We start from the raw sequence: 517,616 nt of genomic DNA, 5'->3' as shown, positions 1-517,616 counted from the left end.
CTTCCTGTGCCTCCTTTTTTTCAATTTGAAGATTACCACCTCATTGGTTCAATATCTAGCATTTCGATGAAGTATATCTGCCTAACACTAAAATTACTTCAAAAAACTGGACTTTTAACCAAAATTCGAACCAAAATATGACCAGTTTTACGCGAAGACAGCAAAAAGCCATTTTTTTAATACATAAACACGCCCTAATTTCTGCATTTCGCATAACAGTGTATAACAGAGTTCAAACAAAAAAAAAAAAGGATCAATTATGCAATAATGGAAGAGTAACGTAAAACCATGAAGTTAACACAGAAAAAAAGCCCAATGTCTGCATTTCATATAATAGTTTGGGGGTAAAAAAAAGATCAATTATGCTATAACACCACAAAATCATGAATTTAATACATAAAAGCAGCTCAATTTCTGCAATTGGTATGTCACTTTGATATTTATTCTTCTTCTTTTGAGATACTCAGATACCTAGGGGAAGAACCAGCACGAATCCAAGCGCGATGAGAGCGAGCAAACGCTTCAAAGCTTCTCATATCTATGAGTCGAGGCTACCAAGAAAGGGAGCTTAACAGTCGCATCGTGATACTCTCTGTATCTTACTATCTGGTATCTGCAGCATCCAGCATGGTAGTTAAATTTGGAATCAGATCTGGATTCGAATTGGTCGAGTCAATTCCGATTGAGCTTTAATATGTACGAACCCTAGAAACTAGAGGTGTAAGTTTGGTCCTGTCGGCCCGAGCCTGCCTTGAGCCCGAACAGGGCCTGGGCTAGATTTTTCAACCTTGGGTTAGGGTTGAAATTTTCATGCCTTAGGTCAGGATTGGGCTGGGGCTGGCCCAGCCCAACCTGGCCCGACCTTGTGTTAGGTTATCTAATCACATGTCTCATTTTTTGAATGCATATAGGATGACGTAAATGGCAAAAAAGCAGGGCAAGTCAGGGCCAACAAGGCTCTAACAAATTTTAGGGTTAATCAGAGCCAACCCAGCCCAACCTAGCACGATCAGGGTCAATCAAGGTCAATCAAGGCTGGGCCTTGACTGAGATATCTCAGCTTAACTTAGGGTCGGGTTGGGCTTGGGTTGGGCTAAAAGGGCTCAGGGTTAGAGTAGGGTTTTAAAAAACCCAGCCCTGTTTCACCCCTACTAGAAACACAGTTGGCATCAGCTATTTCTTACGTGCATGACTTTGCATGCATGGGTTGGCATATGCATGTAGTAGGTAGATTAAGAAGTTGTACGCACTATGTAATCTATTGTGGATAGTTTTATGGGAAAGGGAGTTAGCAGTAATGAAATAGGAGAAATTAGTCAAAGTAGAGATATATATTGTAGGACATGATCAAGTGGGTATTTATGTAGTTAATATTGTACGTTATATATATTGCATTATAAAGAAGAAAATTAGACTTTTGAATCTCTAAATTATCTATAAAATAGATGAGATAAGGTTTTTCCCTTTATTTTATTTTTTTCCCCTAGAATGATGAGAATCAAGGTCGATTTGAATTTCAATTTTTCAAACCGTGTCATATAGAGAAGCTTGCGAAGGTAATTGAAATCTAACGGTTGAAACACTTCATTAACTTTAGGGTAATCTGAAGACCCGACCTAGAAGGAGTTGGGATGGACTCCCCTAATACACCGGGAAAATTATTTGCTTCATTTCCCCAAGTGCTTCTAGGGGAGACCGTGGACCCCACACGAATAGTGTGGTCAGGCAGAGGTAGGGTGGTCATTTCCCCTCCCCCTATTTGAGGAACTTGGGAAAATGGAGCCGATAATGATCTGATTCACTGACTACAATAGGGGGGGTCAAATGGTTGATTCGCGCTAGTTTGGTCAGTCTAATTCAGTTTTTTGCATGCTATGAGTCCAAACTGAAGTCAAAACTCTTAAGGTGAGATTTGGTTTTGGACTGGTCTTATTTGTTTCAAACCTTTATTATTTTCTATATAAGATAGATGGATAGAAAAAAGATGGATTGAATAGATGAAAAAACTAGATCTATAAAGAATGGCAGATTATCCTCAATCGAATGGTTTGGGACTCCACCAACAAAGCAACAAACAAGGTCGAGCTTGCTTATTGTACCTTTATTGATATTGAATTATTAAAAAAATCCGAGATTCTTTCCTATTTCTTCCTTATTTATTCCAATCCACATTTTTTGATTCTATCTATATAGATTATATATGTAGTGCCAATCACAACACAAGTCTTTATATATATAAATAAAATATATATATATTTTTAATTTAATTCAATTGTTTTTTTGTTTTTTCAATTCTATTCTTTTCTCAATATTTGTGTTGGGTTAACAGATTCTTATTGGTTTTGTTTCTCCCTATATGATATATAGGTCATTATACAAATAAAATTCTACCCCAAAAAAAAAATTATACAAATAAAAGTTCTAAAAGAAATTTCCAAAAAAAAAAAATTTAATATTTCAATAATTAAATTTAAATCAAATGCTTATTGGCGGCTTGGTTATTTTAAAAACCATTGGAACCCTAAATCAACAGAATTAATCAGAACTGAACGGAAATGGAAAAAAAGAAGTTAAAAATCTGAAACTTTGATTAAAACATTCTTTCATTATTATTGTTGTATATCTTAATCTTGATTGATATTTATTGTTACTCTCATTTATTAGAGTATATTACACGCACCCCCCCTGTACTAAGCCTTAATTACATTGACATCCCCTATATTTCTTTCAATTACCCAGACTACCCCCTACTTTCCTAACCTTATTACAAACAGCTCCAGTCCGTTAGAGATTTAAGGTTAATTGATAACGTCATGTGAAAATTATTTTTAATTGATGATTTTGCCCTTAGAGAGGGCCAGAGGGGTAAGTTGTTGATTTCCCTTATGTTCGGATTTTTATCGCCCCCAGTACACAATCCTCCATTGCACCTCCAGTGCACTCCTGGTTGCTCGACACGTGGATAATTCGAATATGCACTACCCACACAACTAAATAGAGTTCTTTTTCGCTTGAGTCATAAGGTATTGAAGAAGGCGAATCGAGTCATAAAAAATAGGCATTAATAGAATCCAATTGTCCGCAGTCTTTGAAGTTTTATTGGAAAAATAAAAGGACAACGATGAAATTAGGGGTCTAAGTTTGGCCTAGTGAGATTGAGCCCATCCAAACCTGATAGAGCTTAGGCTAAGCTAGGGTGAAAATTTCTAGGTCCAAGGTGTGGCTAGGTTGGCCCTGGGTTAAGGTCTTTGGCTGAGCCCAACCCAGCTTGGTCCCATATATATAATGGGAGAGGGTTCTATGAGCAAACATGTTACACTACACCTCCTCACATTGGTTTTCTAAATCAATTTTTTCTCTCTATATAAAAATTAGCGTTGTTGTTCTCTGTACCGCAGTGCATGTTGCACCCAGACACATGGGGTTGGGCGCAATGACCACCCTACCCCCTGAGTGATAGGCCCATGTGCCTGGGCGCAGCCTGTGCTGCGGCTAGGGGTGTCAATTCCAGGCCCCGCCCGACAGAACCGACCGAGCCCGCCGGACTAAAGCCCGGCCCGGCCCTGCCCAACCCATTTACTAAACGTGTCAAGCTTGAGCTTGACATGTTTACTAACCGGGCGATCCTGGTGTAGGGTCCTAGCCCGTCAGGTGTCCAACCAGACCGACCAATTCTAGGCCCGACCCTTTAACTTGTAAACTTTGCTATGGGCTTGGGCCCTATTTGATTTGTTGGCCCAACTCTATTTATAACATTAACTTTTGTTGGGCTAGGTTGTATATTTTTTAAATATTTGGAAGCAAACCTCCAAATATTGGAACAATCTTTGTACACTTGTCATAGGTAACAATTTTGCAACGAATTCCGGACAAGTTCTGACCACTTCTTTTTTAAGTTTTGCTGTTGTTTGGACTTCTTCTGTGTTTATTTTATTTTGCTCCTTTCCTTTGCTGTTTGTTGGTTCTTGCTTGACCGTAAGGCTAGACGAAGGTGTTTTATTCCTTGCAGGTTTTTTTCTCTTTCCTACTCTCTTTCTTTCCTTTTTCCATTTGTGGAATCATTTTCTTTGAATATCATGTCTATTCTTGCTTGGAATGTTAGAGGTTTGCATAGCTCGTTTACTAAACATTGTCTCACTCAACACCTGCAAAAACTCAAACCTGATATTGTTTTTCTTTGTGAAACTAAATGTTTGACTGCATCTTCTGTTAAATTTAGCTTCCTGACTCGAAATTATTCTACTATTTGTTTTGTTAATAGTCGTGGCTCTCGGGGTTTAAAAGGGGGATTTTGGCTTCTTGGAACTGCTTCTGTTAGTTTCTCTATTTTACTGATTACTGATCATTTTTGTGCTTTCAATTAGCATATACATATGGACCTGACTGTTACAGTGGTGACTGTTTATGCCCCTCCCCCAACCCTCACCTTGTCTTGATCTTTGGATTACTCTAAATGAATTTATTTCCACTCTCCATTGCCTGTTTATTATTATTGGAGACCTGAATGAGGTGTTATCAGCCTCTGATAAATTGGGAGGAGCACCTTTTGTCCCCCATACTTCTGGTACTCACCTTCTGCAACTCATTGAGAAACACTCGCTGGAAGACCTACCCCATGTGGGCTCTCGTTTTACTTGGACCAATAAACAAAAACCCCCCCATCTGATCAAGGAATGCCTTGACCGCTGCCTGGCTTCTCCAGCCTGGCTAACTGTTTTGCCTCATTCCTCACTTTCCAAATTACCAGCTCTGGCTTCTGATCATAACCCAATATTTTTAAAAACTGACAAACCCAAGGCTTCACACCCCAAACTCTTTCATTATCAGGAGGCTTGGGTTCATCACCCTGAATTTCTCTCTTTTTGCACAAACAAATGGAATAACTTGCCTAAAACAAATCTTCATTGCCAACTCCTATCGTTTGGTAGAATCCTTGCCCATTGGAATAAGACTGTGTTTGGCAGAATTCAAACTCTAACAGAGCATTACCTAGCCCAGGCTGATCATCTTGAGATCTTACCTCCTACACCCGATACTGAAGCTAGTTTTCTTTCTCTGAAATCCAAACTTTTGTGGATTGCTGAGGCTGAAGAAAAATTTTGGTTCCAAAAATCTAGACATGCTTTTATTAATGATGGGGATAGAAATACCAGATTTATCATTCTGTGGCTAGAACTAATATTCATAAGAGGAGAATACTTTTCTTACACAATGAGCTTGGGGAGAGGATTGATGAGCGTGGTGCCGTGGCCCAATTGTTTTCTGATCACCTTGAAGGGTTATTTCAAACCATGGATCCCCTTGATGCTTCCTTTATTGAGTGTCTTTTCCCCCCAGTCCTTACCCCATCTTTTGCCTCTTCTATGACTTCCCCTCCTTCACTCACTGAAATTAAAAAGGCTCTATTTTCTATTGGTGCTTATAAAGCCCCTGGACTAGATGGATTTCAGGCCTGTTTTTACCATAAATTTTGGGAACTTATTCAAAATGATATCTTCCACTTTGTCTACTCTTTCTTCTCTTCTAAATCACTTCCCCCTGGATGTAATCATACACTTTTCTGCATGATACCCAAAAGAGAATGCTTCTCTTCCGGCTGATTTTCGGCCAATCAGCTTGTGTAATGTCTCCTATAAACTAATTGCTAAAATCATTGCTAACCGCTTACGCCCACTATTATCCCATTTCATATCACCTTATCAATCGGATTTCATACCCGGTCGCCAAATTACTGATAACATCATAATGGCCCATGAACTCTTTTTCTATATGAACCATATCAAAAGTAGAACTGGCTATGCTGCTATTAAGATTGACATGTCTAAAGCCTATGACAGGGTGGAGTGGTCTCTGTTGACTAAGCTAGCTCTATTTCTTGGGTTCAGTCCTGAGTGAACCACCATTGTGCATTCCCTAATTTCTTCTACTTCCTTCTCTTTCAAAATTGCTGGAGGAGCTTTTAGATATCTCAAACCTCATCGTGGACTTAGACATGGCTGTCCCCTTAGTCCCTACCTGTTTCTTTTCACCATGGAAGTCCTATCTCGTCTCCTCACTACTTATCGGGAGCTTAACCTATTTCATGGAATCAAAGTGGCACCCAGTGCCCCTGAAATTCACCACCTTCTCTTTGCTGATGATACTCTAATCTTCTGCAGGGCAACCAAAGAAGATTTCTTAACCATTAAGGCTATCCTGGATCTCTTCTCTGACCTTACTGGTCAAGAGATTAACTTCCAAAAAAGGGAGGTACATTTTAGCAGAAATATTGATGCACATACTTCCAAAAAAGTGAGGTGCATTTTAACAGAAATATTGATGCACATACTAAGACTGATCTGTGTAATCTTTTAAACCTGAGGATCATGCCCCAAACCTCTTCCTACTTGGGAACTAAGCTCTTCCCTTCAAGAGCAAAGTCAAAAGACTTAGCTGATGTAGTCAATAGAGTTAAAACCAAGTTAAGCCTTTGGAAAGCCAGCCACTTGTCTTTTGCAGGCAGAAAGATCTTAATTTAATCGGTCCTGGCTGCTGTACCATCATACCTCATGTCATGTTTCCTTTTCCCCATTAAAACCTGTAGATCCTTGGATTCAATCTCCTTGAACTTCTGGTCTAATTCCACCATAACAAAAAGGCTTGTCATCTTATTAGTTGGGATAGAATCTATCACCCCACTACTGAAGGGGGTCTTGGGCTACGCAAAGCTGAACATCATAATCAGGCCCTCATCATCAAGCTGGGATGGAGACTCATCAACAAGACATCATCTCCCTGGTTTAGGATCCTCCGAGCCAAGTACTTCCCAAAATATCTATTTTTCATCCAAAAACTTTGGCCCGAAAGGGATCCTGGACCTGGAACAGCATTGCAAACACACTTCCAATTCTCAAAAGGATGGTATCTAGACAGATTGGAAATGGGAAGACCACTTCCTGCAGGTATGATTCGTGGATCCCCTCCACGAATGGTAAGTTCATACCCCCCAATGTTATGTTCTATAATGAGTTCCAATTGGTTCATGATCTGCATAATAATGGCATTTGGGATAGAAGTAAGCTAATTTCTTGCTGTGATATTGACTCTATCTCACTCATTGAACAAATTCCTCTTTCTAACCATGAAGATGTGTGGAGGTGTACCCTCAACAAAAAAGGGACTTTCTCCACACAGCTAGTGGCCAAGCATCTTCTAGAATCAACTATCTAGGCCTTTGCAAATTCAGTGGTGGAAATTCTTTTAGAAGCTTACTATTCATCCCAGATTTAAAATCTTTTTTTGGCGTGTTTTATATACAGGAATTCCTACACGGGCCTTTCTCTCGAAATGGATTTCAGTCGACCCTACATGTGTATTCTGTGGTTCATACGATGAATCAATCGGGCACCTCTTCCTTTCATGTGATTTGGTTAAGCATATTTGGGCTGCTGGCCCTCTTGGATTAAGGACTGAGCACCTCTCTACATCCTCTTTATTGAACCTTTGTGTCTCTCTCCGTGGCACTTTTGCCTAGGATAAACAATCTGGCATTTGGTTTTTCTCAGTTTTTATTATTACTGTTTATTTTATCTGGGATGTAAGAAACAAGATTTGTTGGGGTAAATTCCACACATTACCCATTATATTTATGATGATAACAAATAAGTTAGTTGTACTAATTCTTGCCTAAAAGATGCATAGATAAGAGCAGAGCATCAAGTGAGGGGGAGCACTCAATTCAAGAGATTGATGCTCAAAGCAAATTGAACTTGTCCAATCTTTCAAGACATCAAAGAATCATGAAGAATGGAGAACAACGTTTGAAGTCAAAGATCAAGACAACTTAGAGGAACTCACTTTGAAGATACTCATGTAAAGAAGTGAAGTTCAAGACTTGAAGAATTGTGAAGACTTAGAATTGTACTAAGTTGTAAATTTATTTGTTAAAGTCCATATGTAATGCACACACTCACATATGCATACATGTAGTGTGACCCTAGGAGGTTATTTTAGACACTTCTCACTTAGATTAAGATCAAAGAAATTGGCTCGGACTTGTCCAATGGAATCGACCCAAGTAAGTTCAATAAAGGACTTAATAATGTCAGCAGAAATTGTATGATCCAGCATACCGGATCATGAAACGGTATACCGGATCAATAGTGAATCTCAGGAAATGAGAAACAGCAGCTCAGTTAAGCATGCTGGATGAGGATCCAGCATACCGGATCACTTTATGACTGTTGAAATATGACCGTTATTCCCTTGTTTCTTAAGGAAAGTAGGTAATCCGGCATACCGGATTACTTATAGAATGTGGGATTCTTTTCTTAATTGGATTCCTAATTGGTTCTAAGCCTCTAGCCTATAAATACCCTCTTTATTAGTGTTCTAAACATTACAACAATCATCAATCAAGAGATCTAAATAATCAAGCACTCCCTTGTGAGATTATTCTTTCAAGATCAAGAAGATCGAAGAAAATTCAATCTCATCTTTGCTCCTTCATACACACTTGCATCCAAGTTGCATACATTGAAAGGTAGCATCTTTTCTACTAAAGTTTAAGGTAACTCTAAACCATTTAGTAGTTCTTTTACTTTGTTTAAAGTTGTTGTTGAGTCCTCTTGCTCGGAATCAAGATTGGTTGAGTCCTTTTGCTCGGAATCAAGAGTAGTTGAGTTCTCTTGCTCTTAATCAAGATTTATACGAGTTATGTTGCTCTTACTCAAGATTCGTTTTAGTGATTTCTCTATAAGGTGAGAGGAGTGGACGTAGGCACATATTGGCCGAACCACTATAAATCTCTTGTGTCACTCTTTGAATTATTGCTTTGTTTATTGCTTGTCTTTATATTGGTAATTTATTTTATTAAAACCGCATAATTTTTTATTTTTCTATCTTCACCTATTCACCCTCCCTCTAGGTGAATTCACAAGATTCTGTTCTGTGCTGCCAAGCAGATCCCATATCGGTCATCAACAATGTTAATAGATGGCTAAATAACTTAAGCATTCATCCCCCTAGTTGCCACCCAACTCCTGACCATACCACTAAGAGCACACACATTCCCATCTACAATTTGTCATCTACTAACTGTAACTCCCACTTACCTGGTTTAATGATCGCAGGAATTTTTGAACCCACACTTAAACTAGCTCAATGGGCTTTTAACCTTTTGATAGATGGACATCATTTGCTAACAGATGCAGGTTGCTTACGAATTTCTGATAGTATGGAAGCGGATCTCCTTAGACTCTTCTATGGATGGCAGACGGCAAAGAAAGAATCAATCCAGTTGAGAAGCATATGGACTACCAACAAGCGACTATATGATCTGCTTACTTTTCCTTTTTCTCTCCCCATCTCGTGGACTTCGATAAGTGTTTATTGTGACTTAATAGACCAATTCTTGAACTCTTCTAGGGTAGGTATATATAATTTAACTCTAACACCCCACAAACAATGCTCGAGTAGGATTACTTAAATTTGTACTCTTTCTTGCTTTTTAATATATTTTTCTTTTTATCAAAAAAATATTCTGCAATTCCATAGACATCTCCAATAACAAAACTACATAGAGAGAAGAAAGGTTTCCAGCTATAAATTTTCAAAAACAATGTCAAATCAATGACCATTATTGATGCCAAACACCCAAGAGATGACACTAGAGTCCTTTTTTCTCATATGAAAACCCTTGAAGTAAGAGGAAAATCTGAGGGTTGCACCGAAACTCAATGCCTTTGTGAGTCATTTTTTTTTTTTTACAAGCATACAACGCAAAGAAATAACTTAAAAACATTACAAATTCAATTCTAACACAAAATGTTCTAAGCTCTAGGAGGCCAAATGTAAAAACAAATGACAGTTCAATGGTAAAAACCTTAGACATCCATTCACAATAAAATTAAACTATTTAGTTTTAATGGGCTACACCATTTAAAGCCCATTTATATTTAAATAGGCCTATAGCCTAGTTTTGCACCATTAAAGACCCGGTTAAGGATCGATTATATTACTTAATTATAGTCTGAAGACCGACCTAGCCCGATCAAATCTGATCAGACCCAGCCTGAATACTTAAAACGGACGATCACAGTGCAAGCTTTAAGCACCGTGAAACCGGGTAGGCCTGACCGGTTAACACCCCTACCTGCGGCACAAATAAATTTTTTTTTTTGGGGGGTAAGAAGCTGCGGCAAAGAAAACATTCGGTCTAAAAATGAATATAATAATACATGTTGTACGCCTTAGTCTCAGAGAGCTTTTTTCCATGTATAGTATAAAATTATAGATTATAACATCGAACATACAGTCAAAAGACAAGGCTAGCTAGACTTGCTTAGCCTTGAAATGACAAACAATAGGGCTGTTAAAAATATCTGGCCCAGCTCTGCCGGTTCCACCCCCTACTTGAGATTAAACGGAAAATGAGTCGAATCCACAGTGTCATTCTGGGAGAGTCCGGAAATTATTAGCGAGCGTTTTCTGATTATCTCTGCACAGGCCACAGAGTGGGGACCATCACTTGCCCGTTTCCGCTTTTTACCTTCAATTTGCTTCTTCTTTCTTCATTATCTATCTCCAAGCTGCATTTGAGAGCTCCATCTGTTCTCTCCGACGATCTCGCTCTCTCTCTCTCTCTCTCTCGCGGCACCATTTGTTCTCTCCGACGTTCTCGCTCTCGCGGCATTTCTCCGTTTCTTTCTGTCTTCTTATGTTCATTGTTTCAGTGAGAAATTTCATCGGAGGGCTTCTCCGACGTGTGTTTTAGAGTGCTGATTCAGTTTTGGGGTTTCCTTTTCATCGAGTGTAAGTAATTGTAGGATCGTTTTTTCCCTCTTCCATGATACGCATCTTTTTTGTGTTTTTCAATCTTAAGTTTACTTCACTTTTCCACTGATTTTACTTGTGCATGTGTTGGTGAGACTGAACGTTTGCTTTTATTATTTCAATCGATCATTATTTTTGTTCGTTTTCTTGTACTTCTGTTGTTGATGATTGTGGAAACAGTGGTGTTCGAAGACTTAAATCCTCCAGGAAGTCTTTCCTTCTGAAAGTAATAATATATTCTTCTTATTATTGTTTTTCATTTTTTCTCTGTTCTTCTGCTTCGCTAACTTTTAGCTTCCTGGTGCTATATATGGTTTTATCTTGTTCCAATACTTTGATTTTGGTTAGAGTTTCATTTAATATGGTTTATGTTGGATACGAGTGATACATTGCGGTTTGAAGGTGTTAAAGGACTAGTCCCAAAAATAGCTTGTGTTGAACACTTGAAGTAGTGAGGAATACATGAGCGCTTGCGACTTATCAAGATCTCCCGTAGATAAAGTGAATAACCAGCCTTACGTAGATGCCAAAATGTTGAATGTAGTTTTCTTATATGGTTCGAGATAAAGCCTTTTGGAAGGTTTATAGTTTATACTAGAACATTTTGTGTTTGGTGGAACTTATGGTTTTAAACATAGGCAGAAGTTTTCCTTCATCAGTGGGTTGGGAAGAATGCTTTGCCACTGGTGATGTGACCATAAGATGGGACTCTTGCCCCATCAACAAAACTCTCACCTTCTATTGACGAATTCTAAAATATCCATCCCCTTGGTCATCTGACGGAACTGATTGCCTTGTGCATGAAATTCTTCCTTAACCATGGGTGTGGGGAAACTCGGTTCTTATATATAAATTATTTTCACACTCCCAGGCCTCAGTGTCTTAAAATTTTCCCAGTCTTGATCTTATATTGAGCAGCTGTTTTATCACTCCTTTTCGGAAATATTTATTTCTTTTCCTCTGCACAGTCTTTCTTTCAGTCTCTGTTTGACACACATAATGTTGATTCTTTCCGCTTGATCATTATTGGGCTTTTGTATTGGCCATGAATCTTTGGTAAACCATAAACAGTACTTGTTACCCTTAATTTTCTCTGTTATTTCCTTTTACCTTTTGGTTTGACAAACATGATTTTTTTTATCTGATGCACTAAAGACAAATATACTAGCGAAGGGTCATCTCTTCAAATTTAGAGAACTACAGGAAAATTACAGGGGCCCTTGCTACTTAAGTTTGGATTCCTACGAGCACCTACCACATAGGCCTTCTTTTTTGCCACTCCTTTTTTAACCGAACATATTCCGCTGCTCTTTCAATTCCCTTCCCATTGGATTCCAATGAAAAATTGGGTTCAGATTGACGTCTTCATTACCCTTAAATCAGTTAGTTTTTTCATTGTTTCAAAAGGAGAATTTTCTTTTGTTCTGTTCTGTTTTTGCTTTAGGAAGGGTAAGGAAAATTTCTATAAATTGCAAAAACCAGTGGTATAGATATGTGCATTGTGTGCATCTTTAGTGTCTTTAATGAGAATGAGAAGATCAAAGAGAAAGAAGAGCACAGGATGATCTCATTTGAAGCTGTACTATAGCTAGGTGTAACAAATCAGATCACTGATTTACTGCAGTCCAGAAAAGGAAATCTTGCTTTTCTCAAAAATCAGCAACAAATGAAGCAGCTATTGTTGCCTGTTCATTCCAGTCATGCTCCACTCAATATTTTGCTGACGATTAATAAGTTCTTTTATGATACTTATTTGAGATGATAGAGGTATTAGGGAAATTTGGCTTTTGCATTTGGTGGTTGATTTGGGTAATGTCACCTTTGATGTTATCCTGTGCTAGTTTAAATTGTCAATTTTGAGTACTAACTTTTAGTTGTCCTTTTTTTTTAAGATTCTAGGTTTTGTTAGGGTGGTATGAACATCACTTTGCTTTAGGCCTTACTTTCAGGGCTCAGAATTGCTTTGTTGGTTTGATTTTTCTGTCAGGAGAAAGGTTCCATTATCTGAGGAATTGAAGATCTCATGGATCATATATTTCTAGATAGAGGCATGGTCAGATTACTTACAAGATAAACCTAATCCCTTCCATAACTCACCCAAAAACCCAGTACAGCTCCCTAATGGTTGCCTATATTCTTCGAACTCTGACATTCTTGAATCTCAGGTCATACTTAATTTCTCAATTTCTCATACTCAAACTATAACCCTAAGGCCCTGCTTGTTTAGCAGGGAGTGTGGGGTGGGAAAGTTGGAGGATTGGGTCTCACATGTTGGTGGGGTGAATGGCAATGATAGTGAGGCAATGGAAAAGTTACTTTTTTCCACCATGAGCCCTTTTTGGTTGCCATTTTCCAATGGGGTGGGATAATATTTCATAAGACAAAAGTGTCAATTTTTTATTGAATTTTCAAAAGGATCTCTGTTTTTCTTTAAATTTGCAACTCAATGCCATCAGCCATCCAATCAACAACAGAGAATTCTGAGGCTTCCTTTTTGAATTCCATCATTGTAAGGCAGGTCCCGTTGGCGAAAATGCTTCCCAAAGCTTGACGCCTTCAAGAACCATTGATGTAGCCTAGGTGGAATAAGTCTCACTTAGGACCAGGTTGTGTGTTAGGGTTGGCCGAATGGGGCAGATTAGGGTAATAAGGGTAAAATTAGGGTTAGGAATTGGAGTTTGAGTTAGGGTTTTATTGGGTAATGGTATGCAGGTTTTTAGGAGTCTATTAGGATAGGTTTTAATTAGGTTTGAATAGGAAATAAGATTTCAGAATTAGTAGGGTTAGGGTTTTGGGTTTTGGGTTTTGGGAATGAAGGGAACAAAGGGATCTAGGGTTTCTAGGGGGAGACAGGCCAAGGGATTCTGGCCGAGTGTCACAGTGGTGGGGGAAAGGGTTCGGTTGAAGTTTGGAGAGGTTTGGATGGTTGGTTAGGGCTGGGCAGAGTTTAGGAGTTTTAGGGCTTAAGGAAGAACTAGGGTTTGCAGGGAAAATAGTAGCAGGTTAGGGTTCAGCAATGGAAATAATAAATCAGATGTCACTTACTGGTTGCAGGTCTGAATGTGCAGAAGCAGCAGCAGCTTGAATACTTGAAGAAGCCTCCTGACCTTCACAGTGCAAGGAGTCGCAGGAGAACCCACCCTTAACCACTTTGAGTCCATAAGGATATAAACTCGCAGAAGGAGCAGATGCAGCAGTTTCAGATCTGAAATCAGAGAATTTTTTAAGTAGAAGTTGTGGGGGAGCCTCCCACGATTTATCTATTTATAATAAAAAGAGATGGCCAAAAGCCTTACACAAATATGACTTGGAATCCTAGTTCCAAGTCCTAAAACCAGTCCTAATCAGACTAGGACTAGTGACACTAATCTGAAATCTAATTACAACTGAATCACTTGTATTCTAACTAGGAATACAAGTTTCAACAAATAAAATAAATAATAAAAAGAACAACCTATCCCTCTAAAATCGTGGAGGGGATACTAAGCACACTAAAAGACTGTTTTACCCCTACTTAAAGAAAAACAAATTACAGAAAATAAAAGGCTCCAATGAAAATAGTAAAACAGCCACTTCATGGTTTCGGCTTCTTCTTCCTAGTGCTTGGATCTGCATCAACTTTTTGGCACTCAAACCACTGTTATCGACCCCAGCATTTCTTTCTTATGATTCTCGGCCCAAACCTTGTTCCCTAGATTGGCAATCCAATCTCCCTTTTGGCCTTTCCCTTCTTCGCGAGCTTCCTTAACATGATTATCCCTGGAATCACCGTTCTTCTCCAGAATCGCAATCACAGCAGCTTTGGTTTGATTCTTTGTAGCCATCCTTGTTCTGGGCTTCCCAACACAAGTCTTAACCCCAATTGAACGGCTTGAGCTATCACAGTCTCCTTTGCGACTGGCGGCTCTGGTTCTGATGCAATGGCCTACTCACTTCTTGATATTGATAAGAGGGGAGAGAAGAGAGATGAGAGGGCGGACCCGAAAGAGGGAGTGAGGAGGGCGGATCAGAGAGAGAGAGAGTCTGCTCCAACTTCCCTCTACCTCCCCAGCAAAATCTCATCATTTTTGGTGGGATTATTGAGGAGGTGGGGTGGGAAAGACAAAGAACCGATGAGGGAACGACAAGAATAACAATGGAAATCCAACTCTCCCACCCCCATCTCAATTTAAACAGCCCTATTTTTGTGGTATCAGGAAAAGTTGTGAAACTTCCCCACTGTATTGCTTCCCACCCCATCCCTGCTATCCAAATGGGGCCTAATTTTTTTGTGGATTTAGTACTTACCTTGAGTTGTCTTAGATTACTAGAGATTGGCTTCTATATTGAAGTTCTTGTTTTATTTATGCCATCCTTGGCCCGTTGGCCGATGATACAATGATATGGTGGATTCTCTATCAAGGAGCAGGGTATCCTGATGTATCATGAGTGCTGACCGATGGGTATTGACCCAAATGATAGCCAACTATAGAAAAACTTTTGGTAAGCGCATTTGCTTGCAAAATAGTGGCTGAAAGTAATGCAAAATCAATCTGCATCAGAAAGATTTGAACAAAAAACATTGGTGCAAGCCCGAGGTAGAAAAGGCTTTTGATCTGTTGTAACTCCAGAACAATAATGTTGAAACACTGGCTAAATTTTTATACATAGTTACAACAATAGCAGTAATGCTTAAAACGTGGATTGGAATGACCTAGAACATGTAACAATACAAAAATATTGCCAACTAGTGGAGTTTCTTGAAATCTGAACCAAATTTACTGAAATTGGGTTGAAGTAATAACACATTCTGGATTCTGAGAATAATTCCAGAGCTTTAATCTGATAGCAGAATTGAAATCATAAAATAAATCTGAGATGGAATTTGATAGCAAGATTTAAATCAAAATTTGCACAGGCTTCCAGATTAGATATTGAATGAAGAAGTTGCAGAAAATCAAACAGCAAAGAGAAGAATCAATTTGGTGATTCCTAGTGATAAAACAATTATAAGGGACTCATCGCTAATTGGTAGAACTCAGAGATTGCATGATAGGAATCAAGATTAGCTTCAAACAGTCACCAAAATAAAGGACTGAGGTTGCTCATCAAATGGCAGCAGAAGGGACCATTTCTCCCAAAACATGTCAGTACTCTATTCGTTTAATAGTGTATAGCAGTTGATTATGAAAGGTATTCATGACCACCTCTTAAAGAAACCTAAACTGAACTGATACTACTACTGCATGTCTGGACAAAATTACCCTTATTTATTAGCTGAAACTACATCTTGGATTATAGTTGTCATGGTGTCTAGGCAACCCTAGACATTGGAGGAGGGAAAAAAAATCAAGGTGATACCAACAAGGCACCTAGGACAACTATGACTCGGGTCCTGCTAAGTAAAAACAACTAAAGACAATCATCAAGTGACTACTACTGTTCTTATCACATGTTTAATGGCCATGGACATAATTAAAACCCATCAACTATTTACACATTACAATGACCAACTGACATATAGAAGAAAAAAATTGAATCATAGTTACTTTCCAATGGCCAGTCTCTTGACTGATCCTACATTGTATCCAGGGCACAACCTTTTTTATTTTCCATTGGGAGGGGGGGATGGTTCAATCCGTCATTCACTTCCTTCCCTGGCCTAGAAAGGGAAACTTTGTTTTTGTACTGCTTTATTTGTTCTAGCTAATATATATTTGTTTTCAGTAGAGAGATAGGGTAACTACAGCTAAGCTGAAGAGAAGCTTACCTTTTGGTAGAGGTCCAGCATGATCTAGCTGAGCCACAACTCAAGAGCTATGTGTCAATGAGGGGTAAACCCATCTGCACAATTTGAAAGGTGAAACTGTTATTTCTAAATTTCTTAGTTTTATCTGATCTGTTCATTAGTATTCGAAGGAAGCTTTATCCCCTGTTAATATGATGTTACTTGCTTATTCTCAAGTTGGATGGTTTTCAAGGTCTCTTCTCTTATTGGGCATGCATGTCATGGATTCATGTTAGATGAATGTTCACCGTTCTATCATGTAGAAAAATTATGATTTTCTTGTTAATTCTAATTTCAGAATACAAGATATATCCTTATGCTTGGCCAAAATTGCAGGCATTTCAGGTTTTCTGGTGTTTGGTTGCTTGTGTTCTACTCTGTTCCGCTTATCAAGACTATTCTGGTAAGTTCGCATCATTTTACTATCTTCTCCATTTCATTTGTGGAAAATATGCAAGCTACAAGGACTCCAGCAAAGTTGCCCTTTGTCCTACCATCGTGCATGCGCTGTGCAAGCAGGGCCATCGAGATTCATAATTTCATTAGTGTCACCTATAGCATCTCACAAGCAAGATTTGAGATTTCAACAGGATAGGCCTGTTGAAATCGAATTATTCCACCGAAATGGGCATGGTTGTAATTTGGTAAAATTTTGGGAAATAATAAGAATTTTGAAATGAAACTTTAGAGGATGCTTATCTAAGCATAAATACATATGTATGGTAAGTACCTCAAACTTATCATCTTGGTTTAAATTTATTTTTTGCTAGATTTGAGCAATGTTTTAATGCTTCCTCACTAGCCAAATAGGGTGCAAAATCCACCCAATTTGCAGATTACCCACACCATGGGTCCATGACTATCACTCAAACCAGGTGCTTTGAAGTAGCTTTCTGGTGGGGACTGAGTGGATGGGTTGTGAACCTGTATATAGATGCCAATTATGCAGAGTAACTCTTTTTACGTTTGTTACCTTGGGTATCCATCTTGACTGATATGTTGCTTTTGACTTGTGTTGATTTTATTTTATTTGTAGGTTACCTGGCTGATAGTTCATGGATCAGAGCTCAGAGGAAAACTCAGACATAAGTGAGTCTGAGATTGCTGATTATGGAGATAAATCTTATGAAAAGCTTAAGAGTGGAAATCCCAAGGTGAAAATCTCAAATGACACTTACAGGTGCCCTTTTTGCTTGGGCAAGAGAAAGAGAGACTATCATTACAAGGAACTCCTCCAACATGCTTCTGGGGTGAGCAAAGGTTCAAGTACGAGGAGTGTCAAGCAGAAGGCAAACCATCTGGCATTGGCAAAATTTATGGAAAGAGATATAGCCCCTGAAGGGTCTCTGTCGCAGCATGTGGCTGTATCTGAACCTCCGAGTGGTCGCGACAATGATGTATTTGTTTGGCCTTGGACGGGAATTGTTGTTAATCTTCCAACTGAGTACAAGGAGGGACGATATGTGGGGGAAAGTGGTTCCAAGCTGAGGGAGCAGTTCACACGGAGAGGATTTAACCCTGTGAGGGTCCGTCCTTTATGGAATTATCGGGGTCATTCAGGGACTGCCGTAGTGGAGTTCAACAAAGATTGGCCTGGATTTAACAATGCAATGTCATTTGAGAAGGCTTATGAGGCAGATCATCATGGCAAAAGAGATTGGTATGGAAGGAAACACAAAGGGTCTAGCATATTTGCATGGGTTGCCCGTGAAGATGACTATAAATCTGGAGGTATTCTAGGGGAGGAACTCCAAAAAATTGGAGATTTGAAAACTATTTCTGATATTGTGGCGGAAGAAGATCGGAAGAAGAAAAAACTTGTTTCAAATCTTACCAATGTGATTGAAATCAAGAATAAGCACTTGAAAGAAATGGAGTGCAAATTCACTGAGACTTCTCTGTCTCTCAGCCGTTTGATGGACGAGAAAGATGACCTACATCAGGCATATAATGAAAGTACGTATCTTCACAAGGCTGAGGAAACATAGCATACCTGTTGGATATATTTTTTTGTTGTCTATTCATGCAATTCATTGCATTCATTTTATCACCTTTTTGATATCATGTGAGCCTCTCAGCTACAGAATCTTACGTAATGCTTATTTTATGTTTAATAGAGATACAAAAAATGCACCAGGATGCACAGAACCATATCCAGAGAATTTTTCTCGACCACCAAAAACTTAAGGGAAATTTGGAATCTCAGATGCAAGAACTAGAGCGGCGTGGCAAAGAATTGGAGAAGCGGGAGGCACAAAATGAAACTGAAAGAAGAAAACTACAGGAAGATAGGGAAAAGGTACCATGCGTCTTTGAAATTTTCCCTGTTCTTTTTAATATTTAGGGCAAGGGATATACATGCTGCCGGCTTATATTGGTATCTTACATGCCAAGCCAATAGCCAGCAGCAAAAAAGTGCATCCAGTGGACTAGGGTGCGTCATATGGTGGGGCTACATATTTAATGAGAGAGAAGAGAGAGACTGTGAAAGGAAGTACACCCTGGCAGCATGTACTTCATTTTCCCTAATTTTTATTACATACATATAGCAGCTACAAAAAATAGACGGATCCCACGTGTTTGTGCACGAGTCTACTAGATTTTGCACTGAAAATCACTGGTCCCCTTTTCTGATAATATTACCGTGTTGAAATTTGCATGGCTACTATATTGGCAGTTGCAGCAGTTTTTGATGATGCTTTATTGAAGTGTTTGACATTCATATTGATAGTTGATAATATTACTGATGGGTTTGATAATATTATTTATGGGTTTCCTTCAGAACGCAATGAGAAACAGTTCCCTTCAAAAGGCAACACTCGAACAGAAGAAGGCCGATGAAAATGTACTGAAGCTGGCAGATGATCATCAGGTATCTCTGGTTTTAGTGGGCATTGAATTTTATTATCAAGATTACAACAAGCCTGTAATTTTGTGGAACTTAGAGAAATCAAATCTCATTATTTGGCTGTGAAATTTGATATCAGAGGCAAAAAGAAGAACTCCACAAGAGGATAATTCAATTAGAAAAGCAACTGGATGCCAAACAAGCACTAGAGTTGGAAATAGAGCGGTTACAGGGGACGTTGGAAGTGATGAAACACATGGGGGGTGATGATGACGCAGAAGTCCAGAAAAAGATGGATTCAATGAAGCAAGAGCTGGAGGATAAGATAGGAGATTTGGATGACCTTGAATCACTCAACCAAGCTCTTATAGTGAAGGAACGCAACAGTAATGATGAGCTGCAAGATGCTCGTAAGGAATTAGTTAATGTAAGTACTAATTTTCTACCATTTTTCTTTCTTTCTGTTAAGAGAGAGGATATTGCAGCCCTCTCTCATTCATTGAGTGAGCTGCTCTTGGCTCTCGAACTCTCATCTCTTCTCCTCCTTTTCTCCTCTTCTTCCTTCTCTATTTTCTGCTACTTGATTTACACTTTCTAAGTTTAATGCGTACAATTTTTATTTTTGTTTCTGTGGAATCTTAGGCAAGTTTTAACCGATGCAAGCCTGTTGATATCTTAACAGTTTATGTCCTTTAACAGCCTACTGAACTAGTTCATGAGCTTCTATTTTAAATTAGCTAGTGTGAGATCCCATACCTTGTAGTTTTCAATCCGTGATGACATAAGTATATACGCTTATCAGTGCTTATGCCAACACAGTCCAGTACTTGTGGTAATGTTCATGTTATTGGAACATAAGAGAGTTTCTGTGAAGTATCTCAAATTTTTGATATTTCAGCATTTCTTTCCCAAATCTTACCTGATTTTACATGATCTTCTTCCATGTTTCGGGGAAGAGACTAACTTCCTGTGTCTTATAGGGGTTGAGAGACTTGTCCGTGTCAGGCCGTGCTCAAATTGGAGTCAAGAGAATGGGTGATCTTGACAACAAGCCATTTCTTGATGCCTGCAAGCAGAAATATTCTGCCGAAGAAGCAGAGGAAAAAGCTGTAGGTCTGTGTTCAACGTGGGATGAGCACCTCAGAAATCCAGCATGGCACCCCTTCAAGATCATCATGGTTGATGGGAAGGAACAGGTGTGCTTTTTAAATATGAATCAGCTAGCTGGTCCTTCCATTATGCTTGTTTATTTATTTTTTATTTTGAATATCTTTACTATAAGGTAGGCCATCTATATTTTGTAAGCCCCAAAGAGGCCATACAACCTGACTGGAAAGTGGAAACCAGCAACAACTTCCATTCTCTTTCAATGTTAGTAATAGACATCCAATAACCTTTTACTTCTAGAAACCCAAAGGACCATTTGCTCTTTAGCCTTCAGAGCTCGTATAAGCAGGGTCTGCATGATATTCAAAATCCCATTTTTTCCTATCTGCAAGCTCCAAACCACTACAGGTGGCACGAGGCCAAATTTTGGAGCATCTGGACTTAAATAGGATCTTCAGGCTTTTGAGAACCATCGGGATCTGCTACAGCTAAGAGAAACAGAAATGGTTTTCTTTTATGCTTGGGTATATAACAGAACCTCTGTCTTCGTGGTTCTGATGGCTGATCATGGGACTAATTTGGAAGATTTAACAAGAAAGGGTACTGGGTTCTTGTCTAGGCATTTTTAATGAAGAGGGGAGTGATGGAGTTTTCTAAGCCTTTGTAACATGTTGGAGCCAATCCATTCTGTAGAATCTCAGTTTCTTTTTTGGTGGTATCTCACCCTTATTATTAACTAGTTCTTTATATTATCTGAACATGAAAACAAGAATCGAGTACCTTTTGATATTTCTATAAAAACCATTTTGCATGGCCCCATTTAGGAAGTTCATCCCAAAAGGTCCATCATTTTGAGTCATGTGGACAAATGATCTGGCTATTCTGGTTCAAGAGAGGACATGTCTGGATTAGACATGTGCAAAAGTTTAGACTCAAATTCAATCAAATACCCCACCATTTATGTTCCATGCATCCCTAAATATTACCACACATGCCTATGGTACTCTGACCACTACTGTACACTTTCCCATGGTCTTGGATTTTTCAACCTGCTATTTTGCCACTTGGCAATTTCCATTTGGGCTGAAATTTTGACATGTGAGTAGGGGACCTCAGGGCTACCCGTCCACAAATTTTGGACCCCATCTGATATTGCCACGTGGTGGATTTTTAGGGCCATTTAGCAGGGGGTCCATTTTAGGAGCTTCCCAAACAGACCATGTAGGAAAAGTGTCCCTGTGACTGCAGTTCTTAAATGTTGCTTTTTGTGTACCATGCTGGTACAGGAAATAATAGATGAAGAGGATGAAAAGCTGAAAAGCCTGAAGAATGATTTGGGCGACGAGGTTTGCAGGGCTGTTATGACAGCCCTGAAGGAGATGAATGAGTACAATCCAAGCGGAAGGTACATCGTACCAGAGGTATGGAACTTCAAAGAAGGAAGGAAAGCTACACTGAAAGAAGGAGTTGCATATATACTGAAACGGTGGAAAACACACAAGCGCAAGAGGTGACCTAAGACTAAATGAAAGGTACTGGAATTCTATGCTACTGCTGCTTTAGCCTTTAATTGTTCTCGATTTCCTTAAAAGGTAATTTCGTTTTGGTATGAAAGAAAACTTGGTTCCATTTAAATAACTCGGCCCTCAAATAGAGTATCTATGTTAGACCAATCCTACTCATAGTTCCCTGCTAGGCTGCTTTTTGGGCTGGGCCTGCTTGAGCCTGATCTGGCCCAGCCTAGTTTCATCCGCTAGCATGAGGTTTTAGTATGCTTGGCTTGCTTAAGCTTCTTTTTGAGGCCTGAAGTGATGTTGGGATTAGTACAGCCTGCTGAAATGTATTTGGGCCTTGTGTGAATAATATATCTGGGCTACTCTGAAGTTACCCTAATATATGTAGATTGTATGTAGCATATAAACTTGTCTTACCTGTGGGTTAACATTATGTAAGTTAACAATATATTATGATATGTAAATGACAAATGATGATGTTATTATGTAGTTCATAGTAAAACCCCGGGATTTGACCAAATAAAGTTGGGACTCTAGGGTTAGGGCTAGCTTTAAGTCTTCTGCAGCCCTGTCAGATTTGCACCCTTACCAGTTATAGATGCTCCACTTAGGACAGCACATTGATTCAAGGACCTTGTTGACAGTTGCTACTGTATGCAGGAAATTTAGTGGTGTAGCACTGCTGTTGCATGACTTGGCCTGGTACCGGCGTGCCACAGAAGAATTTGGTGGCAAGAACTGTTGGAGCGGAGGATAAGCACTAGATGAGACAGAAAATCACTTCTAATTCTTAAAAACTTGTTCTTTTACCTTATGTTAGCCCTTCACTTATCTCAACTATTCTGTTGCTTCTGCATTTAGAAGTAAAAGGTTAAGTGTGGATAAAGACTTGAATATTCTTAATGCAAGCAAGAATGGGGAATCTATATTCATTTACTTCTTTAACTTCCCTGGTTCTTGTGTATAATACAATCGGGCATCATGTCTGAATTGCTGTTTTGGTTGATGCAACACCCAAGCAGTTTTGAAGGCAACCAAACGGAGCCTATATCTACAGAAAAAATGGTTGCATTTTTCCAGTATGGTATGGCTGCTTCAACCATTGTATAGACATGTGCCCTCTGTAGTAGCCCACCTGTGACTTGTCAAATTTGGTAGCATTTCCCAACTGTTTGCAAATCCTGTGGAGATTCTTATCTCACAGAATGACTGAAATTACATTGTGCTAAGATCGGGGATAGGTTATCGGAAATAAATTGCAGCCAATTCCAGTGCTGTACATTGTTACGATGTGGAGAATTCTGAGCCTAGTCAAATCCCGTGGTACACCTTGTAGAGGAACTACTGGATTTCTATTTTCAATCAAATTTTGGGGAATTTTCTCGTATCTTCCCGAGTTATCACGTAATTACCAAAACACCCGAAATTTTATGTACTCCTTACTTTTTTAAAAGGTTAACACATGCCCCCATTCCGTATATGCATATTGAATCCAACCGAGTTATGCCGAGTCTAACATATTTCTATCTGATAAAGGTTCAAGAATTTGGATCGGGGAAACCTAGACATGGAACATGAAAAGGAAAACAAAAGGCAATGATTTCACAAAATCTATTGAGTTTTTAGAGGCCGCCTTTTTTGTTTTGGTAAAAAGTTTCTGGAGGCTTTGATTCAATAAACTTGGGGGGTCTTGCTAAAAAAGAGGTTAAATTTCATTAATTGTTATCTATTGATAAAAAGAGGGGTTCATGCAGCTGGCTCTCCTCCAGTCGTGGCGGGAGCTGGAGGGTCCAGTGCTCGAAAACAATCCAAAAAATAAGGCTGGGGGGTGTTAGGTGGGACCCACCTATGAAATGATCAGTCCACCCTTGTTTTTGCTGTCATTTTACGGGGCTGGACCCTCCACCTAATGGCACAGCTGGAGGAAATCCATTTCTGGGATTCAATGGCCGAAATTAAAGATCAAATATGATTCATCGTCAATTCAAAAAAAAAAAAAAAAGTTTTACAAATATTATCTAAAATCAGGATTGGGTGATGTGATCCCAATTCATTTTGAACGATTCAATTCCGATTCCAATCCTTCAGCATTAGACTTGATGCACCGAAATGAATGGAATGGTCTTACACGTGTTGGGCTCCTCTGTAGCACAATATGGTGTGTAGCACACATCTAACGGCCCACAGTGTTTGGACACGTAGTCCAACACCCCCGCCTGTGTTGGGCTGCGTGCCCGAACACGTTACATACCATGTCGTTACAGAGGACCCAAATCCGGTCATACACACCCCCTTTCCCCGTTTCTATACGTTTTGTTTTTGGGAAATTTATGAAACACCCCTTGAAAATGGACCGATACTCGGATCATCCCCTCTTATTTGAAAATTCTCAAATCACCCCCTACATTAGAGCCCTATACTCACATTAGTCCCTACCGTTAGTTTTACACTGTTAAATATATTTAAATCCGTAAACTACCCTTGACTAGTGTAGAGTTACTATTTTACCCTTAAATCTAAAAACCCCAATATCCATCTTCTTCCTCAATGACCTGCCTACTATTAGATCTGTTTAATCTTTTTCTTCAGGAAGCTGTCGCAGATGAAGAGGAACATGAACGGACCTTCTGAAGCCATGGCCGTGAGTTTAGGCGTCGAAAGCTGTAGCAATTAATGGTTGCCATTCCCTGCTGCTCCTGTGGCTGTGCGGTGCAAGGATTGCCGGAAATTGACAGTGTCTGACCCCCAATATCCATCTTCTTCCTCACATGACCTGCAACTTAATCTCTTCAAAAATCAAAACCCTCTATTTCTCATATTCATCTCCTCAAAAAGCCCCATAGATCAAAACCCTCTATTTCTCATATTCATCTCCTCAAAACCTTCTTAATCAATCAACAAAGCCACTGGAACAGCCGGATGAACACATTCGATACAGCAAACAGACCCTGATATTGGCTACTCAATTCATCCGGCGAACCTTCTAGCAGACGAGCAGGGCCTATAGGAAAAGCGTGTTCTCGATTGTGAAGACCATGGATAGAGTAGCCTAAGCTGACATTGATTTTAGGGTAAATTACGAATGGATCAAAATGGTAAAACTTACAACTCCAACATTGACGATAATCAGGCTAAATTTTGATGCTCAATCTTGTATGTTGACAACCCCTCCATTGAACCCTATTTGCTTTAATCAATAAAATGCCCCATTTTCGTTGCACACTGTAAGAAGGGAAATAATGATATCGTGACGATAATGTTGGAGTTTGAACAGAGATATTTTGGGGGATGAACAGAACGAGCACCTATATACTTGAGAAACAGAGACCTGCAAGCGATTGAGCTATACTCTTGTGAGTGTCTGTGTTGGGTGTGTGGGTTGTATTTAATGGTCCATAGCCATAGATCAATGCCTCAGATCAGTTGCACTCACTGCCATACTACATCATCTCCACCATCAAGGGAGGCGGCGGTGGTGTCTCCATGTACAGGAGAGAGAGCTCCACCTCTCACAGCCAGACGACCCACACCCCAACCGTGAGACAGAGTGCCTACGACATGAACATGGGTACCCTAGTTTGTTCTCTCCGACATCCTTGCAAAACCCAGAATTGGCCGCGGCGGGAGTAAGGTTCCTTGGAGAGACAGAAGAGGAGGAAATGATGATTCAAGAATCGATGGACATGAACATTAGATTCTCCAAGATGAATAATAGGGTGTGGCAAGTGCAATAGGGGAAAGAGGAATCATCAAGTTCCAGGGATTCGGATCAATCCATTGGCCTAAATCAGCTGCTCCACCGATTCGGTAAGACCAAATTGGGTGAGAAGTCGGTGGGTTGATTAGTGGATTGGGTGAGATATCTATTTCAATGTGTTGTTTATTGAGTGAATGGTCGTAATTTGTCTAGGGTTTAAATACAAGTCCCAAATTTTATTCTTGAAAGGGGTTGCGTTGGCAGCAGGATGGGGGCGGAGTTGCAGGAAGGGGGTTGCAAGAGGAGGAAGAAGAAGAAGAAGGGGGAGATAGAAAGGGATGGAGGAGCTGGGTTAGAAGATGGAAATGGGGTTCGACGATGGTGGTGGTGCTGGCGGTGGTGGTGGTGGTGGTGGAAGAGGATCTGTGGTCGCAGTTGCAGAGCAGAGGAGGGGTGGGGGGCTACTAGTCGACGAGGGAGAAGAGAGGTTGCCGCCTCTGCAGAGAGGAAAGGGTGGGGTATTTTAGGTTGAAGATGAAGGAAAGGGTAGTCTTGTAAATTTAATTCTAAAGTTTTAGTACAAGGCTAAAATAGTCTTTTTACAATAATAATTAACAGTAGACTAACACTGTTAGTGTAGAGGGGGTGATCTGAGTATTTTCAAATATGAGGGGGTGATCTAAGTATCGCCCCATTTTCAGGGGATGTTTCGTAAATTTCCCTTTTTGGTTTTCCATTTTCGGTAAAATTCAAAGCTATACGCCTATACGTTACGTTTGAAGCCTTAGCTCCACAAGTTGTCTTATCCGAGTTCACTCGTTAATCGCTTCCCTTCCCACACGTTTGTTCCTTTAAAATCTCACTCACTTTTCTTCTCCCCCTAACTAACTCTCTGGCTGGTGCCTGCCATGAAAACCATCGTATGATTCGTCTCCATCACTTTACTCTGCTCAGTTTTCAATCAGCTCGACAAGTTTTTCTTCCAAAAACATCTTCTCGGTGTTTCATATTAAAAGGAACTTGAAGTATTTTATCTGGGAAGTGGGAATCCGTGATTTTAGCATCTGGATTTTTTCTACTTCTCATTTCTTTCGTCTTTCCTGAATTAGAGCTCTAGCTTCCTCTTTCTCTTTTGAGCTGTTGATGTTGGATGCTTATCGATTTGTTGCATAGCTTCCTATAGAGAGGTACGAATGACATAGTTTCCGTGCATTTTATTTATTTGATGAATGGGTTTGATTAAACAGTGTTTCTCATAAATTCCTAGTTGTCGCGTATGAGAAGATTAAGGGTATGTTACATTAAAAAAAAAAAAACAAAGAAGGGCCTTATACTGAGTAACTAGTTTTTCAATGGGGGACTACATATATTTTCTTCTTAGGCATAATGTGGATGATATACTTTGAGCACTTGTTTGGGAGCTTGACTTTGGTTTTTTGAAGATCTGGCCCCGGGTATACTGGAATGGCATAACTGGATTTGCAGACATTACGTCTGGTAATTGGGATTAGACTTAGAAGACAATGGAATGAATTGGTGATCATGATTCTTGTAAATTCGACATCCTTTCCATTTGGCTTCTCTCCCTGCCCCGTTCTCTCTTCTTTTCTTTATTTTTTTTAATGGATCCTATTTGAACTGCGAAATGAAAACAACTAAATTCTTGAAAAAGACACTTCTAGAAAAGTATAACCTTGGTGACCTCTCTTTTCAATGAATTGACTACCTAATTAGCCTTTCTAAATGATCAGGAAGTCATCTTGGACTCGGAATGTTACATGATTCTTGTAACCATGAAAAATATATGAAGCATTTTTACTTTTTTTTTCGGGTGCATTGAAGGAAGAAACAATTATTTCTTTAAGGATATGCATGACGACATGGTTTATATCTTGTGTATCCCCAAAAAATATCATCGTACTGAGTCCTATAAACGTAAAGGACCATTACAAGTCATGGAATCCCTTTGAGCCAACTGATTTACCTAAGAATTGACCCAGAAGGTCTAAGCATAGCTCAACTAGCTGGATCATGAGCAGCTTCATGGCCTCAATCAAATAGTTCAATTATGCTCCACATGCTATTCTGTGACATGGAATACCAATTGTATGTTTCAAAAGCAATTTGATAGTTTGCCTGTGTATTTTCTTGCAAAAAAAAAAAAAAATTTTGAATGCTGGGGATTTCTGTCAGAAAAAAACTACTGTTATTACTTTAGTCTTCATATTGTAATGGGCAATCTGTCAACAATATATATATGGCCTGGTATCGTATCATCTTGTTGGATGGGCGAACCCACTCTTTCTATAGAAGGAGAGTTGAACTCATGACCACTTATTGTGAGATGTTGGTCTTTGCCAACTGAGCTACCCGTTGGGTGGACAAAGTTAATATTGATTTTAATGCAGGAACAGGGCAAGGATTACCCTTAGAAAGTCATAAGAATAGCATGTGTAGGAATTTCTGTTTCGATGTTTTATTCATAAGTTTTCTGTAGATCTATTCTCCTTTAATAAGATCCTGAAAAAAATTAAAATAATTCTGTTTGCTAAGTTTGGAAATTGAAATTCAAACTTAAAACAATAATTGTAATAATTTTTTTATGCAAAGTAATATCTACAATCAGGAAATAACATAAAAGAGAAAACCATATAACTGCCAGAATTAAAGAAGGGATGTCACAAAGGAAGAGAAACAGTAATTCGTGTGGTATTGGATTTTCCATCTCTGTTACCTGTGTATAGAAGCAAAGTAACCATGAATTCACTTGCATTCACCAAAACTTTTCTTGGTCTATTAGCTCTTCAAGCTTTTTTTTCCTGATTAGTAGCTCTTGAGGCCTTTTTTTTCCCTGATTAGTAGCTTTTGATGCATAGATCATCTCCATGTACCTTTAATTTTAAATAACTCTCAGGTTGCATTTGGAAGTCAACCCACTGAAAATGGCAGCCACTACAGCTCCAATCTGTTTCTACCGTGATGAAACTATTATTGCATGCAGCGAATCAGCAGCTTCATGCACTGAAAGGTTCTCCAGAAGAGGGTCCTGGAATCAGCGTGGTGTGCTTGAGCTGAAACTATGGTCTGGTAATAGACACTCAAGAACTTTCCAGTTGGCAACTTCTCACAGAAGTTTCTTCCAGATAGTGTCAAGAACTTCTCCTTCAACCTCAGGTGGAAGATCCAAGACTTCTTCGGTAATTGGCATTGATACGGCTACATGCTTTTCTGAGGTAGTTGCATATCATTTTTCCTATTTTGACAGGGTGGCTTCATTTGTAATAACATTAGTCAGGCTTTTGTCAGATAGAAGAGGATATCAGATCTCCATCTATGATGTTGAACATTGTGAAGAAGTTGAGGACAGCACATGTCATTGCAGTAGCCAGTGTTATGACATGCATTTTCTTGGTTGTTCCATCAGCAGAAGCTGTTGATTCACTCAAGACATGTGCTTGTTTATTGAAAGAGTGCAGGTAGTTAATCCATCCAGCAGAATGTTGCAAGAGTATCAATGAGTTTTGTACCGAGGACTACTGGATTCCTTTTACACCACCTTTCATCAGTTGTAGCATGCTGACCTGAACATGCCTTATTGAAGTATAATATACTTGTCAAAAAATTGTTGGCAAGAAATTTTACTCTGTTTTGTAAATACTCTTACATTCTAAGACAAGGGTGTGAAGCGTTGCTCCTGTGGGTGCAAGGCTTAAATTTCTAAGACCTTGCTGAAGCTCTTCACTCCAAATTCTTACATCTTCCTGTGTTGATTTTCATGCACCTTTTGTTGTTTCTTTAGTCATTTAGCACAACAAAAGAATGAGAGAGAATCCAATTTTAGAACCAATTCATGTTTATAATTAGAAGATAAATAAACAGCATGGCTACTTGTGTGGTGCATGTATAGGTTTCTACCCTGGATTCAACATTTGTCGGGTCCCCATTGAAAATCCGTTACTGCAAGAGTCTGGGGGTTAGTAGATTGGATTTTACAATTTTCTCCCCTTTTATTTCCATTTGAAACAAGAAAAAGATTGTCCTGGAGAAGAAAAATCAAATGGTGGTCTGCACCGCACATGTTAACAATTCTTGTTTAGGTTGATTGTGACCTTGTCTCCCAGACCATTACAAAAATTAATTTTATCCTTTTTCATTATATATGGTATTCTTTGCAGTTAAAAGTTTCTTATGTCTTCTTCTCATAATAAATTTATTACTCATGATAAGAGAAAGAGACCAAATTTTGGTTGGTTGTTAAGAATTTGAGTATTTAAGTGGCTTACACAATCAGAGTTAATAATAATTTCCCTTAAGAGTACAACATCTACTTGAAATGTTGCTTTCCAATACTGTTAGATCTCAAGACAAAACCCATAACAGGGAAATTTAGCATTGAAGTTTATATTAACTAGTCTTAAAGTGTCTCTGCTACACAAATGAATCCTTGGTACTTCATTCTAAAGTTTATGGAGCTTTTTCTCTTGTTCAGGGTGGAGTTAGCCAAGTGCATTGCAAATCCATCTTGTGCAGCCAATGTTGCATGTCTACAGACATGTAATAATCGACCTGATGAGACTGAATGCCAGGTTATTTGGGCCTTCTTTGTCTGTATTCATTTGACCATCATTTTATAATGGAGACACTGATTTAGTTTGATCCATTTCTTAGTCGTTCTACACTTGCAGATTAAATGTGGAGACCTGTTTGAGAACAAAGTTGTGGATGAGTTCAATGAATGTGCAGTCTCCCGCAAGAAATGTGTACCTCAGAAATCTGATGTTGGTGATTTTCCCATTCCGGATCCTGCTTCTCTTGCTAAAAGCTTCAACATTGGAGATTTCAGCGGGAAGTGGTACATAACGAGTGGTTTAAATCCAACATTTGATGCCTTTGATTGCCAATTGCATGAGTTTCATATGGAGTCAAACAAACTTGTGGGAAATTTATCATGGCGGATACGGACTCCGGATGGTGGGTTTTTCACTAGATCAGCTGTGCAGAGATTTGTTCAGGACCCATCACAACCTGGGATACTTTATAATCATGACAATGAGTATCTTCACTATCAAGATGATTGGTATCCCTCTTTTTTATCAACCATCTTTGCATCCCATCCCTATGCATTCCTACACTGTAGATCTGCATCTGCTCATTTTTTTTTATTTTTTTTGGTTCAGCACTATCTTTTGATTTTAACTATCCCTTCCTAATATGTTTTCTTGTACCTGAAAGAGAATCTGATAGGTTGGATAGAGTTGAAATATGAGCGGATCACTTGGCTTGTCAATAATGACAGAGGCCATCACTTTATTTATAGATGGAGAAGGGATTACAAATATAGAATGTTAATTAAGGATGACTCACAATCCTTATCCTAACATACGGAACATGTGCACAATGTATCTAGACATATATGATGAACCTAAACACTTTAACACTCCCCCTCAAGTTGGTGTTGTTGGAATTGGACCTGATTGCGCAGCGGATATGGATGGAGTACTACACCTTTGCATTCAAATTGGAGAAAACCTTAACGAATAGATTTGGGAAACGTTAGGTTACCCAAGAACCGCAATTGAAGTTCCTCCTCCAGATAATAGTTCTTCCTCGCTTGAGCAACGAAAAGGATTGAACTATTCAACACTTTGAATCTTCAATCCAGCGCACTATTACAAGCAAAGCTTTCACCAAAGTTGGGGTTCCAAATCCCTAAGCACCAAATACACCTCACCACTCAAGAGGAGAGAAAGAGTTCAGCCAGGGGGAGGAAGCTGGAAATTTCGGTCCAACCTCTCTCCCTCTCTGTCTTTTATAGTGAAACCCTATTAGGGGAGGGCTTCGGTGATGCGCAACGGTCAGTTTCCAAAACTGTAGTTGCCTCTTTACGCTTCACAAATTTCAGTTTCCTAAACTGAACCTGCTACTTTGGTGATAGATAGGATTCCAAAATATTGCAGACACAATCTTGCTTCTATAGTGGGAAGAGGTAAAATCTAAAAGGGATAATTTATCTCTTCTTATTATGGCCGACAATTTTATCTAATTAAAGTATATCTTATTGCCATAATTAAAGAGATAATTAACCTATTATTATTTCTCAATAAATGTCGTGCATAATTAAACTCCTTTAATTTGCACATAGTACCCTCCACTGAACATTATCTCATAATGAACTATAAGGCATGGAATTTTATATTTCCAAACCCCAATTCATTGTACATGTCCTTATGAGAGATTTTGTGATCATGATCGGTCGCCAAAAACGCAATCAAACATCATTTAAATTAATAATAGTATATTTGATAATATAAAAATAATTTTGTAAACAATTTACAAAAACACCACTGGATCGGGATCCAGATTCCAGTCTGATCGATTACAGACATTCTCTCTACTTGATATTCCCCAATTAAGGGTAGTGGATTCCATGATGAGCATCTCTTTCGTTCACAATGCATCACCACGAATCCAGCGCAGCGATATGTAGTCCGAAGGACATAACTTTTGGTGTACCAAAAGTCGTGATGTTATGCAGAGACGAAGGATTAATATCGCTTGTATCCAAGAGACTAGATGGAAGGGTAATAAAACGAAGGTGTTGGACGACTTCAAACTTTGGTATTCGGGAGATCAAAGTAATAGGAACGAAGTGGGCATAATAGTGTATAAAGATCTAAAGAAGGATGTAGTGGAGGTCAAAAGAATGGGAGATAAGATTATATCCATCAAACTAGTGTTGGAGAAAGAGATTGTTAATATCGTTTGCATTTATACTCCCCAAATTGGAATGGATGAAAGTAATAAACGTCAGTTTTGGGAGCTCATGGATGATTTAATGCAGAGTTTTGCCCAAGATGAATCGATTATTCTTGGAGCTGACCTGAATGGACATGTTGGGAGCGATCATAGAGGTTATTAAGGTGTCCATGGTGGTTTCGGGGTTGGGGAGAGGAATGACGAGGGGACCTCAATCCTAGACTTTGCGGTAGCTTATGATCTTGCCATTGTGAACACTTTCTTTGAAAAAAGAGAGGAGCACTTAGTTACCTATTAAAGTGGGAATCATCGCAAACAAATAGATTTCTTCCTAACTAGAAAGACAGATAGATTGATGTGTGAGGACTGTAAGGTTATCCTTGGGGAGTGCCTCACCACCCAATATAGATTGTTAGTCTTGGATTTGTGCCTTAGTGCACAGAAGTGCAGGAGGGAACCTTTGCACCTTAAGATAAGGTGGTGGAGATTAAAAGGGGAGTCCCGTAGGACATTTACTGATAATGTAGTAAAACAAGGAAAGTGAGACTTAGAGGGAGACACCAATGTGATGTGGAATGAGCTGATGACTTGTATTAAGAGGGTGGCCAAAGATGTGCTAAGGGAAGCAAAGGGTAATCGTCAAGCCCTTAGGGAGATGTGGTGGTGGAACGATGAGGTCCAAGTAGCCATTAAAACCAAGAAAGATTGTTTTAAGACATGGCAAAGGACTAAAGAAATGAAGGATTAAAAAAGGTATTGTGATGCCAGAAACGAAGCTCAGAAGATTGTGGGAATGGCTAGGGAGAAGAAATTTGAGGACCACTATATCAGCCTAAACACAAAAGCTATTTATAAGATAGCTAAGATGAGAGAAAGGAAGAGAAGAGATTTTGATCAGGTGAGGTGTATTAAGGGCGAGGATGGAAGAGTGTTGGTAAGGGATGAGGACATTGTGAAGAGATGGGATGAATATATCTGTAACCTACTTAATGGAGAGGGGCCGAGTCGGAATGACCTGAATGAGTACTCTACTCTCTTCAACATGATACCGCTCATCATAGTTATGTAAGAAAGGTTAGTGTGGCTGAAGTTAAGGAAGCATTAAGAAAGAGGAAAGTTGGCAAGACTTTAGGCCCATATGAGATTCCCATAGAAGTGTGGAAAACCCTAGGAGGTTGTGGAGTTTATTGGCTAACCAAGTTGTTTAACAGGATTATGAACACAAGGAGGATGCCAGATGAATGGAGAAGAAGCATTGTAGTATTTTAGTCCCAATTTACAAAAATAAAGGTGATATCCAAAGTTGTAATAACTATAGAAGCATAAAGCTAATGAGTTACACTATGAAACTTTGGGAGAAGGTTATTGAAGCCCGTTTTAGAAGAGAGACTCATATCTTGGTGAACCAGATTAGCTTCATGCCAGGTAGATCCACAACAGAAGCTATCTACTTATTGAGGAGGCTCATGGAAAGGTATAGAGATAGTAAGAAGGATCTCCATATGGTCTTCATTGACCTGGAAAGAGCCTATGGCCGAGTCCCTAGAGATCTAATCCAGCATACTCTGGTGAAGAGAGGAGTATCGAGTAAATATGTGATGGTAATTAAAGATATGTTTGAGGGCGTGGTGACTAGTGTAAGATCTGTGGGAGGTCAGGGCAAGGAATTCCCAATTACGTGGGTTACATCAGGGATCCGCCTTAAACCCTGATCTATTTGCGCTTATCATGGACAAACTAACCAAGAGCATTCAAGATGGGGTCCTGTGGTGTATGCTCTTCGTCGATAATATCGTTCTGGTGGATGAGACAAAATAAGGGATTAACGCTAAGTTAGAGCTATGGAGAGAAACCTTAGAAACAAGAGGCCTTCAGATTAGTAGAACGAAGATGGAGTATATGATGTGTAATTTTAGTCACAATATGATGGATACTGATATGGTGCGAATTGAGGAAAGAGAGAAACCGCAAAGTGACTATTTTAGATATCTGGGGTCTATCATAAATAAAGAAGGTGACATAGAGGACGATGTTTCACAAAGAATTAAAGTAGGATGGATGAAATGGAGAGGTGCGTCCGGAGTGCTATGTGACCGACGTATTCCATTAAAGCTTAAAGGAAAGTTCTATAGAACTGTTGTTCGACCGGCCATGATGTATGGGGCAGAATGTTGGGCTGTTAAGAAGTGTCATATTGATAAGCTTTGTGTAGCAAAGATGAGGATGTTAAGATGGATGTGTGGGAAAACAAGGAAGGACAGAGTACGGAATGAACATATTAAATTGGACTTGAGGGTAGCCCCGATCATTGACAAACTACAAGAGAGTCGTTTAGGTGGTATGGTCATATTCAATGGAGGCCGAAGGACGCCCTAGTAAGGAGATGTGATATGATTCCGGTTGAAGGTCGTGCTTGGTGCGTTGGTCAAATGCTCACTTGCTGAACACTTGGTCACGGGTTCAAGTCCTGGAAACAGGGGTAAGGCTGCGTACATATGACCTTCCCCAGACCCTGCTAAACGCAGGAGCCTTGTGCACTGGGTATGCCCTTTTTTTTTGTTGAAGGAGCTAAAAGAGCTAGGGGCAGACCTAAAATGACCATAGGAGAAGTGGTGAGGAAAGACATGCAAAGGCTAGGGCTTGTCCCAAGTATGACCTCGGACAGAGCCTATTGGAGGGCAAGGATCCATGTTGCAGACCCCATTTAGCTGAGTTTCTCTTGACGGGCTGAGCTATGCCTATTTCCCCTTACTATCTTTCATTTTTCTATTTATTATCCATCTTTCATTTGTTTGTCCTTATCCTTTCTCATCTCTCCCCCTTTCTTATTTTTAAATATATATATATAGTTAAAACTCTGTTTTTTGTACTTTGTTTTGCTTGGATCCATGTAGCCGACCCCATTAAGTTGGGATAAGGCTGAGTTTGTTGTTGTTGTTGTTGTTGGTGTAGATACTTCCTAGGCATAGAAGTTGCCCGCTGTGATACCAAGTTGAAATATGAGATGATCACCTGGCTTGTCAATAATGATGGAGGCCACCATTTTATTTCTAGATGGAGAAGGGATTACAAATATAAATTGTTAGCTAAGGATTACTCGCAATCCTTATCCTAACATATGGAACATGTGCACAATGTATCTAGACATATACGATGAACCTAGACACTTTAACAGATAGTTACAAACTTACAATTTGGCTTGCGGCCTTGAGTAGACTTATGATGCAGATCTTTTTTCCATAGGTAAATGTAGACGAATGTTCCTGCTACTATCTGTTAGTAAGATTTAAGATTTGACTTACTTCTATGAGTGTAATCTTCTTTTTTACTTGTGGTGTATTCTTGAACCATACTCTGTTAAACTCAAAGAATTACAAATCGTATCTGCACTACAACATAAAAATTTGAAGAATTATGAGCTTTATCTACACTACAACATAAAAATTCAAAGAATGAACCATATCTACGCTACAACATAAAATTTTGAGCTCGACAGTTGTTTCATGGATTTTTTGAATTGGTGATGCACCATGATCCACATGACTCAAAAAAAAAATTTCTAAGTGTGGAAAATAAATTTAGAATTAAATCAATTCTTAGTGGTTCATCACAAGCAGAATCACAGAAGATATGCACTTATGCAGAGCTTGTGTTGGCCTAGGACATGCATTTGCCAAGCATCCTAAGATTCTGATTCTGCACATTTTGTGGTTACCTATTTAATTATTTCTACAACAAATTAGTAATTCTTATCACCAGTAATAAAATAAGGGAAGCTTATTGATACAGATTTCCAGGAAGAAGAGAAGATGAGCTTGTTGTGTTGGGTTTGGTTTAATTTACTGGGTCCAACTGCAACTACGATTTTGAGTGATTGAGAAACTTGGCTTTTGCCTCTTTGGGTCAGTGGTGATGTTTTTCTTTGGAATGTGGTGATGCAGCTCCAGCCCTATTAGGTGAAGCAGTAGGTTAGGATTAGTGGTTATGCCCTTCCCATAGGCCTAGTGGTGATTGTAGGTCATATACCTTTTATTTCGTCTTTCATATGTAAAAAAAAATGTTAGAAAATCCTGTAATGGTTTGTCCCTATATGCGATCCTGTTGCAATGATCTCTCGCTGGCTTCACTGGTTCGAGATCGATTCTGCATTACTTATGATTGAATACATTATACCAAAAGAATGCTCATTATGTGGCAAAAGATGCATCTGTAGATAGAGTGGAAAGGTGCAACAAGATTCATGTAGTTGAACCCTAGTCGTTGGTTTGTGGAGATAATCAGTTGAGTGTCAGCTGGCAGATTTTATTCATCTTCAATCAGCCTTCAGCCCCTTATGAACTCTGCCCAGTTAATAGTCCTCTTTTGGATCATTTGTATTGAACCAAAAGGGCTTACCTGATTCAAACTGGCTGTTCAAATTATAGCTATAACTCCAAACGGTTTTTTTCTGTCCTTTTTTGATACTAAGTGATAGCTATAGCTAGCTTAGATCAAAGGATAAAATTTGGGATCCTTATTGCTGAGTAGGAAATTGTTGGCCTTCTGGTATTTTATGGCTGTTTTGAAAATTGAGAATTTTTTATTCATTAAGTGGTTCCGAACAATTAAATATAAGATCTATCTGAATTAATGAATATTTGCTACTTGAAATTTGGCCTGGGGCCAGCCATTCCCTAAGACATGTCAGATTGATGGTCAGTGGAACACATTTGTTTCTGTGAAGCATGCTCAGAAAATGTTAATTTATATGATAATAAACCCTGTACCATTAGCCTAGATATTACTAGTTTAAGAAACCAATTAGATATGATACAGAAGCTATTGAATCTGTTGTGATGCTGGGTACCAAAACTTGCACCGACACCTCTATATACTGTATGTATTTTCACTTCTATAAGCACTACTCATCTATGTACATATGCTACAGAGAACTTTACAGATCATCTTCTATGACCTTTTCAGGTACATTCTGTCAGCCAAGATTGAGAATAAACCAGGCGACTACGTATTTGTATACTACCGAGGTAGAAATGATGCTTGGGACGGATATGGCGGTGCTGTTGTGTACACCAGAAGTGCAGTTTTACCTGACAGCATAATCCCTGAACTAGAAAGAGCAGCTAAAAGTGTAGGACGGGACTTCAACAAGTTCATTAGGACAGATAACACTTGTGGGCCTGAACCCCCTCTTGAAGCAAGATTGGAGAAGACAGTGGAAGAAGGAGAGAAGATACTTGTAAGGGAGGTAGAAGAGATTGAAGAAGAGGTGGAGAAGGTAGAGAAGACTGAGATGACATTGCTTCAGAAGTTGGCAGAAGGGTTTAAGGAGCTCAAGCAGGATGAGGAGAACTTTTTGAGAGGGCTGAATGAGGAAGAGATGGAGATTTTGAGTGGACTGAAAATGGAAGCAAGCGAGGCAGAGAAACTATTTCGACGAGCCTTACCATTGAGGAAGCTGAGGTAGGCTGACTAATTGGATCAGCTTACAAGCATTGGATGGTCATGTGACAACACCAAGCATGTTGAGTGTCAAAATGCTTCAAGTACAATTGCATATTCTCTCTATTTTTGTTTCCCTGTGTAAAAGTAGTGACAGGCTCAAGATTAATGAGTTGGGATAGGAATTGGATTCATCACTTTTTGTCAATTCTTGTTAATACCCTGAAAAAGGCATGAAACAGCATCTTAGGAGGGACATTGAATCATCACGTCTTTACAAACTTCTCTTGTAGATGCTTTGTTATGTTGTTCCATGGGCATTACAGGCGTTAACATGAAATAGATAAACACTTCTTTATTTGGTAACCAGGGTGTCCACACCTTCAGCCCGAATTGTTTCCTGGCACATGCATATGCCCCTACACACACGCACCACGTCAGCACTGGAACCTATGAGAACCATAGAAGCCGTTAGGCTGGCCCCTAAGGGGTAAGGGGAGTCGAACAGTCGAACTCTGTGATGCATATCAATTTAGGTACGCACCCTTGCTAACTGAGCTACATCTTTCGGGAAACACTTCTTTCTTTCATATTTAAAAGGCCCCAAAATATGAAGAAATAACTGGGGGGTTTTTTTTTTTTTTTCCGACAAGAACTAGAAGCACCTTGGTTTTATTTTTTTTTTATTTTTTAAATAACTAGTATGATTCAAAATGAATCCGTTTTTGGAAAACAAATATCATGTTTTCAAACATGTTTTCAAATGCATGGGAAGTCAAAATAGTGGCAGCCAAATAGAGTCCCAGCATATTAAGAAACAACTGAATTTTTATTTCTAATGTTTGTGCTCTAGTTCACCAATCTGAAATCTGAATGTGAGCCGTGTCTACTGTAAACTTCTGCGTATTTTACGTCGAAATGGAGCCATAGGTGAACGCTAAAATACCCAGCAAAGGTATATTTACCCAAATCGTTATCATCTCATGTTCGCTGCCCGAACAGGACCGTCTTGTCCCCTCACATGAGAGCGTGAAATGACGACCTAACCCCTTACCCGAACACACTGTCCGAGGGAGATTAAGTCATCATTTCGCACCCCATATGAGGGGACAGGACCTGAACAGGATTGGATAAAAATTACTATTTACCCCCTCCCTTATGTAGCTCTATATCCAGTGATAGTCAACGATATAGTCAAAGATACTCATACCATACACATGCATCCATTTCTGATAAAATATGCCGGATAGATGGTTGGGATCAACTGTTGGTATCTCTAGAGCCCTAATTATGAAGATAAAATGCGTAACTCACACACAAACCCCACCCCCCACCCCCAACCAAAAAAAAAAAAAAAGCGCGAGAATATCATGAAAAAGGAGAACTGTGAAAGTAAAGAATAATAAACAAAGAATTAACCACAGGAGCCCAGTGTAACATAAACAAATTGGAAGAGAATAAACGAATTTGTGGCTGTGGTCTCTTACCAAATTTAATTGGCAAATTAGAACGTGATGAAGGCATTGATGAGGTACACAGGAAGAAGTGAAAGAAAAATAAGAGTTGGAAAAACAGGAAGGGAACAAAAAAAAAAAAAGTACAGATATGGAAATGCTTTCCCCAGAAAAAATCTCAAGTTCATCATCATCACAGTAAGCTCACAAGTATGGTGAAAGAATGCACCCTCTAAACTCTATAGATGGCCTTCAGATATTCACAGGTCCAAACATGCTATATTCAACCATTGACAAACAAAATATCATTTTCTGCACCACCCAAAGCAGCAAGTAGCCTGAAAACAGGTAGGTAAAGTCAAGAATCAAATTCAGATGATTTGCAAATCAGCAGATTCAACTAAAATTAGACACATAGACATAAAGAGAATAACGTACAGTAGAATCATCATTTTTGTTCCCCCGATGACCATTGTAAGTAGATGACTCTGTTGGCATGACTGGTACCTTTCCTGACCCACCCTGCCTCTCCTCCCTCACTATATTGAAGATGTGAGTATACCCATCAGCCGATGCTGGGTTGTTCTCATCCCATTCACCAAATTTTGGTACGGCAGCTCCTTTATCAAGCTGCCACAAAAGAGAGCATATTAATACTGTACAAGAAGCTTAAAAAACTACTGGTGTTATCAGAAACCGAGAATGGTACACAGTTGCTTCCCCCTTGAGCAATTCTACAAGTGATGGCTCTCTGATCACACCATGCACCTCCTCCCCCCCCCCCCCAACCAAAAAAAAAAAAAAGAAGAGAAAAAGATAAATATATTAACACTCTTGTTTATGCATCTGTACTTGCGATAACGAATCCATGCATCAAAAATTATTTAAGCATATGAACTCAATGGGAAATATGGTAGAAGTTACAGTTTCATCTGCTCGAGTAGTCGATCTCAGTCGTGATCTTCCAGGGGTGGCGGGAGCTAAGCCATGGTTATGTTCAGATGAACCCTTTCTTTCCCAGGATGGTGAAGAAACCCCACTGCCTTTGCCTGCAACTCTCGCCTGCTGTGGATGGATGGGTGACTGTTCAATGCTTGAGCCACCACTTTGCCTGCCAGTCCTGGAGTCGCTAGTTCTTCGTACTACATTATCATAGCGGGCTGGAGAATCACTTGATCGTCTAAGGTCACCATCTTCCCTGCTTGACCGGCGCTCATGCTTTGGCTTTACTGCTCCTGGTATCACTGCTGCCTCAGGTTCAGCTCCAGTCTTTAATACAGGAGCTCGAACTGGAGACTTATCATCAGAAACTACATTTGCATATTCTTGAGGGTCATTTGGATTTATCATCTGTGTGCCGCTCTTGCCCTTCCTTGCCTTGTCAAAATAGGCTGTATAAGGGACATTTTCTTCACTCTCCCAATTTCCAAACTTAGGTACATGCGAACGTTGCTGCCAAAAGAACTTGAGCCTTGTTATTTCTAATAATCATACTAATAATCTTAGATTTTTATGTCTACTTGAGATAAGTCAATAATAATACTAATAAATGTGACCAAAAATACATTAAGAAAGGCTATTGCAGTAAGGAAAATCTTACCAATGCAACGGAAAAAAAAAAAAAAAAAAGATTTCATATTTTATGTGAATTTAGAGGCAAGTGTGTATGAGCAAAAAAGAACAACAAACAAACGCTGTCAACTCTTTATTTTCATTTGCATTCTTAGGTCCTAATTAATATTTATACTGCAGACCATGAGTATTCCCACACCACCCCGGGTCCTTGACTAGAGGATTCTTCTAATATACTTTTGCCATTCGCAACTCTATAATCAAGTAGGCACAAATATAAATGGCCCTTCTCCACTTATCATTTTGTTTCATATCTTTCAACCCTTCCTAGTGGAGACAAAACAGAATTATAAGGCCTACAAGTTATATCCAAAAGAAAGGAGGGCAGAAACAGGAAAAGAGGAAACCAGTGTCCATCTGGCAGAGGCTGCACAAATATAGATGCTATGTAATACATGGTAACAGATTGTTTTACTATAACTATATGATTGAATCAAATGTCCACCATTAGATTAGGTCATTTTAGGTTAAAAAAACAAAGAACCATTCGGTGGCAGCCATCATTAGAAGTGCTGTGAAGCCACAAAGGATCGTAAATTTTGACATCTTAAAAGGATATTTAGTCCACTATGTATGGAAACTCACTGTAATTAATAGCTGATCAACATAAACTGAGTTCAATACAAATAAAGAAAATGAGTTTAGACTTTAGATAAGTTGCTGAGGGTAAATAATAGGAAAGATCATTAACAATACGGACATCCCACTTGATTAACAGCTTTCATAAAGCATAGAACAGAATCACCTACAACTTTACCAAGAAGTAGTTCAACTATTGTGTCCATAGAAGTTCAATGTGACTTGAATATGGCTGATGGTTTTGGGAATTGTGACTTGTATCAATGAGACACCAGTCCACCTTTATTTATAATAATGAGATATGAGGTACAAAGACAATAGAGCCCCTAGGGCAACACCAAATAAACCCGAAGGACAATTCTACCCTAATGCCCCATATTAAAACACTCCCCCTAAAGTTGGTGCATGGATATCACACATGCTCAACTTGCACACAAGAAGAATAAACACTTTACTACTTAAACCCGTAGTAAAAATATCAGCTAACTAGTCTCAAACTTGACAAATGGAGTACAAATCAGTCTTTGTTCCAGCTTCTCTTTGATGAAATGGCAGTCAATCTCCACATGTTTTGTGCGATCATGCTGAACCGGATTGGAAGCAAAAGTGATAGCAGATTTGTTGTCGCAGTAAAGCATCATAGGTAAAGATGTAGGAATAGCCAAATCTTTCAACAATCCCTAGAGCCATATTAATTCGCAAATGCCATGGGACATGGCACGAAACTCAGATTCAGCACTTGATCGGGCAACGATAGTATGTTTCTTGCTCCGCCAAGTGACCAGGTTACTTCCAACAAAAGTGCAGTAACCGATAGTAGACCGTCGATCATCAGGAGAGCTGGCCCAGTCAGAGTCGTTAAGGGCTTCAACCCGCAGGTGATCATGAGGGGAGAAAAGAATTCCCTTTCCTGAGGCAGACTTAAAGTATCGTAATATATGGGTCACAGCTTCCCAATGTGAAGTGTAAAGGTCATGCATGTATTGGCTATCCATGCTGACAGCAAAGGCGATGTCTGGTTACGTATGGAGAGAGATATCAACTTTCCAACCAACCATTGATACTGTCCTTTATCCACAGGATCACCAGTCTTGCTAGAGAGACAAACATTTGCTTCAAGAGGAGTGTCTAAAGGTTTACATCCTAGGATGTCAGTTTCAGATAACAAATCCAACGTGTAATTCCATTGAGAGAGAAACACCCCTTTGGTAGAACGGGCAAGCTCAACACCAAGAAAGTACCTCAATTGGCCAAGGTCCTTGATCTCAAACTCTTTCCCAAGATATGATTTAAGACGAGAAATTTCCTAATTGTCGCTGCCAATGACAACAATATCGTCCACATAGACAATAAAAAGTGCAATCTTGGATCCAAATCTCTTGATGAAGAGGGTGTGATCAGCATTGCTCTGTGTGTAACCAAAAGAGACCATCGCACCATAAAATCTTCCAAACCAAGCTCGCGGGGAGACAACGCACGTTTCAGCTTGCATACTTTCTTATGAGTCTTCTGAGTAGCAAAACCAAGAGGGATATCCAGATATATCTCTTCTTCGAATTCACCATGGACGAATGCATTTTTCAAGTCTAGTTGCTGCAACTCCCATCCAAGGTTATTCATCTTCGCAACAGGAGCAAATGTCTCCTGTTAGTCGAGGCCATAGGTCTGCGTGATTCCCCAAGCAACCAACCTAGCCTTGTATCTATCTACAGTGTCATCCATATTTTGTTTGACACTAAACACCCACTTGCAACTGACTGTCTTCTTCTTCTGAGGAAGAAAAAAGACTAAATCTCAAGTGCCATTTTTTTCCAGAGCCTGCATCTCTTCGAACATGGCTGCCTTCCACCATGGATCTTGGAGAGCTTCCTGCCAGTTTTTAGGGAGAGAGACAAAGACAAAGGGGAAACAAAAGCATGATATGAGGAGGAAAGAGACTCATACGAAACAACCTGAGAAATAGGGTGTTGCGTACAAGCTTGAACCCCTTTACGGACAGCAATGGGAAGATCTAAAGAAGAATCTGAAATAATGGGAGACTATGGAGGGAGATTACCAAGAGGTGGCGGATCCAATGCAACAGGATCTGGTTGGCTTGGAGCAGCTCTGGTGGTGTCTATTTGCTTCCCATGAACTCAACGAGTATATGTATAAACAATAGGAGGAACAACAACAATGGGTTGAGTCTCCCCCTGGACAGGAGGATTATTTTCACCAATAAGAGGAGGCATATTAGGCATATCTTCTCCAAACCATGGAGAGTCTATGGGGGACCGAAAAGGAGAAAGGAAAAGATAGAAAGAGGGAAGCTAAAACAAGTGGAAACCAAATAAAGAAAAAATAAAATACTCATAAAAAAAAATAAAAATCACCCTCTTAACTCGAACTTATCCAAAGAGGGAAACTAAAACAAATGGAAACCAAATATGCTAACTTCTAAAATAAAGAGAGAATAAAATAAACTAAAACACATTATTTCCCCAAATAAGATAAATTCCTAAAATCCTACTAGATCCAAAAAAATTGGACCCGGTTCAATTGAGTTTGGGTCGATCCAAGGTAGTGCACCAGTTGGGCCGGCCCGGTCCAAGATTCTCCTGCATCAGAGTCACCCCCTTGATGAGATGCCAGAGAAAAATAGGGCGTAGCTTCATTAAAAATAACGTCCATAATCACATACATGCGTCGGGTCGAAGGATGGTAACACCAATAGCCCTTCTGAGTAGGAGAATAACTAACAAACACACACTTCAATCCACGCGGTTCCAACTTGCTAAGATGTTGGTGGTTTCGGGCATAACAGACACATCCAAATACCTTTGGTGGAATAAAGAAAGTATTGGATCCCTGGAGAACCTGAATAGGTGAGCAAAAATCAAGAACACGTGTAGGCATCCGGTTGATTAGGTAGGCAGCAGTCAGAACAGCCCCACTCCAATAATGTGGTGGTACATGCATCTCAAACATAAGGGCTCGTGCCACCTCTAGTAAATGACGATTCTAGCGTTCAGCCACCCCATTCTGAGCCAATGTGTCAGCACAACTGGTCTGATGGAGAATACCCTAAGATGCAAGATATGCTTGGAATGCCCCATCTTTATACTCCATCCTATTATCACTATGAAGAATTTGAATGGTGGCATTGAATTGGGTGTAGACAAAATTGTGAAATAATTGAAAGCAGGTGAAAACCTCACTTTTGTGGTTCATCAAATAAATCCAAGTACAACAGGTATAACAATCAATAAAAGAAACGAACCACTTATACCCAGAAATAGAAGTACAACAGGCAGGGGCCCACACCTCCGAATTGATTAACATAAATGGAGAAGCACTTCTACTATTTAAACTGCAATAATAAGAACGAGTTTGCTTGGCTAAAACACAAGCATCACAAAAAAACATCCTTGGGATCACATTTGGAAAATAAACTAGAAAAAGTTTTAACTACAGTACCCACAAAAGGGGGACCTAAACATCTATGCCAAAGAAGTAATTCAGGAAAAACTATGGGAGTGGAAGCTAAAACGGTTTGATGAGCATGACGAGGAGATGAAACAGCTTCGTCGAGCATATAGAGACCACCATGAGCCCTACCAGAGCCAATCGTTTCCCCCGTTACCAGTACCTAAAAGAGACAGTGAGACAAGAAAAAAGTCACTTTACAATTAAGGTCAGAAGTGAGACGACTAATAGAAATAAGATCTGTAGCAAAGTTAGGAACATATAAAACTGAATTTAAAGTCAAAGTGGGAGAGCATGTGATGGACCCCTGCCCAGAGACAGAGGAAAGAGAGCCATTAGCAATGTGAACCTTGTCTTTACCAGAACAAGGAGAATATTTGAAGAAAATACTAGTAGTACCGGTCATGTGGTCAGAGGCACCAAAGTAGATAATCCATAGACGAGAAACAATTGATGCACAATGACCAGCAAAATAAATACCTGGGGATGCAGAGTCCGAAGGTACCAAAGTGGAAGAGGAAGCGGAAGCAGGGCTGGCAGAGCCGGATGAATCCAACTTGGTTACCAAATGACGAAGGAGCTTAGTAAGCTCATCCTGAGAAGTGGAAGGGACAGAACCAGGTAAAGTATCAACTGTAGTAGCCTCTGTATGATTTGTTGGAAGCATAGTTGTCAAGGCGTCCAGGAGCCGTGGTCGCCTTGGTCACCTAGTTGGTGACACCTTGATTTTGGACCCTCTCCAATGCCTTGGGTCACCTAGACGCCATGACAACTACGGTTGGAAGAGGCAGTGGGACGACCATAAAGCTTCCAACAAAAATCCTTGGTGTGTCTTTCTTTCCCACAATAATCACACTAGATAGGTTCTTTGTCAAAACGATCATTGGGACAAGATGACCCACCTTTGGGTTGTAAGGGAGAACCAGAAAGAAGGGCTGATCAGTCCTAGGAAGGAGACAGCAACATGGCAGCCCGACGGCTATCCTTGAGTTGAATGAGAGAGTAGGTCTACTCCAAAGTAGGAAAAGGATCCCGGCTAAGCACCTGAGCACGGATCTGGTCATATTCCACATTGAGTCCAGCAAGAAAATCATACACCCTGAATTTATCTTTACATTTCTAGAATTTCATAACATCTGCAGGGGTAGAGGCCTGGAATGTATCATAGAAATCCAATTTCTGTCGAAAACTACACAGCTCAGAATAATACTGGGACAGACTGAGTTCCTTCTGCTTAGGCTCATGAAGTTTCTTGCACAGTTCATAGACCCGGGCATTGTTCCCAACCTGTGAATAAGTTTCCTGAGCAGCCTTCCAAATTCTTGCAGTAGTGTCCAAAAGGAGAAAACCCCGAGCAAGTTGGGGTTGCATACTACTAAGAAGGTAAGACATAACCAGGGAGTTGGCAGAACTCCAGTTCTCTTGTTCAGCACCTTCAGTAGTGGGTTTCCCCTTTGTACCAATGACGTAACTCAAATACCCGCGGGAGTCGATGGCAAAATAACAGAATCGAGACCACATCAAATAATTGCTCTCGTCTAAACGAACGGAGTATACAGGGAACGTGGGAAAGCCGTCATGAGAACCATGAACTTGCCCTTCAGTTCCAAATGTAGCAGAAGAAAGATCCTAATTGGTTGCCATTATTACACAAAAATATCCCACGGGAAAACAAAGCCACAAAGATGAAGAAGAGATGCTAAAACATCAACCAATCACCTAGAAAAATCCATAAAAGGTGGAAACAGCCTTTTAAATCATGAAAGAAGGCTGGAAAAAACAAACAAGGAGTAGGGAAAAAAAGACCCTTGGTGGTGGAGAAAAGAACCACCGAGGGTGACGGAAGTGTGGGAGACAATGACCTTGCCTATCGGTGGCGCTAGAAGGGAGAGAGAAAGACGCCGAGAGAGACCGAGAGGGAGGGAGGGAGGCGGTGGTGGTTAGGTGGTAGCAGTGGCGGCGCTGGGAAGAAATCGAGTAGGAGAAAGAAGAGAGGAGAGATTTGATTAGAGTTTGGAATCCCTAGGTCGATTCTGCTCTGATACCTTGATGGTTTTGGGAATTGTGACTTTCAGTCCACCTTTATTTATAATAATGAGATATGAGGTACAAAGACAATAGAGCCCCTAGGGCAACACCAAATAAACCCTAAGGAGAATTCTACCCTTATGCCCCATATCACAACAATGGCGCCCCTTGTTTACTACCCAAATGGAATATCAGATGTCTAAATAATGAAACAGTCTTATTAGGTGACCTCTGTACAGCTGGCCTGACATGTAAATTGGACTCTCTCCATCATAACCTAGAGGTTTTTGGTCTCCTCCCTCCATACCTACTAAACAAAAAGAGGCCAGCCTGTAGCTCATGTTTTGTGCATACAATTATACCTTTATGCCTATTGTCTTGCCTCAATTAGCATTTTTGCTTCACCATTTGTCTCATGAAACATTCTATAAGAGATACATAGCCATGAAATAAAGACAATAGAAGCAAGGAGCTTCAGTAAGGAAAATCTCATAAAGCATTCATCTACTGTTGCACCTAACTGCAGAAAATTCAATCAGTTATACGTTCACTATACAGTTCTGAGCTCTGGTACTCTCTCAATAGACTTTTTTTTCCCCTTTTTGGGGTACTAATAGACTCTTCTTATTCATCAATCCAAATAAGACTTCTATACAACTTCACACACACGAACAGCCCAATGTTATCCCCTCAAAACCAGTGCTTCCAAATGTTATTTGTACCACATCACATTTTTGGTAATGAACAGACAAAAAAACCCTCATAAAAACCTGAACGGAATACATAGAGGGCTTGGGCCCCACCTCTAATGGATTGTCCTCGTGCATTATAATCAATTTATCAATTCCCTTATCTATTGAGTACGTGAAGAAATTATAGCCACGTGGAACTGTGCATGATAACCACAGCACACTATCAACCAACATCGCATAGATTGTTGCCAGTTCCATTATCATTCAGCACCATCCTATATAAAGAAGGAAACCTTTGCTTGTCCCGCACTGTATGTCATTCCAAATTTCATCCGGTTCTCCTTCCCCGCTATAAAAGCAACTGAATTCTTCTATTGTCTTGAAAATTTCCCACGAAACAATCTCACATAATGTTACCTAACCGATACTTTTTATCATCATTTGGTTTGTACCATATCATGTCTCATTCAATCTTTCTATCCATTCCACTGCATTTGTTATCAATTCTCTGTAGTGATTCAAAGGGATTTTCTAGTTCTCCAGAAGAATTTCGACAAGAAAGATGTTTTGCAAGAATTTTAAGACCAGATTGCTGACCTCTTCTGTTACAAAAGCCTCTCAAGAAATTCTCTCTCACTTGAGAGGGATACTAGGGAAAGTAGTCACCAGGAATAGAATATATTCATTTTATTTGCATTCATAAAAACCTATTGAATGAAGGCAATGGTCCACACAAGAGTGATAAAATAGGAGGTTTTATCTCTGGACTGAAAACTCAACTGCTGATAGGGGGCATTGAATTAATTGTTTAAGAAAAAGTCCAAAAAATTTTGAACACATTAGTTCATGCATGTATATAAGAGTCTCTCCAAAAGACTGGGGTTCAAACAGGACCAGCATGTCACTAGGACACTATTGCAACCAAGAGCCTGGAAATCATGCCTACTAATTCCTAAAAAAGTTCAAAGAACTCAAATCTAAACAGACAACCCCACTTACCAATTATCTGCAGATCTAGCCACTCTATGTCAAAGAGACAACAGGAATAGTCGTTCAACCAGGTGCATAGAGAACCATATGGACATTCTTACACCAAGATCCATCCAAGGGGAGAAAAGTAAGAACATAAAATTTTTTACTAATTAGAATTCCTCATCTATTTTCTTGATAGATAAGATTTCCTCACCTTTCAGCAACAAACACTCAGAAATGTACATGTTACTTCTAAAAAAAAGGCCATCCCTACTCATAGATGACAACTAAGTTAGGAGAATAAGGTATAAGCTTATGGAACTTTGAACTTCTGATCATCAACAAAATAAAACTCCAGAGTAAATCATAATTAGGTGAATTTACTAGCAGAAACCCATATAGAGAAGATCACATTAACGCAAATTTATTCAGTTCCATAAAAATGAAGACTCAATCAACCAATGAAAATCCTATCTACATGCTCCAACCAAGAAACTAATCCACAAATCATCTACCATACAGATAAAGATTTGAACTTCCTATTATCAAACAGCCCAAAAACCCAAAAGGCAAGTCAACAAATATCTCTACCGGAAAGCACCAAATGAAAAGTCTTAACCCAATAAAATACCAACTGATCTTAACATAGCAAACCCAAACTATAATGAAAAATACAACACCATTAATATCTTGAACGTTTCCCAGCTGAGCTTCCTCCCCACCTCCACCACCACCAACACCCCCCCCCCCAAAAAAAAAACCCCTAATCAACAACCTAAATCCTCCTTCTTTTTTTTTTTTAATCAAACCCAAGAAAAGGAATCAGTAAAGTCCACCTAAAAATGGAAAACCATAAAACGAAAAAAGTAACCAAAATCAAACTCAGATGCCCATATATTACCCCCCCCCCCCAACCCAGCCACTCCAAAATTCCAACTTTTTCTTCTCCAACCACAAGGAACACCTAAGAATCCAATATCCCCCTTTCTCTCCAGATGAAAAGGCATATGGTTTATGAAATGAGCAAGTATCCGTCTAGATTCCCTTCTAACTCTCAAATCCAATAAATATGTAAAACCAAGATGACCAAACCTCAAAATCCTTTGATTTTCATTTTTTTTCTTACAATCCAAAACACCCCTTCAAAACAAACCATGGAAAACGCTTCTTTAGCGTTAACAGAACCCAAGAGAAAGACTACAGAATCCAATCAAACCATTTTAGTTCCATCTCCATAGTATTCGGACAGAAAAAAGCCAAGAAAACAACATAAGAGAGACTCAATTTCAACCAAACAAGATCAAATAAAGTGAACTCACCGCCATTTTTCTTGAACCAAAATCAGGACAAAAGCTAGAAATGGCAGCAAACAAATCCTTCAAAAGATTACACTTCTCTTCTGGATAACTTCAAAAATCCAGCAAAAGATTCAGAAAATCTAAGATCTTTCCTTCTGCACCAGTTTGGAATTGGAAGACCCAACAAAAGAAAGATACCCCATCGACCGGCGCCACCGGTAATGTTTTTGTTTGACCTCTGGACCCCTCACACCTCTTTCTCCTCTGTTTCACAAGTCCCTCTCACCATTCGCCTTATACGTTATGCTTATCTGTATCTACAGTCTCTCTCTTTCTCTCTCTCTCTCTCTCGCGGTCAGTTTTTAAGCTTTGCACTGTTGAGTCTGTTGACTGGACTGCAAATACATACGGTTGGTGATGTTTTAATGGCGGCTGTCTTAAAACTATTTTTCTTTTCTCATTTAATTTAATTTTCTTTTACTTTGCTCCACGTTTTCTTTGAGCCCTCTTGCCCTAGCGGGAAGCTCTAATTAGGATATTACTTTTTTCTTTATTTTTTGATAAACTAATTAGGATATTACCCTTTTAAATGAGAAAAATATCTCTTTTCGGGATTATTGTATAATCCATACTCCATAGATCAATTCATCAATAATTTTTGGATTTTTTTTTCTTTCAGTTATTTACTTCAGTCAAGAGAAAGTCACAAATTGTTATGCCTCAAATTTTAGTCAAGAGAAAAGTTGTTATTTTTAAATTGAAATTGTTCCAATGAGATGCTTGTCGAATCCTATATCATATAGACTAACCCATGATTTGTGGCATCGGGATCATCACCGGGGATTGGAGTGCCCAAGGAAGCATCCCACGTTGGTGGGTTGCTGGGTGCATGGGGATGTGTGCTCCTAGGCACTTCAAATGTGCCCAGCACCCCTGCACTATAGGATGCCTCCCTGGGTGCTGGGGTCCCTAGAAAGGAATTGGATCCTAGTTTGTGGTAAATAGTGAAGCATTATACTTCACTAGGCATAGTAACGAGGAAGAAAATCTATATATATATTTAAATGATTTCTTTTATTTTTTGGTGGGGGTTTTTATTTTTTGGGAGAGTATCCTAGACTAGACGAGGATCTACTGCTTTGTTGAATCCTGTTGAAGTAGAATTTTTTTTATAGAACCTATTGAAGTAGAACAGATGGGGTTTGGGGTTTATTATAGACCAATCCAATGTGGGAAAAATTTAGCTTTTTTTATTTATTTTTGGTGTATGACCCACTATGAACCAATCAACTTTAAACAGTTAATTAGGATAAAAATGAATTCTTTTTTTTCATAAAAAACACCTCTCAGAATATGAAGCAAACAACCTGTTCCACCTCCACATGAAGGAAATGTCTCTAACTTCCATATATCTAGGGGGTCCTTTATGTTGGAAAAATCAAAAAGAAAGAATCTTTCGCATGTTGTTGATAGAGCCTAAGGCAAATTAACCTCAAGCTTCTTTGTCATCATAGGTTGGGAGATCATTATTTAAAAAATATGTTCAAAGTTCCATTCCGACTTATCTTATATCATGTGTTTCTGTTCTTTAAACAAATTTGTAGTAAACTAGAGAGCATTAATGCTCAATTTTGGAGAGGCAATACTAATGACCATAGGATTTTGTCTCTTATCCCTTGGGCAAAGAGGGTGTAAACTGATTTTTTTTTTTTTTTTTTTTTTTGGGAGGGGGGCGGGGGGGTTCTTGGTTTTCGACTTAGTCATATTCATACTGAAGCTCTTCTGCTATGTCTAGGTTGGAGAATGGCCACTAAACCACTTTCATTCTGGAGTAAGGTCATTGAAACAATATGCTTCCCTAGACATTGTATTTTGTCAAAAGACTTTAAGGCCAAAAATGACATTTTGATCTAGAATAGCATTGTGCAGATTATTCCTTCTCTACAACAAATAGTCACCAACCCGATATTTTCGTTGGTTGTGGTGCTCCTAACCAGGCTATTTGTTTCAATAGAGTTTCAGACTTGCTTGTTGGTAGGGAGTGGAATGTGCCCTTGATTAACTCTCTCTTCAGTCAAGTTATTGCTTAAAGGAATGTATGCATTCCTCTTGCCTTCCACAGCCATGAGGATATCACTAAGAAAGCTATTCTTTCTACTAAGGTTGCAACAAATTTTTTTATCTTCTAGAATTTCTTGTTGCTCGCCTATAGGCGATATTCCTTTGAACTTTGGGTCTCAGTTCTCTCTTTGGACTTCTTTATGGAAAAGCCAAGGCTCACCCTAAGTTTAAGGGTTTTGTTAGGAAACTTTTGAACAATGGCATTACTACCAAAGAGAAGCTCTGTAAGTTTTTAACTACTGATGTGTTTTTCCCCCTCTTTGTGGTCTGGAGAGAAAAACAGATTGACATCTATTTCTATCTTGTCTCTTTTTTAACTGGATATGGACAGCAAATCTTCTAGGCCTTCGAACCTAATTTCTACAGAGAACCTCCTTACAAGATATACTCTCGAATCTGTTAACCTATGGGGGAAGTTCTAAAGCAAATAGATCTTTTATCATATCAATCTTTATTGTTTTTCGTTACTTTATATGAAAATATATGAATAACTACATTTTTTTCTAAAGGATACTCCAGATCCTTCTCATGTATTGATGAATGCAAACAATTGAATCTCATCAGTCACACCCACTCACCCTTTCCCCAAATATTTCTGAGGATTCTATTTTGTTATGGACAGATTATTAAAATCTTCTCTCCATGAACACCAATATCATCATTTATAATGGTAGCTTTTTTGCATACCTTAGGAAAAGCTGGATGAGCCTCAGTTTCCGATAGTTGATGGTAAGATTGTAAGTGTTTATTTAGAGTATGGTTTTGTAGGGAGCACACAGGAGTCTCAGTGAATATTCGGGTTAAAAATAAATAAATAAAATAAAAAGAGCACACAGGAGTCAGTGGCGCAAGTAATGCTCGAAGGAATTAAAAAATACCAGGTTGTTAGGTCTCACAGTTGTCGACATTTGGACTGACTGTGAACCAGTAAAATTGTTGAAACAAGGATGAGAATCTTGGCCTTGGGACCTATTCACTTTTTTGTGGGAAATTCAGTTCTTCCTGGAACTATTTCAATCTCAGTGTATTATCAAACAATGTAGATGGATGATCTCCATAGCTCACCACCTTGTGGTCTACGCTCATTTAAATAGCTATAGGAAGGATATGAATAGTCCTGATCTGTTTTCCTGAGAGTCTAATAAGTTCTCTCTTTAATCCAACAAAAAAAAAAAAGAAACCCACTGTGGGTCAGACGGGGGACGCAAGAGGGCCATTTATTGTTACACTACTTATTACCTATTACTATTAGTTCGAGAGAGTGGGGGATAGGGTAGTCGAATAGTCGACATCTCCTTGGACTTACGCTAGACCTCCACTGGCTAGCTACCGCCACTAAGCTAGAAGATCATCCCCGATTTAGACTGAGTTCTAAGAGAATATCATGGTTTGAGGAATCAGAATCAAATGTAGTGAATCATCCGATTCAAAAATAGGTTGAGCCTAATCTTGATCGTAGTCGATTTTTGTAACCCTCTTTGGAACCACCTAGTTTCATGTTTGATCTTTATTTTGCGATTGTTTCCTTCTTTTAGTTAATAAAACAGTACAATATTAATGAAGCTTACTTTTGGCACCAAGATTCTCAAAATTATTGAATAAAAAACTTTAAAAATCTCAGAGTTTGAAAGAAAAAAAATTCCTTGCTTTTGCTCTCCAATTCTATTTTCTAGGATTTCAATCCAATCTGGTTTCAATCAAACCGGAATAGAAACCGATGGAGGCTGATCCAATAAATACTTGAACCACGAAAGGGACTACCCACCCCCCCCCCTTTGAAAGAACATCTTCAAGACCCAACTTTGTTTTGTAATCAAATTTGCCTTACAATTTAATTAGGGTGTCAAATTGGAACCGGAATTGAAAATCAAAATCGAAATCAAGCCTAATAATCCAAATCAATCCAAACTAAATAAATTCGGTTATGGCATGTAGAAACGGAATACACTTGGTCCAATTTCAGTTATGGAATGTAGGAACCGAATACGGAGCAATCGAACCAAGCAGATAAGATTTAAGTATCGAAGTTTAGAACCGAGTCAAAATTCAGTTCGATTTCGATTCACACTAACACTCCCTTGGATCGAACCGAAACCAAACCAAATATCTGAAACCAAACCGATTGACAAAGCTTAGTTTCAGCAACCCACCCTACCTTAAGGCACTTTTTGGTTGCTCTTGGTTCAAAAAGGACAATGGTTCTTTTAGGACCACCAAGGTGGTCCCCTAAGTATTTCCACAGAAATATAAAAGGTGACTAGAAAAGTTAGAACCAGTATCAGCCAACCACGACATGGATCAGCTAATGAAGTGGTCCATTTATTTCACAAAACCATTCTTAAAATATGTATTACCCTTTTAAGTTTTAACCAGTTATAATTTAGGTAGGCCAGTACTCAATTGATTGGTCAATTCCAGAATGTCCAATCCATTCCGAAATGAAGTCCCTTTCTATACTGGACCAGTCCTTGTTCATTGGTTCAACTGGTCGAACCAATTAGTTCATTATTGTAACATAAAACAAAAAGTGCCTATACGTAAGTGGAATGACGTAATAAAATGAACGGCTAAGATTATATCCTGATGTAAGTGACCAGACATCCCTAGCTTCCCCGCACGTACTGCTAAGACCTTAATTTTTCAATTAAATCTCTAATCCTTCCTTAAACTCGATTACCAAAAGAGAAATATCTGGATTAGTTTATTCCAGTGGCTGTTGTTAAATCTTAAACCAACCAAAATGACGGGGCACTTTACTTGATAGATTATTATAATAATTGTGATCGTGAGATATAATATAATAATAATAATAATAATTTAATCTTAAATTGTTTTCTTATTGGGAAGATTCTCCACCAACTCCTAATTAAAATGTTAAATTGAGCAAATTGCACAATTACAGCTAATCCTACACAAAGATTATGAGTATTTGACTTGGGAGGAAGAGTACACCCACCAACGTAAAACGTGTAATCATGATACTTCTCCTCTGTATATTCCTAAGTTGTTAAAGCAGAAGCCCATGTTTTAGCGAGAGGGGCTTCCCTGCTGTCTTTTTCTTTTGTTTGGTGGGTTAATCCACCTAGCTTTGTTGTAAATCCTTCTCTTCTGAAGAGGAGGGACTTTGCTGTGTGTTTTGAATAAAGTTGTTTGGACTGTAAGGCTTTTTTGATGGACCAAAAAAAAATAACAAAAAAAACCAACGTAGAACGTGTAATCTTGATATTTCAAATCTGTCCATTTGCATTAACAAACCAAACCCTAAGGTTCCATTTGGTTGAAAGGGTAGTGAAAGGAAATATTCACATTTTCTATAAAATATATTTTACTTTTTAATGAAATATTTTTATTTCTTTTGCAATTAAATATAAAAATTGATCTTTTATTTTTGTGAAAAAGAGAAAATGAAATCTACTTTGTCTCACGTGGGTCTTGCGTTTAGACACAAAAGTGTGCAATAGTACCATCTTGTCTCCCATGCTCTCATTGGATCCCATGCTAATGCAGGTTCTATACGACTAGACATCCATCTCAATCTCTTATCCTTTTGTAAAATATATTTTTCTAAGAAAATATTTACATTTCCCTTGTAACTAAAAAAGCCTAAAATAGATAAAGATGTAGAGGAAAAAATTTCAATATTGATCGTGCGTGGATCTTTTCTCAAGCTCCTCTACTGATTAATCATGTGGGACTCGTAATACCGCTCTCCCCAAAAAAAAATATAATAAAAAAGAAACAAAATTTTTTGCCGCCCTACACACACCCAAACATAGAGAGAGCGAAATAAGTACCCTCCCCTCATGAAAGGCAGTAATAACTGTCCTGTTAATGCCTCCCCATACGCAAATAAGGATTCAGATCCTCTACTGCCGAGCTACCCGGCAGGACGGTGTTGTCGAGACACAGCGAGGCGGGGGAATGACCACCTTACCCCTGGCTGAGCGCCTTGCCTGAACAGGGGTAAGGTGATCATTCATTGCCTCGCTGTGTCTCGGCAGTAGGGTCCTGTCAAGGCACACTCTCCACAAGGGGGCCTTTCTCTATGTGGCCCACTTGTGCATCTCTATTTACTGAACCATTTCTCGTATCATGATTGATGTGATGTTCTAACTATATATGCATATACTTTTCTTCGGTGATGTGCCATTTTTTTTGATAAATTGGTGATGTGTTATTTCAATCCAAGAAAAGAAGAGATTCCATATAAATACCCCTCTAGTCTATATCAAAAATAAATGTTGATGGTGCATTACCTAATTCTGTTACATCAGCTGCCTCCAATAACAAGGGATCATAAAAGAAAGAGTTATGACATATGGTTGGCTATACTTGGTTCAATCTATATTAGTATTGGCCGACACCAATACTGATACTTGATCAATATTTGATTTATATCGTATCCAAATCAGTATTTGCCGATATCGATATTGTACTAATACTTAGATCATTATTGAATCAATGATACGATATAGACAAAGGGTAAAATGGTTAAAATAATATTAATATCAATATTCTTAAGAATAAAAATGTTCGATATGAACTGATATATATTGATATTGATATCTACTTTAAAATTGATCGAGATACTCGATCAAATATCATGAACTAAATCCATTAAGGTAAAGGAACTAAGACCTGAGTGAATTGTCTCATAATCTCTAAACCACCATCACCACTACCATCATTGTCGCCATTAGCACCTCTCTCAAAGAAATATAGCAAATCTATTCTCAAAAATTGAACTATCAAATAGATTTCTTGTACTTGAAATATTTCAAATTAATGCAACCAAAATAATATCAATTTTTTTGACTAAAAATCTATTTGTTGACTGTTTCATGAAATCAATCCAAAATCAAAATAGAAATCATATAAAATCTGACCTCCCATCTAGTTTTTATCTTTTATTTTTTATTTTTTTGAAATTAAAACAATTGAAATAACTTTGAGAATGGACAAGACTTAACTATTAAGGACAACGTACAGTTGTTGGATCTAGATCACCCACCTACCCAATCATGTAGAAGAAAAACATATATATAAGAGAGATATTCAAGATTTGGCAAACATTATTACATAAACACCCTTAAATACCTGAAATGCTCATTAAATTGATTGGGTGATGTCTAAACTGTGAAACGGACGATAAAAATGTCATTTCAGCAAAAAGTAGAAAAAAGACTACCAAAAGAAAAGAAAAGAAAAAGGAAAGGGACGTAAAGATGGAATTTTTTATAGGTGATGAGATTGTGATAAATTAATAGTACCTAAAGTCCAAACACGTGGGGCTTTGAAAGTGAAGAAAATTTTGGGCTTTTCTCTTTTTCTCTTGTCCAAAAGTCTATACTGTTAATTAAAAGTTGGGCAATAGATACTTCTTCGGTAGTAGGGCATTAACATGAATGGGATTTTTTATTTCATGGGTGTGGGATATTGAGACGGTAATTTTACGCAGTCCCCTATGTCTTGGCGTAAGATTGTGTGATCAAATACATTTCTTTCTTCCTTAAAATATAAAATGGTACAAGTTTTCCTTCACCCACGTCTAAAGGAACCGACCATGTGATTGGACTTTTGAGGAGTCATTATAGTCCCACCTGTTATTAACAAAGTTGAAACTACTCCTCTGTGATGAATCCCATGGCATTGATTAGGGGTATCAATTCCAAGCCCGCGCCGGTAGGCCCGACTGGGAAAATATGAATAGGCTCGGCCTATTTGTTAAAATTTGTCGGGTTCAAGGCTTCAAGCTCAAACCGAATATTATTTGGTCATTCTCAGTGTGGACGTCCAACTTGATGGTCGTTCGATTGGGACTGACATGTTTAGAGGCCCTTTAGAGCCCATTTATTCAGTCAAACACATTTAAAGCCATTTAAAGATAAATGGCTTAGTAGCCCATTTTAGACCCGTCTAAGACCCGTTTAACCTGATTATTGGTAGCCCAATTAAAGACCGGTACCGACCAACCATTTATAAATGGGACCATGCTTGCCATATGCAGGTCTGAATCGTCAGACTACCAATTTGAGCAATCACAGTGCAAAGGGGAAAATGGTGAGGCCCGACCAAGCCCAACTTGTTGACATCCCTACCATTGATGACAATGGTGAAGTTGTGAAGAGAAGGGAAACTCAGTCCAAGGATAAAAAAAAAGAGTCATTTTCAATTCAGCGAAACAACAACGTGGACGGACAAAGGAAAACCTCAGAAATGGGATCAGATTATAAGCCATGATCACTTGAAAGTATTTGTCTAATAAAGATGGGGGTGTGGGACCCATTAGATATAGGTTTAATTGGAATCAGAATCAATCATGGCCAACTTGGCCGATCCAATTTTGATTCCTCAAACCAGGGATTGAAAGAGAAGCATAACTTGGAGGCCTAGATTGTAATATCCCAAGTTCCCAACACATGGGGGTTGAAAATTGGAATTGAGGAAATTTTTCAATGACATATATGAAACCTACACCTGTAGCAAGAATGTTTGTAGCAGACAAGAAAATGAAATAATTCACTTCTTTAGGTTCATAAATACGTTCCTAGGTTTTGGTATTTTCTAAAATACCGTTTGAGATCCCATTTCTTGTCAGCCTTGTAACAGGAACATTCCTAGCACAAGTGTAGCAGCAAAATTTCATCCCATAGGGGAGGTGGTGGGCACAACCCCATGAAAAACGGCAACGGTAGTAGTTGCAACTTGCAACTGTTCAACCGAACAATATGCTTCGATAAATTTTTAATTTTTTTTTTTTTAAATTGTAAGATAAGTAGCATTGCTTAACGATGCTCTTACGTACCTCAGCTGGTTGGCACTGGTATGGCAATTTCCATAGTTGTTGACTGTTAAATCACGCCATGGGTAACATGACATGGTTCTTCTCTATGCCAATTTCATTTCTAAGGTTTGAACTTTGATCTATTATGCACTCTAAAGTGAAAATAGGCGTTTTGGATTGTGTCTTACTAGGGGGAATGGATACAAAGTTACAACCTCAACATGGTTGATACCTACCTAAAACTCATATTATATTTGGGAAGAGTTTTTTTAATCCGGGGGAGTGGCCCTATGCCAACACGGGGGCCAATAGAAGCGCACAAAAAAAGAATCAACATGAGCGGGATTTCACCTTTCATGGGGGCGGGATGGTCATTTTGCCCCATACTGTACCTGAGCACAGGAGTCATGCTCTAGGATTGAGTCTTTTTAGGGAGAAAGAATGTTGTCTAGTTGCGCAGCATATGCTACTGCCTCCTGTGTCAATCTCTTTCCTCCCACAGTAGGGTCAAATATGTCATTTCATATGAGAGAGATAGACACAAGGAGATACGTTGTGCAGCATGAAAACATTGTTTCTTTTCTTTTCAAGTGCATATGACAATATTATTTCTACCTATATTTTATAAGGAAGGGGGTCGTTGCCAGGCTATGTGGCCCATGCACTAGCACGGGGTCGAATGAGCGCGCATGTGGGGACATCCACAATGGTGGAATTTTTCATTTCATGGGGAGTCATCTTGCCTATGTCTTGGCATGGCACAAACACCAAGTAGCTTGGTAGCCTTCTTTATCACGTTTTATAATTATATTTTGGGAAGGCGTTTCTAGCCCAATAGTGGAAGTTCCATAGGCAGCAAGAGCCAATAAGGTCCCTTCATCGCTTCAATCAATAAGGGGTAGAGAGGTTATTTCATTTAGGGGGAGGCGAGGGAAAGAGAGAGGGTGCTAGCAGAGGCTATGCCCCTGGGCTGGAAACATTCACCCTTTTAATTTTTTTAGGGAGAGGGTTCTCTAAGCAAGAGGCATAGAGAAGCCCACCTATTATGTTAGGTAAAATGGCATTGTGCATTGGAGGCATAGAGAAGCCCACCTATTGTGTTAGGTAAAATAGCATTGTACATTGGAGGGTAGCAAGAACCGTTCATGTGGGGAGGAGAGAGAAAGACACAGAGATGCTGATGTACCCTATGCCAACGGATCAAAGAACATTTTTTTCCCCTTTTTTTTATATAAACAATGGAAATGTATTCTTTGTCCGAGAGCCTGGCCTACACCAAAGATCTCTATGTCTATCTCGCTCTCCTCCCTAATAGAGGATAGATATGTCATGTCATATGGGGAGGAGAGATATATATAGACACATCCGAACAGAAAACATTTCTCCATAAACAATTTATATTTCTTTCCAAATTCAAAAGAATTTGAGTGCAAAGTAAATTTAAGGGGATAATCTATTTGTAACTTTTTTTTTTTTTAATCCTTGGTTCTTTTTAAGTAGGGGAGTGTTGTGTAACTTACCCCTCTCCTCCCTCCATCTTTGGTTTGGCCGACTGGCTCCCTCTCCCATCCTCACCATGTGCATCTTCCTCCCCTCCTTCGCATCGCCCTCACCCCTCCCCTGCACTCAACCATTGTGGTTATGCATTTTAAAGGACCAAAGTTGTCTTATGCATAAGCTAAAGCAATAATAAGTAAATTGTTATTCTTAAATGTTTTATCGAGTTTTGCAGGACCCAATCATATACGCAGACACTCTTATATTGACATGTACTATGGAATGGGGTTTGGCAGTACTAGTGTACATGCCCTAGATTCCATAACGATGGTGTTGATTAGTAGAGGGTTGGTACATGATGATTTATTATTATGTAGGGGTTTATTTAGAATTTGCTAAAATAATTGGTTATTTATTTAATTAATGGATACGGTGCAAATTGTAATTATCCATAAATTAAAATAAATAATTAATTATACTATTCTCTATTAGATTCTGCTTCTTCACCAATTAGAAGCATTTTATGATTAAATAGGATCAAGCCAATGAGGAGAGAGAGTGTCTGACTCTCACTAGGAATCATCCAAGTACGGTTTTGGAAACCCTATTATTTAAACACACCAAGGGGAGGGGGCAGCCCAAGGATTCTCCGGCCTTGGACGAATTTTGGCTCCTCCCTTCCCCCCTTGGATGAATTTTGGCTCTCTCTCTCTCTCGTTAGGGTTTTTGAAAACCCAGATCTGTACTTGAAGAACTGAAGAGGATCTAGGATTGGCTTGGAGAACCTCGGCTGCACCATTGGAGTTTCATAGCTGTTTACCTGGTGTGCTCGTTGGAGGAAGAACCACTGTCTATTGGAGGAGCAACACTTGAGGCTTATCATGTTAGCAATTTTTGATTAATTCTTCTTGTTTTTTTAATTATTGATTATTTATGGGATGCGAAAGAAACCCAAATCGATCTTTTTTATTGCGCATTTAGGTATGTGATGGATCCCTCTTTCCATGAGATGGAAAAGATATGAATTTTCTCTTTGTTATAGATCCCATAATTTTATGGGACATGAAAGAGATGGATTGAGTATTGGTTTTTCATACCATACCCTGATTGGGTTACACCAGGGTTCCCATGGGCGATCATGGGCAACTCAGAGATTCCAAGAGTTGTGAATCCTCGCATGGATGATTCTGATTTATCAGGATCAACAAGGAGATGATCCCATTGACTGCTATTTGTGATTAACAGTGTGGTATCAGAGCCACCTTTCTCACCCATAGATATCATATAATTAATTGAATATAGTTATTTTGTATGAGATGCAATTTCTTTAATTAATTTATTCTTGGTTGAATATGGTAATGGATTGGTTTTGCACATGTGCTGTAATTTTGGTTGTAACAACCTTGCCATGTGCACATGGTTGGTTATGGTTGTTGTAACAACTTTGCCTATGTAAGATGGTAAATTTTTTTATTAAATTTTTTGGTTTTATCATAGGATTTTAAAAAACCCATTATTCTAGATTTAATAAAAAAAAATTGTACCCAACCATCCTTGCACATACCTTGTTGCCCCTGCACGCCAACTGCCTGAATAAGGAATAAGGCTGTGATGGGCCCTACCAGATAGAGCCCATCTAACCTAAAACCCTAGTATTTCCTATAAATACTAGCTGGAGGCAGCAACCTGTTTATTCCAAACTTGATATGCAAAATGTATTGCTTTATGCAATCTTGTGCTTAAACCCTAAACCCTAACAATCTTAAAGTAATATAGAGTTTTTTTTTTTTTTTTTCTTTCTTCCTTGTGCGATCGTCTTTGGTGTTTGAAATCACGGTTCTGGCCGATTGTGAGATCGACTTTGGTGTTTGGATTCACGCGCTTGGCTCGTTTGTGCGATCAATTGTCTAAGCTTTTGCTTGACAAAATGATCAAGGCACTACAAGTTTTCTTTGGTATTCTAAAGAAAACCAAAGAAAAGACTAGGGACCAAATGGTTTTCTTTGCCGTTAGACACTTCGATTAAATTTGACAGATGTGAAGTGTGTGCTCAAACCAAAATGGACTAAAGAAAACCTGCAGTACCTTGATCCTTTTGTCAAGCAAAAGCTCAGAAGACAAAGGATCACAATCGATCACACAAACGAGCCAAGCCGTAAATCCGAACACCAAAGTCGATATCACAATCAGCCAGAACCATGATTCCGAACACCAAAGGCGATCGCACAATCGGAAAAAAAAAAAAAAGAAGACTCTGTATTGCTTTAAGATTGTTAGGGTTTAAGGTTTAAGCACAAGGTTGCTTAAAGCAATACACCTTGCATATCAAGTTTGGAATAAACAGGTCGCTACCTCCAGCTAGTATTTATAAGAAAGACTAAGGTTTTAGGTTAGATGGGCTCTATCCGGTGGGACCCACCACAACCTTATTCATTATTCAAGTAGACTTATATTAGAATATATAAAAGGGTTATAGAATATGTTGGGACAAATATCATTTCGTAACAAACTTCAACCCCTTGTTACTAGTTAGAATACCAAAGAAACACTTTAATGGCCCAAATAAGGCCCATATATTAGATATTTACATAATAGCCCATTAATGGCCCAAGTAAGGCCCATTTATATATCAGATGGTTACATAATACCCCATTAATTTTTTGATATTATATCTGCAAGGTAGATAGATTCAATGAATGATAAGCCCAATCCTCCCTCTTGTGCAGTAGTACAGTCAATAACCGCTTTAGTTTATTAAATCTTTCGTTATGAACTAACCATTATAGTTTTATACTACATAAAGTAAGATTTTCCATTAATTTAGTAATTCTCAATATATTTTGCACTTTCTTAGCCTTATTTTCCAATTTTTTAATACTGTATTATCATATCAACTTTAATCCCACTTTTCTCTTGAGAACTCAATACTGCATAATATTTGGTGTAATGAACACCTAGTTTACTATATCCTATTGGGCATTGTCATATTAGGTGAGGGTTTTGCTTGTTTGTAAAGGCAAAGCTTAGCTAAAAGCAAAAGCCAGCAAATAAAGCTAATCTTCCTGATCTCCAACACAGCCTCATGCATTAATAAACACTAAACACATCATAATCTTAATTAGTGTATACTATAATGTCATTACACAACCTTCACACTTATTTGATGTTTGATGCTTCTTTGACTTTTGAGTTTTGACACTCAAGAGTCTCAGAGTGCCTGGGTAGAAAACCCATTTACCAATCCATTTCTCTCGCACAAAAATTCGATCGCGCGAAGAGACTGCATATGGAAGGGAGAGATGAGCTTCTGCACAAGAAAACCTGTGCTTCCTTGAGACTTCATTCTTAGAAGGTGAAAAAAGCAGTTCTTGGGAAGAGGGCTTGTTTGTTCCGTTCTCATTTTGCTCCTAATTGGAAATTTGGAACTTATGGGGGGTTAACCTCTGTTGTTAGGAAGTTTTAAGGATCCTAATCGGTAGTAGTGAAGTGGGTTTTGTAGTAGAGATGATTCAGCTATTGTTCTTGGTACTTTTTGCTGAAGGGGCTGTGGCGTTACTTCTAATGGTGAAGATTGGGCCCTTGAGGGAGCTGGTGATGAGGAACTTGGACCAGCTGAAAATGGGGAAAGGGCCTGCCACTGTGAAGACCATTGCTGGTACCATGTCCGTGATTCTCGCTTCGAGTGTAACTAGCATTCTCAAGATCCAGAACAAGGGATCTAAGCTTGGGACTGTGACACCCATGGATCAGGTCCTCTGGAGGACGCACCTGCTAGAGGCTTCGCTCATTGGTATGACACGGGTTATCTCTTCGCTTTACCTCGTTTTCCCCTTTATATAAACTCTTACTTTCTCCTCCTCTGTTTCCTATGCTGTATTGGTAAGTGATTCAAAATTTGGCTTCCCCTCATAGATTGTTGCATTTTGTTTTTGTTGATTGTAAGTCTTATCTGAATCTGTGTCGTTCAAATTGCAGTTTCTTTCTTGGGTTATTTAAAAAAATTTATGCTTTGATCGACTCTCATTCGGGAATTTTTACTAGGAACCCTGAATAGAGTGCAAGAGATTTGGTTATCATTGTTTTGTAGCTTTATTAATAGTAATATTTGGGAAGAGCAGAGTTTATCACTTTAGTTGGTGTAAGTAGAAAATTCATTTGTTGCTAGATGTGATAAATTGACAAAACTGCTCCACTAGGCATCATAAAAGTTGTTCTTCAGCATTAATCTGCATGATATATACGAATTGATTCAGCAAGGTTTCCATCAATCTTGGTAAGTGCTGGATGATGCCAATACATGATTTGCACCTAGCATAAGTAGAAGTAACTGTCGTGGTAGAGGTTGATGCATTGTTGACATTGACTGGAGTAGTGTAGGAAGTCTGGACTCTGGATACTGAGAACCATTGTGTTATTAGATCGGTTGATACACACGAGAATGCTAGGTAGTGATGGATTTTAAGTAGCATCGATATGGTGGCTAATATTTCAAGTCTAACTTATCTCAGTTGTTTGATACTAAGCAAAACTTAATTGACACTCTTCACAATTAATTTACTTATCTTCCATTGGAAGAAGGTGGCTGTTAAGGTGGGAGGTAAGGCAATGGAGCCTTTCTTTATTTTGACCTCACCATGGATCTTAGAAAGATATGTGATGGTACTCATACTGTAACCTGATCAAAGGGATTTCATTATTGACATTCATGTCTGGTGCTTCGTTACTGTTTTTGTCAGCTCTTAATTATACAATTTTCTTTTTTAATCTCTACAATTATTTTGGTCTTCCTGAAAATTTTTATCAATAATTTACCCCTAGAACACAGTCACTTGCAAGCCATCTGTGCCTTCTGTAGATGGTTGTGGTACTAGAATCTTTCAGGAATTGTGAAAATGTTGTTTGGAAAGTTATCCTTTTGCAGTAGGGAATTGTGGGGGAGTTGATGTAAAGTATCAAATATTTAATAGGGAGTATAAAATATATGGCAATAACTTGGTTCTAAGGCCTCAGATTCTGCATATCTGCAGCACTAGTAAACTGACATGTGTGTTATTTAAGAGTATTGGGACCCATTGTTAAATGTTCCCTTCTTAAGAGATTATTAAAAATCCCTAGCATTTTCTTGAAAATCCAATCCAAACAAACCATGCAATTTTGCTTTATTTATTTAAGCAATTCAATTTGATAAAGGCTTCTTTTTTTTTTACCGGGAACACTTGACAGAAAATGTTGGCAACTCTGGCCGTTGAATAGACAAGTCAAGGTCCAGATTGGCCATTTCTTAAATTTAACCATCAAATTCAATCATTTACTCTCCCATGTAATGGCATAAGCCCCAGCCCCCATGTATCTACATGCAAGTATGCAACCCCCTCGTAGTCCCATGCACCATCTTCGTAGTCCTAGATTTTTTTAATGGTTTGTTTTACCACCTGCCCAACTCAGATTGGGACGAAATTTGACAGTTGGGCAGGGGAACTTGGGTCAATCTGTCCACAAGACTTGGGCCCCATCAGAGCTTTCACGTGGCAGATATTTGATGTCATGTGTCTTTGTAAGATCACCTAAGTTGGTGTCCCATAACAAGACCCTTCTTTAAGAAAAAAAAATATTAGCAACAACAAGAGATTGTAATTTGATTGATCAAATTAAAATCAAATTACCTCTGAGTGCAACTGAAGTGAAATCAGAACACCCGAAAGCTAATTAATGTCTACAAAAAGTAAAAAAATGTGCATGGAAAAGCAACCCACAGACTGGATGCATCAACAATAAAGCATGGGATCCCAGCTGGAAGGGAAACAGGCCCTGTGTGCCTCCAGTGAACTTTTTACTTGCTATAGCCCAATCAAATACCCGGCAGTATCAGCACAAATCCTGGGGAAACTACTAGGATTGTCTTCAAAGATTTTTCTATTACATTCCTTCCACAAACCTCGACATTGTAGCTTAAGGAATCAAACCACACAATACCCTTCCCTTTTCACCAAAAGGTTTCTATTTTTTGGGTTGTTATGTGTGTCTTGAATTCTTGTACCCGTTTCGAAGATTGACCCGCTCCGACATTTTTTGGTGGCGACCAGAAGGAGAATTTTTTTGTCTTGAGGTCTGTGATGGTAGCGGAGGGCTTGGAGGAGTATTACCCTGTTTTCGTGTCTTGTTGTGTAAGCAAGAGAGAAGTCAGATTTTTGGGTTTTCATGTTAGGGTTTTGAGAAGAGAGAGCTTGTTGCGCCGTTTGGGTATTCTTGAGAGATCTCCATTGTATTTTCTTCCATTACATATTGAATCATCTTCAGCTTCGCCCGTGGACGTAGCACATCACATTGGTGTGTGAACCGTGTTAAATATGTGTCATCTTGCTCTGTTTTTTTTTTTTTCTTCGTGTTTCTTTGGTGTTTGTTTTAACATTGGTTGTTTTTTATAAGTTCCAATTTACTAATAATAGAGCAATCAATATTGTGGTACAATGACAGAGTGTAGTAGTCTTCTGATTTTTTAAGCCCAAGCTGAAAGATTTTAGTGGTTGGGTAGTAAAATCCTCCTGTGGATTATCTTGGCTAACCAAGTTGTTTAATAAGATTATGAGTACAAGGAAATGCCAGATGAATGGAGGAGAAACATTGTGGTTCCGATTTACAAAAAATCAAGGTGATATCCAGAGCTGCAATAACAATGGAGGCATACAACTAATGAGTCGTACTATGAAATTATGGGAGAGGGTTATTGAAACCCACCTGAGACAATAAACTATTATTATGGAGAACCAATTTGGTTTATTGCTAAGAAGATCCTCGATAGAAGCTATTTACTTACTTAGGAGACTCATGGAAAGATTAGATATTGCAAGAAGGATCTCCATATGGTTTTTATTGACCTAGAAAAAGTTTATGACAAAGTCCCTAGAGAGTTAATCTAGTAAGTACTAGAGAAGAGAAGTGTTTCAAGTAAATATATGTGTTAAAATATTGTATTAATTGCCGTGGGGGGTATTTTAGTCTTTCTGGTTATTTTCCCCTATAACCGACTCTAATTAAATAGAGTCGGCTATGTAGGGGCAGTTCTGTAATTTTTCTTTACCTCTTCTATTATAAATAAAGGGGCTTGGATGTTCATTAACACATCCAAGCATTGAGCTCTAAATTCTTTCCTGTTAACATGGCATCAAAGCAGGTTTGAGTGTGTGAGTTCAAATCCCCCTTCTTTTTCTCCCATCTTTCTCTTTCTCCTTCTCCTTTTTCTTTCTGGTTTCTTCCATTACCACAGGGCAGCACTAATGTGGTGATCCATGGATCTAGTTGTTGCCCCTGAATACGTCATTCATTGATGACCTAATTCAAGATCGATAGCAGCTGTGTCACTTCCAACCTACGAGTTTTGAAGCTTCAACTTGGGGACTGCTTCCTCTATATGAGTGAGGATCAATTCTCCCTTTTTCATAGACGATCAAGACCAGCATGGATTTCTTGGACAAGCTACTATCTTACAGTCTCTTCCCTTCATCGATATCATCTCAATTTTTGGGTTTTTTCAAAAACCTGACAATATCAATCTAGGGTTTTTGGGCTTCTGTAGCTGCTGATTTTTGGAGGAGTGTTTTACCATCACTTAAGGAGGACTCGATCTGGTTATTGGCCACATCTGCTGTTTTTTTGGTTATCTTTTACCTGGACAGCTTCTTGCGATTTGGATTTTCTCCCAAAATCCTGACAGGATCAATCTCCCTTTCCTCTCATCATCTACAGCCACTTTTTGGAGGAGTGTCTCGCCTTACCAGCAAGAGCACTGGATCCCTGTTTATGTTGGTTCCCACGGCTGATTGTGAAGATCCCCTGGATTGGTTCTCTTATTGTGCCCTAATGTCTGACGACACTTCTAATGTTACTTCTAGCCTTGATGGACAGCCACGACAAGAGTATCTTCCCATTGCTTCCTCCATTAAACTTGATGAATTAATTACCTGATGTGGTCTAGGTCTACATATCTCGCTATCTGGCCGTGGTCTCACTGGACAAACATATCACTGGTACTGCCGAGAAACCATTTGCTGCTGGTCCTCTTCAGGATCGATGGATCTCTAATGACTCTCAAGTCATGTCTTTTTTACTTAACTCCATGTAATCTAATCTGGCCAATGGTTATTTGCTACTAGAAACTGCTGCTCAGATTTGGATGGTTGCGAAGGAAACTTATGGACAGGTTGGAAACAATGCCCAGGTTTATGAACTCCGCAAGAAGATTCATGAAACCACCCAGAAAGACCTTTCATTCTCCTAGTATTATGTTGTCCTTCGTAGTCTATGGCAACATCTGGACCACTACTCTAATTATCAGCCCACTAATGCAACCGATATTACTGCCTATCGTAAGCATGTTGACAAGATTCGGGTTTATGACTTCCTGGCTGGTTTAAATGTTGAATATGACCAGATTCGAGTTCAAGTTTTGGGCAGAGTTTCATTCCCTACCTTGGAACAGTCCTATGTGGTGCAGTCAAAGAATTGGCTGCTGCCAGGGTCGAGATCTGGTTTAATGGAAAGTAAAGAAAGGGCCACTGTTGAAGGGTTTATAAAGAGGAAGGCTGCAAATGAAAGGGGAATGAAAAAGAAGATTGTGATGAAGTTGTGATTGGTGGTGGGTATGATAAGGATGATGGTTGAAATTGAAGAGAAAGAAGATAAACAGAAATGGCTGCTAGAGATCCACTAGAGCCCACCTTAAGAGTCCACCTAGGTCCACCAAAAGAGATCCACAGCCCACCCGAGTTCCATAGGATGTAATCTTCAAGAGAAGTTCCTTTTTTTTTTTTTTTCCAATTCTGGGTGCCAAAGAAGGCTCCCACGATTTCTTTATATAGGTAGGAAAAGGTTCAGTTGAACCTTTGGTTACATGAATCTTAATAAATAGACTTTTGGAATTCCCAATCTAGTGGAATTCTAATACCTAGGAACAATCCCCCATACATAGAAACAATCCCCCAAAAATCTAGAAACTAATTCCCATATATAGGAACTACAAACAATAACAATAAATCTACCTAGAGAAATGAAAAGTCACTTAACTACCTAGATATATGAAAAGACACTGAAATAAGGGACTAAATAAAACTGGGCCACACATTGGCCATTACAAAAGCTGCACGCAGGCTAAGCCTGGCCAGACCACGCAAAGCCTGGGCTTGGTCTGATTCTCTTGGATTGCAGGCTCAATCAGGGGGCCAAGGAGACCTGGGCCTAAGCTGGTACCTCGTGAGGTGCTTGACTGGGCCTGGGCTGGGCTTGCCAGGGCTTGTTGATAGCCCTGCATCACTATGCCTTAGTTCTTTCTGAAGAAAATCGTAGGGCAGCCATGCTACATGCTCCCATCACTGACCGATCAGGTCTACAGATTGCTACTATTGCTGCTCCTATTGCTCCTACTGATTCTTCTAAGGGAACCGTGAGATGTGAACACTGTAACAAACCCTATCACACTAAAGCCACTTGTTGGAAGCTTCATAGTAAACCAGCTGATTTTGAGGCCAAGCGTGCTGCTTGTAGGAAATCGAAAAACAAAGCCAATCTTATTGAGACTGTTCCCAGGGTTCCTACTACTGACACTGGTCTCTCCCCAGATGAACTTCAGGCATTCCATTGTATGTTACAGGCTTCTGCTGCATCTACTACATCGACTCCTACCAATCAATCTGCCACTTCAGGTTCCTATTTTACTCACTCAGGTATTCTGTTTGTTGGTCATTGTGCATCAGTAGTCTCCACTCCTTGGATCATCGACTTTGGTGCCACTGACCATATGACTAGATCCTCTAGCCTTTTTATCCCTATTCACCCACTTGTGGGAAAGACAAAGTTCGAGTGGTTGATGGTTCTCTCTCCTCTGCCTCTGGGAAAGGCTCTATTAGTTGCTCTCATTCTATCACTTTATCCTCTGTTTTACATATGCCTAATTTTATTACTAACCTTCTGTCCATTAGTAGTCTTACTCGTGACTTGATTGTAAAGTAACTTTTTACCTTCCCACTGTGTTTTTCAGGATTTGGCAACTGGGGTGACGATTGGATGGGGTAAAGTGCACAGTGGATTGTATCTGCTTGATGATGGTTGTCCACCTTCACCACCACCACCAACTCCCATTCATGAAACTTCATTGGTCTCTTCTGAACTTCAACAATGGCACAATCGATTAGGCTACCCCCCCTAGAAATTTTATCTCATTTATTTCCAGCATTAGTTATGCAATGTAATAAGGAAGAAATTTTTTGTGAGGCTTGTGTTTTGGCCAAACAAACTCGTTCAACTTATTCTATTACTAATAAAAGAAGTCTTACCCTTTTTAATATGGTTCATATTGATGTGTGGGGTCCTAGTCGGAATCCTTCTCTTTCTGGCCATCATTGGTTTGTTTCCTTTGTTGATTGCCATTCTAGGAGTACCTGGGTGTATTTGATGCATAATAAAATTGATGTTTTCTCATGTTTTCAGCATTTTCATAAGTTAGTTCAGACCCAATTCAATGCCACTCTCAAAATTTTGAGGAGTGACAATGGCAAAGAGTATATGGAAGGTCAGTTCCAATACTACCTTGCTGCTGCCCGTGGGATCCTCCACCAGACCAGTTGTGTTGATACACCTACCCAAAATGGAGTGGCTGAAAGAAAAAACTGCCACCTCTTAGAGGTGGCTCGGGCACTTATGTTTGCTCATAATGTTCCTCCCCAGTATTGGGCATAGTCCGAGAACTCGCGAGATCTCGCCGAGATTCTCGGTTTTTTGAATTTCCGAGTCGAGATGGCCATCGAGTAAGAAAATTACAATATCTTGCCGAGATCTCGGCTTGATCTCGGGTCAGGTCATGGTTTTGGGTCTCGGGTCATGTTTTGTACCCATGTAACTAAAGATATAAGGGGCATCTCGACAGAACTCACTAATCTCGACGAGTTCTGTCAAGAGCCCTCTGTTATCTCTCTTCTACACTTCTTCTCTCAAATCCTCTCTTCCACTCTTCATTTTTTTCATGGATTGAAAGCTTTGGAAGGTGATTTTGCCGTCAAATTGAAGATTGAAGCTCACTTTTGCAAGATTCATCAAGTTTTTGAAGGATTTTTGAAAGGTAAGTCATTTTCCCTAAATCTATTTTTTTCAAAAAAAATTGATGAAACCTTGGTAGATTCATGTGATTTTAAGTTATGTTACACAACTTTGGCCGATCTATCACTTGATGGAGTCCGAATTTTTTTTCAATTATTAAAATTTTTATTATAATTTCTGGAAAAAAAATGAATTTTTTCAAAAAAGAAATTGAAAAAAATAGGATAAATACTTATTATTTGGATGTGATTTTCATATATGTTAGACAAGTTTGGATGCTCTACAGCCTCATGGAGTTATTTTTTTTTTCCACCCATTAAAAAAAATGAAAATTTCAGATTTAAAGGACAAGTTTGGATTCTGCATGCTGGATCATGTCTGAAAGGACAATTTTGATCCGGTATGCCGGATTCAATCCGGAGCATTCCGTTTGCTCTCTGTGACCTTATATCTGTAAGTTATTATGATCCGGTATGCCGGATTCATATTCGGTAAACCGAATCAGCAGATTTGTATGATTTCTGCAAGTCCTTTAAAGGACTGATATGGGGTGATGTCCAATTGGCATGGGCATATGGAATTGGGGTATTTTTCACCTCCTAAGGTCTTCCTCAACATAAGTGTTTAATACTTTACTTTAAGTCTATAATAGTTACTATTTACTAATACATCATGTTTTATGTAACAGTGTAAAAAATTAGATATTTCTTACACAGTGGGGGATATAGCACGGCTACATGGAGTCCCGATGTCCGAGGACAAAAAGAAGTCAAAGTGTAACTGCTGTGGAAAGATTCTAAATTCTGGAGGAGCAACTAGGTTAAAACAACATTTGTTTGGTACAGGTAAGGATGTTGCCTCATGCCGAAATGTTTCGAGCCAAGTGAAACTGGCTATGGCACAAAACTTGAGCGGAGTACGAACAAAGAAAGCTGAGAGGGAAAGACAACAAAAAGCTTTTGATGAGGCAGTTCTAGAGAGGCCTGGTGTAGAGATCCGTGGAGGAGTAGGAGATGATACTAAATATAGGCCTACACTTGGTGAGTTCGAATCAGAGGCTGAATGGAGGATTTACCAGCAGACTTTGGCAGAGAGTAGACAAAATTTTCATTTTGAGAATATGAGAGCATATGAGCAAGCAAGAGGAGCTGGTGGATCTGGCTCAGCTGCACCAGTGCAAGAAGATAAGAGGAGGAGAAGCACTGGCACAAGAGATATCCCACGGCCCCAAGCCCAACCATGAGCACGTTCCCCAGATCCCATTTTTTAGCAGGATCCATCTACCTTTAGGCAACAAGATGCCTACTAGCCAACCATCCCGCAAGTATTTGGTGGTAAACAAGAGGAAGCAAGGAAAGCCTTTAGCAAGTTCATGCTATACAATGACATTCCAGCTAATGTAGCACAAGGAACATACTATAATGCATTCCTTGACGCTGCAGGGAGGGCTGGCCCAGGATGGAAGGGGCCTTCACCATATGAGTTATATAATGTATATTTGCCTTAAGAGGTAGAGGAGCTGAAAGAGTACATAGAGGGTCTGAAGCTAAGGTGGGACACATATGGGGTTACTCTTATGGCTGATGGTTGGACTGGACCTACTAGACAGTCCATTATAAATTTCATGGTGAGTTGTAATGGGAAGACTGTATTTTTGAAGTCCGTCAATGCATCAAAGCATGTAAAGGATTCATCATACTTGTATAAGCTACTGAAGTAAGTGGTGGAGGAAGATATAGGAGCAAAGAACGTTATCCAAATTGTGACGGATAACGGTTTTAATTTTAAGAAGGCTGGAGAGAAGTTGATGAACAAGAAGAGTAAGAGGATCCGCCTCTTTTGGACTCCATGTGCAGCAAATTCCATTGATTTAATGTTGAAGGACATAGGGAAAAAAGCTTTGGTGGCTAGTGTGGTCAATATGGCAAGGCAAGTGACCAACTTTGTGTATAACCATGGTTATGCTTTAGCCATGATGAGGGAAAAATGCAAGAGGGATTTAGTGAGGCCTGGTGTCACTTGATTTGCCACCAATTACATTGCATTGAAGAGCTTTCAGACGAAGGTGATAAGTCTGAGGTCTATGTTTGCAAGTGAACAGTGGTTTGGTTGGCAAGGTTCTAGGACAGAAGAAGGGAAGGCAGCACAACAGACCATTGCAAGTGATTAATTTTGGAAGGACTTGCATAAAATTGTTGCCATATTAGAGCCAGTGGTGGCAGTACTAAGGATGGTTGACACGGAGAAGAAGCCTACCTTGCCCCATATATATGCTGTCCTGGAGAAGATGAAGGAAATGGTCCTAGCTGCAATACCCTGAAGTGCTCGGTCATACATTAATATCATTGATGAGCGGTGGGAGAAGCACTTGAGTCACCCATTGCGTAAAGCTGGTGAGTTCAACACTTCAACATACTTTACACTTTATATGAGTTTTTACATTTACATATTCAAAACTCAAAAATATTAAATCACTAACAAGTTATATTTGTGGTTTCCCCTTTACTAGCATATTGTTTGAATCCAAAGTACCAATACTCGCATGATCTTGGGCTAGACACAGAATTGTTAGTGGCAGTTCAAACTGTTATTGAGAAGTTGGAGCCCAATGCCAAGACACAAGCTGACTGCAATGACGAGGTGAGAGTATGCGACTTTGGTACTTTGGTAGTAAGTAAAGGAATGTAATTACTAAACAGCAAACTAATGCCTCTAACAATGTTTGAAATTTAAAATGAAAATAGATCAAATTCTTCAGAGAGGCCTCAACAAGTTTCAGTCGAAAAGCTGCAGTAGAGGGTAGACAAAAGTCAAGACTCAGGTAGGTGACATGCAATTACATTTATGAATTATAATTTTATCTCTTTAGAATGCACATATTCTTAATATTCTATGTTTATAATGCAGCTGACTGGTGAGTGTTTTATGGTACAAGTTCACCCAACCTGAGGAAGTTAGCAGCCAAAGTGTTCTCACAAATTTGTTCATCCTCTGGGTGCGAGCGCAACTGGAGTACATTCGCATTGATGCACTCAAAGAGGCGGAACAGATTGGGTAGTCAATGATTGGAGCAGCTGGTGTATGTGCAAAATAATATGAGACTAAGGATGAGGCATATACGAGAAGAATTTGAGACTAATGACAAAGATCCCATCGAATTAGCTAACATATTCCAGGAGGACTCTGATGATGATTAGGATCCCCTATTCCAGTGGGTGAGGGATCATGGTGCACCAGAGATGGATGAGCCTGGAGGTAGGCCCGACTCCACCATTGCGTCCGTAACCGGTACAGATGTTGACGACTATATGTCGCAAGAGGCGTGCACATTCAGAGTCACCGAGACCTTTTGAGGCTGCAACAGGAACTGCTCCTGATGATGATGATGGTGATGATGGTGATGGTGATAGTGATGGTGATGACCCTACTGGTGGTGATGCTGGTGGTAGTGGTATGCAGAGTGGTGGTTATTATGATGATCGTCATGAGGGGATGCGTGAGCAATACCAGCATGAAGTGGGAACGCAGGAGGACCTTGTGCGTTTCACAGGTGAGTCTTAGTTTACACATGCCACATAAGATCAAAACCATGGTGGCCACAGAAAAACGTACAAGAGAAGGACGGGTCGCAAACACAACCAACCTCAGCATGATGACACGAGTATGAACACCATGCTAGCAAGTTTTGGAAGCATGAGTATGGACACTGGTAGTGAGCATCAGTCATGTCATTCATCTCAGCCTCATCATCACTATGATTATGGCCAGGAGAGCACCGGTTCTGAATATAGTGCCTATGGTCAGCTTGGCCAGTCAACACATGAGTATGACTATCAAAGCACTAGGTCTGGCATTGGGCCCACATTCCCAGTCCCATACATGCCTCAATATGAACACTTCATGGCAACCGTCTCACGCCACATGGCAACAGCTATACCCTAGGATAGGGGCCTTGCTATATGTGGATGACAACTCTTATATGAATGCTGTGGAGAACTATATGCAACAGTGGAGCAACAATATGTCATGGGAAGACTATGTGGGACAAGTGGGGAATGAATATGTGATTCAATCTCATTTTATGTGATGATAGTTGTAACTTGTAACATTGTTAAACTTAAGCAATTTGATGTATTACTTTAACATTTGTAATGCTTATTAAGTTGTTTTCCTATTAATTGAATGTTTTGCTAGCTTTCTATTACTAAATTATGTCATTAATGTATAGAGTATGGTATTTTAGTACGTCGTCGCCTACCAACTTAGGGTCCGATGTAAAAGTCCTATTTGGACTTTGTTTTTGCAAAATCTAATAATGCCATTATGTTTAAATAGCCTAAAATAGGTTGAATACCAACTTTTAGACCCAAAAGAGGTTTAAAACCCACCGAGATGGGGTTTCGAGTCGAAAAAAAAAAAAATACAAAAACTCGCCGAGATCTCGCCCGACTTGACTCGGTTTTGGGCTGGGCCGAGATGGCTCCGAGACCCGAGTTTTCGAACCTTGTTATTGGGGGGATGCTATTCTAACTACAGCATACCTTAGTAACAGGTTGCCTACCCGAATTCTTGACTCTGGTACCCCTGCTGCTCTTTGAAATGGCTCCTCCTCCTTTATAGTTCCTCCTAAAATTTTTGGCTATGTTTGTTATGCTAGGGATACTCGGTCCCCCAGTAAACTTGAGCCCCGTGACCTTCAGTGCATTTTCTTGGGATATTCTCCCTCCCAGAAGGGTTATAAATGTTACCATCTATCCACCCGTCGTACCATGGTGAGTATGGATGTTATTTTCCGTGAACCCTTTCCTATTATCTCCCTACACCTCTTCAGGGGGAGAATTCTAGTGAAGAGGTGTTGACTCTTGGGCCCCCTCTCCCTCTTGAGGCTCCCGTATATGACCAGCGTAAACCCACTTCCGTCCCTCACATAGAAGAGGATCCCACATAGGGGGAGACCTTGGATACTGGTAATGACACGATTCCTATTCAGGGGGAGCTTACTCAAGTCCAGAAAACCATTGGAGAATTTTAGAGGAGAATTAATGACTCAAATCTCAAAACATATCAGAGAGGATGTTCCAAATACAAGCAGCTTCCATCCACTGTAGCACAAGTAACCATTCAGTTGCCAACTCTGGATCCGGATCATCCTCCCACTCCAGGTAAAACCTCTTCTCCTGAGTTACCTATTGCTCTTCGCAAAGGTACTGGGACTTGTACTCAACATCCTATATGTTGTCTCCTATAATTCCCTTTCTCCATCCTTTCGTGCTTTTGTTTATTCTCTTTCTTCTGTTCGTATTCCTCAGAATTGGCAGGAAGCTCTTACAGATGGAAAGTGGAAGGCAGCAATGATGGAAGAAATGAGACCTTTTACAGAAAAATGATACATGGGATCTTGTGGTTCTTCCTCTAGGGAAAAGACCAGTTAGATGTAAATGGGTGTTTGTCGTGAAACAGAAGGTTGATGGCACTGTGGATCGATATAAGGCACAATTGGTGGCAAAGGGGTTCACTCAGATATATGGGATTGACTACCAAGAGACCTTTGCACCTATTGCTAAACTAAACACTGTTAGAGTGCTATTATCTTGTGTTGTAAATATGGGATGGGATTTACAACAATTGGATGTGAAGAATGCCTTCCTCCATGGAGAGCTTGAAGAGTAGGTATATATGGACATTCCGTTGGGTTCTCATGTGACAAAACCAACGGCAAGGTATGTAAGTTGAAATGTGCTTTAAATGGGCTAAAGCAATCACCTCATACCTGGTTTGGAAGATTTCACAAGGCTATGATTCCTATGGAATATAAGCAGAGTAATGCTAACCATACTCTGTTTATCAAAAGGAATGGTGATAAGGTAACCATTCTCATAGTCTATGTGGATGATATTGTGGTAACTGGGAATGATGGTGATGAGATCAATAAGTTGAAGACTTTCCTTAGCCATGAATTTGAAATAAAGGATTTGAGACAACTTAAATACTTTCTAGGGATAGAGGTTGCACAATCTTCAAAGGGCATCTTTCTTTCTCAAAGGAAGTACATCCTAGATCTATTATCTGAGACCTGGTTGTTAGGGTGTCACCTTGCTGATACACCTATGGAAGCTACTACAAGACTCAAGGAAAAAGAGGGTGAACCAGTTGACAAAGGTCGCTACCAGAGACTAGTAGGAAAACTTATTTACCTCTCTCATACATGGCCAAACATAGCCATTGCCGTGAGTTTGGTAAGTTAGTTCATGTATGATCCTTATGCCCCTCATATGGATGATGTTCTTTGTATTCTTCGTTATTTGAAGTCAGCCCCGGGAAAAGGAATTCTTTTATCTTCTCATGGCCATCTATGAGTTGAAGCGTATACCGCTGATTGGGCTAGATCTTCTGATAGAAAGTCCATATTCTGTTATTGCTCCTTTGTAGGTGGAAATCTTGTCACTTGGCATAGCAAGTAGCAAGAAACAGAACGTGGTAGCAAGGTCCAGTGTTGAAGCAGAGTTTCATGCAATGGTACAAGGCATTTGTGAGTTGTTGTGGCTTAGAGGTTTACTACAAGATCTTGGTGTTCCTGTCAGTTTCCCTATGATATTGTATTGTGACAACAAGGCTGCCATTAGCATTGCTCACAATCCAACTCAGTATGATCGTACCAAATATGTGGAGGTTGATAGGCACTTCATCAAAGAGAAGCTAGAAGGACTGATCTATGTACCTTGTGTGAAGTCTACTGATCAATTGGCTGATGTGTTCACTAAAGGGTTAAGTGGGAAAGTCTTTCATCCTATTAGTCAAGTTGGGATTGTTTGATATTTATACCCCAACTTGAGGGGGAGTGTTGAAATGTTGTATTAATTGTCGTGGGGGTATTTTAGTCTTTCTGGTTATTTTCCCCTATAACTAACTCTAATTAAATAGAGTCTGCTATGTAGTGGCCGTTCTGTAATTTTTCTCATCCTCTTCTATTATAAATAAAGGGGCTTGGATGTTCATTAACACATCCAAGCATTGATCTCTAAATTCTTTCCTATTAACAATATGTACATAATTAAAGATAGGGTAAATTACACATCACCCCCTGGTTTTTGAAAAAACTCAAATCACCCCCTGGTTTAGACCCCAATATGACAAATTAGTCCCTACCGTTAGTTTTATGCTGTTAAGTGATGATGTTAGGCAGTTAAATAAATTTAAATCCCTAAACTACCCTTGACATCTAAACATAGATTTTGAAGGGTAGTATTGTAAATTTAATTCTAATGTTTTAGTACAAGAGTAAAATAGTCCTTTCACACAAATAACTACCAGCAGACTAACACCGTTACTGTAGAGGGGGTGATTTGAGTTTTTTCAAAAACCAGGGGGTGATCTGAGTTTTGCTTGACAACCAGGGGGTGATGTGTAATTTACCCTTAAAGATATGTATGATGGTGTGGTGACTAGTGTAAGAATTGTGGGGGGTCAAGGTAGTGAATTCCCAATTACAATTGGGTTATATCAAGGATCAGATATAAACCCTTATTTGTTTGCGTTTATCATGAATGTTTTAACCAGAGACATTCAAGATGAGGTTCCTTGTTGTATGTTTTTTGCTGATGATATTGTTTTGGTAGATGAGACAAAAGCATGGATTAACACCAAATTGGAGTTATAGAGATCAACCTTGAGATCAAAAGGTTTTAAGATAAGTAGAATGAAGACTAAGTATATGGTGTAGGACAGATAATGAGGTGGTGAAAATTGATGAGACGGAGATTATGCAAAGTTATTATTTTAGGTATCTGGGCTCAATCATAAATAAAGAAGGTGATATAGAGGATAATGTTTCATAGAGAATTAAAATAGGATGGATAAAGTGGAGAGGTGCGCTCAAAGTGTTGGGTGATCGACGTTCCTTTAAAACTTCAAGGAAAATTTTATAGGACAGTCATACAATTGACTATGATGTATGATGCAAAATGTTGGGCAGTTAAGAAGCATCATGTATATAAACTCAATGTAGCAGAGATGAGGATGTTGAGATGGATGTATGGCAAAAGTAGGGAGGATAAAGTAAGTAATGAGTATATTAGAGTTGATTTGTTAGTAGCTCCGATATATGATAAGCTATGAGAAAGTCATTTGAGGTGGCATGGCCATGTTCAACTGAGGCCTTTGGATGCTCCAGTAGGGAGGAGTGATTTGATTCAGATTGAAGGAACTAAAAGAGCCAGGGGCAGACCTAAAATGACCCTAGGGAAGTGGTGAGGAAAGACATGCATAGCCTAGGCCTTGTATCAAGTATGACCTCGAATAGTGCTGATTGGAGGGCAAGGATCCATGTAGCAGACCCCATTTAGTTGGGATAAGGCTGAGTTGTTGTCATAGTTCGAGATCTTGCCGAGTTTCTCGGTTTTTGGAAAAGCCGAGACGAGACTGCCTGTGAGTCTCAAAAGTGCAATATCTCAGCGAGATCTCGGTTTCGACCCATTATTTTAACCCACTTGCCACTTAAATACCTTACCTAACTGGACAAAACTCGACATATCTCGGTGAGATCTCGGATCTCGGGTTGACCTTCGAGTTGGAAAAAAATAAAATGCACCAACTTGGCGAGATCTCGACTCGTCTCAGTTTTTCCAAGAGCCGAGTTGGTACCGAGACCCGAGTTTTAGTACCTTGGTTGTTGTTGTTGGTAGTAAAATCCTCCAATTCCAATATCTATGGGAAAGTGTACGAGCCAATTGACAAAGAACCTAAAAATAGCTTTGTCAGTTACAAAGTATATACTATCTTATGTAAAGAAGTCCAAAAATTTAGCATCCTTGGCCTTAACAGCTACCCTTGTTAGGGTTCCATGTAGTGATTTCGAATATCCTACTGTTCCTTTACTGCCAACTGAACCCTGAGATTGTTGAGGGAAGAAGGGTTAAAATAATAATTTTTCAATGACTGTTTAAAAAGCAAGCTGATTCAATTTATGACTATATCCTTCTAGATGGGATCCTTCATCTGTTGGGCCAGGTCCTACTTCTTAGAGCATCCCAGTGCATGACGCTCCTGCTACTGCAGGGTCTGGGTGGGGCAAATGAATGCAGCCTTACTCCCGCTTCATGGAGAGGCTGTTTCCATGTTTTGAGCCCGCAACCTGATGGGCCAGGTCCTATTTCTCCAGACCCTATATGTTCCTCAACATATATTATACTTATTTTAAGGGTAAAATCATCTGATCAAGCTGATTCAATTTTGTGCTTTCCAAAATTAAATTTCCCCCTTTTCTGGGAGAGGGGGGGGGGGGGACAAGAAAGCTGCTTAGAAAGGGAGATGAGAGAATTTTTTTTAGTGATGATGAGGAAATTACTGCTTTGTTTGCAATTGAAATTGACATATCATTAATTCCCTTGTTATCTACAGAGGGCATTTTTTAGGCTACGCCAAAACATAAACATAGTTGCATTGTGCCACCATATCTCACCTTTTAAAACTACAATCATAATAAAGTGTTAATGAGGTGGTTGTCCACCTTAATCTTAGACACTTAGATCGTTTATTTAATTGAAAATAGTCTATATGGTTTGGTTTTTTTAGTAGTATCATATAATGGGGTGATGTTAAGATGTTTGCTTAAGGTCTTATATTCACCTTTATTACCATCTTGAATACTTTTGTTTACTATTTTTCTTTGCGAACTCCCTATTAAAAATTTTCAAATTGCTGGCAATGAGGGGCTAATTTTCAATTGATGATGCAATTCATGTTGCTACTGATTGGGAGGGTTACTTTGGTGGGTAGGAAACCCTCATGAACCTTTAGCTAAAGAGAACTCAGTGCCATAACCTATTAAAGGCTTTCAAATTGGCCTACAGCTTAGTTGCAATATCACTGTACGCTTTGAATGAGTCTCCCTGAAATGATGATGCAGCTTCTGTAGTTGACCTCAATCTCAGGGTTTTCAAGGGTTCCGGTCCTGAAAGCATTTTACCATGGGTTATTGGTGTCATCATTTCTTTAGTTGATAGTCTTCATTATCTCATTTTATCAGGTTTCAAGGTTAAAGATACAGTGGGAATCAACCTGTTAGTTTTTTGGTTAACTAACAAATACAGTCCATTTGATCTCTGTTATGAACCTATTAGTGAGGATATGGTTTAGTAGAGTTGAGTTAGTATGTGTTGGTGGCAGCAGATATGGTATGGTACCAAATACATAATAAAAATTGTTGAGAAGGATCTCATTGAACACATGTGATAATGAATCTAACCACTGCAAAGAGTAGGTTACCTAGAACACACTAATGGCACGTTCCTCCAAAGGAATGCAGCACAAGAACACGATCTCCAAAGAATTGCTTCAACTCCAATGGCAAAAACCCTAGCTTGAGGAAGAAGAAGACTCTTTTTCTCTCTCAAGATTTCTCTCCTAGTTGTAAGAAAACTGTGTTGAGAATAATTGAAGTGCAACAACTAGGGTTTGAGCCAAGCTTCTCTTTAAATAGAAAAACTTTAATTAGGAGATTACTAATCAACGATCAAGATCATGCCAGCCCTTTAAGTATTCCTTAAAGTCTAAAAACCCCCTATGGTAGAAACTTTCATTAAACTTTCTCTCCCACACTGCCAACATCCACAATGCACCCTCAAAAATATGGAATCAAACGATCTGCCAAAATTGCAAGTGCACTATACAATAAACGGGAAGTGTCAAGACCAATAAAAGGGCATACCCAGTGCAAGACTCTCACCACTGCGGGGTTTGGGGAGGGCATACCCAATGTACGAAGCTCCTACCACTGAGTGTCAGGCCAATGATCAATCAAAATTATTTGAAACTCCTTTCAAATAATAATATTAAACTAATATTACCGAGGCCCTGTATTCCGATCAATCAGTATCCAATCACTCACATATTTGGATGTTCACCCTACCGGGTGTGAAACCATATTGAGGAACACCCCTATTCACGCATATTCACCATACAACTAGCGTCCGGTGTGTAGTCAGTCCTATCGGTAGACATCAACCATTAGATCACCATGATTGGATGAAATATAAACACAACAGTAAGTGCCTCTCAGGTACGGGAAAAAGTAATTACTGAAATTCCCCTTGTGAGTATAATGGCGGTAAACCAAATCGGGAATTCCAATGGATCAATGCTCAACACAATTAAGTGCCCACATTTATATTTACCGCTGCACTCCATTTGGACAAGTGGTCATGGGTTCAAGTCTGCATATATTATGACCCTCCCCAGACCCCGCAGTGGCGGGAGCCTCGTGCACTAGGTACGCCTTACTAATCTCCATTAGGGAAATATACAATGTGGCAACCCTAGAACAGAACGCCTAAATCTGTCCATAGTTGTGAACAAGTGACGGTAAAAAGTGGGCAATTGCACATTATCGAAATAATCACAAGCAGCACATGAATATGAAAATGTATTGATTAATTTAATCAAATTAAATTGGGTTTGATGAACATACATCAAATGCAAATAATCCAATTGTATATACATCCATTGTAAAGCCTCCTCAATTTGCATGTTGTACATCATTTTGTTACACAAAGATTCTGGAACTGTTGTTTGTTGACTGCCTCCTACAAAAAAGATTGAGAAAAAAACCTGACTAAACTCTAGTTTAGTGTTATCTGCTTCTTTGCACCAGTATGAGCTGTCACACCCTGGCCCGGTTATTAAGGGCCAAGTGTGGCGGGATGTCTCTGACATTCAACAAATCCCCAAGATCACAAGTGCAGACCTATTCACAATCATTGCTCACTGACATCGAATCGGAGGCGGAAACAATTTAATTAATAGAGATAACATCATTAGTAAGAGAAGTCTAAATGATATTTCATTTATATAAATGATAAGGCTTGTGATACAACTATACAGTTCTCAAAGGTAGCACAGAGTAAAAGTATACAAGAAACTATTCTATAAATATATAAAGCATTTATAAATCATAAAAGAGCCGGGAGGTAACCTGGAATATCGTGCCAAGATCGAGGTCGCCTAATCATCACGCGCGCACGGCAAGTATCATGCACTTCAAACTCCAACCGCCGCAAATCCAACATTAGAAGTAACTAAATCACTTGAAAAATAAGGATATCCACAGGGGTGAGCTCTCAACTGAGCCCAGTAAGGGGGAGGGGAAGCACACAAACATAGTAAATCATGATGCATGTCCTAACTAGTATGCTCCTAGCACAGTTCTGAGTCTCATGAAGTTTAAGTACTACGAGTAGTAGATGCCAGCCTCGAAGAGAACCCGCCAGGAAAGTATGACACAAGGAAGCTCCAGACGTCGGTCACCCGAGCGAAACCATTCTACTACAGTGAGGACCCGCCGGATCGGCATGACACCGTGCAATGGACCCGACAAACCCTCAATGACCAACCCTGCCTGCTTATTCCCACGTGAGCGACACGCTAATACGGGGATGAAGATGGCACCGGGCATGTCCCTTCCTGCACTACGGTCGTCCAACACCTTTCCCCCTGGTGTAGGGCGTAGATCGGTTATAAATAACAACCTAACCCAGTGCAATCTAATTATGATGTTACAATCATGGATTGAGTTATAGTGCATACTAGCACAGTTCTAAGTCTCATGAGGTTTAATTACTACGAGTAGTAGATGCTAGCCTCGAAGAGAACCCGCCAGGAAAGCATGACACAAGGTAGCTAACCCGACAAACCCCCAATGACCAACCGGAAAGCATGACACAAGGCAGCTCCAGACGTCGGTCACCCGAGCGAAACCATTCTACTACGGTGAGGACCCGCCAGATCGGCATGACACCAGGCAGCGGACCCGACAAACCCTCAATGACCAACCCTGTCTGTTTATTCCCACAGCGGAGCGGACACGCTAATATGGGATAGAAGATGGCACCCCGGCATGTCCCTTCGGCTGTACCACGGGTTGTCCAACACCTTTCCCCCTGTTGGTAAGGGGCGTAGTACTGGGTTATAAATGACAACCTAATCCAGTGCAATCTAATTATGATGTTACAATCATGGATTGAGTTATAGAGTATCAATTCCATCATCAATAATTTCACATAAATAATATATCGCTCGCAATGCAAGACGCTCATATGCACCTAGTTCACACAGTGCATTCTAATGCATTAAAAACAAGCTAGGAAACTATATGTCTCGATACAGTTATAATGATGCATGGCATGACAATCAGCACAACATAGAAATTAAGATGATAAACACACAGAAATTAAGGTCAAGATCCCTTTACCTGTAGTTGTAGCTAGCCTAGGTGAATAAACTCCAATAGGCAGGCAAGAACAGACCAAGACAGTCCTAAATATGAGACAAGAATATTATAGATTAGTTATAGAAGGAATTCTAGACCAGTTACCCACCCATAATCCAACAAACCGACTAGAAAACAGTAGAAACAGCCCTAAACAACATACTAAACACCATGCAATAGGTTCTGGGATGGTCCAAGGTCAAGTCCCAAGGGGTCTAGGTCACAAGGGCACAAAAATGGGGGAGCCGGATGCAGACTTCCAGGGAGCCGGTCAACCGCCCCTGGACCTGCAACTCCATCCGGGAGTGTGTCCGAATTTGGGGTTTTTCCTTCAATTGGCCAGATCTTTACATGTATGGCCCAAATTAGGAGTTTTAACATTAATTCAAGGTGGGTCAATCTATTTTGGGTTCCAATTTCATAATTAGTTTGTTAATTTAGGAATTTCTTCAATTAAACCTAAATTTCTTAGCTAAGGTTCATGGACTAGTTACTGGGAGCAGAAATTGGGCTTATTAGAGGTATTGCCATGGAGATTCAGGCATAACTGAACCTAGATGGCAGCAGGACAGTATTATAAATAGTAAAATCTATAAAAGTCAAGCTCAAATTAGAGCTTTAATGGCAGGTATTTACTTGGACAGCACCTAGGCTATACTAGGATGAACTTAGGGTAGATTTAGAGCAGTTTTAGAAGAAATTTAGAGGAAAAGAAGGTAATTACAGCAAGGGATTCATCAAGGCTTACCTGAAACTGTAATTGCAGCCTTCTAATGGAAGCTTTAAGCCCAAAATTAGGTGCAAGAGATAAGCCTCCAAGAACAGCCTCTAATCCCTCTTCTCCTCTTCCCTTTTTCCTTTTTTTTTCTTCTTTCTCCAAGCTGGAACGAATTTTTCAGCTTCCTTAGACTTGTGAATAGTGATCAATTGGAAAGGCTTTTGATACTTTTGGACAGAAATTAGATTTAAACTAATTTCTAAAATAGTTTATAAACCTGAATTCGTATTTATTGGTCTATTCTATCAATAACTTGATGTCGGGCGACATTAAAGGTCATCCGAACACGGGTAATTGTCTGGAACAGCATTCCCCATTGGGGAACTGGGTCCCACAGGGGCAATTTCACTAAAAAACCCTTCTAACCCTATTTGGTCGTACAAAACGTTATATAAATATATTTTAAATTATACTTACATTGAGTTTAATTAAGGGGGAGGTCCTGCAGCCTGTCCAGCCAGCAGACCCGACACAAGTAGCTCTGGTGCGGGGTCCCACAAGGTAAAAATTACTATTCTGCCCCTAATACACTAATTAATTAAAAATACAACATACATACATATAAAATGGGATTCTTACCTGGGATTCGGCCTAAGACAGAGAGAGGCTTCGCAGGCCATCAATCCAGCATGCCAAGCTTATGTGTTGTCTTCCGCTAGACACCTCAAACTCATTTAAGGCCACGGTAGTTGGCTAATCGGAATGCCTTTACAGACGAGTCATGAGATAGGTCTGAATTTCTTAATCAAGACGGCCCACAACTTAGAGGCTAGTATGGGCAAAGTTGAACCAGAACTTGAAATCACACAGATTTCAAAAGTTCAAATTTATTCGAAAATTTGACCGGGTTTCACATGAGCTCTCCATTCATTCGACCTGATACAGAAGAAAAGAAATAAAAACCTCGAGACTGGAGTAGCAGTAAGGAAGAGTGGCCAACTTCAGTTTGAAGGAGCTAAAAGAGATAGGGGCAGGCCTAAAATGACTATTGGAGAAGTGGTAAGAAAGGATATGCATGTGGTAGGGCTTGATCCTAGTATGACCCTGGATAGAGTTGTAGAGGGATGTTCCTAGGATGTTGCTTTGACTATTGCTTACACTTTTTCCTTTAGTAATTTTATTTTATTTTATCTTTTTTACTTCCTTTTACACTTTTTTTTTAAAACTTTAGTACTTTTTATTTTATCTTGTTACTCTTTTTTACTTCTCTTATTTCTATTACTGTCATGACCTCTTCGGATCCATGTAGCCAACCCCATTTAGTTGGGATAAGGTTATGGTTGTTGTTATTTTTGTTGTTGACTGGAGTAGCAGTCTATCACCAAGATATTTGCAACCCTAAGCTGCACCGATGATCCTTAGAACTGGGCCTGTATGGACTGGACTGACCTGAGACCTTATTGAATCTTATAACTGTTCTGAAGCTGAACCAGCATATAAATTTACAAAATTGGACTTATTAATGTTCTTGTTTTTGTTTGTATTCCGAGGAGGCTGGGACAGCTCTTTAATTACCAATTCGACCCAGGTTGGGGTGGTTCATCATTAATGTTTGGGCATTGAAGAAGCCATAACCAACCACCTAAAGGTTCATGAAAGAGATCCCAAATCTGTACATGTGGAGGTCTTGAACGTTTGGACAAAATACTTTTTGATGTTAAGTTTAAGCCTGCAGTGGACGCCTCAACCTGTAGTAGTCCTACTAGATTACACCACTTGAGACTACCCATTTATTATTTAAGAATTGTCTGATCACATTTGGCACCCTATACATGCCCTTTTCATTCCTTTTGCCGTAATCTTGTTTTATAGTTGTGTCGGTGAGAGTGAATTTTCTAGGAGAATCTTGTGGAAGCATTTACATTTACCTGCCTAAGCAGCACTTAGTATTGAACAGTGGCTAGTGAATTATTGACATAACAGTCAAGGATAGTGCAACTATCACTGTGACAAATTTCAATGGCTGTTATACTCCTGACATTTTTCGATGTTCTTATATATTTGTTACAAGGGGGGAACCTAACAACCAGTCAACCAGAGATTGAAGAAGAGAAAAAACAAAGAGAGAAATAGGGAGAGAAACGATGGAGAGAGAAGGGATGAGAAGAGAACTGGTTCAACGATAGAATCAGTGTGTATTCTATCGCTGGAACTTCGTTCTTTATTGAGAATGCAACAACAGTACTCTTAATAGTAATTGCAATCAAGTAAGGAAACTACCAAACCATAAATAACTAAAACTCTCTCCCGATAGGGACACTCCCCTATCATGATTACTACCTAGCTCCAATACCTCCAACAAAAAGAATGGGTCCTATTGGGGTTCAGGACACCTATAAGACTACAACTTAACACTCTCCCTCAAGCTGGAGCATATAAATCTCCTATACACAGCTTGGACCAACACTTCCGGAAGGTAGGACCAAAAATAGACTTGGTAAACATATCAGCCAACTGATCTGCAAACGAAATGAATGGTGTAACAATAAGTTTATTCATAATAGCACTTCACACAAAGTGGCAGTCAACTTCAATGTGCTTGGTTCTCTCATGAAAGATTGGGTTGCTGGCAACGTAGGTAGCGGCTTGATTATCACAAAACATCTTCATAGGTTGAGTAATTGGAAAACCTCTCTTGAAGTAGAGACTTCAGCTGCATTAACTCAATTGCAATATGAGCCATAGCTCTATACTCAGCCTCTGCATTGGATCTAGCCACCATTGTTTGCTTCGTACTTCGCCAAGTGGCAAGATTGCCACCAATAAACGTGCAATAACCAGTGGTAGACCTCTGATCACTATCAGAACCAGCCCAATTAGCGTTAGAGAACCCCACTAGATCAATATTCTGATGAGGATGATAAATAAGCCCTTTCCTGGAGCCCTCTTAGATACCTTAAGATACGACAATCTGCCTCCCAGTGAACTTTCTTCAGTGATTGCATAAATTGGCCAATAACACCACGACAAAACACATGTCAGGTCAAGTAATAGTGAGATAAATAAGCTTCACAACTAATCTCAGGTGTCAATGCATATCATCAAAATCATTACCATCTCCTGTTCCACACTTCTGATGTGGATCCATAAGAGTATCAACTGCTTTACGTGCAAGCATCCCAGTCTCAGTCAAGAGGTCTAACACATATATGTGTTGTGATAGGCTAATCCCTTTTGTGCTTCGTATTGCCTCAATACTGACAATAGCTGAGGGAACCTAAGTCTTTCATTTGAAAATGCTGATGTAGATAAGATTTTACGTTTGCTATCCCTGATGCATCATCACCATATATGCTAATGTCATCAACATAAACAATCAACACGACCACTTTAGAACCCCGGTGCGAACAAAGACAGAGTGGTCAGAATAACATTGTAAAAAGCCACACCGCGTAACAATCAAGCTAAAATTTTCAAAGCAGGCTCGAGGTGTCTGTTTCAAACCGTTGATGGCCTTGTTTAACTTGCACACTTGGTGAGAATTCTCCCCCTGAACAACATACCTTGGAGGTTGCTCCATATACACCTCCAGTAAATCATTGTTGAAATAGGGTGCTTACCCGATTGGGGTAAGCAGTCCTAGTTTGATTAGGATTAGTCCTACTAGTCCTAGTCATGTTAGGAGTAGTACTAGTCAGATTAAGTTCTTTTCTTTTATTTTATTTTTATTGTTTTACCCTCAGCCGAGTCCTATTCTGGCATTCCTAGTTGTATTAGGAATTCCTAGTAGGACTAGGACTGAGGTGTTATTATTCCTATTTGTACTTTGATCAGATTTATTTCAAGTTAATATAAATAAAGGGGCTTGGGTGATCGATTCAATCACTCAAGCATTCAGTTCTAAGGGCTGTTAACATGGTATCAGAGCCAATTCTGATTTAAAGAGCAGCTTTCTCAGTTTTTTGTTTTTTATTTTTCACTTTCCCCTCCCCACCGTTTCTGGTTTTCTCTTCTCCACCACTCTCGGCTCCTTTCTCTCATTCAGGGCAGCAACTATGAGGTGATCCGATGAAGATTTAGATGCTGCCCTCAATCCTACCTCATTGAAGATCAAGATTATTGGTATGACCTAGTGCGGGTAGATCTCCTCCATTCTTGAAGATCAAGTTCTTCCTACACTTGAAGATTGATCTTTTCTGTTTTTTGAGATTATTTTCTGCTATTATTGGTGCATACCTTCCCTATTTGAAGACTGCAGAATTGGATCAAGTATAATTCAGATCTAGACCTGCGGATTCTCCAAACACAGGTTTTTTACCTAATTTCTGATCAAATTAAGGTTTCTTATTGGCTCATCAGAAAGAGCTATTTTTTGGAGGACTTCTTCCCCACTACTAGAGAATCACTCGATCTATCTTTCAGCCTATTCAGACGGCTGAAATTGCTGCCACTTCAAAACCCATACTTGGATCCGATTCGTTTTGAAGATTCGTTTTTTTTCAATTTTGTGGATCGGTTTCTACCTCAACTATGGGTGATTCGAGACAACTACTCGCTACTCGGAGGGATGGTCGGACTAGGAATGACTTCCTTCCTATCTTCTGCTATCAAGCTTGATGGTACGAATTATTTAATCTGGGCCAGATCACTATCCTTGACTGTGGCTGGTAGGGGATTCACTGGCCATCTCATTGGCACCACCAAACAACCAGTTGAAGAAGGTGTTGCCCGTACTAAATGGGCTGCCAATGATGCAATGGTAATGTCCTTTGTTCTGAACTCTATGACCACTGACCTCTCTAGTCAGTATCTTCTCCTTGACACTGCTACACAAATATGGACAGCTGTCAAGGGCACTTATGGTCGTTCAGGTAGTGGTGCTCAGGTTTATGAAATCAGGAAGACACTCCAAAACACTACTCAGAAGGAGATGTCTGTCACCAAATACTATGCTGCCCTCAAGTGCTTATGGCAGCAATTGGATCACTATGCTCGATTCCAGCCTACTACTACTACTGATATTACTGCCTACCACACCTATGTAGACCAATTCCGTGTCTATGATTTTCTGGCTGGCCTCAATGATGACTATGACCCTATTCGGGTGCAAGTCCTTGGGCGGGTTCCTTTCCCCACTTTAGAGGAGACTTTTTCTTATGTTCACAGTGAAGAGACACGAAGGGCTGCCATGATGATTACTCCTAAAGTTGAGAGATCAGCCTTACAGACTACTGGTCCCACTCTTGTTGCTTCTTCTGATAGTGTTGCTGCTTCCACTACTACTACCAAAGAGCCCGTTAAGTGTGAGCATTGTCACAAACCATATCATACTAAGGCTCAGTGTTGGAAATTACATAGGAAGCCAGCTGATTTTGAGGCCAAATGTGGTCGTCCTAAGTCTAAAAACAAAGCCAATCATACTGAAAGTATAGCTCTAACTCCCACTGCTGACATTGGTTCCTCCCAGGAAGAACTCCAGGCTTTGCGTCGTATGTTGAACACATCAACTGCCTCTACTACGTCTGCTGCCAATTCAGGTTCCTTTTTTGCCCGTACAGGTATTTCTTTTGCTGGTCATTGTGCATCAGTAGTATCCACTCCATGGATCATAGACTCTGGTGCTACTGATCACATGACAGGTTCTTCTAGCCTTTTTAATACATATTCTCCTGCCTTGGGTAAGGATAAAGTCAAAATTATTGATGGGTCCCTCTCCATCTCAGGGAAAGGATCCATTGGTTGTTCTCCTTCCCTTACACTGTCATCTGTGTTGCATATTCCCAAATTTACAGCTAACCTTCTTTCCATTAGCAGTATCACTAAATCCCTGAATTGTAAAGTGACCTTTTTTCCCACTCACTGTGTTTCTCAGGAACTGGACTCAGGGAAGACGATTGGATCGGGTAAAGTGCATGGCGGATTGTACCTGCTTGATGGCGATCCTACTCAGGCTTTACCTTCGGCATCCTTCTCTTCTGATTTACATAAATGGCACTCTAGACTAGGCCATCCCCCCTTAGGTACTTTATCAAATTTATTTCCAGCATTAGTTGAAGACTGTAATAAGGAAGAATTTTTTTGTGAGCCTTGTGTCTTGGCTAAACAGATGCGTTCAACTTATCCTATTTCTAATAAAAGATCCTCTTCCTTATTTCATATTGTTCATACTGATGTGTGGGGGCCTAGTAGGAAAACTTCCCTGACTGGCCATCGGTGGTATGCCACTTTCATTGACTGCTATTCTAGGTTCACTTGGGTATACCTTATGCACACAAAAAGTGAAGTTTTTTTAATGTTTTCAACACTTTCATCAAATGATTAAGACCCAGTTTAATGCTACTCTTCAAATTTTGAGGAGTGACAATGGGAAAGAGTATATGGAAGGTCAGTTCCAAAAATACCTTGCTGCACATGGAATCCTCCATCAGACCAGTTGTGTCGACACTCCAGCCCAAAATCGTATGGCTGAGAGAAAAAACCGCCTCCTCTTGGAGGTGGCTAGGGCCCTTATGTTTACTCGCAATGTCCCTTCCCTTTATTGGGGGGATGCTGTCCTTACTGCAGCCTATTTAATTAATCGGCTGCCCAGTTGGGTTCTTCTTTCAAAAGCCCTATTGAGCTATTACTTGGCTTTTTTTCCTTTATAGTCCCACCTAAGGTATTTGGTTGCGTTTGTTATGCTAGGGATACAAGGTCCCCTGGTAAACTTGACCCACGTAGCCTCCGCTGCATTTTCTTGGGTTGCTCTGCTACCCAGAAGGGGTACAAATGTTACTACCCTCCATCCCGCAGGACTTTTGTCAGCATGGATGTTGTCTTTCATGAAAATGTTCCATATTATGTGTCCCCACCTCTTCAGGGGGAGAGTGTTAATGAAGATGTGCTGACTATTGACTCTCCACCTCCACTTCAGTCTGTTTACCATGAGTCTGAACCAGTTCGGCCTGCCCCTAGTACTCCCCCTAAGTCAGGGGGAGAGGTTCTTATACAGGGGGAACCCATTTCTATTCAGGGGGAGCAATCTACCCCGGTCCAAACTCCTATCCAGAGGACTATTAGTGAATTTCAGAGGAGGATTGATGTCTGTAATGTGAAGACCTATACAAGGAAACATAAGCAGGTTCAATCAACTGTTACTCCAGTACCTATCCAATTGCCGAACCCGGATCCAGAACCTGCCTCTCCACCTGGTAATGATCCTGACTTACCTATTGCTCTTCGCAAAGGTGTCAGAACTTGCACTCAGCATCCCATATCTCATGTTGTTTCTTATGATTCCCTTTCCCCATCCTTTCGTGCTTTTGTTTCCTCTCTTTCTTCTGTTCGTATTCCTAACAATTGGCAGGAAGCTTTATCAGACGAAAAGTGGAAGGCAGCTATGATGGAAGAAATGGACGCCTTGAAGAAAAATAACACATGGGAGCTTGTGGTTCTTCCATTTGGGAAGAAAATCGTTGGATGTAAATGGGTATTTGTGGTGAAACAGAAGGTGGATGGCACTGTGGATAGGTATAAGGCACGACTCGTGGCCAAGGGGTTCACTCAGACATACGGCATTGATTACCAGGAAACTTTTGCACCTGTTGCAAAGTTAAATACTGTTCGTGTGTTATTATCTTGTGTAGCCAACCTTGGATGGGATTTGCACCAGCTAGATGTAAAAAATGCCTTCCTAAATGGAACACTGGATGAGGAGGTGTATATGGACATTCCACCAGGGTTCTCTTGTGACAGAAACCAAGGAAAAGTATGTAGACTGAAGCGTGCACTTTATGGGCTGAAGCAGTCACCTCGAGCATGGTTTGGCCGGTTCCACAAAGCCATGATTTCTGTGGGCCATAAGCAGAGTAATGCTGATCACACACTCTTTATAAAGAGGGTTGGTGAAAAACTCACTGTTCTTATAGTCTACGTTGATGATATAGTGGTTACTGGCAATGATGGTGATGAGATCAGAAGGTTGAAGACCTTCCTTGGACAAGAATTTGAGATTAAAGATCTAGGGAAACTACGATACTTTCTTGGGATTGAAGTAGCCAGATCTTCTAAAGGCATTTTTCTCTCCCAAAGGAAGTATGTCCTAGATTTATTGGCTGAGACCGGGTTGCTAGGCTGTCATTCTTCAGATACTCCTATGGACCCTACTGTTCGACTCAAGGAGAAAGAGGGTGAGCCTGTTGATAAAGGCCGGTACCAAAGACTTGTAGGAAAGCTGATTTATCTTTCACACACGCGTCCTGACATTGCTGTCGCCGTGAGTACTGTGAGCCAGTTTATGCATGATCCCTACTCTTCTCATATGAAGGTTGTTCTTTGTATCTTGCACTATTTGAAGTCAGCTCCTAGAAAAGGAATTCTTTTGTCTATGCATGGTCATCTACGGATAGAAGCATACACTGATGCTGATTGGGCTGGTTCTGCAGATCGGAAGTCTATTTCTGGGTGTTGCTCCTTTGTAGGTGGAAATCTTGTCACATGGCGTAGCAAGAAGCAAAATGTGGTTGCTCGTTCTAGTGCTGAAGCTGAGTTTCGAGCTATGGTACAAGGTATTTGTGAGTTACTATGGCTTAAAGGTTTGCTACAAGATCTTGGTGTTCCTATTCGTCTTCCTATGATGCTGTACTGCGACAACAAGGCTGCCATCAGCATAGCACACAACCCAGTACAGCATGATCGTACCAAGCATGTTGAGGTGGATAGGCATTTCATCAAAGAGAAGTTAGAAGCTGGGCTGATTTGTATTCCCTTTGTGACATTTGCTGATTAACTTGTTGATATCTTCACCAAGGGATTGTCTGGAAAATTGTTTCATTCCAATCTAGTCAAGTTGGGCATGATCGACATCTTTGCTCCAACTTGAGGGGGAGTGTTGAAATAGGGTGCTTACCCGATTGGGGTAAGCAGTCCTAGTTGGATTAGGATTAGTCCTACTAGTCCTAGCTGATTAGGATTAGTCCTAATCATGTCAGGAGTAGTACTAGTCAGATTAAGTTCTTTTATTTTATTTTATTGTTTTACCCTCAGCCGAGTCCTATTCTGGCATTCCTAGTTGTATTAGGAATTCCTAGTAGGACTAGGACTGAGGTGTTATTATTCCTATTTGTACTTTGATCAGATTTATTTCAAGTTAATATAAATAAAGGGGCTTGGGTGATCGATTCAATCACTCAAGCATTCAGTTCTAAGGGCTGTTAACAATCACCATATAAGAATGCATTCTTGATATCCAGCTAATAGAGAGAGCAGTCCAAATTTACTGGCAAGGAGATAAGAACCTGGACCGAATTTAGATGAGCAATCGGTGAGGTCACAAAATAGTCCACACCTTATGTTTAACCTTCGCAACAAAACGGGCCTTAAGCTGTTCAATTGAACCATATGGATTGTACTTAATTATGTACACCTAGCGACATCTTACAAGATCTTTACCGGGAAGTAAATCCACCAAGGTTCATTTCTGTCGAGAGATTAAAGCATCCATTTTTGTTTCCATAGCCACTTCCACCCAGGATGAAATAAAGCTTCTTGACAAGTCTTAGGAATGGAGTTAGTAGATATGGACAAGGTAAGATTATGTAAGAGATTGTCCTAGAAGAAATGAAACAAAAGATACAGTAGAACTAGGACAGTTATTGTATGAGGTCTACCCAATGCTAGATGCAAAGGCACATAATAGGTCGATATGAACATCAGGAGCTGTCCCATAATAAAACCAGCAGTCATGGATTTCTGTGTGCAAGAATGAGTACCTTTGCAAAGAGCCACTGGTAAGTCAATTGGAGCTTCAGTTGGAGGAGCAGACTGAGTGGTGGGCTGTGAAGCAGTAGATTGCACTATTTTCTTATGATGTTGAGACACTTGCAACGGTGGAGGAGAGGATACAATTGGAACATCTTCAAACGGCACAAAGACCAGCAGAGGTGGTGCACAATTACTATCAATCTCAAGAATAGAAATAGGCACATGAGGAACAAATTATGGAGTACTTTCAAAGAAGGTAACATCGGTGCTGAAAAATTGCCGATGAGTAAGCGGGTCATAACATTTATACCCATTCTGGGTTCTAGAGTAACCAAGGAAAATACACTTAATAGTACTAGGAGACCAACTTATCTACTTGAGGTTGTAAATATGAGCAAAGCAAATACAGTGATGTAGGACAAAACATGAAGAAAAAGAGGCCAAAACATTGTTCACGTTATTGTGCACATGAACAGTGTCACAACCCATATTTTCCTTGTGTGGGGATATTTTTTTAGAAGATTTTGTGGGCCCATCAAGTGGAGAAAGATTCTATCCTAATGCTGTCATAGTTTAGTTTCTATTTTCAGTTTTAGAAAGTATATTAGGTAGTTTACATTTTCAGTTTGTTACTATTTTTGTTTTGTTCTCTAAAATAGGAGTTTCTATTTTGAAATAAGGCAGGCTAGATTTTCTCAGGAAGTTTCTATTTTGATTGTAAGCTACTTGGCAGCAAATTACTTTGTATTTTCTATTTACTTGAGGGGCAAGGTATTGCTGCCTATGTATGTAATGGCTCTTAATAGCCTCCAGACAATTTAATGAAGTTGATTTGATTGCTTTGGGCAAAGTTTATCATCCTATTGTGAGAATGAAGGGTGAGAGGGCCTGGCTGAGAGAGCCGAAACCTTAGGGCTGGTGAGAGCTGATTCTCCTTATCCCCTTCTCTCTTCTTCTCCTATCTTCTTTTCATTGTCTTCTCACCTCTATTGAGCTATACCCCTGCTGTTACTTTGTGACATCAACTGTGTGCTGCTGCTGCATCTGAGAAAGACCAGAAGACAATCCAATTAAGTGCTGGAGTTGCTGCTGCTGAACAGAGGCTAGAAACCCCATCTCCACATCTGCCGGCTGCAACCCTTTCTTTTCCCTGCTGCTGGGCTGAAGGACCTGAACCCAGCAGCCTTTACTCCATCAAGGGTGATACTTAGAGGACTGTTCCAGAACTCGAAGGAGGCCATTCAATCCCTGCCTTGGACCCTGTTGCTGGCTGGATCAATCTGCATCACTTACCTTCTAATTTGAGGCTAACCTTCTATTTTCAACTCCAGTTCAGAACTCCACCATTAACCATCAGAATTGACCCAAACTTGCAGCAAGCATTCACCCCAACAAGGCCCCCACTCGACCTAAGTTTAACACTGTTCTACAGGCTGGTTTGATCTCTACCTCCTCAGTTATTAATTCTGGTTTTATTGCTATTATGATGTTCTGCTGCAGCCTGTCATCGATCCTACTGTAGAGTGGTTCTTCGTTGAACACCATCTACATTACACAGCCAAAAACCCGAGGCAGCAAAGAAAACAAGGGTGTTTTGGGAAACACAATAGATAAAGATGAACAGTTATCTAGAACAGAAGACGGTATCCAATTGATCGAATAACAAGCAGTGAGAACAGCATCATACACAAAATGTTTGGAACATTCCTATGAATCATTAGAGACTGAGCAATCTCCACCAAGTGTCTTGTTTTCCATTTAGCAACCCCATTTTATAGAAGGGTATAAGAACAACTTGTTTGGTGGGTCATACCATGATCAAAACAAAAGGCTGAAATTTTACGCTGGAGTGTACTCAATTGCATTATCATAACGAAATACCTTAATAGAAGCATCAAATTGGATATTTATTTCATTATAAAAATTTTAAAAAACAGACAAAAACTCGGAACAATCTTTTAACAAATACACCCAAGTTAACCGGGAATGATCGTCCACAAAGGTAACAAATTAAGAACAGTCTAATTCATTTTCGACACGACAAGGACCCCAGATGTCTAAATGAACTAAGGAAAATAAAGACTGGCTTTTAGAAAAACTACGAGCAAGAAAGGATGACCGATGATGCTTCCCGAGTTCACAGGCTTCATACTCAGGCGAGACATAGATTTGCAGCTTGGGAGTCCATTACTCTTTTAGCCATTACTACAGTATCCTTTAGGACTCTGGATCTTAGTTTTCATGGCATCTAGGCGACCCAAGGTGTTGGAAGGGGACTGGGCATAAGGCAACATCAACAAGGCGCCTGCCTACATGACCAAGGCACCTGGACACCTACACAACCAGTTGACAACTATGCTTTGAATTGCTTGGGGGTCTATTTCCAAGTTTTCCTGTTTTCTAAAGTATTACAAATCTAGTTCTTAACAATTTTCTTGACATAATAGAACACATGGTTTTTGCTGGAAGTAACTTTGTCTTGGTGCCTGAACTTTTATTGTTCAAGTAGAATAAAGAAAACATCTAAGGTACAGTTATGGTTCATTCAAAAAGTTCAATAGATGTTATCGGCTAATAATACACCAATAAAAAGCTGCACCATGGCTAGAAACCCACAAGGGAATCGAATATGGGATAGGGATCCAAGTACATGGAATATATACCACCCTCCCTTGGCTAACTCGTCTGCTACTGAGTTAGATGAGTGCCTTCTCCATGAAAACAAAACTCCCATAAGAACATAGAGACCTGACTTTCCCTCGAGGGACCATCAGAACAAATCTGAAGTCATCTAATCATCAAAATGGAGCCCTTTTCGATAACTGCACTAAGCCAACAATTTCCCACCGCAGTGCTTTAATAACTGCCTTAAGCTCATCTATAATGGAATTGCAACAGTCAATGGGGACAGAAAAGACCAGTATTTCCCCTTGTAACTGCAGGGTGAAGTTTTCCTATAGAGCTGCCATCAACATTTAGCTAAATACTATTTTTTTTAACCTCCATAGTATTGGCCAGTATTGTGACAAAAAATACTGGCATTTTGACCCTCCCCAGACCCCGCAGTGGTGGGAGCCTTGTGCACTGGCTATGGCTCTTTAAACTGTGATCCATAGATTGGACAATTTTCTATTAGCATGAGCACTGATTGTTGTGTTGCAGCATTAGATTCAGTATCACATTATTGAATGTTGATCATGTAGTTTTATAAGAAAATGAAACAATTAATAATACTACTCATGTTATGATTAAAGTGATTTGATCTCTGCCAAACAATTAGATATTGCAATTTAAGTGAAAGAAATTGTTGACTTCTGAAAGCTCAAGTATTTAGTCATGTCAATTAGTCCACTGCATTAAGAATACTGATTACATGTGCAGTTTAATATCCTCTGGTTCATTTTATGTTTCTATGCTGTTGGCTATCGACGAAGTTTGATTGCCTAGTTGTTGGTTCTGGATATTCTCTTCTGTTTCATGCTATCTTGTTCATGAACAGATAACAACTGTAGAAGGGGATCACGTTCTCGTACGAGAACGCATGTGACGCGCACAGATGGAATCCACCAGAGGTGGGTCTGTGCACCTCACGTGCGTTCTCGTAAGGGAACATGACACAACTGTATACCACCCGATGGAAGAATTATGACTCCAGGGAAAATTGTTCCTTGCCTGTATGGTTTGATTCAAAATCTTGAAATGTGGCTCAAGCTTGGGAAGTTAGCAAGTAGCGAGGGACTCGTATAACTCATCTTATAAAGATATGGGTAGTCGAAACAATTGATTGCTGGCTGACCAAGTTTCTTTTAAGCTAATCCATTTTTTCCTAAACAGTTAATTTATTATTGCAGGATATTCTTTATTTCTTGGATTTGTAATTGATCGTTTACACCACTATCTACGCAAATTAACCGGGTTGAGGACAGCAGTTGGAGCCTCCAAACAGGAAATTGAGAAGATTCAGAAAGAGCACCAGCATATCAAAGAGAAAGAAGAGAAAGCTTCCAAGGAAATTAAGTTGCTCCAGGAAGAGATCTCAAATTTGACAGAAAATTTGAAGAAGCTGAAATTGGAATGTGAGGATAAGGATAAGAAGGTGCTTTCTGCTGAAGCTCATGTTGCTGCCCTTCAGAAACAATCTGAAGATCTACTTCTTGAGTATGACCGTCTGTTGGAGGATAATCAACATCTTCAGAGCGAGGCTCTTGGATACAGGAGCTGAGAGGCTGGTGGAATGCCAACCACTTAGGTCATCTCAGTTTGTATTTGTAGGCTAGTATTCTTCGGTCAAATGTCTCCTTGGTCATGCCAGAATTGATACAGATCAACAGCTTCCTTGGGGGGACTATTTGGAAACGAAATTGGGAGTTCCTTAGGGTAGATGCTGTTGAAAATTTTGTAATATTTGTTTGTATAAGAAGATCCTCCATCTAGATTTTCCAGATTGTGTTGATTTCGACTTAGAATAGGTGAAATCAACGGGCTCGAAGAATTCTGATCCGTTCCCCTTAGGTCAAACACTGTTGGATCATCAATGTGAAAATTTTGAAGAATACTTGGCTCCTCATGAATTTTTATAGGGTGTTTTTTTGGGTAGAAATGAGTTCTATTGAGTTAAAACGATTTGAGAATTGTATTGATTAGTTTCTGCTCCATTTTTTATTTGGCTACTCAGAAGCCAAATTATCAGGTTTATTCCTCTCATACTCTTGAGGACTTGGGGAGCATGTCCATGAGCAGTTTCATGCTTCACTGGCTTTGGAAGGCATTGGAATTGTGCAATGCTAATGCACAACATACTAAATTGAGTTCTGTCACCTTGTCAACTTGGATCTTCCAGTGAGAAAGTATGGAAACTAGCCAAGGTTCCGTCTAGTTAGTTAGTGAAGCACAGTGAAATACAATATTCCCAGATAAAAGGAAAATTTGTTCATATCCTAAACTTGAATTAACTGCTCATTCAGCTTCTGGTGTTCACGGCAGAAGTTATGCTATTTTATGAACATAACGAAGATTGCTATCATCAGTTCATGTTCAAAATATAGAATCTACCTTCTGGTCCTACTTTTCACTGAGATTGCTCTTTTTGGCATCCAAACTTGAAATGCTTCAACTCTATGAGTAATTCTCAGTAAGTCGAATGATCCCAATTCTGAGCATCCAGTCTTATATAGCGAAGTTCTTCACATTGAATTTATCCAACCCTAAAAGCTTAAGCTATTAAGCACAGGGTATATGAACGCATCAAGGTGACGATACATATTTGTGACATGTGAGTATTATCAATATAGTTGACTCTGATACCATGTTAAATTTTATCCAACCCAAAGCTTTAAGCTATTAGGTGGAGAGGCTCAACTGATAAATGACGCCAGACAAGATCCTAGAGTTTTCTAATGTGGGATTATTTCCAACACTTCATGCACGTGCATCCTGAAATAGGAATACTCAGTTGGCCCCTCTTCATTTTTTTTTTTGGTTACCATGAGCTATAGGCAGGGTTCATGAATGCCCAGCTCCCTAAGTTAGTTCTCAGCCACTTTGAGACATCACCCAATACTCTCTGAGAAGGTTAATGGTGGAATTCCATAAGAGCAGGGGAGAAAAAGTTTCTGCAACTTTAGGCCATCAGGTACAGTACCAAACAAATATACTTTCTAAACTTCTAAAGGACAGAATTAATAATCCAAAGCTTTTTCAGGATCGATGGTGATGACAAAGCAACACTTCAGCTATTAAAATTATGTGGTATCCCTCCCCCTAGTAGTCCATCTTCACCGACCTTTACATATATGTATATATGTATGTGGTTCCACAACAACTCTAGCTGGCCTATAAGAAGAAGTATTCCTGACCCACTTACTCCTTGGTTGAGGAAGAATATTCTCTTGCATGATTTGCATCTAAATAGATTGTTTTACATTTGTTTAAGAATAATTAGTAATATTGACCATAACTCAGACTAATCGAATGATGTCAGCAATATAGTCAATGTGCATTAGTGGTTTATCACGAGTAATTCTATCAATATAAATAATTTCTTATTTTCATTGCGCGGTCGTTTTTCTCTTTGATCCACTGGGGCAGAAGTTTCGTCAAATATTTACGTTTCATGATCTACTGTTGTACGATCAGCTATGATGTATGGGACAGAATGTTGGACATGCAGTTAAAAATTGTCATATTGAGAAGTTATGTGTAGTTGAGATGGATGTGTGGAAAAACTAGGAAGGATAAAGTAAGGAATGACTGTAGTAGAGCTGACTTGGGAGTTGCCCAGATCAATGACAAGCTTTGAGAGAGTCGTTGGAGGTGGTATGGTCATGTCTAACGGGGCCTAGGGACGCCCCAGTAAAGAGGAGTGATATGATCCTGATTGAAAGAGCTAAAAGAGCTAGGGACATGCCTAAAATGACCATAGAGTTGAAAAGAAGGAAATGCATAGTCTAGGTCTTGTACAAAGTATGACCTCAGATAGATCCTATTGAAGGGCAAGGATCCACATAGCAGACCCCATTTAGCTGAGATTCTCCTGACTTGCTAGGTTGTGCTTCTTTGCTCTTACTTTCTTCCTTCATCTTTCATTTGTCTTTTTTCATTTTTCATTTCACACACCTCTTTTTCCCATCTCTTCATTCTTTTTTTTTTTTTTTTCGATTTCTTTTTTTCCTACTTTGTTTTTGTTTGGACCCATATAGCAGATCCCATTAAGTTGAGATAAAGCTGAGTTTGTTGTTGTTGTTGTTGAATTGATTACAATGTGTACTCTAGGGGGTGTGTAACTGGGCCCAGCCTGGTTGTTCAGGGCTCAGCCCAGGCCCGGTGTTGCCGGGCTCAAGGTAGGTCAGGCTTTGTCCTATTTTGCCCTTTTGATTTATTTTTATACAAAAGAAATGGAAAGGAGTATGATTTGTCTACAGGGGATCCAAATGGTCACTAAGGAGAAAGAGTGTTAGAGAGGAGAGGTTGTGAAAGGGCATGCATGCACTGTGTAGTGCACATCATTTTCCCATGTTTGATATAGTTAAAAATAGAACATAATGTGGGACAGTGGAAATCTCTTTTTCTTGGCAATTCTATATGCTACTAAAACTTTTCAATTAAATGTACTAGATTTCTCTTTTTCTTCTCCCTTCAGGTTTTAGTCATTTTCAAGAGGGTTTTATTTCATGCATGGTCCCTTTAGCTATGTTCGTTAGAGAATCCAAACTAATTTTTAAAGTTGCTTTCTAGGCATCCAGTGGAAGCAATATGTGGCATGCATGCATTGTCACATGTGGTCCACAATAGATGGTGATAGAATGCTTTTGGATTTGTGTTCTCATGTTAGAGCATCTTTGTTCTAAGGAAAAGAAAATTGGACTTTAGATGATAGTTTTGGAAATGGTGGTGGTAGGCTTATATGTGCCTTGGTTACATCTTCATTGATAATAAAGCCAAAAGAAATAGGTTTGTTGTATACATTTGGTTGATTTTGAGTACAAAATGTCAGTACATAAATGATCAAGGTTATTAATTACAAATATTTTCTTACAATTTCAATAAGTAGACAATCCTAAATAAATGATCAATGTTTTTCTATGCAATGGTACAGTTTTTCACAAAGCGAAGATAAAGTTGCGTAGATTATGACCTCCCTCAGACCCTGTAGTGGTAAGGACCTCGTACACTGGATACATCTTTTTTTTATTTTTTTTATTGCACACTTAGTACATGGAAATGATTTATTTCTTTCTAACCCACAAGGCCATTGATATAAAATGTGCCAGCAAAGACCACATATTTTACTAAACAAATTAATAATCATGAAAGTTTGATCAATGATGTGTGGATGATTGACCATAATTTCTTTTCTAGTAATGCCCCAACGGATATGGCTGTTACAATTCATTTGACACCTAGTTTGGAATTGTGTATTTTCGCTTTTATTTTAAGGGAGGAAAACAACGTTGCTGACTCCCTTATTAGGAGGACCTGATTCTTGACGTGTGAACCTGTTTAGCCCATTTCCATTCCATGGTTTCATAAACCCTGTCATTCATAATCCATGTGTGCTACACGTTCGTATCAGTAAAATTTTGTTTACCCAAAAAGTTAAATTGCTAAAAGAAGGAATTGTGACCAAGATATCTATAGCTAACAGGAGCTCTGCTAGATTTCAACAAGATCAAAGAAATTAGAACAAAAAGGGACTATAAAGGGTGAAAGCAAAGCTCTGAATGAAAAAGAGGAACGTTTCCTTCAAAAAAAAAAATTAATTCAAATTGAGAGGCAACTTGAAGCCTCAAACCCATTGATTCATAGGCATATATTAAATTACTAGAAACCAAAAACACTAAAACATGCCAAAATATAAAATAAAATAAAAAAACACAAAAGTGGAGCTTTAATTTAATTTGGCCAAATGTGTATCCTATATTTGTCTGACACCAGAGAAGCCATGTGTCCCTGGCATGTCATTCAGCATTTGCAACTTCTTAACCAATTCAATGTAAGAAAGCTCCATTTGAGAAAGAAATGGGTTTCACTTTAGTTTTTAAGGTATATAGAGCTTGACAAGAGATAAAATTGGATTGATGGTGGTAACCACACAAAGTGGGATGATGATTTGCTGCCACATATAAAATCATCAATAGATTGAACCCATATGTGTTTGTGTTTATGTGTGTGAGAGAGAGAGTTTGAAATTAGAAAATATGGTGCCATCTGTCCATTATCATGGATGTAAGGCTAGACAAGAAAGATTTTTATGGGAGGAGGAAGTACAATCTAATTGGCAGTAGAGCTTTGTGGCACATATAAGTAACTTGTGTCCAAACCTATGATCAAATGGTGATGGAACAAACCTAGCCCTAGTTGGGATGAGCTTCTAGCTTTGTGGTAGGGTTTGGTGTAAGTCCAGAGAAGGTCGAGAGTTGGATTCTCTTACTCTATACTTCTTGAAGTAATAGTAATAGTATAATAGTGTAGTAATAAGTGTGGTCCAATAGATCCCCTTGCTGGCCCTTGTAAGTCCATCTCTACCCTGATGTGGAGCTCAGCACACAATGAAAAAAAAAAAAAAATAGCCCATCTCATTTGAATTCAAGGTTATTAAATTTGGAATGAGATTCGAATTCAGGTTTAATGGATCATAAATTTTGAGTTTGATTCAACCCTAGAAATCCAATATGGGTCAATTAGTGGATCTACTGGAATTAGGATCAAGTTCGGTCAATTCCAATCGAAATCAACCAGTTAAAACTTATCCGATTTCGATTCCAATTTTTAAAACCTTGCTTAAGTGTAGGGGAGTGATAGTAATTATAGTAATACCTTACCTAGATCTCAAAAAATAAAATAAAAAACTTATAATTGAAAATTGCATAGAAGTATTTGTGTCCCACATTTAAACCCACAGATAGATCCCCTGATTTTATGGAAATGAACGAATTTGGCAGATATTGGAGAGATTCTAGGTATTCCATGGTTCTAAGTAGCGGTATCGTATCATTCGATACGATTTTTCTAGTTACTAAAATCGATGTTGATACCATGTCAATGTATCGATAGCACGGTTCAAACAAAAGGTAAAATGATCAAAAAACTCATTTTTTAAGAAGATTGATAGATAATTTTGTATCATAATTATTGTCTACCAATGGTCGTTGACGCAATTCTTTATAGGTCTTAAATAGGAGATCTGCACCGTTCAGGTTATGGACTTATGTTGACCACGTAATCTCATAGGAGGATTATACTAATTGAAGAGTTTAATATAATTTTCTCCCGAAGATTTGAGAGAAAAATCAGGAAAACTAGGCGGAAAATTAGAGAGAGAAACACGCGTTGAGATCGCATCGGGAACCGGGCAGCCTCGAATTTTGTGATCATTTGGGCCGCACACGTGAGGAAAGAATCGTCATTCTGTATATTCCTGACACGCGTGAAAGGTCCCACTACTTCGTTGCCACGTGGCTCTACCCTAGCTCAAATTCTTGCCGCTCTCACTCTCTCTATCATTCCACGTACAACCCTCTCCCCTTCCTACCTTCTTCAATCAATCATATCTTCAAAAACAGAGCCAAACAGATCAAAGCAGAGTTTTCTCCCCAGCTCTGCAACTCTCTCATGAAATTAGCATTTCGGGATTCAATTTCGTTGACAAATAAAACAACACAGATTTGGGTTAGGTTTCTCTTGTAGGAAGAGATATACTTGTAATTCTAAGTTTATGTAGGCTTTCATGTTGTTTTCTGCAACCAGCATTTCCTGCACATAACACTTTAATTGAATTCGGTTTGGAACAGAATTTGAAACTCTTGGACTCTGAGAAATGGCTGGGAATGAATGGATTGATGGGTACTTGGAAGCAATTATTGATAGTGGGGCTTCGGCGATTGATGAGCAGAAGCCTTCGCCAGTGAGTCTACGAGAGAGGGGACACTTCAACCCAACCAAGTACTTTGTGGAAGAAGTGGTCACAGGTGTTGATGAAAGTGACCTCCACCGTACCTGGATCAAGGTCGTTGCTACTCGCAACACTCGTGAACGCAGCTCCAGGCTCGAGAACACGTGTTGGCGCATTTGGCATCTCGCCCGCAAGAAGAAGCAGGTTCTCAACTCTACCATTTCTGTCTATTCTCTACCTTGAACCGTTTTGGAGAAATTGACTGTAATTCAAATACGTCTTTTTGATTGTTTAGAGAATTGGGTGTTCGTCTATTTGTTTCTTGATTTTGTAGTGTTTCTCTGAGTTGACAATTCTTCTGTTTTGACAGAGTTTGAAAAACAAAAAAAAAAAAGGAAAAGGTAGGGTTGGGTGGGTAATGGACAAATGGTTACTGGTTAGTGAGGGGAACTAACATCATAGCTTACAGAAAGACAAAAACAGAACTGTTTTCTGTAGATATGATAAAGGAACTGAGCCAAGAGTCTGACAGGGGAAAAAATAGAATTAACTAGAGGACAATTAGTTGAAGAAGAAATCAATTCAATGACTTATGTTTACCAAACCTAGAAGGTGAGTACATGGTTACAGTGAAAAAAATGGTTTTTAATACAGTTTTGTCATTTCTGCTGTTATCATGATCACTATCATTGTTAATTATTATTAGGTCACTTGTGGGGAAAAATTTTTTAGCCAAGTCTGAAAATGCTTGTTTGTTGGTGAATAAATAGTTAGAATGGGAAGATTTCCAACGAATGGCAAACAGGAGGTGGGAGCGGGAACAAGGACGCAGAGATGCTACTGAAGACATGTCTGAAGATTTGTCTGAGGGTGAGAAGGGAGACACCATGGGGGAGCTAATGCAGAGTGAGACCCCAAGGAAAAGGTTCCAGAGAAATATTTCCAATCTTGAAGTGTGGTCTGATGACAACAAGGAAAAGAAGCTGTATATTGTCCTCATCAGGTACATCTCTTTCCATGAACTGTGATACCAGACATCTTGAATTCTTCCATTTATTTATCGAGATTGAACTATAATGCTGCTCAATGATTAAGGTGCATGCATTCATCACAAGTTGGAAACTTGGGATCTTCTTATGATGATTCTAAATTGGTTTGAACATGCAATTCATAAGATGTCACACGAAGGAAATCCTGTAATTCAGTATTCTGACTCTAGAATTTTCTGTTACAACTCATTCTCTCAACTAGTTTGCATGGTTTGGTCCGTGGAGAAAACATGGAGCTTGGTCGCGATTCTGACACTGGTGGACAGGTAACTAGGATATACATTTGCGATTCAATTTTGAGATTGTCACAAATTAAAGTCGTTAATTTGGTTGAGAAATTTTCAGGTTAAATATGTTGTGGAGCTTGCTCGGGCACTTGTTATGATGCCAGGGGTATACAGGGTGGATCTCTTCACTCGCCAGATATCCTCACCGGAGGTGGATTGGAGTTATGGAGAACCTGCAGAGATGTTAACCCCTGGCTCTGAAGATACAGATGGAAATGATGTTGGTGAGAGCAGTGGTGCTTATATTATAAGGATTCCGTTTGGGCCAAGGGACAAGTATCTTCACAAAGAGTTACTTTGGCCATATATTCCAGAGTTTGTAGATGGAGCTCTTGCTCACATTCTTAATATGTCCAAGGTCTTGGGTGAACAGATTGGTGGAGGCCAACCTGTTTGGCCTTACGTTATTCATGGCCATTATGCAGATGCTGGGGATAGTGCTGCACTTCTTTCTGGTGCTTTCAATGTCCCAATGGTTCTTACCGGACATTCTCTTGGAAGGAACAAATTGGAACAACTTCTAAAGCAAGGACGCCAATCAAAGGAGGATATCAATTCAACATACAAGATAATGCGGAGGATAGAAGCAGAAGAGTTATCTCTTGATGCAGCTGAACTTGTCATCACAAGTACAAGGCAAGAGATTGAAGAGCAGTGGGGCTTATATGATGGCTTTGATGTGAAGCTGGAGAAGGTCTTGCGTGCCCGTGCCAGACGTGGGGTCAATTGCCATGGGCGGTACATGCCAAGGATGGTGGTAAGTTTGAACTGATAGTTCATTGGTTCTCTTGAGTAGTGCTGCCTAAAAGAGGTGTTATTCCAAAAGTAGAGATACCTCAAGTGATAAGTAATCATGCTTTGCAAATTTTACAATGCAAGCAACATGAGAAGGATGATAAATTGATAATACAGTAACATGAGATTTGCAGGTTATTCCTCCTGGCATGGACTTCAGCAGCGTGGTGGTTCAAGAGGACACACCTGAAGTTGATGGAGATCTCACAGCACTTATAGGTGGCACTGATGGGTCTTCTCCTAGAGCAGTCCCACCTATATGGTCTGAAGTAGGTCATTTCTGTAACCAATTTATCTGCCTTCAATACCATCATACTTATTTTTTGCTTGACCGAAGAAGAGTGTCTCTGCAGGTGATGCGCTTCTTCACAAATCCTCATAAACCAATGATCTTGGCCTTGTCAAGACCAGATCCAAAAAAGAACATCACCACCCTATTGAAAGCTTTTGGGGAATGTCGTCCATTGAGAGAGCTTGCTAATCTTGTAAGAAGCCAACCCAAGTTTCTCAGGTTCCCCCAAAGACAATATATTTAGATGCTTATTTGGAAATAATATGATTGTACAGACACTCATAATGGGGAACAGGGAGGATATAGACGTGTTGTCTAGTGGTAATGCAAGCGTGCTCACTACAGTATTGAAGATGATCGACAAGTATGACCTCTATGGCCTTGTGGCATACCCGAAACATCATAAGCAATCCGATGTTCCAGATATCTACCGTCTTGCAGCGAAAACAAAGGTTTGTTTAACTGATCACTGTCTTTACTAGATTTCTCTGAGTTTCAAGAAGGCTGATCAGCTGCTGGTTGGGAATCATGGCAGGGAGTCTTCATTAATCCAGCATTGGTTGAGCCTTTTGGTCTTACTTTAATTGAGGTTTGTTTCAATCATATCCCATGCATGTTCATATCATCCTCCATACCCGATAAACTAAATTCTGACTCCTATCTGACATTATGTAGGCAGCAGCACACGGGCTTCCGATGGTTGCTACTAAAAATGGTGGTCCAGTTGATATTCAGCGGGTACGGATATATCTACTCTTGTTGACTGATGACTACATCTTAGATTATAAGATGTACATAGAATGGGAAAGAATTTTTACATGCATAAAGAGCATAAGAATGTTTGCCTTGCATACTTGATATGTCCTTTTATCTGCAACTAAATATTGATCAGTATTAAATGCTCCAACTTGATGGATTGACCCTATGGCCTGTCTAGATCATATTCTGAGAAAATCGGAAACCTTTTATACTCTAGTAAAAAGTCACCTAGTCCATAATTGACATGGATGAGTTTTTCATCAACTGGCTTTGAGTTGAAAGATCAGTGAATGTTATTATTTTTTTATTTTTTTTGGGTGCATAACTGCATACAACACTTCCCCTCCCCTTAGCATGGTTAAAGATTTACTTCCTTAATGAGTGTACTATTAAACCCCAAACCCACCAGAGAGTGTACTATTAACTTGGTGATCCTTGAAAAAATTCAAAAAGTTTCTAGGGATAATTTCTTAGATCCACTAGAGAAGAATGGGATCCCATTCATCATGGATGGAGTTTCTCCATCCAAGAAATTTCTTATTAAGAAAAGGGGACCGATCCAATACACCTTAGAAAAGATTTTCATTAGTTATAAACGAGAAATGAGGTTGTGGTGTTTTCATTAGTTATAACCGATCAATACAGCTTAGAATATTCTAGGTGATTTGGATTATTTAGATTTGTGAAACACAATATTAATGTGAGACTTGGACTCCAACTCAGCAGTTATAAACCAGAAGTGAGGTTTTGAAAAAAAAAAAAAAAAACATAGAAGTGAGGTTGGGGTGTTTTCGGAAGTTCACTTTTATTTCTTCTTAGATGGCATGCCCAATAACTATGGGGATTAAGTAAATCTTTTTAAAATTAATACTGATGAACGTAAAACAAATTTAAAACCTACTTGTCTTGTAATTTCCGTTCTTATCTAGTGGATCTAAGAAATTATCTCAAGTTTCTAACGAAAGGGGTTCTAACCTCCCACCCCTTCTTTGCTTCCTTAGTATGGTTAAAGATTTACTTGACTTAATGAATCAACACAGTTAAACCTTCAGAGGTGATCTGATTAGAAGCAATTCTCTAACAGGGTTGTTTTCTTGCAGAGTAGTTCTAAAATGTAAAAACAGGACAGGATATTTCATATTGTATTTTAAAAATGTTCCAGGATAACATTTTATTTTTATCTCTTTGGATGATTTTTAGGCACTGAACAATGGGTTGCTTGTGGACCCGCATGATCAACAAGCCATAGCTGATGCACTGCTTAAACTAGTTTCAGAAAAGAATCTATGGCATGAATGCCGAAAGAATGGATGGAAAAATATACACCTATTCTCCTGGCCTGAACACTGCCGCACATACTTGACGAGGGTGGCAGCATGCCGGATGAGGCATCCGCAATGGCAAACAGATACACCTGTGGATGACATGGCCGCAGAAGAGTCCCTCGGTGATTCACTCATGGATGTGCAGGACATGTCCCTCAGGCTATCAGTAGATGGGGAGAAGTCTTCACTCAATGGTTCCTCGGATACTGCTGAACTAGTGAAAGTGGCAGCAGCCAATAGTGATCCAGAGGTACAAGACCAAGTAAAACGGATCCTAAGCAGGATAAAGAAACCAGCATCAGATCCCCAAGAAGACATGGATGGAAAGAAACAGCCTGAGAATGTGGTGAACAAGTATCCCGCCCTGAGACGACGAAAGAAACTGATTGTTATAGCAATTGACTCTTATAACAGCAATGGAGATCCAAACAGTAAGATGCTTCAGGTAGTGCAAGAAGTATTCAAGGCTGTCAGATCAGATCCCCAAGCCTCTAGATTCTCCGGATTTGCTTTGTCAACAGCTATGTCGGTGTTTGAAACTCTAGAATTCTTGAAATCTGGAAAGATTCAAGCAACTGAGTTCGATGCTTTGATATGTGGCAGTGGGAGCGAAATGTATTACCCGGGTATTTTCACAGAAGAGAATGGGAAGCTCTATCCAGATCCAGACTACACTTCCCATATTGACTACCGTTGGGGTAATGAAGGCCTAAAGAAGACCATTTGGAAATTGATTAACTCACTGGATGGTAGAGGAGATATATCTAATGATTCTTCAAGTCCCATTCAGGAAGATGAAAAGTCAGGCAATTCTCATTGCGTGTCATATCTGATCAAGGATCCCACTAAGGTACATATAAATTCCTAAAAAGAATTGACAGTATGTAACTAATTATTTGATGTTTTTAGGTTGTCTTAATATTGTGGTGGTCAACCTCTCAGGTGAAAAGAGTGGATGATCTGAGGCAGAAGCTAAGGATGCGTGGGCTGCGTTGCCATCCAATGTACTGCAGGAATTCAACAAGAATGCAAGTTGTCCCTCTGCTCGCCTCTCGAGCTCAGGCTCTCAGGTACTGATTAATTATTTGTGTATACGTGGACTATTTCTAATGAAAAATTAAACCTTGTTGGTTGATCAGGCTTTTTAAGAATACTGTTTACAAAAGTAAAATGCTTATCCATGTCTTTCACTAGAACAAGCCTTTTAACAATGAAAGATGTCGAATCCAATGATATAAAACTTGGGGATAATACCACATCAACTAACACTAAGACCTTGGATGACTTTAGATAACAGTTGGGCCTCTCCACCTGAGAGTTAAGCTTTTGGGTTGAACATTTCAACATAAAATGGACAAAAAATTACAGTGAGTACCTCTGCAGTATTCTGAAGGACTATGTAACTCGGCTACTTGTGAGTTGTGAGACATGCACATGAGTATGGTATCGTGGCCTGAATAACCAATACATGACATTAAAAATTGTGGACCTCAAGGCCTGGATAATCCAATACATGACGTTCAAAATTGAGATAAGCCATCAGTCACCTCTTGGATGAGCAATCTTACAGGAAGATATGCCAATGCTCATTTTGAGCACAATCCAAACTTGGTAAATTGCATGGTATTCGGCTTTGCAACTTGGAATTTGTAATCTACCATAATAGGACCTCATCTGTTATCAAGTATTTCTGCTAATTTCAGTTCAATAAACATAAGATTGTGAAAACTATTAGCTATGGATATCTTTAGTCCATCTATAATTCTACATACTATTATCATGTTCTTATTCAAACAGAAGAGCATTTTTTTCCCCTTTTTTGTTTTTGTGAGGGAGGGGTCCCTTTGCTTTCTTCTTCTCTCTTTCATTTGATTTTTAAGTCCATTTGTCATCTGTATCAAACCTGGTATTGGGGTTAATCACCCTCTAATCTACCAGATGGTTCAAAATTTCCTACCTTCTTGTAAGCTCTGAATGGTGTTTCTGTCTTCCTATGAAATGGATGCTAGGTACCTTTATGTTCGTTGGGGACTGAATGTTGCAAATATGTGCTTGATACTGGGCGAAATGGGTGATACAGATTATGAGGAAATGATTTCAGGAACCCACAGGACAGTGATCCTGAAAGGGTTGGTGGAGAAAGGTTCTGAAGAGTTGCTCAGAACAACAGGAAGCTATCTGAGAGATGACATTGTTCCTGGGGAAAGTCCATTTGTGATCTACACAGCTGCTGCAACTGCTGAGGAGATCTCAAATGCTTTAAAGGCAGTATCCAAGTCTATTGCTTGAATATGAGAGGACAAAACCTATCTGTGCTATCGAGATGGAGGTTTATGTGATCTTATTTTTCACTTACTTGAAGTGCAAATCTCCCAGTTATTCGCGATATGGTAGTAAACCAAAATGTAGCCAGATGATGGCCACCATTTTCTCATATTTTTATGTCGTTAATTCACAGATAACAGCACGCAAGTTACTGTGACTATAATTGCTTCATCAGCTCTTTTTCTCTTAATTGTGTTGGATGAATTCCACCCAGAAATTATAGCAACTAAGATATACCACGAGCTTGAGAAATATCCTAGCGCTTGGAGCATAAAAAATTGCATACCACTGCCTCAATCACTTGCATGTAATACCATACACATCCAAGAAATGTCATTAACAACTAGTGCTCACAGATCTTTTGCCCTTTACAAAATTGATGGAAGAGAAACTGAAAAAATCCTACAGGCTTGGTTTGCTCACTTACTAGGGTTTCCACTATGATCAGATGTTCTGAATGTATAACTTACAGAAGAAAATTCATTGTCTATGTTGTATGTTCTTTTCAATCTGGGCAGACAATCCATTGTCTATGTCGTATTATAAAGGAATGAACTGTTCTGAATGTACAGAGCTGGAAGCAAGTACTTTCCCATTCACACCATTAGAATTGTAGCTAGCACCGGCTGTTGAATCCACCAAAAGCTCCCCCTGCATAGCCCAGGTAAGCACCCTTGCCATAGGCTCCAGGACAAGCGGAGGCCGCTACAAGAGGTGCCTCAGCTGAGCCTTGATGGTAACCATTCCCAAATGGGTTCACAGCAGTTCCAGCCAAGAGACTAGCAAGATTGATAACCATGCCATTAAGGCCAACATCGTTGTTTGGAGCAATCAAAGGAGGGTTTTGAGGTCTATAGATGGGTTGGTGGAAGGGCCAAGCACATTGACCTGGGCACTGAGTCTCCAAGTTGCCGACCCAGTGGTAAGCAAACCTGTATTTCTTGCTGTAAAGAATCCCAGAACCTGTAACCAGTGCCTGGCAAAGAGAAGAGAGAACAATGGGAGAAATAGACTGTACTCTATCGTACCAGCCAACGTATATTTATATTAAAGCCAAAATAGAATTACAAAAGGAATATAACTCTTACCTAGTTAAGCCTAAAGCCTAAACAGGAAACTTACTTAGTCTAGGAAACTAACAATTAAAGCAATAAAGGAAACATATCTCTTAACACTTGCTGTTCTTCACAGAACCTACAGGGTAACCATGAGTTCCGCAACGGCTGAGGCAGAACCCATCGACAGTTACATCAGCAGTCAAGATGACATTAATGGCGTTTCTCTGGTTGCCTCTTGCTGCCAATCACACAATTTGCTGACCTTTCAGTGATTTACCCAGGGAGTAGGTCTCATCGAGAATCTGCTTGCCTAGGTGGAAAGACAGGTAAGAGGGATTCTTGTTCTTGCTGAGGTGGTAATATTTCTTGGTGGTTTTCCACCAAGTGAGAACATAGGGTTAGGCCAGGTGGGTCCTCAAGGGAGGGGAAGAAGAGAGGGAAGAGATGAAGTCAGAGATGATGGCTCGTTGAGAAGGCTTGAAGTCTCTGTACCAGATGAGATTGACAGAGATTTTGACGGAGAGAACAGGACCATGGTGGTATTGCAAGAGAATGGGACTGTTCCTGCACTAACTCAGCCAGCATTGGAGAAGTGGAAGACTGAGAGAATCAAGAGAAGCTGCAAGAGCAAAGAAGCAGAAGAAAAAGAGGCCATTTTCGGAATAAGTTAAGAAGTATTGAACCGAACTGAAAACTGAAAACTGAAAAGGATTCAGTGCTGCGAGTGGAAAGGGGTGGTGGGGGTCTTTATAGCTTGAGTCTTCCCTTTTAATTATCATTTTTTTTCAAGGAAAGAGCAGAGCAGCTCAGTCCTCAAGTCACTCCTCAGTCTCTCTCCAACCTGCAATTTAATTAAAGAGAACGAAACTCGTAACATTGCTGGAGCCACCTCTAACCGCCATGAAAAAGAGGGTGGGTTCACTGATACGACCAGCCCAGATTCTGATATTAATGAAAATTGTGATAAAGCAAGGAAGACTGTGACCAGAAAGCTCTAGACCAACAGATTAAAGGCATTACAGAGTATGGGACTTGTGAACACCACAAGCTTTTAATTCCTGCAACTAGCAAGAGTTGGATAAGTTGAGTGGGAGGTTGACACATCTAACCACTCACTTTGCAAATTCGTCCAAAATTTTGATTTTCATGCTCCAATACAGTATCCAAACACACCTCAGGTTGTCATCCATACATGATCATAGATGTGAAGAGCACATTATTGGCACCACCAACCTAACAGTTCAACTCCCAACAGCATGAATCTAGAAAACTACTAAACCAAAATTCTCAAGCAATGCCAATTCATTTATCAATGTTATGCTGACACATAATCAAACTAGCCTCTCTTTTGTAATTAACAATGGCAAAGGTTACCAGTACCTTTTACCAACACGGGCGGAACTGCAGGAGAAATGCAAGCACATTAAGCAAACTCCATTTGGATATGTTTACCTCAAAGATGTGTATTTAACACCCTCAAGCCCAAGCGCCCATGTTCATGCAGCTGGGCATCCTGACTTTTGGAAGAAGGTGGATCAGGGCCATGATCCTAACAGTTGCAATGCGCTAGTAATATTGCCTTGACCTCAACTCAAACAACATCCAGCTTTATGATGAATTGACCACTGATATACAGATCAAGATGATTCCAAACATTCTTTTACCATAGAAATAGACCCTGCATTTGAGATCTTGGCCACCTAAGTGAGAGTAAGAATGATTCTGCAGTTAACAGGCTCACCAGTAGTCACGACATGAGCAAACCCCATCCTTGAAGTGATGGAAGCGTTTGACATCTCTTACAATAATCTCTCTGTTTACAATCTTGGACATGAACTTTGTGGCCTCATGGCAATCCCCACACACCCTAAGGTTCTTTGTTATTAGCAGTCTGGTTCCCGGTCTTGTGTTTAGAAGTCCAAAAGCAATAGCCAGTCTCTCACTGTGATTACACAACATCCTCTCCTTCACTTCCTCATCAAGGTCATGCAACACAAACTCAGTCTTTGGAACATATCCCATGGCTCTCATCTCATTGTCCAACTTCTCCAACATGGCCGCAATCTCCTCATATTGAGGGTGGCTCCGATCCTCCATCAGAAATGCATGGAGCTTGCCATTTACTTCTACAGTGCTGTAACCAGGTACTTTCTTCATTCCAGTCTGCTTCATCACTTTCCTTACCACAGCCACGTCAGCCCACTTCTTTGCTGCGGCAAAGACATTTGAGACCAAGGAATAAATTCCTGGATCATCTGGCTTCAGCTCAAGAACCTTTTTTGCCACCTTCTCTCTGAGCTCCAATTTCCCATGGTTACGGCAACCTGCAAGGAGGGCAACCCAAACAGAAACACTAGGTTCAATCACCATGGACTCTATCAGCCCATGTGCCTCTTCAACTCGACCTGCACGAGCCAAAAGATCAACCATACAGGCGTAATGCTTTTCACTAGGTTGGACTTCAAATTCTCTAACCATGAGATCAAACCAGTACCGACCTTCTTCAACCAAACCCGAATGACTGAAGGCTGATAGAAGAGAAGCAAAGGTCGCATGGTCTGGTCTTAGCTTTGTTTCCTTCATCTGTAGGAAAAGAAAGAGAGCTTCCTCTCCACATCCATGGATTCCATAGCTAGCGATCATCGCATTCCAAGAGATCAGATCCCTTGAACTTATCTGATCAAAGAGGAGACGTGCACTAGAGAGGGATCCACACTTTGAATACATGTCAATCACTGCAGTCCCTGAGACCCGATCGAACTTGAGCCTCCTCAAAATATACCCATGTATTGATTTACCAAATTTCAAATATCCAACTTGTGAACATGCCAACAGTGCACTTACAAGTGACACTAAATCTGGTTTCAGTCCAAAAGTCTGCATCTCCACCAACAACTTCAGGGCATCCCCTGCAAACCCATTTTGTGCAAATCCAGATATCAATGCACTCCAGGAAATCACATTTCTGTAAGGCATCTTTTCAAATACACAAGAGGCTAGATTCAAGAACCCATTCTTTGCATACATGTCCACAAGGCTGGTTTCGACTACAACATCCATTGGAATATCTTGGCGGATCATATACCCATGAACAGAAAGACCCATATTCAAATCCCCAATATTTGCACATGCCTGAATCAGACCAACCATCACAATGCAATCCCCTTGTATTTCTTCCATTCGCATCCTACGGTAAATATCAACCGCTTCAACTGGGCGGCCACTCTGCGAGAATCCTGTAATCATCGTTGTCCAAGACACAAGATCCTTTTTTGGCATCCCATTGAAGACTCTCAGAGCTTCATCCATCTTCCCACACTTCGCATACAGATTGAGAGCCGAAGACCCAACAAAAACATCATCCTTATACCCAAAATCAGTCGCTTGGGATAGGATCTCTTCGCCCTTTTTCAAGTCCAGCAGGTTGGCACAGGCTTTAAGACTGACCGTGAAAGTTGAGCTGTCTGGTCTAATACCTTCAACAATCATCTGCTGATAAAGGTTCAGAACTTCAGCTGCAGAGTCATTCCGAGAGTAAGCGATGATCACGGCATTCCAAGTGGTCACTCCTCGTTGAGGCGATTCTTCGAACACTCTGCGAGCAGTAGCAATATCACCAATGCGTCCATAGGAAACTATTAGTTGACCATTGGAATATCCATTGCTGAAGATTCCGGTCAAGATCATAAGGGCATGGATTTGGGCGATGGACTTCAAGTCTTTGCAAGTTGCCAAGAGAGCTTTTGGCCACGGAGATGACACCGTACGGGAGATGAAATTTCCCGCGTTTTTGTACATAGCCGTTGCATCTGCAACTCAAAAAGTAGACCAACACGCCTTAACCTTAGATTTCATTTACACCATTAAGTCGTTTGGTAACAAAGTTAAACTGGATTGTCGTTGGTTTATGTTATGGTTCACCTCGTGGCAACCCATGCCCTTTCCTGGTCACAAACCCAGATTCTGTTCATCATCTAGGAGCTTCAGAGAAACCAATTAGCCGAATTATGAGTTGTTCGACGTGGTCTGAATTTGATTGGGATCTTGGGATTGTTGAGCTCGTCCTTGAATGTGATCCCCAGTTGGACATCGTGCTCTCGTTCTTGATGCTTCCCACTAGAGATTGGGAAGTTCGTTCTGTACTACTTCTGCTTTTCTGTCTGATTGATAGCCCTTGGTTCTTCAGCTAGGATATGGAATATGGAGATTTTGTCACGGCTGTGTCGAGTATTGCTCGTTTTATGTGATGCAGATGAAGGGATGTAAATGGAAAATCGAAAATCCGAATCCGATCAGCATTCTTACCCATTCAGGGACATCCGTATTTGTTTAGAGATATTCAGAAAAAATTTGAATACTCCAATAAAAATTCATCCGAAAAAAAACCTGAATATTTAATAATAAAAAAATTAAATAATGATCTTCAGGGATTTTGAAGATTAAGCAGGTTCTAGAATATGAGGAAAAAAGAATCATAATCTAAGAGATATGGATTGAGAGTAAATTGTATCTGCTATGAGGAGGAAGGTCCGGGTTGCACAAGGTAGAGATGTAAATGGACAGTAAAAAATTCGAATTTGATCTGCATTCGAATCCATTTAGAGGTATCCATATTCGGCCAGGGAATATCCAAATCCGATCACATCTGATCCATATCCGAGCGGAATCCGATTTGTTTAAATCCCTAACTTCATATCAAAGCATTAAAGGAAAAAAAAAAAAAAACAAGGGAAAATATCAACGCTACCCCTAAGCTTAGTCAATATTTCAAGGCACACCCATAAAATATCGAAATATCAACCGTTATCCATTTTTTAATGGTGATAGCCACATTGAATGCAATTTATTGAATTGCCTTCTACACTAAAACATATAATTAAAAAAAGAGGGTAAATTACATGACATCCCTTGAAAATCTAACGATACTCAACTCACCCCCTCTTTTTTGAAAATATTCACCCATCTCCCTGGATTAGGGCCTTATATTATAATTTAGTCCCTACCATTAGTTTTATGCGGTTAACTTATGAAGTCAGTAAGTTAAATATATTTAAATCTCTAAACTACCCTTGACTAGTGTAGATTTATTATTTTACCTTTGAATCTAAAAACCCCAAAATTATCCTTTTCCTCACACCACTCTCTTTATCACATGACCCGCAACTCAATGTCCAAAGAAGAAGAAGAAGTATTGGGTTAGAACGAGCTAAGTTAAATTCTTTAATGCTTTGTTGAATCCTGAAAGTAAATTTGCTTCAATCATGTGGGGGTTAATATCTCCTTTAAGACAGCAAGTACGCGTTCAGAACAGTTTATAATTACCTTCTTCAAAGGGAATCTTATCTAATAATGCAATTGTTTATGTATTGAAGGTGCTTGCACGTAAATACTAGGGTTTATGTATCATTTCTTGTTTATTCTGACTACTTCAAGTCAAAAAATTCCTTGCATCCTTCGCAATGAAGGGCAATTGACCAACATAAATTTCTTGCTGTGTCTCAATTATCCTCACCATCTTTGTGAAATTAGAAAGCAAGTTCTTATGTTCCAACAATATCTTCTCATAATGGGATGATATTTTTCCATATCTAGGCAGCAAGTGAACTTCGCTTGGTATTATTAACATTTCATGATAGTGAACATTAAGTGAACTTACCATTTACTATATTCACCCTCATCACCAAGCACATACTCGTATGGAATTGTTTGATTCTTTTATCCAGTTACCACGTTGATGCCCCTCGAAATATGTTGGCATTATCACACAGGATTTTTACCAAACTCTAACACATGGTGATTTTGTAGAGACTTCTACATTATGTTTTGGCTTAATCACATTCTTTAGAGATAAGAGGGCGGATCTCGACTCATTGGTGAGGTTGCTCCATTGTGACCTAATAGTTGCAGATTCGAGTCAAGAAACAGTCTCTTCAAACCTAAACCACACTTGTCATCTAATCTGTACATTCATCTAAACAATTTTTTTTATGAAATCCATTCCGACATATTGCCTATGAACCCAGATCCTCTCCAGTGTACCAGCCCCTCCAACTTGTATCTGACGGTTGGGAGCATTCGGGTATGCACCCTGAGTGGCTCCAGCCATCGGGGGGCGCACTGGCACTGGAGAGGATTTTTTTTTTTTTTTTTGGAATAGAAGTTATATGGCCTTTTGGCTGACTAATTCCCCCAGGGCTCGTGCACAACCCCACAACACACATGAATCGAGAAATACTGGCGCTGGAGAGGATTTCTTTCCTATTGCCAACACGGCAACACCATCTAATTTAACAGTCCCTTAAGATCTACGTGGCAGCTTACCATTTGTTTGTAAGAGTATCCCTCACTGCGGCATTGAGGTTAGCAATACAATTCCTCAAAATGCCCTAAGCATTTCTCTCCGTCCATCTCTGAACGTGTGCTCTTCACTCCGTTGATTCTGAAGTTTTCTCTGAGGGAGCCACCCTGCGTCTCCCCATCTTCAGTGTCCGAAGAAGGAAAGCACAAGCCTTTTATCTGAAAATATTTCTGTCTCATCGAATAAAAAACTCAGAAATTGTAAATGGAGAACGTTGCGGACGCCGGCGTCGATCGGAAAACCCCGAAAGTTCCTATCGAAGGGAGCAGGAACATATTGATTACAAGTGCATTGCCTTACGTCAATAACGTCCCTCATCTCGGCAACATCATCGGCTGTATTCCCCTCTCTCTCAGACACACTCTCTCTCTGTAAATTTAATTGTTGTATTGATTTGCTCCATTGGGTTTCTTCATTCAGGTGTATTAAGTGCCGATGTTTTCGCTCGCTACTGTCGTCTCCGAGGATATAACGCTATATACATCTGCGGGACTGATGAGTATGGCACTGCCACTGAGACCAAAGCCATGGAAGAGAATTGCACTCCTCAGCAGATTTGTGATAAGTAAGAAGTGTTTAATTATTAGTTGAAATATGGTCTCCCACGTTCATATTCTTCAAACAAAATCTTGTCTTTAGACCAATGTGGTACAAAACAAAGTTGCACTTAAACCCAAAATTTGCCTTCACTTTGTAGACTTCCTAACATTGGACGATAAAAGGATCCAGTGAGAAAAGACTTAAGATAGATCTAGGGGATTGGATTGGAGTGGAGAAATTATTAATTAGATTATAAAACAACAATATATACAAACTTGTGTTTATGGCCTCTGTAGGTACCATGCCATTCACAGGGAGGTTTACAAATGGTTTGACATAAGTTTCGATGAGTTTGGGCGCACATCTACTCCGCAGCAGACTGAAACTTGCCAAGCGATCTTCAAGAAGTTGTTAGAGAACAATTGGCTTTCTGAGAACACCATGCAACAGGTTTGAATTTCTGCATGGATGCGTAGTCAATGTCGTGGCCTTCGATTAGATGTTCCTGTGGTGGAGAGAGGTGTTCATTTGATCAGAACTGGTTGAGAAGCGTTATTGACTCTTCTTTCAACTGCATTGCAGCTTTACTGTGATATTTGTAAACGTTTCTTAGCTGATCGTTTTGTGGAGGGTACCTGTCCCACACTAGATTGTAATTATGATTCTGCACGAGGGGATCAGTGTGAAAAGTGTGGGAAGATGTTGAATCCAACAGAACTAAAGGACCCTAGATGCAAGGTACATCATTTTAGCTTATTTATTGAGCTTCAATTTTTCTTGCTCCCATTCAATTTTTGATCTAAGTGAGAATTTCTATTCTTTGGAATTAAAGGGTATCTCGCATCATTCCTTTTCATATTGAAGCTTTTCTGTTGTGCAGGTATGTCAGACAACACCACTTATACGGGACACAGAGCATTTGTTTCTAGAGCTTCCATTGCTGAAAGATAAGCTGGAGCAGTATATCAGCAACATGTCAGTGGCAGGATCATGGAGTCAGAATGCTATTCAAGCCACACATGCATGGCTAAAAGAAGGATTGAAACAACGATGTATTACAAGGGACCTTAAGTGGGGAGTGCCTGTTCCACATGAGAAATTTAAGGATAAGGTAAATAATATCGATGTAGTTTGTGTATTCCCCCCTCCCCCTCCCCCCCTCAATTTTCTTTTTTTATCTCGTCTGCTTTAGTGCTAAATCATGTATAGTTTGTTTGAAAACATGGTCTTTTTTTTTCTTTCAAATTTTATTTGTTTATGCTTATAGTTCGCAAATTGATTTGCTTCACACTAAATGATGTTTAGGTTTTCTATGTGTGGTATGATGCTCCAATCGGATATGTTTCAATCACTGCATGCTATACGAGTGATTGGACGAAATGGTGGAAGAATCCTGAAAATGTGGAACTATACCAGTTTATGGGCAAGGATAATGTGCCTTTCCATACTGTAAGTTTGATACATTTCTTGTACTTTAAATTTTCTATGTTGGCTTCTAGTCTAAGATGAGGATGTTACATTGGTCAACCTTTTGTGATAAGTGCATACTAGGGCCTACTATTTTTGGTGGTATCTTTTTCTTTCTGTTGAGCTGTGCCAGTAATGATTTCAAAGGGATCAGATACTGTATTGTTCGTAGCAAATCCTGATCTGGATTGTGATGGAGAGCTTGATAACCTGATGTTTTTGGAAAATCTGATGTTCATCCACATTGAAACGTAAGGTTCAGCTGGTTTTTCCTCATGGGATTTGTGTTGGTCCTGTTGGACAGGATGATTGATGCATTTCAAGGAAGTACTGTTCATGTGGACTTTGTGTGGGGACTGTGGGCCCCACTGAGGACAGCTTGTGTGGACCCAAGATCTTATAGCTGGAATTATCTTTTAGTAGTTGCCATTACCTTAGTTTCTATTTTGGATGATTATGTGGGCCCATGTTGCTGGCACTTTCCTAGTTACTGTTTTGTTCTAGTTTCTATTCTTGTAATAGGCTCTTAGTCATTAAAAGTACTAGCAACTAAGAGTCTCTTTTTATTTTAGTAAGTTTCTAATTTTTATAATAGCAAGGGATCTTGTTTCTAGAAGTTCCTAAATATCTTGGCAGCCAAGTAACCCCACACAGTAGCTGGGTTACTAATTTTGTATCGTGGCAATTGGTTATTATAAATAAAGCAGACGGGACAGCTAGCCCACAGACTCGATGTTTTGAAAAAAAGTACTCTATGTGAGTGTACACTGTAGTGATTCAGTAGCAGCCAAAGTGGTGAAGCCCCCAACCACAGGCTTGGTGGTGAACCCAAGCCATATCTTTCATTTTTGTTTTCTTTTTCTTTCTTTTCTGTTCTGCAGACATTCCAGCAGCTATTCCTTCTCTACCATGGTTTTTTCATGGGTGATTTCTGACCTTTGTTTTTGTGTTTACTTCTTGTTTACATTGCTAGTATTCCTCACCTAATTTTCTGCATGTTTCTTTTAAGTTTTCTGTCCTGCGATTCCTGCTTCACTCTATTCTGATTGCAGGAACTTTATGTCTTCAGTTCTACCAATCCAACCGTTGGATGGACTCCATATGCAAAGTCGACCTCGAACCAGGGAAACCAGCGGGAGATAGATTGCAGCAGGATCAATACAATAAAAAGAACGAAATTTAAATAACTAAAACTCTTTTATTGCTATTTCATGTTCACATATGAAGGAGAACATAAAAGGATAAGAAAAAAGAAGACGAAAGGGATATAGAAGGGGGGATGATGCAGATTCATCATAAAATAGGGCTTGTTTCATTGGGAATAAGTGTAGGGTTGGGATATATATATGTTAGGCCTTTGTTCCCAAGGGTTTTCTATGTATTAGGCCATTTTAGTGGGCCTGAAATAGGGGTATATAGGTTGCATACGGGATTAGCCCAATACTTAGTTTTTATTGTGTGTTTTTAATTGAACCGGTTTAAATTGGTTGCATCTAATTGGTTTAATTTAAGTGAAGTGATCCTATTGGCTAAGAGGTTCTTATATCCTATTGGCTACTAGGGAATCTTCTTTATTTTAAGTAGTTTAAGTTGTTTTTAAGTCATTAGGACTCTATTTTGAGTCTATTTGAGTTTCCTAGTCAGTTTAAGTTGCCTAATAGGTTAGGGATAAGGTTAGGCCATTCCTTTTTAGTGTCTAAGTCTATTTTTGAGTCTTCTATATAAGTTTGTAAGGGAGGCCAGCATTAGACACGAATTTGATTAATGAAAAGCTTTTGTTTGCTGCCATAGCTGCTGCTCTGCTCTGTTGAGTGAACCTTGTGAGTAATATCAAGGCTACCTTGTGGGTAATATCAAGGTGAAGGGATTGGTGGACTCCGATCGACTCCTTGCATCTTGTAGATCGGGAGGTCCTTCTTCTAGTTCTTCAAAGTTGCTACCATTGAAGATTTAATCTTTCAAGTAAGTAGTTTATTAATTCAGCATTTAACCTTCTTCTTCTAATCCTCTAACCTAAGCTCCATCTACTCCTATTATCACCCCTTCCATTAATCCATAGATCCATTAGAACCCTAAAACCCTAAATCCAATTCTGCCCTAAATTGCAGAATTTTGTAACTCATCCAAACCCTAACTTCTTTATACCAAAATAACCCCCTAGACCTGCCCATTAATACCCTATAAACCTCTTTCCTAAAATCTGCCCCTAAACCCTAGATCTCACAAACAGTCCATTTTCATAAGGCCTCTAACCCGAAACCTTAGATTTTCAACTTCATCCAAATTGATCCAAACCTACACCAATAGACTCATAAAATTCTGCACATCATTACCAAATAAAACCCTAAGTCGAAACCCTAACCATAACCCTAATTTTGCCCTAATTAGCCTAAGCTGTCCCAATCGGCCAGCCTTGTTAAGTGATCCTATTACCCTGGTTCCTAGTGGGATTACTCCTACCTAGGACTACATTAGGGGATAGGATCAGCTATCTCAGCCCATCATCCTCTCACCCACAGTAGCTCACCGTTGCCGCATCTCACAGCTTCATCAATAGCTCTTTTCTGTTTAGCCACATACATGTATGTATAATAAAACAACCCAATCCTAATCTAAGTAAGAAACTAATTAATAAACCTATAAAATAGAAACTAGACTCTAACTAGGATTACAACTCAAATAAGAAACTAAAGAAGTGCCTAATAATAAAAATAACACCAAAAATCAACTCCTCTAAGCCAGCAGACTCTATTAGCCCCCAAATCACTGTTTATGTGAACAGTGTCGTGTGAACAGTAATTCCCCCCCCCTTCTTTTCTTGGTCTTCTTCATGTTTCGATCTACATCACCTCTCTTCTAACCCTACTACTTCGATTAGAAGTTGAGAGGCATCTGGCTGGTAGTTTGTGAGTTATGGCTATTATAATAAAAAAAGAACAACTCAGCCTTATCCCAACTAAATGGGGTTGGCTACATGGATCCTTGCCCTCCAATCAACTCTATTCGAGGTCATACTTGATACAAGGCCTAAACTCTGCCCTTGGCTCTTTTAGTTCCTTCAATCTGAATCAAATCACTCCTCCCTGTTGAAGCATCCAAAGGCCTCCATTGAATATGGTCATGCCACATTAAACAAATATCTCTTAGCTTATCATGTATCAGAGCTACTCCCAAATCAGCTCTAATATGATCATTCCTAATTTTGCCACATCCATCTCAACATCCTCATATCCGCTACACTGAGTTTATCTATGTGATGCTTCTTAAGTGCCCAACATTCCGCACCATACATCATAGCCGGTCGTATGATTGTCCTATAAAATTTTCCTTTAAGTTTTAAAGGAATACGTTGATCACACAACACTTCGAACACACCTCTCCACTTCATCCATCCTATTTTACTTCTCTATGAAACATTATCCTTTATATAACCTGCTTTATTTATGATTGAGCCTAGATACCTAAAATAATCACTTTTCGGAATCTTTGTTATCAATTTTCACTATCTCATTATCCGTCCTAATGTAACTAAAGTTACACCATATTCTGATGACTTTGGGAATTGTGATTTGTGTCTATGAGACACAACAACCTTTATTTATAATAATAAGAATGGAATACAAAGACAGTAATGCCCCTAGGGCAACACAACATAAAATCCCTAAGATAATTCTACCCTTATATCCCATATTACAACACTCCCCCTCAAGTTGGAGCATGGATATCACACATGCCCAACTTGCATACAAGAGGACAAAACACCTTGCTATTTGACCGTTGTGTGAAGATATCAGCCAATTGATCACTAGACTTGACAAAGAGAATGCAAATTAGCCCCTGTTCGAGCTTCTCTGATGAAATGGCGATCAATCTCCACATATTTGGTACGATCATGTTGAACTGGGTTATGGGCAATGCTAATGGCAGACTTGTTGTCACAGTACGACAACATGGGTAATGAAGTAGGAAGAGCTAAGTCTTTTAACAATCCCTGGAGCCACATCAAATGCTATGGGGCATTGCACGAAACTCAGCTTCAGCACTAGATCGAGCAACAACAATTTGTTTCTTGCTTCACCAAGTGACCAAATTACCTCCAACAAGAGTGCAATAGCCAGAAGTGGACCAGTGATCATCAGGAGAACTAGCCCAATCAGAGTCGGTAAAAGCCTCCACTCGCAGATGGTCATGGGAGAGAATAAAATTCCTTTTCCTGGAGCAGCCTTTAAATATCGAAGGATACGTACCACAACATCCCAATGAGAAGAATAGGGGTCATGCCTATACTGACTCACCATGCTGATTGCAAATGCAATATCTGGCCGAGTATGGGAAAGGGAAATCAGCTTCCCAACCAACCTTTGATATTTTCCTTTATCCACAGGGTTGCCTGTTTTATTAGAGAGACGCGCATTAGCTTCAAGTGGATTCTAGGCTGGCTTACATCCTAACATGCCAATCTTTGATAATAAATCCAAGTTGTATTTCTGTTGAGAAAGAAATATCGTAATGGGCCAAGATCCTTTATTTCAAACTCGTTCCCAAGATGTAGTTTCAATCTTGTAATTTCTTCAGTGTCACTGCCTCTAACCATAGTTGTCACGGCGTCACGACGATCCAAGTCGGTGGAGGGGTGTCTGATCTATATATCGACATGTCGCCCGCCATGGCGATCATGTTGACCATGGCAGAATTGTAATTAAATCCAAAGTTGAATGGCTAACTAGTAGATAAATCAAGATTTATAAGAGCAATGGCAGAATTGTAATTAATCTGAAGTTGTAAAGGAGTGGAAGAACTGTAATTTAATGGAGTTAAAGAGAAAACTGAATGGGCTAAACAGAATAGCAATAGAGAATATAAGGGGTATTATGTAAATAATATAAGTTGTTGACGCAGATTCATCACCGAAATGGGCTTCTTTTATTAGGAATAAGTCTAGGGTTGGGTTATATACATGTTGGGCCTTTGATTGCATGGGTTTTCTATGTAGTAGGCTACTTTAATGGGCCTAAAATATGGGTACATAGGTTGCATACAGGATTAGTCCTATACTTAATTTATTTTCATATTTTTAATGTTTTAAATTGAACCGGTCCAAAGCTGGTTTGAACCAGTGGTTCAATAAGTGATTTTATTTGTTTTTCTTTTAGTTGTTTAGTTGGGCTGGATTAGAACTCTATTTTGAGTCTATTTCAGTCTCCTAGTCAGTTTAAGTTACCTAATAGGTTAAGGATAGGGTTAGGCCTTTCCTTTTTAGTGTCTAAGTCTATTTTTGAGTCTTCTATATAAGTTTGTAAGGGAGGTCAGCATTGAAAACGAATTTGATTAATAAAAATTAGCTTTATGCTTGCTGCCATTGTTGCTGCTCCTTGTGAGATTGCATCATTGTGGGTTTATCAAGGTGGAAAGGGTAGGTGGACTCCTGCGACTCCTTGCATCGTGAAGATCGGGAGGTTTTCTCACAATTGCTCAAGCTACTGTTGTTGGGGATCTCTTCAAACCAGTAAGCTATTTTAATTTCAGTTATTCCCTTCTACTTCTCATCCTCTAACCTAAATCTACATTCCGCATTGATCCAATTCAGATCATCAAACCAACATCCATATTCCCTCTATCAATCATCATTAAACTTCATCCACAACCTTCATACTTTACTTGACAACGACCCTAATTTCAATTCTCCATTGCAGCCTTATAATCCCTTAAACCCTAATTAAGCCCTACAGCCCTAACTTCAACCTAGACCTAACCACTCATCAAAATCTGATCTTTTTATTTTCATCTCACTCCCCATACTGCCATCAACACTCGAGCAACTCACTTTCCCCAGATTCCATCTCTAAACCCTAGATTCTAAAAACGCCCAATTTTTACAAGGCCTCTAACCTGAAACCCTAGCTTTCCAACTTCATCCAAATCAAACCAAACTTACATTAATAGACTCCTAAAAACCTGTACATCATTACCAAATAAAACCCTAGTTCAAAACCCTAACCCTAACCCTAATTCTGCCCTAGTTTATCTATTCTGTCCCCTTCGGCCAGCATAGTTAAAAACTCTGATTTACCTGGCTCCTAGTAGGTCTCTTACTTATCTAGGACTACATTAAGTGGTATCAGAGCCGTGGATGTACATGGCAATCCAGTTCTGCCTCCTCCACCTGATCCTATAGCTGCTATAATGGAGATGCTACAGAAGTTGAATGAAAAGGTGACACGATTGGAAGAGAAGAGGACTACCTCTCATAGGGATAGCAACATTCCCCTAGAAGAGGACAAATATCAAGTCAATTTGGTAGTACAAAGAGCCCCAGGTAGAGATCAATACAGAGAAGACAGAGAAAGGTACAGAGATCACAGTGAAGACAGGAACAAAGGATACAGAGACTACATGAAACGCCATAGACCTCCAGAGGTGTATGAGTTGAGAGACTTTGATAGCAGATCAGGTCCCCAGGTATTTTGTGATTGGTTAATTGCTTTAGATGACTATTTTGATTGGTATGATCTATCTGAGCTTAGGAAGATGAGGTTAGCCCGTACTAATCTAGTGGGGCCAGCCCTTGAGTGGTGGAGAACTACTAAGAGGAATCTTCAGTATGAAGGCAAAGCTCCTATTAATTGGGTAGAGATGAAGGAAGACCTAAGTAGAAAATATTTACCACGTGTATAATAGCTCGACAACAAGGTCAAATAAATTCCCATCGACAACGTCACCACCAAAAGCCATTCAAATCTTATGACAACTTTAAGCCTCCATCAATGAGATTCAGTTTGCAAGTTGAAGACTGTTGGAAATCTGACATCACTAGTGTTAAATTAGCGGTTAAACACAAATTTACTTTGCCGAAGGAAATTGACAGAGCACAAGTTGAAGACAAAGCTGAAGTGCTCAAAGTGAGTTGTGATGATAAGGAAGAGATAGTGCTTGAAGCTTCAAAAATGGTAGGTCAACATGTGGAAGATTCCACTGAAGAGGTGTAAGTTGAAGAAGTCAAAGTAGACAAAGCTGAAACAGCAGAAGATGACGAGGTGGTTGAGAATACTCCACACGAAATTGTTTGCATTCAAGATGCTGTTCTTGAAGCGGTACAACTTGTGCCTCAAGTCCTAGGTGAGAAGGTTATCAACATTGAAGACTCTATGAATACAACATTCACGGTTGATATTGATTAAGAGGTCGAGCACATAGAGTTCGTTATGCCACCATGGTTTTTTGAAGAGGAAGCTCCACGCTTTGAAGACTACATCCCTAAAGTCTACGAGCAACCAGAATTTTGTTTCGGAATGGTCAAAGCTGCTACTCACAAGTTGTTTCCCCCTCATCACTGCATAATTCGAGGACGAATTTTTTCAAGCTTGGGAGAGTTGATGCAGATTCATCACCGAAATGGGCTTCTTTTATTAGGAATAAGTCTAGGGTTGGGTTATATACATGTTGGGCCTTTGATCCCATGGGTTTTCTATGTAATAGGCCACTTTAATGGGCCTAAAATATGGGTACATAGGTTGCATACGGGATTAGCCCTATCCTTAGTTTATTTATATGTTTTTAATGTTTTAAATTGAACCGGTCCAAATACTTAGTTTATTTATATGTTTTTAATGTTTTAAATTGAACCAGTCCATAGCTGGTTTGAACCAGTGGTTCAATTTAAGTGATTTTATTAGTTTTTCTTTTAGTTGTTTAGTTGGGCTGGATTAGGACTCTATTTCAGTCTCCTAGTTAGTTTAAGTTACCTAATAGGTTAAGGATAGGGTTAGGCCTTTCCTTTTTAGTGTCTAAGTCTATTTTTGAGTCTTCTATATAAGTTTGTAAGGGAGGTCAGCATTGAAAACGAATTTGATTAATAAAAATTAGCTTTATGCTTGCTGCCATTGCTGCTGCCCCTTGTGAGATTGCATCCTTGTGGGTTTATCAAGGTGGAATGGGTATGTAGACTCCTGTGGCTCCATGCATCGTGAAGATTGGGAGGTTTTCTCACCATTGCTCAAACTGCTGTTGTTGGGGATCTCTTCAAACCAGTAAGCTATTTTAATTTCAGTTATTCCCTTCTACTTCTCATCCTCTAACCTAAACCTACCTTCCCCATCGATCCAATTCAGATCATCAAACCAGCATCCTTATTCCCTCCATCAATCATCATTAAACTTCATCCCCAGCCTTCATACTTTACTCGACAACAACCCTAATTTCAATTCTCCATTGCAGCCTTATAATCCCTTAAACTCTAATTAAGCCCTCCAGCCCTAACTTCAACCTAGACCTAACCACCCATCAAAATCTGATCTTTTTATTTTCATCTCACTCCCCATACTGCCATTAACACTTGACCAGCTCACTTTCCCCAGATTCCATCTCTAAACCCTAGATTCTAAAAACACCCAATTTTACAAGGCCTCTAACCCGAAACCCTAAATTTCCAACTTCATCCAAATCAAACCAAACTTACATTAATAGACTCCTAAAAATCTGCACATCATTACCAAATAAAACCCTAGTTCAAAACCCAAACCCTAACCCTAATTCTGCCCTAGTTTATCTATTCTGTCCCATTCGGCCAGCATAGTTAAAACTCTGATTTACCTGGCTCCTAGTAGGTCTCCTACCTATCTAGGACTACATTAGTTGTCCTTACTTGCAATTTTAAAGACTTAATATGTCTTCTTCAACCTTACAATAACACGATAGAATGAGAGGCGGTGAACTAGAGTAGTTCCAGCAAAGGAAACTCCTTCTTATGAAGACGATTCTCCCTGCAATTTCTGGAACAAAATCGCAGCCCTAAGATCTGCCGATCCCAACGAGAAATAGCCCCACAATTCTGCTGGCAACCGAATGGTGAGATCTGAAATCAGATCTGGCGGATGTCTTAGTTGCAGGTTACTTCGAAAATTTGAATCTCACAGAAAGAGAGACTTCTGGATATGAAACTTCCAGGTATGGATCGCCCAAGAGAAAAGAACTTATGGATCAAATTTTAGAACCAGTCGATGTGTGTGTAAAGATCCTATGATGGCTTTCCAGAATTTGGTAGTACCGCCTAGAAAGAAAAAAACTCAGAAACCAAGGCTAAAATAGGAGATTTAGGGAAACAGGGACACCATGGCGTTGGTCGATATGCACATTTCTCCAGCGCCAGGACGCCATGACAACTATGCCTCTAACAACTATATTGTCCATATAAACAATGATAATAGCAGTCTTGGTTCCAGATTTCTTGATGAAGAGAGTGTGATTAGCATTACTTTGGGTGTAACCAAATTTAACCATAGCACTGTGAAATTACACATTCAAGACGAGGTCCCGTGGTGTATGCTCTTCGCCAATGATATCGTTTTGGTGGATGATACAAAAGAAGGGATTTAACGCTAAGTTAGAGCTATGGAGATCAACCTTGGAAACAAGAGCCTTTAAGATTAGTTGAACGATGACGGAGTATATGATGTGTAATTTTAGTCACACTATGATGGATACTGGCATGGTGCGAATTGAGGAAAGAGAGATACTACAAAGTGACTATTTTAGATATCTGGGGTCAATCATAAATAAAGAAGGTGACATAGAGGATGATGTTACACAAAGAATTAGGTGCATTCGGAGTGTTGTGTGATCGACGTATGCCTTTAAAGCTTAAAGGAAAGTTCTATAGGACTATTGTACGACCGGCTATGATGTATGAGGCTAAATGTTGGGCAGTAAAGAAGTGTCATATTGAGAAGGCTGTCGAGGTTCGAGAACTCGCGAGATCTCGCCGAGATCTCGCCGAGTTTCTCGGATTTTTGAAATCTCGAGACGAGATTGCTTGCGAGTCTCAAAAGTGCAATATCTCGGCGAGATCTCGGCGAGATCTCGGCGAGATCTCGGATCTCGGTTGGATCTCGGTTGGATCTCGGTTTCAACCCATTATTTTAACCCACCTACCACTTAAATACCTTACCTAATTGGACAAAACTCGACATATCTCGGCGAGATCTCGGTAAGATCTCGGCGAGATCTCGGATCTCGGGTCCAGATCTTGGGTTGACCCAAAGTTGAGGCTTCGAGTTGAAAAAAAAAAAATGCACCAACTCGGCGAGATCTCGGCGAGATCTCGACTCGTCTCGGTTTTTCCAAGAGTCGAGTTGGCACCGAGACCCGAGTTTTAGTACCTTGGAAGCTGTGTGTAGCAGAGATGAGGATAATAAGATGGATGTGTGGAAAAACTAGGAAGGATATAAGTACGGAATGAACGTATTAAAGCGGACTTGGGAGTTGCCCCGATCAATGACAAGCTCCAAGACAGTCGTTTAAGGTGGTATGGTCATATTGAACGGAGGCCTAGGGATGCCCCAGTAAGGAGGAGTGATATAATTCTAATTAAAGGAGCTAAAAGAGGTAGGGGCAGAACTAAAATGACCATAGGAGAAGTTGCGAGAAAGGACATGCATAGTCTAGGTCTTGTACCAAGTATGACCTCGGATAGAGCCTATTGGAGTGCAAGGATCCATGTAGCAGACCCCATCTAGTTGAGATTCTTCCGACCTATTGGGCTGTGCCTCTTTCCTCTTACTTTCATCTTTCATCTCTCTATTTATTTTTCAGCTTTCATTTGGCATTCTCTGTTTTTCGTTTCTCATCTCTTTCCTCACCCCTCTTTTCCCATCTCTTCGTTCCCCTTTTTTAGTTAAACCTTTGTTTTGTTTGGATCCATGTAGCCGACCCCATTAAGTTGGGATAAGGCTGAGTTTATTGGTATTGTCGTTGTTGGAGAGAAGGAGTGTCATTATTTTGTGTCAGGCTCCTTCCCAAGTATTCAATTCTTATCATGTAGATCAGGGTCATTAATCCCCCCCCCCCCCAAACACACACACGCACAAAAAAAAAAGGAGGGGAGATGCAGTTGACCGGAATGTTGGTGATATCTTTGTGCATCAGTGTACGTTTAGTTGGGTGGTTATGTTGGTAGGGAATTAGTGTTTGTGAGACCATTGGACCCTGGATCTTAGAATTTGAGGATTTGGCTAAATTTGGTTTCGCAATCCATGTTTGTGATTTCGAATGGGCTCAACCTACATTGTAGGGTCAGTGCTTTTTAGTGTGTTCTAGGTATGTCACGCATAATGAACACTGAGAAATAACAGATTTCTGCTGAATGCTGATGTTTGGATTGAAATGTAATATGCTAAATGGCCACCCTGTGGACCATATTAATGTTAAGGAAAGGCACGGCATGAATGATTATAATTCATCAATAAGGTTTGGTTTTTGGGATGTTGCTTCTCTAAGGGCTGAGTTGGCATACTTTGAATGTATAAGCCTCAATCGTGACATGTTTCCTCAAACTACATTGGACAGGGTAAGAGACTATGTGCTAAAGGCTTATATTAACTGTAAGATTGTTGGTTTATACTTTTGGAGACCTAGGTGCTTATTACATGCATGTAATTGTCTGATTGTTAATTCCTGTTAATTCCTAGTTGGTATACTATAGAGATTTACTATCTCCTCGGTAGTTTCAGTATTACCCATTTCTGACTTGTTGAGACTCATTTGTGCTCATAGTTGTCAAGGCGTCGCCTAGGCATCCAGAGGATTTCTACGTGCCTAGGCGGCTGCCGCCTTATTGTAAAGCGCTTTGCATTGGTTTAATTGGGTATCGAACCAGGATTTGGCACTTATTTATGCCAAATATCATTTAAGTAAGTGTTTATTTACTTAAGATATTATTCATAAATAAGCAAATACCTCCCTATTTGAATCCAATAAAAATAGTTAAAAAATAAAATTCCAAAAGGATAAAAAGTCAACCCTCGAGTTCAAGAACAAAACTAGATTTTTGGCGGTAGGTGAACTTTTCAACTTTCTAATGCTGGGGTTTTTCTCAGATTTAAAAATTCCATAAATCTTAATAGGGTAAAACATTGCTAAAAACCAAAGTGCGGTAAAATATTCATTTGTTTTGATTTCTAAAAAAATATTTTCATTCAGAGTGATTTTAACAGCATTCACGCACACCCAATAAGGTTTGAGCGGAACATAACTCCTTCAATATAAATCAAGTTAAAGCAATCTAATACAAAAAGTCTCATGTAAAAATAAAATCATTTGATCGATCAAATTTCTTAGAGAACAAGAACATTTCTCTAACTGGAGAACAGGTTAATTACTTATTGATAACCACATTTTCTAAGAACAATATAAACAAAATGTGAGACTAGGTATACCTGAAAATGACCAATTCCAAGAACATATAAACCAAATGTGTGGTTTGATTGTTTCACACATATAACTGATGTATTAAAAAAATAATACTGGAACGCGGTTTAGGCCGCCTAAGCGCTTAGGGAGGACCTCGAACGCCTTGGATCACCTAGTGCCTTGACAGTTATTGTGCTCAATCATTTCAAATAAAATTTTGCCTTTTCTAGCCATTTCGTGCAATTATTACTTCTATTGCTATAAAATACATGTATTATAACAATGTTTTTCCTTTTTTCATGTAATCTATTTTTAGGTAATGTTTCCGTCTACTCTTCTGGGGACTGGTGAAAATTGGACATTAATGAAGACTATTAGTGTGACTGAGTACCTAAACTATGAAGCAGGTATATACGTAGCCTTGTGCTTGTGGCTTTGTCAATGTGCAATAATATCAAATTTTATAGGAGTGTGGCTGTACCATACAGGAGGGTGGACCTTGGTGCAACGGTTAGGTTGTTCCATTGTGACCAAGTGGTCACGGGTTTGAGTGTTTGGAAACAGCCTCTCTGCAAAGCAGGGGTAAGGCTGCGTACATTATGACCCTCCCCAGACCCCGCAGTTTCGGGAGCCTTGTGCACTGGGTATGCCCCGTGGCTGTACCATACAGATACTCAATTATCATGTCTGTAATTGTTTTCCACAAGGTGACTTAAAGTGAGAAATAAAGGGAGAGTCACATAACTTTGAAGTATTTTAATATTATATCTGCATTTTGAGTTTCATTTTTGGTGCACGTACAGGTAAATTCTCCAAAAGTAAGGGAATTGGAGTTTTTGGCAATGATGCAAAAGATACAAACATCCCTGTTGAAGTATGGCGTTATTACTTGCTAACAAATCGGCCAGAGGTGAATTTACCATTGCATTTTTATTTGGTTGAATCATCTTCAGTCAAATATATTTATTCTTCTCTATATTTCTTGCTTGACAAATTCTTATTGGTTTATATGAGTGTAGGTGTCAGATACCTTATTCACATGGACTGATCTGCAAGCAAAGCTGAATTCCGAATTGCTCAATAACTTGGGAAATTTTATTAATCGAGTGTTGACCTTCATAGTGAAACCTGAAGGTTAGTAAATATTTCCTCGTGGAACAAAAGTAGTCACCCCCCCCCCCCCCCTCTTTTTCTTCCAATAGAAAATGAAAGTTTTAAGCTTCTAGGGATTATATGGATAAGTTAGATTATCTTGTGCTTTATTAAGACTTCTCTAGTTAGTGTTCCTTGTCTATGTTTGGTTGAATGGAAAAGAGGGAGCCCCATGCTCGTCCAAGGAGGGAGTTTGCTTTACCCAACTCCCCTTTTTTATAACAAGGCAGAAACCCTTGACCCGACATTTATTAGTTGCTCTCCTACCATGAGCTTGACTTGTGCTCTAGGACAGTTTTGTCCGATCTGGCAAAGTTGGCTCAATGACATGTTTGTGCTTCATTTGAAAAGTGAATTGCAATTTTTTTTCTTCAATTTTGCATTTTTCATCTATTTAGTGAATTCCCTCTTTTTTTTGGGTGTGTTTTCGTATTTCATTACATCCCAAACCAAGAGGAAAATAATCAGTATAGGACAATTATATGGCCCGCAATGATGTATGGACCTGAGTGTTGGGCAGTGAAGAAACTACATATAAACAATTTAATCAGCTTTTCTTGCTGGCTTGAAAGCCGGCCTTGCTCGTTTAGGGTGGTCATAGATCAGCTCGACCGCTTAACTGTTGTAAATCAGGGGTGTTCTTAGGCACCTTTTAAACGAAGGAGATAGGAGTCCATTAGCTGCCTTTGATCTGATAGATGGAAGAGTGCTTTCTGTCCTTTTTGCCCAGACGTTTTTTCATACCTTTCCAAGAATGTAATGAGTACAGAGATAGACTTTTGACTTCCATTGGTGAAGAGAATAGTTTCATCTTTATAAAGTAGGTGGCTGATTGGTTAACAAGCAACGCTCGAGCCTGAGTTTGGACTGTGATTCTAAAGGAGTGTACAGGGTATCATTCCTGTTGAGAAGCCCTGATCTACGACTGCGCTTCTTCATTCTGGCCTGTTGATGAGGAACCAGCTGGGAAGGTGGAATCACTGCTCGGCAGAGAGGAGTTGAAGAGGACTGTCTGACGCTTCTCCTTAGGGGTTGTTGACTTCCAACCCCTATGTCAGATCTACCGATTGATTTGATATTATATGAGTGGCCATACTATGATTGTTTGGGAGGCATGGCCCCACACAATACACACAAGAATGAATTTATTTGAATAGGAAAAGAAAAAAAGTTCATAGAGGCTTCTTTATTGAGCTTTCGCGGGAGGACCCTTAAGATTGCACCCTTCTGTTTCAATTCCTTTTTGGGAGATCTTCGGTTTGGCGATCTCATCTGTACTCTTTCTCTCAGATGTATTGGCACAACCTATACCCCTCTTACTCCGTACAGGCCTGAACTTGACTCCTGTGAAACAAACAAGTTGCCAGGAAGTTCAGACCAACACAACATATCAGGCATAAGTTGAACTATTATTGGCTGCCAACTTTATCTGAACTGAGAAGCATCCATGGCCCGGGTTTCTATCGACGGTATCTTAAGAAAGAATTGTTCGTTCAAGGGAAGGTCCACTAAAACTGCAGTCGTTAACTTGTAAGCCGTAGTCTCCGATTCTTGCCTTGACAGAGTAGATGACTTCCCTTGCTGAATAGAAGAGGAACCTTCTGCCCCTCTCCCTTCTTTCGAGTCGACACGTTTCTGCTTAGTTTTTTGTTTATATGCCTCCTTAAGCCAGAAGTCTTTCTTAAGTTTATGGAGTTCAGAAGCTTAGGAAGTAGAATACTTAGAGCGCCAATGCTTTCACAGACGGAGATGGATGAGAGAACTTTTGTCACCAAAGAAGAGACGAGCAGGAAAATCCTCACTTCTAATCGTACGACAGCAAGGCTGCTGCTTCAGAGCTTTCACTTTCATGTTGAAGTAGCCACGAATGGTCGTAGTCACTTCAAACACATAAACCCGCAACAATGTTGATCAAAATGACTAAGTTTCATGACTGGACCTGTCACTCATCCTCGTGTTCTAAGATCATCTCACCCTGTGGTCGACATTCCATTCCCCTTAGTCGTAGGTGCTCGTTCTATTTTGATATGAATGGGCCGAGTCTCCCATAAATTGACTGGAACTAGATCCTTTCTGATGCAGTTAAGGTCAGAACTAGAGTAGTGGGCTGTAGCACGGGGAAACTTTATACCACCCCCCTTCGCCGCTTCTGGCTAAGCATCTTTCAGCGGAGGAAAGGAGGCGACTAGTCGCTTTGGCGAACCAGCAAGTTCGTGAGCAAGTGACTGAATGAGCCAGCGAGCAGCGAGTGAAGTGACTGAACAAGCAATGTTCCTAAAAGAAGTGACCATATTTGTTTTCTTCCCTTCTACTGACACTGAGTGCGTATTCTTCTGCTGAGCGAAGCAGCGAGCCTGCCCTGGCAAAGTCAACGGTTTAACCCGGAAGACATTCCACACCTAGATGTACACTCTCAGGCCCATGCCCAAAATTCTTACAACATTCATCACAGTTCACCATTTCCTTACTTCATTCTTTCTAATTCATTCACTTCAAGGTTGGTTCTGAACGCCGCGTAATATCATCTTCAACCAACCAGAACCTACTTGACTAAAAGGAGAGGGATTTCTTTTCCGGATCCACCCTGAAGGTTTCATTCCCTCTCTCGCCCATCAGTACCCAGCCCTATCTTTTCATCTGTTTTTTCAAATGGGTACCTTTCGTCTTTGCGAGAGCCCTAGCAGATTTGGGGGGACACGGGATGGCCGAGGGAAGAGGAAGACTTGGATTGTTGGAGGAAGGTGCTGAAAAGTTGAGTTTTCACCATTCCAAATTTCTTAAAGCAATCAGGCTTTACATCTGTTTATCGAATTGATCCCACGAAACTAGAAGTAGAGGGAGCAGCTGATGCCCGACAGCACGTGAACTGATGAACCGTCTGTCTCTCTCACTTTTAGAGCGACAGAAGTTTTGGGAATCCAAGAAAAGGGGGCGAGTTGCTCAGCCTACGATTCGTTCTGTGCTGAGCCCTTGAAGCTGTGGTGTGATGCAGGGCATGCATGGCTTGCTGGTTCCGTTCCTAATGGGAGCTAATTAGCTGACGGAAACTCATATCTATCCCTCTCGCCCCTATCTCTAAAGGGTCCTGGCGCCTTGATTTCTGCATTCTCACCTATTCCTTCCTTTGTTGTTCCCATCAATGGGTCAATCCCATGCCCCTAGGAGTCCAATAATTTATTTCTCATCTTTCTCTGTATCAAGAAAATTTGGGAGGAAATCCAGACAGCTCTGGAAGGGTCTTCAAGGAGACTGCTCAACTGGGATATTCCCACCCATATTGCATTCCAGATTATCTAGATGCTTACGCTGGATGGAATGGTCTTAGCAGTTTTGGTTCTTATATATCCGTAGTCGGGGTTCAGAGATTGTTTTTGATTATCAGAATCTGTTTGAACCTCATTTTGTTTTCGATCTTTTGCTTTAGATAAACTCCTTGCTTGCCCAGCCCACTAGAGAAACCAGCTAATCGAGGCGTAAGAATAGTTTGGTGGATTTCAGGGTCAGGGGAGCCAGCGGTAGACCGATCCGTTACCAGCTCTTTAATACCATGGATAGGATGTAGGTACCTTTCTTCGAGTGGATTAGAAGCAGTATTCTCACGTTTTAACAAGCTTCTAGCAGCTCATTACTACACGATCTGAAAATATGTTTTTAAGTGTTCGGGCTACTAGCTAAGAAGTCAATCTTTCCACTCCGACTTTCCTTCCAAGCCTACTCACCGCCCTTTTTACCAGAACTGAACATGGTTTGGAACCCTATGCTCCCTCCTGGTAGTGTGCCTTCTGGTTTTGGTGAGGAGTGAGGCAGAAGGAACATATGATGTTGAAACAAGCAAAGTTCTTGTTCTCTGTGTCTGTGGCGCTCCCAAGTAGGCAGAGATGTATTATTTTGGAGACGCCAGAAGAAGCTTGTTTCAAGATCATCTGTTCCTTCTGCCTCACTTCTCAGTCCTCACCGAAACCAGAAGGCACACTTCCTCGCTTGGGTTGGTGTTTAAGTAAGAAGCCTTATTCTTTGGGTTATGGCCTGTCAGGCCTCGTTTTACCCTTTCTTGAATGCTTCTCGATTCCACCCCATCCACGAAACAACATATAAACAAACCAAGTATAGCTGGAATGGGGATGTTGAGAGGGATGAATGGTAAAACTAGAAAAGATTAAATAAGGAAAGTTGCAAGAGTAAATTTGGAGTTGCTTCGATACATGATAAATTGAGAGAAAGTCGTTTCAGGTGGTATGGACATGGGCAACAAAGGCCTTTGAGTGCTCTAGTTAAGAAATGATGGTGAGGAAACGTATGCATAGCTTATCAGAGCAACAAGTATGACTTTGAATAGAGTTGGTTATAGACAGAAGATCCATTTAGCCGACCCCATTTAGTTTGGATAAGGTTGGTCGACTCCATTTAGTTGGGATAAGGTTAACCTTCGCGCAACGGTTAAGTTGCATGATTACAACCATCAGGCTGCGGGTTCAGAACATGTATACAGCCTCTCCCCGAAGAGGGGTTAAGGCTGCGTACATTTGCCCCTCCCAAACCCTGCAGTAGTGGGAGCCTCGTGCGCCGGGACGCTCTAAGGTTAGTGGATTTTAGTTTTTTGTGTTTGAAGCTGATGTAGCATTGACAATGTAACTGATCTAAAGGCAATTGAGTTTTTCATTTTGTGTTGTCTCTTTCTTTACATGGTTCTTTAGAATTTGATCCTACTCCAATTATTCCAAGTGTTTTCTCTGTTTGTGTTGGGAGGGGGGGGGGGGCTTAGGATATGTGACTGGATTGTTGGTAATGTAGTTCTAAATAGGAGAAGGATTCTATTAGAGGCCAAGCAACAGGATCTCAATGGGGCTGCTGGTTCGAATGGGCAGAATAGGTAAACTATGGCAGAATTAGGGTTAGGATTATGGATTTGAGCTAGGGTTCTATTTAGTAATGGTGTGCAGGTCAAAAGGAGGCTAATGGGATAGGTTTTGAATAGATTCAAACAAAAACTAAAATTCTGAAATCTTAGGGTTAGGGTTTGGGTTTTAGGGAAACAATCAAGTAGTCAAAACTAGGGTTTATAATGGGAATCTGAATCAGGGGTTAGGGTCGAATGTTCAGGTGTGTAGGAGGGAGGTTCGACTGTAATATGGATAGATTCTGATGGGTGGTTAGCTCTAGACAGAAATTAGGCTATTTAGGGTTTTTTTGGGGTTTTAATGGAGAAGAGGGATTTAGGGTTTTGAGTGTTGATTATGGGCAGCAGCTAGATCGATTGTAGACAATGGTGTGGGACGGCTGTGGCCTAAGTTTGATTGATTTCTGATGGAGGAACAGATCTGGACAGGATTTAGCAGTCTAGGGTTGATGAAAGTAAAACAGAAAAATAAAGGGGGATCGAATGGGGAAGGAGAAGGAATGAAAAAAAAAAGAATTAAAACTCAAACTTACCACAGGAATCCACCGGCAGCAGCTTGATAATTGAAGGAACCTCCCGATCTTCTCGATGCAAGGAGTCGCAGGAATCCACCCACCCTATCCACCTTGAAATCCACAAGGATATACAGTCTCAAAGGAGTAGGAACAGCAGCAGCAACAGCCGACAGCAGCAAAACAGACTTTTTAATTCAAAATTCAGTGTGGGGGAGCCCTCCTCGATTTACTTATTTATAATATGGCTTTATGCCAAATCCTAATACAAATTAAAGTCTTCTACTTCACAAAATCGTGGAAGGGAGAGATTTAAATCTAACTTAACTAATTAAAACAGTAAATTGACTAAGATACCCCTATTAACTCAAATTAAAAGAATCTAACTTAAAACAACTAATTTAAAAAAAGATTCTGTACTAGCCAATAGGATTTAAGGACCTATTAACCAATAGGAACACTTCACTTAAATTAGACCAATTGAACCAATTGGGTGCAACCAATTCTAAACCGGTTCAATCTAAAAACAGGAAAATAAACTAAGTTCAGGGCTTCTTCTTCTTCTTCTTCTTCCTACTTGGAGCTGCATCAACTCTCTCCGTCTTGAAAGCATTCATCTCCGATGAATGGCTGGAGATCACAGAATGGTCTTCCAAATCAGGATCAAGTTTCTTGAGTTCATCTTCAGCGGATGGTTCAAGCTTGTATGCAGACAGCAGCTCTTTGACGGATGAAGAAGGTTGGAATTTTTGCTGGGCAGCCGCCTCTTGAAGGATCACATGAACACCTTTAGGATCATTACATTCGTCTTCAAGATAAGCAGCCACATCGTCATCATCATCAGGAGGAAGTGCATGGAAATGAATTTTGCCCTGGTCTTCACCTTCACCTTGAACTCCTTCCTTTTTAGCCACGTTGACAGACTTCTTCTTGTGGGGGCAGTCCCTAGCAATATGCCCCTTGTCTTGACAATAATAACAAGTGAAAGGGTCATTTTGGCCCATAGGAGCTTTGCCCTTGTCATCCACACGTGGGGGAACAGCAGGGCGAGAGGTGCTGCCTATAGAGGAACCTTGTTTTGAAGTGCTAGTGTTGATGTAGGCCGGCTTGGAAGTAGAACCCGGCTGTTTACTTGAAGCTAATAGCTCCTCTGCTTTCAAGGCCTTCTCAAAACAATGTCGAACGTCTGCAACGTCAACCACCCCAATTGCCCTGTTGATCTCACTTGACAGACCCAACTTGAACCGGGAAAGCATTTGGATGCCCTCCTCCCTAATGCCAGTGCGAGAAGAAAGAGCATCGAATTTCCTCATGTACTCAGTCACAGTCATGGTTCCTTGGCGGAGGGAGTTGAATTGATCCTGTAGCTGAGACCTGAAGTGCCTTGGCAAGTATTGCTTACTCAGGTCGTATTTCATGTCTTCCCAAGTGCAGGGTGCAGTACCATTAAAGTCCATCTCTCTTTCAGTAGTTCTCCACCACTCACGTGCTGGTCCGACAAGTTTAGCACGGACTAACTTCATTTTCCTCTCTTCAGACAGGTCATACCAGTCGAAATAATTTTCTATTGCAGCAAGCCAGTCATAAAATACCTGGGGGTCAGGGTGACCATCGAATTCTTTCGACTCAAGCTTCACCTTTTGGTTGTCTGTATAGCGCCGATTAGTACCCTGGTCTCCAGTGAAGTAGGACCTCATATACTCCTCAAAAGTAGGCTGGTGACCTTTGTCTCTGTCTCGGTCTTCTCTATCTCTGTCTCTGTAGCCTCGGTGGTGATCTCTATGTTCCCTAGAAGGCTACGGGCATCTCCAGGTCTGTCCTGACGATCTCTGTAATGATCTCTACCATCCCTGTCATCTCGGTTAGCTCTGAATCTGTCCCTGTGACCTATGTGTCCATCTCTATAACCCCTGTAGTCATCTCTGGGGCTCCCATCTCTGTCAGGCAGCCTCTGTACCACTGAATGGAGTTGGTACCTGTCTTCTTCTATAGGTACATTGTTGTCCCCATTAAGTGCAAGTTGTCTATGCTCAATTACTTGCAGCCTTTCAGCAATAGCTCTCTGTAGTCTGTTCAGCTCTAAAATCTTCAACCAAAGTCTTCTGGTCAGCAGTAAATTTCTGAAACATCTCTAACATTGCTGCCAAAGGATCGAGTGGGTGTGGCAGCACTAGATTGCCATGTTCAGCCATGGCTCTGATACCAAGTTCATGTAGCTCTAAATAGGAGAAGGATCCTATTAGAGGCCAAGCAACAGGATCTCAATGGGGTTGCTAGTTCAAATGGGCAGAATAGGTAAACTAGGGCAGAATTAGGGTTAGGATTATGGATTTGAGCTAGGGTTCTATTCAGTAATGGTGTGCAGGTCAAAAGGAAGCCAATGGGATAGGTTTTGAATAGATTCAAACAAAAAATAAAATTCTGAAATCTTAGGGTTAGGGTTTGGGTTTTAGGGAAACAACCAAGAAGTCAAAACTAGGGTTTATATTCGGGTTAAAAAAAAAAGGGTTTAAAATTTTAGTGAATTTGTTTGACTGTCATGTTACTATAACTAACTGTATAATTACTCTCAGTTGTATCACTTTCTTTTTGTGCAAGTATTGCATTCAATTCTTACAAATGACTTTATGTACTATAGGCCAAGGATATGCCTCTGTCATTCCTGATGCTCAAGATGCGGAATCAAATCCCTTGACCAAGAAATTATCAGAAAAAGTTGGTGATTTTGTTGATCAATACGTTGAAGCCATGGAGAAGGTGACCGGATGAATATACAACCTCTCTCTCTCTCTCTTATCTTTTTTTTTTCTGGTAATAACTCTCTCTTTTCCTAACATAGTTAGACAACAAATGACATTGTCATTTGCTTGTTTTCGTCATCTGATATAGGTTAAACTCAAGCAAGGATTGAAAACTGCAATGGCCATTTCTAGTGAGGGGAATGCATATTTGCAAGTAAGCTTGCATTGTTTTCTGTTATTTTCAATTTCGAAGGGTTTTTTATTTGCCTGTTGTGTTTTTCTATCTGTAAGGCTTGATTGTTTGCACTCCTAATGAATTTTCTAATGGTATGCAGGACAGTCAATTCTGGAAGCTCTTTAAAGAAGATCTATCTTCCTGCAACATCATTATGAGAACTTCAGCTGGACTTGTATATCTGCTTGCAGCTTTGTTAGAACCTTTCATGCCATCTTTTTCTGTTGAGGTATTAACATCTACCTTATGTGCATTATAAATTAGGAAAATATTTATTTTGTTATTTTATTGGGAAGACTCATATGCTTTTACAGTGTTGCATGGATTTATTAGATTTTGCTGTTCTGAGTCTTTTCTTTTGTGACATTAAGGTATTAAAGCAGTTAAATTTGCCTCGGCCGCATCTATCACTGTGTGATAAAAAAGGAGATATAGATAGGGCACGGAGACCTTGGGAGATTCTACCTACTGGTCATAAAATAGGCAAGCCTGAGCCTTTATTTAAAGAACTGGTGTGCATGCTTTCTGTTCAAATTTACTGTTGTATTTCTGTTTCTTTTTGCATAATGATGCTGTTTTCCCCTTTTGTAAATATATGGTGGTGGTTCGTTTATCCCTCCCTCCTGATAAGTATTGTTTGACGTTCATTGTGTTGTACAGAAAGATGAAGATGTAGAGTTCTTCAGGGAAAAATTTGCTGGAAGTCAAGCTGATAGGGAAGGGAAGGCGGATGCTGCAAAAAAGGTTGCTGAGCAGCTGAAGAAAACAAAGCTTTCTGGTAATGCTATTGTATGCTCAAAAAATGGTAATTTAGATGCCAACAGTCGAGTCGAGGAGTTCATCTGAAATACTAGATCTTGCATGGGTTTATTAATGCATAAATCTTCTATATGGATGGTTTTGGTGTGGGAAACTTTACTTTGTTTTTTTTTTTTAACATATTAACCTTTGGAAACTTTAATTGTTGTTCCAAAAATTTATTGTGTGGTATATTCTATTGCAGGAGGGCTAAGCTATTATGTAGGTTCTCCTCCTTCCATATTAAGGGGGAAATTAAAGGGAGGGAGTATGTGGGTATTCAAAGATAAATTTTGAGGCAACAAATTCCTTGATCAATCAGATTAAACTAATATAACATTTATATATCTGTAGCGGATAGATTTGGAGGCATCAAAGTTGGTATGTTGTTATGTTTAGGGGCGATGATCTCTGCATGGGAGCGCAAAGGGGCGCAAGCTGAACCCAGACACATGGGGCGGGACGCGGCGGTCATTTCGGCCATCCAGGGGGGTGGGGCGGTTATTTCGCCCAACCCCGATGTGTCTGGGCGCATCCTGCGCCCCCAGTGTAGAGAATATTTCCCCATTATGTGTATTAGGGATCACATTTTGGTGTTTTTAAGTATCATCTTTGTTCAATTGGGGGTTCTGAGGCTTTGACCTTATCTGCGAAAATTTAATTACAATGGATATTCATTTTGAATTTGGATTCCTCTAGTATTTTTTTTCTTTCTTTATTTTTTCGGGCGGAGGAAGTGAAGGAAATGTTATAGTTCAGGCCCAAAAGGGTGAGGCTGACTCTTATAGGACCTTGCCTTGTTGCAAGGATTTGCATTGAATTATTCTTCCCTTAATATGTTGGTGACTGAATTCAATTTCAAGCGGTGTTATTGGATGAGTCACCTTGGCATTGTCAGTCCTTTAGTGTATATATAATGCAGTAAGAACGGCTTATATGGTCGGCCCAAACTATCTGTGATGCAGAGTTAAGGATGTAGTCAAGAAGAAATAAAGGCCATTCCAAACAGGCCCATACATAGGCCCCTACAACTTATGTCATAACAAGCCTATGATAGGCCATGACTTAAGTCCAGTCAGGCCCATATCTGGCCCATGTGTGGTTACACTTGAGCCCATAAGAGAGCCTTTATATAGCCATCGGCCATATTGTTTGGAAGATCTTTTGGTGGATTTCATGGGCCCATATGGCTGCCACATGGGTGTTGCTACAATTTACTTTAGTTAGTTTCTATTATGTTTTAGTTTTCATCTATGTGTTGACTCTTAGTATAGTAACAGCAACTGAGTTTCCTTTTTATTTTAAGAAGTTTCTATTTTTTTGTCGTAGCATTGGATCTTCTTGAAGATCCTTAGGCTTTGTTTGTTTGACAGAGAAAAGTGGAAAAGGTAAAAAGGGGTGGGAAACTTGTACTTGTTTCCCACAAACTACCACAAATGTGACTATTTGGTTAGATGGGGTAGGAAACTTCTAGGCAAGTTCATTAAATGCATATATTCTTGTCTAGTGAGGTGGCACCCCTCTTTTTTCCCACCCCATTCACTTTCAAATTTGGTAGGACTTCGGCACTATTCATGGAAAAGTAACTTTTGAGTCTCTCTCTCTCCTCTTCCTATTTCCTTTCTGATGGAATATTTTTGGGGAATTGAACTTGTGTCAATGAGACACAGGTCCCCTCTATTTATAATAATCATAATGCAGTACAAGTTACAATAATACCCTTAGGGCAGCACAGACCAAACCCTACTGGACAATTATACCCTTGTACCCCATTTTACAACACTCCCCCTCAAGTTGGTGCATAAATATCAACCATGCCCAACTTGCTAACAACTGAAACAAAGTTTTTACTAGGTAAGCCCTTAGTAAATACATCAGCCAACTAGTCACCTGACGGGAAAAATGAAATACAAACAAGACCTTGGTCGAGTTTCTCCTTGATAAAGTTACGATCAATCTCCACATGTTTGGTTTGGTCATGCTAAACCGGATTATGGGCAATACTGATCGCAGATTTACTATTGGAGTAGAGACGCATGGGTAGCTCAGATGGAACACCAAGATCCTGAAGTAAAATCTATAATCAGAGCAACTCACAAATGCCATGGGCCATGGCTCGAAATTCTGCTTCTGCATTGGAGTGAGCTACACCAGATTGCTTCTTGCTCCTCCAGGTGACTAGGTTGCCACCAACATAGGTACAGTAGCCAGAAGTATACCTCCTATCATCAGGGCAGCCTGACTGATGCAGGTTCATCATAGAAATTGGCTTATTTCTTTAGAAATAGGCCTAGGGTTGGGTTATATACATGTTGGGCCTTTGTTCCCAAGGGTTTTCTATGTAATAGGCCACTTTAATGAGCCTAAACTAGGGGTATATAGGTTGCATACGGGATTAGCCCAATACTTAGTATATTTTTATGTTTTTTTAATTGAACCGGTTCAAATTGGTTGCATCCAATTGGTTTAATTTAAGTGATCATGTGACTTGGTTAAGTGGTCATGTGATGTAAGTTGGGCTGGATTAGGACTCTATAAGTCCAGCCATGTTTTGAGTCTATTTCCTTTAGTATTCTAGTTTCCTAGTCAGTTTAAGTTACCTAATAGGTTAAGGATTGGGTTAGGCCTTTCCTTTTTAGTGTAGGAGTCTAATTTTGAGTCTTTTATATAAGGTTGTAAGGGGGACAAGTATTGAACACGAATTTGATTAATAAAAATTAGCTTTATGCTTGCTGCCATTGCTGCTGCTCTTTGTGGGTGTATATCCTTGTGGATCTCAAGGTGGATAGGGTGGGTGGACTCCTGCAACTCCTTGCGTCTGTCTAGTACCGGGAGGTTCTTCTTTTTCTTCAATCGAGCTTCTTCAAGTTGCTGCTGCTGCCTTTGAAGGAGATCAAACCAGTAAGTAATTTTAGTTTCCTGCATATATCCTTCCCCTCCATCCATCAACCCTAACCTCCATTAAACCTGCAACTCCTACTTTAACTAGGACTCCCTCATAACTTCAGATCTGTCCATCAGTTTTAAACCAAACTTCCAGCATACAACCCCCATACTTCTCCCTGCACTCGATCCTAAACCCAGCTCATAACTCCCACTCTATCCCCTCCATTCCTCCATTCCATTAAAACCCAAAACCTGCAACTCAATTCTGTCCAGAATTGCAGAATTTTAAAACCTTCCCAAATCCTATTATTTATATGCCATAAAAGCACCCTAGACCTGCATATTAAAGCCATCTAAGACCCATTCCCAAATTCCCATCCTAATCCTAGAATTAACCTAAATCCTATTGCTGTCCATTAGAACCAGCAACCCCTTTTGCTATTGATCCTGTTGTCTGGCTCCTAGTAGGTCCCCTACCTATCTAGGACTACATTACTGACCAATTAGCATCTGTGTATGACTCAATGCGAAGATGATTATGGGACGAGATGAGAACACATTTTCCAGGAGTAGCCTTTAAGTAACTCAAGATCCGGTACAACATCCAAATGGGATGAATAAGGATCATGCATATACTGACTCACCATGCTCACAACAAATGCAATATCTGGATGAGTGTGAGATAAATAAATGAGTCTCCCAACTAGCCGCTGATGACTATTCTTGTCAACAGGTTCTCCTTCCTTACTTCAAAGATGAGAATTAGGTTCTACAGGGGTGTCAGCAGCCTTGCAAACCAACATTCCTGTATTTGTTAATAAATCAATGGTGTATTTCCTTTGAGAGAGCGAAATACCCTTAGCCGAATATGCCACTTCAATACCCAGGAAATATCTCAATTTCCCTAGGTCTTTGATTTCAAACTCCTGTCCCAAGAATTTCTTTAGTGAGGAGATCTCTTCTACAGTACTTCTAGTGATAACAATATCATCTACATAAACTATCAAAATAGTGATATGTGCGGGACTTCTCTTAATGGAGAGAGTGTGATCCATATTGCTTTGCTTAAAACCTATAGACACTATTGCCTTATGGAATCTCCCAAACCAGGCCCTAAGAGATTGCTTTAAACCATACAGAGCACGATTGAGTTTACACACCTTCCTCTGAGTCTTCTGAGAAGCAAATCCTGGAGGAATGTTAATGTATACCTCTTCTTCAAGTTCACCATGTAGGATTGCATTTTTTACATCTAGTTGTCGAAGATCCCATCCTTGATTCACAACATATGATACAATCACTCTTACAGTGTTCATCTTGGCTACCGGTGCAAAAGTCTCCTGGTAGTCAATCCCATAAGTCTGGGTAAATCCTCTAGCAACCAGCTGGGCTTTGTGCTTTACAACAAGCACCCATTTGCATCCTGCAACTCTCTTCTCTGGAGGAAGAGGTACTAATGTCCATGTGTTATTTTTTCCAAGAGCTTGCATTTCTTCATTCATAGCCTCTTTCCATTTAGCATGGGCCTCTGCTTCCTGCCAAGTGTTAGGAATAGAAATAGATGACAGAGAAGAGACAAAGGCATGAAAGGAAGGAGAAAGGAGTCATATGACACAACATTAGAGAGAGGATGTTGAGTACATAACCTTTTTGGTTTTTTAACAACAATGGGTAAGTCAAGAGATGAATCACTAGAAGAGATAGACTCACCAGACACATTTGGAGCAAATGGTGGACCTGAGTCTGGGAAGTCCAATCGGCGAGGAGAGATGGTGGTGGTCTTAGTAGTCTGCGCTTTATTTTTCTTCGTTCGAGAATGAACAAACACCTTCAAAGGAGAAAGAAGGGTGGGCTGAGGAGGCTCCCCCTGAACCGTGCTGTGGTTCCCCCGGAACCGTGGGCTGGAGGGGAGCTGATTCTGCTTCTACCCTTGGCTGCTGCTCTTGACTAGTAACACCATCACACATTTCAATATTATCTTCCATCATGTGAAGCTCCATACGGGCAATCACAAACGACACCTCTTCACCTGAAGTCCCAAACGCCCCCTAAAGAGGTGCAGGGTAATAAGAAACTGTTTCTTGAAAAATCACATCCATGGTAACAAACAACCGGCGTGATGGAGGGTGATAGCACTTGTAACCCTTCTGTGTAGCAAAATATCCCAAGAATACGCATTTAATTTCCCTAGGATCAAGCTTGCCATGTATGTGGTGATTGCGAGCAAAAGCAACACACCCAAACATCTTTGGAGGAACAACAAATGATGAAGAAACCATAAGGAGATTAAGAGGGCAGTGATCAGCCAACATACAAGAAGGCAACCGGTTCATCAAATAAGCAGCCATCAAAACAGCATCATCCCAAAATCGTGGAGGAACATGCATAGCAAACATCAAAGAAAAGGCAATTTGCAATAGATGACAATTTTTTCATTCTGCAAGGCCATTCTGGGCTGGTGTATCGACCCAATTGGTCTGGTGTATAATCCCTTGATCAGAGAGATAGGATTGAAGATCACCAACCATGTATTCCCGCCCATTATCAGTCCTAAGGATTTTAACCTTGACATCAAACTGGGTTTTCACGATCTTATAGAATATCTTGAAACAATGAGAAACATCACTCTTTTGATGAAGCACATAAACCCAAGTAGTGCGACTAAAGCAATCAATAAAGGTCACAAACCATCGAAGTCTTGAGATAGAGACACAACGGGCTGGGCCCCACATATCAGAATGAATAACACCAAAAGGGATTAAACTTCTATTATCAGAAATAGGAAATGTATGTTTAGTTTGCTTCGCCAAAGTGCAAGCATCACAAATAAAGCTATTTGGATTACACTGTTTCAATAAAATGGGAAAAAACTTAGATAAAACTCCGAAGGGTGGATGACCCAAATGGCGATGCCACATGTGAAGCTCAGACAACGCATAGGAAGATGCCCCAAGGAGAGAAGTCACAGTAGATAATGCTGAAGGACCTTCAAGCAAATAAAGACCACCAGCCATCCTACCATTGCCAATCGTACTACCTGTTTTCAAGTCCTAAAAAGCACAGTGAGAAGGATAGAAAGTCACCTTATAGTTTAAATCCCTAGTGAGGTTACTAATAGACAAGAGATTAGTAGAAAATTTAAGGACATGGAGGACAGAAGAAAGAGAAATACTAGGAGAGCATTTAATGGTCCCCTTTCCGGAAACAGAGGATAGGGACCCATCAGCTACACGAACCCGATTAGTACCGGACAATGGAGAATATTGGAAAAAATGGGAGGGTGATCCGGTCATATGATCAGTGGCCCCGGAGTTGGTTATCCAACATGTAGGAAAACCAACCGAGGAACACTGGCAACCTTAATAAATACCCCAGGATGCATGTGAGGAGTCATGGGACTGTGGCAGAACAATAGCAGAGGTTGGCATTGGGAGAACCTCCAAAAGTAGTCGTCTCCAACCTGGTCATCAAGCGACGGAGGTGAAGAAGCTCATCAGAAGAAAGAGGGGCATCACTGGATGTCTCATTAGTAGCTGTATGATGGGCAGCAACTGAATTTTGACCATGATCGCGACCACGAGTGGGAGGAGGTTTACCATGTAGCTTCCAGCAATGATCTCTAGTGTGCGCTCCTTCCCACAGTAGTCACACTTCAAGGGCCTTCTTAGAAGATGACCCATCAGTCCCACGAGCAGGAGGTCCCTGGGTAGAATTCCCACAGGAAGGAGTACCTGATGTGTAAAGAGCAGATTTCTCCATGGGAATGGTGTGGACCATAGCATTACGGCAGCTATCTTCAAAAGCAACTATAGCATATGCCTGCTCAAGAGAAGGGAAGGGGTCACGGTTGAGAACGTGTGCCTGATTCTGGTCAAACTCCATATTCAGCCCAGCCAAAAAATCATAGACCTGCAGCTTATCTTCCCATTGACGAAAGGCAATAGTGTCAGTCTCACATGTTGCAGTAAATCGCCCATAAAAATCCAAGGTTTGCCAATATCCACACATGATGTTGTAATACTTGGAGAGAGAGAGAGATCCATCTGTTGCAGGTTATGGATTTTTCGCCTCATTTCATTACACTGGGAATCATTGCCAACCTGAGAATAGGTAGCCTTGGCAACTTTCCATATAGCAGCAACAGAATCAAGAAGAAGATAAGCCTGGGCAATATTGGGATCAATAGACTGAAGAAGGTAAGACATTACCAAGCATTTATCGGTTTCCTATTTAGTGAGAGTAGGACCATCAGCAGTGGGCTTTACAGTGGTTCCAGTAAGATGACCCTTAAGACTACGAGAACCTACAACCAAAGAGCAGGACCTTGACCACACAAAATAATTACTGCCATCAAGTTTGACAGAATTGGAATGGAACGAAGGATAGTCGTGTTCACACTGCTGGACTTCTCCTCCCTGTCCAGTAGATGAGGTAGACTCTTCCGACATAATTGCTGTTTGCTCAAGAAAAATAGGGAAAGGAAAAATCACCGCATAAAGTCTTCAAAAAGAGAAGAAGATCTAGGTCGTAGGTGTAGACAAAAAAAAACAACTCTTGGTTGGAAAAACACTTCACCAAGGGAGAAGAAGAGGAGGGACCATGGTGATGGTAAAGGAAATAGAGAAGAGGAGGCGGAAGTGAGGTGGCGGTGGTGTATGGTACCGCGAGAGAGAGAGGGCGGAAGAGTGGTGGCGGTGGTGGCGCTAGGAGAGAAAAAAAGAGAGAGAGAAAGAGAGTGCTGGCAGTGGCGGTATATTTAGGGTTTCATGGGAGAGACACAATTCCCAAGGACGATTCTTCTCCTAGCTTTGATACCATGATGGAATATTTTTGGGGAATTGAACGTGTGTCAATGAGACACAGGTCCTCTCTATTTATATAATCATAATGAAGTACAAGTTACAATAATACCCTTAGGGCAACACAGACTAAACCCTACTGGACAATTATGTCCTTGTACCCCATATTACAACACTTTCTTTCCCATGGAATCCCATCCCATGTCCATTTCCTCTCTCTCCCACTAAATCCCACCCCACTACAAAATGCATATTCCATTATTTCCTTTCCTTTCCTTTCCTTGTCAACCCAACCCACAACATGTGGGATCCATCCTCACAAGTTTCCCACCTCTTTTTATCCGTCAAACAAACGGGGCCTTAGTGGCTTAGCAACAATGTAACCCCACGCATGGTTGGGTTACTATTCCCTGTATTTGGAGATTGGGCTTAAAAATAAAAGGAGAAGGGCAAGCTACCCATGATTTTGGTTGTTCAACAATTGCTCTGTGAGTTATGGCTGCTTTGGTGAATCAGTTGCAAGCTTCTAGTTGGTGAATCCTAGGCTGGTTGTAGTGAAACAACCAAGTCATATCCCTCACTACCTTCTCCCATCTTCTCTCTTTTTCTTTCTTCTACTTACTGTTCTGTCAAATTCCATCAACCATATTCTCTTCTATCATGGCCATCATTAGGTAATACCTATTCCTTTTTATATCCTCTTATTGTATCCCTAATTTTTTATTTGTTAGTCATTGTTTTCTGCAGATTCTACTCTGTTTTCCCCTTCTAGGGTTTCTGGTTTTCATCCTACTATAACTATTGCTTGTCTTGGTGTTTCTCTCAATCCAGCCGTCGGATATGGCCCAAACTTTGACTTATTCTCCTCTATAGGCTCTACCTTCGACCAGAACTGGATGTTCATCTGACCGCTGGTTTGTAAGGTATTTCTGTTTACAGTTTCTAATTTCTGTCTTCTTATAGTTTCTATTTCTGTTACCTACATTTCCAGCGGATCTGACCAGTGGATCAGCTTGATAGTTGGAGGATTTAAATAACTTATTTGGAGGTCTACTTGATTCTAGTTTCAGCCCCGTCCGACCTTTAGATTCTGAGTTATCTGCAATCTTTATATTCTGTCGCACTGTGATTCTGTCCTGTGTAGCTGTTGTCCAATAATCTGTCCTACAGGTTATTGTTCCTCATCAATCTGCCATGTCAGAATGGGCTTAAGGAATTCGCCAAGCGGCTAAACAAAGTTTTGAAAATTTAGGACTACCAAGAGCATGCCAATACCTGGTGGTGGCAGGGTGTATATGATTGAATTTATTCCTGAAATTTGACATGTGACCAATCCAGACCTTGCCTATCTATCCACCGGTCAGAATTATCACATCATCCTGCCTTGTGGTAAAACTAGGTGGTCACCAAGAGAATGTTCTCTAGTTGAAGCCATCAAGGCAACATTTTTTAGTAAAATTTCTTGCAATAGAGTGGAATTGTGGAACAGGACTTTTCTAGATGGCCGCAAGTAGGATAGAGATGGCCTCCCGGGGGTGGGGATGCTAGATTTTTTCTTTCTTTTAATGAAAAGGCCTAGTTGAGGGTTTTATTTTTTAAGAATATTTTGGTTATGGTAAACACGGTCTAGGCCTAGTTGAGTTAAGTTTTCTGGAGGAAGAGCTAAAAAGGGTTTACCTGAAAATCAAAGCATACTTGGCTACTTTTTTTGTGTTACAGGCCAGAAAGATTTGCAGGAACCAACCTCTCCCCATAGGAGCTAGTTTTGCTCGGGTGGTGGCTTTAGGTAAAGCACTTACACTGGATAACTTACAGTCAAGGGGCTGCCACTTGGCTAATTGATGCCCGTTTATGTGGTGCTGAGGAAACAGCAGGTCACATTTTCTTGAACTGTATTGTTGCTGCAAGGGTGTAGGGTATTATTTGGATGTTTTTGGGGTTTGTTGATCACGGCCAAAGAATGTTAAGCATATGTTTAGGCAGTGAAGTGTGGTTGGTGAGAAAGGTTGAGTATTGTGGACTTTGTGCCCTCATGCAATTTTGCGGGGCCTATGGAACGAGAAAGTAGATTTTTTTTTTGAAGGCTACTCAAGATCATTCTTCACAATTTTGTACTGCTATTGGCTCTTACCCATATGATTGGGCCTAAGCAACCATGGAGTGTATTGGTGTGCTATGGAGTCTTTAGAGACTAGGAGAATTGAGTAGATCTAAGCTTAATTCAAAAACTTTGAACCCTTGCAATTGGATGTTTGGGGATTCTGTTCTTTGACCTTCATTCCAGATATCACCAACCAACAATAGTTATCAAGGCGACGCCATGGTGTCCAGGCTCCTTGGTCGCCATGGACGCCTTGGGTGCCATGGCGGGCACCTTGCCGCCATGGCGGTGTTGCCTTGAACTTTGACCCTCTAAAACGCCATGGTGGCCTTCCCGCCTTGATAACTATGATCACCATGTACAGGTATTGCTATTGTCAGCAGCAAAATTTGCCCTCTCATGGAACAGACCAGACATTCTTGCATGGACGAACTCCCAAAATAACCTAAACACTGCCCAAATATTCGTGATCTTCTTTCTGAAATATTGAAATCATCTATGCCATTGCAATCCTATTGAAATTATCTTAAGCCTTCCATTCTATTTCTGGGTTTGGCCAAAGAAAGAAAATCGGTATCCGTTTTCTGCCAAGATTATACTAGTTGGTGGGCGCTTGTAAACATTCCAAGTCCCTCTTATACCTTGCAAACTGCTTGCCTCATTGATTTTAATAACCTGACTGAAAGTGAGAATTTTATCCCAGAGATCGCTTTGAGATCATCATAAAAATTGAAATGCATCGCAAATACTTGCATGTTAGATTAAAAGGACAGTAACAGTATACCCATCAATCCAGCTAAGCCATGTCTGTTTAATAGTTTGACTGAAGGTCTTGTGCTTCTTTTAACTGATGCTGATTAGGTCTCCATTTTATCTAGTGGTGGATAGGATTAGACTTAGGGGGCTATGTACTTGGTTACTCTTATATGTATAGACGAAACTGAATCCAAGACACGGGTGAAATAGTCAGTTCAATTCTATGAGTTTATCAATAGACATGAATTCTACTCTCTGTATTTGAATGGATAGATGTTGAAGCTCTCTCTCTCTCTCTCACCCAGAAATCCACACACACACACATATTCTGAGATGCTTGATTTTAAGCAGCCTCAGCTGGATTCTTCTGAGACACTTGATTCTAAGCAGATGTAAATGGAAAAAACCAAAAGCCAAGTAAAACTGGAGCTGATGGAAAATCAAAGATAGCTGTTGAAGCAGAAGTTTCAATTTCCAGACTCGATATACGTGTTGGCCTTATTACAAAAGTTCAGAAGCATCCAGATGCTGATTCCCTGTATGTTGAAGAGATAGATGTAGGTGAAGGAACGCCTAGGACGGTGGTTAGTGGCCTTGTCAAGTATATCCCTCTTGAAGAAATGCAGGTTAGAAATTTCATTGTGCCTTTTTTGTTTTTTGGTTTGGTATGTTTTTGTTTTTAATCAATGTCATTAATCTACACTGTTGATTGTTGGGCAGAGCCGGAAAGTTTGTGTTCTCTGCAATCTGAAACCAGCAACCATGCGAGGTGTTAAATCACAAGCCATGGTTCTTGCTGCTTCCAATGGAGACCATACAAAAGTAAGTAATGAAAACCTTTCTTTTAATTTATGGGCTTTCATGTATTTGTAAATTTAATAAAGATATTTGTGAGTACCTAATTTCCTTCCTATCCTTCTGAAGAGTAGTATGTGTGTCTCTGTTTTTTTTTTTTTTGTTGGTGAAAAGTATGTGTGTCTCTGTGATGTTAGCCTGGGTAGATATTGAAGATTTTAGTCTGTACCACAAAGAAGCGATGGGTTGGGGGTGGGGGGTGGGCAAGGGTTAAGGGTTTTATTTTGGATGTTAAATGCTTATAATTGTTGGTTCTGGAGAATAGGTTTTGGAAATAGAAACAAGAGAGATAATTTATGGTGGCAAAAGGAGAAAAAGAGACTTGCAATAAAAAGGTGAATATAGTAAAATTTGGAAATAATTAGAGGTTAAGAATAGGGTCACAGTAGAACAAGAAGAATAGTAACGATTAAGATGAGGGATGTAGGGATGGTGGTTCTCAGCTTGGCTTGGCCAGTCCACTTCAGCCTGCTAAATCTATAAACAGGCTATTATCATGTTGGCCCATTATAGGCTCCAGCAGGTACCCTACCAAACAACCTGATCGGCTGTTCAGACTTGCCCAAACCTAGCAAATCCATCCAGTGTCCATTGAGACATTTTAAAATAATTTATTATCTAGAAATTTAGATTATTATTTATTTATAAATGAATAGTAAGCATATTTTTTGGGTCCTTCTATTCGTCACTATGAAGAGTGAAGTGGATTGCTTCACTGTTAAAGCTACTAGAAGCTATGTAATAAGGGTAGTTTGGGAACTAGCCTAATGCCTAGTTTCCTTATTATGTATTTTCTGTTTTTTCCCTTTTTTACCTTTTACCTCCCTAGGGAGTTAAATGTAATTTCCTCAGTAATGGAGTAATATAGGTGTGTTGAGATGTCTCTCAACACACAGGAAATTCCACCAAAATATTCTACTCTGTTCTCTCTTTTCTCCTTTTTTCTCCTTTCTCTTCTTCTTCCTCCAACTTCTTCACTCTCTCTTACTTGCTTTCTTAACCTAAAATCCAACTTGGTATGAGAGCTTTAGGTTTGAGAGTCGCATTCAGCTTCTTATCCCTATGTTTTGCTTCTCTTTGAAATCCTAGGGCACAAAGGATTTCAAGGAGAAGCTCCCTATGTAAAAAATTTGTTGAAAGGAGCATGAAATAGGTTCGATATAACCTATTCTTGTGTTTGCAACTGCTGTTTGAGCTTTGATGAAGCTCTCTTGATGATTTGAAGTCCTTCTAGCCACTGCTAGAGTTACCGCCACCTCCAAATTGCAGTCCCTGTATCTCCCTCTCTCGGCAGGGGTTTGAGGTTTGGAATGGCTCACTAGAATCGCACAAGGGTGTTGGTTAAGGCCCATGTGCTTCTTCTTGCTGAAGGCTCTATATGAGCACAACTCTTTTTCGTGGAATCCTATTTTCTGCCCTGGTAAAGCTGAGAATGCTTGATTTCTGTTTTTCTTGCATTTGGACTGCAATATGCTGCCTCCTTTGTTGAGTTATGCTTATGCACAGCTTTTGTGAAGCCTTTGAACTTGTTTAAAGTTGATGTTACTCTTTGGAGAGTATTAGAGTGAAGTGTTATCAAGGTTGTTCCTGTTTTTTCTTGTGTTGGGTTCTTTTTTGGGTTGAGTGTGTACTCCCCACTTGGATTGGTATCCTAATTTATGGTCAAGTGCCTTTTTCCCTACAAGATGGTTGATTCAGAGGCTTCTGGGCTTGGTTGGGCTGATTCACAGCCCAGTCCAACAGCCCCTCAATTTGTTTATGAGAACCCACATCCACAGATCTCCATTGTGAAGCTTGATAACACCAATTATTTGGACTGGTCACATTCTGTGAAGCTTTCCCTTAGGAGTAAAGGGAAACTTGGATATATTACTGGTGCTATTAAAGCCCCAGAGCCTAGTTCTCATGCCTATGAGAAATGGGAGACAGAAAATTCCATAGTCATGACATGGCTAATCTTCTCCATCAAGCCCGAGATTGGGAGAAGGTTTATGAGAAAAGAAATTGCCAAGGCAATTTGGGACAGTGTCTTCCAAACATTTGACAAGGTAGGTAACTCCGCCAAGGTCTATCAGCTCCACCAATAAATTAATTCAATGAGGCAGGGTGACAAGAGCATTTCTGAGTACTACAATGCTTATATTAGTCTCTTGGAGGAGTATTACCGCTACTGAGACCTTCAATTGAGCAATCCAGAGGATGAAGCAAAGGTGTATCGTACTCTTGAAAAGGAGCGTGTTTTCACTTTACTTGGTGGCCTGAACCCTGATTATGAACCAATCAGGTTCCAGATTTTAGGTCGGTCCCCTCTTCCATCCCTTGATGAGGTTTATACCTACTTACAAAGTGAGGAGACTCGGCGTGTTGCTATGGAATCAGCTCCAACATCATCTCTTGAGAAGTCAGCTCTCAATTCTAGTTCTTTTCGGAACACCCCTGGAGGTGGTAGAGGCCAGGGGTCTAACCATGCGGAAGACAGAGCAGTTGAGATAAGCGGTACTAGTGGAGGTGGCAGAGACAAGTTTAAATGTGATAATTGTGGGAGATCTGAACATACCAAGGATAGGTGTTAGACTCTTCATGGCCGTCCTCCTGGTACACGGGGTGGTGCTCGTGGTGGCCGTAGAGGGAGAGCTCGAGGAGCACATTCTGTTATGATTGAGGCAGATGCCACTCTGTTATGACTGAGGCAGATGCTACGCAGGATGACTCCACTCTGGCAGATGCAATCTTTCGTAGGGTCATGTCATAGCTGATCACATCTCCTACACCCACACTGGCTAGCTCCTCTTCATCCTCAGCTTTGTAGGTCTCCACCTCAGCTTCTACTGCAGCCCAGTCTTGGGTCATTGACTCTGGTACGACTGACCACATAACTGGTACGCCCCTTTATTATGCTTCTTATACCATTTGTTCTGGTAAGGATAAGGTTCGGGTGGCTGATGGCTCCCTTTCCTCTTTCTCTGGTAAGGATAGTATCCCTGTTACATCATCCATCTCTCTTACTTCTGTTCTTCATGTCCCTAACCTTACCCTTAATCTTCTATCTGTGAGTCATTTGACTAAATCTCTGAACTGTTGTGACACTTTTTTTTCTTCTCATTGTCTGTTTCAGGATTTGGTGACGAAGAGGATTATTGGTAGTGGTTATGAGGAGCAAGGCCTTTATCTTTTTGAACTTTTTTTGCCCACAACTTAGTCCTATGTGTGTGGACGTAATGATAGTAGTTCTGTGGATTCTGTTATGTTATGCCATCATTGTCTTGGCCGTCCATCTTTTGTTGTAATGAGTAAACAAGTACCTCTTCTCATGTTTTTCAATGTGAACCATGTATGTTTGCCAAACACTGTCGTTTACCTTATCCATATTATGGTAATAGATCCGCTTCTCCTTTACATTTTATGCATACAGATGTTTGGGGACTTTCCCCTACTACCTCTTCATTTGGCTATTGTTTCTTTGTTTCATTTGTTGATGAATTTTCTTGTGTTACTTGGACTGTTCTTATGAAGCATAAAACTGATATCTGTGATGCATTTAAAAATTTTTATCAGATGATTCTTACTCAGTTTGATACTCGAATCAAAATTGTTCGGTCTGATAAAGGGGGGTAATAAATGTTTGGTGGCCTCCAAACGTTCTTTGCTAATAATGGTATTATCCATCAGCTAGCGTGTGTTGACGCAACCCAACAAAATGGGGTTGCTGAGAGAAAAAATCGCCCCATTTATTGGAGGTCAACCCGCAGTCTCTTATTTGACATGCATGGTCCTAAGACCTTCTGGTCTAAAGCTCTTCTCACTGCTTCCTTTCTCATAAATCGAATGCCTACCACACTTCTTGGTTTCAAATCTCCCTTAGAAACCGTATCTCCACAGGTTTCTGCTTTCTCTCTTCCTCCCAAAATCTTTGGATGTGTTTGTTATGTGCATGTTAACAAACCCAATCACACTAAAGTTGATCCCAAAGCTCTCAAGTGTGTCTTTCTTGGGTATTCTTCTACTTCCAAAGGCTGCAAGTGCTATCACCCTTCTTCTCATCGGTGTCTTCTCTCAAAAAATGTCACCTTCCTTGAATTTGTTCCATTCTTTGCCCCTTCTCGGCATCCTCTCCAAGGGGAGAATTGTGGAAGTGAACAGGTTGCTGAAATTCCATTCCATTCTTCTTCACCTATCTCTCCTTTTATGCTTGACATTGGAAAACACAGAACTGTGGATATGGTTGATATTGATGATCAATCAGGTGTGGATGATACCAATGAAAAAGAATTGGTTGAAAAAGAAAAAGAAGTGATTATATACAACAGGGGTGAATGCTTGAAAGGAAAGAAGATCTGCCAAGAGTCCTCTTTAGAGCCACATCCTAAGATCCACCCTCCTCAGTCAGGTGACATCCCTTCTCTTACCTCTGATTTAGACCTTCCTATTGCTGTTAGGAAAGGCAAAAGAACTTGTACTAATCCTATAGCCCAGTTTGTTTCCTATTATGCTCTCTCAACTACAGGTCTTGCCTTCACTATTGTTCTCTCTTCTGTTTCTATTCCCAAGACTGTTACTGAGGCTATGGCTGATCCAAAGTGGAAACAATCTATGGTTGAGGACATGATGGCACTTGAAAAAAATGATACTTGGCAATTGGCGGATCTTCCCAGGGGACGAGTCCCAGTTGGATGCAGATAGGTCTACACATTCAAGTATCAATCTGATGGTACAGTTGAAAGGTACAAGGCAAGATTGGTGGCCAAGGGATATAGCCAAGTTTATGGAATTAACTATCATGAAACATTTGCTCCTGTAGCCAAACATAACTCTATCCGAGTTCTATTATCATTGGCAGCCAACAAAATTTGGCCATTAAATCAGTTAGATGTCAAGAATGCCTTCCTTCATGGTGACTTGGAAGAGGAAGTGTACATGCAAACTCCACCATGTTTCAAATTACCTTCAGCTAAAGGGAAAATATGTCTTCTCAAGAAGGCATTATATGGTCTCAAACAGTCACCAAAGGCATGGTTTGAGCGCTTCCGGCAGGCCATTCTGAAGAATGGATATTCCTAGAGCTAAGCTGACCACACTCTCTTTACCAAGCGGGGCAATAGTACCATCACAACCCATATTGTCTATGTTGATGATATTATGGTCACATGAGATGATACTACTGAGATAGAAAAATTGAAGATCTACTTGGCTCAACAGTTTGAAATCAAAGATCTGGGTCCCTTGAAGTACTTCTTGGGAATTGAAGTATCAAGGTCCAAGAGAGGAATCAACATGTCAACGGAAGTTTGCGCTTGATTTGTTGACAGAGACAGGGATGTTATGCTGCAAACCAGCAAATTCTCCTATTGAGCAGAACCACAAACTAGGAGAAGATTGTGGTCCTTCCCTTGTTGATGCGGGAAAGTACCAGACGCTAGTGGGGAAACTTATTTAGCTTTCTATGACACGCCCAAATATTTCTTATGTAGTTGGAGTGGTAAGCCAATTTATGCATGCTCCCAAGAGTGACCACTTGAGAGTGGAAGGTTTCACTGATGCCGATTGGGCTGGATCCATCACAGACAGGAGATCTACCTCCGGCTATTATACCTTTGTGGGAGGTAACTTGGTTACATGGAGAAGCAAAAAACAGCCTGTTGTAGCCAGATCCAGTGTAGAGCCAGAATTCAGAGCTATGGCGAGTATGTGAACCCATATGGCTGAAAAGACTTGTTCAGGAACTGGGGTTTGACACTAAAGGTCAGTCCTATGAGACTCTACTGTGATAACAAGGCGTCTATCAATATTGCTCACAATCCAGTGCAGCATGATAGAACCAAGCATATTGAAGTTGATAGGTACTACATCAAGGAGAAGATAGACTCTGGCAGCATGCATTTGTACTTCTTTTGTGAAGACTGGTAACCAACTGGCAGACATCTTTCCCAAGGCACTTGCCTCTCTTGAGTTTGGTACCTACCATGCGAGCTGGGAATGCACGACATTTATTCTCCAACTTGAGGGGGAGTGTTAAGAGTTACTAGAAGCTATGTAATAAAGGTAGTTTGGGAACTAGCCTATGCCTAGTTTCCTTATTATGTATTTTTTGTTTTTTCCCTTTTTTACCTTTTACCTCCCTAGGGAGTTGAATGTAATTTCCTCATCATTAGTAATGGAGTAATATAGGTGCGTTGAGATGTCTCTCAACACTCAAGAAATTCCACCGAAATATTTTCCTCTCTTCTCTCCTTCTTTCTCCTTTCGCTTCTTCCTCCTCCAACTTCTTCTCTCTTACTTGCTTTCTTAACCTAAAATCCAACTTTCACTGTACCTTTTTTGCCCATCTTTTTCATTAATGTTAATCAATATTTTGAGGGTAATTATAGAAATTTAACAAATCAAGAGCACCTTACTAGACCCCTACATTGGCTCTCCTCTCCTCAGCTCCCCCCTCCCCATCCGCCGAAGAGGCTTTCCCTCTCCCCTCTCTCTTCAACTTTGGTTTCTTCCCCCTCTTGTTGAGCTCACATTTATGTGCTGGTCTCAGACGACCGGAAGAACAGAAGAACAGAAGGGTTGGTAAGGCCAATAAACTTACAAACCTGATTTGCTTCTTGGGGTCAGTGGAATAAGGCCTATTAGGCTATTGATCGGCAGAGAAAATAAACCTGATTATCATTATATTTCACTCAAATTCCTCTGCTTGGACTCCCACAACGACCCCTCTCTCTCTCTCTGCAATACGCCGCTGCAACCCACACCCGTCTCGGGTGCTGCAACCCAGGACCAAATTCCCTCTCCGGTAGATCTGGTTCTGGCTGCCCAAACACGTAAGAGATTGACTTTTTTAAAGGAGAGTCAGTATTACAATCGGGAACAAATAGCCAGGGGGCGATTGCTATGTTGGCCGGTCAACCAAGACCCTGTCTGCTTTTGCTCTTCAATGCACTCTCATCATTGCTGCAGCCACTGCTCTCATCCTCCTCTTCCTCAATTTGGATTCCCAGTTTGATTCCGGAAAAAATATCATTGAGATGGGCAAAGATGATAGAGGATTGATAGAGTTACCATGGCAGCCACTGCTCTTCCCCGCCGTGATGCTTGCACGGAATCGAACCCCTGTAATAATCAATTCTTCCATGCTTTGATTGTTCAAGGGTATATGGCTTTTGTCTTCCATGGAAGAGCAACATTGGGCTTTGTGTTGCTCTCGTAGTCACCGTTGAAGAAGGGGAGTTAAGTAAAACCATAAGGAAAGCTGGTTCAGAGGATCCTAAGTTCTGATATCATGTTCTTAGTTATCAAGTCCTGGAACAATGGGGATTTAAAACTGTGGCAAGTTGAAGTGGGCAGCATCTTGTCGAGCGTGCGAAGTGGATTTAGGATATGAATTGATGATGTGTTGCGCATATAAATAAATTTCATTCTTTGACCTTTTCAAAATTTCATTTTGGAGGCTTTGAAAGTGAACAATTTTCTTGTCTCGCTCCCATCCGAGTGAATAGATTTGTTATTCACCAGGAGGAGAGAGAGATTTTGCAGTGAATTTACAATAATTACCTTTTCACTTCAATTCAATAAAAAAGAGTTACGAGGGTAAAAATGTAATAGTGAAATGAACTGGTTCACTGGGTATAGTGACGTCAAAGATGAGCCTATTTATTTATATAAAATGAAAATTGAGCTTGTTTGTTATTTTATTTCATTTTGTGACTTAAGATAAATAGATAAAACTTCTTCAAAAGGATTTAAAACGTTTTTTTTTACTCCCATCAAGTACAACAACTAATATAGCTCAAAATAGAAAAGGTGAAACAAAACTTGCTAGTTGCTACTATAGAATCTTCTGAACGTACAGTTGATATTACAGTCGGGTTTCACAAAAATTAGTGATTTATTTATTTATTTACTGAATCTGGTAGAAGATATATTAAAATGAAAATATAGAATCCTAATAACCCAAATATGGAAAAATAACCCTTAAAACAACCAATTTGACATTATATTTATGTGGATACCATACAAGAACCTCTTTTTTTTTGGGGGGGGGGGGGGGAGGGGGGAGACCCACCACCCCATAAAGCATACCCCATCCTAGATCACGGCTGCAGTTAGCAAGCACCCTATCAACTGAACTAGCTGGCACCTTCAAGCATGCCATGTGAACATAGCCCAGGGAAGAAAACCCTTTGCCAGTCTGGTTTCATATCACTGTAAGTTGCACCCCCTTAACATGATAAAAATTGATGATGTCCTTAAGAATGAAGGATGCAGTTCACTTCTGACACCAATCAATCCAGTTTGGCACTCCCTCTTGCCTCCCCCTTCCAACCCAAAAAAAAAAAGGATTGATGAATATTCAAGGTTTTATGAGATACCCGTTTGTATTGGATTGCACAGCCTTTCATTAGGAATCAGGGAGATAGATAGATACCTTATGATCTAAAATTATCAATTCAATGTGCAAATGCTGATCACATGTTTACAAAATAATCACTGTTTCAGGTTGAATTGGTTGATCCACCTCAGTCGGCTCCTGTCGGGGAGAGAGTTAAATTTCCTGGATTCGATGGTGAACCAGATAGTGTTCTGAATCCTAAGAAGAAGGTTTGGGAAACAGTGCAAGTGGATCTCCACACAGATGCAGAGCTGGTGGCACGCTACAAAGGTATCCCCTTTACAACATCAGCAGGTGTTTGTAGGGTTGCATCCATCTTTGAAGGCACCATTAGGTAGTTCCCTTGTGTGGGAAGGCTCCCACAAATTTTCCAAACATTCTTATTTTGTTGTTATTTGTCAGCAACTTGAGTACCAAAAGGGGAAAAATGATTTTCAATCACTTGTTTGGTATTTATGGTCACTCGAAGCAAATTCCCAATCCCCCTGGGTGATTCATCTGTCTGACTCCTCACATCTTTCTAGTCTTATAATAGAACACGGCCGGATGACCCTCACATGCTTTATGAAGAGAATGCTATAAACAAGGATACTTGTGCCTTTCGAAAATTAGAAGATATTACATCTAGAATTCAATACTTTTTAGTAGCTGAATATACGCTTTCACTTCTCTTTGGTACCAAGTCATCATAATGACTTTGTCAACACTAAATGGCTTTTTATGCTGTAGGATTACGACCAGACTAGTTCCTTGATTTCTTATGTACAAAAATCCATCTTTTTGTTACAATCTATTCTCATATTTGGCATAAAAATATACCATATATATATATAAAATGGGATTTTCTCCATGGTGGTGATGATGGATCGTTAGATGAAGGTAGCCTCCTTAAGATGTGCTCCAAGGTTCTTTGAAGGTAGGCATTTGTCTACCTTAATTTATTTACTTCGTTATGGAGAGAAGCATCTTCAAGAGATGTCTTGCGGAGTTCTTTCGCTGTATCTCTACGTATAGTGCTCAAGTTTTGGAACTTGCTATGTTATCATGTTAGACGTAGCTCAAAATAAAATGATATAATAAGATAAAAAATTGAGAAGAATTCTATTTTAAATGAAAAACCAAACACAATATATTAAGGGTCAAAGAAGAACACTTAACTCAAGAATTAAAGAGGATTACTTAAGTTTAAGGTATATTGGGGCCTCACTCATTCCAGTGTGAGAGTCTCTCATCACAAGAGGACCTTAAATTCACAATAAGGTTTACAAAAGCAGAACCAAAGATAAGAAGTAAATAAAGAGTTGTTGAGAGAGGGAGGGACGAGAAAGAAGTCGGTGATGGAGAATCTTGGAAGAAGGTATGTTACTCATCACGCCATCACATTATCCTTTAATGGGTGTCTCGCATACCATCTTTAACCACATCCATATACCATCTTTAACCACATCCATAGATCTTGAGCCTTGCACCCGTTTCTCTAACACACAATGTTTGAATCGGAATGCGCTTCATGTTGCTTTAACTCTCTGGCTTGAGTTTCCTCTTCGTGTCACAATCATGCTCCACCAAACTACATAGTTGGTTAATTTGCTTATGTAAATGGGGCCAGGAAGAAAGAAAAAAGAATCTACATCTAAAAAAAGCAGTCTTAGTCAATGTCATCATTCCCAGTGAACAAGTGCTTAGTGCACTTGGTAGAGTGTGGAGCAATAAAGCCCATCCTACCAGGAGGTCTTGGTTTCAAGTCTCCTCGTTCACACCTTCCCTCGCACTTTTAGAATAGTATAGTGTAGGACTTATCAATCAAAAAAATATATTTGAATATACAATATGAATTTGGTATGTATGGATGATGAGATTCCATTTATACAGAGTCAATTCCAATATAGACTTCTTGAACGTGTTCCGTTTTAACCATTCAACCATGGATGCTTAACAAGGATCACCGTGACTAACCAAATTTCAATTGAAATGAAATCTTTAAGAGGAATCAATGAACCATATGGAGGGACAATATGGTCCAACAAAACATTTGATATAGACAATTTGTCCATCTTTAAAGGTATCAGCTAGCACACTTGCTAGGGACTCTTGTAGGTTATGTATGACCTTTACTCTGTAGGAGTGAACAAAATTATATTATTTTTCTGTTCAGACATAGAACCATACATAGGGACGAGGGTTTGAGCTCTTATCTTGTTTGCCATTAATGAGTTTCCTTTGGGTAACTTTATTTCACTTTTGGAGTTTGAATCAAAATGAACTTGAAGGCAACCATTGACACGACCAGAGAAAAGTATACAAGCATTGTGAAGGAATCATTTTCGTCCTTTTATAAATTCACTCTTAAGGCTAAGCCTATCCAATTTTCTACTTCATCCATATCTCCCATGGCTCCATGCAATTCAAGGAATTTCCCTTTCATTTTCTTTGAGTCCTCCTTATACGTATATTTCTCACTCTTAATCCCTTGGGCAAGTCCTCTGAGTTTCAGTTTTTCCTCTTTCGAAATGTCACAAGGGAATTCTACCATCTTGCTCCTTGGAGATGCATCAATATCTTCCCGCAGATTCATCGATCTCACAATGAACCAAGTTGATCTAACACTTGATTACAGCCTTGGTCGAGCATCATATATTAAGCCAGTTCATATCTGGGACAAGGAGACACGGAAGCTAACAGACTTCACTACCCATTTCTCCTTTGCCATCAAATCAGCCAAAGGCGTCGCTGTGTATCAACACGGGGATGGGCTTGCATTCTTCCTCGCTAACAACAATTCATCAGCCATCCCCGAATCTACAGCAGGTGGTGGTCTTGGTCTTTTTAACTCAACTACTAATGTTTCCAATTCCATTGTTGCAGTGGAGTTTGATACCTGGAAGAATGATTGGGACCCCAATGGCACTCACATCGGTATCGACATCAACTCCATTGTATCTGTGAAAACTGTGAGATGGAATATTAGTACTAATGATGGAGAAATCGCTCGTGCTTGGGTCACTTATAATTCAAGTTTGAAATTGTTGAGTGTGTTCTTGACATATGATAACCATACTGTATTTAATGGGGTCTCACCTAGTCTTTCTCATATCATTGATCTGAGAGATTATCTTACTGAATGGGTCACTGTTGGGTTCTCTGCAGCCACAGGAAATGCCACCGAGCTACATGAGCTTTTCTCCTGGGATTTTAATTCCAGTTTGGAGACAGGGAAGGAAGGTGACTTGAGCTCAAGGCCGGTTAAGATAAATAAGACAGGTATGGTGGTGGGAATTTCGGTTTCATGTGGAGCTGCCATAGTTGGTGGTTTGGGTTTGGTTTGGTTTCTCAATAGGAGAAAGAAGCAAGAAAGTGAAGTAGATGATGATGAAGTGGTACTTGATGCGTCCATGGATGATGAATTCGAAAAGGAAACCGGACCTAGGCGATTCTCGTATGCTGAATTGGCTCGTGCAACTAATAACTTTGATGAGGAAAGAAAACTTGGAGAGGGAGGATTTGGAGGTGTTTATAGAGGCTTCTTGAGAGATCTCAACGTGAATGTTGCTGTGAAAAGGATCTCTCAAGGGTCTAAACAAGGGATAAAAGAGTATATGTCCGAGGTGAAGATCATTAGTTGATTGCGGCACAAGAACCTGGTCCAACTTGTTGGTTGGTGCCACCAACGGAGAGAGCTACTTCTTGTCTATGAGTTGATGTCCAATGGAAGTCTTGATTCACATCTATTTGGAAATAGATCATCAGGGTCCATGACATGGAAGTTGAGGTACAAGATAGCTCTTGACTTGACCTATGCATTGCTCTATTTGCACGAAGAGTGGGAGCAATGCGTCATCCACAGGGATGTTAAAGCCAGCAATGTAATTCTAGATTCCAACTTCAATGCTAAACTTGCGGATTTCGGTCTGGCTAGGCTTGTGGAACATGGGAAAGGGTCACAAACTACTGTCTTAGCTGGTACCTTGGGATACATGGCACCTGAATGTGTCTTCACTGGGAGGTCTAGCAAAGAATCTGATGTCTATAGCTTTGGAATGGTTGCTTTAGAAATTGCTTGTGGGAGAAGGTCTACTGTGGAGATGAACAGTATTACTGATCCTGATTCAGGTAAGGTAAGACTGGTAGAATGGGTTTGGGAGCTCTATGGAAGAGGAAAGCTTCTTGAAGCAGCTGACCCAATTCATCAGCAAGGTGTAGATTTGAAGGAGCAACAGATGATAGAGCGGTTATTAATTGTTGGGTTATGGTGTGTTCACCCAGACTACAATCTCCGACCTTCAATTAGGCAAGCCATGCAAGTTCTCAATTTCGATGCTCCATTGCCTGTTCTTCCATCAAAGATGCCTGTGCCTACATATTTTTCCTCTCCATCCAATATGTCTGCAGTCGAGATTACATCATCTCATGCTACGACTACACATACTCAGTCTTCTATCAACTGCGGCCTAACTGATTCCTCCAAGTTAGCCAGGTCTCCTGCTTTGTCATCTGCCTCTCATCACTCTTCCATACATTAATGGTAATGAAATATGTTAAATAAACTAAAGATTACAGTTCTTTTTTTCTCATTTCCTTTTGTTTCTAGACGTCCTTGTATTCCACTCAAATTGTATTAAAAAGATATTCTAGATCTCTCAGTTTATTTCTGAGGTGTGAATCTCTCTCTCTCTCTCTCTCGATAAACCCAATGTTGGATAGATGGGATACCCTCAATAAGATTAAGAGAGACCAGCACCATGTCTTAACTGTATTACTCAGTGACTAACTGATGGGAAAATTAAGGATCCAATTAAAATTTCTTTTCTGAAAGGAATCTGATAGATACGGATCACAGATTCCCCATGTGATTCACCAAAGTTATGAAAGAGTGATGACCAGACTCTTATTTATAATTTTTCATGCCATTTTGGATGCTGATGGATGCATGATAAAGAATGGCACTAACCATTGTCTGCCACCAAAAAGATCTTTTTCTATGAAAGGAAAAGGAAAAGGTATAGTCCAAAGGTTATCCCAAAGTGAACATGACAGTAACTAATTAAAGAAGATAGAATCCCCGACAATAATGCTTGGGAGACGGCCACGATAATCTCCCTGAGTATGTTATATCTAAGTTGGAATCTCTGTTCCAACTTTCTTTGGTCAAGTCTTAGTTTTAAAACAAACTATCATGAAACACGAACAAAAACAAAAAGAGAGTAAGATGACACCGAGAGTTTAACATGATTCATACACCAATACAATGTGCTACATCAACGGGCGAAGCTGAAGATGATTCACTATGTAAATAAAAGAAGATACAAATAGAGATCTCACAAGAACACTCAAAACGGCACTGCTAGCTCTAACCTAGAAACCCCAACTATCACTCACTTAACACTAAGACGGGTAAATACATATAAATACTACTCCAAACAGGTCGATCCATCGGGTCAGGTTGTCTCACCGTCACAGCTCTCAGAAAAAATCTCATTCGGGTCACCACCAAAAAATATCAGAGTGGGTCAATCTTCGAAACGGATACAAGAATTCGAGACACACATAACACCTAGTTTAGAGAGAGAGATTCATTATATTGCTTGGGGTTCCAATTGTAAACCCAAGATAGAAAGCGGTGTAGGTCTCAAGAGGATTAAAGGCATGAATGTGGTGGGTGGCTTTACACGGAGTTCTTATGAGTGAAGTGGGTTAACCATAGGTGCCTGAAAGGTGAATCCATTTGGATAGTCATTATCATTCAAAATTGTTCTTGAGTGTAGAGGAAGATATTTAGGTACCAAGGTCGAGCTCTTCCTTTCATTTGTTATATCATTGGAGAAGACCGAGACCCAAAGTTGTGGTTTGACCCTTGGAATCCTACATTGATCCTAATTCTTAAATTTGGGGACAAAATTAGATATGATGAAGGGTCAGACAGATTTGCTCTACCCATAAAGTTCAAATGCATATTGTGAGACAGTCCACACACCCCAATTGATTGGGCATCTAGTGTATGGTTCCTGTCTGCCATTCCTAGACAATCGATCACAACTTGGAGATGTATTGTGGATGCGCTACCCATAAAGTTCAAATGCACAAGAGATCTATGCTATTTCTGTTGGGTGGGAATGGAGAGTAGGGACCACCTCTTATTTGATTGTCCATTCACAATTCAGATTTGGGAGGATATTTTGAGATTATGTTCCCTCATAGGATCCTTAGAATGAATATTTTGTTGAAGCTGGCATTTTGTGGTAGACCCGTATATTCATGGAACCAAATTTCCGGCTGTTTCGAAATAGATTCTGCACAAGGCAAGATATAATCAAAGATATTTGGAGTGATGCGGAGGATAGGTGTCCTACCAACCCCAAAGAGGCCCTAAATCTAATATGAATGTTTAGAATATGAATCATTTGGGGGGCGGGGGGGCAGCCAATTTAGATGTGATTTCCCTCCTTGTTTAGGGGCCGTCCCCCCCCCCCCCCCTCCTCCCTCTTGGCTCTCCTTCTCTTTGTATTTTAGTTTTATCTTGTTTCTTGGGGTTTGGCCTTAAGTGGACAATGGCTGGAAGGCTATAGTGTTTTCACTTCAGTTAAGGAAGGAAGGATGGGTGTGTCTAAGGTTTTGGGTGTGAGTGATCCCACACCCAAAAAAGTTTTAAGACAAGTAGAATGAAGATGGAGTGTATATATGATGTATAACTTCAATGACACTAGGACAAGTAATGAAGTGGTGAAAATTGATGAGAAAGAGAGATTCTACAAAGTGATTATTTTAGGTATCTGGACTCAATCATAAATAAAGAAGGTAATATAGAGGATGATGTTTCATAGAGAATTAAAATAGGATGAATGAAGTGGAGAGGTATGTCTGAAGTGTTGTGTGCCTGATATATTCTTTTAAAACTTAATAGGAAAATTTTATAGGACAGTTGTACGACCATTTATGATGTATGGTATGGAAGTTGGAAAGTTAAAAGGCGTCATATAAATAAACTCAATGTAGCGGAGATGAGGATGTTAAGATGGATGAGTGGCAAAACCACGAAGAATAAAGTCAGGAATGATCATATTAAAGCTGATTTGTGAATAACTCCAATACATGATAAGCTATGAGAAAGTTGTTTGAGGTGGCATGACCATATTCAATGGAGGACTTTGGATTCTCCAATATGGAGTAGTGATTTGATTCAGATTGAAGGAACTAAAAGAGCCAGAGACAAACTAAAATGACTCTGAAGTAGTGAGGAAAAACATGCTAGCTTAGGCTATGTATCAAGTATGACCTCGAATAGAGCTGATTGGAGGGCAAAGATGCATGTTACCGACCCCAATTTAGGTGGAATAAAGCTGAGTTGCTGTTTTTGTTGTATTGTTTTCCTTCCATTAAGGAAAGCAAAGTAATCTCAGAATCCTAATTTCTGAGATAAAAAAAAAGGTCTCGGATTTGGTAGGTATGAATGAGAGATGGACTGTGGGGAATGAGAGATGGACTGTTTTTGGAAAGACCTATGGTTAGGTAATGAATCCATTGCAGACCGCTTGTGCAACGTGAGCTATCACCTGCTGTGTCTATCGTTTCCCACCCCACCCCCCCCCCCCCCAACTCCCACCCACCTTTGAAATGACCCATGCCATTCGTATATGATGCCTTGTTCCGTGCCCGATTTATGTCGTCTGCTAACTTACCGCAAACGGGCGAAAACCTTTTTCAACCGCATCTGGGTTCCACTGGACAAGATCATACTATGGATATGTTTCCTTCAGCCCCATTCAAGAGAGAAGTACAACCATTGATGGTTGCTCGGTTCCTTCACCAGTGTGACTGGTGAAAAAAAGCTTCCTCTATTATTTTATCCTTCGATTTGTTCCGAATGTGATATGAAGTGGCAAGCAAAAGAAACAAAAGCATTTGAAAACTCCAGGGATGTCATTTATACGAAGATTGGCAACCAGAATACCAACTCTACATCAAATCACTTCACTGTTTCATTCTTATGAAATTGTGTCAAAGAGGGAAACCTAGTTCTCACACACCAGTGATAGTACCTTTCACGCATACCTCCTTTAAATGCCAACTTCTGCCACATGACTGGTCAGATGGGGCCAACTCTTGTGGATCAATAGATTTCTTCTTCCATTCATAAATCAAGTTTCATCTCTATTAGAGTTTACCATGTCGCGAACAAGAACTTCTACGAATCCAAAGCCATGGAATTACACAATAATTGTTGGACCCAATGATTGAGATATCAGTACCGGGGACAGTATAGGTCTCTATCAATACCGATACAGATCAGCCTGTATCAGTCAAGATCAATCGATTTTACCCTTAGTTGTCATTAAAAATCAAATATTATTTTTACAATTTTACCCTTGATCCAATACCAATTCCGGATCCAGGATCAGCCTCGACCTATACCAATCCGATCCAGCCGATTCATCATTCCATGGTTGGAGTATAATAAGCATGCATGGACATACATGCCAATACAGGATGATACTTGATGGGGCCCTGTTCTTTGTGCCGTAGTGCAGACTACACCTAGACACATGGGGGTGGGCGCGATGACCACCCTGCCCCCCCCCCTGCATAGGCTGCCCATGTGCCTAGGTGCAGCCTGCACTGCAGCGCAGCAAATTTAGTTTCTACACACCCGTGATAAGACCTTTCACCCTTACCTCCTTTAAATGCCAACATTTACCACAAGATCGATCAGATGGGATCCACAACTCCTGTGCATCAATTAGATTCTTACTCGCATATCAAGTTTCATCCCTGTTAGAGTTTGCCATTTGGCAAACAAGAACTTTAAGAATCCAAAGGTATGGAAGTACACAATAATGGTGGTGGTAGTACCATAAATAAGCATATCCGTACATAGATGAGTACACATGCCAATACGAGAGGATATTTGATTTGGGTATAAGCATATTTGACACGTGGCAAATCCATACCATGTATGACCATTGGATATTTACACGTACAAATAGTAAAAATGGGCATATAGGAAATTTTCCTACCATGGTTGTGTAGGAACCTTTCATCCATATTAATTGAAAAAAGAAATCTAGTCGAAGGGACTTGAACCCGTGTCCCTCATCTAACCTAGAAACTTTAAGAGTGCAAAACACTGCCATTGCGACAAACAAAACTTAAACATCTTTAAATCACATAGTATTATACATACTAACTCCACATAAATTGCAATAAAGTTCTAGAAGATGGTATTTTCATAGTACACGTTTTCCTCAATACAGAAGTCACACAAAACATCCACATAAATTTGAGCTCATAAACTGAAAGCAAGTGATAAGACAATTACCCAACCACTAATTATATAAAATAAATAGCAAAGGGGAAATCATACAACATAGCGGTAGGTTACATATCTGCCTGCAGTCTCACTTGGACGGATAATTTTAACAACTTGCCCACGCTTCAACCCATAATATCGAGCAATTGGATCAGTGATCTGAATGCGAGGAAGCTGACACCCATTCATCGAATCAAAAAACAGCAAATGTTTTGGAATATCAGCATCAAAGAAAATTTTGAAAAAAAAAAAAAAAGTGAACCAGAAAAAAAATAAACTAAAGACGAATTCAATCCCTACCTTGAATGCAAAGAAGGATGAAAGTCCATCCAGGCATTATCAAGGCAAAGTTAGTTCAATCCTTAACTTGAATGCAAAAGGTTATTTGAGTACTTTTTAAGTTAAAAATTAGCAAGTCAAGTACTTTACTATCCCAAGTAGTAGATTGAAATCCATATTAGTTTAGGACTGTTATAGAGTTGGTTTACGAAAATTACATATAGATGTAGTGGCCTCACAGACAAATTATGAGTAATGTAATTGAAGTTTTCTTCAAGTACTGGGAATTCAATGTTGTTCTTCTGAGTGGATTCTCAAGTTCAGCTTGGTGGACAGCAGGTGGATTCCTGCCCTTTTATCCCTTCTACTTTCTATCTTAATATATCAGATTATCCATTCTCTTTAACTAACGGTACCCTGTTTCCACCCAATTTTCTGTTTGTTCTCCTTCAAATATCTTTCTTGATATCTGGGATCAATCGTGAACAAGAAAGGCGACACAGATGATGATGTTGCCAAAGGATCAAAATAGGGTGGATGAAGTAGAGAGGCACGACCGGAATTCTCTGTGATCGACGTATCCCTTTATAGCTGAAAGGAAAATTTTATAGGACTGTCATTAGACCAGCCATGATGTACGGATCGGAATGTTAGGCTGTGAAAAAGTGTCATATAACTAAACTTGGAGTTGCAGAGATGAGGATAGTGAGATGGATGAGTGGTAAAACTAGGAAGGATAAAGTAAGAAATGATCATATTAGAGCTGGTTTGGGAGTAGCTCCGATACATGAGAAACTTAGAGAGAGAAACTTAGAGAGAGTCGATCGAGGTGGTATGGCCATATTCAACGGAGGCCCTCAGAGGCCCCAGTTCGTAAGAGCGACATGATACTGATTGAGGGAACCAAAAGAACCAGGGGCAGGCCTAAGATAACCTCAGGAGAAGTGGTGAAGAAAGACATGCTTAGCTTAGGCCTTACTCCTAGTATGACCTCAAATAGAGCTGATTGGAGATCAAATATCCGTACGGTTGACCCCATTTAGCTGGTCTGTTGTTGTGATGCTGTTTTGTATTCAGACCTCTTCGGGACCTAGAGCAGGATGTTGGGCAATTAAGAAGTGGTACGTAGCTAAGAAAGGTCGATGCCTTAGAGTTTGTGTCGATGTGGTATGCCCCCCCCCCCCTTTTTACTTCTTTAATTTTATCTATCGACACCCATGTAGTTGTATCCATGTTCCCCCTCCCCCTTTTTTTTTACTTTGTTAGTTTTAATCATTTGTCTCTTATTGGATTCATGTAGCCGACCCCATTAAGTTAGTATAAAGCTTGGATGTTGTTGTTGTTGTTGCTGTTGTTGTTGCAGTATTGCAGTACTGTTTTGCCTCAAATCTGAAACATAAGTTCTTGCTAACTTTTTCTTTGAATTTATGTTACTCGTTCCGAAGATTTCTGGTCGGTGCCATAGTTTTAGTTCTGCTATCTGTAATCCTAGTAGCACTAGCATTCCTCTGAAACTTCATATTCTATTGTCAGAACTGCTTCATATTTTGCAGGTCAAATGCAATCTCAGGTTCAAAAACCTCAATCGGGATCACTATGGACCCACCCAAATGCCTAAGAAGGATAATGTGTGATGGTAGTCGCAATATATGGTAATTAACCAGACTTCTCAAGGGGTTACTTGGTAGGTAAAGGAAAAAAGGCTATGAAGGGGGCTACGAATTATTAAACAGGGGCAAACTTGGAATAAAGTAAAATATTGGAAGAATGAAAGAAAGGAGAGGCCGTATGGGCTCTGTTTGACCTAAGATTTTAGGGCTAGATTGGTAATACATAAACCTTAGTAGTGGGCAACAGTAGTACCAAAGATCAAGCTTTATTTAAATAAAATATGACAGAAAAGGAGAGAGAAACAAGGAGAACAGAAGAAAAGAAGGGAAACAGAAGAAAAGAAGGGAGGAAAGGAGGACTGTACCTGCAATAGGGAAGAGATTGGGTACAGAGGGATAGCAGTCAACCAACTCGACCAGCAGAACACATGAACACTCACCAGCGTATGCAAACTCAACTCAATATCATTCAATTCTCTACATTGACAGTACATGTATATATAAAAGAAGAAACCCAACTTATAAAGAAACCTATTCTAATTTGGAAACTCAAAACAATTAGGGTACTAAATCCTTCGTAGCAATCTACCCAGTAAAATAAAAGATAACATGTTATCTATTCAAATAAAGAAAATAAATATCTACCAAGCCCCTTTTGATGCAGTATCACTTGACTGGTTGGACCGGCATGACAGCCATTGGAGACCCAAACCCAGACAGAACCGGTCCAGTGATTTTTTGGTCCAACAGGGGTTCAGTAGTTTATTTATTTTAAGTCTTTTATTTGTTAGTTAGATAAGAGTTTGAATTGCAAGTTGTTATTTTCAGTTTCAGAGTTAGAATAGGAGTCTTGTTATTTCTCTCTTTAAATACTTGCATGTAACCCAACAATGAACACACTGAATTGAATAGAAATTTATTGGGTTTTACTCTGTGAGAGTGTGTGATTGTGTAAACTCCTTCCCTCCCCTGCAACTTTGAAATCCTATCTCAGGGTTTTCCCTGCTTCCCTACTGGCCCCCCTCCAATTTGGAATCAGAGTCGAAGGATCCATCTCCTTCCCCCATCAACTTCTCTCATTCCGTTCCTGGTCAATCTTACTCATCTCATTCTCCTTCCCTATTCTCTTTTCCCATATTGTTATGCCAACTGGAAAAAAAAAACCTTTGCTGCAAAAGAGAGATATCAAATCAAAACCCTAACCCATCCCCTTCCTGCAACAACTCCCTCTGAAACCCTACCCTAGGCTCCAGCCCATCCGTTGGATTCCCAAAAACCAAAACGAGAGAGAAAACCTCCCGACTCCCACCACCTTCTTTCCCCCCCCCCTTATGTGAACCAATCGAACATCCCCCCTTCTCGGATTCGACTGAGTGAAACAAGAAAAGAGAGAGAGAGAGAAGCAAAGAGACTCGTACCCATAGTTCTAAAACTCGTCTCGACTCGGCGAGATATCGGCTCTCGTCTCGATTTTCTGAGAAACCAAGACGAGATGGCATACGGTACATAAAAGTGCAATATCTCGCCGAGATCTCGGGTTGACCCATGGAAATGACCCTTCTACTATGTATTTACTTACCTAACTCGACATAACTCGACATATCTCGGCGAGATCTCGGGTTGACCCATGGAAATGACCCATCTACTATGTATTTACTTACCTAACTCGACAGAACTCTTATATGCTTGCTGTGGAGCACTATATGCAACATTACAGCAACACTATGTCATGGGAAGACTATGTGACACTAGCGGGGAATGAATACTTGATTCAAAGTCATTTTATGTGATGATAGTTGTAACACTGTTAAACAGTTTGATGTATCACTTTAACATTTCTAATTCTTATTTAAGTTGTTTAGCTATTAATTGAATGTTTTGCTTTCTTTCTATTACTAAATTATGTGCCGAGTAGGGTATTTTAGTAAGTCATCGCCTACCAACCTATGGTCCAAATTGAAACTCATATTTGGACTTTGTTTTTGCAAAATCTGATAGTGTCATTGTATTTAAATGGCCTAAAATAGGCTGAATACCAAGTTTCAGACCCAAACTAGGTCTAAAACCCACCGAGTTGAGGCTTCGAGTCGGAAAAAAAAAATGCACCAACTCGGCGAGATCTCGACTCGACTCGGTTTTTCCAAGGGCCGAGTTGGTACCGAGACCCGAGTTTTAGTACCTTGCTCATACCTGATTCCTCGCTGCAAACAACTCCTCCATCATCGTCCTCCTTCGAAGTTGCAGTCCTCCACTGACGAAGCTTGGTCCAACTCAAACTCCATCCGCGAGTCTTCCACTAGTAGAAGATAAGCCCCCCTCTTTTGTTCGATTGATTTAATACCCCCTTTCCCCTCTTTCTTTTATTACCTTCCAATTCTAACCCCCCTCCCACCTTTTAAGACATGGCTGAATTTCTAGGTTGTATATTTTCTTTATTTCCCACAGTGTCCCTGCCCCACTCTTTATTTCATTTAAACTCTTATTCTCATATTTTTTTCAAGTATACCTCTCTCATCAACACTCGTTGGATTTGTTCACTTTACTAGCTTAAGTTCAGTTTATTTACAATTCTGCCACCATCCTTGTAACCTTAGTTTATTTACTGTTATAGAGTTTTCCTGGTTACTTCAACCATGGTAGTTGTTGGTTGAACCGTGGGTCAGAGAGAGGGAATAAAATAATGGAATGACTTGTTGTATTAATAGAAAGGCCCCTCTATTATAAATAGAGGGGAAGTTACAAATAGTCTAAGCTAGGCGATGTGGGACTAAAACCCACATAGCCGGCATAAGCTAACTACACTTAATAACATAAAAATACCCCAAAAGGACCAGAATACCCCCACGGTATTATGGAGTACATATATTCTAACACTCCCCCTCAAGCTGGATTGTACAAATATTAAAGAGAAAAGATCCAGCTTGGACTAAAGGAAAAAAGAACTCCATAACAATCTAACACTCCCCCTTAAGTTGGCGCATATAAGGTACTAAGGCCCAACTTGAATAAAATGGAAAAAGAAAAGTTGTAGCAAAATCCAGCTTCAAGATGAATGCAACTCCCAAATAAACCTTCAAGAACTTTGAAAAATAGATCTTCGAAACTTGGGCAGACTTGATCAGCAAACCCAGACTGGAATGTCTTTTAAAAAGGCAGCTTTCACCAATCTTCTATTGCTGTCCAGTGATGAATCTCTGAATGATAATCTTGAAGATAAGGAACTAGGGTAGCGAGCAAATGAATCAAGCAGCAGTAAAGATCAAGCAGCGGAAAAAAAACAACCCAACTGTAGAACCTCATATAGGCAGGCAATAACCAAACATCTTCAAAATTTTAAGACCAACCTCCCCCTTGCGGCAAACTCAACCCAATAACAAAGTAGATACCCATTGGCAATGGTGAAACCTCTGACCTTATATGCTTTGCACTAAGTGTTCCTGCAAGTTCTGCTTTCTGCAATGGCTGCAGGTATACTGTATATAATCCCCCCCTCACGTGTAATGCACGTGGACATAACAGGGATGATGTAAGATATAGGGCAAAACATAATATTCCAGAATTTTTCAAGAGCTGCCATGGGTAATGGAAAAAGAAGAAATGGCAATGAAGAGAATACCATTAACTTCCAAGGTGGTTATGGGTTATGCCAAAGGTATGGTTTGGGAGGTGGTGAAGAAAAAAGCAGTGGGCTAATGAAGTACGGAGCAAGTAATGCAACACCATCTTCAAACGATCAAACAAACACTTTTGATGGAAACTCCTGCAGGGGAGAAACTCCTAACTCCAATATTCAAATCTGACAAGTATACAGATCTGATTTGAAGTAAGGAAAGGCTCCATTCTTCAAGACTTGATTAATCTTCAAACAAGGAGGAACAAGTGTGCAAAAACCCCAATGTATAAACTCCCACATGCTTAAAAGAACAAACGAAGATATCTGAGCAGCAATGGATTGTAGAAGCTTCAACAAAAATTGGATCAGATCTGAATTAGTAACAATGCTAGGATTCAAGCTCCAAGGTGAGCCAGATATGAACCAGAAAAGCTTCACATAACTGAATAGATTCGTAGTTGCAACCAAGAACCGTGGAACACACTATTGTAGTCCCAAATAAACTGATCTCCAGGATAGCAGATTCAAGTCTTCAAGAATGAAAGAAATTCGATCTCCAATCGTAGGAAACTCAGCCACAATAATAGGGCAGCAGGATACCACATAAAGGCAGCAGTAACATATCAACCAGTCATGCTCACAGAAGCCAAACAATAATACCAACCATGTAGGTAGTAAAGCTCAAACTAACCAGCAAATGTAAGATAAATAACCAAACAGATCCATAGGTAGTTGAAGCAGCCAGCCATATAGGAACAAGTAAGAAAAATAGGTTGATAATTGGAGAAACCGAGCCATAGGAATGAACCTGAATTTTTCCAAAAAGAACTGATGAATGATGCTGAAATAGGGGCTGAATACTCCTCTGATGTTTATAAAACTCTCCTCAAAAAAATCAGCAATAGTGGACTGCCCCAACCCTTAGATCGATTATAGTCAGGGTTTTGTAAAAAACCCTGAAAGGGAAGGTCGATTGTAGGGAAGGAGGCTTCAACAAAGTGATGATGACTTGTCAAAGGTGATGTCTTCTAGTAATAGATGCTGACCACCACTGCTGGAATGGATCTCCAGTTCGAATAACCAATCTCCTTGGTAATTGAGACTTGATCTTCACGTGGGAGAAACACCAAAAAATTGCAGAAAAATAGTGCAGCAGCTATCATGTGCAACAGACCTTCTTCAAGTCAGGAATAGTTGAAGTAGCATGTTCGTCTTGATGGTAGAAACACCTCCAAAAAACTCCAATAGCAGCAATCAACCCTAACCTTAAAATCGATATTTGTCAGGGTTTTGAAAAAACCTTGAAAAGAAGGATCGATTGGGGTTAGTGGTCTTCAAACACTTGGAAAGAGGCTGAAACTGAGGTCGAGTGACCCTTGTAGGTGGAGTAAGCATCCCTCCAAAAGGCAGCAAAAACTGAAACTTGTAACCCTAATGTCGATTTGAGTCAGGGTTTTAACAGGTAACCAAAAATAGCAGGTTGAGAAGGTTTTGCTGTAGGTACAAATCCAGCCATCAGATAGTGGCCAAACTGAGGTCGATTAAGGCTGGTAGTAGTAGGAAATTATCCCTGAAAAATTAGCTGCATCTGACAAGGGAAGCCCCAAAATCGATTGGAGTCAGGGTTTTGAAAAAAACCCTGACAAGGTGAGATCGATTTGGGGATTGTGCCCGGAAAACTTAATAAAAGATGGAGAGACAGAAAAAAGGGAAGTTAGGTTTTGGAATAGGGCAGAATAGGGCTGGAAAAAGGCTGCATAGGGTGCTCCAAAATTGGAGGATCAGTTTTCATTAGGTGATAGAGATCTGATCTCCAAAGAAAACGGGAACTCCAAATCGCAGATGTGGCTCCAGCAGGGTTCGAGCAGATTTTTTAATAAAAAAATAGAAAGGAAGGGGGGGTAGCAACTAAGTCATCGATATTCTCAGTTTACCTCATTAGTGCTGCCCCTTTATAGGCTGAGAAGAAGAAGAACAGGAGAAGGAGAAGAAGGAGAAGATCGATTGAGGAAAAATAGGGAGAATTAGGGTTTTTTTTCCTCTCTCTAACCTAGATCAGACCAGCTCTGATACCATGTTGGTTGAACCGTGGGTCAGAGAGAGGGAATAAAATAATGGAATGACTCGTTGTATTGATAGAAAGGCCCCTCTATTTATAATAGAGGGGAAGTTACAAATAGTCTAAGCTAGGCGATGTGGGACTAAAACACACATAGCCGACATAAGCTAACTACACTTAATAACATAAAAATACCCCAAAAGGACCAGAATACCCGTTGGGGTATTCTGGAGTACATATATTCTAACAATAGCCCTAAGTGAGATTCTCCAACAGCTCAACTCCTACAGAGGTGAAACTGATACAAAAGATGACACCCTCACTGAACGTGTCAATACTCTTACTGCAGCTGCCAGTTCCCTCTGTACTATAATGACAACCATGCAAGCTTCTATTGATCGATTTGTGGCTTCTGATAAAGAAAAGAGTCTAATGCCATCTGGGGATTCTTCCAACTCTGTCCCATAGGATTCGTCTCATGATGCGCCGCCACTCCCACCACCACCACTGCCACCACCCCCACCTTATGGAGTTGGTCGATATGATGATTATGGAACTGAAAAAGAAGCAAAATCAGATGTCCTCGATTTTTATGGGGATAACAATCCAGAATAGTACCTTGACTGGATTCACAATTTGGAGACCTTTTTCAGATGGTATGGTTTGACTGAGGCCAGGAAAATCTTATTCGCAGAAGTTAAACTAAAAGGAACACCTCGAGTCTGGTGGATCAAGCAACAGCAACAGAATCGGACCCGCAACATTGGTTTAGTTACTACTTAGGCTGAAACGCATGAAGTTATGAACCAGAGATTCTTACCTACTGACTACAAGCAGCGCATGCACCTCAGCTTTGTACAGTTGAGACAAGAAAACCTAACAGTTGAGGAGTTTGTTTCCAGATTATATTATTACGCCACTCGATCTGATTTTAAATGAAATGAAGTAGTATTGGTGGCATAGTTCCACAATGGTTTGCACCCTCAGATCAGTGTTGAGTCGCATCCAGGCGACTGCCTACAATGAAGATGTTGTACAGGTTGCATATCAGGTAGAAGAAAGTCTAAAATGGCCTTACACTCAAAGGAATTTTCCACATTTCCTAGGGGTAACAATTACAGTCAACAACAGTCTTCCCATAGGAAAAGTCATTCAGCAAACCACAGGCTACTGGTTCATCTATGGCATCTTCACGGCCTAACCGGCCATGTTCTCTACCTCGACGTGATTCTGATATGGTATCTTCATGCCCTAGCAAACCATATTCTCCGCCTCAGCGTGGTTTCGACAGACCTCCTGTGATGCAAAAGGCTGCCATCAGTGTTTCACATGCAAAGGATAAGTGCTCAATGTCCCAACCGCTTGGTAGCTTATGTTGATAAGGATTTTTTTATACCTTGTGGTCCAAAGAACACCTTGGTGTTGAGATAGTTGATTTACCGCCAGAGCTTGAACCAGGTGAAGTAAACGGCAATGACAGTGATGAGGAGCGATATCCTTGTTATGTTCTTCGTCCTATTGTGACCACTGACAAAGTCACTAAGGACGAAGATTAGTGCTGCAGCAATATCTTTCAGACTCGTGTGAAGTGCAATGGCCAATTATGTAGTCTAGTGATCGATGGAGGTAGCTGCACTAATGTTGTCTCTGAAGACGTTGTTCGTAAACTGGGATTGTAGACAGAGCCACATCCAACTCCCTACAAAGTCGCACGGGTGAACAACACTAATCTCAAGGTTACAGATAACTGTTTACTCACCTACTCTATTGGTGGATTTGGGGATATAGTACAATGTGGCGTCCTCCCTATGAAGGTGTGTCATATTCTTCTTGGTCGACCGTGGTTGTTTGATAAGAAGGCACAACATTGCAAGTGTGCGAATACCTACTCTTTCAAGCACGGCAACAAAACCATGAAGTTTCTTCCCTCTAAGGATCCCCCTGACATTAAACTCAAGAGAGTAGCAGGATTGTTCCTCCTCCAGCGTGTTGCTTTAGACGGCCTTCTTAGTCCTATTCCAAATTCGACGGAGTAGAGTTCTTTCCAGAGGACGAGAATTGATGCAGTATCACTTGACTGTTTGGACCGGCATGATAGGCTTTGGAGACCCAAACCCAAACAGAAACTGGTCCAGTGATTTTTGGTCCAACAAGGGTTAGAATTAGTTCGTTTAGTAGTTTATTTGTTTTAGGTTGAATATGTAGGAGTTAGTTAGAGTTTGAATTGCAAGTTGTTACTTACAGTTTCAGAGTTAAAATATGAGTCATGTTATTTTTCTCTTTAAATACTTGCATATAACCCAACAATGTATAGAGTGAATTGAATAGAAGTTTATTGGGTTTTACTCTGTGAGTGTGTGTGTGATTGTGTGAACTCTTTCCCCGCCGCTGCATCCTTGAAATCCTATCTCAGGGTTTTCCTTTCTTCCCCACCGGCCCTCCACCACCTTTGGACCAAAATGTTGGTTTGGGCCAGTTCCGTCTCAGCTTGGGCTTCCATAGCAGCCCATGTTGGTCCAACCATGTCAACAGTACTGCATCATCTGTTATATTGATAGGATAGATGATGCAGAGCTGAGAGTGTATTCAAGCAAGAAGAAGGCTGCTTCCCAGCAGAAGCCCACAGTTCTACTGGGTTTATATTTTAATTTTTTCGTTATGTAATGAACCAATGAACCGGTTGGTTCAGTTGGTCTAGTTTAAGTCAGGGTCAAATCTTGTGGACCAAGTCAGTTGTCTAACTAGGAATATCTACTTTCTATTTTCATTATAAGTAGTTAATTTCTATTTTCATTTTAAGTAGTTAGTTTCTATTTTAATAGTTAGTACGTTGTCAACAAGTAGTAGGTCACATCAGTCTAGAAACTGATTGTGTTTTGTAACCCAAGTAAAAGGCCAAAGTTGGGAGTTTCTAATTTTTGGAAATTTCTAATTTTGAGTCCTTACTATTTTGTTTTAATGAAGTCTATAAAAACAACCCAGGAGGGCAAGCAGCCCATGATTTTGATTCCGCCAAGCTTATTTACTTCTGTTGAAGTATATTCCTTGGTGTTTGATCCATGGAGGAAGGAGCTGGTGTATGAACTGGCTGACTCTTTGCGGTGGGAAGCCCAGGAGGTCACTCTTCGCTGCTGTTCTTCATCCCCTACAAGCTATCTAGACATTGGAAGGTTCTTCTTCATCAACCGAGACACCTTTACTGCTGCCCCCTTGCTCCTGTGGCCTGGTTTGAGCCTATTTTGTGTTACTTTCTAATTCCAGCACCCCCTACTCCTGACCAATCCAGCCATCACTTCTCTCCCATCTTTTGAGCACATCTCCCCCATCCTAAGGCCCCCACTCGATCCCTGTTTCAGCTCCATCTGCCCAGCAGATTGACTGCTACAAGAATTCTCCCAAAAAACCCTTCAAAACCCAGCTTCTTAACCTAATCTGAAATTGGCAGAGGATAAACCTTGCTGCAGATTTGATTTTGTTTAAACCCTTGAATTTCCTACTCTCAGATCTTTTCCCTCACCTTAAACCTAACCCTAGACCCTTGCCTTAACCTACCCAACCATTCCAGCCATATCCCCATCGAGCTGAACCATTCCCTAGATTTCAGATCCTGTTTTTGGGACTGATTGAACTTTCAATCCTGTCCTACATTAATAGACCACTCGACCAGATTTTTGGCCATTCTGACTTTCCAGTTCTGAGTTATAACCTTCCCCATATTCTGGTTTATATATTCTCTGTTATGTGATATTGTGATCCTGTTAAGTCTCTTGCTGGATTTGTCTTGTTCAGGATTAGTCTACATTACAACAGCCATAAAACTTATAGGTGAACCCATTCAAAATAAGTCCTTAAAACAATGCTACTATAGAAAAAGGTTTACTTAGTAATAGCTTTGCTTGAATTGAATTGAACAGAGTAAACACTTGCTAGTACTAACCTGTGTTTCTTTCAATGTATATCGTTCCAGCAAGGTCTTCTTCTCTTCATTTGTAAGCACCTGATGCTCAGGAACAAGAACATGCTCTTTAATGTTAACCAGCAGCTCCGCCTCCTATATCAAAATTTGTAAGCAACATATATAATTTTTAAGCAAGTTTATTCAAAAAAGAGAAGGGCCTAATTGAGAAGGAACATTCACAGCAATAAACCCTTGAGACCCTGAAATATGCAAACAGAGCACTCCCAATCAGTAATAAGAGCCTAATGAAAGATCCATCACCCAGGATGCAAAGAATAACTACAACACATCAACCCATAGCATATCTTTCACAAAGGAAAACACTAATAGGAAATGTACAAAAACGAAAATCATTAAGGCCCAAAACCCTATATATAAAAATCATAAGAATACCACCTGTCAGTAAGAAGAGCCCTAATTGAAAATTCATCAACCAGGATACCCAAAAAATACCCCCAAGCAGGAAAGCCACCGGAAGCAAGAGCACAAGCGAAACAAACAAATAAAAAAGGATCCCACCAATAGATTGCAAATATAATCTACCCAGTAGCAACAGGCCCCAGAGGCAGCAAAATGATCTGCCCAAAATTAGTCCATCCATCTAATTTGTCTCACCCCCAAGGCAAACCATCAAAATTTTAATGGCTGTCCAAAGGAATGCATTTATTGGATCAATATTTTTTCTATACCATACATCTAACCTTGTCAAACCCCACACACAATCCCAAAGCATCAAAGTTTTCATGGCAGTGTTAAGTAATTAGGATATCATATAAATGGACATCCAGTTGCTGTTTTTTTTTAACGTAACTGGAGGAGGCTAGCACATGTACAGTCACAATGTAACTAGAACTTCAGACCATCACTGAACAATTGACGATGAAAACCCAGAGCAAGTCTCACCTTTGCATGGTTCCGAGAGGGCTGGACTAGAATCAGTCCTAACCTTTGGCACTTTTGGCACAAAAGCTACGTTTGGATTATAGTTGTTGAGGTGTCACCTAGGCGACAGCTAGGAGTCCAGGCACCCTTTGCTGGAAGGGCTCCTTGTTGGTGTCAGCCTTTTTCTTCCCCTCTAACGCCTATACACCATGTTGCAGGGTAGTCTAAAACATACTCCCATAAGAAGCATAAAGACAAACAGGCCTTGAGTGGCCTTTCTTATAATCTGCCAAACAGACCTTTAGTGGCCTTTAATTGTCCAAACAGCTTGGGTGCACTGGTCCAAGCCATGGGCTAGTTATTTCCTTGTTTTAAGTTCTTTTTTTGTTAGCTATTAATTAGTAATTGAGTTGTAATAGAACTTCCCCACGTTGGAGAGTTCCTTTTTGTTTTTAGTTTCAGTTTCCTAGTAGCTTTACACCTGTATGTCAGTTTCCTAGTACGAAACTCAGTTTTATTTAGTTCTATTTGAAGGTTGTAAGAGCCAAGATCTCCCTACACTTTTGATGAATGAAAGTTTGCTTTGCTTCAATGGAACTGCTGCTGTCAGACTCAGTAAAGGGTGGGAAATCCTTGGGATCAGTGGCATTCTCATCCAGGTTTGTTGGTTGTTGGAAGGAAGCCATAGGTCACATTCTCCTCTCTATACTCTGTTTTACCCTTCTCAAGAAAGTACTGTTAGCATCATTCTGTTGTGGTTGTGGGGGTTCTACTTGATCTGAGTTTGCGGGGATTATAATCTGTTGCTTTTGCTGATTGTATGCTATTACTAAGAAGGTTTAATTTACAGCATTGAACTTGGAAGCAGCCCTCTTTTGGGCTTATTTTTGTCTGCATCGAGATCCGTTGTATCCAGGAATCTGTCCATCAGATGCCAATCATATTTGGGGGTGTTGAAGGGATACCAAAAGGGTCCCTCGACCTGACTTTGAAGGTGATCAGGTCCTTCGATCTGGATTTAAAGAATTTCTCGTAACTCTGGTCCTATTTGATTCCAGAATTGGTTATTTGATTGTTGACTTCAATCCAGCCATTGGATTATCACTTCTTTTGGGAATTTGATCTACCATTGGGTTACTATATTCAACCAGAATTCGGTCCCCATCTAAGTTTCTGATTTGCTGATATCTGAGTTCCTAGACTTTAGGAATTATACTTGCTAATTCTGGAGACATCCTACGGTTTACAATCTGACTATATTGGAACATCACAATATTTTGGGATCTGGTTATAGTCAATATTTTGGGATCTGGTTATAGTCAAAATCTGATCTTCAGCAGAAAAGGTTGTCTTTGATCCTACTGTTGAAGTTAATTCTGTTTTAGGGTTTGCTTGAGGTCCTGTTATAAGGGGTGTGTAATCTGAACCAAGGGTTCATTCTTATCTACCCCCCCCCCATCATGCCGTGACAACTATGTTTTTGGTGAATAAAATTATTACCAAACCCTAGGAGGGGGTGGGAGAAGAGAGGGGGGGAATATACAATGGGGGGAAAGGAAGGGGGGGAAGCAAAGCTCCAATCCTCAAGCTAGGCTAAGGAGGAGGCTGCAAAGAAGAATCAAGACCCTAGTAAACAACAATATGCCTGTTCCTTGGGGTATCAAAAATATATCTACTTGGGATAAAACTAAGCTTAGAGGAAGGAGATGGCTTTCCAAATCAAGTCAAAAGAACGAGACTTGGAGGTCCATCTCCCAAGGTTCCTCTCCATCCAGATGTGGTGAATAGCAGCGCCAAACACAAGCTTTCTAACAGTGTCACAAATAGTGTTGCCAGGGAAGATCTTGACCAACCAGAGCCATTCTCAATCAAAGAGCAAGGGTCACCTGCAGCGAGGCCAAATGGTAGTGAGGGATTTTTTCTAGATGGTGGAGGTAAAGGGGCAAGCGAAGAAAAGATGGGCTATGTCCTTCGAACCAGACCAACAGAAGATGCAAGAAGGGGAGACAGGGATAGTGAGGTGGAGAAGGAAGGCTTGGGTTGGGAGGCAGTGGCTAGGGTTTTCCAGACCGTGAAGCTATGGCAAGGGATGTGGCCATTGAACCAGACAAGAGTGTGCCAAGGGACAACAGGGCTAGGATTGCAAACAAAATTCCAAGCTGATCTAAAGCTGAAGAGGCCATTGGGGGAGGGGAGCCAGATGACCTTATCTTGCAAGAGAGGTGGGAGAAGGGAGAATGGAGGGGAGGGACGGCTAGATTTGGGAGAGGATAGGGGGAAGGGAGGACCAAGAGCTAAGGGAGATGATGGTTGAGAGGGGCAGATTTGGGAATACAGGAGGAGTATATCGACCTGGGGCCAAAAACATGATAGAGGATTCCCAGAGGGTGCCAAGGGTCAAGCCAAAGGGAGGTGGAAGATCCATTTACAATAAAAGAGGAGACGGCTCGGAGAGCAAGGGGACGAAGAAGGAGAATCTTGTGCCAGGCCCAAGAGGAGTCAGAGGGAGTGGGAACAGTCCAGATGGAGGTTTTTTTTAGGAGGTGGGAGCAAACCCAGGTGCCCCAGATTGATTCATGCTTGGAGAAGATTTTCCAGATTAGCTTCAGGATACCAGTTGTATTGGAGTCGCGGATACGGCGGATGCTAAGGTCTCCCTCTGATTTGGGGATACAGATGGACTTCCAGCTAATTGGATAGAGAAATCTGGAAGTTTCTTTCCCTTTCCAGAGGAAGGCACAGAATAGGTTTTCTATAGCTTTAATGGTGGCATTGGGGAGTCCATAGATGCCACACCAATAGATGTAGGAAGATTGGAGAACCGATCTGATGCATTCAATCCTACCAGCATAGGAGAGGAGCTTGCTTTTCCAGAGCTGAAGCCGCTTGCGGATATTGTCGAGCATTTGAGTGCAATGGTGATTAGAGAGCCTAGTAGGGATGAGACGGAGGCCTAGGTATTTGACAGGGAGGGCTCCAATGGAGAATCCGGTCAGACGTAGAAGGGCGTCTCTTTCGGACTCAGGGATTCCAGAAAGCGATTTTGGACTTGAGGAGGTTGATGCGAGGACTAGAAAGATTCTCAAAGAGGCGGAGGGAAGACATGATGGCCGAGATGGAAGAGGGGGAGGCCTTAGAGAAGATCATCAGGTCGTCGGCAAATGCCAGGTGGGTAAGATTGATATGTTTGCATTTGGGGATAGGGGAGATATGGTGGAGATCGGTTTTGGTTTGGAAGGTCCTAGAGAGGACTTCTAGAGCAAGGGAGAAGAGAAAGGGGAAAGGGGACAGCCTTGGTGAATGCCCACTTAGGAGTGGAAGAAACCGGCAGGGGAGCCATTAACGCCGTGACAACTATTGTTTGGATTGGATTCTGAATCTCAATTCTGGGTCCAAAATTGGACTTGCATTTGGAAGGCTGCACATGAGCCGGGTTATAGGGCTCAATTTCCAGAATTGGACCTACTATCCATAACTAGACTTAGAGCTGATTCTCAGATTCTAGGGGTTTTTTTTATGGGAGATGCTAAAATCCTAGAATCTGATTCTACACTGGATTTTTCATTAAGAATGTTAAAGTCACCTGGAAATTAGAAGGGAAAAATGGTAAATTTGCTTTACAACACAAAACAACACATGAAAAGGGGCTTTTGTTCTGCCGAGTCCAAACCATCAACCCTCATGTAGTTCTAGATTGGTAGGAAACCAACTAGAAGCCAAATAACCAGGATCTGATTTGTTGTCTGAAATTATTCTTGACCCTTGCAGTGAATTTCCAGCAGCTGAGAATGTTCCTTTAAGAATCGGCTAGTGCATAACTGGAGCTTGAATAGAGATCGATGAAAGGGGATGGGGGAATGGAATGGGGAAAGGTGGGGTTGGCTATCTCAGCCTGGGCATCTCACCTTGGGTATCTCACCCATCCTATCTCAGGATTTTCACAAAGGCTAAAAGCCAATATTTCATTAATCAAATTCGTGTACCACATGCTGGCCTCCCTTACAAACTTATATAGAAGTCTCAAAAATAGACTTAGACAATAAAAAGGAAAGGCCTAACCCTATCCTTAACTAATAAGGTAACCTAAATTGACTAGGAAAGTGAAATAATAAAGAATACAGACTCAACTCTAACTAAACTAATGAAGTAAATCCAGTTTTCCTATTTTTCTACCCATATTTTAGGCTCATTAAATTGGCCAAATACAAGGTAAACCCATGGGATCAAAGTCCCAATACATATATGACCTAAACCAAAGCTTATTTCCACTAAAATAAGCCCTAAGTGACTTATCTACATCAATTCTCCCTTGAATGAAAAAAAATTCACCCTCGAATTTTGCAAAATGGAGGAAGCAACTTTGTATGGTGAACATCTATCTTCAAACCATAACAGTACTCAGGCAGCTCATGGATGTTAGGAATGTAGTCTTCAAGGCATGGAACTTTCTCTTCAAAGAATTTTGGTGCCAAGACGAACTCTATGTGCTCAACTTCGAAATCAGCAGTCATATCCATGGGGTCTGCTACAGTTGTGTCTTCAACCTCCTCTGCTTCAAACTCTTTAATGTACGTCTCAACATTCGAAACATCAAGGACTGACTCTTCCATAACGACAAAAATTGTTGAAACTTCAACATTAACCTCATAGATGTCAATATTATCGTCCAGGGTGTCTTCACACTCTTCTCCTTCAAGGGCAGTGTTAGCACCCCAATCATCATCAAGCTGTGGTTCACACACCAACATCTCTGGATTTTTTATTTTTTTTTGGATGAATAAAAATTCAATTACCAAAGGAGAAAGAAAAAAGGGTCAACTGGGTTTACTCCCATCTCCTTAAGAATGATTCCATTTGGACTGCTCCCTTCCTTGATGCGTCTTGGGTTTGGTGTAAGATCCTCCTTCGGCCTATTGCACTTACAGCCACCTCCACTGCCATTGTAAACGGCTCCTCTACCTCTCTTTGGCTTGACACCTGGCACTCCTGAGGCATCCTTTACAATGTCTTTGGAGCCTAGATCTGTCTACTCCTCAGGCATCCCCAAATCTGCCCCCTGTCCCCTATCATCTCTCTTGATTCCTGGTCCCCCCCCCCCCTTCCCCCCTCCCCTATGTCCTATCCCAGATTTGGCCCACCCTTCCCCCCATCCACGTCTCCCCCTCTGCTCTCGCGGATAAGGCAATCTGGCTCCCCTCCCCCTCTGGCTGTTTACTTCTAGATCAGCTTGGAATTATGTCCGCAGCCCCATCACCCCCGTTCCCTGGCACAACTTAGTTTGGTTCAAAGGCTCCATCCCTCTCCGTAGCCTCATAGCCTGGAGATCGCTTCACCTTTGCCTTCCTACCCAAACCTTTCTTCTTCACCGTAACATCCCTATACATCCCTCTTGCACCTTTTGCTAGAACGGTTTTGAGGACACTGCCCATCTCTTCTTTGCTTGCCCTTTTTCTTCAACCATTTGGAAAAAAGCTCTCTCTTCCATCTGGCACCGCAGTAGGAGACACCTTCCTTTTGATAGAGAATGCATCTGGCTGACCAAAGCTTTCAAAGGCAGCACCATCTGTGACACTATTGGAAAGCTTGTTTTTGGCTCTGTTGTTCATCACATTTGGATGGAGAGGAATCTTAGGAGATGGACTTCCTAATCTAGATCCTTTGACTTGATTTGGAAAGACATCTCCTTCGAAGTTTCCTCCAAGATTAGTACTATCTCTCACCGTTCTTTCTCGGATTCCCCAAGGAGCAGGCATATTGTTGTTACCTGGGGTCTTGATAGCAGTCTATTGCAGTCCCCTTCCAGTTTAAGGAGGACTTGATTTTGGTCTTTTCCCCCTTTTTTTCGAATTTTCCCCCTTCCCCCTCCCTCTTCTTGTACATTCCCCCCCCCCTTTTCTTCTCCTTCTGGCCCCCTCCTGGGGTTTGGTAATATATACTTATTCACCAAAAAGAAAAAAGGGGGAGGGGGGAAGGATACAAGCAAAAGCCAAGACCTGCCAGAGGCTAGGACAGGCAAAAGGGACAAGGCCCTAACACAAAGCGCAAACTAAAAGGGGAGCCACACGCTCGCAAAAAGGAAAAAACACTTAGCTAACCAAACAACAATAGGCTCACCACCAATAGCGTTATTACTGGTCAATAGGCTTAAGAGAATCTGACTATCCCGGGTCAATAGGCTCATCACCAATAATACTATTCCTGGTATCCAAAATGATAGGCGAAAACAACTCTGGACTGGGTAGGGAGTAAGAAATGTAGGGGCGCTTCTTGGGGAAAGGAGGGGAGCTGGGGTTACAGCGACAGAAGACATAGAGAGACATAGGGCCAAAGGAATGATGCGAAGAGAGGGGGAGGCGGAAGGAATTATGGATTAGGGGAGAAGGGGAAACCGGCCCATTAGAACTAGATGGGTCACGCAAAGATGGATTGAAAATGGGCTGGATCGGGAGAGGAATGGGCCCAGAAGAATCCGAAATGTCAGTCAAAGAAGGGACTGGCCCAATAGAGTCAGATGGGCTAGCCAAAGAGAGGGAGATAGAGGACTGAGACAGAGAGGGAAGGGGCAAAAGCGATGGAGCCAAAGGGGGGACTATCGAGGGGGGGGGGAGGTCTAGGGGATAAAAAACCCTTGACCTGCTTTTGGAGAAAAGAGGAAATCCCAACATTGGGGGGAAGCATTGGGGGAGCCAACAGAGGGATGCCAAGCTCAGCAGGCAAAATAGCAGAGGGGACTTGAGCAGGAAAGGGACATCTCTGGAATTGACTCAATGGCTATGATCATTGAGTCTGCCTTCCCTCTTTGCAGGCAGAATTTTGCATAGTGACCATCATCTAACTGTGAAGAGTGAATCTTTTTGCATTACCCTGCTGAAACATCGTATTTAATTGTTGCTTCATCGACTTCATCTCATCGGTTAATCCTTTGACCACATCAGCCAGTTGTTGAAGAGTAATTTGGTCACCTGTAGGGTTGGTACTTGGAGTAGCCATAACTCTGATACCAAATAATGTAGTTCTAGATTGGTAGGAAACCAACTAGAAGCCAAATAACCAGGATCTGATTTGTTGTCTGAAATTATTCTTAACCCTTGCAGAACTGATGGAAGGGGATGGGGGAATGGAATGGGGAAAGGTCGGGTTGGGTATCTCACCCATCCTATCTCAGGATTTTCAGAAAGGCTAAAGCCAATATTTCATTACTCAAATTCGCGTACCACAAGCCTAACCCTATCCTTAACTAATAAGTTAGCCTAAATTGACTAGGAAAGTGAAATAATAAAGAATACCGACTCAAAATAGGACTCTCTCTGCCATCTTATTGCAAGCAAGATCCGCTGTACAACTCTCATGATGACCCCATGTGCCGGAAATTATGCAACCCAACCAAACCTGACATCTGGCATCCCTATGTCCATCATTCTACCCCTCCTTTTTTTCTCTCAAATTTTATCTCACAATCCCTTTCCCTTGCTTCAGTCTCTTTCATTAATCTTACTTTGTATTTGCTTAGATCCTCCAAAGCAAAGACAAACTTCTGTCAAGGGAATTCAGAGATGTTCCTGATGCAGGGGAGTTTTTAACTTGCGACCAGAGGAAGAAGAAACCAAACAGGCCTTAGTTATATAAGCAGCCTGGGCCTCTTTAAAGTGTCCAGCCCAGTATGGGCCTTTAAAGCCCATTATTGGACTTGTTTGGTTATCCAATTCTTGGGCCAGCTTACAGCTAGTCATTAATTATTTTTTAACTGTTTTATTTTATTATTAAGTTGTAAAAGGAATCCCTGCAATGGAGAGTCCTCTTTTAGTTTAGTACCTTTTCCTATTTGTTGAACAGTTACCTTCTCGTTTCCTATTAGGTAACTGAACATTGGTTTTATTTAAATAGCATGTAAAAGCCACTGGCTCCTCACGATTTTATGAATAAAAAGTTATTTTCTTCTTCATGAAGATGCTGAGAGAATCAGTGACCTGTAGGGTGGGAAACTCTGTTCGATTGGAGGGGTTCCTTGGTGAGAAATCAAGTTCTTAATTGTTCTTGCTCTGTTTTCAAGTAAGTTTTTGTTTTATTTTCTATCAATTGAATACTGCTATATAGTGGATTCAATCTGACTGTGGGTGGGTTAATCAACTACTGTTTTACTGTTTATATGCTGTCCTTTAAATTCTCAGCACAGAACTACCAGTAGCTATCCAGTGGCAGCTCTGTTTTGGCTCCTCTTTTGGTCAAATCGAGATCTGCAGTAATTGGGAATCTACCCATTAGATTCCTTCAATATTTTAGGGTGTTGAAGGACCACCTAGAAGGGTCCTTCAAACATAGTTTGAAGGTGATCTAATCACCTGATCTGGCATTACAGGAAATCTCCCTTTTCTGTCACTCTTAATTTTCCAGATTTTGTTTTGTTTAATTAGTCCTTATCTAACCCTTAGATCACCATCATCTTTTGGGAACTTGTTCCTCTATTGGATTACTACAATTCACCATAATCCAGTGTTCAGCCGAGTCTCTGATTGAAAGTAATTAGAGTTTTGCATATTCTCATTTAATTTTCCAGAAGTCAACTATTTCTCTAATTGGGTTAAATCTGGCATTTGAATCATCGCAGTCTTTCGGGGATCTGTTAAACTATCATCAACCTACTTTTGACCAGAATTTGAACCCCATCCGATAAGATTGACTTTTGACCTTATTGTTGACTTATTTCTGTTTTGGGTATTACTTGGGATCTTGTTAAAGCAGTGTGTAACCTGAACCTAGGGTTCATCCTATCTACACACCCCCCCCCAACCAATTCCACTCCATGCTTTTGGAGATGATTTTCCTATATATTTTTCAGTTACTTTTTCATTTCTGCGGTCATCTGTTTGTTTCTTTCTGAATAGCTTGTATCCCTTTGTACTTTGGTATCTCCAATTTCTGTTTTAGTAAACTTTCTTAAGCAGATCCAGGTCGGGTTAACCTTTATTGGATCGCTTGTGGGCTCACTCAAGTGTTAGATAAATCAAATCACAAGCACCAGTGGCAAAAAAGTAAATAACTTGAGGTTTTATAAGGACAATGGAAGAATGGTAAATAATCTGAAGTTGTGAAGGAGTGGCAGAGTTCTAAATTATCAGAACTCTAAAACATAAGTAAAGGATTCAACATGTAGGTAGAAAGGGTATTCTTGGAACTGAAACACTTAAACTGGGGATAAACAGAATAGCATCAATGATCCTAAGGGTTTTGTGTAAATAACAATAGTTGTCCTTACTAGCAATTTCAAAGACTTATATCTTCTTCAACCTTGCAATAATTTGATATAAGAGAGAGGCAGTGAACTGGAGTCGTTCCAGCAGAGGGAACTCCCTCATATGAAGATGTTTCTCCTTGCAATTTCTGGAACAAAATTGCAAAATTGCAGTGCCAAGGTCTGCCGATCCCAACAAGAAATAGCCTCAAAATTCTGCTTGAAATAAATATGTGAGATCTGGAATCAGGGACTGACAGTGATGATTATTCCAGTGGAGAAACCAGCTCTGATTCGATCTTCAACAAGGGCTTAGGACGTGAGCTCCTGGAGTTGAAGTTGCTTCTGGTAGGCAAGTATAAACCCCACACCTGAGATTGAACAGAGGGAAATTCAATTGGGGTTTTGCAAGGGCCTGACAGTACCACTGAACAGGGTACCGTGATTGAAGGGTGAAGACACTCAGAGAAGAAGAAGACGAAGGAGAAGAGGAACAAATCAGAGGAGGGAAGAGATGCACGCAAGGCTCATGACAGCCATCGACTTGACCCAAATAAATTTCATTCAACTCTCAAACAGTCAAATCTAATTTCCTGTATTGTTTGATTACAATGGTATTTAAAGAAAATAATTGAAGACTCCTACTCTGAAACTGAAACAAAGAAATCCTAATTGAAACAAAAATAGAGTTAAACTCTATTATGGACTCAACTGAAACAAACTTCGACTCAAACTCTACTTCAATCTATGGCTGAAATAAAGAAAAGGAAATAAATAAAATAATTCCTAATTTATCCAACGCCTATCTGCATCAATTTCCTAACTGGTGTCCAGCAGTTTCGGTTGTTCATTGGTATGGCAAATACTTTGCATTCACGTGGAATATAATTATAACAGAAAGAAATAGCTGGAAGGATGGTGTAATTTAGAATGGAAGAATTTATGCAAAAAAAGAATTTGCTGTGTTGGGCCAAAATATAGACTATCTGCCATATCAGAATGTTGTTCCAACCACACTTGATTCTTGAATTCTAGTTATCAGAATTAGAGAGCATTATTAATTTGCTGTGAACATGATTTTGTAATTCTCAGAATTGAGCTAGAATCCAAGATTCAAGGATTGGCCAGAATCAAGAATTCTCAGAATTAGATTCAGACCCAAACATAGACCAAACTAGCCACCTTCAGATACTGTATGCATAATGGCATCAGAATGAAACAAAACCCGACTCCATCTTCATTATTTCATCATAGAAGCATAAAGGACTGACCTGAAAAATTTCCAAGTGAAACTTTGCTGCTACTTCACTAACGCATGTCTTGGCAAATGGAGTCAAATTTTGTTGAACAACCAATATTGCTCTGAATACATTCTCTGATTTCATACGGTTGGTATAAGTCTTCAGTGTCTTAACACCAACCTTCTGCTCCTCTGGAAAGAAAATATATATCTGATCCAAAATATTACAGAAGAAAATTATGAGCATTAACACACTGCAATATAGAAAAATACCATGAAAGATTCAATGCCTATGCAAACTAAAATTCAGATTTTTCCCTACTATGAACAAATAATAACCAAGAAACGAGCTACTCAATCCCTAGTCCAAGGAGCTATATGCACCCGCATTGGTGATGGTTCCACTACTTCCCTCTGGCTGGATTACTGGCATCCTATGGGCATCCTTCTCCATCTTGTTAGCCCTAGAGTTATCTACAGTTCAGGCATCCCCAAAAATGCTCAGGTTGCTGATATCCTCAACCCCTCTGGTTGGGACCCGCCGCCTTCTTTGCATCAGACTCTCTCCAACATTTGGTCTGCTGTCCCATCCATCAATCTTGGGAGAGGTGATTGTGTCATGTGGTCGCCTTCCAAGACGGGTTCCTTCTCTGCAAAAGCTGCCTGGGATCATATTCGCATCAAAAGTTCTCCTGCACCTTGGAGAAAGCTCCTTTGGTTCAAGCATCACATCCCCCGTCACTGCTTCACAGCCTGGCGAGCACTCTCCAACTGTCTTCCAACTCAGTCCTTCCTTCGCCATCGCCAGATTGCTGCTTCTCCTTCTTGCTGCCTTTGCTGGAACAATGAGGAAGACACTAAGCACCTTTCTTTGCTTGCCCCTTCTCCTTGGCTATTTGGGAGGGGATCTTAGTAAAATGTTGGCCTGACGTCGTAGAATTTTGCCATTCAGTAGAGAGTGGCTTTGGATTGCTAAGACTTTTGCTGGTTCTTCAAGTTGCGACACAGTGGGTAAATTAGCTTTTTGTGCCGCCATTAATCACATCTGGATGGAGCGTAACCTTAGGAAACGGACCTCCAAATCTCGTACTCATCAGCAGATTTGGGATTTCATTTATTTTAAAATCAAAGCCCGCTTATCTTCGGTCCCTCCCTCTTTTTGTAATGACACCCCAAGGAACAGGCTTATTGTTGTCTCCTGGGGTCTGTCCTCCATTTCTCTCCAACCCTCTATTGTTTGAGGAGCTGGCTTTTCTTTTCTTTCTTCTCGCTCCCTAAGGGAGCTGCTGTATCTTTCTCTCTTTGGTAATGAATTTTTTATTCACCCAAAAAAATAACCGAGAAACGAACTCCTTAATTCATTACTTTATCTAACTTGGAAATACATCAGTTAGGTAATACTACCACAAGCAATGATCACAAACGTTTAAAGAAAGAGAAAATGCCTTGTCCTTAGAAGAACTAATGTTCCAGAAGAATCTTTTCCATATAAATTAGCTTCATGAGGATGTTTCATACATCTGGTATATTTCACTCCATTACTATGGAAGTTTTTGTGGAGTAAACGAAGAAAACAAGCCATCAATACAATATAAGCCAACTGTAGCACAAGCAGTAGCATAGCCGAGAGGGGAAAAGAGGGAATTGCCCCCTATAAACATGTTTGGGTTTGCTTCTGGGGTGGCTTCTAGAAGCCAACTTACAGGGATAGTGCAGATTGAAAAAGGGGAGGCCAACCATAGAATGGGAAAGAAAGCCAACCATCGGATTTGGAATAGCCATCAACAACCGGACCAATCGATCAAGAAAGCAATAGCAACCTCTCCTTTAACAGGCTCAACGCAACGCCTCGCCTCCCCCAGGAAAGAGTCCACGATCTCAATAGTGACTTTCGGAGGATGGAACTAACAATGTTAGAATCTTTATGGAGCAGGAGGAGCCAAAAGTTACAGAAGAGATGGGACGAGTATATCTATAACCCACTTAATGGAGATGGGCCGAGTAGTATTGACCCAATCGAGCACTCTAGTCAACACAATACCACACATCATGGTTATGTAAGAAAGGTTAGTGCGGCTAAAGTTAAAGAAGCATTAAGAAAGATGAAAGCTGGCAAGACTCCAGGCCCTGATGAGATTTCAATAGAAGTATAGAAAGCCTTAGGTAGTTGTGGGGTTTATTGGTTAACCAAGTTTTTTAACAGAATTATGCACACAAAGAGGATGCCAAATGATTGGAGGAGAAGCATTGTAGTCCCAGTTTACAAAAAGAAAGGTGATATTTAGAGCTGCAATAACTATAGAAGTATAGAGTTAATGAGTCACACTATGAAACTTTGGGAGAAGGTTATTGAAGCCCATTTGAGAAGGGAGACTTTTATCTTGGTGAACCAGTTTGGCTTCATGCCAGGTAGATCCACAACCAACTGAGGCTATCTACTTATTGAGGAGGCTCATGGAAAGGTATAGAGATAGAAAGAAGGATCTCCATATGGTCTTCATTGACCTGGAAAAAGCCTATGACCGAGTCCCTAGAGATTTAATCCACCATACTCTAGTGAAGAGAGGAATGTCAGTACATATGTGCAGGTAATTAAAGATATGTATGAAGGAGTGGTAACTAGTGTAAGATCTGTGGGAGGGAAAGGCAAGGAATTCCCAATTACGATTGGGTTACATCAGGAATCTGCCTTAAGTCCTTATCTATTTGCGCTTATCATGGATGAACTAACCAAGAGCATTCAAGACAAGGTCCTGTGGTGTATGCTCTTCGCCGATGATATCATTTTAGTAGATGAGACGAAAGAGGGGATTAACGCTAAGTTAGAGCTTTGGAGAACAACCTTAGAAACAAGAGACCTTAAGATTAGTAGGACAACGACGAAGTATATGATGCGTAATTTTAGTCACACTATGATGGAAACTAATATGGTGCGAATTGAGGAAAGAGAGATACCACAAAGTGACTATTTTAGATATCTGGGATCTATCATCAATAAAGAAGGTAATATAGAGGATGATGTTTCATAGAGAATTAAAGTGGGATGGATGAAATGGAGAGGTGCATCTGGAGTGTTGTGTGACCAGCGTTTTCCTTTAAAGCTTAAAGGAAAATTCTATAGGACTATTGTTCGACCGGCCATGATGTATGGGACAGAATGTTGGGCCGTTAAGAAGTGTCATATTGATAAGCTTTGTGTAGCAGAGATGAGGATGTTAAGATGGATGTGTGGAAAAACAAGTAAGGATAAAGTACGGAATGAACTTATTAGATCAGACTTAGGAGTAGCACCGATCGATGACAAACTACGAGAGAGTCGTTTAAGGTGGCATGGTCATATTCAACGGAGGCCTAGTGACGCCCCAGTAAGGAGGAGTGATATGATTCTGATTGAAGGAGCTAAAAGAGCTAGGGGCAGACCTAAAATAACCATAGGAGAAGTGGTGACGAAGGACATGCATAGGCTAGGGCTTGTTCCAAGTATGACCTCAGACAGAGCCTACTGGAGGTCAATATTCCATGTCGTAGACCCCATTTAGCTCAGATTCTCCTAACGAATTGGGCTATGCCTCTTTCCACTTACTATGTTTCATCTTTCATTTCTCTATTTATTTCCCATCTTTCCCTCATCTCTTTCCACATCCTTCTCTTTTTTTTTTTTTTTTTTTTTTTTTTTTGGGGGGGAGGGGGGGGGGTTAAAACTATGTTTCACACACTTTCTTTTGTTTGGATCCATGTAGCCGACCCCATTAAGTTGGGATAAGGCTGAGTTTGTTGTTGTTGTTGTAGTAGTCTTTACTGCGGAACTTGAGAAGCCACACCCCACCCAACCCCCCCCCCCCCCCGCACCCCAAAAAAAAGAAGGGTTCTAGTCTTATCGGGCTTCAGGTAGAAAAGCGTCAAAAAAACTAATTTCATTGGATTTGCCTTTTTTAAACCCCAGAGGCAGAACCTCCACAAGCGTACACAAGCATGCATCATAGTCTATATGCATAATAATGTTCTGTAGAGACGTGGTGCATATAGTAGTGTGTGAACTGCTGCCCCACAACCTAACCCCAAAACCAACTATTTTCATATTCTTCTTTCTAACTGCCAATTTTGATTTGTATGAACAAGTTGAGCTTCCACAAGACCCATTGGATCATATTTGTCATGGCGACAAGGCAGGCACCTAGGCAATACCTATCAGAAGCCATAAAATATTAAAGGGGGATCTATGCGTAAAATATTAGACTTTCTTCAAGTTTTAATTTCAACAAGGTCTTCTTCTATAAAACAATTCTATTACTTAAAGATGCAAATGGCAAATTGTTAGAATGTTGGAGTGTGTGCTTTATGGTGGTTGATTGGAGTTCTCTCTGTGCTCACTGGAGTCTACGACTACGTGCTTTATGGTGGTTGATTGGAGTTCTCTCTGTGCTCACTGGAGTCTCCGACTACTCTTCAAGACTGATGTAGCATTTATTTTTTTTCTTATTAGTCCAATCCGGAACTTCCTTTTAATATATGTATACTCCAGCTTGAGGGGGAGTGTTGAATAATGTACACCAGTATTCTGGTCCTTTTAGGTTGTTTACTTATTATTTCATTATGTACTACCTACTCTTCTAATAGAGTCGGCTAGCTATATTAGGGGTAATTCTGTCCTATTTTATCTTTCTCAGTTATTATAAATAGAGGGCTTGTCTGATCAATAAGATCACTCAAGCATTACAATCCATTCTTCTTCCATCTTCTCTTCTCTCTTTTCTCCTCTCTAAAGTTACTGGTTACAAGTCCTACATTTTCTACATGGTATCAGAGCCAGGCAACCAGTGATTGATACTCTCCAAGATTGCCGTTTTGAGAGTCGTTTAGAGTTTCTTGTTTTTAGAAAGAAACCCTAGTTCATCGAAGAAGAAGAAGAACTAGGGTTTCTTACATTGAGTTGCTGATTCGATTTGCTACAAGTGCTCCCTGTTTTGAAGATCGATTCTTCCCTTTTGAGGAGATTAAAAGCTTGCATCAATCCTTTCTTTTTTTCCAGATTCAATCTGGGTTTTTTTCATTGAAGACACAGGATCTGTTTCTTGCAGATCTGTTTCTGATTTGTAGACTTATTTATCTGCTGGCCAGCCAATGAAGATCGATGAACGCATGTTTTTTAAAGATTATTCTGCCTTATCAAGAATCGATTCTTCCCTCTTGAAGATCGACTTCTGCAGATCATCTCAAGTTGTTGATCACGGTTGTTCAGATTTGAAGTTTTTTTCTTCAGTCTGTGGAGATCAATTCTGGTCATCATTCTACAGATCAGATTTAAAAGATCAATTCTGGTCATCATGCTACAGATCAGATTTAAACTTCTACCCTACCGCCAGATTCAGTTGCAGGGAGCCGATTTTTTATGGTTTCTTGGTTACCGCCAGGTCTGTTTCGAATATGGCTGAGAAGAAATCGTGAGGAAGAAGCAGTCTTCTCCTACATGAGCCCTGGCTTGGTCCACGATTCTATAAATCCTTCCCTGGATCGTTGCTACAATCAACCTCAAGGAGGAGATGGTGTTTCCGCCTCTCGTTCTACATCTTTGGCTACCGCTGCTATGGTTCTGGTATTTCCTGGTTTGAAGAATTGATTGATGGCTACTACTGCTGATCTGGTTTCAAGGGTTGATTCTTGCTGTGGGAAAATTTATTTGGATAGATTTTTTCCACCCTACTGTTGGCTTCGATTCCTTACTGCCGTGGTGTTCACGCCTCTGTTCCAGCAAAGGGTTTGGGTTGCCTTGGAGTTATGTCGTGGAGAAGAAGAGGGGTACTTCAGCACAATGACAAGTATGCCCCTCCATTTTTCAATTGTTATTTCAATTGTTATTCTTTTTCTTTTTCCACTTCCAGCTTTGCCCTTACCCTTTGAACTTATTTAATCCTTGACCCTACGGTCCTCTTTGTTTCTTTCAAAGGAATCCTATACTGTTCACCATATTTACCAGAATGCCATCCCGTTTTCAACTTTGTGTTATTTGCAATTCTGCCATTTCCCTATTTGACTACCTAGTTGACCCTTGAAAATTCTGGTTTATTACTAGTTTGCCCTTTGGTTTGGATTGTATTTAAAAATGGATTTCAACCAAATTACAGCCAAGCCATCCTTTTTCCAACTCCATTCCCTTTCAATAATTCTAATTCCCTTCATATCCCATACCTTTGGTATTTACCCATAACACCTTTGGAAATTTTTGGTAAATTATAATTTTGCCATTCCTTCCATTTTAATTACCAATAGCACCTTTGGAAAATTCTGAAAAATTACACTTTTTGCCATTATCATAGTAATACACGTGAGGGGTTGCAGAACTTGCAGAAACTTGCAGACATTGCAGAACTTGCTAAAACTTGCAGACATTGCAGAACATTTGTGCAAAACATTGAAGACCAATTTTTTCCACCATTGCCAATTTTTTCCACCATTGCCATTGGGTATCTCTTGTTACTGGGCTGAATTTGCCATGAGGGGGAGATTGAAGTATTGAAGATATTTTTGGAATCTTGTTTGGTTGCCTATTTGAGGATTTACAGTTGGTTTGATTCAGGTTTTTCTGATGTTTGCTGCCCTATTTATTTATCTTCAAGATTTTATGTTACTGTGAAGATCCGAGATTCATCACTGAACAGTTATTGAAGATCGATGAAAGTTGCCTTTTTTGGAAGATTGTGTCTGCCCTTTTTTTTCTGCCTTTATTAAGATCGATGTTTCTCTCTATTTTGAAGATTGACCCTTCTCAGGCTTTGCAGAACAATCCTGTCCCGGTTTGCTAATCAAGTCAATCCAGGTTTTGAAGATCAATTATCTCTAGTTCTTGAAGATTTATTATGTCCAAGATTATTTGGGAGCTTCATCCATCCACCAGTGTGTCAAGCTGGACACTGTTACGACTCTGTTTCTTCCTATTTTGTTCAAGTTGGGCACTTGTGCTTTATATGCGCCAACTTGAGGGGGAGTGTTAGAATGTTGGAGTGTGTGCTTTATGGTAGTTGATTGGAGTTCTCTCTGTGCTCACTGGAGTCTACGACTACGTGCTCTATGGTGGTTGATTGGAGTTCTCTCTGTGCTCACTGGAGTCTACGACTACTATTCAAGACTGGTGTAGCATTTTTTTTTTTTCTTTATTAGTCCAAGCTGGATGTCACAGCCCGCCCAACAAAGGCCCATAGGCCTAACTTGCAAGCCCATGGACTTGGAACTTGGGCTAAGACCAAGTCCATGGCCTAGAACTCACTACACTTGGAGAAGAGTCTAGAGATAGTCTAGAACCTTTAGAAGCAAGGATGGTCAAAGAAGGTTCTAGAAGAAGCTTCTAGAGAAGCCTTGTAAATAGCTAAGGAAAGAGCAGACTTCTAAAGTTCTCCAAGTAGCTTAGAGTCCTCCACAAAGGAGGTGGGAAGGTTCTAGTCTCTTAGGCTAGAAAGTTCTCCACCATTGGATGGAGGGCACTTGTAAATATCTTAGGCATTCTTTGGGTTCTTAGTTGCCTATAAATAGAGGAGGCCTCATTTGGCCAAGGCACCACCCAACCAACCAACCAAACAAGTGAGCTATCAAGCTTTGTACTCAAGCTTTCTAGTGCAATACAAGTTCCATTGTCTCAAACCCTCTTGTGTTCCTAAGTTCTCTTCCCAAGTCCCTTGCTAGAGTTGTGGAAAAGCTGACTTAGTGCTAACGTGAGTGCTAAGTGCTGGCACGGTTGCTTAGAGAGGTCCAAGTCCGTGACAATTGCGGTATCAGAGCTTCGGTTGCGAGGGAGCATACTTGTGGAAATGTCTACTAATCCCTCAGAAGTGGTGGACATGTAGATGAACGAGCAAGTCTGTGGAAGGGAGGTCATTCCCAACAAGGAGAGGCGAAGAGGTAAAGACAAGTCCGTAGATGTTGGTGGTGCTGTGGATCCACAATTAGCTCGGGTGGAGCTAGCAACGGCCGAGGTGAAGGAGCGCCTCGATGTTGTGGAGCAAAGCGGGGAGGAGCTCGAAGGCCACGTCGTGGAGCTCAAGGAGGAGCTTATGAGCCACATGGGGGAGCTCAAGGAGTCCCTACAAAGCACTCTCAACACCATAGTACACGCCTAACAGGAGGAGTTTGCCACCTTCAAGACTCAAGTATGGGAGGCATTGGCGAAGATGGATGCTCGCATTAATGAAGTGCAAGCTGATTAGGCCATGTGTAGGAGGGCAGCAGCCGGGGGAGCCACTACCTCGCGTGAGGTGCCTAGGGTAAAGGCACCAAGGCTCAAGGCGTTTAATGGGAAGAGAGATGCACGTGAAGTCGACAGCTTCTTATGACACATGGAGAGGTATTTCGAGGCGATGGCGCTTGACGATGTGGCAACAAAGGTGCAGAACGCGACACTCTACCTTACTGATACTGCGACTCTATGGTGGCGTAGGAGGTATGCTGATATTGAAAGAGGTACGTGCATCATAGACACGTGGGATGAGTTCAAGAAAGAACTAAAGAAGCAATTCTATCCAGAAAATGCTGCTTTCTTGGCTAGAAAAAGTCTCAAAAGGCTCAAGCACACAAGGCCTATTAGGGACTACGTCAAGGAATTCTCAACACTCATGCTTGAGGTCCCTAGTATGACTGATGAAGAACTCCTTCAACTTCATGGATGGCCTCCAAGGCTGGGCCGCGCAAGAACTTCAACGCCGAGGCGTGCAAGATCTTGCTTCGGCCATAGCAACGGTGGAGTCATTGGAGTTTAGGAGGGAAGATAATACCAAGGCTAAGAAGAGCAATTGTGTAAATGGTGGGGGAGAGAAGGGTCCCAAGAGATACCCTCCCAAGGAAGGAAATAGCAAAACCGTGCAAGCAATGAGGATAAGGCCAAGTATGACAAGAATGACAAGTTCACTCCGAAAGACAAGTGCTTCTTGTGCGATGGGCCACATTAGGCTAGGGATTGCCCCAAGAGGAAAGCTCTTAACGCCCTACTTGAGAAGGGTGAAGACGAAGCACGCATGGGGTCCCTACAACAATTGGGTGCCATCAAGGCCAAGACGACAGAGGTCAAGTGATGATAATTCATCATAGATATTGGCTTATTTCTTTAGAAATAGGCCTAGGGTTGGGTTATATACATGTTGGGCCTTTGTTCCCAAGGGTTTTCTATGTATTAGGCCACTTTAATGAGCCTAAACTAGGGGTACATAGGTTGCATACGGGATTAGCCCAATACTTAGTTTATTTTTATGTTTTCTAATTGAACCGGTTCAAATTGGTTGCATCCAATTGGTTCAATTTAAGTGATCATGTGACTTGGTTGAGTGGTCATGTGACAATTTAAGTGGTCATGTGATGTAAGTTGGGCTGCATTAGGACTCTATAAGTCCAGCTATGTTTTGAGTCTATTTCCTTTAGTATTTTAGTTTCCTAGTCAATTTAAATTACCTAATAGGTTAGGGATAGGATTAGGCCATTCCTTTTTAATGTCTAAGTCTATTTTTGAGTCTTCTATATAAGTTTGTAAGGGAGGCCAGCATTGAACACGAATTTGATTAATGAAAAGCTTTTTGTTTGCTGCCATAGCTGCTGCCCTGCTCTATTGAGTGTTGCTCTGTTGAGTGTGCATCCTTGTGGTTCTATCAAGGTGGAAAGGGACTGGTGGAATCCGGTTGACTCCTTACGCCGTGACGGCTGGGAGGATCTTCTTCAATTCGAAGGTGGTTCTATCCTTCACATCTGTTCAAGCTGCTGCCAGTGGAATCTCCAGTAAGTTTGACACCCAATTTCTTCTTCTAACCCTCTAATCCCTTCCCCCAATTGATCCCCTTTATTTTTTGTTTGAATCCCATAAACCCTAACTCCATTAAAGCCCAAAACCTGCAACTCAATTCTGTCCAAAATTGCAGAATTTCAAAACTCATCCAAACCCTAACCTTTTTATACCATATTGACCCCCTAGACCTGCCCATTAATACCCTATAAACCCCATTCCCAAATTCCCATCCTAAACCCTAATTTTGCCCTAAAACAGCCCCTAATCAGCCCCAAACAGCAGGCTTGACCAGACCTTGCTTATATCTGGCTCCTAGTAGGATTATCTCCTATTCTAGGACTACATTAGGTCAAGGCCACTACCTCTCAAAAGGGGCTTATATATGTGGAGGTGTACATCAACAAGAAGCCCTCACGTGCTATTGTCGACACTGGTGCTACACACAACTTTGTCTCGACGAAGGAGGCAAAGAAGCTTGGACTAAAGGTGTCCAAGGAGGGAGGATGGCTGAAGGCAGTCAACTCCCAAGCTCGTCCCAAAGAAGGTGTCGCTCGAGGGGTCGATATGAGCATCGGGACGTGGAAAGGCACCGTAGACTTGTCGGTGGTGCCTATGGATGACTATCAAATGGTGTTTGGCATGGATTGCCTTAGAAGGGTTAAGGCCATACCCATGCCATTCATCAACACGGTTTGCATCATGGAGGAAGGTGCTCCATGTTTGGTCCCGACGGTGCAAGGGACCAAGGAAGGCCCCAAGCTTTTGTCAGCAATGCAACTAGAGAAGGGAGTCAAGAAGGGAGAAGACACATATTTCGCCGCATTGCTCGAGGAGAAGAAAATCAGCCTCATGGAAGCACTACCCAAGTCAGTTAAAAAGACCCTTGATGGATGCAAGGACATCAGGCCATCAGGGATGCACAAACAATCACCACCTAAGGGGAAGGTGGATGTGGCTCGGTCTTGCAAAGACAAGACCAAGAAGAAGAGAAAGAGAAGGGCTGGTAAAAGAAGGTGACCGATAAACTTCAAAGGCAGGGACTTAGTGCTCGACAAGTCCCTAAAGGAGGTGTCCAAGGAGAAGGCTCGTCAATACACTGGCCCATACGAGGTCATAAGAAAGAAACATGGAAGACTCAAACTGTGGCTCAATGGACGCTGCTACTTCACACGAGAGGAGGTTATACAGGCGTTCATGCAGGCCATATACCAAAGTTCCCCAAGAAGGTTGCGATGAGGACGTCGCCAACTTAGGCGGGAGAGAGTATCACAGCCCGCCCAACAAAGGCCCATAGGCCTAACTTGCAAGCCCATGGACTTGGAACTTGGGCTAAGACCAAATCCATGGCCTAGAACTCTCTACACTTGGAGAAGAGTCTAGAGATAGTCTAGAACCTCTAGAAGCAAGGATGGTCAAAGAAGGTTCTAGAAGAAGCTTCTAGAGAGGCCTTGTAAATAGCTAAGGAAAGAGGAGACTTCTAGAGTTCTCCAAGTAGATAGAGTCCTCCACAAAGGAGGTGGGAAGGTTCTAGTCTCTTAGGCTAGAAAGTTCTCCACCATTGGATGGAGGACACTTGAAAATATCTTAGGCATTCTTTGGGTTCTTGGTTGCCTATAAATAGAGGAGGCCTCATTTGGCCAAGGCACCACCCAACCAACCAACCAAGCAAGTGAGCTATCAAGCTTTCTATTGCAATACAAATTCCATTCTCTCAAACTCTCTTGTGTTCTCTAAGTTCTCTTCCCAAGTCCCTTGCTAGAGTTGTGGAAAGGCTGACTTAGTGCTAGCATGAGTGCTAAGTGTCAACACAGTTGCTTAGAGAGGTCTAAGTCCGTGACATGGAGCTTCCTTTTCATATATGTATACTCCAGCTTGAGGGGGAGTGTTGAATAATGTACACCAGAATACCCCCAGGTATTCTGGTCCTTTTAGGCTGTTTACTTATTATTTCATTATGTACTGCCTACTCTTCTAATAGAGTCGGCTAGAATAGATTAGGGGCAATTCTGTCCTATTTTATCTTTCTCAGTTATTATAAATAGCGGACTTCTGATCAATAAGATCACTCAAGCATTACAATCTATTCTTCTTCCGTCTTCTCTTCTCTCTTTTCTCCTCTCTAAAGTTATTGGTTACAGGTCCTAGGTCTTCGATGAACTAGGGTTTCTTTCTAAAAACAAGAAGCCCTAAACGACTCTCAAAACGGCAATCTTGGAGAGAATTAGTCACTGGTTGCCTATCTCTGATACCATGTAGAAAACATAGGACCTGTAACCAGTAACTTTAGAGAGGAGAAAACAGAGAAGAGAAGATGGAAGAAAAATAGATTGTAATGCTTGAGTGATCTTATTGATTAGACAAACCCTCTATTTATAATAACTGAGAAATATAAAATAGGACAGAATTACCCCTAATCTACTCTAACCGACTCTATTAGAAGAGTAAGCAGTACCTAATGAAATAATAAGTAAACAACCTAAAAGGACCAGAATACCCCCACAGTATTCTAGTGTACATTATTCAACACCAATGTATAAAATAAAATAGGTATCTTCCTTGCAAATATATATAGGAAATAACAAATTAACAATATAGTAATAAAACAAAAGACAGAAGATAAGTCTTTCTCCTTCATCCTCAACTCCGGAGTCCGGACAACTCAATGCCAAACCATGGAGATTCAAAAACAAATCCAAAAATAGAGTATTCAAATGTGTAGGTTCCTCTTCTTTTGCTGCTGCTGCTGTTTCCTCCCTCCCTTCCATGATTTTCCACTCACCCAACCCCCATTTCTCCCTTATTTTTATTTTTTTTGGGTTCAGGTGCCTTGGCTAACTTAGCAACCCACACCTTGGTTATAGTAGTCGCCTAGGTGTCATCTAGACAACTATGAATCAGATCATGATTCAAAGGCAAAAAAACATACAAGAAACAATACAAACTCTAAATCTTGAGATCCCCGCACGCATGGCTTCACTGGTCCCCTCTATCACAATTTTGTTTTTAACCATATTTTCTACATCCAGACCTCATCTATCCAGGCAATACATGAAGTGTTAGCAAGATCCCTTTACTAGTCAAAGCTTTATAACAGGCCACAGGTTTCATGATGAGAGAATGGGTGGATCTAATTGACGATTCCTTTCTCTTCAATTTCCACAAGAGACTACCTATAACAGTCTCCTTAACTCCCCTCCCCACCCCCAAAAAAAGGCCAAGAATTATAAAAAAACAAACAGCATGAATGAGTTGCAACAACGCATGTTTTACGTCATTCAATTGGATTGTCAAGAAAAAATTAAAACAAGTTCCAACACACTTATCAATCATGCTAGTATTTTATGCAACATGGTTCTTAATGTGGTCCTAGATAGAGGATAGGTCTACTAGGAGCCAATAACCAGGACCTTCCAAAACAGCTGGCCGAATGGGCAGACTTGGGGAATTAGGTCAGATTTAGGGTTAGGGTTATGGTAATGGATAGGTATGATAGATGATAAAGCTAGGCAGGTCTACGGGAAGCTAATGATATACGTTTTATTAGGTTTAAGTGAAAATTGAAATTCCAAAAAAATTAGGGTTAGGGTTTCGGGTTTTGGGAATTAGGAAAAGAGATGAATTTAGGGTTTGGAGGGGGAATTCTGGACAGTGCTTCGGGCCGAGTGGTAAGGGCAGGGAAGGTTCGAGTGTAATACGGTTGAATTCTGTAGGCTGGTTAGGTCTGGGCAGGTTCTAGGGTTTTGGGTTTCAATGATGGGGAGGGGAAAATACGGATTTTATGGATAGATGGGGCTGGGAGCTAGGTCGAGTGTAGGGTGTGGTGTAAGGGAGCTGTGATCCAGTTTTGGGTGAATTCTAACGAAGGAACTGTGCTGGACAGACTTTAGATGATCTAGGGTTTAATGGGAATCAATGGATTTTAATGGAAGCTTAGGTTGGAGGGTTAGAAGAAGAAGGGGAATGCTAAAACAATAAAATAACTTACTGGATTGTAGGTTCTTCAATGGCAGCTTGAAGATGAGCTTGAGCAGGACCTCCCGATCTTAACAGATGCAAGGAGTCGATCGGAGTCCACCAATCCCTTCCACCTTGATATGACTCACAAGGCCTCCTTTATATTACCCACAAAGAACACTCTCAAAGAGCAAGCAGCAGCATTCATGGCCGCAGCATAAAAAACGATTCTTAAGTCTGAAAATTCTGTGGGGGAGCCTCCCACGTTTTATTATAAATAATAGGCTTAAGGCCTAATTCCTAATACAAATCTAATTCTCTCTCCTTTCAGAAATCGTGGAGAGGTAGGAATAAACAACTTAAAAACAATTAAAACACTTAAACTAAGAAGATTCCCAAGTAACCAATAGGATATAAGATCTTAACAGCCAATAGGATCATTTTCACTTAAATTGAACCAAATATGAACTGGTTCAATTTAAGTTTACAATTGAATGGAAAAAAAAAAAGTTAAGTATAGAAAACAGAAAATAAACTAAGGCTAAAATAACTAAGGCTCCTAGCTAAGACCCTATGATTAGGGTGGCTTCTTCAGCTCGTGGATGCTTAGATCTGCATCAACTCTCCCCGACTTAAAAACATTCATCTCCGATGAATGGGTGAAGTCCATGAAACACTCCTGCAACCCGAGGCAAAGCTTTTTGACATCATTAGTATGACTCCAAGTACTATTTTGACTTGAAGAAACTCGTCCTCGAATTTTGTGGTGATGAGGAGGAATCAGCATGTGAGTGGCAGCTTTAACACATCCCAAACAAAATTCTGGTGAGGCTGGAACAGTAGGAATAAAGTCTTCAAGTCGTGGAGCCGTCTCTTCAAAGAACCAAGGTGGCGTCACAAACTCTATGTGTTCAACCTCCATAGTATCTTCAATGTTGGTAGCCTTCTCATCGAGCTCTATCTCTTCTAGAACAGCATCTTGAATGTCATTGTCTTCCTGGGGAATGCTCTCAACCACCTGTTCATCTTCAGCCACTTCATCCATCAGTACTTGAGTAATAACATGAACACCTCGAGTATCACCTCCCAAATCTTCATAGTAACCAGCTAAGTCGTCATCATCGGATGGGGATAAGCATGGAAACCCGGTTCATTGTAATCGTTAGGGGTTTCATCTTCCTTCTTAGCCACATTAACAGGTTTATGTTTTTGTGGGCATTCCTTGGCATAATGCCCAATCTAATTGCAGTGGAAACACTAGTAGGGATCATTGCTGTCCATGGGAGCTTACCTTTAAGATTAGCACGTGGAGGGGTTGTAGGGCGGGAAGAACTACCAACAAAAGGGCCTGATCAAGTAGAACCAGCAGCAGAATGTCCAGCTCGAGTGTAACCATTAATAATAGACTTGGAGGCTCGAAAAGTTTTATTGGTGTCGACGGCAGAAGAACCAAACTTTCTATTGGCAGCCAATAACACTTCAGCCTTCAATGCCTTCTCAAAACAGTCTCGGACATCCCTAACATCAGCTACACCGATAGCTCTGATAATATCAGCCCTCAATCCCAGTCGAAACCGAGATAGCATCTAAGTGGTACCCTCTCTAGTGCCAGTACGAGAAGAAAGGGCATCAAACTTCTGCATGTACTTAGATACGGTCATAGTCCCTTGGCGGAGGGAGTTGAATTGGTCTAGCAAATGTGCTCTGTAATACCTGAGCAGATATTTCTCCCTTAAATCATACCTCATGTCGTCCCAATTAGTAGGTGCATGGCCATCAAGTTCCATGTCCCTCTCTGCAGTGCGCTACCATTCTCGGGCAGGGCCAACCAGCTTGGTACGTGCCTATCTCATCTTTCTATCTGCAGGCAAATCATACCAATCAAAATAATCATCAAGGGCAGCAAGCTAGTCATAGAATACCTGAGTTCATGGTTCCCATCGAACTCCTTCAGCTCAAGCTTCACCTTTTGTGTATCATACCTTTGATTGGAAGCTTCATCTGAAGTGAAGTAGGATCTCAAATACTCCTCAAAATTAGGCCTTTGAGGGTCTTCTCTAATTCTGTCCATGTCTTCTTTGTATCCATCTCTGTCATGTCTGCGCCTATCTCTACAACAACCATAACCTTATCCCAACTAAATGGGGTCGGCTACATGGATCCAATAGAGGCTAATGACAGTAATAGAAATAAAGGAAGTAAAAAGAAGAAAGGAGTAAGAGGAAGTAAAAAATACAATAAGTAAAGGAAGACGTCCACGCGGTAGTCAAAGCAGCATCCCAAGAACATTCCCCTACAAGGGGTCGGCTACACTGGTCTTTGTCCTCCAAACAACTATATCTGCAATCATACTAGGATCGAGCCCTACGGCCCCTACCACATGCATATCCTTTCTTACCACTTCTCCAATAGTCAATTTAGGCCTGCCCCTACCTCTTTTAGCTCCTTAAAACTGAATCTGGTCACTCTTCCTTACCGTTGCATCCATAGGTCTCCGTTGTACATGACCATACCACCTCAATCGGCACACATCCTTCTCAACATCCTCATCTCTGCTACACTCATCTTATCTATATAACTCTTCTTAACTGCCCAACATTCCGCTCCATAAGTCATGGCCGGTCTTATTACTGTCCTGTAGAATTTCCCCTTAAGCTTAACAGGCATGCATTTGTCACATAACACTCCCGAAGCACCTCTCCATTTCAGCCATCCTACTTTAATTCTATGGGAGACATCATCCTCTATATCACCTTCTTTGTTAATGATTGATCCCAGGCATCAAAAGCATTCGCTTTGTGGTAACTCTTGCCCCTTAAGTCTCACCACCTCATCACCTCTCCTGGTTTGACTGAAGTTATACATCATCTATTCTGTCTTTGTTCTGCTTAACTTAAAACCTCGTGATTCCAAGCTTGATCTCCATAACACCAACTTTGCATTAATCCCTTCCACTGTCTCATCTATCAAAACAATATCATCAACGAAAAGCATACACCAAGGGACCTCATCTTGGATGTGTCTGGTTAAATCATCCATGATGAGTACAAACAAATAAGGGCTTAGAGCTGATCCTTGGTGTAACCCAATTGTAATAAGGAATTCACTACTTTTTCCCTCTGTAGTTCTGACACTTGTCACCACGCCCTCATACATGTCCTTAATTATATCCACATAGTTATTGGAACTCCTTCTCTTCCCTAGGACATGCCAAATGAGCTCTCTAGGGACTCTGTCGTAGGCCTTTTCTAGGTCGATAAAGATCATATGGAGGTTCCTTTTGTACGCTCTAAATATTTCTATAAGCCTCCTTAAAAGGTAGATAGCTTTTGTTGTGGATCTCTCTGGCATAAAACCAAATTGGTTCTTCGATATATCAGTTTCTCTTCTTAGGTGGGCTTCAATGATTTTTCCCATAGTTTCATGGTATGACTCATTAGTTTTATGCCTCTATAGTCATTTCAATTTAGGACAACACCTTTATTCTTATAAATTGGAACTACTGTGCTTCTCCTCCACTCATCTGGCATTTTCTTTATACTCAAAATCTTGTTAAACAGCTTGGTTAGCCAAGATACCCCCCAACTCCTAAGCTCTTCCACATTTCAATTGGGATCTCATCCGGTCATGGTGTTTTACCAACCTTTATCTTTCGTAGGGCCTCTTTAGCTTCGGCCTCGCCAACTTGTTGTAGATGTCCATGACGTGTGTTGGCTTCAAGACTATTCCTCCCCACTTCCAAAACCATCCTATCAGTCACGGTAACTCCATTTAGTAGGTTGTAAAAATATTCACCCCATCTCTTCAGAATGTCCTCATCTCGTATTAGTACTCTACCATCATCACTCTTGATGCATCTCACATGGTCCAAATCTCTGCTCTTCCTTTCCCTTGTTTTAGCTATCCGATACATTACATTTTCCCCTTCCTTTGTATTAAGTTTATCATAGAGGTCATCATATTTCTTCGCTCTTGCTTTCCCCACAATCTTCCTAGCTTCTCTCCTGGCCGCATAATATCTCACTTTACCTCCCTCGTTGATCCTTTGCCAAGTCTTAAAACGATCTTTCTTAGTCTTAATGGCCGCTTGAACCTCGTCATCCTACCATCAAGTTTCTCTAGGGGCTAAACGCATACCTTTTGAAATCCCTAAGACTTCTTTAGCAACCTTCTTAATATAAGTCGTCATCTCAGTCCACATCTCGTTGGTATCTCTGTCAAAATCCCACTTTCCTTGTAGAGCTACTTTATCGGTAAATGATTCTAGAAGAACTCCCTGTAGTCGCTCCCATCTTATCTTAGGGAAAACCTGTTTCGCCTTCTTACGTTGCCTCATACCGAGGTACATATCCAAGACCACCAGCCTATGTTGAGTGGTTAAGCTCTCTCCAGGTATAACCTTACAATCCTTACATACAAGTCTGTCAGTCCTTCAAGTTAGGAAAAATTCAATTTGGCTTGCATGTCACCCACTCTTGTAGGTAACTGAATGTTCGTCTCTCTTTTTAAAAAATATATTTGCAATGCACAGGTCAAACGCTATCGCAAAGTCTAATACAGAGATCCCCTCTTCATTTGTCTCTCCAACTCTGTATCCTCCGTGAACCTCTTCAAAACCTCTACGATCTCTGCCCACATGTCCGTTAAGTTCACCTCCAATAATAATTTTCTCTCCCTGATCAAAACCTTACGATAATCCATCCATGTGTTCCCAGAATTGCATTTTAACACTCTCATCCAAACCTGCCGGGGGAGCGTACGCGCTAACTATGTTGATAACCTTGTTGTCTAGCACCAGCTTGATTGATATGATCCTAACTCCAAATCTTTTAACATCCACAACTTCGTTCTTAAGGTCTTTACCCACCACTATACCCACTCCTCTCCCGTTTTCGTTTCCCAAGTACCATAGTTTGAAATCATCTAACGCCCTGGCTTAGTGACCCTTCCATCTTGTTTCTTGAATGCATGCAACATTAATCCTTCTTCGCCGCATAACATCTATCAGCTCCATACTCTTACCCATCAAAGATCCGATGTTCCAGGATGCAAATCTAATCCTATGCTTATAAACACAATTAGAACTGAAAGACATGATATAAGACAAGGTAAGAGAAAATCAAAAGGAATAAAAAAAAAATTAGGATCCATGCAAGAGGGATTGGCTGAATAGAATATAGTGTTGATTGCCTACCTGACGCACCAATATAAGGTAAATACTATATACAGATGTAATATGAAAAGTATGGTTAATACGGTAAAGTGCCAAGAGGTTACTTAATAAAATATATAAGTGATCTCGTCAAAACAAAAGTGATAGATCATAGCAAAATGAGATAGACACAGTATATGCACAAGATTCAATTAATAACAAATATGAGGGGTAAACAAGTTGTTCAAATTATCGTCAATAGGAGGTATATGTAGTAAAACCTGAAATATATAAAAGCTATAAAGGCTACAACAAATCAGGCCAAAGCAAAAGTAGCAACTGGATTCAATAACAAACAAAAATATAACGTTTAGCACTCAAGTAGTTGACAGTGCATAAATAGATGACATACAACAATCCAAAGGATGACAACGCCTATGTAAATATGAAAGGGTAATATGATATTAACATACAATCATAAACAACCTTATAAGTGTCAAAATATAGTAACAAATCAACACAAGACCAGATAACAATAAAGTTTCAGAATCTCAATTTTCTGCACAAGATTCAACCAGAGCAGTAAACAAGTAATAGGATGCACTTTCAAAACGATTAGAGGTAAGATGTCCCTCACAGATATATGGAGCCTACTACCCTATTGTCTGTGTGTATCCTACTGCCCACCAAAAAAAAAAAAAACCATGGCCAAGCACACTACTACTGTTTTGTGTTTTTTTTTTTTTTTTTTTTTTTTGTGGGTGTGGGATAACCCCTCAGTGGATGGTAGGTGAGGGATTCGGGAATGCATGGGGCAGAGGGGGTAGAGAGAGACTTTTTTTTTTCTTTTCTTTTCTTTTTTTTTTTGGGGGGGGGGGGGAGGAGGGGGGTAACCCCTCGGTAGATGGTAGGTGAGGGATTCGGGAATGGATGGGGCAGAGGGGGTAGAGAGAGACGAAGGGAATTAAGATGTGGAGGGGGGGTCGTGAGTGAGGGTTGGAATGGGGTTGAGTTGAGGGGGGTCGTGAGTGGGGTTTGGAATGTGAGAGTCGTGAATGGAGGGGAGTCGTGAGTGGGGCTTGGAATGGGGTAGAGCCGTAGAAGGGAGTCATTAGTGGGGCTTGGGATGGGTTTAACCAAGGAGAGAGACGAAGGGATTACAATATGGTTTCGGTGGAAAAAACCTGTAGGCCACCAAATAAACCTTCGCGGCAGGTCATAAACCAGAAATCTCGCTGCCCGAAACCCTAATCATTTGCAGGCGAAGAACAAAAATACCCAGATGATCGAGCACGGTGGCTTCACTGGTATGGGTTCGAGTAAATGGAAAAAATAAATAAATAAAAGAAAACTAAGTAGCGACCGGCAACTCCCCATGAACCAGGTAGATAGCAAGAAATCTCGAGCAAGTTGGAGGAGCGAGATCTGGGATGTCACCTTGAAAACTGTACTCAAGTCTCTCGACCAGGTTCCACTGACTTTTCAGATTAACCTCCTGAGGTGAGAACGAGAGAGCGAGAGCGAGCGAGGGGCTCATCGTTCTCTCTAATCTCGTCGGGAATCACACCATGGAAGAAGACTTTTAGAGTGAGAGAGAGAGAGAGAGAGCAAGTAAAAATCAGTGGAACCCCAGGATCTATTTCTGTGATTTCTATTCCTTCCCAAGGTTCCATGTACTTCAGAATTAACTTGGAATCTGTCCTCTTCTAAGGGACTGTTGCTGTCCCTAAGAGGTGTAATCTACCTTTGTTTCATAACTTGTAATCGATCATTGATAAATTTCTGCTCTGCCGAAAGCTTCTGGAGCATCTCCATGATGGCAGCCATGGGATCAGGTGGAGGTGGCAGATTTGTATTGAGCACTAGATTGCCATATTCATCCATGGCTCTAATACCACTTAATGTAGTTCTAGATATAGGATAGGTCTACTAGGAGCCAATAAATAGGACCTTCCTAAACAACTGGCCGAATGGGCAGACTTGGGGAATTCGATAAGATTTAGGGTTAGGGTTATGGTAATGGGTAGGTGTGATAGATAATAAAGCTAGGCAGGTTTAGGGAAAGCTAATGATATATGTTTTATTAGGTTTCAGTGAAAATTGAAATTCCAGAAAAATTATGGTTAGGGTTTCGGGTTTTGGGGATTAGGAAAAGAGATGAATTTAGGGTTTGGAGGGGGAATTCTGGACAGCGATTCTCACCGAGTGGTAAGGGCAGTATGGGGAAGGTTCGAGTGTAATATGGTTGAATTCAATTCTGCAGGCTGGTTAGGTCTGGGCAGGGTTTAGGGTTTTGGGTTTCAATGATGGTGAGGGGAAATTACGGATTTTATGGACAGATGGGGCTGGGAGCTAGGTCGAGTGTAGGGTGTGGTGTAAGGGAGCTGTGATCCAGTTTTGGGTGGATTCTAACGAAGGAATTGTGCTGGACAGACTTTTGATGATCTAGGGTTTAATGGGGATCGATGGGTTTTAATGGAAACTTAGGTTGGAGGGTTAGAAGAAGAAGGGGACTGCTAAAACAGTAAAATAACTTACTGGATTGTAGGTTCTTCAATGGCAACTTGAAGATGAGCTTGAGCAGGACCTCCCGATCTTAACAGATGCAAGGAATCGATTGGAGTCCACCAATCCCTTCCACCTTGATATGACTCACAAGGCCTCCTTGATATTATCCACAAAGAACACTCTCAAAGAGCAAGCAGCAGCATAAAAAACGATTCTTAAGTCTGAAAATTCTGTGGGGGAGCCTCCCACGTTTTATTATAAATAATAGGCTAAGGCCTAATTCCTAATACAAATCTCATCCTCTCTCCTTCTAGAAATCGTGGAGAGGTAGGAATAAACAACTTAAAAACAATTAAAACACTTAAACTAAGAAAATTCCTAAGTAACCAATAGGATATAAGATCCTAACAGCCAATAGGATCATTTCACTTAAATTGAACCAAATATTTATGGAAAAACTTGAACTTGTGGCCGTGATTTTCCTTTCTTCATAATCTTTCTTGTGCACTTCCCATCATGACTAACATTAACATCAATGCTAGCTTTGGTTGAAGCCATAGCCTCAGGACATCCTTCCTTTGCCATTTTCCCAATTGATCCATTGACCTCAATTGAACAAGGTTGTGAACCAATATTAACCATTACTCAAGTAACAGAAACTGTATGTTTCTCTTCCGACACATTGAACCCTTGTCAGAACTTAAGGCATCATCCACACCAAGTGAGGAACCATTTGCACTTAAGGGTCCCTCATGAAATTCAATAAGACGTGAACTTGATGAAACTGAAACAGGCAATGACTTTCTTTATCCTGTTAATCTTGGTTGTACTTGACCCATCAGAACCAACCACAGTACTTGAAGGAGCGATATCTGCCTTGGCCACTAGTGCATTATTTTTTCTCTATATTGATCCAGCTTTGAACATGCTTAGCTCAATCTTGTATTTTCAATAATGTCAATTCTTGCTCCTTGAAGCCAAATGCTTGATAGTATATATAAATATCTCTTAAGCTTGCTGTCCTACAGGTTTGGAAAGTAAAATATCTCTTAAACTTCTTGTGACCCAGTTGAACCTTTGATAATTAAGACCAAATACATGACTTAAGTGAAAAATCTGCTGAAATATTGCTTTTGTTAAATTGAATCTCTGCTTTCGTAGTCAATCCAAATTGTTTGTTCAATGCATCATTATCTAATATATTTATTGCTTATGTAGTAGATTATTATTTTGTTGTAACCATCGTCCTAGGTTTCTGTGTGTGTTGAAGATGTCTCGCACACAGAAATCCAAGAAAATGGTTTCTCAAATGCCCTGCAAATGAAGATCATGTAGGACATTTCAAGTGGGTAGATGCCCACAATCCCGAGAAGGATATTGATGAGCGCATCCATGATAATGTTCTCAAGACTGGCATTCGTACTCATCCACTAAGAGGAAATCGACCGAACTATTTTGTATTCGACGTTGCAACCTTCTTGTTGATATGGAACCTGACCATATCAACTGTTCTTGTTTATGTTTTATTTCAACTCTAGAATTCAGTTGTAATAACTTGTTTAAACTCATGTTTGTAGTACCTAAACAATTTATGTAGTTTTTAATTGTGATGTTTGCAATTTTTATTTTATTTTTTTGCCTCAAAAACCATAAGTATAAAAGCCATGGGGTAGATAGCAATTACGTAATTTTTGGTAAACAACAGAAACGATTTTGCTAAGTGAGACCCATACAGATTTTTGTTTCTTCTAAGTTTCAAAAACATTCAGTGTTACCATACAGCATTTCAGGACCCAGAAACACTCAAAAAACATAGAAACACATAAAATTGTGCCGAACCCAAAAACACTTAAAAAAACAGAAGCGTTGCCATACAGAGCCTTATTCTCTTATCGTTCCTCTTCTCTTCATTGATTATTTATGTGCCGATCTCAACCTTGATACTGTAATACAAAAGATGAAATAGCCCTCAACCATCATCAATACCACACCCTAGGCACTTCCAACTGCTAAATCCCTAACATATTAACATCAAATCTTTAAGAACTTATTGAAACCTAAACATAGTGCCTTTGACTCACATTTATTTTAGAATTTAGATTAGCAGCAGTGGAGGCCAAAATGGATAGAATAAACATTCATATAAATGAAAAGGAAAACAAAGAAAAGGAACTACAATAAAAATGATAACCTGGTCAGATGTTTCATTTCGTTTGGCCTTATTAATAACAAGGTCCTCCCTCTTGACACTCTCGCCGAATTTATCAATGAATTGGGCCTTGGTCATATTAATCTCAAAATCTCCAACCAAATAACCACGATCCTTCAACATTTGCATTACAGTTCTCCTGATTCTAAATAGCCTTGTGGTTTCTTCTTCTGACATTTTCACACTAGAAAACTCAGACAGCTGTATAACTCAACTAAATACCCAACGCCTCAGCTGCTCAACTCAACCTGCATATATAAATCCTACACATAAGAAAATCATGTGATGCATGGAAGATTAAAAGGAATAAACATTAAAGAAATGATGGCCTCATTAAATTACAGTTCGCCTTTTTTTTTCTGAAAACAGAAAATTGGTTTTTGATTGTTTCCCTTTTATTCTATTTTTGTCACAATTAGAGAACATATTTGATAATGGAATCTTCTTCTTTTTTTTTCTGTAACAAAAACAATGAAAACACATCCGACAACCACTTAAATTGAAAATTGATTTGGTGTTTTGTAGTAACATTATATTTGAAACCCAACAAAGTCAAATTATAAAAAGCCACATAGAACTATATTAAGATGTCTAGCTATTGAACAAATAAGGTCCATAATTCTCATATTGCAAGTGATAATCCAAAAATTTGCTGGTATTGCTTTATAATCATACCATCAAGCAACGAATCTACTAGAAATATACAGAAAAGAATGTCCATAGCAACTTGAGCTATCAAAATGGGGGGACTACCCTGCACACCATATAAAATATCCAATATTTTTTCTCAAAGCAATAAGTATAACACTTCCAATCATAGTACAAAAACTTGTTTCGTCTCGGTTGAGATTTCGAGAATTTCTAGTATCTCGGTCAAGTCAAAATGATATGCAACAGCAAATTGAAAAATGCAATATTTTGAAAATTTTGGTCGGAAATTTTGGTTCTCTCATTTCGGAAATTTTGAAAAACTCTATAATTTCGGTCATCTTGTTTCGGAAATTTCGGAAATCTCGGTGATTTTGGCATTTTACACCCACAGAAAAAATACCATATATCAACGAAATTTTTCAGTCAGACCGAAACACCTAAACAAAATGAGATTTTAAACCTTGTTTCCAATATTAACACATGAGGAAAGAGATGGAATCCATTCAAACATCCAGAAAATGTTTCTAATGTCTTGATAAAAATTCCATCCAAATTGCAGCATAGTTGTCACAGCGTCACAAGTCGGTGGTGGGGTGTCACGTCGATATATCGACATGTCGACCATGTTTTATTTTTTATTTTCTCTATTTTTAATGTTATTTATTATGATATAATATATGTCCTACAACATCAAAAATCAACATGCAAGTGTACTACTAATATACTATGGTTTAATTCATGAAAGTGTAATATCCCCCCTTCTACCTCTCGACTCTCTCCCTGTCTCTGTGTGTGACTGTGTGCATGTGTGCACTATGCAGGGCAAGAAGAAGAAAAAAAAATACATTCTCTGTCTATGTGGAAGCCTGCAACTGCAAGGCAAGAAGTCTCAAAGTCTGCGACTGTAAGCAAGCTAGTTGCAAGGCAAGAAGAAGAAAAAACAAAAAACCGAGAGGAGTCGAGGACTACTAACTGAAATAAATCCCCCCCTCTGTCTCTCGACTCTCTCCCTGTCTCTGTGTGTGTAACTGTGGCTGTGCAAGGCAAGAGAAAAAATAAAAAATAAAAAACGATACTACTGGCTGTAATCACCATCGGAGGCTGGGAGGAGAAGAACTGAAGAAGAAGAAGAGGTCTGCCTGGGAGGAGAAGAACTGAAGAACTGAAGTACAGAACTGAAAAATCGACTTGCCGGAGGACTGGGAGGAGGAAGAATAACCAAATTAAAAAAAAAATAAAAAATTTACTTACTTGGTGTCCTGGAGGTTGCCGGAGTAGTTCGAATTTCGAAGGCTGCCGAGAGTTGCAGGAAGCGAGGAACACAAGTTACCGTCGCCACGATCCTCTGTCTCAACTCCACGAACTATTCCTCTGTCTCAGTGTCTCACGAACTCCTCTCGATTTTCCCTTTTGCGATTTCTATTTCCCCCCATTAGGGTATATGACTAATATTATTATGTTTAATATTTTTTATTTTTATGATAAAAACCCTAACTTTCAAATACTAGAGAGCAAGAAGGGGAGAGAAGAGATCACAAGAAAGAGGGAGAGCCAAATTCGTCCAAGGGCTGGAGAAAACGTGGGTTGCCCCCTCCCCTTGGTGTGTGTAAATAATAGAGTTTCGAAAACCCTGTTTGGATGATTCCTAGTGAGGGTCTGACATTCTCACTCCTCATTGATTTGATCCTGTTTAATCCTGAAGTGCTTCGAATTAGTGGAGAAGCAGAATCTAATAAGGAATAGTATAATTAATTAATTATTTTAATTTATAGATTATCACAATTACCATCATATCCATTTATTAAATAAATAACCAATTATTTTAGCAAATTCTAAATAAACCCCTACATGATAATAAATCATCATGTACCAACCCTCCACTAATCAACACCATCGTTATGGAATCTAGGGCATGTACAGTAGTACTGCCAAACCCCATTCCATAGAACATGTCCATATAAGAGTGTCTGTGTATATGATTGGGTCCCGCAAAACTCGTTAAAATATTTTAATTAATAACTACATATAATCTATTATTTGATGTAAAATAGGTTTTGCAAAAAACTATTTCCAAAACGGCACTGAATCCAGATTCCGATCCGACCATTCACAGACAACCTCAATATTGGTGTTCTCCAATCGGTCAGTGGAGACCATATTGAGTAACTCCTTCACTCACAAAATGTTTGCGCATTCCCAGAACACCGGTTTTGACTCACTTGAGTCTCAATCATTGATGAACCAAAGAATACAGTCACATTTTGCAGTGACAAGGTCCTCTCAGATATAGGGTCTCCGTGACACATGTCTATCCCATCCTACATTTGGCAATAATACATGAGGGAATCGACAAAGTAGATTCTTCGCTAATACACACATCAAACATTTGAGTACTCACATTCGTACCCTGACATCACATGTTTAGGCATACCCAATGCAACGACCATATAATAAGGGTGCCCAGCCCAAACCTTAGTCGCGACTACCATTTTAAATATAACTTATGGACACATAATGCTCAAAAAGTTTATATCGCATGTGATAATATTAAACCAAAATGAATAAAATGTTCAACACAAAGTAAACCAAACCGAACCGGGTTTGATGGACACATAAATCCAACATCTTTCTATAAAATCCAGTGTACAATTTATGAATTTTTCTAGATATTCACCAAATTTTTTTACATGTATATAGTAAGAAATATTATACTTTATGTAATATTTAAAATAAAAGATCCTTATTTTATTCCCAATTTAAAATTTTTATTTATGAAAATTTTTTGATTTTTTTATTTTTACAAACTTATTTAATTTATGCTATATGTTGTGCAATATTTCATACAAAATTGATTAATTTTAAAGTTTTTTTATGCAGTTATTCATTTTTATTATTATCTTAGATTTTTTTTTTTTTACTTTCTAAATTTTTTTATCATTACATGATTGATACTTGAGCCAATACCAAAAAGGTGTGTTGACTTCATTAGCATATATGAGCGATATGATAATAGTATCGATTTCGGAATTGATCGATACCCGATCCAATACCATGCACTAAAATCATGATTACAAGGAACACATTTTGAATCATTTTCTTCAAGAATTTTGTACTCGTAGTTGTGATTCTCTGATGTCCTCCTATTTATAGACATTGAATCTCAGTCACTTGAATAGAAAGCTAAGGTCCACTCCAGATTTTAAAGATTTTTGTGGAAATTACTGAATATAGACTATAGGTGTCTATTTTGCTCATACGAAAGAGAAAGAAGATTAACAAAATCGTTATCCCCTCCAATTCGCTCCTATGCTCCAATTCCTCAAATTCCTCACATAGGAGGAGAAAATGACCACCCTACCCCCCACCCGAACACACTGCCCAAGGTGGGGTAGGGTGGTCATTTCCGCTCCTAAGTGAGAAATTGGAGTGGGCAGCAAATTGAAGGTGATAATTATCTATTTTTGTCTCGTCTATTCATTAAAAGACTCTGGGTAGCAAGGTTTTTGGAATTGAGTCCGGATCATATCCTTGTACACGGACATCAATTGCTATTGTTGTCCACTGGTTGTGTGACACTTGTCCAAGGAAAGCCAAAAGATTATTTTCCATTAACTTCTCAAATTGGGTTCTGTATGATAACGCTTCTATTGTTTTTTTTTGTGTTTTTGGGTCTGACACACTTTTATGTGTTTCTATGTTTTTTGAGCGTTTTTGGGTCCTAAAATGTTGTATAGTAACCAAAAAAAAAAAAAAACGTTTCTAAATTTTAGAAGAAACATAAATCTGTATGGGTCACACTTAACAAAAATCTGAGTACCTATTGTATGCACATATGTCAGCCCAACCCTATATAAGTATTATGAATACCAATAATAAAATGGACACAACATGTCGTAAATGCGTAATCACGCTTATTAGCTTATGGGATCAAAATTGTCTCCAAGGAGCCCAGTTGTTACGGCCTAGCATATTTTGATCCGAACCCTAACCATAATCCGAATGTAGATCCGGAACCCGAGGTCATAGCACCGTGCACGTGATGGAGTATTGATTTGATGTTTGAACAGGTAGAAGATAAAGAAGGAATCCCGGTGGTAACCCGCCGCTCGTCGGCAAAATGACAGATACCTCCCCCATGCGGTTGTGGGATCCACACACAGATGTACAACTCGTTGTAAGGGACCCTAACCTCGTATTAGGTGTTTTTTGTATTATAAATATGTTCGTGTGGGTTCGCATACAAAACGCATCGACTTTTAGACGTTCCGACACAGAGAAAACAAAAACTGAATTCTCAGGTTGATGTACTAGTTGATTGCTGCATCAACCAGAGAATCATACTATCGCAGATTTTGCTCAAGAGGCGCAGAGCCCAGTGTTTTGAGTCAGGGATCTCGCCGCCGCACCCTGAATACTGAATTGGAATATTTTTCCCAACATTCTAGGACCCATGGGGCCCACAAAATCCAATTACCCTCGCAGGGGTCGGCTATTTGTTTAAACAAATCAAATCTTACAAAAAGACAAATTTGGAAATTATAATTGAATTTTGGATTACGTCAGTATTAGGTTAATGACACCTATCAAAAACTTACATGACACCTATTAATTTACAAACCAACTTAGATTAGTTTAACAAAGGAAACAATTAAACTTACCCACTACAAGTTTCTATACTAATCTAATCAATTAAAGAAAAACACTAAGTTCCATTAACACCCCCACTAACCGACTAAAATAAGGAAGAGAAGAAAAACTTAAAATAATTAAGCTTTATCTAACCTATTAGCCGACTAACTAACATAATGATTATTTAATAAAAGTAAAACTAATCTAAACTTTATTCTTATCCCCTATGCTAACCGTTTGAAAAGAAGATAAAGGAAAAGAAAAGGAGAAGAAGAAAAGGAAGAAAGGCCGATTGAGAAAGGAGAGAAAAGAGAAGAAAAGAAGGAGAAGAAGATCTAAGGCTCTAAACAGGTAAGATCAGTTCATCCTCTTATCAATCCTCCTTCCTAGTTTGAGTTCCTCTTAATCCTTGTTAAACCATGCTCCATAACCTAATCCATTGTTTGTTTGGATGAAATCCATGGTAGAATTCATCCTACTATGAAGATAAAGCTCAACTGAAATCCTAATCCTATGTTTGCCTTATTTCTAACCTATTAACATCTTTGATGTTTGATTTAAGGCACTGGATTCTTGTTTTAGCCATAGATGGTTGTTATGCCAATTTGAAGCAAGAACTACATCCATAGTTGTACCCAACCTTAGAACCTTATCTTCCCCTGTAATTAAATCATAAGATGGGTCCACATCATGGAATTGGACGCGTAAACAATATCCCTCGAATAATTTGGGAAAAATCCGCCCCAAAACCCCATTATAATTATGTTTTCTTGTGATTTTTTGGGCTGCTGTGCATCTCTGGTCGATGTCCTAGTCGACTGGGTCATCAACCAAAGAATGCTACTTCAGTTTTTAAAACACTGTCATCTCAGGTTGGTGTCCCAGTTGACTGGTTCATCAACCAGAGAATAACTATTTCCAATTTTTTTTAAACGCTGCCATCTCAGGTTGACTGCCTCATCAACCTGAGATGCTGTTTCACGTATAAACATACCCTAGACCTTGTCCAACTTTACAACGGGGTAACCCTAGGACTCCGCACTGGTTTTTGACGCTTTTTAACACCGGATATGGTTAAACATTCGTAGGACCTTACCGTTCACTCGTCAAGTCATGCCGACCACCGACACCGAACAAAACCCAACATCACCGTCTTAATCATAACAAGGTGAGTGGGGATAGACAATTGATTTCTTTTTGGGAATGTTTATTTGATTTAGTTATTTTGTTAGGTGTCATGCATATGTATGAGAATTTGTTCTTATGTATCGTTTGAAACTATTTTATTGATTTATTCTTGTTTATAACATATGGATTATAGAATTGTGAATGGATATTGATGTGATGGTGGAATGTGTTGAAATGTAAATCTCTGCCATGTTAGAATAGATGGCGTAGTCGGTTTGAAAAAGAGAGGTATGGCGTGCCGTAGTATGGGATGCGGGAGCACTATACACCTTGTACTATGCCATTTAGATTGCACATGACTAGGAATGTCACTCCCTGGTGCTACAACCCTTACCAATAGGGGCCTCCGTGTTGGATAGTCCTCCCTGGGGAAACCAACGTTACCAACGGAGGTACTGGGAACGGCGATTTTCGATTGAGAAACGGAGTTGTGGTAGAGGACTAAATCTCGGGGGTTTGCTGGGTAAACCAGCATTACCAGCAGAGGTACTGAAACCGACGATGTCTGATTGAGGACCGGGAAGCCAGCTTTACCAACGGAGGTACTGGGATCGACGATGTCCGATTGAGGACCTGGACCGGTAGGCTCCCAGTCCAACTCGGGTTTGACATCGCCAACGAGGGGGATGCTACCTAAGGTGTTGCTGTAGCACAACCTTAGAGACTTAAGCATTATTGTTAGGTGGAATTAAGATTAAAATTGAATCTCATGCACATAGGATTTTGCTTGTGAATGCTTGCGTGGTTTATCTTTACTTGCTGGGCTCAGTGGAGCTCATCCCCGTGGATATCCTTTTTTTTTTTTTAGATGCTCATGCAGGTGGAGGCGATTGTGTCGGGGAGGATTTCTTTGAGCCGAGAGATGAGGGAAGAGATGACTATGCTGATTTGGACATGGAGGGGCATGGTCTCGGTTGTGCGTGTGATTACTGTGTCCTTTATTAAATGATGCAATAGACTGAGAACTAATACTTTTGTGACCTTCTAACTATTCCTTTGGTGGGTGAAACCATTGTATATATTTGAATAGTTAGTTTTGGGCCTTGAGGGTTAGCTTCGTGATAACTCAGGGAGTGAACAACTTAACTATGAATGATGTAAATATAACTTTTGTAAATCTTAAGTCTTAGCGCACTCTAATCGATATATTATGCTTTTCTTGAATATTGTTTATGCTTATGGTGTGTTTATACTGCATCTGGATCTTAGTGGTCTCTGAATACATCGGGTATTCGGGTCAGCCATCGAATCCTCCGAGGGGGTTTTGGGGTGTGACACTAGCGCCCAGGGCGTGCCTAGGGGGCATCCAATGATTGAGCTGTGCAGCACACATCTTGGCGCACACCTAGGGATGTGTGCGGCACAGCCCAACGGCTGGCAGCACCTTAGGCGTGCCGGGCTCCCCGGAGACGAGCTAAACTGCAGCTTATGATCCCATAGCAGCGTATCCGAGACTCGTCTAAGCTCCACATTAATGACACATCACACAAATTAAAGATCTTTCCAGTTTTTGGTTCCTAGTATGGACTGTTTTTTTTGCATCAGTAGTGAATGACAACGTCCTAACATAACTTCTTGTTCTCCAAACTCATCAGATCTAATCGAAGATTTTTGTTTTTGGAATTCAAAACAGTAAGGAAATGAGGAGGTGAGATCTTTCTCTTCTGTCCCCCTATCGATATTCTACTGTATTATTTGTTTGAGGGATTGTGAGTTACAGAGCTGGATTCGATCTCTTTTTGCAGACCTGGAGATGCATTGGGAAGGAGAGGGGGTCATCGGCAGCTGAAGCAACTTGGTGGTGGAATGAAGGGATTCCTAGGGCGTTTATCGGTTGCAGTTCTTGTTCTATTGATCTGCACTATATCTCTTTTCTCATCGATGAAGGGAAAAGATCCAACGACGGAGGTCAGTTTATTCAGTTTCACTCTGTTTCTAAACTTTAAGCTTGGTTATAATTTGTGTTACTTGATCAATGCTTCAGTTCCACTTAGTTGTATGTGTACTGTGCTGCATATTGGTGTTTTTAGGATTTGTGCCATTAAGTTTAATCCTCAGAGATTCATTTTGCTAAATTACAAGCGAGTAGAAATTAAATGAGATACATAGTGCCTTGGATGTGTCTGCGGATGTTTTCAATTTCTACCTTAAAAAATGAGAACGGAACAGATAATCGACACTAAATTTATGAACTTTTCCAACGCTCCTTATTGCTAAGCCAAACATATAAAAATGAATGTAAAGGCATGCACTTTTTCAATTTTTATTACCTAAATCACAGAATAGGCTAAATTTTTTTATATTTCACAGGGCTGAGCATTGGAATGCACACACGGATTGTGCGTGAATCATACTGCCAAAATTCCAGATGGAAATTAAAGAATATGGAAAAATTTATAATTTTTGCATTTCATGCTTTATTTTGTGCATTGTAAGTGCGAATAAACATACAGATAGGCCTTATTTTTTGTCTTTCACATTTATTAACTGCTCTATGCTTCCAAAAAGCAGCATTGTGTATGTAAGTTAATGAGTCACAACCAGATAGAACTATGAAAAACATGTGCCACATATCAACTCCAAATGGATCATTAACGTATCTGATTCACCTGTGCAGTCTTATGATTATGCACTAGAGAAGCATCCAACTAAAGGGAAATCACAACATAGAAATATATTTTTCCCTTTGCTTTCCTCAGAGTTTGTGGCGAAGATGGTTGCCCAGATCCAAATAATTATTTATGGTAATGATGGGAAAAGCTAGATCCAGGAGTTGGGAAGCCTTGGCCTGAAATCATAGTCTGTTACTTAAATTTAGGACTTGAAAACCAACTTGTTATCATCAAATTCTTTCCACTATGTTTGATGCATAATCACAGGCAAGCCTTTCTGGCTCTTAAGCCTTTTAAGTACATTAGACAATGATACAGTCCGGTTAGACTGTCCCACTTCAACAATTGGTATGCATAAGCTCTGTGTTTTTAGAGGTTAGCTTGGCATCTGACATACTACAATTGGAGTTGCTCTAAATTATTTTCCCCTTTTGAGGATGCAGTTCTTCTGTTTGGTGTCCTCTTCCTTTTATGTTTTTATATTCTGCTATTAAGGATAGAATAAAGAAAAGAGATTTACGCCAGTATACCTGTACACCACTGCGGCCTGGGGGTGGGGATCGTCATGCCTCTCTTACAATCCACATTTCTATGGAATCCTCAACGCAAACAAATGTTTTCGTGAGCCACTCTTACGGGGGCTATTGCACAAAATTCTGCATATCTAATTTAAGTCGTGAGTCTTGACTGTCTTGTGTATAGTTTTTCTCACTCTTGTTTTAGCAATCAAGCTTTTAGGATTGGCAAATGGCTGCTGACTAATTGTTGCTATAGTTGTTATTTCTATTATCTCTTTAGCTTCACTGTCCAATCTCTAATGTTTTGATCAATGGTTACCATGCAATTGGTGTTTTTTCTGTCCCATTTTTGATACAATGAAGTCCTATACAGGATGATGCTTGGATGGATGTGGATTAGACCAACATGAACCATATAAGATTCAGTTCCATCTCCAGCATAGAGAAAATGTAACCTTAGAAGTGAAATGAAGTTGTTTTTGATGAGCTTATTATTGTTATTCTTCTTCGTCACTTTGAATCTTGGCTATTCATTAGAAGCCACACATTCACTTAAAGGGCTGATGAGGTTTGCTAGCTGAAAAGACAAAACACTAGAAACCAGGATCGCAGTAAACCTTAGAAGTGAAATGAAGTAGTTTTTGATGAGCTTGTTATTGTTATTCTTCTTCGTCTCTTTGAATGTTGGCTATTCATTAGAAGCCACACATTCACTTAAAGGGCTGATGAGGTTTGCTAGCTGAAAAGACAAAACACTAGAAACCAGAATCACAGTGAACCAGAAACTGAGGGTGAAGACTTTTGGGGAATTGTGACTTGTGTGACACTAGCCAGCTTTATTTATAATAGAATGATATGATGTACAAGTACAATAATGCCTCTAAGGCAACACTAGAATAACTCTAAGGACAGTTCTACCCTTATACCCATTATACAACACTCCCCCTCAAGTTGGTGCATAAATATCACCCTTTCCCAACTTGCACACAATAGGATGAAAAACCTTACTACTAAGACCTTTCGTGAACACATCAGCCAATTGATCACTAGATTTAACAAATGGTATACAAATAATAACCTGTTCAAGTTTTTCCTTGATGAAGTGGCGGTCAATCTCTACATGCTTCATCCTATCATGCTGAATTGGATTATGAGCAATGCTAATAGCCGATTTACTATCACAATAAAGCATCATAGGAAGTTGGACAGAAAAACTGAGATCTTGATGAAGACTCTGAAGCTATAACAACTCACAAACACCGTGAGCCATAGCACGAAATTCTACTTTAGCACTTGATCTAGCAACCACAATTTTATGTGTGTCTTGAATTCCTATACTTGTTTCGAAGATTGACCCGCTTCGACATTTTTGGTGGCGATTCAAATGGGATCTTTCTGAGGTCTGTGATGGTAGCGAAGGGCTTGGGCCGATACTACCCGACTTGATGGATCAACCTGTTTGGAGGAGTATTTATATGTATTACCTGTCTTGTTGTGTAAGCAAGTGAGATTTGGGGATTTTCAAGTTAAGGTTTCTAGGTTAGAGTTCTTGCTCTGCCATTTTTGGGTGTTTGAGAGATCTCCATTGTATTTTTTTCTATTACATAGTGAATCATCTTCAGCTTTGCCCGTGGATGTAGCACATTGCATTGGTGTGTGAACCATGTTAAATCTCTGTGTCATCTTGCTCTGTTTTGTCTTCTATTCGTGTTTCTTTGGTGTTTGTTTTAACACAGCCTGTTTCTTGCTACGCCAAGTGACAAGATTCCCACCAACATAAGTACAGTACCTTGAAGTCGACCTCCTATCATTAGGAGAACCAATCTGGTCTGCATCTGTAAAGGCTTCAGCACGTGTGTGATCATGAGGAGAGACGAGAACCCCTTTTCCTGGAGCAAACTTCATGTATCATAAGATGCAAAATACTACCTCCATATGAGTAGAATAGGGATCGTGCATGTACTGACTAACTAGACTCACAGCATAGGCTGTGCCAGAACGGGTATGAGAGAGATAAATCAACCTATCTACCAATCTTTAATAGCTGCCCTTGTCGATTGGCTCTTCCTCTTTATTTTTGAGATGTGCATTAGCTTCAAGGGGTGCATCTGCAGGCTTACATCCAAGCATTCTAGTCTCAGATAATAGATCAAGAGTATACTTTTGTTGAGAGAGAAAGATACCTTTGGATGAGTGGGCAACCTCGATACCAAGAAAGTAATGTAGAGATCCCAAGTCTCTAATCTCAAATTCCTTTCCCAAATAAGACTTAAGATTGGATATCTCTATGGGGTTACTTCTAGTGACAATAATGTCATCAACATAGACAATGAGAACAGTAATGTGATTACATGATTTCTTGATAAATAATGTGTGATCAACATTAATTTGTCTACACTCAACAGATACCATAGCCTTATGAAAACGGCAAAACCAAGCCCTGGGTGATTGCTTCAACCCATGTAGTACCAGTTTCAGCTGTAATACTTTTCCTTGAATGTCTTTGTTAGAGAAGCTTGGAGGAATTTCCGTATAAATAATGTGCGATCAACGTTACTCTGTTTATACCCAAAAAATGCCATAGCCTTATGAAAACGGCCTAACCCAGCCCTGAGTGATTGCTTCAACCCATATAGTGCTCGTTTCAACTGGCATACTTTTCCTTAAGTCTCTTTGTTAGAGAAGCCAGGAGGAATTTCTATATACACATCACCCTCAAGTTCACCATGCAGAAATGCATTCTTGACATCAAGTTGTTGTAGTTGCCATCCCAAGTTAACAATACATGAAAGGATAACTCGAATTGTGTTCATCTTGGCAACTGGAGCGAAGGTCTCCTGATAATCATTCCCATATGTCTGGGTAAAGCCCTTTGCAACAAGCTTAACCTTGTAATGATCCACAATGCTAGCCATTTTCTGTTTAGCTGTGAAAATCCATTTCCAACCTACATTTTATTTTCTTAAGGAAGAGAGACTAATTCCCATGTGTCAGTTTTCCAAGAGCGCTCATTTCTTCATTCATAGAATCTTTCCATCATGGGTTTGCTAGAGCCTCCGACCAATTCTGAGGAATGGAAACAGAGGACAAAGAAGACACAAAAACACGATAGGATGGAGAAAGAGAATCATAAGACGCAACATGAGAAATAGGATGTTGAGTGCAAGTTCGTTTACCTTTCCGAACAACAATGGGTAAATCAAGAGAAGGATCAGCATGATCACTGAGGGAAAGAGACTCACCTAATGGAATGGTTGGAACTATAGATCCTGGATCAGAGGAAGGCGGTTGACTGGGTAGAGTAGGCATATTTTCAGTAGGGGTATCAACTTGCTTGTTCTGAACACACCTGTAAACATGTAGAGGCTTAGGAGATGATACAGAGTACCCTTGAAATTGTGATTGAGGCTGTGTAGAGTCCCCTTAAGTAGATTCATTCTCTTTCTCATGAAATATTGATCCATCAAGTGGAGGAACAATCGACACATCTTCCCTAATAATATTGTTCTCACTCTAAAGAGGTGTTGAGGGAGAATAAGCTTCGGACTCATGAAAGATCACATCCATGGTTACCATGCTACGACAGGAAGGTGGATGATAACATTTGTAGCCTTTTTGGGTAGCAGAGTAACCAATAAATATACATTTGAGAGCCCTGGGATCAAGTTTGCCATGAGGATAATGGTTACGAGCAAAACAAATGCACCCAAAAACCTTTGGAGGAACAACAAAGGAAGAAGAACCTTGAAGAACAAAAAAGGGATACCAAAAATTTGACACACGAGTGGGCATTCGGTTAATAAGGTAGGTTGCAAGCCTGCAATTAGAACAACTTCACTCCAAAAACAAGCAAGGACATACATCTCAAACATGAGGGAACGAGCAATTTCCAGAAGGCGACAGTTTTTGCGTTCTGCCACACCATTCTGAGCTGGTGTATCAACACAACTGGTTTGGGGTATGACACCTTGGTCAACAAGATAAGATTGGAAGTCACCATCCTTGTACTTGGTTCCATTGTCAGTTCAAAGAATTTTTATTTTAGCATCAAATTGGGTTTGGACCATGCTGTGAAACCCTTGAAAACACTGAAATACCTCATTTTTATGGCGCAACAAATATACCCAAGTAGTACGAGTATGAGGATCGATAAAGTAACAAGCCAGCGAAAACCAGTAATAGAAACACAATGAGCAGGGCCCCAGACATCAGAATATATCAATTGAAAGGGAGTTTTACTAATATTATCAGAAGTCAGAACTAGGATAAATAGTGCGAGTCTGCTTGGCTAAAACACAAGCATCAATGAAAAAGTCATTTTGATTACAATGCTGAAAATAGGAAAAACTTTAGCTAAGGTACTAAGGGGTGGCTGACCCAAACGCCTATGCCAACGATACAAATCAGATAAAACTAGTTGAGGAGAACCCGTGTGAAGAGCTTGAGAAGGAATAGTGGCTGAAGGAGATTGTCCATGATCGAGCAAGTACAAAGCACCATGCACTCTACTACTGCCAATCGTTTTCCCAGTTACTAAGTCTTGAAAACACAATGAGATGGAAAAAAAGTGACTTTACAATTTAAATCTCTGGTAAGATTTACTAATGGAGAGGAAATTAGTAGTAAAGTTAGGGACATGTAACACAGAGGAAAAAGATAATAGAGGAGACCATTGAATAGACCCCTTCCCTGAAACAGTAGAGAGGGAGTCATCCAAAACTCTAACTTTATCTTTACTTGAACATGTAGATAATAGTACTAAATCTCATCTTGGAGGGCCATTTTGGCTAGACCGAAATTTTGCCGATTTTTTTTTTGTTTTTCTCACGAAGTTTCAGTTGGCCGTTTCGGTGGGTTTTAGGTCAAATTAAGGTCTGATACTTTATGGAAACCTTGTTTTAGGCTATATAAACATATGTAACTTTTCATATTGCAAAAATAGTCATCCAAAGTGGTGTTTTGGATTTGCACCCTTGGTTGGTAGTATATGGTCGAACCCTAATATATACCTACACATTGTCTAAGTATTAGAAGACATAATAGGCAAGTAAAACAAGTAAATCATACAAACATAGAGTCAATGAGTCATAGAATCAAGTACATAATTTGGATGTCAACACGCTTTCCTAATACAAGTGTCTACTATTAATAATTACTGCGACGGGTAGGATCGATGCCACTAATGGTTTGATGGAGCCGACATGTATTTCCCTTCGACTGTAGGGCAAATGAATGCCACATCATAGTTTGGGAGAAGAAACGGGTATAGTCCTCAACAGCTGCCATGTAAATTGCCTCATCAACATTACTGAAAGTAACCTATCCTAGGATATAGGTTACCAAATTGTGAAGAACTAGCCATTGAACCATTGTGATATGATGCTGTTGGTAGCATGTACGGTTGGTGGGTTGGGTAGGAGATGTCATCTACAAAAAACGATCTGGTAGGTCGCTGTGACTGGGAGTCATACCCAAAACTGGGAATGGATGAAGATATATGCTCCTCTACCCCATTGAACTGCCCATATGGATGTGATGCACTGAACTCCAATGGCGATGGATTGTTCTCTCCACCAAAAGATGGGGCACACTAATGGCCAGTCGATTTGCTGTCACCCATACTCAATCCGCTAGCAAAGCTAGATAAATAAATGTCCATATAATCAGATTCCCCACTTGGACGGAACTGGCCACGAGGCCCTCTCGTGTAACCCGTATGTGTGGGGGCACGTGCATTGTGGTCAATATCCCCTGTGGCGTGATCAAACTGGGTTTCTTCGGTGAATCGAATCGGCTTTGCGACCACTCTTACTCGTGTACCACATATTGTCTCGAATTCCATCATATGCACCACCATCATCACCATCACCATCACCATCACTACCATCACTGTCACCACCATCACCATTACCTCCATCATCATCACCATCATCATCATCGTCATCATCATCTCTACCAGTATGAGTAGCCGGTGGAGATTTGCGAGTCTGAGTCCCAACACCTGAGGAAATGGACTAGTCATCTTCCTCTTCATCAGAATTGCCACCTATGCGTTGGAACGGTATGGGTGATGCTTTCTGTGCGTGTATCTGACCCTCTTCAGCCATGTAGTCATCCACATCAGCACCCATCTTATCAGCTATCATGGGTTCAGGCCTACCTCTAGCCTGATCCATCACCGGCTCACCTCTATCCCTTACCCAATCCAAAATAGGATCCTCATTGTTTGAGTCCACCTGGAAAATGTTAGCGACATCGATTAGTGTCCCTGTTACCCTCCTATCCCATGTGTATGTGCTGTATTTTCAGCCTCATATTGTAGTGCACATACACAAAGTCATCTAGACGTTGGGAACCCAATCTGTTTCGCCTCTTGGAGTTGATGAGCAAAAATGTACTCCAGTTCCGCTCACAGCCGGATGCGGAACATGTCTGGGAGAGGACCTTGACTGCTATTTTCCTCAAATTCTCTGCCGTACCCCCATACAACACCCACCATTCAGCTGCATTACATGTTATTTGCATTTCACATGTTTTAATACATATGTAAGTTAAAGAATAAGATACTAAATTGCATACTAGCATCACCGTGTGACCGGCCTTGCTCTGCAACTTCGGTTCCAAAACTCCCCAATGCATCCCTAAAACTCTTTAGCTATATCCATTTATAAAATTTTATAAAATTAATAATGACTCATTACTGAAGGTCGTGCTTGGCGCGTTGGTCAAGTGCTCACTTGCTGAATGCTTGGTCACGGGTTCAAGTCCTGGAAACAGCCTCTTTGAAAACAGGGGTAAGGCTGCGTACATTTGACCCTCCCCAGACCCTACTAAACGAAGGAGCCTTGTGCACTGGGTACGGCCTTTTTTTAATAACTCATTACTATTTACTAATTATATTCCAAATGAATTATAAGACTCACCTTAATGTTGCAGATAGACTGTAAAGTAGTGTTTGGTTCCAACTTGGCAACTACTTGCTTCACTGCTTCTATAAGAGTACTATTCATCCCAAGCCTATGATTATATTAGTACTTCGGGTTCAAATAGTATGCTGAAAATTCACATGTAGATAATGTCAATGCATAGTAAATTAATAGTATATCCTTCAAATTATAAGATGTAATGTGAACTAGTTACATAAAAAAAATTACTCACCAACCTTATGTAGTGGATGCATAAGTTGAAGCTCCCAACGATCCTTGATAATCTTGAGGAAGTGCTTGCTACCACGTGGATTCGCATTGTACACGCTATCCTTCATCAAGTCTATAACAACATACAAGTGTGGCATGGTGGGCCCCTTGAGAGCGGCGTCCACTATATGCAGGACCTTGACCACTGGGTCCAAAATTTTCACCACTCTATTAAGCTTCATCCAAAAGTCATCAGATGAAATGGTAGCTTGTGCTTCCCTCCCACTTTGGTTATTGAAGCCCCTCCATTCAAACCACTCCTTGCAAGCAAGTATAGATCTAAGTCCGGACCTCTTTGTCTCAAAGCTCTTGAGTGCAATGTGGTTTGTGGCAAATCTAGTGATGCCCGGTCTCACCAAGTCATCCCTTAAAAGGTTTAGTGAATACCCATGGTTGTATACAACGTTAGTTACTTGTCTTGCTCTATCCACCACACTTCGTACCAATTTTATCTTCCCCATATCCTTCAGCTTGAGGTCAATACAATGGGCTGCATAAGGTGTCCAAAAGAGCCGATACTTATTGTTATACATCAACTTCTGACTGGCCTTCTTGAAGTTGCTTCCGTTGTCCGTCACAACCTGGACAACGTTCTCCAGTCCTACCTCTTGAACCACCTCCTTCAACAACTTATAAATATATTTTGCATCTTTTTCTCTTTGGATGCATCAATAGATTTGAGGAATATTGTCCTCCCATCACAATAAACCATAAAGTTGATGACAGACTTTCTTGTAGGCCCAGTCCAACTATCACACATAATTGTTACATTGTAGGTCTCCCACTTGGGCCACATCCCTCTTATTTCAGCAATATACGCCTCAAGTTCACTCTTCTGTTGGAGTAAATAAACATTCATTATCTCGTATGGGGTGGGACCCTTCTACCCTAGGCCAGCCTCAGTAATCACATCTATCCACGTCTGATAATAGGGCCTTGTGTGGTGTTTGTTGGGATGGTATTGTATAACATCCACTTAGCTATAGACTCCTTTACAAACCCTGACACATTTTTCCATGCGCCCTTTATCTTAGGCTGGTTGCTGCCTTTCTTCCTGTAGTCACTAGGATCCTATAGTAGTGCGGGGTCAACTTGTCGAGGTACTATTGGAGATGGTGGAGCTGCCTTTGTACTTTATGATCTTCTAAAGGAATTAGGCAACCCAGGCTGCCTACCACCTGCTCTAGAAGGACCAGCTCCTCCATTACCACTACTACCTACTCTGGAGGGACCAGCTCCTCCACTAATACCTACTTTCGGTCTCTCCTGATCCTCATGAAAAGTGGCTCTACTCCTCGCTTGTGCCCGCCAAAAATCTCTAGCCTCTTCCGCAGTCTGCACATCATTAGGCACATAGATAGGGTCATCACTATCATCATATCCTCCCCCTACACTCCTCATTGCCTCCTCAAGTTCTATCCTTGCCTCCTCCTTCTGAGCCTTCCTCTTAGTTCCTCCCCACATTTGATTACCTATAGTCCTGGCTACCTCAACAGGGACCATATGGAATGAGACCACATCAGCAGAATTCCCAGCTAGATGTTGTTTGAGTTTAGTGGCCCTACCCCACCAAAACCTCTTTTGGCGGTAATTACACTCAGTTTTTCTTTTATCCCCATCAATTGCCACTCCGTGCAACCATGCAATGTCGCTCCTAGGGCGCCTGGCTGGCCTCTGCTCCCCTTGCCACTGCTCCCCCTATCTCTGCCCTCTTGCCTGTGCCATCTTTCATTGTCCGCCATAATCTGATTTGTTTATTGTTGCATGAGTAAAACAAATCATTAATAACTGAAGCACATCAATTGAGAGTTTGAGACTACTAAAACAAGTATATAGCTATTTAGTATATTTCCCCTAACCCTTATATTTTTCTCATATCGAAAAACGAAGTTTTAAAATATTTTTCAAATAAATATTGGACTAATACACAAAACCGAAAATGGTACACCATAATATTCCTCTAATGCACTTTAAGACATGTTGAAATTACTTTTATATTTTTTCATTAATTTTCAAACCAACACCTCATTTTTCCTATTTTTTTTAGTTTTTAAATATTCTTCTTAATTTCGGAAATTAAAAATAATTAATTACGGGCAGAAAAATGTTCCAACACCGTGTGGTCGTAGATTGTCCAATGGTGTCTAACAAATATTTAATTGACCCCATCCAGTTTACATAACCCCTAATTTTTTTTGCATTTTGGTTGTATGAAAATCAAAATTTTGAACTAGAGAAATAAAAAATATATATATATACAAAAAAAAATTCGACACTAGCCTCCGGTGTTTGACATATAATAAATTCAACACTAAACAACATGTATTGACCATATTTTTGTAAATTTTTTTTTTTTCTGAGAAAGGGGTTTCACCTGAAACAGTGGAGTGTGGCAAAATCCTCACCAAGAAGAAGCAAATGATGTGCTAGCAAGCTTCAATGATGTTTTCCAAGTGATTCTGGTGTTGATGTGGCAAAAAACCGAAGAAGAAAGCTAAAAAAGCTCCCATGAACGAAATGAGTCGAAACAGATAGCTCTCGATCTAAATTTCAGCCATGACTCACGAGATGGTGCCTTTTTATAACATGGGTTTGTACCATTTCAGCAAAATTTCGGAGAAATGCTACAAACTCTTGAAACGTAGACATTTTGCCGAAATTTCGACCCAAATCTTGTCATTTTTCATTTCGATCTACCATTTTGACTCTGCAAGGCCAAAATTACCGAAATCTCATGTCGGCAAGATTTAGTACTATGATGGAGAGTACTGGAAAAAATGGGTAGAAGACCCGGTCATATGATCATTGGCCCCTATGTCTATTATCCAAGGGTTAGAACAACTGATGCACAGTGACCACCAAAGAAGATACCTGAATGGGCGAAATTGGAGTCAGAGAGTGCAGGAACCGAAGCACCAGGAACTGTAACAGTGTAGGTGGCAGATGGTGAAGAAGATGTCGAGGGCTCCAATTTTGTCATAAGACGCTTGAGAAGTAGAAGCTCATCCTGAGATAAAGAAGATCCCATAGGTGTAGTGTTAGTCGTCGTAGTGTGATGGGCAGAACCTGAATGAGCAGGAGTGGAGCGACCACAACCAAGGCCATGAGATGTAGTGGGACAACCATGGAGTTTCCAGCAGGTTTCCTTTGTGTGACGTTCCTTCCCACAGTAGTCACACTTGACCGGTTCCCTATCAGTAGTGGGACGGGCACCAGAATGAGTAGAACCTCTTCTAGTTTGAGAACCAGAACCAGTACCTGTATAAAGAGCTGATCTCTCTTGAGATATGGGCCGCAACATTGCAGCACAACGACTATCTTTCATCTGAACCAAGGAATATGATTGCTCCAGGGTTGGAAAGGGATCACGATTGAGAACATGAGCTTGAATTTGATCAAACTCCACATTTAAACCCGCCAAAAAATCACCCTGATCTTGTCTTCCCTTTTCTTGAAGTTTGTGGCATTTGTGGAGCAGGAAGCCTGGAAATCCTCATAAAAATCTAACTCCTGCCATATCCCACGCAAGTCCGAGTAATACTGAGATAGTGTCGTCTCCTTCTGCTTGATTTCATATGTTCATGCATTTTCTTTCTCAACTCATAAACTTGAGAATCATTCCCCACCTGGGAATAGGTATCTTTGGCCATCAACAAATAGCCCCTTGCAATATTGGGGTGCATAGCGTTGAGAAGAAAAAACATTACCACGGAATTATCTGAACTCTATTTCCTTTGAGATGGACCAGCAGCAGTAGGTTTCTCAATTTCACCCATAAGATACCAGATAAATCCTCGGGAATCGATAGACCGGAAACAGAAACGAGACCACATCAGTTAAGTGCTCCCATCCAACTTGATGGAGCTAGCAGGGAACGAAGGAACAACAGTATGAGTCCCATGACTCATGCCATCGGTTCCAGTTGATGCAGTGGTTAAGTCAGACATGATTGCTGATCCTAGAAAATATCACAAGTAGAGAAAAGAGATCTCTCTAGAACATGTAGCAGCAAGTGGTCTTCACAATGATCTCATTTACATAAACCAAGACTCTCAGGCCATACAAATCAAAGCTGAAGAGCACCAAATAGACAAGAAGGAGCCCTTGGTGGGAAGGGAATCATTTGTGGTGGCCCAATAAGAAAGAGGACCGAGAGAGAGGTGAGAGAGAGAGAAACGAGTGGGAGCTGAGAGAGGTGGCGAGAGAGAGAGTGTGGCGGACGGTGGTAGTGGACGGCGAGATTGAGGAGCAAGAGAGAGAGAGAGAGAGAGAGAGTGGCGGTGGTGGTGGACGATGAGAGGAGATGGGTGAGCGGTGGTGGCGGCACTAGGTTTTTGGTGATTCCATTGTGGCATTAGGGTTTGGATCCCAAGGTGGATCCTCGCGCTGATACCATGAAGACTTTGGGGAATTGTGACTTATGTCCATGAGAATCCAGCCAACTTTATTTATAATAGAATGATATGAGGTACAAGTACAATAATGTCCCTAGAGCAACACTAGAGAAACCCCAAGGACAATTCTACCCTTATACCCATTTGTAACAGAGGGCATATGATGCAGCACCAAGTGCCCATACCCGAAGGAAGGAGAAGAAAAAGAAACAGCCCTGAAATTAGGGCTTAGTTTGGAGCCATAGCTTAGGTTTACATTTAGTAGGTTCTATACTTAGTTTTATTTCAGCTTATTTGTAAACTTAAATTGAACCGGTTCAAGCCATGGTTCAATTTAAGTGATTTAATTGTCTTTTGCTTTAAATTATTAGGGGTAAATAGGTCTTTTAGCCTTTTAAAAATTTAAGTTATTTTAATTAGATCCCCCCCTCCACGATTTAAGTGAGGGAAGAGTTTAAATTGTATTAGGATTTGGCCTATGGTCTTTTATTATAAATATTGAAATCGTGGAAGGCTCCTCCACAAGTTTATGAGTTTAAAAAAATCGTATTGCTGCCTAGTTGCTGCTGCTGCTCTTTGTGAGTGTATATCCTTGTGGTTCTTAGCCAAAGATAAAGCCAAAATCCGATCCTCTCCCACACACCTTTCTTTTATTTTTTTTCATTTTTCAACCCCCTTGTCACGTACTCCACTTCCTTCTCATTCCCTCTCATTCCTTCTCCCACACCACTTTCTCCTTTTCTTTTCAATTTTCAAACCCCCCCTCTCACGTTCTCTCCACTTTCCTCTCATTCCCTCTCTCACACCACTTTCTCCTTTTCTTTTTTTTCTTTTTGTCATTTTTCAAACCCCCTCCTCTCACGTTCTCTCCACTTCCCTCTCATTCCCCTCTCTTCCCTTCATTCATTCTCCTTCTCCATGATGGGAGATCAATCTCCAACCAATGGCACCCTCACAACCCTCACTCCCAACACCATTCTCTCCACCCCTTCCTCTACCTCCGCTCACCATCTCCTCTCTCGCAAATTCACACCCACAAATTTCCTTCTCTGGAAAACTCAACTAGAGCCCTTTCTTCAAGGGTACAACCTTTATGGATATGTTGATGGATCCCATCCATGCCCTCTAGACATTGCTGCTGCCTCTTTATGGCGTCAACAGGACGCCTTGCTTCGTTCCCTTCTCATTGCCTCCCTTTCCGAGGAGGTTGTTCCACTAGTCATTGGCCAACCAACAAGCCATGAACTCTGGACGGCTCTCACAACAGCCTTTGGCTCCACTTCTCAGACTCGGCTCATGGCCCTTCACATCAGTCTCAAAGATGCTGTGCAACCTGATGAGAGTGTCTCTGTCTTTCTTCACCCCCTCAAAGCTTTGGCGGATGACCTTGCTGCCGCCAGACAACCCATCTCTGCTGATCACTTTAATCTTCATGTCTATCGGGTATTGAAGATGGACCTCAAAGATATTGTTCCTTCTCTACTAACAAGGACTGAACCACTGCCTTTCACTGAGCTGCATTCCTTGCTCCTCAGTCATGAGTTCTTGAAGAATTCCTCACTTCATCAGTCTACAACTATGACACCTAATGCCAATGCTCCTAGTGTCAATCTGACATCGAAGGATAGCCCAGGTACCCAACCCCCTTCTTCTGGCCGCGGAGTTTCATGTGGTCGATGGGGGCGTGGTTTTGGCCGCTTTCCAAGGGGCGTGGTCAAGGCCGCCAATGGTGCTCACACTGTCGCCGGAATAATCACTCTGACTCTACCTGTTACTATCGTCCAAGGGGACCTCCTGCTGCCCATTACACTTCCCCTAACCCCTTCCTCCACAACACATCCCCACTCCCTACCCCTACCTACCACGGCCCTACCCCACCTCTCCTCCCCACCCCCTCTTACCCACCCCCTCTTACCCTCCATCCGCAGCCCTAACTTGGTACCCCGATACGGGGGCAATCCACCATGTTACTCTGGACCTTCAATCCCTTGCAACCTATGACTCCTATGGTGGTAATGAGCAGCTCTTGTGGGTAATGGTAAGGGGCTGCCGATCTCTAACATCGGTTTTGCCACAATCGCTTCTCCCTTATGTTCTTTTTCATTTCATTTAAATGATGTCTTGCATGTTCCCTGCATTTCCAAACCCCTCCTTCCTGTTCAAAAGTTTGCCAAGGATAATAATGCATATTTTGAGTTTTACCCCTTTTTCTTTCTTGTGAAGGATCGAACAACCAAGGAGGTTCTATTGTCCGGCCCGAGTAACGATGGGCTATATGTCTTCTCCCCGCCGTCTTTTCAAATGAGTGCCAATATTGCTGCGGGAACAACATTGGATGGATGGCATAGCCGACTGGGTCATCCCCATAAAGACTTGCTTCATCGCATGATTCGAATCAATAAATTGCCTTGTAATAATAAATCCCTATCCCCCCTTTGCAAGGCATGTCAATTAGGGAAATCATGTCGTTTACATTTACCCCTTTCCCCCTCTCGTAATTTGTTTCCACTTGAACTCATTTTTAGTGACGTTTGGAGCCCCGCCCATGTTTCCTCTGTTTTTGGTCATCGGTATGTTGTCATCTTCGTGGATGACTTTTCAAAGTACATATGGTTTTACCCAATGACCCATAAATCCGAGGTTTTCCAAAATTTTCGTCGTTTTCAAACCTTAGTTGAGCGGCAATTTTCCCGTAAAACTATCTCTGTCCAAACCGATTGTGGGGGTGAGTGTCGCACTCTCCCCTCATTTTTTGACCAAATGGGTATTTGCCATAGAATTTCGGCCCCCCATACACATGAGCAACAAGGCTCTGTTGAGAGGCGACATCGCCACATTGTTGAGACCGGCCTCTCTCTCCTTGGCCATAGCTCGGTTCCCCAGCACTATTGGCACAATGCTTTTGACACGGCAGTCTATCTAATCAACTGAATGCCATCCAGGGCTTCAATGGACCTTTCCGCATTTCACCTATTATTTCACAAAGCACCTGAATATTCTTTTCTTCGGGTATTCGGGTGCTTATGTTTTCCCTTCTTAAGGCCATATAATAATCACAAAATGGACTACCGGTCTACCCCATGTGTGTTCCTTGGTTACAACACCTCACATATCGGCTATATATGTCTTGACCGTTCTACCAATAAAATTTATATAGCCCGCCATGTCAGATTTCATGAATCTGAGTTCCCCTTTGCCTCACCAACCACCGCCTCCTCAACCTCATCATCGGCATCTCTATCATTGCCTCCATGGGCAATTGCTCCCAACAGGTTACCACCACCACTCAATCCGCCATCAACAACCAACCCACCCCTACACTCTCCCATTACCTCTAGTCCACCCACCCCACCTCCTCAATAAACCAGTCCCAACCTTCCCCCCCCACACCAACCGAATGCTACACCATCCCCACTACGGCGCACCCGCTCTATCCACGACCTATACCTTCACACCACTCCCATTTCCACCGCTCTCTCTGCCACTACAAATCCCCCTTGAACCCACCTGTTTCACTCAAGCCAACAAAATTCTGAAGTGGCGTGCGGTGATGACGGAAGAATTCAATGCTCTTTTAAAGAATGACACTTGGGATCTTGTACCACCCCCTCCGCCTTCTAAAAATATTGTGGGCTATAAATGGGTGTATCGGGTCAGAAGGAAAGCAGATGGCTCTCTTGAGCGTTATAAGGCTCGCCTTGTGGCAAAGGGCTACCACCAACAACCTGGCCTTGATTACACTGAAATTTTCAGTCCGGTTGTTAAGCCCACCACCATTCGTACCATTCTCTCACTTGCTATTTCTAATGGTTGGGCCATGCGACAACTCGATGTCCATAATGCCTTCTTGCATGGCATACTACAAGAAGAGGTTTACATGTCCCAGCCTCCTGGATTTGTTGACCCGACCAAGCCCAACCATGTCTGCAAATTATTGAAGTCTCTCTATGGGCTCAAGCAAGCTCCACGGGCTTGGTTCACTCGCCTCTCCCAGTTCCTGCTTAAAATTGGATTCAAGGCAAACAAATCCCTCTTTATTCATATATCGGGAGGCTACTAACACTATTTTTGTTCTTATATATGTTGATGACATCGTTGTCACTGGGAATTCCAAGGACCAAATATCAACTCTTCTCCAGCAACTGGCACAAGAATTTGCTATCAAGGACTTAGGCCCATTGCATTTCTTTCTAGGGGTTGAGGCTCTCCCCCATGATTGGGGCCTACTTTTTTGTCAGTCCCGATATATTGGTGATTTGTTGACAAGGGCCGACATGACCGACTGTAAGCCCCTACAGACTCCAGTGGCAACCATTATGGCTCATATCGCCTCCTCTGGTACTCCTATGGCCAACTCGACATTGTATCGATCCATCGTCGGGGTACTTCATATGTGACCTTGACTCGCCCGAATGTCACCTTTGCGGTTAATAAAGCCTGCCAATACATGCATGCCCCAACTGAGACTCATTGGGGGCTGGTCAAGCGGATTCTCCGCTATCTCAAAGGCACTCAATCACACGGCCTGTTAATTGACCGTCGTTCCGATCTCCGGTTACAAGCCTTTAGTGATGCTGATTGGGCTGGTTGCGGTGATGACAGAAAATCTACAGGCGGATTTGCCATCTTTCTCGGGACTAACCTCATCTCATGGATATCAAGAAAACAACGTACTGTTGCACACTCTTCCACAGAGGCAGAATATAAGGCCCTAGCAGATGCGGCCGCTGAACTCATATGGCTCCAATCTTTATTTACCGAACTTGGCATCACTCTATCTGGCCCGCCAATACTTTGGTGTGACAATATTGGCGCAACGTATCTCTCAGCCAATCCAGTCTTTCACGCCCGGACCAAACATGTTGAAATTGACTTCCACTTTGTCCAGGATCATGTTGCCAGCCGTGAATTGCTCGTCCAGTTCATCTCCACACATGACCAACTAGCAGACATCCTCACCAAGGCCTTCGCAACGGCCCGGTTCCAGTTCTTACGCGACAAGTTGAAGCTTCGATGCTCGAAACCTTCCACTTGAGGGGGCGTATTGACCAAATATTGGATTCCCTCCTAAACTTGGAAACCCAATATTTGGTTCTATCCTACCACCTCAGCTCTAGACAAGAATCCACAAAATCATCCAATCAAGGATGTACCAATTGTACATACCAAACATAGGGTGTGCTACACTTGTAAACTTTCCTCTCTCTATATATACTTGTAATAATCTATTCTTTCAATCAGTGAAAAACACAATCAATTATACCATATTCTATTAGTTCTATGAAGGTGGAAAGGGTAGGTGGATCTCTTACGACTCCTTACGCCATGACGGCTGGGAGGATCTTCATTGAAGGTGGTTCTATCCTTCTTCATTGCTCAATCCGGTAAGTATTTTAATTTTCTGCAATTCCCTTCTTCCCCTAATCCTCTACAGCCCACCCTACAGGCCTCCTTTTATTTGTATTTGAATTCCCTAAACCCTAGTTCAGTTACAGCCTCAACCAACCATCAAAGTTCATTCATAATTCAGTCACAGCCCCTTTACTTCATTCCTTCCACTCGATATTCATCTCAGCCCTATCCGACCATATAAACCCTAATTCCCCATTAACCTCCATTAAACCTAAAACAGCCTCCTCCCCAAAGCTGAGGGAGGCCTAGGGATTAGGTGTATTCAGGACTCCAATACTGCGGGCATCCTAAAGCTAATCTGGAAAATCTCTTCCAAGCATGATTCTATATGGATCCAATGGGTTTACTCCCACCTCCTCAAAAATAATTCCATCTGGACCGCTCCCATCCACCCCGATTCCTCCTACATGTGGCGCAAGATTCTCCACTTGCGCCACACTGCCCTGCACGCCATCTCTTTCTCCATTGCTGATGGCTCCTCTACTTCCATTTGGCTTGATCCTTGGCACCCCCTTGGAGTTCTCTACAACCATTTTGGCCCTCGAGCTATCTATTCCTCTGGGATCCCTAAGGACGCGCCCCTCTTCTATCATCTCCCTTGGCTCTTGGTCCCCCCCTCCCCCCTATCCCCATCCTCTCCTCAATCTGGCCTTCCCTCCCCCCCTTCCCCCCCTCCCCCTCCACTGTTGACAAAATTACTTGGCTCCCTTCCTCCACTGGCCTCTTTAGCTTCAGCTCTGCTTGGAATTTTGTCCGCCCACAAGCCCCCCTTGTCCCCTGGCACAAACTGGTTTGGTTCAAAGGCCACATCCCCCGCCGTAGTTTCCTAGTTTGGCGAACCCTCAACCATTACCTCCCCATCCAAGCCTTTCTCATCTACCGCAAAATCCCTGCCCCCCAACCTGTACCTTGTGCTGGTCTGGTTCTAAAGACATCGACCATCTCTTCTTTGCTTGCCCCTTCTCCCAAACCATCTGGAAAAAAGCCCTTTCGTTCATTTGGCCCCGCAGCAGACGTCCCTTCCCCTTTGATAGAGAGTGGCTTTGGATGATCAGATCATTCCCAGGAGGCTCTATTTGCGATGCCATTGGGAAGCTAGTTTTTGGAGCTTCGCTTTACCATATCTGGATGGAGAGAAACCTCCGGAGATGGTCTACCAATTCTAGATCTTTCGACTTGATTTGGAAGTCCATCTCCTTTGACGTTTCTATGAAATTGAGCTTCCTTCCCCACAAGTCTTTGTTGGATTCTCCCAGGAATAGGCATATGGTTAGAGCCTGGGACCTTGATTGTACCATTTTACAGCCCCCTCCCTAATGGGCTAGTGGCTTCTTTTCCCCCCCCCCCCCCACTTTCCCTTGTTTTCTCTCTTGCCCACCTCGGGCTTTCTTTGGTAATACATTTTTTATTCACCAAAAAAAAAACCTAAAACAGCCTAAAACCTGTTCAGACCTAATCTGCCATCAGAACCCCACCATATTTGGATTGAACATCCCCCTCCCTGTTTGGGAAACTCGATCCCAACCCTAGCCCTAAACTCCCATTAAAACCCTAATTTCAACCTAAATTCTAAAACCCAAAACCTGAAACCCTAACCCTAATTTCTGAAATTTCGAATCGTCATCTAAACCTAACCAAACCTAGTCCATTGAACTCCCTAAAACCTGCCTAGTTTAATCATATAAACTACATTCTCATTACCCTACCCTAACCCTAGGAATTGACCTAAAATCCTCATTCTGTCTATTCGAACCAGCAGCCCCCTTTTTATTTGATCCTGTTGCTTGGCCTCTAGTAGGATCCTTCTCCTATCTAGAGCTACATTAGCATATTACAGAAACTGAACATGGATATGACTCTCAATTGATACAACCAAGGGGGCAGAAACTAATGTCAAATGGAGGTTCCAATAACGTGATTATGGATTTAAATTATCAAAGCAAAGTAATGGTTAGATTAGGAGAAATAAGCATGGACATAAAATAAAAACTAAGAAACTCTGAATAAGTAACTGAAAGGAGAAAAGCTATACCTTACAAGCGAATGACTGAATGTCCACCAAACTCTTGCCGAAGGTAGTGAAGGAAAGGGAACAACATATTAAAATTTGAAGTCCATCCGATGGCTGAATAGGGAGAAACAAGAGACTGATGTTCTGCAAATCAAAATAAGCACAACAGAAAATTGTAGACCAGGAAAGTTAAATAAAAACCCATATAAAATAGGTTACAGTGACAAGAAAAGAAGATTGTAAGACACAATGAAAGATTAGATATAACCCAAAGTAGGCCACTATTGAGTATATATGCGTGCTGGAATTTCTGCAGAATAATGAAAGAAGGAGAAGAATAGAAGATGAGAAGATAGAAGGGGTGGGTATGACCAGGGCTTCAGCTCCACTGGCCTGTGGGAAGGGCTTCACTACCTTGACAGCAACTGAATCACTACAGTGCATACACACACGACCATAATTTATCTAAGCATCAAAATCTGTAGTGTGCCCTTCTTCTTTATTTATAAAAACTGATTGCTAGTTACAAAAAAAAAAAACCACTAATGGTCTCAATGACTTAGAATATCCTCATCAAGGATCTTTCCAAAAAGGAGGATTCTTGCTATTACAAGAAAAGGAAACTTTCTAACACAAAAAGATACTCTTTAGTTGTAATTACTTAATGACTAAGAATATTCTAGAAAATAGAAAGTAAATAAATCTAGCATCATAACAAAGCTCCAGCATAGCTGTCCATTTAGAGGCCCACACAACTCTTTGTGAACAGTACCACCAAACCTTCTTCTTCCTTGAACTGCATCAAGGGCTGAGTACCTGTTTGATGGAGCCAAATTTAGTAGATGATTGATCTCTGATGCCTTGGACCATTTTAATGTAGTACATAACTCATACATATCTCATATCTTTCTTGCAACTAAAAAAATCTATCATACTGCTGATTGGATCCTGCTAATGACCAATTTTATCTTTTACCTTACTTTCTAAATTTGACCTCTTCTTAATTACTTCTTCAAACAGGTGAACATAGATGATCTTTGGGCACCTGTTGCTTCGGGTGGTTGGAGGCCATCCTCTGCTCCACGGTCTGACTGGGCCCGTATGTGGTTTTCCATCGTTTCATCCAATAAATTATTTCATATGCTGATTTGTGTTACAATGGAAATATTTTTGCATGCTTAAATCTGTTTGTCTTGTTGGCTTCCAATCTTGAAGTCTGTTAAAGCTTGTTCTCTTGGCAGCTCCTCCAAATGAGAGCAATGGTTACTTGACTGTTCGTTGCAATGGTGGTCTGAATCAACAGCGCAGTGCAGTATGTATTGACTTCTTGTTATGATATATATATATATATATATATATATATATTTTTTTTTTTTCAAAGAGCTGCATGTTATAAATTAGATCACATTAATAATATATTATATAATACAGTCCTTGAAATCTTTGGGTGCTCTTCCTTACAAAATTCTCTTAAGTTCTATCTTTTATTTAAACTTAGGGCATAAAAATATTCTATTTTCCTTTGGGATCCTTGGATGCATTTAATTCTTGTTATATTATTGTAAATGGATAAATGCATGAGCTCAATCTAGAACTGCTACTGTGACATTCTTATTTAAGTAGGTTTCTCCTAGCATACTTTTGTAGCATCTAAGTTGGTCTTGCAGTGCATTCCCAATAAAGCTTTTAAGGTTCAATAGAAGGAACAATTTTATGATGAATCAATGAATTGGTAGCTGGACAGTTCAATATACTGCTGTTTTGACGTTCTTTCTCCATGGATGATATAGTTGAATGCTTTGGAAGATCTGACTCAGTAAAGTGAAGTTTTTCTTATTCATAATTCTGAAACCTAAGGACCAATTGAAAGTTGACTGGTCTGGCAGTTGTGATAAAATAAAGGGGTGAATAGGTATTCATTGGCTATCTAATGAACTGAAAAGTGTTTTGAGTGTTTGATGCTGATATGCACTGCTGAGAATAATAACTTTGAAAAACCTAGATTGCTGACGTTTCTTTGTGGTTCTTTTCGTGTTTTATCAGATAAGTTTGCATAAAAATATAGGGAAATGGCTCTTTGAGCTGCTAGGGGAGGGTACACTAGCACGCTCTCTCTCTCTCCTCACATGAAATGACCTCGCTGCCCTCCTATGTGCGAAACCATTCTGCCACACCTCATTGGTGTGCTCCTTTATGCCGCTTGCTCAGAGAAACAGGAACCCTCTCCCAAAAATATATTTCATGAAGTGTGCATTATGAAATAAATATATAAGCTGATGTATCAGAGATAGGGGCTGTCACCTGGTGCGATGGTAAAAAACTAGGCTACCAGCTTGACGACGCTGGTTTGAGACTTTGAGTCTTGAGAACACTACTTTGTGCAGAAATGCCAAAGGTTGGCACCATGTCCAATCCATCCCCTACGGGACCTTGCGAAAGCGGGAGTTGCACAAGATTACAGCCCTTTACACTACCACATGACTGATATAGGCAATGTGGGTGGGCTTCCACCTTTGTTTGAGTTTCTTCGTTTTCCCCCATCAAAATTTCATTTTTTCTTTTAATAAAAAAAAACGTTTGTGAGTTCATATCATCATATGCTTCCATGCCCTATAAAGTATATCATCCTATTGTGAATTGTAAAGGCAGTGCTTCCTATTCCATGCATGTCACAGTTTGAGCTAATAACTTCTATTTGTAGATTTGTAATGCTGTTCTTGCTGCACGAATCATGAATGCTACACTAGTGCTGCCTGAGTTGGATGCGAACTCCTTTTGGCATGATGATAGGTGACCATTTTCTGCACCCATTTAATTTCATGTTTCTTTAGACAATGCATCACTTCCTTCAGTGAATGGACCATTTTCATGCTATTTGTGTTTTCTATTGATTATGATGCCCACATGAAATGATTTCCCTAAAACATTCATTAGAAGCTTGGATTAAGAACTTTTGATAAACATCTAAACAAAAGCGTGTACAGTAAGCTAATTGTGTTTAGCTTTAATAACATTCTTGTGAAGGATACTAATATTTTTGACTATTTTTGGATAAAAAACTGATGTAGGATGGACTGGGAGCCTAAGTTTGTGATGGGCTGACTGTAAGGAGAAAATTAGTGAACACGTGATAAGAAGAATATAGGAAGAGAAATTATAAAGTACTAAGAGAAAATTCCGATCTGTAACATAGAATCAGAATTGGGTAAGAAAAAAGGAAAACAGATTCAGAAAATTGGGATCAATTTGTAGCAATTAAGCATAGAGGAGGACAAGAGACTGGAAAGTGAAATCAGTAGTAGAATAGATAAACACCGATAGACCATGATCAGATCTATATCAAGTATACAGGACCAATCAATTTACTGTTGGGTAAAAATTGTAGTTATTTGCAGTTCAATCAATAGATACAAAGAGACACAGAAATATATGTGTTTCATGACAGAGTTAATGATGAAAGAATTTCAACTATAATTGTGCTATGTGAACCTGAAATAGAAGATGAAAAAGTAGAATACAAGGAGAAAGGTGAATACTGATTTGGTGTTGTGAAAAGTACCATGAGCAGTACTATTAAGAAAACAGCAAAGAAAAGCTGATAGTAGAATATGGTAGAGAGGGAGGAGGGGGAGATGTTAGGTTCCTCTTCACTAGGACCAATGTAGTTGTGTTGGCTACGGATTGCAGCCGTGGTCTTCAGATAGATGTCACCCACACGACCTTTATGGTGTTGACATGATTGAACCTATTCTCTCTTCCTCGCTTTATGAATATATATAAAAAGGGAGAGAGGTGGTGTGATGAGCTCTTTTTTCTTTCTTTGTTTCCATGAGCGTGTGTGAAGATAAGATTTGTGATCTCTGTTTTTTTTTTTTTTTTTTTTTCTCTTGGTTTGTTTTTGTGAGTGGGCTTGGAGATTAAAAAAAAGAAAGAAAATCTCAGTGGGTGCTCTCTCTCTCTCTCTTGTGCTACCTCTTACTTGGGTTGCGGCATGATGGTGTTCTCCCTGTCAGGGAAGGTATTACGATTTCATCTTGTGTTTGTCATTATCGGTATTGAGGTGAGAATATTGTATTGTTGTGGATCCACCTATTTTGTAAGTTATTATCAGTATTCTCTTCGTTTGTTCTTCCTAACTAGAAGGTTCGATAAAGACTGTTATGTAAGGACTTTAAGGTTATTCCAGGGGAGAGCCTAACCGCACCACATAGATTAGTGGTCATGTATTATGGATATGTGCCTCACTACACAAAATCATAAGAAAGGTGAGTTTATTTGCCCTAGGATAAGGTGGTGGAACTTAAAAGGAGATACTTCAAAATCATTTACTTTGATGAAGTGGTCAAACAAGGAAAGTGGGACTTTGAGGGAGACACTAATACGATGTGGAATGAGATGATTACTAGTATTAAGGTTGCTAAAAATGTCCAAGGCAAATCGAAAGGAAAACATCATTCCTCTAGATAGACTTGGTGGTGGGGTGATGAGGTTCAAACAACCATTAAGACTAAGAATGCTACTTTTAAGGCATGGCAAAAAACTAAGGATGTAGAGGATTTACAAAGGTATAAATTTGCCAGAATTGAAGCTAAAAGATTGTGGGAAAAGCAAGGGCGAAGGAAGGGAAAAAAACTATCTATAAGATAGTTTAAGTGAGGGAAAGGAAGAGTAGAGATCTTGACCATGTTAGATGTATTAAAAGTGAAGATGGTAAAGTACTGATAAGGGATGAGGACATTAAGAAGAGATGGGAAATTTATTATTGCAGCCTATTAAATGAAGACACTTCGAGTAATAGTGTTTTGGAAGACTGCATTACCCATCAAGGCATCACATGTCGTAGATATATACAAAAAATTAGGGCGTCTAAAGTAAAAGCAACTTTAAGGAGGATGAAAGTTTACGAGTCACACTATGAAACTTTGGGAGAAGGTTATTGAAGCCTGTTTGAGAAGAGAGACTCATATATCAGTGAACCAATTTGGCTTTATGTCAGGTAGTTCCACGACGGAAGCTATCTACTTATTGAGGAGGCTCATGTAAAGATATAGAGATGGTAAGAAGGATCTCCATATGGTCTTTATTGACCTGGAAAAAGCCTATGACCGAGTCCCTAGAGATTTAATCCGACATGCCCTAGTGAGGACAGGGGTGTCGAGTAAATATGTGGATGTAATTAAGGATATATATGAGGGCGTGGTGACTAGTGTGAGATTTATGGGAGGTCAGGGCAAGGAATTTCCTATTACGATTGGGTTACATCAGGGATCAACAATCCTTAGCCAAGAACATTCAAGACGAGGTCCCATAGTGTATGCTGTTCGCCGATGATATCGTTTTGGTGGATGAGACAAAAGAAGGGATTAAATCTAAGTTACAGCTTTGGAGGTCAACCCTGGAAACAAGAGGGTTTAAGATTAGTAGAACGAAGACAGAGTATATAATGTGTAATTTTAGTGACACTATGATGGATACTGATATGGTGCGAATTGAGGAAACAGAGATACCAAAAAGTGACTATTTTAGATATCTGGGGTCAATCATAAATAAAGAAGGTGACATAGAAGATGATGTTTCACAGAGAATTAAAATGAGATGGAAGAAGTGGAGAGGTGCTTCCGGAGTGCTATGTGACCAGCGTAATCCTTTAAAGCTTAAAGGAAAGGTCTATAGGACTGTTGTTCGACCGGCTATGATGTATGAGGTAGAATGTTGGGCAGTTAAGAAGTGTCACATTGATAAGCTATATGTAGCAAATATGAGGATGTTAAGATGGATGTGTGGAAAAACAAGGAAGGATAAAGTAAGGAATGAACGTATAAGAGTGGACTTGGGAGTTGCCCCGATTAATGACAAGCTCTGAGAGAGTCGTTTAAGGTGGGATGGTCTTAATCAACGGAGGCCTAGGTACACCCCAATTAAAAAGGAGCTTAAAAAGCTAGGGGCAGACCTAAAATGACCATAGGAAAAGTGGTGAGGAAGGACTTGCATAGTCTAGGTTTTGTACCAAGTATGACCTCGGATAGAGCCTATTGGAGGGCAAGGATCCATGTAGCGGACCCCATTTAGCTGAGATTCTCCTGACTTGTTGGGCTATGACTTTGTCATCTTACTATTTTTCATTTCTCATCTCTTTCCCTTCCTTGGTTAGAACTCTATTTTTACTACTGTTTTTTTGTTTAGATCCATGTAGCCGACCCCATTAAGTTGGGATAAGGCTGAGTTTGTTGTTGTTGTTGTTGTTGTAAGGAGGATGAAAGTAGACGAGGCAAAAGACCTAGATGAGGTCCCAATAGATGTGTGGAAGAGCATAAGCATCTGTGGTTTATCTTGGCTACCTAAGCTATTTAATACGATTATGAGTACAAGAAAAATGCCATATGAATAGAGTAGAGGCTTTGTGGTTTCGATTTACAAAAATAAAGGTGATATTCAGAGCTGCAATAACTATAGAGGCTTAAAACTAATGAGTCATACTATTAAATTATAGGAGAGGGTTATTGAAACCCACCTGAGACAAGAAACTACTATTACGGAGAACGAATTTGGTTTTATGCCAAAAAGATCCACGACGGAAGCTATTTACTTAGGAGACTTGTGGAAAATTTAGAGATTGCAAGAAGGATCTCCATATGGTCTTTATTGACCTAGAAAAAGCTTGTAACAGCGTCCCTAGAGAGTTAATGTGGCAAGTACTAGAGAAGAGAAGTGTTTCAAGTAAATATGTGAACATAATTAAAGATATGTATGATGGTGCGGTGACAAGTATAGGGGGAGGGGTCAAGGTAGTGAATTCCCAATTACAATTGGGTTACATCAAGGATCAGCTTTGAGCCCTTATTTGTTTGCGCTTATCATGGATGATTTAACCAGAGACATTCATGATGAGGTTCCTTCTTGTATATTTTTTTTGATGATATTGTTTTGGTGCATGAAATAAAGCAGGGATTAATGCCAAGTTGGAGTTATGGAGATCAACTTTGGAATCAAATGGTTTAAGATAAGTAGAACTGTAGAAAACCTAGGACCTATAACCAGTAAGTTTAGAGAGGAGAAAAGAGAGAAGAGAAGATGGAAGAAGACTGTTGAGAGAACACAAGCTTGGATGAATTGAACTGCATCCAGGCCTTCTATTTATAATATTCAAAAGCTTGAAAGACAAGTAAACTAGGGAAACAAGTAAACAAACAGATAAAATACCCAAAATACCCTTATCGGGTTACATATCTCAACACTCCCCCTCAAGTTGATGCATAGATATCGTACATGCCCAACTTGACTAAACTAGGATGAAACAACTTCCCAAGTTGTCGCAGCAGTGTCTAGCAGTAAGTACCCACTTGAAATGTAGCACTTGGATTTGACACATGGGCGAATGGATGATGCTCCCAAATAATCCTGGATAGTTAAATCTTCAAGAATTGGAGATAATTAATCTTCAAAACTCGGACAGACTTGATCAGCAAACCTAGACAAATTTGTTCTGCAAAGCTTGAGAAGAATCGTTCTTCAAAATAGAGAGAAGCACCAATCTTAATAAAGGCAGAAAAAAAAGTCTGACACAATCTTCCAAAATTGGCTGCTTTCATTGATCTTCAATATCTGTCTAGTGATGAATCTCGGATCTTCACAGTGGCATAAAATCTTGAAGACAAACAAATAGGGCAGCAAACATTGGAAAAACCTGAATCAACCCAACTGTAAGTCCAATCCTCAAAAAGGCAACCAAATAAGATCCCCAAACTATCTTCGATACTTTTTTTTTGGTAGAATATCTTCAATTCGTCAATCTCCTCCTCATGGCAAATATAACCCAATAACTAAAGATACCCAATGGCAATAGTGGAAAAAAAACTGGTCGTCAATGTTTTGCACAAATGTTCTGCAATATTTGCAAGTTTCTACAATGGAATTGTACATAATCTCCCCCTCACGTGTAGTAGTACACGGGGACAAGTAATGGAGATGATGCAAGGGATAATGGCAAAAAATGTAATTTTTTAGAATTTTCAAAAGGTGCTATGGGTAATTAAAAAAAGGAAGGAATGACAAATTATAATTTACCAGAAATTTCTGAAGGAGTTATGGGTAAATACCAAAGCTATGGTATATGAAGGGAATTAGAATTATTGCAAGGGGAATGGACAAGAAGGGAATGGCAAAATTGTAATAAATTAGAATTTCAAAGGAGAATGGCATTATCGTAATTTACTTGGGACCTCAAGAGACAAGTAAGGAGAATGGAAGTATTAATGAGAAGGATAGGTTTGGAATGAAAAGAAAAATAAGGATATGATCGGAATTAAGGGTGGAGGGCAAGGGTATGTAAGTCCCAAACAGAACAAAAAAAGAAAAACAAAACATGTTACCAGGGATAACTCACGGAATAAGGGATAAATAGGAGAAAAAAATGCCACGATTGATGAGGGACTCTTCTTCTCCCTTTTAATAAGGCACCAAAGACGGTAAAGCAGAAACTGGAGGATCCAGGAAGCAGTGGAAGACTCAAACTACCGAAATCAGCAACACGATGAAGGGGGCGATAATCTGGAAACCTTATCTCGCGAAAATCATGCTCCAATAAGAAATGTTAGCTCGCGGAAATCTTCTTCAACCCTCGCTGAACTCCAGGAACAAATCGCTGCCTTCTTCAACCTTCTCCTTCAACCAACAGCAGACTAACAAATCGATTCCAAGATGCAACAGCAGGAGCAAATCGATTGCAAACAAATCAAATGGTAGCAGCAACAATAATGTTTAATGATAGCAGAAAATAGCAATAAGTTGGATCCTCTTCAAGAATCAATCGATAGCAGCAACACTCAAGAAGAACACCTTCAATCTAACAAACAAACTTCTGATATGGAAACTCCTACAGAGCAGAATCGAACAGCAAACTCCAATGATCAGATCTGATTTAAGTAGGAAAAAAAACAGATCTGATTTGGATAAAACAAAGACTTCGATCTTCAAGACTTGGGCAGAATAAATCTGCGATTTCCAGAAAAAGAAGAGACTTGATTGATCTTCAAAAAGGAAGAACCAGTGTGCAAAATCTCCCATCTATAACCAAAGAACAAACTTCTGCAATCCCTAATTAACAAATAGAAACTGATCTCCAGAGTAGCAGATTCGACTCTTCAACAAGATGGAAGAACTTCGATTTCCAATAGCAGGCAGACTCAATCTCAAAACCAGGGCAGCAGTAGTTTTCATGAAGGCAGCAACTGTCGATCTCCAACCTTCATTGAAAGGAAAAAACCGCAACATAACTGCAAAAATTTTTCCAGAACTGGAAACTGCAAGCCATCAATGTATAACCACTTGATTTCCAAATAAATAAATATAACAAGGATGAAACGAGCAGGAAACCCTAGTTCTTCTTTTCTTTCTATGTACTAGGGTTTCTCCATAAATCGGAGAAACTTGAAATGACTCCCAAAACTGCAAATCTTGGAGAGAATCAGTCACTGGTTACAACATCTTTGATACCATGTAGAAAACCTAGGACCTGTAACCAGTAACTTTAGAGAAGAGAAAAGAGAGAAGAGAAGATGGAAGAAGACTGTTGAGAGAACACAAGCTTGGATGAATCGAACTCCATCCCAAGCCTTCTATTTATAATATTCAAAAGTTTGAAAGACAAGTAAACTTGGGAAACAAATAAACAAACAGATAAAATACCCAAAGTACCCTTATCAGATTACATATCTCAACAAGAACGAAGACGGAGTATATGGTGTGTAGCTTTGGTTACAGTAGAAGTGTAGAACGGAAATGCGGTAGTGAAAATTGATGAGAGGGAGATTCCACAAAGTGATTATTTTAGGTATTTGGGTTCAATTATAAATAAAGAAGGTGATATAGACGATGATGTTTCTTAAAGAACTAAACTAGGGCGGATGAAGCAGAGAGGTTCATTCGGAGTGTTGTGTGATCAACGTATTCCTTTAAAACTTAAAGGAAAATTATATAGGATAGCCATACGACCAGCAATGATGTATGGTGCGGAATGTTGGGCTGTTAAAAAGCATAGTATAGATAAACTTGGTGTAGCGAAAATGAGGATGTTGAGATGGATGAGTGGAAAAATTAGGAAGGATAAAGTGAGGACTGATCGTATTAGAGCTGATTTGGGAGCAGCTTCGATATATAATAAGCTACGAGAAAGTCGTTTGAGGTGGCATGGCCATATTCATCGAAGGCCTTTGGATGCCCCAGTACGGAGGAGTGATTTGATTTATATTGAAGGAACTAAAAGAGCTAGGGGCAGACCTAAAATGACCTTAGGAGAAGTAGTGACAAAAGACATGCATAGCTTAGGCCTTGTATCAAGTATGACCTCGAATAGAATTGATTGGAGGGCAAGGATCCATGTAGCCGACCCCATTTAATTGGGATAAGGCTGAGTTATTGTTGTTGTTGATGATGTTTGGTAGCCTCTAGCATTGAATAGAGAGAATTGTAATCCCATTTGATTATAGTGGAAGATTTACTTGGTCAAGGTCCCTTGGTTTTTTCCTTTCACCTTGGATGGGTTTTACACATTAATAGTTGGTGTGTTCTTTTGTTGTTGACTTGAATTTTTTTTTTTTAAATTTATTTTCCTTATTAGCTTTGCGCATATTTGATTGTTTTGTATCTCCATTAACTTATACACATGTGGGAATATGGTTTATTTTTTCCACCAAATGCTATTAAGCAAGGTTCTTGTAATCGTGTGTGAACGATGGAGGGAAATGCCACTACACGGATGATTAGCTTTAATGGGAGCAATTGGATGATTTGAAAAGCGAAGATGGAAGACTTTTTGTATTGCAAGGATCTGTACACACCCGTAGAGGGTGAAACGACGAAATTGGAAAAAATGTGTGATGTCGAATAGAAGACCTTAGATCCGAAAATTTGTTGGCTTTATCTGACAATTTCTAGATGACATAGTTTCCCATCTCGTATCCACATAGGTGTCGGCGTATTTAGAAGGGTTGTACAAAAAGAAGATTGCCAGCAATAAAACTTTATGTATTAGAAAGCTTGTTAACCTGAAGTACAAAGAAGGAAGCTCAATTGCACAATATTTAAATGAGGTGTAAAGTATTGTGAATCAGTTCTCCTCTATGAAGATGGTGCTTGACGATGAGTTACAAGCCCTATTACTTATCAACTCATTACCCAACAGCTTGGAGACATTGGTGGTGTCTCTTAGAAATTCTGCACTAGATAGGGTGCTTGGCAATAATCTCACATTAACTAACTCTGGGACCTTGGATGACTTCATATACCTGTCGGGACCCTCCACCTAATAGTTTATGCTTTTGGATTTGATACTTCAACAGTGCTCACAGTGAGTCAAGTGATAGGAAGTTTGTTGAATGAAGAGACACAAAGAAATTTGTTTGGATTCACCTCAACTAGAAGTAATTGTTGCCATAAACTGGGGGAGAAGCAAAAGCAAGTTATGAAAAGAGATTACATGCTACTACTGCAAAATGGAAGGGCATATGAAAAATGAGTGTAGAAAGCTCAAAAGAGATGAAAAGAGAGAGGAGGAGAAGACAGATGAAAAAGATACCCTTGCCCTACTCAGATGGAGATATTTTTTTACAGGTGAATAACAGATGGAGATATTATTATATCTAGTTGTGAAAAATCTTGTCACCTCAATGGATTATTGATACTGATGGCCTCATTGATCTTGTTCGAGTTTCTCCACTTATGGCACATAATGATGGAGATGTACAACAAGATATGAAGACGTAGATGATGAAGATGGCAATGATGATGCTCCTACACTCGGTCCAACTGATGTTGAACAGCGGGAGCAGCCCCCTCGAGAGCCACCGGTTGAACCTCAATTGATGAGATGGCCTACCAAAGAGCAATAAACGTCTATCATGTATTCACCACATCAGTGCAGGTGATCTGGAATGCTTTGAAGAAGCTGAGGCAGATGAGTGTAAAAGCTATGCAAGAGGAGTAGTTGCATAATGGAAGTACAAGCTTTTTCCGGTGCAATGTTGGATCTGTACCATGATCAGGAGTTGTTTGCAATGTTAAATAAGGTAAGCCGTTTGCAATGTTAAAGGCACCATAATGTAGGTTTGGTAAGATGTGGTGGGCACTATTATAAATTGAGAAGTTTGATGTACGTCATGACGGATAGCTTGTGTTAAAGAGATGCATAGATGTTGACATGGCAGGTTTAGCAGATCCCTCCTCATGAGTCAAAGGGGGAGTTTCTTGGATTCCCTCCTCATGAGGACCCACATTATTGTGTTGGCTATGGCTTTCAAGTCATGGTCTTCAACTAGGTGATGTCAGTACGTCACCCACACAACCTTTATACTGGTAATGTGATTGAACTACTTCTCACTTTATTAATATGCTAAAAGAGAGAGAGAAGTGGTGTGGCGATCTCTTTTCTTTGTTCATTTCCATGAGCGTGTGTGGATAAGAAAAAGGTGTTGCAATCTCTTTTTTTTCTCTTTGTTTGTTTCTGTGAATGAGAAGGAGATCCCACAAAGTGATTATTTTAGGTATCTAGGCTCAATCATTAATTAAAAGGTGGTATAGAAGATGATGTTGCTCGGAGAATTAAAATAGGATGGATGAAGTGGAGAGGTGCGTCCGGAGTGCCATGTGATCAGTGTATAACATTAAATCTTAAAGGAAAATTTTATAGGACTGTCATTCGACCGGCTATGGTGTACGGTACGGAATGTTGGGCAGTTAAGAAGCATCATATAGATAAAATAAGCGTAGTGGAGATAAGGATGCTGAGATGAATGTCTGGCAAAACGAGGAGGGATAAAGTGAGGAATGACCGCATTAGAGCTGAGTTGGGAGGAGCTCCGATACATGATAAGCTTTGAGAAAGTCGTTTGAGGTGGCATAGCCACGGAGACCTTGGGATGCCCCAATTTGGAGGAGTGATTTGATTTAGATGGAAGGCACCAAAAGAGCCAGGGGAAGGCCTAAAATAACCTCAGGAGAAGTGGTGAGGAAAGACATGTATAGCATAGGCATCGTATCATGTATGACTTCGAATAGAGCTGATTGGAAAGCAAGGATCAATGTAGCCATCCCCATTTAGTTGGGATAACGCTATGTTGCTGTTGTTGTTGTTTGTTTGTTTGTTTCTGTGAATGGGAGTGGAGATAAATAAAGAAATAAAATCTTAGTGAGTTCTCTCTCTCTCTCTCTTGCGTTCGTCGTACCTAGGTTACGGTGTGATGACGCTCTCTGTCAATGTTTTCGTCTTGTGTTTTTCAAAGTCAGTAATAAGGTAAGAGTATTGTATTCTTGTGGATCCCACCTATTTTGGTGAGTTACTTTGGATCTATTTTGACAATGTTACTGTTCCGCATTAGTGTTTTTAGTCAGGATTTTTTTTGTTTCCATTCTCATAGAGTACTTCTGTGGGGAAGAAATGTGTTTGGCAACATGGTTTAAGAAATGTTTCTGAATAAAAAAACAAACAAAAAAAAAATGTTTTGAATATTTAATAACATAAGCATGGTATGGTCATGTACAACGGAGACTTATGGATGCACCAGTAAGGAAGAGTGACCAGATTCAGTTTGAAGGAGCTAAAAGAGGTAGGGGCAGGCCTAAATTGACTATTGGAGAAGTGGTAAGAAAGGATATGCATGTGGTAGGGCTCGATCCTAGTATGACTGCAGATAGAGTTGTTTGGAGGACAAAAACCCGTATAGCCGACCCCTTGTAGGGAAATGTTCCTGGGATGCTGCTTTGACTACTACGTGGACTTCTTCCTTTACTTATTGTATTTTTTACTTCCTCTTACTCCTTTTACTTCTTTTTACTTCTTTTATTTCTATTACTGTCATTAGCCTCTATCGGATCCATGTAGCCGACCCCATTTAGTTGGGATAAGGTTATGGTTGTTGTTTTGTTAAGCATTTCTAGCATAAAAAAAAGGATAAAATATAAGACAATATAATTTGATGGTTTCCGTTTACCTTAAGAATTCTAATCCTATGGTTTTCGTTCCCGTTTTCACTACTCTGTGATGTTGGTGCTAGCGCCAGCCAACCTAGGGAACTTTGCAGAATTCTGAGTCTCTGAACATCCCTGTCTTCCTTGCCTTTCCTTCACTTACTTTTTATATACTTCCGTAAGATTAAAGATTTGGATTTTAGTGTTGTCTGGTTCAGAATAGTGAGAGTAGGAACTCCACTTTTTTCATTTTTCTTTTTCTTTTTGTGCAAAGTGAAAGCTCAAACATGGTGAGCATTGTAGATAATGAGGAAATCATGCCCACAACTTAGGTCGGGAAGCAGGAAAGCAAAGAGGAGGTTGTCTCTATTGAGCTCCCTGCCCCATAAGGATGGAAGAAGACTCTTTCCTTGAATCATTCTCTTCTCTTAGTGTGGACCCTAGGGCACTTACACTAAGTGCTTCTGCTCAAAACTCTCTGGCCTTCTCAGGAACTTCATAGGAATCTCTTGTACTTCCACTTCTTTTTCCACTTCCACCACTTCCTTCTCTGCTACCAGTTCCATCTCTTCTTCTCCCTTCAGACTCTTTAGCGCTGCCATGGACGTACTACAGACCCTCAAGACCTGCCTCTGCATCATCGGCAGCGGCCCCGCTGCTCACATTGTTAGAGTTGTTAGTATTTTGTATAAGGGTAGTTCTGTCACTGTCTTGTTATAAGACATGACAGGTTGTATTTTTCCTTTTCTTTCCTTATTTCCATTTACCTCCTTAGGGAGGTCAGTTTAATTTTAGAAGTTATTAATGAAGTTAATATGTGTGTTGAGAAACTCTCAACACAATCGTTTTCTCTCCAAACCCTTTTCTTCTTCTTCTTCTCTTCTCCTGTCTTCTTCACCTGTGAATCTTGCCCTACTACTTGTATCTATCTATTCATAAAACCTAACTCACATTGCCGCCATCTGTGCCGGCCGTGCTGAGCTCAAACCCATACTTTTCGAGGATTGGATGGCAAACTATTGCCCGAGTGGCCAGCTCACCACCACCACCTACATCGAGAACTTCCCCAGCTTCCCCTATGGTCTCATGGGAATGGAGTTCATGGATTGCTTTTGCAGCCAGTCTCAGTCTCTCCATGTTGGCACAAAAAATCTTCACCGAGACCATAACCAAGGTCTAATTTTTTCACTAACCCTTTCAAGGTCTTCACCGTTTCCAAGTCCGTTTTTGTTGATGCTATTATCGTCTCCAGCGGTGCCATCATGAAACATTTGAAGTTCCTTGGGTTGGGCGATGAACAAGGTGAGTACCTTTGCTATTGGGGGAGAGATGGTCGTTAGTGCCTCTGCTATTGGGGAGATTACTCACGGGAGAGGGAGATGAGAAGTAGGATTGTTAGTGCCTCTGCTATTTGGGAGATGACTCACGGGAGAAGGAGATGAGAAGTAGGAGGCTCAAAGGGTTGCGTTTTATGTTCCTTTTGAAGTGTTCCCAGAACATAGAAACACTTTGATTTTGTTTTTCTGCTTCTGCTCTTTTGCGTTCTAGATGCCCGGTTTGTTCTGCAAGAACAAAAACGAACTGCGGCTGTCAAGTGTATTTCAGTTCTATTTGTGTCCACGGAGCAAAAGGACAACAGAAATACTCCATGTGAACGTTACCAAACAGAGCCTTTGTTACCCAAGTAAGTTAATTGATCTTGATGTTTGGTAGACTCTAGCATTGCCTAGAGAGGATTGTAATCCTATTATTTGTTATAGTGGAAGATTTACTTGGATTAGGTCCCGTGGTTTTTCCCTTTCACATTGGAATGGTTTTCCACATTAAAAATTGGTGTGTTCTTTTATGGTTGCCTTGATTTAATTTATTTGCATTATTAGTTTTGCTCAAACTTGGTTGTTGTGTATCTCCATTAACTTGCACACAGGTGGGCAATGGTTTGTTTTTTCTCAACAGGAGAGAGAAAGGTCACCTCCCTCTGGGCTAAGTACATCTCACAAAACACAACTACACAAGTTTGTTCCCTATGGGCTTAATGAGTACATCTCACAAAATACTAGTTAGTTAATGATGCAATAGGTTTTACCAAAAAAAAATAAAATGGTGCAATATGTAATTAGAGACTTATCCTTAGGAACTAGAACATTCACCCAATTCAAATTACAAAAATAACCTCATCTAATACCATGAATTACAAATTTGCCCCTATCCAAAATCATCAAAATTACCTCACTTAATACTGATCCTATGCTACTCTCCACCTTATACAATGCTTCCCAATCACATGTTGATCTTACATTTGTGAAGGAAGATCAAGCCATATGAATCTTTAACAGAAATGTTTTATTAAGGATAATATATAGGGACAATTTCCTAGATCTACAAGATAAGAAAAAGTATTACAAAACAAGTAGGCTTACAAGAAAAGTAAGTGTAAAACAAAGTCAAATTTACTTGTTTTGTAATACTTTTTCTTATCTAGTGGATCTAAATAATTTTCCCTAATATATAATGTACCATATTTGTCTATCTATGTGTTATGTTGGTGGGTGGGTGTGTGACATCTTACTGGTAAATCTTTCTAATATATATTTATCTATGCTCAAGGTAACTAAATGAGTCACTTGCTAGTGGGTGAACTTTGAACTGTGGTGACCCTGTACCTGCATTGATTCATTGAACCATCTCATTCCAGTAGCAGCAGTAATTCATCTGCTATAATGACCATGCCAGCCTAAGTTCTCTGGTAGTCCATGTTGTACCTCTTCCATCTTGGAAGGTTGATAATGTGGAATTTACTTAGCATCCCATTTTGGTAGTCAAATCCTCTTTTTTTTTCTGAATTTTTGTGATTCATCACCGAATAGTGTAAATCCAGTAGCAGCAACAATTCATCGGCTCTTATAATCAAGCCTAAGTTCTCTGGTAGTCCGTGTTTTACCACTTCCATCTAGGAAGGCTGATGTTGTGGAATTTAATCAGCATCCCATTTTGTAATCCGTATCCTTTTTTCTTTTTCTGAATTTGGTTAGTCATCATTCACTAGTGTCTCCTTTTTCTTTTTCCTTTATAAATTTTTTGCTGTGGAAGTTCGTTAGAATAAATTATCATTATTATTATTTTTATTTTTCTTTCTTTATCATTTTAGCACTAATTTCTTATCATATGAGATAACTCCACTCACTCATATGAAACTGTCCTGATTTGTTTTACTCTCAGGCTATCTGACACTTTCAATTTTGGCTTTAGTGTTCTGCTTTGGGGCTTAGTTTCATTTGCCTGAGTACGATTGCTGTCTTTTCAGGGTTTTTTTTTCTTTTTCCGGGGGGGGGGGGGGGGGACCCCTGAAGTAGCAGTTTAACAATAAACTCATCTGCATTTGTGACCCTCAGCTTATAGCTGTTCATTGTGCTTCAATTTTCCATCTTAATTGAACCTCATGTATTATCTGTTTTTGGGTACAAAGCTACTTGCTATATTAACTGAATTCATTGATTTATTATTTCTTACTAACACTAATCAGATATTTTCCTTTTTCACTGTACCCCATGAATTTAATGGTAATTTCTATGCTACATCCAGTGGTTTCCGTGGTGTCTATGATGTTGAGCATTTCATCGATACACTTAGATTTGATGTACGGATTGTGGAAAGTCTTCCTGAAATTCGTAAAAATGGGAAGACTAAGAAGATGAAAGCTTATCAGGTTAGCTAGTATTTGGTTTGATTTCATGCATCAGAGAGTTAATTTTGTTTCTGGTTTTCAATAGATTCTTGAACTTCCTATTTTGCTCTTGTTTCAGATTCGTCCCCCAAGAGACGCGCCCATTACTTGGTATACAACAGTTGCTATGGAGAAGATGAAGGAGCATGGTGCCATTTATCTCACTCCCTTTTCACATCGTTTGGCTGAAGAGATTGACAACCCAGAATACCAGCGGTTGAGGTGTAGGGTGAATTACCATGCGCTCAGGTTTAAGCGAAATATTATGAAATTAAGCAGTGCAATAGTCAATAAACTTCGGGCACAGGGACATTTCATGGCAATTCATCTTCGGTTTGAGATGGATATGCTTGCATTTGCTGGGTACGTTATCATTATGAACCAACTCTTATTTATGTGAAGGATTTGCTGTATGTGTGTGTGGATGGAAACCACAAATTCAGTATTTTTTTTTTGATAGGTAGGGCCACAAATTCAGTAATTGGTTAATGCCATGGTTTGATTCCATAATCATACCCATATTTCTTATCGATCTAAGTTCAAATGTTCACAGTATAGAGGGGATGAAACAAGGGTTATTTTAGTTACTGTATGTAATAAAACCTGCTGCCTCTACGAAAAATGACCATTTGATAGAGTTGTAGAGTTGCTGTTTGTCCCTTCTGCCTTGGATTTCTTGGGTTCTAAACTTCCTTTGGTTTGTCAAAGTTTGAGGATGAGGTCATATTATTAATAGAATTCTTAAAGATCACCATTATTTCCTCCTATCAGCAGGGTTACAGCATATGATGTCTTGAATATTATGGCACTTTGTCATCCAAATGTTTGTTTTTGGCCATTTGCGAGGAACTTTGATCTTGTATATTTGAATGCTCTCCAAGTTAAAATAAATAGATATGCTTCTGAATATGTCATAAATGGAACCCTAATGTGCTACTGTGCTGCCAATATAAGTTGGGAGCTAGGTCTCTAATCATGGAAACTAGTGCAGTTTCTGTTTTCCAACTCCCAAGTGCTTCATGCTTTTGCCATCAATACAAACCTACTTAGAAGTTTGCCCCTTTTGCCAAAAGGTGTGTGATAGTGATACCAATATGAGGTCAAAGATATCACTTGGGAGAATCCAATTCTTATTGAAGAGACACAGAAAATGGTACTAGGTTCGGTGGCAAATTGACATTGCATAAACAGATGGTTAATTGCTCTCTATTAGAAGCATGGATTGAAACATTGTCATTCACATCACTAGCCAAATCAATCCTGGTTTCTTCTATGATTTGAATTATTCTCTGTTTCTTTCTATTTCCCTTTCACAGTCAGTGTCAAATAGAATGATTTATGTATTCTTGCTGTAAACTTGCACATGAATTATGGATGGATCTATCAGTATCACACATGACGGGTTTGTGACATACGGCAATCACTGAAAACCTATGATGCTGATACATATGAAGCCATTGATGTTTCCATGACTTTTCATACTTTTCTTTTTATGATAAATAACATATTTTATTAAATGAAAGTGAATACAATGCTAGAATGCAGAAACAACAGCACCAACCGACAGCGATTGGGGACACAAACCTAGCAATTACATAATGGGGTGAGGGCTTAGGTACAGAGACTCCTGGTAGCCTCTTGCCTAGCCTACTCATCGGCAAGAGAGTTGGCTGAATGCATCCTCCAAACGAAAGAAAATACATGGTTTATACAAGGCGATCTAGCTCTGCAGATGAAATACATATATTTCCATGGGCCGTGAATCCTTAGAAGAAGCCAGTCAATCATTAATATGGAAGTGCCTCAATAATTGAATGTAATTACCCTCATTGAAGGGCAATTTCACTGTCACAGAATTATAATACTCAATACGATCTGAGAATGTTTGACACCGAAGCTTAATGATCACAAAATACCTCTCCTACCACAGCTGGCCCTGGGTTACCACTACAACTTGATGTCACGAAGAGGGGGAGGATTCTACATATAATGAACAGAAGATTGATGAGGATTAGACAGCACCACAAGATCCCATTCCTCATCAAAATATCCAAACAACACCTCAGAAAGCATTTTAGTTCCACCCCATCTTGCTGATCTCTCCATGGCTTTAGATACTTTAAATCCCACCTTAACGTATGATATGATTGATTTTTCTTGTTTGAAGGATAATCTTCAAGTTTAACTATAAAATGAAATCAAGTGTAGTGAAATACTGACCAGAAGGAATGGCTTTCCTTGTGTCTCCATGCGTTTTGATGAATGCTTTCCTTGTGTTCTCTCGGTCTGATATTGAAAACATACAGGTGCTTTGATATTTTTACACCTGAACAGCAGAAAATATTGAGGAAGTACCGGAAGGAAAATTTTGCGGAGAAAAGACTTGTTTACAATGAAAGAAGAGCTATTGGAAAATGCCCATTAACTCCAGAAGAGGTAAGTCTCTCGTTAATCATCCTGCAAATTTAGTTCAGAAATTTCACTAGACCACCAGAGAGGCCCACAGGGGCTATAGATGTTTTTCAAATTTTAGGCACTTTTCTTTGTTGTATATTGTGGGTTTCTCATTCAGTTAGCTGTTTGATAGTGTATATCTCCTTAACCTCTGTTTGGTTAACTATAGCTGACCTCTGATGAACTGTACTCCACACATTGTTTGCTCATGCCCATTGACCCACTAATCTCAGTTTCCTTCCCGACTAATCAAGTGAGGTGGAGAGAAAAAAATTAAAAAAGGAAGAAAAAAAAAGAACAACCTGAAGCGCATTGTATCCGGCTACTCATTTGTGTAAGCATAAAAAAAATTGATCCTGTCTTCTTGCTAGTAGACTCATCGAGCAAAATTTCCTACCAGCCATGACTTCAGGAGGTCAAATCTCGTTGGATTCCCCATCTTCCATTCCAATTATGGGTCAACCATTAGGATGTATAACCTCAGTCATCAGTTGTACTTCTGCTAAACCAGCAGGTGTAAATTTTTCTGTTTTTCATTTACCAATATCTCTTCTCTCAATCAATTTCTTTCAAATTACTAAGATTTTCTCTTCTCCCTTTTCCTCTCAACTGATTTACTCTTTTCCAGCTCCGCCCACAACCACAAAAATAAAGAGGCATCATGAGAGAAAATGGTTACCAATGCATCAGGCCTTTGGAATCTGCTCTTAGCATTGAAACTCTGTGAGCCTTCCAAGGACTCCCTTATTCTTCTTTTATATAATTCAATTCAATCAGGATGATCCATAACCATTGAGTTGGTGGCAAGCTTGGGAATGGAGTTGAAGTCGATCTGAATCATTATCATATGCGAAACAAGGAATCCATGGCTATAGAGATTCTTTGTACATGCCAATAGAAGACACAATGGGGTCCATACTCCATATCAAATTTGAATTTTTTGGAGTCTCTTGTCTGCAACAGAGCGGATCCATGACGATTTGATCTTCATCTCCATTCTCTGTGTGACTTCACCAGAAACTCCTGTTCTGATTGTTCTAATTCTTTTTCTTACTCTTCCATTTACAAATATTGTTATCGACAGTTTTTACTCTTCCATTACAGTTTTCTCAAGCTACACAAATTTTTTTTTTCTTGTGGGGGGTTGGGGGGGTGGGGTGCTTCTCCATAAATGGATTTGAATTTAAAGTGGAAAGGGAGAGGAACATGGCGGCTTCCACGTATTGTTGTTGCTTCCAATCCCACTTAATCTTCTTTATAGCTTTGTTGGTCTTGACAAGTGAGTCTCCAAGTTCAAGGACCTAAATGTTCTTCTACTGATTCACCAATCCAATGCCCAACACCCTAAACAGGAACAAATTGATCATGCTGTTGTTTGTAGCTCTCATCAGCCCACTCCATCTTTCACTCATTGCCCTTCACCTTTCCCCCTCAGTCTTCACTTTCTATGTTCCACTGTGTATTGATTCCATTGTCTCTGTATTTTCTTTCCGTCTGCAACCAAAAGACAGATTGGGAACTCCATGACCTTGGTTTACTGAAAACATTTTCTGAGAAGAAATCCATGTGAGTAGTTTGTAAAATATCTTCATTAATTAAACTGGAAACATTATCTAAAGAGGTTTGGCATCATTTCCTTGATCTCACTTGAGGCTTCCATTTTGACATCTTAAAAGAAGTCCTTCAAGAAATCTCCATCCCAATTAGATTCAATCCCTCTACAGAAAGGGCAAAATATTTTTTTTTTTGCTTGCTTTACTGCTTTGATAATGCAGCTTTTTAAGTTGGTAAAGTTCTTGGGTGTTCATCCCAAAAAGTGATTGAAACCAATCTTCATTGAGAAAATTTACTGACCTGCTTCTCTATCAAGATTTTTTTTGGTGGTGCCAGAAGTAGTAAATTCATGTACAATTTTTAGGATACAAAAGTGTTCTTTTATGTGGTCTTCTATAATTTACTTTGACAGGCTTGTTTCTTCCTTTTGATTGGCCATGTATTGTAAGGTTCCTTCAGAGGGGTTTCCTGTCATCTTCATTTTAATGAAAATTAACTTATTGGGGAAAGAAAAGACACTAGGTCTTGTAAATATTCTTATTTACTTATTCTATGTAAAAGGTGTTCAGGACTGCAAGATGTCTATTATCACTTGGTTCACAGGCTGCATCTGGTGCTTCTTTTGAACATTCAACATTGAGGGAACTATTGAAAATGCCAATCCGGTGTTTTAATAATACTTCACGGTGAACTTGATGAAGGCATTGTTCTAAATAGTTCTCTCTGTGCAGGTTGGTCTCATCTTGCGTGCTATGGGATTTAACAATTCCACCCGCATATACCTTGCAGCAGGTGAGCTCTTTGGCGGACAACAGTTCATGAAGCCTTTCAGGGCTCTATTTCCTCGCCTTGAGAACCACAGCACAGTAAGTCCTGCAGAGGAGCTGGCAGAGAATACTCGGGGTCTGCTGGGCTCCGCTGTGGATTACATGGTTTGTCTTCTCTCTGACATTTTCATGCCAACATATGATGGCCCGAGCAACTTTGCCAATAACCTCATGGGCCACCGTCTCTACTATGGCTTCCGGACTACTATCCAACCTGACAGGAAAGCTCTTGCTCCAATCTTTATGGATAGAGAAAATGGCCGCACAGCTGGTTTTGAAGAAGCTGTTCAGCGTGTGATGTTCAAATCAAAATTTGGTGGGCCCCACAAGCATGTTCGACCTGAGTCTTTCTACACGAATTCATGGCCTGAGTGTTTCTGCCAAACATCACCACACAACCCTGCTGATAAGTGTCCACCTGATAATGTCTTGCAAGTTCTTGAGAACCGGTTGCAAAGTGAAGGGACTGATTTTGCTGAACACTCGAATATAACAGATTCTATGGCTGTGAAATAAGTTGGGATTTCATAGTTATTCATTATTCTTTACCATAGGGAGGCAATCTTAAACTTCAGAATTGTTAATGGCAGGTTGCTCCCATCAGTTTCAACCTCTCAGAGATCTTTATACCTGTGGACTATATCATGCTGAGAGTATTAGGTGAAATAGGATTTTGGAATCTTGAAGGAGCTGATGCAGGAATTGCTTGTATTCTGTACTATAGAGAAAGGCTGACATTGTACCTCGTTCTTTATAACCAATAGGAGGGAAGAAAAACTTCATACGTCGGAAATTCTGTGTATGTGGACATATGTGTGAGAAATGTACCTCCTATTACTGCTGCTACTGCTGCTGATGATGATGATGAAGAGGAAGAAGATGAAGAAGAAGAAAAAGAAAGAAAAAAAAAAGAAAGAAGAAAATGTACTTGTAAGGGCCTTTTTGGCATCATTTTTCATTTTCGTTTTGGCCTATTTAAAAAAAATCATTACTATAAATCATATTGATAAAAAATGAAACTGTTTGGTAACTACTAAACATAATAATTTTACCAAAAAAAAAAAAAAACATAATAGATTGTAGAATGAAAAATAAGTTTGGTAATTACCTGTGTAAATAATTTTTATTACATTTTTTAACAAATGGATGAAGAAATTCTCATCACCTATCTTCTTTCCCAAATCATCTCTAAATATTAAAAATGAAGAGAATTCTGGAGATTATGAGACGCTTTGATGCACAAATAAACCATTACTACTTACACAACTTCAAAATATGAACCATAACGATGAGAGCATCTTCTTTAGGCTATCTTTGGTATCATTTTTCTTTTTGATTTTTGTCAATTTGACATAAATCATTAATGAAAACCATTTTTGATCAAGACATAAAAATGGTTTGGTAACCAATAGACATAAAATGGTTATTTTTGAAGAAATTGGTTTGGTATTCCTATGTATAAAATGGTTTTTTGAAAAAAGAGGTTAAGAGATGTTCCTTTCACCCACCTTCTTTATAACTCCTTCAGCTTCCCAAGCCCTTTGAGTTAAATTGCAAAGCATAAAAATCATATTCATGGATGAATGGATCAGAGATGGATTTGCACAGTAGAACATTGATAATGGAGTGAATAGAGACCCGAGATGAGGGATTTATGGGAATGGAGTTTTGCGGTTGTCGTGTTCATCTCTCTCCCTCCCTCTAATTTTTTTTTTTCTCCACTGTAAAATCACCCAACCGGTTTGTATCGCTTTTTTTATATTTAATTTTCCACTTCCTCTTCTTCTTCTTTGACCACCGCCCCATCCATGGCTTCCAAAATTCCAATCCCAAGTCATTCTTTTTAAGGCTGGACAAATTAGGAAGGATCCGGATAAGAATCGTCATAACTCAAACAAAATGTTAGATTTCTTCACACTGTAATACTGTTTATCTCATCTTGAATATAATTTCTCTCCAAATTTTTAGCTTTTTGTTTGAAAGAAAGAAAGAGAAAAACTTTTCTTTTCAAAACCCATTCTTTTCTTCTCTTTGGATGATGATCTGTTCCCAATTTTCAGATCGAGGTTTTCGTTGAGCGTTTCTTAATGGCAAATCTGATTCGTTTCCTAATGGCATTTCTGGTTTGTTCTCCTGGCAGCTCCATCCCAAGGAACTTGTCATCTTCCTAATCATCTCTTCTCTGTCAATCTCTTTTTTCTTCATCAAAGTATAAGGGTCTATTCTATATAGGAAAGGAGAGGAAATCAGATATTGGATGGGGGTGTGAGGAAGATATTGAGACGGGAAGAGAATGGATGGGGTATGGTGTGTGAGTGATACAGAGAAAAAGAGAGAGACTGAGGTTGCACGTGCTGGGAAGAAGAAAGAAGTTTTCTTTTTCTTTTTTTTTTCAAGAAAGAAGATGAGGGAAGAACAAAAAGATGGAATTGAATATTAAATAATAAAGAACAAGAACAAAGCACAAGAGTGCGTTTCGAGAGTGGTTTTCCGGTTATGTATGAGCCACATGTCAATTCATTACTGTGCAAGGAGAGTCCTCTCCCTCCTCCTTGTACGAGGAGCTGAGCCGGATTGGGAGTAACAGATCTGGTCTCCGTTTTCTCTACAACCTAGGAACGAAGCAGGAGTAATAGATCTGGTCTCCGTTTTCTCTACAACCCAGGAACGAAGGAGGAGAAGTGAAAGGGGACAGGAAGAAGAAAATGAGAGAGGCGGGAGAGGAAGATAGGAGATTTGTGGGGGAGGGAGAATGAATGGGGGGTTGTAGGGGAAGGGGTGGGGAGCCGATGAGCAGGGAATGGTTGCAGGGAAGAGGGTGAGAAGAAGACGAAGAAGACGAAGAAGAATAAGAAGAAGAGAGGGGGAGTGGGGCTTGACTTTCTAATAACAAAATCGAATGACGTTTTTACCCCAACTTTTGTGCCATATAAGCACATGTTCATTAACATCAAAACACAAAAATGGGTCAAGAGACGTTTTTGGTTTTTGGTTTTTGATTTTTTTTCAATATTTTTTAAATAGAAACAGGCTCCATAAACGATACCAAACACAACCGAAAACATTTTTTAAGGCAAAAATAAAAAATAAATACTATACCAAAGATAGCCTTAGCAATAAATGCTCCTATGAATGTTTCAGGAAGTTCTGGTCCAATTCTGAGAACATTGCAAAAAAAAAAAAAAAAAAAAAAAAACGGTGGGTTGCCAAAAGGCCTTAATTAAAATGAGCTAGAAAACCAAGTTTGAGCAAACTACACGACCATCTTCATCTCTCTTCAACCTTGCAACCATGGGATAGAACAACACAAGATCAATCATCGGATTGTCTCTGTTTTCTTGGCAATTTCAGTTGAGAATCCATGAAAGATGGATCAGTTTCAGAGAAGGGAATGCACTTATAACAGGGACGAAGGAGAAGAACTGGATCATGGTGAGGATCAGGTCGATCTGTTCGAAAAAGAACGATGAGGATGAAATGTTGAATAAAAAATTAATTAAATAGAAAAATTGAAGGAAAAAAAAACCGAATGGAGTAAAAAACGGGAGAGATACGAAGCGGGTGGGTGTGTGCTTTCATTTTTTACTATTTTAATGATAAAAATAATAAAAAAATAGAAGAAGAATGGTAACTAGGTTAAATAGATTAGTAGGTTACTAGGTGAATAGGAAGGGTAATCTGGATATTTAAAAACATGAGGGTAGAAAGAGATGTAAAAATTTAAAAGCAGGGTAGTTTTAGAAAGGAAGTTTAAGGTAGGATATATAGTTTTAATAAATATAGGGTAAGTGTAGGGTAGTGAACGTAATTGGCCGTTTATACAAACGTGTGTGTGTAACACGCGTGAGATGAGTCAATATAGGTATAAAATAACGCATTTATTAATAAATCTGAATTTTAGATATATTAATATTATAAGTCAGGCATCGACTTTAATTGGAGATTTGGAGTTGGTTTATTATTCTCAATTAGCTAGCGTTGGATTTAAGCAGTTTTTATTTATGTAGCGTTGGATTTAAGCTAACCGTTGACTGTTCTAAACTAACTAATTAATGCTTATAAGAAATAATAATAATAATGAACGCTAGCTTCATATATATCAATTTAATGCTGGTGATTGCTTCATTGTGATTCCTGCTGCTGCGCGCTATCCTTCTGACTTCTGAGGAGTAGTGTACGTGTGTGAGAGATTAAAAAGAGAACCGGCCACGAGTACTGACAATTAAGGATGTTCGATTGGAGTGATTGGAATAAGAGTAAGTTTTCCCAGGAATCCCATTGCTTCTCATTCCAACTTGCTGCTGCTGAATCCAATATTCTGGTTCTGAATTGTTAATGGTGATAAATGTCTAGTTTTCTTGTGCTTTGTTTTTATTTTTATTTTGAACGATTCTCTCTTTTTTTTTCTCTCTGTCTGAGACTGTCTCTCTAACTTAAAACTACTTGTGCATTTGCAGACATTGAGAAGTCGTCAAAAATGACATTCGGCGGATCCTCTTCTACGCCTTGGAACTTCACATCATCATCATCATCAACAGCAACAACAACAACCTCACCGGCAGGAGATTTTTCAAGGCTTGCTTTGGGGGCTTCTTCTTCAACACCTGCTTTTGAAATAGGCTACCGCCCATCATCATCTCCCTGGTCAATGCCAGGTAAACCCAAGCATATTGCTGTGTCATTCCATCAAACACGGAAAATTATCTCCTTCAATTCTCTGTCCAGTCCAGTTCCCTAGTGCGTGCCTGTAATAAGACGAGGTGGATCCCATCCCGACAGAGTGGAGTGTTCGGGGCAGAGGTGGAATGATCATTGCACCTGGCTTCCTTGTTAGAGACACGTACACTACCCTAGGGGATTAAATTGAACCGGACAGAAAATTGCAGGGGATAAAGATCCGGAGCAGCATTTGTTTGCGTAGGATTAATAGATCGATCTTTGATTCTCGATCAGCAACTTGATGACTAACATATTGGGTTTTCTTAAAACCCAATTTCCAACAAATATCATTTCTAAGGGCCTTGGACGGACCCTGGAGTACTGCTTTGTTAATGGACACACTGCTAGTTCCTTTTTGTTTTCGCAGGATCTTTTATGACTGGACAAGAGAAGCCTATTTCAGAAGGCTTAAATAAGTTCAAGTGGAGTCCTGTTCCATTTGGAAACCCATTCCAGAAAACAAGAGAAACATCTGGGAACAACACATTTGGTAGTACAGGAACAGCCCCACTTCTATCTAGTACTGCACCAGCTTTTGGCAGTCCTGTACCCTCATTTTGTGGTAAAAGATTTGCACATCCTCAGCTTAATTTCAAAATTGCATGTTGGCATCCCTCATAAGATTTAGATTATTATAACACACCCTCTGTAAAATGTCGAAAAATTATCTCCTCTAATTCCCTGTCCGGCTCAGTTCCCCAATTCTTCTAATAGGGGAGTGGTGGACCCCACCTGGGCAGAGTGTTCAGGCAAGGGTAGGGTGGTCATTCCAGCTCCCCATGTTAGAAGAACTGAAGAATTGGGCCAGATAGGGAATTAAAGGGGATAAAAATCCGTACAAAATCACATATTCTCCCTCCCCTTTTTATTTTTTATATTTTTTATTGTTTTTCCATAATGCCGCTCTTTCAAGGCATGAAACTGCACACTGTCCATGTAGCAAAGCATCTACCAAATGAGCAAAGGATGTGGTTTAAAATTACAAAGATGTGAATTTTACAGTTTTATTTATTTTTCATTGTTTGTAATATAATAAATATTCTAATACTTTAGGTTATATCTTAACACCCCCCCCCCCCAAAAAAAAAAAAAAACAAAAAAAAACCTTTAGTTTAAACACTAATCCATTTTCATATCTCATTTCGGGTTAAGATTTCAAGTTTTTAACATTAAGATGGATTCTTGTATCTCTCTATCACATGGACCCACCCGTATAATTCAATTGAGTTGCTCCCCTTTTCATATCATGATGGATTTTTTTACTTACGCAACATGCCTTAATGATTTGGTGGTTGATTGGTTTCTCTTTGAATATTGTACAAAGAATCGTTGTGGATCAAGGAAATTAATGACCTTTCATTTCTTTTATTTTTTTTTCAAGTTAAAGTTTTTTTTTTCTTCCCTTTCTCCTATCGATCATTGTTTACTCTTTTTTTCTCATTTGTTGTCCCTATTTTGAGTCTTACTAGAATTTATCCTATAAAACTTTTATCATTTTTTATCTTATTAGGTTAATGGATGTATATCTTGCAAGTTGAGGGTTTCCCATATGAATTGGATTACTTTATCTTTCACTATCCTCGTTGAAATATAATTCTTCAGTACATGGAAATATAAGAGTGGATCCACTTGATAGAGGACATTATATTATAAATTTTCAGCCTAAAATAAATAGTGAAAGAAATTAAAAAAATTATAAGATGTTAATTTTAATTGGATCGATCCATTTGTAACAACTAGCTAGAACTTGTCCTACTTGTCACAAAAGAAAATATGTTCTTGAAATTGTTTTTTTTAATCTTATGTTATTGAATAGTGTTTTCTGAACTGACAACTTTAATTTTTTTTTTTTTACAGGATCCTTTAGAATTTGTCTGAAGTGTGTTACTTGTGGAGGTTTTGATTGGGTTCCTCAGATAACAGAATCAGCATTCGAGATAAGTAATCCATTTGGTTCAAAACAACCCTTTGGTGGATCACCTCAGCCTGCGTTTGCTGTTTCTAACAAGCCTGGTTTTGGTACTACTAATACTACTACTACTACAAGCAGCCCAATAACTTTCACATTTGGTAGTACAGGAACAGCCCCATTACTGTCTAATGCACCAGCTTTTGGCAGCCCTACACCCTCATTTTGTGGTAAGTATTGTGATATATATTGTTAGGGTAAAAGATTTGCACAATCTCACCTTAATTTCAAAATTGCATGCTGGTACCGTTCATAAGACTCAGATTACGTAGCACACATGGTTTTAGTGCATGGTATTGGAACGGGTATCGATAACCTACAAACCGATATGATACTGATATGGTATCAGCCTGGATCAGCTGTATCGGACAACTTTGCCCCTGATTCTCCTTTAAGAATGAGTTTTTTTTTTGACACTTTTACCCCTTGTCCATACTGTGCTATCGATACAATATCAGTATCGGTGACTAGCGAAACCGGTACGTATCGCCCGATATGAGCGATACGACACCAAACCTCAAACCATGTTTTAATGTTTTTTCATAATGCCCCTCTTCCAAGACATGAAACTACACACTGTTTGTATAGCAAACCTTCTCCCATATTGTTATTATATAATTTCAGCCACCTTGTAAAGACCAGCGATTCAGTACAAGAGCATGTTCATTTGATAGAGGACTCCACACCTATTTCACTTATAAAAAACATGCCCTAATGAGCAAAAGATGTGATTTAAAATTACAAAGATGTGAATTTTATAGTTTTATTTATTTATAATTTTTAGTAATATAATAAATATTCTAATACTATTGGTTATATCTTACCCAATAAAAAAAAATCTAGGTTAAATATTAAGCCATTTTTATAACTCATTTCGAGATAAAATTTCAAGTTTTTAATATTAAGATGGATTTCTGTGTCTCTCTATCACATGGACCCACCCATATAATTCAATTGAGTTGCTCCCCTTTTCATATCATGACGGATTTTGTTTACTTGTGCAACATGCCTTTATGATTTGGTGGTTGATTGGTTTCTCCTTGAATATTGTTCAAAGAATTGTTGTGGAGGAAATAACTTTTCTCCTATTGATCATTGTTTACTCTTTTTTTTCTCATTTGTTGTCCCTACTTTGAGTCTTACTAGAATTTATCCTATAGAACTTCTATCACCAATCTTTTTCTTATCATGTTAGTGGATGTGTATCTAAGTATCTTGCAAGTTGAGGGTTTCTCATATGATTTGGATTATTTTATTCTTCACTATCTTTGTTGAAATATAATTCTTCATTAATGGCAATATAAGAGTAGGTCCACTTGATAGAGGATAATATATTATAAACTTTTAACCTAAAATAAACAATGAAAGACATTCAAACTCATAAAATAATATTTTTAATTGAATCATGATCTCCATAACGATCCATTTGTGATAACTAGCTAGAAATTGTCCAACTTGCAGTAAGAAAAAATATGTTTTTTTTTTTTTTTTTTTTTGTGGAAATAAGAAAAATATGTTCTTGAACCTTTTTTTTTTTTTTAACTTAGGCAAAAGGTTTCAGACACAACCGTGCATGGTGCACAATCATGTTTTCAATTGTTAGATGGACATGATCATGTACAGTACATGGCTTTTCATCTCCATCCAACAGTTCTAGACATGGTTGTGCACCATATATATACGGCCGTATACGAAAACTATCCCCTTTAACTCATATTATTGATTACTGTTTTCTTAACTAACAACTTCTTTAATTTCCTTTTACAGGATCTTTTAGAATTTGTCTGAAGTGTGCTACTTGTGGAGGTTTTGATTGGGTTCCTCAGATAACAACACAATCAGCATTCGAGGGAAGTACTCCCCAGCCTGCGTTTGTTGTTTCTAATAAGCCGGTTTTTGGTACTACTACTACTACAAGAAGCAGCCCAATAACTTTTGGGACTGCAACAAGAACTCCAACATTTGGTAGCACAGGAACAACAACAGCCTTTCTCTTTTCCGGAGCATCCACATTGGGGACATCGAGCACTATTCCTATTACTTTTGGCTCTTCAAGTGCTCTACCCTTCAGCCCACTACAGAGCAAGTAACAGAAGGGAAGGGAAGGGAAGGAAAGGGAATTGGAATCAGTTTTTTAAAGAAGAAGAAAAGTTCTATAATCATGATCGATTGTGTTATCTAAAATTCTTATCCAATGTGTTAATTATATGTATGAAATATAAATTTTTTTTTAAAAACTTTTCAAATCAAAAGGATATTGAAAAAAAAAAAGAAGTAAAGTTTAATAAACAAATTTGAAATGTTTTGGAGTGAGTCATTTATTCATGTAAAGTTATGATTACGAAAGCTTCTAGTTTAGTTTTGGTTTGATTTCACTTTCTTTTCCCTTTATTTCTCTTACAAACATGAATTATAAGGGGTTCTGGCTCTTGATGGTATCTTTTATATTTTTGTTTATGGTCTATTCAAAAAAAAAAAAAAAAAATGTAAACGATTGGTATTTGATAATCACTAGGCATAATAGAGTATAGATTGAGAAATTATTTGGTAATTACCTATGTGTAAATAATTTTAATTGGTGGGTGAAGGAATTTCCCCTACCACCCTAGGTTGACAATGATGGGTGAATCAGGGTCACGAAAATTCTTTCAAATTTATTCCTAACCACACTTTGTAATGCACTCGTGGTATTCCCAACATTGATAGTACCATCTCAACACAACCTTGTTGATAATCTTACTAACGGTGTCTCACTTCTAACACACATCGATGAGCAAATACTAATATTGACTGGTTGGAGAAATTCCAAGTTTATCAATCCCGCATAGTCGTATGTATTTTTACTTAGCTAACACAAAGTGGTCAGATCTGCTAGATAATGCACACTCATCCTGTCATCACCATGCACTTCAAAATATCTAAATAAATACAAATGCATGGACAATCAAATTGAACGTGGTTTGACAAATTGCCTACATCCACAGAGTATTTCCATGACCAAGCATTTCCTATACTCATCCACTAGTGATTTTTGGCAGTAACAACTCAGGAACATCCTATCTTGCTTACACACAAGAGCAAGGGTTACAACTCTGATAGTGTATTTTAGTCGTAATAATGACTCAGGGCACCTTCTCTTGCTTCAACCCTCGATGATTACAAAGGCTAGGACAATAATCCTCAAACTCTATATAAGTCCCAATTTGCTAGGTTTAAAATATAAAAACAGAAAATAACAAATTCTCACAATTACATCAATGGTCTAGGTCTTTTAACATTAAACATAATCCTAGAACAATAAAAATAAGGATTTGCGGTGTGAATTACCTCAACCTTTGTAATATCATTGATGGATGCTTACCCAATACGTGGAAGACAACACAAGTGCACTACGATCTTCAATGAAATAATGTCAATCACCAAAACCCTTTTCTTGCACAACTTAGGAATCGCAAATTCATATTACCCACCATGTGTAATCCCACCTTGTAATACCTCTTTGATGTGTCAAAAAAAAATAAAAAATAAAAAAATAAATAATAAAACATTATGTACACAACATCAAAGTAGGAACCCTAACAATCAGAGCAACTTCTTCATTAATAAAGGGGATCTTCTGGTCTCTGGAATGCTCCTATGAATGTCTTTGGACATTCTGGCTCGAATTTTGAGAATATTGCTAAAAAGGTGGCCAAAAGGCCTTAAAACGAGCCAATTTGAGCGAAACTATATTTGGCCAGGGGAAGGGCATTTTGATAAATTTAGAAGAGTTTCGTGATAGTTTGTCATGTAATGAGTTGGCGGCTTGCTTATGAGCCGTTAGATCTTGCTTAAAAAGCGTGGGCGCAATGAGGATCATTGGATCTGACGATTTCCGTCAGATTCTTGCGGGGAGTCCCAAGTCCTATGGAATGAAATCTGCGCATAGAACTCTCTATGACCCCGCCCAACACCATAGCATGGTCAAAGGGAGGTAGGATCAGTGACCGTCTGATACCTTGGTCAACTTGTGGGGCGCGATACAGAGCCTCCAATTGTCAAATTTACGCTAGTCAAAATGCGGGAGTGTTCTACGCCTATCAAATAGAATCTTCGCATAATGTACATTACTCATGCTTTACACGGAAGCTGGTTCATCTGCGTCTTCAGCATTGATTGTTTGATCAGGATCAAGAGATGTAGGTCAAATCTCAACTGTTAGATTGCGTAACTTCTGTAGGGACAACATGAGCCAAGCAAATGGTATCTCAGTCACGGTGTACGTATGTATGGAAAACACAGAAATATATAATACAACAGATTTGCGCCATGATAGTAGGATCTGCTTCTAAACTGGCGAGACTAATCGATGTCGTCGAAACAACACTGTCAACCACATTCAACTACGTGGGCGCTACATCGGAACATAGCCTTGATTTAATGGATCGTTGTTGTATCGAATTCCGTCTGCTAGAGCAACCACAGTACGCGCAACATAATCTTTTTCGTCATCTGCTTCTTCCATTTAAACGTGTGCTTTCATATCCATCTTTAGATCAGAATCTGTCGATGTAATCGAATCTGAGCCACCTAGTTCTTGATTCAATACATCCGCTTCTACAGTATTACTTTGTTACAACTTATAAAAACACCCGAAACAGAATCTTATGCATAAAAACCTCATTTGACTTAATTTTTGAATGTGGTCTTCACCGCCATGCTTGTGACACTTTGATGCATCACTCCACATTTGTATATACAGGAAAAATTGGCAAAGAGCACCTCAAAATTCTCCAAACTCTCCCAATTTGATTATTTTCTATCCGACGATATCGTAATGGTTGTAACTCCTTATCCGACATCGAAACGACGTACTTTCATAAAAAGTTGGAAAGATTACACAATGCTCTACAAATTTCCAGTTTATTCCTCCTTCCAAATATTCCATATGGACTTGCCAAATTGGCTCCAAAGTGGATATGTATATGCACGAACCTATGCAATCTTCAATCAACTTACGAGGGACGTACACGAAACCTGCATTCCAGGCATCCTTAAGGCCCAAAAGACATGACTTTTGGCACCACCACTTACCTATCTGTTGAAAGCTATCAAATTGACCATTCCAAGATAGTCCAAACAACTCCGTAAGAGCCTTCCATATGAACTTTAAAAAGTGACAGAAAAGAGATGTCGGATGGACTCTTCTTGTTGATAGCACAACTCACATCTCGAGGGTAAGCAAATACCATTCCTCTTGACCTTATCATCATCATAAGGCAATTTTCCAAGAAGCAATCTCCATCCGAAGATTGACTGCCGAAGGAGGCCGGTGAGACTTCCAAACTAGCTTAGCCCACCCCACCTTGGGCTTGACCATTTCATTACTATCAGATTGCTAAATGAATCGGATAATAATCGATCGGATAAAGGGATTATCATATTTGTATCTGATTAGTTTTCAGACGGATTCGAATTTTCCTAAACGGATACTAATGTGGATTGAATACGGATTTTTGAATATCCGTTGACATCCTTAATCCTTTGCGGCTTGGGGTTGACCGGCTCTTGTGTTGCGCTCAACTCACGACTGCCATGTGGATATAATGCAAATCCACTGGTGGGTAGACGAGCCAAATTCAAAACTCAAAATTCAAAATTCAAAATTACCACTCAAAATTCAAAAATGCCAAGGTGCTGTCTACCGACCATTGGACTTGGCGGACTGTGAGTTGAGTGTAGAACGATGGCAGCTCAACCCCATGCCACAGAGGATCCAAGTCCTGAGATTTTAGTTAGGTCACCATTTTTTTGTGGGGCTTTGGCTCAAGTTGAACCGTTTCTCCAAGTCAATCCGCATGAATCAACTGAGCACACTGAGCTCAAATGTGACATTTCTCATTAACTTAAAGGAGAAAATTTCCATACACGACTGTGTAAGCCGTGTATGTGAGAGGGTAAGAGTTTCAAAGTATTAATTAATGAGTGGGGGTTTATGACTTTTTCAACTCTTTGTGAAAGGGGACACGTCTGTGCATGCTTACACAACCATGTATGAAAACTTTCCCCTTAATTTAACTATAAAGAAAAATTTGCAGCGTGTAATACGGGTGAGAGAAGTCAACATAGGTATAATTATTTACATCTTCTGAAGTAGCTAGCTAGCTAGCGTTGGATTTAAGCTAACCGTTGACCGAACCAACAACTACAAAAAGGTCGATCTCCAATTCAATGCTTCATGCTGATTCCTGCTGCTGGTATCCTTCCTTCCTTTCTTCCTTCTAACTTCTGAGGAGTAGTGAGAGAGAGAGAGAGAGTGAGAGAGAGAGAGAGAGAGAGAGAGAGAGTACTGACAATTAATTAAGGATGTTCGATTGGACTGATTGGAATAAGAGTAGGCTATCCCAAGAATCCCATTGCTGTTTCTTTTTGCGGATCCGACTCCTCTATTTTCTCCTATCCGGTACTGTCATGTGCCCTCACACACAAGCGGGAACAGCCTTATCTCCGCTCGGGGCAAACCACCGCCTTACATTCGGCTTTGCTTGTGTGTAGGGCACACACAGGCAGTAAGGGCACGAGGAAGTAGAGGAGTCCATTTGTCTTTTTGCATTATTCGCTTTGATTCTCAGCATCTCTCTCTCATTAGATGTGTAAGTTAGAGTTACTTGTGATTTTGCAGACATTGGGAATTCAACAAATATGCCATTCGGGTCCTCTTCTACGCCAGCTTCCAACTTCACATCACCGGCAGGAGATTTTTCAAGGCTTGCTGCTTTGGGGGCTTCTTCTTCTTCTTCAACGCCTGCTTCTGCTTTTGAGATTGGCTGCAGCCCCCCATCATCATCCTCGTCAATGCCAGGTAAAGAAATTAAGCATATAATATATATAGGAGAATGTTCTCTGTGCCGCAGCGCAGACAGCACCCAGGTACATGGGCCTGCCATTCAGGAGACAGGGTGGTCATTGCGCTCAGCCCCATGTGCCTGGGCGCGGCCTACGCTGCGGCACAGAGAACAACGCCCCAATATATATATATATATATATATATATATATATATATATATATATATATATATATATATATATATATATATATATATATATATATATATTGCGTTACTCAAACAACTGTGCAGCTAGCTAGCAGCCCTCGTTTATGTAGGATTAGATCTTGATGAATAATCCATCTCTTAATTGTACTAGTTTCTTAATTAATAATGTTGAGCGAGCGAGCGAGTGACCCCACCATACTGCTGTGTTTTCTTTGCTCCACCCGCCTGGCCCGCCCCGTTTATTAAACATATCAAGCTCAAGCTTGACACGTTTAGTAACCTGGTGGTCCCTGTGTGGGGTCCTAGCCTGTCGGACGCTTGACTGGATCGATCGATTTTAGGCCCCACCTAACCTGCGTGGTTACAGCTAGCCCGACCCTTTACTTTGTAAACTTCCCGTCCCCTTCCCTCTCCCAGTCTCCCCTGTGTAGCTGTGTCTATCTTGTCTTCTATCAAATTCTGTGTTTTAATTTCAGAATATATGGATAAATTACAATATCCTACTCTTATTAGGACTGTTTGATTTTAATAGATTGGTGATATCTATTTCGTCCACAGGATTATTCATTAAGAAATTCTCTTTCATAATTTGTCTTCAATTTATTTTAGATTCTGTTGAGCAGTAGTCGATAGAGTCTATTTCGAGTAGGATTTCTTTTATGGGTTTCATTATTGAATTTGATTCCATGTCATTACTGAAATTGATATCACAACATCATATATATATATATTTGTAATTAGATCACCATTTAAAGCCCATTTAGATTTAAACAAACCCATAACCCAGTTTTGCACCGTTTAAGATTTGATTATATTACCCGATTATAGTCCGAGCCCGTCTAGTCCCAGCCCATTTTTCGACCAACTTTTTTCTTAAAACCCTACCCGGCCTTCGGCCTTGGACCCTGGAGTGCTATGTTGACACCAGTTCCTTCTGTTTTCGCAGGATCTTTTATGACTGGACAGAAGAAGCCTATTTCACAAGAAACATCGGGGAACAACATATTTGGTTTAAAACCATCCTCTGCTGAATTTAGGAAATGGATTAATGCTGTTGAGAAAGACCACCGCCCTGGAATTTTGTTTCAAACAACTCCAACATTATTTGGTAGTACAGAAACAGCCCCATTTCTGTCTAGTGCACCAGCTTTTGGAAGCCCTGCACACTCATTTTGTGGTAACCATTGAGATATATTGTTAGGGTAAAAGATTTGCTTAACGTCAGTTTAACTTCAAAATTACATGTTGGCACCCCTCATAAGACTAAGATTACTGTAGCACACCTCCTATAAAATGTCTCATATTCCCCCCTGACCCTATTTTTAATGTTTTCCCATAATGCCGCTCTTTTAAGGCATGAAACCGCACACTCTCTGTGTAGCAAATTAACCATCTCCCAAATGAGCAAAGGATGTGGTTTAAAATTACAAAAATGTGAATTTTACAGTTTTATTTATTTATTTTTTTATATTAATATAATAAATATTTTAATACTTTAGGTTATATCTTACCTCTACAATAAAAAAAAACTTTAGGTTAAACACTAATCCATTTTCATAACTTATTTCAAGTTTTTAACATTAAGATGGATTTTTGTATCTCTCTATCACATGGACCCACCCATATAATTCAATTGAATTGATCCCCTTTTCATGCCTTGAAGGATTTTTTTACATGTGCATGCCCTTATATATGATTTGGTGATTGATTGGTTTCTCTTTGAATATTGTTCAAAGAATCGTCGTGGAAATGACCTTTAATTTTTTTTTTCAAGTCTTTCATTAATTAATTGAAGTTTTTTTTTCTTCCTTTCTCCTATTGATCATTGTTTATTCTTTTCTTCTCATTTGTTGTCCCTTCTTTGAGTCTTACTAGAATTTATCATGCAAAACTTCTATCACCATTCATTTTCTTATAAAGTTAGTGGATGTGTATCTTGCGAGTTGAGGGTTTCCCATATAAATTAGATTATTTTATTCTTCACTATCTTTGTTGAAATATAATTATTCAGTACATGGCGATATAAGAGTGGGTCCACTTGATAGAGGACTGTATACTATAAACTTTTAACCTAAAATCCTATAATTATGTTTTATTGGGTAGTGTTTTCTTAACTGACAACTTCTTTAATTTCCTTTTACAGGATCCTTCAGAATTTGTCTGAAGTGTGCTACTTGTGGAGGTTTTGATTGGGTTCCTCAGATAACAACACAATCAGCATTCGAGACACGAACTCCATTTGGTTCAACACAACCCTTTGGTGGATCACCTCAGCCTACATTTGTTGTTTCTAATAAGCCGGTTTTTGGTACTACTACTACTACTACTACTACTACAAGCAGCCCAACAACTTTTGGGATTACAACAAAAACTCCAACATTTAGTAGTACAGGAACAAACCCATTTCTGTCTAATGCACCAGCTTTTGGAGGCTCTGCACCCTCATTTTGTGGTAAGCATTGTGATATATTGCTAGGGTAAAAGATTTGCATAATGTCAGCTTAATTTCAAAATTGTATGTTTGTAACCCTCATAAGACTAAGATTACTGTAGCACACCCCATGTAATATGTCTCATATGCCCTCCCTATTTTTACTGTTTTTTCATAATTCACCATCTGTCAAGGCATGAAACTGCATATTGTCTGTGAAGCAAATTTCAGCCATGCCTTATAAAGACTAGCGATTCAGTACAGAAAGATATATGTTCATGTGAAAGAGGACCCCACACCTATTTCACTTATAAAAAACATGCCCAAATGAGCAAAGGATGTGGTTTAAAATTACAAACATGTGAATTTTACAGTTTTATTTATTTTAAATTTGTAGTAATATAATAAATATTCTAATACTTTAGGTCATATCTTACCCGCCAATAAATAAAAAAAAACTTTAGGTTAAATATTAAGCCATTTTCATAACGCATTTCAAGCTAAAATTTCAAGCTTTAACATTAAGATGGATTTCTGTGTCTCTCTATCACATGGATCCACCCATATAATTCAATTGAGTTGCTCCCCTTTTCATATCATGACGGATTTTTTTACTTGCGTAGCATACCTTTATGATTTGGTGGTTGATTGATTTCTCCTTGAATATCATTCAAAGAATCGTTGTGGAGGAAATGACCTTTAATTTCTTTTATTTTTTTTTTTTAAAGTCTTTCGTTAATTAATTAAAGTTTTTTTCCCCTTCCATTTCTCCTATTGATAATTGTTTACTCTTTTCTTCTCATTTGTTGTCCCTTCTTTGAGTCTTACTAGAATTTATCCTATAAAACTTCGATTACCATTCCTTTTTTTTTTTTATTAGGTTAGTGGATGTGTATCTTGCAAGTTGAGGGTTTCTCATATGATTTGGAATATTTTATTCTTCACTATCTTTGCTGAAATATATTTCTTCAGTACATGGTAACATAAGAGTGGGTCCACTTGAAAAGGACATTATATTATAAATTTTCAGCCAAAAATAAATAGTGAAAGGGATTTTAATTGGGTCATGATCTCCATAACAATCCATTTGTGATAACTAGTTAGAATTTGTCCAACTTTTCTCATCAAAAAATATGTTTTTGAATTTTTTTATTTATTTAGGTAAAAGGTTTCGTATACAGCCGTGCATGGTGCATAATCATGTTTTCAATCGTTAGATGGACATGATCGTGTACAGTATATGACCTCTCATTTCCATCCAACAATTGCAAATATTGTCGTGCACCATACGCAGTCATATACGAAAACTCTGCTCTTTCACTTATGCTATTGAGTAGTGTTTTCTTAACTGACAACTTCTTTAATTTCCTTTTACAGGATCATTTAGAATTTATCTCAAGTGTGCTACTTGTGGAGGTTTTGATTGGGTTCCTCAGATAACACAATCAGCATTTGAGAAAAGTACTCCATTTGGTTCAACACAACCCTTAGGTGGATCACCTCAGACTTGTCCTTTAGCAGGTGGAGGGAGTAGAGTTGCACCTTACACTCCTGCATTTGTGGCGAATAGTTTAAATGGCATACGGTCTCTTGGTAAGGTAATGTCAATATCGGCTATGCCTACTTACCAAGATAGAAGCCATGAAGAACTCAGGTGGGAGGACTATCAGTTACAGGATAAAGGTATGTTTTATGGACACTAAACTATAATAAAATTGGGAAAATGTTGGGGGTGGGTGGGGGCAGGCCATGCTCAGACATAGTGGGGGCCGAAATTACCGCTCCAGATGTCAGCGTGCTCTCATTGACTGTTGTGCATGCGTGGCCCCTGAAGTCTGTCACAGAGAGCGGTCTCTCAGTAAAATTTTGCGCATTAGTAGCTTTTTTTTTTTTTGGGGGGGGGGGGGGGAAGGAGGAGGTAAAATATAATAAATTTTAATGGAAAAGTTCTCTGTTGGAGAGTGTATCGCCCATGAGTAAACATAATGAGGAATAAAATGACCACCCTGCCCCCTATGAAAGGTGAAAATCCCGTCCCCATGATGCTTTCGTGTACGCTCTCATTGATGGCCCCCAGGCAAGCAAAGGCCATGCTCCATTGCTCCCCCATAGAGAACACTCCCCCTAAATTTTAATGGTTCAAAATTGAATAGAAAGTTAAAATATAAAAGGGTAGATTACACATCACCCCCTGGTTTTCAAACGAAACTCAGATCACCCCCCGGTTTTTGAAAAAACTCAAATCATCCCCTAGTTTAGACCCCAATATGACAAATTAGTCCCTATCATTAGTTTTATGCTATTAAGTGATGATGTCAACTAGTTAAATAAATTTAAATCCCTAAATTACCCTTGACATTCAAACATAGATTTTGAAGGGTAGTATTATAAATTTAGTTATAATGTTTTAGTATAAAGGTAAAATAGTTCTTTCACACCAATAATTAACAGTAGACTAACACCATTACTGTAGAGGGGTGATTTGAGGTTTTTTTAAACAACTAGGGAGTGATCTGAATTTCGTTTGAAAACCAAGAGGTGATGTGTAATTTACCCAAATATAAACAGAAGAGAAAAGACATCACATCCTTGCCAACTCAGTAACCCCCATGGACACTTGTATACTAATTTTCTATATCATTTTTTTTTTCTTCTAATGCATGGTTTTTTTTTTTTTTTTTGGTTGATAAGATCTTCTAATGCATGGTTGAATTGCCTGCAGGTGGTCCCCGTACTGCTTCTCCATCTCTATATGCTGGATCAACAACATATGCAAGACGGTTCTCTTTGTGAATACCTGGGTCTGCTTTTGGTCCGGGGAAACAACATTTGGTTCCTATTTAATGTACCTTTGCTTGTGGAAATGGATCCTCCTTTAGGGCAAAGTGCCAATACTGGAAGAATACCATCTACGTACTTCTCTAAGTGAGTCGAGCTCACTTGACACTACTAGATTTCGGTGTAACTTTCAAGTTACTAGTGAAGTGGAAAATGGGAAGAATGAGAGTGGACAGTTTCGTGGCATGTGGGGTTTGTCGTGGACTGTGACACTTTATTTTTATCAAAACCAGTGTATGGGGGAATGCAGTTGGTATGATTCCGTAGTGGAAGTGTTATGTTGTATCACAGAATCTAGTCCAACATCGGTTGTGTCTTGACCATGTAATGTCCATAAAACTGTGCGACGAACCTTAGCCAAAATGAATAGTATCGTAGCATGTGGGGCCCACCGTGGACTGTGATACTTCAATAATTAGCTATTTGTTTTCTATTTTAATGGAAATTAGTTGTTGATTTATACTATTAATTGAAAAAGGAACATCGATTTTTTTCTTTTTAAATTCAAGTTTTGATGTAACTTTTATGCGGTATACACATACAACTTGATTTTAACTAAAAAGAAATTTACATACGACATGGTAGGTGGGATGGGGATGAAATTTTATGGAAATGTATATACCAACGCCCCCTAACGAGTGTCAGCCCAAACAGAATTTGTTATGTGACAAAACAAAGCATTGAAAAATTGGGTTACAAAAACGTGCATGACCATCTCCATGCTAATGGAGATACATGAAAGAGTAATTGATTAAATTTGAGGCTGAAATTTGACATGACTAATCTATATAATTTTTTAAAAATCCAATGACCAAAATTGGAATTGCTTTCCCTAATAAATTATGCATTTAGATAATTAGGGCTTTATTAGATTGATCGAGACACCGGACTGTAATGGATAATTGTAATAATTAATTAGTTTTTATTTGTAGTAATTAATGAATTTCATGCATGCCTCATGTAATCATTTGCCATCTATTAGTAATGACAATTAATGGAGCAGGCTAACTTAACTCTCGATTGCCTATATATGTTAAAAGAAACACCAAGAAATATATATGAAGAAATAAAATAGTTTCAAACAAAGATGACAAAGTGATTTAACGTGGTTCATACACTAATTTGGTGTGCTACGTCTATGAGTGAAGCTGAAGATAATTCACTATGTATTGAAATAAAAATAGAGTATAGAGATCTCACAAGAATACTAAAATTTGTAGCAATAACTCTCTCTCTAGCCAGAAATCTCACCTCCCACTCTTGCTTACACAACAACACAATAAAACACGATAATAATATTCCTCCAACTCAAGTCAATCCATTGGGTTGGGTCGTACCGTACTACGGGGACTTTGTGCCTGCACTCCCATACGAGAACAATGATGTGCTCCTTTGCTATCATCACAGACCTCACAAAATTTCCCTTACGGGTCACCATAAAAAATAAAAAAAAAATGTTAAGCAACGGGACAATCTTCGAAACGGTTACAAAATTTCAAGACACACATAACAGCCTCCTTGCAATCTCTCTCTCTCTCTTTTTCCCCTAATTTTCATTTTGGGCCTCCTGAATCCTTGTCGCTATCAATTAATCAAGTCCGGATCCTCTACTTCCGCCTGCCCCTACTTCTGTGTGCACCCTACACACAATGGAGCATGCAAAGACCGCCTTACCCCTGCCTAAGTGCCCGAGCATTCCAATTAATCTAGGTAAATTTTGAAACCATAGTCCTTGATCAGTCAAACCTGGTTCATTTAAAAAAAAAAATTGGCCAAGAATTTGTTAACTAAAACACTCTTTTTTGGGAATGGATTACTGGCTATTGCACAAAATCTGTTAATTCTAATACCCAAAATTAGAGATTCCCATAAAGAAATCAGACAGCCTGATTCATTAATCCCTCCCAACAACAACTCAAAACCTATAATTAGGAACTGGAATTAAGGCAAAAGGAAAAGCTAGTTGAATCCTTCCCATAGAGCTTCTTTCTCTCCGTCTCTTGGTAATTAAGGTTTGCATGCAGAAGATGGGAAAAGAGTGTAATGGTTGCATTGCCGCTCTTTTATTTTGTCTTCTCCTCGGTGTATTGCCGGTGAAGTCTGAGGGTCCTTTGGCTCCGGCTTTGTACGTCTTTGGGGACTCTCTGGTTGATAGTGGCAACAGTAATTATCTCTCAACGATAGTTAGAGCCAACAATCCACCTTATGGCGTTGATTTCCCCGGTGGAGCCACCGGCCGCTTCACCAATGGCAAAACTGTGGCAGATTTCATAGGTAAGGCTGAATCTACCCAAATTTTATGAGAGAGATATATGATTGAGACATGTCACTAAATTTCAATTTGGCTCTCCTCCAACCCTGATGAGAGCTGGAGGGTCCAGCCCAGCAACAACAGAAACAGGGGATATGATCATTTTACTACTTTTGAGTTTTAGATCAAATGTTTTGATGAAAGAATTTGGGTAGGCGGAATCTACCCAAATTTTATGAGAGAGATATATGATTGAGACAGGTCACTAAATTTCAATTTGGCTCTCCTCCAACCCTGACGAGAGCTAGAGGGTCCAGCCCAGCAAAAAGAGAAACATGGGGTATGATCGTTTTACTACTTTTGAGTTTTAGACCAAATGTTTTGATGAAAGAATTTGGGTAGGCGGAATCTACCCAAATTTTATGAGAGAGATATATGATCGAGACAGACCACTAAATTTCAATTTGACTCTCCTCCAATCCTGACGAGAGCCGGAGGGTTCAACTCAGCAAAAACGGAAACAGGGGGTATGATCATTTTACAACTTTTGAGTTTTAGATCAAATGTTTTCATGAAAGAACTTGGGTAACTGAAAATGTAAGAGATCGAATACAATATATTTTAGGCGATAGCATTGAAATAAACCACTAAATTTGTAAGTGGACAATCTAAAGAACGTCTTTATCCAACAGTTGAAGTGAAGAGAATTTTTTTTCCAAAAATATTGTTTATAAATTGATAAACCAATTACAGGTTACCTACTTTTAGATATTTCTAGATTTAATTTTTTAGGTCCTAAAGGGAAAGCCTCATCCTTCCATTCGTCATACATATTATGAGTTGGTCATCTATTTCTTTTAGCTTAATTGATGAGACGTCAGGAATTATAAAGGTATAGACCCACAACAATTAAGTTCAGTCTTTGGTGCATTTATATACTCAATGAGCTATCTCCATCTAATGCCTTAAGGTTTTGATTGAACCCTCCAACATGATATCAGAGCCCAATCCATTTTGTTGTCTTCCTTAAGTTATCTGTCCACGTATAGAATCAGTAGATATGTCGAAGCTACATATGAGGAGTGTTAAGATGTTGGAAACTATAAAGATATAATCTCACAATGGTTAAGTTCGGTTATTGGTGACTTCATATACTAGAGGAGCTATCTCCACTTAATACCTTAAAGTTTTGGATTGTACCCTCCAACACAGAGACAAGATGAAGAGGATACACAAACTTGTTTTTCCTTCTATTACAAATTTTATTTCTTAAAAAAAAGAGTTTTGAAAATCTTACTAATTTTTTTTTTTTTTTTGGTGTGTGTTATTCTAATCGCAGCTGAGTCTCTCGGGCTACCTCTTGTCCCTCCAGATCTTAGTCTTTCACATATAAAGAGAAATGAAACCACAACCGGCATAAATTATGCATCTGGGTCAGCTGGCATTCTCCCTGATACAGGCACCTTGTTTGTAAGAACTGATCAACATAACTTTAGAATGTCTTTTTTTTTTTATTTTTATCAATATTCCTGGAAGCTTAATTTCAAATACCCTATCTAAGTAGGCGGGGAAAAAAATTGGGTAATTCTTTAAAGTGGAAATGTTTTCTGCATTGGGGCACAGGATGCGTCCAGACACATGGGGTGGGCAGAATGATCGCCCCGCCCCCCTGAATGAACGAAATGACTGCCACGTCCCACCGGTGTGCTCCCAGACAGAGAACATCGCCCCTTCTTTTAAATCTTTTGGGGTATATCATTTTTTTAGGTGAATGAGCTAGAAATACATTCAACAAAGCACAAAGAATACAAGAACACTCAAACAAGAATGATAGAAAAAATTAATTTAGAAATCGTTGTTTCTGCAACTTCATGGTCAAGATACATTTAAAAAGGATCAGTTTTGAGTAGTTTATTGGATTTAGTAGTTCTGGCTGTTCTTCTTATGCAGGGAACCAATTTGAACTTAGAGAGTCAGATCGACATGTTCGAAGACAGTGTAACAAGGAACTTGCCACACAAGTTCCAAAGCTCAAAGGAACTTTCTCAATACTTATCCAAGTCTATTTTCCTGGTTGATATTGGAAGCAATGAATTCATCCCCAATCTTATTTCAGGACAATCTATTAATCAACAAAAAAAGAATCCCAAAGACTTTGCCAAACTTCTTACAAAGACACTCTCAATTCATTTCAAGGTGAGAACCATATCATTAATTAATGGCCATGACATGCCACACTAGAACAGATCGAAGTTCTTCAATTTAAATCCTTTTTTTTTTTGGTCCTGCAGAGACTCTATGAACTTGGGGCTAGGAAGTTTGTAGTATTTGAGGTTGGTCCCATTGGATGTACACCAGCTATGATCAGCAATAGTAGTAAAGGAGAATGCAACCAGGAAATAAACGATTCAGTAACTACATACAATAAAGAGCTTTCCTCTCTACTCAAAAGCTTGAATTCCAAGCTTAAAGGCTCAAGTTTTTCTCAAGCAAAGATTTACGCATTATGGATGCTAGCAACAGAGAAAGCTGCTAAATTGGGTGAGATATCATCATGCCAGACCTTTGATTCATTTCATCAAACAGTTGATAGACAGTATTTGATTAATCTCTTATTAATTGGTTTTGCAGGGCTTACTGAAGACATAGTAAAGTCATGTTGCCTTGGCCCTAGCAATGGAACTTTACCTTGCACTTCGTCTCAACCATCATGCAAGAATGCAAACCAATTTGTCTACTTCGATGGATTGCATCCGACCGAAGAAGTTAACTCCAAAGTTGCAGAAGCTGTCTTTTCTGATTCATCGGTGTGTTCTCCAGTCAGTATCCAAGAGTTAGTAGAAGCTTAATTTTTGGGCTTTAACTTGCTCGATCTATACCGAAAAAACCAAAACAAAAACACCCTTGCTCGATCATTGTGTGAATAATTTTTTTTTTTTGTTTTTTTTTTGTGAGTTTTACTATTGCTCCTCTGTACTTTGCTTTTATTTACTGATATACCCCTGGCTTAAATTTTGTTTCTAATTCCCTTAAAAAGTGAACTCTTTCCTCTTCTTCTCCTAAATATTTTTAACCGATTCTCATCATCTCTCTTCGCTTTCTTATCTGTTTTATATTATTTTTTATTTTAATAATTGTTTCTTGGAGCGCTGTTCTCTGTGCCACAGCGTAGGCTGCGCCAGGGCACATGGGGGTGGGTGCAATGACCACCTTGCCCGCTGCATAGGCTGTCCATGTACCTGGGTGCAGCCTGCGTTGCGGCATAGAAAACATTCTCCCTCGTTTCTATATTCAATGGGATCCCTTTTTTTTTTTTAGTCCAAACCCCGAAAGGTAACCCTGCCCCCATGGATGATTTGCTGCTACTCCTGTTGTAGGAATATTCCTACAACCCGGTTCACAGCCAAAGAAATGTAATCTAAAAGGGTATTTTAGAAAATTCCAAAACCTAAGAAGGTATTTGTGAAAAGGGGGATGTGTATTATTCCATTTCGTTGGCTGCAAGTCCAGGTAACAACAGAATTTTCTCCCCACCCCACCACATCTGCATCCCAAAACCTAATAGAATTTTTTTTTTTTTTTGGGATTATGAATGGAAGATACATTAAAGGAAAATAACAAATATAATGCAAAAGCTCACATGACTACTCACTGGATCCCAAGTAATTCATGGTTTGAGGTATCGATATCGGATCGCCTGATATGGCCGATATTGCACCGTTTTGAAGGTGATCGATAGATTCGATACCGATACCTGACTGATACTGTATTGACAGAACAGTACAGACAATGGGTAAACCAATTTTTAAGGAAATATAGGGGTAAACTTGTTTGATATAGCCGATCCATGTCGATACCATATCAGTATCGCACCGATTTTAAAGATGATTGATACCCGATCCAATACCCTGCACTAAAACCATAAACTAACTAGAAGAAAACAAACAAAAGGACGAGTTGATCAAGTTATTAATGGAAGTATATAAAATTTTGATTTCAAGCTTATTTCGATAGGGAAATTATTTGCGCCACCCCTTGAGTTATTCTGTTATTTTAATGTAACCCCACTAAGTACCAAAATATCAAATCTTGCCCAAATAACGGGGTTAGCCTTTTAACTGTTAATTAGTGCAAGCTGGGATCGAAACCATTTGTCATGATGACGAACTCAGGAGAAAATAAGAGGGCCCCATGGTAAAATCCATAGAAGAATCAAGGGTTTCCATCGTCGGCAAGAATGGTGGAGGTGTAGTCGCAGGGGCAAGAAGACAAGAATGGCGGAATTGTTTCAACTCAGCATGAGTGACAGAGGTGTAGACGCAGCAACAAGAATGGCGGAGGTCTTGGTAATGGAAGAAAATAGGTTCTTGGTGTTTTATATGCATGAAGGGCATTTTGGTCCATTACTTGAACAATGTTTTCACTACCAAGTTAACGAAGTGGGCTTACTTATGAATTATTTGGAAAAGAAGGGGAGATACGCGTAAATTCCCAAAACTCACAACTGAATCTACAATTAGGCCTTACCTCAAGAAATACGTGTAAATTAAAATTGCATCTTTTGTAATTTTAATTGCTTCCTCTATCACATGGACTAACTCATGTACTGCTATAAGATAATTAGTGAAGTGTTATACTTCAATAGAAATTTTCTTTATTTATATAATATCTGGCAAGCAACGTTGGAGCTGAGACCCATTTAATGTTTGGTCTTGAATCTTGATCCCCTAGGCATAAGTTAGTAGACAAACCACTACAACATGGTGCATCGTAAGGGCTAGCCAGGCACGGCTACCATATATTCAAATTTTGAATGGGCCCAGCTCAATATAAAATGGATTAAGCCCCAAAAATCTTCTTGGGCATTGTACCGATTAAAAGTGCTTCATGGGCAAAGCAAGGCAATGGAGGTCTCCACATTGGAAACTTGAACCCTTTTGAGTATTAAAAACAGAAAATTAAATTCTTCTAGTTTGAGCAGTCTCCTCTTTCCCCCCCCCCCCCCCGGCCCCCCATCATCCAAAATTGGAGTTTCAGTTTACCAAATTACCTCCAATTTTTATTTAACTTAAATACCAAAAATAAAGATGTATATTACTGAAATGCCTTAAACAGTAAACATTTCCCCCCCTAACCATCTCCATAAAAATATTTGAAGGTATTGTTAATCATGTGAACATGGGTGTGACATTCGACCGTTACAAAAGTAAGGGGAAGGAAAGGAGAACCGTAGCACGGGTCTAACCCACACAATTGACAACTCTTTCGCATACTTTTCTGCAATGGTTGAGGAAAATTTTGTCAAAAATGTACATGTCTTTCATACGTCGGGCTCCTCTCCAGTGTTGGGCTCTCTCTAGCAAGCATCCAGCACTAGGCTGGCATGATCCGCACTGGGATGTATGCTTGGGTGCGGATCATGGTAGCACAGCCGTTGGATGCTCATTGGGCACTCCCTGGGCTGGATGCTCACTGGAGAGGAGCCCAATCCTTCTTCCATACAGCGGACATTGTATAGGGCATTGCAGTAACAAACATCTTGTTTTGAATTATTTAGTAAATCAAAATTGGGTGGATAATTTAGTATACCAAAATCCATTTTTTTTCAAAAAATATCCGTTACAACTTTTTTTCTAAAGATCAGAAAGACTTATATTTAAAAAAAAAAAAGGAAAGAAAGAAATAGAGAAAAAACCCTGAAGAAATACAAAAACAAAAATAGGAAAAGTCCTTTTATTTTTGATAAATTAGTCCAAGATCCCTAACATTATTTTTTTTTAGCTAAAGATTAGCAAGTAATGTACTCCCTATGAATAAATTTGATTGGGTTAATTCTTTTCGCATCTGAAAGAAGACTAAAAAAAAGTTTCCTTCCCAAGATTTAGATTTTGTTAAGCTTTTCTAGCTTTTTTTTGCTTGGTTAGTTTCCTTCCCTATTGATTGCTTTGCCGAAGGTGGGGTGAGAAGTTGTCTTTGTTTTCTATTTGTGAATTTTTGTCTCTTTATTTTTTGTAATTTTTTTCTCTCCTTTATTCTATAGTAATATATCTCTTGCTGAATTGTAACCAAAAAAGAAAAAAAACTAAAAATACGACAATTTTCATAGAAATATCCTTCCTCCAATTGTGCTTAGAAGGTGCTCAAAAATTGATTCAAATACAAATGAACCAAATCATTGCGTGATGAAACCACTGATGTGATTCACTAAAGGCATGGAAATCTGTCCCAACACCATGTAAGTCCTTCATATATGTATCTCAAAGTGCATCAACAATTGACTATGATGGAAGCAACTCATGGACACACATCATCAACTCACAGACGACGTCCGTCCACCGAAGTGCGAGAATGATTGAAACTATACAGATATGCACAGCTCTGCAAAAATGGCTATATCTTTCTTGTCCGAACTCAAAGAGATAAATTTAGGGGTGTAAATGAATAGCCGAAATCCGTTTTCCTATCCGTTTAACACTGTCTGAATCCGTCTGAAAGCTAAACAGATGCGGATACGGATAGGCTATAGCTATCCGAAAAATTATATTTACATGTAAATGGATAAAATATCCGATCCGTATCTGTTTAGCACTATCCGAATCTGTCCGATAGCTAATCGGATGCGAATGTGGATATAGCACTATCTGAGCCAAATCCGATCCGTTTACAGCCCTAGATAAATTGTTAATGGAAACATCAATAGCACAGGTCCAGTACACGAATATCAAAAATTGAGTTTGAACTCGACTGATGTGCAGTCTGTTACTTTCAACAACACGTCATGCCTAAAGATTATGTCATAACTCTACACTTTGTAATTGGATGAACCTAATTCAAATTTTCTTGGAAATCCAAATCATATATCTTCATATCTTAGTTTTAAGCTCATCTAACTTCCAACTACATGATAGTTCAAAAAATCCCCAAATCTGCTTTTGTTGCCACATTACCTTATAGTCTCTACATCTGACACTCAACTGGCTGCCTTCAAGCTTTTCTCCTGATCAACTACCATACCAATCATGCTCACAGCAACTCCACACCATCATCCATGGTTTTAGTGCATGGTATTGGAACGGTTATCGGCAACACGGAAAATCAATACGATATCGATACGGTATCGGTCTGGATCGATTGTATCGAACAAAATTATCCCTTGATTTCCTTAAAAAATAAGTTTTCGGATCATTTTACCCCTTATTGGTACTGTGCTACCAATACGGTATTGACACGGTATCGATATCGGTGACTAGCAAAACCAATTCATATTACCCAATACAAGCGATACGATACCGATACTTAAAACCATGCCATCATCACACATCCTAGAATCTCTCACAATATTTTCTAACACATAAATCACTACATTGGCCATCTCATCATACCATATGAGCCCAAAATGCACATGTATCCTGAAAAAGTGTGATTTCGGCCAAACAAAAATGCTAACCTCTCACAGATCTCATGCATGAGCATTGTCGGTCTTGCAGTCCACAAAGTTAGAAAAGTCATTTTTATTACCCATCTCCCATTTTACAGGATTTTCAGTGCTTGCATATGGCAGTGAGCTCAAGGTAATTTCTTGGAGGTTTGGGATCTCTTGGAAAAATGTTGGCAACGGGTGGAAACTACCACTCAATGGGAGCAAAAGAAAAGCGACCCAAATTTAAATTATTAATTTTGGGTCAAAAGTTATACAATTACTTGCATATCCAGGACCATGTAGATACTGAAATTTTCACCCTAAAACACCCTCCGTTCTTAAGATTAAGAATAGTCCAAATAGAAAGAGATCAGCCTCTAGCCGGACAGATTGGATGCCTAATATCTTCTCAGTCGTAACTTGGAATAACTTTTGCCTTATCCATTATAATCAATTGTCTCCCCCGAAAGGAGATATTTATGGGTCCTAGACCCTTATCTAGGTGATGACTCCCAAAAAATAGAAACCATTCATTTATTTACTCCCTCCAAGGTACGCTCTTATCCCGGGACATATACCCCCAAACCCCACCAAAAGAAATTTAAATTTTGTATATTTTAAGTTCTCTTGATGGTGTCTAGACTCTAGATAAGATTCTCTTGGTGGTCCACATAGATTTGCCTTGTGGGACGATGCCGTGGTGATTCAAACTTCTGGATAGATAGGTAATGTTTAGATTGGTCATGTGTCAAATTTCAAACCCAAGTGCAATATACCCTCTCATGTATGCCCATGCATCATCTAGGTAGTCTTGTGCTCTTTCTTGGTAGGCCCGGATTTTTCATATACATCATTTTGTCTTTTGCCTAAATTAGATTGGCTGAAAGTTGAAATTGGGAAGGGACTTTGGGATCTACCCTATCCAAAAATTTTGGGCCAAGATTTCACAACAAAGTTCACTAGGGTTTCAGTATTTCATGAGGTTTTTGTTGTCAGATTCCATCCTTCTTCATGGTTCCACATATCATAGTTCATGAATCATGGCTTAAGATTTAAGATTTTAATGTTTTCAAAGGCTCCAGTTTCAAGGTTAAAGGATCTAGATTTAAAGTTTCATGGTCTAAGGTTGCAGATTTCAGGTTTCATGATGCTTTAAGTTCAAATTTATGGTTTTGGGTGGCAGGGTGATTTCAGAGGATCTAATTGAGTTTTTTTTTAGCTGTTTTCCAGATGAAATGACGAAAAGCCCGCCGGATCATAGTGTGATGGAACTTCATCCACATAAATTTCGCCTTCCCTGAAACATTACCAAATTTCCAAATACAACCACACAAACTGAATATTATCTGCTACATACCTGGAAACGAGATCAAAACTAGCTGAGCTTTTCCAGTTGTTCATAAGGTGAAATTAAATAAAAATGGTCCAGTTGTTTCTTCTTAATTCTAACCATGAACAACATGTGGTTCAAAACCTCTTGAGAAGATGTATTATCAGTAGCCAGCAAATCTTCCATGCCATTCACAAGTCAAATTTCTGATCTATGAGACTAGAACCTTAGAAAATTCTGTACAGAATATACAAGAACAAGTAATTACATTGCTGGAACACATCACTGCCATTGTTCAAGTGTTCTAACATCTCCCATCTACTCTAAAATTCAAGGTTTCTGCATCTACTTATTTGCAACGGTTGCATTCTTTGGAGTTGTCCTGCAATTTCAAGAAAGAAATACTCCTAAATAATTAACTGAAATGTGAGCCAAATGAGTGTCACTAGACTAAAAAAAAAAAAAAGACTGAAATGAAATTAAAACTTACCGCAAATTGGTATTTATCTTGCATTTTTTGTTGACAATGACAATCATGATGCCCTAATCGGAGAAGGCAAGAGAGTTGCAAGAAAAATACTCTCATGTGGTTGTATATGCTGCATTTCCAACAAGTTCACCACATAAGACAGAAGCAACAAAAAAATCTTTACAAGCACTCTCTCTCCCCATCTACCGCGCTCCCCACTGGCTAGCTCCTTACCATGCCAACTCAGACATCACTAAAAAGGGTGTACCCATTGCATGAGGCACCCGCCACTACAGGATCAGCTCAGACGTCACTCTCCCATATTAATATTTCTCATTAGGTTGAGGTTAGAGTTTGTACCTTAGCCTATGGCGGTTACAGGTTGTGAAGAAAGCAACAAGACCGTAGATAACACTTCGAAGGGCCCGAAAGACCTAAATTTTTGTAAAAAAATTCAGTTTGTCAATGCAAGAGGAATAACAAGGCAAGTGATATGATTCAAAGACAATGCCAAACCTTTGAGATGAGATCCTTCCAAAGACCATGCCAAACTGAGATCTCAGATGAATTAGGCTTTGACCAAGTAAATTTTGTAAGCTGAGTCATGTTACTAGCAGAAGCCATAAACCCTTTGAGAAAGTTATAAATATTGGAGGACCAAAAAACCACATAATTGGCCAGTGTAAGTGTAATCCGAATTGGAGCAAGCGACAGTTCCCAGATGGAATTAATGACTGGATAAACTGATGTAACTGGATCAAATAAACAATCAAACATTAGCCAATACAAGAACTCTAAATTTCTTAAAAAGAAAATAATTAACCAAAATTGACAGTTAAGTATTGGAAAATTCAAATAATTTAAAAAAAAAAAAAAAGAAAAGAATTTCAAAGATTTTAAATATACCTATAGTCAATATAAATGAATAAAGAAGCAGAAACGGGAACATCAAAACCTTGACAGAATTAACAATTATGATGTACAAAGGCTCCAGTGTTTTCCATACTGCAGAAGAGAAATGCGCTCCTATCTCCACAAAAATACTCCAAATTGGTGACATGAACTCACTGATCTCTATAAATGTGTGCATCAAGGGTTTCATGAGCAGTGATACTAGTAATCTGATTGTCCGCACCATGATGAGAAACCACTTAACAGCCTTCTCAAAGTTTTGAAGAAACAACATTGTCCCAAGATACCTAATCCTAGATATCATATCCCAGGCTTCTACCCACTTAAAAAGGGGCCCACAGAGATGTGATAAAGTTTCCTTCAAGATAGGTATGTTCTTGTAGAGATCATAAAATCCAATGATCACAGTTACTAGTGAAATTAAGATATAGAGAGTTCTGACCAAAGGCCGCATCCATGGGCGGTAGAATTGGCGGAATAATGGATAGGATTGTAAGAAGATAACCCATGCTGGGAGGCCTGACTCAAGCAAAGTAAGAAGTCTGAGATCTGATGTGATTATTTGCCTTAATTTGAATGGAATGTCTTTGTTACTGAACCGGAGTAAAAGTAAGTTATCATAGTATATTGTGGACGCAATATCAAATTCCACCTTCATGCCTGTATCTTTGTTAAATCCATCATTCAAGCATCCTTTGTCCTCACTTGAATCACTACTACCAGCTTCGGAGAAATTATCTTCTTCAACATCAAAAAATAGATCTTCAGAAAGAACCTCAAATGGGCATGTAGAATTAAAGAGTAGTTCATTAGCTTTAGGAGAAACAGAGAATTCTTGACAGCAACCGGAGTGGGAATGGGAGTGGGGGTCTGCATCAAACAAGTCATTTAGACTGCTATGGAGTGATTTCATCTCTGATGGTGTGCCTGAGAACCATAATGATATACAACTCAGGGCATGGTTGATGCTGTTGAATTCCCACTTTCTCATTGATTTCACTTCTAAAGCCAGGGATGTGTCCGTCTGCAGAAACATATAAAAATTCCCTTAAATCAAAGATTATTCTAATGTAATCTCTCATTCAATATCATGAACAATAACCCCATGATACGAACTTGGAAGAACTCAACCCTATAAACCGGTTTACAAGGTGAGAGAACCCAAGAACTTATCAACCCACATTAAGTTTCTTCGATGTGGGTGGGATAAATGGGATCGTAACACCCCATGTGTAACTGGAAAATCAATCATGCCTCATAAATTCAGAGGATTTGGGTCCACAAGAACATGAGATGGAATAGATGGTTCTAAATTCAACTAACCAACATGGTTGATTTTCAATTTGGGTGATCCCCAAAGTGTATGTCCTCAAAATCTGTGAACTAAAAATGTATATTAATTACATACAGAAATACCAATTTATGATATTCATTGGACTTCTAAATGAATTTTACAGAGACAGAAGCATTATGGTGTGATACCTGAAGCTCATTCAAATAATTGATACCGCGGACATCCTTCCATGATACTTCAAACACAATAAAACCATGCAGATTTTTGTATGAATCCATCCAGTGGACTAGTGACTTCTCTGGCCACCGCGCCACATTTATGACAGAGGACAATTTGTAGAGCATTTTTTTTTTATGTCTGGGGGATATAATGCAGCAGTCATTGTTTGTTAAACTTGGAATATGGGTAAGGGTCCTTGTATTTGTAAAAGGAGACATTCTGTACTGCAAACAGAAAAGGCAGTGAAATAAGTAGGACAACTCAGATTGTGATTCAATAGGTTTAAAAAAAAAATGGTTCATCTCTTGGAGAAGAATTACCTTTGTAACGATTATATGCCATATGCGTGTTGATCTTGAGTGTTTGCTCATAACCCATGGTTGATTATCAACCAAAATGAGAAACTTGTGACTACTGGGAGCAAAATATAAAAATGCCCTTGAAATATAAGATTGTATATCCCTGCAAAAAGATGTGATGAAATGCATTAAAGATTGTTAGCTAAAAGAGATTTTAGATTGTTAGTTCAGGAAGGATGGCAGCGAATCGAAGGTTTTAGCCTTAGAAATCTTACATATTAGCTTAAATAGGATATTTGTGGAAAGAAGGTTCTAAACAACTTGGTTCTGATTTCAACTTAAAAACAAAACAGTAATCAAATTCAAGATTATACAATTCTTACCCAATTTGCAGACTTGTTAGGGGATAGAGATCAGGCAGAGTCTCCATTACGTTTTATTCGTTAATAATCAAGGTCATCTACTGTCTTCTATTCATCAAAAAAATCTCCACAACATATGGTGTAGAAATGTAGTCCTGGGGAAAAGGAATAAGGCAAATAAGTTATCTTGATTTAAGAAAAAGAAAGAGTAGATAGAATCAATTATCCTAGTCATTGATATGAAAACTCAAATGGTAAGATATTTCTCCTCCACCACCTGCGACTGACTCCAACAATGGCAGCAGCTAAATGCTGCGATTGCTGTCGTGTTAAATCTCGTCGCTGCGCCAAATGCCCAAAGGGCAGCAGCTTATAACGTGGCTGCAGCTACTAAATGGCTATGGGTCTGCAATGTTTGATTGCTACTATGGATGGGATTCCACCTGGTAAAACGACCGGAAAATGAAATGAATAGAAGCAAAAACCTCCAGGCTCTGATACGATATATAAGAAAATAGATGGAGAGAATGCGAACTTACCTCTCCATTGTAGGATCGAAGGTTGCCTAAAATCCAATTCCGTATTGGTGTTTTCAGACAATGAAATAGCCCCCAACACAAAAAAAAAAAAAAACAGAAAAGAAGAAAAGAAGAAGACAATCCACAATGAATTAAAGTATTACCTGTGCAGCCTCTCCATGCCAGAATTGAAGGAAGAACAAATTTTTATTTTTTTTAAGATTCGGCATTGGAAGCTAAGCGAGGGAATAGGGAAATACAACTGATATTCAGTTCAAAATGGAATTCATACAACGGATATGCCAACGAATTGGCGCGTAAAATAGAAACAATCACTCACCAATCACCATTTCTAAATTTCCGCTCTCTAAATGGGTTTAATCGGTTTCTATCTGTTACTGGTCGGGCCAACTCAATACCAAACTCTTAAGGAAGTTTATGGTTTCTATGGGTTTCAGTCCGGTTTCTTATCGGTTTGTTTTTTGTTATCGAGCTACTATCGGCTTCAATCTGGTTTCAGAATTTTATCAGGATAGGCTAGATTTTTGGTTTCGATCACTGCATTTGATTTTTTTGATTCGATTCGATTCAAGATAAGGGTATGTAAACCGAAACTGAAACCAAATTTGTTTTCTCAAACCAAAACTAAATCAGTTTAATTTGATTTTAGTTTGGTTTTATTCGATTCTTTAATAGGTTCCTTATTCGGTCTTAACCTTGTTTCTAATTCGGAAACAAGGTGAAGAAAGGCATTATAAGAATGGCATCGGCATCACCATGGGTGGTGTTTTTTCTTTCCGAAAAATACTTTCTAGGTTATATGGGTATTTTGGTAAATTTTTTGTATAGGGTTTTATTATAAATTTGTAATCAGAGTTCTTTTTCTATAATCAAATTGAGAAAGGTGTGAGTACGGGCAATAAAGATAGTGAAATAGACGTCATCTCTGTTGTTGGTGAAGCCTGATTTGGCCCAGAAAGTGCAGTTGAGATCTTCGAAATGAGTACTTTTGAGCCATGTGTTATGTTTTGGTCTGGCCTAGGTTTTTTGGCAGTTTTTGGGCTAGGGGCATTTGTGTACTTTCTAGGGTTAGGATTTTCTATATATTGTTCTTATCTCTTTGAGATAGGGTTATGAAGGTTTTGTAACATTGCAAAGAAATAGTGAAACCTGTTTTACTGCTCGGCCGTGGAAGTTGCTTCCATATTGGAGGTGAACCACGTAAATCTCTATGTTGTGCATTGTGTGCTCTCTTTCTATTTTCGTTTTTCTTCTGCAAATCGCCATGATGGGCGTTGTTTTCGTAACAATCTCACCATGAACATAGACAATCTTTTTGTGATTATTGTTTGCAATTTCGATCCATTAGTTTCCTGCAGAGGTGTCAAAAAAGCTTGGCCTGCCCAAGCTCGCCTTGAGCTCGGACATGACCGTGGCTGAACAGTACAACCCATTGGGTGGGCTTGGGCTGATATTTGAAGCCCGAGGAATGGCCGGGCCAGGCACGACCTGAGGCATTGAGCTGAACTCGGCCCGACCCAGTGTGACCCCAACCCTATATACAATATGTTTATCTTAATTTATGTATATAAAAATACATTCTACTGAAGCTTATTCATCAATTATTATTATTTTTTGGAAGGAAGTTGAACTTTAAAGTTCGTTTATGAAATATGAAATCTTTTTCGTTTTGATGTTTATATTTACATGTTATTCATATATTATCTGAAGATGTTGCCCAGGATATTCTATCGTGATTCATGGAGTACCAAGTGGAAAGCAGCATTTAGGGCTTTGAATCAAGAGAAGGAGAAAATTATAATTAAAAATGGGATAGGATGGTTCTTTGAGCAAGTGGTATAGAGGAGGGACCCAATGATTTAGGTAGAATAGAATTCTACGATTCAAGAACCTCGCTCTGATATCATTTGTTAAGAAAAACACTTTTCACACCTACCCTTCTTTTCTTAATGGAGAGGATTGAATACCGTGTAGGGATTGCAAGGTAGCAGGGGTACAGGAGAGAATTGGGGATTTATGGAGGTGCAGTGGCACTTAGCAGTAGGCAATTCGACTCTCCTCCAGCCATGGCAGGAACTAGAGGTAGAATCCAGCCCAACCAAAACAAGGGTGTTTGGATAATTTCACAGGTGAGCCACCCTTGTTTTGGCGTGTGGGACTCGAATAGCGTAGCAATGACAAATGCGTAGAAGAAATTGTAGAGCAGTTATTGGTCACACCATCCTTGCATGCTTTAGGCTCCTTAAATGGAGACTTTCTCATCCATTGCAAAAGATGGAACTCGATCATCCGAAAAACTAAGCAAATTAAATACGGTTTTTCTCAATGGGATCATCTTCTCTGCTTATTAAGTGCTCTCTCTTTGTGTTGGTCATGGTTGGAGGTGTTCTTACGGGTGGTGATGGACAAAAAGGTCCCAACTTTGATCAAAACTATTACATTTCATGGGCAAATGACCATGTTCTCTCTCAACGCCAAGGAAGAGAAATCCGGCTTTCTATGGACAAATCATCTGGTAATTAATTACTAAATAAATATTTCTTATAATTTCATACTCCTTTAATTTCTCTCCTACCTAGCTTTTCTCTTCTACTTCAAATTTACAAGTCATGATATTTATCAATTAATCTTCTTGGTGCAACATATATAGGCTCAGGAATTGCATCCAAATTGACTTACAGTTCTGGCTTCTTTCATATGAGACTAAAGCTTCCTGCCGGAAACTCAGCTGGAGTTGTTACAGCTTTCTACGTAAGTATGGAGCCTGCATGCCCATGTTACATAGGAAAATTATCTCCTCTAGTTCCCTACCCAACCCAATTCCCCAGTCCCTCGAATAAAAGGGGTGTGGACCCCATCTAGACAGTGTGTTCGGGCAGGGGTAGGCCGGGTGGTCATTGCACCCCCCCCCACCTCTATTAGAGGCACTGGGGAACTGGACTGGGCACTGTTACATACTATATGTCTATATCACTCTTAATCATAAACTATAAATATATATTGTTTCGAGAAAAAAAAAATTTTATGTAAATTCATTAAGCTGTGTTTGGTATGCATTCTAACTAGGCCAATTTCGTATTCTTAGACGATAAAAATAACTATTTTTATTTATCATCCGAGAATGAGAAATCGACCTAGCTAGAATGCATTCCAATTAAGAATGCCTACCAAATGCAGCCTAAATGTAGTGTAGTAGTAGTTATTCATTAATTGGGAAGTAGTAAGAGTGTTGGCATAGACCATACTCTCCGACAATGTTCTTTTTCCTTTATTTTTATTTATTTATTTATTTATTTTTAATTATTGACAGCTTGCTTCGCATTCCAATGCTCATGATGAGCTGGACTTTGAGTTCTTGGGTAACTTAAAAGGGCAGCCCCACTTTATTCAAACAAATGTCTTTACAAGTAATGTAGGAAATAGAGAGCAAAGAATCAAACTTTGGTTCGACCCTTCGGCTGCTTTCCATACTTACAAAATCCTTTGGAACCCACATCAAGTAGTGTGAGTTTCTCTCTCTCTCTCTCTCTCTCTCTCTCTCTCTCTCTCTCTCTCTTGCTCATTAGGCTGTGTTTGGTATGCATTCTCTGCTTATTATGTTTGGTTTAATTTTGATGGAGTAGATTCTTTGTCGACAACACTCCCATAAGGGTTTACAAGAACAAGGTAAATATAGGAGTTGGGTACCCATCACAACCAATGCAAGTATTGGTAAGCATATGGGATGGAGATAGCTGGGCAACTGATGGAGGAAGAATAAAAGTTGATTGGAGTCAAGCTCCATTCAATGTCTTCTTACGAAGTTTTGACATTAATGGATGCCCTTCTTATAACAACACTGATGATCAGCAATGTGAAACTAGTAAGTATTGGTGGAATAGAGAGCAATATTGGAGTCTAAACCCTAACCAACAAAGGGCATATCAAGCTGTAAAGAACAACTATATGACTTATGACTATTGCTCGGACAGAGGTAGGTATCCAAAGCCTCCTCCTGAATGCCCTCAGTAATAAAGGAGAATCTATTGATTGAGGCCTTCAAATGGCGTGGAGATGGTATCGTGCAATAGTGGATGTTAATTTCGACTATTTGTAACTAAGGGGCAGAGATTTATGGCCAAAGATGGTTGTACGGTTCTTTCACGTCCGGTGAAGGAAAACTTACTCCTTATCAAATATATGTTCTTAGGCATTCGAAGAATCAATATTATTAAAATATAAAAATATCTACACAATAAATACTTAAAAAGAGAATCTCTATTCCTAATTTCACATTTCCAAATCATTCATATAAAGAAGGTCTTTTATAATGACAACCAGTAAAACTATGTGTTTTAAACAGTACATCGTGGTGGTTCTTTTTCCAACTGGTTCTTTATTAGTCTTTCGAATCTAACATCGTGTGAGAAAACCATCCTAGAACCATACCGTCCCCTTTATAATCGCGGTTCCAAAATCATATCTCAAAACCATCTCATTTATTGATGGGATGGTCCATCCGATCCAAGTTTTAATGGGTCAGTTCTAGTACAGTTCCTGACTCCGATCCTAAATTGACACCCTTACCCGCAGACATTCAAATTATAACTCTTTGATTTCAAGATCGAGTAGCCACTCTCCTACTCTTTTTCCATATTTTCGGCTCTTCCTTCCTCAATCATGAGTTGAATTGTGATCTTAAGGCTCTGTTTAGTTGCAAGGGGAATTAAAAGAAAAGGAAAGGAAAATTTTCAAACCTTAAAAAGAAATTTTTGTAATCATTATTCCATGTGATTGTATAAACTAGTTAAATTTCTAATCATATTTAATAATGATACATTTTATATGAAATATTTATTTTACATTTTAAATCAAAAGGGAATTTTTTTTTTTTTTGGTAAAAACCAAAAGGGAATTGGCTGCCAAGTAAAGTAGAAGTTAATGATCAAATATGGAACGATTTGGAATTAATGATGTTGTCATATGGGGTAATGATTATAAAAAAGGGAAAATATCATCCCCCTGCCCTCTAAGTTTGCCTAATATCAATCCAGTACCCAAGTTTTGAAAAATGTTTGTCGATTTGGAGAAGACGATGGGGAATATTCTCCGTCTGATTCTCTCAATATAATTAAAAGAAAAAGGTTTTCTTTGAGTTAAGTAATTGGAATTTGCTAACGTGCACTGCTAAGAAGGTGCTAATGTGTGCCAGGGTCGGGTTGGTGGATCCACCCATTAACTCTAATTTAAAAAGGGTAATATTGACTTTTCATATGCTATTTTAACAGAGTTAGTCATTAGGGTACGGTTGATAGTAACTTTATAAAGTAGGGGAGAGGGAAGATATTTTTCAAAACTTGGGTACTGGAATGATATTAGGCAAACTTAGAGGGGAGGGGGATGATATTTTTCCTATAAAAAATTATTTTTTTAAGAATGAAAATTTCACTTCTCTTCCTTTTAATCCCATTTGCAACCAAACGGAGCCTAAGATCTTAATGGCCTTTTACAGAATGAATTTGTTTAATAGTTTTAGAATAATATTATGACAAATCATCTGTTTAATCCCCATACATGCATTTAGATTTCTGATATATTTTATATGGGGCATGGAACAAAAATTTGACCGAAACCATCGAGTTAACTCGATTTCCTAGATTTCCGAGACGAGTTGAAGGGGGATTTTATAAAATCCCTGGATTCGACTGGGTTTCGATGGTTTCGATCAGTTTCGACCATATTTCGATGGTTTCGACACATATGTCCATCGAAACTAAGAGAAACTTGACTCGAAACTTGACTCGAAACTTGGACAGACAGATATTTATGCTAGAAACTACCAGAAACCAGGATAGACACTTAGTTATGTCTAATATCATTTACGTAAGTGTTTCATTTACTTAAGATATTATTCATAAATAAGCAAATACCCCCTATTTGAATCCAATAAAAATAGTTAAAAAATAAAATTCCAAAAGAAAAAAAAGTCAACCCCCCAGTTCAAGAACAAAAACTAAATTTTCGACGGTAAGTGCAATTTTCAACTTTCTAATGTTAGGGTTTTTCTCAAATCTAAAAATTCCATAAATGTCAATATGGCAAAACATTGCTAAAAACCAAAAGTGCGGTAAAATATTCATTTGTTTTGATGTCCAAAAAATTATTTTCATTCAGAGTGATTTTGACAGCATTCGCGCACACCAAATTAAGTTTGACCGGTACATAACTCCTTCAATATATATCAGATTTAAGCAATCTTGGACTTATTGGAAAGCTATTAAAACAAAGTTTTCTAACAAATCTAAGATTGTTTAAATCTCATTTATATTGAAGGAGTTATGTTCCGATCAAACTTTATTTGATACCATGTCCAAGAACAATATACAGTATCAAACTTGGATTAAAACCACAAGTAATATTTTTAGTGTTCTCTATGTGAAATTAATGCATGGATTGAATTTAAAATGTCAAAAATAGGCAGCACAACAAGAATCAGGGCAAAAAACCAACTTCTGGGCCTTGAAACCAAGGTTCAAGTTAGCCTGGAGAAATTCCCAAGTTTTGACCGAGATATGGTTGAAACCGAGACAAACTTGTTTTCTGACTGGTCAAAACCTAGACGAAACCCAAGTTTTAGAACCTTGATATGGGGTTGAACATGTTAGATGTGGGTTATGTTTTCAAGGCATTCCAATGATTTTGTAATCTCCATCCAAATCGATGCTATTATAAAACTTATGGAACAAGATTGATCAAATCGAAACCGAAATGAATTCAAATCGGATAATCAGTCTAACTAAAACTCAAGTTCAAACCAAATAGTAATCGATTTTGGTTTGAAGATTTGAAACCAAATAGTATTTGATTCAGTTTCGATTATACATAATTACATTTGAATCGAAACAAAACCAAACCATTTAACTATTGGTTCACCATACAGTTGGTAAAAATGCATTTAAAATGACGTTCCTTTTTTTTACTATTTTAAATGCGTATTGCCCGTTTATAACTTTCCCGTTTTAAATGTGTTTAAATCAAGTTCCCTTATTTTTTTTTTTTTTTTGGTGTTTTTTAAGACCTTAACTTGTTGAATAATGGCTTACTTAACTAATCATATTTCAAACTTCGATCAACCTGCTTCTTTCATTGACTTGAAAGACTACAGTTCTCATGTTATCAACTTAACTCATGTTCAATGACGGACCCCGCAATTAAGCTACAAACTTATGCATCTACTAAAAAGGGTTTCTAAAGCATCGACTCCAAACTCCAAACTGAACATGTCTCACCCCGAGTGTGTATTGACTTTGTTAACAACAATGAACAATATCATAACCAAGCAAGCCACAGATATTGGATGTTATAGTTATTTTGGATCATTAGATGCAAGTCTAAAGGTAATAATTCCTCAATTTATATTAGAATACTCTCATTTTTTGTCCCATTTTTTTTTCTCTTTCAAATCTACACGTTTAAATCCCCTTTTTTTTTTTTTAACCATACCATTCGGAGTATTACGTCGTTTAAAACCCGTACCGTCATTTCCTTTTTTATTTTTATTTTTTATTATCTTTCCCATTTTTGCTAACTATGTTCATCACTAAGACCGTTGCTTCAAGGCAGGTCAGTCACTACCACCATATAGCGGTTGATTTTTTATTCCTACGGTGTTGGGGGGGTGGTGGGAGGGTGTGGTGGTTGCACATAACATCCAAAAGGTCAAAACCTTTCATTCACTCCAATTTCAAGCATCTATAATCTCAAGCAAATCATTGAGGCTTAGGATCACTTTGTACCTTGTTTACAACATTAGAACCAAATCAATATGTTACAGGAACTTATCAAATATAATCTCACATTTATGCCAAAGTGACAACTTACAGGGCTGTAGGACCAAGGTGCTCCCAAAAAAAATGCTCCCACTCAAGAATCAAAATATTTTAGTTATTCACAAATCGTTAGTGGCAAAACACCAGTTACAGTCAATAGTTAAAAGGGAGATCAAATTTTGTCTATATATTCCTGAGACTGGATGGACCTCAAAAGCTCCTTCAAATTAGCCAAAACATGGCGTGGCCCCAAACTATTAACACCTATAAAATTTAAGAGCTGCTCTATATCCTACATAAGAAAGGATATGGTCATTTAGGTGGCAATTGGATGAATCATGTAAAAGCAACACTGTACAAAGCTCAATGATACAAATTCTGATTTTTATATTCAAATTGGAAAACATCATGATGTTATGGATCTGAAAATATGGAATTACTAGCAAAAATTATGCATTCTATGAAAGAGGTTCAAACATTAAAAGATTGAGAAAGAACAAGCTTCCATATGATGCCTCGGAAACAAACAAATAACCAAAAATTATAAAAAAGTAAACATACCTTGTTCAACAAGAATATTGCATAAGCAGCTCTTGTTATGTCTTGACCTTCTAAAAAGAGAGGAAACTCTGTAGGCTTTGAAACTGTGGCAAGTAATGAACTTGATGTGGAATCAGAAGGCATAGGATCAACCGAGGACACATAGTCATTAACATATGAACGTGAACCTCCAAAAAGCAATGGGTATCGCAAAGGAACGTCTAAGTAAGAGGCAATAAGCGAAACAGCCTGCATGGTAACAAAGCTAATAAATGATCCTTAGCTAACCAATGAGCCTCACAAAAGATGAGCACGCAAGCATCAAATCAAAGATGTAGCCACAATTTCTACTCAAGGACAATTATGAACTTTGAAATGTTTCACAGGTAAGTTGAAAAGTTTCTGTTGAGATCATCACGGATGAAAATGTTCATGACTATACAAAGCCTAGAAAAACAAAAGGCATAAGAAAACAGAATGTTATTATTTAAAACATGCAAGTGAATAATTGTAAGAGAGGCAGCAAAAACTAACTTACATGTGCAATATATCCAAGGGCAGAAGCATACTTCTGGACCTCTTTCTTGTCACTGAAAAAACTTGCCTTCTTTAAAGGAAGTGCAGTCAGTCGTAGACCTGAAATGGTCAAAGGTCCTAGATTAAGAGGTTTGGATCCAGCAGAATCACCTGCAAAAATAATTACTCCTCTTCAGTACCTGGTAAATATCATGAAAATTCATTGGATATAGCAACCAAAAGATTTGTCATTCATAGCTGAGGCATATATCCCATTCTGTAATTTCCAACTGCTTATATTTACTTTGTCCATTAGCATTTAAAATAGTCCCACATAATAGGATACTCCTGACATCTCAGTTTTATTAATATTTTTACCTGATCTGCTACCATTAGAAGATGAATCAAGCTTCTCTCCATGTGTCAGTTCGATTGAGCTCTTCACAGGATACAACAATGCAATCTGTGCTATCATATATTGTTGCCTCTTTCCTCGCATCCTCTGCAAATTTTTGAGATGAACAAGACCTCTTTCTCCTGCTAGCAACCTATTTGCTTCCTGTAACCAAAATATGATGAGATTACCTATAGTACCAACATTTTTTAACACCATAATAGTAAATGAAGATAAAGAAACCACACTTAATGACTCATCTATGAATCTATGGTCTATTCCCAAAAAAATGGCATTCTAATGATGCCTTACATTCATGCTTTTCTCTTCTCTATAGAGACAACCCAGAAGTCTTTCCCTCTTCAATCAATTTGGGTGGAGGGTGTTCCACTTAATAAATCACTCAACAGTAGCCAGACTGTCAACCATCTAATTTCAAGTGTTCATTACAAATATGTGCCAACTCCGCATGCTATTTGCAAAAACTCTTCACTTATTATTGCCTAATTTTTTAGATTTGATCGAGTTGAAGTTCAAACATTGATGAATGGTTGCTTAATCCCATCACCATACCATATATTTAATTGTTATCTTATATAGTTGATGTGTATGTCCATGTTTTGTATTGTAAGGTAGCTTACAATTTTTACGCATAACTTGATGGATGTAATGTATGGGCGTTAATTTATCATGCAATCTGTATACCATGCAATGCCTAATGATTTAGTAACTTCCTTCCATACCCTCGACCTTAAATAGAACCTCTAAACAGTGAAGATCCTATCAATGGTGAGTTTGGGAACCTTGAGGACTCTTGGGGAACTCCGACAAGCTAACACTCGAGTCTGACTAGTAGGAATTGCCCCTGCATGTGGGTATCATCCCGAAGCTGTGATCTACTCTGAGGGGATAGGTAACTAGGTAAGTACTTGACTTGAGTATTCAGTGAACTTTGATAGACCAAGCTGACACTCAGGTATATCGGAGGTCATTTCCTCTACGAAGGGATTTGACAGCAAGGACAAGTACGGTGAACTCCGATAGGCTAACCAATGCATGTTAAGAGCTTAATAGACTCCGATACACTTTTCAGGCTACGAGGGAAGCCAGAATTGTGTGGGACCATTGAATTATGTTGAACTTGTCCCTTATCTTTTGTATTCAACGGTTATTATTATTTTTAATTTTCTTGCGTATGGTTCGTAAACCTTCCTACACTCACTATCCATTATGATGAGCAACGCTGCCCATAATTCCCTACTGAAAGACTAGACTGACCGAACCAAACTATGTTGAGTGAAAGCGAAAGCTTTTGCTTATACTAAGAGTTGAAAAGATTCACTCTATGCTCACAACCCGTGCACCTCCCCTACCTCTCACTACTGATGGTGAAAATTTCATAGCCTGTGAGACTTTCAAGGTAAAGGATGCTCTGGTGACCGGATACATACTTAGTTCTATTGACAAAAGCCTTCGAAGCTCATTTGATGACTTTGTGATGCAAATCCAAGAGTCTACATCTGTAAGAAGAAGAAGCAGCAGCCCTAGGGAGTGAGCCAAGTGTTTGGAGCTTTAGTCTATTTGAAAACTTAAATTGAACCGGTTCAAACCATGGTCCAATTTAAGTGATTTTTATTCTTTTATTGCTTAGGGAATATTCTTTGATTTTTAGTTGGTTTTTTTAGTCCCCACACCCGTCCACGATTTCTATAGAGGGAGTGACTTGTATTAGGAATCAGCCTAGTGATTCAAACTCCTAGGCTGAATAGGAATTAGGCCATTGGCCATGTTATAAATAAAACAAGGGAGAATGTTCTCTGTGCAGCAGCGCAGCCTGCGCGCTGGCACATGAGCAGCCTGTGCAGGGGCGCAGGGTGGTAATTGCGCCCACCCCCATGTGCCTGGGCGCAGGCTGCGCTGCGGCACAGAGAACAGCGCCCCATAAAACAAATCGTGGGAGGCTCCCCCACAATTCAGAATTCAAAAATCAATCTCTTGCTTGCTGCCTTGCTCTTTTGAGTGTTGCCTTGTGAGTCATATCAAGGTGAAGGGACCGGTGGATCTCCAATTGACTCCTTGAATCTTGTAGATCGGAAGGACCTGCTACTTGTCTTCAAGTTGCTGTTATTAGCCATTCCCCTTCTTCTCCTAATCCTCTAAGCCCAGCCCCATCGATCCCCATTGCCTATACTCCACTAAACTTGTTATTGAGAATTGTAGGAGTCTCAGTATTAGTGTCTATAGCTAATACTGAGATATGTGAGAAGGGTAGATAGGTCAAGTTATTTTGTTTCTTTTTATTTTTGTGTTTCCTGTTATACCCTTAAGTGATTATATATATTGAAGTTTAGAGGGAGATTACACATATCGTGTAACTCCCAAGTTGCACATCTCCTCTTCTTCTCTCTCTCTCGATTTCCCTTCTTCTTCTTCTTTTTTTTCTCTAATAGTTGACATGGTAACAGAGCTATAGGCACCGTTACAGCTCTCGGTGGGATTCTCCTTCTCCTTTGGAACCTCCTTCTGATCTTGATATTCCTATCTCATCGTAAGGGTGTTCGGGCTTGTACCCAACAACCCATTTCTAACTTTGTTTCCTATGTTGGTTTATCTTCCACCTTTCATTCTTGTTTACAAACTGTTGAAAATCATCCTGTTCGTAAGTCTGTCGCAGAGAGATTGTCCAGTCCTGGTTGGAAGGCTGCTATGAATGAAGAATTGTTAGCATTGGAGGAAAATCAGACTTGGGATCTTGTTCCCTTACCCTCAGGTAAATCTGCTATTGGTTGTCGGTGGGTGTATGTGGTGAAAGTGAACCTTGATGGATCCTTGGCTCGTTTGAAGGCCCGTCTTGTGGCGAAGGGCTATGCCCAAGTATATGGTGTTGATTACTTGGATACATTTTCTCTTGTGGCGAAGCATACTTCTGTTCGCATTTTGATTTCTATTGCTACTACTTACCGTTGGCCTTTGTATCAGCTAGATGTCAAGAATGCCTTTTTGCATGGGGATTTGAATGAAGAAGTTTATATGGATCAACCTCCCGAGTTTGTTGCTCAAGGGGAGTCTGGGTTGGTGTGAAAGTTGAAGAAGTCTCTGTACGGGCTAAAACAGTCCCCTAGGGCTTGGTTCGGTAGGTATATTGAGGTTGTGTTAGAGTTTGGGTTGACACGGTGTAGTAGTGATCATTCTGTGTTTTTCCGCCACTCTGGTGCGGGAAAAATATTTCTTGTGGTTTATGTAGATGATATAGTCATTACAAGAAATGATGTTTCTGGTATTGAAAGTTTGAAGGTACACTTGTAGCAAAAATTTCAGACCAAGGATCTAGGAGAATTGAAGTATTTTTTGGGTGTGGAAGTTGCTCAGTTGAAGAAAGGGATTTCTCTCTCACAGTGAAAATATGTTCTTGATCTTCTTTCAGAGACAAGAATGTTGGGTTCTAAACCTCTAGATACTCCCATAGATCCCAATTTGAAGCTTACTACTGATGATGGTGATGTCTTGCCTGATCCTGAGAAGTATCAGAGGCTAGTTGGAAATTTAAATTACCTAACAGTGACTAGGCCTGATATAGCCTTTCCTATTAGTGTAGTGAGTCAATTTTTGTCTACCCCTCGGACATCTCATTGGGAGGCCGTTATGCATATCTTACGCAATCTTAAAAAGGCTCTTGGACGTGGTCTTCTCTACAATGATCATGGCCATGGGCGGATAGAGGGTTCTTCAAATGCTGATTGGGTAAGGTCTCCAGTTGATAGGAGGTCTACTACAGGTTTTGTGCATTTGTTGGAGGAAATTTGGTGTCCTGGAAGAGCAAGAAACAGACAGTAGTTGCTCGTTCCACTGCAAAGTTAGAGTACAGGGCTATGGCACTTGTTACCTGTGATGTGGGTGAGACAATTGTTGGCTGAACTTGGCTTTGTTGATGATTCTCCAATGAAACTGTGGTGTGACAACCAAGTTGTTGTCCATATTGCTTCAAATCCGGTGTTTCATGACAGAACGAAACATATTGAAGTTGATTGTCATTTTGTTCGAGAGAAGCTACAACAAGGGTTGATTTCTCCTGGTCATATCCATACAGGAGAACAACTTGCAGATGTGTTCATAAAGTCTTTGGGAGTGCAAGAGTAGATTATATTTATAACAAGTTGGGCATGGTTAACATCTATGCTCCAGCTTGAGGGGGAGTGTTATCGAGAAGGGTAGATAGGTCAAGTTGTTTTGTATCTTTTTATTTTTGTGTTTCCTGTTATACCCTTAATTGATTATATATATTGAAGTTTCGAGGGAGATTACACATATTGTGTAACTCCCAAGCTGCACATCTCCTCTTCTTCTCTCTCTCTCTCTCTCTCTCTCTCTCTCGATTTCCCTTCTTCTTCTTCTGCTTTTTCTCTTATAGTTGACAAAACCTAACGATCCATTAGAACCCTATGCCTTCACATTCTGTCGAGCACTAATCCACCATCAGAATCCATCCATATTTTAACCACAGCACCTTCACAGCATCCCCTCCACTCGATCCTAACTTCAGATCCATCCCATCATCTAAACCCTAATTCCCCTCATCTCCATTAAAACCCAAAAACCCTAAATTACAGTCCAACAACATCCAGCCATCATCAGACCTCCATACCTTGGCTGAGTGACCCTCTCTACCCCTAGAGAACTCGACCTGAAGCCTTTGCCCTAATTCCACCTCTAAACCCTAAATTCCATCACTTCCCTCTTTTCAAAAACCCATAACCCTAACCCTAGTTGCTGCCCAATTCCATCTAATCTATTTTTACCCATCCAAAACCTATAAAACCTAGTTCATTGACTCCACTACACCTGCCTAGCTTTACCATATAAGACACATCCCAATTACCCTAACCCTAACCCTAAAATTGACCTAAAACCTCAATCCTGCCCCCATCGAACCAGCAGCTTAACAAATCCTGGTTGCTTGGCTCCTAGTAGATCTCCTACCTATCTAGGACTACATTACTTTGAGACTACAAAGAAGCTCATGAAGCCCCTCGAGGAAACTTTTGGGAAGCAAGATCGGCTTGCTTGCCAGAAAATTTTCTCGGCACTTCATACTAGGGGTGTCAATGCCAGGCCCGCACCGGCAAACCCAACCGTTTAAAGACCGAACCGACCCGACCCGATTAATAAACGTGTCGGGCTTTAGCCCAACCCGTTTATAAACGGTCGTTCCTGGTGCTGGAGGTGACACCGTCGGGTGCCCGACCGACCCGCCCATTTAAAACCCCGACCGAGCCCAACCCCTTTGCCCCGTTTAACCCTGACCCCCTAAGCCCGATATATATTACCTATTCTACCCCCCAAGCCCAAGGCGCGGCCATGTCCAACAGGCCAAAAGGCCAAACGTTCCAACCCCCTAACGGCCTAACCCTCCTAAATGACTAAGTGAGTAACCACTAACCCTAATTAACCTTCCAAATTCCACGTTTTTTTTTCTTTTTTCTATTGAGTCTCGCAAAGTCAAGATTGCAATCTCTGAGTCTCACACGGCTAAGGGAGAGAAGAAGAAGAAGAAAGAAGAGAAAGGTAATAATGAATCTATTATTTTATAAGTTAGTTTTGTCATCTAGTTCTTTCACTTTTTGGCATTTGTTTTTATCTTCATCTTTCTGACTCTCTCCCTCATGGTTCTATACTTCTATTTGCTTTGCTTTTCACAAAGTGCTACATCTGTGATCTGTGTAAGAGAGTATAAATCAGATTGGTTGGGGGTTGTCTAATACTTTACAGGATTTCTGAGAATTGAGTTATGCCATTATGGTCAGTTTTATTGTTTAATACTTTAAACTTTAAAGGGTTTTTGAGGGGTGCTTTTGGTAAGCCAGTCCACAGCATTGAAGATTAATAAATCTTGTGAGAAACACAAAACTTGCTTCCTGGGTAATTTTTCACTCGCGGACTCGTGGTCAAAGTAAAGCAAAACCAGATATTATTACTGCGATCCTCTTTTTTTTTTGGTTTGTGGTAGAATTACTGCGATCCTTATTACCATCGTGCAGTTATATTGTACAAAGTAATAAATGCAAAAACAGTTTTTTGACCCAATTTTCACACCCACTGGTCCCACTCAGAAACTCTAAAAACTAAGCCACAAGGAACTTGTGCAAGAGTGAGCATTGGTCAGGTCCTCCTATCTGTCCGCTGCAAGGATAACAACAGCACTCATGCGCAGGAGGCTCTCTGCCGTGCCAAGTTCAAGTTCCCTGGTCGCCAAAAGATTATTGTTAGCACTTAGCAGGAAGTGGGGATTTACCAAGTACAATCGTACTGATTATCTTTAGTGGAAGTCGAGAACAGAATTGTATCGGATGGTGTCAATGCCAAGCTTCTTGGGTGCCATGGAGTCATGGACCTTTGGCACAACGCACTCCTGGGACTGAGAGAGCTTTTTTGGAAGCTGTTTGAGATAATTTCCTTGAGTTTACTAGGACCTTTAAATCTAAAGTTCGTTCAGTTTTTGTTTTTTTTTTTTTTGGGGGGGGGTAGTAGGTTGCTATTGCACTGTATTCTTGTGGGTTTTCACAAAGTCTGGATTATCTCATAGTGGAAATTCGCTTGGGTTTTGTTTTACAATACAATTCTAAGTTGGTGTAAAAGAAAAAAAAGTTGCAGAGGTTCACATGGGTATCGAATGTCGTTTCTCAATTCTTTACAGAATTAGAGGAATTGTAGAATCCAGCACGGAATGAATTCACATCCTCTCCTGTTTAAATTTTCTTTGTTTAGTGAATTTTGGGATTCCATAATATTAATATATAATTCCCATCAGTTCTTGGGTTTTTATTTTTTTTTAAAAATTGGTTATTATCAATATTTATTATTATTGTTTGGAGTCAGTCATGAACCCTCTTTCAACCTTACATGCATTTGGTTATTAGGTGCTTGAAAAATATTTCTTTAGGTTTATTTAAGTTTAATGAAGTATATATTTTAGAGACTATATTTTGAAGAATTTTAGCTTTATTTTGATGAAGATTATTCTTGTTTATTATTTGCAGCTTATTGTTAGTCACTTGGTCATTTAGCATAAATTAGAAATGCCAAATCAAAGAATCCCAGAAGTTCAAATGACTCCTAATGAAGGAAAGGTTTCTAGTCCGTCTTCTAGTGAGACAGTGTCTGTACTAGGCCTATCGACTGTTTCTGGTGCTACAGCTGGTACTACAGCTGCTACTTCAACTGGTATTACAGTGAGAAAGAGGAAAAGAACTTCTATAGTTTGGAAAGAGTTTATTCAAATTCCTAAAGAAAAGAATCCTGATGGGAGACAAAGGGCAAACTGTAAGGCTTGTGGGAATATATATTTGGCTGACTCAGATATCATTGGCACTGGCAGTTTGAGGAGACACCTTAAGAATTGCACCAAACGTAAAAACAAAGATATTGCCCAAATGATATTAAGTGGAGGTGATGGGAATCTGACATCTAAAAGCAAGAAGATTGATGCAGAAATGGAGCGAGATATGATTACCATGTTTATTGTTAGAAGAGAACTACCCTTGGTGTTTGTTGAATATCAAGAGTTTAGGGATTTGATTACCTATCTTTACCCACAATTCAGCCCGATTAGTAGGAATACCCAATTGGCTGATATCTTGAGGTGGCACAATAGGGAGAGTAAGAGGATTAAGGAATTTTTGAATTCCTTCAATGGTAGGATGTCATTGACTACTGATTTGTGGTCCTCCATCCCGACTGACTCTTATATTTCTCTCACTTGTCATTACATTGACACATAATGGATATTGCATAAGAAATTGCTAAAATTTTGCATCATACCACCGCCACACACAAGAGTTATCATAAGTCAAATTGCATCAGAGATGTTATTGTATTGGGGGATTGAGAAGAAACTGTTTTCTATTACTCTAGATAATGCTTCTGCAAATCTCTCTTTTATTGATCACTTGAAAAGAAATTTGGTGTTGAAGAAGGCTTTAATGTGTGATGGTCATTTTTTTCATAATCGATGTTGTGCCCATATATTGAACCTAATTGTTCAAGATGGTTTGAAGGTAATTGATAATTATGTACAATTGGTTTGATCCAGTGTAGCATATGTGAAGGCATCTCAGGCAAGGAATGTGAAATTCCTAGAACGCTGCAAGCAGGTGGGTTTACCAAATAAGAAAGAGTTGCATGGAGATGTTACCACGAGGTGGAACTCCACTTATCACATGCTTGATTCTGCTATATTCAATAAGAGTGCATTTCATGAACTTCAGTTGGTGGATAAAAATTATAGAGAATGTCCAAGAAATGAGGAATGGTCCAAGGTTGAGCAATTAATGCATTTTTTGAAGCCTTTTAATGACATCACAGAGGTGTTATCTGGGTCCAAGTACCCAACGGAAAATTTGTATTTTCATAACGTATGGAATATACATAAGTCTTTGTTGGAAGTGATAATACATGGAGATGACCATATGAAGAAGATGGCACAAGAAATGAAAAAGAAGTTTGACAAGTATTGGGACTCATATAGCATTATTTTAGCTATTGCAGTTGTATTTGACCCTCGATACAAGTTATCCTTTGTTTCATGGGCTTTTGATAAGATATATAATCTTGACTCTGGATCAAGGGAGAAATTTAGACTTGTAAAAACAAGTTTAGAACGACTCTTAGAAGAGTACCGAAGCATGGATGTGACCATGGAAGAGGGGGCATTACACTCAGATGATATTGAGACTGATCCGGTTGGAAATGCATCAGACTGGCAGGTATAAATCATTTTGTTTTTTATTTTTATTATATATTCATTTCAATATGTTGCATTTTTTATATTGGTTTTTTTATTTTATAGGAGCTAAACGCATATGAGAGTAGCAATAATACAACAAGATCAAATAAATCTGAATTGTATTTATATTTGGAAGAGCCAAGGATCAAAGATACGACGAAGCAATATGATGTATTGACCTATTGGAAGTCGCAAGGAACTAAATATCGTGATCTTTCTCGGATGGCACGGAATGTGTTAGCTATTCCGGTATCAACAGTTGCTTCTGAATCTGCTTTTAATGCTGGAGGTAGAGTTATTGACAAATATAGAAGTAAGCAACTACCAACAAATGTTGAAGCACTGATTTGCCTCCGAGATTGGATGTTTGAAGTAAACTTTAGAGGTAGTTTTTGAAAATTTGTGTACATTTTATTAAATTGATATTATTTTCTCTCTTTTTTTGGTCATATTCTTATTATCTTATATGTACTAATGTACTATTGTTCTTTTTTTTTTCCTTTAAAGCTGAACTGGGTGATGATGCCAATGATTTGGCTGATGCTTTAAAAGATGTGTCGTCCGTGAATGAGAGTGGTGTAACTAATGAGGCTCCAGTAGGACCAATACCTACACAAGGATCCTACACAAGGATCTTCAATTGCTTCTACGGCAGGTTGTAAATAACGTTTAGTCTATTAGATGACTTTCTACAGGTATTGTCATTTTTCTTCTTATGTTTTTTATTTGCCTTGTCTTTTATTACAATCACGTTTTGACTTGTACTATCTTTCCACAGGGACCACAAGTATTGTCATTCAATCTTCAAATGTCATTTAATCTTCTAGTTCTTCTAACTCAATCTTCAGGTAAGTTTTCATCTCTTTGACTCTTTGAACATTGCACACAATTGGTTCAAACTTGAGACTTAAGTTTCTCTATTTTCCTAGTTTTGCTAGGATGACATGAATAGATAGATAAGATCTAGCATTGTTGCTCTATTTGCTGCAATATATATTGATCTTCTATTTATTCTAAATATCTTTTATTTCATGTAGGTCTCTTCTAGTTATTTCGCTTAATCGAACAAAGGCAACAATCGTTGGACTCCTAGAGGCCAACCATTTTGTTTGGGTTACCGAGATCCGAGAATGCTTGTGAAATGTGATGTTATAAACTGATGTTTCATGTTGATTCTTGTGTCTGTACTTTGTGGACATGGGACATGGGACTTATATTACTTTATATTTTGTTACTTTTGACGTTATACTTTGTGGACATGGGACATGGGAAATGGGACATGGGACTTATATTACTTTTATATTTTGTTACTTTTTTTTTTTTTTTTAGGATGAAAGTGTAATCACACAAACCACACAACAATCCCAAAAGGTTAATCAACTTTTAGGACCGTGGAATGGCGGATATTTTGTTACTTTTGACGTTATACTTTGTGGACATGGGACATGCAACTGCATTGCAAGGTTAGAATAAGCAATGATCAAAGGACCATGGTTTGAAATTGAAAAATTCTGCCCACACCGTTTAGTGCCCGTTTAGAGTTAAATAGGCCATTAGCCCGACCGAGGCACGTTTAAGACCCGTTTACCTTGAATAAGGCTGCCCCGATTAAAGACCGAACACCGACCGACCGACCGAAATTAAACAGTACCATGTCCGCCCAATGCAAGCCTGAACACCTAAACGGTCGGACACAGTGCAGCCTATAAAATTGGTGAGGCCCGTCTAGGCCCGACCGAACCCGACCGGTTGACACCCCTACTTCATACAACCAAGATGTCTGAAGGAACCTCAATTATGGACCATATGACGAGGATGAGAAAATGCTTCCAGAATCTTGAATCATTCAGCACATTGTTTGATCTGCAATTCAAGATTGAGATCAGCTTTGCATCTCTACCTGATGCCTATATTTCTTTTATCATGAACTTCCACATGAATAATGTGGAGATAGGCAACTTATCTGAGCTCACTAATATGCTTACTGAAGCAGAGAGCACACTTAAAAAGAAAAAGGTAGTGGCATTTGTTATAAAGAAACGTTCTCTGTCGTATAAGGGTAAGTAGAATAGAAAGGGTAAGAAGGGAAAGTCTAACGCAAAGAATCCACCAGTCGAAGAGGGAGGAGTGCAGAAGAAGAATAAGGCTGCAGAGGGAAATTGTTTCTGCCGCAGCAAATCGGGGCACAAGAAGAGGAATTGTCATGAGTACCTTACTTCTCTGAAGAAGGACAAGGCAAAATCAGGTAGTTTTGAATCCTTTGTTTTAACTGAATCCCATTTGTTGGTGGGACCAACTGACATGTGGTGCGTGGACTCTGGATCGACTACACACTTTTGCAATATGTTGCAGGGATTTCAAGAGATCAAAAAGACAAAGAAAAGTGAGATCACCCTACGAGTAGGAACAGGAGATGAGGCCAATGCTGCAGTTGGCACTTTTTATATTCGTCTTAGTGATGATTAGATAGTTATTATGTTCCTGGATTCTTTACGAAATTGATTTCAGTTTCAAGACTTATTGTGATGCAGAGCATCTAGCTGGTCCAACCAACAGCCCACCATCAAGAAGGCCTAATCACTACTTTGTTAAGAAGTATGCTAGGCTAAAGACCCACTCCAAGCCCACAGCTCAGCAGCAGCCAAAGGCCCAGCCCAACTAAGGATTCATGTGCATAGGCCCAAGTCTGGCCAACAGTAGTAGGCCTAACCCATGGCTAATCCTCTTCGGCCTAGGACCAGATCAGACCACCTTGACTGGTTCTCTTTATTCTTGTCTTTCAGTTTCCCTAAAGTCATGTTTGTATCTTAAAGTCATTAGTGGTAGGTTACTAAAGTCTTGGTTGTAACTTAAAGTCTTTGGTGGTAGGTTACTAAAGTCTTAGGTGTAATTTAAAGTCTTAGGTGGTAGGTTACTAAAGTCTTGGTTGTAACCTAAAGTCATTGGTGGTAGGTTACTAAAGTCTTGGTCATTAATAGTAGGTTACTAAAGCCATGTTTGTAAGTCATTGGTGGTTGTAACCTATAGGCATTTATGCCTCTCTCCCCATACTATATAAAGAGACCATGGTTGCTCATGGAAGGATGAATTACAACCAACAAATCAATCTCCTTGTGAGTCTTTTACTTGTTAGCAAGTGGCCTTGGGTGGATCTCCCTTGTGGTCTAGGTGGGACTCCTACGGCTGGGAAACTAGTGGGACTCTAGTTGTCTAAGTTATCTTTTATTTATCATCTTTATCTTCAAGCATCCATCATCCATTACAGCAAATCATCTTCAAGTAAGCTATCAAGGCATCTTATATTCTGTCCCTGCACCCTTCTTCCATTGCACCCCTTTTGTTGCCTTTAAACTCTATACATAACCTTCCTTCTATAACCCTCTAGCCATGGCCTTTTCATTACCTCCATCAAAACCTGTAGCCAACCATCCTAATTAACCTTAGCCTAATTAAACCCATTTCAATTCAGACCCTATCCCCTACCAGTTTCGATCTTGGCATGCTAACCATTTCGGGTTTGCACCAAATTGGTATCAAAGCTATGTCTAGTGAAGAGGATAACCCCCACTCTCTCGCAGAAATTTCTGCTACTATGAGGCAGATGCTTAACTCCAAGCAAGAGATGTCAGCTCGTATATTAGCAATAGAGCAGCAACAGCCCTCTATTTCTCACCCTCCAATCAACAACATGGAGGCTGGAAGTGAGCATCATCCACCAGCCGGATCGTTTGCAGCCAACAGGGTTCCTTTAAGGACCAACATACATGCACTACCACCACCACCACATCAGCCACCAACCTTTGAGAATTACATGCGAACCTATTTTGAGCAAAATGCAGGTCAACATCCCCGAAGGCAAGACGATACTCACAAGGTCAAAATGGAGCTAAAAGAGTACAATGGAAAGCTCGATTCACAAGTATTTCTTGATTGGTTAAATGTTGTTTATGATTACTTCGATTGGTATGAGATGCCCGAGTTGAGAAAAATCAAACTCGTCAAGACCAAATTAATCGGTCCTGCTCGGGAATGGTGGAAAATACATGAAAATAGAATGGCTGCCAAGGGCACTCCCATCACATCTTGGGAGGAAATGAAAGATGATTTAAAAGATAACTATCTTCCCCCTTCTTTCATTGATCGACTTCATGATCAGTTTAACACCCTCCGTCAAGGAACCTTGTCTGTGGTTGAATACACGGAACAATTCACTTCCTTACTTTCTCGACCTAGTATTGAGGCCAGTGATGCTCAACTCATGTCCAAATTCAAGCTTGGCTTGAAACTTGAGGTTCGTAGAGCAATGGGAACTACTAGTATCTATGATATTAGGGATTGTTATCAAAAAGCCTTGGAAGCTGAGGATTTGTTAAAATTACCGTCTGGGTCTTTTAACACTTCCACTAGAGATGCTAGGAGGACTACTTTCAACCAATCAACCAACAATAGGCCCCCTTTTCACTCAAGTGCTGCCCCTAAAACTGTTGACAAAGGAAAGTCCCCTATGCAAGAGAGTGACAAAAGTCAAATTTGTTATCATTGCAATAAAACTGGCCATTTTGCTAAGTACTGTCCACAGAAAGTACGACGTGCTAATCTTGTTGTAGCTGAACTTGAACCTGATGATGATGATGATGTTGAAATCAATGATGGTTTACCCCTTGATGAGGAGGATGAACAGGTTTTTGAAAACCAAGAAGCGGAGCTGGAATCTCATAATTTATATGTTGTATATCGAATTCTAGTGGCTGAAACACAAGGTGAGGACTGGCGAAGGCAATGCATATTCTATAATAGAATGGCCTGTGGACCCAAAGTAACATAAGTTATTGTGGACTATGGTAGCTGTGTTAATGTTGTCTCACAAAGTTTTATTGCAAAGGTCAACCTCCAAGCCGAGAAACATCCTCAACCATATAAGGTATCCCTCCTCAATGAGAACTCTATAGTGGTTAATCAAAGATGTCCGGTTCCCCTTAAGTTGGGTTCCTATAAAGAAGAAATCTGGTGTGATGTCATTCCTATGAGTATGACCGATATTCTACTTGGTAGACCATGGATTTACGACAATGATGTAGCACTTGGCAGTAAGAAGAACTTTTGTTCTTTCGTTTTCAAAGGAAAGAAGATCATCTTCAACCCAATGAACCTGCAAAATTCAAAGCCACAGAACCAACCAGCCTGCAATACACCAAATCAAAAGTTCAACAAGAAGCTGGAAAAAGGTACCTCCGGTGGTGTTAAGCTTCTAGCTGTACCACGCCGGGAGTTTGTAAAAACAAGTGCTGAAACAGGCCTTGTCGTGGCCTTGGTCACAAAGGCAAATATCCCCATCCCCAAAGTTACTTATCCCAAGCCTATCCAGGCTCTTTTGAATGATTTTGCAGATCTTATCCCAGAGGAACTTCCAGATGAGTTGCCCCCAATGAGGGACATTCGACATGCTATCGACCTTGTGCTAGGGTCTATCTTACCAAATCTGCCCGTGTACCGCTTGAGTCCAACGGAGCATGCGGAGTTAAGGAGGCAAGTTGAAGAATTGTTGAAGAAAGGCTTTCTCCAAGAAAGCATGAGTCCTTGTGTTGTACCAGCCCTTCTCACCCCAAAGAAAGACGGTTCGTGGCGAATGTGTATCGATAGCCGCGCTATCAACAAGATCACCGTGAAGTACAGATTTCCAATCCCTCAGCTCGATGACATGTTGGACATGCTTTCCAACTCCAATATCTTTTCAAAGATAGATCTAAGGAGCGGGTATCACCAAATCCGCATCCGGCCCGGAGATGAATGGAAAACGGCTTTCAAAACTAAAGAGGGACTCTATGAATGGAAAGCCATGCCTTTTGGACTTACCAATGCCCCTAGTACTTTCATGAGGGTGATGACTCAGGTATTGCGCCCATTTATTGGTAAATTTCTGGTTGTGTATTTTGACGACATCTTGATTTATAGCATGGACACAACCGATCACTTGGAGCATTTACGCCGTGTGATGCGAGTTCTCCGTTCGGCGAAGCTATATATCAACTTGAAGAAATGTTCTTTCATGCTGCCCAAGGTTCTTTTCCTTGGATTCATTGTCTCTTCCAAAGGCGTTGAAGCTGATCCATGGCTAGAGGGTTATAGAAGGAAGGTTATGTATAGAGTTTAAAGGCAACAAAAGGGGTGCAATGGAAGAAGGGTGCAAGGACAGAATATAAGATGCCTTGATAGCTTACTTGAAGATGATTTGCTGTAATGGATGATGGATGCTTGAAGATAAAGATGATAAATAAGAGATAACTTAGACAACTAGAGTCCCACTAGTGTCCCAGCCGTAGGAGTCCCACCTAGACCACCAAGGGAGATCCACCCAAGGCCACTTGCTAACAAGTAAAAGACTCACAAGGAGATTGATTTGTTGGTTGTAATTCATCCTTCCATGAGCAACCATGGTCTCTTTATATAGTATGAGGAGAGAGGCATAAATGCCTATAGGTTACAACCACCAATGACTTACAAACATGACTTTAGTAACCTACTATTAATGACCAAGACTTTAGTAACCTACCACCAATGACTTTAGGTTACAACCAAGACTTTAGTAACCTACCACCAAAGACTTTAAGTTACAACCAAGACTTTAGTAACCTACCACCAAAGACTTTAAGTTACAACCAAGACTTTAGTAACCTACCACTAATGACTTTAAGTTACTAACATGACTTTAGGGAAACTAAAAGACAAGAATAAAGAGAGCCAGTCAAGGTGGTCTGATCTGGTCCTAGGCCGAAGAGGATTAGCCATGGGTTAGGCCTACTACTATTGGCCAGACTTGGGCCTATGCACATGAATCCTTAGTTGGGCTAGGCCTTTGGCTGCTGCTGAGCTGTGGGCTTGGACTGGGCCTTTAGCCTAGCATACTTCTTAACAAAGTAGTGATCAGGCCTTCTTGATGGTGGGTTGTTGGTTGGACCAGCTGGATGCTCTGCATCATATTGATGATGGATATATTGTATCATTTAATAATGATTGGATCATTAATTTCAATGGTAAGTTAGTTGCCTCTGGATTTAGATTGAATGGTTTGTATCTCCTTAAGTTTGTCTTGAATGAATCCAATAATTCCAATAAGACCACTAGTGTAACTAAGCGAAAAAGTTCTCCTGAGAACCATACGTATCTTTGGCACCTTAGGCTAGGCCAAATTGAAGTGGATAAGATCAACAGACTGGTAAAATGGCCAAAAAGCCCTTCCCTAAGAAGAGGGGCAGCCAGTGATATATTGGATCTTATGTGCTCAGATGTTTGTGGACCCATGAATATTCATGCTAGGCATGGATATCAGTACTTTATCACCTTTACCGATGACTACTCACATTATGTGTATGTTTACCTAATGCATCAGATTTCGGAGACCTTTGAAAAGTTCGAAGATTTCCAGTCAAAGTTTGCAATAATTCAGCATGGAGGAAATTATGCAAGGTAATTAAAGTAGCTATCTATATGGGGACTATGGTAGAAAGAAATGACCAAAGAACCATACATAACCCATATATAGAGTAGTCTCAAAGGCTAAAGGCAAGATATTCTACCATTCTAACTCTGTGAACTCTGGGGTTATTATTTCAAAACCATCCAATAGAGTCCATACTAAACTTTTATGGTAGTTTTGTATATGAAGGCTTGAGTTGAGTGTATAATCTTTTGAAGCACTTTAAGGATACAACTGGATCTTCTTTTCAGAGTGTTATCACATAACTTACCATTAAAAAAAAAACGTGGATCAGGCAATATGAGAAAGCAGAGTGATAATGATAAGGACCGACCACTGAATGTTCTAAAAGAGCAACAAAGGTCCAGCCCATGCCCCAATCTGGGATGGCAATTTTCAGGTGGGCCTACCTGGGAATTTCAGTAGGGAGTATACCACGTTGCATTGAAGGGTAGCAAAATGCAGTAGGGTAACTGAGCCACTTTGCACATCTAGGTTGCCAATTTTGATAATTGATTTCTTCAAGATCAACTTTCGAAGGGGCACTTTAGGCATTTCCATGATAACTTTTTGGATTGGCAACATTATTAATGTCCATCAAATTTATTTTATTTTGGTGATTGCCTGCTCCTCTTATAGAGTCGGCTAGTGTAGGGTTAATTCTGTCCCCTTTGTATTTTTCTCTTTATTATAAATAAAGAGCTTGCCTGATCAATCAGATCACTCAAGCTATTCATTCCATTGTGTTCTTCTTAACAGACGTCCTTGATTTTTATGGGACCACAATCCAGAGCAGTATCTTGACTGGGTTCATAGTTTGGAAATTTTTCCAGATGGTACAACTTGACAGAGGATAAGTTGAAAGGCACAGCTCGGATCTGGAGGATCAAACACCAGCAACAGAACCAGACTCGAGGTATTGGGCAAGTTACTACATGGGCTGAGATGTGAGATGCAATGGACCGGAGATTCCTAACAGCCAACTACAAGCAGCTTGTACACCTCAAATTTGTACAGTTGAAACAGGACAGTATGTCAGTTGACCAGTAAGTGGCCAGGTTCTATTACTTAGCCACTCGTACTGAGTTTGAATGGGACGAGGAGGTCTTGGTGTGAATGTTCCGCAATGGCTTGCATCCATAGATCAGTTCCACACTTCCAACCAATAGACTGCCTACTATAGAGGAAGCAGTTCAGGTGGCATATCAGGTTGGGGAAAGTCTGAGGAGGCCTTACCCTCGCAGGACTTTTACCAACACATATTTCAGAGGTAATAGCTCCCGCCCACATCAGTCTTCTTCTCAGGAGAAGTCAAGTCGGTTTCGGTTAGTAAACCACAGGCTAGTAGTTCTTCTATGGCACCAACACAACTGGTTCGTCCTTACTCCCCACCTCGGCAAGGTTCAGATAGACCTTACTCCCCACCTCAGCGTGGATATGACAGGACTTCAGTGATGCCGAAGGCACCTATTCAGGGTTTCAAGTGCAAGGGGAACAAGCATATGTCTGCCCAATGCCCTAACCAGTTGGTAGCTTATATTGATAAGGACAATTTCATTCCATTTGCACCAGAAGAAAGGGGCAATAAATCTAAAGGTTGAGTGTGAGCGTGAGCCTAGAGAGGTCGATGAGGGTGATAGTGACGGCAAGTGTCAACAGTTCTATGTTATTCTCCCTCTCTTGATTACACAGAAGGTTCCGGACGAGGAAGATTGGCGTTGTCATAGTATCTTTCAAACCAGGGTGCGATGCAATGATTACTTGTGTACTATGGTGACTAAACCCAGTAGTTGCACCAACGTCGTTGCTGAAGATGTTGTTTGCAAGTTGGGTCTGAAGACGGGCCTTCACCCGAATCCCTAAAAGGTTGCGTGGGTAAATAATACAAATCTCAAGATTAATGAAAGGTGTTTGCTCATGTATTCCATTGGTGGACTGACTGATCAGCTGCAGTGTGATGTCCTCCCTTTGAAAGTCTGCCACTTCTACTGGGACGCCTATGGTTGTATGACGAGAAGGCCAAGCACTGTGGTTATGAGATATACATATTCCTTACAGTACAGTGGGATTGAGATGAAATTTCTTCCAGCGAAAGATCTCCCATCTATCAAACTCAAGCGGCCGGTTGGTACATTTCTACTCAGGCGAGTTGACTCGGACGGCATTCTTGGATCTCATCCGAACTCGATGGAGTCGAGTTCTCTTCAGGGGAGGTGAACTGATGCTGGTCTGGTAAGGGATGCTAGATGGTTGGTAGTTGACATAAAATCTTTAGTTTATTTTATTTTTATATGGGTGGGTAGATTACGTAAGATTTCTTCTAGCAGTTCCATATTTGCTATTCTTTCTAGATTATTTAGTTTCTTATTTTAGTTGGGTTTCTATTTTGATGTAAGGTAGTTTTCTTTAAATTTGACAGTGCAATACGGCAGAGATTAGATTTTTGAATGGAAGTTTTGAGTTTAAGTTTAACCTCACGGGTGTGATTGTTTGCGTGTTTACTGGTCGCATTGGTCAACGGTTGATACCCCTCCTTTACTCTCTTCTTCTTCTTCTCCATTCTGTTCTTCCATCTCAGGTACGAACCCCCCCCCCCCCCCACAAACACTCCTCCTTCCTTCTTTCTTTTTCCTCTCTTCCTTCCTTCTTCTTCTTTAAATCTATGATTATCCTGCCCTGTTCCTAGCAACATGACTCATGAGTCCCTCTTTTCTACACGACTCAAGTCCTAGAATCTTGACCCCTGATCCTTCCAAATGTGAGAACCAAATCAAATTCAAGGCTGGTCTTTCTTCTACCACTGGACCTGAGTTGCAGCAACTTTATTTTATATTGTGGATCTCAATTTTGGGTGTATCCCGGTTCGAATCAACATGCCATTGGATTTCAGACCTCTCCCAGAAGTTTCAGAACCAACAGAGTTCCAACGAAGGAGTTCGAATAACCTGAACAAATCTGGTTTTCCGCCAGGCACTGGGTCTTGACTGTGCAGTTCTTCAATCAATATTTGAGACTCCTGTGAGTGGCATTTGTAAGGAAGGACATGCATAGTCTAAGTCTTGTTCCAAGTATGACCTCGGATAGAGCTTATTGGAGGAAAAGGATCCATGTAGCAGACCCCATTTAGCTAAGATTCTCCTGACTTGCTGGGTTGTGCCTCCTTCCTCTTACATTCATCTTTAATCTTTAATTTTTCTTTTTTACTTTCCATCTTTCATTTTTCATTTTCCATTTTTCATTTTCCATTTTTCATTTTCCATTTTTCATTTCTCATCCCTCTTTTCCCATCTATTCATTCCCCTTTTTTTGTACTTTGATTTGTTTGGATCCATGTAACCGACCCCATTAAGTTGGGATAAGGCTGAGTTGTTTGTTGTTGTTGCAAGTGGCATTTGGATGGTCTCCTGGTTGCAAACTATCAACTCAATCCCTGGATCAGTTTGAGCCTTAGAGACGAAGCACTCTTCTTCGATCCTGCTTTTCCGTTGCCTACTGGTTTTTTTCCTATTTGTTTCTGGAGGTTGAAGATGAGACAAATCCCTTCCCTCGATGTTACAATATCTATATTAGCTTTAAGGTAGTTCCCTGTTTTGCCTTCACTTTGTTCTATATTCTGTCATGTCCTTATTTTACCTTTAGTTCCAAGATTACCCCTTCCCCACTCATTCTTTTTGCTCCCATTAACTTGTTCTTTTGTGGCCTTGGTATTTACTAAATTACAACCTGCCACTCTCTAATGAACTTCAAGCTATTTACAGAATTGCCACGCTCTTTACAACATTGTTATATTTACTGTTTTGCCACTTAAGTTTGGATTTGAGTGTTTCTTTGTTTGGGGGGGCCCACAAGCGATCCAATAAGAGTTATTCCAAACCGGATTGCACCAAAGAACGGCTAATAAAACCTCTTTTTCTGGGTGATTGAATGTCCCTACCATGAGGCTATTAAGACTGGAACTTACATCCCTCGTTGTTAATAAAAACTACAACCAAAAGCAAGCATGTCACAAGCTGAACCACTCAATCCATTGTAAGCTCTTGGATGAAGCATTGTAGTTAAAGGAGATAACTCTCACCACTCCACTTGCACTAAGATTAGGGTACGTAACTTAACAGGGAAAGGTGAATAGGAACTAGAAAGAGAAGTCCCCAATCTCGGGATTTTCAAAATAAGAATTATGAGAGAAATTTCAGTAAACAAATCAAACCCTAGAAAAGTCTCAAAAAAATCAGCCTAGTGAAAAAGAAAAGTCTGCAAGTCAGCAGAACACTAATGATGGGTTCAATCTAATGAAAAAATAATAAGGTTATGCCACGGCAGAGAATAATCTGATCTACATGAAATTGCATCAAAATTAATAGGCCATGAATGGTACATTCCATGGATTATAGTAAGTGAGATGGGTTTAAATATGATGAACAACAAGGAAAACAAGATTCAACAGTAGTACATTTTTTTTTCTCAATTACTCTACTAAGTGATAAGTGGGTGAGCCTTGGCGCAACGGTTAAGTTGCGCTATTGCAACCGTCAGGTTGCGGGTTCGAAACATGGAAACAGCCTCTTTGCAAAGCGGGGGTAAGGCTGTACATTTGCCCCTCCCGGACCCGGCAGTAGTGGGAGCCTCGTACACTGAGATGCTCTTTTAACTCTTCTAACTGATAAATACTAGTACAGTAGAAGAGAAGCTTAAATTTGGAGAATTAAGGCCTTCGCTACCAGAGGCAAAACTCTGCCATTGCTTTAGTCTGCCAGTACTAAAACCCAGGTTAAGGAAGGTTGGTGAGTTAGGTCGGCAGCCAGCATTGTAAAAATACATTTCCGAACATTTAGCATGGGTTGCAGAGGTCAATCTCGGCTACTGTGAGGTACGTCCACAATGAACACAAGAAGCTCATTTTCCAAATCAGCTGTATCCATCATCTCATTTGAACTGTTGAGGTTATGTGATGCTTCAGGTGATTGAAGGTGCATCAAAGGTTTTTGTTGCCATTAAGGAGTAAGGATCACAATGTGGGTCTAGAAGAGAGTGAGCCAATCCCCAAGAGGAAAGACAATTCTGAGGATTCAACGTCCTACTATTCTCAGAAAGCTCTTACTCTTCACTTTGAAAAGGTACTCAGATCAAGTTTTAAGTCCATATTCCTCCACACAGGCACACAGTAATGATGAGAGCCCTTGGATGAAGCATGAAGAAGTCACATGAAAAACTACAGAAGATTCACATGTGAAAAGCATGGAATAATCTTGGACTCTGGAACTAAAGTTTCAATGGTGCTTTACAATTTGCTTTGTTATTAAATCAGTCGAGTCAAATAGGGTTAGTGAGTCGTATCCATCAATCATCTTTCTGGGTCATTAGAATTAGTTCCTATAGTAACAGGGTGTCATTGATGCTGGAGCATAATCAGCAACGCCCCAAGTTTTGATATTTCAAAGAGATCAACCTGATCAAATCTTTACACACCAACTACTATATTACCATAAGTAAGCTGCAAAGAATTATATCTAATTATACTAATCTTTATTATTTATTAAAAATTCCAGTAGGGGGGGTCATTTAGTTGCTTAGTTTGCTTCAGTTTTAGACTTAAGAATGTCTCATCTAATTAGAGGTCCTTTGACACACTTTTAACAGCATAGGGTATCTTTTCAAAGATAGCTGATGCAGATTCATCACCAAATAGGGCTTGTTTCATTGGGAATAAGTCTAGGGTTGGGTTACATACATGTTGGGCCTTTGATTCCATGGGTTTCTAATGTAATAGGCCATTTTTATGGGCCTAAAATATGGGTAAATAGGTTGCATACGGGATTAGCTCCCATACTTAGTTTTATTTCCATACTTAGCTTTTTATTTGGTGTTTTAAATTGAACCGGTTCAACCAATGGTTCAATTTAAGTGATTTTATTAGTTTTTCTTTTAGTTGTTTAGTTGGGCTGGATTAGGACTCTATTTTGAGTCTATTTCAGTTTCCTAGTTAGTTTAAGCTAGCTAATAGGTTAGGGATAGGATTAGGTCTTTCTTTTTTAGTGTCTAAGTCTATTTTTGAGTCTTCGATATAAGTTTGTAAGGGAGGCCAGCATTGAATACGAATTTTGATTAATAAAAACTCAGCTTTATGCTTGTTGCCTTTGTTGCTGGCTTGCTGCTGTTGCTCCTTGTGAGTGTGCATCCTTGAGGATCTCAAAGTGGATAGGGTGGGTGGACTCCTGCGACTCCTTGCATCGTGAAGATCGGGAGATTTTCTCACAATTGCTCAAGCTGCTGTTCTTGGGGATCTCTTCAAACTAGTAAGCTATTTTAATTTCAGTTATTCCCTTCTGCTTCTCATCCTCTAACCTAAACCTACCTTCCCCATCGATCCAATTCAGATCATCAAACCAGCATTCGTATTCCCTCCATCAATCATCATTAAACTTCATCCACAGCTTTCATACTTTACTCGACAACAACCCTAATTTCAATTCTCCATTGCAGCCTTATAATCCCTTAAACCCTAATTAAGCCCTACAACCCTAACTTCAACCTAGACCTAACCACCCATCAAAATCTGATCTTTTTATTTTCATCTCACTCCCCATACTGCCATTCACACTCTACCAGCTCACTTTCCCCATATTCCATCTCTAAACCCTAGATTCTAAAAACACCCACTTTTTACAAGGCCTCTAACCCGAAACCCTAGATTTCCAACTTCATCCAAATCAAACCAAACTTACATTAATAGACTCCTAAAAACTTGCACATCATTACCAAATAAAACCCTAGCTCAAAACCCTAACCCTAACCCTAATTCTAATTCTGCCATAGTTTATCTATGCTATCCATTCTGTCCCATTTGGCCAGCATAGTTAAAAACTCTGATTTACCTGGCTCCTAGTAGGTCTCCTACCTATCTAGGACTACATTAATAGCACTTTTGAAAGGTGAGTAATTCAAATAGATGTCTTAGAGTTTGAATCATGTGATTATCTAAATTAGGGTTCAGAAATACGATTATACATACTACTGTAATTGCATTCTTTTATAGTTATGAAGTGGATATTCAAACATTGGGAGGGAATAGTTCCTTCTAGGATAGTCAAGCCTATGATAGTATTATGGTGAAATGTAGACTATTTCTCCTTTTTTCTCAACAATTCTTAGTAATGCAGTAACATACAAATTCCTTTCTTCTCTCTTAAACTTTCTATTTTGTGTTGCATGCCAGCTTGAGTTATGCCTGCTACTTGTGGGACAATTCCTTATTATACTACATCAGCTGTTTGGCCTCAATTTTCTTACAGTACTGCACGTGCACGGGGGTGGGTGGGAGGACTATTAGAACAAGGATTGTTGAAATAGAGTCTTAAAGCATTCCACTAATCCAACTCAGAGTTGGAATTAATTTGCTCATCAGACAAGCATTGTAACTCCAGTAATTGGTTGAATCAAATTATGATTTAGAGGTGTCTACAGTAAATCATATTCTCCTGCATGCAGTTACTAAATAAATGAAGTACAACTCTCCAATAAATAATGAGAATCCTAGCAATACTAGATAAATGAAGTTCAAATTTTCAACAAATAATGTTAGCATTCTAAAACTCCACGTAACAAGATATGCCAGTTACCTGCAATTGTTTACTAGCTACAGAAAGAGCCTTCCCTGCAACCAGAATCGTTTTAATTTCAACACTAAGCCGCCCCTCACGCTTTTTCACATCCTCTACCACAAGCTTTGAACGCATCGACATATCATCCATCGCCAACTTTCGTGCCTCAAGTTTTTGGCGCCTCTCCTCAAGTTCATTTGACCTACTCAGTGCTTCTGCTCTTAACTGCCCTCCAATCACGAGTCACAACACTAATTAATTAAAGCGAAGAAAAAGAGAGAGGCTGTCTGACGCACGAGAACAGAATTTCAATCATCGTTCTATAACTTTACGGAAACAGGAATTCAGCCATAGGCACACGTAGACAATTGAACTCGAATATTTAGTGAAAGCCAACAAATACCCTAATTTTGAGGGCAGAAAACACTGCAATACCCTAAATTTGGATTTGAGGGGGGGAAGAAAGATCGGACCTGAATAAGGGATTGAAGCTTCAGCTCGAGGGAACTCTTCTTCTCCTTGGCTTTATTGAGTGCAGATGACAGACTCCACAGTCTTGCGAGCTCCTGCTCAAGATCCTCCCATTGGATTATTTTCGTAGGTTCCGATGATGAGTCGACAACCTTTTCTTCCAAAGATAAAGACTTCTCCGATCCCATGAAGAACAGCGCCAAGAAATGCGATCTGAAAATTTAAGGTATGATGATCATGGAACGACCTCATCATCGTCTCTGCAATGAGAAATTTAGGGTTTGGAGATCAACGATCCATTTATTATTAGTTAAAAGATAAATGGAATTTGCAGGAACGGAAATGGACAGTTCGTTGGCAAAGAAGTAGTTATAAAGTGGAGAGAGTCTTTGTGGACTGGCAGGTGAAATTGAACTTTCCCAAGTCTCAACTTGTTCCCCTACCCTGCCCTGCCCTGCATTTCTGCGTAGTGCCTAGCTGCATTTGCATACACCAAGGGAGGATGAAAAATACGAAATTTTTCGTATGCGTGTTGCGCCATTGCGGTGGGGAGCAGGAGGATTCTCTGCGACGCGGGTGTAGGAATAACAAAGTAAAACCAACCATATTAGAAGAAAAGGAATCTTAGAGCTTCTCTTGAATAAAATAACTGGTTACAGGTTTGTCCGGTGTTGTTCCACGCTGCTATGACCGGTGGAAGTATGGGTGTCATTCTCAAGACCAAAGTTCTAAAACTCGGGTTTCGATCAGTCAGAAATCGAGTTTGTCTCGATTTCGACCATATCTCGATCGAAACTTGGAACTTTCTCCAGGCTAACTCGAACGTTGGTTTCAAGGCCCAAAAGTTATTTTTTTGCCTTGATTCTTGTTGTGCTGCATATTTTTTACATTGTAAACTCAATCTATGCATTAGTTTCACATAGAGAACACTAAAAATATTACTTGTAAATTTGATCCAAGTTTGATACTGTATATTTTTCTTAGACTTGGTATTGAATAAGGTTTGACTGGAATATAACTCCTTCAATATAAATGAGATTTAAGCAATCCTGAATTTGTTGGAAAGCCTTGTTTTAATAGCTTTCCAACAAATCCAAGATTATTTAAATCTGATTTATATTGAAGGAGTTACATACCGGTCAAACTTAATTTGATGTACGTGAATGCTGTCAAAATCGCTTTGAATGAAAATATGTTTTTAGACATCAAAATAAATGAATATTTTACCGCACTTTTGGTTTTTAATAATGTTTCATCATATTAAGATTTATGGAATTTTTAGATTTGAGAAAACCCCCAGCATTAGAAAGTTGAAATTTTAGTTTTTGTTCTTACACTAGGGGGGTTGACTTTTTTTCTTTTTGGAATTTGATTTTTTAATTATTTTTATTGGATTCAAATAGGGGGTATTTGCTCATTTATGAATCTGAAGATAAGGCTTTGGGAATGGACAAGTCCCACAAGTCCACAACCCCATTGCTTGGGGAAGAGATGGAGCCGGGTAGGGACAGGGACAATGAGCATGGTGGGATGGGGGCAATGGTGATGGCGACAATGGTTAGGGAGGTCGGATCCGGCTCCTCTCCAGGGAGCTCAACGCCCGGGGAGTGCCCAAGGGGCATCCAAGGGTTGGGCCGTGCCGCACACATCTCGGCGCATGCCTAGGGATGTGTGCGGTATAGTCCAACGGTTGGATACACCCTGGGCGTGCTGGGCTCCCTGGAGAGGAGCTCAATCCAGAGTTGAGAGGGATAAATTTGGATATTTATATCATTTTAAAGTAAGACTAACTAAAAAGGCACCCTAAACGCCAATTTTCAAAGATTGGGTACCCAAAGAGATCTTTTGATAAAGATTGGGCACCATAGAACAAATCTCACCTCCTCAAAGACTCCACCTCCCTGGAAAACTCCACCACTTAGAAGGTTCCACCTCATCCAGTTTCTTGAAAGACCCAACCTTGCAAGTATCCACTCACTCTCTTTCTTCTTCTCATGATAGAGAGAATCCATTTCAAACATAGAATGACCGAATAGTAGCCGGTCAGCTCTATAGTCCAATGCATTTAGCTAACGTGTCAGGCCGATCTCGATTTTCAATGTTCGGCTCAAGTCAGACTAACTGGTATGGGTTTGTACCTGACACCCCTAGGTTACACTCAACTTAATTGCCATCAAATTGAATTTGCATGACTATGAATCAATACCAATCTTGGTCCATATGCATGACTTTCAATCAAGCCCAACTAAGAACTCCTAGTCTTAAAAGAATGAGATCAGTTCCCATATAGATATAGTATTGACATTTCTATTTTCGGATTAACAGATCCACATCCTCTACTTCCTCAGCCCTACTTCCATGCGTTCCTAGCGCGCCACGTGTCCTGACAACCATCCAACGGTGGTTATTTCAAAAATTCAAATTTTTTTGGAATCCTTTATGACATCCATTTGAATCACTTTAAACCTCAAACCAACCCCATCTGACCGGTTCGATGAAAAACCAAACCGGTCTTATCTCCATCAAACTAAACCAATCCACATCCCATATCACTCGATTTCCCAGATCCAGACTAGTCCTCTCTTGAAACCCTCTCTTTCTCACTCCTCCCTCTCCCAACTCCTCGGTGGCGACGGTGACGGTGACATCTGGCTGCTACTGTGACAACGACGGCGACGACGACGACGACGGCGACCAACGAAGGAAGGCCGTGACCTTCGGTCCTCTCTTACTCACTGCTGCTCCTACTGCTGCTCCGGTCCTCTCTTACTCATCTGGCTGAGCTTCGTTCCTCTCTACTACTGCTCCGGTCCTCTCTTACTCACCCTTGACGAAGCTTGATCCGAAGAAGCATCGTGTGGGAGGTATCACTGCTTCGCCGAATCACCTTCGCTGTTTCAATCATATTGGTGGGTTGGAGAGAGCTCCAACAGTGGTGGTAAGTCAATTCTCAATTCCTTGATTTTGACTATGAACTGCTCGATTCTTCTCTCCTTTTGGTATGTCTCTGTTTATGGGTATCTCTAATCCATTATTCGATTAGTTTAGATATGGGTTTTTAGTTCTTTTTATGTTGTTAGTGGAGATTATAGTCTGGGAGCTGTGTTGATACTCCTTTTGTTGGGATATACAGGGAATAGAAAAAAGGATTTTGGGTATTTGGTGTGGTTCACTTCTCTGAGATTTCATTCTTGACTTTCGTCTTCTTCTTTTGGGGGATTTGGATTCCGATAGTGTTTGTGGGAAATTAGTATAGAGCCATGGTTCTTTTCCTGTGCTTTTCTAACAGTTGGGTTTTGCAAAATTTTGTTGTAACTTAACCGTACAGATTCTGAGTTTATCTTGACAAAATCTGTTATTTAACCTTCCTACCTGAAGGAAAAATAGAACGAATTTCTTCCTAAAATTTCCTGTACCCACCAGGAAGGTAGAGGCATGGTTCTTTTCCTGTGCCTATTTTGTCTTATGTTGTACCCACCAGGAAGGTAGGGAATGAATTTCTTCCTAAAATTTTTGCATATTAGTTAACCAATTCTAGATGAAAAAATGCACATCCAGAGTAAACCTTTGGAATCCATAAGAGCTTGGTTTGCTTGAAGCATGTTAGAAGGTGAGGAGCCATTTGATTGTTTGGCAGGACTAGGTTTCTTAGGATCTAACGTAATAGTTAAATAACCCTGCTCACAATTTTAGGTCTCCTCACTCATAATCAAGTCTACTGATCAACTCATGATAAGAAATTTATATGATCTCAAATACTTCAATTAATATGCAGATGAGTGCACTTGATGATGATAACAAAATATAAAAAAATCTTATTCCAATGCAAAAGCAATCCAGAGCCATTACATCTCATTGGGCCCCCTCTACCTAGCTTTGCCATAGTTCTTTCTTAGAAGGGTTTTGGTTTGTGTAAGATAATACATGTTCTCCTTCTTCTACAGAACCATTGCCCTACTATAGAAAATTATTCAGAAACTAAAAATCTCCATAATCAAATGTTAATTCCTACACCTCTTAAATTATTATAACTTTTGGGCAAAACACATCAGAAATTCTCATTCCAAATGTGATGGTTTGAGATAACTTATCAAATAAGGAGACTAAGAGCTACTCCATTTTTTTCCTCTCCTTAGTGATACATCTTTCTACATATCTTAATTTGTATACATTCCATTGATTCCCAAGTGTCGTGTAAAGCTACTTATGTGGATCAGATAAGATAAGATTTCCTTTTCTTTGTAACAACTATCACCTCATTCACCCATTCCTTCCCTTTTTTTGTTTTTTTTCCTTTGCCTTGTCTTCTTTGTCTCTCCCATTTTCCTCTTTACTAAAGAGATGTAATGGGTAGTTGATGGGAATTCATTTTCATCTCATTTTTTTTTTTCAAATGCAGAAGTCTTCTACCATCATTAGCTTTTCACATTTCCAATCTTGACCCTTCACTGGTACACTTGTTACCAAAATGTTTTGGCTTTGCTTCTCAGAATTTGCATCTAGTATTTATAATACAGTTGGATAACACAAGACAGATTACATGGCAAATGTGGGTACTTTTAAGTAAGTGTTGTACAATGGTCTTCAACTCTTGGCGTAAGCGTTTGCTTTTTCAGTGTTAGATTCCATACAAGAAGTTTGATTTGGAGGTGATTTGCAGAAAATGTGATCCAGGAACACCTATGGCAACTTTTCTTGCAACTAGTAGGAAAAAGACAAAAAATATTATTTGTGTATCATTATGTAGAGATAGGTGTAGAATTGGTTTATGCAACTGGTTTGGATAACACCAGAATCCATGGAACTTTAGCTCACTTTTTGTAACTACACCAGCTAATCCATGGAACTTTAGCTCACTGTTTCAGAATAATCATTTGATGTTTCAAATTAACGCTAACAACAATATCCATTCTTCTCTTGAGTTCTTGGTTCTTTCTTCGAAGTTCACTTTGGTGTCCTAGTTGAACTGTCAAGTGATCTAATCCAACTTTTTTAATTTTGCAAGGACAATGAACTCTACAAAACCTATGTGTTCTTGTGGACAAGGTGAAATGGTATTGAAGCAAGCGTATACTCAACGAAACTATGGTAGATGGTTCTATAAATGCCCTGCAAATGAAGATCTTCCAAATTCCTTCATGTGGGTGAGCTACTACAAGCCCGATGAATCTGCATCATCCACTCCTGATCGTGATATTGCCCATGCTCGTGCACCAAGATATCAAGCATATCGGGACGATAGTCAAAATTATGTGGTGTGCCATATTAGGAAAATGGATTTAATAGTCCTATGACGTATATGTGTTTCTGTTGCAATTATGTATCTTTTATTTAGGGGTTAAATTTCTTTTGTATCATTGAAGTTGAAAACATTACCCCCCTATAATCTAACTTGCAAATGGATTTTCAATGTCATCTCCAACATTTCCTATTTTATATGGAAACATAGGAATCGGGTTGTTATTTCGAATCTTTCTCCTAAGCTAATGCAACTCTTGAACAATATCAACAGATGGATTACTGACTTGGAACTATCTCTTTACTCAATCACATTGGTATATCTAACCCGTCTTATTCAGATCTTAAGACTCTTTCATTAACACAACCAAATTTGATTTGTGCAAGACAATCTAACAACGTTTTTTTTTTTTTTTTTCTTATAGTCAGATAAGCTAGAGGCCTTGTTTTCAACTTATCCAGGAACACCTATGGCCTTACTCTCATGGGCACGGAGGATACTGTCTCATATGCAATGACACCCATCAAACATTTACTATTATAAAAAAAAATCACCAAGATTATATATTCCTCACCAAAACAATAATCAACCATTAGGAATTCCTGTTTTCACTCGGGCTTAGTTTCCTTTATGAGATTACTCAGAAGCCATATCTGATTGGAAAGCAAAGAAGCTTGACAGTACTACAAGGGGGAAAGCGAAAATAAATATCGTCAAAGCTTCCTAAAAATTCAATTCAAATTTCTTAAAATCAAATTCTTGTCATGAAGAGGCCATGCACCAACCACATAAACACATTACCCATCTGTTTGGTTGTTTTTCAAGTAAAAAAGTACAATCATACACTATTCAATACAAAACCAAATTACAATGTACTTCAAAACAAGCTATTTTTCATAACACTATTCTTCATTGTCCAAGCTTTCTGAAAACGGTCTCCATGCTGCAACAATAAATACAAAAAATAATCAAAAACTGAGAAAGTTATTATCACAGTCATTAGATTAAAATTAAAAAAATAATTTAGCAACTTATTATCAATGTCACAGTTTCACCTGTTTCTTGTCTTGGAGATAGATCAACTTGATCGAGCTACTGTTGTTGAACCCTGCGAAGAACCTATTGCCTGCACAATGCAAAAAGTGCAAAAAGAAATTAATATTAAAAAACAAGTTAGTATCACACATTTTTATTAAATATAGGTTTATTTGATTATACCAATAAAAGTCATCTGAAAGGCCAGTTCTCCGTATATTGAGATACACCACGAACATCTGATGTAGCAAGGCTTTGAGATGGTTCTTCTAGTGTTTCTATGCTAACAGAGGTTTGTGCAAAATGTAGTGTCAAAGATAACAACATCACCAAACAGTGCATAGTCATTGAGCATCATCGGATCTGCCCAAAATATGTTTGTTATCTGTTCTCCATTATCCAGTTGCAAAGAGTATGTAAATGATGGGTTCTTCCTTGTCTGGTTTTCAAAATATGCTAGCAAACTCCCAGCTTCACCGAAGGCTAGATCACGCTGACATTTGGTTCGAAGGTAATTATTAAGATCTACCCTGGTGCAACCTAGGTTTTCGCTACCACCTACTTGCATGCCCATCAAATCAAAAGTGGCATTGGGCCTGATACCGGAATCATCAGCCAAATCTATTCCATGGGCAACTATATTTGAGACTTGGCGTTAAGACTGCATCAAATGAACAGTTGCTGGTGTATGCAAATCATGATTGTGGTCATCAAAAAAATCTTTACATTCATATTGACCATCTTTCAACCTAGATATACACAATCTTGCAAGACAATCAGTTCTGCTTTCTGCACGAGGTTCCTTCATGAACATATCTCTCTTGTCCTTTTTTCAATGTCCATGTTTATTACATACAAATCTCCTCTGTTTAATGATTGTCGGATCTTGTTTGCTCCTATGTGCATGATCTCTCCTAATACTAAAACCAATATTTCTATCATACTGATTATAAAACTCATATGCAACATTTTCAGATTCGAAAGTCATGCCAATCCGAGGTCTGTCCTGGACAGACACATCTTCAACACTATTATCAACCGGTGAAAGCACTGGGTTGGACATAGGACCTACTGCAATAAGGGGGCAATTTTAAATAAATACCATGATTCTCTTCAGTTAATAAACTTCAAAAATATGAAAACTAAAAAGATCGGATAGTAGAAAATGAAGGCAAACAAATGGAAACCCCGTTATATTAAGTGGACAAATTACTCCATTATGCAGTCACTTAAACCAGGGACCTCTCAAGATTATGTACACAACTCACAAGCATAGGCTGCCAAACTCAATCATAGACCCATGACTAGCACAATTACCTAGTATTAGCTTTTGCTTTTTTTTTTGGGTGAACATCTAAAGCCCAAGAACAGGCAAAACCTCATGATATTGATAAATGTGTTGCAAAATAAAAACTCTGAAGAAGATACAAAGAGAAAAATATATATGGCAAGGCAATAAAAATCGTGATAAAGTGTTACAAAGAAAGCTGACCAGAAGAGGGTGGCAGGGAGGGGGAAGTTGATGCAGGACAGATGAACCATAGTTTCACAAATACCTTATTGATTACAAGAGGGGAGGATGAATTTAAAAGTTGAAATTTCGTAATCTGTCATATTGTTTACCAGGGTAACAGTGAATAATCATTTCAAAACAACAGAAAGCCAAATTAGTAGAATAAACCAGCATTATGGCAAATAAGTATAACAAAATCCAGAGAAGTTCGTAGTTCATCATGTCCTTCTCTAAGAAAATGCACATGTACCGTAGGTATTACTTCTGTCAAAAGAAGCATCACCAACATAATAGTAAGTACCTTTTTTCAATTTTTTGTGGGGTGGGTGTGGGGGAGGGGAAGAGTTTATGCTCCCAACCAGTTAAAATGCCAATGGTAAGATGCATAAAGTACCTTTTTTTTGTCGAGGGGGATGGGTGGGTGTGCACAAGCAGAAAAATTCTGTCCAAAACAGTGTGTTCTCCCAACCAACTATTTGCCTTTGAATTTCAGTTTGTGCATTCCTAAATCTTCTATTACCGCAAAAAAACATACAATAGCCATATTATGGATCTTGTCTTTTATCCAATTCATATACAGCTTCCAATCGGCATTTTAGTTTCACATTGCTAAGTGATGTAATCTGTGGGCAGCTGTGGATGTTGGCTAAAGAAGAAGACCAAATACCCAAAAACTAACAACATAAAAAGAACTAAAAACCAATTTCTAAACTAATCGGAGAATGGATTAGAGATACCCATAAACAAAGACATACCAAAAAGAGAGAAGAATCGAGCAGTTCATAGTCAAAATCAAGGAATTGAGAATTGACTTACCACCACTGTTGGAGCTCTCTCCAACCCACTAATATGATTGAAACAGCGACGGTGATTTGGCGAAGCAGTGATACCTCCCACACGATGCTTCTTCGGATCAAGCTCTGCCAAGGGTGAGTAAGAGAGGACTGGAGCAGCAGTAGAGAGGAACGAAGCTCAGCCAGATGAGTAAGAGAGGACCGGAGCAGCAGTAGGAGCAGTAGTGAGTAAGAGAGGACCGAAGCTCACGACCTTCCTTCGCTGGTCGCCGTTGCCATCGCCGTCATCGTCGCAGTAGTAGCCAGATGTCACCGTCGCCGTCGTCGTCGCCACCGAGGAGTTGGGAGAGGGATGAGCGAGAAAGAGAGGGTTTCAAGAGAGGACTAGTCTGGATCTGGGAAATCGAGTAATATGGGATGTGGATTGGTTTAGTTTGATGGAGATAAGACTGGTTTGGTTTTTCATCAAACCGGTCAGATGGGGTTGGTTTGAGGTTTAAAGTGGTTCAAATGGATGTCATAAAGGATTTCAAAAAAAATTGAATTTTTGAAATAACCACCGTTGGATGGTTGTCAGGACACGTGGCGCACTAGGAACGCATGGAAGTAGGATGGAAGTAGGGCTGAGGAAGTAGAGGATGGAATTTAGAGATGAGCGATCCATTTATTATTAGTTAAAAGATAAATGGAATTTGCAGGAACGGAAATGGACAGTTCGTTGGCAAAGAAGAAGTAGTTATAAAGTGGAGAGAGTCTTTGTGGACTGGCAGGTGAAATTGAACTTTCCCAAGTCCCAACTTGTTCCCCTACCCTGCCCTGCAGTTCTGCGTAGTGCCTAGCTGCATTTGCATACACCAAGGGAGGATGAAAAATACGAAAATTTTCGTATGCGCGTTGCGCCATTGCGGTGGGGAGCAGGAGGATTCTTTGCGACGCGGGTGTAGGAATAACAAAATAAAACCAACCATATGAGAAGAAAAGGAATCTTAGAGCTTCTCTTTAATAAAATAACTGGTTACAGGTTTGTCCGGTGTTGTTCCACGCTGCTATGACTGGTGGAATTATGGGTGTCATTCTCAAGACCAAGGTTCTAAAACTCGGGTTTCGATTAGGTTTCGACCAGTCAGAAATCGAGTTCGTCTCGGTTTTGACCATATCTCGATCGAAACTTGAAACTTTCTCCAGGCTAATTCGAACGTTGGTTTCAAGGCCCAAAAGTTATTTTTTTGCCTTGATTCTTGTTGTGCTGCCTATTTTTGACATTGTAAACTCAATCTATGCATTAGTTTCACATAGAGAACACTAAGAATATTACTTGTGGTTTTGATCCAAGTTTGATACTGTATATTTTTTCTTGGACTTGGTATTGAATAAGGTTTGACTGGAACATATCTCCTTCAATATAAATGAGATTTAAGCAATCCTGGATTTGTTAGAAAGCTTTGTTTTGATAGCTTTCCAACAAATCCAAGATTATTTAAATCTGATTTATATTGAAGGAGTTCTATACCGGTCAAACTTAATTTGATGTACATGAATGCTGTCAAAATCGCTTTGAATGAAAATATGTTTTTGGACATCAAAATAAATGAATTTTTTACCGCACTTTTGGTTTTTAACAATGTTTTACCATATTAAGATTTATAGAATTTTTAGCTTTGAGAAAGCCCCCAGCATTAGAAAGTTGAAAATTGCATCTATCGTTGAAATTTTAGTTTTTGTTCTTAAACTGGGGGGTTGACTTTTTTTTCTTTTTGGAATTTGATTTTTTAATTATTTTTATTAGATTCAAATAGGGGGTATTTGCTTATTTATGAATCTGAAGATAAGGATTTGGGAATGGACAAGTCCCACAAGTCCACAACCCCATTGCTTGGGGAAGAGATGGAGCCGGGCAGGGACAGGGACAATGAGCATGGTGGGATGGGGGCAATGGTGATGGCGACAATGGTTAGGGAGGTCGGATCCGGCATCTCTCCAGGGAGCTCAACGCCCGGGGAGTGCCTAAGGGGCATCCAAGGGTTGGGCTGTGCCACACACATCTCGGCGCATGCCTAGGGATGTGTGCAACACAGTCCAAGGCTGGATACACCCTGGGCGGGCTGGGCTCCCTGGAGAGGAGCTCAATCCAGAGTTAAGAGGGATAAATTTGGATATTTATATCATTTTAAAGTAAGACTAACCAAAAAGGCACCCTAAACGCCAATTTTCAAAGATTGGGTACCCAAAGTGATCTTTTGATAAAGATTGGGCACCATGGTACAAATTGCACCTCCTCAAAGACTCCACCTCCCTGAAAAACTCCACCACTTAGAAGGTTCCACCTCATCCAGTTTCTTGAAAGACCCAACCTTGCAAGTATCCACTCACTCTCTTTCTTCTTCTCATGATAGAGAGAATCCATTTCACACATAGAATGACCGAATAGTAGCCGGTCAGCTCTATAGTCCAATGCATTTAGCTAACGTGTCAGGCTGATCTCAATTTTCAATGTTCAGCCCAGGTCAGACTAACTAGTACGGGTTTGTACCTGACACCCCTAGGTTACACTCAACTTAATTGCCATCAAATTGAATTTGCATGACTATGAATCAATACCAATCTTGGTCCATATGCATGACTTTGAATCAAGCCCATTTCCAGCCAAGCCCAACTAAGAACTCCTAGTCTTACAAGAATGAGATAAGTTCCCATATAGATATAGTATTGACATTTCTATTTTCGGATGCTTTTGGGCTGAATTGTTTCTACGTCATCTCTAGTTGTCCATCTCAATCTCTCTCACAAAAGCTTCTAAAGCCAAAAAATCACAACCCCATTGGGTTGGGTGAAACCAACCAATCAATCAAAATCAGAAGTATGCACCTAATTGAATGAATGGTCTTAGAATAGACAAAAAGCTGCACTTAGGGGAAATGGTGGTTTGTTCAAATGCATTTATTGGACATATTAGAGCTCTATGCAGGTACTTTTCTTCTCTCTTGTCTTCTTGGTTCTTAAGTTATGTTGATAAAAGGTTGTTTCTTTAGATCATTTGACTTCTTCTATGTGGAAATGACCACTCTACCTCTGTCTGAACACATTGCCTGGGTGAGGTGCACCCCCCTCTATTAAAGGAACTTGGGGAAATGGAATGGGCAGGAAAGGAGTCATTTGTCTATCTCTCTCTCTTTCTCTCTCTCACTCTCAGGATACATTTGATCTGTTATGGGGATAATATGGAGATGACAATTGCGTAGGGGAAATGTAGAATAAATTCGGCATACCTTCCTTACCTGTTCTAAATTGATCAAAGTCTTTAGAACATGACTTGTAACCCATGTATATATTTAGGGAAAATGTTGGGTATGCATGCAGTATATCGTATGCTAGCATCCTATATGTGTCTATCTCTCTCTTCCCCCCTATAAGGATAAGGGAGTCATGTCAAAGCGAGGAAGAGAGAGATAGACACAAAGAGTGGTAGCTAGCACACAGTATACCGCTAGCGTACCTAGCTATCCCTCTCCCATTTATTTATTATATATATGCATGCATATATAATTGCAAATGCAGTACTAGCTAGGTTGGTATTAGAAGAGCCAAATAGAGGCAAAAAAAAAAAGTTAATTTCTCTCCCAAATGGGTTCTTCCTCATTATTGTGTTTCCTAGCACTTCTCTTAGCTGGTGGGGCATTTGCTTCTAGAACTAAAGATCCTAGCTTTGATACAAACTATGAGATTATGTAGGGAAATGATCATGTTCAATCCATAGACCAAGGAAGAGAAATCCAGCTCTCTATGGACAAGTCTTTTGGTTAATATTTAATCTTCTTCCATCCCTTAACTTCTTGCATTCTAGCTTCTTTTGCTAATTTGTTTGTTCATAATTACAGGCTCAGGGTTTGGTTCCAAGTTGAGTTATGGTTCTGGGTTTTTCTCTTTGAGAACAAAGCTACCTGATAAGGACTCTGCAGGAGTAGTTACAGCTTTCTATGTAAGAGGAAACTTTTTTTCTCTTTCTCTTCTGGTGATCTTCTTACTTGTATGTTATTATTATAAGTTTCTTCTTGTTAAGGGGGTCTTCTACTCTTACAATTATATATATTTATTTGGCTCTTAATTATTTGATTCTGAATGCATTAATTAATATTGCAGCTGATTTCGAACAGCAATAGTGATCATGATGAGCTTGACTTTGAATTCTTGGGTAACAAAGAAGGGAAGCCCTATACATTACAGACTAATGTTTGTGCAAATGGAAAAGGGAATAGAGAGCAAAGAATTCGACTCTGGTTTGATCCTACAGCTGATTTCCACACCTACAAGATCCTTTGGAACCAACATCAAGTTGTGTAAGTTTAAAGTTTAAACTGATCACTCTTCATCCATTCTTCGTTTATGGAGTATATATGTATGGGCTGATGTTCTTTGTGCCGCAGCGCAGCCTGCACCCAAACACATGGGCCTGCCATTCAGGGGGTATATATATATATAGCTGATTTCTATTGGTCCTTTTGCCATTCCTTGCTTCCAAGTTCCACCTAGGGCTGCAAGGTCGGGTTGGGCCGGGCTTTATAGAATCCTAGCCCAACCCTAAGTCCCCTTAGATGGGCCCAGGCCCAACCTGACCCTGACACAGGGTCAGAAAAATCCAACCCTGACCCGCCCTCGGGGTCGGGCCGGGCTGATCCTGACTGGCCCTGATCATGAGGAGGGGGAAAGAAATGCATGGACTGGAATGGGCCAGAGAGAACATTATCAATTTTACATAAAATAACACTATAATAAAATGTATTTTATCACTTATTGTCTTCATATATAGTATATTATATAAAAATATGTGGGTGACATTTAAAGTTTATAATGTATATATTATATCAATATATATTTTATAGTATAACTTAAATTAGGGCCGGGCCGGGCTGGGCCAGGCCAAGCTTAGCCCGAGGCCTCAACCCTAACCCGACCTAACTCTGACTCAGGACCAGAAATTTCCAACCCTGACCCGCTCTCAGGGCCAAATATCTCAGCCCAGACCATGTTCAGGCTCAGGGCGGGTTCGAGCCGACAGGCCAAACTTGCACCCCTACTTCCACCATGTAGATGTAAATGAGTTGATCAGTTGTTGATGAAATCTCAATAACCCACTAGAGAGAGAGAGAGAATTATAGATATCAACTTTTCTGACTAATGGTGGAATTTTTGTGGATTAATAGTTTTACAGGTGTTATGTGGACATTATTCCCATTAGGGTTTTCAAGAACAAGAGAAGCATTGGAGTTGGGTACCCAAGTCAAGCAATGAAGATAGAGGGAAGTACATGGGATGGGGATAGTTGGGCCACAGATGGAGGCCAAACAAAGATAGATTGGAGCAAAGCACCATTCAAGTCTTATTTCCAAGGTTTCAACATTGATGGTTGCCCATCTACTCAGCCAGTTGCTTGTTATTCTTCAAAGTATTGGTGGAACAGTGAGAAGTATTGGGAGTTAGATTCTACCCAAGAAAGAGCATACCAAGGTGTGAAAAGGAATTATATGACCTATGATTACTGTTCTGATAGTTCAAGATACCCAACTCCTCCTGTATGCCCTCAATAATGACAAAGCTCCTCCACCACCATGTACCATCTACCATTAATGTCACAATCAAGCTTCCCATGCACCCACTTGTGACACTTTAATAATAAAGGAAAATCTTTGAGTATCTTTGAACCATTAATTTTCATCATTTGCCACGGTTAGCAAACATATATATGACACGGTACATATATGCTAGTGTAGTTATCATTTTAAACTTTGATTGTGATCATGTGAAATAAAATCTTATTTATTAATATTTTTCGAGGGAGGGGGGTCCCACGAATCAGGAATCTGCACGCTATATCAATTAAGGGTTTGGAGAATGGTACCATTTATATACTAGGTCCATATAGGGCTCACATGGTTAGAATAGAAGAGAGAGTATCTGTATGGATCCCACTAATTATTATGTGAAATGGATATATTAATTGGAATCTGCACCAGGGCAGCACTTACATCCTTTTTCCTTATTTTTTGAGAAAGAGAATGCTACCTGGGCACATGCAGTACATTGCCCCTGAGCCCAGACACAAGGGCGGGCGAAATGACTGTTGCACTTCTGGGAAATTCCGCCTTTCTGTGGGGCATGGCAGTCATTAATTTGCCTGCCACTGTGTCTGAGTGCAGGGACAACGCACCACACACGCCTAGATAGCATTCTTTCTACCTTACTTTTCTTATGATAAAATCATGGGCATAGAGAATCTAGCTATCCCATTGTTCCCTTTATTATACAAAGTTCAAAATACTCTAGACACTATTCCTAAAGGTGTATCCAACCACTAGAACCTGTGGATGAAGAAATTCTCTTTACCATGGGTGAAGAGAAATTTAATCCTTTTTTCTTAATCCATATTCTCTCTTTTGTGTTTTTGTAAGGTCAGGGAAAAAATAATCCAAGTACAAAATCCTTTTTTTATTTTTTTTATTTTCTTCCTCTTAAAAATGCGTAATTAAACATTAGAGATTGTTAATTAAGTGTGAAAGATCATTATAGAGCTACGTTATATATCATTTTCAATTCTTCACCAACTTTCCTTGTGGTAAAAATGTAAAATGGATAGACGAGGGTGGGTCCATGTCTCTGTGGTGGACCATATGTTTCAAGTAAGGCCCCAAAGCCTTGCCATTTCTGACCAATACATGCTGTTACATTCCCATCTAGCATCTAATGGTATGGATTGACCCACTTGATATGACATGTGGCAAAAAACTGATAGGCCGCGTCGTTGCCCAACATGGTTGGTATTTGTAATCTTGGATTGGATCGGAATCGGCGTAGACCAATCCCGAATAATGATTGATACGCCCAGTATTAGTGGATCGCTCTCTGGATAGGCCAACTCGGTTGGATCGTCTGAATCCGATTTGATACACACAAGATTTTTAGAATTTTGATCCATTTTGGGGATTTGATTGAATTGGTATCAACCTTGACCGATCCCGAGATCAATCACGAGCTCTAGCAAGTGATTGATGGACTAACCTACTTTGGTTCAACTTGGTGAGACCGGTAATTGAAAAGCCTTCAAAATATGAGTGGGTCGTGGGAACCAGATCCTCTCCAGTGTGCATCCGACATCTGGCAGCGCACTAGAACGCATGTGCGCCCAACTGTTGGACACGCACTAGAGAACATCCGGGTCCTGGGTCAGACCTTTATCTACTCCATTTTCTGGGCAGGTCCATTTCCCTAAGTTCCTCTAATAGAGGGGGCAGAAATGACCATCTTACCGCTGCCCGAACACACTGCTTGGGTGGGGTTCACCCCCCTCTATTAGAGGAACTTGGGGAAATGGAGCGGACAGAAAATGGAGCAGATAAAAATACATCCTGGGTCACGGGCCTTGGCTTGACAATGGCCGGAAAATTATCTCCTCCAGTTTTCTACCCGGCCCAATTCCCCAGTTCCTCTAATAGGGGATGGTGGATCCCACCCAGACAGAGTGTTTGGACAAGGGTAGGGTCATTCCAGTCCACCCTTGTTAGAAGAACTAGGGAACTGGGCCGGCCAGGGAATTGGAGGTGATAAAGATCCGACAATAGCCTAGCCAGACCTGGCATGATACAATTATGAATGATCCATTAATGTGAGGCAAAACATTTTCTATGTCCTTTAATGGGCCTAATCCTTATTTAGCCACTAAGGTTACCCGTTTGAAATTGGGCTTGACCAAGGCACCATGGACTCAATGTTGATTGTTCAGAACAATAGTTGGGCTAGATTCGAGGCCCAAGAACCCACAGGGATTAAGCTCAATCTTTATTTTTCTCCTCATCCACTCCCCATGATTACCGTTAGATTCGAATAGCTGAATCGGTGGGCCTAGCAGTTTTTTGCAATCCAACTGTACTGCGAGCCCAAATATCTGTGTTTGCGAGCTTCGTTGGTTCTTCATTAATGGCGGCCTGCCGGGTCCTCTAGGATCCCTTTCGTCGCAGGTGCGCCAGTGAAGTCCAATAATGTTGTTGCTACGTTCGATTCTCTTTGTCCTTGTGCTATCCCACTATTTCTTGGCTCCAATCGCTGGATCGACTGAAGAAGAAGAGTTCTCCGAAGAATTGCTTCTGAAGCCCTTGCCTGATCAGAAAGTCCTTGCTCATTTCCACTTCGACAGCAGAGCTCCCCCATCGATAACCCATGGCCGCCATCACCGAGTCTTCCCCAAAGCCACCGCTCAACTGGTACTTTTACCTCATCCACCCTATCGTCTCTTGAGAAAATCAGGCTTTGTGTTTCTAGCTTTTACTTTTCACTCTACGGTCAGCTTTATTTCTGTTCAGTATCTAGGGTTTGTTAATTGATACCGTCTTCAACCGTCTTCAGAACTGCAGTTTAAGTTCAGACAGTAATAACTAATGGGTTTTTTTTTTGCTGCTTTGATTAGGTCCAAAAATTCCGGATTCGTGAGATGGAGTTGTCAGTCACGCAAGGTCGCTGGAACTACGAACGATGGGGTGGATTTGATCCTGTATCGAGCGCGAATGCGAAACCTCCCGGAGTTGAGTTGTGGGCTGTCTTCGATGTCCCCCCTGATCAGGTCGATTCAACCTGGAAAAATCTGACCCACACCCTCTCGGGTCTCTTCTGTGCGTCGATTAACTTCTTGGAATCATCTACTGCTTATGCTTCTCCACATTGGAGCTTTCGATCATTCTCGGGTACCCTTAGATATGGTGCTCTGCCACGGGAGGCTGTTTGTACTGAGAACCTAACTCCTTGGTTGAAGTTGCTCCCTTGTCGAGACAAAGCCGGGCTTGCTGTTCTAATGGACAGACCTTCTATCTATAGAGGATTCTATCATTCACAGCGGTTAAAGTTGATATCAACTGAATCGGGTTCAGAGGTTGGGGTGGAACGTGAGATTTTGCTTGAACATACTCTTACTGTCGTTCTTCAACCTAGTGAATTGCAGCCAAGTTGGTCTTTAAGCTCAATTTTTGGAAGGAAAATCACTGGAAAATGTGTTCTTGCAAAGTCTAGCACTGTATTCATTGGACTTGAGAGGAATCTAGTCTCTGAAATCAATGAGTTGGGAAAGAAGAATGAGAAAAATTGGGTTGCTGAAAAGACCTCTGGCTCTTGGAGTAACCTAGTATTTCAGCTCTCTTTTAGTCCGGATAGGGTAATTGAAGAGGTAAACAACGGGCATGGTGGGAACTCAGCCGTTCTATATGAGTTCTCCACTGAGAAATACAGTGATTATGAGCCATTTGATGTAAGTTTGACATGGAAACAGCCTATGTTCTGGTTGTCTCCGCAAGCACCATTCCATGCAAGTAGGTTCTTAATGGGAAGTGGGAATGCAAGAGGTTCCATTGCTATCACTTTGAAATCTACAGAATTTGTCAAGGGAATCTTGGGTGATAGCATCGGTAAAGACGGTTGTAAGGTGCGGATTGATGTTTTCCAAGTTGTGCCTTGGTATGTGAAAGTCTACTTTCATACTCTGCAGATATTTGTTGACGGAGAAGCACAAATTGTTTGGGAGACCATAGAGAAAATACGGGTTTCACCTTCTGAAGATAGGGTATCACCTGGGCTGATGGAGATGCTTCTGAGATTCCCTTGTGATATGAAATCAGCTGTTCTAACCATTGAGTTCGATAAGGTATGTTCAACGGGTGTTATGGTTTTCTATTTCTTATAACATGAGGTCAGAAATTATGTGATTTTGTCACATGATGTAATATACTATTGCCTGTAATCTTAGATGGATATAGCTATGCAATGTTTAAACATCTCCTTGTTGATGTTAGATATGGAGATGAGAGTTCACAGGAACCCAGAAAACTAACACAATATGACCAGCTTGTTTATATAATGACAGTGACAACTTCCATGTAAATATTAGTTAATATAACTAAGAATACATTAGAATGTGCCTAAATGATTAGAAGACTGGGAAAGCCATGTACTTCGTAGACTAAATTCTAGAAATTAAAGCAGGACTAAGAATTAAATAGTCTGGTCTTTAGGTGTATGATTTTCTGGTTTCGTATGAAAAAAATGTGAGTTCTTTTGTATCTGAGTTTCTCAATTTTTTTTTCTTCCATATTCTAACACCAATAAAAAAATGCATACCTCTCCCAAAAACAAATGAATATGATAATGCTAAGAATGAAAGAGTTTTATCACCTAAGATTAAACTAAGTGCCTGGAAGCAGATATGGATATGGGCTTTATAACTTATGTACAGAACCTTGTTGGTTTTAGATTGGAGATGAGAGGTCATGGAAACCCAGGAAAGGACCAGCTTGATTGTGTGATGGTATTAGAAGCTGTGTTTTTTTCTTACTATTGGGAAAGGACCAGCTTGATTATGTGATGGTATTAGAAACTATACTGTTTTCTAACTAGTATTCTTTTATCTGGAGGCCTCAACTATGTTGAGGTTTTTTTTGTTTTTGAACTGTATTCGCCACTGTACTGAACACTTATGTTAATGGCTTAATGAGCTCCCTTTTTTTACCAAAAACAATCTAGCCATTATTCTAGTAATGCAAAATAAATTAGAACATACCAAAATGAGTAGAGTACCCAATAACTAGCCATTTGATTAGTAGCTCATATCTGGAAAGATTGGCAAGAAAAGGAAAAAAGAAGATTTAGCCTTCAGCTTTCTGATCCACTTATCACCTATCACAATTCAATACTGTATGCTTGTGCTATATATCTCGTCAACCAATTATCATTTATTGCAGCACCAGTTGGCTACTCTAAACTAATATGTTGGTATTCAACCAAAAAAAAACAAAAGAAACTAATATGTTGGTACATATAAAAACCTTTTTCAAGCCGTTCCAAAACCCAGTGAAAGAATTTCAGCCTCTTGACATGGGAAGAGTGTTTCCTCTGCAAGAAGCATAAATTTGTCTCCATACACTAATGAAAAAGTATGAAAATTATAGATAAAGCACATAGACTGACCCTGACAGAATAATGACCAAAGAACTGTTCACTACTGTTTAACCTAAAAGCTCAAACTTGTAGGGAAGGGTAGCGTAAAAGTATACATCAACACTCCCTCACACGTGCAGACCTTCTTGGCGTCGTGCACATGACACATGCGCATGCCCACACATGACACCGAGGGAAAAAGAAGTGTTTTGCACTTCCCATGAGTTGAACACTTAACCTCTCTGCTCTGATACCATGTTCACTACCGTTTCATCTAAAATCTCGAACTTGCAGGGAAGGGCAGCGTAAATGTATACATTAACAACAGCAACAAGAACCTCGATAAAGACATCTTTAACTGACATCTAATATGATGGGGCTTTAGTCCCATACCGGGTGGGTTTGGTGTGTGTGTTTGTGTTCTTAAAGCATTCCGCAGCTCAAAAGATTGGTTAACCCTTTTGAGCTGGCGTGTACACTTTGTCCAAAAAAAGATATGTGGCTGGCTCCCCGCGGTGGGGCTTCTCCTTTATGTAAGGCCAATATGTTAAGCCTAAACCATAGTTCGAAAACTCATGATACTCATCTCGACCAGCCGACTCGAGATCTCAGCGAGACAGTGCAATTTTTGTTTTCTGGGTTTCAGAATGATGTTTCGTTAGGCAAATGGCCATAGTTGGCTCCAAAACTTTAAGGGAAGCTTGTTTTAGGATTAATAAACATATTTAAATCTTCAAATTAAAAAAAACAAAAACAAAAAAATTGGTGTTTTGGATTTGCACTCTTGGTTGGCAATAAAGGCCGAACCCTTAATGTATTGCCTATTCTACACATTTGTTTGAATGATATGAGACAATTGGCAAGTAAAACAAGTAAATTATGCAATAATGGATGAAGACACATAACATTGAATAATTATTTAAGAAATAGTTAAAGACTTAAAGTACATTAGTCATAGACACCCTACTTCACTAGTCTTCCATGTCCCAACTCCCAACATGACAATCGATCTCTTTGTAGTGATGTGGCAACCCCCAGTGGTGTATCCCAGTTGTATTGAGTGATGATGTGGCCAAAAAGTCAAGAAACAAGGATTTCCCCCTTCTTTGTCGAGTTACTTCAAAATTTTGAAGTGTGCTCTTGAGTTGGTGCTTTTTATAATATGGAATGTAGCAGCTCGAGATTGAGATCTCGGTGAGTTTTAGAACTATGGCCTCAACCTGTATAAAGCTTTTCTTGTGAGAACTCTGGTTGAACCTCTTTCCTTTCAATCAGATACCTGTTCTGAACTTTGCTTTGAGAAGTAATCGATTTGCCTTCTTAAACCTCTCAGGATTCAATCCCTGGGGATCTTCATTTTTAACACTCACCAATGACTTGGCAGTCCATCTGGCAAAAGTGGCCAGGGGGCAATGTGTAGCACTAGCACCCACATTTGCCATGATAGAGATCGCCTAGGCCAAAAGTTTACCATATGATTTTCTAACAGACCAGTCTTTCCCGTTTGGTTTTCTTTTCATTGTTCTTATCTCTGAAGTTTTATAACTGTTGTAGGGATTATTACACATCGATGAATATCCTCCAGATGCTAATCAGGGATTTGACATTCCAGCAGCTGTAATTAGTTTTCCTGACTTTGAAGCAAGTATGCATTTTCTTAATGAGAACTCCAGCAAGTCACCATTGTTATCTAAGTTTCAGGTAATAATTCAGCCAGTATCTTTGTCCTGAAGGGGTTCATTTTGCACATTTACTTTTATAGATTTTCTGGATTGACTGGATTTGCTATGCAGGAGAAGAATCCTGTGCTGTCTTACACAGAAATATTACTTGTGCCTCTTGCCACTCCTGATTTTAGCATGCCTTACAATGTGATTACAATCACATGCACGGTGTTTGCTTTGTATTTTGGATCACTGCTCAATGTATTAAGGAGGCGGGTTGGTGAGGAAGAAAGATTCTTAAACAGACAAGGTAAATCATAAATTATAGATGATGTAAACTTAGAGAAGGGGAATCTTGTGACGGGGCTACAGGACCTTTAGTTGAAAGCACTCACAAGATCCATCTTTTGTGATGGAAGATTAAAGGTACCTGTTGTCTACCATGAATTCAGTGTACCTACAGCTTATACTGCTGATGTCACCTCAGCTGATTGGCACCCTATCTAATGGTTTTCTCCTTTTAAATTTTAATATATGCTCAAACCTGTGTGGCTTTGGATTGCAAATGTTGAATCTTGCACTTGCACTCTGTTAGGGTATGGTAGAGTTTGTCCAATTAGTATGTAATCATATTTAATATTTACCATAGGAGATTGTTGAGGGCCACCTTGATTATGTCTTCATTTACCCCCCCCCCCTTGGCTTGTATCTGTATCTATTTTGCACGCTGCTGAAGTTTTTTCGTTTTATTCACAGCTTCCAGGAAAGGAGGTCTGCTTCCTCGGCTCCTATCAAAGTTAGTTGGAAAGCTAAGAGGAAGACCAGAAGAACCATCGCAGTCACAAGCACCATCATCATCATCCTTACTAACTCCTAAGTTCATACTCAAAGTCCTATTAGTGGCAGGGATTGCTGTTGGCTGGCATTATTATTCTGAATGACTGCCAAAGCTAATCCGAGGTAGCCTTCTTGTACAATATGTGCGTGAAATCCAATTTAGTACTTTTTTTAATAAGATATTTTCTGATAGTGGGTGCTGTACCATTTCCCTGTAGTTCAATTTTGCCCATTTGATTTATTTGTTGATGGAATAGCTGAAACTCATGCAAGGATGGTCATCAATAGAGTTACACATATTACAAAAACCATGCATATCACTTTACTGCTTTATTATACAATGCAAAGCGAATCTCTGTTTTTCTTGGTCTTCTTTTTAAGCGCTGTTCATGGGTTGGTGGGTGTGGTTAAAGAGTTCTTATAGAAATCGATTAGCATATTCTAGGACACAGGTTCATCAGAAATTCACAGGGCATGGAACCTTCTCAGGGTGTTATCCATGCAAAAATAGGCGGGAGGGGATGGGTTCTTTCATTTCTTCCCCATTAAGAAGACATAGATGGAACTTGCAGAGTTTTTTTTTTTTTGGGGGGGGGGGGTGAGGGTGGAAGAGAGGGAGAGAGAGAGAATTGATAATGTATTAGAACAAAAGGTTATGCAGAGTACTGTAACCACAGCATGCAAGAGAGAAACCATGGAAGAGAAAAAAATGCAAAATTCAAAGGATCTAATCCTACATCAGCCATGGAGGAACATAAGCATTCTAAGGTAAATGATTTCTTGTACATGCATGCCTAGCTAGTTCCTGTGCAGGTTCAACAGCTAATACAGAGATATTAAGCTGGAAATATCATAAGAGAGGTGCCAGACTGCCAGGGCCACTCATCAGAAGCTACCCTTCTATCCAAGCTCTAAATCCAACTAGTCAGGTTCCAGTGGAATATGTGTGAAACCAAGTTATCTTGCCCTTCATACTTCTGCAAGTATTGCTTGAATCACCATATTTTAAGCATATTGATCTGCCGATTTCAGATAGGAATCCATCAGTTGAAATAATCAATCAAGAAGTCATATCCTTCATCCATAGTGATTGGGTTGAAGCTCTCTTCTGTTGCAAGTTCAGTTGAAATAATCAATCAAGACGTCATATCCTTCATCCATAGTGATTGGGTTGAAGCTCTCTTCTGTTGCAAGTTTAAGAAATGATGTTGCTGCTGCAAGGACCTAAAATTTAGTACTTCAGGGAACATATCGTACACAGCCGATCCCAGTCAGATCCTGATTTGTCTTGAGCAAACTAGTGAACATGTGTTGACTTGTGATATTCAAAATTTGGGCGAGATGGTTCTATCACTCTATGGGTATCGTTTTGTCGGTTTGTTTCCTGAGTCCAGTTGATGGCTTGATGATCCTCTGCCTTCGTTTGTTGAGCTCTCAGGCTCGTCTGAGATGATTGGGTCTCGGGCAAAGATCATCAAGCTTTTACTACTCATTTCTTGCACTGTGGAGGACACTCATGCTGATCTCCCTCTCATTCCGATTGTGGGGTAGGATGGGAAGATAGTCTCTTACCCTTTGACTTTTCTACTCTGATGGAAGAAAAGTGTGACCTTTTAACCTGTGGCTGATTTGGGCCTTGGGACCAACTCATGAGTGGGATGGTGTGCTGGTGCGGTTGCACCGGTTTATGGTCCTTTGGTTGACCAGCCTCAAACCTTTAAGCATATGGGTGAACCATCCTTCTTGTAGGACTGCGTGGGGTGTTTCCAATTTATGGCCCTAAAACTACGGATTGAGCTCCTCTCCACTCTCCAGGGAGCCCAGCATGCCCAGGGGGCATCCAGCTGTTGGGCTGTGCCGCATACTTTCCTAGGTGTGTGACGAGATGTGTGTGGCACAGCCCAACCCTTGGATACCCCCTGGGCACTGAGCTCCCTGGAAAGGAGCCGGATCCCACTACTATGGTGTTGGTGCATAATCACTCTACTCTTCTGCAAACCTTTAATGTGCCAGCTAGTACCTTCGTGATCATTGTTCTTCCTAACTCTGTGGTAACAAGCCCCCCTTGTCTGGTGGGGGAGTGGAGGTATTAGTGGTTATAAGCATCGTCCTTAAGGTTCAGTGGCAGAACCTAAACATCTCCCAATAGCTCTTCCTCGCCAGCATCTACTGAAGACCATGCTCCGGTGAACTCTGAGGAAGCTGCAAATTCAAGGAAAAGAAAAGAGGGTTATGCCAGAGTTAGGAGCTGTGGCAGCTGAGATGGATATTTTTTCGCTGTTTTTCTATGGAGTTGCTATCAAAATCTCTAGATCCTGTGGCCATGACTGGGAGAATGAAGGCTCTGGTCTACGAGATGACCGCATGAACAGAAACCTATTCAACTGCCATAAAAAAGAAAACGATAAGAACTGTTGGGACATCATGGGTAAAGGGTCATTTCATGTGAGGAGAGAGAGAGGGTAATAGCATACCCTCCGCTGCTTGCCCATATAAACTTGATTCGGGACTTTTGAATCTTACAAACTATGTTTTGGAGAGTTTTTTTTATTTTTTATTTATTCGTGAAGATTAATTTGTTTCCTGCCAAAGAAAAAAAAAAAAGACGGTCACAACTCAAAGGGAGACTGGAAACTAGAATGTTTTGCCATATAAACCATGCAAAAAAGGTCCGGATGCAACCTCTATTCTTCCAAGAGGTGAGTTCATAACATAATTTGTTGGTTCCTGAACTTCAACAAACTTTGTTTGGTAGGAAATTCATTTTCAGGAACTTCTGTAGTAGTAGTAAGCCTCATGGTTACCCTGCACCGATCATCGTTTTTCAAGTCTAGAATGAAAGGACCAAAAAATACAAAAAAGATTCCAGGATCACAGCAATCCAAAGAATCTCTTCCGTGGGCTACTGATCATAATTTAACTGGGAATCATAAAGGTGGCTGATGAGAATGTGATCTTGAGCTGCAAAGAACACAGAATTAATGAATTGCAACTTGTAGTCAATTTGCAAATAGTTTTTTTAGGGGAAGAAATTGAAAAGTCTTGCTAGTATAGAGGATATGTTGGATCTCTTCCCCCCCCCCCCCCCCTACCCCCTCTTCTATATGACACCAGAGATCAGACATCCACAAAACAAAATATGGCCATAAATCACTCTGCCACAAGATTAATTGTAAAGAAGAGGCGAGAACATGTTTCACATTTATGCCATCTCAATGTACAATGTTCCAACTGCAAGGGGCATCGATGATTCTTAAAACCAAAGCCCTGAACCATCCACCCATATATATGCAACATACATGAAAACTTCTACATTGATTCATTTCTATAAAACCAACAATCCATTCACACAGATTCTGAGCCCAAATAGGAAAAGACTCCGCAACTTACAATGAGAGTTGCTCCTTACTCAGAGAACTCCAAAGAAAGGATTTACAATCGCAGAGTTCAACTCTGCCCCAGCTGTGTTTAGCACTGGCATGCCAACTTTGTCTCTTCGAAGAAACAAGAACTCGCCGCCTTCAATTTTTTCAAATCCACAGAGCTCAAGAAACTCAATTCTCCCTTCTACGCTACCAACTCTCTCCTGTTGAGAATATTTGAGGCCAAAAAAATAACACCACGTTATCAAAAGAGAAAAAACAAGGACGGGAGAACTGAAAGTTATTTGAGCTGAATATTTAGGAACCTATATAAAAAATATGTGCACTATTAATAAGAGTAAATGGAATAGATCGACAACTAATTAGGTTGATGCATGCAGTGATAACTCTAGAAAAATACAACTGCCATCATCACGACAGTTCAAAAAGGACACAGGTAACCAGACCATGATGATCCAACCAGGCTATGACTAGAGATGGTAATCTTTTACATGACATGGAAACTACACCACCACCTGAGCAGTTCAGCTTAATATCCTAATCAAAGGGTCCTGGGTGAGTGAAGAGTGGCCATCCTCAGTTCCTAACTGAAGTTAGCTCGGATGGGCAGTCAATCCCGATCTGAATAACCCAATTTAGCAAAGTTCTGGTTGGCACCACATGAAATGAACCACTTTAAAAGCCTAAGGGACCTAGCGAACCTGGAGATTTCATAAAGCGCCACAAACACACCCAATGATTCTCAGGACAAGTTGACAGTTGACCTCACCAATAAACTGGAGAAATTGAATTAGTACTGAGACACAAACAAAACCTAGGATACAACTAGCTTCTACTCACTAAACTCTGCATTTTATATAAACAGGTATGTTTAAGAATGATCTATTGACGCAGTCACTTACCTGAAATGATGGATTGTTGAGTCGAATCTTCCTGAACTTCTCCTCATTGGGATTCTTTGCAACATTCCCTACATAAGTAAGAAGAGTCTGGAATGCCCTCTTCACTTTGGCATCATCATCCTACTCCAATAGACATAAAAATACAGAATGAGCTAACTGAATATAATGATTTCTTATATCAGATGTCACCAAGACTCTTCGCTGAAGAAGCTGGAGTCCAAATCACATATCTCAGCAAGGATGACTAACCTCATGTTGACATTCCTATAGAAGCATGGGCAAAGCCACAGCAGGAAGTTTCAAATTCAAATAGAATATATCTTAACTAAGATATGCCTACTAATCTAATACAGTATAACTCACTCCCCTAGCTGAACCCCACCAGGGAAAAAGAAAAATGCCAAACTGGAAAATGTTCATTACATAGCGCACCCAAATCCCATTACTTACATGCCCCAACTCTTTGTGTATTTGTGCATATGCACATGCATTTTGAGTTCCTATATTCATCCATATAGTGTGCTCCCAAATTCATATCTTGGCATATATATATATATACTATCTACAACTCTCGATGATGGATATCTTCAGAGATGGGTTTCTCTTGGTTTTCTTTCTAACAAGCTATTCGTGTATATGATGCAGTAAAAATTTTCAAATAGCTTCGAGGTTTGAGACGGGTTTTGGTCAACATGTGCCCAACTGAATTAACCATAAGTTTACCCTAAATAAGTACATTGTACACCCCCAATGACTAGGGAGAGGTAGGTTAAATATACTAAGCATAGCAAATCAAACAAGAAAGATTGAAAAGAGAGAGAAAGAGAGAACCCCTACTGGTTTGCCATAAGGTCCATACCCGAAAATCTTGCAAATTAATCCATTAATATAAAAAACGGTGGCATTACCTTGTGATTTTGCTTGAGAGATCGTAAACAGTCTCTCATGCGCTCAGCCTTTGTAGCAGGCCTAACAGGCAACGAAATCTGAAATATAAATTAAAGAGTAGATACAAATAATTTCTCAATACAAATTTCAACCCAGAAGTTGCATGGTATGCAAGAAAAGTTAGTTTTTATAAGTTACACAAATAATGCACCTTTTTTTCCTCCACAACAGCTGTAGGAGGTTTTACAGATGCAGGCTCTTCAGGTGCCAACCCAAGCTTCCGCCTTCTTTCTGCCTGTTAAAACAAAGATGAAAGATTTTGGAGTCTTGCAAGCCTGAAAAATTAAGTCTATACCCAAACACAAGGTTATGAAAATCAGATCGGGGATCGAATCAGTCAGTGCCAAATCGGACCAATTCGGATCGGAATCGGCCGATTTGACCCATCGGATTGAAATGTTGCCCAAACACATGACCTCTATCTAAGAACAAACAAATTATGAAGACTCAAATAACATACAGAGTCAGAGTCAGATCCTGATAATTATAATGAGACAAAAGAATCAAAAGAAAATTCTCATATTGGTCACCTTTGTTTATTTTCCGGGTGATGTTTAAGTTGCATGAGTTACACACATGTAAATTCTTTTTGCACTACCTTCTACACTAAAGAAGATAGGGACTATAAAACACTTATATTATTACTTTCTCAAAAAGAAATAAGCATGGCAATTAAGAGAGGAGAAACATCTCCAGATTATAAGAAAATATGAACCAACATGCTGATCATTTACTGCAATCAACATAAATAAGGATGCTCAAATCCATGTACGACCTTATCCTCCTCTAGCTTCTGTCGGATTTTCTCCCTTGCTCTTTTTTCTTCCTCCTTTTCTGCTTTCCGCAAGGCCAATAAACTGCAATACAGCAAAAGAAGTGCATGCTACTCAAAAAGTAAAATTATACCAGGTAAACTATCAGGAGGAGGAAAGGTTGAAGCTGAGAACAGAAAATGGGTAAGATTGAAACGAAAACATCACAATATAAACTTCCAAGTTTAAAGACAAACCGTTTTCTTTCATTTTCTTCCTCAATTCTCTTTGCTTCAAGTAGTTCCTTACCAGCTCGAATCCTTTCCTATAACCATACTATCACTTGGTTACACAGCAGGAACCTCAACAGAATAATATAGAAAATTAAAAACATAGATGCAGGATCACATAACAGACAAGTTCCCAGGACATACTCTATGACAATCATCATCGTCCACTACACTATAACATTCTGAGAATTCACCTTCCTATTGTAGGTGCCAAAAAGAATCTTGAGGCCAAACTAAAATTTTACTTTCCCCAAATCGAGCGGATAAGGTCACTAGGCTCCCCTCCCCCAACGGCATCTTCTCTTCCTCCTCTGCCTGGAACCTTTCCAGGGACCCGAACCCCTCTGTCCCCTAGCATAAGTTAATCTGGTTTAAAGGCCACATCCCCCGTCACAGCCTAACTGTTTGGAGAGCCCTTAGACTTTGCCTGCCCACACAAGCCTTTCTGATCCACCGCAATATCCCAGCTCCCCCCTCCTGCAACCTTTGTTGGATAGGCCATGAAGATATCCCTCATCTCTTCTTTGAATGCACCTTTACCTCCACCATTTGGCATAAGGCCTTATCCTCCATCTGGCCACGCAACCGTAGGATCAGAACCTTTGAGCGCGAATGGCAATGGTTGATTACCACTTTTTCTGGGAACTCCATATGTGACACTATTGGGAAGCTCGTCTATAACGCTGCTATCCATCATATTTGGATGGAAAGAAACCTCAGGAGATGGACTTCCAACTCTAGATCGTTTGATGTGATTTGGAAAGCCATCTCCTTTGATGTGTCCACCAAGCTCAGTTGTATCCGCCAGAGGCATTGCCAAGACAGCCATAGAAATAGGCACATTTTGACTTTCTGGGGCCTTGATTCTGCCCTTTTGCGGTCCTCCTCCTCTGCGTAGGCTGGATTTCCGCCCCTCCTCTCTTTCTCCTTTCTTCTTCCTTCCCCCCCCCCTCTTTTCCTTCCCTCTTCTCTTGGTTGTACATTGGTTCTTTGGTTCGGTCTTCCCTGCCCCCTCTTGGGGCTCGGTAATATATTTATTTACCAAAAAAATATAATTTTACTTTCCTAATTTGGCATGCAGCAAGAGTAATTTCAAAGAAACAAAATACAAGGTCTTAAACCATGGGCAGAAATCAAATTCTAAAAGGATAAAAAGTCAACCCCCCCACCCCAGTTCAAGAACAAAAACTGGATTTTCAACAGTAGGTGCAATTTTTAACTTTTAAATGTTGGGGGTTTTCTCAAATCTAAAAATTCCATAAATCTTAATATGATAAAACATTGCTAAAAAACAAAAGAGCGGTAAAATATTCATTTGTTTTGATGTCTAAAAATCTATTTCCATTCAAAGCGAATTTAAACAGCATTTGCGCACAACAAATTAAGTTTGACCGAAATAACTCCTTTAATATAAATCAGATTTAAGCAATATTGGATTTGTTTGAAAGCTTTGTTGAAAATCATATTTAAGCAACCATGGATTTGTTGGAAAGCTTTCCATTGCTTAAATCTGATTTATGTTGAAGGAGTTATTTCCGGTCAAACCTTATTTGATACCATGTCCAAGAACAATATACGCTATCAAAGTTGGGTCAAAACCACAAGTATTACTTTGAGTGTTCTCTATGTGAAACTCATACATGGATTGGGTTCAAAATGTCAAAAATAGGTTGCACAACAAGAATTAGGGCAAAAAAACAACTTCTGGGCCTCGAAACCAAGGTTTGAGTTAGCCTGGAGAAAGTAGCTATGGTCGAAACCGAGACAATCTCAGTTTTTGGCTAGTCGAAACCGAGATTTATAAACTTGGGAGGTACATATACACTTCCACAATTGTCATGTCATTGGCAATAGAACAATAGCAATTAAGGTCAACTTCGTACACAAGGTCTTATCATGGAAGGATTTTCAAGACCTTATGTGTACTAACAATCAAGAAACTAGTCCTCATGTCTCCCATAGTTTGAGCAATTTTGACTTGTACCACTTTGTCCATCACAGTACAACAATGCACCCCCTAAGCATGTTATTCATCATGATAGATGTCGTCAAGCCAAGTATTGGATTGTATAGACAATCCAAGAGGGGGGTGAACTGGGTAATATGGAATCTTATCCCAATTGCAAAATTCTTTTCTATCTCAAAACTCCAATCAAATGTTAGTAAACAAAAAACAATGCTTAATCAAATCGAGATAGAGAAAGAGAGAGAGTGCATACACAAACTTTATAGTGGTTTGGCACGGCCTCAATACTGTCCTACGTCCACTCTTCAAGCGCTCGAGGCCTTGACATGGAATCTCCTAAAGCACTCTCCTTATCAAGGTAGGGGAAATACCCTCACACAATGATCACCCTATGACCAACCAATGATAGTTTTCTAGGATCTACCAACCTTTCACAAGATCACCACCATGACCAACCACACTCTCCTTGTCAGGTAGGAGAAACACCTCACAATGATCACCACCGTGATCAAACCACAATCACAATCACTAAAAAGTGATAAACAAAATACCTCTTTCGTAGGCAGGTATACAAGATGAAGTGCAATCGATCCCCTTTGCTCAAATGCTCCTTTCACAAGCTCATATGATTTTCATGTTTAAGCTCATGTGGACTGTGGAATATTCAAGTTTTTGCCCAACAGAGTCTCCCCCCACTTTTTTTAAAAATTCTTTTTACAAACTCAGAGCTTTCCCCTATTTGTAAAGGAGGAATACAACAATCGTATTTCTAGCCATTATGCTCTCTAACGGAATAATTTTTCAAATACCGGTCAACCGAATATGAGCAATACTCGCTTGCTTACCATAAAACAAATCATATCAGGTCACATCCAATGCTTTAGTGGGAACTTTGTTGAGGATATGCATAGTTTCATACAAAGCCTCATCCCAAAAGGAAGTTGGCAAATCTGCCCTGGCCATCAGTGGTCAAACTATATCAAGAAATGCTCGATTTTGTCTTCCTACCATGCCATTAGCCTTTGGAGTACGAGGGGGTACATAAATGTTTTATACCATTTTCAAGACCATATATCTTATATTTATCAGATATTATCCAATCTATTAAAATTAAATGATTTAATCACTTGGCAAATTGACTTTTCAAAACCTAGAAAAGGCATCGGTGAATGTAATAAAATAGTGAAAGCCTCCTCTTACAGCCATGGTTCTTAATCTCGGTAGTTGCAAGTTTCGACCGAGATATCTCGGTTTCGACAAGGTCCGAGACGAAACCAAAGGTTGAAACTGATCTGTACCAGGTATCGACCCTGTTTCAACAGGTTTTGCAAGTTTGACACTTGGTTTCAACCGAGAGCTGGAAGTTTTGCAAGTTTCGACACTGCCAAGGGAGATGTTGCACCAAAAAAAACTGCAAGATTTTTGCCAAATCACTTAATCTCTTCCTACTTTTTGGCATTCTTCTACTCGTTCAATCCTTCTACATTTTGGATTTGCGTTATTGGAGCTTGAAGTAAATGGTTTTTTTCCCAAATTTATTTTTTGGAAAAATTAGTACAGATAGTGTTGGGCACAAAATATATCATGGGATACACGTGCTGCATTTGGAGGAGTGTCACTGACATCTTCAGTGGCACGCATCTCATGGATTAGATCCGCCAAGAAAATCCATGTGTTTGCGAGTGTTGAGTGTTCTATACTTATGTTTCCCCAACCTAATGTATGTTTTGATTGTTTTAATTGTATATTTACATTAATAAGGTTAGTGTACAATCGCATTCAGCATACACTAGCAAACTTGAGTCCAAACCACAAGTACCATTTGGGTGGTTTTTTGTGAAACTAATTCGTGGAATAGCGTGTAAAATGTTAAAAATTGGCAGCACAAGAAAAAACATTTTCTGGGCCTCGAAGCCTAAGTTTTGTTTGACCCAGAAAAATCCCAGGTATTGGCCAGGGCCGAAACTGGCCTTGAAACCGAAACCACGATCCTTGCTACAATAATGTTCATAGGTCCACACACATCAAGTTGTACCATCTCTATAACTTGGGAACATCTTTCTAATTATCAAGGGTTTGTAGATAGCAGACATTCTACCTCTAGTTATGTGTATGTTTTGGATAGTGTAGTGGACGTATTATTGCTTCAAAGAGCAAGAAATAGGAATGTGTTGCTTACTCTACTGTGGAAGCTAAATATATTGCATTAAATGCGGCGGCTAAAGGAGCAGTATATCTTTGAAAGTTCATTAGAACCAAATCACCTAAAGGAGGAGATGCTAGAGACCATGTGAATAATATGATTGCCATTGTTGATAAGTTGACTCTACAACAAAGACAAGTCAACGATAAAACAAAGATATTGAGCTTGATTCTTATGAAACCACTAGGCAGATTTATTTTTGTTTCTAGTTTTGAATGGGCCGTGGATGATCTCTTATCCAAGATCACTAGTCATGAAGATGTTAAGTTGAGAAAGAATTTTGCAATTAATGTTATAGAGCAGAAACCAAATGGACCCAAGAAAAGAAAGAAATATCAAAAGAATAATGTTTAATAATAAGAAGTACGATTGACCGAAGAAAAAGAGAGCTTGTGTGAGATAAGATGTTGAATTTAAGTCAAGGTAGATAGTTTGTTATTTCTGTACAAATCCTAGGCAATAGAAGTCTGAATACTACTCTTTCTTAAAGTCTAGTAAAAAACAACCCCGAAGGGTACAAGCATCTTCAGAGAATAAGTGATAATACCAGTTTCATTTATATAGGAAACAATGACAAGGCGTAGATTGAAGGAGGTTGAAGTTTTTGAATTAAAACATAAGGGAAAGCTTCAAATTACATGCACATTCCCGTGTGTGTGGACAATAACAGAGGGAGAAGTGGCATTGTTTTCGAGGTTTGATGTAATTAATAGAGACAATGTTTCCCAAGTGCAGTAGCAGAGTTGTACAGAATCTTCAAAGCTTTATATTGCCACATGGCTAACTTTGATTGAGTTCAGACTTGATAGATAATAAACACAATTTGGGTATGATCTGCCACATAGCGGATATTGGGTCCTACAACCTAACATCTGTGGAAGGAGCTACTATTGATTACCTATGATGGATTATGCTTTAAAACAGCATTTTGCATGTAACCTAAGCATCTGCATGCATTTTTTAAAGTGTTACTGTGTATCTTTAGTGTCTCTTGCATGTCTTTGCATCTCTTTGATACTTCTCAGAGACGTCTAATAAAACCACCCTCCTAATACGTTGGCCAATACCGAAACTTGACACCTTATCTACCATAAATATAAGATTTTAGGTTAAGCTAACTAAATATAATATACCTCCTAAACACTAAACAGATTGGATCAGAATAAGTATACAGTTTAAGTACATAGGGAAAAAAACATCTGCCATATGCATGTCAGCATTGACACATAGTAGGCTCTGTTCTGAAAAGATTTAAAGCAATCCCACTAACTCACTCTTTATAGCTCTTTGCACTTTTACAGATACAAATATATTCAATATGCAGATCAACGGACAGGGTTAAGGTCAGCATAAGTCATTAATCTAATCAAATCTGCCTTGAGGTCAAGTTGGGATATTTCATACCATATCCAAGTCAGAAAATGCCAGCTACCCCTCATGTATAGGTTGGGTTTTGTTGTGTTGGTCAGGTTTAGGTAAAGGTACACTTAGGTCCTATTTGGTTAGAAGTGAATTGAAGTGATGTAAAATTAGAACAAAAACAAAATAGAAAGTTTTGTAATCATTACAAAGAATAATTGTGTAACTAACTCAATAACACACTAGTGGTGTCTTAGTTTAAGTGCTTTCCCTGATCTCCCAAGGTGTGAGGGCTCCAAGCAGTCTGGCTAACATGTTAGTTAAGCATTAATTATCTATCTCCTTGCCCCAAATTTCTGCATCGACATGAGCTCTCACTACAAATACTGCCAGCTAATAGCATGTGCCCCTTAGTGAAATACTAATTAAAAATGAGTTGAGGTGTTGAAAAGATTATAATATTTCCAGTGCCAAGTATCGAGCAGCTTTCATTTTGACTGAGACTTTTATTGTTGCAATAGACAGAAGAGGTGAATAAATATGCATTTTAAAATGGTGCAATAAATTAAAAATTGTATAACCATCCAAAAGAAGACGAAGGAGTGAAATTATATGAAATATCTATGGAGAAACTGATCTGCAATTTATTACAAGGAAATTTATCTCAAAAAAGAATCATACCATGGGCATCTCATCAATGTCTGGGTCATTATCGTGTTCAACAATCCAATTTACAGCCACCTCAAGGCTAACATTGCCTGAGAAAAGAAAACAAGTTCACATAAATTTGATATCCAAGTATCGTGATGTATGAAATATATGACAAAGGGGGAGTGTTGGAGTATTTCTATTGATTAGTCATGTCATATAGGCCCTAGTCGGACATCCAATTGCTTTGATTTGAATTATAAGGAGGATACCTTAAATATATCAAAAAGATGATAATGCCCTTTGGCGTGGCCATATACATAACATAGAAATCACGCTTGCAAGGGGAGGAAAATTAGCTAGAGCAGCGGGTGCTGTAGCAAAACTGAGTGCAAAGAGGGTAAATCGGCCACTATCTCTATTACTATGTGTTGAAGTTTTAATATTAGGGGCAGTTTAGTCCTTTTTCCTTATTTTCTGTCAGTGCTTAAGTCCTTTGTTCTGTCGGTTATGTTGTAAGGGCATTATTGTCCTTACCATTATTATAGTTTTATTATAAATATAAGAGGGGCAGACCTGCGGCAGAACATTCAGTTCTGGCTGCAGGTTCTCTACCACCTTTGAACCTTATGTGCTTCTGCCTCTCTTCTTTCTCTTCTTCATTCTCTTATTGTTCTGGTCTGATTATTGGATCTTGATGTTCTAACATGGTACCAGAGCTCCTATAATCAGATTAGAGTCTCTTCCACAATCCCCTGCTGATCTCCCTTCCACGATTTTCCCTTGTGGTGTGCAGCCACCTATTGATGTAGTTACTATAAGTTAAAATCACTCCTTTCCCTATTAATGGAGTGTTTTAGTTCTGACTACACTACTGATGGTTGCTGATTTGAAAATTACATCACCTACAGCCAAGGTCTGCAAAAATCGATTCCAAGGCAAAACCCTGTCAAAGTCGATCTCTGTATGGCTGTTATTGAAGATTGTGATGCTATCTATGGTTTCTAGTGGCTATATGCAATTGATTGCACCTCAGATTTAATGCTTATACTGTGTATTTGAAGTTTGGGGTATTCTTCTCAAAACCCTGACATCGATCTCCTCTAGGCTGGTTCGATTTTTGTCTTCTATCTATTCTGCTGGTTTGTGTATTCTTGTTGTCTAAGATTCAAACCCTTCTAACTACTGGAGTTGGGTTAGCTGCTCCTTGAATCGACTGCTGCAGCCTTATAGATGTTCGAAAATTTTCCTGAACTAGTTGCTGCTACCCTCACACTTTTTTTTCTTTTTTCTTTTTTTGAAGATCCTTCTCTTCTAATGGCTGACACAAAGAATTCCACAGACAATGTCAATGTTCAGATTACATCTATCAAACTCAAGGGGAGTTCTAATTATCTACTATGGGCCCAAGCTGTCCGTGTCTACATTATGGCTAAGGATAAACTTAGCCACATTATTTCTGACCCTCCTGCTCCAGATTCGAAGGATTACAGCACATGGGTGAAGGAGAATGCAATTATTCTGATTTGGTTGTGGAATAGCATGGAACCCGACGTTGCTGCTAATGTCATGTTGCACACGACTGCTAAGGGAGTGTGGGATGGCTTGAAGGAGACATTCTCAAGAGAAGAGTATGACCCGTATTTATGAGCTTTTTGAGAAGCTATTCCAGTACCAACAGTCCAATAAATCTCTTTAGGAGTACTACAGTGCTTTCAAGGGGATCGTTGAAGAATTGAATGTGTTTCACCCCTTACCACTGATATTGAAAAATTGAAGGCCCAACGGAATGAATTCTTTGTTTCAAAATTTTTGGCTGGATTGAATCCTAATCTGAAGGCTGTGAAAGGTCACTTACTTGTTGGTGATTCGGTTCCCATTATTAATGATACTTATTCTAGGCCGCAGCATATTGTCTCTCCTAGTTCCAAACCAAACACCACCCCCAAGGAAAACTCAGCAATCACTACTAGTAGAGGTCGTGGCAGAGGCCATGGTTCAGGGGGAAGGTGTGGTACTGGCGGCCGTGGCTCTGGTGGGCAGCATATTGACAAAGCTGTCCGGCAGTGTTCTTATTGTGGGAAATCCAATCACACTGTTGAGACATGCTGGTCCAAGCATGGGAAACCAGAATGGGTTCAACACTTGGCCAATCATGCAGCTCCTAAAGAAGGTACAGACATGGTTGCATCCAGTGATACTAAATCAGGTTCAGCCATGGCAGAATCCTCCACCGCTTTTCATGATGAGGTTCATCAACTGATGCGTTGCATAAAGAGTCTTGAGTCATCCACTTCCACTACTGAGGCATCTACTTTCGTTGCCACATTGGCCCATGCAAGTACACCTAGCTTTCTTTCCACCACTTCCACCCCCTGAATCATTGATTCGGGGGCTTCTACTCACAGGACTGGTAAGTCATCTATTTTTAAGTCTATTTCATCTAACTCTCATACTCCACCCGTTATTCTTGCCGATGGCTCTTCTACGCCAATTACTGTGCATGGTACTGTTTGCATTAACTCTAACCTTTCTTCCGTATTACATGTACCTCAATTTCCCTTAAGCCTTCTTTCCGTTTGTCAACTCACTAAAAATCTAAATTGCTCAGTAACATTTTTCCCTTCTCATTGTCTTTTTCAGGATCTTCACACAAAGAAGACGATTGGTGGAGGGCGTGAGAAAGATGGCCTATATTATCTCTATGATGCTGCCCCATGTGCTTCTGCTGCCATAATTACTGTTAGTGGAGAGTCGTCATTCCAATGGCATTGTCGGTTAGGTCATTTGTCCTTGTCTAGGTTAAAATTTTTATTTCCGCAATTTAAGTCTTTTAGATAGGTTAGAGTGTGAGGGCTGCTAGTTGGGAAAGCATCATCGTGCTTCTTATCCATCTCGTAATGTGCCTCGTAGTCCGTCTCTTTTTTCTTTGGTCCATTCAGATCTATGGGATCCTTGTCATGCAAGTAATAAACATGGTTTTCGGTATTTTGTCACATTTGTGGACAACCATTCTTGGCTTACCTAGTTATACCTTTTAAAGGATTGTTCTGAATTTTTACATGTATTTCAGAATTTTTACAATGAAATAAAAACCCACTTTAAAGCTTCCATTCAAGTTTTTCGTTCTGGCAGTGCCTTAGAATTTGTTCAAAATGAAATTTCCTCTTTTTATGTTGATAATGGAATGATTCACCAAACCAGTTGTTCCTATACTCCTCAACAAAATGGGGTAGCGGAACGGAAAAATAGACACTTGCTTGAGGTTGCCCATGCTATTATGTTTCATATGCAAGTGCCTAAACATTTTTGGTGTGATGCAGTTCTTACTGCTTATTACTTAATTAACCGAATGCCTTCTTCTGTGCTTGACGAAAAGTCTCTCTTTTCTGTGTTATTTCCTAACTTACCTATTTTTAACTTACACCTCGAGTTTTTGGTTGTGTCTGCTTTGTTCATAATCTCCATCAACCGGGTGATAAGTTAGACCCTAGGTCAACTAAGTGTGTCTTTCTGGGTTACTCCCGAACTCAGAAAGAGTACCGGTGTTATGACCCCATTACTAGGAGACAATTTGTCAGTGCTGATGTCACCTTCTTTGAAGGCACCACCTACTTCTTTGATCAGCCCACCTTGTAGGGTTATCCCTTGAATGTGTCTGACCCTCCTCCCATTCTTGTGGTTGTCCCTCTATCTACTCCTCCGCTGTAGGTATATCGATGCAAGAGGAATATTGGGCAGCTCCGTACAGATACTAATGGTCCATCCCCATCACTTTCTGTACCATCCTCAACCTCTGGTGCGGATCCTACCTTACTTGCTCTTCCTAACTTACCAGCTGAACCAGATGACTTACCAATTATTGCTCGTAAAGGTAAACAGCCATGCACCCAAAAATCTTTAGTTGCATATCCTATTGATATATTTGTGTCACTCTCCCATCTTCCTTCCTGTTGCCATAGTTTTGCTCACTCTCTATCTACTTATACCATTCCTCGCACCCACACTAAGGCTCTTGCTATTCCTACTTGGAAGAAAGCCATGGATTGTGGAAATGGATGCCTTATTGACTCGTCATACATGGGAGTTGGTGGAGTTACCTCCTGGTAAAGTGTAGGTAGGTGTATACTATTAAGTACCACTTTGATGGTTGAGCGGCTTAAAGCTCGCCTGGCGGCTAAAGGATACACCCAAACTTACGGACTTTACTTTAAGACTTTCTCTCTTGTGGCACGGTTAAATTCTATTCGCCTTCTTATTTCTATGGCTTTAAACTTTGATTGGCCGTTGTTTCAGCTTGACATTAAAAATACCTTCCTCTATGGTGATTTACTCGAAGAGGTCTATATGGAGCAACCTCCAGGGTATGTTGCTTAGGGGGAGAATGGTGGACGGGTGTGCAGGTCATAGTTCTAAAACTTGCCAAGATCTCAGCAAGATTTCGGAAAACTCGACTTGGTTGAGACGAGATAGCATGCGAAATAAAAAAGTGCAATGTATCGAAAAAACTCGACCTAGATTTCGAATATTTCGAGAAATCTCGGTGAAATCTCGAATATTTCAAGAATCTCGACCTCCTCAGTACTTCTAGAGTCATAGTATTGTATTGTTGGGACTTGGGACTATGTAATATGCATTGTGAACTATGTATTATTCATTGTACTTGGGTTGGGTGTGTATGTAAGATGTATTGTGAACACTTCACAGTAATACTGCCAACCAAGGGTGCAAATCCAAAACATCAAATTGGGTGTAATTTTTCCAATGTGAAGCTTTAAATATGTTTATTAAGACTAAAACAAGCTTCCCTTAAAGTTTCGAAGCCAACTGTGGCCATTAGCCCACCGAAACATAGTTCTAAAACACCCCCAAAAAAAAAAAAAAAACATTGTCTCGGCGAGATCTCAAGAACTCGTAAACTCGACCTGGTCGAGATGGCTGTTCGAGACGAGTTTTTGAACCATGGTGCAGGTTGCACTAGGCTATGTATGGGCTGAAACAGTCCCCTCAGGCCTGGTTCGAGAAGTTCAATACTATTGTGATTGGCTATGGTTTTTCTCAGTGTTTTTCAGACCATTCAGTGTTTGTTCGTCGCCAAGGAGAGAAATTGGTTGTTCTTGTTGTCTATGTAGATGACATCATCGTCTTAGAAAATGATGAGAGTGGCATTAAGGAGGTAAAGGATTATTTACAGCAGCTTTTTCAGACCAAAGACTTGGGTCAGCTTCATTACTTTCTTGGGATTGAGGTTATTAGAAGCAGAAAGGGGATCAGCCTATCTCAAAGAAAGTATGTTTTAAATCTCTTGACTGATAGTCTGATACTGGTATGCTTGCTGCCAAACCTGTGGATATTCCTATAGATACTAATAAGAAGTTTGGGATTGATGATGGGAAACCTCTTAAAGAGGTCCACTCCTATAGAAGCTTGATTGGGAAGTTAATATACTTGACTGTCACTAGGCCAGACATATCATTTGTTGTTGGGGTTCTCAGTCAGTTCAGGCAATCTCCTTATAAGTCTCATCGGGATGCAGCTATTCGGGTTCTTAGATATTTGAAGTATGCTCCTGGGAAGGGGCTTATTTTGTTAGAGTTACTAGTAGTTATGTTCTAAGGGTAGTTTGGGAACTAGCCTGTTAACTAGTTGCCCTGTTTTGTAATTTCTATCTTTTTTCCCTTTTTTACTGTTTACCTCCTTAGGGAGGTGTATGTAATTCCTTTACTTCTACTAATGAATCAATATAGCTGTGGAGAGATATCTCTCACACACACAAGTTACAACCGAAATATTATTCCTCCATTCTCTTGTTCTCTTCTTCTTCTTCATCTTCTTCTCCTTCACTTACCTATAATCCCAACCTAGAAACCAACTTATTTATCGTCCCAAAAGACATATGGAGTTATTTGCGTACTCTGATGCAGATTGGGCAGGTTCAGCCAGTGATCTTCGGTCTACCATAGGGTATTGTACTTTTGTTGGCAGGAACCTGGTTACATGGCGAAGCAAGAAACAGACCACGGTTGTCAGGTCAAGTGTTGAAGTAGAGTATAGAGCCATGGCACATACTACTGTTGAGCTGATGTGGATTCAGTCATTGCTTCTTCAGATGGGTTTTCCGGTACTCCTATGAAGATGTATTGTGACTAACCAGGCAGTCATCTATATTGCTAGTAATCCGTTCTTCCATGAGAGGACCAAACATATTGAAGTGGATTGTCACTTCGCTCGCAGTGTTGTGTTGAAGAAGTTGGTTGAGACACCGTTTGTTTCTTTGTCCGATCAACTAGTGGATGTGTTTACCAAGTCTCTATTTGCCCCTAGTTTCCATTCTTGTTGTAACAAGCTGAGCATGGGTGATGCATATGCTCCAGCTTGAGGGGGAGTGGAAAAGTTTTAGTTAGGGGCAGTTTAGTCCTTTTTCCTTATTTTCTGTCACTGTTTAAATCCTTTGTTCTGTCGGTTATGTTGTAAGGGCATTATTGTCCTTACCATTATTATAGTTTTATTATAAATATAAGAGGGGCAGACCTGCGACAGAACATTCTGCTCTAGGCGCAGGTTCTCTCCCACTTTTGAACCTTGTGTGCTTCTTCTTCTCTCTTCTTCTCTTATTGTTCTGGTCTGATTATTGAATCCTAATGTTCTAACACTATGGATAGAATATGGATACAAAAGCTTAAAGGAAAGTTCTATAGGACTATTGTACGACCAGCTATGATGTATGGGGCAGAATGTTGGGCAGCAGAAGTGCCATATTGATAAGCTATGTGTAGCAAAGATGAGGATGTTAAGATGGATGTGTGGAAAAACAAGGAATGATAAAGTACGAAATGAACGTATTAGAGCAGACTTGGGAGTCACCCCGATCAATAACAAGCTCCAAGAGAGTCATTTAAGGTGGTATGGTCATATTCAACGGAGGCCTAGGGACACCCCAGTAAGGAGGAGTGATATGATTCCGACCAAAGAAGCTAAAAGAGCTAGGGACAGGCCTAAAATGACCATAGGAGAAGTGGTGAGGAAGAACATGCATAGTCTAGGTCTTGTTCCAAGTATGACTTTGGATAGAGGTTATTGGAGGCCAAGACCCATGTAGTAGACCTCATCTAGCTGAGATTCTCCTGACTTGCTGGCTTGTGCCTCTTTCCTCTTACTTTCATCTTTCATCTTTCTTTTTTCAATCTTTCATTTGTCATTTTCCCTTTTTTTTTCCAATTCTCATCTCATGCCCCATCCTCCTTTTCCCATATTTTCATTCCCTTATTTTGTTTAGACCTTAGTTACCTACTTTGTTTTGTTTGGATCATAGTTGTCAAGGCGTCGCCTAGGCGTCCAAGCGCCTTTGTCTCGCCATGATTTCTGGTGTCGCCTTGGTCGCCTAGTCGACGCCTTGCCAACTATGGTTTGGATCCATGTAACCAACCTCACTAAGTTGGGATAAGGCTGAGTTTGTTGTTGTTGTTGTTGTTGTTATAAAAGTCACCTCCATTGTCGAGCTGTATGCAATGCGCAAAAAACACTTGTACGGTTGTTCAATTCTATCTTCTGTTTTTTCTTCTTCTTGTTATTCTTTATCTCTTCCCTTCACTCCATGATGTGAGATAGAAGAACTTTTCCTTATGTTATATCATTATCATCAAGGTAATGATACACCAGACTACTAGTTCTTTTTATGAAGCACAAACAGGAGAGATTGTCCTGGAAACGGCTGCTCGCTTTTTATCAAAAGCTTGTGATTTAGTTTTTTATGCAGCAAGTAGGGGAAACGATTTTTAATAGTTGGTACCAAATAAACAAAAACAAAAACAAAAAAACAACTGATTTACTAGCATCGGCCCAATAAGGGCTTGGTGTCATTATGTAAATAAAAAATGGTTCGGTGGTATGTCAACAAATCCTACTACAGGAATAGCTTCAGGTACACCTGTCACAATTTTGACCGAGGTAAGGAATAACCAGTTACACCAAGCCAACAAGCCACAACTAACTTAGAATTGTGCATGTATTGCAAGTACACAATACAAGCAGAAGGAGGAGGAGTAGGACAACACACCATTCAGAAAAATATGCACTAGCAGAAGCCAATTGAAGCAACTTTATTATCATTTTGAGGATAGGTTATAAGAGCAATTACACATGTAGGATAGAATCAGATAACGCCTTCTTCCCTTTTGGATGGCAAAAAGATGCAGGGTCATGCAGTACCTATTTGATCATAATTGTCTACATGTAAAACTCAACAACAATTGATGGTTTCAGAACGAAGCCTGTTGAGTGCATCTCGGCTGGGGTTAATAGTTTTGTACTCCTTAGTCCTTGTTTTATTGTAATCCTAGTTAGAGTCAGTCTATGTTACTTTGAGTTAGTTGAGTCCTAGTTTAGTTTCCTATTGTAATTAGGTTTCTATTTTCTATTTATGGTTCCTAGTAGGATTAGGAATCCTGCCTTTTCTATGTAATCTGAATTATATAAATAAAGTGATTGTGGGTTGGGGGGGGGGACGAATTTTTTTCCTGTCCTGTTCCCTGCCCGGTACAGTGGTTCAGTTTCTCTCATAGGAGGCGGGAAATGATGACCTAACCCCCTGTCCGAACACACTGCCCAAGGGAGGTTAAAACGTCATTTCCGTCTCCCTATGAGAGGAACTGGACCATTGTACCAGGCAGGGAACAGGAGACGATAATGGTCCGGGGGGGACTGCTAGTTCGATCCAACATTGCGAGTCAGTACCCTTTTCCCTTCCTCATCTCTCTCTCTCCCATCTCTCTCAGTTCTCTAGTTTCTCTATTGCAAATTGCAATATGTTAGACTGATACAAAGCCCAATGCTTTAATGGTCAGAATCAACCAATTGGGCAGACCCAAGGTGAGATCCACCAAGTGTAGGGTCAAATCCCAGTGCATGAATGCCATGCATGCAGCCTTCTGTATCTAGACTTTTAGCATCTCTTGAAGAACATAGCATTCAATTAAACATAGGACTGCGCACCAAAAAGTCCCACAAGGAAAATCCAACTCAGGCATTGTATGATCCAGTCAGATAATTAGAAATTCATCAGAAATTTGCAAAATTGAATAGCATAGCTGGCTGCATAAGGATTCCTAGAATTCAGTCAAAATAACTTTCACCACTAAAGACAAATAATTAGAGAAATATGCTACCACATATTCAAGGAAGCCTTAATTTAAACATATTTAATCATCTTTATTACAAAATTTTTATCAAATGCCTCACCAGAATAAAGAAGTGCACGTGTTGCCCGGGCCTTTGGGAAACCCATTGCTTCAAGTTCACCAAGCAGATTCTTGTCAACTTCAGGAACAACCATTTCTGAGATAATTAAAAAAAAAGGTTAATGTAATAAATGTATCATCAACTAAAAAGTAAACCAAACACCACTAAATCTACCAATTAAACAAGCCAACGGAAACAACAACACAAATAATAAAGATAACTCTCCCGACAAAGTGATAACAATGCACAGGGGGCATCTGGAGGGCAAGGACAAGCTATGTCTGTATGGAGGTAAAGAAAGAGAAAAAAGCCTCTGATTTCCAATCCCTCACCCTCCGTTTGCCCCTTTTGTTCATTTGCTAATCTAAAAAGTTCATCATATAACAACTTTAAAGTGGATTGCACACAGCTCTTGAACTGGGTTTTGTGTTTGGGTCTTAATAATATATTTATGTCTATAGGAATTTTTAATATACTCTGTGCCCTATCCATGCTACCCATGAACCCGCCATCCAATTAATTATCTATTGAGAAGAATCCAATTAAAATTCGATACAGAATCAAATCAATCCCAAATCTGGACTAGATTGCTAACCATTAAACTTAAAAATAAAAAAATAATAATCTCCATATAACAAACAACAAAACAAAAAATTCATCTTCCAACTATCACTACAATGTAATTTAAAAATACCAAAAAAAAAAAAATAAATTTTGGGTTCATGTTTCTTAAATCAAGTTCAAATGTTCAATAGCATTGCTTTCTTCCCCTGAACCACATTAATACATAAGAAATCATCTTCCAAATATGACTGCATTTGAAAACGCAACAAGGAAAGGGTAAAAATACACTTTTCTTTGGTCAAATTCAAGTACATTGCTCTATTCCACTGAACGACATAAAGACGTAAGAAACAGAAACGACTACCTTCAGACTGACTACTTTCACCAGCTTCGACACCTTCCTCCGGCTCAGCAGAAGCAGAGGGCTTTGGAACCTCTAAAGAGATCGGTTTGGCTGCATCTGAAGTCTTATCTACGAACTTAGAATGACCGGTTCTTTTCTTATGCAATGAGCTCTCCTATCAAATCCAACAACCCCAGAACAACCATGAACACTCTAAATTTCACTGAAACAAACAAAATTTGCAAGAAAAGGCATCAAGACCTTACAGTTTTTGATCGGCAAGGCTTGCCACAAGTAGTGCAGACGAGATTGAGGACGGCTTCCGTTGATTCTGAGAAATTGGAGTGCGAAGTAAGCTCTGCGTGTTCTTGAGCTTCTTCTACAGACTTGAGAAGGACCCCACAGTCCCCGCATTTGAGAGAGAGACCCGCCATTGAAGAAGCACCAGATATGGATTCGATTCTTCAGAGAGAATAAAAAAGAAGAAGGAAACAAACCCCAAATCCCTCTTCGACCATTATTCTCTGTGCCAAGAAAGAAAATACTACTGTTTTCACATTCAGATAGAAAGGAAAGTAAGCTTTATAAGAATAGAGTAAAGACTTTTGTTGACCGGCGTATTTTTTGTTTTTTTTAATCCGTAATGAGCTAATATACAAGTAGAAGAAACATAAATACTATACTGAAAAGAATGAAATCTGCCAACTTCCAAGTTCAAGTAGCAGCAAGTTGATGAGACTGATGTCGTAAAATAGTAACACACGAACAAAAACAGGTAGACACGCACCAAAGAAGTGCTCGGTACTATTGTTTTTCGTACTTTTTCACTCTTGTTTAAGTCTAATTTGTTGATTGCATTGAGAACATCTTTCAACATCTTTGTACGATTTATTCATCCAAAAGAACCATCTTTATACGATTCTCTGATCCTTTAATTACACTTTTCCATTATCACAAAAAAATAAATATTTGCACCTTCTAGATATTCTTTGATATAATCTAATGAAGGGGAAAACGTAGATGTTGATGTTTTCAAATATCGTGACCAAGATAGAATATGTTGTATCCAGCTAGCTAGGCTGGTACCCTGTCCCTGATATCTAATTATAAGATTTTTTTTTATTTACCGCATTCATTCATGAAAGCACCTGACTCTCTCTGTGGGCCTTTACCTTTAAAATAGAGAAGAGGTAATTGTCGCAGGAAAAGCAGAGAAACACTCCTAGAAGAGCTAGGTATTGCTTCATCTATCCATGCAAACATACCACAGCCACAGTTGTCAACCTATGGGACAATTAAATACGATGGTCATACTTAAATTTATTGAATTAAAAGTCCATTGTTCAAATTTGTTTTCGCAATTCTTACCTTACATTGTCTTACTCCATAATTACATAATTTTATTTTTCCTTTCTTTGTTTTGTATATTATACAATTTTTTCGCACTTTGCTATTACATGTAGAGACACATTAGAAGTCATATCTGTATATATTGTTTGGCAGAAAGAAGGTCGTTTGGTTGCGTGGATAGTGTATATTCCACACAGCAAACCTCTTAATCCTCTTATTAGAATCATGCAATAATGATCATTAATTTCATTTAACTAATAAAAATTACTTCCTTTAATTAAATAAGATTTTTATTATTTAATTCTTACTGATGTTGCAGATTACCGATTTACCCATTTAAGGTTTTTTATTAAAAAAACCCTAACATTTAAGTCAGATTTTCTATCTTAGTTTCTTGTTTCTTTTTAGGAATTTTTTTTAAGATTCTCTCTCATACCTGTCAATCTCTCTCTCTTGAGAGAAGTCAAAACATTAGGACCTAAAACAAATGGGCATTATATCATATATTTTTTTCCACGAAAGAAAAAAAAAAAAAAAAAAAAATTTTATGAAAGTGTAATCACACAAACCACATACTAATCCCAAAAGGTTAACTGACTTTTAGGACCGTGGAATGGCGGATATACACAACATACACCACACTCACACACCCGATGTGGGACTAAACCCACCGAAGAAAATGTTGATCCTTAAAAATTTAAGGAGGTAAATTACAATAGTGCTACTCGACTCCTTACTTTCATCATTTCCATATAGTCTTTCACACAAGGACTGAAGTATAGTGCTTGTTGTATCAGTGGCCTTTGGCTCATCCTCTTCTTGCTTGTTCTTCTGATCTTCCTCTTGATTGTTTTCAGTAGAAGGTGGTAAAGGCTTTTTCACAACAGAAATTCCAACTAAATTCCCTGTTTTTAAAGAAACTTTTATCCTCTTAGAACCAAGATTTGATGATGAAAGCTGATTTAAATCATCATTATCGTCGTCATCATCATCATCATGATCGTCATAGATCCTTCTAATAGAGTTCTTTGATCCCTGAGGAAAATTTTACTTTATGAGTTGTTCATCTTCTCCTTCTACCAATAATTTCTTCTCCTTTTCCTGGTCAGTTTTGCGTTGCAAGGCCTTGAGGAGCACCCTCACATCTTCTTTCACCTTTGCATGCCTAGACTTCATTGACTTCAATTCATCCAATGTTGCAAGATTGCCCATCTCTCTTTTTGAATCCAACGATCTCTTCTCCAAGGAGGATTTCTCTTCTTCTTCTTCTTCTTGTTCTTCATCCCTTCTCCTCTTCAGATCTTTTTCACCTTCCTCATCATCCTGATCTACACGCCAAGACTCAAAATCATGATCTGAATTTTGTGGATCAGTCTTTATCATCAGTTCAACAGAGTAGTTGTGCATTTGAAGTAGAACCAGAAATTTTGAATTCCCAAATATTCTCCCCAATAACATCTTCTTTCAAGTACTAGTGGGATGACTCAATCCCAAGTATGTGCAACAAGTTTTGGAATTAACCAATTGGATCATTTGCAAAGACCTAGAGCTAAAAGAACGGAGTCTGAGTTTAACCCATTAGAAACCATTAAGGTTTTGGAATTTACTAATTGGGTCATTTGCAAATATCTAGAGCTAAAAGAACAGAGTCTGAGTTTAATCCATTAGAAACCATTAAAGTTTATAAATTAGTGAGGCTTTTTTTTTTTAATTTTTATCAATCTTATCTAACTAAATTGATGAAATGGCACATTTTCCAATTTTTTTTTTTTTGTCCCACACTCCTATTAACTTGAAGAATGATATTACAACACATAGATGGCATGATTGTTTTTTTAATCTTTTGGTATGTGTATACTACTCCTACGATACAACTCTATACCAAAGCACTTTTACAAGAGAGGGGAAGCAAGGACATGGTTTTAGTAATTGGTATCGGATAGTTTGTATCAGTCGATTCGTTTCAATATCGGCCGACACCTATCACAATCCTATACCAATTTATCAATTTTTACTATTTTTTAAAACCTTAATACCACATGTCACTACCTTATTGACTATACCACCGATTAGGGTCGGTATTGGTATTACCAAATCCATGTGCAGGGGAGAGAGGAGGTCCCTTTTGTCGCACAAGGTGAAGGTCACTATAGGACTGGCAAGATATTATAGCACATTGATGAATGAACTTCTTAATTCACGGGATTTGACACTCTAATTGGAATGAGAGAGTATTTCAGACTGTTTTTAAATGGAGATAGGAGTTAACGATGACATTCACTATTCCAAGAATCCAATCATAATGTGCAATCACCTTAGATGAAGAGATTCCCTTCACCCTAAGTGGTGGAAAACTTTCTCCTTTTTTTGTGGGTTTCCTTAAGTCCATTTTCTATGCCATGGCTTTTGGTGGATTTGAATCATATTTGCTTGCTCAGATCCTTATGTATATAGAAACTGATACTAGGCATATAAATTTAAGGTTTAAGGAAGAAGTGGAATCCCTCCAAGTATTGCCATACTTTTTTGTTTCAATTAATTTTGTTTATTGGAAAAAGTAGTCATATTTTTATTAAAAAATTTAGGGAAATTTTCACGGACACCCCCTGTAAGTATTCAATATTTCATGGATATACCATACTTGGTCAAAATATCACAGACTATCCTTATTTTATGATTATATTTCAACTTAGTCCACTGTGCAGTTAAGTCTCTGTTAACTCTTTTATAATGATGAAATTACCCTTATAATAAGGTGAACTTTCTATAATGCCCTTAAGGATTAAAACCCAAAATTTCCCCCAAAAAATAATTGTTTATTATGGCCTACATCAATCCATCACCGGCGGCATCCAAGACTGGAAAGCTTTACCGGCGAACAGATTGGGTCTCGACTCCATCATGTTCATGTCAGAAACAGATTCAGATCTTCTCGAGCTTCTCGGCCTCGAACTTGACATCATCCTCGAGAAGCTTCAGCCAAGAACCTGTAAATGAAAAAACTCATTCTCAAATCCTTCTTGTTGTTTATCGATCTCTCGATCTAGGGTTAGGATTTGGTTTTTTTTTTTACCAGATTTCTATGGAACCTTCGTTTGCAACCAAGATTGTTTGTATTTGTTCCTTCTATCTTGATCTGTTATGAGTTTAGCTTATTCTCTCTTTCCTTTCTCAATGAGCAACATGCTAATTGTTTGAGTGGAAATCATTTAATACCCACACCCATACGCTACAAACTGGGCAATTGAAAGAAAACCAACTCGTAATAAGATTACAAGAGATTACTCTTTTCCTGTCCTCTTTTTTGTTATTTTCTGAATTAATATAGAGAGAGAGAAACAGAGAAACAAAGTAATATCAAAAGCTGGCTATGCAACCCTAATAAAATTTCTCCTACCGTATCCAACTGGGTTGAATTCCTCCAACCCCAGAACGAATTGCAGTCCTAATCATACCCCTTCCACAGTTCCACCCATTCCTCCACCACCAAATGATCTCTTCATTCTCTTTCTCCTCTTTTATCTGTAATTTTTTCTATCTCCTTTGTTGCACACAATCCTCTGTCCCTCTCAAATCTAAATCCGAACAGTTAGTGTTGAGGTGGGGTTTCGTAACAGTTTCAACTTCCCTTCCCCACCCTATCTACTAACTTAACTTGTATCTATATTCCTCTACAAAAGTCTGAATAATAGATTAGATTAGAAAAATGGAAGGCATATGGGTTTGGGATGGAATCAACGTGGTTGAGGAAGGCTGAGGAAGGCCGCTTGTAATGGTCGTCGGAGCCGGAGCAGGTGACGGTAAGAATATGGAGGAAGATGAAATGACAGTTTTTTTATTTAAATAATTAAGGGGTAAAATGGATATTTCACCTTTGGGTACTAACTGTGCTTAACGTCAGGGGAAAGATTGCCATTTTGACCAAGTTTGGCAAATCCATGACATATTAGATATTTACCTGGGGTGTCCATGAAATTTTTCCAAAAATTTATAAAAGAAGAAAAAGAAAACAGTATAAGTGATGTAGACAATAAATTCATAAAGGTCTAATAATGCCAACTTCAATACACATAGCAGAGAAAAGCTAGTAGACAATTTTTTAATATATATAAGGGTTGATATGCATAAAACAATAAAGTCAAAAAGGACAATTTGGGTTGAAGCTACTATGACTCGCTGGGATTAAAACTCTTTCATCGCACGGCCGCCACAAAGAGAGACTTTCCACAAAGAAACTTTACTTTCTTGTCTCATATTAGAAATTTGATTTTTTTACCGCACATCTTATAAATAGAAAGGTAAGGTACAAGGTGGTAAGGTACAAAGCACGATACATTCAATAACACTCAATTACTCTAATGCTTGTGCTCTTTAAATTCCTAGTTCATACTATTGTTGCTTGGAGTTTTGACTTAAGCATCGAAGAATCCCCCTTAAAGTTCGCTCCGACCCACTCTCTTTGCTTGGTTCTTCGTTCTTGATGCACAAGTCTCCTCCTCAAGGATTCAGATTCTAATGGCAACAGGGGCAATGGAGGGATCTTCTTCCCTTCGCCCCATAAATTAAAAAAAAAAAGAATTTTTATGCATAAATGACTTCCAAAGGGTAAATTTGGTTTGATGAAGAGCTATCAAATTTACAAATAATTTTGCAAATTTGGGTTTTGGGGCAAAAAACTGAATCCGAGTTGATTTGAAAAAATCATGATTTTTGACACCAAGAACAATTCAGGAAATAAATAATTAGCTTGAAAAATCCAAGAGTCCAAAAAGTTAGTTCTTACATATAATTTAAGTTTTAAAACAGGGATTTTCAAAACTTCATTATAAGTTAAAAGAAAAGTAATCCATTTTTCACTCACAAAAATTTTAAACATAAAAATACAATCTCAAATTAATTTAAACCCAGCCTTTTTCCATTATATTGTTAAATTGGTGAAATGAATTAAGTCTAATTTTTTACTTATTTTTAAACTCAATTTGTTAATAGTCATCTACATTCTATAGAGAACATTACATCACTTTTATGCAATATAATATCCTACACCAACGAAACACAAATAACTTACCACTCACAAAAGGAATATAAAAGGCAGTAAAGGAAAAACTGAATACATACAAAGAAGCATTCAGACACTTCCAGAGAGGCCATTGGAATGTACAAGCATCAGGAAGCGTTCTGTACTTGGGAGGAACGATTCGAGAGAGAACAAAACACAGATAGACGAACACAGATTGAACCATAAATGTCTGCAAGAAGCCTAACAATCAAGCTATTTTGTCCCGCTTTGGCGAAGCTGGTTCCATTGGTGGCTGTGGAAGAGCAACGGCTCGACCTCGGTTCCATTGCCCGGACCTTTGGACTCGACCCAGCGACGTTGAAGCTCAACGGTCACTTCATCAGTAGAGGTGTCGATCTCATCTCCTCGTCCGTCACCTGGAAGGCCCTCCTCTCCTTTCTCTCTTCTCGAGGTTTGTCTACAGGAGCCAACGATGCCGATGCTCTCATCGTCGACGGAAAACTCTGCAAGGCTGGAACCAAGAGTAGGTTTCTTTCTTTCTTCCTTTCTTTCTAGATAATATTTCAGTTTCATTGCTCTGGCGCTTTAATGGTTATTTGGATTTTTTAAAGAGCTGTAATGAGTTCTTTAAGAATGCTCTGGTAAAGGTTTTAGCACTTAACCGTCGATGATTTGGGTAGCTTACTTTCTGCTAACGTGTATCAATGAAATGGTTCTCCTTGCCTCTATGTTGTGACTTGTAGCCCTCTTGTTTTAGTTTCCTAGGGAGAAAAAATGTTGGGAAGCATGGGCTTACCCAGTGCATGAGGCTATCATGACTGTGGGGTCTGGCGAGGGTTCTTAATATACGCAACCTTACCCCTGCTTTGCAGAGAGGCTGTTTCCGGACTCGAACCCGTGGCCACTAGGTCGCAATGAAACAGCCTCACCATTGCACCGTGTAAATTCTGTAAGAAGCATGTGGCAGAAAATTCATTAGACACTTGCAAGTATGTTGGCTCATGTATGTCATTCATAACTTTCAGAAACAATAACCAACCGGATGATTAGTATTCGCATGCAACCAAGAGATTAAATCTATTGGAAGGTTAATAGAGAGAAATATGTTCTATTCGAATGTCAAGATATGATCAAGCTACTTTTTAGCCTCGCAATTAGACAGAGTGGACTGTTGGATCTGTGATATGATAGTGATGGGAATAGGTGGTATTTGTTAATGAGATGCAGAACATGGGATTGCAAATTGTTAATATCCACAAGTGTTGTATTAGTTGGGTTGTAATTGTTTTCCTTCCAGTTATATGCAGTTTATAAACATAAATTAACTTTCATGAGATTCAACAGAAGTGGAAGAGGCTAGAAAGAGATATTGTTACTGGGAGGATGCAAAGCCTCTGTTTCTAGTAGCCACAAGTTCAGAAGTTCTATATGCTGATCTCCATTTATCTTCTGTGTTCTTAATGGATCAATTCATCAAAATTCAGAGATTCTGTACAAAACTCTGCTTAAATTAATTAGATCTATAATCTTTTGTGTGATAGAAGACATAGAAAGGGCTGAGAGAGAGAGACATGAGGTATGGAGATTGGGGAACCCTGTTTTCTGCATAGAAGAAGAGAGAATAGTTTTGGGGGGGGGGGGGGGGGGGGGGGGGGGGGGGGGGGGGGGGGGGGGGGGGGGGGGGGGGGGGGGGGGGGGGGGGGGGGGGGGGGGGGGGGGGGGGGGGGGGGGGGGGGTGGTTTTTTTTTTGGGGGGGGGGGGGGGGGGGGGGGGGGGTGGGGGGGGGGGGGGGGGGGGGGGGGTGGTGGGTGGTGAGTTATTCTAGCTTATGCTTGTAATTTGAAATGAACCACCCTAACTGTCTCTAGATTATTCACCCAATTGTTAAGTCAAGGAAATGACATGATGGGGTCATTCTGATTGGATATTTTTGCTAACACATATCCTTTTTATGGGAATCCAACCCTGGTTCCTTTTCACTTCTACTGTCCTCATCTACAACTTAAGCAAGTTTGTCTATTTTTTCTCATTCATGATGCTTAGTCTTGGATTCAATGCTGGCTTTTGAAGATGCTCAATGGCCATTAATTAAGGAAAGGAAGTCCCCATTAGAGGTTCTACTCTCTCTAAATGTTTCTTGGAGAACATTGATTCCCTGCAAATTATCCCAAGGCCCCATTCATTTTCAGTTGGAAGAGGGCGAAAAAATTCAGATGCCCACTTTATCTTATTCATGTAAACAATCTCAGTTCACTTTCTTCTTTCCTCTTATCATTTGCAATTGATCTATTAGAGTTCTTACTCATTGTAGTAGGAGAATGTAGAGGTGCCTTTAGGGAATCAATATCAATGGGCTTCCAAAAAATATGCGGTTTTTCTTCTGACTAGACTGTTTTTAACAAGATGAACAAGTGACTCAAAGCTGTTGCTGCTTTTGAATACAATAGTGATATATTTTTTTTTTGTGTTTTGCTCTTTATTTTCGAATACCTATCTAATGATCCAGGACCTAATCCTGGACTTGAGGAATAAAAGAGTAAAAATGGGGATATCTCATTTTTCTTGATTGATTTATGAGTTTTCTTATGATTTTATTTATTCGGTCATATGCTCAAGGTTTATCTCTCAAGACTCTCACCAAATCATATGAGTAAAACAGAGATCTGTTTAAATTGCAATGTTGCCACTGAATCAGCTTATTTTTACTGAATAAATAACTTGATCCAAAAAATTTTAACTACTACACTGCCCTTGCCAGCTGCCATCAATCAACATTTATAATGAGAGGTGTTGCATTTTTTCAGCCTGTTTGACAACCAGTAAGTCAAAGGTGCAAAAGTGTTTTGGACCGGGGAGGTTTTATGTGAACTTAAATCATGTGCTTAGCAACTCAAACAGGTTGGCGTTTGCAAAAGATTTTTATTGAAGCTGAGCCCCATTTTATGTGAACTTAAGGCTGCGTTTGGTATGCATTCTATGTCGATTTCGCATTCTCAAATGATAAAAATAGTTGTTTTTATCGTCTGAGAATGCGAAATCGACCAAGAATGCATTCTGAGAATGCATACCAAACACAACCTAAATCTTTCTTCTCTTGAGCAGATTTGTGTTTTCTAGACTCATTTTACGTGAACTTAAATCTTTCTTCTGTTGAGCAGATTTGTGTTCTAGCCATGGTTTTCTTTTCTTTATTGAAGCTGCTCTTTTTTTTGTTAGTAAGTACCTTGGAAGCTGGTTTTTAAGGGTATTGATAACTCATTTCCTGCTGCAAAAAATAATATAAGGGTGGTGTTGATGACTTTTGCACCTTCAACTTCAAGTACACAGGTTTTCCTAATGTAGAAAGCCTACATTTACTTCTAATAATTTGTTGGCTCATATATTCTTCTTTGTTATGGACCGTATGGTTGATGGGTTCAAATTTCGTGATCATATATGCTCTACCCAGTTCTATTGTCATTGTCTATAGAAAACTCACATAATTGAGATTGTACTTTGCTGTCCACATGCTTCAAACTTTTAATACAATGTCAATCAATGCTGGTGGCAGAGATTCCATAGACTACTGATGGACCAACATATTCACATGCCAAATACTGCCCCTCTCCATACAGTAATCTTTGTATGGAGTTTATTAAATAGCAGCTTTGTTAAGTGCTAACCCCCCCAGTTGCATCTCTTCAGGATCACATAACCGTTCAGATGGAGAACATGAAGATCACCAAACAAATGAAAACAATGGTTTTGGTGATACAAGAAAGCCTCGAGTGGAAGATGACAACCTGCTGAACAAGAAAAGAAGATTAGGTATGAAGCTTGATTTATTGTAGCAGTAGCATTCAGTAATGTCGACTGCAGTTCTCCCTAGTGCCAAATGTGTCATTTTCTGTGTAGTATTATTTGAATTGAAATTCATTAATTTTTTCTGATGATATTAACATTTTTCTATTATTTTTTCAGGAAAACATGAAGCTCATCCAATAGCTGAGTGTAATGTCCTTGGTGTGAAAAGAAAGCCATGGCTAGAAAACACAAAGCTGCTCAAGAGAAAAAAGATGGATCAAACAAACTCAGGTCCAAATCTATTACCACCCAAGAGAAACCTTCTTGTTTAATTGGAGTGACCTTATATGTGACTGTAATTTCGTTTTTTGTTGCTAATTAAAGTTTTGGTGAATTGATTGGAGGACCTGTGCATAGAGATTTTCCTCACTGATTCACACTGTTTAGAAGATAAGGTGTTCTTTTGGGGCATTTTCAGGTTCTCAAGAGAGACAACATAACCCATCCTGTGCCATTCCGGATACCCAATTCAAATGCAGCTACATTTTGAAGCGGTCCAGAGAAGATGAGATGGTTGCGACTTCTCCTTGCAAAAGAGCAAGATGATGTGTCCTTTCCCTTCCTTTTTGTTGCAAAGAAAGTGCAAAATTATAGGTCTCTCACCCTTCGTTTTGGCTTTCTTCTCTCCTTTACACACGACAGAGGCAAGTTCTGCAAAGTTGTAAGGTGATTTTGAAATTCTATTCAAATCTGAAAGCAGAATGTAAAAAAGTTATATATCCTTGAACCTAACCATCATGTATGGAGACCCAGTTTGTATCTAGTTAATCTCTGCTGCGTTAAGAATGAAGGGAATGGCTTTAACCATCGTACTTGGACCATCGTATCTTCCAAGTTCTTTTTTTTCCCTCTCTCTCTCTCGCGCTCTCTCTTTAGGAACGAGTACTCAAGAGTCGAGACTCCGCGCAATTTTGGCATCAGTATTATTTAATTCTGGGGAGGGGTTGGTTTCTATATATGAGGCTGTGAGTATAGGGTGGAAGGGATAGGAGAGTGGGTCTCGTGTAGTTGGGGTGGTATAATAAGGAAAGAGAAGGAAGGGAAGTGAAGGGAGAGACACTGTAGCATTCAACCCTATATCATTTGCGTGGGTGGGAATGTATGTAGGGTTTTAAGAATAGGGAGTCCAATCAGTGAATCGGATACGACCAAAAAAGGGTGTACTTAATGCGTGAGGTTACAGCCACTGCGAGGTCTAGGGAGGATCATAATGTACGAAGCCTTATCCTTATTTCATAGAGAGGCTGTTAGGTCATACCGTTGATTCACACAATCACAAAAACTCTAGAAAATACTTGACCGATTTTAGGGTTCTTGAAGGTCCTAGTACTCCCAAGTCGTAACGTTCGTTAGTTAAAGCGAGTTTAAAATGCAAATAAAATGACGTACCATTTTTTTTGCCGTTTTAAAGACGACTTGCCGAATTGGTCTCTGTAAAAAATGTGAACTGAACGGCCAAAGAAAAAAATATTAAATGCTTTTAAAACGTGTATCCGTATTTTTTAAATAATAAAAACGGCATTTGCAAAAGCCCATTCCCAAAAGCCTAAACCCAACGATTCGTTTCACCAGTTCACCCATTCGACCAAAAACGATATAGTTCCTCTCCTCCTTTGCCGTTTCAATCGTGACTTGCTGAACTGGTCTCAAAGAGACGATAAAAAACGTGAACGGCCAAAGAAAAAGCTCATTCCAAAAAGCCCAAACCCAGCGGTTCATTTCACCAGTTCAACCATTCGACCAAGAGCGATACAGTTCCATCCCCTAAGAACACTTTATCAGAATTTAGAAACCTAACACCTCTGTGATAGCATCTCTCCTAGCCTCCCTCACTCTCAACGGCTAGCTGCACGCCAGCAACCTGCAGCGCTCGAAGGGCTGGCCTCCGGGAACCTGCAGCGCTTGAAGTACTCCTGCTGCTGCTACCATTCTCAAATTTCGTCGGCAACACCTGCGAGTCTGCGAGCAGTAGACCTAAGTTAGTTCCCCTTACTTTGGTAATATTTCTCTCAAACCTTACGATTCTACTGTTGTGTTCTGTTGATCTAATCGTTTATACATTTTTTTTCTTTTCCTCTGTTGTCTTTCTTTCTTGGTCTGCTTTGATCGTCTTCTCAGACGATGATAGCCGCAGGCTCACGCTGCTTTTACGTTTTTGTTGAGCTTCATATAAAAAATGGGAAGCAGTTTTCTGTACGGTATAGGCCACACTCCCATGTGTCTATCTCTCTGCTCCTTATAACAAAACAAGGGGTAGAGGTATCTATCCACATGAGGAGGAGAGAGATAAATTTATGGGAGTACTGGCATAGGCCACACTCCCAGACAGAGATTTATTTTTCATAAAAAATTATAAGAAAAATTTCTGAGACACCCCTTAAAAGTATCCAATATCTCATAAATTTTCCATACTTGGTTAAAATGTCACAGACACCCCAAAGGTGAAATATCCATTTTACCCCTTAGTTATTAAGGACAAAACCCTAACCCTACATTCCCTGTTCCAGCCAGAGCTTCGTTTTACCCTTCTGAAGCTCTTCACTCGTACCTTCCAATGGTTCTCTTCTTACTGCTACTTTGACATTCCAGAGATTGATGGTGTCAACACAAACGAGCTGTACAATGCAGTTCAACTGTACCTCAGCAGCTCTGCTTCAATCACAGGCAACCGTTTGAGCCTCACTCGAGCCAGGAATTCAAGTGCCTTCACATTTGGGCTATCAAACAACGATTGCTTGGTCGATACATTCAATGGCGTCACAGCAACTTGGGAGCATGTGGTCACACAGAGACAATCTCAGAGCTACGCTTGGAGACCTCTTCCTGATGAGAAGAGAGGCTTCACTCTTCGAATCAATAAGAAAGATAAGGTCTTGATCCTTGATTCTTATCTTGATTACATCATGGAGAAGGCCAATGAGATCAGAAGAAAAAATCAAGATCGACTTCTCTACACAAATTCTCGAGGTGGAGCTCTTGATTCGAGGGGTCATCCATGGGAAGCTGTGCCATTCAAGCACCCAAGTACTTTTGATACATTGGCCATGGACCCTGCAAAAAAAGTTGAAATAATGGCTGATCTTCGAGATTTTGCTGATGGGCAATCGTTTTATCAGAACACAGGGAGAGCGTGGAAGAGAGTTTACCTTCTATATGGTGATTGATCTCCAGGACAAACAATATTTAGCATTTAATTTGTAGGGTTAGGGTTTAAATTTGCAGAGTTAGGGTTTTTATGGGATTGGATCGCTGAGAGCATGGTCGGACAGGGAAGACTGGACAGGGTGGTGGCGGGGTTGCAGGGGAGCAAGAGAAGGAGGGCTGGAGGGGGTGGCGGTGGTGGTGGTGGCGGCGGAAGAAACAACAGAAGGAGGAGGAGAAGAAGGGGAGAAAAAAGGAATAAAAAAAACGTATTGAATAAAAACAAGGGCAAAATTGTCTTTTTCATAAAATTAACTTCTAAGATCATTAATTCATCATTAAGGGTATTATAGAAATTTCACTGTGATAAGGGTAATTTCGCCATTTAAAAAGAATTAACAGACACTTAATTGCAGAGACTAACGGAGTGAATTACATTGAAATAAATTCATACAAATAGGGGGTGTTTGTGACATTTTGACCCAATATGATAAATTTCTGAAATATTGGATACTTTTAGGGGGTGATCGTGAAATTTTCTCAAAAATATTTGTCCCATGTGGGGGTGCAGTTCTCTGCGCTGTAACATGGGAGTGGATGCAATGACCACCTACCCCTTGCACAGGCTGCCCATTACTGCGGCACAGAGAACATTCTCCAATGTAATCTTTCACTCCTTTCTGTTTTCCTTTTTCTGTTATCTTTCTTCCTTGGCCAGCTCCAATCCACATATATATAAAATCTGTTACCCCGTTTTAACTAACAGAGGTCGTACCCCTTTTGCCCGAGATGCTCAGGTAATGGAGGGCCCTGTGCTCAGCCTCAGATAGAGTATGACAATGATACTCTTTTGTAATAAACGTAGAAACAGTGGTTTTTTAGTTCACGGTTTTCATTGCCTCCAATTTAAACGATTTTTCGAATCTGAAGCGTGACCGTTGACATGAGAGCCGTTTCCTTCCTCTCCAAAGCGAAAACTGCCACCGCCAAAACTATTACTTCCCGGGCGACAGCTCTCTATGCTCAATCCTCATCAGAAACCCATGCCAATTGCGATTTCCGTCCATCGGAAAACCACTACATTTCTCTTGTCCACGCCTGTAGAACCACTGCACAACTCAAACAAATCCACGCGCAGCTGTTCGTTCATAACCTTTCACAAAGCAGTCGGGTCATAACCCAGCTGATTTCGACTTGTTCTCTGTTTAAATCCATGGAGTATGCAGTCTCGGTTTTCCGCCATTTTCATGATCCCAACTCATTTATCTTCAATGCATTGATCCGAGGCCTGTGTGAAAGTTCCCAATATCAGAGCTCAATTGAGCATTTTATTCTCATGTTACGCTTTAATGTACAACCTGATAGGCTCACCTTCCCCTTTGTTCTCAAAGCGGTTGCATCACTGGTTGCAGATGGACTCGGTGGTCTGCTCCATGCACAGACGATTAAGTATGGCCTTGAGCTTGATTCCTTTGTTCGCATTTCAATAGTTGATATGTATGTGAAACTCCGTTCATTGGACTCTGCATTACAATTGTTTGGTGAAACTCCTGAGAGAAATAAGCTTGAAAGCATACTCCTGTGGAATATTCTGATTAATGGGTGTAGTAGAACTGGGGACTTGAGAAAAGCAAGGGAACTCTTCGATACAATGCCTGAGAGGAATACTGGTTCTTGGAATTCTATGATAAATGGGTTCATAAAACAAGGAGATCTGGAGCAGGCAAGGGTATTTTTTGATCGGATGCCAGACAAGAATGTAATTTCCTGGACGACCATGATATCTGGGTTGTCAGAAAAGGGTAACCATGAACTGGCTTTGGACCTGTTTAATAGGATGCTGCGAGAGGGTGGGAGGCCTAACGACCTTACTATTGCCTCTGCACTCTCAGCTTGTTCGAAAATTGGTGCTTTAGAAGCTGGAGTTCGAATACATGAGTATGTTTCAAGACATGGTTTTCAGTTAAACCGAACAGTGGGGACTGCTTTGGTGGATATGTATGCAAAATGTGGTAAAATTGACTGTGCCAGTCGTGTTTTTGACGAGACAGTAGAGAAGGACCTTCTCACTTGGAGTGCTATGGTTTCAGGATGGGCAATTCACGGATGCTCCGAGCAAGCTCTTCAATGCTTTGAGGCGATGAAATCCACAGGTATGAAATCAGATACACTGCTACTGATGTCTCGTCCGATTCATATTATTAATTGAAAAGACTAAAATCTCCAAATATTTCCAGGAATTCATCTCGACGAGGTTGCTTTTCTGGCTGTCTTAACTGCATGCTCCCACTCCGGATTGGTGGATCAAGGGCTAAGTATTTTCAATAGCATGAGACATGATTACTTCATAGAACCGAATGTGAAGCATTACACATGCATGGTGGATTTATATGGTCGGGCAAGTCGGCTAGAAGAGGCTCTTAGTTTCATTAGGAGCATGCCAATTGAGCCCGACTTCGTGATATGGGGAGCACTCTTTTGTGCATGTAGGCTTCACAAGAACATAAAAATGGCAGAATTAGCATCAGAGAGGCTCCTGCAAATGGAACCTAAGCATCCAGGGAGCTATGTCTTCTTGTCCAACATTTATGCAGGGGTCGGGAGATGGGAAGATGTGGAGAGAGTGAGAATCACAATGAAGAATAAGGGTATTGAAAAACCCCCTGGGTGGAGTTACATCGAAGTGGCAGGTCGAGTGCATAGTTTTGTTGCAGGTGACAGGGCTCATGACTGTGCTGGAGAAATTTATGCTAAGCTAGAGGAGCTATCAGCTAGAGCAAAAGCACAAGGGTATATGCCCAATACTGAGTCAGTACTTCATAACATTGAGGAAGAAGAGAAAGAAGTTGCAATGGGAAGTCATAGTGAGAAGTTGGCACTTGCCTATGGGCTTATTAGCACTCCTCTTGGGACGGCCCTCAGGATTGTGAAGAACCTAAAAGTATGTGGGGATTGCCACTCTATGATGAAATTTGCAAGTGAGATGAGCCAAAGGGAGATCATACTAAGAGATATAAAGCGTTTTCATCATTTCAAAGAAGGGGTGTGCAGTTGTGGAGATTACTGGTGAAAATCACTTGTTTTGCGCACACTACAGTTTCTTTTTCCAAGAATGGTAAACAGAGTTTCATAGAAGTATAAGTTTGGGCTAGCTAATCCCAATTGTGTTTACGAGGAGTGATCTCCAGGTTGAGCAGCAAGGCATCAGAAGACATACAATGTGAACTGCAACATCAGTACATCACTGAGTTTTGTCCAAATTTCCTGTAAGGTCTAATACATATAAATTAAATTCTAGCCATCTGCTAAATTTGTTCAAACTTTAAAATTGAACCAAACTCAGAAAAAATTAGGAGACTCAGGCAAAATTGGTTATATTGAACTAAGGGCTGATTTGGGTTGATTTCTATTTCAATTTCATGGGGTGATTTCTAATTATGAAATTGTTTGGTTTGATTTTTGCACCTTATTTCAGTGAAACAGAAATCAGCTGGAATAGAAATTCTGAAATAGGTGACGAGTTCTTTCAATTTCAAAATTGAAATCACGTTCCATTTTATTTCGTGCTGCTGTTTAATGAGCACATGGTAAACAACGATTATTTTATGGGCAAAGTAGTCATTTCCATAAATTTTGTGAACAACGGTGTAAATTGCGAGTCTTTTACTCTCGTTTTTTCTAGTTATAACTGCAAGTGGCTTTTCGTCGAAACTGTTCAGGGAGGATTTCAACCAGGAAACGCACTTTGTCAGGCGATTACATGAATCACATCATCTCTCTCACTTCAAGCACATACTGAGTTCCCAAACTCGACCAAGAATCCGTAAAGGAAACCATTAAATAGGTGACGATGTCTCCTACTCATCTTGTGTCCCCTAGATTTTAGAAGAAGGAAATAGAAGATCCAGAAGTCATCACCGCTTGGAAATTGATGGAAGATCTTGAAGACGAAATCCAGAAGATCCAGAAGTCATTACCTCTTGGAAATTGATGGTTGATCTTGAAGACGAAATCCCCACTTTGGTACAGACCAAGAAAAGCCCCACATCACGAGTTGGAGATGCGAGGAATCCTTTGAAATTCGTCAACGAGATCAACTCTCCTAAGAAGTAGAAAAAATTCTCAGGGAAGGAAAACAAGCATCGACAGAGCGGTTATGATGGTGCAATTGGGGGAACAGATCACAATCCCAAACAGGTAGTGAAACCCTTTTCTTCTTTAGAGAAAATGCAGAAGGCTGCACCCACTTTGAAGACACCCACGAAAATCATTCCAGTAGATCTCAATTCGAACAGTTTCAGATTCCACACCGGATTTTCTACTTCAAGAAAGAGTTTGAGTCCCTGTTTGATCCAGAGCTCCTTGCGTCCTTTGAGAGAGAACTCAATGAAGAGGGTGAACAGATTAAGAAGATAGTCTTTCCGGAACCTAGAATCCACAAAGCCCTTGATTCAGAGACCATGGTTGAACCCTTCAAGAAGAAATGCCCTCCAGGCAGAGAAAATGCGGTTGTCATCTGTACCAAAAGCTCCACATTGCAAGTATTGTCTCAGCTTCTCAAGGGCAGGGTAAGCATTGTTTTGAGTTTTCTGTATTTTGTGTCTTTTACATGGAAGAGTATCTTACAACGGCTCCACTTTTGGACCCATTTGATAAACCTTTGGCTTGTTAGCTTATTTAATTCTTCTACTGTCCCAATCGAGTCCCAATTAGCTCTTCATCTAGATATCTGGGTGTGCCCTTTGCTTTCTAGCCATGTAATCAAATTCCAAATCCTAAAACCATCTGATCAAAAGATTTAGGGAAAATTTCACGGACACCCCCTGTAAGTATTCAATATGTCACGGACTTGCCAAACTTGGTCAAAATGGCAACCTTCCCCCTAACGTTAAGCACAGTTAGTACCCAAAGGTGAAATATTCAATTTTACCCCTTAATTATTTAAATAAAAAAACTGCCATTTCATCTTCTTCCATATTCTTACTGTCACCTGCTCCGGGTCCAGCGACATTACCAGCAGCCTTCCTCAGCCTTCCTCAGCCACGTTGATTCCATCCCAAAACCATATGCCTTCCATTTTTCTAATCCAATCTATTATTCAGACTTTTGCAGAGGAATATAGATACAAGTTAAGTTAGTAGATATGGTGGGGAAGGGAAGATGAGACTGTTACGAAACCCCACCTCAACACAAAACTGTTCGAATTTAGATTTGAGAGGGATAGAAGATTGTGTGCAACAGAGGAGATAGAAAACATTACAGATAAAAGAGGAGAAAGAGAATGAAGAGATCTTTTGGTGGTGGAGGAATGGGTGGAAGGGGTATGATTAGGACTGCAATTCGTTCTGGGGTTGGAGGAATTCAACCCAGTTGGATACGGTAGGAGAAATTTTATTAGGGTTGCATAGCCAACTTTTGATATTTCTTTGTTCCTCTGTTTCTGTCTCTCTATATTAATTCAGAAAAGAACAAAAAAGAGGACAGGAAAAGAGTAATCTCTTGTAATCTTATTACGAGCTGGTTCTCTTTCAATTGCCCAGTTTGTAGCGTATGGGTGTGGGTATTAAATGATTTCCGGTCAAACAATTAGCATGTTGCTCATTGAGAAAGGAAAGAGAGAATAAGCTAAACTCATAACAGATCAAAATAGAAGGAACAAATACAAACAACCTTGGCTGCAGACGAAGGTTCCACAGAAATCTGGTAAAAAAAAAAACAAATCCTAACCCTATATCGAGAGATCGATAAACAGCAAGAAGGATTTGAGGATGAGTTTTTTCATTTACAGGTTCTTGGCCGAAGCTCCTCGAGGATGATATCGAGTTCGAGGCCAAGAAGCTCGAGAAGATCTGAATCTGTTTCTGACATGAACATGATGGAGCTGAAACCCAATCTGGTCGCCAGTGAAGCTTTCCAGTGTTGGATGCCGCCGGTGATGGATACATGTAGGCCATAATAAACAATTCTTTTTTGGGGGAAATTTGGGGTTTTAGTCCTTAAGGGCATTATAGGAAGTTCACCCTATTATAAGGGTAATTTCGTCATTATAAAAGAGTTAACAGAGACTTAACTGCACAGTGGATTGAGTTGAAATATAATCATAAAATAAGGGTAGTCTGTGATATTTTGACCAAGTATGGTATGTCCGTGACATATTGAATACTTACAGGGGGTGTCCGTGAAATTAACCCAAAGATTTATTGGGAGAAGTCCAGCCCTATCTTCCAAGTTTACTCTATCTCAATCTCTTCTTTCCTTATTCCATGTATTCTCTGTTATCTCTTGTATCTGTCTCAAGAGTAAGACTTTGAAGAGAAGCACATAAACAAAATAAATGTTTCTAATTCCTTCCCTATAGATCTGATAAGTTAAGGTGATCTATCAAAATCTGCATGTAATCCTTAGAGATTGTCATTACCAATACCTGTCTGATCACCAACCTATTAGAAAATATTTCTGTTGCATTTGATTAATGATTGGAACGTATGAGTTCTAATAAGAGAAGAGGTAAGCAGGAATTTGAAGGATAGAGATATCACATAAACTTCTCCTTTTCCTTTTTAGTAATTTTTTTAACCTGTTACCTAATACAACTTAAGCACCTAATCCATATTGAACTCAAATTGAAGAGCACCAATACTAATCAACATGAAAGTTGATCGATCAGCAGGTTAAGAGAGAAAGGAACAAGGATAAAGAAAAGAAAAACAGGTGTTATTTCAAAGTTGGACTTGGTTGGAAAATGCTAAAACCAGATTGGATTAGCTCAGACAGAGCCTGTGAGCATTTGAGCAAGACTCCATAGTAAGAAACAGATGGTTGCATTTTATTTATTTATTTTTAATGAGATCTATGGAGACATGGTTGCTGTAATTCAATGAAGTTTATTTTGAACACATGAGAACCCTTATTTGTTAGTGTGTTTTGTACAGCAATAGGAAAATCCTATAATTAACTTGTGTGATGGCCAAAGGCTTCAAGATCTTCCATAGGATCTCTAGGGATATAAATTGGGCCTGGAGAAAAATAACCTAGCATTGTTTTATAACTAACTAATGATGATGACCATTGTCGTTGGTGGATAAACCAAAGCATTGTTTGTCCCACATCAGGTTTAAGACTAACAGCTTACATGCTATGATAATTAGTCACTAAAGTATCTTAAATGTTATGTTATTTACAGTAAACATATATATTGATATGGTATTGGAGTTGTATTATACTGTAAATTATATATACGCTATTTTTAAGTTTCCGGTTCAATAGTTCTATAGTTCATATTTTTTTAAAGCACTCATTTTTATGCTTTGAAAGCTGCACTTATATATGTTTAACATGGTATGCTAAATTTGGACAGATACTATGGATATGGAACATTTTGGGATTCTAGCGATGACTCCTGCCTGTGTAACCATACACAACTTTATTAGAAAGCAAACGGCATCAGATTGACTTTTTGAAAAAGTGGAGAGGGGAGAGTTAAGACAATGGAAATAATGATGATGATGAGGTTGTGAACATTACAAATGTGGTGGGTGGCACGCAACAACAATGATGGGAAACATATCGTAAAGAAATTGCAGATCAAATCGAGGAAGTGTATTGCGACTGAGGATGAATACAATGTCCATTGTGTTTTTTATTTACATGTAACTTTTTGATATATTTTATTAAAACTATCAAATATTTGAACAAAAACTTATACCAAGTATTGTACGCCATTTCACATGGGTATTTTATTATTTTCTCTCTCCTCCCTTGACCTTACGGACCCCATGTGGGTGATACCAATGGTGGCATGCGTGATTCCCTCACATTGGAGGTGTGGGGAGCTCTCTCTCAACAAATATATATTCAATTAGAGAGAATCTATTCTTTGAAATTAAATTGCCAAATGGATTTCTAATTCTTGAAATATTTCATTATTTCATATTCATGCAATCAAAACAATTTCAATTTCTTGATAAAAAATCTATTTGTTGACTATTTCATGAAATCAATTCAAAATTAAAATAAAAATCATATCAAATCAGACCTAAGTTTTGATTGTTCAATAATATACACTATTGCTTTTAAGAGAGAAGTCTGTGATAATCATCAGAGCTATCTATCAAAGAGTTGGGTGCCGATGATTTGAATAAACAAAATTTTCAACGTAATGTCCTTCTCTTTATAAGACCCAATGTGTCTAGAACATAGAACATTCAAACTCATTTACCACCTCTTGGATTCCTTCGTCAGTTGAGGACTCAATCTAAATATGAGAACACAAAACTCCATCTGAGTGAGAGCGCCATCACCATCCAAGTCTCCTTCTCTCAACATGCTCAACAGTTCATTGTCTCTCAAATTTTGTAGTCCTAAAAGAGAGGAGTTTCTGTTCAAGCTCTCAAATGTAATCAGACCCTTGTCCTTGTCCATCAGCAACTTCAACCCATTGCAAAGCTCTCCGATCAATCCATCCCCCCCTAACTTATCTGCCATTGTCGTTGGCTTTGTGGGAAGAATAATGTGAAAATTTATACTATCAGATGTCCAGGGATAGTTTAGGTTGGCCATGTGTTCTATCTCGGGCTCATTATGTCCATGCACCTCTTCATAGTCGTGAAATTTTTAATTATTCATTTTGCCCCTTGGCAAACTCTATTTGAGATGAAACTTGACAATGTCAGTGGCAGTGGTAGAGAGACTTTTAGGCTCCTTGTCAATCAAATCTGTGTTCAATCCTTAGTTAGTAAGTTTACGTATTATATGCGTATTAAACGTGTAATCGAACATTTAATTTAAAAAAATGTATTATGCCATATATATCCGTATATTTGCTAAAAAAATGCGTTTTTTGAGTGTTGCCGTTTTATACCCATATAAATACGTATTAATCGCGTATAATTTGTTAAAAAAAATAATTTTAAAGGTAAAATGAGAAAACACGCAAAACCCCTTTCAGTTCGCAAAAAGGGCAAGAAGCTCTGGTCCTCTCGTCACTCTTCGAACCCTAGCCGTCTGCTGCGATGCTGCTCGATCACCTGCTTCGTCTCCGTCTCCGTCTCCGTTCAACGGCGGCCGGCGAGAATTCATATAAAGTTCAATACACCCTAGCCCCTGCTCCCTTCCTATTCTCCGTCTCCGTTCAAGGTTAATTGCAGCGGTGGAGTGGCGGACAAGCTCTGTTCCTCTTCCATTCTTTGCCCCTTTCTCCTCCTCTCGCTCCTGTAAGTTATACTATCTTCTGTGAATGTAAATAGCATTATTGAATGTTATGCCCTTTATGATTTTTTTGTTTGTCTCATGTGACCATTTCTTTCTGCCGCTTCTTATTTCTTTACTCGTCAACCCCCCTCTTTTTTCTCTTGGTTCCATTGTTGTGTTAGTCAATATAACATCTTTTGTATTTTTCAATTCGAAACCCAGATGTGAATTAATGAAAGAACCCAAGTTCTGATCATCATTTCAGACCCAATAAGTTCTTCAATCTTAAAATAGCTTTCCGTTTTGGAAGTATTTGAAGCCTAAGTAATGGGAATAGGTGGTGGTGGTGGCCTGAGTGTTTTGACTAATTTTTAATCAATTATACTCAAATCAAGCACCATTGCTTTAGAGATTTGGAAATGGCAATTGCTGATTTGAAGATTTATATAGAACAAATAACCCTGCTAAGCTATGCTACAGGACAAAGATTCTAAAAGAACCACCCACTTTAACCCAGAATAAAGGTGTACTTGCATTGGTTCGATTTGTTTTTTTTTTTTTTTAAAGTACATTGAATGTTAATCTGAAGATTTAAGCTTAGCTCTCTGATTAAGGCTGAAATTAGTGGAAGTAACACAAGTTGAAAACAGAGACTGATAGAAAATTCTGGTTCCCCAATGCTTCAATTATCTTGGAGATACGACGATCGTTTCTGATTTTGGTTAAAGATCCTATAAGAACCACACACTAAAATCATTGTGTATATGCTATTATTTTGTTTATTAGGTGGTGAATGTCTGTTACATAGTGAATATATGCCCGTATTTTTGCTTATAGAGTGGCTGTATTAAACACGTATTAAATGTGTATCGTATTATTGCCATATGTGTTTTATTACGCTGGATTTTTTAAAAGTATTACTGCCGTCTAGTCCGTTTAATTGCTGTACGTATCTGTTCCTGTTCAATTGCCGTTCCCGAACTTACTAACTAAGGTTCAATCCAGTGTGTCACATTGCACATCTAGAAGCACCACTTAACATTACCTAGGTGAGAAAAGAAAAGAGAAAATGTAATATAAAAACTGACACAATAATTGCTTTATGTGTCTCTCTCCCTCCCCTCAAATTCAAATTTTTGTTGAGTTATTTTTCTTGGCTTCCAAACATAATTCCGGTACCGGATTGCAAACTTGAACCGGAAAAGATTCTGGTCGAACCGAAATGACCCAACACGACCAATCAAAGTAACTCGTTCGTTATGAACTCTCCTTCTCACCTCTCAGGCTCACAGCGGAAGCTCAGTATCTCGAAGAAGCTACGGCAATGGCAGAAACCCCAGAAATTCCACGTGCTGAAACGGGTAACGCCGGCGTTCCTGAAAATGAACCCCAATTATACGAATCTTCAAGAAGAGATCCAGTTGCGGAATTCGATCCGAACAAGATGCGAAGAACGAAACCAGGAATCAAGCGTCTGATTTTGATCCTATCAGTCCTCTTCTCCTTCTTCTTAGGTATCACTTTACTCTTCTCTATCTGATTTACTACGGTTCTTTGATTTCTCTTTTCTAGTGTTCAAAACTATGGTTTGATGATCTCGTATATTCTTTCTTTGTAGGGTTGCCATTTTTGCTGAAATCTGTCGAGATATATCGAGCACCTCTCCCCTTTCGTGCCATTGATTCCTTATTAAACAGAATTGAGTCGAACCCAGTAGTTCTTCCTTGCCGCTTCCAGGCAGTGTTCGTAAGTTCTGACGGCGAGAAAATTAGTGACTCTCGAGCAGAAAAACTTGAAATTCTGATTTTAGAACGAATAACGAAGTTGACGGGTAGTGATCCAGTTTGTGGCAGTTGTGGAAATAATTATACTGTTTCAGTAACTATGGAGTCGGGTAAAGATTGCATTCGTAATCGAAATGCTGGAAATGGGTGTTTATGGCCTTGTGGGGAGATTGATTTTTCTGCTTTTGGCGCTAATTTAAAGGACGATGATGTTGTTGATGAACTTCTGGATTCCGCTTTGCGGGGTAACATGGACTGTGCGGATACTGGTGGAAAGGTTTATACTGTTGTGATGATAAATAGAGATGAAGAGGCTAGAGTTGTGGTGGGGAAACATCGACATGCTTGGGTACTAGGTAAAGTCGAGGAGATTGAAGCAGTGTCAATGATCACGGATATTTTCGTCAAGTTCTTTATTAATGGTGGGAAGAAAGATGGGTCCATTCAACCAGAATTCATGCCGGTTGGTGCTGATGGAAGGGTTGTTCTGTCCTTTAGCCTTTTGAATGCTGATCCACATGATTGGATTTATGACTGGTGAGAAGGTTTGATTATCTCATTCAGTATTAAAAAAAAAAAACTGTCTGCTAGAAACTTTTTGACATTACAATTTGGATGTATTTCTTTGTAGGGAAAATTTATGATATGAAACCTTTTTACATTACAACTTGGATGTATTTCGTTGTAGGGAAAATTTATTATATGAAACCCAAAACGTTGCTTTGTGAAGAGTATACAACTTGCTTCTTTTTGTCTTCTCTCTGTAATTTTATTTCTGAAGTTAGGTAGCTTTAGACTATCAAAAGCTCTTTCATATAACATCAATCCTAAAATTCCATGTTTTCCAGCTTTCATCATTACCATGCTCAGGGCAATCTCATAAGATAGACCAAACTAGTAGAGAAAGAAAGAGATATCCGAATAGTGCTTGCAACTAGAGAGGAAAGAGGAAGGAGAAAGAGAGATTTGAGGAGCAATTTAGGATAGATAGAAAGTAGGATCATTGATTGAGATTTGGAGATTCAGGATAGATAGAAAAGAAAGTAAAGCTGTTCTTTAGATGTGGTGGGAAGGCAGAGAGGTTTTTTAATAAGGATTTAGTATTGATGGGAAGAAGGTATGTGCAAAGGGGAAGAGATTTTAGGAGTTTTTTTTTGGTGGGGGGGGGGGGGGAATGAAAGTGATATATGATGTGGATTTTCTAATAAGAAAAGATCTCATGACAAGCAACAACTTAATACAATATTTTTATTTCATATCTTAATTTAATTTTAAAAACGAAGAGTCCCGAAAATTACGTTAGAAGGATGGGTTGCAGGTTGGCATGGGACGAAACCAACTTCTTTGGCAAACTAAAGATGTGCCATATTCAACAGTCCTTGGTACCCAGAAAAAAGGTACCTTTCAAAGAAGGCTCACATTTTGCATGAATGTCTTTGCCTCATCCTGGTGGGTTTCTATCTGCTCCCCTGCAATCAACTGTGGAGGAACAGATTAACATAAAAGATAAGTCATGGATATTGTGATGAGTAATTATGATGATATCTCAAAACTCAAATGGTTCTCTCTTGACATATTAAATCTTAGATGCTGAGAGAATGATGTCTAAACACATTACCCCTGTGGGAAAAAAAGAAATAAAGAAAACAAAAGGTTAAGATATTTTCAGGCAATTTGTCTTGCTTAACATTTAGGTTTAAGAAAGGATGCTTGTAAGAATATTGGGAAGAATTCACTCTACTGGAAGCTTTGAGTATTCATCTCAGCTCAACTAAATCAGTCTCACCTAATGGGACTGTTACAGGAATCCTGTTTCACCCAGTCAACTCTATTCAGAGCTTTGGGTATTTGCAGTAAATCCTACTTTTTATCTTGGTGGTTAGATCTGATCCATATTTAAAATTATTAAAGACCTGATAGAACATTTAAATACTCAGTGTTATTTTCTGTTTCTTCTTTGCCAATTTTTTTTTTCAATATACCTACAGGGATTTTCAAAGTATAGATGAGATTATGTTGGCACCTGTGGTGGAGGCGTTGGCTCCTATTGCAAAAATAAGTGTGGAAAGTCAGGTAATAGATAATCTTACCTTATTCCTGTACTTGGTATTTGGTCGAGTTCTTCAGATTTGCTTATATTTTCTGCAATGTGAAGCTTTTGTTAAATTGTTCTTTCCTGTGGACAGGTTTTATATCACACTCCAAAGTCCTCATTTGCTCAGTGGGATGAGAAGTTGGCCAGCTACATCTGTACAACCAAAGACCTCCCCTTCTTTGTATGTTTCGTATACTTGTTTATGTAATCCACTGCTACCTTGCATTTTTTTTTTTGGGGGGGGGGGGAGTTGGTGTTCAGTTACAATCCTGGATTTTACTCCATCTCTCCTCATATAATTAGGTTTTATAAATGGATGATCAGTTATACCGGAACTATGTTTTGGAGCACTTTTTAACTCCTCTTTTAGGAGTTATTCTTTAAAAGTGGGGAAATACTAGGAGAAGTTGTTGGTGTGCATAGTAGAGTTTTAGACCACTGTCCGTGTTTAGATACCAGTGCAACTATCTTTCCAGTATCATCTTTTTGGGTTCAATAGTATGTCTTTTGAGAATTGTCGAAATATCCGTAACTGGTTATGATGTGCTCTCCTCCACATATTGGAGGTTTACTTCTCAATCTGTGTATTTACACAATGCAACTCTCTCTCTCTCTCTCTCTAGCACATGTGTGTGTCCACGTGTTTCTCTACCTCTCTGAGCCTGCACAAGTCAGTAAATTTAAATGCTTTTGCCATATTATTTGCATCCACACCACATTTTTGAGTACATATGGAATTCTGTATTTTCCAAAGATTCAGAAAATTTTGCATATTTCATTCCTTAGTGTGTATATATATATATTTAAGGTTAGGCCATATTGTTCACAAACTCGTCTTTTTATTTCAAATTCTTTTTTTTTTTTTTTTTTCATTTTAACTCTATTTCTATTTAAAAATCAATATAAATAATGTATAGAAATATACATGTTTTATATAGGGGAGAAGAACTCATTCTCGTGTCCAGTGGTTGATCCTCATTGTGCTACATGGAATGATGTTGTAGCCATAGTTTGAAATTTCGTCTCTTCTCGCCATTTCGGGCTGGTCGAAATTTCCGGAATATTCTGAAATTTCGGCGAAATATGGTATTTTTTCTGTCATAATTTGGCACTCCATCTTGGTGGGTTTTTGGCCATATAAAGGCCTAATACTTCATGTACACCCTTATTTAAGCTAAATAAACACATTTAAACCTTCATATTGCAAAAAAATAAACTCAAAGTGGTGTTTTCTGTTTGCACCCTTAATTGACAGTATACGGATGGATCCTGATGTATAAATAGTTAAATACACACATAGTTCGAAATTTTGTTTCGTCTCGCCATTTCGGGCTGGTCAAAATTTCTGAAATTTCGGCGAAATATGGTATTGTTTCTGCCATATTTTGGCACTCTATCTCGGTGGGTGTTTGGCCATATTAAGGCCTGATACTTCATGTACACCCTTATTTAAGCCAAATAAACACATTTAAACCTTCATATTGCAAACAAATGAACTCAAAGTGGTGTGTTGGGTTTGCACCCTTGATTGACAGTATATGGTTGGACCCTGATGTATAAATTGTTAAATACACATTGTTTAAGTAATATACCGAAATTTGAACATTTTTCATTTCGGAAGCCCATCTCGTCTTGGTAGTGTCGAGATTTCCGAAATATGCCGATATATCGGCAATACATCGTGAAATTTTTAACCAGGGTTGTAGCATTTCTGACCGTTGAATAAATAGTATATGGTCCGGATTAGCCACGTGTCAAATTTCATAGCATAACTCAATCAAATACCCTCCTTTGTATTAACATGCATCCCCATGGATATCCATGCACAGCCTACAGTACTCCGAACCCTACAGTGCAATCTTCCATAGTTCTGAATTTTCGAAGCTCTATTTTGTCACTTGGCAAACTCTGTCTGTGCTGAAATTTTACATAAAAGCAGGGGACCATGGGGTCTATGCCTTTCCACACAATTTGGGGCAATCTGATCTGCCACATGGTAGATATTTGGGTCACCTTGATAAGCTTGTCAAAGCTACCCTTCTGAAGAGTTTTACCCGTTATTTTATATGCCGAAGTTTTTATTGTACTTTTCAATGATCATACCAAGATATGCTTGTACTGCATTGTGTTTTTCCAATACCCAAATCTACCATCATTGATCTTGTTAAAGAAAAGGGCGTACCCACTACCCAGTGCACAAGGCTCCCGCCACTGTAGGGTCTGGGGAGGGTCATAATGTACGCAGCTTTACCCCCGTTTCGTGGAGAGGCTGTTTCCAGAGACTCGAACCCGTGACCACTTGGTCACAACTCACAATGGAGCAACCTTACCGTTGCACCAAGGTCCATCATTGATCTTGTTTCTACAAATATTTAAGAATAAAACCCCTGTTATCGATTCACCATGTAAATTCGAGTTAGCTACCATTGCAAACAAATTAGTTAGAAGAACTTCAAAGTCCAAATTTATTTGAAGCAAAATTAAGTTTAATGGTCCAACAAGGGGTTACTTCAAACTTCAGGTGGTTTTTGCATTTGCCTTCATTTCTTCAACTTCTTGAGCTTCACAAATATCATATTTATGGTCATTACACTGATAATTAGAAACTCCAATACCCAATGAATAAAGCATCTGTCTACGTTATATTCTCGCATGAAATTCTATTTCTCTATTTGTTTCTTAAGCTTTCCATAAAGCAAAATTTCTACCATTTGTCGAAAATACCCATATGACCTATCCATAAAGAGCAACTTGTGGAACTCTGGAACCTGCAGAGTCTGTTAGAAACCTTTTTCTGCATTATCCTTTTTGCATGTGCAATTTAGGTTTACTTCATGTTGGCGTTTAGGATCACTAGTGTTTCTTATAATGTTTATGTTGATTTTTATATTTTGCTTGTTTTATGCTGGTCAATTCTCCCTTTGACTTGATCTTCTTCCACTGTTTTTTGGCTTTGACTATGCTCTGTGAAGTCTTCCTGATAAAATCAAGAAGATTTTTTTTATATGTAAATCAAGAAAAAGTTCAATAAATTGAAAAGGAAGAACCATCTAGCTAGGTAACTCTTTTAAGATAATCTTAAGACATCATATTTTAACTTTTATCGTGTCACATAAAGTTGATGATCCTTAGTTGGGATATATTTCTTAAAGCACCTCAAAAGCTCCTCTTCTGCAACTTTATTTGTGAGACCTCTCTTTGTGATACTAAGGACATTAAATGAGCTAATCTTTTCCTTGTGGGTGGCTTGCTTTAATATCACCTGAATGTGGTACTGCTATATGTCTCTGTGATGGCATGCTTCTTGACCCATAAATTATATCATCACCTTATATCTGTTTTTCCTTGAATTCTAGTTCTTTCGCTATTCCTTCTTGAAACGTTTTGGATGTGCTCATACTAACACTATTTGAGGAATTTAATAGGTAAATTCAAATGAATGGCACTTGGATACTTCAATAGCTGCTGGTGGGCGGTCAAAAGTTCTGCAATTTGTGGTGTATATTTTTCACTCATTATCTTGTATCTCAAGTTTTTTTTATTTAAGTATTTTTCCATTGTTAGAATCCCCGCTATTGCAAGTTAAAATGTGTTATTGAATTTATCAAATCGCCAGGTGGCTCTTTAAGGTTAAAAAATATGTCTTTCTTCTTAAATGTTCATGTATTTTGCAATGTGCAACAAAGGCAAAAAATGTACTCCACTCCAGGAGCTGTGATACTAAAGCATATGTGAACTGTAGAGTTTGGGCAACCTCAATTTTCACTCTTGCTTATCATTTTGGGTAGTTTTTCTCTGGAATGGCTATATTTGTTACTTAATCTCAACTTCCTCTGACCGGGTTTGCATTCTTGATAGGATCATCATCGAAGAGCAACAATGGAGGATTTCTTTTCTTTTGCATGAAAACTCTCTTGTAGGTTAGGCTCCTAGATAACAAGAACGTAGTGTATCACTTCCTTTCTTCCAGCATAATAACAAGTAGAAAAATAGACTTCTCTGAAGAATGTAAATTGTGCAACAACATATACAAGCATACCAACAGTACCAGTTCTATAACTTCCATTCAGTTTCCGCTTTTCCTTTCCTCAGTTAAGTGGGTCATGTTTCTGCGCTTTTGACAATTCTGACTGGAAGAAATAATACCCTCTAGTGGGTTGGGAATATTTGTATTTCTTTCTTTTGCCAGAAGTAGTCTTGTCATTTTTTAACCTTTTTCTACCTTATTATTCTGTTTCCTTTCCTCTAATCATTTCAATCATAGTGCTTCTAGTTATAGATTTGAAAGGCATCATTGATGTTGAAGTGCTGGCTTTATTTTGACTTTCTAAATTGCACTCTTCTCTGTATGGCTCTGCAATTGGGTATTAAACTTTGTTCTCTTTTATGTTAGGGGTTTTGAGTTCAATTGGTTGATTTGGATTCTTATTTGTGGTGAGTTTTGTTTTTCTCCCCATTTTTTTTTTATTCTGTTTATTACTCCTGTCTTTTCTGCTCCTCTCTTCTATCTTCTAAGAAACTAAGGAGAAATAGGTTCACTTTACTATCTCAATTGGCTCAAGGGAAATGGCTGCTATCACAACCCCAATCCAGGCTACGGAAGTTGTGTTCTTATACAGCATGGAAATTCAATCATCCAAGCCTTTCAAGCCTCAAAGACGCAGAAAATAATTTTTGCTCCAAACTTTCAGTTAACATGCCAGGGATCTGAACTTGACCAAAAAGATTTCTCTAGGCCTTGTCAGAACTTTTTTTTCTTTGTATATTTTTCTAGGGAGGAAGAAGATTTGCTGATATATTGTCTGTCTCCTACTCCTGATAGCAGAAACCTCTAGAAGTATACTTGAACATCACTTGTACCATAGAATCCACACACTACCATTAATTCCTTTGAATAGTGGTTTCTGTACACTATTGTACTTGGAGAAGGGGAAGCTTTGAGCTTGGTTTCAAGAAAGGCTTAGCATGCACTATAAATCCCTTGCGACCATGAACAGAAAGTGAATCCTCAAAATTTAGAAGCTGGGTTCCAGTTCACTCTAATGTACCTTGAAGAAGAAAAATAAAAGAAACGGGAGTAATTAAGAAGGGAGACATCATAATTACTGGGAAAAAGGTATTAAATGTTTGAGCTTATCAGATTAAACTATGCACATCGACATTCTAATTATGCTGAAGATCTTTCAAGATTCTATTCTTGGTGTAAGAAAATCCATTGGCAATCTGATCAGTTGATCTTTATCTTTCTAAAGGGTTATTGAAACCCATTTGAGAAAGAAACTACTATTTCGGAGTACCAATTTGGTTTTATGCTAGGAAGATCCACAATGGTAGCTATTTTCTTACTTGCAAGACTAATGGAAAGATTGAGAGAGGGCAAGAAGGATCTCCATATGGTTTTAATTGACCTGGAAAAAGCATACGACAGAGTCCCTAGAGAGTTAATTTGGCATAATGCATATGCTTGAGAAGAGAAGGGTTTCAAGTAAATACATGGGTATTATTAAAGATATGTATGATGGGGTGGACCTTGGCGCAACGGGAAGGTTGCTCCATTGTCGCGACGTGGGGGTAAGGTGTGTACATTATGACCCTCCCCAAACCCTGCAGTGGCGGGAGCCTCGTGCACTGAGTACGCCCTTTATGATGGTGTGGTGACTAGTGTAAGTCCTATAGGGAGTCAAGGTAGTGAATTCCCAATTACAGTTGGGTTACAGCCATAGTACTATATCTCGCGATATATCGGTATCTCGGGCCTACCGAGATATCCGAAATATCCGAGATATCGCGAAATATTCCCGAAATATTGCATTTTTTCTCGCAATATTTCGGGGTCCATCTCGGGGGTATTTGGCCATATTTAGGCCTGAAACTTCATGGACAGCCTTATTTAAGCTTAATAAACACATTTAAACCATAAAATTGTAAAAATGTGAATTCAAATTGGTGTTTTGGGCTTGCACCCTTGATTGACATACGGTCGCCGACCTTAATGTATAAATAGTTAAATACACATAGATTAATGAAATCACAACTTAAGTTACAAATTACAAGTGCTAAACTGCTAATAGTAGTTCTTTGTGCCTCCCTGGATCAATCCCACTCATGCCTCGCCGAGTCGACGTCCATTGCTCTGTTTGAATGACATATGTGGACCACGGTATAGAATCGGAGAAGAAACGAGTGTAGTCATCCACAAGTGTCACGTAAATGGAATCATCAACGATCAGTAGGTAACCTATCCTAGGATATAAACTAGGGTTACCAATCGATCCAATCGCGTGAAGAAGATGATCCACCGCGGATATGATGTTGGCGCCAAAAGAGGCGATGGCATTGGTGCATGTATGGCGGGTGAGGTTGGTATCTAGGTCCGCTAGGGTATGCAAAGATGTTATCTACAAAAGATGATCCAAGATGTCCCCTGGGACTGGGACTGTAGTCATAGTCCCCTACCCCACTAAACCGCCATATGATGATGATCCATATCCATATCCACCGTAAGGTTGTGATGCACCATAATCCGATGCCAATGGAGTGGCATGTGCGTCAAAAGATGGGGCACGCCAATGTCCAATCGGTCCTCCCTCCCTATCACCCATACTCAAACCACCAACAGAGCTAGATAGGTTATCAATGTCCATTTGATCGGTTGCAATCAGTGTTTGTCGACCCTACGCTTCTGTTGTATGTATGTAGGGGCCTCTCGAGGGGGGTGCGGGGCACGTGCTCGTGGTCCGTATCTCGTGTGGCATGATCAAACTGTGTCTCTCCAGTGAATCGGAGCGGGTCTACAGCGCCGAATCCGGGCCTCCTGGCCTACCACATAACGCCTCGCATGCCGTCATATTCTTCACCAAAGATCACCACCACCAACATCACCACCACCAAAGATCACCATCACCACCACCAAGATCACCATCATCACCATCATCATCATTCGAGGACTTAGACCACTTCATCATCGCAACATTGCACCCGTGGGCTGGAATGGTATGGGTGAGGCTTCCTCGCATGTATCGACCCTCGTCGCCATATACTCGTCCCACATCGACCAATCTCGAAGCTATCATGGGGTCGGGCCTACCTCCTCCTCATCCAACACTGGCTCACCTCTATCCTCACCCAATCCACAATAGGGTCCTCATGTCGAGTCGACTTGAAAGATGTCGGCTAGATCAATGGTGCCCCTCATCCCCTCATGTCCCATGCGTATGTGTTGCGATTTCAGCCTCGAGTTGTAGTGATGCACATACACCATGTCGGATAACGTTGAGACCCCAATCATTGCGCCTCTTGGAGTGGATGAGTGCAAAGGTACTCCGGTTCCTCTCACAACCAGGATGCGAGAACATGTTTGAGGCGAGGACTTTAATTGCTATTCTTCTTAAGTTTTCACCGATTCCCCATACAACACCCACCATTCAATTGCATTACAAGTTTACAACAAAAAGACATGTGTCAAATGTTGTTTCAACTTTCAACTTTCAAATTTCAATACATATGTAATTTAAAACTTAAAAGAATTACCAAGATCACCACGTGCTCGCCTTGTATCGCGACCTCGGTTCCAAAACTTCCCAATGCATCCCTAAATACCTTGATCTATACCCATGTGGAAAATTAGTAAGTACTTCTTCACTACTTATTTGAAAGCATCAATAAGTTGAGTTTCCAAATGAACTCACTTCATTGTTGCAAATTGCTTGTAGCGCACCATCGGCTCCAACTTCTTCACTACTTGTTTCACATCAATAAGTTGAGTTTCCAACCCAAGCCTATTGTTATATTGATACTTAGGGTTGAAGTAGTATCTTGAAATATGACATATAGAATAGAGGTATTGTCAAATGCATAGGTAATTAGTAAATAATAATACTATGAATTAGTAAACATAAAACAAATTTACTCACCAGCCTTATGCGGTGGATGCATAAGTTGATTCTCCCAATGAGCATTTATGATATCTAAGAAGTGTTTGCTCATGAGGACCCACACTATAGACACTATCTTTCATCAAGTCTATTGCAGCATATAGGACTGGCATGGTTGGGCCCTTCAGAGCGGAGTCAGCAACATGTAGAACTTGAATTACTGGCTCTAAAACTTTCACCACTTTGCTTAGTTTGGTCCAGAAGTCCTCAGATGACATCGTTGTTTGTGCTTCCCTCCCATTTGCAGTCTTGGAACCCTTCCATTGAAACCACTCCTCAGAAGCAAACATGCTTCTCAGCCCGGCCTTCTTTGTCTCAATGCTTTTGAGGGCAATGTAGTTGGTGGCAAATCTTGTGATGCCAGGCCTAACCAAGTCACCCCCACATTTTTCCCTCAATAGATTGAGTGCATAGGAGTGGTTGTATACAAAGTTGGTGACTTGTCTTGCACTTTCAACCACGTCTTCACCAACTTTAACTTTCCCATATCTTTTAGCATTAAGTCAATGCAATGGGCTGCACAAGGAGTCCGAAGAGCCGGTACTTATTATTGTTCATCATCTTCTCACCGCCACTAAGTTACTTCCATTGTCGTTACAATCTGGACAACATTCTCAATACCCACATCTTTTTCCACTACTTCCTTTAACAATCAGTAAATATATTTTGCATCCTTTATCTCTTTGGATGCATCCACAGATTTGAGGAACACTGTCCTCCCATCACAATAAATCATGAAATTGATGATGGACTTTCTTAGAGGCCCATCCATCCATCTCGCCATTATAGTCACCCCATATGTCTCCCACATATTCTTCATCTCACTAATGTACTCATCAATCTCACTCTTTTGTTGAGGTAGATAAACATTCATTACCTCATATGGGGTGGGGCCCTTGAATCCTGGGCCAGCCTCTGCAATGGTATCTATCATGGTATCATAATGGGGGCCTTGTGCGGTGTTCTTTGGGATGGTATGGTATAGCATCCACTTAGCTATTGATTCTTTAACCAATCCCTTCATCCCCTTCCATGCTCCTTTGATTACGGGTTGATTGCTTCCTTTCTTCTTATGCAATTTAGGATCGATGTTGATGGTGGTACTCGGTCTTGGTAGAGGTGTTGGGGTTGCCCTCACACTTTGTGATCTTTTAAAAGGATTCAAAGTTTTAGGACCTCGAGACGACTCCTCCACTACCCCCTACTCTTTGTCTCTGCTGATCATCTTGAAAACTTCCTCTACTCCTTGAAACAGTCCGCCTAAAATCCCTAGCCTCCTCTGCTTGTTTGTATGTCATCATGCACGCAATGTCATCATCGTGAGGAGGAGGAGTCATCATCATCATCATTGTATCGTCTTCCTCCTCCCATCGAACTCCTCACCGTATCCTCAAGTTGTTCTCTTATCCTTTGCTTGTCGCCTTCCTCTTCTTTCTTCCCCTCAAACTATCACCAATCTCCTGGCTACTTCAGAGGGGACCATATGGCAACCTACAACATCTTTAGATCCTCCAGTCGATGTTGTTTAAGTCTCACTGACCCACCTCCCATAAATTGCATGTGACAATAATTACATATAGATTTTCTCTTATCCCCATCAATGGGAGTACCATGTAACCATGCAATGTCACCCCTATCTGGCTGGTTGGTCTCTCTTGTTCCCTCTGTTCTCTTTGTTCCGTCCGCCCCTTTGTTGACTACTTTCCCCACCTTTTGCTTGCCCTCAGCACGTTGTCTATCACGATCCGCCATAATGATACTTGTTTATGCAATGTAAGTAACACAAATAATTAAAAAACTTAATGTAGATGCACTTCAATTGACACTTTTAGATTACTAATACGCTTGTATAGTTATTTAATATTTTTCCCCTAACCCTTATATTTTTCACAAAATTAAAACCAATTTTTATATATAATGTTAATATAAGTATTGACCTAACACAACAAAACTATGAATTAGTAAACATAATATACATGTAATGCATCTCAAAACATATAGAAATAACTTTCATATTTTTCATTATTTTTAAACTTAAAACTCATATTTTTCCTTATTTATTTCTGTTTTTTAATTTTTTATATATTTTTCTTAATTTTCGAAAATTAAAAGAATTATTTAAGAGCAGAAAAATAAATCCGACACGTGAAGCCGTAGATCGGCCATTGGTGTCTAACATATATTTAATTCATTACCATCTAAGTCATATTACCCCTAATTATTTCCTATTTTAGTTGTAGGAAAATGAATTTTTAAAACCAGAAAAAAATAAAAAAATACATATGGGAAAAAATTTCGACACCGTGAGGTCAGAGATCGGCCTCCGGTGTCTAACATATATTAATATCATCAACATCCAACAACATTTGTACAAAGTTTTTTAAAAAAATAGTTTTAGAGAAATATAATTTACCTTAAATAATGAAATTAGGCTTGGATGATGAGCTTAGATGACCCTCCGACGTCTTCCGGACAAGGAGCTTCAATGAGGCTTGGAAGGGAGGAAGAAGAGAAAAATTTCATTTTAGCGGCTCTCGTCGAAATATCGACCAAGAGCTGCGAAATATGAAATTTATAAGGATTTTGAATGTGACACTATTGTCACTTTACAATATCTCGCGATATATCGTGATATCTCGCGATATATCGTGAGTTCCACGATATATCGTCGAAATATCTCGATATATCGAGTTATTGTACTTTTTTATTTCGACCTTGTTTCGTATCTCGGTCATGTCGAGATTCACGAAATATCGCGATATATCGCCGATATTTCGCGAGATTTTATACCATGGTTACAGCAAGGATTAGCCTTCAACCCTTACTTGTTTGCGCTTATCATGGACAATTTAACCAGATACATTCAAGATGAGGTTCCTTGGTGTATGCTTTTTGTTGATGATATTATTTTGGTGGATGAGACAAAAGCATGGATTAACGTCAAGTTGGAGTTGTGGAGATCAACCTGGGAATCAAAAGGTTTTAAGATAAGTAGAACAAAGACAGAGTATATGGTAACTTTAGTTACACTAGGACGGTTAATGAGGTGGTGAAAATTGATGAGAGGGAGATTCCACAGAGAGATTATTTTAGGTATCTGGGCTCAATCATAAATAAAGAAAGTGATATAGACTATAGAGGATGATGTTGCTCATCGAATTAAAATAGGATGGATGAAGTGGAGAGACCCGTTTGGAGTGTTAGAGTCGAGGAAACGGTGCTCTACGATCAGCTCGACCATCGAGAGAGAGTGCTCGTAGATTAGCTCGACCACTGGGAGAGAGTGCTCTACGATCAGCTTACTCAAATAGGGGTGAAAGGACTTGCTTGTTGCCTCTGTTTGCTTATTCACCAATCCGGAACGTGCGGAGCCACATGTTGGATCACTCCAGTACGGCACGAATCCGTTGACACCGAGCCGGCTCCTATGCCGCTAGCTATGCCCTGCTTGGTCCCCTGGCACGGTTGAGGTTCTGTAGCGCGTCATGAACACTAGGCAAAAAAAGGTGGGCGTAAAGCATTTGTTGGTGGCTTTTCAAGTCCGCCATCAAATCCCAAGGCTCAACTCTGGACAGGCGGTGGAAACTACCAAGCTGGAGTACAAAGGGCAGAGAGAATTTCCGATGGAGCGCTATGGGGATGGTGAGAAGAGTTATGTTTTACATCCCAGAGGGGCTATAATTGGAGATTCCATTCTTTCTGGTACAGAAGTTTCTATAAAAATGGGAAATGCCCTACCTTTGAGTGCACATCTGTTTTCTTGCTGCGCATTAGCGCAACGGTGCTCTACGATCAGCTTACTCGAGTAGGGTCTCATCCCTTGCTTGCTTGTTTTGGCGTGTGCCTAACTCTCCTTTGGGTTCATCCCTTGCTTGGTTAGGTAAGAAGCACTAACGTGCATCCTTTTTCATTACGGGGGGCGCTCTTGCACGTTTTCACTGCTTGACAGTGCCTCAGGGAATTGTTTTCATGAGGCTGATTCTGAGCCGCCATCCAAGTACAAATACCTTCGTTTAAGAGAAGATGAATGGTTTATAAAAGAAAGTCTCAATTTCAGAATCTTCCGCTGCACGAATTTCTTGGGAAACGAAGCCATAGGCACATAGGTTCAGGCTAATCTCTTTTGTTTGGGCCGGTAGCTAAAAGAAAGTCCTCGACCAGTGGATATCGGACTCTTCTCTCCACGTGCAAGCAAAGGTCTTTTTCCTCCTTGGAAAGGTTGTTGATTCAGAGAATTCCAGGTGATGATGCAAGTTCCAAGCATTCCCAAAGGCATTCTCCGAATCGAGAAGTTTCTCAAAAGGTGATCGGCGTATTCCTTTAAAGCTTATAGGAAAATTTCTTCGGGCTGTCATATGATTTGCTACAATGTATGGTGTGAAATGTTGGGCAGTTAAGAAGCGTCAAATAAATAAACTTAGTGTAGCGGAGATGAGGATGTTGAGATGGATGTGTAGCGAAACTAGGATGGATAAAGTAAGGAATGACCATATTAGAGATGATTTGAGAGTAGCTCCGACACATGATAAGCTATGAGAAAGTCGTTTGAGGTGGCATGGCCATGTACAACGGAGGCCTTGGGATGCTGCAGTACAGAAAAGTGATTTGATTCAGATTGAAGGAACTAAAAGAGTCGGGGGCATAACCATAGGAGAAGTGGTGAGAAAAGACATGCATAACTTAGGACTTATATCATGCATGACTTCAAATAGAGCTGATTGGAGAGCAAGGATCCATGTAGCTGACCGCATTTAGTTGGGTAAGGCTATGTTGTTATTGGTGAGGTAGATTCCAATGTGCTCTTTTCCTAATCGCATTGTGTTACCAAGGATGCAACTGATGCGCTGCCCTATTACTGCATGCTTTGAAGCTTACACCTTGCAGTGATGAGATTTCCTTTATATGGATCACTGATTCTATCTGACTAGGGAATTTCTGGGTTGCCACTCTTGACCATATTAGTCAAATAGCTCAGGATTACACTTTTTTTTTGTAGCAAATTAATCTTCCTTTAAACATTTTTAAAGAAGGGTAGGTAAATACTTCTAATCTCCATGATCCATATTACTAGTTCATTGAGCTGAAACAACCCTCATGTTAAGTTGCTCACATGCTGGAGCTCCTGTTCCCATTTGGGCTTCCACCGCAGCTTCCTTCTCTAAATTTTTTTTCTATGTAAGAATTTATGCCTTGTTCTGTTAACAGAACAAACCTAGCTGCTTATTGAATGAACATAAGCAGTTAGTGTTCTATTTGTTTTTATGGCATCCCTCTGCAGGTAGCACATCTTGGTGTGAACCTCTTAACTAGGCTTTTCCTGGAAAGGAAAAAGGATATCATTATAACTGGTTTCTTTGGTCCTCAAAGCTGTCATTTCCTCATAAATGATTTTTTTATTTTTCCATGTATGATTCAGGGACATTGAATTGTGCATGCACTCATTATGGTACAACCTGTGACGACAATGCATGTTGATTTGGGATAAGCTCATCTGAATTCAAATCACTAAGCTGTAACCCTACCCATTGGGGTTGTTTATGACCTGGTCTGCTCTTTCTGAAATTTTGATGCGTGATTATGTACCTAGCTCATTGCCTCCCTTGATGGATCCTTATACCCCACCTGTTTGGAAGGAATTTGTTTATTTCTCATCCTGCTTAAAAAAAAATTACTTATGTTTATATTTTAAGATCCAATGCACATTTTGAAATGTATCATTGGCAATTACCACTATCAATTTTAATTGATGGTATGTAACATTATTTTTCTGTATGTCACCAGATACATACCATCTGCAAAGGAGTGCCCTCTTCTGTTACGCCTTCCAAATGGAGAGATGTCAATGACCAATGGATTTATATCTCCAGTGAGTTTTTCCATACCGAACATCTATACAACCTGTTGTAATATCTCAGTATTATGGGGATGCCTTCGTATGACTAAGCTTTAACCACAACGTGCTGTAGATGTGGGGAGGTGTTATCATCTGGAACTCCCCGAGCTGTTTAAGGGATTCAAAAAGTAAACCTCCTACTGTGCATACATTGTCTTCACAGGTTAGAAATCTGTCCATCAGCCATCACCCCACTATATTATCTATTTATGAAAACATTGGCTAGGTTCAAAGTTGAAAGCTTATAGTTCATTCTCTTAGTTGTATAGTATTCTTTCAGAATAGATCTTTGGTCATACTTGTATAGTTACATAAGACTCCTTCAAAATGTTGCAAATTTATTGATTAATGACTGAAATAAATCTATTTATGCTTTCATCTTTTTCTCTATCCTGGTGAGGGGGATGTTACACTCCTGGGTCTCGAAACCCTGTTTTGGGATCACTATGGGCCCACAAACAGCAACTCAGCCTTATCCCAGCTAAATGGGGTCGACTACATGGATCCTTGCCCTCCAATCAGCTCTATTCGAGGTCATACTTGATACAAGGCCTAAGCTATGCATGTCTTTCCTCACCACTTTTCCTAGGGTCATTTTAGGTTTGCCTCTGGCTTTTTAGTTCCTTCAATTTGAATCAAATCACTCCTCTGTACTGGAGCATCCAAAGGCCTCCGTTGAACATAGTTATGCAGTTTTGCGACCTCAAACATCGTAGCTTATCATGTATCAGAGCTACTCCCAAGTCAGCTTTAATATGATCATTCCTTACTTATGCTTCTTGATTTGTCACTCATCCATCTCAACATCTTCATCTTCGCTACACTGAGTTTATCTATATGATGCATCTTAACTGCCCAACATCCCGCACCATATTCTGCCCACAAGAATACTAGATAGCTCAAACCAGGAGTTCAGTGGCAAAACTGTAAATAAGTAGAAGTTCTGGAAAGAGAAGAGTACAGGATCAATGGGTGAGGAAAGGGAAACCAGCAATCGAACCAAGAAGAGTGAGAAAAAAGGGGGGGGGGGGAGAGAGAGAAACCCACGGCCAGCTCTTGGCAGCAACCCAATCAAAATTTCTTTCCAAGATTCATCACCATCCATCGTAAGGTTACAAAAAAAGGGCGTACCCAGTGCACAAGGCTCCCACCACTGCGGGGTCTGGGGAGGGTCATAATGTATGCAGCCTTACCTCTGCTTTCGCAAAGAGACTGTTTCCAGACTTGAATCCGTGACCTCTTGCTCACAATGGAGCAACCTTTACCGTTGCACCAAGGCCGGCCTTCCATAAGGTTACAAGCATATATAAATAAAAGAAATTGTACCAAAACAAGGAAACTTGAAACAACTCCTACATAATCTAATAGTTAGCCCAAAATAAAAGATTACATAATATCCCTAAATATCCTACTGAACCAACAACCTGTTTTGGAATCTGTTCCTTGTGGTCTAGGAATCCCAATGGGTCAAACCAGTCCAGTGAAGTATCTGCAACAGGGGCGACTTTGTTTCCATGGATGGAGCATTTTTTTTTTTATAGGTAAAGGGGGAGGGAAGATGTGAGCCAGGAGGCTTGAACCCAAGAACTCCTGGTAGCAATGGGCTTTACGCACCACAAGCTACCAAGTGCGCTATGCACTTGTTTAAATAAGGATGGATTACCTGGGCTCATGTTGACAGCATACCTTATTGCCTTCTGGTGGTGTATCTGAAAACAGAAAAATATTTGTGGATTTTTGAGAAATGGGAACAGGGCCAATCAGATGTCCTTAGAAGGATGAAGTGATTAATTTCTTGTTCGATGTCAACAATACTAAAGTTTTCCTGTCCAAACCCCAAAAACCCTGAATTTCCTTCTTGGACTTTGATTTGCTAATAATGACTCCTAATGACCCATCCTGATACAACTTGGAGAAGGAAAAGAAGCCAACAGACTTATACTACTAGGACTAAACTCCCAACATGACTCAAAACAGAAACTTATCAAAAATGGTAAAAACTGTACCTGCTACCTACTATTTAAATAGTAGTTTGCAACTTACCATGAATAGATTTTATAGTAAATCTTGGTTCACTAAAAACAAGATTAGAAGGTGACATAGAGGATGATGTTTCACAGAGAATTAAAGTGGGATGGTTGAAATGGAGAGGTGCGTCCGGAGAGTTGTGCGACCGACATATTCCTTTAAAGCTTAAAGGAAAATTTTATAAGACTGTTGTACGACCGGCCATGATGTATGGGGCAGAATGTTGGGCAGTTAAAAAGCGTCATATTGATAAGCTTTGTGTAGCAGAGATGAGGACGTATAAGAGCGGACTTGGGAGTTGCTCCGAGTGAGTCGTTTAAGGTGGTATGGTCATATTCATCGGAGGCCTAGGGACGCTCTAGTAAGGAGGAGTGATATGATTCCAATTGAAGGAGCTAAAGAGCTCGAGGCAGACCTAAAATGACCATATGCGAAGTGGTGAGGAAGGACATGCATAGCCTAGGTCTTGTACCAAGTATGACCTCGGACAGAGCCTATTGGAGGGCAAGGATCCATGTTGCAAACCCCATTTAGCTGAGTTTCTCCTAACGTGCTGGGCTGTGCCTCTTTCCTCTTACTATCTTTCATCTTTCATTTTTCTATTTATTTCCTGCTGTTCATTTGTCTTTTTCTAATCTCTTTCCCCATCCCTCTTTTCCCATCTTTTCTTTCCCTTTTTTGGTTAGAACTCTGTTTTCCCTACTTTGTTAGGTTTGAATTCATATAGTCGACCCTATTAAGTTGGAATAAGGCTGAGTTTGTTGTTGTTGTTGTAGTTGTTGTAGTTGCTTGGCTCACTAAAAACAGTAAAATAGGAATTCATTAAGATTTATTAGTGGGAGGGAAGCAATAACATTTTGATAAGGTGCTAGCACATTATCTAAAAAAAAAGAAGGTTCTAGTGCAGTACATTGTATATCTCTTTTTCTTTCCCAGCTGATGCAGGAGCTGTTCCATGGGCCGGGCCGTACCCGTTTGAGAACCCAAACCAAGATGAACCGGGTCCCAGCCTTGTTTTGATTCAGTAGGATATTTAGGATTTATTTTATTGGGGAAATATATGTAAGCTTTTATTTTGGGTAGCTATTAGGGAAATTTCCAATTTGAGCTTTATTTAGTTTCTATTTTTATAAGTCTAAGTTTTAGGAAGAAATTAGGAGTCTTTATTTTCTGGGTTTTATAAATAGATGTGTTACCCAACAATAGAAGTAAATTTGAGAATGAAATTTGATTGAGTTGTTTATGGTGCTGGTTGGTACATAGTAATGGTCGTGTGACCTCTCTCTCCCCTCCTCTGAAATCTCTTCTTTACTTCTTCTCTCCCCTTTTTATTCCTGGTATTCTGTTATTTCTTCTTTCTTTTATGTTATTTTCTGCTACTACCGAACCAGCAAGATTGATAGAGATTGATCCATCTCTGTCATCCCTAAACCTTTCTGTCCCAAATTTGGTGTAGTACTGTAGTGGTATCTACCCTTAGGGCGACCCACAGTCTGGAATATTGGCCCCAAACCTTCCCCTGTAGTGGAGCATTCAACCTGAGATCAGATCTGATCTCTGCTCTATCACCCAGTTCTGACTTCAGAGGGTAAATTTCCTCTCGTCGCTCACTGTTTTAGATGAACTTCAGTTGCATTCAAGAAGGCTGTCCATGGTCTACCTCCCATTAAAATCTGAAGCAAAGAAGTATCGAACGAGCTCTCTACTTTGAGCTTCCGTTGGGTCTGCAACTCTTTTCCAAGGTTGAAGACAAAGTCCTTCCCCACAATTCCTTTTGTGCTTTTATTTTATTTACTCACTTTCCATAATTCTCCCTCTCTTCTCCAATAATTCTATCTTGTCCCTTACCTTAATGTTGCTTCCAAGTATGTCCTTGCACTATAAATCTAATTCCTCTTAGGTCCTATCTTCTTTACCTACCAATTTAACCCTTAAGAAATTCTGGTTATTACAAGATTGCCATTTCCCTTCTATTATTTGGACTTATGTTAATTGGGTGGGCCCATAAGCGATCCGAGTAGGGTTTTTGGACCCTGGATCCGCATCCCAGCTTACTGTACTTCTATCCTAACAGAGTCTTCATAAGTCTGAGACCTTTTTGAAGAAGCTATGCCTCAATATGTTATTCTATCCTACCAGAATCTCTATGTCTGTGAGACCTTGTTTTGAAGGAGCAATGTCTCAACATGTTATTTACAATTCAAATTTATTGGGTTTGCTCATTATCAATTTGGCTAATTGTGGAGATATTAGTTTTCTTCATTTCCTTATGTTCTTTCTGGACAGGAAATGAAAAAGAAAAAAATAATACCATAATATCCTACTGTTACAGATGAGTTTTTTCTTCATTTCTTAAGATTAATGAGTGCAAATTCTGAAACAGGATCTTCATGCAGTATCCGAGATTTTTATGGGACAGATTCGTCAACTTTTTGGTCTTAACTCAGGTAGTGTTCAGTTTGCTGGTTCAGGCATCACCAATGTTTTGGCCAGTCAAAGAGGCTTCACAGAATGGTAAGAAATCCATTCATTTGAAGTAAAGCATAGAAAGGAGAAACAGATGAAAACAAAATTAATTTACTTGTACTGCATTTACAACCTGTTCTTTTCTCATTCTATCACTTAAAAGGCCGTAACGTGACACTAGTCCTCCTTTGTGGTCCCTGTAATGCAGTGCTAATCCTGAACCAGTGAAATCCAGTGGGAGATCAGTTTGCAACAGGATTACACGAAAAAACTACAAATCTGATTTGAGAAGAAAACTAATAACAGAATACCAGTAGGTCTGATTTGGCCAATAATCAAGTCAAAGGGTCTGATTTTAGTGTAGAAGATCTCTCAAAGTGTGATCAAAATCTGATGGTCAAATTCACACTTGTGGAGTAATTCTACTTGGGACAGGACAAACTCAACAACTGCATTGGGGCTCTAAACAGAGATCAACTAAGTCTCTAATAACTGATTGAACAATAACAGAATATAGAAACAGAATCAGAAATCTAGGATTTTAGGATTTCAAATTCTAATTGAAAAGTTCAGGTTTTGAAACCGTCACAAGATTCAGAACTAATAGCAGAATAGAGAACTGAAATCAGAATTTAGAAATCAATTTTAAAACAAGAGATTTGGAGAAATTCAAGTTGAAGTAGGAAACTAGAATTCGATGGGAGATAGGATTTCTTTTTGGGTTTTTGAAACTAAAACTAAAATAGAGAAGATACAAAAGATATGATCAGGAATCACCACTTTATCTGTGGGGCTGCAATAACCACCAATACCCAACATTGGAATCACCACCAAGAGTTCCTAGCATCACCACCAGGGAACTTTCTGAATCACCACATAACCAAAGGCAACAAGCCAAATTCATTACTCAAATTCGTGTCCAAGGGTATAGCCCCTTACAAACTTAAATAGAAGACTCGAAAACATACTCAAAATAAAAAAAAGGAAAGGCCTAAACCAATCCTTAATTGATGGTAACATAAACTGACAAGGAAACTGAAATTATAAAAGAAACTGACCCAAACGGGGACTCTAACTACACTAATGAAGTAATTCTCGTATTCCTACCTTCTACCCATATATTAGTCCCATTATAGTGTCCTATTACAAAGAAAACCCATTAGACCAAAGGCCTAACATGCATAGAACCCAACCCAAGGCTTATTTTCACAAAAATAATTAAATAAGCCATCTGTGATTATCTGCATCAAGGAGGGGTGATTGTTGTCAGTCCTTACCTTTGGCTCTTTATGTACAAAGTGGCTGCCCTTGGACTTGACTGTGTGTCTTCATGCTGGCAACCCAAGCTTTTACCTCTGCACCAAGAAACAGCCCTTTTTTCTCATTTTATCGCATAAGTTGAAATATTTATTCACAGTATCATCATGTTTCCTGATTTAGAAGTTGGAGAGACTAAGGGTTCAAAGATCAGACCAGGATGGTTTGGTCTCAGGAAACACGAATCAGGATCTCATGGAACGAGGTCTCGCCGAGATCTCGGTAATATCTTGTTTTTGAAGATCCGAGACGAGGCCTATACGAAATAAAAAAAGACATCGACTCAATCAAAATTTTGTGTCTCGGTCGAGATCTCAGTTCGACGAAAACCAGACCAAACCCAGTTATAAAAGGGTCTTATCTCAACCGAGATCAGTCGAGATTTCGATAGGTTTCAGTCATCTCAGTGGGAAAAACTGTGTACTTCCAAAAATTGCTCTCTCTTCCCATTCTTTGATGGAAGTTCGCCAGATTACTCCAAGAAACTCGTGGAAACGTCGATCTACAACAAGATTCAAGTGATTTGGAGAAGATTGAAGTATTTTACATTTTTAAATTCCTAATGCTTATTTAAGTTGTTTTACATTAATTGTATGTTTTCTACTACTAAATTATTTGTAGAATAGGGGCCTATTAGAGACCTTGTATGTCGTAGCCTACCAACATAGGCTCCGAAGTCAAACTCCTATTTGGACTTTGATTTTTCAAACTCTGATAGTGTCATTATATTTAAATGGCCCAAAGTAGGTTGTATACCAAGTTTCATGACCTAATTAGGTAAAAAAAACCACCGAAACCAAGCAACGAGTTCAACCCAAAAAAATGCACCAACTCGCCGAGATCTCGGCCCAACTCAGTTTTCTGCCTGGCCGAAACCAGGTCCAAAACCGAGACCTTGAACCATGGGATCAGTATGTAATTGGATTATTCAGACATGGGATTGGCTGATCAGTCCTGGCCAGTACCAGTCTCTAAAACCATGATGGGAAACTGCATTTTTGCTACAAGAATAATTATGCTTGAAGAGCATAATGTAGCATCAAGCTTGGTGCCTTAAGATGGTTTTGTGCAACTGAATTGTAGTTTTCCCCTTCAAAGAGAAGCTGGGAGAGGAGTTCAAGTTATGGATCTATATCACCATTTAGTTGCATATCACCAAATCTGACTTATTTACACTGTTTTTTAATTTCTATATTCCTATAAATGACTCTTTGTAACTTTTAATCACATGAAGAAAGTGGAGACTTGGTTTAAACCCCGCAGTGGCCTTGCGCAACCTTTTTTAGGAAGTGGAGGCTTGGGTTTGTTAAATTGCAAACTACAAGAAGAGAAGACTGCCTTATCCCTAAGGAAGCCATTTACCAACAGCTGTATTTAGTCTATTGAAATCCATTGAAAATTTTCTTATTAATATCCTTAATTGGTTGATGCCAATATTTTTGTGCATCAAAGATCAGTGATGAATATTTTTAAGTTAATTGTGTACTAAAGCTTGCAAGAGAAATACTTTAGTTAGAAGGTTTGGTTATTCCAATAGTAATATTATTCATCCATTGACATTTGTTCTGTTCTAAGGTCCTGAAAGTTGAAGGAGTCATATGTTCTGGGTTCATGTGATATCAGCTTGAAGTTACTTCTACTGTGTTCTTAATGGTTTTCACTTTGTAGGGAATTGGATGCGTTGTCGCGGCGCCACACATGTTTTAATCTTCTCTCATGTGCCACAACCCTTGGATCTCTATCCAGATTGGTATGTTCTTCAGAATTTCTCCTCTAGGATTAAGCAATAATAACTTTAAATTCTCATTTCATGGCCGATTCTCTACTATGACAAGAATTAATAGTGCAGGTTCAATCGCTTCCGAGGATGATTATAATGGATGAAATTGGCAAACAGGTATGGTGGAGATCCGATTTTTCTTGCATTGACCACCTATATAGCTATTTCTGATGAAATTTATTGCTGCGTAAAACAACTATGCAGCAAAGCAAGTATTCATTTTTTCCAATTACCACAGTTTTAGGGCTTGCTTATATTTGTTTTTCCAATTTTTAACCCCTTATTTAACTCCCCCCCCCCCCCCCCCCTCCCTCTCTCTCTCTTAAAATATCATAAGCTGCAATAGAGCATACACCATACATTTTTGTTTCTTTTATTTAAACCAAAAATGGAGCCAGTCTATGTCAAAATCTGGCCAAGGTGTTAGGTTAGGCCTTGGAAACCAATGTGAGGGCCAAGCTGTAAAAAACAAGGTGAGTGGAGGCATTACCCATGCTGAAGGGCCTTCGGGCTTAAGCAAGACCTTGACAACTCTGCTAGAGACTTTTCGGATCTATCCTGCCTCAAACATAATAGCACAGGTAGAAGTATAAACATCTGAGTTGGCGGGTGTCGCTGTAGTCGATCATCTAGGTTGGATCATTAAATAGCCCCATTCCTCTACATGTGCCCCACATGTCCAGTGTAACTGAAACTGTAATATCAGTCATCTATGGATTGAAAAAGGGTGGGAGGGAGAGTCGCTGTCTGTCTTCACCTTAAAATGTATTTTATCAGTGTAGTTTGCACCTTTGTGTCCTTCACACTTAAAAATCCCAAACACCTTTTCTCATGGTCCATGCTCCATATTCCCCCTTCTATTGAAACGTTCTTGGATTTTTACCATCCCAAACCCCCCCCCTTTTCTTGTCTTCCAATTGTGATTATTGAAATGGCTTCTCCCTATAGTTAGATAAATTTTTGTGGATCTAAATTATATGACCTAACTTCGACCAGTAATGTCATAGCTGTCCAGTTTTGGATTTGTTATTTTGCTATGGACTTTGTTCATAGAGATATTCCAATTGTGATCTTGGTTATGGATGCTCTGCTCTTTATTTGACACTATATTTGTAATTTCCTTACTTGAAGATTTTTTAGGCTTCTACTTCACCCAAGCGCTAATAATTAGTGGTGTTTTGATTCTGTTGATGTCTGCTTGGACAGGTCAAGTATTCACTTGAGGCAGCAGGTTTGGCTCAAAGCAATTCCTCTCTTGGAATCTATGATGCTTCAGCTGGTACTTTTCTTGCTGACAAGACTTTGAATTTGTATTTTTACTGTCGCTCAAACTGCACTTTTGATTCTACTTTTCTCAGTCAAGCCAAGGTGAATCTATGGCTAATATCTTCTCTTTTCTGAGTTTAGTGTCCTCGAGGCAAGCAAGGACTCTGGCAGAGGATGCATTCTTCCACCCATCTATCATGTCTATCAGCTACTACTCTTTTGAGCATTTCTTTGCTATCTACACGGTTAGTTATGCACCTAAGACAAGTTTGTGCTGCCCAAATGTTCTTCTTTATGAACTTATTGAATATTTGAAGTAAGTTCTGGGTAGACCATAGAATGAGCAATCTACCAATTGCATCTTGATGTGTGATGCAGAGGTGGGACCACCATTGATGGATCATCCCACCTAAAAGCTTATACTGGTTATGCAACCATAAAGGTGAAACATATGCTCTCATATTCTTCTTAATGGTCAGAGATATGCTTGTTTGCATTGGGAATGTAAATTTTTGTCACATATTGCACTCCCAGCATACTCATTTAGTTCTCAAATTCTTGCCGAAAATAATAATTTCCAGTACAGTTTCAATATTCTGAAAATATTCATATAAATGTAAATAACGCACAATTTAGCTACACTGGAGTATATGAATTCAACACTATATATTAGTTGAGTGATTTCTTTCATGGGAATGCGCACGCCTACGGTTCTATATAGTGTGGGATACTTATTCTTATCCAACTATAGTGTGAGGGGTTCCCACAATGAGAGCCGAAAACAACTCATTTGTTCAAAAGAGTAAATTTTGGCCTAATTACTTTGTTAGAAGTATGTCTGGCATGGGAATTTTAAAATATAAATGCAGCTTAATGTACACATTGTATGGTGATGGAGATTTTACTAAGAAATATATGAAAAATACAGAGAAAAGCTGCCAGTTCAGGACTAAGGGATGCCAAAATTTCCTTCAGTGAAGGTGACATAGAGGATGATGTTTCACAGAGAATTAAAGTGGGATGGATGAAGTGGAGAGGTGCGTCAGGATTTAGGAGTGCTGTGTGACCGACGTATTACTTTAAAACTTAAAGGAAAGTTCTATAGGACTGTTATTCGACCGGCCATGATGTATGGGGCAGAATGCTGGGGAGTTAAGAAGTGTCATATTGATAAGCTTTGTGTAGCACAGATGAGGTGTTAAGATGGATGTGTGGAAAGACAAGGAAGGATAAAGTATGGAATGAACATATAAGATCGAACTTGGGAGTTACCTTGATCAATGACAAGCTCCGAGAGAGTCGTTTAAGGTGGTGTGGTCATATTCAATGGAGGTCTAGGGACGCCCCAGCAAGGAGGAGTGATATGATTCCAATTGAAGGAGCTAAAAGAGCTAGGGACAGACCTAAAATGACCATAGGAGAAGTGTGGTGTGCGAATCAACAAATCCCTGATCTCCTTCCATCACCAACTACTAATCCTTGGCCGTGGCATCTTCTTCAAGACCTGCTGTATATCAGCTCTGTAGGCCAGGACTTGGACTTAAAGTTTTACAAGTTAGGGAATCCTTTCTGTTATGCAATTGCATCTAATCTGGCCATAAAAGCCTTGAACTCAAACACTTTTGTATTTTCCTCTTGTTAGTGTGTTTTTCTTGGGTTCTCATCAAAAAAAAAAAAAAAAAAAAAGGTGGTGAGGAAGGACATGCATAGTCTAAGTCTTGTACTAAGTATGACCTTGGACAGAGCCGATTGGAGGGCAAAGATCCATGTCGCATACCCCATTTATCTGGGAATCTCCTGACGTGCTGGGATGTGCCTCTTTCCTCTTCCATCTTTCATTTTCTCTATTTATTTTCCATCTTTCGTTTGTCCTTTTTTCTTTTTTCATTTCCCATCTTTGTTTCCCTTTTTGGTTAGAACTCTGTTTTCCCTACTTTGTTTTATTTGGATCCATGTAGCCAACCCCATTAAGTTGGGACATGGCTGAGTTTGTTGTTGTTGTGTAGCCCCCATCAACATAGATCCCTGTATAGGGGGAAGAAACCCTTGGTGCTTGAATATCCTTTTGTTCCAGTCCTTCAAAATGTGAAATGCCCCAGCTACTACTGCTCTATTTGTATTTATGGTGCAATTGATAATATTTTTCCATTTCATGTGTTAAATTATAGCTGGATAAATCCTTTCATCTAGAAAATGGTAATATTCTTGAATTCCTATAATTGTTGTTTATCAGTTACTGAATGCTTCTATGGGTACTAATCATTATCCAAATCTGCAATTTAAGGTCAATTGATAGATCTATCTAGCTGTCCCTAATTAACTAATTTGACTGAAATTTTTCTCAATAATTTTGATTTAGATAAACAGCCTACGAGTTGGACCATTTACATACAAGTCTGCCTAAAGGGCTGCAAACAATGTTTCTAGATTTGTCTATGGCCTGAACACAGATCATTTCAATACTTTGGTGTGGCTGATTTCAATTTTTTGCATAGTTCTCATACTCATTTTCCTTTGGGAACTGGACAGCCTTTCTTTCTGCCAGTTTCGTTGCATGTGGTTCTTGCTGCTATCAAAGAATGGAAAAGATTCAAGCAAGAGCGAGCGAAGTACTTGGAATGGAAAGCAAATGCAGGAGAGTCCTAAGTTGGTGTGCAGCAAGTCTCCATTGATGACTTTAAAAGAACGCAAAGGATCGACTGAGATGAGGGGTTCGATTCCTCAAAAGTATTGTAGCAACTACAGAAGCAGAAAGCTGTTACATGGTTGCAAAGGACCTTGGGTTTCCCTGGTTATGGTGAATGGAGAAAGTTGTGTTTGGTTCCATGACTTGTTTGCTGAGTGGTTCTTGAATTGTAAAGCACGAGCTAATGTTGTATTTAAATTTTTCTTTTTTGTGAGTGAATTGCTGGGACCTTAAATAGGTTGACTTGCTGAGATGAGTCTATTAATTTTCTTTTTTTTGGTTAGAAGATTATCTTCTAATTTTTATTTTTCATGTGAAATATTCAGTTGTTAACAAAACAGTTCTAAGAATAATGTGTGGATAATTAATTATCATCCCAAGCACATCTATTTATAATCATAATAAAACAGAGATCATGGTTGCATGAGCAATGTGGGACTAAATCACATACAAGAGAACTATAATAAAAAGGGGAAAGTCTAGAATATCCCTACGGTATTTTGGTCCATATAATCCAACATTTCCCTTCAAGTTAGAGCATATATATCATGCATGTCCAACTTGACTAAGATAAGAAGAAACATTTTGCCACTTAGTCCCTTAGTGAATACATCAGCCAGTTGATTAGTAGACTTCACAAAGAGAACACAAATGAGTTCGGTTTTAAGTTTTTTCTTGATGAAATGTCGGTCAACCTCTACATGCTTAATACAATCATGCTGGACAGGGTTATGAGCAATACTAATGACGATTTTATTATCACAATAAAGCATCATGGGAAGATGGACAATAATACCAATATCCTGCAACAATCCTCTAATTTATAGAAGTTTTCAAATTCCTTGTGCCATTGCACAAAATTCGGCTTCAGCATTGGACCTTATCACAACATTCTGCTTTTATCATTCCAAGTCTATACTAGTGATACAAGGAAAGCTTTGGAAAATTGCAAGAGGATTTCTTTGACTAACAAAGTAAAACCAGCTTGGTTGTGGAGCAAAATCTAGGTGAGTGATGATTTCCTGGAAGGCAATGTCACAGCACTTTTTATTAGCACATCGGTACATTCCAGGGAACCCCTGATTTAAGGGGTTTATACTTAATCTTGTAAGTACAGTAAACAGAAACAACGATAAGAGTTGCTCACTGCTCCATGGCAACACAGAACAGTGGATCCCTGGATCATTAACTCCTTAACATAGGGGATGGGAATTGAAAAATAGAAATTATTTTTCCATGCTTTGTGATTAGATTGTAAAGCTCGACAAGCTCACAGAATTTGTTAAACTTTGGATTTTCCTTTGCTGTATTGAACATTAGTAGATTGGCCAGTAATGATATTCCTATGCACTTGAATTTTGCAGAGCGCATCTATTTCATTTGATGAGATAGGTCAGGTGCATATCCTATTCAACTGACCAATGGGGCTAGCTGATCCTTGAATCCTTGATTTATTTATTTATTTGTGTTTTCATTTTTAGGTAACGATGGAAGAAATCCCTGTGATTTTGATGATACAGGCAAGACAACCATCGTTGATTGCCTCATTTGTGGACCATTCCCTTGCTCTTCCGCATTGAATTTTAACATTTATAATGGCGAACTGTGCTCAGGGGCACCATGCCTTGAGCTTGCAAATTAGGTTCTTTTTACACTCTATTGTATTTAATCAATATTCCTTCTTATCAGAACTTTTTCCCCTTTGAGAGGAAACATGGTCCGGCTTGGTTTGCCCGCAAGGGAAATTAAAGGGAAGGGAAATATGCTCTTTTGCTCTACCTTTCCCTTTAATTTCCCTTAAAACCAAACGGAGCCTGAGGGGGAATTGGACAGATGGTTAATTTATATAACTAAACCTCTTAAAGCATCTCCCACTTCCTTTATCCTCATCAAACAATTTGACACGTCTTAATGATTCCGACATCAACTATTTTGTTTCTTCCCCACAACTTTCAAGCTAACTAATATTTGGCACTTCTCATGAGGCATCTTATAATAGAAGGCTCCATAGAGGAAAGGAAAATTGTACTGTGAAATAACATTTCTCATTGTTAGTTCATGTAAGATTTTTCTTAAGGTAAAAATAAAATAGTCATCCATGCCAAGCCATTAGATGCACAGGAGGGGTCACCTCAAGAATCGAATCGTATAAAGAGGGCCCACATGGTCAGGAAGTAGAGAGAATGTCAGGGAAAAAAATGTGAAAAGACATTTACTATCAATAGTATGTACATTTTTTCAATTGCCCGGCGAGCAGCCTCACACAAGTAGGGGAAAAACGACCACCCTACCCCTCCCGGGCATGCTCGAGTAGTGGTAGGGCAGTCATTTCACCCCTGCCTATGTGACGCTGCACATCGGCCACAAGGGCAGGCGGCAGTAGAGGATCACGATCCATACATTTTTATATCAAAATAAACACGTCCTACGTATCCACAATTTTTTAACCAGAAAAAAAAATCCATAATTCAACTCTGATCCCGAGGAAGTTGAACCTCTAGTCTCATTGAATCCACAAAAGAAGCCATCTCATTCGTTCAATGAGTCTACTAAAATTTAATGACCCTAGATACAATCTGTTGCTTACTTGTTTTGCTGATTATAGGAGGCTCAACTAAGTGATTGTTTTGGACCTACAAAACAAGTGGGATGATTTATAGATGATATGGCCTCCAGTGTCCAGATTAAGCTAGGTTGAGGCTCAACCAAGTGTAGTAACTTGGATGATATGGCCCCCCATCCACCACTTCCCTCACTGGCCAAGAGAAATATCAAATATGGCCAAACAAAAGGAGAGATCCATAAAATAAATTTCAAGTTCAAACTTCAAAGAGGAGAGAGATGGGAGGATAGTAAAGGGTGTTTATGGGACTAGAGGGAGGGGAAGGGTGCTTCTCTATTAATAATACATAAAAAGATTGAAAAGTTAAACCATACTTTGGGTAAGGGAGACAGAAAGGTACTGAACAAGATCTTGGATTAGAAAGGATCAAAAACTTAATTCAGAGATGCCAATAAATTCGTTAAACTACACATCTTCCCTCAGGCCCAAAATATTGATTCCATATTGGTTTGACACCACTGCAACTCCATCCTGTTGAAACCATTTTCAGCAATACAACTAAATAATTAATCGAAAGAGGATACATGATGCACCTCGTACCAAACTCTTGTAATTGTTCAATGTTGTACGAAGATAGCTCGTATCCAGATTCCAGAGTGAACGGAAAACCACTCCACCCCCAATTTCAGGCTCTGGAATCCAATGCCAAAAGAATCTTCTTCCTAGGACCCTGAGATCACAGAAGTGAACCAAAAAAGTTTTCTGTAAAAGGTTATGCAAAATCAAAATGTCACAAGGGTACAAACCCTCAGTTTGATGACACAGTAAGGACAGATAAAACCTGCATTGAGAAAATGAGTTAGAAAAGGATTATGTCCAGCCGTGGCGGGAGCTGGAGCGTCCAGCCCCAGTAAACGACAGCAAAAACAGGGGTGGGATGGTCATTTCACAGGTGGATCCCACCTGGGCCCCACATGTGCAATGACCACCCCACCCCTGTTTTTGCTGTTGTTTAGCGGCGCTGTACCGTCCAACTCCCGCCACGGCTGGACAGGAGGAGCCAGGTCCAAATGAGTTTACCTCTCTACCAGCCAAAAAAGAAGAGTTAATGAGCTTATCAAAGATGGAACTCAAGGAATACAACCTTAACCTCTTGCATAAAAAGAGGAGATGTTCCCAAGAGATTAAACTGTTTCTAGGTGTGAAGATGCAAGAGATACAAATGTTTACCTAGTAAGATCATTCTGGGTATATTCATAGCCAGGCAACATACCATCCAATCTTAAAGCAGGGATAATTAAATAAGAGCTGTGCTACCATTTTGATAGGGCAAGAACTAGTAGTAGAATAAATGAACAGAACAAATTTTGATACTTATATCAGTGTACCAGGAAAACTGAAACAATCTTCATGGCAGCTGAAATTCTTACTGAGCTTACCATTGGAATCCCCAATGCCTTGAGATCCTCATCAGTCATGTGCATCAGAGCAGTCATGTCAACCTGCCAGAAGAAATACAAGACATTAAACTAAATACACAACTCCAAAACAGGGATCAACACAGAAGAAGGTAAAGTAAAAGTACGTACTTCTTCGGCCTGAAAAATGATCTGATATTTTTCAAGACCAAGAGACTGCAAAAACCCTTCCATTGATTTTTCATCCTGCACAGTTAGGCACATGATTCAAAAGGATCCTAAATTAAAGGTGGTGTCATATAAATTGATTCCTGTTAGCAAAATCCCAACATACAAAATGTACTTGGAAAATGAAAGAATAGAAAAAAAGTTCAAATTTATAATACCAAAAAAAAAAAAAAAACAGTTCTGAGGTATACTTTATGGTCAATTAATTCATAACAGAACATTTGTCACTGAGTGATTCTAGGAGTACATGATTCAAAATAATCAACCCACACCAAAAAGTGATTCCCCATCAAGTCCCAACTTTTGCTTTACACTCACAGAGCATGCATAGAATTGCAAAATATGATTTTTCAAACTCAATGGAAGATATTCACTTCTTTAAATATTAACAAAGAAAGATGAGGCAAAACGTTTTCTGTGCAGTCTGGAGATACTCTAGTCAAGTCGACCTAGAGAAACTGTCCCCATTAAGACAAAAATAAAGAGAGAAAAAAATAAATAAATAAAAAGAAAACTTGTTTCTACCCATTTCCTCTTGCTGTGATTAACGATGCTTGTCAGCTACATAAACATGAAATACTGATAGACAATCAAGCACGTCGTTTGCAGAGAAAGTCAAATCAATCAAATAAAGGTACCCGTTATGACCTAAATGGAAAAGATAAGTCACTAATAAATAAAAAACCCAAAGGACCAACCATCATTGCATTAAAAAAAAAGCATTAAAATAGTAGCTATTAACAAATAAAATACTGAAGTTTCCACAATTATCTCACAGGAACTTTCCCATACAAACTGTTCATTCATCTAACATGCAACAGCACTATAAGCCTAGTTTATTTATAGGGAGCTGTCCAGTGACATGGGATTGTTACAATGAATATAGGGTATCAGCAGATGGATCTGGAATGCCAATAATCTGCCATGCGCCTCATATCCTCCGATCGGAACCACGATTCAGCAGATCGTATTTCAACATGATAATGTAGTCCTAGATTGGTAGAGGACCAACTAGGAGCAAGTAAATCAGGATATGTTATGAACAGGTGAATCGGCTAAGTAAAAATAGGGTTTTCGGTGAAATTTGGGTTAAGGTTTGATTTTAGGGTTAGGTTAGGTATGTGTAGGGAAGTCTAACAGTGAAGGTCCTCAGATGTTTTAATGGATGGAAGTATGCTGATTTGAATTAACAGCAATTTAGGGTTAAATGGGGGGATGGGTCTAGGGTTTAGAATGAGGGGATGGGTTTAGGGTTAGGATCGTGTGCTAATGGGGTGTGAATGAGGTTCGGTCAGATTATGAAAGGGTTCTGATGGCTGGAATAAACTTAGGGTTTTGGGGTTTTGCGATTTTGTGGGGGATGATGGAATCTAGGGTTTGAAGGGGAGTTTGGGGACCAAACTCAAATCGAGTTTCCCAATTGGGGAGGGGAAAGTTCGATCCAAATTTGGGGCAGAACTGATGGTTAAATTAGTATATGCAGGTGTTGGGGCTTTGGGTTTTGAATTTGAACTGGGGGAGTTAGGGTTCGGGGCTGTAGAGGGTTAGGAGAAGAAGTGGGGGGATGGGGATGCTTCCAAACTTACTTTTAGTTGCTGGAAGTATGAGGCAGTAGCTTGTAGTTGCAGTAGATCTTGGACTGAAACTTGAAAGAAAACTTGTAGAAGAACCACCCAAGCTTCACACCGCAAGGTGTCGATTGGATCAAACACCAATCCCATCCTCTGTTAGCAAATGCGTTTAAAACTCCGTTTTTAATGTGTTCCCATTTTTTACCTTTTTAAACACGTTTTGCCGTATGTTTCCCAAAGATACAAGAAAAAAGGGCAAACGGCAAGTATTCTTGTTTTAAACACGTTTAAAACATGTTTAAAACATGTTCCCCTTTTTGTTGGAGTTTTTTTAAAACTTTGGACTTAAGTGACCATATCCCTCTCTCCAGAACTCCAATCGGCCTGATTCTTTCACCAACATAAAGATGACTCGAAGGGCTACATTTTTCATGATATCACCTTCAACTCAAGGTCACTGCACGGATACCGAAATTAGAAGCATGTATTTCAAATAAAAATTCCTCAATTTATATGAGAATAGTGCCGTTTTTTTTTATTCATTTTTTTTTTTATAAATATAAACGTTTAAAACCCGTATCGTCTGTTTTCGCTTTTTACCGTTCTTTGTTTTTTGACTGTTTTATTTGACGGTCCGTTTGCAGTTTTTTACCATTTAAACCATGTACCATAAGACTCCGTTTTTTTCTGTTCTCGCTTTTGCTAACTATGATCCCACCAGCTTTGATCATACACACAACAAACCTTCACAATGGAAGAGAAGTTGCAGCAGCTTGCAAGTAGTTTTTAATTTTCAAAGTGGAGAGTGAGGTGCTCCACGATTTCTATTGCTTAAATAATGGCCCAAAGGCCTTTCTCCTATTCAGACTAGGAATATGAACACTCATAGCCGGCTACACTATTCCACCTCCCTTTCTATATTCGTGGGAGGGTGGACCCAAAAGAAAAAATAAAATACATTAAATAAAAGTGGTGACTTAAGTCACTTAAATTGAACCACTGGTTCAACCAGGTTGGCCGGTTCAATTTAAAAACATAAAACACTTAAAAAAAACTAAGTATGGAATTAGTACTACTACTTCTACATGGGCAGCAGCTTTTTGTTCCTCTTCTTCTTGCGGATGTAGTGCTTCGGCTCAGCATCACATGAGCAGATGATTATCCCCAGCATGATCTACAGTTTTATTTTTATGCCGTATTGAACTTTTTACGGACTGTCAAATAAATAAATAAAAAAAAAGATCCTGGTCGATCATGCTTCATTAAACTTCGTACCCTATATGAAGTGAGATTAATTTTAATATGTGACTGGCCCCAATAAATAAGGGTGTCTTCAAGATTTACAGACACAGCTTGTATATCCTTGTATACCATTTGCCTTTCTGACAATAAAAGTTTGTTACTTCATCAAATAAATAAATGATCGTGATCACATGATCACACTGATTTTCTTCATAGACAATGTTTACACTGTGATGCATCAAATGGTGAGTCTTGATCTCGTAATCAAGATTCACAGCAAATAGAAAATTTTTGATGCTCCAAACTGCCCTACAAGTCCTGTGACACAGGACCAAGATTTTAAGTATTTATAATTATGCCATGAAAGATGAAGTTTCCTCATAATAATTCAGAGTAGTTAATCCCCGATGAAGTCCAGATTTTCTAATAAACTAATAATCAATAACAGAAGCAACAAAAAAGCCAAAGGAATTTATAGCTTGAATACCACATCTTGGAAAACTCTGTTTATACCTTCAGTTGTTTTTATTCACCATCCTAACAAGGAAGTTTACACAATTGAGAAACCTGATTTTGAACCTTTTTACAGATGATTTTGCTCTTAGGCTGTTGAACTAACTTGATCTACAAAATTTGAGGATCTCTACAAGAAGCACTCCCAGAACAAGGCGGACCTCAGCGCAACGTTAAGGTTGTTCCATGGCGACCTAGTGGTCGAGGGTTTGAGTCGGGAAACAGCCTCTCCACAAAGCAGGGGTAAGGCTGCATACGTTATGACCCTTCCCCAGATGCAGTGGTGTGAGCCTCGTGCACTGGGTAGGCCCCTTTACAAGAAGCACTCCCAGAACATATATCAAAAGCAGACTTTTAATGTCTCATTCGAAAAAACAAAGAGACTTAAGAGTAACACTCTCCATATAATCAAATAAAAATTATTACCATCTCCAACACTGATGTTGACAAATATTGCATCAATTTATCCATGGAAAAGTATATGTAAAATAAAATCATGATCTTTTTGTAATTGGCTATATTACCTAGTTTTATATTAGGGAGAAACACAGGTCCTGTGAAGTAGAATGGTCTAGGGCTTAAGGAATAGGAACCCACCACTAGATCAGTCCCAACCAGAGATTGCCTAGGTTAAAAATCAACTGATAGTGTGATCATCACCATCTATAAACTGGACAACTAGAAAAAACATATCCAGTAAAGCTGCAAAAAAAACTACAAATCAGAGTTGAAAATCATCATACCAGGCTGATCAGGCTCAGGTAATCAGTGAGGTGGGACCTACTAGTGGAAAATCCTAATCCTCTGAACACGATACGCATGCAAATTATGGATTTCCACCTGTTAAATTGCATATGCAAAAAATATAGTTTTCTTATTTCGAGAACTTATCATATTATATATAATTATATTTACACCATGTAATATTATGATACATACCATACAACGCCTTACAGCACAGAAACCAAAAAAAGGGAAACAGGGGAAGAATAAATAGGATATATTTAGAAAATGTTTCTAATCTTTGAGATAATAAAAGAATATCATATCCAATTCTTTTTAGGAGTTTAAGAAAATCCAGTTATACCTAAATCCAGTACTAGAGATATCTCTATTGCTAAATTTTACACTTTACGGAACAGGTGTGAAGATGAGAGTGGAAAAGAACATGATAAGAGAAAAAAAATTGTCTCTGCTACCTTTTGTTGAGTCTTTTTCCTTGAAGAAGTTGAAGGGGGAGCTTTTTTGGTTTCTGGTGCTGGGGCTTCAACTGCAACACTTTTTCTAGCAGGTTTAGCAACCTCTGTTGCTGGTTTTGACTTTTGGGGATCAGTGTTTGGTGGTTGTGATTGCATTGTGCCAGACAGCTTTTCACGTAGATCCCGGACACCACCTGCTAGAGTACCCTTTCCACTTTGATATACTTGCAATGAGTTCTTCTTTTGGAGCTTCAACCGAAGATCTCTGGCATCAACTTTGCGGTCTTAACATTCCATCAGTACACAGTCAAACATCAAATTTAACGTCGTGAGAAGAAAATTTGAAGTAGAAAATTCAGTCAAAAGTAACAGGAACACAAATAATTCATACTTGCGACACGGGGTTCATTATCATCCTTGAAGAGATCATGTTCCCACTTGTCATCATTTTGCCTCTGCCTGCAAAATATAATGTGTAAAAAAAATTCATGATGTAATCTCCTGAACTCTTTCTTTAAATTCAGTAAACCAAACATGCCCTAATCACTCTGCCCACCACATTCCAGTCCTATCTTTTTCAGAAAATCAGGATTCTCGGCTAAAAGATGGGTATGGAAATTATACATCAGGTTCACACAACTAAAGACAACACAGATACTATGTCTCCAGATACATCATACACCCATGATTTACTTCATAAGTAACCTTGTATATGGACAGCCTTGGGAACTCAGATTTATAGGGATGATCTAAAGGGGAAAGTTGTGGCCTTTGGAAGGGCCAAAAAGAAAAAGAAAAAAGTGTTTTGAGGAAAAAAAATAGGGTATGTAGTACAGTTTACTTACGATGGAGTTTTGAATTGGAGAAGACAGTTTAGGCTCAGAGTTCCAGAAGTACAGGATTAGTAGATAAATAGAATAACAGATAAGAAATAATTCAGAAATTCAGAGAGCAAAAAGAAAATCTGAGAATCATCAAAACTAGAATTGCCATATTTTGATGTCAAATGGGAAAAAATAGTTGAACTAAAGGTGGCATCTGAAGTTGCCACACCTACTGTGTTGGACTTTTAGAAGGAAGTTGGTTTGTTAGATCCATGGCCAACAAGGATCTGCACTGCTGAACCTATGATATTCCAAATATATACATTTTTAATGGAAACTACGAAACCTAAGCCTCAAATGAGGTCCCAAGATACACATTTACTGCCATTAATTTGAACACCATGTCCTTCCTATATCAGGGTAAGATAGGATGAAACCATGATAGGACAACCCCCCCCCCTCCTTGAATAAAAAGTATTCTATTTATCCCAAAAATGAATATTTTTAACCATCTTCTATTCTGAACAGTCACTGATTTTATTAAGGTGATAAGGAAAGGACCCCAATCCCAAAAGCCAGTAATCCTACAATTCTGCATAGAAAAAGCATCATGGGGAGTCGTCCAGCTGGCTCTTCACTCTCCTACAACTGCATCTGGCCAGAAACCATTACCATGCTCTTAAGAATAGGGACCTATAGTATATACCACATGGCAGAGGGATAATATCCCTGTTGTGTGTTTTCTTAAAACGTTCACTAATAAACTCTCACTGCTTGCCAGGATTCTCCAAAACATTCACGTTTCATAGTCCATAAATCCCAATCACAAAGCAACAAGAGAAAGTGGAGATTAGATGGAAGTTTGAACTCCAAGAATGAATCATATTTCCACCACTGAAACCTATAAAGATTCAAACCTAAAATCCATGCCTGTACCCTAATGTTACCCATCCCAAACATTCTAGCTAACTAAACTTTTAGGATGCTCTTTAGTGCATGAAGATCCTTGTAGCCATAGGTTTTAAAAACCAGACACCACTAAGCGGTCAAACTAGGTTTTTCGAAATTGACAACCTTTTGGTTTCTGGTTTCCCCATCAGATTCCTGCTTTAAATTTTTTTTTTTAAATGTCACACCCAAAATAGAAACCAAAACATGCCCCCCTTATGGTTTGATGTCAGGTTCAGTTTTTAAACTATGTTTGTATAATTTTCATAAATTATTAAAAGTTCCCTATCTTTTATATAAGAAATTGAATTTATGGAATAGAGAGAGAGCCATTCCTTCAGCCCCTTTGGAGTACACTAGCCTTTTTTCCAACCAAAGTGTTTTGTTATACATATGGCCTTGGCATTCCATCCAAAGTGTTTTTTTCTACACTAGCCTTTTTTCCAGCCGAAGTGTTTTTCTACATATGGCCTTGTCATTCCATCCACCCTGCCTCTCAGTTACAAGGTAAGCTCTTATGGGGATGAACACTTTGGTCAGTATTGGAGAATATGAGAGGGGGGGGGGGGCAACAATATCTTCAGAAGTTAACTCAGTTCCTTGGACATGATTGAGACAATTTTTTGAGGACAATATTATGTGCACAGTCGACATGTTTGTGATTTACTTGAAATTGACATCCTAAAAAAATTGGGGGATGCAATTCCAGAATCTATGTGTTTCAATATTGTGACCAACCCTCACACATCTCAATTTCAATTTAACAATGTTCATCTGGAATTGGAGGAGCTTTTAGGGACCATGAGGGGGTATAGTATCAACTCCTGCTGGCCTATTGGAACAGCAGATTCACCTAAAGCTGAGCTGAGAAGCCTTATTTTTTGTGCCCACTTCGCCTCTTAAGCTATTCCACTTACAGATGTAAGGCGATTCTCATAAGTATAAGATGGGTGCCCTCTAGACAGGATCCCACAAATCAAACAAGAGGTGCTGGAGACCAAGATCTAAATCTAATAACTCCTAAGCTGAATGACCTCACTGAGATTGGTTTTGATGGGCGAGCAATATAGGGAGAACCCTATCTTGTCATGTAGTTTGTCTCCCTTTTATCTTACAAGGTTTGGTATTTACCTTACAGTGTTTGCAATGTAGCTTGCGTTACTCTATAAGGTTTATATATTCTCCTCCATTCTCTCCTCTTCTTTGCTTCGATTAATAATGCCATTATTTGTTGCAAAAGAGGATAGGGGAAGAAAGAAAAGAACCCTCCCCCCTCCCCAGCGGCCGAATGAGTCCACTCTACCATTTTACAGCCAACATAGAAGGCACAAAACTTGGATCAAGGAACTAAATCTCGCGAGATCTCAGTTTTCTGGAGGTCGAGACAAGATGGCCTTCGAGTTTAAAACTACAATATCTCGTCGAGATCTCGGGTCACTCGAGATCTCGACCCAACTTACGTTATAAAAGTGCCAAATCTCGAGATAACTCAAGCTATCTCGACCGAGAGAAGACTGCACTGGTTTTTCACCATTTTTGAGCTGGATTTCGTCGGAGAAGCTGCTGCCGGCATGAATCAGCTACACCAAACCACTAGGTCAAGTTTTGGGCCCATATTCCCAGTCCCAAATCAACCATACCCATACACGCCTCAATATGACAGTAGTAGTGGATCTCACGCGTCATGGCAACCGCCTCTTCTATACCCTAGGATAGGGGACTTGGCATATCCTGATGACAACTTTTATATGACTGCGAGTGGCAAACTATGTGCAATACTACAACAACACTATGATATGGGAAGACTAATGTGGCACACGTGGGGACTGAATGCATGATTCAATTACATTTTATGGGATGATAGTTGTAGCATTGTTAAACAGATTGATGTATTGTACACTTTAACATTTCTAATGCTTATTTATGTTGTTTTACATTAATTGAATGTTTTGATTGCTTTCTATTACTAAATTATGTGTAGAGTAGAGTATTTTAGTATGTCGTTGCCTACCAACCTAGGGTCCAAAGTGAAACTCCTATTTGGATTTTTTTTTGTGAAATCTGATAGTGTCATTGTATTTAAATGGCCTAAAATAGGCTGAGTACCAAGTTTCAGACCCAAACTAGGTCTAAAACCCACCGAAACCAGGTTTGGAGTTGAAAAGAAAATGCACCAACTCGACCAAGATCTCGAGATATCTCAAGTCAACTCGGTTTTTCCCAAGGTCGAAACTTGGTAGAGTTCCAAGTTTTAGTTCCTTGACTAGGATACCATCCACTTTGTATTTCTATTGTATTATTCACAATGAACAAGTTCCTAGATGACAAGCCTAAAGGTTATTTTATTGATGATAGTGAGCAATGCACCTAAAAAAATTCTAATTCCATTGGTAATGCATTAAGCTTGCTTCCCATAATTTTTGCCCTTCAATTACAGTATCCACATAAAATGGGTCCTATATAACAGCATTGCCTCTTCAGTCTCCACACATTCCTTAACAAGAGAGAAGAGCCAAAGAAATTTCAGGATAACCAAACCCCCTTTACCAAAACCAAAGACCTCTCTGCCTAACTCACACAGTAAGGGCATGAAAGAAAAATATGTTCCATTGTATCACCTGAAATTGATTATATAACCCAGAAGTTAAGCATAAAATGCTTTTTTTCTCCAAGGGTCAAGGTTATCAAAGAAGAGACAAGCCAAGCTTTAACCAACCCTTCAACTTCTTGAGCATACCATAAATATCAAATAGCTAATGCTGAACCAATAAACCATGATGCTCTTGCAGCTAATAGCTTGTAAAGTCTTGCACCTTTGAGCAGGCATCAACTTATGATTTTTTGGGCACATTATGGTAATATTAGATAAAATGGATGTAACACCTTGTATTAAAGTTTATCCACACCCTTCCAACATAACATAAGATTCTTTTCCATTATGAACAAAAAAGAACATCTCAAACATTTTAAAAAAAAAAATAACAGAACACCAATCAATTAGATAGTTCATCCACGCCCTTCCAACATTCGAAGAGATTCTTTTCCAAAAAAAAAAAAAAGAAGAGTATGTATGATGAGATAAAATTGACTCCCTAAGAAACAACAAATAGACCTGAAGAACAAAACAAAGTTTTTGCAAGGAATAAAAGGATCCATATCATATTCAAACACACAAAGAGTACAACCACAGGAACACAATGGCCTCCAGAAAACTAAATAAGTACTTAAACCCGACAAAGAGGGTAAAATAAAAAAAGGAAATTAATTCGCGGATCCAACCGACTTTTGAAGATAACGAAATTGAACTTGTAGATTATGCCAACCTCGAAGGGAAAAAAAATTACAAAAAGAATGCAAAATTTTGGGAGGAGAAAAACAAACCTCTTGTTATTAGTCTGTCTACTTCGACCAAAATCTTCTTCGGTGTTCCCGTTGAGCCGCTCCTTCACAGACCTCTTGGTCCCAGCACCCACCCGATCAGCGTACATGGTAGAAGAAGAAACAGAACAGTCGAAAACGAAGAAACCCTAACCCTAGCCCTAGTCCACCTACTTCTACAGGATTTTGATTCCAGATGATAAAGCGCAGCAGTCGAACGGTCGAATCTCGGAAACTGAATATCTCCGACACCAGACTTCAGAGGAAGATTGCGACTCTGATGAGGAGAGGGGGGACTGCTACGTCATTCCTAGAAAAGATAGGATTTTCTTGGGAAATTAGTTTGGATTAAAGAGAGAGGGACGGGGAGAGAGAGCGCCAAGTTCTTCACTCCCTGGAACAGAAGAGGAAGTCTCAAAAGCCTCTTTTAAGAAAAGGGAATCGTGCTTGCTTTTTGGGCCTTGGCTTAGTTAGTTGGCTGACATGGTGATCGCTCGTTTAGTTAATCGGGTTAGGTCTGGTCGGATTCGATTAGTCTCGGGTTATAATCGGGTACTAGGATTGGGCCTTAATCGAGTTATGACCATGTTTAACTCTAGACAATCTTTAAACAGACTCTGAACAGTGCAACCTTAAAATTGGTCTCTAAAATGGGCTGGAGGGAAAAATAAAAAATGATTGCCTATACATTCCCATTTCACAGCAATCATGGGTTTTAAATGAGCTCCCCAAGCCCTGGTTGTGGGCTAGGTTTCCATTCATAAATCCGATTTCTAATATGTTTTGAAATAGTGTACCGTGTAACATTCTTGACAATGTAATATATAAAAGGAGGCAAGTCCCCATAAAAGAAAAAAAAAGTAAATTACAGATCATCCCTGAAGGAGAAATTCACATAGGCGCCTTTTTAGCTGATAAATGGATTACTTTATGGTTCGGAGTACTGCGTGTGTATTTGGAATAAGCCTCTGATGTGATGCGAGAGGCACACCAAGAGTTGCTGGAGGCTTTGATGGTAAGGTGGGCCTTAAGCCGTAGCAACAAAGATTCTATTGGCAAGACTCTGGTGGCCTACCATGACGACAAATAAGAAAATATGAATGAGACAAAACACATCTAGTGTTAGCATCAATGCCATATCTCATGATCACTGTTTCTTACTATTCACAACAGTATATAATAGTGATGAGCCATTCTCCTTTTTAATTTATTTTAATATATATATAAATATTCAGTTCACAAGGTTTCGAAACCAGCAAATAGGTTGGGTTTTAATTGAGCGCTAAGTCATGCTTTAACCGGGTGGGCTAGGTCGGGCACTCAACGGGCTAGATCCCTACACTGGGATCGATTAAGCCCGACATGTTTAATAATCGAGTCAGTCTGGGTCGGGCTTTAATTGAGCAAGCTCTGTTGGGCTTGCCGGGCGGGGCTTGGAATTGATACCCCTACCTCATGGCATGGTTTGTAATCTTGGGATCAGTCAGGGCCGATATCGATCCAAGTCAGTCTAAGTTGGGCTTTAATTGAGCAAGCTCTGTTGGGCTTGCCGAGCGGGGCCTGGAATTGACACCCCTACCTCATGGCATGGTTCGTAATCTCGGGATCAATCAGGGCCGATATCGATCCAAATCAGTTAAGATCGGTTAAAAATTGGGTTTTGTTGGATTGATCCTGGAATCGACCAATATCGGTCAGAAAAATAAAATAAAAAAAATAGTAGAAGTATGATACATTAAGTCTAAAGTTAAAAAGAAGTACAATTTGTAAACCAAATCATTAATAGAAATGAAAGAGAAAAAACAAAATCAACCTTAGCACACGTATCGGTTCAGATCTCCCAATCCAATGATTTGTTCAAGGATAGTTCGCATTCGGGATTGGTCATGGCCGATTCCGATCCCAAGATTACGAATCATGCCTCCTGAAGCCTTCACTCTACCATTCTTTTACTTCACTGAAATAAATTAAATAAATTAAAGAAAACTAAGAGAATGATATTTCAAGGCACTCTTCCTCCCATCTCAAAGTGTTGAACATGTTATAGTCGTTCTTTAAATGTGACTGACTCCTTCCTCACTATCTCTAAATGGGCTATTTCCTAGTCTCATGGCCTCATTTGGGTCTTTGTATGTCTGTTCTGGAAGATCCTATAAGGATTGTATTTACCCTTCTGCCCAATGAGGCCAAATAATATCGTCCCATTTGTGGGGTTTTTAGCGCCAAAAAAAATAATTAATGGACGTGTTTTTTTTTTTTTTTGTAGAAAGAAGGTTATTCATTCATGCACGCCCGACTCCAAGCAAAGAAAAATGAAATACATAAAATAGATAGAGAGTATGATAAACGCAAGGTATGGATATACAGTATCCAAAACCAAGGAGTAAACATTGACCCGGTCTCATATGCCATGGACTGGGTTATCCAGACTAGAGGTTGGGTCACAACCAGAAATATGCAAGTATGAGACTGTCGCCTTACAATTTTGGAGATTACCAAAATACGCGAAAACCAAAAAGAAAATAAAAGCATGATGCAAGTCTCTCGAAATGACCAAAATAATATATATATATATATAATGTCTGATAAAAATTATATAACATGCATTCACCACCTAATAAACAAAATAATATCATGATTTTATTAACTAAAATAAACACAATAATATAATATGCTATATAACATCTCTAAGATTATCATTTAACATACCAAAATATCAATAATCTACAAGAAATGAATGTAGATTGTCTCGAAAATGACATGAGCAAGTTGAAAGACCAGAGAAACAAGAGGAGAGTACAAGACTTAAGTGCGCTTTGTTGAACGGAGATGGCGAGGATGATTGGAGATGGAGGGCGGCTACTTTTGCCTGCTACGGTTGGATGTTCAACGCAAATCGAAAGGGGACGAAAGGGAAAGTGAAATCGTTTCCTAAATTCTAATCTTTTGGATAATTTTTTTATAAAAAAAGCGATACGTGTATTATTCGAGTATAATACGTGCTTGCTTAAAAACGCATTTTTTATAAAAATATGGGAAAATACGGGGACGGGAGTATTATACGTTTAAAAATATGGAACGCGTATAATACGCGTATGATACGCGACTTTACTAACTAAGGATCAGACTATAAAAAACGAAAGAAAAAATAATTGGAATGTAAACCACAAAGCACACACTCTGCAAGAATGTAACAATCAGTGGCATCATGAGAATGCAACATTTTGCTCTTCAAAAAACTTATTAACATGTATTTACAAAACTCAAGGGTATGTACAACTTGTCAGATGTCCAAAGGATTTCTTTGAAGAGCAAAATGTTGTTTGAGGTTGTATGTTCAAAATATTAAGATTTAAATTAGAAAATCCCAACCTTATCAAATGCAAATGATTCTCTCATAAAGACCAATGAGACCTTGAGGTCAAAATTTGATAATTTAAATGCATCACTTGAGAAGCTCATTAATTGAGCAATGCATATTAATATAGACAGATAGACCTATAAAATTACTAGAAAAGTATCCATTTTTTAATACCCTTATCTTGTTATACATTGTGGGTGTGGTAGAAATGGACATATGAATTTTCAATGCAATTCACCCCTCCTTCCCCACCCCCCCCCCCCCTCCCCCTAAAAAAAAAACACAAAAATCAATGCTAAAATAGACCCAAGATAAAATAGGTATCAAAGGTCACAGGAAGTATTTATACATTCAAGTTAACCATCAAGTATCAAAGCAATCAAAAAGATAATAACGAAACACCCTACAAGAAATACTTGAGACATCCTACAAGAAACACGAAACGAGAAACGGTCAGCCTCCATAAAGCATAACAAAGATAAAAAGAATGACAAAGATGGTTAAAGTTGAGAAGGTAAACATTGAGTTTGGTGTTCAAAGTAGTTCAACGTAGAAAAATGTTTACTATAAGATCTTTTGTATATACATAACCTAGGCCTTGATATTTACTATACTCGTAAGGGTGATAATTTTTATCGTGCGATAGCTAACAACCTTGCTAAGTCGGCTTGTCTTACCAAGTCTTTGTATATGTTTTCTCCCTAATTTGCAATATACATTTTTATTTTTCATCCAAAAAAAAAAAAAAAAAAGGTAGAAAAATGTTGGTGTTGGTACTTCACCCATTCACTCATAGATTTTAATTATTTAATGTAGTGTTTGCATGCTTAGGTTAGTTTTCAGTTTTTTACTTGCTTAGTCTGTCTTGTGTTATTTAGCCTTTTTTGATTTTCTTGTTCGAGGTTTTAGCTTATGGTAATGTTTTGTTTGTTTGAATTTCAAAATTTATTTTTTGCTTTAATTAGTGTAAAAACACGGGTACTACGACCCTAACATATTTTTGTTATAATGTGAGTAGTGGACTTATACCTAGATTATTGGAGTATATAAAGGATGATATAATTATTACCCGAAAAAAAAGGAAGGTATAATAATTCTTAGTACCTCACACCATAGGCCTTAAATATATTTCATCACAATTGGTTTAAGTCAAGCTTTTGGAGCTTGAATTATAGTTATAGACTATGCTTTGTTCTTAGTTGATTATTAAGAATTTATATTAATAATTGTCTAGTTTGCTTTTTATTTCAAACGTGTTTATATATTTGTATTCTTTTTTTTTTCAAAAATGTATTTTCTTGGGTCCCTCATCCGAGTTTTTTATTTGATATGATGTTTTAATGGATGAATTAGCGCTTAAACATGTGATTTCTAATCTTCCATTCTTAACAATGAGTAGACCTAACAGTATGCTTAATCATTAGATGTTGTGCTAAATTTCTGTCAATCCCAAAGGTACATCTATAGGTTGTAAAATGGTTTTGATATTTAGAAGGCACAATCTTTTCATTATTTGGTCTCTAAAAGATACTACAGTTGATCTAGTTGGGCCTACTTTCGGCCTTCTCCAATTTTTATGAGTCAGTGTGAATTCACCTCCATAAATGAGGTTGTCTGCATTTCTCATATATATATATATAGGTTACAGAGATAACAATAGATGCATCATCCTAACCATGGTTAGGTTACATTCTGTACAGCTTGGAACATTCTAGATAGAAATCACATGGGCCTAAATACCTTTTACACTTACATCCCCCTTCAAACACGACTCTCGGGGACGGAGATTGAGTTTGCTTCTAAGAGAAACAAACCGAGAAGAAGAGAGCCCTTTAGTGAGAATGTCCGCCAACTGATCCTGATTCCTGAGAAGGCAAAAACCGTACAACCCTTACAATTTCATATTTTTTGAGTTGCTGTTGTATACAACTTTTCCCCTTAATTACATTCATTGAAAAAAATTATAAATTATACCAAAAGGGCAAAAATAATAAAGTTACAAATTGTTTGACATCTTGAGGAGAGTCAATAAGAAAATCCCTTCAATGTGAATATAATAGACAAGATACCGAAAGTCTGAAACCACCCTAAATCTTAGGCATCCGGCTCCTCTGCAGCACACCCCTGAACTGGACGATGCCCAGCGTCACCCAAGAGGTCAACACGTGGCCAAGGTGGCGTTCAAAGCCTCAAAAGACAAGGAGGGATGCACACGAATTTTTATCACCTCCAATTCTCTGCCCCCTCCAATTCCCTCCAATCCCTTACATAGGAGCAGAAATGACCACCCTACCCCACCTTGGGCAGTGTGTTCGGGCAGTGGGTAAAGTGGTCATTTCCGCTCCTATGTGAGGGATTGGAGGGGGCAAGAATTGAAGGTGATAACGATTCGGATGCACACACCCCAGCTAGAAATCCTTCTCTCCATCGCATGTGCACCACACTTGGATGGATTGTATCACGATACATAATACGCACCCGAAATCGAATCATCGGTGGAAGCAACTGTAACAGTGTAAAACCCCACCGCGCAAGTTCGCAAGTTCGCAAGTTCGCGAGTTCGCAACCTTGTGAGCAGTAATAACAACTCTCGAGTCGCTCCCTCTCTGCCTCTGGTGGCCGCATAGGATTAGAAGGAGCACAACGGTTTCAAAGAATTCGAACGGTAGAGCTGTAATCTCTCGGAAGGCTTGAAGGTGAGTTCCATCCGAACCTCTTCAATATCTCCCGCTTTCAATTTTTCGTTTGGAGTAAGTTTTTTTTGTCCTGAAGCATTGGAATCTATGTAATGCATAAATGTGCTCTACTTGCATGGTTTGTGATTCACTATTCTGGTCTGTAATCTCTATTTTAGAATTTTAAGTTTCAAATGCTGGATTTATGGAGATCTTTCTTCACTTCCCTATCAAATTGATTTCAGTTAAATCCGAGTTTACTGAGAGAGTTAACCCATAATATGCTACTTCCTCGAACTAATTTGTGGCTTAATTTTCAGTTCTTCTTCGCCAAGGCACGGGAACTAGAAGTGGAGGGGAGAGAGATGTCAAACGTGGTGGTTCTTGACAATGGTGGAGGACTGTGCAAGGCTGGAATTGGTGGTGACAGGAACCCAACAGCGGTGGTGCCGAACTGCCTCGGCCGTCCCTCTGCCTCCAAGAAATGGCTGGTTGCTGACCAACTCCAAGCTTGCGAAGACCTGACTTCTGCCACCCTCCGCCGCCCATTTGATCGCGGCTACCTTATCAACCCAGACCTTCAGAAAGAAGTTTGGGACCGCATATTCCGTTCCCTTCTTCATGTTGACCCAACAGCCTCGTCCCTCCTTCTCGTGGAGCCCCTCTTCAATCTTCCCTCTATCCAGCACTCCACCGATGAGATTGTCTTTGAGGACTTAGGCTTCCGCTCCCTTTATGTTGCTGACTCCCCTCCCTTGTCCACCTCTATGAGGCCAGTCACCGTCCTGATGGTCTCATCTCTAAGGCCCAATGCAGCCTTGTTGTCGATTCTGGTTTCTCCTTCACCCATGCTGCTCCAGTGCTTCAGAATTTCACTATCAACTATGCTGTGAAGCGGCTTGATCTTGGCGGCAAGGCCCTCACTAATTACCTCAAGGAGCTTGTATCATATCGATCCATCAATGTCATGGATGAGACCTTTCTAATTGATGATGTCAAGGAGAAGCTCTGTTTTGTTTCCCTCAATGTCCCTCGTGACCTCCAGATTGCCAGGTACATATATTCCTACTCACTTGCCTGACCAGTGGGCCTATTTACTACCTTGTTTGCTTGAACTGTATAACAGTTTATGTATCTGAAGTAATGAACTGTATAACAGTCTGTATCTGAAGTAACTGGTATTTCTTAACATTTCATATCAAAAAGAAGTCCCAAATTAAAAGATGAGAAAACTTAGTAAGATTTTTTCAAAAAAGGGAAGCCCTTCTCATTTTGTCATTGTTCTGAACAAATAGAGGTGGAAAATTAAGGGTATTTTTCCTCCCTTTTTGATTCCCTTGGGGCTTGGGGCATATGACCTCAACATAAACCAAAGAGGGCCTAGGCCTGCAGAGAGGGGGAAAAAGGGGTGGGGGATTACTAGCACCAATGGCAATGGAAAAAAATATTATAAAGGATAGATATCAAAATTCATTATGTATCATTTCATTTGGTGAACCTAAAGTAGTTCTAGATTGGAATGGATCCAACTAGAAGCCAATAACCATGATCTGCTATGAATTGGTAAGTTCGGCAGGTCAAAATAGGGTTTTTAGGTCAAATTAGGGTTAGGGTTTGGTAGGACCTAGGGTTTGTTGGTAGGGTTACGTTATGTTGATGTAGGGAGTCTATCGGTGAAGGTTACGCTAAGTTTTAATGGTGGAAAGTGTGCTGGAATTGAATTGGCAGCAAGTCAGGGATCTCTATTTTAGAATTTTAAGTTTCAAATGCTGGATTTATGGAGATCTTTCTTCACTTCCCTATCAAATTGATTTCAGTTAAATTCGAGTTTACTGAGAGAGTTAACCCATAATATGCTACTTCCTCGAACTAATTTGTGGCTTAATTTTCAGTTCTTCTTCGCCAAGGCACGGGAACTAGAAGTGGAGGGGGAGAGAGATGTCAAACGTGGTGGTTCTTGACAATGGTGGAGGACTGTGCAAGGCTGGAATTGGTGGTGACAGGAACCCAACAGCGGTGGTGCCGAACTGCCTCGGCCGTCCCTCTGCCTCCAAGAAATGGCTGGTTGCTGACCAACTCCAAGCTTGCGAAGACCTGACTTCTGCCACCCTCCGCCGCCCATTTGATCGCGGCTACCTTATCAACCCAGACCTTCAGAAAGAAGTTTGGGACCGCATATTCCGTTCCCTTCTTCATGTTGACCCAACAGCCTCGTCCCTCCTTCTCGTGGAGCCCCTCTTCAATCTTCCCTCTATCCAGCACTCCACCGATGAGATTGTCTTTGAGGACTTAGGCTTCCGCTCCCTTTATGTTGCTGACTCCCCCTCCCTTGTCCACCTCTATGAGGCCAGTCACCGTCCTGATGGTCTCATCTCTAAGGCCCAATGCAGCCTTGTTGTCGATTCTGGTTTCTCCTTCACCCATGCTGCTCCAGTGCTTCAGAATTTCACTATCAACTATGCTGTGAAGCGGCTTGATCTTGGCGGCAAGGCCCTCACTAATTACCTCAAGGAGCTTGTATCATATCGATCCATCAATGTCATGGATGAGACCTTTCTAATTGATGATGTCAAGGAGAAGCTCTGTTTTGTTTCCCTCAATGTCCCTCGTGACCTCCAGATTGCCAGGTACATATATTCCTACTCACTTGCCTGACCAGTGGGCCTATTTACTACCTTGTTTGCTTGAACTGTATAACAGTTTATGTATCTGAAGTAATGAACTGTATAACAGTCTGTATCTGAAGTAACTGGTATTTCTTAACATTTCATATCAAAGAGAAGTCCCAAATTAAAAGATGAGAAAACTTAGTAAGATTTTTTTTCAAAAAAAAGGGAAGCCCTTCTCATTTTGTCATTGTTCTGAACAATAGAGGTGGAAAATTAAGGGTATTTTTCCTCCCTTTTTGATTCCCTTGGGGCTTGGGGCATATGACCTCAACATAAACCAAAGAGGGCCTAGGCCTGCAGAGAGGGGGAAAAAGGGGTGGGGGATTACTAGCACCAATGGCAATGGAAAAAAAATATTATAAAGGATAGATATCAAAATTCATTATGTATCATTTCATTTGGTGAACCTAAAGTAGTTCTAGATTGGAATGGATCCAACTAGAAGCCAATAACCATGATCTGCTATGAATTGGTAAGTTCGGCTAGGTCAAAATAGGGTTTTTAGGTCAAATTAGGGTTAGGGTTTGGTAGGACCTAGGGTTTGTTGGTAGGGTTACGTTATGTTGATGTAGGGGAGTCTATCAGTGAAGGTTACGCTAAGTTTTAATGGTGGAAAGTGTGCTGGAATTGAATTGGCAGCAAGTCAGGGTTAGGTTTTTGGGTTTTTGAAAAGAAGAAGAGGAAGGAATCTAGGGTTCTTAATGGGCAGAAAGGGCTGCTACTGCCTTGTTAAGGGAAGAAATCAGATTGATGGAAGGGGAGGGAAGAGAGACGAGATCAATCTTATTGGGAGGAAGAAGAGAGAAGAAAAGAAGAAATCAGGTTTGGGATGTCAATCCCGTATGCATTCCTCAACAGCACCAAAACTCTTGGAAAAAACTTATATTCTTTACTCAAATCATCTCTAATTGATGGGGAATGTATTACATATATATATAGACCTTCTAAAATTCCTAATTTGACTTATAAAAGGACTCCTAATCACTCTAATTATTGTGTTCTTGTGCAATTCTTTTGGATTTAATATCCTTAGCCTCTTACATAGCTGCATGCAAAATTTTATATTTTATATATATATATATATATATATTAATTTGGGTAGGAATATCAGGGACCCAAAAAGACAGAATAAAAAGAGAGAGAATGTAGGTAGAGCTGTAAAACTTGTAAGAATAAAATTTATAAGGCAACACTGTACGCAATGGATTGGCTTATAGCTCATTCAATTTTGTAGCCAAAACCATCATGGTTGATTCAAGTTGAAGCTTTTCTTTTTCCCTTAATTGGAATCTATATTTTAATTTACTGGTGTATTAAGCTAATAAAATAATGAGGACAGATGTCAATTACTAATTTGCATATGTTGCTTCCATCCAAAATCATGTGATTAAAGCTAATATGAGTAACTTTAGTCTAGTAGCAACAATATTGTACCCCAAGTTGAGACTGGGGTTCTGAGGATGTTATCCTAGGGGCAAAAATATAATTCAAGTTGCCAGAGTAAAAAGTATGATAATGCTGGGTGAAGGTGAAAAATCGTATTTTCTTGTATTTATGTGCAAGATGAACTAATGGATCATCAACTGAAGTCGCTGCTTGTTTTATGAAAATAACCATCTATAAGTTTCTGTTTATGAGGTAGAAACAACCAAAATCTTGTACAAGGACATTTTCCTTTACAAGTGACGTGGCCTCAGGTTCAATAATCCTGATTATGAGTCTCTATGGGCCCACCCAGATGATAAACAACTCAAATAACAATGGAAGTGGCAATTTTGTAATTATAGAAACGCATCAGAACCTTAAGAATAAGATAACAGAACTTAGGACCAACCAGGAAATTATTTCTCAAGAAAAGGGCAACCCAATGAGTTTATATGAGGAGGATATAAAGTAGAAACAAAACATGAATGGAAGGGTATTTATATAACAACAGTTTGTGGGGGTTTAATTGGAAATATTAGAAGAACAGTCTTCTTCTACTTTTGACCACGAGAGTCATGGTCGAACTCAAAGTGATGGATTGAACATGCAGCCCTTGAAATTAGTCTCCAACAGTTCCGAAATACCAAAGCTAGAATTGCCTAGGCTATAGGGTTGAATCAAACCAATAACCCTTGATTAAATAGGACTATGAAGAGTTGATTTGAACTGTTTCAAAAAAGAACCGCAAACAGAGATGATTATCTCACCATCCAAGCAAATTTTCGAAGCCAAATTGCACAGGTAGAGCGCCCTGGAATAGGATAGTAAACACCCCAAGTTTCAACCCAAATCGATGATGCTCAAGAGAGTTTGTTCCCAAGGTTCGGGACTGTTAATACTGTTAGAATAGAATAGACAAGGGAAGAAGGAACAAGATGGAACAGCAATAGTGATGCAGACAAGTCACCTAAAGGCTTATTTTATTAGAAATAAGTTTTGGGTTGGGTTATATATGTGTTGGGCTTTTGATCCCATGAGTTTTCTTTGTAATGGGCCACTTTAATGAGCCTTAAAATATGGAAAGTAGGAAAACGGGATTTACTTAATTAGTTTAGTTAGAGTCCTGTTTTGAGTCAATTTATGTTACCTTATTAGTTCAGGATCGGGTTAGGCCTTTCCTTTTTAGTGTTTTAGTCTGTTTTTAAGTCTTCTATATAAGTTTGTAAGAGGTTACACCTTGTACACGGATTTGATTAATGAGATTGAGAAAAAAAAAAAAACATAGCTTTGTGCTTTGCTCTATAAGAGAGTATGGTGAGATGCCATTGGTACAACAACAACAAACTCAGCCTTATCCCAACTTAATGGGGTTGGCTACTTGGATCTAAGGGTGTCAATCGGTTCGGTTTCGGTTATTCGGTTTGGTTTCATGAAGTGATAGTGTGATCCAAATCCGAACCGAGAACCGACTCGGTTCTAGAATTAGATCTAAATCCGAACCTGCTCGGTTCGGTTCAGTTTCGGTTCCAATTCGGTTATAGAATACAGTTTTAATTCGATGATGGGCAAAAGAAAGGAATGGTGAAGGTTGTAATAGAGAAAAATAATATTCATAATTAAACAAAAAAAATTACTGCAAGTGATAGGTGACAGGAATCTTTCCCTCAACAATGGTGAGTAAGCCAGTAAGGCAAAGATCTGGCTGGTGTACACTCCGAGGAATATAAAGTCTGGTTAAGCTTCCTCTACCCGGAAGGGTATATCTTTGAGCAGAATTGTCGTGGGTTTTCTTGAATCTAGTATTCAGAGAATTGTAGTACAGCACATGCGACACTTTTTTCATGAACATTATATGCTGGATCCTAATGTTTTGTGATTCTCTGTTGTATGTGTTACTGTAAGTTTGTAGTTTATAGACTGCAAATCGAATTGAGAGTTGGAGCTTGTGACTTGGGAGAGACGAAGAGTCGTAGAGAATAGAGATAGTAAAAGGTTAGAACTTGAAACTTTGGAAGATAAAGAGTCTCGGCAAAGGAATGAAGGAATAAACTATTAAAGCATTAAAGCCTAAAGTTAAAGGTCAACTATTAAGCCTAAAAAAAAATTAGGGATTTAGCCATTTAGGTTCGGTTTCAGTTAGAACTGACGGTTCTTGCATTGAAATCGTATGCGAAACCGAGTTGAATAAAAAACTTACTTGGTCGATCCGAATCCGAATCAAATTAATTTGGTTTGGTTCGATTCGATTAATTTGGCTCGGTTTTGGATTCGGTATTCGGTTCCGGTTACATTTTGACACCCTTACTTGGATCCAAACAAAACAAGGTAGGGGGAAACTGAGGTCTAAACAAAAAGGGGAATAAAGAGATGAGAAAAGAGGGACGGGAAATGAGATGAGAAAGAAAAATGGAAAATGACAAACGGAAGATGGAAAATAAAAAGGAAAACGAAAGATCAAAGTAAAAGGAAAGAGGCACAACCCAGCCAGTCAGGAGAATCTCAGCTAAATGGGGTCTGTACATGGATCCTTGGCCTCCAATACGCTCTATCCGAGGTCATACTTAGGACAAGACCTAGAGACTATGCTTGTCCTTCCTCACGACTTCTCCTATGGTCATTTTAGGCCTGCCCCTAGCTCTTTTAGTTCCTTCAATCGGGATCATATAACTCCTCCTTACTGGGGCGTCCCTAGGCCTCCATTAAACATGACCATACCACCTTAAACGACTCTCTTGGAGCTTGTCATTGATCGGCAACTCCCAAGTCAGCTCTAATATGGTCATTCCTTATTTTATCCTTCCTAGTTTTTCTACACATCCATCTTAACATCTTCATCTCTGCTACACAAAGCTTCTCAATATGACACTTCTTAACTGCCCAACATTCTGCCTCATACATCATAGCCGATCGTACAATAGTCCTATAGAACTTTCCTTTAAACTTTAAAGGAATACGTCGGTCACACAGCTCTCTGGATGCACCTCTCCACTTCATCCATCCCACTTAAATTCTTTGTGACACATCATCCTCTGTCACCTTTATTTATGATTGACCCCAAATATCTAAAATAGTCACTTTATGGTATCTCTCTTTCCTCAATTCGCACAATGTCGGTATTCATCATAGTATGACTAAAATTACGCATCAGATACTCCGTCTTCGTTCTACTAATCTTAAAGCCTCTTGTTTCCAACGTTGTTATCCATAGCTCTAACTTAGCGTTAATCCCTGCTTTTTTCTCATGCACCAAAACGATATCATCAGCGAAGAGCATACACCACGGTACCTCGTCTTGAATGCTCTTGGTTAGATCGTCCATGATAAGCTCAAAAAGATAAGGGCTTAAGGCTGATCCTTAATGTAACCCAATTGTAATTGGGAATTCCTTGCCCTGACCTCCCACAGATCTCACACTAGTCACCACACCCTCACATATATCTTTAATTATATCCACATATTTACTTGACACCCCTCTCTGCACTTGAACATGCCGGGTTAAGTCTTTAGGGACTCGGTCATAGGCTCTTTCTAGGTCAATAGAGACCACATGGAGGTCCTTCTTGCTATCTCTATCTCTTTCCATGAGCCTCCTCAATAAGTAGATAGCTTCAGTCGTGTATCTACTTGACATAACGCCAAATTGGTTCATTGAGATATGAGTCTCTCTTCTCAAACGGGCTTCAATAACCTTCTCCCAAAGTTTCTTAGTGTGCCTCATTAACTTAATGCTTCTATAGTTATTGTAGCTTAGGAAATCCCCTTTATTTTTGTAGATTGGGACTAATGCTTTTCCTTCACTCATCTGGCATCTTCCTTGTGTTCGTAATTCTGTTAAACAGGTTGGTTAACCAATATGCCCAACAACCTCCTAGGGTTTTCCACATTTCTATTGGGTTCTCCTCTGGGCTTGGTGTCTTGTCTGGTTTCATCTTTCTTAGGGCTTCTTTAACTTCCACTACACTAACTTTTCGTACATATCTATGGCGTGTGGTTTTTTGTTGAATAATGTAGTCGTCCGGGGCATTCTCCTCGACCTATCTACATTAAGTAGGTCACAAATATATTCAACCAATCTCTTTACAATGTCCTCATCTCTTACCAACACTCTTCCATCATCACCCTTGATACACCACCTGGTAGAAATCTCTACTCTTTCGTTCTCTCATCTTAGCTATCTTATATATAGCCTTGGTGAGAGGCCATGGGTGAGAGACCCGAGTCTAAGAGAGACTACCTTGTCTTCTTCTTCCCTTACTCGATTTCTTGTTTTTTTTTATTTTATTGTTTTGAAATTTTGCAAATCTGAGAATTGGTCGAAGTATTTACTGTTGTTGGACCTGAAGTTTGCGATCCTCTTGTGGATTGGTTATCACTTGTGGCTGGTCTACATTATTTGGTATCAAAGCCATAGTTGTCAAGGCGTTGCCTAGGCGTCCAGGCGCTTCGGTCAACTTGGGTGCCTTGGTCGCCTATGTGGGCGGCTTGGACGCCTTGGTCGCCTACTTGGTGTTGCCTTGATTTTTTACCCTCTCCAGCGCCCTGGGTCGCCTAACCGCCGTGACAACTATGATCAAAGCCGTGGAAGGACGGAAAATGGAGTCAATGGTTGCTGAATTATACGTCCCAAGACATCTAAAATTTTGTCCATGGCAGTATCCTTCTTGTTATTCACCAATCTCTTAGGGAATGATGCAGTAGGGACATAGACTCTCTCAGGCTTCTCATCACTAAGGACTTCAGGTTCCTCAGATGAACCAGGCAAAGGAGACTGAGTACTAACCTCAACAGAAGGGTCCTTGGGATTTTCAGGTGATTTAAGTGCAGCATCCCGTGTGTACTCACGGCCACTCCTTAATGCATAAATGGCATTACATTGATTGGAGGGCTCTTGTTGCTGTGGAGATTGTTGAATTGAATTCAGCTGATTTTGAGGACCTTGCTGATTCAAGTTCACATTTCTGGGGTTTGGCACAGGCTGGCTAGGCATCTTTCCTTTTTCCCTATCATGCAAAGTCGTAAGTTTGGTAATTTGCTTCTCTATGTTATGTTGGCTAGTCATGAAGGTACTCATGAGAAGTTCCATACTCTTCTCCAGAGAACTGATCCTGCCAAATCACCCACTTTTTGAAACCCAGGGGGTTGCTGATTTGGAATTTGGGGTGGTGGCCTAATGAAATTCGACGGGGGGTTGGGCCTTGGAGGACCAAACTGACCTTGATTTTGGAAGTTTGATGGTCCTGCTTGGTTATTCCCCTGGTTCCATGAGAAGTTGGGATGCTTTGTCCATCCCGGATTGTAAGTGCTGCTATATGGGTTATTTTGAAACATTGCACTTACATTCTCATTACCATTGCTAACCCCAGAAAGGTTGGGACATTCCTCCATGACATGGGTTAGAGCATGACACCAATTGCACATAGGGACACTTTGACTTACTGGATTTACTTGTGCTGGTCCCTTAACAACTATGGCCTCTAGTCTCTTAATAAGGCTATCTAATTGAGGCTCTTTGGCCACTGCTCCCTCATTGAAGAATCTCTTTCCCGCCATGGCTCTTTCACTCTCCTGGGTTGATTCCCACTCACGGGTCTTTTCAGCAAGGTCTATCAAAAATTTCCAAGCAGTGTTTTCATCCGTGTATGATGTGAATCCATTTGAGCACATGGATTCCAACAACTTCTTGGTATGGAAATCAATTCCCTCATAAATAATCTGGCACAAATGCATCAAGTCCGTGGTGAGGGCACTCTTGGAGAAGGTCTTTGAATCTTTACATAAATTTGGAAAAGGATTCATTGGGTCTCTACCTAAACTGAAGAATGTCATTTCTGATTTTATTTGTTTTATACAAAGGAAATTTTTTTTCCAGAAAGACAACTGTGAATTGCTCCCATGTGGTAATGGAATTTGTAAGCAGCCCGTAAAGCCATTTTTTCGCTCCATCCTTGAGCGAGAAAGTGATAAACCTAAGCTTAACAGCATCATCTGTGAGCTGTTGCATCTTAATGAGGACGCACATTTCCTCAAACTCCCTAAGAAAGAAGTAGGCATCCTCAAAAGTTAAACCATGAAAATGGTGCAGCATGGTAATGAACTGAGATTTCGATTTTAATTATTACCCTGGACAGCAGGCAAACAGATACATGAAGGTTGTGCCGCCCGGGTGGGATAAAATCTATCCCTAAGAGTCTTGGGTGTTTCCTCAACCATGGTTCGTAACTCTATTCTCTCTAAACGATTCTTAGAATTGCTGTACCAAACGCTCATGCACTGCTCAGCTATACTGGCAGCAAAACCCGACCCAGATTTTTTTATTTATTTTGAATGAATTTCAACTAAAACAGAAAATTAAAGGCACTCTGAATCAGTCAAAAACTGAACACAGGCGTCGCCTCCCTAGCAACGGAGCTAAAAACTTGTTTTTGTTAAAATTAATACCGCAAGTGCACAGGTCATATGTAGCTACGGGTCGATCACAGGGAGGAGAGCTCTGTGTAAATTCAGTCCTAACCTAGGCGAAGCGCACTCTTTCAAATGAGGATTAACAACTAACAACTCATCTGCTAATAATGAAAAGTAAAGATTGAATGAATCAATGAAACAAACCTAATCTAACAATGACAAGCAAGAATTAACAAGCAAAGACTTTATGAATGCAAAGGCAAGATAAATTCAGAATTAAAATCTAGAACTCAGATCTAAGATAGAAATCAGATTTAATAAAATACTCAAGAATCGGAATCCACCATGAAAATTCAATCGGATGATCAAAAACGCCCTTGATCGCATGAATGAACTAGGTCTAGAGAAAATATGGTTGAAGCAACGATGATTTCCTGAGTAATCCAAATCATAGCATTGAAAGATGATGGCAAACAAAATTATATTGGAACTTGGACAATTATGCATACGAAATTAATGGCATGAATAATGTGCATGTTGCAAATATAACATTGGTTACACAGAAAATTAAATTATGGGCATCTAAAGATCATCACTCTTCTTCATCTCATAGCTTAATCCAATCCCCAAGTTGCAGGATTTAGTTAGCCATGGAGATGAGAAGAGAAGAAGAAAAAAAAAAAAATGACCAACAAGAAGACATGGTTAATCAAATCTGACAAGAATAAAAGAAAAGGAATACTTTACTGAATAAATTGCATAAAATTCTTCAAGGTTTGACTAAACTCCAATCTCCAACATTCAATTACAACTCAAAGAAGAAAAGCACTCATCGCCATCCTCTCAAAGCAAAAACGAAACAATGAAAATCCCCTTCTCCCAATATAGAACTTATCCCCTTTTCAGCCCGATTTATATAAAAAGCAAAGAAAGATGGATCGCCGTGTGGGTGAAGTGTGAGAAAGATATGGGAGAGATAAATTAGGGGGAGAGAGAGAGAGAGATCGACAGTGAAAGGGATATGTGAGAGAAAACCGAGAGAGTAGAGGTGAGAAATTAGGAAAGAAAAGAGAAATTAAATTCGGGAAGGAGAGGCCGAGAGGGATTGTAGGGAGGAGAGAGAGAGAAAACGTGATGGAAGAGAGATGAGAGACATGGAGAATTGAGAGATTTTAGGAAGAAAAGAGGAATTAAGAAAGAAATAAGCCATGTTTTTTGTTGGTGTTTGACTTGGTCTTCTCTTTAAATCTGAAAATATTAGATGTCACCAACAAATAAGCCTTGGTAAAAAATACCCTCTCTAAAAAATCGCAGGGAATATGGGCTGGTGCCTTCTCCCAAGCTGCGCAACTTTGGTCTTCAAAACTGGTTCAAGCTGGGACTGGTTCTGACCCACAAAGGTCCAGCTCTCTTGATCTTAGCCTTGAACTGCTCTCCTAGCACTCTTTAAGCTTTAAATACTCCTCTTCATCAGAAATAAACCTAACACCTGAAAACACAGAAAAATAACCTGAATAGCACTGTTCTAATAATTAAAAGACAATAAATAAACGCAATAATTCACACATAAATATGCTCATCAGTGGTCACCCTATCTGTGATATGAGCAAGGTCGGCTTGGTTTTCCTCCTTGTGGGAGTTGAGCTGCTGAATAAACCTCACTATTGGCCACCATGGTGTAGGTAGGAGGGAATATTTTCGGCTATGATACCAATTGATGTGACCTCAGATTTAATGATCTTGATTATGACTATGAACCCACCTAGATATGTAAGTGGCAAATTCGTAGAGACAAATTAGAACCTTAAGAATAAGATAACAGAACTTAGGACAACCAGGAAATTATTTCTTAAGAAGAGGGCAATCCGGTGAAATTATAGGAGGAGATAAAGTTGAAATAAAACATAAAGGAAAAGGGTATTTGATGCAGCTCCAAGAAGGAAGAAGAAGAAGAAGAAGCCCTGAACTTAGGGCTTGAATAGGGAGCCATAGATTAGGATTATTATTTTCCATACTTAGTTTATTTTTTTGTTTTTAGATTGAACCGGTTTAGAATTGGTTGCATCCAATTGGTTCAATTGGTCTAATTTAAGTGAAGTGTTCCTATTGGTCAATAGGTCCTTATATCCTATTGGCTAGTATGGAATCTTCTTTTAAATTAGTTGTTTTAAGTTAGATTCTTTTATTTTAAGTTAGTAGGGGTAGTTATGTCTTTTTCTTTTAAAAATTTTAAGTTGTTTTAGTTAGTCCCACCCTTCCACGATTTATGTGGTAAGAGGTTAAGTTGTAGTGAGATTTGGCTTAGGCTTTTTATTATAAATAAACTAAATCGTGGAGGGCTCCCCTACATTGAAATTTAAAAAAAAAATAGACTGTTTCTGCTGCTGGCCGACTGTTGCTGCTGTTCTTGCTCTTCTGAGTGTGCATCCTTGTGGATTTCAAGGTGGATAGGGTGGGTGGATTCCTGCGACTCCTTGCATCGAGACGATCGGGAGGTTCCTTCATCCTTCAAGCTGCTGCCGGTGGATTCCAGTGGTGAGTTTGAAGTTTAAATTCTGTTTTTTTTTCATTCATCTTCCCTCCCAATCATTTCCTTTTTTTTTTATTTGAAGCCCAACGATTCCTTTAAACCCTAGATCATCTAGGTTAGCCTTGATCTTCCATCTTTTTTTGCATAAAAATTCTGATCACAGCTTCCCCTCCATCAGTCCTACACGATCCAGACTGCTGCCCCCATCCTTAGTTCAAAGACCCTAATCCCCTCATCTCCCACAAAACCCAAAAACCCTAGGATAGTCTCAGTTCTGTCCAGACTATTTTAACCATCAGAATTGGCCAATATTCTGATCGAACTTTCCCCCCACTGCCAGTAAAACCTGACCAGAAACCCAGCCCAAATATCCCATCCTAAACCCTAGTTTTCAACCTAGATTGTAAAACCTAAAACCCAAACCCTAACCCTAAAATTCTGGAATTCGAATTTTGATTCAAATCTGATTCAAACTTGTTCTAGTAGCTTCCCCTAGGCCTGCCTATTAAAACCAGATATAAATTACCCCATTCCCCCATACCTAACCCTAGAATTTAGCCTAAAAACCCTAATTCTGCCCAGCCAAACCAGCAGGCCCATTGAGATCCTGTTGCTTGGCCTCTAATAGGATCCATCTCCTATTGTGAGCTACATTAGTATTTATGTAAAAACAGCTTGTGGGGGTTTAATTGTAAATATTATAAGAACAATCTTCTTCTACCTTTGACCACGAGTAATGTAGTCCTAGATAGGTAGGAGACCCACTACGAGCCAATCAACCAGGATCTATAAGCTGCTGGTTTGATAGGTGGCAGAATTGAGGTTTTAGTTCAAATTTAGGGTTAGGGTTAGGGTAATGGTGATGAGTCTTATATGATAAAGCTAGGCAGGTTTAGGGGAGTCTAATGAACTAGGTTTTATTGGTTTTGGAGGAGTAGAAGTAGTTTAGATGTAATTGGGAAGCAACTTGGGTTAGGGTTTTTGGAAATAGGGAAGTGATGGAATCTAGGGTTTAGAGGTGGAGTTAGGGCTAGGGCTTTAGGTCGAGTGTGGGTAGGGTGGAGGGGAATATATGCTGAAAGTTACAGCTAAGTGAGATGGTTAAATCTGGAGTTATGTAGGTTTCCTAGTAGAAGTACGAGAGAGGGGTAAAACTGTATTTTCAGACAATCGGCTGGGTGGATGGTGCTGAAATTTGAATCAAGTCTCTTAGGGTTTGAGGAAGATTCAATCAAATTTTTACTAGATTCTAACGGTTAGATTTGGTTGGGCAGAATTCTCACGTACACCTTGCATGTGACCACCTAGAAGGGAAGAAGAATTGTTGCAGGTTTTAGGGTTCTAATGGATCTATGGTATTAATGGTGGATGAGGAAGGTAGGCTGGACAGGATGTAGATTGAACTAGGGTTTAGAAGATCGATTGGAGATAGGTAGGCTTAGGTTGGACGATTAGAAGAAGGATGTATGCTGTAACAGTAAACTACTCACTTGAATACTAGATCTTCAATAGTAGCAGTAACTTGAAGGAGATAGGGTCTCCCGATCTTAACAGATGCAAGGAGATGAGTAGAAGATCCTCCCGGTACTACCAAACGCAAGGAGTCGATTGGAGATCCACCAATCCCTTTCCACCTTGATAGAAAAAAGGAGCAGCTATGGCAGCAAACAAAAGCTTTTCATTAATCAAATTCGTGTTCAATGCTGGTTTCCCTTACAAACTTGTATAGAAGACTCAAAAATAGACTTAGACACTAAAAAGAAAAGGCCTAACCCTATCCTTACCCTATTAGGTAACTTAAACTGACTAGGAAACTGAAATAGACTCAAAATAGAGTCCTAATCCAACCCAACTAAACAACTAAAAGAAAAACTAATAAAATCACTTAAATTGAACCTTTGGTTCAAACCAGCTTTGGACCGGTTCAATTTAAAACATTAAAAACATGAATAAAAAACTAAGTATAGGGCTAATCCCGTATGCAACCTAATTACCCATATTTTAGGCCCATAAAAGTGGCCTATTACATAGAAAACCCATGGGATGAAAGGCCTAATATATATATAACCAAACCCTAGACTTATTCTTAATAAAAGAAGCCCAATTTGGTGATAAATCTGCATCAACGAAAGTCGCGGTAGAACTCAAAGTGGTAGATCGAATATGCCGCCCTTGAAATTAGTCTCCAACAGTTCCAAAATGCTGAAGTTAGAATTTCCTAGGCCTATAGGGTTGAACCAAAGCAATAGCAACAACAACTACTCAGCCTTATCCCAAATAATTGGAGTTGGCTACATGGATCCTTGCAAAGACAAAATATTAAAAAAAGAAAAAGAAAGGAGCACAACAACATCGACAACAACTCAGCAATATCCCATCTAAATGGGGTTGGCTACATGGATCCTTGCCCTCCACTCAGCTCTATTCAAAGTCACATTTGAGACAAGGCCTAAACTATGCATGTCTTTCCTCACTACTTCTCCTAGGGGTATTTTAGGTCTGCCCCTAGCTCTTTTAAAACCTTTAATCTGAATCAAATCACTTCTCCATACTGGTGCATCCCAAGGCCTTCATTGAATATGGCCATGCCACCTCAAACGACTTTCACGGTGCTTAACACTGAACTCAAGCAAAGGGGAAGACCCATTGACCCAAAACACACGATAGAAGACCAGCAAGGCGGTCTTCGCAGGCTTCAGTGAGAAGAGGCAGCCTTCTGGGGTCACTGGGAGGGCGAGACGTGGGTGGGGATAGAGATCTGGGAAGTCGGGTATGGGGGAGGTGAGTGAAAGAGGGTCGAGGATGAGGGAGAAATAGTTGGGGATGGGAGAGGTGTGAGTGAGAGATAGTCGGGATGGAGGAGATGAGTGAGAGAGATTTGGGGGAGGGGGAAGAGATTGAGAGAGAATCGGGGATGGGAGTATTAAGAGTTTATTTGAACTGTTTCAGAAAAGAACTGCAAACAGGGAAGGTCTGATATCAAATGATTATCTCACCATCCAAGCAAATTTTCGAAGCCAAACTGCACAAGTAGAGTCTCCCTAGAATAGGTAAGTAAACCCCAAGTTTCAGCCCAGACCGATGACGCCCAACTGAGTTTGTTCCCAAGGTTCAGGACTGCTAATACCGTTAGAATAGAATAGACCATAGTTAAAAAACTCGCCGAAATCTCGGCGAGATCTCGAATATCTCGAGAATCTCGAGCTCCTCGAGACAAGATGACATACGAGACACAAAACATGCACAGTTTTGAATAAATCGACCGAAATTTTGACTATTTTGAGAATGTTAGAGAAATCTCGAATATTTTGAGAATCTCGATCTCCTTAGTACTCATATTATTGTATTGTTGGGACTTGGGAGTTGAGACGTGGAAGACTAGGGTAGTAAGGTACTAAGGTGTCTATGACTTATGTATTGTTCATTGTACTTGGGTTGGGGGTCTATGTAATATGCAGTGTGAACACCTCACTGTATCTTGTGGTTTGCAGTAGAAACTTTAAGTCCTTAACTATTTCTTAAATAATTATTCAATATTATGTGTCTTCATCCAGTATTGCATAATTTACTAGTTTTACTTGTCAATTATGCCTCATAGCACTCAAACAATGTGTAAAATAGACAATATTACATTAAGGGATCAATGATTATTGCCAACCAAGGATGCAAATCCAAAACACCAAATTGGGTGCTTTTATTTTACAATTTGAAGATAGAAATATGTTTATTAAGCCTAAAACAAGCTTCCCTTAAAGTTTTGAAGCCAACTATGGTCATTTGCCCACCGAAACATCATACAGAAACAAAACAAAAAAATACACTAACTCGCCGAGATCTCGGTCGTCTCGACCTGATCGAGACAAGTTTTTGAATCTTGGAAGAAACAAGGGAAGAAGAAGCAAGATGGAACAGGAATAGGAAATAAAGAAGAAACGAAGAGCAGGAAGAGAGAAAGAAAAGAACCGAAGAAAGAAGAAATAAGGTAGGAAAAGGGAATCTTAAGCTTACTAGGAGGAGAGAGGATCGATGGGGAAACAAGGAAGAAGACCATGCACGGTCAACACTTGTCTCCATGCTACGGTAACAGCAACTCCACTAATTTCAATTAATACAATCTCTAATCCCATTGCAGGTTACAAGCATATAAATAAGAATATAAAACTCATACAAAATAGAAGCCACTCAAACTAGGAGACTACCTTAAACAAGAAAACTAGTGGCTTATCAAATCCTCTTCATAGTTAATCCCGAAATAAAACATAAAAAGTTAAAGAGTACAATATTATTCCCTACTAACCCCCTTTGACCAAAGCCAGTTTTGGAACCGGTTCGTCTCGATCTGGGTTGCCAGATCGGGTCATGCCGGTCCAGCCATGATAGTGCTACTTCATCAACAAGACAAGGTATCGTTTTTTTTTTTTTTTTTGGATTTTGAATTTGGGTGGATGGTTGGGACTTGGAACTAGGTAAATATTAGATCAATGTCATTGACTTAGAGGCAGGTTTCTATTGCATAAATATAGGAAGCAGCTACACTTCTCATGCATATAAGATCAAGGCACTGCTTTATAGCTTTAGTGTATTGTTGAATTTTAGCCAACTAGAAGTAGAGCTGCTGTTTTAGGCTATCGTGTGATGTTAATGTTATTCATCTTTCCCGACACGTAAATCTAAAGCAAATACTTAAGATTTCCATTTTCTTTTAAGTATCATACTTTATGTGAGTGAAATTGTCTTACACTATATTAAAAGACTAGAGTATTTTTGGGATTCAAAGTTGTGATTTCCATTGATCTCTTCGTATATATTTATACAAGAGGTGGAGAGTTTGATCTCCACAAGAATAGCTGAGTAGTTCCTTTAGATAAAGAGACTAAGTTACAGTAGATAAAGATAAGAAGGGTTTTACAGTTTACACAAGATTGGGATGATGGAGTGACGTTAGGGAGTTTTAAGAGATTGGTTATTATCCAACTCTTTAACAGTGCTTCCGTTATTACCCCCCTTCAAACCAATGGGAACTTCAGTCACAGTGAGTTTGGTCCTTAGCAGCTTGAACCGAGCCGATGTAAGACCCTTTGTAAAGAGATCTGCTATCTGATCTTGTGTTGATATATACAGAACCTGCATGTCTTTGCGAGTGACCCAATCACAAACAAAATGGTAGTCTACCTCTATATGTTTCATCCGGGCATGGAATATAGGGTTTGAAGCAAGACTTGTTGCCCCTATATTATCGCACCAAATCATTGGAGTTGGATCAACACAAATACACAAATCCTTTAGTAGACTTCTGATCCAGGATAGTTCAGCAACAGTAACAGCTAGAGCTCGGTATTCTGATTTGGTGCTCGAACGAGACACCACTGGTTGTTTGCAGCCCAGGATATGAGGTTTTGACCCAAATAGATGCAGTATCCTGTTATTGAACGTCTGCCATCTACATCCCCAGCCCAGTCAGCATCTGAATACGCTGTTAGTGGTGATAGAGAACCACTGGGTATGAGTAAACCATGGTTGATTGTGCCCTTTAGATATCGCAATATCCTTTTAACTACTTCCCAATGAGTGCTACGGGGATTGTGCATAAATTGGCACACCTGATTGACAGAATAAGTGATATCTGGTCTTGTGAATGACAGATACTGAAGGGATCCTACAGTACTTCTATAAAGGGTTGGATCGGCGATGGGATCGCCATGATAGGCTGACAATTTTGCCCCTGTTACTATCGGGGAAGCAATTGGTTTGGCTTCAGTCATATTTGTCCGGTTGAGGATATTAGTGTTAAACTTGGACTGATGTAGGTGAAGAACTGTATGGTCTCGGTGAGCATGAATTCCCAAGAATCGTTCAAAGAACCGAGATCTTTCATTGCAAATTGTGCCCCAAGCTTTTGAAGTAGTGATTGAAGGGTTGAAGCGGAATTACCCGTTACCACAATGTCGTATACATAAAGTAGGAGATAGATGAGAGTATCATCTTGGCTGTATATAAATAGAAATGAGTCAGCCGTCAAAGCCGTGAAACCAATGCCAAGTAAAAATGTAGTGAACCGATTGAACCAGGCCCTTGGGGCCTGTTTAAGGCCATAAATGGCTTTGTGTAGGTGGCAAACATGATCGGAATACTGAGAATCAACGAAGCCTGGTGGTTGAGCCATAAAAACCTCCTCATGGAGATAACCATGAAGAAAGGCTTTGTCAACATCCAATTGTTTGATTGGCCAATCACTGCTCACAGCTATATACAACACAGTACATACTGTTGTAGGCTTGACAACAGGGCTGAATGTATTGTCATAATCAATGCCGGCATGCTGATGATACCCTTTTGCCACCAAGCGTGCTTTATAACGCTCTATACTGCCATCTGGTTTCTGTTTCACCCGGTATACCCACTTGCACCCGACAACATTTTGGTTTGGTTGTTTGGGTACAAGTGACCATGTACCGTTTCGAAGCAGTGCATCAAATTCTTTAGACATAGCATGGCGCCAATGGAGTGATTTATTTGCTTCGGTGAAGCATGTCGGTTCATTTGGAACTGCAGCTGTTAGAGCACACATTAGTGGATACTTACTTGCACATAACACTCTAGGACCCCGTGTACCATCTTTTGACCTTGTGACCATCGGATGACTATTAGTTGTGTTGGACCGATTTACCAAAGGAAGTGAGGCTGTTGAATTAGTGGGCTGAGTTGGTGCAAGTACCAAGGCTTCAGATGGAGCTGGTTGCATGGGAACCACATTAGCTGGTGGATGCTCTTCATGTGGTTGAGGTACTAATGGGTTTTGCATAGTTGGAATGGCAGCACGGTTTTGGTGGATTGGTGATACATTGGGTATTGGAAATGGTGAACTTGGTAAATAACCAAGCTGAATTCTGGTGGTGGTATTTGATGGTGGCGGTTGTGGTGGACTAATGGGTTTATGGAATGGAAATGATCGCTCATCAAAAACCACATGGCGACTAATGTAGACCTTTCCATTCGATGGATTCCAGCATCTATAGCCATGGTGGGTGAGGCTGTACCCGAGGAAGATGCACTTGGCACTGGGGTATTCCAACTTATGAGCGGCATATGGACGCAAATAGGGATAACAGGCGCATCCGAAAACACGTTGAAAGGTGTAATCAGGAGTTCGTTGAAACAGAATTTGATATGTGCTTTGCATATTTAATGTTCTTGTTGGCAGCCTATTAAATTGGTATACTGCAGTTTGGAATGCATCAACCCAAAGTTCCTTGGGTGCTTGAGCATGGTGCATAAGAGATAACCTTGTTTCAACAACATGTCTATGCTTGCGCTCAACCTGTCCAACCTGTTGAGGAGTATGAGGACAAGCAATGACGATGTGAAATACCCTTAGACTGAAGAAAAGTACGAAGTTTGGTATTTACAAATTCAGTTCCACCATCAGTTTGAATATGCTTAATGAATGCATTGAATTGTGTTTCTACTTGCTTAACATAGCTAAGAAAAATAGGTACTACTTCATCTTTGGTAAACAAAGGAAATAACCATGTGTACTTGGAGTAGTGATCAACAATTAATAAATAATAATGAAATCCATAAGCTGAAATGATGGGAGCAGGGCCCCAAACATCCATAAACAACAGCTCTAGAGGTCTAGAGCTTTTAAACTGAGAATTAAAAAATGGCAGCCGTTTGCTCTTTCCACACTGACAAGAAGAGAAAACGTTATTGAAGGAATTAGAAGTAACAGGGATATGATTTTTATAGAGAAGTCTGCGTAGAACTGGTAAGGCAGGATGCCCAAGTCGATGATGCCAAATGGTGGTGGAGACACGCTCGCCGAGAAATGCTTTTGGTGATGATGGAGATGGTGATGGTGCAGCGGAGGATGAGGATGGAAGACGCAGACAGTAGAGACCAATACTGAGTGGACCTAAAAGCAGAATTTTCCCTGTTTTCAATTCCTTGACATGGAAAAAGGTTGGATAAAATTAAAAAACACAGTTATTTTCCTTTGTGAAAGTAAATTCTTAGCAATATGAGAAACATGCAATATGTTATGCATCATTAAGGATTTATTAAACTGATGTGAACCAATATGTAAAATATACAAACCTGTACCGTCGCCAACCATGACCCGTTCTGAACCAGTGTAATCAGCAGGGGAATGAAGGTTAGACAGATCATTTGTAATATGATTCTTGGCCCCCGAGTCTGGGTACCAAGTGGATGATTCAGCAGTGTAGGCAGCGAGTTGTTTAGAGGGCTGGCAGCCTTGATAGGCTAGATTGAGGCGATTGTAGCAGTAGTGCAACGTGACTTGCATTAGAACATATTTGGCAAACAGGGCGACCATCCGATTGGCCGTTTTGTCGGCGTCCTTGTGGCTGGTTCCTTCCTTGGCCACGACCACATCCTCTGTACTGTATATCAGAGGATTTCCCATCATGGTTACGGGTTGATGGTTGAAAATACTGACCTTTGGAAGTAGCTTGCTGTCCATTGTTGGTTGAAAGGAGAGCCATTGTAGAGGGTTCGGTCACTGCTTTGAACTGATCGAGATGGAGTTCATGACTCAAGAGAAGGCTGTGTAGATCTTCAGAAGATATCGGATCTGTCCTTGTCATAATTGCAGTGACAAAAGGTTCATTACCTGGGCCAAGACCACCGAGTATATAAAGAATAAGGTCACTATCTGGAACTGTTTGAGATGCAGCTGCTAGAGAGTCTTCTGTGCCCTTCGCACGAGTGAAGTAATCGGCAACGGGTAGAGAGCCTTTCTTTATAGTCTGCAACTGATATCGAAGTTGCATGATCCTGGCACGAGACTGTGATGAGAACAGTCATTCAAGAGCCTGCCAAACAGCATAAGATGTATGAAGTCCTACCACCTGAGCCATAACTGGATCAGTTAAGGTGGCATTGATACAGTTCAAGAGGAGCTGATCACGAAGAACCCACTGTTCATAAGCTGGGTTGTGTTCAGCTACTGTCGAACTTTCAGTAGGAGGAATGGTTTTTGAGGGGCAGGGTAAGGAACCATCCAAATAGCCATACATTTGGGTCGCTCGAAGGATCGGAACAAATTGAGAGCGCCATAGCAAGTAATTTTGGTGATCTAGTTTGATAGAAACTAGATTGGTGATGTTCGCCAACGGATTGAAAGTGGAGCTGGCAGTGGGGGCGGAGAGAGAGTTAGCAATGGCATCGGAAGTGGAAGAGCTGGTGTACATGTTGACGAGGAAGAGAAAAAAAACTTGAATTGATGCTAGTCAGAGGGCTTGGATACCATAAAAGACTAGAGTATTTTTGGGATTCAAAGTTGTGATTTCCATTGATCTCTTCGTATAGATTTATACAAGAGGTGGAGAGTTTGATCTCCACAAGAATAGCTGAGTAGTTCCTTCAGATAAGGAGACTAAGTTACAGTAGATAAAGATAAGAAGGGTTTTACAGTTTACACAAGATTGGGATGGTGGAGTGACGTTAGGGAGTTTTAAGAGATTGGTTATTATCCAACTCTTTAACGGTGCTTCCGTTATTATATATCTTATCTGTGGTCAGTATGGTTACCTTTATGTTTGCCACATGTATGGTAGAGGCTGGGAGTATGCTTATTCCTGTGCTCACATATTGACACAGGTAGCATTATGTTATTTTACAAGGTATTTATTAGATCCCCAATACATTCTTAGAAGAAATTTACAATTTTAAGATGATCTTGTACTATGTTTCTGTCTTAGTTCTATCTTTGAGCATTATCAATCAATTCCTGACTTTTATTAATTATTGAAAGTATTTAAAAAAATAACATGCCTGCAGGAGACGTGGAAGGGACAATCTTTTCAGATGCACTTATGTCCTTCCTGATGGTGTAACACATATGAAGGGTTTTGTGAAGGACATGGATGTAGCACAGAGATACCTCACTCTGCCGGACGAGGTCCTGTCTCCACCAGTGGAAAGGAAGGAAGATGGTCATCCAGAATTTGCAGAAAAATCTGAAGACAGAAAGAGAATTGATTTGACAAAAACTGTAGTATCTCAACTTCTTAATTCTTTACACCCCCCCCCCAAAAAAAAAAAAGAAAGAAAACACTTCTAATTTGTGGCCACACATTTGCGTCTTATACTTAAACTTTCTGTACAGGAGGTTACCTTGACAAATGAGCGCTTCCTTGTTCCAGAGATGATTTTCCATCCTGCTGATTTAGGTCTGTATTACATTCAAATGATGTTCAGAATGGATGTTGTTTTAGTTCAAGTATAGCAGCATTTTTTTGTTTTCTTTTATGGTTTGATCAGCAAAGCTGAATACTTCAGCATCAGACTTTTCTTTTAATCCATCAACTGTTATTACATGCAGTGGTTACCTATAATCTTTCCAACTTATCCATAGATGCAATGTGTCAAGGCACCTTTCATGTTGGAGAGTATTTGTTTTGGCACATCTTTACAATAGATAGTTTGTGAATTTTTAGACAAATTTAGCATGATAATCCAAATTGACACAACTTTTTGAATGTCATATGAAGAAGTGATGTTTAGAAGCTCTGTTTTATTAAAACCAATTTTACCTGTTGTGGGAGATGTTTCATTTAAAGATCTTGATTTGCAATGTTTCATTTACTGAACTTGATTTGCAACTTCCTTTGCAGGAATGAACCAGGCTGGACTGGCAGAGTGCATTGTTCGAGCTGTAAATTCTTGCCATCCTCATCTTCACCCTGTACTCTATGAAAGGTGGTTTTTGAAGGGCTTGCACAATTTATACTGTAGAAAGTGTCTTATTTTTCCTCTTATTTTATTGTCAGTATATTAAGTTAATATTCTTTGTATGCCAGCATCATCTTGACTGGTGGAAGTACATTGTTTCCACGATTTGCTGAAAGACTGTAAGCTTCTTCTAGGCCATAGTTATCTATTAGTCATCTACAAAAACTGAATCACATTGTTTATCCTAAAATTTCTTATTGGATGTAGGGAAAAGGAGCTACGACCTCTTGTACCTGATAACTTTCAAGTGAAGATAACAACTCAAGAAGAGTAAAATCTTACCTTTGGATAAGGATTTGGTTTATGAAATATTACAGCAATTCGTTAGCCTTACATTTACTTTGTGACTTTTTCAGTCCCATTTTGGGTGTCTGGAGAGGGGGTTCACTTCTGGCATCTAGTCCGGATTTTGAGGAAATGTGTGTCACTAAGTCTGAGTATGAGGAGCTTGGATCTGCTCGCTGTCGTCGCCGTTTTTTTCACTGAGCATCTAAATGTTGAAGGTATGTATCAAAACCCCTGTTTCTAATTTTCTGTTTAGTACCAAGTAACATCAATGGATGCGCTGCCATACAGGGCTGTAGTATATATAATACCATTGTATGTTTTTCTTATCTGCTGTTTCTCTTTCTCCTCTGTAGCAAAGAAGGTATCTAGAGGCAAGTTTCAAATTCCATTTATCAAGGCACAGTCTAAATAAGTAAAGATGTCTGTCATCTCAAACTGCCTGGAAAAGGTGCCAGTATACCAGCAGCAAGGATTGAAAAGCTCCATGCATCATTTTATGTGAAAAGAGTATATTTTAGGGAGTACTCCTTGTCATCAGTGGTAACACGAGTTCATTTTATACCCTCAAACATGAAGAATCTGAATTGCAGAATCAACACCAAGGGTGTAAGATATACACACTTCAAAGCAGATTGCAGTATTTCACTGCGTGTTCTTAGAGCCATTCTGCCATTTGAGAAGTCCACTGCTGCTCCAGCATGTAGAAAGAGATTTCACTTTTCGAGTTTCAGTACGAAGCATGGTTTGCTGTTCTTGGAAACAGGAAGGCTAATGTTGTGAATTGATTCAAACAGGGATCTGGTTCGGCAAATAGGTCAACATGTTCCACAGCTCATCCCCTTCCCATTTCACAAGTTACAGCAAGATGGTCATCTGCCTTTTGATTTTCAAGGGTTATTGTTTGGAGAGAAAATCGGAAGGTAATGTTGGCTTTATAATTGATGTCGACCAGATCCCAAATGTGGCTTTGCCAGAAGTTCCGCTGTAAGTTGGACAATCTCTGCCTCATCAACTATCCATTAGGCAATAAAATATGCATCGCGCACTTATCATAGCAGAGAACCTATGGTCTTTTGTAAATCAACAAGTACATTTTGCTCTGGGCATGGTAGCCAAAGTCATTACGAGATGTAGGGCAAAACCAGCCATCAGAATGTGGGTTCCTATCAATGGGTGTTTGTGAAATAGCCTTGGCAATGTGAGGAGAAAACACATAATTAATTCACTCCGAAGGGCGTTCCTTCAGGTTCAATCTATATCTCTTCCCCTGCTTTGCCTGCCTGCTGGTCTCCCTTCCCCTTCCCCTTCCCTTCTTTTTGAATGGATTGGATCCGCTGCCCCTACAATAGAAGTTGAAGTCTTGAAGATGTGTGCTTAGTAAATTACAGTTCCGTTGTCCACCAAGCATTAAATCTTTGACAAAGATCATGTTAGCAGGTAACACAAAAATACAAGACAATCTAAAATCCCTAAGATTAGGGATCCATGGCTCACACAGAATGTTAATAGGGGAATCGAATCAAAAATTTCCTGCAGATTAATTTCCTTAAAATGGGAATAACCTGACATAGGCCATCCCAAATTAAAGAGCCTTTCTTCTCAAGAGCCGCATGATTAAAGGGAGAAGAGCTGGGAAAGTACATAACCACTTGAGCCCAAAGGGCATGGGGTTGATTAATCAATCTCCAAGCTAACTTCACTAACAAGGCCCCATTATCTCTGTCGCAGGAAAATGGAAACAGGACATCCAGTCCAACCTCTCCACAATCTGACATTAACATCATCTAACTGATTATACACAGTCGCAGGAAAACGGAAACAGGACATCCAGTAAATGGGAATAGAGTTAAGCACAAACTTAATTAACACAGTTTTCTCTGCTTGAGGGAGAAGATGAACCTTCTACATCCCCAACTTACATGGGATTTTATTCGTAACAGTTTTTTTCCTCCTTAAAATTTATGTGTGCCAAGGTAGAGAACACCATCTTGAAAGACCCTCCCGTAGCAATGATAAACAAATACTGAAATACAGGTTGAGAGCACACTCTTGACGAATACCCCTTGAGGGTTAAAAAAAAAAATAAAACTACTACCTTTCAACTTAATAAATGAACGGAAAAAGAAACTCTGTCCGAGAGCATGGCCTAAGCCATCATCCCATCTCTCTCTCTCTCTCTCTCTCCTTGTGAAAAGACATCTTTACCCCTTGTCTTGGGAAGGAGAGAGATAGACACAAGGAGCGCCAGCGTAGGCTGCGATCCCGGATAGAGAATCACTTCCCATAAATGAATTTGTTGCTCTACTGAAGTACGGGTGTCAATTCCAGGCCCGGCCCGCCAGGCCCGATCGAGCTCACCCGGTTAAAGCCCGGCCCGAATACTAAACTTGCCGGGCTTAACCCCGACACGTTTAGTAATCGGGCTGTCCCGGTGTGGGTTCCTAGCCCATCGGGCGTCCGATCGGACCGACCAATTCCAGGCCCGACCTAGACCGCCCTGTTATAGCCCGACCTAATCGACCCATTAACTTATAAACTTCCCCTTCCCTTCTCTTCGAATTTCCATTTTTTTGTTTGTTTCTTTGTTGGTCTTTGACATTTATTGGTTAGATACACTTAACGTAGGTGAGATGAGGCTTAGTTTTAGTTTTTAGATCTTACTTTGTTAGATATCAATTAGTAAGCCCACACCGTTTAGAGACCGTTTTGAGTTAAACGACTCATTAGCCCATTTTAGACCCGGTTTAGGCCCGTTTAGCCCGAATAAGGCTGCCCCGATTAAAGACCGAACACCGACCGACCGACCGACCGAAATGAAACAGTACCATGCCCGCCCAAGGCAAGCCCGAATGCCTAAACGGTCGGACACGGTGTAGCTTGTAAAATTGGTGAGGCCCGGCTTGGCCCGACCGAGCCCGATTGGTTGACACCCCTATACTGAAGGCAAAAGGGTACAACCATGGCTTCCACATATGTAATACCAAATCTACCCCCTATCAGATCAAGTGTCCACAATCTTATATGTACACAATCAGTGTATAAAATCGGGCCCTCTATAAAATACAATATAAGAGTCTTATCATTCTATTTATGGTAAGAGTGTCAGTTGGTATGGTTTTGGGAATTCGGTATAGTTTTGATTCAGTACAAGAGACAAAAGTAGTAAGCAAAACCATCCTGTACTGAGAACTCCAATTAATTTTCAATACCGAAACCATACCTAATCGGTTTGGTTTTTATTCCATTTTTAAATGGTATCTTATTCGGTTTGATACGGTTTTTATACGGTTTCATAAACCATATCTTATATATAATATATATATATATTTTTGGTAAGAATCTTATATATAATATATAAGATACATAATTTATAGTTACTATACATGTGTATATCCGGTTTGGTTTAGGAATAAGTAATTCGGTACAGCATGGTTAGTACCAAACGATTTTGTCTTACATACCAAAATCATACCACACCGAATTTCTTGATACCAAAACCATATTGATTCTTATTCGGTTCCATTTGGTACGATTTTAAACGGCAAATTTCGATTTCAATATTTGATTTCAGTTCCAAAATTGATACTCTTAATATATGGGGCTTAACGCAAGCATCTGTTACCATTGGTGGATTGAGTTACGAAGAAAAAGTTTTTTATTAATATTATTTTTTCAAACTAGTTGGACAGCTGACGTGAGGAAAAATCCAATGTGGTGGATCATATCTAAATTATGGATATCAATTAGACCTAGTGATAACTGCCTACTTACATTTTTACCTATCACCACCGTGTATGAATAATTTATATTAGTCTCAACAAAAAATAATAAGGGAAAAAATAACTCTAACCGATTGCGTGGATCTTGTGCCAACACAGGATCATGTGAATATACCAATCAACCGCAATTAAATAAAATATGTCATTTAGGTAGATCTCTTTGCACGTGCTCTGCCCTCGTGTTGGTGCAAGTATAACACGGCAATCTCTTACCAAAAAATGAATTATTTATATGGAAAAAAAAAACATCCCTATTTATAGGGGGAGCTCAAGGGCCATGCACACACTGGCATCTCGGGGGGGGGGGTCGAGATTTTTGCCTTTCATGGGGGGCGGTGGTCATTTTGCCCCCACTATGTCTGGACGTGGTCTGCCCCAACATTTTTCACTATTTATATTATGGAAAAAGGTTCTCTAAGCCGTTAGGATAAGGTAGACTGGCACCTCTGTATCTATCTCTCTCCTCCTCACCTAAAATGACTTGCTGCCCTCCAACGTATGATATCATTTTCTATGTGGTGCGCTTCCAATGCCATTTGCTCGGAGAAACTTCTCCCGTTATATTATACTAGTATTACCATGATCTTGCTGACAGATTATAATGTGAGAGTGACAAGGGAGTAGTTTAATAGTTCTAAGTTTAAGAACATCTCAGTCGGATTGACTTTATATCAATCCCATTATTGCAATTGTTTTATGACGAATGCTAACATTGAGCGGGTTACGAATTCTATGAAGTATCCCTCCTCACACATGGATAAAATGTTTAATTTTTTATTTTTCACATTTTTTTGAAGTTTACATGTAAGTTAGATAAGTGGTATAAAATGTTTAATTTTTTATTTTTCACATTTTTTTGAAGTTTACATGTAAGTTAGATAAGTGGTTTGTAGAATTCACAGTCTTATATGTTCATAGTGCTTTAATCTCTTTTGGATTATTTTCTATTTAAGTTTTAGAACTAGAAATTGGTATAAAATCGGTGGATTGATATTAGTATCAGTTGACACTAATATCGATATCTGACCGATATTGGATCTGCGATATGATACAAACAGAGGGTAAGATAGTCAAAATAATGTTGCTATTGATATCTATTAGGGGTGTTAATACCCAACCCGAACCGATAAAACAGGCCCGAATGAACCCGGACCACACCGGACCTATCTCTTATTGGTTCTGGTTCAGGTTCGGTTTGTGGATCCAGGGAGCATCGGTTAGGGCTAGCCCGACGGTGCATCGGTGGCCCGAACCGTTAGACCCGAACCCAAACCGAACCGACCCGATAAATGAGTAAATGAAAATCAGTAAATGCCTAATGCGTAATGCCCCATTGCCCCCTAAATGCCCTAATCACTTTCACTTTCACTCTCTCGTCTCAAGTTCTCAACTCTCACTCTCTCAGCGGCTCAACGGTGGCAGCGGCCTCACTCCTCAGTCCTTACTCCTTAGCCACTCAACGACACTTCAAGAGTTCATTGTTCAAGCAATCAAGCCTCAAGCCTGATTACCCAACCAATTGAATTCATAGGCCATAGGACATAGGATGGAAAGATGCATTGTATTTGAAATATTTTATGTAGTTAAAAGAGAAATAGAAGAAAAATAAACACTAATTGGACCTTACTAGTTATATAAAATTGGTACCGAACCGAATCCAAATCGATATCAACCCGTTATCATAAATCGAAACCGACACAAAACTAAACCGCATCGAAATCGAAACTGAACATTTCTTAATGGTTTGGTTTCGATTTCTATAAAAGTCACACCGAAACCGAAAAGCCTGAACCGAAACCAGACCGAACCGACCCGTTGATACCCCTAATATATGTGAAGGGAAAAGAAAATTTCTACGATGGCTGAGACTGACCGATATGTATTAGTATCAGAATTAGTTTCAAAACTGATCAATACTCAATCTGATACCATGAACTAAAGCTATCTTTGGTATCATTTATGATTTTTGTTTATGGTTTATTAGAAAAAATCATTAGTCAAAACTATTTTTAATAAAAAAAAATTTGAAAACCATTTGGTAACCATTACACATAATGAGGATGGAATGAGAAACCGTTTGGTAACTACCTAGGTGTAAATAATTTTTATAAATTTTTTTATGACACTACAACAAAAGGTTTTTTAGGCAATGATTTTGATGATGGTAGAAAAAATTTCTATCGCCAAATATCATTTTATCGTCGTCTATTTTCGACTACAATGCGCTTGGCGACAAATTATTCAATCGTCGCCCTTATTTTTATTGATGGAATACGATTTTGGTAGGAAAAAAAATGTCACTAAGAATGGATTTTCTTGTAGTGAAAAATTGACTTTAAGTATGAAAAATTGTGCATTTGATGGTGCACCTTTAAAGTTGATCCTCTCAGTCTCATGGCCATCGTTGGATTCTCAAGTAAGATGCACTGGGCAGTGCATCGCACTTGAGAGGATAAAAATTCTAAAGGATAGCATTAAACTTAACCTGTAATGAAGACATGGGTCCAGGGCCCATAGTAGTGGGTGAATGGATTCTCCCTTCATCCATCTCAATTTCTTCACAAAACCGTAGCACAGTATTATGTTACAAATTTTTTTTAATTAGCAAAATATAGGTTTGAACGATTCGTAACATGGTGATAGCACCGGCTTCGCTGGTTGGTTGCGACTGCAGTCAGCTTGCAACTTTCCTTTTTTATTAATCCATCAGATGCAGGTTCGAGGGTGGGTATTGGGATAGCGACAAGGTGGTGGTTTGGGATCGCATGGGCGGGGGTGTAGGTTAGGGACTGGGTGGTTGTTTGGGGCAGGGCTGCGGGACAGGATGGCCAGGGTGGAGGGGGTGGGGTGTGGAGGGTTAAACAAGGCCATAGGGATAGGTAGACGGGATTATGAGACAGGATGGTGGTGGTAGGGTTGTAGGAAGAAGAAGAAGAAGAAAATGCTTGCTTTTCTAACAACAAAGCAAATGACTATTTTATCCCTCTGTTTTGGAACTTATGAACATGTGCTCATTAAAGTTTCCACATAAATAACGATTTTTTACCGTAATACATAATTGAGTCTTAACCCTATTATAGATTTGGTAAAAAGATTGGTACACTGCCCTTGTACAGATTCCTTTATACCCTCCTCACATAATAAATAGTGAGGCCCACACTGACATTTCTTCTCCTGTTCTGACTATGTGGGCCTCATGGAAATGATCTAACCCCTTATTGCTCGTAGTGGGTAAATTCAATCTTACACTATCCGTATAGGGAACTCTCTCCCTATAGTTTTTGTATTATTTTGATTTATTTTAGGAGAATTATTTAAAAAATTATTTTGCACATAATCATATACGTACACAGCCATGCTTTGACTGTTAAATAGGGGAGAGGGGAGGGTGTGAAATATCATATTTGCCCCTTATTGGACGAAGGGATGATGCCTACAACCTTATATGTACATGGTCGTGCATAAAACTTGGGTCCTCAATTTTTTTAATAAGAGGGTAAAGGTTGGGCACTCCACCAGGGTGCCCAGTATTTGTCATCCTCTTTGCTCCTCTTTAGGAAAAGATCCTTTACCCTCTTGTGTCCAGTCTTGTGATTGGTGCATGCCGTTAGCTTACCGAAAGCTAGTGGCATGCCCAACCTTCTCCCTTAACAAAATCACTACTTTATAAAAATCAATAGATAACTGATCTTATGGTCTACCCACCATGTTCGGTTGCTACTCAATCTGAAAAGAATGACATCTCTAATGCCCTCAAAGAGCTTTTTAAATGTGAAGGACTTTTGGCTTCAAAAGTCAAGAGTGTTGTGGTTGCAGGGAGGAGATATGAACACAACTTTCTTTCACTCTAGCACTATTTAGAGAAGAAATCATAATCGTATTTTGAGATTATAGCTTCAATCTGGTCAATGGAATACGACAAAGAAGGAAGTGTATGATGAATTTTTTTCTCAATACAAAGAAATCTTCCAAGGGGTGAATGAAAATGCTCTTGATTTGGTCATGACTTACATTGAACCAAATGTTTCTTAGGCTGACAATAATATGTTATGTGCTCCACCGTTGGTTAAGGAGATCAAAGCGGCGTTCTTCAGCCGCAGACCCTTTAAAGCTCCATGTGCGAACGATTTTCCTCCCATCTTTTCCCAAAAACTTTGGGATTTAACAAGTGTAGACCTGTGTACTTTTATCTCTGTTTTTTTTTTTTTCCTCTTCAGGATATTACCACTCCATAACAATGATACCCTAATATTAATTCCTAAGGTTGGGTGTCTTTAGACCATTGATTATTACGGACTGATAAGCTTATGTAAAGTAGTGACCAATGTGGTTTCTAAAGTGTTGGCAGTGAGGCTTCATTCGGTGTTGCCCTAAGTGATCTCTCGGAGTCTCAATTGGCCTCTGTCCTAAGTGATCTCTCGGAGTCTTGCCATTATATTGAATACAAGAAAAAAAGAGAAGAAGCGGTTTGCAACAATCAAACTTGACATGAGAGGGGTTATGACCGCATTGAATGGTCCTTTATTAGACGACTCCTTCCTCAATTGGGTTCAGTGATAAATTTGTCTCACTTATTATGGGGTCGGTAACATCTATTAAATACTCCATACTTGTCAGTGGTGGGATTTGTTGCACTATCAAACCCTTGAGAGGATTGTTTGGCTTGGGAGTACTAAAGAATAAAGTATATTCAGTTAAGTCAACTTATGTAATGTTAAATAACCTCAAGAAAAAAAATGGTAGAACAATCTTTCTCTTCCAAAGTTAGCTCTTGGGCTGCTACTGTAGACGCTGAATTTTTGTCAGCCCCCCCCCCATGATGACAACAACAAGACATGGACAAACATCAGTATCTCTAATCTTGCACCTGCACTTAAGCCATATCACCCCCACATCCCTAAAAATGATTTATAACACCATTTTTACTAAATGCTGAAGGAGCTTTCTCAACCACGGCGGTCCCCCCACAAATTTTTTTTATAAAGTGTCAAAAGGGAACAAGAACCCAAAAAAAAAAGAGGCAAAAAGGACCTAAAAACACAAAAAAAAAACCAAAAATACCCGTCTATTTTTGGACTTGGCGCTCGGAGCAATCTGCGGCTCTGAACATATGGCATTACAGGGGTATTTTTCTCTACGGTCCCCATGACGCTACAATCCCCTTTCCGCAATGCTGCCAAATCCTAGGGCCCCCTATTAATAGAGGGACCCCCACCTTAAAAACACCTGCAAACCTTTTCGGGAATCGTATCCCAACCATTTTTTGGCATTTTGAGTGTCATAGAGGTCTATTTTAGCCCGTTTCAGAGTTTCGCCCAACTTTCGCCTCGAAACCCGCACTCCCATTACTTTATTTGCAGCCCAAGCAAACAAAATCCTTTCTTTTTACCCATTTTCATCCCGATTTGCCAATTTTTTCATCAAACCCCTTCAAGTAGCCTCCATTGGTCCCATGTGATGTCGTTACTCTATCTGAAGTTCAAGTAATAGGCTCCTGAAACCACCCGTGACGTCGTTATTTTGCCCAAAGTCCGAGTAGCAAAAGTCTGCTTTACAGTCGTTACTCTGCCTAAAGGCCAAGTAACCCAAACCCATCTTACATAGCTGTTACTCTGTCCGATAAGAGAGAGATAAGTCGTTCGTCCGTCTCCACCTGAGCTCGGAGACACTTTTCGCATCTTTTTGTATTTCTACTTATTTTGTTGGTTTTACGCAAATATACATCTCCACTTTTCCCCTTACTTTTGGCACAAAGTAGACCATTAAAGTAATTTGTTTTAGTGTACATAGTATTTTCTTTAATTTACAAAAATAACATGTTTACTTTTCTTTCTCATAATTAATGTATTTCAAGTTACCCTTGCATGTTGGTATAGGACATATCATTATGGGAGAATTTTTTAAATCAAACATATAGTAGAAAGACCAGTTTAACCGCTCGACATGGGGTGCGAATATATTTCCACTCTCGTAACCTGACCACTTACGCCCACTCTCTAACTAGACCATACGGAATCATGTAGCCCTTTCCACTCACTCTGAATGGAGCTACCACCATTGGGTCCTAGGCCCGAATCCTAGGTGACAACTCCTTCTATTTTAATATGTAGCATGATCCCAAACCCCCATTTTAATAATGAATCTTAACAACAATTCACCCCTGTCGCCAAAGGGACCCCGAATCAAACGGATCCCGCCCACAAGGTGGAGAAACCCACATCTGGAGGTCACGGAACCCATAGCTACTCCCTTATCTATTTGACAGGAGATCTGAAAATGACCTACGCTACCTAAAGTGAAAACCTTTCTCTAGCGTGTTTGCTCGAAAGGGGTAACCTCAGAGGAAGCTCTCCAACATTGTCGTTTTCGTGTTAATCCCTGCTGTGTAAGGTGCAATGTTGAATTGGAAACTATGGAACACATTCTATTTTATTGCCCTTTGTGCAGGCCACTTGGTTTGGATCAGCCATATCATTGTGAATCTCACAGCGAAACAATCTCAAACTGGCTGATTTTATCGAAGAATGGAGTAAAGTTCAGCACCGGTCAAAGAGAGATTGTAGGATTTTCTTGTGCCTTTGCAGTTTCATTCTTTGGACCTTATGGAGGGCTCAGAATGATAAAAATTTTGGGCATCGAAAGTGGTTGCCGCAAGAAGTCATAAATAAGGCCTAAGTTGCTCTCTCCCAATATTTGGATGCCCAGGTCATTGAGCAACACCCCTGTGTTCATTCTTCCCCTTCAACTCCAAAGGACTGGTCTCCCCTAAGCCATCCCTTCCTAAAGCTAAACTGTGATGCATCTATGGCTACGAATAAGGAAAAGAGTGGTTTGGGTTTCGCAATCCGTGATCACCAAGGTGCTATTACCTTTGCAAAGTTTGTGATCATTTCGTTTGACAATGTATTAACAGGCGAAGCCTTAGCCATCCGAGCACGTCTTCTTGAAGTTGTTGGCCTTTGCATCGATGATCTTCTGGTTGAATCTAATTGCAAAAGGGTTATCCAACTTATCCTCAGGCCTTCAAGTCCGCGCCCTATTGAAAATCAGGCTATCTTCAATGATATTTTGTACCTAGCTTCTTGTCTTAGAGTTTGCTCATTTTCACATATTTCTAAAGATGCTAATGTTCTAGCAGATACTCTAGCTAGGAAGACCCTATCCATCATGTGTACAACAACTTAGCCATTATCCACTCCATGGTTTGTAGGAGGTTGTAGCTCAACCTACATTTGTTACACACGTGCTAATGAATAGATATCTTTAAACAAACAAAAAACAGATCCACCACACATTTTTTTATAGTTAATTCCACTCAAGATTCCAAATACCAGTTTCAAGTTTCGACTAGAATTTTGACTTTGGTTGAAAAAACAAAATATACCTCCGCAATGGCCAAAATAACACCAAAATGGTTTTTGATGTAACAAAAAAAGGTCCAAACATACTATCAAAATGGCCGAAAATGACACCGAAATATGGTCTTTCACTGAAAAACAAAACATTGAAGATCCCTCAATTCTCATGTCATTTTGTTTCAACAAGTGTTGAAAACCGAAATATTTTGTCGAAATTTCTACATTTCGATTGAAAATTTTAACTGTGGAGTCCACTGTTGTCTTTGCCAGTTAGATGTCAAAGATATCATTTCAATGGTGTGTTTTTATCTCAATATAGTTATGGATTACCAGCATTTTAATCCCCTTGGTATATAACAATGAGAGAAATTTTGGGGCAACTTTCTCATATTCAAACTAAAAGAGAGAGAACAATTTTGGGGCAACTTTCTCATATTCAAACTAAAAGAGAGAGAACAATTTTGGGGCAACTTTCTTATATACAAACTGGAACATTGCTCACTTTACCTAGCAAGTATTAATCAAAATTTGGTATCTTTTCAACCTTAGATTCCTGTCAACCCATGAAACATTTAGGGAGATTTCCTAATCTTACAGGTAACCCATAGGCAGGCCTCGTTGGGTAAGGTGGGACAGATCATGGCTTAATAGTTTATTACATGCCAAACACCAGCTTAACCCACTTAGGGATCCTTACAAACCCTATTAACCAATATGGGCAGGCAATGAGGTGGATCAAACTAGGACCCACCATGGTCCACCACTTCGTCCCTTTTTGACTTGTGAGGTAAAGTTAGGCCCATCAGGTTTATTTGCCATTAAATTATTGTGCTGAGTTAGTTGTTCTAATCTTTCCAACGACAACAAACCAAGGACAATAGATGTCAACAAGAAGAAAATCCAGTAATAAGGCCCACCCAAAGCCCAATAAGAATCACTTTCCATCACATACATGGCCCATATTATCTTCCAACCAGTTCTAACACATTACTATATTAATACTCTATGGGCTTTCAAACAACACTCGGCGGGCCCCCATATAATTCTCCCCATATCCAGCCATTATTATTATTCAAGCATGCTTCTTGCCATTCCATTGCACCCAATCAGATAAACATGGAGAAAGCCCAAATCAAACCATCTGGTTGGACCGGTTGGCCTTAGCAGCTAATATTTATGCATCAAACTCAGACCTGTTAATCCCACCCATGATTTTAGGTATTGGTATCAGATCAGCCGATTCGTATCACTTTTGTTCGTCACCGTTACTAATACCTGACTAGTACCATACTGGTGGTATCAAAACAAAAGAGGGTAAAATGACCAAAAACACCTAAGTATTGGTCTTTTAAAGAGCAAAACAGTCCAATCCAAACTGATACGACTGCCGCTTTGCGATGGTTTGAGATTGTGACAAAAAATTGTTTTTAACAATATGAGAGATGGATGGACCATTTCATTAGGCTTGTAAACGGATCGGATTCAGCTCGGATATGGATCAGATGTGATTGGATCTAGATATTCCCTGGCTGAATACAGATACCTCTAAACGGATTTGGATGCGGATCGAATTTGGATTCTCAATCATCCGTTTACATCTCTACCTTGTGTAACCTGGACCGTCCTCCCCCTAGCGGATACAATTCACTCTCAATCTAATTTCTTAGATCATGATTCTCTTTTCCTCATATTCTAGAACCTGTTGAATCTTCAAAAACCCTCAAGAACATTATTTACTTAATTTTATATTGTTAGGTATTCAGATTTTTTTTCCAAACGGATTTTAATCGGTGTATTTGGATGTAATTGTTTTTTCGGATATCTCTAAATGAATACAAATGTGGATCAAATTCGAATTTTCGGTTATCCATTTACAGCCCTACATTTCGGTCTACATCATGGTTTGAGGTATCTGTCTCAAATCAATGAATTTGTCTAGATCAGATCAGTATCTGCCGAGACCAATCCCAAAAGATAATAAAAACTGATTTTTATTAAAAATCAAGGGCTAATGCATCCAGTTCGACCCAATTCTGGGCTATTGAGACCGATCCCAAGATTACGAACCATGGTTTGCATCCGGTCTAATCCGGTTTAGATTTAGGGTGTAGGGACTTTCCTTTTCCATATTATTTAAATTTCATTTTTTTTGGGGTAATGATTTTCCACATTATTTAATTAGGCCTTGGGGAGTGGGGACTGTTTGCTTGATTGTCTAAATTATAACAAATTTTTTTTTTTTTTTTTTTTGGACTATCCTACACAAAATTGGATTAAGAAGAAAAACCGAATTACTCCCTCTTTCAATCTTTCTCGTACTTTCTGTGGCCCCGTTTGGCGTTTTTGCTGAAACGGAGAAGAAGTGGAAACATTTACACCTCAGAAACCCTAGAAGAGATTTGGAGAGAGAGAGAGAGAGAGTGAGTGTCAGAAGACTCAGAAATGTTCGAGGACCGGATAGAAGAGTGGTGAAGAACGAACCAATCCAATCGGCAATGGTAAAGAAGCGCGTACCAGAGTGGCTCAACAATTCTCTATGGTCTTCTAATCCTTCAATCGACGACGAGCGTCTCCTCCGATACGCTTCCAAACTTTCAATTCCCACGTCCGAACCTGCCACCGAACCACCGATTCCTGAGCGTCCTCCCAAACCCCAACAAGAACCAGAAGAAGCGCCGAAACCGGAGATCAAAGATTCCGAACGGGATGATGAACAAAGCACTATCTCACATGAGGACATCTCTCGCCAATCTCAGCTCTTAGCCGAGGTTGGATTCTTGTTTTTGGTGTTCATATTTGAATTTTGTAAGTTTGGGGTTTTATTCATTGCTTATGTGTTTTGATTCAGCTTTCGAGGAAGGTTATAAATTTGCGCGAGTTGAGGAGATTAGCATCGCATGGGATACCAGCTGGGGCTGGAATCCGCCATACAGTGTGGAAGGTATTAAATTTTTTTCTTCAAATTGTTTTATGGAATCGATCATACTTTTGAATTTAATCACCTTATTTTGAGTTCGATTGGGACTTGTGAATTTTGCCATAATGTCACGGGAAGCAGAATACGAAACCAATGTTTCTTCTTTTATTTGTTTGAAATTAAAATTGAGAGGATGGATGGAATATCACAGTAATTTATTTTAATGGTGGACAGATCCTACTAGGGTATTTGCCATGTGATCGCAGCTTGTGGGCGACTGAGCTGACTAAAAAACGCTCTCAGTACAAGCGTTTTAAAGAGGAACTTCTGGTGAATCCTGTAAGTAATTTTGAGCGTTGTACATAATGCGACCAGTTTGATCTCTTTTTTTTTAAGTATTTTGACCATTATTTCGTTTGCAATTAAGGTAACAATGTTTCACTCATTTAGTTTTAGTTTTTGGAAATGTCTTTTGAAGAAATATGATCGTTGAAATGATTTTAACATGACCAACCTAGTCGTGAATGAGGTCCTTTAAGTTGTTGGTTCACTTTTTGGATGAGCCAGAGCCCCGTAATCCAGTTAATTCAATGATCATGTCTCTCTATTATGTAAACATTTTCCCTCATTGAACAGAAATAATTTCACTGTGAGTATGACTTTTTGGATACAACCTATTATGGAGTTGCCCCATTAATTGAATCATCCTGATTTATGCCTTGGATGGCTACATGATTACCAAGTTCAATACTGAAATGGTGGAGTTAGCTCCAACTTTTCTTCCTGTCTTCTTGTTAATAACTGGCACAAGGAAAAGCTTAATGCATTTAGAAACCAAGTCTGAGCCCAAAATTTCTTCATTTGCATTTGTTGAGTCTTCTTGCTTTTTATCTTTATAGAGTTGTGGATTTTCTGAATGTTTCTGTGGCTAGTCAGTCAGAAATCACAAGGAAGCTGGACAAATCCGCTGGTCTTGAAAATGATGAGTCAAAATGTGAACGGAGAGGCTTGCTTCCAAGATCAGAAATTCCTCATGGAGAGCATCCATTGAGCCTTGGAACGACCAGTATTTGGAATCAATTCTTCCAGGTACTTTTTCTAGTGACCTTGGCTACTGTATTGGATGCCATTTGTTTAGCATTATCCAATCTTGACACAGAAACACTAGGAACAGTGGTCTTTTGGCATGTACCCAGTGTCTATTGTCCTTTTTTAGTAATTATCAGTGACAACAATTGTATTGTACAGGACACAGAAATCATAGAGCAAATTGACCGGGATGTGAAGCGGACGCATCCAGACATGCACTTTTTCTCAGGGGACTCTTCCATTGCGAGATCAAATCAGGTCAGCACTAATTATTTGGCACAAGATCAAGCATTGACATTATTCGTTTTTCCAAGTTAACAATGTTTTCTCATTTTTTTCAGGATGCCTTGAAAAATATATTGATAGTATTTGCAAAGTTGAATCCGGGTATTAGATATGTACAGGGGATGAATGAAGTTTTGGCACCTTTGTTCTATGTATTCAGGAATGACCCAGATGAAGAAATTGCGGTGAGGATGACATTCTATATTTATTTATTATGTTATACTTCTAAATAAAATGTTAAGATCATAGTACTTCATTTTGAGGTGTCTTTTATATTAAAAATAAACTATCCTCATGACATCATAATGTTTCTTTCAGTCTGAGACTCAATTTGTAGAAAGTGACTTACTTTTTTACTTTAATGAGAACATTTTCTTTAGATGGTCTAGCCTAGAAAAGTCTCTTGGTGGTCCCCTTAGTTCTACCACATGGCAGGATGATGTGGCAATTCCAACTGTTGGACTGAGAGGGCTAGGTCTGGACTGGTCATGTCTCAAATTTAGAACCAAATTAAATCATATTACCCCTATTGGAATGCACCCTCTGTGTACTCTATGTCTTGGTGTGTGCCCTCTTGGTAATCGTGGATGTTCAAAGCTTGATCTTGCCACTTCTTCTACTCAGTTTGGGCTGAAATTTGACATATGAGCATGGGTGGGATCTGCCTGTCCACAAGATCCGGGCCTCATCTTACATGCCATGGTAGATAGTTATGGACCAACCAGATAAGCTTCTGTAGGTTGGCTGACCAGGAAACATTCTCCCTTTTTGGATAAGTAGAACGAGACTTCTTTTTGCATTATTTACTAGCTTTTTTATGTTTCCAATGGATAAGGAACAGGGAGAAAATGCATGCCCAATGCAATTTCTTGAAGATTGGCTTTCGAAGGGGGTGGGAAAGAAGAATATCTGATTTTAGGCTATAATTTCCTATCTGGAGTCGCTAGATTTATAATTATATTATTTTTTTGCAGGCCTCTGCAGAAGCAGACACATTTTTTTGTTTTGTTGAGTTGTTAAGTGGATTCCGTGACAATTTTTGTCAGCAACTTGACAATAGTATTGTTGGTATCCGTTCCACGATTACAAGGTTATCAAAGCTTTTGAAGGAGCATGATGAAGAGCTTTGGCGTCATCTTGAGGTCACAACCAAAGTAAGATAGTTAAGATGCCGAATCTTCCTAGTAGAATTAAATTTCTAATATTTGTGACTTAATTTCTCTGTTTTTGTTTTATTTAATAATTTTTTGGCTTAAGACACCATTCAGCAGGCATTCTCTGCAAAGGATACTCTATCCCTACCAGATATAATTTTACTGACCAGAGTTTTCAATCTTCTTCATGGCTAAAATTAATAATGGGCCCAATTATCTAACATTGGGCTGGGGGAAGAGGGAGGTTCCAAGTGGCTAGAGTTATGCTAATTCGGGCAGCTTTTCATATGGCATATCATATTGTAGGTTCATTAGAAATTTGGTTCGGTCAGCCTTCATATGTTCCCCATGGTAGCATTGATGCTGATAGTGATCACCGAGCTCTGTTGAAGACGTTACTTTGGATTGGCTTCCACTTCTTGTGGCATACATGCCAGTGATGAGAGGCACCATTCCAGTTACCATAGTGAATTCTACCAAATCACATGATTTTAATATGAACTTTCCGTGAATAAACCCTAGAATCTTATAAAATGTGAATATTTTGCTTGTCATCCAGTTCTCTATGTTGGGAGATTAGAACTATTGTTGTTGGGTTCAGCCCTACTTATGTAAGATGGATTGCATTGGCAAACCATTTGATTAAATTTCCCTTTAGTGTTAGAGGATGGATTTGATGAGCTTCAGGAAACATATATGCTATATACTAAATCCATAGTCCATGGTGCTAAAAAAGACATGGTCAATACGTCTTTTGATTGATTCTTCTTGCTTAATTATTGGAACATTGGTTAGAATCGTCTGTGCCATTAAAGTTCTGACCTTGTTTAACTTGGTAGTTCATAAGCTTCAACATGTATTCCAGAAAACAAAAATCAATTATAAGCTGGCTTGACCTTGTTTGTCCGAATGCCTTGCAGGTCAATCCACAATTCTACGCATTTAGATGGATAACCCTACTGTTGACTCAAGAATTCAATTTCACAGAGATTCTTCATATTTGGGACACACTTTTAAGTGACCCTGAGGGTCCTCAGGTTGGTGGCCATTTTTCTTCCAGTCAGTTGGTTCTGCTTTGGCAGAAAGCCTTTTTTATAATTTTTTTTTGGGGGGGGGGGATACTACGGATAAAGTACAACAACAGAAAAAAGGTTGAAGCTAGATAACCTCAGAGAGAGGAGTACATGATGGGGAACAGACTGGCGTACAAAAATTGCCTAGTCATGCTAGCCTTGGTGAACCCATTTTCTAGGGAGTTAGCAAAGCATAGGCTTCCAGGTTGGTGTGACCAGGCAATCTTTATGCACATGGCACCAGACTCTTCAGAACATAACCTTCAAAAAAGCAAAAAGTTCCCTTTAGAGCATACCAATCCAGCTCTCCTGATGATGTGCATATGACACCAGGGACCAACATAGTGTGCTTTGAAAGCATCTAAACACCAACTGCAACTCACCTTCAATTATTGTGGTCACCCAGCCATTATTGAGGGCAAGACGTACATGCCTTTAGTAACAGGCTCAACTATGAGAAAAATAGCCTGGTGCCATAGAAACATAACTTCCCCGCCCTCCTCCCCTTTGTTTTTTTTGTTGTGTTTTTTGGCTAGTACGCCTCCAAGGAAAAGTTTGGTGGAAGGAACATAGGAGTCTGATCTTCCCTTACCTGGGGTCCTGGACGGCATACATGCATGTATGAGATGGATGATGCTACAAATGATGAGCCTAACATAGTACATAAATAATAGAACTAATTGAAAATAAATGGAGCTGAAACTTAAACACCTAAGTAATGTTACTGATACAAATTGGAGGGACACTGACCCGTACATGCACCACAGTATGAAGAAGTTCAATTAACAAATGCCCCTAGTTTACAGATTTAATATTTTCCAGCATTGAAGACTTATAGCATTTGAGAACGAAAAACTATACTCTCTTGCACCTGCAGGAAACCCTGCTCAGAATATGCTGTGCCATGCTGATTCTTGTCCGGAGGCGTTTACTTGCGGGTGATTTCACTTCAAATCTCAAGCTTCTTCAGCACTACCCATCAACGAATATCAGTCACCTACTCTATGTTGCTGACAAGTTGCGTGCTGTCGTATAATCTCTTTGACCATTATTGGTTTTTTTTTGTTTTTTTTTTTAAATCTTAATTCATACCCCCTCCCTCCCCCCTTTTTTTATATTCTAAATTTGTTCTGTAAAATCACTAGCTGTTGATGGGTTTAAATTAACCACTAAAGTTGAGAGAGAATGGTTTGCCTTGCCATAGTATTTTCATGGTTCTTTCTTTTCTGAATGTCACAAAGTAGCAATTTGGTTGGTATCTTGATGAGGTTGCTCCTGGACTTGTCATTGATTAAAAACCATTGGGCAACTCACCAAAATCGTTGCGGCAGCAACAGTTTTAAGGATCGGGTTTCTCTCCACAGCATGTTGTACCATGCTCAAATGTGTGCGTATCTATCCTCGCCATCCGAACATCATCTTAGCCATGTGTTGAGCTGTGGGGGTGCATCAGACATCTTCCAGGGCACTCCACTGTTACTGTTTGTAGAATCTTTTGTTTAAAATACCACAAAGGGTGTTGGATTGTAGGGTCTACGGCTTATCATGGGTGGGGTGAATCAGGTCTCGAAGGAAGGAAGGAAGGAAGGAGAGAGTACGTTTCAAGTTTTTGTTGGAGACCCGTGGTCAAGAAGAGTCTTCTGCAAATGCTGACTGCTCGAAGACAACTTGTCCTTCCACTTCCTGCTCCATTCGATCTACGAATACTAATCCATTTCTTCTCAAATAGACGAGACTGCTCTCCTGCAAGAGAGAGGGTACTGGGTGATGACAGAGGTCTCTTGGTTTTTTTTTTGACAAGGGACAGAGGTCTCCACCTCATCACAGATTATAATTTCAGAAGGAAGAACGGCAGGGGTGCAAGTTATTGTTTCTGTTTGTGATCAACGTTCCCCGTCTATCACGATGCGCAAATCTCTTGTTCTCACTTCTCCCTCCAACGGCAATCGAACTTGCCTTGCTCTATACACTTTTTACTTTATAGCATGGTTTTGTAAAAGAGTAGTGGCATGGGATCTTGCCATCTTGGTGTTGGGACGAGAGCAAGGTTCCAGGAACCAGTCTCGGATCGGCGGAATCGCCCGGATTGATCGGTATCAGCCAAAGGTAATCCCGATTTTGGGCGATTTGTGTCAGATCAGATTGGTACGACCAAGAGTAAAAATGTCAAAAAAAAAAAAAAAGATTTTTTAAAAAGAAAACAAAGGCAAATCTGTTTGACCAGTCTCGATTTTGGGCGATCCGGATCAATATCGGCCAAGACAAATCCCTAGAACTAAAATTGTAGTCGAGTAAGCAAACATGAGAAAAAAGCGAAAACACTCACATGTAAATACAAGGAACTTATCGCATGAATGACTAGAACTAGAGAATTTTTCTATCAACTAGAAAATATTAAATCTCTTGGCCATGCCTAATCTTCTAAGGGTTTTTCGTATCTTGTGACTACCACGCAATTACAATTTACCCATGTAGATGTAGTGGATCTATATGCGACCTCATAAAACATATACAAGCTCACTAATAATTGTGCGAGCCTTGTAGAATATAAGGCACAATTTGAATAAGTCTCCACCTAGGCTTGGATTCTGCAAGCTACCCTAAGAAAAAACAATGTTGATGTAGATTTTGCAAAACCCCCTATTATCTTTGCCTAACCGCCACACCCAAACCACATGTCACACACCCTCGTCCAATGCCCCTCATAGCTCACTGCCACATGATGTGATGTGACTTTTACCTCTTACTGTGCAACTTGATTATTCTCATGAAATCTAAAGCGAAAGAGACCTGTTTCTCGCTAGATCTGCATTTGTTCATAGCGTGAACTTTTTGTAGTCTTCATCGTCCACTTGTACCTCTTACCTGAGTTCTAAAAGTATTTCCAACTATTTCAGCACTCCCTCTAAGTCTATACATTTCTTAACTATATATCCCTACATCACAACTATGGCTCTTCTAGAAATTTTGAGAATTGTACCTTCAAATGAGCATCTATAACCTTTCGAATCTAGTGTTTCCAGTTGAACCAGATTTTACTTTAGATTTGACACGTGTCTAACCTTAGTCAAACATTGCACAATGGATCTACATATTCTCAATCTCGACAATCTTGCTTTTAGCATTATTTACCATTTGAATATAGTATTCAATTTGACGCTTTTGTACCTCAAGAAATAGTGAGATAGACATCTCCATCACCCTAAAACCCTTCAAAGGTAGTAACTTTGAATGATTTATCTTCATTCTCCTTTTTATCCTTCTCTTATTTTTCATCTAACTTATGCTTTGGACAATTTCTCTTTTTATGACCCCCTCGTGCTAATAATAAGTTATTTTTGACTTTTCAACTTAGAACGACTCTTATTCTTATCAAACTCCTTCTTTCTCTCATTTGACATGCCTTTTTTCTCATGCAACACCTATTGTAACCAAAGCATATCCTCTTTTGACATCCCCTTAACACTACTTCTTCATCATGCCTCATTCATTAGTAAAGTAGTAATAACTTTGTTAAGTTTAAGAGTATCATTACTAATACAAAAGTATAGTCACAGTGTGATCAAATGAAGAAAGTAACGAAACAAACAAGAGAAGTAACTTATCCCCCTCCTCGATCTTAATATTTAAAGCATAAAATTCCATCAATATCTTGTTGAATTCATCGAAATGAACCTCAAAGTTTGCTCCCAGTAACAATTGAAGACTATACAATTGTTTTATAAAAAAAATACTCGGTTTGTCATTAACCCGAACTTGTATATGTTCTCTAGCTTAGCCCAGATTTCCTCTAAATCTACCAACGTGATTGCCTCACGAAGAGTGTTATTCTACAGATACAACTAGGTTGTGTTATTCACTAGATCCCTCAACTCTAGCCACTCATCTTCAGTCATTTGTTCAGGCTCGTCTAATTTCTTCTTGAAAGCCTTGATCATTCCGCGTGAAAATATCCTTCGTCGTTGTTGCCATAATATGAAGTCATTATGGCTATTGACAGATTCTATGGAGAGGCTTAAACCCTTAGCTACGATTCGATTTACTCGATCTTTGCCCTCCTTGCCTGTCATCAACCTCAATGAATTTGATTAGACCTGATCACTGTTGATCTTGCTTGAACTTATGCAATCTACACCAATGAAGCTGAATGTATCCAGTTTGCACTATTCATGGATTGCAACATCTAGAAAACCTTCGAATAAATATTTTATAAAAACCCCTGAAATTTTTGTTATTTGCAAAATAGTCTCCCAAGCTCCACTCCTTTTCTTTTCGACACTATGGGTCTCACCCACCTTTCTCTCCTAGGCCTAGGGTGAGTAAACAAAAAAAATAGTAGGATACTTTTCCTCACATGAGATTTTGAGAAGAGGTTCAACACCCTTTTTTCTTTCTCCTAGGACTACTTGAAGCTTCTTTTTTCTCTCTCTCTCTTAGGGCTACACAAAGCTTTCCTTTCACTTGTTTTCTCTTCTCCCATGTGAAGCTTCCCTTTTCTTCTATTTTGCATAAATTTCCCTCTTTTTTCTATAGGATTGTTACGCAATGTTAGTTCCCTGGATCTCAGCGCACCATCTGTGAAGATTTATCAAAGCTTACTTTGATACCACTGTTGAGATGAGAGTGTACACATGAGAAAAAGAAACGTATAAAAATACATACAAAATATAAAGAATTTATCGTGGCTGGATACAAATGCCTACATCCATTTGAGAGAATTGAGAATTCTCTATTAATCAAAAAATACTATAGCTCTCTCCACCTCACCGTCTAATCTTCTATAGATTTTCCCCAAAAAGACAATAAATAGACACCCTAGAAATAAGTTCCACACAATTATAATTTTACTCTGATATATAAAGAACCCAGAACTGACCTAATAAAATTATACAAACCCAACAATAATTATATGGGCCATGCATAATATAAGACACAACATCAACACCAAGGTCCTTTATATTGTAGACCACTAAGTGCAAAAGCTTCTTTGTTTTACGAATAAGTAACTTTTTTTTTTCTAGTTTCCCCTTTCATTGCTTTATTGTCTTCAGATTTGTTTGTTTCTCAGTAAAAATATATGCAAATGACTTCAAATAAATTTTAAAATTTAATATTAATTTTTTATTAAAAGATATATTTTTGAATGCTTTCACTTTAAATAAAAAGTGCCCTTAAGTGAAGTAAAAAAACAAAAAAAAAGTCTTCTGCCAAAATTAAAAGAGAAAACTCATGGCCTTGTAAAAACATGTTTTCCTCTTTATCATAAACAGTGAACAATATACTAAGGAAAATCATATCGTGCGATAATTTCCTTGAAATTTGTTTTTTAAATTATCATTTGTCTAACTCTATCTAAGATGTTTGTGCCACAACAAATTTACAATAATAGAACTCAAATTCCATGGTCTTAAAGTCGGTTAACCTTTTGGGATTGGTGTGTGATTTGTGTGATTACACTTTCATCAAAAAAAAATAAAAATAATAGAACCCATAAACAAATTGTTAATCTCCAATACAAAAATCAAATTATATTTATAAGAGAAAATGAATGTTACTTGGTCTTGCTACTCCTGTGCCTAGACACAGGAGCATGCAAAAGTACCACCCTACCCTCATGAAATGAAAAATCGTATCTGTGCGTTCTAATTAGTCACCACATTGCTGTAAGCACTACACAACGAGCCAACAATCTCTTACCCTTTTAGAATAGATAAAGGAAAATAATAAAAAAAGGTAAGGGTACTCTACCTAGGCCTCTAAAGTTTGCACAAAGCATTGATTTGAACGAGATTTCTGCTTTTCCATAAGGGCAGAAAGAATATGGAGAGGGATATCTTACTAAAAAAATATGGACCGTGGTGGATTGGCTTAGATAAGGAAGAATATGGAGAGAGATACTTCCATAAAAAAAATCTGGAGGGAGATACCTTACTAAAAAATTTGGGAGTTCTCATTTTTCTTGTACAAGAAAAGTGTGCTTTTTGCTAGTGTTTGTTTTTTTGGGTAGAATGTGCTTTTTGCAAGTTGCATTCCACTCCAACAGTCCAACCTCGAGTTTCCACCAATTTTTTAAATTCTCGGCCGTTTGATTCCATTTAAATTAATTTCAGCCGTCCTTTATGAGTGGGCCATTTGAAACAGCTTTTCGTAGTAGCGAATCAATGATCTTCGTCAATGGCCTTTTTTCGCGGATTTCAAATTCATATAAAATACAATTTTTTGTCCTTTAGGGCTGGCTCTTCGTCTTATTTTTAAATATAAATACCCAATGGAAGAGGCTGAAAGGGTTTGTTGGAAAGTCTCCCATTGTTTCTCGAAGTCTTCAAGCCAGACGCGCTTCTTGTTCTCTCTCTTTCGTAACTGTTCATCTTGTTTTTGCAGTAGAAACCCTACTAAGGAAGAAATCTCTGAAGATGTCTGGAGCCCAGGAAGAAGAGAAGAAGCCTATGGATCAAGGGGCTCACATTAATCTCAAGGTTAAGGGTCAGGTAAGATCTCCCAATCTGAATATCTTGTGTATTTTTTCTTGGTTTGGTTTCGTTTTTCCCTTATTTTATTTTATGGAGTTTGGAATTTTTTATGCTTACATGTGAACCTGAGGAATTATTTAGGTGTACATTTTTTTTTTTTTTCCTTACAGTCTAATCGATTATTTTTCTTTCCTGGCTGTGATTTGAGCATAGTTATCTGGGTTGTTGTTGTTCTTGTCTGTTTCTTTGAAACTATGTTTAGGGTTGAGAATGGTTACTGTTTTGGTTACTTGAAAATCAATGTTTGAGGTATTGTTCTTCGGTCGTTTTGAGCTTGAAACTATGTTTAGGGTTGAGAATGGTTACTGTTTAGGTTTCCTCGATGTTCCATTCTTTTTTTTTTTTTTGTGGGGTGTTGGGGTAGGGGAGGAGCTTTGCAATTGAGGTTATCTTCCGTGCTTCTGTATCCAAATTTTCATTGAGGCATGGGATGTAGATTCCTGTAAATGAAGAACGATCATATCTCATATCCCACGTGGTATGGAAAGGATTCTGGGGATAGCTTCCGTGGTTGATTAGATGTTTCATCTGTTGAGAACTTGCATATCAGTTTTTTGTTTGTTTCCAATTTCACTATTTTTCTAGCACAAACTGCTAATGCAGCATGCTTCTATAGTGTTTTATTCTTGTTTTTCCATTTAAGTTACTAACCACATTATTTGGTGCTTAGCTTATTTATGCCATGCTTCCAAATTCATTGATGTAATTGTTCATAAAACCACCATGACCATAGTAGATATTATGTATGGTGGTTTATATCATTATAAATTTGATGTGGCGAGAAAATGCTTTGCATCCCAATCCATTGTTTCTCATCTTTTTGTGGAGTGTGGGAATGCCAGCTGATAAAATTTAAAGGTAGCACTTATTACCAAGCAAGTACTCCTTGTGGTGACTGTTGCAGGGTTGCTTGTTTTGGGATCGGAAATCACAAGTTTGTAATCCTTCACTTTTTTCAACCCAAAGTTTGCTTAATTAATTTTTGTGGGACAAATTATTTGTTAGTTTTTTTTATTACTCTGCTCTTTATTTAGCAAATATTACATGTATTGTCTGTCACTTTGAATTTTGAGTGGTTTTTTTAAAGTGTCAAATGTATAACTATTTCGAAGATACATGGTTTTGGCTGCTGTTTAAATATTTTCAATATGAACTCAAGACTTGTGTGAATGGGATGCTTAATGAAAATATTCAAATGTGTTTTGCATTCAATCAAGAAGTGCATGTAGATTTATTGAAATTCAATGCATGATTTTCTTTTCTCTTTCCTCTTGGTGGTTAGACCAATTGTATCTTTTCCCCCTCGTGTGTTTTTCATCTCAGAAAAAAAGTTCATAGTTGAATATGAAGGATCACATTTGTGCTTGTTATTAATTGCATAACATCTAGTTTATCAGTTTGAAGCACCCTGCGAAACCTGGTAATAGTAAATTTCCTAACTACCTGTGTATTTCACAAAGAATTGTTCTAGATTAGTTCGTAACCTGTGGATTCCAAAAAAGTTAAAGACTGGACCACAAAGAGGTCCAGTCTAGTGTGTCCTGCCTCTGGTAATCTTATTTTCATTTTTGTACTGTTATGTTATTTTTTTTTACTGTAGGATGGAAATGAGGTATTCTTCAGGATTAAACGCAGCACTCAATTAAGGAAGCTCATGACTGCTTACTGTGACCGTCAGTCTGTAGACCAAAATTCTATTGCCTTCTTGTTTGATGGTCGGCGACTCCGTGGCGAACAAACCCCTGATGAGGTTCTCTCTCTCTCTCTCTCTCTCTCACTCACGCTCTCTCACACACACACACACACACACACACACATTGTGCAAGCCATCATTTGCATATAAGAACAAAATATTAGTTATTTTAAATAATAAAAATAAGGTGAATGAACTAATAATAGTTATTCTTTTGAGTCAAACATAAGATGAACAATTATCTAAGAAGAAGATAAAGTTTTTTCATGGTTGTCGTGCTTGTAGCATGCACATTTCATGGTCTGTATTTTGCAGACTAAAGCAAGTATCTTCCTGAATTGTGCAAAAACCCTTCACTTGCTAGTCTTTAAAACAATTTGTGATCCTAATATTAGTTATGCCTTGCATGGCAGCTTGAGATGGAGGATGGCGACGAAATAGATGCCATGCTGCACCAGACAGGTGGTAGTTTTGGAGGTCTCTGAGACCGTCTGAAGTAAGAAATTAGATACTGGGTAGGTTACTCCTTAGTTAAATATTTGGTGGTGTGCTAATACTCTTTTACCTTTATGTAAAGAAAAGATCCAAACTGGACTGAGGAATCCAGAACTTGATTTCAGATTTTGGTGCAAGGACATTAGCAGTCCTTTCTGCATTTTGTCAGATATCAAAATAGAATGCTAGAAATTGTTACCATGCATGTTCATTTGATAATTTTCCTGTAGGCTTTTTCTTTTATCCTTTTTATGATGATGCATTTGATACTATACTTGGAAATGCTTGATGTGTCACTGATGGTGGAGACCTATGGATTTGAGATGATATGTGAATTCCAAAACTAAAGATGTAATCCAGCGGTGAGCGTCGTCTGAACTCTAGAGCCTGGACTCCAGAGTTAGCAGGTGGTTGATGTCTCTTGGAGCACCATTTTCTCTGTAGCACATGAAAATAGGTGTATAAACCAAGATCTTGTAGGCCCAGCAACACTGAAGTTCTGAATTTGAATGGAAAATGCAATCGTTAACTGTAGCCTGCAGGTTAATATACTTCTGCTAGTAATAGCAGCACAATCTCAGTGAGATTGAGAGATCACTTCAGTTGTAAAAATAAAAATCCGGAATGAAAGAATAAGTAGCACGATCAGCTGTCGATGTCAGTGGCAAGTACCCATAGGTTGAACCGTTGAAGGATTTGGTATCATATAAAAATTAGGATGTCAGCTGATTGCGGTTTGGTTCGGGACATGGAACCGAGAATAGGAATACATTTTCAAAAGCGTTGGTTTGAGTTGATTTCATGTTTTTTATTTGATTTCTAATTTATTTTGGAACCTATTTAGGTTTTTGGGTCAACTGTTTTACGTCTTATCTTATAAGTTGTCTTATGTTTTCCCACATTAGAAAGGAATTGGTAGCCGATGCTGCATTCGTAACGGATCGGGAATTGATCATTGAGTATTCATCACTTCCAAAGCTGTACAACACTGATATGTTATTGGCATCGATTGGCTGTGTCGGACTAGTTTGTCCCTTATTTTTATATGAAAATGTGTTTTTTTTTTTTTTTGTTGGTTTGTTTAATTATGTTAGTCAATCCTGCTTAACCGATATGGTATTAGCCAAGTATTTGTATCGGGTACCATTTGTACAGTATCGGCAATATCACCTGATACTTCAAACCTAGTCAAGATTGTTTGTATACTGTTGTCTAAGTTTCGGTATATGAAAAGCGTGCATTACAAATACATTGCCTGAGCAGTTGAAGCTTAGGTCTTAGGTATCGGTATTGACAACACCTAAATTGGTCTCGATCAATATTGTGTCAGGCTTGATCGGATCGTTTTGCCCCAAAGTATCAATACTTTTTACCCTACCCTATACTCTACCGATACTTGGGTTCTTTTGACCATTTCACCCTACCCAATTCTGATATTAGTTACGAAGCTAATATGTATTGGTTGATAAGTCCTTTTTTTGTTTTTCTTTTTTTGGTAAATTGGAATCTATTCATTAGAATGTGGGTTAATGGCCGTCGGGGATTTTGAGTCTGTTTCGGTTTGGTTTGTGATTCTTTCGGTTTCCGGTATTGTTCGGTTCAGATTTGGGGTTGTAATACCCCAGTCCGAAAGCTGTCCGATAAGACGTCGGTGCGGTTCGGTTCAGTTTGATCTGGCATACATAGTTTGGTCTCCATTTTGATACCCCTAGGGCCAGCACATTGCATGTGCCCAAGTGGCGTTTTTTCTCCCAAGAGTGAAATAGCTGAGAACATGTTTCAATGTTGAAATTAAAATCAATTTCAAGTGGTATCATGCACTCCACTTTAATGAGCATGTGTTAGTAACAGGGGTAAAATATGTCATTTGACATGTTAAAAAAGAAATGAAATCAAAATTACTTAATTTCCCTGCCACCACCACCAGTTAGGGGTGTCAAACATTGGTTTGGCCTGGTTTTTTGGTTAGGTTGAATCGATTTCGATCTAAATGAGACCAAAACCAAACCATTAAGGAACTTTAGGTTTCCAGTCAATTTTGATTTTTTCAATATCAGGCTACAGATTTAGATCAATTTATTATCGAGCTAGAACCACAATGAAATTTCCCAACCAAGGAGTTGCACTCGGGCTTTGGTAACAGCAAGATATTGCCACCATTGTCGAGAAATTGCAGTGTCTTTTTATTGACGAAGCCAAGGAGAAGAAGGAGAAGAAGAAGAAGAGAATGAGAAAGCGATGTTACCATGAAAGTGGAGACGAGGTGGCCCAATAAAGAAAATGGGACACAAGATCGAGGGACAGAGAGGATTGGGCCAGAGTATGCAGCACTTCTCCAGACATGAATTCTGATGGCAAACCTAACAACAACTGGGTTACCATAAATTGACCTGACCGAGGTCACCAATTAAATGACAATTGAGAGCGACAATCCATTCCATAGTGTGTGACTCGCGTGATCCAAAAATTTAAAATTGGGCTCGGTCCAGTCTCATAAGGGGCTCTTTGTGGGGTTGTGATATTATGTATTATATTATTTGTGTGGTTCTGGATCTATTGATTAAGTTATTCGTCCATTCTGAATTTACCAATTAAGTTATTGGTCTCCTAACGGTTCTAGAACTAATTGACCGATTAGGAATTGTTGAATTGCAACCAGTGGAATTGAGATGAATTCACATCCTAAATTCTTAAGATTTAAAATCATGAGAGCCAAGGTCAAGCCTGTTATTTTTTTAGTCTTTTAATTTTAATTGATACCGTCTTACCAAAAAAAAAAATTTAATTGATACATTTGGTCTCATATACTATTCTATCAAAGATTCAACTGTTAATTTAAAAGTCCATTTGGAAATGTTACCTTAAGAATATGCCTTAAAATAATCTTAATTTATGAGGGTGGTGGTGTTCCTACTTATTAATTGGTTGGATATTGGACAAGAGGTAATCTGAACTAGTTTCGTGATTTTAAGGGAAAAAATTTATGGTGAGTTGCATATCTCATGTGATTAAAATTATGTCATATTATAATATTATTGAATATATGTAAAATAGGTTGGGGAATATATAAATTTTTAAATTTTAGACTGGTTGGAAATGATTAGGAACCGGAATTGGCCCATCCAATAGTTAATGGTCCAGGATCTCAGATTTGGAACCGTAATATATATTTTTAAATTTTGGACTAGTTGGAAACAATTAGGAACTGGAATCGGCCCACCCAATAGTTAATGGTCCCGAATCTCATATTTGGAACTGATTAACTTATTAGTTCGATTCTAATCTTGACCCTTTAAGGTCAAAACCATTAAAGAATCAGATCGATATCCTAGAATCGGACCAATTAACACCAATTAACACCCTTATTCCATGTGGCAAATATTTCGGTCAGCAAGACATTAATAAAGGAAAACCACATCATATATAATATATGATATTTTGATATCCTTAGTATTTATAAATTCGCTCAACTTCACATGGTATAATGAATTTATGAATGGATAGGTTTCCAAGTAATTCATATTTTCATAGTATAATTTGTTAGAATTCTATTTAGAATAGAATTAATAATCCTATTGTGGATTAATATTAAATAACTTAAAACTCAGACTAATTATAGTATTCGCCTAATTAAGGGGGTCATTGGGTTATATTAGGAATCCTATGTAGACTGGCTTTAGTGTGGGCAGATAGATTCCTATTGGGACTATGCTGAGTGGAGCCCTCTAAGAATTATTATATAAAGAGAGCTAGGTCCCCCCTCTACCCGTCACAACTTTTAGTTATCAATTTCTGTTGAGTAGTGCATTCTAGAAAGAGAGGGAGATATTCAGTGTTTATCATCTTTGTGCATATGGTATTCTCATCAAGCTAGTTACTTTGGGAATAGAGGGGAAGCACCTAGATCTTTGGTCTTTATTTTTCGCTGCGATCATCATCATTATGGATGTGAAACAAGGTTAATGGTTCTATCCATGTTCTCTATTATTTATTTGACTGTGTTCTTAAACACCCTATGGAGATCCTGGCTTTTATGGTTTTGTCCCTGTTTGGATCAAACTATTCTAGCATGTGATATCATAATCTTCATAGATCCGTTTCGAACCTATATGGATTAAAAAAAAATAGATCATACTAAGGGAATCGAAATTTTTTGTTTAAAATTAAGTTTTTAGGGTTTTTTCAATTTTTGGGAAAACCCGTACGGACATAGGCTTTCTGCCGATTTTTTTAGCCGGTGAAAGTTGAAACAAATCATACAGTTAGGTAGAGCTCGGAATTCTGAGAATTTTGATGGATGGATCACCGCCGGTGGCCGCCGGAAGCGTCCTCAGACGCCGGCGAAAGTCGCGGGTGATCTCACCCTCCGACCAAGTTTAAACACAAAAAAAAAAAGTATTTATTGGGGTTTGCTTCTAAAGATGTTTTCAAAAACAATTAATAAAGAATGAGCAAGACCTCCTCTCTTTATATAAGAGAGGAAGAGACACCACTAAGGGATGTCTGCAAAAGATATGCCCCAGATCATGTCTTTTCCCACAAGACTTATTTGTTGGTCACTCAAACAAGTCATCTAATAGGCATACCCATAGGCTAGTTAGGTGTTTATTAGGAAAGAACTCAGCCCTCTAATACACTTAATAAAAACGTATTTTGAATCTTTAATTAAAAAGCATAAGAAATACAACAAAATAAAGAATGAAAAATCCAAAAGTACAAATAGGGTGCATCGGCGCATAGACATACATGAGAGTAGATGAGAGGGTAATTCATTGAATTTGGGGTTGAAATTTGGCACATGACCTACTTAAAACATGGGTAAAGGTTGGGCAAGCTGGTGTTGTACCCAGCCTGAGTCTGTCTCTCTCCCACGTCCTATGGAAATGTCCCCATGCCCTCTCCTTCCCGCTCTCTCTATTGGGCACAACCACTAGCTCCAGGAAAGCCAGCTGCATGCCGAACCCTCCCTTAAAATATTTCTTACATACAATCCAGATCCGGCCTCTACGGCATGGGTTGTGCTCAGCTAGGGGTAAGGCGGTCATTGCGGAACACCTTGTGTCTATGCAACACGACTGTTGGGGCAGCCCACGCAATAGAGGATCTGGATCCTTCTTACATGACTTCCGACCATTACTCTATTTTTTTAATGCGGAAGGTATTCATACACGGGAGATTCTCCCATCAAGTCCATCAAATAGGGGGTCTAAGGGTTTTTATGACATTTCAGATAGGCATAAATGTCAATCTGACTGCATTTAATGCAGATCGTGTACATACACGATCGTGCATGAAAACTTTTGCCTTTTTTTAATAGATAACTTTCATTTTTTTCTATACTTTGTCACAAGGTCCTCTTCTCCTCCACCACACCCTTCCACCAGAAGATCTCTCAGCCAAGACAATAAAAGGAAGAAAGAAACAAATGAAAAAGAATGTGATAATGGTACAAGACAAACTGCATTCGAGACATTGATGGGTCTAATCTAGAAGAACTACAACTTAGAAAATGGTCCGAATTCATAAATCTGTATTAAATTCTTAATTTCCTTGGTTCACTTGTGCCATGCATTACACTTGGCATCCACTAATCCATTATGAATTTGCCCAATAAATTAGAGAAGTACTATTACTATAGAGACTATAAATATTGTCATTACTCATTAACCATTAAATATTGTCATTTATATATTATTATCATTTGTACTTAGTGGTGAAAATGGGTTAAACTGGATTATCACAAGTCACAAGCATTTGAATATGGGGAAAGAGAATGCTATTTGGTCGCTTGCGGCGTATGACCCCTGTGCCAGGTACAGGACTGCGTGAAATGACAAATGCATCCTTTGGAATTTCTACCTTTTCATAGGAATGCAACAGTCATTTTGTGTGGCCCTGTGTCAAGGTGCAGGGGCAACACACCACACATGATCAAGTACCGTTCTTTCTCCCTTGAATATATACCAAAGCTTCAAAGCATAATGGTTAAAGGAACTGAGCCTGGCATGTTTGGGCATAGGTTTGAATTAAACCAAAACAAGTAGGCCAGAGCCAGACCATATAACCTTGGCCCATTTACCCAGCTAACCCTTATTATAGCCTATAAAGTTTCATACAATAATGTAAACATCCATGAGACACACATTACTAGAACCATCAACCATGTATGAGATGAGATCATAGATTTAGATGAGATGAGATGAGATGAGATGAGATGAGATGAGATCATAGATTTAGGTATCGGAATTGATATCGTGCAGTATGTATCGGTGTATCAGATAATTTACCCTCAAATGTACCATTGCCATACCCTTTGGACTAAGGGGTATTTTTGGAATTTGAACTTCTATCAGTGAGTGATGTCGGATTGATACCAGTATTAGTATCGATCGATACAGATACATATCGGCATGGTTTGTAATCTTGGATCGGATTGGATTGGCCAAGGTCGATCCCGAGATTTGACCATACAGAAAGGTTTGACTGGATCGTTCCTTGAATCGGCCAACTCAGTTAGATCGGCCTATCTGATCCGATCCTTGATCGATCCGACTGAATATTTTTTTATTTTTTAAAAGTTTTTAAGTTATTTTTAAAATTTTTTATATTATCTAGACGGATATTGACCAATACTGACCGATACCATTCGATATTGACCGATCCGATCCAGATAATATCGACCGATCCGATCCCAAGATTGAAACATCCACTAACTTTGACTGATACATGACCCGATCCATAAAAAACAATTTTGGGGGTTTTTTGACCGATCTTGACCGATTTGTACCGATCCAATCCCGATTCAGAAAAGTTTTGGCAATGACCGATACCGAGTCCAATACCTGGATTTTGAACTTTGCATATCGGCCATACTGACACCGATATGATGCCTAAAACCATAGATGGATGAGATGAGAATTTGGTAGCATAAGCCGATAAATTGAGGGGCTCTGTTTTTCACAAATGAAAACGGAGAAAGAGGGACAAAAAGCGGAAAAAGAGAAAAAGTGAAGGGGTGAGGGGAGGAAGAAGAGAAGTGGGCTACCAAATTTAGGTACGTGGTATCAGTCTCCCTGCACAGCCGGCACGCTTTCGCATTAAAAGCGGTAGCACGTTTTTACCTGCTTCAGATGCGGGCCCCACTGTACACCCCTCTCTGTCTGTCTGTCTGTCTCTCTCCCCTCCTCCCTCTCGTTTATGCACAGTATCTTCTGTCTATGAATTCTATAACCTTAATGAAAGCAAAAGAGGGCATTTCTCATCTCCCTTCTTTTATTCTACACTCAAAATTACACTTATACCCACCATCATTTTACATTTTTACCAGGAATGCTATTTCCCAAGGACCAAAATGCCCATTCAAAATGGTCTAATCTCTACGAACCATCATTGGATGAGTAATGTTTCTATCCAGATCTTCTATGGCGGGCTGCCTGTAGCGGCTTGTGCGGCGCAGATTGGACTGCACGTGCCATGATCATCTTACTTTCACTCGGATAAGGCGTTTAAATAGGGATAAGGCAGTCATTGCACAAGCGGCTCAGTCTATACCGTTCAGGCCGCTACAAGCAACGCACCGTAGAGGATCTGAATTCTACATTGTAAGGTATTAGGAAGGATTAAGATGATTGTGGCAAAATTGTAATATTTTCGTTCACAGAGAGAGAAAGAGAGAGGACCAAAACCAAAATTGCAGTGGCAGCTGTGTGATTGTGGTGAAAACAGTGTCCAAGGAAAGGACTTCTCTATATTATAAGAAATTGCAAAATGAGAAACTTTGGAAAACTTATTATAAATTGCTATAAAATTCCCACAAGTAACGGATTATATGGATAGTCTTCTCTCTGTCAATGGTTTAACCGATATTTCTGTGAAAGACTGAAGAGAGAAGAGAGTTAGTAGCAAAGAAAAAGAATAGAAAACAAAAAAGAAGAAGAAAGAAAGACAACCAGGGAAGAGACAGTCGGCGGACTACGCATTTCTAGCATTCTTCAAGCTGCGCTCAATATAATGGTTGGTATTAGTCTCTTAAATGGTTGTGAGTAAGGATTGACTTGGGTTCTCTCTGGGTCTTCTTAATCATCGTCGCCAGTTTGTAGTGGAACTCAATACATGGATTCCAACAATGATGGGTGAGTATTACATCAATTTCTTTGTGGGTCTTTTTATTTTCTGCTTCTGGTTGATGGGTTTGTTTGCAAATTGAGGTTCTGCGATTTGGGTGGAAATGTAGAGTTAGATATGTTTGTCATGTGTGATGGGTTCTTTGTTTAATGCAAATTTTATGACGGCGAACGATTATATATGTTTCTGGGTTTCTGATTCAATTCATGGGTTGATGTGTATAGACTTCTGAATTTATGATGAAAATGCTTCCAGTTAATCGTATCCCCCTACCGTCATTAGTAATTTCTGATCTAAACTCCAGATTGGGTCTTCTGTCATGCATTTGATGTTCTATTGCTTTGGACTTGTTTCAGTATCTTCTATGGCTGTCATACTTATGTTCTATTCTGTTCTAGAAGCCAGATCTAATGTTTATTCCCAACTCAATGTAAAACTGCTCTGTTTTTGTTACTATGTCAGTGAATGCTGTTTCATATGGTTACTATAATGCCATTTTTTAACCTGCATATTCCTCTAGGTTTTGTGCTTTACTTGTTTTGCTTTATCCCCTAAAGTCCATCCTACTGTTGCAATAAAATGCAGCATGCCATCTAGTTTTGGATCTAAAATAATCCAATACCTTTTAGTTTTTAGTTGTTCTTTCACAGTGTGTGGAACTTCAGCTTGATTCTCTGTCACTTGTGATTTTTTATACCTTTTCACACTTGAGCATTTTGTGACTTCTGGTCCACTTTTATGATTTTAATGCCTTGTTTCCTCTGCAAAATTTTTATTAGTGAACCATGGGAATGGCAAGGTGAAGACTACTATCTCCAAAAGGATTCCCATTTCGGTAAGTCCTTGTTGTGGCTCTTCCTTTAATAGTGGACACATGGGAGAAACTATCTTATGTTGAGTGGCTCCTTTTGGTTGAAACAGAAATCTCTAATAGTCTATGGGATGTAACAAACCAAAATGAAGAAAGTCTCTCCTACATGTTTGATGAAACAACCCCAATTAAAGATTGCGGAGATTTAGCATACCATGTTACTGACAGTGGAAGTATGTTCTGTTTTCCTTGTATCTTTGCTATATATGTATGTAGAATTGCATTCCATGCCCTCTTTTTAATTTGAAGGAGTGAGTTTCAGAAAATATGAACAAGGAACAGGAAGAGCGTAGGGATTCTTCATCGCAATTAAAAAGGAGACGGATGTTACAATTCAACCCAAGTAATATGGATCCCTGTTATTGTGATGAACAAATTTCATCTGCATTCGTAAAATCAAAGGTTGGTTGAGACCCACCATTCTCTTAGGGCTAATTTGTGTTTGGATTGGAGACGTTCTGTCATTGATTTTGTTTTGACTTTTTCCGACCACAGAAGTCTTAGTATGCCATACTTTTATTCTCAATCATAGATGTCTTGATATATTCTCCATGCAGCAGAAATGCATGTGTTAGATTGATGTTTATTTCTAAATGTATTACAGGTGTTTGGGTGCTATGAGTGGCAGAATTGTTCACATGTTTACTTATCAAAGCATCGTATTTTGTATTCAGGATTGGGAGAACCAAATTGGGGCAGCTTTACCTGAAACGTCTGATTGGGTTTCAGAAATCACAGGTTTTTATCTTGCCAAAACTCATTTTGTCTCCAAACAGAATTTGTAAAGACTATGATCTGTTATAATTATGTAATGTATGTTAGAAGATAGGTCTGCCTCTGGTAATGAGAGCCTGGATCAGTCTTCTGAGGGGTGGCTTGCCAATTGCTTCAATGACACTGAAATGCATTTAAGCTCCGATGATATGTACGCTTCTTTAAACTTAAAAGTATTAAAACTTCCAATAATTCCTTTTCCCTTATTTAATTAATTGTTTTGAAGCATGAGCCACAGGAATGTCTCCGGGGCCTCTGATGAGCAAATTGATGTTTCAGGTGCATTACCTTTTTTGTTTACAAATATGAGTTTATGAAGTTGTTCCTGTGTGAGGCCCCATTTGAAACTGTAGGACTCAAACCCACCTAACACCCAACCTGACCTTGTGTTGGCATGGGTCTCCTCTTTCTCAAACCTGATAATTGCAAAGGGTTCCTCACCATTCCTTCCCTTGCCGCTTCTTTCCGAATGAAAGGATGAAGCTTTTATTTTCTTTCAAACCACATTTTCCTTTACTAGCCAAGAAGACAGCAACATCTTCATGGAAGCACTATCATTCAGTTTACTTTTATTTGATCATTCACTTCTTGTCATCCAGTTTGTATCACAATTAATTCTTTAACATTGTGCTGCTTTCCTGCTTCCCTTAGAGTTCTGCAACTTTCCACCTGAGGTGGAAGCTCATGTGGTACAAGGGTGTTCTACCCCAACTCCTCGAAGTATCTTTAAAGGTATAGATCTTTTCCTTATCTTCAAAGTGTAGCCTGTTCTGTTTAAACTCCAAAATCACCAAATTATGGAACAACTACTTGTACTGCGTATTTAGGTAGGAAGTCTTTCATTCGAACTCCCACAAAGATGTCATCTGCTGTTGCCTATCCATTTGCCCTCATCAAGCCCTTGGGGGACCATGGAAATGTTACTCTGAAGGACATAAACCAGCGGATTCGAACTCCACCCCCTTCAAAGTCGAAGCAAAAGGATGATGATGCGTCTGTTTCTTATCCCACTTCAGCTTTTTCTGGAAAGCCTGTGGTTGTTAAAACCAAAATCCGCACTGAAGGAGGAAAAGGAAGTATTACAATCATGAGAACCAAAGGCTGAGCAGATAAGTTTATCTTGCTTCACTTTGTTATGATGGTTCCCCTGTCCTCTTTCTATCTCCATTTTTGGTTTTTTGAGGGTTGTGGAGATTTTCTTTATAATTTTCTGAATTCATCTAATGCAGAAATTGGTCTTGGTTCTCCTTGGAATTCATTAACACATGGAAGTGTTTAAGATTCCAAGTTTTGTTTGTAAGCAACCCAAGAGCTGATACTTTTATACATAATTACTTTGATTTCAAGAATGGAGTATGGATGTTGATGTGTTGTAGATCCCATGCCCCTTTTTGGCTTCGATGTAGTCTGTCAACTGCCACCATTTAGTTCTATAATGTGAAAAGTATGTTCTCTTGGTACTATGTATCCCTTTGAGCTGTCTTGGGCTCTTGATGCACTTTATAGCTTGCTAGCTCTACTTGCATTTGCTCTTTATATGCTCACTTCGTCGAGTTTGTTGCCCACTTAATCATCTAATTACCAGTTTCACACCAAAATTAAAGAGAACTACAATTTGGGTTTGGCATTGATATAAACCTGTAGGGAAGGTTAAATTTCATGTGAATAGAAATGACGAGCTTTCACAGTTGTGGAAACGAGATTCATCAGAAACTTGTAGTTTTGTTGTATGTTTATGGTAGTTGAGGTTGTTCTAATCAATCGTTTCTTCATTAATAGTGATTCTGTGGTTGAAAAGTTAGATACTACTCTGAAGTTAGGTACTCCATCTATGCCACAAAGATAGTCTTGTGTGAGGTTTTTCACTGTCCCAAAATGTTTGTCTATTCTAAAAACCAAGATATGAAGTTCTATTGGATTCCCCGTGTTATTGTATTCACTTGTCATAATTGTTTTCCTCTATTATGTAAACCAAATAATAGGGACAATGTTGGTGAGAGGAGGACCGGGTGCCGTTAAGGACTCCAAAAGATAGCAAAGGCAAAAAATTTCAGAGCATTGCCAATCTTTCCTTTACTCTTATTTGCTGTTTTGCCCAGGAAATTGTAGAAACTTAGCCGATTGAAGCTCATTATGAAGCTATTCCCTCTCTCCCCACCCCCCCCCAAAAAAAAAAAAAAAATCTCAAGAGGGTCGAGGCCACCAAGCCTCCAATAGAAGGGGCAATGCTCTGGATCTCCCCTGCTTGCAGAAATGTTTGGATCAGAATGGGGGCTGGGTTTTATTCCGGGCTGGGCG

General features: G+C 39.5%; 27 protein-coding genes, 3 long non-coding RNA genes and 3 pseudogenes across 45 annotated transcripts; 20 read left to right on the top strand and 13 right to left on the bottom strand.

Moving 5' to 3' along the window:
- Positions 1–6,031: 6,031 nt before the first annotated feature.
- On the bottom strand, positions 6,032–22,820 carry LOC122654655. Its single transcript, XR_006331945.1, has 3 exons — positions 22,729–22,820; positions 22,034–22,085; positions 6,032–6,043 (listed from the first exon to the last, which is right to left on the bottom strand). It is a non-coding gene; the product is annotated as an uncharacterized LOC122654655 (long non-coding RNA).
- On the top strand, positions 10,635–22,806 carry LOC122654654 (protein INVOLVED IN DE NOVO 2-like). Of its 4 annotated transcripts, none has more exons than XM_043848854.1 (9): positions 10,635–10,791; positions 16,925–16,982; positions 17,616–18,535; positions 18,697–18,878; positions 19,362–19,451; positions 19,567–19,854; positions 20,408–20,623; positions 21,821–22,066; positions 22,709–22,806. In XM_043848854.1, exons 3-8 carry the CDS (start codon positions 17,635–17,637, stop codon positions 22,046–22,048), a joined length of 1,905 nt encoding a protein of 634 aa, XP_043704789.1. In that variant the 5' UTR covers positions 10,635–10,791; positions 16,925–16,982; positions 17,616–17,634; the 3' UTR covers positions 22,049–22,066; positions 22,709–22,806. The 4 variants fall into 4 exon arrangements, with proteins under 4 accessions (XP_043704789.1, XP_043704791.1, XP_043704788.1 ...); XM_043848856.1 differs by lacking the exon at positions 22,709–22,806 and adding an exon at positions 22,231–22,451; XM_043848853.1 differs by lacking the exon at positions 22,709–22,806 and having other exon boundaries at positions 21,821–22,145.
- Positions 22,821–26,617: 3,797 nt separating the features above from the next.
- On the top strand, positions 26,618–38,301 carry LOC122655509 (violaxanthin de-epoxidase, chloroplastic). Of its 2 annotated transcripts, none has more exons than XM_043849699.1 (6): positions 26,618–26,932; positions 28,660–28,978; positions 29,052–29,221; positions 30,235–30,331; positions 30,431–30,822; positions 37,464–38,301. In XM_043849699.1, exons 2-6 carry the CDS (start codon positions 28,688–28,690, stop codon positions 37,963–37,965), a joined length of 1,452 nt encoding a protein of 483 aa, XP_043705634.1. In that variant the 5' UTR covers positions 26,618–26,932; positions 28,660–28,687; the 3' UTR covers positions 37,966–38,301. The 2 variants fall into 2 exon arrangements, with proteins under 2 accessions (XP_043705634.1, XP_043705635.1); XM_043849700.1 differs by having other exon boundaries at positions 28,643–28,978.
- Positions 38,302–39,387: 1,086 nt separating this feature from the next.
- LOC122656842 (RPM1-interacting protein 4) lies at positions 39,388–50,395 on the bottom strand. The gene is made up of 4 exons (XM_043851507.1): positions 50,082–50,395; positions 40,319–40,846; positions 39,833–40,024; positions 39,388–39,732 (listed from the first exon to the last, which is right to left on the bottom strand). Exons 1-4 carry the CDS (start codon positions 50,085–50,087, stop codon positions 39,700–39,702), a joined length of 759 nt encoding a protein of 252 aa, XP_043707442.1. The 5' UTR covers positions 50,088–50,395; the 3' UTR covers positions 39,388–39,699.
- A 13,393-nt stretch (positions 50,396–63,788) lies between these two features.
- Positions 63,789–99,700, top strand: LOC122655559 (B-cell receptor-associated protein 31-like). The gene is made up of 2 exons (XM_043849765.1): positions 63,789–64,252; positions 99,119–99,700. The coding sequence occupies exons 1-2, from the start codon at positions 63,967–63,969 to the stop codon at positions 99,487–99,489; spliced, it is 657 nt and encodes a 218-aa protein (XP_043705700.1). The 5' UTR covers positions 63,789–63,966; the 3' UTR covers positions 99,490–99,700.
- Positions 99,701–105,485: 5,785 nt separating this feature from the next.
- LOC122655556 (probable sucrose-phosphate synthase 3) lies at positions 105,486–112,842 on the top strand. Its single transcript, XM_043849760.1, has 12 exons — positions 105,486–105,861; positions 106,428–106,660; positions 106,909–106,972; positions 107,052–107,750; positions 107,923–108,057; positions 108,142–108,273; positions 108,356–108,532; positions 108,616–108,669; positions 108,756–108,818; positions 110,040–111,014; positions 111,107–111,234; positions 112,174–112,842. The coding sequence occupies exons 1-12, from the start codon at positions 105,583–105,585 to the stop codon at positions 112,451–112,453; spliced, it is 3,219 nt and encodes a 1,072-aa protein (XP_043705695.1). The 5' UTR covers positions 105,486–105,582; the 3' UTR covers positions 112,454–112,842.
- Positions 112,843–113,019: 177 nt separating this feature from the next.
- Positions 113,020–114,202, bottom strand: LOC122655496 (annotated as a pseudogene).
- Positions 114,203–114,834: 632 nt separating this feature from the next.
- Positions 114,835–117,632, bottom strand: LOC122655558 (putative pentatricopeptide repeat-containing protein At3g25060, mitochondrial). The gene is made up of 2 exons (XM_043849764.1): positions 117,438–117,632; positions 114,835–117,390 (listed from the first exon to the last, which is right to left on the bottom strand). Exon 2 carries the CDS (start codon positions 117,343–117,345, stop codon positions 115,285–115,287), a length of 2,061 nt encoding a protein of 686 aa, XP_043705699.1. The 5' UTR covers positions 117,346–117,390; positions 117,438–117,632; the 3' UTR covers positions 114,835–115,284.
- A 2,423-nt stretch (positions 117,633–120,055) lies between these two features.
- On the top strand, positions 120,056–164,619 carry LOC122655557 (probable methionine--tRNA ligase). Of its 3 annotated transcripts, XM_043849761.1 has the most exons (18): positions 120,056–120,242; positions 120,326–120,470; positions 120,742–120,895; positions 121,028–121,183; positions 121,326–121,556; positions 121,751–121,894; positions 134,412–134,502; positions 134,899–135,005; positions 135,115–135,229; positions 143,295–143,413; positions 143,546–143,611; positions 143,733–143,861; positions 144,004–144,144; positions 144,293–144,410; positions 144,809–144,811; positions 155,360–155,598; positions 155,693–155,794; positions 164,312–164,619. In XM_043849761.1, the coding sequence occupies exons 1-18, from the start codon at positions 120,110–120,112 to the stop codon at positions 164,540–164,542; spliced, it is 2,424 nt and encodes an 807-aa protein (XP_043705696.1). In that variant the 5' UTR covers positions 120,056–120,109; the 3' UTR covers positions 164,543–164,619. The 3 variants fall into 3 exon arrangements, with proteins under 3 accessions (XP_043705696.1, XP_043705698.1, XP_043705697.1); XM_043849763.1 differs by lacking the exon at positions 144,809–144,811 and having other exon boundaries at positions 155,363–155,598; XM_043849762.1 differs by lacking the exon at positions 144,809–144,811.
- A 1,843-nt stretch (positions 164,620–166,462) lies between these two features.
- Positions 166,463–168,724, top strand: LOC122655495 (annotated as a pseudogene).
- A 4,752-nt stretch (positions 168,725–173,476) lies between these two features.
- Positions 173,477–220,209, bottom strand: LOC122656782 (DNA-directed RNA polymerases II and IV subunit 5A). 3 transcript variants are annotated; one of them, XM_043851434.1, is made up of 4 exons: positions 219,938–220,209; positions 196,407–196,586; positions 185,004–185,063; positions 173,477–173,679 (listed from the first exon to the last, which is right to left on the bottom strand). In XM_043851434.1, exons 1-4 carry the CDS (start codon positions 220,130–220,132, stop codon positions 173,554–173,556), a joined length of 561 nt encoding a protein of 186 aa, XP_043707369.1. In that variant the 5' UTR covers positions 220,133–220,209; the 3' UTR covers positions 173,477–173,553. The 3 variants fall into 3 exon arrangements, with proteins under 3 accessions (XP_043707369.1, XP_043707368.1, XP_043707367.1); XM_043851433.1 differs by having other exon boundaries at positions 173,478–173,679; positions 185,004–185,117; positions 196,407–196,593; positions 219,945–220,207; XM_043851432.1 differs by having other exon boundaries at positions 173,479–173,679; positions 185,004–185,117; positions 219,938–220,205.
- A 7,838-nt stretch (positions 220,210–228,047) lies between these two features.
- On the top strand, positions 228,048–271,870 carry LOC122656787 (O-fucosyltransferase 1-like). Its single transcript, XM_043851437.1, has 9 exons — positions 228,048–228,071; positions 228,169–228,331; positions 249,587–249,665; positions 249,808–249,878; positions 251,268–251,356; positions 266,108–266,231; positions 266,329–266,612; positions 268,556–268,685; positions 270,989–271,870. Exons 1-9 carry the CDS (start codon positions 228,064–228,066, stop codon positions 271,598–271,600), a joined length of 1,560 nt encoding a protein of 519 aa, XP_043707372.1. The 5' UTR covers positions 228,048–228,063; the 3' UTR covers positions 271,601–271,870.
- A 2,582-nt stretch (positions 271,871–274,452) lies between these two features.
- Positions 274,453–290,030, top strand: LOC122655494 (nuclear pore complex protein NUP98A-like). Its single transcript, XM_043849683.1, has 11 exons — positions 274,453–274,516; positions 275,542–275,739; positions 276,171–276,365; positions 277,661–277,942; positions 279,540–279,671; positions 281,940–282,014; positions 284,434–284,613; positions 285,753–285,983; positions 286,950–287,258; positions 288,615–288,920; positions 289,960–290,030. The coding sequence occupies exons 1-11, from the start codon at positions 274,453–274,455 to the stop codon at positions 290,028–290,030; spliced, it is 2,043 nt and encodes a 680-aa protein (XP_043705618.1).
- A 2,072-nt stretch (positions 290,031–292,102) lies between these two features.
- LOC122655493 (GDSL esterase/lipase 7-like) lies at positions 292,103–295,175 on the top strand. The gene is made up of 5 exons (XM_043849682.1): positions 292,103–292,349; positions 293,666–293,796; positions 294,277–294,518; positions 294,614–294,867; positions 294,958–295,175. The coding sequence occupies exons 1-5, from the start codon at positions 292,103–292,105 to the stop codon at positions 295,173–295,175; spliced, it is 1,092 nt and encodes a 363-aa protein (XP_043705617.1).
- A 6,061-nt stretch (positions 295,176–301,236) lies between these two features.
- Positions 301,237–305,446, bottom strand: LOC122655491. The gene is made up of 9 exons (XM_043849681.1): positions 305,314–305,446; positions 304,653–304,786; positions 304,291–304,432; positions 303,940–304,194; positions 302,452–303,481; positions 302,062–302,297; positions 301,906–301,979; positions 301,567–301,675; positions 301,237–301,458 (listed from the first exon to the last, which is right to left on the bottom strand). Exons 2-9 carry the CDS (start codon positions 304,697–304,699, stop codon positions 301,426–301,428), a joined length of 1,926 nt encoding a protein of 641 aa, XP_043705616.1. The 5' UTR covers positions 304,700–304,786; positions 305,314–305,446; the 3' UTR covers positions 301,237–301,425.
- A 2,097-nt stretch (positions 305,447–307,543) lies between these two features.
- Positions 307,544–309,181, top strand: LOC122656537 (xyloglucan endotransglucosylase/hydrolase protein 2-like). The gene is made up of 4 exons (XM_043851097.1): positions 307,544–307,685; positions 307,821–307,921; positions 308,481–308,674; positions 308,794–309,181. Exons 1-4 carry the CDS (start codon positions 307,544–307,546, stop codon positions 309,179–309,181), a joined length of 825 nt encoding a protein of 274 aa, XP_043707032.1.
- A 3,674-nt stretch (positions 309,182–312,855) lies between these two features.
- Positions 312,856–339,127, bottom strand: LOC122655949 (UV radiation resistance-associated gene protein). Of its 2 annotated transcripts, none has more exons than XM_043850347.1 (6): positions 338,753–339,127; positions 338,298–338,504; positions 314,405–314,593; positions 314,057–314,206; positions 313,540–313,767; positions 312,856–313,270 (listed from the first exon to the last, which is right to left on the bottom strand). In XM_043850347.1, exons 1-6 carry the CDS (start codon positions 338,936–338,938, stop codon positions 313,151–313,153), a joined length of 1,080 nt encoding a protein of 359 aa, XP_043706282.1. In that variant the 5' UTR covers positions 338,939–339,127; the 3' UTR covers positions 312,856–313,150. The 2 variants fall into 2 exon arrangements, with proteins under 2 accessions (XP_043706282.1, XP_043706283.1); XM_043850348.1 differs by having other exon boundaries at positions 314,057–314,205; positions 314,413–314,593; positions 338,753–339,125.
- Positions 339,128–344,866: 5,739 nt separating this feature from the next.
- LOC122655490 (protein FAR1-RELATED SEQUENCE 5-like) lies at positions 344,867–345,832 on the bottom strand. The gene is made up of 4 exons (XM_043849680.1): positions 345,751–345,832; positions 345,313–345,660; positions 345,045–345,115; positions 344,867–344,932 (listed from the first exon to the last, which is right to left on the bottom strand). The coding sequence occupies exons 1-4, from the start codon at positions 345,830–345,832 to the stop codon at positions 344,867–344,869; spliced, it is 567 nt and encodes a 188-aa protein (XP_043705615.1).
- Positions 345,833–350,990: 5,158 nt separating this feature from the next.
- On the top strand, positions 350,991–352,913 carry LOC122655489 (putative xyloglucan endotransglucosylase/hydrolase protein 1). Its single transcript, XM_043849679.1, has 4 exons — positions 350,991–351,127; positions 351,207–351,307; positions 351,469–351,665; positions 352,538–352,913. The coding sequence occupies exons 1-4, from the start codon at positions 351,112–351,114 to the stop codon at positions 352,911–352,913; spliced, it is 690 nt and encodes a 229-aa protein (XP_043705614.1). The 5' UTR covers positions 350,991–351,111.
- A 2,364-nt stretch (positions 352,914–355,277) lies between these two features.
- On the top strand, positions 355,278–361,162 carry LOC122656111 (GPI transamidase component PIG-T). Of its 2 annotated transcripts, none has more exons than XM_043850560.1 (5): positions 355,278–355,580; positions 355,784–357,007; positions 359,851–359,997; positions 360,093–360,270; positions 360,717–361,162. In XM_043850560.1, exons 1-5 carry the CDS (start codon positions 355,359–355,361, stop codon positions 360,899–360,901), a joined length of 1,956 nt encoding a protein of 651 aa, XP_043706495.1. In that variant the 5' UTR covers positions 355,278–355,358; the 3' UTR covers positions 360,902–361,162. The 2 variants fall into 2 exon arrangements, with proteins under 2 accessions (XP_043706495.1, XP_043706494.1); XM_043850559.1 differs by having other exon boundaries at positions 360,090–360,270.
- Positions 361,163–364,093: 2,931 nt separating this feature from the next.
- On the bottom strand, positions 364,094–383,908 carry LOC122655488 (UBX domain-containing protein 4-like). The gene is made up of 10 exons (XM_043849677.1): positions 383,659–383,908; positions 383,414–383,567; positions 382,486–382,581; positions 373,282–373,358; positions 367,040–367,107; positions 366,806–366,887; positions 366,182–366,265; positions 365,991–366,068; positions 365,083–365,202; positions 364,094–364,383 (listed from the first exon to the last, which is right to left on the bottom strand). Exons 1-10 carry the CDS (start codon positions 383,824–383,826, stop codon positions 364,207–364,209), a joined length of 1,104 nt encoding a protein of 367 aa, XP_043705612.1. The 5' UTR covers positions 383,827–383,908; the 3' UTR covers positions 364,094–364,206.
- Positions 383,909–384,511: 603 nt separating this feature from the next.
- Positions 384,512–387,705, bottom strand: LOC122655487 (annotated as a pseudogene).
- A 2,201-nt stretch (positions 387,706–389,906) lies between these two features.
- LOC122656492 lies at positions 389,907–394,226 on the top strand. The gene is made up of 4 exons (XM_043851032.1): positions 389,907–390,285; positions 393,447–393,569; positions 393,723–393,836; positions 394,024–394,226. Exons 1-4 carry the CDS (start codon positions 389,988–389,990, stop codon positions 394,149–394,151), a joined length of 663 nt encoding a protein of 220 aa, XP_043706967.1. The 5' UTR covers positions 389,907–389,987; the 3' UTR covers positions 394,152–394,226.
- Positions 394,227–397,618: 3,392 nt separating this feature from the next.
- On the top strand, positions 397,619–399,915 carry LOC122653694 (pentatricopeptide repeat-containing protein At1g04840-like). The gene is made up of 2 exons (XM_043847626.1): positions 397,619–398,899; positions 398,984–399,915. Exons 1-2 carry the CDS (start codon positions 397,690–397,692, stop codon positions 399,814–399,816), a joined length of 2,043 nt encoding a protein of 680 aa, XP_043703561.1. The 5' UTR covers positions 397,619–397,689; the 3' UTR covers positions 399,817–399,915.
- Positions 399,916–407,207: 7,292 nt separating this feature from the next.
- LOC122654554 (GPI transamidase component PIG-S) lies at positions 407,208–435,403 on the top strand. 2 transcript variants are annotated; one of them, XM_043848683.1, is made up of 13 exons: positions 407,210–407,449; positions 407,554–408,256; positions 409,708–409,792; positions 409,906–409,995; positions 413,240–413,313; positions 423,530–423,614; positions 423,715–423,804; positions 428,053–428,183; positions 431,121–431,202; positions 431,302–431,349; positions 432,439–432,511; positions 432,640–432,743; positions 435,028–435,403. In XM_043848683.1, the coding sequence occupies exons 1-13, from the start codon at positions 407,260–407,262 to the stop codon at positions 435,142–435,144; spliced, it is 1,872 nt and encodes a 623-aa protein (XP_043704618.1). In that variant the 5' UTR covers positions 407,210–407,259; the 3' UTR covers positions 435,145–435,403. The 2 variants fall into 2 exon arrangements, 1 of the variants encoding a protein (XP_043704618.1); XR_006331929.1 differs by lacking the exon at positions 435,028–435,403 and having other exon boundaries at positions 407,208–407,449; positions 431,297–431,349; positions 432,640–432,724.
- LOC122654556 lies at positions 422,743–428,566 on the bottom strand. Its single transcript, XR_006331931.1, has 3 exons — positions 428,433–428,566; positions 425,259–425,261; positions 422,743–422,753 (listed from the first exon to the last, which is right to left on the bottom strand). It is a non-coding gene; the product is annotated as an uncharacterized LOC122654556 (long non-coding RNA).
- LOC122654555 (ankyrin repeat and SAM domain-containing protein 6) lies at positions 434,108–449,513 on the bottom strand. 2 transcript variants are annotated; one of them, XR_006331930.1, is made up of 7 exons: positions 449,072–449,513; positions 444,310–444,377; positions 443,919–444,202; positions 439,337–439,411; positions 439,187–439,249; positions 438,348–438,477; positions 434,108–434,117 (listed from the first exon to the last, which is right to left on the bottom strand). XR_006331930.1 is itself a non-coding variant. In XM_043848684.1 (6 exons), exons 1-6 carry the CDS (start codon positions 449,176–449,178, stop codon positions 438,433–438,435), a joined length of 642 nt encoding a protein of 213 aa, XP_043704619.1. In that variant the 5' UTR covers positions 449,179–449,513; the 3' UTR covers positions 438,146–438,432. The 2 variants fall into 2 exon arrangements, 1 of the variants encoding a protein (XP_043704619.1); XM_043848684.1 differs by lacking the exon at positions 434,108–434,117 and having other exon boundaries at positions 438,146–438,477.
- Positions 449,514–455,469: 5,956 nt separating this feature from the next.
- On the top strand, positions 455,470–456,279 carry LOC122655486 (actin-related protein 6-like). The gene is made up of 3 exons (XM_043849676.1): positions 455,470–455,727; positions 455,877–456,157; positions 456,246–456,279. The coding sequence occupies exons 1-3, from the start codon at positions 455,470–455,472 to the stop codon at positions 456,277–456,279; spliced, it is 573 nt and encodes a 190-aa protein (XP_043705611.1).
- Positions 456,280–456,933: 654 nt separating this feature from the next.
- LOC122656091 (actin-related protein 6-like) lies at positions 456,934–479,984 on the top strand. Of its 3 annotated transcripts, none has more exons than XM_043850527.1 (8): positions 456,940–457,731; positions 477,935–478,148; positions 478,263–478,326; positions 478,771–478,855; positions 478,957–479,007; positions 479,096–479,158; positions 479,245–479,377; positions 479,523–479,984. In XM_043850527.1, exons 1-7 carry the CDS (start codon positions 457,043–457,045, stop codon positions 479,372–479,374), a joined length of 1,296 nt encoding a protein of 431 aa, XP_043706462.1. In that variant the 5' UTR covers positions 456,940–457,042; the 3' UTR covers positions 479,375–479,377; positions 479,523–479,984. The 3 variants fall into 3 exon arrangements, with proteins under 3 accessions (XP_043706463.1, XP_043706462.1, XP_043706461.1); XM_043850526.1 differs by having other exon boundaries at positions 456,941–457,731; positions 479,245–479,391; positions 479,530–479,984; XM_043850528.1 differs by lacking the exons at positions 479,245–479,377; positions 479,523–479,984 and having other exon boundaries at positions 456,934–457,731; positions 478,992–479,007.
- Positions 479,985–492,632: 12,648 nt separating this feature from the next.
- Positions 492,633–497,905, top strand: LOC122654810 (TBC1 domain family member 13-like). Its single transcript, XM_043849068.1, has 9 exons — positions 492,633–493,081; positions 493,162–493,254; positions 493,465–493,569; positions 494,167–494,319; positions 494,479–494,577; positions 494,661–494,789; positions 495,579–495,758; positions 496,679–496,795; positions 497,709–497,905. The coding sequence occupies exons 1-9, from the start codon at positions 492,809–492,811 to the stop codon at positions 497,865–497,867; spliced, it is 1,308 nt and encodes a 435-aa protein (XP_043705003.1). The 5' UTR covers positions 492,633–492,808; the 3' UTR covers positions 497,868–497,905.
- Positions 497,906–503,120: 5,215 nt separating this feature from the next.
- On the top strand, positions 503,121–505,766 carry LOC122654812 (small ubiquitin-related modifier 1). Its single transcript, XM_043849071.1, has 3 exons — positions 503,121–503,319; positions 504,962–505,111; positions 505,468–505,766. The coding sequence occupies exons 1-3, from the start codon at positions 503,245–503,247 to the stop codon at positions 505,537–505,539; spliced, it is 297 nt and encodes a 98-aa protein (XP_043705006.1). The 5' UTR covers positions 503,121–503,244; the 3' UTR covers positions 505,540–505,766.
- Positions 504,983–512,733, bottom strand: LOC122654813. Its single transcript, XR_006331968.1, has 2 exons — positions 512,700–512,733; positions 504,983–505,138 (listed from the first exon to the last, which is right to left on the bottom strand). It is a non-coding gene; the product is annotated as an uncharacterized LOC122654813 (long non-coding RNA).
- Positions 512,734–513,577: 844 nt separating this feature from the next.
- LOC122654811 (protein XRI1-like) lies at positions 513,578–516,835 on the top strand. Of its 2 annotated transcripts, none has more exons than XM_043849070.1 (9): positions 513,578–513,681; positions 514,453–514,508; positions 514,595–514,717; positions 514,807–514,946; positions 515,219–515,282; positions 515,370–515,469; positions 515,557–515,597; positions 515,970–516,050; positions 516,146–516,835. In XM_043849070.1, the coding sequence occupies exons 1-9, from the start codon at positions 513,662–513,664 to the stop codon at positions 516,421–516,423; spliced, it is 903 nt and encodes a 300-aa protein (XP_043705005.1). In that variant the 5' UTR covers positions 513,578–513,661; the 3' UTR covers positions 516,424–516,835. The 2 variants fall into 2 exon arrangements, with proteins under 2 accessions (XP_043705005.1, XP_043705004.1); XM_043849069.1 differs by having other exon boundaries at positions 515,367–515,469.
- Positions 516,836–517,616: the final 781 nt, after the last annotated feature.

This window comes from Telopea speciosissima, chromosome 3, assembly GCF_018873765.1.
Source record: "Telopea speciosissima isolate NSW1024214 ecotype Mountain lineage chromosome 3, Tspe_v1, whole genome shotgun sequence".
Classification (NCBI taxonomy): Eukaryota; Viridiplantae; Streptophyta; class Magnoliopsida; order Proteales; family Proteaceae; genus Telopea; species Telopea speciosissima.
The sequence above is the reverse complement of the archived record's forward strand: the minus strand, read 5'-3'. Positions and strand labels throughout refer to the sequence as shown.

Bases quoted from the DNA above. Each gene is read 5' to 3' on its own strand.
- LOC122654654 (XM_043848854.1), top strand. From the start codon at position 17,635: ATGGATCAGAGCTCAGAGGAAAACTCAGACATAAGTGAGTCTGAGATT. The intron at 18,536-18,696 runs GTACGTATCTTC...TATGTTTAATAG, and splicing joins ACATCAGGCATATAATGAAA to AGATACAAAAAATGCACCAG. The intron at 18,879-19,361 runs GTACCATGCGTC...GGTTTCCTTCAG, and splicing joins TACAGGAAGATAGGGAAAAG to AACGCAATGAGAAACAGTTC.
- LOC122655509 (XM_043849699.1), top strand. From the start codon at position 28,688: ATGGCAGCCACTACAGCTCCAATCTGTTTCTACCGTGATGAAACTATT. The intron at 28,979-29,051 runs GTAGTTGCATAT...GGCTTTTGTCAG, and splicing joins CGGCTACATGCTTTTCTGAG to ATAGAAGAGGATATCAGATC. The intron at 30,823-37,463 runs GTATCCCTCTTT...TGACCTTTTCAG, and splicing joins CTTCACTATCAAGATGATTG to GTACATTCTGTCAGCCAAGA.
- LOC122656842 (XM_043851507.1), bottom strand. The intron at 40,025-40,318 runs GTAACTTCTACC...CTTTTGTGGCAG, and splicing joins CTACTCGAGCAGATGAAACT to CTTGATAAAGGAGCTGCCGT. The intron at 39,733-39,832 runs GTACGTTATTCT...ACCTGTTTTCAG, and splicing joins ACAAAAATGATGATTCTACT to GCTACTTGCTGCTTTGGGTG.
- LOC122655559 (XM_043849765.1), top strand. From the start codon at position 63,967: ATGATTCAGCTATTGTTCTTGGTACTTTTTGCTGAAGGGGCTGTGGCG. The intron at 64,253-99,118 runs GTATGACACGGG...TTATTATTGCAG, and splicing joins GCTAGAGGCTTCGCTCATTG to GATATTCTTTATTTCTTGGA.
- LOC122655556 (XM_043849760.1), top strand. From the start codon at position 105,583: ATGGCTGGGAATGAATGGATTGATGGGTACTTGGAAGCAATTATTGAT. The intron at 108,058-108,141 runs GTAGGTCATTTC...GTGTCTCTGCAG, and splicing joins TCCCACCTATATGGTCTGAA to GTGATGCGCTTCTTCACAAA. The intron at 108,670-108,755 runs GTTTGTTTCAAT...GACATTATGTAG, and splicing joins TTGGTCTTACTTTAATTGAG to GCAGCAGCACACGGGCTTCC.
- LOC122655558 (XM_043849764.1), bottom strand. From the start codon at position 117,345: ATGTACAAAAACGCGGGAAATTTCATCTCCCGTACGGTGTCATCTCCG.
- LOC122655557 (XM_043849761.1), top strand. From the start codon at position 120,110: ATGGAGAACGTTGCGGACGCCGGCGTCGATCGGAAAACCCCGAAAGTT. The intron at 134,503-134,898 runs GTATATACGTAG...GTGCACGTACAG, and splicing joins GTACCTAAACTATGAAGCAG to GTAAATTCTCCAAAAGTAAG. The intron at 155,795-164,311 runs GTAAGTAATGAA...TCACTGTTTCAG, and splicing joins CCAATGGAGACCATACAAAA to GTTGAATTGGTTGATCCACC.
- LOC122656782 (XM_043851433.1), bottom strand. From the start codon at position 220,132: ATGTCAGAAGAAGAAACCACAAGGCTATTTAGAATCAGGAGAACTGTA. The intron at 196,594-219,944 runs TGACCAGGTTAT...CTGTAATATTTT, and splicing joins GCCAAACGAAATGAAACATC to GGATCAGATATATATTTTCT. The intron at 185,118-196,406 runs GTCAGTCCTTTA...ATTTTGATATAG, and splicing joins TTCACTTGGAAATTTTTCAG to GAGGCGGAGCTGCTGGTTAA.
- LOC122656787 (XM_043851437.1), top strand. The intron at 249,879-251,267 runs GTATGTATTGAC...TTCTATTTGTAG, and splicing joins TGAATCAACAGCGCAGTGCA to ATTTGTAATGCTGTTCTTGC. The intron at 266,613-268,555 runs GTACGTTATCAT...GAAAACATACAG, and splicing joins GATATGCTTGCATTTGCTGG to GTGCTTTGATATTTTTACAC.
- LOC122655494 (XM_043849683.1), top strand. From the start codon at position 274,453: ATGGATCAGTTTCAGAGAAGGGAATGCACTTATAACAGGGACGAAGGA. The intron at 277,943-279,539 runs GTAAGTATTGTG...TTCCTTTTACAG, and splicing joins CCCTACACCCTCATTTTGTG to GATCTTTTAGAATTTGTCTG. The intron at 279,672-281,939 runs GTACTACTACTA...TTGTTTGATCAG, and splicing joins TTCTAATAAGCCGGTTTTTG to GATCAAGAGATGTAGGTCAA.
- LOC122655493 (XM_043849682.1), top strand. From the start codon at position 292,103: ATGGGAAAAGAGTGTAATGGTTGCATTGCCGCTCTTTTATTTTGTCTT. The intron at 292,350-293,665 runs GTAAGGCTGAAT...TTCTAATCGCAG, and splicing joins AACTGTGGCAGATTTCATAG to CTGAGTCTCTCGGGCTACCT. The intron at 293,797-294,276 runs GTAAGAACTGAT...CTTCTTATGCAG, and splicing joins CTGATACAGGCACCTTGTTT to GGAACCAATTTGAACTTAGA.
- LOC122655491 (XM_043849681.1), bottom strand. From the start codon at position 304,699: ATGGAGACTCTGCCTGATCTCTATCCCCTAACAAGTCTGCAAATTGG. The intron at 304,433-304,652 runs GTAAGAATTGTA...ATCTTTTTGCAG, and splicing joins CTAACAAGTCTGCAAATTGG to GGATATACAATCTTATATTT. The intron at 303,482-303,939 runs GTATCACACCAT...ATGTTTCTGCAG, and splicing joins ATTATTTGAATGAGCTTCAG to ACGGACACATCCCTGGCTTT.
- LOC122656537 (XM_043851097.1), top strand. From the start codon at position 307,544: ATGGTTGGAGGTGTTCTTACGGGTGGTGATGGACAAAAAGGTCCCAAC. The intron at 307,686-307,820 runs GTAATTAATTAC...CAACATATATAG, and splicing joins TTCTATGGACAAATCATCTG to GCTCAGGAATTGCATCCAAA. The intron at 308,675-308,793 runs GTGAGTTTCTCT...TTGATGGAGTAG, and splicing joins TGGAACCCACATCAAGTAGT to ATTCTTTGTCGACAACACTC.
- LOC122655949 (XM_043850347.1), bottom strand. From the start codon at position 338,938: ATGGGATCGGAGAAGTCTTTATCTTTGGAAGAAAAGGTTGTCGACTCA. The intron at 314,207-314,404 runs ATTAATAAAACT...ATTATTTTTGCA, and splicing joins GTAGCAGATCAGGTAAAAAT to GGTGATTCTGCTGGATCCAA. The intron at 313,768-314,056 runs GTAAGTTAGTTT...GTTACCATGCAG, and splicing joins CCCTTGGATATATTGCACAT to GCTGTTTCGCTTATTGCCTC.
- LOC122655490 (XM_043849680.1), bottom strand. From the start codon at position 345,832: ATGAAGGAACCTCGTGCAGAAAGCAGAACTGATTGTCTTGCAAGATTG. The intron at 345,116-345,312 runs GTTAGCATAGAA...TGCATTGTGCAG, and splicing joins TACATTTTGCACAAACCTCT to GCAATAGGTTCTTCGCAGGG. The intron at 344,933-345,044 runs GTGAAACTGTGA...TTATTGTTGCAG, and splicing joins ATCTCCAAGACAAGAAACAG to CATGGAGACCGTTTTCAGAA.
- LOC122655489 (XM_043849679.1), top strand. The intron at 351,308-351,468 runs GTAAGAGGAAAC...TTAATATTGCAG, and splicing joins GAGTAGTTACAGCTTTCTAT to CTGATTTCGAACAGCAATAG. The intron at 351,666-352,537 runs GTAAGTTTAAAG...ATAGTTTTACAG, and splicing joins TGGAACCAACATCAAGTTGT to GTGTTATGTGGACATTATTC.
- LOC122656111 (XM_043850559.1), top strand. From the start codon at position 355,359: ATGTTGTTGCTACGTTCGATTCTCTTTGTCCTTGTGCTATCCCACTAT. The intron at 355,581-355,783 runs GTACTTTTACCT...TGCTTTGATTAG, and splicing joins CCAAAGCCACCGCTCAACTG to GTCCAAAAATTCCGGATTCG. The intron at 359,998-360,089 runs GTAATAATTCAG...TTTGCTATGCAG, and splicing joins CATTGTTATCTAAGTTTCAG to GAGAAGAATCCTGTGCTGTC.
- LOC122655488 (XM_043849677.1), bottom strand. From the start codon at position 383,826: ATGGCGGGTCTCTCTCTCAAATGCGGGGACTGTGGGGTCCTTCTCAAG. The intron at 366,888-367,039 runs GTTTGTCTTTAA...GCTGTATTGCAG, and splicing joins GAAGAAAATGAAAGAAAACG to TTTATTGGCCTTGCGGAAAG. The intron at 366,266-366,805 runs GTCGTACATGGA...TTGTTTTAACAG, and splicing joins AGAAGCTAGAGGAGGATAAG to GCAGAAAGAAGGCGGAAGCT.
- LOC122656492 (XM_043851032.1), top strand. From the start codon at position 389,988: ATGTCTGCAAGAAGCCTAACAATCAAGCTATTTTGTCCCGCTTTGGCG. The intron at 390,286-393,446 runs GTAGGTTTCTTT...GCATCTCTTCAG, and splicing joins CTGCAAGGCTGGAACCAAGA to GATCACATAACCGTTCAGAT. The intron at 393,570-393,722 runs GTATGAAGCTTG...TTATTTTTTCAG, and splicing joins GAACAAGAAAAGAAGATTAG to GAAAACATGAAGCTCATCCA.
- LOC122653694 (XM_043847626.1), top strand. From the start codon at position 397,690: ATGAGAGCCGTTTCCTTCCTCTCCAAAGCGAAAACTGCCACCGCCAAA. The intron at 398,900-398,983 runs GTATGAAATCAG...AAATATTTCCAG, and splicing joins TGAGGCGATGAAATCCACAG to GAATTCATCTCGACGAGGTT.
- LOC122654554 (XM_043848683.1), top strand. From the start codon at position 407,260: ATGGCAGAAACCCCAGAAATTCCACGTGCTGAAACGGGTAACGCCGGC. The intron at 409,996-413,239 runs GTATGTTTCGTA...GGAATTTAATAG, and splicing joins CCAAAGACCTCCCCTTCTTT to GTAAATTCAAATGAATGGCA. The intron at 423,805-428,052 runs GTTAGAAATCTG...ATTCTGAAACAG, and splicing joins TGCATACATTGTCTTCACAG to GATCTTCATGCAGTATCCGA.
- LOC122654555 (XM_043848684.1), bottom strand. From the start codon at position 449,178: ATGTACGCTGATCGGGTGGGTGCTGGGACCAAGAGGTCTGTGAAGGAG. The intron at 444,378-449,071 runs GTTTGTTTTTCT...TATATTTTGCAG, and splicing joins AGACAGACTAATAACAAGAG to GCAGAGGCAAAATGATGACA. The intron at 439,412-443,918 runs GTAGCAGAGACA...CTAACTGTGCAG, and splicing joins GGAAAAAGACTCAACAAAAG to GATGAAAAATCAATGGAAGG.
- LOC122655486 (XM_043849676.1), top strand. From the start codon at position 455,470: ATGTCAAACGTGGTGGTTCTTGACAATGGTGGAGGACTGTGCAAGGCT. The intron at 455,728-455,876 runs GTTGACCCAACA...CACCTCTATGAG, and splicing joins TATTCCGTTCCCTTCTTCAT to GCCAGTCACCGTCCTGATGG. The intron at 456,158-456,245 runs GTACATATATTC...ATGTATCTGAAG, and splicing joins CGTGACCTCCAGATTGCCAG to TAATGAACTGTATAACAGTC.
- LOC122656091 (XM_043850527.1), top strand. From the start codon at position 457,043: ATGTCAAACGTGGTGGTTCTTGACAATGGTGGAGGACTGTGCAAGGCT. The intron at 478,149-478,262 runs GTAGTATCTCAA...CTTTCTGTACAG, and splicing joins GAATTGATTTGACAAAAACT to GAGGTTACCTTGACAAATGA. The intron at 478,856-478,956 runs GTGGTTTTTGAA...TTTGTATGCCAG, and splicing joins CACCCTGTACTCTATGAAAG to CATCATCTTGACTGGTGGAA.
- LOC122654810 (XM_043849068.1), top strand. From the start codon at position 492,809: ATGGTAAAGAAGCGCGTACCAGAGTGGCTCAACAATTCTCTATGGTCT. The intron at 494,320-494,478 runs GTACTTTTTCTA...TGTATTGTACAG, and splicing joins TTTGGAATCAATTCTTCCAG to GACACAGAAATCATAGAGCA. The intron at 494,578-494,660 runs GTCAGCACTAAT...CATTTTTTTCAG, and splicing joins CCATTGCGAGATCAAATCAG to GATGCCTTGAAAAATATATT.
- LOC122654812 (XM_043849071.1), top strand. From the start codon at position 503,245: ATGTCTGGAGCCCAGGAAGAAGAGAAGAAGCCTATGGATCAAGGGGCT. The intron at 503,320-504,961 runs GTAAGATCTCCC...TTTTTACTGTAG, and splicing joins ATCTCAAGGTTAAGGGTCAG to GATGGAAATGAGGTATTCTT. The intron at 505,112-505,467 runs GTTCTCTCTCTC...CTTGCATGGCAG, and splicing joins GCGAACAAACCCCTGATGAG to CTTGAGATGGAGGATGGCGA.
- LOC122654811 (XM_043849069.1), top strand. From the start codon at position 513,662: ATGGATTCCAACAATGATGG. The intron at 515,283-515,366 runs GTTTTTATCTTG...AATGTATGTTAG, and splicing joins TTGGGTTTCAGAAATCACAG to AAGATAGGTCTGCCTCTGGT. The intron at 516,051-516,145 runs GTATAGATCTTT...CTGCGTATTTAG, and splicing joins TCCTCGAAGTATCTTTAAAG to GTAGGAAGTCTTTCATTCGA.